Source organism: Pezoporus wallicus, unplaced genomic scaffold (genome assembly GCF_028554395.1).
Source record: "Pezoporus wallicus isolate ANWC-B61680 ecotype Strahan unplaced genomic scaffold, APGP_CSIRO_Pwel_v1 contig_8006, whole genome shotgun sequence".
NCBI lineage: Eukaryota > Metazoa > Chordata > Aves > Psittaciformes > Psittacidae > Pezoporus > Pezoporus wallicus.
The window spans coordinates 1-429,881 of record NW_026635487.1 but is presented as its reverse complement, the minus strand read 5'-3'; the positions used below and the strand labels follow the sequence as shown (position 1 = coordinate 429,881).

At 47.6% G+C, this 429,881-nt stretch overlaps 8 protein-coding genes across 24 annotated transcripts; 2 read left to right on the top strand and 6 right to left on the bottom strand.

Moving 5' to 3' along the window:
* Positions 1-1,319: 1,319 nt before the first annotated feature.
* Positions 1,320-282,159, bottom strand: CASZ1 (castor zinc finger 1). 10 transcript variants are annotated; one of them, XM_057431546.1, is made up of 23 exons: positions 281,876-282,159; positions 256,896-256,976; positions 163,739-163,882; positions 104,915-105,000; positions 66,896-67,055; positions 48,476-49,039; positions 40,604-41,444; positions 37,785-37,853; positions 32,773-32,863; positions 30,552-30,716; positions 27,816-27,988; positions 26,189-27,057; positions 24,160-24,301; positions 22,955-23,018; positions 20,215-20,375; positions 16,741-16,863; positions 15,537-15,872; positions 13,679-13,877; positions 13,002-13,173; positions 10,110-10,258; positions 8,665-8,899; positions 7,105-7,398; positions 1,320-3,772 (listed from the first exon to the last, which is right to left on the bottom strand). In XM_057431546.1, exons 5-23 carry the CDS (start codon positions 66,912-66,914, stop codon positions 2,517-2,519), a joined length of 5,922 nt encoding a protein of 1,973 aa, XP_057287529.1. In that variant the 5' UTR covers positions 66,915-67,055; positions 104,915-105,000; positions 163,739-163,882; positions 256,896-256,976; positions 281,876-282,159; the 3' UTR covers positions 1,320-2,516. The 10 variants fall into 10 exon arrangements, with proteins under 10 accessions (XP_057287529.1, XP_057287512.1, XP_057287519.1 ...); XM_057431529.1 differs by lacking the exons at positions 256,896-256,976; positions 281,876-282,159 and adding an exon at positions 198,480-198,661; XM_057431536.1 differs by lacking the exons at positions 256,896-256,976; positions 281,876-282,159 and adding an exon at positions 198,480-198,661 and having other exon boundaries at positions 104,941-105,000.
* Positions 282,160-295,718: 13,559 nt separating this feature from the next.
* Positions 295,719-301,117, top strand: TARDBP (TAR DNA binding protein). The gene is made up of 6 exons (XM_057431508.1): positions 295,719-295,970; positions 296,090-296,342; positions 296,805-296,968; positions 297,877-298,017; positions 298,653-298,823; positions 299,202-301,117. The coding sequence occupies exons 2-6, from the start codon at positions 296,105-296,107 to the stop codon at positions 299,727-299,729; spliced, it is 1,242 nt and encodes a 413-aa protein (XP_057287491.1). The 5' UTR covers positions 295,719-295,970; positions 296,090-296,104; the 3' UTR covers positions 299,730-301,117.
* Positions 301,118-303,127: 2,010 nt separating this feature from the next.
* On the bottom strand, positions 303,128-314,671 carry MASP2 (MBL associated serine protease 2). Of its 4 annotated transcripts, none has more exons than XR_008975151.1 (6): positions 314,578-314,671; positions 314,066-314,285; positions 312,888-313,065; positions 312,528-312,659; positions 304,691-304,866; positions 303,128-303,200 (listed from the first exon to the last, which is right to left on the bottom strand). XR_008975151.1 is itself a non-coding variant. In XM_057431490.1 (5 exons), the coding sequence occupies exons 1-5, from the start codon at positions 314,580-314,582 to the stop codon at positions 305,978-305,980; spliced, it is 576 nt and encodes a 191-aa protein (XP_057287473.1). In that variant the 5' UTR covers positions 314,583-314,671; the 3' UTR covers positions 305,235-305,977. The 4 variants fall into 4 exon arrangements, 2 of the variants coding, with proteins under 2 accessions (XP_057287473.1, XP_057287479.1); XR_008975155.1 differs by lacking the exon at positions 303,128-303,200 and adding an exon at positions 305,904-306,018 and having other exon boundaries at positions 304,729-304,866; XM_057431490.1 differs by lacking the exons at positions 303,128-303,200; positions 304,691-304,866 and adding an exon at positions 305,235-306,018.
* A 16,413-nt stretch (positions 314,672-331,084) lies between these two features.
* CORT (cortistatin) lies at positions 331,085-334,953 on the bottom strand. Its single transcript, XM_057431471.1, has 2 exons — positions 334,460-334,953; positions 331,085-331,429 (listed from the first exon to the last, which is right to left on the bottom strand). Exons 1-2 carry the CDS (start codon positions 334,559-334,561, stop codon positions 331,211-331,213), a joined length of 321 nt encoding a protein of 106 aa, XP_057287454.1. The 5' UTR covers positions 334,562-334,953; the 3' UTR covers positions 331,085-331,210.
* An 837-nt stretch (positions 334,954-335,790) lies between these two features.
* SRM (spermidine synthase) lies at positions 335,791-348,212 on the bottom strand. 2 transcript variants are annotated; one of them, XR_008975149.1, is made up of 9 exons: positions 347,952-348,212; positions 347,668-347,788; positions 347,267-347,359; positions 345,947-346,100; positions 345,045-345,128; positions 344,577-344,722; positions 343,547-343,669; positions 342,737-342,993; positions 335,791-335,938 (listed from the first exon to the last, which is right to left on the bottom strand). XR_008975149.1 is itself a non-coding variant. In XM_057431455.1 (8 exons), the coding sequence occupies exons 1-8, from the start codon at positions 348,125-348,127 to the stop codon at positions 342,976-342,978; spliced, it is 915 nt and encodes a 304-aa protein (XP_057287438.1). In that variant the 5' UTR covers positions 348,128-348,212; the 3' UTR covers positions 341,829-342,975. The 2 variants fall into 2 exon arrangements, 1 of the variants encoding a protein (XP_057287438.1); XM_057431455.1 differs by lacking the exon at positions 335,791-335,938 and having other exon boundaries at positions 341,829-342,993.
* A 2,261-nt stretch (positions 348,213-350,473) lies between these two features.
* EXOSC10 (exosome component 10) lies at positions 350,474-365,135 on the bottom strand. Its single transcript, XM_057431420.1, has 25 exons — positions 364,927-365,135; positions 364,084-364,220; positions 363,503-363,626; positions 362,832-362,936; positions 362,343-362,508; positions 361,492-361,603; positions 361,138-361,213; positions 360,898-361,008; positions 360,467-360,610; positions 359,952-360,142; positions 359,091-359,247; positions 358,283-358,431; positions 357,940-357,990; positions 357,190-357,301; positions 356,492-356,533; positions 355,891-355,969; positions 355,590-355,711; positions 355,189-355,281; positions 354,530-354,604; positions 353,997-354,084; positions 353,693-353,766; positions 352,979-353,153; positions 352,449-352,510; positions 351,205-351,278; positions 350,474-350,644 (listed from the first exon to the last, which is right to left on the bottom strand). Exons 1-25 carry the CDS (start codon positions 365,095-365,097, stop codon positions 350,614-350,616), a joined length of 2,721 nt encoding a protein of 906 aa, XP_057287403.1. The 5' UTR covers positions 365,098-365,135; the 3' UTR covers positions 350,474-350,613.
* A 674-nt stretch (positions 365,136-365,809) lies between these two features.
* On the bottom strand, positions 365,810-429,881 carry MTOR (mechanistic target of rapamycin kinase). 3 transcript variants are annotated; one of them, XM_057431388.1, is made up of 59 exons: positions 429,860-429,881; positions 428,533-428,696; positions 428,046-428,154; positions 426,537-426,769; positions 425,968-426,168; positions 425,077-425,211; positions 424,360-424,635; positions 423,926-424,034; positions 422,921-423,107; positions 422,596-422,724; positions 421,557-421,801; positions 421,173-421,388; positions 420,355-420,560; positions 419,713-419,835; positions 419,270-419,359; positions 419,080-419,172; positions 418,409-418,543; positions 417,950-418,079; positions 417,500-417,750; positions 416,596-416,637; positions 415,475-415,561; positions 414,754-414,921; positions 414,407-414,519; positions 413,857-414,019; positions 413,505-413,597; positions 412,660-412,806; positions 411,713-411,855; positions 411,323-411,485; positions 411,038-411,183; positions 395,474-395,549; positions 393,405-393,544; positions 390,948-391,048; positions 389,982-390,097; positions 388,571-388,648; positions 388,195-388,302; positions 385,999-386,124; positions 385,233-385,364; positions 381,603-381,718; positions 380,194-380,311; positions 379,232-379,438; positions 378,510-378,610; positions 378,156-378,252; positions 377,599-377,697; positions 377,158-377,280; positions 376,361-376,543; positions 375,569-375,703; positions 375,096-375,270; positions 374,742-374,877; positions 373,912-374,059; positions 372,909-373,031; positions 372,355-372,437; positions 370,822-370,894; positions 370,214-370,288; positions 369,575-369,710; positions 369,133-369,198; positions 368,357-368,437; positions 367,989-368,069; positions 367,289-367,394; positions 365,810-366,795 (listed from the first exon to the last, which is right to left on the bottom strand). In XM_057431388.1, exons 2-59 carry the CDS (start codon positions 428,650-428,652, stop codon positions 366,780-366,782), a joined length of 7,608 nt encoding a protein of 2,535 aa, XP_057287371.1. In that variant the 5' UTR covers positions 428,653-428,696; positions 429,860-429,881; the 3' UTR covers positions 365,810-366,779. The 3 variants fall into 3 exon arrangements, with proteins under 3 accessions (XP_057287371.1, XP_057287381.1, XP_057287388.1); XM_057431398.1 differs by having other exon boundaries at positions 367,989-368,066; XM_057431405.1 differs by lacking the exon at positions 416,596-416,637.
* ANGPTL7 (angiopoietin like 7) lies at positions 404,108-409,085 on the top strand. Of its 2 annotated transcripts, none has more exons than XM_057431442.1 (5): positions 404,108-404,486; positions 406,170-406,270; positions 406,599-406,793; positions 407,630-407,828; positions 408,787-409,085. In XM_057431442.1, the coding sequence occupies exons 1-5, from the start codon at positions 404,108-404,110 to the stop codon at positions 408,954-408,956; spliced, it is 1,044 nt and encodes a 347-aa protein (XP_057287425.1). In that variant the 3' UTR covers positions 408,957-409,085. The 2 variants fall into 2 exon arrangements, with proteins under 2 accessions (XP_057287425.1, XP_057287416.1); XM_057431433.1 differs by having other exon boundaries at positions 406,167-406,270.

Here is a 429,881-nt window from a genome sequence, read left to right as displayed (position 1 = left end):
AATAGTTCATTTGTTTCCATTGGTTTCATCTCTACAAAATTCAAGTTAGAAGTCGGAATCGTGCAGCTCCGCTCAGTGCTGGGAGGGTGAAGTCAGCCTCAACCCATAGCATTGAGGCCCCCCCTCCCCTGCCCCCCCCCAACAAACCCTACATCGAAGGGAAAAACAAAGGAAAAAAAAGTAAAAATTAAAAAAAGGAAAAAAAAAAGAGAAAAAATGAATTGCACACAATAAACCGTATCTAAGGGCTGGGCAGAGGGCAGGTGAGCCCCAGCCCCTGGCGTCGGTGGCTTCTCCTTTGTTCTATCTCTAGCAATAACCTTTACAGGAAAAATACTGTACAACTGCTGGTTTTTATCAGGTTTTTTGCCTTTTGCAACATTCTCTGCACATTCTGTCCCCACACTGACACAGCCGAGCTGCTGCCTTAGAGCCAGGCCTGAGCTGCACCACGTCCTTAGGGAAAGAATTAAAGGGAGGAAAAAACCCCAACCTAAACTTCTTGAGGCCTTTTTCTGTTCACGGGGGGAAACAGGATCCCTTGGAGCTGGGGGGGGCCTGCATGGTGTTAGAAAAGTAGGTATTTTATGTAAAAAAGGGACAAACTTCAGACACCAGGAACCTTCTGCTAGGCTGGAATACTTACAAACTGGCACTGAAATAACTAGCAGTTAATTCATACAGCTAGTCCTTCTGGAGCCCAGGTGGATGGAGACACAAGCCCTCTCTCAGACTCAAGTCAAACAGCTGCTGTCTCACCTGCCAGAGTCCAGGCAGCATCCTGTAGTGTGTGTTCCCAGCCTGGGCTGGGGAAAGAGAGCAGGGAAGAGCTCGTCACCAGGGGAAGCCCAAGCCGCTGGATGTGGCAGGTTTCAACACAGTACAGTTGCATTTGCTTATGCAGTGCCCAAGCTATTGGCCCTACTTGTCAGAATTTATCAGCATGGCACCAGAAATACTTTAACTCTTAGCTGGATTACACCTGCCCTCAGCTAGCCTCTCCCCCATCTTCAGTTCTCGGTGCTGCATGGGTTGCAACAGCCTCATGTTTTGTAGCTGCAAAAACCATGATGGGGCCAATAGCTATAGACCAGCAGTGTCCCTCCTCCCACCCAGTGCTGAGCAAAAGAGACACCCCCCCCCCACCACCAAGCCTGAGCAGGACATCCCACAGTGGGGTCCTGAATGTGTGCTGCCTTTGCCTCCCTCTTCAGCAGTGCCTTCACCCTCTCCCAGAGTCAGCAGAACATTGAGTCCATGCACACAGATGACAGGCTTGCCCATCCACGGTGAAAGGCTGGGGACGAGGGCTTGGGGACCAGGGACATACCTGCCACTGCACAACTGCCTGGTCAGACAGCAAGTACTTTTGAAGGCTGCTTTAACGGCTTAGGATGCTCTTCTGTGAGCACGGTGCTCCCTGTGCTGCACCGCGGGACAGTGTCAGCTCACAGCCTCCTGAGATGGGGATACTGAAGCACCACAAAAACGCCTCACCCTCAATAGAGAGGAAGCACCTGGGAGTTGGGATGAGATGGAACTGGATGGGAGATTAACCCCAGTCCTCCAGTGTGACAGACCCTTTAACTGCCTGCTGTGCTCTTCCCAAGTTACTTCAGCTAAATTCCCTACAGGCAGAACAGCAGGGATGAGGAGAGGTGTCCTACAGAGAAAGTAAGTGTAGACTGAGAAAAGTTTTACAATATAAATAGCATTCAAAATTATTATCATTAATAGTAAAAAGGATCTGGAAGAACAGAGGAGTGTCCCATTCCCACCCCTGCTCATTCATTAATGCGTCCTCATTTATGTGACAATAAATACCCACTCCCACCCTTGCTGCCTGATGCCATTCATTTAATGCTGGAGAAAGAAGGGGGGAGGGGTGGAGAGAGAGAGAGAGCAAACACCCCTCACCCCTCCTTCCCACCCGCAAAGCTGAGCTACTTGTCCTTGTGACACCAATTCCTTGCGTGTTATATATGTGTGTGTGTGTGTACATTATATAGAGAGACACACACACAAATATATAGTTCTAAAATTCATTACCTGTTGTTCCCACCCACCCCCCTCCAAGAAGTGGAGATTATTATTAATATCGTACAACTGAAAACATGGAAAAACAAAACCCGGAAAGAAACATGGGGGGATAGAGCCCCACCCATAACAAAGGGTCCCCAGATGGGCACAGGCCCCACGCACCATGCAGGGAGCAAGGAAAAGCAGCTGGTACCCTCAAGGTTCATGTCCATATAAAAGGGTGTTTCATGCTGCTTCCTGCCCCCATGTTCTGTGATTGCAGAATGAAGGGATGCAGCACCAGTCCTGCTGCCAACCTGTCTCTTACGGGGCCTGAGGAGGAGCGTGGGTTTCCTTCCTTCCTCTCTCTCTCGTGTGTGTGGCACGGAGTTTGTTTTCCACTTTCCATCCCAATCTTTGTTCTTGCCTCATAGGGGGTCCTCTTAGTAATTTTGTGTAAGAGCAAAACCAAACCACTGCTGCCGTTGTCTCTAAGATTAAGGAGAAGCTGCTGGAGCGACAGTAGAGGCTGGGGCAGCAGCTGGAGCTGGAGCTGGAGCAGGAGTTGGGGCTGGAGTAAGGGCTTGCTCGCCCTGTGGCATGGAAGCATCGCCCTGATCTGTGGAAGAAGCAGCCTCCTCTGGTTCTCCATCTTCTTTAGTGGCCAGGCCCTCAGGGTCAGGCAGCGATTCCTCAGAATCTGTGTTCAGGTCTTCCTCTTCATCATCCTCTTCATCATCATCATCGTCGTCCTCCTCTTCATCATCCTCCTCTTCTTCATTCATTTCTTCCTCATCATCCTCTTCATCCTCTTGGGAAGAGTCATCCTCGTCCTCCACATCACCGGAGCCAGATGCCACTGCCCCCCTCTCCTGAGGTGCAGTCCCGGCTCTGCTCGGTGATGGACCTTCAGTGACTTCTGACTGCTTCTTGCTGAGGTCCAGGGAATCATTGAGGCCCACACCAGCTGCGTTCTGCAGGAAGAAGAGGGAGCTGTTGTTGTCAGTGCTGAGGTTGAGGGAGCTGTCCAGGTTGATGGAAGAGTTCTGGATGTCATACTCAAGAGTGGAGTGGGCAAGGCCCTCGGGGCCAGGAGAGATGGCAGGAAGCTCCCCTCGCTCCTGCTTCTCATGTTTGCGCTTGTGCGAGTCCATCTGTGACATGCCCACCACCGTGTGTTTGCAGCCAGGGTAGGTGCAGTGGAAGTGGGAGCACTTGAGTTTGTACTTGCAGTCAGGCACCTCGCAGTCCACACTGGAGCTGAACTGGCAGAAGCCAGCAGCACTGATGACGTCCTGCTTGCCGTGGTGCTTACGGTGGGCTGTCACCTTAGTGCTGTCAGTGCAGCGGAAGCCACAGCGCAGACAGTGGAAGTGTGTGCTATTGCCAGAGAACTGACAGTCTGGGAAGTTGCAACTCAGTGAAGACTTGAAGCGTTTGAAATCATCCAATACCAGGTTGTCAACACGATCGTGATGCTGGGCGTGCTTGTACATGTGGGTACGGCCACAGAACTTGTAGCCACAATTCTCCCGCGTGCAGTGGTAGTGCGTAACCTTGAGAGAGAATTGGCAGCTGGAGTCCTTGCAGTCCTCGTAGAGGTCATAGCGCCGAAATCCCTCCAGCATCATCCCTTCGTCCAGCATCTTGCGGGAGGACGCAGTCTTGCGGCGCTTGCCAAACGGGGACATGTCCTCAATGATCCAGAAACGCTTTTTGGCCCCTGAGGCAGTTGGCATAGTGATGGTATTCCCTAGGGAGAAAAAGCAAAGAGTGGTGTCGCTGACAGCCAGGTCTCTCTTCATCTCCCAACCATCCTGTCAAGGTCTGTGTCTGCCAGGGCACAATGCTGCAACTGCTCCCACCCAGCGGCTCAGCCCTCAAAAGCTCTACGGAAGCCTGAACTGGGAATGTGGGCTGGCTGATGCCTGTTGGACATCGCTTCCTCTATTTCCAGCATATCCCACCTTGTCTCTAACTGGTGCTCTGGTATACCCAATATTGTGTAGATGCTGATGACTGCTTCTCTGTTTTGCTACTCTCTCAGTTTCTTCTGCTGCTTAGTTAATCTCTAGGCCTATTTTCCTAAAGTCAGACTTTAATACAGAGGAGCTGGCTTGTTCCAACCCAAGGCCTGAGGTGTGTTAACTGAAGTGGCAGAAGAGTTTAACATGCTAAAAACTGGTACGTGTATACTATCGCCTATCCAGGCTCTTGTAATACACTGCAATTGCCAAGGACAGGGAGGAAGTGAGGAAGGATCCCATGCGTGATTAAAACTGCAAGGGGGGGAATTTATAGAAATAGGATGGACTTTGGCCAGGAGACTGCAACATCCCTCACTGTAATGAGCCTACACATTACGATGAGTGCACTTAGAAAGACAGATGGACAGATGTTCAATGGGGCTAATTCTCATCATCACTAGCCAGTGGACTCTGAGAGAAAATACCAGTTCTGCAGCTTTCCCTTGGGTCTCAAAAATCACATGATGCCCCTAGTAAATAAAGAGCCCTCATCCATCTTCTACTTTCATTCACAGGGCCAGCATAACTGGCTAGTGCTCACGTCCCCTAGGATCAAGCTGACATCAAGGACTCGACCTCATTATATCTATTAACTTTTTTTTCTTCTCTGCTTGCTGTTTCCAGAATCAAACCACAATCTCCAGTATCAACATGCAGCACAGATGAGGTTGGAGGCAAGAATTTCTCACCAGGTGCAGAACTGTGAGTGTAATTGGAAATTATAGCTTGAAACTAAACCATACTTTTTTGTTGTTGTTGTTTTGCCTCTCCTCATGCTGAAACTGCCATCCTCTGAAAAAGAGGCATGATTTGTGACACACAGTGCCTGGGGCCTGAAAACCCAGAGCAGCTTGCATCCTTGTCTAGGCAGCTGAAGAAACACTCATCTCTTTGACTGTTGTAGAATTGTTTTCTTTTCTGGCTGATAAGCAGGTATTTAATGTGATGAATGCTATTTTTGCCATATCTGGCCCTTCCAAAGACAACCCTTCTAGAGAAAGGGAGGATATCATTGAAGGAAGCCTCCAGAAGTTAAACTGGGGCTGTACTGAAGGCAGAAGTCAATGAAATGGTAGCAGCAACCTAATCCCTTTGGTGGCCCTTGGCATGGCCGGGCTATACAGACTGCAGGATAAGCAAGGAACAAAAGACTTTTCCACACCCGTTCATTCCATGGCATTTCTGCTCTGGCTGCAAGTAAAGACACTAGCTTGGGGCATCCCTGGTGAGACCATCTTAGTGATACGTGGCTGGTGGAATCTGCATGTTAAGGCAAATTTAACCAGCTACCAGTGAAAGAATAACTTCCTGTCACTGTGGATTTTAAATTAGCAAGCTTTAGCTACAGAACCTGTGACCAATTAACTCTGCTCTCCCCAGAAACATCTGGTATTGTAAATCTAGTTCTGTGCTTCCAGAGCACCAGTGTAAGTGCATCCCTGCCTGGACAAACCACTGCTATCCAGATCAACCCCTTCTTTAAAATCGGTTACAGCCAAATCATCAAGTCTTTTATCCTTGGTATGAATGCTCCTCTTGTCTGGCTCCAGACAGCAATATGGGATAAGCCATTTTAGGGGAAAGACTGCCTGGGAAATAAGTGTAATTTAGATTTTACCTTTTCTAAGTTCAATGTGTCTGCCCAGCTTTTACATCAGTTCAAATAAATGGGCTTAAAACTTAGTGAGACCAATTCTATTTCCTCAGACAGGCAGTTTCAGCACAAGAGCATGGGAAAGAGCAGTGATAACCTCATACACCCTCCTGCTTTAGCCACCAGACAGTGTTCAGTCCCTAGCACCCAACTGAAGATTTACAAGCCTCAGCAACTGTAATCCCAAGCAATTCTCAATGGTAAGCGCATTCCATAAGCTGGTCTTTTCAACTACTCATAACACAAAGATCCACAAAACTATACAAAAGTAAAAAGAAACTTAAAAACGTATCATTAGAGGAAAGCAGAGCACAAGCCTAGAATGTTTCAGGTTCATGCAAATCCTTGAAGAAAAAAAATGAAGCAAAAATAGAGTTTCTTGTGAATTTTGTTCACTGGAACACCCTCCTCCGGACAGGGCAAAGGATCCTTCTGCCAAATCCATGAGTAAAATCCATGACCTTCAAAGCGGAGTTGGTCGTCCAGCCACACTCCCAACCGTTTACCTTGGATTTGCTCATTACTAAAACTGGCAGGAAGAATGACTGGGACATTTGTAGGCTGCCAGAATCCTCTTCAGTGTGAACTTTAAGCACAAATATGCCCTTAATTAACTAGAAAAGAGCTGAGAGTTGGGAAAAGAAGCCAAAACCGAGACACACCCTAAAAACCATTCCCAGCTGGAATGAGAATCCCCAGCCTGAGACATCTCTGATCTTAGTCACACATGGGAAACATGGCAGCTTAAAACTAAAAATCTCGATGGATTTTCTGCAGCTGTTAAGAGCAGATATAAATAACAGTGAGTGTGAGAAACAGCCTGAGCTGTCTGATGATGTCATCACAGTGACACTGTACTTACTCTGTTACTGGTGCTGGGGAGAGCAGCCCTGAATTTTATGGCTTCATGCAGGGATAGGAAGCAGTGAAGCTTAAAAGATCAATAAAAACAGGGGAACTGGGTACCTGCTATGCGCAGCAGACTATGGTAGTTATGGTGTTGGCTGGCCTGGAAGAGCTAAGCAAGAATCCCAAGTCCCATTAATGCTACATGAGAAAAACTTTCCTTTATGGCCACCCTGCTGTTACCAAGAGGCTGAAAGAGCATGTTAACTTTGCATTTTGTTAGATTTTTTCCCCTCATTTGGAACTGGTGGCAGTTTCTCTCAGGTGGATACCTGATGTGTCTCAGTGGTTTGCTGTGGTTTTTGTTATCCTTTGTAGCTGTGGCTGTTGTGTCAGCAGACAAAAGGAGAGGTGTGGAAGGGCCATGGATAAAGTTAATTAAGACACAGAGTGATGTATGGTTTTTTACTGACCCAAAGGTGCAGAGAAAACGTGGGCAGGGTGAGTGGGGAAGGAGATGGGCACAGGAGACCAAGAGAGAAAGCAAAGAAGTGTTACCTGCTGCATCCTGAACTAAGGGAACGTCACTTTTTACTGGAGTTGGAGTGGCAATGATGGGCGAAAACCCAGTGGTGCTGGCGGCAGGCATGACAATGCCTCTGCTGGATCCAAGAGTGGCACTGAGCAGAGAGTATGAGAGACAAGATGGAGAGAAGAGATAGGGGAGGGTGGGAAGGGGAGACCTAAGCAGGGCTTGTGAGAAAGATGGAGGCAGAGATGGTGGTTGAGGTTGTGGTGCAGTATGGGTACCATCATCGGCAGCAGCAGTAGCAGTAGAAGGAACCAGGCAGCCTGGAGAATGTGGAGAGAAAAAAAAGCAGAAAAAAAAGGAGAAAAAAACCCAAACCAAACCAATAAAAAATAAAACAAAAAAAAAAAAAACCAAAACAAGAAACAAAAGAACTGAAATGAGAACCCAAGAGCAGAAGCAATACGATGAAAATGGAAAATACATTCACAAATGTATGAAACAGAACTGTAACAGAGAAGAAACAGAAGGTGAGGAACTGACAGCATCAGGAAGAGGAGGGTTGTCTCTGCACAAGGTAGGGTGGCTTTAGTGGGTGGCATGGGGGAAGAAATTCCTTGTTCATGTACATAGTGCCAGCTCATACAACTAATAGCTGCAAGGCTGGTCTTACATTTGGGTGGGTGGTGTTGCTCCCTGGATAGCAGCTGGGGGCTGTGTCCCAGACAGTTACTGACAGAGTGCCAGGAACCAGTCCCACCAGGACTCAGGGGGAGCTTTAATGCCATGGGACAACCACTGTCATGACCCAGCAGGGTTCACAGACATGGTCAGGTATAGAATAACCTTTATCTAACTGGTATGGGAAAGAAAAGCAGGGAAATGTTACAAAACTAAAGCGAGCTCAGTGAGGCAGCCTATGTAGAATGTAACACTTAACCCTGGGAAGGGCAGCTAAGAGATCCCTGCATCACCACTAGGTAACAGAATTCATAAAAGCTATCTGACTGCTGAGAAGATAACCCCCTAACACAGGGCAGTGGGAGATGGCTACACATTATCCTAGCAAAAAGAGGGGATGATGGAGGTCTCTTCTGAGCAGCACTGCACAGAGTGGGAGCAGGGGAGCTCAGTGAGCTGCTTTTATGTGTTGCTTTCTGAAGATGTGGTAGCGTTTTTTCCCCTGTGTATACAGTATTTGCTATTGTACAGTCTTTCTGTACCTCAGTTGTATAGGAAAGTACCTGACTTCAGACGCTGCACAAGAACTACATAAAGATACCAGGGGAAATGCCAAGTACAGAAGAGGCCCAGAACTATTTTTCTTTCAAATCCTCTTATCCAAGACAGAGAATAAAAACCTCTCTTCAGGGGAGAAAAGATATGCTGTTAGTTCATGGATGTTTGAGGTGCTCATTTTGATGGATCTCGGAAATGGTGGAGGGAGCCAGGTTAGTATGAGGCACTACTGTGACGCTGGTACAGGTCATATTTTAAGATGCAATTGTTCTTTGGCCTCTTCCTGAGTGTATCTGCTGAGAGAGAGCAGGCAACTGAGGATCCGTTTCACCCCACCCCTTCTCTCTTACCTGCTGATGTACTTTCGTTGCCCACTGGAGTGCTGGAGCAGCTGCGGTCCATATTGGAAGATTCAGAGGAGATACCCCCAGGGCTGCAGCCAGTGTAATCCATGTACTCATCTGTTTCAGTGTCCATCATGCTTGGGGGTCCCTGAAAGGAAGCTGGGGTTCCTGATGAGGCTGGGCTGGGTGCCATGCTGCCAACCTGGGGGAGATTTTCATTTCTTGGAGTGTGGCCAATAACCTGCAGCAAGAACACAGGACGGGGACTTTCACACCAAAAGCAAGATGCCAAGACCAAAACCATCTGTCTGCACGTTTATTTCCCCCGTCACAGTTCAGGAGGGATAGCTGGAACACACTCGTGAGTGGAACCCATGGCACGGTGGCTGGGAGCGTGAGTCTGCCTTCCCTGGGAGCTCAGGCTTTGAGCTTGGCACATGGATCCTGGTATGTGAATTGTGATGTGCTCAGAGGCTGGGAGCGTTAATCTTGGCACCAGCATCCTGGTGTGTGGATTCCGATGTATTCAAAAACAGGAGGTGTTAATCTTGGCATTGCTACCTTACTGTGTAGGTCCTGCTGCATTCAGAGACTGGAAATACGACTGCGGACACGACTCTCCTAATGCCTGCATGCTGAGACACTGCAACAGGGGCACAGAGGCTGAAACCAGTGATGGAGGTGTGTGCTGTGGTCACGCGCAGCTGCTCTGGCCTGGCCTGACCTGGCCATCTCTGGTTACCTGGGAGGTAGCCAGCAGCACTGGATAGCCAAACTCACCACTAAGGTATGGGGAAAACTGGAGGTAGAACATTTGAATGCAGAAAGGCAGAGCAGTGATCTGATTAGCTTTGCCACGTGCTCTGATTTGTGCTTTCATCCCTGTTTTGTTTGCTGGACTGCTCTCAGTTATGTGTTAAGAGAAGATGCAACTGCATCGCTCTGCTACTTCCTGAGAGAGGACAAGGAGTGCCCTAAACTAACTCCAAATCAATAAGGGAAGAAAAATGTCAAGATTGGTATTCCTCCCATCCTAGGTGGAAGCAGCAAATAGTTCTTTATGTGCAACAGGAAATGTTTGCTTTAACCAGCATGTTCAATTCTTCCACATCCTAAGCACTTCATTTTAATAACCAATTGGTGTATATTGAGAGAGCAGGGAGGGAGGGCAAGTTGTAGTTTTAGTGTTCTCCATTTTTTATCTCCATAATTCACAAGGAAAAGCTGTTTACACTAAGTAATGCTTCGATGTCTATGCTTCCTCTTATTGTGCAGTCCAACCAGGTAAAGGTACCTTGGGTGAACTCACGTATCCCAGCTGCATCCCCCAATGCTATATTTATCTGCATTTGAGAGAGTCTGGGTACAAATGTCTAAGGCAGCTCTGGAGCAAGCAACCAAAGGGACCGATATTACATGCACATCTACAGCTTAAATAACTAGTGAGTCACCTGAGTAGGAACACGATCAAAGTTCTTCCCCAGCATCCTTCTCATGTGCTTTCTGGCGTGGGATGTCATTTGGTGCTTGAGCAGGAAGGAGAACTGGCAGCCCTCACGAATGCAGTGGAAGTGGCTGTTCACCTGGTTGTATTTGCAACCTACAAACACAAAACCATCATATGTAGCACATGGAAGGTATCAAGAAGGAAAGGGACTGTAGGGAAGATGATCTGGAAACGGGACAGGGCTGCTGCTACATGGGTTTCTAGTGGAAGACTACTAGTGGTCATGGGTTCTTCAGGAACAGTCTTGAATGAGACAAAACATGGTATTTTGATTGCTGAGCAACTGCAGAAGAGGATTACAGTGTACACAGGTTTAAGAAGTGAGACTGGTCCCACCCTTCTTCATTTTGTTGTAAAGAAAGGAACATTACTATTACATCCACTAGTGCCTAACACTCTCCAATCTTAGCTAGCACCTTTTCCTTTACAAAGAGAACAGAACCAAGACATTTAACTGTATTGTGGAGGTTACAATCAAAAATACATGCTCAGATTGGAAATGAGAAGTTCTTTTTCTCTTTTTCCTTCTAACTATGCTCTCAGTACAGCAGTCTCAACAGTGTTGGCTCTGGACACTATACCCTCTGGTCAGATAGAAACGAGCCAGGAAGTGTTTACTGCCACTCCAAATTTGTTGTGTAATAGGGGCAGCTACTCAGCAACAAGCAATTCCTATGGGTTCTGGCACCCAGTATGTGACACGTCTTGTGCCTTGTGGATCATGCCATGCATGCCAGGAGTTTGTGACAACCCTCAACAGCCACATTCTATAGCTGACAGATAATGGCTTCTTATAGTTAAAAACACAGCTCTACCAGGTTCTGTCTGTTCTCCATCATTCCTTGGCCATACCCTTACAGACCTGTACAGACCTACAGACAGGCTCAGTTTTACTCATGTAGCTACACCCATCCCCCTGTACTTACACATGTGGGTATTTTTCATTTATCTGTTTCTCCCTCCCCATCCATCCATGTGTGTCTGATACTTATACATGCACAAACACATGTATTAAAGAAAAATCTGTTGTATATGTTTGTTCTGAAACATTCACAGCCTTTAAAGCAAGCCAGTGCTTTCTGCACCTGATGTATATATATATATAGATATATAGATATACACACACATAAAAAGGCTAGAGATATACAGAGAAGCAGACATGCATTTACATGTTGATGCAGCCATCTAGACCTACACAAACACATCCAGCTACACCATTCCATCGTGCTGCCTGTATCTAAACAGGCAAAGGCTAAAACATATGCTGGCTAAACATGTTTATGGCATGGCAACCCAACCTATAGGCAGATGTCCACACTGCTGGATGCATGCACCCCATCGCTCCCCAAACTAAACACTGCTGACACAGGCAGAGCCAAGCAGCTCCTGGATCACCCAGCCCATGTTTAGTGTTTTAGGCACATGCCAAGTTTATGTTTGTTTAGGCACTGCACTCCCCCACAGCACCACCTCATTCGCCCTCCCCATCCCGTTGTGCTGTTCTCTGGGATAGAGAACAAACAGTGCTGGCGGGACTGAAACACTATCAGCAAAGGGCAGGTGAAGGCTCGCCTGTTGCCAGGGCACCCGTGTAGGCTGGGTGTCATGTATCATTGTCCTGCTTTGTCTAGCTCTTGCTATCACCTGAAACACCTAAAGTTGAGTAAATACCTGCAACTGCTGAATCTACTGACATGTGCAAATGAGACCTTGGTAAGTACTGGCCGCAGCATGTTGACACTCAGTACCCTGGTTACCACAAACAAGCTGCCATTTGGGTACAAATTCTTGATGAAAAGCAAGCTGAAAAGAAAAGTCTGGTTCTGGCTGTTTCCCTGCAGTGGGAGAGAACAGCACCCAGAAGTGTTATTCTGAACCTTGGTTTGTTGCAGCTTCAGTTCCAAGGGGCTGGGTCTGTGATACTGTTAAGCCGAAACACAAGTTGAAGGGTTAAGTGAATCATGACAGCTCAGGACAGAGCTCTGCAGGAGCTCTCTTTAGGGATTCCCCCCAGGTTCAGAGCCGTGGCTTCCAGCTCTAGCTACCTCCCTGGGAACGCATTCCACTTTCTGTTGTTGTGTTCGACCAGCTTTACACTAGAGGCACTTGGATTTAATAACTACTGCCCTGCTGCTAATAGTACTGGCAAGTGGGCAAGCCACAGTGTGAGGCTGTGCCACATCTCGGGTGTTTCCTTAGGCCGTGCTGTGGTGGGAGGTTGGCACAGAGATACAGCACTGCATTCCCTGCTGCTCACAACTGGCTGTAGAGAATGGCTTCAGAGGAGTAGTTTATGGAATGCTCTTCTTCATACCTCAATCTCTGGTTATTTGCCCTTTGTCTTTCAATGTCGTGCCCTGACTAATAAAAATAAAGTAAGCTTTCTTGATGCAGGAAGATGTTCACACAAGGCACTCATCAGAATAAGCATTTCCCTTATGCCTTTTATTACTGCTAAAAGCACTCTTAAACTCCACCCAACACAAGTATTAGGCCCAAAAGACTACAAAGTGAAAAAAAAAAATTCCCCAAACAAACAAAAAGGCCTTGACAATGACCTATAAAGCAAAAACTAAGGGGAAGCTGTATTTCCAGACAAATATATATATATATTCCTCTATATTATCATTTCTATGCATTTAACTGGGTCTATTTGGGAAAATATGCTTCAGCTCCTGCAGATCAGGAACTGCTGTTTCATTTGTTCTCTTGTTCAGCGCTTTAATGACCAAATACACCTTGAACATAACTTGCAGGCTCTAACTCGCAGTGTTCTTAGGCGGGACATGGGACAGCCCACACGAGGGAGATGATGGGGGAAGAGAAGACAACTCACCCAGTCTGCCACACTCCTCTCGCTTGGTAAAATACTTGAAGCCGTTGGCTGCCCTTCTCTCTGCCTTCTCATGTTTTTTCACATGCCAGGGCAGCTTGGTGGTGATGTTAGTCACGAAGTAGCAGCCAGGACGAAGACAGTGGTAATGCCCTCTCATCCTGAATTCACAGTGCTGGAGAGTAGCAGACAGGTCGTTTTAAGCACATCTAAACCAAATGCACTCCCATCTGCTGCTACTGATGCTGTCCCTCTGAGACATGAGAGAGCCCTGAACTCATACTCTAGATCACATCCATGTTATCTTCCACAAGCTGCAATACAGTCATGCTCCCTGTCATGTACTTTGTATTGCCACTGTGCTTTCTGCATTGCATTATTCTACATTGAGATACCCCAACCCTAACTTGTGGCTTTTCCCTGGTATAGATTTTTACTGTATTTCATTTTGTGTCTCAGAGCATTCTAGTTACCTTGTCCAGTTCACCCAAGCCAAGGAAACATCCAAACACCTGCAATTTGTTAGAAACCAAACATTTTGCTAGCCCCTTCCATGGTTCTGTAGTTAGACCAGGAATGAGACACTCGACCTCACTTCCTGTTGAGCAGTCTACTTGCTCTTTCTCATTCTTCTCCCACACATACTTCAGGGTGGAACATTGCTTTTGAACTGCTCTTACCTGGTTTGGACAGAGACACTGCAGTGAATAGTAAGCAAACTGGTCTCGCACATTCACCAGATTATTGTTGGGGTTGATGTGGTCCAGGCAGTGGGATTCTGCTTTGCCCGAGGTTTTGCACACGTACTTGCAGTTCCCAAAGAGACAGTGGAAGTGGAATTTGTTGGCGTACTTGCAGTCCGTTGCCAGGCAGGGATCACTGGAACACATCCAACACCCCATCATCACCCTCACTCATTTCACACATTGGTTTCTTTGCCAAAATTTAATTCAGGGGGAGCCCAGCTGAAGCCTCTGCTCCAAACATGGCCTACAGATTGCCCACAACCACCTTCCTCTTTCCTAAAACTGATGCTGGCAATGCCACTGCAATTCCACCAAGCCAGAGCACTCTCCTGATTAAGATTACTGAAATACAGCAGTGCATGGTGGGTGCTGTAGTCTCCGAGGGCCACACTTGCAATTTAAAGCTCTCAAGATCCACACAGATGCTGTTTCTCCCTTTCTGCTTACATTTGCCTCAGTGGATTCAGACAGTTTCTCTCATCTCAGTTTTGTCTAACTGAAATGAAACTCTGGGGCAAGCACACTGCAAGATGCCAGGGCTTCCCGTGAGTAGACACCATCAGCAGTGGCCTATTTAATTAGTTAAATGGTTTTGATACATTACTCTCCCCCCCCATTCCATGGATTTCTGGCTGCACAGAGGTCAGATCAGAGGTAGGTGAACATTGATCTCTTGGATCTCAAGCACTGTACCAAATGATACCTACTCAGTTATGTGAAACTGAATTAATACACTTCTTTGAAAGCAAATGACTGTCAATACATGACCCTGAGACTGAGACTCCAGCAGCCTGAATCATTAAACAGCAATGCCTAAGCTGAGCCTGGACTCCTGCATAAACCACAGAACTTCTGTACCTCTTTCTGTCTATGCAACAGAAATAACACCAACACTGTGAAACTTCTTTTATGTTTGAAAAGAAGTTCAGCAAGGTACATTTCCTCCTGCCAGACACCTCCCCTGTGAATTACTCTGTAAACCAACACTACAAAACCAGAGACACAGGATTTAAAGAGACTCATAACACTTGTACAGAAGTTCAGCCAGGACAGCAAAACTTGGAGAGATCTGAAATGAGGGAGAATTGCTCCCTATTCCCTGAGCTGCTGAGACACCCATTCCTGACAATCAGAGTCCAAGCACCTGAGCCCCCTCCACTTCCTGACCCCTGCATCTTCTTCACTGAAAAAAATGAATGAAGGTTAATTATACTGAGTTCCAGTTGGCGTTCCCAGAAGAGCTTACTGGGGACAAACCCAGGAGAAATGCAGCTACCTTCCCTTTCAGCTGTCTGCAAACATCTACTCTTAGTTAGTTCTGTGTACTTTGCTGGAGTAACACCTCACCTTTGCATAACTGAGCTCTCCACTGCCCACTGATTTTTTCTCAACTACAGAAACTCACAGTAAGTCCCTGCAGCAAAATCTGGCATTGGGCTACTCAGGTTTGTGGCCTTCAGTGTCAAAAGTACTGCAAAGACACCTGTATTTCTGTGCATGTCTTCTGAGGTATAAAAAAGGCTTCAGTGATATCTCAGCAAGTTTATTTCTCCTCTAAGCTCCCACCTAAAAGTACTCCCAGATATACTCACCAATCCTGCTTTTTCTCCTAGGAAAACTAAGGCACTTTCTAGACTTTGTACATGTAAATTTTCTGTGAGATAAAGCCAGGAAAGACAGAAGGTGTTTCAGTGGGTGAATACAGATGTAGCACTACAGCTTTGAGGAGTGGTACAGAGGGGACTGCAAGGCTGGAGAGGGCGTAAGGAGGAAAGCAGCATCTACAACTTACTTCTCCTGGAACTGGAGAAATCCGGGTTTGACCTGAGGCTTGGCGTTCTCCAGGGAAGTCGTTGCCAAGGGTGAAGTTGCCAGGTTAGGCACTGATGCTGGGATCTGAGGCATCTGGGGTATAGTTGAAGCCAGCTGCTTCCAAGCTAGCAGTGTGGGGGCAGAGGGCATGGTGGTTGGACTTGGAGTGGGCACATCGAGGGCTGGAGCGCTTGCCATAGTGACAGAAGTAGCAGATGGTGATGAAGGGGCCAGTGAAGGCTTATTCTCAGCAGTGGCTGAGAAGGGAGACTCGGAGTTACTTTTCACAGTTCCACCCTCAGTTCGGAAGTGAAAACTGCAAAAAGAGCAATGGAAATTTACAACAGGGAGAATTTCCAGGATCCCGCCCTTCCTTTGCTAGTCCCCTCACTGTAACAGTGGGAAGGTCTCTTAAATTCATTCTTCACTCAAGAGACATCTGGAGTTCTGAGCTTGCTATCCAGCCTCAGGAACACAGGCTGTATCCTCTAACCTACATGTCTGGCTACCAAACTCTGGGCTGGCTGCTGCTTTCCAAAACGATATGAGATGACGAAGGGTTTACAATACAAGAGCATGGCAAGGTGAGGAGGAGGGTGCTGTTGGGCTGGACAGGTTGACTGCTTCATTTCAAGATCCTTATCCACATGCTTTGAACTCTTAAAACCATACAAACTAAGGGCTAGGGAAAACTTGTTAGGAGAGATTTGTCATGACAAGACAATGAACAAATAAAACGCTTTCTACACTGCAGAGATGGGGAGGTGTCTACTCCACAAAAAGTCTATATCCAGTGACAATGACAGGGTTTACAGGCTCCTCCCCCTCCCATATATTTTTTTGGATGGTATATATGTGTGCTGTGAGAAATCTGGGTCTCCTTGAACACACGGTCTGTCAAGTAGGCTATGGAAGAACACAAATGTCCAATTCTCAGCCTTGCCAACACTTTTTCGCAAGTTGAACACATTTATTGTGAAACAAATTTAAAGAGAACACGGTGTTCTGCACAACTTTTAGCTGAGCACATTTACACAGGAAGCACATGGATGCCCAAACTGCTGCCCTTAGGACTGCCCGCATTCCTGCTCCTGAACAGAGGCGTTACTCAGGAAGGTCTCTCTTGTCCTGCAGTGTGTGTGATGTAGAGTTTTCCCAAGGTTTCCCAAGACTCTGCTACTTACTTGGCGTGCTTGATGGCTCCATCCAGGGTGCTGAAGAGGGCCCCACATTCCTCCACCACACAATGGAAGTGCACCTTATGGAGGAAGTCGCACTGTGCATCGCAGAAGTCCTTGGTACCAAACCTGCCCAAAGCAAACAAGCATCTTAGGGAAGAGCCCAACACAGAAGCCATGTTGGAACAGACATGTTCTGGTTTTCAGCTCTACTACCACTGTGTTTCTAATGCCACTGTTCCTGCTGCACAAACTGCTGGTGGTGTTGCTTGGTTAGTGCCTGTTACACAGATCTGAACATGAAGAACAAGCACCTAATTTCTCTCCAATTGGACTTGACCAAGAAACTCCCATTTTAGTGTGAGCAAAATACAGAACTATTCTGAAACAAAACCTGAAAACCATTAAGTTCTTGAGCATCCATATACAAAAGCCAAGGCTCTGAGAACGATCACAGGTTAGTAAAAGTAATCCAGGTAAAACAGGTCTTTGTTTTCTTTTCTTTCTCGATTTACTGGGACTAGCAAAAGGGAAGAAACAGGAGAGGTTCAAGGGAATCTAGATCCAGAACCCACCCACCCCCAACGTTGAAACAACAGGGTACTACATAGATGGGAGAGATGAAGTATCATCCATATAGCAATTCCAGCCTAGGATGCATAAATAGGGAAAGCACAATCCCTGAAGAACATAAGAAACATCCCTGCAAAGCAAACACGAGAGCAAAAGCCATCATCTAAGATACCCCTCTCATCATCATGCAGGAAATGGTCAAGAAGGCAAAACCAACTAAGCATGGTTTCACTGCTCATCCACTGCTGAGATGCTCTGGACTTAATAAGAGTAGCACAAATACACATGATTTCAGGAAACTCCAGAATCACAGGGAATCTAGGAATCAAGTAAAAAACACTGGCAGGAAGGATCTGAAACTTAACAGGGGAATCTTGCATAATTAAGATACAACAAACTACAATTGCTCTGATGAGCAGGAAAGCAAGACACAAACAGCAGCCTGTGTGGTCCCAGGAGGGGCCTCCTACCAGTTTGCGAGTAAAGGAAAAGGAGTAAAACCTCGAGCTGGAGAAGGAAGGTCAGCAGATATAGAATACATGCACTTAGTTAAGGCTTCCAGGGAGAAGATGAAGGAAAGTAAAGCTATGGCAAGAAATAAGAAACCAAGATACTGCAAGCTAAAGGGGTGCTTTTATCAGAGCCAAAAGATACTGCACTTAGTAGGAAGATCCAATGAAAATGGGAGGTCAAAAATGGCTGCTTTATGAAATTTGCTCTGGACAGGAAAACTAAAGACAAAACAGACAATTAGGGATAAAGCGAAGACCTTCCAGAAGAGCAGATAAAGGGACTGGTCAGAAAATACAAATATGCCCAAAGCAGCCAGTCTGGATGATGTATGCCCTGAAGTGCAATAGAATTAACTCCCCAACTGACTGCTTTTCTGTTTGCTGGTTTTTAAGCCATAGAGAAGAGGGAGGTATGGGAAACTGAAAACAAAAAAATAATAGAAAAATCTAGATACTGATTCTTTCAGGGGGAAAAAAGACAAGTGATCTTTGGCAATTATTGTACCTCTAGCCTTAACTTCTCCTTCCAGTAAAGTAATGGAACAAATATTAAGAGGGAGGAGAAAATCATTAAACATCTAGAGGATAAAGGAACCATGAGCAATAAACAGCATCAGGATTATAAAGAATAAATCTTGCCAGACAAATTTAATTGCTTTTTTTGATAGAATTACAAAATTAGTGGATGAAGGGATGCAATATATTTGGATTTTAGTAAAGCATTTTGATACAGTCTTGCATATGCTTAGAATTAATTCAAATTGGCCTGGATGTGAATGCTACCTCATGGATTGCAAACTGGCTGAAGGACCATAAACAAAGGCTAATGACAAACAGCACTGAGCTGGTAGGAGGTATCCTGCAAACACTGCACGGCTGACTTGGGTTAGGTCTGAGCTTATTTAACATCTTCATTAGTAATCTAGGAGAAGGAGTAAACAGTGTGTTAATGAAATTCACAGAAGATACTAAACTGGGAGGAGTTGGCAACACCAGTGCAAGAGGAGAAAAATAACACCAAGAGGCCTCGCAAGACAAGGGAGAAGGTTCAGAATACAAGAGTCCTGTTTAGAAGCACACAGCTAATACATCTGGGGGTGGGGGTGGTTTTATGCATGGGGGACTCAGGAGAGCATTAAAAGCAATCCTGTGTTACAGTGGTTGGTAAACATGATACATATACATTATGCAGTATAGATGCAAACCAGGTAGCACACTTGTGAGCTGCATATATGGGGGCAGAAAGCTTGTTAGGTCTGGTGTGGTGATGCAGGACTGGCAGCCTGGGTCTGCACCTGTTCAGGGCACAGCAAGAATACCAACAGCAATGACATGATCGGCAGGCTGAAGGGACTAATTTACAAAGTCAGATTAAAGGAAGTAAATAAGCTTGGGTAAATGGGATGCTAAAAGTCTGTGATTATCTGAAGGGGGTGAACCCCAGTTGCAGAGAGGAATTATTTGCTGTGGTTCAAGGGGATAGAACCAGGAGAACTGCAGCAAGATTACAAAAAGGGAAATTCAGGCAGCATTCCATGAAAAAAAGTCACGACAATGAGACTTACTGTGTGGTAGAATAACGCTCCCAGAGACAAGAAAATAGCCACGCTGCTTGGCATAATTACAACCAGGCTGGACAAAATGCAAATGGACTGCAGGGAAGGATCTCACACTGGCCAGGGGCAGAAGGACCAGAAAAGTTTCTAATCTTCTCCATTAAAGTCTGGGATTTACAAAGTGTCCACAGGCATTTGTAGGCAACAATCTGTGTCAGAGCACAAACCCGTATGTGTCTGCCTGGGTGTATCTGTGTATGCTCAAAGCATGTGTCTGTCTGGGCATGTATGTGCATGTGTCTTTGTGTGGGTGAGTTTTGTATCTGTTCCATTTTCCTTTCAAGCCTCCCTGTCTACAACATAACCAGGAGAAACCACCCCAGTTCCCATACTCTTTATACTCCTGATTGTGTTTCAGTGGCCTACTCCTGTGATCAGAAGAAATGCCACAGCAAGCATAAGGCTTCTGTGATCTGTGTGTAGTGACTCAACATGGTCCAACAGCTGCCGTGGGTCTCCTGAACTTGAAGGCTGGGGACACAAAGAGGAGCCCAAGAAGCAGCCTAGGCCAACAGTGAAGACCTGTGCTCATAGTTGGTTGTCAAGATCCTTTGTAAAATAACTCTATGTGTACAGGTTATTTCTGACAGGACATTAACACCTACTGCAGCTGGCCCAGACTGAGGACTGAATGGACTCCAGAAGGCGATAAGCATGTCACAGAATTAGGCCTTTAAATCCAAGAGAACTCTGCATTCAAGTGTAAACTAACGAGCCAGATGCTTTGCAAAGGAAGTTATTTTCCCTTTCCTCTATTCCCAGTTCCACGCTTTCCTTACCGGCGCAGGTACATCTTCCATGGCTCAGAGAGCTTCTCCTGGACAAGTGCCTTCACTGCCTTGCCCAAGTACTGTGTTGGCTCTCCAGCCCCAGCCTGGCTGCCATCTCCTTCTGTCTTAATGTTCAGCAGGTTGCCAAGGCTGGCACTGGTCTTGGACATCTGGAACAAGAAGACAGACACTGCATCAAGCCCAGCACGCAGCCGTGGACACTGCCACTCTGGATACCCCCAAGACTGTCCCATAGGAAGCTGTGTCTTCAAAGATTTAAGAGAAGACAAGAAGTCTGTGCAGACTGCCTCAACTGCATCAGCAAAACTTAGTAACACCTCACTCTTGCACATCCTCCACCCAACTATCATGAAGTACTCCAGTGCCCATCTAATATTCATGGCTCTTGTGTGAAGTTATGAAGCATCCTGTCTATTTTATACATGGGTAAACTGAGGTGAAGAGAGACATACCCTGTCTGAGTATGGAAGAGGTGTGCAGGCTTCAACATTAATAGCCCTGTAGAGCTCCTACAAAATGCTGGTCTCTTAGCACAGAGCTAGTGACGGAACTACTAAGCCCTTGTTTATTTAGTCAGCTTATCCCAGCCACAAGGATGTCTCCTTCTTTGAAGTGACTATCAGGTATGTTTGGGAGTGGGGGGGGAGAAATCTCATTCAACTGGGAAAAAATTCTGGCTCCACTTAAGTTCCTGGAAAATTCTTACTAACTTCAATGACAGAATTACTGCTCTTTGTTCTAATGGACATATCCTCCATAAAGCAGGACTCACAGCCTGCATTGTGTGAAAGGCTTCAAATAGGTTCTACACAGAGAAGGTTCTGAGGTCCAGGTGTATGATGTACAGGATAGAAAAAAGAAGTTATTCAAGCGTATTTAGAGAAAAACTTTCATTCTGAATAAACACACGATTTCCCAGACCCTTTCTTGCTTTGTTGTGCTCTCAGTTACCTCCAGGAACAACAGTGAATTTCACAGCATGAATAAAATGCAGGATGGGGCCCAACACTTGCATTATAAACTCCACCCACTTGAGGATCTCAAAGCCCTTTATAAATACCAGTTAATTAAGCCTGACAGCCCCCTAAATAAACAGCAATAGGCTATAGGAACCCTGGCTATTTGAGGCTCTCTTAATGCCCCCTGAAGGTAAAGCCCCTGCTGCTGTGTGGAAACTGCAGCTCTTTATGGCTGGAGTCAGAAATTCAGGTTGTCTGTTTCCATTGGAGCTCCTTGGGCATTCAGTTTCTGTAAAGGGCTTTTTTTCCTAGATGAATTGTGAAGGATTCCTCCACAAACAGAAACTGCGTGCAGCAAGAGGAACAAGCAAGTGTGATGTGTTCCTGAGCATGCTGAGCTTGATTCTGCAGTCCTTAGCGCTGGAATAGGCTCCTGGAATTAGTGGGCTCTATTCTTTGCTGGTTTATGTCATCGGTTAATCCCATTCCTCCTTTGAAAAAGGAACAAACCTGAAGGATTCTTGTTTTGTACCTGCGCTACACTTCTTTTGCACAACATAAAGAATCCTATGCAGGGCTGCACGCAAACGAACCCTTATTTCTAAGCATATACTTCAATCTCCTGTCCTCCTGGAGATTTTCAAGTGAAGTAGTTATTGAAAGAGAGCTTTCCCTGAGCTGGGGTCTTCAGAATGACTTGGGACCCCAGACAGCAAATTTACTAGCTAGATTTACTCACTAGAGGAGGAGCTGTGTATTTGGAATCGCTAAAGAGACAATGTGCAGGAATGGGTAAGAAATTAAGATTAAAAGGGAATATCAAAGCCCCAGTATAACAGAGCGCCCCACTGTAACAGAAAGCCAGTGGACGAGAACAGTGACATAAGGATAAATGCAGATATTAAACAACACAGAGAAAAAAGAGTGATCAAATAAGAGAGAAAGGAGGAAGAGACTACTAGGCAAAGTCACTCTGGCCTCTCTTGAGGGTTACATGGCCTTGATACATGTAATGCCCAGAGCCAAGGGGATGGCAATAGTTATGCCTGTAAAACCCATCACACAGTAGAATATTAAAGCATGGCTCAAAGGCTGCCCTCATCTCCACAGCAGTTGTATACAACAGCAAAATTAATCTTGGTACAGTAGAATTTATCATGTGAAAGGGAAATATATATTTGAGATGATGTACAATTCAAGGGAAAAGTAAGGAAAAAGAAACGGTGCATTATCTAAAATAAATATCCCAGAACATGGTGAAGGGGCTCTGTTGGACACCATTATTCACAACAGAGAGACAGGAATTGATGATTTTGGTTCAAAACTTCTGGTTTTTTTCTTCTTGTTCGCAAATGATTGTCCTCCCCCTCCCCCAATGAAAGAAAATGGTTTTAAGTAAATAAACCAAATGAGGGACTATAAAAAGAGAGAGAGAAGTTGCCAGGTTCTGGAAATAAAAATGGGGGGAAAAAATAATTAAAAAACTACTCTTTCAGATCCTCCTCTGTCTTGAAAGGATGAAGGGGAAAAAAAAGGTGTCAGAGGCTGCAATATATTTCTTCAGCCAGTTCATTAAATTAATTCGTAAGCAGTGGCTCTGAAATTATACCCGATGAAAAATGGTCTCAAAATTTAAATGGTACAAACTCATCTTATTAGAGGCAAAACATTAAAAAACAAACGCATCTCCCCCCCCCACCCTCCCCGCTATCGCAGCTTTAATTTCTCGTGGTGGGGGGAATGAAAGGCATTTGATGGATGGCTCTTACCTTATTCATAAGCGAGGATAAAAGAGATGAATTTGCCGAGACTGTGTGGCCATTTGATTCATTACTGGAACACACAAACCAACAGGGTTTAGTTAAGATGTGCACAGGGACTGTGAGCACTGAGATTAATCCTTCTCCCTTCAAGTTGCCTCACTCCTCACCTGCTACATCTGGAGGAAGAGAATGATGCCCACCCTCCCTTGGGCTGCCCCGACTCCTTTACTTGTGATAGCCAAGATGGAGAGAAAGAGAAGGTCCCAAGTCTGCAGAATTTAGTTCTTTCAGCTATTGAACAGGCCAGACTTCCTCCTCCAGTGTCCACACTTTCACCAGCTGACTCAGAACCCACCCCATGTTTTACTCTTTCATCCCACTGAACTTCCAAAAATAGGCCACTTGTCAGGGACACGAGCCCCCTTAGCAGCAGAAAAGGCAAGGCAACAATCCTTATGGCCACAGCTAAGCATGCTGAAAGACAACCCTGCCATACACCAGCAATACTTGTCATTTACTGCAAGTGCTGGGGTCCCAAATCAAGGCTTATTTAAATACAGTATGGAAAAGAATGTATACAAAGGTCAAAGTGGAGCAAGCTCACTTATCCCCAGTCTCAGTTCCTCTCCAGTTTTTCCACACAGGAGAGTCCCCAGATGCTCCTATTCTCAGCAGGGTTGCTGGGGACACACTCTGAGCTAGGTGCATTCACCTTCGTGCAAGCGCAAAGATTCATCAGCATAACTAGAGATGAGCACAGGCCAGACCCAGACCCAAGTCAGTGACACCCAGTAGTTTTGTGTGTCCAGTTTCTGTAGCAGGTGCCTCTCTTAGGCCTGAATCAAAGCTCCTGCTAGAAGTGTGCTGAAGTATGGCACTGGAGCAGCCTTTGATCAACTCCTGATGACAACAGCAGGAATACCTATGTGAAGGAAGCTTTGCCAGTGGCTCATTTTTCAGAGGGAAGTACAAGAGGTGAGGCTCTTGTCAAAAAGTCAGGAGGTGTTTGTGAGCCCCAAATGAGAGTCTGGAGAACATACACACTTGAGGGGAGGAAAGAGAACCTCCTTGGCCTCCAATCTGGGTGCATCCAATTCAGCACTGTGAAACTGCCTTTCATCAACCTTTTGCGTCCCCTCATATTACAGGTATGGAAACTTGTCAGAGCTTGATGCTGGAAAGCGCTAAGGATGCCTGCGCACAACCCTCACCCGTGATCCTTGACACTCAGGTCCAAACTGTGCTCCTGCAAAGACTCCTGACTAGTGGCAGATGATGATCCCATGGCCTCCACAGGTTCCTGCTTCACCTGAACTGGATTGAACCGTCCGGGAGCTGCTGGTTGTCCATTCCCTGCTCAAGAAAGACACCAAAATTAAATGCAAAAATTAAATGACAAAGGTAGGTCTAAAATGAGGTTACAACGGCAAATAAAGAAGCTAAATCACTAGCACCAGTGCATAAATGGGAAAAGCAAAGAAAAAGTCGGGGGGGGGGGGGGGGGGAGGGAAGTGGGGGGATTGCTGGTCAGCGTTTATTGCCAGGCTGACATGATGGGTTCTGACGTCCACTCCAGCGTGGAAATTCTTCAAGTGATAATTATTGCAAAATTATGTCAAAGTTGTCCAGGCTATGGGCCCTTTAAAGGAGAAGGGCGGAAGGAGCGTGGGGGAGACCTGATTCTCTGCACAAACTGTCATAACTAATTTGCGGGGCTGCCTCTTAAGCGTTTATTAAAGACTCTGTTAATGCTGAGGCAATGTGGCAGCTCTCGACTGCTACTCAAGCCCCCTTTCCCGTCCCCAATCCCAGCGTTGCCGTAGCGACAGCGGTGGCCACTGCGCCTGCCCAGCAGGAGCATCTGCCCGTCGGGGCTATCGGAGGTGACAGCCAAAGGGCCTGGCTCAAGCCACCGCCAGCACAGTGTCCTCACAACAAGGGGGGGAGTTCTTCTTTTTGGGGAGGAGGTTTAGTGCTGAGCCCATGGAAGAAGAATTCAAATTAAAGGAAGAGAAAGAAAGAGGAAAGGGGGGAGAACAAATTAAAGGGAAAAAAATTAGGAAGAACAGTGAAGAAAAAAGGAGGGAAAAAAAGTTGCTGACAGGAACATGTCTGCAGAGCTTTTTTCCACAATCCCCAAGTGACTAAAATATTAATTTCCCCTCCGGCAGTACAGCTGACGGCGAGCTGCTGCTCAGACAGCAAGTGGCATTTTATTAAAAAATAAAGGAAAATAGTTCCCTCAATGACCTTACTCTGCTTTAGGAAACCATTTTTCAAATAATAATTTTAAAAGTATGTAAAAGTTCCCCTCCCTCTTTTAATCAGATCACTTCATCCTACTCCCTCGTTTGCTCTCGGGTCGAAGGGGACGTTGTCAGCACTCACATCCCCGTGGGCCAGCAGGGAAGGAGGTTCTGGGGCAGCCCAATGGTGTAGGGTGCTGCCAGGGAGAGCCTCCCCTGCACTGCCCACCATGAGCTGTCCATGTTCAGCAGGAGATTGTGGAGGTACCCAGTTCTCTGAGGGAGCACCACATCCCTGCCAGTATGGCTGGCCACAGGCAAAGACCTGCCCCAGGTCCAGGTGGCAGCAGGAAGAGCTCTGGGTTGCCCCAGGGACTTCTCATTCCCATCTTTTATCCCTCTCACAGTGTCACTGCCTGTTGAGTTCAGGAGAAGCACAGCTTGCAAGAACTGAACAGGAGAGAGCTCCAGTTGGTGGAATGTACCAACACCATCTCCAAACCCAGAGCTGCAGCACAGAACCAAACCCCCAGGTCAGAAATTGGCAATGAGCTACAGGATCAACACCACTAGGCCCAGCTAAAACTCAACACCGTCTGCAGAAGAGGGCTGCAGGGTTTGGCCAAGCTTATTCTTAATTTCCATTTTTAATACGGTGCCTCTCTATTTTCAGCCTATAGCAAAGTAGGCAATACACATGGCAACACTCTTCAGATCTGGTAAGAACCTACTGTATTGTGGGCAAAGCTGCATTTCCTGCTTCTCTTCCAGCCATGTGGGTATAGCCAGATTCCACAGGAAACCATGCCAAAACTGCTCTCTTCAAGGCCTAACTGGACATGACCAAAATTTACTCTCACATTTATGTTCCTCCACTACCTCCTCTCCACCTCCTGTCCCCCAGACAACACAGTGGCTTCTCATTCACTCTTCTCCAAGTCATCAGGCATTGCTCTTTCTCCCATCACTAGCACAACTGATGAGCGTGACTCACCTGCTTCAAGTGCCACAGAGGGCTTGAGTGCAGCTGCTGCCAGCCTGGCCATCATAGGAGAGATTAATCCCTTGCTAGCAGAGATCCTTTCCATTATAGATGCTGCTGGAGCTGGAGAAGAAGTAGCTGCTGGCTCACCAGATCCTGATATGGCCTGGGATGAGGAATCTGTAGAAGCAGATGATGTTGGATTGGTGCCAGAAGAACCAGCAGCCATCAGATTAGCTGAGCTGGCAGGAAGTGGTGTAGAGACCCGACTGGGGATGATGGGGAAGAAGGATCCAGCTGTTCCAGGAAGTGCTGAGTTGGAGAGTGCCAGGGCCAAGGGTATATTGCTGGGAAGAGCCTGAGAGAGCAGGCCAGAGATCTTGGTGGCTGGTGTCATGCTGTTGGCAGACTTGCTGGCCTGTGAGGAAGCGAGCTCAGCAGCAGAGGAAGGTGCAGCTGGGACTATGAGAGAAACGGAAGACTGTTGACTGGTGGGGGAGGCACTCAGGCTGGAGTTCTTCGAGCTCATAGCGGAGAAGTCAATAAGGTCATCATTACTGGACTCCTCTTGCTCATTATCCTTGGACCCCAGGAGGGAGGCAGGCAGGCCCAGCACTCCCGAGCTCCGGATGTGCCGGCGCTCATGTTTGCGTTTATGGGAGGTCATCTGGCTGGTGGAGGTGAAGGTGAAGCCACAGCCTGCCCTTATGCAGTGGAAGTGGTTGGTGGCCTTGCTGTAGACACAGCCCTCATACTTGCATTCCTCGTATTTGTAGAACTTCTTGAAGCCATCCTTGGCATAGGCATCATCTTTGATGTGGTAGCTCTTGTGCTTCTCAATGTCACACTTGTTCTTGAAGGTGAATGTACACCCAGGTCGCCTGCAAGGGCATTGAGGAGGAGAGGATGGTTGGCTGTGTGGGCTAGGAGCACAATGCTAGGACCACAACTGCTGTCACCTGCCTCCCTCTGGGATAAGTACCAGGATCAGCATGGGATAATGGCCCTGACAGCAAAAGGGCTGAGGAGCATTACATGGTTTAACCTGTGACACCCAGGCAAGCAAGAATGCTGCCATGTGAGACCTGGGAAGCTTGCTCCACTCTGAGGAACACCCACAGTAACTGTGGGATGTAGGCGCCCACCACTAAAAGTTCCAACCAAAACAGCAGCTACAGGGGACTTAGGTACAAATTGTGCTTTCCCACTCTTCCTGTGAGGAATCAGTAGAAGAGCATTTGTGTACAGAAGGCAGTCTGGCCCTGAAAGGGATGAGCTGGCTGACTGTTGGCTGGAGAGAACACTAGCATGGATGTACCATTAGCAGTGTATTAACGGCCTACTTCAGTTGAACTCTGCAAAGCACTGTGACAGTTCCCAAATGATTCTGTGGTTTTCTAGTGGGTACCCTTTTCCTCAGATCACCTCAGATCACACTAGTGCCCTCGAAGTGCTCTGTGACAAGATCCTGGAAATCATATCTGCCCTGGAACATGAGTTCTCTCAAGAGCAGTGCTGAGAAGGTCACGGCAGGTAAAATCAAGTCCCTGTGTCTACTCCTGAATTTATGACCGGGCAGGAGGTGGCAAACAGACCACACAACTCTGAGGCAGGATTCCTGCCCTTCCTGCTGTCTCACCTGCAGTGAAAGTGAGTGGTTTTCTGCCCGTAGAACTGGCATTCCACAGTGCCACAGTCCTCCGTGGCACGGAACCGCTGGAACCCATCGTTGATGAGCTGTGTGTTCTTCTTGTGAAAGTTCTCATGGGTCATCACGTCTGAGGTGCTTGTGTAGACCTTGTTACAACCCACCTACCCCAGGCCAAAACAGGGAGTCATCAGCACAGCATTGTAATAGCCCATCATTATTACCAGCAATAATAAACACATGAGCACCACACATACTTTTAATAGTTCCATTTGTATGCTTGTCCTAGGAGTATTAAGTCATCTCTTTAATCCCCAATCTAAAGACTGGTAGTGCAGTTGTGAAATAAATAAATAAATAAAACAACTCTCTGGGCATGAAACGGTAAGAGAAAAAGAGGAAGATGCAAAGGGATAAAAGACCAGCTACAGACAATCAGGCCTGCTTAGGGAGGCAGTAAACAGGGTTCCTGCTCTTAAGGAGAAAGGAACACGGACATATGCCATTACTTTTTGTTATCATGGAGCAACATGGAATGAAATAGAGGAGATTCACCTATCTGGGGAATACAAAGTTGACTGGGAATGAGTTATTTATTTCTAGTCCTTCTGGGAGGTAAGGCAGGGCACTGCAACATGAGGCAAATCTTTCTGAGTTTGTCATATACGGGTTTCATTCTAGCCAAGCATAAACCCTCTGTTCAGCTGACCTTAGCAAACCAGAGCCTTTTCTCCCCCGTCACTGTTCAACAGTACCACTCCAATAATTTGAAACTCGTGCAGCAAGTGGGAATGGTGTGACAAGGAGGGAATGCTGAAAACCTGCCTTCCTCTGGGCAAAGCGGGCAACTTTGCCATATTGAGTAAAAACACCCTGGAATCTGAAAACGTCCTCAAGCCCTGCTGAGGGAGGATTTTTTTTCCCTCTTCTTCTCTAGCACAACGTGTGCCAATGCCTGCACCATCTCAGAAGTGAAGAGAACAAAAACAGCACCTCTTAGTTCAGCCCAGGTTGATTCAAACAGGCAATAACAAACCCCGTGACAAATACCCAGGAAAAGAAAAAAATAACAAGGATCTCCAGCTATTTCCAATATAAAAGAGCCTCTCTCTCTGCACTGACACCTTGAAAAAAGACAGACCCTGTATGGCATTAAAAAAAAGAATTAAACAAAAACCTCCTTAGGAATAATTTGCAATGCAGCTCTTGGTGCTAAAGCCTAAAAAAAATGTCAGCTCATATAAACAACTAACTGAATTTTATCCACACCAATTATGGACATAAAGAAAAAAAAAGAAGCCCATGAGATGGATGGCACAAATTCTGCCATTTAAGCAGTATTTTCTTTAATTGGGAGTTTATATTCAGACACCTTTCCTGTAAGACACTGCTTACATGGGCATTATTTTACAGGAAGGCAGTGGGCACAGGATGGAATTAGCCATATATAGTGGTGGAAATTAGGGTCTCGATTTGAACTCAGAGTGACTTAAACCTGTGAAACATTCCTTGTACTCTAAAAAATATAATTCAACAAATCCCATCCTGCTCAGTTGAAGGAACTAAACAATCAATAATATGGAAGCACAGCAGAAAATGTCCTCAAGAGAAAGGCACATGAAGTTCCCAATTTATCAAATGTTGTAAGCACATGCTTAAACCAACCCCTATTCAGGACAGTACTTGAGTGCATGCCTAACATTTAAGTATGTGCTTAAGCCCCATTGACTTCAGAAAGCTTACCTGACTTCAAGTTAAACATATGCTGAAGTCTATCCCAACAAACTATTTAAGCATGTGATTAAGGCCTTCTGACTTTAACTGGGGTCTTAAACTGTTGGGATAGGGTGGGAAGCAAGACCTGAGTTTTTCAGGACAGAAAAGCTTTCACCAAGGTTTGCCTGATTATTGTTTGTAACCACAGTACGTTCTCATGGCAGTTGTTTAGGCCCCAGTCCTAATGAAACAAGTACATATCAAACCACTAATGTGAAGAACAATCAGGAAAAGATCCAAACAATCTGGTGCGTCTGTGTCTAAAAACAGTTAAAGGCATCACAGTTACATTTATGCAGCAACTCCAGCTCTGCCGTTGAAGCCTGGCTGGCTCTTGAAACAACATCCCAGCCTACACCATAGACAAGTACCACTGAAGAAGGAGACGGAGAACCAGGGGTGTTAAGTCTAGATATGTGACATTAAAGTTTAATTACTTTAGAAATTGATTATGGAGGAATGTAACCCAGGGCAGACCCAGGGAATGTTAAAGGGCAGATGTGTCACAGAAAAGTCTGATTTCAAGGGAGTGACAGATCAGATTTCAGCAGTGTGCATTGCAGAGAGGTCCCTGAATCTCAGAGAACAGGATTTGTTTGAACTAGTGAAGTCCAAGACTGTGAGAAAACCTTGAGACCTGTTTTGCTTCACTGCGTGCACAAGGCTTCAAAAACAGAGCATGGTGCCTCCCTTCACCCTTCCCAAAGCTGGGCAGAGAAAGTGCAATGAGGATAGGGCACAGACTCTTCAAAGGGATGCCTGATTGAGAAGTGAACAAGAGAGGCTATGCATGCCACCCATCACCTCAGGACACCCTCTTGCTGTCTAGTATGAGGCATTGGGCTGCCAGAACTCAAGAATCCTTTCAGTCCACCCCAAAAAGGACACAGCTCAAACCATGGCTCTTCATTTGCCTCGTGTGCTACCATCTAGTCCCCACCCAGCAGTTACCTGCATGCAGTGGTAGTGTGTGCTTTTCCCATTCAGGTGGCAGCCATGATAGTACACGCTACAGTCATCCAAGGGGCTGAAGCGCATGAAGCCGTGCTGGAGGGAATTATCTCGTTTCTTGTGCATGTTGTAATGCCGAATCACATCCTGTTTACTAGTGAATCTCTGGAGAGATACAGAGACAGACAGTGAGGCACACGTGATGGCAGTGGGTGAGTAATCCTAGGGGCAGAGTGAGTTTTGTTGTTGTTGTTAATAAACTTAACGTATAAGGAGTTTAAAGCTCAGCAGTAATCACCCCAAGAGAGTCAGATTAAAGAGGAATTGTGTGTATGTATCTTCTTGGTAAAGTATATACATGTGAAAAGCTGTAAACATGACATTGGGGTGATGTCCTGAACATGCTCCCTGCAGCTTTAAGACTGCAATTCTTCTAACATAATTTTAGCTGCTACTATCTCAAGAACTGCTATAGTTAGAAAGCAAACCACTGAACTAAGCAGCCTACAGGAGAGTAATCCAAGCTTCCAAATCACTCACTGTAGTGGTTAGCAAGACACTGGCTGCCACATTCATGTCAGACTACAAACTGGGAAAACCACTCTGCTTCTTCTACAGTATCTTCCCACTCTGAGTCTCCTGCCTCCCCTACAAGGTAGGATGGCTTTATTAGGAACACAAGGACATAGAAGTTTCTTCCAGTCAAAGAAAAAGATGGCAGCAGAGATCAGAGTTAAATCCGTATGACCAGAATATCCTTTTCATTCTCTACCTGCTTGAAGTAATGAAGGGGCACCCCACTGCCAGAGCAGGCTAAGTGCCTTTAAAATGAAGCTTTTCATTTCTATTTCCCACAGACATCAATATTTAACAGTGAAGGTGGGAAAGTAAATCTGGTGTTTTTTTTTAAAGAAATCAATATCCATTTATTTTGAGGAGTAATTGAAAAGGCCTGTATTCTAATGTTTAACAACTTTTCTAGTCTCCCTCATAGGAAACAAATGATTATCACTTCTACTCTTTCCTCCTATAATATCAATCCTGATCAATCTTGTTGGTATTGGCACGGGAATATACGGATATAGATTTCACCAGGAATCCCTTGGAGGCTGGAGGTCTGATTTCCCAGGGCGTACATCCAGGATTGCTATTGCCAATCACCCTTAATTTGTGCCCACTTATTACAGAGCGTTACTTATTCTAAAATATATCTCAGCCATAAAATAATTTGCATTTTAAAAAGCAGCCTAAATCCTTATTCCCTGCGAGACCAGACAGCTCCTTTGCAAGCAGCTTCCAGACTCCTTAGGAAATAATCATGAGGCCAATCATAATAATAGGTTTTTCTGTCTTTCCATCCTTTGTGTTTCTTTCTGGTGCAGAGATATCCATCTCATGGTTGGGACAAACTCATCTCAATTACCAAATGCTGGGCTAGGAGGACCACTACATTCATCCCAGGGACAAACTTCTCCTTTAATCAATAGAAACCCACAGTCAAGCTCAGCAGATCCAGATCAACTTCCTATGCTGTGGTCAGACTCATTCCTTTGAGACCTAAAGGTCTCCTGGGATAGGGCTGAAGTTGTGTCTGATGCACAGCAGAGGCAAGCTCTGGGATTCCCACACAGACAGCCTTAGACACACACAGCCTGACCACAGAAATGGCAGTGTCAAACTCCCAGACCTGGGAAGAGGGTAAACAAACACAGCACGTGATGGGGCTGGCCTGATGTGGCTATGCTGGCAGTTCTCCCAGTCATTACAGCATCCACACACTCCTGCCCCCATTCTTTCCCCACAAATCCCAGGCTGCTGCTGGTCTTATTGGGTGTTTTGCTGCAGATACTGCTGCTACAATGGCACTCGGGCAGCAGGAGGGAAAGAGACAGACTTAACAGATCAGCATTCCCTAGTTTCAGGCACAATTTGTAACATAGCACAATTTCACCGATACAAATCTGGAGTAGTTCCCACTGATTTGAGCTGATCTATATTCTGCTCTTCTTTATAGTGGCTTGAGTTTGGTTAAATGGTGTTAGATTGGGTTAAATGGGAACAAATTAGGGTTCTAGTAAATTCAAAATATATCTTGCCCTTGAAAAGTGAAGAGGCACACGTGTGTATGGGGGAGAAAAGCACAGGAGGACACACATCTCCCCCAGGTTGCATCCTTTTACATTCAGGTAGCTGTGCTGATAACTTTTTACCATTCTTTTACCTGGTAGTTGCACTCAGGGTCAAGGCAGTGGTAATGTTCTCTATACTGGTATGCACAGTGTATGTGTCCGCAGTGCTGACTGCCAGAGAACCTGCAAACATGAGAGGAGGACAGAAGAAAAAAAGGGAAAGAGAATAAAACAGTGTCCTGAGAGTAGTGCATGCAAACAAGGTACAAATAAATTAAGTCCCATTCCTGATTTCATTCCACATGTTTACAGCATTAAACCCCATCTCCTTTATCCCCTCCAAGGAGATAGTAACCCTTCAGCCTTCCTCTTCTTAGCTGTCACTATTTAGAGGTGCATCTTGAACAGGATTATTCAGGTCTTGTACTTCCATAATCTGTCTTTCCCTTTTAAATTCATCTCCATTATCTAAGTTGCTTACCTGGAGCAGAGTAAAAAAGGAGGGTTCCTTGAACTCAGTATCATACAATTCTAAAATTCTCCTGTGTGAGTTTAGATGCCTCAGAAAAGCTCAGGCATTCAACTGTATGAGTTATGTCTCAAGATTATGTTTTCTTTTTCTAGTCACAGCATGGTGTCACACTTTAGAGGAAGATTGCAAACCAGTGGATTAGATTAAACCATGCAGATAGAAGATGATCATGGCAAGATTGCACAGGAACTTTCAACGAGATGGGCAGATCAATGGAAAGATAGGTGAGATGGATCAACAGGAGCAGAAGGAAGCATTACAGACAGAGCATCTCAGCCCTGTGAGTGCATCTTCTCCCATGCACAACAGCCCTGCTAATCTTTATTCTCCATGTGGATACAGAATTGCTCACAACAAAAATCAAGTGCAGTGCAAAAACTGGGCTTTTCAGTCTGCTCTTGAGTGCCATTAAAAGGAGGACACAAAAAGCCACAGCCAACAACATGTACCCAATCCATTTGTTCAGGTCACCACCAAGCATTCTACCCAGAAGATCTGGAACCTCCCAACACACAGGGTGGAAAAATCCCCAGAAAGGCAGAAATGCCATTTAATATCTACATACAGACAGCACATAGGATGTAGTGAGTGACAGACACACAAGTAACTGGCAAAAGGGGACGATCCAGTAACAGGCTAATCAGTGCACTGAACTCTGATGTATATTTGAGAGGACCCTGGAAAAACTGAAGAGCTTGAAAGGGAAAAAGCAGCGGAGAGAAGCAGACTCAGAGGGGAAACATTCAAAGATAAAGTACCATCTGCTCAAAGGTTCCTCAAAGGTTCCTCCCGTCACTTAGTGCTAAACACAGCAGGAGTGCGTATGATAAAGGGCATGGGAAAGAAACAAGGAAGGGCAACGGGTAAAAAGGAAAAAATGAGAGGAGTGAGCATGTCCTGGGGCCATCAAGGAATGGGGCAGGAGCAGGGAATATTGCGGATCATCATAAGGTGAGGTAACGCTAAGCTAGAGGACAGAGAAAGTCGGGATGGAAAGCAGGACTAAATAAAGTATTTCTGAAGCACAGTAAAGAAGAGGAGGTCAACTGTGGAGACAGCAGGGCCTCTAGGAGATGGAAAGGGGACTTAATTGACAGAAAAGATAGACATTGCTAAAAAATTAAATGACTTCTTTGCCTCAGCATTCACAAAGGGAGACAGGGACAGATGCCAGGAGCAGACATGCCTTTCCCTGGGGAAGGAGAAGAAATACTGCAGGAAATCAGGATCACGTCAGAACAGGTGATTGAGAAACTAGAACAAACCTCAGCAGCGGAGAAGAAACAAACCACAAGGCAAACAGCAAGGCTGGCTGCACAAACAAAGGTGTGGAGCAGAAAGCAGTGGAAGCGATTCCTGCTCAGTGCCTGGGCTGCTGTAAGGTTGGTACAGGACACAGGCAGCAGCCTTAGTCACTGTGCCATTAACCAGGTACATACAGCTCGGCAGCAGATTGAACCAGCTGGTCCTGCTGGTCCAGGGCTTTATGTCAGCAGCACCACCAGCAGCTTTAAAGGAAAGAAATTGCTCTGTCGAAAGCTTCCTCGCTATTCCAATGATGAGGGGGGGAAGAGAGAGCAAAGGGCTGTGAAGGCCTGGAGAACTGTGGAGCACGGGCCAGGCAGAAACAAGAGGAAGATAAACACCTTGCTGACATATAAACACCTTTGTAGCACAGCAGTCAAAATATCATTGAAAGTGAGGACACAACGTTACCAGAGATGCCAACTGCAGTGCAAGAAGGGCCAGCTAATGAAGAAATCCGACAGTATGGGATAAGTTACTTTAAGCATCCTAGCAGGAGTAACTCACAGGCACAGCTTTAAAAGCAAACAACTAAACAAGCACTCCAGCATTTCAAACTCTTACCCTCCCTTCCACGTGCCACAGAAAGGTGTGTGTGCTGTATACAGCGCAGGAAGGGAGAGGTAAGCGCACTACCAAACCATGTGCTTGGGGAAGAAGGGGAAGTGGCAAACACAGCACAAAGGGGATATTCTGCTCTTTCAGGCTGTGAGGTTAGGCTCCTAAAGGGTTATATTTATCCTGTGTTTCTTCTGACACTTGAAACAGTTCAAAGCTATTAATTTTTAAAGCACAGCATCTGTTTAGCTTTTTTCCTAACAGGAAAGCTTACACACCACACACTTACTTCCACGCATACACACGCACATTTACATGCACATACTCAAAGGTACATTAACACCCCTCTTCATTTACATCAATGTACCCACAATTTCCATGCACACTAACAGACACATACACCTGAAACAAGCTCACAGGCCATTTAATCACACTGTTATGCAAAACCAAACCCCTGAATTGTCCATACAGGCACATAAATTCATTTTCACCAGAACCACTCCCTCCCCCTTTCTTTAATCAATTCACTTCTATATATCTATTTATTTAATTGGGGGGGGGCAGAAAGAACTAGTCTTGATCTGGCAAGGGTGGATAAATAAATAACAATAAAAATAATAAATAAAGCAGTCAGCATGCTTCGAGTGTTTACAGACTCATTACCCTGTAACGATGATGTGAAAGAAGGAAGAAAAAAAAACCCCACCCCAATGACAAGGGGGGAGGAAAGCCACACAGAAATAAATATTTAAGCAAGTGCTGCCAGAAGCACCATCTGCTGAGGCACTAATAATAATAATAATAATAATAATAATAACTTTTTCTGTGGTCTCTTTTTTTTTTTTTAATTATAAATATACGGGGTGGGGGGGGGGGGGCAGGGAAACAACCCAACCCAAACTAGCTAAGTAAGAGGTTTTGTTTTGTTGTGTGAGAGAATGGATTATCCCTGGGCAGCTTTTGGCAGTGGCTTTGGCAAACTCATTAAGCTAATTATGCAGTACAGACACAGAGTGTCGTGTCTTTCTCCCCCCACCCCTTGATTTTAAAGCTTTAAACTGTTTTTAAAATGGTGTGTAAATTGAAGGGAAGTGGCTGTGCTGCCAACAGGCGGCTTGGGGAGCTTTTTAAGCAGGATGTGGTAGCCCTTAGCTATCTCACAAGCCTCCCTCAGTTACCTGCCTGACCCAGGGGAAGGGGCTTGCAACGTGCTGTGGAAAGTGGATGTGGGTGAAGTGTTTATGTAGGTCTCTGGCAAAGTTCAGTGGTAAATGTTCCATCCCTGGCAGCATTCAAGGTCAGGCTGGACAGAGCCTTGGGTGACATGGTCTAGGATGAGGCTCCCTGCCCAGGGCGGGTGGGGTTGGAACTAGATGATCTTAAGGTCCTTTCCAACCCTAATGATTCTATGATTCTGTGCTTGAGGGTGGAACCTGGGGACAGAAAGGGTGGCATCTCCTCTCTCACTGCAGTACCTCAGCAATTTCAGCAATAGTAGGGTGCTGCTCCTTCTGCCCTATGCAAAGACGGGCTTAAACTGTCCTCTGCTCTCCCAGGAGATTATCAGTTGCCAAATGCACTAGAGGCACTGCTGCTTGAGGAACCATGTGTGGTGGTGCAACTGTCCTCTCTTCCCATGTGGTCTTTTGTCCCCTCCTCCTACCTCAGGGATTTGGGCAAAAGGGAGGAAAGGAAATCACCTCTCATCCACTCTCCAGCTAGGGAGAGCACTGTTCCCACCCTGCCTATGTGCCAAGATCCTCCCTTGGACCTTCCTAGCTGCAGACTGCCTCCCACAGGCAGACTCTCCGGATCTGGCAAGGTGGGAAAGCACAGTACGTATTTCCCTCCCCTCTTGTTAGCAAGTGCCCACAGTGGGAACAAACCCTTTAATTTTATCTCTGGAGAGAAGTGCTTGCTTGCTTCCCTGACTGGCGTCTTTCTGTACATCAGGGGCTTCTACAGTAAGCTTTCTCACAATGCAGACAGAGGATTCAACAGGCCAGGGGCAAAGGCTGATAGACCCTTTACACCATGAGTACAGGAAGGTGTTATGCAATAATCTCCTCTGTCCCTTTGGCTCTCATGATGTTACTCACTCTGTCTCACCACAACAGCCCTGGGCTCCCTCTCAGCACTGCTCATTCCTGACCTAAGCCTGCCCACACCTGTGATAAGGTGTCCTAGTCTGCACCTTATTCAGTGAGGGTTTCTCATACAGATGAGCTGAAAAGTTTTCTAGGATAAACATCCCACACTCATGCTAAGACCCGCCCAACCCTGAGTTACTTGTGAATTCCTCCAGCCTAGACTCTCAAAGGCGAGATGTTCTTTGCTTGCCTCTTGCAGGCACCAGACATGGTAGGCGGAAAAAAGCTGGAGACAGCACAGCAATGGACAGAAAGAACAACAGTCAAGAGACAGTGCTCCCATTTAAATCCTGGGCTTCTGCAGTGAAACATTTTTCCACTATTTGTCACACGGTCTAACAGCTCTGGGGAGCTGAGCATGCTCTTGGCATGCTTGTACACCTCTCACAGCTACTGCTCTCCCAGGCAGGAGAACAGAGCAAGTACAGATGCCAGAGGGAAATGGAAGTGCCAACGACTGGTTTAAACACTTGATCCAGATGGACAAGACCTGATCTCTCCCACCACCATTCCACCCTCTTCCAGCCCTCTCCCCAAGAAAGTCAAGAGTTTTGCCTACCTGGCAATATACTTCTGGTAAATGTTTACATCTTCGCTGACAGCTGGTTTGTCAGTGGGCAATCCATTCCTAATGAGAAACACACAGGGCAGAGCTGGTTAGAAGGCAGGAACAGGGCACAGCCTAAGATCCTTGGTTCACTCACACACCACTGACACATCTGGAGAGACGGCCCAGGAAAGAGTACCCAGCAAAGCCATCCATACGTTTAACCTCCCTCTTCCTTGCCCTTCAAATCCTGCACCCTTTTCCTAGGGAACCATAGTCTACCTACCACCCCTCCTGCATATTCCCTCTTTGTGGACTCAATTCAGTTTGTTGGAGACACTGAGAAGGCCAACCACGAAAATCTGCTTCCACAGAAAAACCCTGAATACCTATAAAGAAACAAGTGATGGCTGCAGTAAAACAAACACCTCCTTAAAGCACCTTGCAACACTGCCCTTATTTGCATGGAAGGGCCACCAAGAAGAGTCTCTGTCTTTCAGCCATGCTGTGAGCTGCTGCACATTTCCTGTGGCCACCAGTCACCATGCGCTGCTACCTGGTACCAGCAAGCTGACTATAGCACACGAGATGGGGCTTTAACGACCTCTTTTTTCACAGATACCCCAACTCCAACAGATGGGCAGCAAAGGTATTTATGAAGAAAAATCCAACCCAACTGCACCCAACTGTCACATAAGCCTGGGGTTACTTAACACCATCAGGAAGAAGACAAAAATTACATCCTCAGTGAGTTCAGCAAGAGGAAAAAGAGATACAGGGCCAGACTCCAGCCTACCTAAGAGCCAGCGGCATACCAACACGATCCCAGGCAGACTCTATGTGTCCTTCCTTCTCAGTTTTGCCCACGCCCAACCTCCACTCCTACCCATGACAGCTCTGTAGCCTAGTTTAAACAAGGACACTTTCACGGAGAGTTCACCTGAAGTAGGTAGATTAGTTCCAGGAAGGTTAAGAGCATTAGATGTCAGAGAAATTAAACCCATGGCTAGGGCATACGTGCGTATGTGTGAGAGTAAGAGGTAATTCCTCCCAGGCTATTTGGTCCCAGTGGGGACTGCGAATAGAAAGCCAGGTCCCAAATACCACAGTTAACACTTCCTCCACCAGCACAACTAATGGGCTGCTTTCTTTTGTCATGAAAGCCTGTATCTAGTAAGCAGCCTGAAGGAGAATGGATCCCCTTCTGTATTCTTGTGTGTGATCAGAACACTGGGAACTGCCAGGTTGAAGGCCATGGTCACTTCCATTCCTGTTACAGCCCCATCACGATGCCCCAGTTGAGGAAGTCCTGTGGCTAGAGGAGGGACCACCATGGTGCTGCAAACCCACACCTGCAGGCAGCAGGACATGAGCAAGAGAAAGGAAACTGAGATCCCAGTGCAACACCAAAGCAGGCAAGAAGAGGCACACAACCACCCAAGCACAGTTCTAGGATGGCCACTGAATTGCAGGCAGCTGAGCATCCTGCACACTCTTCAGCCACAGAGCCCCTGTCCAAGTCACCCATCACAACAAGGCATTGTGCCTACACGAATATTTACAACACTTGTTTTTTAGTAACAGGAGTCTCTGCCTGCCATCTGGAGCACAGAGAGGGCTCATCCTGAGCAGGGGCCAGATGCAAATGTTAATAAACCTCTGCCCTTTCCAATACACCTTAACCATAGGGCTCTCAAATCTGTCTGCAGGCAGCTGGGAAATGACTGTTGCACATGGAAGACACGTATCATTAGCTCTGCCTTCCAGGTGGGGAAACACGGGCAATGGGGAAAGCAGACTTGCCTGAGATTGCAAAGAACATTCAAGTGAGGATACAGCCCAAGGTGCACATATTAAACATAAAACATCCTTCCTGATTACCAGAGCACAAAGTAGTAGGACGTGTGTAATAGCATTTGCCACAGAAGTGCAGGACAGAGGTCCTAGACTTAATATATATGTCCCCATGGGATTCACAGCTCACAACAGTCCCAGGCTCATAGCAAGAAACAAATAAATCCAAACCATGACAAGAAAGCAGAGAAGTCCCCCATTTCCTCTGTTTGCAGCTTCATGTGCATATGTAGCTTTTCTACAGCTACCACCTCTAGAAGTCACGTTACAATGTAATCCAATGTTTGGCAAGGCCTTGAGATACCTCCATTCAGACAATGGCATCACTGCAGATTGCCAGCAACATGTGTAGGAGGTTATTAGTGGTAATTGAGCTAATGAGTTTGCCCAGTCTGAGGGGTAATTGAATCACCTCTATTTGTGCAAGGAACAAGCAAATTGAGAAGACACAGGCCTGGCCCCACAGAAGTTGTATGTGCATAACTCCTATGAAAATTGATGGGAATTAGGCACCAAAATGTCTTCTGAGATCTGGGACAAACAAAAAGCCCCATCTTGCTAACAGTAAAGTCAGCAGAGTTTTGCCATTGAGTTAAATAGCTGCAAGAATAAGGTTTTAGTACAAACACAGCTGGATGCCTGGGGAACCCAAAGAAGCAGAAAGTAAAGTAGTTACAACTTTGACCTCAGAGTGCTGATAGCACCATGCTCCTTCACCTTTCATTTTAACATACAAACATAGAGCAGTAGGCTCTAGAGTCATGGCTGTGACTGCTGATGGCAGCCTATGTCCTTAGTGTCAATAAAATAGAGATATAAGGTGCAACAGAGGAGCAGACACTCCAACAGAGCAAAAAGAAACATCACACATACAATGCAGTATTTATCATCACAGGAACTGGAATTGCCCACTGATCCACACACAGACTTCAGGGACGATGCCCCACTAAGACAAAGAGAACTGGAAGGCCACTTACTTTACTGTAGAGACTGTTCCAGTTGTGATGGAGTCTGTCTTGGAGAAGGTTGACTTCAGGTACTCAGGAGTGTTGAATGACAATGAGACGGACTGCTCTGGTCCAGCCACAGGAGTGCTGCTGGGGGTACTGGCGAGGGGAGCAGGGGCCAGGCTGGGTGTTGGAGCTTTTACTGGAGTAAGCTTCTGAATGCTCCTCACATCATACTTGGAAGGCCGGCCTACCTTGCCTGTCTTGAAGGCAATGGCTCCTCCCATATCTGGGCTTCCTTCTCCAGGCTTGAAAAGGTGCAAGTACTTGACGTTTTCTAGGTCATACTTGGAGGCCTTCTTGTAAGTGTTGCCATTTTGTGGCCTGATGCTCTCACCTGTCTTCAGCTTCTGAATGAAGAAGTCATATTTGGAGGCCCGTGACATGAGGCCCTGCATCTGGGAACTGCTGGGAGAAGGCAGCGGCAGGATGGTGGCTTTGGTCTCCGTCAGCATGGAGGCATCTGCACCTGGCACCCGAATGGGCTGTGCCAGCACTGAGGAAGTTTCTTTGCCCAGCTTGGAGCCCAACTCCTCAGATTTGGTCAAGTGCATGGGCCAAGAGAGCTGCTCTCCAGCTTTCAGTTTGCGGATGTACTCCTCATACTTGGAGAAGCGGGCCCGTTTGCTCATGGCATCTTCACCAGGGAGAGAGGCAGCAATCGCAGGGGCCTCTGAGGTAGCAGCATTCAGCTTATCAAAGCTGATCTTGCGAGCCAGCTCATCCCGCATGTTCTGGTCATCATAGCCGAACATGCCTAGGAACTCATTCATGGTGGTGGCCGCATAATCTCGCAGCGATGAAGCTTCCCCTGCAGACAACCAAAGTGAGAGAGTCATACAAGGCGCTGATATTTCTTCTCCTCCCATGCTAGCGGCAGCAGCAGGGAGGGGGAGCAAGGGGAGAGGGGAACATGATCTACTGACGTTTGGCTCACTTGTTAGGTTTTACGACTCTTAAATTAATTTGTTTAAAAAAAAAAAAGTAATTAATACTGGGGTAAAATAAAAAGAGTTCATCAATGCCAGGAAAATCAATTTCCTAAATGTTCTAGCCGATGGCTTTTCAGTACATTAAACAAAGTTTCATAAATGTCTCTGCACTCTTGCCTTGGCCTAATATGAAGAAAAAGTAATTTTACTGGAAGTGAGACCAATGCCAATATGCCGAGGTTTGTACAATTCTGTCCTTGTGTGTGTTTGTATATGGAAGGAGGTGCACAGAAGATAGATGGCAGAACATGTGCATATGCAAGGGGAGGAGGGAGCAGAAACATGTAAGATATGCTATGTGTGCTGGTGAACAGCAGGGCTCAGAGCAGGCAGGACAGCACGGTGTGAGATGGCTAACGGAGACAGGAGAAGGGCAGAATGGAAAAGCGCAGAATAGAGAAGGAGAGCAGTAGAGATGGAGACTAAGGTGGGTAAAGAGCAGCAGAGGCTACATGCATGAGAAGCTTGGCAAGGAGTGGAGAAGAGAAGGCAAGACAGAGAGGACAGCTCCCCATTGCTGTTGAAGTCCTTCCCTTCCCTGACAATTTTGTAAGAGTTCTTCCTTCTCAATCCCAATGGCTGGAGAGCTACTGCTCTCCACATAAAAAGGGGACACAGTTCAGTGAAGGCTGTGGTAACCTACAGGCAGGTTCCCAAAGCAACCAGGAACAACTTCCAGTAAGGGGAAAGTCCACACAGGTGGAAAATAGGTATGGAACAGCCTTCTCTTCATCTGGATTTGGACTGAGGACAGAAAGAGATGTTTTCCTGATGTGAACTCCAGAAAGGGGGAGAAAGCCTGTTCTCTGGAGCCGAGGCTGGGAAGGGGCAGGAAGGGGTTAGTCTACCTAAACATGATCACGGAGGAATGAGCAAAAGCTGTCCTTCTTTGGGTTTCTCCCTCCCTTCCTCTCTTCCCTACTCCCTCAGGCAGTTTCACAGGCCACCAGGAGGGGAAGAACACACATCTGGAGGTCACCCAGTATCAGTGTAAAGGAGGAAATAAAGATTACCCTGAAGTGCCAGCTTGGACTCATTTAGGCTTCAGTCTGACATAGCGCTCCTCCTCCTCTCCCTCTCACTTTCTCCTGCAGCATAAAGATTTACTGTGTGCAGGAGTCCTTCAAACCTCCCTCGTCATCTTTTCCAATCACTCACTCTAGCTCTCATGGGCATGCACACCCCTTTACAGGGAGCCAACACAAGGAGATACACTAGCAGCAGAATGGAGGTCCTGGGTACTAAGTCCTGTTCAAACCAAACCAACACGGCCTTGATACATAGTGGAAAAGGAAGGTACCAAGGCATAGCTGCAGAATAGGTGAGCAGATCCAAAGCATAAAAATGGAGCCCTAGGATTTGGAGGATCTGACAGCCAATAATGCCATACACAGAGGCATGCACATACACGAGATCATTTCCATACACACAAGACCCAGTCAATGAGCAAAGTTCAGCTTTCACAACTCAGTTTTCACAGGACAATACAGAGGAAAAGACTGGCTGTAGTGGGCACTAAAATGGGCAAGACCATAAAGGTCATACTCCCATTTCATGCCTGGGAGAACTGTGTTTCGGTGGCAGAAGTGCTGCAGTATTAGTTCCTTATGTACATGGCAAGTTAGAAAGGCAATGCAAAGAATATGCCTGAAGCAGGACAAAGACACACTTGCTAAGTGATGGGACCTGGATGGGATTTTGGGATGCCTGACTTCAGAATAAACACCCTCCTAGTTGGAGAACGGGTGACAATGCCCCTACAGTGTCTGGCTCAGGTTGCAGCTTTCTGTAGCACAACCTCAAGGGTCACTATTAATCTTAAAGGATGTTAAATGCAGATTCATGCCCCACAGTGTCCAGTAACAAGACCTGCCAGAAGGAAAACACTACGAAAGGCTGTATTACTCCATCCTCAGAGGTAGGATCATTTCACCTGTGCTTCCCCACTTGACCCCCTCCTGTGGCCCTTCCAACCCCTTACCAAAGCCATCAACTTTATCTTTCACACAGACATATTAAATAATTTCATCTTGCTTTAAAGCAGTTCTCCTTTTACCTTTTTTTCCTCTCTTCTCTACCTCCATTTCAGTGTAACCCTATGGCCCAACAAAAGTGATTAAACCCATGAAATCCCTATTGGGTCTAACACTTCCTTGTTTTTGTTAAATCTGCTTTCCCTTGTTCTGCTTTTCCTTTCTTTCTGGACCTGTGAAACAATCCCCTAGCTTCCTTCACAATCTTCTGACTTCCAAGCACTGCACAAAAAAGCTCCAGCTGGCCTGTGCCAAACTGCAATGGCAGGAAAAACACCACAGAGAAGATCTGATAAGAAATTAAACTGTTAAGTGTGATTTTTACTAGCTTTAACAGCTGCCCTGAAACCCAGCCAGTGGGTACCTGCTTTGGTACCCATGCACCTTGACCTCAACTGGTACAAACAATTGAATGCAAAACCTAAGATTAAAGGAAAAGGGGGAGTGTTCAGACCTTTTTTTTGAGCTTTGCAAAGCCTGAGCTTGAGTTCAGGATTCATTATCCTGGATTTAATCCTCTCACCCCTGCCAAAACACCTTGCATTCTGCTTTTCCTTTGCACAAATTTGGCTGCAGGTGATCACAATACCCTTGCTGATCAACTGCTCCTCAGTCCTTCCTAATCCACATCTCAGACAGTTCCCACTACTCGCTACCAGCCCAGTGCACCTTCACTCATCTCAGCACAAGCCCACCAACATACCCGCTAAAGCCAAGACAACCTTCACTTATTTGCACCTAATCAGAAGCCTAGAGGCTCTTCTAGTGGAGGCACTTTAAGAGAGGGAGCTGTCTCGCCAGAGAGATGGCAGGAGACCCAGTCAACTCATTCTACATATACTTTTCAAACAACAGCAAAGGGGTAATGATTATTACCTAGTTGATAGAAAACCCTCCTCATATCCATGTGCAGACAGAAGTTAAGCAGGACATTGGCTGGGAAACAAATCCCAGTGAGAAGTGCAAAGCCACAGAGCCACAGGAAGCCTTGTCCCTGAGTTTTCTCTCCCCTCCCTGCACTGCATTTTTCTCTCCTTTTCTCTGTAATAAAAGGGCTCCCTCTCCCCTTGCCACTGCTCTCCATTTGTGGGCATTGCCCAAGAGCACAGATCTGTGTGTCTCAGAGCAGCTATCGTATCACAAAGGATCCGAAGCTAGCAAAAAAGGGGCTAAAAATAGCCTGCAGCAGCACACTATATATGGAAGGAAAAGCAAAACAGCCCAAATGGAGTGCAAGGTCTGGATACTGGGGGATGGGACATCCCAGCCAGAGCTCTGTCCTTTATTCTGCTTGGGAGGGAAAACACGTAGACTTGGGGACTATAGAAACTGCCAGTCATCATGCATGTTCTCCCAAGTGGAGTCTCCCCAGGAAATTATGAAGAAACCCCCACCTCATCAAAAACAGGGCCAATATTCCCTTTCTAAGACACTTAGCCAACAGGATAATAAAAGAAAGAAGCACTTTGACAGCTTGTACAGGGGAAAGCTTCTGGTGACTACTTTAGCCCACTATGTAACAGAGTAAAGAACACGGGACTGTATAGGAAAATCTCCCTGGGTATGTGTGTGTCAGTGAGCTTGTGGAAAGGGATCTCTGTCAGAGACTGTACTGGGAAACCTAAATGCTATATATAAATGTGTGTAGAGATGGGTCAGTCAGTGGGCAGGAGAGGGTGCGTGAATGAATGAAGAAACGTATCTGCATGTCCAGATCAGCTTCTGACAACCATCTGCTGACAGACAACAGCTTTGTGACTCCTGAACATGTTTCCTAGCTGTACTAGAGAGGGAGGCACATAAGGCAAGACTGAGCACCGACTCAGTCCCTTCTTTCCAGAGGGCTCAGAAAAAGCGACAGGGATGGACCTATATGCATGTCCTCCATCTTGTTTAAAAGCAAGAGGATTGAACAGCATAGACCAAGTCTCTGCAAACTCTTATCTCAGGCGCAACAAGCTTCACTGTCTCACCCTGACAAAGGTGGCAGGGGTTTGGCACTAGACTACAGGAGGACATGAACAGTAGCTGAAATCCCATAAAGCAGGCTGTGTGAGTACACACTGGGACTCCAGGAAGCAGGAACCCTTCAGCCCCATATAATCAGGATTACTTTCCCTACAGACCAAGAAAGCCAGTTAGATGTAGGAACTGGTTTCCTGTGTGGCTCTTTTCACCCAAGTTTCCAGCTGATGAAAGAAATATGGGCTCAATTTTAAGTGCTGCTGAGCACTGCCAGCTCTGTATCCTCTATCTCCTCAGAGGGAGCACAGGCATTCAGAACCCTCAAAACCACATTCCTGCACTGATTCCCCTGAAGCTGGATTGACCAGGAGGGAAGAGTTGTACTCCTCTCCTCTGATCTGACTGCCTCCTGCAACGCCCCAGTTCCCAGGAAAAAAAAACCTCCTTTTTGGTATAGGCAGTTCCAGCTCTCACTGGAATGAACTGGTCTGAGAGGACCCAGTGATGAACAGCTTAAAATCCATTTTCTGGAACACTGACAGGAAAAGACAGAAGAGGCAAAGAACTCTGTCCTTCCCAAAGCAAGGGATGTTTCAGTTTGTGCTTTCCAGGGAAATGTTGTGAACGACATTTACAACAGGGTTCTTGAAACAGACGCTCGAGACCTGGCAGCACGTCTGTTTGCAAGTCAAATCCCATGGGGCTGTATATGTAAACTGGACGCCACATGTGCTATTACCTGCCTTAAACATAAATGAGCCTGCAGCCCCCCATGAGCGCTTATACATTTTTGCATAATCCTTTGACAATACAGCCCCACAAAGACATTTTACCAAGAACCCCTACCCCAGTGCAAACCCTCAGTTCCTTTGATTTCCCCCAGTTTGGTAACATATTTTTTATATTTAAGTTTCCCTCCTTTTAGTTTTCGTAGCAAATAAAAGCTGTGAATGGGGTGGGGGGATTAAAACAAACTAAAAACAGAGTCCAGGCACAATCACCTTGTGTCTGGGAACGACAAGGGCTTTCCTATCAAAGGAAACTGAAGGTCACACTTTTCCTCATTGATCTTGCAATGTTTGTTAATTACTCTGTCACTGATGTGGCGAAGGATAATTAAACAGCTCTGTTTATATCTTATATGCATAATTATGTGCGCTGCCACTGAACTCGTGAAGACTAGAGAATGTGCCTCTCCAGAAGGGGAACGGACAGACGGAGATGAGCTTCGGCTGCATTATTAACAGGAGGAGGAAAACATGCGCGCACACAAAAGGGGGAAAGTTTGATGGATTCACAAAGTGCTGAGATCAGGGGAGGGGTGCATGCAGGTGGAGCAGATTAGGGGGAGATCTTTCTATTACACATTCAACCCAGCTGAGTGACAAATCGGGGAGGGAGCTGATCTGACTTAATGGAAAGAATTCAATTTACCCTAAGCCTTTACTGAGGCTTAGCTTACTCACACACACCCCAAAATCAATCTGGGGGGAACCCGGGTATCAGAAAGCATGAGTGGAATTCATCTGGGGCTTTTCCCAACATTTCTTGCTGAATTCAGTTTTTAAATCATAAAATGGTTTGGGTTGAAGGGACCTTAAAGCCCACCCAGCTCCAATCCCTGCCATGGGCAGGGACCCCTTCCACTAGAGCAGCTTGCTCCAAGCCCCTGTGTCCAACCTGGCCTTGAACACTGCCAGGGATGGGGCAGCCACAGCTTCTCTGGGCACCCTGTGCCAGAGCCTCAGCACCCTCACAGGGAATGAATCACAAAAATAAGGTAGAAGCTATCTGAAAATCAACTCACAGAGAGCCCATGGAGCACACCCTGCACCTGCACCAGGATGGCACCCCACACCGAAACAGGGGGGATGTAAAGGGCTGGACCCCATAGTTTCACCAGCTCCAGCCCGAGCTGCCTCAGGAAGGAGGCACCGCCATGGCGGGCAGCAGCCCCTCAGTGCGGGATGAGGGAACAGCCGGCAGCAAAAAGGGATCAGGTTTTGGGTTGTGTGCTGGACTGCTCTCTTACAGCTTCCTATTAACACCCAGAAGGGCTCTGGTAGGCAACCAGGATCGGTGCTGAAGGCAGGCAGTACCTGAGGGCAGCGAGCTCCGAGCTCCCTGACACCACAGCGCCCACAACCTGAGGGCAGCAGCAGGGGCTCAGCTGGGTCCCTACGGGACGTGCTGCTCCCCTGGCCATGGCATGGCATGGCATGGCACAGCTCAGCCTTCCCCCGCGGGTCGGGCCCGGTCTGATCTGATCCAATCCAATCCAATCCAATCCAATCCAGTCCAGTCCAACCCACTCCCACCCATTCCCCATGGAAAGCCGCCACTCACCGATCGCCTCCCGCCGCTCCTTCCAGAACCTTCGCCCCCCAGCACACACCCGCCTTCTCAGGTGCGGCCCCGCCCCGCGCCGCAGCGCCCCCTGTCGCTCAGAGCCCCCCGTCCCGGGCAGCACCACGAGGCCCCTGTTCCCCCCCCCGCCATGTGCAATGGACGACCAGGAAAGCAGCACGGTGCACAGCGATCTCCATCCAAATGGTGTGAAGGTGTCTGCAGGGGCTGATCTACCCTACCAAGGGATGTAGGACCACTTTTCCTTCTCCAGGGAATGAGTCACCCACCCTCACCCATGCCCCTCTTGGGAAGGGGAGGCTGGAGCAGAGGCAAACTCAGCATGGTCCCGAGAGCAGAATGCCAGGGCTCTGCCAGGGGATCGAGGCTTCACTCTCCTCCTTGGCTGCCCGATGCAGACAGCATCTACACGGACACAGCAATGACTTTGTCTGTCCCACAGATAACAACCCTGGAGCTGGAGGAGGAAGGGGCAGAGGACTCACCTGAGGCAGTTCCTCCCCCCAGCTTGGAGCCTGTCTCGCCACTGGAGGACCGGTAGGCATCGTCCTTCAAGGCTGGCCCATCTGAATCCCTGTCATCCAAGAAGTTGCCATCCTGCGAGCTCCTCAAAGCATCTGCCTCGTCCCCGTTATCTTCCTCGTCGCTGCAGCCCTTGGGCTGCACCATGTAAACCCCTTCGGGGGGCACCTCCGTGCTCTCCTTACATTCCTTGCCCTCCGCTCGCCCCAGCAAGGGCTCCTCGTTGTATTCCCCATTCACCCACTTCTCAATCACCTCCCTCCTTTTGTCCTCCTCGATCTTCTGCACGCGGCTGAGTCCATCTGAGAACTCCGACCCCAGTTCCTTGGTCCCAGGCTGAGGCAGGTCCTTGTTGCTGCTCTCCCGCTGCGGGCCCTTGTCTGCCCGTGCCTGTTCGGCTCCCCCGTGGTCGAAGACGACCTGGCGGCTCAGCTTGGCACAGATGGCATTTAGCTTCAGGCCGCCTTTGCGCTTGGCAGCCATTGTGGGTTTTCCTGAGGCTGCGTCAGTGCATATAGTTCTTTCAGCTGGAAAGAGAGAGGGGAAAGAAGCAGGGAAGGGCATTAGTGGGATCAGACAACTTGAACCCAAACAGCAAATGGCTGGTCCCAACCCAACAGGGCGTTAGGCATGGCCAGTGTCACCCTCTGAGAGGTGGCACTGCCCTCCGTTTCCTAAGATCTGAGTGGAAGCCCAGCCAGGAGAGCCCGGTGAGGGGCATGTTCTGAACCTTCTACTATTAAAGGATGCCTCAAGAAAGAGGCATGTATTTATGCTGGGACTGAACAGGGCGCAAAAGGCACCAAACATCTCAGGTAGGTGAACAAGGAAGGGACCAGCCTTTGCTCCTGGCTTAGGCAGGATATGAGCTCTGGTAAAAGCCTGGCTTGCTCTCCCTTCAGACTGCAGCACCACCTGCTTTCAGGTCCCCAGCTCCATCCCAGATGTGCTGGCTGCCAAAACCACACCAGCCACAACTGCACCCAACCACATGCAGCAGGGAAAACAGCTTCCCAAGCCTAAGCCAGGGATGGTGAGGAACTCCCTGAATGGAGTTTGCACATAATCTCAAAGAGAACCAGTATGCACCAGAAAGAACCAGTACCAAGGACATGAACCCCTCTAGGTCCATGCACTGGAGCACCAGACTGGTGTGCAGTGGTATGGAGAAAATCTGGTTGGTATGATTTGATCAGGCTCCTTTGCCTGCTCTCACACAGGAAATTCTGCTCTCACACTTCCCAGCACAATCAGCTAATTAGTGTGGGTTTGTTATTTTAATGTAGTTTATTCATATGTGACAGCTAGTAAAGGAGGGGTAAGAGAAAGTGGGGGAGAAAGGAAGAAGGTAAGGTCTTAACTTCAAGGTCACGCAGAATCTTGAACTAAATGGTTCCTATCAGAGTCACTTGCATAATTATTGTACCAACAATTAGCAAGATTCAGTTGCAAATAAAAGCAAAAACCTGATTCTAAAGCAGCTGCATTGTCTCATTCCCCTCTTTATTTATGACACTTCTGACAGGCACCCAGACTAAGAAGGGTTAAAGGTCCCAAGGCAAGAAACGTGCACACAGCTGGGCTCTTCCCCAGCACACAGTGTCGCTATGCTTGCCACTAACACTGCATTGGAGTTGCTGTTGGGACATTGCTGGAGGTCCCTCCAAAACCTGTTCTTGGACTCCTATGTCGTGCTGACAGAGCGGCCAGAGAGCAAACAGAAACCGTCTGCCGACCTTGAGAGGTGAGAACGGGTTCCTCCACTGCACAGGAGTCCCTCATGGCAGCTCAGCCTGCACCTCCCTGTCACCAGCACAGAGGTGCTGCTCCAGAGAAGAACAGAGAGATTAATCAGACCCCCTACAATGCATCCAGAAGCCATCATGACAGCCCCTAATCCCATAACATGACAGCCCAATACAAACAGAGTGAAACTTTAGACCTGCTGTCCAAGAGCCAGAGAGTGGCTGCTTAGCATAAACTCCTGACAGCTTCAGACACGCTTCCCTGTCAAGGTTTGCAAGAAAAATCCCCCCCCAACAAAGTTATCAGCCACACACACACAGAGAGGCAAAACAAACTCCCCTGCTTTCCAAATGCACCCCCCTACCCCCGGCACTAACACCTACGTGCAATCATGCTTTCACAAAGGGAAAGCACACTGTTGCCCCCAAACACATACCTCCCCACCTAGAGACTAGAGCTGTTCAAGAGCTGTGTGTATGTGCTGGCACGCTCCACAAGTGCAGTCAGACACGTATGGGTTAAAAAGTCCCATCTCCCCAAAAATACATTCCCGTACGTTTCCCCACGCATTCCCCTTTCACACATTCCCCCCGCACACGCACGCAGTCCTCACGCATACAGATGGGCACCGGCAGACGCCCATCAAGCTGCAAAAGTCTCTGTGTGCTGGCACCTTCCCTTCCCATCACATTCCCACTCTATTTAGGGCAGAAAGTGAAGGCCGATCCTATGTGCAACTGGTACCACAGAGGGAATCTCGGGAGGCTGCTGTGAGCTCCAGCTGGAGCCCAGCCAGGACACCTACAGCTCCCGCCTGTATGCTCGGGCGAAGGGCCAGCGGAGCCTCGGTGGCTGCGGGTGGGTAGGACGGTGCCTCCGCACGGTGCCCAGGGTGTGTGCCCATGGCTGGGGAATGGGGTCAGCACTGAACCGCTCTGAGCGCTGCCTGGTGATTCCCCGTTCCCACCATCCCCAGCCCTGCTGAACGGGTGAGCTCAGCACCGCTCGCAGCTGGAGATAACTGGGAGGCAGACACGCGGCAGCCCAAATCCCCACTGCGCTCCCCCTTTCTGCAGCGAGGGCAGGTCCCATTATTCTGGTCTGGAGGTGAGCAGCCAAGTGTGTGCACCAGCCGGCAAATGAATATATAAATATTTATTCAAAGGAAGAGAGGAACAGACGTTCCCGAGGCTGCACTTGCCGCGTACGCAGCAACTCCAGGGAGCCTGCAACTTGTCTTCCGTCCCTGTTCCTGCCTCCTGCCACCTCACACACCCTGGATTTGCTCCTCTGCCCCCCCAGCTTCTGTCCCCCCAGCTCCTGCCTTTCCCCTCTACATCTTTCCTGTCCCTTCTCCTGTGTTTGGGACTTTTTTTTGAGCACCGCAGTTCTGCCCTTTAACGCTTTGGGAATCTTTTCCTGAAGTTTAAGTTAAACGTGAAGCAAGTTCTGAAAACATACGTGTTCCCTGATCTACAAAACTAACCTCCCAGAGACCCTCCAGAGGTGGGATTTGCTCTGCAGCACCAGGGCTCTCTCGTATCTCCATCCCATCTATGCACGTGTGGCTGCGAGAAAGCAGAACTCCCAGCTTCTGCCAACCAACTCTCCACAGCCTGGGCACATCATTTTATCTTTCCATTGCCTTATTTCCTTGTCTATGGAATAGGAGGGACATTACTTATAACTACTTTTATCAACGTTTCTGTTTCCCTCCTTTAGCCTATCAGTTTCAAAAGCAGAAGGGAAAGAGATGCTTTCAAACGCTTTCACCTTACGAAGGGATGCTGAAGAGGGGACCAGAGCACCTGAGTTTGGTTCACTCGGGCAGAGGGAGAGGAACTGAGCTGCTCAGTGAAGGACCCCTGTATCTACCCCAGGTTGGGACTGCTGTACCCCCAAAGCCAGGCATAGGCTCCCTCCCCCCGGGCTGAGCTCCCCACCCCAAATCACCCTGCGTCTCCATTGCACTGTTTAAAGATTCCAGGCTAAGTAAACATCCCCCTTCATTTTCTTCGTCTAAATAGAAATGTTTTGATTTCGCATCAATCTGAGGAAGCCGTTCATAACCTGAGCCTGTCACACGGACTTTTCATCTCTGCCCAGGACAAACTCTCCCACATGCTCTATTTACACTGAGCGCTTCCTCTGAAAACAATGCCACCGGGAGTTTACTCCGTTCGCCCCCTCCCCACACCCTGTGAGGGGACACCGGCTCCCTCCGCTCCGCACCCAGCCCCATGGCATCTCGAGAGCAAACCTCCCTTTGAAGAACAGCTACAGCTTGTCATAACCAGGCCTGGCAAGGAGCAGGACAAAACCAACCTCACCATTTTGCTGCCTTGCCCCCCTTGAAGTGCTCACAAGCCCAGCTCTGCCCCAGTGCCCCTTTTTCCCCTGCACTCCATGTGCTGCAGTGCCCAGTGTGCAGTCCCAGGCTCTCTCCTTCCATGCAGTCCCTGAAGCAGCACCTCCTCTGCCATGAACTCCACAGTGGGGAGTTTCTAAGGTGGGCACGGCTTAGCTCTGCCTTCCCCCAAGGGAGAAGAGGGGCTGAGGGGGGACAGCATGTGTGGGAATGAAGGGCTTTGCAGCATGGACAGAAATAGGACACCCCGGGCAAGGGGCAAACGCTGCTGTGAAGACAAGGTCTGGCTTTGCAGGAAAAGGAAAAGAGAACCAAAGTCTGGCTTTGGCTTTGGGTCAGTGAAGAAACATAGCCTGGTAGAGGTGGGAAAGGGTCCTGGCTGTAAAAGAGGGGCATGTGGGAGCTGGATGAACCAGCCTGCATGGTGGAGGACAAGGGGTCCTGATTGTGTGCAGGAGCTCAGTGGTGTGGGAAGAGCTGGGGGTACAGGTGAGCCCCTGATGGATGGGGATGGGGTTGAGGAGGGGCAGAAGAGGAGGGGCAGAAGAGGAGGGAAAGGAGAAGAGGGGCAGGAGGGCCGGTGCTGCAGGGAGAGGGGTGCTGGCTGGGGAGGGCCAGCGTGCTGTCACTTCAGAGGGCTGGGTACGTCGAACAGATGGAGCTTTCATATTCCTATTGAAGAGTTTTAAGCCCAGCTGAGCAGCTCCGTTCAAGAGGGAGGTCCCAGTGCCAGCTTTCCAGGAGCTGCAAGCTCTCATTCGATTAATTATTAACAGTATTATTTGGGGCGGGGAGGGGGAGGAAGCAGGGCTGACATGCTGCACAGTCCTTTTCTTTTAACCACTCTGGTACAAGCTTGACTGGAGAGACTCCAGCCTGCCCGGGAGCCCTAAACAGGGAGGGCAGCACTGCTCGCTGGGTGAGGATGCTCCTAAAGCCTCTTTACACTTGAGCCAAAGGTTTGGAGCTTAGGACAGAGCCAAACCTTCACAGCAGAGGGCTGACGGGGCATTGGGCTTTCCCGGAGCAAGGCCCTGGTTGTGCCCAGCCACATGCCAGGAGGAGACAGGGAATGCAGCCAAACACTCAGCCCCTTCCAGAAAACATTTCCATTCCAGCACAAAGCCTTGTGCATTATCCCAGGCAGGGCCAGGGTAAAGGCAGCGGCAGCAAGAGCCCGGGTATGGCCCACAATGCGTGAGAGTGGATTTAGTGTGTATTTTCCCCTCTTCATTTTATCAATAAAACATTTTATTGCTTTTAGCCCAGGAAATGACCTTGGATTAGCGGATGCCGTCTCTTCTGGCTGACCTTGGGGAGTTCACAAAGGCTCTTTAACAGCCTCCTCTGCCCTGCAAGCATGGATCCCGCCTGCGCGCGTCTGCGTGAAGCCGGGGAAGCCCTCGGTGCGAGAGTCGGACCCGACAGGCTCCAGCTCAGCAACGGGCAAGGAGGAGAAGGAGAATCAAAGACGTGGGAGGAGAAATGAAGCGAGCAGCCAGGGTGTCCTTACACACTCCCTGCTTTCCCAAAGCCCTCAGGGATCTCCCCACACGCCCCATGCATAAACCGCGGGGGAAAAGCCGGGCACTCTGCTCTCGTGCTCATGTCAGTGCAGCCTGCCTGCATTCAACACTGCTTGACCTTCCCCTGCCTGCCACACTGACACCTCCAGCCACACAAGAGGCCGCCTTGCTCCCTATTTCCTGACCCAAAGGAGCAGAGACCAGAACCAGTTCCCTTCAGCCTGTGCTGCTTCCCTTTGCTCAGCCTTCCCAGCCGCAGAGTTAAGCTGTGATTTTCTGGTGACAGTGAGGGGCAGCGTACAGACCCTGGGCAGTGAATGACAGAAGATATCCTGAGAGGAGGGGAAGCACCGGGCTGCTGCTGGGGCTTCTCCAGTAGAAGAGCTCATGAGCACGGGGAGCCCCCCCTTCCCCTCAACAGAAAATAGCCACATCATCTCTGAATGGTGTGTATTTTCAGCACGGAAGTGTAATTACGGAAGGAGGGAAAGGGACAGGAGAAACCGAGAGGAATTTTCCTCCTCAAGGGAACAGAAACTACAAGCGAAGAGGGCTCTGAGCCAGAGTGAGGTCCCTGCACAGCGCGGGGCAGCGCCTGCCCGGGTGCTGCAGCAAACAGCCCATCCTTGCTGCCTGGCCTCGCTAACACAAGCCTCTCCCCGCATCCCCCTGCAGTGTCCCCTAGTACAGAGCACAGAGGGTCCCCATCCCCTCCTGCAGACACCCCCAGCATTTCTTGTGCCTCACGCAGAGGGAACCCCTCCTGGTGTCACGGCCAGAGTGGCTTTGCCCTCCCCAGAGCGTGCTCCCAGCCCCCAGGTGCCTGTTTCCTCCAGCCGTGTCCTCCTGAAGAGCGAGCCCTAAAGTGTTAACGGCGATTGGTGAAATGGCACAGCAGATTGCTACAATAAATAATTTACTGATATTTATAAATATTCAAATCAGCAGGCTTCAGAAATTGAAAGGGGGGGGCTGAGCTGACGGGGAGGAGGGGTGTTTAGGGAGGGGAGGGGGGGCTGACATTAATTCCCAGGCTCTCCAAATTCATTTGAGAACTGTTTCTCATTTCAAACAAATATTAAATCTTTTGGTGTCAAGCCTCCAAAATAAAATACCAAACAGAAAGTCACTGCCCTCCTGGTGGCTGACGCCTTGTCTGCTGTGACACCGGGTGCCTGTGGCCCTGTCCCCGCTGGGGGAACAACCACAGCCTGCACTGGCGAGGTGCTTGTGTGAGAGCAGAAGGTCAGCCAGCCATACCTGCAACACAGCCCGCTGCACCACCAACCACCATCCGAGACAGGAATTCCCGTTAACACCACCTAGAAGACCTTGCCTTCATCTTCCAGGGGATTCTCTAAATCCCATTAGGAAGAAAGGGCTGAACATCAGAGCAATGAAGGTGGAGCCAAAGCTCCTGATCCACCATGGGAACATGGCCTGGCAGTAAACATGAAGCAGAGGGTCAGGGCTCCTGACTTTCACTCTTGCTCTGGAAAGGAATTTGGTTTTAGAGACTGAAGCTGGAGGTTAAAAGCCAGGAGCGCTGGCTTCCAGCCTAGTTTCCAGTCGTGATGTAACCATCAGTCTCCCCAGGTTTCCATGCCTTAGTTTCCCTATGCAGAGGAGAAGGAATGAGGACGATTACCCACCCTGTGGGCTGGATGTTTACTTTGAGACCTCCATCAGCACTCTGTCACTGTGCTGCATTCTTACTGAGCCTTTTCCACCTCTGAGCATCCTACTGACCCCTCAGATGTCCAAGGGAGATGATCCTGTGTCCTCCCCTGGACCACCCCATTGGTAACGCCAAGCTCCAGCACGGGATGAATTTCCCTTAGATGAGTAATGGCTTTTCTAATGCACGGGCAGGCTGTCAGCTTCCCTACTCCCAGTGTTTTATGGGTTTAACTGAACGGCTCTGAACTCCCTAGTAAGAAATAAAGTTATCCCTCAGCGTCCCTTCTAAACATTTCACTCAGTGCAAACGGTGTTTAAGAAAAATGAGGACATATTTCTTCTTAAGGATGCAGTATCCCCCTTCAGAGGCCTAATTTATGCCATATATCACTGGCCAGGGAGAGGAAGGCAGCACAGACCTCACACTAGGAGTGAGCTGGCCCTAGCACAGCCCAGGCACAGCCTCTCCTGCTGCAATGGTGCAATGGGCTGCAACTCAAAGTCCTCCAGAGTCCGCAGAGTCCCCGCTGGAGAGCAGAGCCCGGCTGCAGGCAGCAGAGCAGGACGGACACCGGCACTGCGCCTCCTCCGCTGCCGCAGCGGCATCTCCTGCCTCAGACACCTCCCTCTGCACCACCCCAGCCTGCATGGCCCCCGTCCTGCTCACCCTGCCCCACGACAGCCTCCACGCTGCCTCCTCACCTGCCGCTGACCTGCTCTGCTGCCGCTCCACCAGCTCTTCACAGGCATTTGGCACAGCTGGTGGGGAAAGTGCTTCAACTGCGAGCAAGGACAGCACTAATCCTTCTTCACAGCTCTTTAGTAACGCACGTCTGAACCTTTTCCTGAGCAGATCGCAAAAATGATCCTAAATGTGCTTTGATCTTGTCCACCCCTCCTTACTCCGAGAGCCGCCAAGGCTCTGCTGCTCACCCCCAAGTGCCCAGACAAAGCTCCTTGCCTCTGCCCTTCCCTTGCCCTGCTCTCCGCTCACATACCCTGACCCTCCAAAGGACAAGAAATAAACCCCTCTTTCTGCATAGCAGTAAGACAGAGAACTTCCAGTATTAACATAAGGAGCAGAATGGAAAGAAGAGGGGAAAAAAGCAAGTAATGGGAGTCGGGAACTTTGGTTCTCCTCCCTGCTCTGCTCTGAACCCACTTCTTTTCTTTGGGCAAATATCCCCCAGGTTCCCATTTTGCCCTTAACCTGCTGGTTTAACCATCAGATGGTCAAAGGTTTCTCGCCTAGCTTAGCAGGCCCAGTATCTTGTTTGCAATTTTAAGTGCTACTGCAATTCAAGTCACAGCAGAGGAGAAGCAGTGATTCAGGACAGTTTGAAGCGCAAAAGCTCCTTGTGTCCCACTGCCAATTTTCTAGATCATCAGTCAATACAGGATAAGATGTTTCAATAGCTTCCTCCTCTTGGTCCCATGAAAACCTGCTCTCCGAGCTCCAGCCTAATGCACTGAGCAGGGTCTCACTGCTCCTTGGGAGCCTTCTGTTTTCAGTCTTTCCTTTCAGATAACATAAAGCCAAGAGGATTGGCTTCTCTGATCCAGTTTCTCCTCCTTGCCCTATTTATTTATTTATTATTAATTCTTTTAGTCCAGTTAAAAGGTTTACTATCCAGAGGAGCCTAAGTGGCCTCACTCAGCCTAAGTAACTCTATAAATCAAACAGAACTGCTAACATCTACATCACAATCCTGCCATCAATCTCCCCACAGGTTGTGAAGAAAACCAAGGGGAAAGACGCAAAAGGGATACTGAAGAGTAATAGCTCATCACCATCGGGTCCCTGCAGGCTGGCTGTGGCCCTTGGAAAACTCCCTATGAAGCCAGACATGTTGTCAGGGCAACTAAATGCAAACATAATGCCTAACTTCACCTCCTGTAGACAACATGCACGCTGCGGGTGCTGTGCCAGGGGTACAGGGTGGATACAGATAGAGAGAGGGAAGGGGTGGTGGAGAGCAACGAGGGCTGGGGAAGCCTCTGGAGCAGGTTCTGCCATGGGATCCAGCTCCCAAGGAATGAAGAGGAGGCCAAGACGTGAGCCTCTCTGAAATGCTGCACAAACCCCTCTGTAAATGCTGAAGGAGATAGGGCAGTGAAACATCAAAGTGGTAAAGAGAGAACCAGACTTAGCTGTAAGCACCGACTTTGGGGAATTAAAAGGGCCTGGGAGAGACAACGTGCTTCTAAAATGACGGTTTCAGAAGGGAATTGCTCAAAGTTTCATCAGTTCCTCTCGGTGACTATCTTTAATGAGAATCCAAACCCACCATGACCCAAGTCAGTAGGGAGGAGCTCCCTGGCTTCAGGCTGGGCTCAGAGTAATCCGTAATCAAGGGCAGGGGTTAAGTGAGCCACCTCCTAAACAAGGGTCCCTCCAAACCCTGGTTGTAGCTGGTAGGTGGTTTAAGAGCAATCTGCAATCCCTTTCAGCACTATTAAGCTCAGACCCAACAAAGAATGCAGACTCCTAATTAATTGCAGTGGGAAGTCAGGAGCTAAATGGGAGTTGGGAGCCTGAATGCTTGTTGCATCAGAAACACAGGGCCAGGAAAAGTTCATTATTGTGGTCTTTCAAGGTCCTGCAAAGTAAATCAGCGTGTTAGCCCCCATGAGGGAAATGAGACCTCAGCAAGAGCTGCATGACAGAGGGCAAACTCGAGCATCTTAGCCTTGCAGCTTGTTTTACATCCTCCCCACAGCCCTCAACCGTTGCCTGAGCTGTATGTGAGCAGGTAAAATGCTCTGGCTTTGGTATACAAAAGGGACACTCAGATTTCTTAGAGGTTTCTATAAACCCCAGGTGGGGCTGGGAGTCTTTCTGGAACCCAAAGAGCACCCATCACATGCAGCACTGGGAGTTCAGGGGCTCTTTAATCCCTGGAGATGCCTGGCACCTGCAAATACTGTGCAACACGGCTGGGAGGAACACTTGTCCACCCTGTTTGTGTGGAAAAGGCTCACAGGCTGGGAGAGGAAAGCTGAGCTCTGGTGTGAAAGCACTGGGACATCCCTGAGCTTGTCAACTCAGCAGTCCTGGCAGAGCTGCATGGGAGGGACACTCACCCCTGGCTTCCCAGTGCTCACACCACACCAGTTCTCTGTCCTGCCTTTTGCTGCTCTTTCTTCTGGTCATTAAGGCTCACGTTCTCACCTCTCCTGTCCTCCTGAGCCCATCCATGCGCTAGCACTATCACCAACGGTGAACACACACGTGTACAAATACGAGGCTGTGCAGGAGCACTACCACATGCAGAGGCATACATGACCCAGCACACACACACACACACACACACACACACACACACACAGCTGCATGTCTGTGCACATGCTCATGGAGCAGCCTGCACACAGAACACATGCTAATGCACGCGAACATCCATGTACCTGTGCCTGCACACGTATTACACCCGCACACATGGGTGCACAGTGGCTGCACCTCTCCAGAGGCACACACTCGCAGGCATTCAGCTCTGCTCAGCCCCAGATGCACCGAGCACCCACGGACACACAGCCCACATGCAGACACGCACAGGCAGAGCACCCTGGATGCACTCACACACTCACACAACACTCGCTTTCAGCTCAATTCCGCGTGCCAGGAGCTGTTTATTCTGCAGCTTGGAATGAGGAGACAGTGGGCTCCCAGCCGGACGCTGCAGCCAGGCTCGGCAGCAGGGACAGACACGCTCCCCATCCCATCACAGAGCCCCTCTTTACCCCCAGCCCAGCTGCACCTCACACCTTAAGGTAAAAAGAGCATCGGTGAGTGTCTCATTGGAGCTGGCGTCCCAGTGGAGTGTGTGTGCCGGGCAGGGGATCTCTCCCTCTCCCTCTCTCTTCCACTCGCATCTTTTCATGAACTCTATTTCTCTTTCCTTTCTGAAAACAACTGAGCTGTAAATACTGTTTAACCTTCTTCCCCCGTTCCCCCCTCCCCTCCGCACTATAAAAACACAAATATGCCATAACTCAGCTGGCTCAGCCGCCGCGCCTCCAACATGCCCTGCTCCAGGCCTCTCAGGAAGGTCATAACAAACGACTTTCCGATTCAGTGCTCCTGAAATAATTTTGTGTATTAAAACCTGAATCTGCACTTTCTGGACCGAAAGCCTCTCTTAATTATGGCAAGCGTCCTTGGGATGGACAGTGATCCTTCACCACGGCACCGCTAACCAACCGGAGAGGCTCCGGCTCCCCACCACCTCCTCCTCCTCCCGCTGCCCCCTCCCACCGCCACCCAGCCCACGGCCCCCCTTGCTCCCTCGCCCCCCCGCCTTCCCTTTGCCCAATCTGTTTTCAAAGTGTGTCTGTCCTTTATTAAATTGTTTTCTTTTCCACATTATCAGTTGCCATGGAGACCTCATCTCTCGGATTATTTGAATTTCATTATATCTATTGATTTGGGAGCATTTCATCTTTTTTATTGTTTTTCTGTCAATTTTCAAAACGAATAACCATCTAATTTGCGTCAGTGCTGATTATGTTTGTCCCTCAATAGAGGTCGGCAGCTGCGTCGGGGAAACAAATCAATGGGAAACCATCATAAACCTCCCCAGTACAATCTCCAGGATATGTGGGTGACATTCCACGCCTGCGAGAAACACTCATCATATCCAAACTTCTTTCTTTCTTTTTCTTTTTGCTTCTCCCCTCTCTTGTTTTTTGCTGTTATTCCCCCCTCGTAGCCGGCTCCGCTGGCCACTGGCGGCTCACAGTTAAAACCCTATTTATTTTACACACATCCATGGACAATTTTGGACACATTGCATTTTCAGACAGGGAGGGGACAAGGGTGAGAAGAGGGGGAAGAAAGAAGGGAGGAAAAGGATGAGGAGGGATAGGGAAAAAAAAAGAGGAAAAGTGGATCGGGGTTGCAAATTGCTTACTATTTTTTTTTTTTTAATAATTTATGCAATTTTAAGCATTTATGTATAAATTTTTTAATAAGCCACCCTGGAGCAAAATAGCCATTAACATCCCGACGTCCTTCTGTCCAATGGGCTCGTGTGCAGGATCAATTTCCGAGAGTACTTTCCCTTTTTTTTATGACATGATAAAATGCTTTTAAAGCAACTTCCACAAATATGGAAATTTTTTTCCCCTCCTCTTTTTTTTTCCCCTTTTTTTTTTTTTATAACAGCCTCCACTTATTCACCAGGGAGAGCAGGAGTGAGTGTGTGTGTGTGTGGTGTGTGTGTGTGTGTGTGTGCTGGGGAGGGCAGTTGGCAGAAGGATAGACCCAGCCCTAACTGGAACGGACCTGCCTGTCCTTCTAACAAGGGCATAAACTTTCATTAGCGATGCACACAGTCAAAGGCAATTTAGGGAAACGCGCTGTACAGAAAAGGAAAACCTCAGCGGTTTTTATCCAGTGGCTCCTTGGCTCCGTCCAGGGGGCTCTATCCTTGAGCTCAGCTTGTGCTCTCCAACCAAAGTGACCCCACCGGCCCCGGAGAGGGGCACAGAGGGGACAGGGAGATGCGGCTCTGGGGTTGGTGGTGCCCCGCAGCTGGTCTAGAGCAGCCAGTCAATATTCATGTCTCGCTGGAACCCACCTACAAGAGGCCCAGAGCTATCAGTTGCTCTGCCCACTGCAGAGCTTCGCCCCACCAACGGGCTGGTCCTCCCCAAGGTCTCTATTTTGGGTTTCTGCACACTGACAAGTAGCCTGCAGTGCCCGATGCCCCTTTGGGGCATTAGTTACAAGCTGGCTCTGCCCAGACCCGACAGATGTGTCGCTGCTGCTCCTGTTTCCACAGGGCATATAGACTGGTTATTTTTGCAGCTGGGACATGTTCAGCCTCACATAAGAACCTGGAAAATGCCATTCCTAAAGGGACTGGCCCCGTGAGCAGGCGCAGCTCTGTGGAGGAGTGACATGAGCACACACAGCTGGAACAGCCAATACAAGGGGCTTGGTGGGATCTGGAACCACAACCACACACTGGAAATGAAACAAAACTAGCAGTTCCCTTGGCCCTCTGTCTTTGGGGCTTATGCACCCTGAGCCAGATACACATTGTATGTGCCCAAGCGTGGGAAGTCCCTGTGCGTGTTCCTATGATTTGCTTCAACATGAAGCCCTGACGCTGGTTCTTCTACAAGAGCAGATTTCTTTACCTTTTTGTATGCCACACTTCCCGAGATAACACAGACCTGCGAATTTAATCCTACTGACAGCAGGCTCTCATGTTACTGGTACCTTACACAGACCCCAGCACGCTCCCAGCCTGCGCAGCCCTGGATGCAGGCTCACCCCATCCACAGCCTGCCCCGTGTGTGATGTCTGTGGGTATCTGAATGAAAGCAGAGGGGAAAATAATATATAGAAAATAAAGAACCAAAGGGCAAGCCAGTGCTCAGCTGGAAAAACACAAAGTGCCGAGAACAGCAAACCCAATCAATAACAATCACAACCCAGCAGCGGGCCAGGAAAGCGTGAACCGTTTTGGCCTGCTCCCTGCATGCTCCCCCACTGGGGAAACACAGTCCCTGGGGGTCCATGATTCCATCCCCTCCCACTCCACCCTGCGTTCGCCCTCATCAAAAAGCTTTATAGAATGCAAGTCCCCCAGGCTTGTTTTGGTCAGAAAATCAGCAGAGAGGAGAGAGGATCTCTGGATGGAGGATCAGGATTCCTGGGAGTGAGCTGGCACCCAAGCAAAGCTGTTGATGCTATGAAACACTGCTTCCAGCAAAAGCTCCTTACACCCCACATCCCTCCAACCACCCCTCCAAAGTTCTGTGCTGCCCAGGGGAGTGGCACTGCCTAGGACCAACGTGGGGAGAGGGAAACATGGAACGTGTCAGGGAAAAGCGGGGAGATCTCCCATCTCCCGGTCTAGCATCACTCCTCAGGATAGATTTTGGGGATTTCACTGTAGCAGCAGAGAGGTCAGCAGGAGTTGAAGGTTTTCAGATCGTATATATCACTCTATATGGTCTTGTCTATAGTGAGTGCTAAATATAACCGCACCAAACCTGGAGGTGACTTGAGTGCTGTGGTGCAGGGACATCCGCCACTGCACAGGCACCCTCCGCTACCTCAAAGCAATACAGATGTCAACAGCCACAACCCAAACTCAAGAATGCCTGTGAACCCTCCATTCTCCCAATGCTGAGAGTATGAGCCAGGTTCTCCCTCTTCCTTTCCCCCTCTCATAACCAGAATGGTTCCTCCTTTTGAGTGGTGACCAGTCAAAGTAAGGAAAGTTCTAGATTTAAGGTCCACTTGTCCATGGCATGTTGGACCCTCTTATCTATGGCACACCAGCATCTGCTTCAGCATAGCTACTTAACAACTTCAGCAGTGCAAGAAGCTCTGAATAGAAGGGGAAAGTCTCTTGTGTGGGTCAGAATAATTAGACTGAGCTCAAATTGGCTTTAGGCATCTGCTGCTGCCTCTGAGCAAAATCAAGCCATGTTGCTTCCATCAGCATCTCTCTGCTGTTAGCCTTACCCTGCAGAACAGAGGGGACCACATACTGCCTGGTGTAGGGCATCTCTGGGAACAAGACTTGCTCCAGCAGAAGCCATAAAGCCTCCTTATCCAGCTCTCATTAAAGCCAAGAGAAAAGAGGCCAGACAGAGAGATTGAGATGAGCCATTTCCCCAACAAACTTGCTTCCCTTTTTCATTCGCTCCGTTCTTTTTTTTTCCCCTTTAACTGTCATTAAAATAACAAGTTTCTGTTACAGTCTAAACATTCCCACATTGTATAAAGGGTTATGTTACACCAGAGTCACTGCCGGGCCCAGTGTTTGCACAGAAACCTCACTGCAGGTCCCCCCTCCTGACGAAGTGACTTATTAAAGTTTAAACAGTAATTAACAGAACAATAAAAATAAAGGGATGTTTGGGGAGTCGTAGTGCACACAGGGTTTTTGGCAGTGCCAGCACTTTTCAGTGCCCTGTGCTGGCAGAAAACACGCCTGCAAAACCAGTGGGAGAGATGGTGTGCTCAAAGGTATGATCCCAGCACCAGGGTGCAGAGAGCAGCAGGCAAGGGTGAGAGGGAAGGGGAGATGCTGACGGGGCACTTGGAACTGGTGCTCACCACCAGCCCTGCACCTGTGTCTGTGCCACACTGCACTGAGAGCCCTCCTGTTCTCTGATTGTCTGAGATGGACAAGCCCCCAGAATCTGAGTTTGGGGAATTGTGTCTCTGAAACCAGAGGTGGGATTTGGGGAAGTAGCTCCTTTACTTTATAGAGAGTGGCAGAGAGGAAACAGCAACCACAGAGCAAACCCCTGGGAAAACCCTGCAACAGGGAGAGCTTCTGCAAGAGCACCCAAGCGCAGCCCCCTTGCTTGAGAGTTTTAAAACCAGATAGGAGAAGACATCCCGTAGGGACTGATCCTGCCCTGGCCCTATGCTGATGTGGGGAGCTCTGAGTGCAGATCCAACAGGAATTCTGGAGTCATTGCCTCCTGAAACACAGTCAGAACCAGGCACCACACAACTAGAACCTATCTCGCTACGCAGGCCCACAACCTTGTCTCTGCCAATAGAGCAGAACTTCTCCAACCTATGTGAAATTGGTTGTTCAGGGCTTCCTTTACAGGAACATGACTGCTTTTCTTCTGTTCTGTTCCCATCCCAGTCACCTCCCTTGCCCAGGATGAGCTCTAGAGTATGTGGGTAGAGTTTAAGCTTAGGTTGTCAGCCCTCCCTGTTATCCAACATGCAGCAATGCAGAAAGATCTCATTTGAAGATATTTTTGGTGCCCATTGTAACTATTCTCAAATGTTTGCCTCAGTAGCTCACAGTGCTCGTTGGCTCTAGCCCTGATGTGTGACTCAGTACACACAGCATTGTGCAGTCCCATGTTTGCTAAATCTCTTCCAGTACAACTGCTCAGTTTGCAAATAAAAAGACAGCTCCGTACGGGTGCATCTCCTGTGCAGAGTGAACCTGGGGAGTGCTGCCTTGAGCCCTCTCCCATAAAGCTGTCCTTCAACTCTGGTGCTGGGACACCCAGGCTGCGGAGCTGCCCCACTGCTGCAAGGACACATGTGGAGCCCATCCAGCACCAGCTATTCCCAGCCTGCCCACAGCTTCCCTTCCCTCCCCTGCTGGGGTGCAGGAGGAGGAAAATCCTCCCAGATTCTGCTGCTGATGGAGCTTGCAGCAGCTGTATGAACAGCCACAGGAGATGCCCCCAGAAACCCCAGTATCCCACCAGTAGCAGTCACCCAAGTGCTTGCTCACACCTCCAGGAGGTGAACCTGCCAGCTCAGTCCTGCAAATGCATTCTGCAATGAAAACATACTCTAAATACCACAGGGCTGGCTTTGGAGCAGTCCATCAAGTGGATTCCTCCTCTTCAGTTCCCTCAGTAGTAAGGAGAACTCTGCCTTCTGCTTTCTCAATGGAGAACTAACGAGCTTGTTTCTGCAGCTGCTATATTGGCACTGCAGGGCAAAGACACATTTCAAGCTCCTCCAAGTCAACAAGTCTCATTCTTCTTCCAGCAGCTCAGTGGTATCCAGCTCAACATTATCACTTACTGACAAATACCCACCAACAGGAGAACAGACATGAATATTGAGAAGGGATCCTGATTACTCTGTTTCTCCTGCTCTCCCATCACAAACAACATTGAGCACCTGTCCAGGCACACTTGCTCACTCCGTAAGACATGGTTTAGTGGTGTGCTGGGTTAATGGCTGGACTTGATGATCTTAAAGATCTTTTTCAACCTAAACTATTCTAAGCAAAGTGAGCCTGCCCTGGCAGTGACAACCCTGCAAATGAGAGACAGAGCAGAGGGCTGGCATATAGGGTTCAGAATTAATGAAACCAAAACCTTTGCAACCTCAGTGATTTTACTGCATTCTGGTGCAAACTGATCAACTTGCATGGTGCCCCAGAGAGGATGTGAGATGGAAAGAAGGGAAGGGAGAGAGGCTGAGTGGGAGACATGCTGATGCCCATTCCCCTTAGAGCTGTGTTTTAACTGGGCCCCAGCAGCTCATCTGCAAGTGTGACACTTGCCTCTCCATGCCCCACTTGTTGACCTGTGCCCCATTCAGCACCCACTTCACTGCTCACAGTGTCTTCACAAAAGCCTGTCCTGAATCCTCATGAGGTCCCTGGGTCCCACTGCCAGGGATGTGAATGGGATGACAGATACATCACCAAACACAGCCTTGTTTGCCCAGCCACACTATGCCCTCATATCCCCAAACCTTCCACTGCCACATTTTGATTTCTCAGTGGCTTCTCTACCTCCTTGGGAAATGAAGGAAATGAACAGTAACTGGCTTGTACAGACTTGCCCTTGAGACAGTTTCTACAGAAGGCCCCTGAATCCATTGCAAGCCAGGCAGGGCAGCCTCTGCCTCCCTGATCAGCTGAGCCACTGGCTCTGGCTTTTCCTTCCCCTCATTGCCCCAAGGCAGCTGGATGCACAGGAACAGCATCCAGGAATCAGTGCTGGAGCAAGATGCTGTGTGAGAGCCAGCAGCTCTATGGCCTGAACTGCTCCCCAGGAAAGGTGTCCCTACCGTGCCTCCCTCCTGGAGATCTCTTTGCACATTCCCAAGGTTTCTTTGCACTGATGTGAGCTGAGCTGCCCATCTGCTTTCCAAAGGACTCTCCTGCCCCACAGACTGCCCCTCCAGCCCTGAGCACATGCAAGCAAAATCAATACATCAAATACACTCTCAGCCCAGTGCCACAGCTCTCCCCTTCCAGACCCACCCAGCTTGATCCCTCTCTAGCTGCTCTTATGCTCATGTCACTCTGCTAAGCTCAGAAGAATGATCTTCCCAGCTGACACCATGTCAGTGATGGCAGAACTGAGCTTATGCCTTTCCACTGCCACTCACATCAACCTGAGAGAAAGCCACACCACCCAGATCTGAACTCTTCATCCCATTCACCCAACTACAAGGATGTTTTCCAGCTCCTGGCTGTGCTGGAGTCAGGGTCTCTCGAGACTCATTTGAGTGGCAGTGCTTGAGAGGGAAAGTATGTTGAACAGGTACAAGTAGGTGCAAAGAGAACAAGAGAAGGTGCCCCCAGGTCAGCACTCACGTGCATTTTCCTCGGCCATGTCTGAGGAGCCTGGGAGTCAGCACAGAGCACAGCTTTGCATGGGGGTCTCAAATAGTTTCACAGTGCAGAAAGACTGTCCTGTGCACTTCCTTTTCCAACACGTCGTTCAGGAGGCCTCTACAGCAATGCCAGTAACTGCCTGTAGGGAATGTTACGTTAGAAAATTATCTAATGCACTCTTCATCATCTCATCTTGCAATCTACAGAAGCAACCATCACAGTACGACCCTTCTTCCAAACACCACTGACTTTATACACCGTGCTCAGTGGTAGCTTGGTCCACATCCCAGAATTCAGGCTCTCTTTTGGTTAACAGGCCATGAAATTATTTAGGCTATTCTTGATATTACATTCTGTTATATTTGTAATTAACACAGAAGGTCAGAAGTGCCACTACCTGCAATCCCCGTAGTTTGCTGAATACAGAGGAGACTGAGTGCTTCCAAGGGCTTGGTCCTCACCTAACTCTCCTGCTGGGGTTTATGGGAAGCCAACATTCAGAGCAGCCCTATCCCAAAAGGAAAGGGTTGGATATTGTCAGCGATTCTAATCTGCATGCATTTGGAATACAATCTGGGAACCAGCACTCCAGAATCGGGTCTTACCTCCTGTTTTTGGAAAGGACTTTTAAACAAAAGGGAAAACCCTGCCAGCACACTGAGCACTGGGTGCTATCTTCAATCAGGGAAGCCTAATTATACCCATTATCCTGATGAGGAAGCACTGGCACAAAGCTAGGCATTCGCATGGCTACAGATACAAAGCGAATCAGTGGCAAAGCGGGAATTAAACACAGGAATCATGGTGATGAGCTCATCACCCACTTCAGCATAGCCACATGCAGCTGGCCATGGACTAGACCATGTCCTACTGAAGTCCAGCAGCTTACAGAGCTGCTGAGGCGCCCTCCACACACCTCCATCACAGGGTGAAAGCTTCAGGCCAGTGCTGAGATGGCTGGGGGTGCTCTGGGACACGCAGAGGACGGGTCACACAAGCTGACCCATGAAGACTCAGCTCACAGTATTGGAGACAGACTGGCAGGGCTGCAGAAACCCAACAGCCAGGTCTGAGCCACCAAGGCACCCCACAGCCACACAGACTGTGGCAGGGATGAATCATCTGCTCCTCCTTCTGAAGCAGCTTCATCAACTTCCCTGGATGTGGATCCTCACAGCAAAGACCAGCCTGGTCTGTCTATGTATTAATGGTCTCCTAGCACCTAAAACCCACAGCTTTTCCTTGGCACCAGGGGCCAGCACTTGCCCTACACTCTCCCTGCCAGGTGCTGGGTGCTGGGTCTAAGAAAGGCTGCAGAATCCCTTGGGATTGAGAGTCATTACATAAACAATGCAATAGGATCACGGGCTGTAACTGTAAAAGCGCCTGAGGTCTTGGCACTGAAATCTGTCTCAGCAAAGGCCACTAAATGGAGACCCAAACAAAACAAACAAAAGCCCCAACTCTGTCAGCACCTAATGAACAATAATAAATAATAAATAATAACCCTATGAGCCAACATAGCAGGACAGATGGAGGCACCAGGCAGCTCTGAGGGAACGCTGACCCTACAGCAGTTGCCCTCCCTCCTTCCTCAGTCTCTTATCACACTGAGCTCAGGTCCACAGGTACCTGCAGGGTTAGGTCCAGAGGGGAAACCTGGGTCTCTGTCAGGCGTGTGCATCCCCCGGTAAGATGTATGCTAACATAATTCATATGCCCCTGGATCAGGACCTTCACCTGCTAAGGGAGCACATACATACACCAAGCCATGCCTAGCTCCTACTGCAGCATCTCTCTTCAAGTGCTAAAGGCAAAAAGCAGCAGATGGAGCTGAGCAAGGGAATCCAGGTAGGTGTGAGTCCAAAGCCTCTCCCCAGCATCATTATAGTCTTGACTCAAGTCCCCCACTTGTCCCATGCAAGCTGAACTCCCGGCAGGACATGGGAAGAGCTGCCTGGCAGGGACATGGGAAGAAACAAAGGGCCTAATTTAAGTATTTTTATAACTCAGTACTTGTGACAGTGGGTTTAGCAGTTGCCAGCCATCTGGAATAAAGAATTACAGCCACCTCCCCATAATCCTATATTGCCTAAACCCTAAAGCTGGTTATGGTGCAAGGATGAGGCAGCAGGTTGGGAGGAGGCAGTGATGGGAGCTGGGGGTGGAGAAAGGACCGCAGGAAAAATCCCAAACTTACTCCTTTTTCCCTGTGAGGCACTGGGTGGTCCCAGATGTGCCACAAGTATTTTTTGCTGGGAATCAAGAGACGACAGGATGAAGAGAGAGGGGGGAGAAAGGAGACAAGGAGTCCTCCATGACCACACAGTCGCATGCACCACACACACACGCACACAGAGGCTTACTGGTCCGCGCAGGGCTGTCAGGTAAATTAGATCTGAAAGCTGACAATTTCTGACCATATTTCCTTGATTATTTCAAACAAATGCACACCAGCCGCTGTAAGGAGATTAAAGTGACATAAACGTCCCGAGTGGGAGGAGGGAGGGCAGAGAATTCAGGTCACCCCCATCCGTCCCCCATTTGACAGCCGCTATATCGCTATCCAATCCAATAAAAAAATCCCCCCCTTTTGCTTTAATTAATTTTACAGCTAGCTTGCTTAATTACTTTCAATCAAAATCCTCCTGCCATCGCAAAATTAGAGATGGTTGAGCTCCATTAGCCTAAATTCTTCATTTCCATATAGAAAGAGGCTCCCTCGGCAAAGCCAACAGGGCTCCCTCCTATCCAAGCTGCCATCGGACAGATGCCTGTCCCTCTGTCTGTCTCCAGCTCCTTGGGAGAAGGGGGGGAGGAGAAGGATGCAGTCTTGTTCCCACCATCCCCTTTCATAAGGCAGCTCCTTGAGAGCCCTGGACCTGGGAGGCCTCTCTGCTCACAGCACACACCATGAGAGGTGAGGACAGCTTCCCACCATGCTGGAACCAGCATTTCCATGGCTGCCCAAGGAAGCTGGGACAGCACGCAGCTTCCTTCTGCTGGGATCCCTGCTGTGGCTGCCAGCACTGGGGATGGGATGTGGAAAGGACACATCTCCTGCTTGGGCTGGACCAAGCGCTGCCACTGTCATCGCACACATCCATGCAGGCATCGCTAAGTCGGAGCTGTTCTCTGCTGGACACATGGAAAGGGCATCGAAGGGACAGAGGGGCAGATCATTTTACATCTGCATGCTCTGGAGTTTGGTACCTTCCTTTGGGGCATCTGGCACCAGCCACTGTCAGAAACACAGCACCATGGACCATGGGGCTGTGACATTCCTGCAGCTCCTGTAGGCACCTTTAGCACCTCTCTCCTGTGAACACAAATCACAAACTGCCCCAATTTGGGCTGCTCTGAGAGCAGTCCCAACTGGCCTCACGTTCATGAAACCTCCTCAGAAGAGCAGGGAGTGGCAGCAATAAAGCCATACAGAGCTGGAAAGGAGACAAGAACTCCAAGCGGGTGGAGAGGACGGGTGCAGGAGGAAACCCTGGAAAGGAGCTGGGCACACTGGAACAGAGGAGCAGAAGCAGCTCCTCTCAAAGTACCATGGGAACTGGAGAGAATTACTCAGACTGCTCCAGTGGATCACACTGCACCATGTTCCCTCCTATTTCCCATAATTTCCTATGGTTTCATCTTTTCTCATCTCCCCACACTACCCTCAGAGCAACGGGATTCCATGTACACTCAGCACCCCATGTAGGTACTGAACCTGGAGCTGCAGGAAGGTCACAGGGGCACCCTGGTCTCTGCACCTTCCCGCTCTTCGGAAAGCTCCAGACGTGCTTATGATAAGCACAAGAAGCCCAAGCACCCCCCCGGTCTCCACGGAGGACAGGTCAAACCCTTGCTGCTTCAGAACAAAATGGAGACAAACACAGACCTATTTTGTTTATAAGCTTAAAACTGAATCCAATGGCGCATCTACCTGGGGATTTTAGATTAAATGGTTTAAGAAACTCAAATAGGCTTTTTAATCCGGTCAAATAAAAAGAGCCCCAAAGAAGCAAAGAATTCACCCTGCTGAGCCTCAACGCCTGTGAAGACAGCCAGGCAAGAACGGCTTCCTTACTCCCTGCAACTCCTCCCCACCCTGGCATGGGACATAATGTGTTTGCCAACATCTGGAAGCTCAGGAAACACCCTGCTCAGGGTGCAGGCTTCGCTTTCCCACGGACAACCCATCTCCATCCTGCTCTATAACAGTGTCTTCATCCTTTCTGTGTTCCCTTACAGTGTTCATCTGGGCCCTTCCCCCAGTACATGGCAGGCCATGAGCATGATGCCAGCCCTGGTTACATCACCAGCACCAGCCAAAAGCAATCCAAGAGAAGGCACCAAAACCCCTAATCCCGGTTCAACACACACATTTAGGGACTGTCTTCCATACACACTACATCTCTGCATGTTCCACAGAGATAGGTGAGAAGATGAGGGGCTGAGCAGACGTGGGCTCACAAGATGCAGACTGGGGACCAGCAGGGTCTGCCCAGGGAAGAGGGCAGCAGCAGGACAACCAGCCAAGGTCTGGTGGATGGAGACCAAGCCTGATGGACTCGGGGAGTTTGATGAGCTGAGCCCTGACAAGGAGCAGGAAGCAAAGGGGCTCTCTGCTCTGCTGCATGACCACTTCTCATAGAATCACAGACTGGTCTCGGTTGGAAAGGACCTTAAAACTCACCCAACTAGACACCTTCCGCCAGACCAGGTTGCTCCAAGCCCCATCCAACCTGGCCTTGAACACTTCTCCAGCACTTCCAGCCTTGCACCTTCTCCCAGTACCACATCTCACCAACTTTCCAACAGAAACTACCCTCCTCTCCCCCACGGCTGCTGTTCAGCTCCGGAAGCGCTCCGAACCAGCTTTCCCCTGCACATGCTCTGCAATAAAATTCCCGACTTGTGTCTCGCCTGCTCCAATGCTCAGAGCAGCTGGGACAATAGAACAGAGAGGCCCTAAATCCACCAGACTCACCCTAAATAGCAATGGCCCATAATTTCGCCTGACATTCAGGAGCTTGTTATTCTTTCCCCTCGTCGCCTGGCTGGAGCTGTTCAGACCCATCAGTGTTATTCTATGCATTAAACAGGAAAAAAAACAACTCAACAACAACCCAGAGAGTTTCCAAGCCTGCCCAGTGAGAACAGGAGAACAACCCTGGCTGTGCTGGTGGAGGGAGAACAGGAGGAACCAGTGCTTCAAACCCAGACCCTACATGGAGGGGAACACCAAGGAGTGGGTCCTGCTGAGAACCCCCATCAGAAACACACACTTGCCCTTTCCTCTGAGTCCATCCCTATCAAAGCAGCTCAATCTCTCCCACCTCTTCCTTCCAGCCTCCCATCTGGAGCCCGGGAATGCTGCATGCACACTCCTCCCCACCACCCCGCAGTGTGGGGAGCTTTAACCACAACAGTTTGGGGTTTGGGGTTTTGTTGTTTCTTTTCCAGGCTGGCTCCAGCTGATTAAGGACCTGCAACAGGATGTAGGGATTACAGCAAGCCCTGGCTTCGGATCAGCTGGGGCACAGAGCCAAACGAGAGAGCGAGGATTGCCCCCAGCCTGGCTGCCAAACCGGCACTCGTCCTGCTGGGAGGCTGGAGCCCTGCGCTGGAACAAGGCCCCTGCCCTCGCTGGCTCCGATGGGGAATGGCCTGAAGCCCACACTGACAAACGTGCCCACACAGAGGGCAGGGGTGTGAGGATGAGGGATCTGTGGCTTACAGGGCTTGCTGGAGAGAGGAAAATCCCTTATGGCCTTGCTCTTTGTGCCTTCACCCCCAGCTAAACAGAGGTCTGAAGGGACAGGCACATCCCCACCTCCTGTCTTGAGCATCCTGACTTGGAGATGCCCAATCCCTCTGCCAGGGTCGGCACCACGTGGAGCTTCTAGTGCATATCCTGGAATAATACACAGCAAACTATGTGCTGAGTTTTTAATCCAGGAAGAAGTGATCAGGGAAGGCAATAATCTCACTTGGCACACAGAGCACAGCAGGATCTTGCTTCTGGGGAGGCATCAAGAGCAGAATTAGCTTCAAGGAGACTCTGGAGCTTTTCTTTCCTTCTGCTAACACTGAACCCTGCCTGGACCAGCAGCAGCCCCCAGCATCTTTCTGAAGTGCCCGTCACTGCAATATCCAACTGCTTTGTCCCTTAGGGGACGTTCCCCCCACCGTGCTTGGATTTTCCAAGCCCCTCTTGGACAGAAGCAAGAGGGACAGAGGCAGGGAGAGCAGCCTCCTGCTCTGACCTGAAGCTGTGAGCCTCAAGTCCTGTTTTAATCAGGTCTGGCAGAGCTGCTGCCTCATTTCCCAACCTGCCACCTCAGAGGGATAATTTGCCAGCCCTTTCCCGGCGAGCTCTGTGGAAGCACTCTCCAGAGCCTGAGCACGCTTTCCCCTTCACGGCCAAATCCTGCAAGCTTCACTCTGGCATGTCTCCCTCTCCTAGTGACCCCCAGGCTCTGTCTGAGTAAAGGAAGTCATGAAGATGCCAGGATTTGGTCCTCTTTTCCAAGCGCTCCCTGGCAAGACCTGGCAGTAAGAGGGGGAAGCTGCTTGGAGCAGCAGGAGGGGGTGGAAATCTGTCTGGCAGCAGCAGCAGCAGCAGCGCAGAGACTCCTTAGTGCTGCCCACCAGACTCATCCTAGCAGAGAAACTCTGGAGTCAGCTCCTGCCGGCCCGGGGCTGTGGGGGGAAGGCAGGAGTTGATATTGCAGGCGGAGGCCACTGGGATACCATTGAAAGCTGCTAAATATGACCAGGTTAGCACTTTAGTCTTTAATGGCAGGTCACCATTAATAAACCCAGGGCCCCAGGGTGCAGTTCAGAGCTTCCTTACAACCCCCCCCTCCTCCCCGAAACACTCATTTCATTAACTTCACTGTGCGTGGTGCTCGCTCGGCACCTAGCAGAGGTTCGGTAGGCTGAAGGTTTGCAGGGGTTAAGGACATCTTACAGGAGCTAAGCATTCTCTCATGATGTGATGGAGCAGGGAAGCTGCCTGCATAACTCCCCACTGCCTCTCGTTCCCTGGTTCATAAAAGCCCACAGCTTTTGGACCGACACAGATGGGGCACCATGGAAAGCCTCCTGTGGGAAGCAGCACTGTCCTGGGTCCACGGCCAAGGGGCTAAGCACTGGCAAAGGACAGCCAAAAACATGGTTCCTAACCCCAACTCTGGCTCTGAATCCCAGTCTGGCCTTGAGGAAGTCACTTCCAGTCACCGTGCCTTGTCTTCCCCATCTGTGGAAGTATAGCAGCAGGGAGAAGGGCAGGGGGAAGTTACTTGGGATCCAGGCAGGGAAGAAGCCTTTGTTAAATAAAAAGACGGTGAACAATAAAGGCCAAATCCTGCTCTTGGGGATGCTGGAATGACCCACGGGATCGCCGCAGTGTACCAAAGGGTGAACTTGGCCATCGGTAACAGCAGAGAGGGGCTCATGGAGCGAGCATGGGGGAGGACACTCAGGCTGTGCAGTGCAGGACACGAAGGACAAAGTGAGAGGAAAAGACAGGGCTTTGCTCCACCTGCTTTCACTGTGATGCTGGCTGGTTCCTGGAGGGATGGTGGGAGGGGAGGAGGGACAAATGGATGTCCCAGCTGCCAAAAATCCCATAGCACGTCTCTATTGATCTGCCCTACTTGGCAACTGAAGCTGCAGCCACCGTCTGTGGTGCTTGATCAATAAGACCTGGGCGGGCAGGGAGGGAGAGGCACTTTTATGGGCAGGCGGGGTCTTGAGGGGAAGTGTTTTGATTTTCAGAGTGACTGCAGAGTCAAGGAAGAGCAAATCCTGGGACTGAAGCTGCGGTTTAGGTTGGACTCATTTCAAATACCTGCTGAGCCCTTTACACTGCGGCCCCAGTGACCTCCTGCACATGGGAGCTGCTCCAGCCTCTGTGCTCACTGCCCACCCATGAGAGCCTCTCGCCTGGCCTGGATGCTCCCAGTACAGATGTGGCCAGCACAGACTGTGTGTGCGTGGTAATCCTCCAGGAGCTCCCTATGGACCCTCCCCAGGGACCTGGCGAGAGGCAGAGACTCCCGCAGCTGGATGAGAAGGAATCCCAGTGCAGCTCAAAGAGCCTCTGGAGATACCTCAAGTCCCCAGGCAACGTTTCATGATGGCTTTCGCAATGTGACTGTCGCCGGGGCCAGCCAGATGGGGAGGGTTCAGACCCTGGCGCTGACAGCCAGGCTGATTCAGCAGAGCAGACAGGCTCTGACGGGCCAGCCCACACCACTGCATGCTGCTGGGTGGGAAGCATCACTCACTGCCCCTGGCCTCTCCATGGTTACACACAGTGAGCCAGGCAGGCCATGCACTGGGGAGGAGGTGACTGCCACCAAACCCTTGTGTGTTTCTGTGTCTGGAGACCACTTTCTTATGTTCAGATCGTGCAGCTGGGCCATTACTATGGAGCCTTGGAGATGAGGTGACTTGGTGATATGGAGGAGAGCTCTGTGTTTGAATGCTCTATGCTGTGTTTGAATGATCTGGTCACCCACCTTGCTAATTTGGTGCCCAAACCCCATCAGGAGAAGATACAAAGGGAAAGGAAAGTTCTTTTCTCATACAGAAGGCCAAGTAAGGTGGCACGAGTGCCCCGTCCCTAAAGCCAAGAGCCAGCAGCAGCCTGCTGGCTCCAATGAGAGCTGGCTGCAAGGGGGCCGGTGCACTGGTTGTCACCTCCAAATGCCCTTTGGATAGATATGGAGAGAGAGAGAGGGAATCTGCAGTTGTTCCAACGTTTCTCGCTCAGCAGAACAACTGTTGCAGTCCTTTTGGTACAAACCCAGCAACTGTTCCCAAAAGCACAGCCTCCTCAGCTCCTGGCCTTAAAAAAACCCCAACAGCCCATCTCCAAAACGCCGGCTTCTGAGTCAGGGCAAAAGTGTTATTAACAAAAACATCACTCAGGGGTGGGACACCTGCTCCCTGACAAGCAACTGGCCTGGCTGCCCATGGTTAGGGTATTACATCAGGCCCCAAAAAGAGAAAGGCAAGGGAGGGAGAAGGGGAGAGAGTGGAAAAGAACAGACAAGAGGGAGGATGACAGCAGAAGGGAGTAACAAAGACAAAGAAGAGCAAGAGAAGGAAAGCACAGAAAGAAAAGAGCAAGTGCGAGCGCATGTGAGAGACGGCGCAGGAGAGAGCGGGAGCGTGTGGGGGAGAGCAGGGAAGTGTGCTGGAAGTGGTGGTGTGTGTGCAATAAAGTGTGGGAGTGAGGATGTGTGAGAAAGACTGCGAGCGTGTGTGCATATGGCAGAGACCGGAGTTAAGAGGAGGAAGAGAAAAAGTAAAGGAAGGGGGGAATGACGCCACGAAACGCTTGGAAAAGTGTAACAAGAAAATAGGGAGGAAGAGAGGAACAAAAGGAAAAGTGAAGGCCATCACACAAATGGGTCTGGTAAAGCAAGGGAGCAAAGATAAGGGCAAGGAGGGAGGGATGGGAAGAGGAGGTGGGGGGCATTTGGGATGGTGCAGGGTGAGGGTCAGCAAGAGAGAGGAGAGGGAAAGGGAGAAAGAGCGGAGGAAAAAGGGAATAAAAGAAATAAACAGGGGGGAGGGAGGGAAAGATGTCTATTAAAAACCTCAGTGCATAACACAAAATGTCAGGGTTTATAGCTTCATTCTTGGCATTGCTGGTACTGAGAACCCCACACAGAAATGTCACTGCTTGTCATGTTTAATCACCTGCTATTTGTTAACACCTTCGCTGCGAGGAGCCTGCCCCTCACCCCTTGCAGGCTTTCCTTTTGGAGAATAAACTGGGAAAACATGTCTCTGCCTCCCTGTTCTCTCTGGACAGCTTCAGCTGAGCCCGGAACCAGGCAGGGCACTCCAGGACAGGCAGGAACATGGGACACAGCCCCTTGCTTTCCAGACGGGGCTTTCAGCACAGGGGCTGCAGAGCTCCCTAACCAAGCAGGATAGTGACAGGCACCATTGTCCATCGCTGGGGAGGCAGAGGATGTGCAGACATGGGAATGGGACAGAGGATGCTCCTGGGAGCGCGGGACAATGCGAGGAGCGGTGGGGAGCAGAGTCTGGGGGCTGAATTGCTTCAAGGCAGAGACAGGAGGCAGGAGGGAGAGGGGAAGGCTCAGCTCAGTGAACACACATGGGTGAACCAGGGTGCACGGGCAGGGAGGAGCAGGGCACCGGGCCCCTCCTCCTGCTGCTTTACCCCCCTCTGTGCTCCCGTCCCACTCATGTCCTGTGCCGAACACACAGAAATAAAACCCCTGAAATCCATGCAAGTCTGGAATTCTCCAATCTGTTTGCCTGAACAGCAACTGTCACATAAAAGCAAACATCCAAAGCTATTAAATGTACAGTTACAGTTCCTTGCCCTGGCATCTGCACTGGTGACTTTACTCTAGTTCCTCCCAAAGCCTTGGACGCATGGCTTGTATTTATGCCGGTTTTCCCCTGTGTCAGGCACTCGTGCCCCGCTGTCTGCACTTCCACCCAGCTGCATGCTGGCTGTCTGACATCACGCTGCACTGCTACAGGAATTATTTTGAGGTCATCTCCCAACAAGACTTCTCCCCACTATTTCACACACTCCAAGGGGAAAGAAATCAAACCCTGCTCTCCTTCGTACCGCAGGGCTCTCCCATGCGAGCCATGAAAACCTAATCCTGCAATGTCCAGGCTTACAGAAAGAACTCATCATCCCCCCCCCCCCCAAGGAAGGAAAATGTAAAGATGTGTATGCAAAGATCATTAGTGCAGCTCTTTTGCTTTAAGCAAAGAATGGCAATCACCTCTGTTTAAACACAAGTGAAGGCTCAGCACAGCCCTTGCCCCACACTCTGAAATGCTTCTGTCAGTGTGCAGCGGGTTTGAAGTGCTGATGCCAGTGAAGTCAGACTTCCCTGTTGGAAATGAAGAGAATCTGGGGAGCTGAAGCAATCACACGGCTGAAAGGGGATCCTAAATGCCTCTGACCCTTTTTCATGCATTCAAACAACAGAAAACCAGCAGAAGCCGTCGGCTGCCTGGTGACCAGCACAAAGGTTTCTGCTCCAGCAGATCTCCGGATGCCCAGATCCCTCCTGTGATTCATGGATGGGCAGCAGAGAGCTGATGGCTTCAGCTGCAGGACCAAGGGGCTTCCCGGTGCTGGTGTCATCACAACACTACGAACCCGCAAGAAGAACATCCCATACAGAAAAAAGCACAGACCTGCAGAAACTTGGTGCTCATCTCCCTCCAATCCCTGTAAAACCTTTTTAACATCCAGTCTAGATCACCCAGGACTAGCTGTGGGACCGAAGTAAAAACCTTCAAGCACAAACCAGCCAGTTTGGGAAACCCAAACTCTTGGACTTCACATCTTGGTCTCTGGTAGCAATGGCAGCATGATCCTACCCAAACTTCCCTGTGTGTTTCCCTCAGAACAGTGCCTTCGTGGTGTTTTCTGATCGAGATCCTTGCTAGTTTCCAAAAGCAAGTATCTACATCTCCATCTCACACACCAGAGAGACCCTGTGGGTGCTGGGGAAACCTGCACTGCTGCTCCTCACCACCCTTGCACTGAGCACAGCGGCTTTCACTCCATCCAGCTCCTCTCCCAGACACCCACATCCCCCCCCCAGACTCCACGGGTCAATCCAGGCCCTGTTTCCACACCAAAGAACAACCCGGCTGCAATGCAGCGACCGCTATCCCCTGTCAGGGGGTGCAGGCAGAGTCTCAGCCCTCTTGGGGAACAGTGGTTTCTGCCCCAAAGGACCAGCACGAGGTGCAGGAGCCACCCCAGGTCCTATTCTGGGAACGGGAACAGTACACAGAACTCTCCCTTGGGCCTTTCGCCAAGGACAGAATTCACCCTTCTGAACACAGGCCAGGATGATCTAAAGTGACTACTGACTTTTGTTGCCCAACTTGAGTCACCTTAAATGGGCCTATTTTTCCAAGTGTCACTGCTCAGCACAGCTGAGAATCAGGCCCCTGTGAGATGTCTAACCCTACACGTCCACGTTCTGTAACAAGAAAGACTATTCCTCTCCTGTGTGACTTCATCTAGCCTGGCTGGGCCTTTTATCTTTTCCTCCTCTCCCCTCCCTCCTCCTTGTTCTTTTCTTTTTCAGCTTTTTATGAATTTCTCTCAGCTTCCCTCCCTCTTCCCCCCCCCTCAAGGTCATGCGGCTCATTTCCACGTTGAACATTTACTCAGCAAGCCAGGTCCTTTCACAGATGCTCGCCACAAACAAGCTTTCTGATAGAGTCAGGAGGAGAGAAACTAGGAAGGCCAAAACAATGCCAGAAATACATAAAAAGAGCCCCAAAGTGGGGCTGTAACGGGGTAGAATATTGCACAGAGAAAGCTGCAGGTGGAACACTTTTGGATTTAGCTTACTCCATTGCCCTGATTAGTTTCTAGCTCTCTCTTCTTGTTTGTTCTTCTGAATATTGTTGTTCTGCTGGGAGGGCAATCTATATAAGGGAGACATTCAACCTTGTCTCTTCATCCACAGTGAAACTCATCCTCATTCAAAGCCCAGAACCCTTCCACCCCCTGGGCATCAGCTCCTTTACGACAGCGACCAGCAGCTCAAACCCACCTGGAGCAGAGGAGTTTTCATCTACGCACTTTGCTTGTTTTGCCTAAGCCCATTACTTATAAGCAGCTTGAATAAAGCATCAGGGTTTGTAGCTACCCTGGGTAATACACAGCGGGCCAGAGATCACCCGAAGGAGGTCAAACCCCTCTTCCCGTTCCCAGGAATGGATGGGGCCTTTTGTATCAGCATGGAGAGAGGCTGGAGTGGGTCCTGGAGAATCGTTTTCACCCTGAAGTACCAAGTCAGCTCCTCCCAGACCAGTCCTACAGACTGGCTGGAACAAAGAGCAGCCTCACCAGGTCTGTATTCTCCAGAGAGCTCTTCCTTCCTCACTGCTCAGAGGTGGCAATTTTGATAATCCTCCAACCCCAAAGAAACAGAATCTGGCCAATGCAGCGTGACTGAAAATCCAAACCTCAGGCTTGCCGGTGTCCAGAGATTCCTATTTCAATCTCCATTTGACTATCAGAGACAGCCACTGGTCCTCACATGAAAGACAGGTATTAAAAACATCAATTTGCTCCCTAACACCCCTTCATCTGAGATCCAGTGCCTCCATGGGCACTGGGAAATGAGAAGGAAAAGTAACTCTGCTGGCTTTTGTAGTCAGGTCATGGTTTTATGCCCAAGAGTAAACCCAGCCCGCAATTTCCCAAGGGAGACAGGCCACGAATTCCTTGCTGACAAAGTCAAGTTTGGGACAACAAGCATATAGTAACAAAGGGCTCTCACCTACCAAGCCCCCTGAGGAACACTGCCTGGAGGAAAGTGAGCTGCTCTGAAAGCACCCCCTTATTCTGTACACAGCAAGGCCCTTTGCCTGCTCCTCACTCCAGAGGAGTTCCTACCTTCGTTTTATGAGCTCTCAATGGAAGAATAGGAATCTGGGGATTCCTCCCAGCAGGAGAGGTAACTCCCAGCTGTGCTGCTCTCCACAGCATTCCCTGCATTTCTAGCTATGGACATAAGGATCATCCTCCTGGTTGAACAGCTCCCACCTCACAGTCGCCTGCTGGCAGCCCAGGGAGCACAGATCCAGCTATCCTGTTTCCATGGAGCCTGACCTTCTCCTGGAGGTTGCAGAAATACGCCCTTCCATAAACAGATACTCCACCTAGGAAAGCCTTAAACCACTGTCATGATGTTCCAGGTTTAGGTAGCTAGCCGTAAATACAGTCGTATTTGGAACAGTTAGTACTATAGGAGCTGCACTCTCTCAGAGTAGCAGTACCCAGATCAGAGCAATGCTTGGGTCCACCAGCATCACAGTAACGAAGCAGAAACCCCACAAGTTTTGCCAGAGACTTAAAATACAGTTGGAATAAAATACAGCTGCAAAAAACTACTCTGATTTCAAGTGCTTTTGGCTACTCTCAACTCTGCACTGACAGCACAGCAATGGGAAATGCACACTGGCAGCAGTGACCCTGTCCCAAGTGGCAGCACGCTCCAAGGGAGCAGGGTGGGATGCTGTGGGATGCTGTGTGGGCAGTGAGGCCCCTTCTAAGGTTGGGAATTGAACAGGGTGGTCCCACAGTGTGCTCAGGCTCCCTGGCAGGGCCCGTCTCATCTCAGTGAGTGCTGCTGCTCCCTCCCAGCGCGCACATGGCTTTAATGTTTTTATTACCTGTTTGACTCGCTGCCTTATTGCTTCTCCTCTTAATGGGGCTGTAACCGTGGAAACGAGGAATAAACGGCCACCAGAAAATGAGATGATTAAACAGGTCACCCTGGCAAAACAAACTCAGTGCTCACACAGCCCAGGCTGCGCATGCAGTGTGTGCCCGGGGAAACATGGGGCCGGGTGGGAGAGGGCTGGGACACGCGCCTGGAAGCAGGGCACCACCGAGAGATGCCTCCTTGGAGAAGAGCGGTGCCTGCCCCAGAGGGATGATGCTGTGTGCCTTCGGGACAGGCATGTGGAAAACAGCGAGGTTCGCTCAGGGAAGATGGAAGATAGCGAGGACAGGACACAGCCATGCAACTGGGGAAAAAATAGCAACTATGAGGATTATAAATAGGCTGGACTGAAAACACAAGTCTGAGACAAGTTGGTGTCCTCTGTTGTCCCCGTCTCTGGCATTGCCCACACGTGCCTCATGGCAGCTCCCAAGGGAATGCACAGACCCTTCTGCCTGTGCTCTCCAGGCCCATAGGGCAAAGCTCCACGGCCTTCCTCATCCTCACTAACGGGCTACCAGCAGGGCAGAGCCAGGACCACAGGCAACATGGGACATCATGGAGCACACCCCTGGCTTCCCGAGGTTCAGCAGAAGGGTGTCTGCAGCCGCTGCTCTCAAAGCTCCTTCTCCAAAGCCATGTAGCTGGGAGGAAAGAGACGGCAGGAAGGGGACCTGCCTGGCTCAGGGTCTCACCTCCAGCATAGATATATTCTAGCTTCTTTCTTGGGGTGCTGCAGGATGGCCCTCACCTCGCTGGGAAGAGCCAGACAAATTCCACCCCAGCCTCAGCAGTGAACTACAATCAGCCCTGACAGATCAGTTTGGAACGAGAGCTCAGCTCAGCCTCAGTGCACGCACGGCCTTCAGGGTATAACCAGAGCCCTGGGCTGGTGTCCAAGCCTGAGCCAGACACCTCATGATGAGGGGACGGGGTTGGTCCACACCAGCAAGACAAGGAGAAGGTGGGTGCCTGTGCATCTCCATCTGAACACAGGATCCCCCTTGCAGCCAAGCTGAGAGGTAATGAGCTTCACACCAAAATGCTGTTGAAAACAAAACTAAAACCTCCAAACAAGCACACCGCAATCAAATAAAACACAATCGCAAACCATCATTCAAAGTAGTGAGGATCCTGCCAGAATCACCATCCTGCCCCAACCTGTTCAAACCCAGACTCGCTGGGTGCTGGCAGCCTGGGAAGAGCAGACTCACTCCACCAAGAGCAACAAATTCAGAAGGAGGAATTGGAATGGCAAAGCTTGGCGAGGTGGAGATGAGAGACAACTGCTTGAAGCACGCAGGCGAGTGGTTGTGCTTGCTTTCAAAAGAACCAGCAGGTGGTTTATGAAAAGGGCCCTATTCTTTACCGTAATTTGAGCCATATTTCATTGTTTGATGGAAAAATCCTAATATTCATGACCTCCTTTAAGTGGAAGAAGTGCGTTCATCTGAATATCAGCCCACAGACAAATGGGAAAATGAAAAATAAAGAGAGCAAGATAATGGAAGGGAGGTGGAAAGGGGGGGAGGAAAGGAAAGGAAAACCGAGGCAGAATCAAAGGCAGAATGGGAAGTCCAGGAGAGTGACAAAGAATGGCGGGTCTGTGGGAATAAGGAAAGGAAGGAGGATATAAAGGAAAGCTATTTAGCAAGGAAAGTTAAATAGTGCAGCATAGAAAAAGGCTGAGAAAAGCAGGAGTGAATGACTGAAAACACAGCGAGAGCCAGCAAAGGAGCTTCCTCGCAAAGTTTCCAAGTGCATGGCTCTACTTTGCAAAACTGTGATTCTTGTCCTACCCAGCTTCTGTTACAAATACCCATATGCAATCAAGAGGAAAAATCAGACCCTCTCTCCCCAGCCTCTGTTCCCTCACCCTCTTCCAATGCGGTCCTCCTCTGCTAACATCTGCTGCCTGCCTTCGGGACATGCAGATGGTAATTACTTCAGCAGCAGCTTCCTCTCCTTCCCCTGTTTGCAGAGGGCCACTTGGAAGAGAGCTTCAAGCCATGGAAAGATACCACACACACACCTCCACACCACGTGGCTGGCCGGGAGAAGGGGATGTGGGAGCCAGGGCCGTGCCCAGGGAACTTGATAGCACAGGGGGTGGAAGGTGGGTGAAGAGATGAAGACATTTGTCTACAAAACACGGCAACAAAACAACCCCCTGGCCTGAAGAAGGGAGAAGTTGGCTTGACAAGTGGAACTGCTTGTGTTGCTCCAGATAGGGGAAGGGGTGCTGGAGGAGAGGGGTGCACAGGCAGAGAGGAGGAGGAGGAGCAGGAGGAGGAGGAGGGCTGCTCTGGGCAAGCCGGCTCGGGGAGTGGATTCATCCAGGCAAGGTGCTGGCAAACACCATGCGGAGAGGTGGAGCTGCTTTAATGAGAAGATGCTTCTATGACTCAGGCCTCAAAGGGATTGGGACTTTATTATTTTATTTTTCCATAATAAATTATGCCCTGGGATGCCAGGTCCCGCCGGGTTTTTCTGGAAATACCAGACAAAAGCTGGTGTTGCTACCTGGCTTTTGACAGTTTCCCATGTATGGAAGCTGAAAGTTCCTGCTTCTTCCTCCCAGCAACTCTCAGGAGAGGGGCTCACACCATGGTACCACTACACAAAGCACCCCTTGCCCAGGTCCTGGAGAACCCCTCTAGAGGGTCCACAGCATCCCACCCTGGACCTATGGGTGCTGCAGCTGGATATGGAGGGTGCCATGGGTCAGGAGCTCCCGGGAAGTGGGAGCTGGCTGGGCTCTCCCACACCCAGCTCCACACCCCGGCTGGAGGGAGGAGCGCTCCTGCCCGACCCCGCACCCATCATGGACAGCAGCCAGGCCTCATTCCCTTATCTCCATCACTGAAGCGCCCAGCCCTGGCTCTGGGCTGCACAGGGGAGTATGATTATGCCCACTTTATAGATTAGGAGTTATTCATCCCACACCAAATCCTCAGACTCTGCCACATCTCAAAGACCTGTTCTGGAGCCCTCTTTGTTAGATTTAGGCTGAACCTGGCCCTAGTTCAGCTCAGAAACTCATATTACAAAAATCCCCTATACAACTGCCTACCTGCCTGTGGACCAACCCTGCCACCCAGGCCATCATTCCTGGCAGGAGGAACAGCGGGGGACACACGGGGACACCTAACACAGGGGCATGGACCATACTGAACTTCTCTTGCTGCTAACAAAGATCCACTCATCACCACAATGACGCAAGCACGCAGAACCCGAGCGCAGGGGAAGGCGATGTCTTGAGAGAGCAGCTTGGAGAACACCAAGTTCAGGCCAACACCAACACAGGGCACGTGAGTGTCCGGGAGGTGGGCGACTGTCTGGGGCAGACGTGCACGTGCGGGACAGGGCGACGGGGACGTAGGTGTTGGGTGTGGGGAACACCTCCAGAAACGCTCCGCCGGAGCTCCGTGTTTTTACTGATTTCACAAGAGGCTCAGCTAAAATGTCACCTTCTCCAAAGGAAAACATGTGCACGAAGGTGAATCATCACTTCACACCCCAAAACCAGGAATGGGTGGCAAAATTCCCTAGTGAGGCACCCAAATCCTCAAGGGATTGCACTGAAGTGCACCCGGTGACTTGAGTCTTCCCATCCTTTTTTCCTTGTATCTCCTCCTCTCCACCCCTCGCTCGCTCTTGCCAACCTACTTGGGTTGTTCAGCTTTTATTCTGAGCATGAAACTGCCTTAGGACTGGAAGCTTTAAGCAGTCTCCCAGCCTCCAGAAATTTTCTGGTTGTGTTTCTCCATGGCAAAGCAAACAACTGCTTCGGTACCTGGCCACCACACCTAACTCCCGAACGCCATGAGAACTTGGAATTCTTTGGGAAACTTAAACAAGAACATATTTCACGTGAATGAAGTGCATGGTTTTGGTTTACTGTAACTGTTTGTTCTCAAAAAGGCTTGACAAACTGCTCTGTTTTCTGGAATCATCACATGAAGAAAGATGGGAGGTCTCCTGAGAATGGGGAGAAGAATGATGCCAGGTTAACACACTGGGAAGGGAAGGTAACAGCTGGACTCAGCCCCATGGATGGGCAACAAGGGGGTCCTCAGGCTGGGGGAGGGAAGAGCATCATCATCCCTCTCCAAAACACACTCTGCTCTGCAGACAAAGCCTGGGCCTATGTGGAATGAAGCCCAGCCCTGTACCCATGGTGAGTATTACTCTGTGTAACCAGCAATCTCCTGCCAGGGAGCAAAGCAAAAGCTGCCCAAAAAAGAGGGGGATGCCCCAGGGTACAGATCCCAGCGACCAGCCCTGCTCCATGTCCCATCTGTCAGCCCCAAGAGGGTCCCCATCCAGAGCAGCTCAGTGGAACCCCCTCAATAATCACTTGTGGCCAGAGCCTGGGCTTTGCCCACCCAGGTACTATTCTTTCCCCCTGCAATGTCCACCCTCCTGCAAGACCATCACGACTCCTCTGACAGCTCAGCACTGTGCACCCTCTACATCCTCAACCAGGCTGCAGACACCCAGCTGGTGCTCCAGCCTGTGCAATCACTGCTCAAGCAGGAATGGGGATAAGGAGCCAGCAAGTTTTCCTTTGCCAGTGGTGTCTGCCTCTGTCTTCCCTGCAAGCCCTGGGAGAGGAAACAGGGAGCAACAAGGTCCTGGTCCAAGGGGCTCTCAATCCTCAAAATGGATTTTACCTGTCTCTGAAAGCTGCCTCCATCTCTCACCCCCCATTGCTTTCTCCCTAGGGAAATCAGTCTAAAAGGGGCTAATGGAACAATGTCCCTCTCACTCCCCCCTCTCATTTTCTTTCCTTTTTTTTTTTTTTTATTAGCATTTGTGGAATTTATTCCCAAACTCTCCTAATCTTTCGTACACAACCATTTGATTTGCATAACCCAGCCCCCTCTCATAAAAACTGGCTGCTAGTTTAATTAAAAAATGTAAATTTGCTGTCATCTCGGGGCCTGGTGAATTAGGACGACATCGGCATTTTTTATTGCTGAAGACGTCCAAATTGATCCAGTCCGCGTTGAACCGGAGGGGAGGAGACAGGGCCGCGTGGGACTCTTGGCTGGAGGTTCTGCCCCTCCCCTGCTCCCAGCCAAGCCTCCTCTGCCCCCTCTTTGCTCTGCGAAGTGCAGCTGAGGACGTTGGTTCTCCCAAAGCCCAGCGTGGCCCCTGCGCTGTCAGCACTTGTGGGAGCTGAGCCCTGGGTGGCACCTGAGCTCTCCAAACCCTGGGAACGGCCGCATCCTTCCAAACCCTGCGAGGGAGGGAAGGAAGGAGCGCAGGTGGAGGTGGGAGATGCGGCACCGGCACTGCTTGTCTGCACCTCCCACAGCACTTTTCATTACTTTCCAGACACTTTCAACCAACTTTTCAGAGGGAAACCTAAATTGAAGGCTACACAGCAGCCTGGGGGGATGATCTGATGTCCAAGTGACCACAAAGGCTCTGGCTGTGAGGGCAGCCAAGAGCGCTGGCAGCTCTGGTGAGACATGGGACAGAGGAGGCTGTGGAGGAAAAGCCCGTATATAAATTCCAAGCTCAGACAGTCCTTTCCGATAGCAGCAAGGAGGACTCCAGGTGGAAGCATAAATAGTCCAGGAAAACAGAAAGAGAAACCGATGACACGGAAGCTACATATTAAATATTTGATCCCTTCCAGCTGAGGTATCTGTCCTAAACCAGCCTCTACTCCTCTCAGGCACTTGTGTTGCACAGTGGAAGGGTGCAGCACCTGCAGACCCCACTCTTCAGGAGCCAGACCGGGTTTAGAAAGAATAAGAGAAGATGTAGGCAGGGAAACAGAAGTTTCTTATCTCAGGAATCAGTTTTCTGGTCTTTCTTGTGAGTTATCTCTCTACAGTGCCAAAGCAGCAGAAACACTCCTACGGACTCCAACCAGCTTTGAAGCATGCTCTTCAAGCAGTATGTGGGCCCTGCTTAACACCATGATGAGAAGGTTAATCCCTGCCCTGGTAAAACCTTCTCCCAAGGAAGAGTCTTCACTACGTAGGTTTAAGCACTTGAATGCTTTCCACCCAACATATCTCATAGGACTGTTAGAAAGTGACCTGAACACCCAAATGAACCATCTATGAACCTTCTGCAGACCATGAGCTCAGCACAGGAACAGTACCAACACTGACTGAGCCAATGTCTCTCCAGAAAGCTGTACTGTCAGAAGAAAAGAGAGTTGGCACCAGCCCAGAGAAGGTGTTCCTATCCATGGGATGTTCCAAACAACAACAGTGATTTGACAAAACAGACACCAAATGACCCTATGAGTGGAAAACGAGGCGTTTCTCCACTCATTGACCATAGGTTTCTTGGTCCCCATTCCGAAAGCAGTTCCTGTAATCTCATACCAAGGATAATTAGGTTGGGGAACAGTTTCCCAAAGGAAGTGACAGGTGCCCAGTCACTCAAGATATTTACAACCAGACTTGCAGAGAGTCACATGCAGGGAACATCTTGCCACGATCCTGTGCAGATGGACTCAGTCCATGAATTCTTTCCAACCCTTTACCACTACAAACAGATTCTGGCCCTAGAAGGTCCACGCAAGGACTGACTGAGCTGAGAAAGCCCTCGGCAAGAGCAGCCTCAGACCCCACATACCAAGTCCCTCTGGGAAAGAAACCCCTCTGGAGCTGCTGGTGCCAGCTGGCAGCTCAGCAAGCAGCCCTCGGGCACTGCCTCCAGGGAGGCTCAGCCCGAGGGCCTGGAGAGGATTCAAGAGCCAGCGACTGAGGGAGATAAGCTGGCCCAAGGAGATAAGGGTTCGAGGTGGTGATTATGGGGCAGGTCTTTGCCTCCAGATCATGACAAGACGGGTTCACCCACACACAGACCGTAATGCTGACTTAAACAGATCTCCCAGATCCTCATTTCCATGGCTTACTGCGGCCCCAGGTTCCCATACAGGAGCACTGAAACATGCAGAAAGCCTGAGCACCCATGACACTTCCAAGAAGGAAGGGGAAGGTGCTGGTTTTGCAGGCCCTTTCCAAGGAGTGCGATGGGTGGGCAGGGCTCAGGCCAGCAGGGGCAGAGGCAGCTGCCTGCAAATCTCATCACTGCTGCTGGAGATGGAGATCGGGGGTAAATCACTGTTTATTACTCATTAAAGCATTTGCCCTCCTGCAGTTTCACCACATCCTTAACTCCTGGGCTGCCCACGCAGCCTCCCAGCTCCTTGATCCAGAAGGGAGGCAGCCACATGCCCATGGCTGGATCCCGAGAGCTGCTCAGTTCCTGGGATCAGTGATAGAAATAAATAAATAAAGGGAATAAACGGCAACAAAATGGTCCTCTCAATCACAGCATCAGAGTACATAGTTCAGGCCCAGTCAATCATCAACCAGTTTATTACCACCTTAGTCCTTATTAAAAACACCAACACACACACACACACACACACGTACACATTGGCTCCGGCAGTAATTAGCTGGACCATGGCAGCTCGCCAGCGCAGGCCTGTCGGGCCTATCACTGCCATTTAGGTTTTAAATGGGAGAGAATGGTTCACACCATTTTGGAGGAGCAGGTATGGTTGTATTAGCAGGTACAGGCCCAAAGTGGTGGGAAGGGTCCCAAAGAGTACGGGAACACAGCCCAAGGGATTCCAACCAAACTCCAAATTCACTCTGTCAAATGTAACCTGGCCAAGGGCTTGAAAACCCACCAGCACATCACACCCCAGCCCGATGGAGCCCTGTCCACCACCACCACCACCACCACACCCAGGTTAGCCCAACCCTTTCTCCCCATCCCGATACCCCAGCAAAACCCAGCGGATGCACCACAAAAAGCTACCACCTAACACACACCCAGCCCCAGAAGCGGGGCCTGTAATCTAAAACCAAAACATTGCCCCAGCCTGGCCGCCGTTCCTCCTCCCTGCGAGATGTGAAGGGGTGGGGGGAGCTCTCCTATACCTCACATGGAAGGACAAAAACAAACCCATCCCAGATATGCCCAGGTTGGAGCAAAAAAGCACACAATACTCATTAAATGTAATAAGCAGCCTCTTCATCTGACACTGCCTTGTCCCAAATAAATTAAATTCCTTTTCATTTAGACAGCGCAGGAACCTGACAAGCAACCTTTACCAGAGAGACGCCAGGGCTCGGAAGGGGATAGAAATGAAAGAGAAAACAACCCACACAACTCACAACAAATATAAACGCAGAATCATTTCAAAACCCTCATAAACTTCCCCTCCGCATCCTCTCCCGCCTCGCCCCGGCAGGACCCGGCGGAGCGGAGCCCCCGGCTCACCTCGGCTCCGCGGGGCCGGGGCCGCGGCAGCGGAGCGGAGGAAGCCAACTTCCGTCTAACAAGTGAAAGAAAAGCGAAAGAGGCTGCGGGCCCCGGCACCACCTGGGGCCGCCCCGCGCCCGGCCGGCCCCGGCCCCGCACCCGCCTCGGCGCCGGGAAAAGTTTCGGTGCGGCGGCTCCGGGCACCGGCTCCCGGTGAAGCTGCCCGCAGCGCCCGGCCCCGCGGCGGCGGCGGAGGGAACAGACGCGATGGGACGGGAGGCGCGGCGGGGCATGGAGCGCTCCGCTCCGCACCAGGGGCACCGGCACGGAGCGGGGGCTCCGGCGAGCGGAGGGGGTTGTGGGGCAGGAAAAGGACAATTGTGCTGTACTTACCATAGTCGGAGAGACGAAAGCCGAATTCACTTAAATAATCAACTTTCATAATACTTAATTAATACCTAATTGCAGCTGATTGCTCCCGAATAACAAGTTGTTTAAAGCACTGATGTCATTGCCGTGCCGGTCCTCCCCGAGTCACTTTGGCAGCGGGGCCGGGGGCGGGCGCCGGCCGCCGCGGGGGGCGGGCACTGGCGGCGGGACACGCCTCCAGCCGGGGCCGGGGCAGGTGCGGGGCCGGGGCCGGGGTCACCTGCGGCGGGCACGGCCCGGGCGGGGCGGAGATGGAACGCGGGGAAGCCCCGCACCGGGGCCGCGCAGCCCCGCTCCCATCGCCGCGCAACGGGCGGGCGCTGCGGGACACACGAGCCCCGGGAGCGAGCGGGGACGGAGCCAACGCGGGGGTGCGGGGGGGGGTCCGGTAGGACCCGCAGCCCTCGGGCTTAGACAGGGACCGTGCGGGCTGCCCCGGGCACAGCCGTCACACGATGGGATGCCCATCGCCGCTGGTGTCGGGGCGGCAGCGCTGGGGCCCGGCCCCGAGGTGGCCGGTGGGTGTCACAATGCCGGCGTTAGAGCATCTTGCCCAATGCCCCGCAGGAAGGCGGCCCACGGGAGGGGTGGTTTGGGTTTTGTTTTTTTTTTTTCTTTTGCAGCGAATTTCCTCATTTTTTGTTGCTTTATTTTTCTAAGTAGCAAAGAATGCGAGGGAGGTTCTAAGAGGCGTGTTGGGTAAACACAGATATAAGCCTCTTTCTTTAAAACAAACGAGCAGATTATTTACCTGATTAAATAGGTATTTTGAGCAGGTTGTAGGCTGTTTTTGTGAATACACCACGCTTGGCTCCGTGGATTTTGGCAGAGCCAGGGCTCCTCACTGGGGCTGGGGAACAGTCCATGAACTCACCAGCCCTTAAATCCTTTTTATAAGCAGAACTTAATGTGCTTTTCAAAGGAGGCCAGCATCATTACCCCACTACACGGATGGGGAAACTGAGGCAGTAGCGAGGGAAGTGACTCGCCAGAAGTGGCCGGACAGGTTAGTCACAGGGCTGGAAGGAGCCCAGGTCTGTTTGGCTCCACACACCAGGACACGCTGCACCCAGAGAGTGTCCTGAGCCCAGAGACCCCACACTGCAACTGCAACGCATCACCTCAGCAAGGTTGTAAACCCACAGAAGCAGCACACCAGGCCAGAGGGCAGGGAGAAGGGAGAGGAAAGGGGATCATTTGGGAAAACCATGAGTATTCTGGCCAAAATCTACACAGTCTGGTGACATGGAACCACATGGGGACCTCTGAGCCTGGAAGCAGGGTGGGGACAGCAGAGTCCCAGCCAAGTCATGCTCCCCAGCATGGAGCTCACCATCCCACCTGAGCACTCAGGCTTTAAGAGATGGACAAAATGTTATCAGCATCTCCCCCTGGTTTCTAACCATGCAGTGGCTCCCACCAGCACTATCACCCCATCCTGCCTGGCTGCGGTTTGTTCGGTGCCAGCACAGATGCCAGCCCAGGCAACATCACCCACAGTCCTCACCAGTGCCTGCACTGGTCCTTACACCCAAGTCAGGTTCTGCAGCACATGCCAGGTAATATCCCACCCTGGAAGCAGTGGGCAGCACCAGAAATGTTTGTGCTGGTTCGTCTCTGCCTTTGCAATAGCTCAGTTTGGACCCAACACTTCCTTCCAGGTGTGAGGTTGCTGACAGGTCCCACTAGTTCACCACATCTCACGTCACCCGGATTTCTCCTTTTTCACTTCTATGAACTTAGTATTTAAGCAGTGGGAGTTGTGCTCACTGTATTCCTGACTCCTTATGAGGAGCACACACACTGTAACATGGATGTGTCACTGCACATACACAGCCCCTCTAAACATACCTGTTCTTCTACATGCAGGGAGCTGAGCACGTTCACACATCACTATACAAATGCTCCCCACCCCTCCCATCCCAGCACGCACACGCAACATGCATATGCACCCCGGCAAAGAAAATGATACTGTGTGCTCGCTCGCATTCAAATCCACACATACCCATCCGCCATGACACACATGAACCCACACACACAACCCAAACACACCCGGAGGATCCCCTCCGCAGACTTCCCACTGTCCCTCCCACTCCTCCCTGCAGGAACGACTTGCCAAGGTGTTTTTTCAGGTGAAGCCCACGCCCTGCAGCTGACGCAAGGCCTGATTTCCTATCTCAGCCATCTCCAGTCACAGGATCGGGTTTTATTTCCCCATACTCCCTCCTTTGCCTCTTACCCAAGAAAAGTTTGTTCTTTCCTCTCTTGGAGGCTGTGGAGCTCGCTGCTCCTTTCGGATCCTTGTACCCACCGTTAGGGCAGCATCGCCCCTTCTTCCCCCATCCCTCCAGGGATCCTCTCTGAGGAAAAGCCGCTCTGACCAACCATACCACGGCATCAAGTGTCTCCTGCACCCCTGAGGCACACTGGAGGGCAAGTGGCACCCCTCACCCTGCTCCAAACATGTTATGTGCCATGGCAAGAGCCACCCCATCCTTTCCAACCACAGCTGCCCTTCTGTGGCAGGTGAAGAGATCCCTCCTTGTCCCTTCCCACCCTCCCAGGGGCATGAGGAGCTCTTGGTAATTAATGTTTGCCAGGTGCTCAGAGATCCTCAGATGAAAAGTGCAATGGGAGGGGGAAGGATGATTAATTTATTATTATTATTACAGTTTAATGCTTTCCCCGCAGACAGTGTGCCAGGGCTGAGCAGGGGGTGACTCATGCTGATATGTGGGACATCCCCTTTCTGTGTCTCTTCTACCTTTGTTTTTTAGGCTCAGCCCATGTTCTTGGCAGTTTCTCCCTCCTTCGCTGGAGCTGACCCCGGGGGCCTGGGGCCGTGCTCTGGATTCATGTGGGCTCCCAGATTGCTGGTTGGAGATCTGGCAGTGCCGTGCTCCTGCTCCCGCTCCTCCTCCTGCTCCCGCTCCCGCTCCTGCTCGGGGAGTCTATTAGGCAAATGCTCTTGCCCTATTTCTGTAATTTTGTTTGATTTCTGTTTCGTCAAGGGAGGCGCCCGCAGGCCTCGGGGCCTGGGCGGCAGGAGCAGACAATCCCTGCTTTCTTCCCCTTTCCTTCTCTTTCCCTCCTTCCTTCTCAGTTCAGTTTCAATCACATTATTGGCACATGGCACCCAGAAAGCGTTGCCAAAGCGCTGTGCCGAGGCTCCGTGTGCCGGGTGGGGCTCTGCCAGGATCACTTCTCCCATTTACTGCTCCTTGGCCTTACCCAAAGAGGTTGACACCAGCTCCCCACCATGTGGCTGCTGCTTTTCCAGGCACTGAGGTAGAAGCCAAACGCTGCTCATCTCTTGACCACTGCCCAAAGGGAATGACTGTACCAGGAGCGGGCCACACGCACTGACCGTACACTGCATGTCCTCGTGTTCCACAGGGGCCCAGAAGACTTAGGGGGAAGGAGTGGCAAGGGTTTGAATGCACTAACAATTAGTTACAATTTACTACAGCGATTAAAACTGCAGCCTGGGGATTTCAGGGCAAGGAGGCAAGGGCATCGTCCTGCCCAGGCACTGCATCCAAGTGGGAAGGTGCCTGGCACTGAAGAGCAGGAGCTTTGCTTGCAAAAGCACCAAGTGCCACCCTGAGCCAGCCCAGAGCTTCCCCACGGAGCCCCTGAGCCCCAGTTTGGCACACCAGGCACTGGGATGGCTTCTGGAGGCACCGGGAAACCACTGCCCAAAGGCAGGTCCCAGGCTGGGCAAGACCCATCCCTGAGAGCACAGGGCCAGCACAAAACAGAGGTGATTCTGTCTAGAGGAGCTGCAAGCCAGCTTGTGTTCCTGCACAGACACGCTTGGAAGCAAAGAAAACCTGAGCACATGCCATATGCACACACACACATGTTCATGTTCACACCTATGTGTACACACACGGGAGGTCCTGCGTGGGGCTGCTGCAGCACACTATAGGATGCTGCCTGGACTGGATTGTCACCAGAGACTGTCCTGCTCTGCACATATGTGGAAGGCCTGATGCTATGGAGATGGCAAGTGGTTCTGGGTAGAGAGGAGCTGCTACCCTACCTACTGCCCACGGTAATGACTTGCTCCCCCAGCAACCATGTCCTGAACTGGTCTGGGACACCAGCATATGGGGAAAGGCTTTGAACGTGCAGCCCAGCAAGCAGCAGACAGGGGATGAGCAGAGACAGGCTGGATTTTACAGGAATCTGAGGCTGTGGAGCAGGGATGGTCACCATAAATACACTCTGGATTTGACCTGGCTTGGGCAGGAGCAAGAGGCAGAAAGGAGGGAAGGCAGAGGGAGCCTGGCACATTATTGCTCTGCTCTACCTGCCCCATGACAGGCAGAGGCTGTGTTAGCCCTGCTTCCATGAGATGGGTACAGAGGGATGTTCGGGACTGTCCCTGATGGATCAGGCAGGATGGACACGCAGTCATGAGAAGTGACAGCAGGGAAGTGAGATGTCGGAGGAGGTAAGAAATGGGCAGCAAGAGCAGAGAGAGGAGACCCTGGACTGCATTTAGTGGGAACCGACTGTGCCCCCTCCTCAGGGATGTTACAGTAGAGCACTAGGAAGGGACAGCAAAGTGTCCCCTCCTGCCTGATGCAGAGGGACTAGTGCACGCAGAGAGCTGCCGATGATGCAGCACGCGCAGCACAGCATCGAGGCAGCGTGAGCACCGCCGGTGCTGACACAGGGATCTGTGAGCGCGCACGCAAGTGACACGGCCCGCACCGGCGGGGACACGTGTGTCCCTGCACGGGGGTACGTGTGCACCGGAGTGGCACACGGACACCACGGTGAAAAGGCAGCAAAGCTCCCAGAGGAAGGCCTGGCAGCGGGCCGGGGGGTGCGGGAGCAGCGGCGGGTGGTAAGTGTGAGGCAGACGCAGCGATTGCATTACTGCAGGAGCCCGGGCTGGCAGTGCCGAGCTCTCGTCCCTGTAATCCTGTTAGCCAGCAATCTCCATTCCGAAAGAGCTTCATTTCTTTGTGAATATTTGTAAACTAGATATCTAATGGAAAATTATAGGAAAATTATAGTGAAATTCATGACGAAGAAATCCGATTAGCCCTAATTCAATTATGCCATCTTAGCCCACACAGCACATTTCCCATTTTTTTCCCATAAATACCAATGCCAGGGGTCCGGGTAATCAAATAAAATTGAAAATCATCTTCCCATTAAATTCAATTAGCTGCAATTTCTAAAGCCTATCAGAGATTTTAATTACTAAATTATAAAATTCTCCAATGCTAAATTGAAACTAAAAAAATTGCACATCCTTGTATTTCAGAAGAAAAAAAACCTAGCAGAAACCTTGAAAAATACCCTTCTCCTCCCATCAGCGCCCATGTGAGCTTGCGTCTGGGCAGGCTTCACCAGAGAAGTGATTATGGAGGGACATGAACCAGGCCGAGGGAAGAAGGTGGCTACCTCTGAGGGAAAGAGCTCGGACACCAACTGAGATTAAAACCTAAAATCCAGCTTTAATTACAACTCACTTGGGTTGAAAGAGGAAAGGGGAGAGGCCAGCAATCTCAGCCGCATCTCTGCTCCCTTCTCCCACCCCAGCTCCTCAGCTCTAGCTGGTTCTCGCACCTCTGCGCTGCTCTGCCCGTGATCCAAGCCACCACCATGCTCCCACAGCCAGTGGAAGAGCCGAGACTCTCGAGGAGCTGAAACGAGTTCTGCCTGCAAATGGGCTCGGCGAGGCAGTCCCTCGAGTCTCCGTGTGCCAAACCCAGGGCAGGAGAGCTGGTGATGCCCAGAGGGAAGCAGGAGGGCAGATGCTAGCTTTGTGCTTCTGATAAAGCTTCTTGAATAATAGCCATGCAAGCCCGGTCCTGACACTGAATTAAGGGAAGCTGGAGCCCTCAGCAAACTGATTTAGCTTGAAGCACTACTTCAGCAAACATGTGGGATGTTCCAGAGGAGGGGGACGTAATCACCCTTCCCTGATAGCACAGGGAACTCTCCGAGTTCACAGAGGCACCAAGCAGGCAAGCCCATCCCTAAACTGCTCTTTATTCGACAACCAAACCAAGCAGGCAAATGGGGAGCCAACAAAGCCTGTGCCTACAGATGCTCTCTTCCAGCCCTGCTTCTCGGGGGACCAACATAGCACAGCAACGTGTCGAGGGGCAATTAACTGTGTGAACAAGCAGTGGGAGGAGAAGTGAGGCTCAGCTCTCTGGTTACAATACCTGACCCTCCACAGGGCAGCGAGTGAGGCTTTTCCGACACCACCTTTATGCCAGAGAGCACTTTTCCCTGGTACCCTGAAGGCTTTATTCATGCGCTAACGCAAACGGAGCCGGTTTCTAACCCATTTCAAGGCTCTAACTCCATGCTTGGGCTGCCCCCAACCAGGCCGATACTCGGTTTAATTTACTGGGCGCCCGAAAGTTGCCAGCAGGGAGTTGCCCGCAAACAGAACAACAACAAAAAAGTTAATGATCTGGGCTTTTTCTTTAATAAATAGGCAAACTGGCTGAGCCGGATTGTTGGCTGGGATTCGTCTCCCCTTTATCACCCTGGAGCTTCTGTGACACATTCTCCAAATCATCAGCATTTTGCAATTTGAGGTCGTTACCAAATACTCGTTTTTTGCCAAGGAAGGGAGAAAAATAAATTAATAATGCAGAAGCCCAAGCGGGGAGAGGCTGTGGATTGGATGGCGCTGCCACCTCTGCTGGGATTGCTCAGGCTCCTGGCAGCTGCCCAGCGCGCACCTCGGTCGCCGGCTCACCCTGGAATGTGGTGCTGGCACCCAAGTGCTGCTTGATTTTACTACGAATTAATCAAAGTCTCTTCTGCGAACGTCTAACGCTAAATCACCCCTGGCTGGGCTTCAAATGCAGTTCCCCTGTTCTGGGGATTCGGCGCAAGGAGATTACCAGCTCCAGGTGAAAAGCTGAAGGGGGTTTCCTCTCTGCACATCTCCTGGTACCCCAAGGCATCAGCCTCTCCCAGCTGGAAGGAGAATAGATTTCCTGCAACTCTTCTCCTGCTCACAGCAGGTAACCAAACAGACATTCAAGATATGCTGGCATAAATCTGTCTGTGCTGCCTGACTGGAGTGTACTTACACCAGAGAGCAATTTGACTTGACTGCGAGCCGATGCAGACAGAACAGGGCTGTATTTGTGGGGTGTGTGTGCCTGCACCCCTGTGTTTGTAAGGCTGTGGCTGCATCCACACAGATGAGGACATGCAGAGATGTGATTCTGTGCGGGCATGGCTATCTGCATGTCTGCACATGTATGTGCACAGCCACGTGGCACTGTGGGGACATGGGTCCATGGCCAGGGGTACAGACTTCCTCTTGCCAAGTCAGTGTGTGCATCCCTCATGTGTACCTGCAGCACAGAGCATCCTCTTCATTCCAGCCAGCCCGCAGGAGGTGGTGTTCTGTGGATGGCAACAGCATGTCTCTGCATCGCTCCAGACACGAAGCACTGCCCTGAGCCATCAGCGAGCTGAATTCCCCTCTCCACACTCTGCCTGTCTCAGAGCCCTCTCGTATTTTCAGTGCTCACTAGACCGTGAATTCACCTTCATACCAGTTACAGGGTTATTTAGCTTCTCCTGACGCCCATAACCACCAAACTTTCCCTGGCAGCTCAGCTTGCTCCCAGCAGACACACAGCACTCCTGTCCCACCTACCCACCGTGCCCCCTCCCACTGGGAGCACAGGGACAGATCCCCAGGCAGGACACAGTGCCCAGGGACACTGCTCACCCACCAGTGAGTCTCTTATCCTCACCCACATCTACGCTGTGAGAAAGAGCAACAGAGGAGAAGAGTTAAAATACGGATGGAGAGAGTGAAACAGAGGAAGGCAGAGAAGAGGAAAAGGGTGATTAAGCAAAACTGGTACAAACAGAGGAGGAAAATCACACAAGACAACAGGAACAGGAGCAGGGAGGGAGGCAGGAAGAGGGCAGGGACATACTGTGGGGTTTTGCCCCTGCATACCCCATAAAGAACATACTCCAGTATCTGACACTAACGTATTCTACAGCTGTCCCTGAAATCTTAGGGATCAACCAGACAGCCCCTGTGCAGCAGCTGGACCAGGTCTGGGACACTCTCAGGGACTGATGGGGATGATCTGCTTGGATGGGAAACACAGGGATCCTCACTGGGTGCTCAAAGGCTTTGGGAGTGCAGAAACCCCAAAGGAGAGGGTGGAACCTTCAAGCAGAGCCATGCGCAAGGCAGGTCAGCAGCCTGGCCCTCCCACTGATCCGGTGTCACGAGGAAACCCTCTGCTCTCCTGCACTGGCCCAGAGCCACCTCTGCCACTCACCCTCCCACTGGCTCTCAGCCACCTCTGCAGACCTGTAAGGCACCTTCCTGCCAGCCTTCCCCTCCACCGCCACAGCACCCCTCTCTTGGCATCACATCTTTGGCCCAAGGCCTTACTGCTCACCCCTGGCCACGTGGGCTTGCTCCTTGGTCTCCTGAGCTTTCCCGTTCTGACTGAACATCTCCCAGCTGAAGCGAGTGCTGCAGCGACATTTCACTCTGAAACAAGGCTGTGCTGACAGCGAGCCGTGTCCCCAGGAGCTCCTTCCTTCCTCGCCCCCCGGGTGTGCGTGGTCAGATGCAGCACAAGCCACTGCACAACTTGTGGTGCATCTTCCCATCCTCACTGCTTCCCTGGGTCTGACCCAAGCTGTGCCTGCAGGAATCCACCCTGCCCACTGTGGCTGTCCCCATCTCCTGTCCCCTTCAGCCCCTTGGAGCAACCTGGCTGCCCATCCCAGGGGACAAAATCCCCCATCATTTGGCTCAGGGATTTCATGTCTCCGCTGTAACAGAGTGCAAAGTGGACACTCTGTTATCTTACCCCAGCTGTGGTCCTGGGATAAAACTTGAATGCGACTCCTCCACTGAATGTGCAAAGATGCATCCCCCAAGCACAGGGTGTGCACAGGCACAGGTCTGCACACATTAAATGGAACAGCATGGACTTGGGAAGGGAGTTAGGGGGAACAGAGCTGCTCTTGCCCCTGAGGCAGTGTAGCTGTCCTTACCCAACACCAGACTGTGATACAGAAGGAGCGGCAAGAGCCCGAAGGGACAAGAACAGGAAGGACTGAAGCAGTATCTCTGGCACAAGCCCATCACAGCCACTTTCCCCTGTCCTCAACCCTCCCTGGGACAGTTCCTACTACGGAGTTCCTGCTGGATTCACACGGCCACCCTGCAAAGGCAGATGTGGGGAAACACAGCAGAGATCCCCCCCTTGCCTCACCTGCCCCGGAACCCCCCCCCCCACCCGCGGCCTCCTGCCTTCCCCATATCACCATTAAAACCCAGCTCTGTGCAAACAATAGATCAATGGAGCCCCCGCCTCTTCGGAAGGAAAACAAACACCCGGATCACCGCAAATTAGAGAATGTTTCGCTTCACTTCATCCAAACAGGCTGACAATTTTTTTGGGTTGTTGCCACGGTGACAGAATAACACAGCGTTCAGCCTGTTGCAGAACAATCAATTAAGTTAATGCCTCCGAGTGCCTGTTTACTCTTCCATTTAGGAGGTGCTGCTCTCATCACTCTCTTTCTCTCTTGCTTGTTTCCAATTGCTCATCCTTTGCTTCCTGCTCTTATTTCTCCTCTATTTAACTTAAAATAAAGCCCCTCCCTTCAACTACCTCCCGGCTTGTAAAGGAGTCACCCACTTTTCAGTATGATCACCTGGAAGAGTTTTTGCTTCTCTCCATCTCCCATCATTTCTCCTTCTAAAACAGCGAGAATGGGGATTTACCTTTACCTTTGACAATGCAGCTCGGTGTGCCCAGGAGCTTCCAAGGTTTCTAAACCTCAGCTCTAAACATCCCCAGGGCAGAGTGGGCCACCTTTGAGAGAGGCAGGAGTAACTGCTTTTAACAACATGATGTTACTCTTGAGCTGAAGACCTACAGAAACCCTTCTACTATTGCTATTTGTTACAGTGAGCCACAACTGTAAATGAAGACCCATCTTATGATGTTATAAAAGGACTTCACAAGGACCTAGGTCTCATCCAATGGTCCATGTTGAATGAAACTTCTAAATACATACTTAAAAGACTCTGGCTTAGCAAAACTCAACCTGGTGCTCAAAACATTTTGCTGATCTGAATCCCACATCAGGATACTTTAAAGTGGGGCCCATTGCCAGAAGATCATGGCAGATCCATCACTGCGGTCCTTTAAGGAATGCCAAAGCACCTCCGGGCTCTGGCCCTGGGCACCAGCAGGATGCCAGGCCTGTAATGGACCTGCATGCTCCTGCCACTGACTCTGTGGGTTTATTTCCTGCCCCACAGTCAGTGTGAGCAGTGGCACCTGGCTGTGTGGTTTCACTGCCTGTCTGCAGCCACTTTCCCTTCCTTGCCCAGAGAGCAGAGGTAACAGCCCTGGGTCTCCCCATGGCCCTCCTGCAGACTCCAGCATCTTATGGGGTGCTGAAATCACAGCTTTGCCTTCCTTGGAGGGAAATAAGGTACCAGGAATGAAAGGATTTAGCCAAGGCCAAGTTTGAGATATATATATATATATATACATATAATTCAGGGCTTCTTTCTCCTGATGTCTCTGAATCCTGGTGCTGTCCTCCTCATGAGCACAATATTCCTACGCTTTTATCTTTGAAACCCCAGGAAAAGTGTCCACCTCCCTCACATCCTCTTACACTGAAATTAAACGAAAAAGCAAAGGCAAGCCTGGTCTGAAAACATGTGGGTTCCGTGATACTGTCTTCTCATCCTGCCACTAGCAACAAGTGCATAAATGTAAAGTGTACGTTAATTTAGTATTGAGCAGCTGGAACAAAACTGTAGATAGAACAGGCAGGGAAGAGGGGGGCTCAGACACAAGGAGAAATCACAGGAATTGGGTCAAATACAACATCCCCCCCCCCCCCCCCCCCCAGCTTCCCAAGCTGGATCCCTCTCCCAAGCTAACAGTGGCACCTGCTCACTGGGTGACAGCCGTGCTTGGGCAGCCCCCACCAATGCTCCTGCTCCCCCTCCCCGAGAAGAAGTTGTCAGCAGAACCTGTTGGAGCAGGGGCTCGTTGACTGCTGCCTGTCCATTACAGCCCGGATTATAAGCATATTGCACAGTGCTCTCTGCACGGTGCTGGGGAAATCCAATACGCTGAAAGGTTAATGCAATCAATTAGGGTGACAAGGAAGTGGAGTAAAGCCTTCTGAGTAGATGAAAGGGAGAGAGAGATGGAGACAGAGGAAAGCAAAGAGAAGCGGGGGGGAAGGAGCAAAGAAAGATGAGTGGGAGGAGGAGGAAGATGGTATATGGAGCTTGTGCTGCAGACTGCAGGGCACTGGTGTGGCCAAGGGCACTGTTCTGCCCAGTATGGATGGGTGGTGGGATCCACAGGGCCATGGATCCAGGGGTCCCCAAGGCAGCAGGTGGAACAGGAGTTCTCCTTCTTGGCTTCTCCTGTCCTCTCCTGCAGAGTGCAGAGCCCTGCTCAACCCACAGCACCAGCCTGCTCCCCAGGACTGTTCACTGGCGGGACTGCCAGAACTCTCCTGTGCCCTGGCTGCCCGGCTTCCAGAAGGGATGGAAGCAACTGCCCGAGTTTATAGAGTTGCTGTGCAGTGGATATCAGCACACCATAGGAAAGCATAAGGGGAGGAGAAAGAGGGAACAGGAAGGGCAGAGAACCTTCTCTGGCTGTTCATACACTCCGTGCTAGGAGAAAGGCAAAGATGAAGATGTGGCTCTGTGTAAACCTCCCACTGCTCATCACCAGCCACTTGCCTAACCCTGTACCTTGGTGTCACAAGGAATTTTGGCCTGGCTGTGTGGGAACTCAGACCTGTCAGCATTAGAGCACCTTAACAGAGGAGAAACCTCTTCTCTCTTATTCTTCCCACCTCCTTCCACAGGGCTGTCCTGTGAGGCCAGAGGACAAATCCCTACCAAACCCCACCTGCAGCAGGTTCACCTCTGCCTGCAGAGACAGCTTGATGCAGTAACACTCAGCTGCCAGCCCAGCACAGAGATCCCAGTGTCCCAGTGTGCATCCTGCTGCTCCACCCTGCAGGGCACAGGCCTTCCCCAGAGGCATCCAGCCCAGGGGAGAGCTATTCCTTCCCCACGGCTCCCTGACCCCCAGCAGTGCAGTACTTCATTAACCTGTGCTGACAGGTCAGAGCCAGCACAGCCCCTTCCTACAGCTCCTGCTCATACTCAGCCCGGCCTAGGAGAACGTGACACCAGCTCATTAGGACAAATTATTACTCTATAACCCCTGCTGCAATGTCCCTTAATATGCCTATTTAGCAAGAGACAAGTCCTGGTGGGCTCCTCGGCATTAAAACAACCTCACAAATCACCAGAGGCACAAGCGCTGTGATCTCTGCTCCTGGGGGCTGAGGAGAGGGTGGCTGTGCCCCAGCTGGGTGCTGGAGGGGCACAGTCCTGTCCTGTTCTGCTCCAAAGGGGTTGCTGGAGGTGTTTTGTGGCTCAGTGTTACTGCAACACACCCAGGTTTCAGTACAATGTCATGTTCCCCAGCTAAGATCCACTGCAAATGTATTCTAGGATGCCCATTCAAACTGCTGGCTGCCTTCACTCTGTCTTACCTCTGCCTAACTCTGCCCTCCAGCACTACCATCAGTGTCATGTTCCATGTGAGGCTTGTAAGATTCCTGTTTCCCTGTGATGGATCTGAAGTCAGTGGCTGGCTTCACAGATTATCCACAACAGCAACCCTACTTACACGTTAACCAGCAAAGCCCGAGAGCAAGTTTGGAAGCTGAGGCTGTTGGCAGGCACCGGGTGCTGCCTCCCCATGTAAGGCTGTGTTACGTTTTGGGGAGTAAAGCCCACTGCACATGAAAGCAGTCAGCTTGCACCTTGCAGGGAGAACAGGACTGCAGGCTTCTGGGGCTAATCCAGAGATTACAGAACCTCTGCAGTTTGGGGCACAGTGAATGAGATATCACAGGGGAAGACAGAAACATGGGCAAATGTCAGAGGAAGGCTGCTACTGAACAGGAACAGGGAGCACGAGGAAACCAACCTTCAGCCTGACCTTTAGGAGAGGGTAAAGGGGGAAAGGAACAGTGATTTGTGTAACAGTGCCAAAGAGGGGAGAAAAGGGGCAGGAGAGAGTTAGGATGAAAAGTAACAGAAGAAAGAGAAGAAAGTGAGGAGTGAGTGATGCTGTGTCCAGAGGAGAGCACAACGCGAGCAAATGGATGGCGAAATGAGGGAGCTGAGAGAAAGAGGGAGGGAAAGGAGGAGAAAAGAGCAAGAATAGCCACGCAGCGAGGAGCACGCGGGCGAGGCAGAGCGCTGTAACCAGGGTTGTGAAGCATGAAAAGGGAAGAATCTGCCTGTTCCTTTCAGCGCTCGGAGCATGGCGCTCGGTGGTGACCTACACTGTGCCCGGCTGTGATCACGTTTTCAGGGCCACTGCCTGCCGATCCCAAACAATGATGGGGAGCCTTTGAAGTCACAGAAAGAAGCCGCAATGGGAACTGGGCACTTTCTCTCTCTTTTTTTTTTTTTTTTTTACCATTCTCTTTTTTTTTTTTTCCCCTCCCTATTTTTTTTCCAGGCCGGGGGAAGGAGGGAGGAAAAGGAAGGCCTGGAGTGGTGGGGGGAAGGTTGGAGGAGAGGTTGCAAAGACAAAACAGAGAGTTGCTCTCGGCGGGGTGCCCCGAAATGAGAGAGACAAAAAGAAAACAAACAGTTTATGAGTAGGGCACATGCTGCCTGTGTCTGCGTGCCCCGCGCTGCCGGCCCCCCATGCTCCCAGGGAGGCTTCTGTTCCCCAGCAATGATGGATGGACGCGCAGGGCCATTCAGGCCTGCCATGTTCAGCAGTGGTATTTACATAACACTGGCCTTCCACCGGTCACCTCTGACACTGGCTTGGGGCCCCCTCCCACCCCAGCCAGCCCGGGCCCCTCTGGTATCGCTTGGACTCAGCCCATGGGCTCCCCAGCGCTGGGGCTCGGGGTCCCAAGTGCTGCACAGATGCTCTGAGCGCTGACACAGAGCAGTGAGTGCTCCTGGCACCTCTGAGGCAATGCCCCACAGGGCAGAGGGCTCCTCAACCTCCTCTCTGCCATGACCACTCCTGCTCTGGCCTGCTTGCAGCCTTGCTTTGGTGCCAGGAGCAATGGGAGAGGCTGGACGTGGTGGTGCTGCAGAGGGTACAGCGTGGTACCCATGTGTTCCCAGTGTGCAGACACAGGAAAGAGTGGAGACTCTTTGGGTGACATACAAGGGAGGCCTGTGCTGCCTCTGCTAGAGACAAGGACAGCAGGAGCTGTCTTGGGTGGCAGGGTCTTCTCAGTGACCATCACCCGAGGTGGCATAGGGACTGTGCTACCCAGCACACGGAGACAATGCTTTTAAGAAAGGCAATCACCTTTCATTTCCCTGGGCTCTTGGACTCTTAACTCTTACCAGACAGGCACTAAGTGACTATCCAGCCCTAGGAGACTGCAAAGTTAGGTCAAGAGGGTTTAGGTAAAGGGAAAACCCGTAAAACGTAGGATTCTGCTGGAGACAGAGAGCTGCTTCCATCACACCAGCATGGTGCTGCAGTCTGAATAGATAAAAATGTGCCAGAGGAGGAGGAGAGCACACACATCACCATCTTAAATTATGTGAACTGAGCTCAGCAAAACTTCACAGTAGATGGAGACTGCATCCTATTCAGTGAAAGGAACTTATTCATCTCCCACCAGCCCACATGGACGAAGACAAAGCGGTACCCTCATCACCAAAGCACTTACACACTTATTTATCTGTAAAGATAGAAGCAGTAGAGAAGATACTACGGAAATCCCACAGAGACAAAACCAGGTGCCCAAACAACTGGTGTACAACGACAAAGACATGACTAGGACACACATAGGGCATGTCTGCATTAGACCTTCTTCCATTTTCACCTCCCTTTATGACTAACAATGGTCCAGTGCCAGAAGTTCCAGTGCAGACACAGCCACAATAAGCAAGCCATAAAGTGCGAGACACGCGGAGGAAAAGAGAACCCAGGAGGGCGTAGTGACATACCCATTGCAGTCTGAAGTCTCTCCTACCTTTCGGAGATTTCAAGGCCTGGTTTCTTGTCTCGTTTTTAGCTCTAAATTCACTTCATCCTGGGGAGGGAAGAGAAAGGACCCAGTTAATGCACAGGGCACATGGAACCAAGAGCCAAGGCGCAGACACTCACAAAAGCGAGGTGAGAACCAGCATGGGGCATTCAGACTTTGCACGGGAACAAAGTGCTTCCCTGCTCCTGGCTGCACCGTATGGTGCCATGCACGCCACAAGACACACAGCTCTCCTGCATCTCCCTAGGCATGAGCCTCCTAACAAGGCCTGGGAACATTCTAGCATGGAGTGAGCAGCTATTCCTGGCCTGAATCCTGCTTCCCAGGTATCCGCACCATACTTTGCCCACACATCCAAGGTGCCTTCTGCTCCATGCCAAATCTCTCCCTTTGCAACATTCCCAGGTCCATCTCTCCCTTTGCAACATTCCCAGTTCCTCTGCTGACCCCTCTTCCCCAGAGGTTCACCACTGTGCTAAGGCAGAGGCCTCCCTTGCACACCAACAGGGCACAAGATGACGGGGTGAAGGGCTGGCTCCCACTGAACCCCTTTATCCACTCATCTGTGCATCTTCCTTCCTGGAGAATGCAGAGAGTGAGGAGGAAAGAGAAAAGGGACAGGGGAAAACAAGTCACAGCAAAACACATGAAAAGTAAATTGAATTATTTAAAACCATATGTTCCAAAAATGTGACAGAGCACAAAAGCCGTGCCGTGAGATTTCTGCAGGGGGTTATCCTGCACCGACAGGGTGGGAGGGGAGCTCCACAGCCAGCCAGACAGGGACTTCCCTCTCCCAGGGCCGGGAGGTGGCAGGGAGCACACAGTGGCTTCATGCACAATGGCACGGGTGCTTGGCCCACTCCTGCAGCCTCTGTTTTGCAACCCTGCCAGAGCAGCCACTGCAACTGCCTGGGACGTGGCAGGGAAATGGAAACCAACCCGAGGCCACGCACAGGAGCCCCCTGTGCCATGCACCAGCCCTCAGCACAGCCGCCTCTGCCCTGCAGGGACCTGCTTCTGCCCCTTGGCGAGCAGAAGGGGCAGGGACTTGGCTCTGGGGCCCCGGTGCTGGGCGCGTGGGGCCGCCTCCTCCCATCACTCACACCGCCGCTGCCTGCACGCTGCGCCAGAGAGAGATGCCTGGCGCTGGCTGGGACCCAGAGCGGGAGGGAGCCGGTGAGATATCCCAGATGGATGAACGGACGCAGAGCGCAGGGAGCCCCTTGGGTGAGGAAGGTGCATAAGCAGCCGGGTCCTTCCTTCCCCACTCAAATCCTGGTGCTAAGGAGGTTGAGGGCACGGCTGGAGTAACAGCTCCCCCACTCGAGGTCCTTCTCCCACCCTGGCACCCTCTGTCCTTATGGCTCGCTCATCCCTCTCCCACCTTTTTCTTCCCTTTGTTCTCCCTTTCTTCCTTGCTCTTTCCATCTCTGTCTCTGCCATTGTGTCCTGCTCTTTTCTCCCTCCCGTTCTCTCCCCCTTTCCCAGCTCTCTGTTGTAAGTCTCTCCGTGTTCCCAGCTTCACTCCCTCTCCCTGTGCATGGTCAGTTCTTAGGTTTGAGTTTTTACTTGTTGTTCTGTTGTTTTTTTTTTCACTCCCCTTCTTTCGGCCGCAGCTTATCAATGATGCAAGAGGAATAACGCCAATTTACTTAGAATGTGTAATCCCCAAATCAGATTGGGGGATTGTATGAGGCAATATGACCTTGCATATGTCTCCATTAAAGCCAGCCAGGCCTCCTCTTGTATTCTGTGTTCCCAGTACATATTTAGACAGATAACGCTAATTGTACTTGACATGTCCTCTTAAAGATGGACTCTTCCCTCCCCCAGCTCTGCCTGCTTCCCTGCCTGACAATGCACCAGAGCAGAGCTCGCAGCGTGGCGCGGCATGGCATGGCACAGCATGGCATGGCACAGCACAGCGGGGTCTGGTGGCTGGCTAGGCATCCGGCACAGCCCACACACCCAGCTCCACTGTGTGAGCACCAGCCTGCGCCGCATCCTTCCCTGCGGGAAGCAGGCACAGCCAGCACGAACAGGGCAAGGAGCAGGGGGAACGCCGCTGGGACATGGTTAATCTGGGATTACACACTGCTCCTGTGGCAATCATGGATTGTCCAGAAAATGAGCAATGTGTTGCCAAATCTAAAGCTATGGGTGTCACCTCACCCTGCCCCCCTGCCCCTCGCCCTGCTTACCCCACTGCCGCCCTTGCTCCTCCTGCTCCTCCCCACCTCGTCCCTGCATCACTGCTCTCCTCCGTGGGGCTTCCCCTTTCACTTGCTCTGTGTCAAGAGACCAGGGCTGGCTCCTTCCAGAGCCAGAGGGAGATGAACCTTTTGGAGACAGACCTCAGCCTCAACACAATGCCCCTCACTGAAAAGTACAAAGCTCCAAAGCATTCAGATGAAGAGAGGAGATATGCTCAGCATGAGCATCTTCAAAGCCTCCCTCCTTTCCAAGGGTGGGCTTTCACCTCACACCTCTTGGGTCCCACATCTGGGCATGAAGCTCTTTGGATGTGGCTACCAGCCTGAGGATCCCAGCTCTGGCTTCTGGGGAGCACTGTGAAGAAATCACGGAATAGTTTGGGTTGGGAGAGACCTTTAAGGGTCATCCAGTCCAGCCCCCCATGGACATCTTCCACGAGATGAGGCTGCTCAGAGCCCCGTCCAACCTTGAACACTTCCAGGGATGGAGCATTTACCACCTCTCTGGGAAACCTGTGCCAACGCCTCACCACCTGCACTGTAAAAAATGTCTTCCTTCTATCTCACCTCTTTGAGTTTCAAACCATCACCCCTTGTCCTATCGCAACGGCCACTGCTAAAGAGTTTGCCCCCATCTTCCTTACAAGGCCCCTTTAGTCACAAAGGCTGCCTCTTCCCTGTGCCTGCTGTTCAGCCCTGCTCTAGAGCAGACAAGCAGGAGGCAGGAGGAGGAGGGAAGCTTATTCCATGGAAACCGATGGATCCAAACTCTTTGCCAAAGTGGACTCAGATTTCTTTTTTATTCCTTCCCCTTGACACAACATCCTAATTCGACTTTTTCAGTATCTTTCCTTCAACAACCTTTTTTCCTTCCTCCCCTTCCTACCCGGCAACTGCGCATTTATTAATTCATGAGGCACTAATTAGTTCTTTGTTTAATTTTGTGTTAAACAGACTGACCGGAATGATAACGACTTGCAGCGTTGCATTACGGTCCCCAACCGCCCCTGTTTTCTGACAACAAGGGAGCGCAGTGAGACTGGCGTGATGAACCCCAATTCCCACTCCAGTTGCACTTCATTAAGTCAAAATGTGACAAGAAGCTTAGAGAGCAACTTTCAGATCGGATCGCACATAACAATTGGGCAGGAAACTTTCCGAGGGGGAAGCGGGAGAGGCGCTGGCAGCGAAGGCTGGCACCGCACACAATTCCCGCTGTGCCTGCCTTAAAGGAGCCGGCTCGGGCTGCCGGCCGAGGCAGGATGAGGGCACGTGCTGGCAGCGAGGGGTGCCAGGGGAGGAAGAGGAGAGGAAGGGCTGCAAGCCAAGCCAAATGCATGGCAGGGCAAGAGGCACCACTGCCTTTCCACTCCCCTTGGTTTTATTTGCCATGGTGGGTTGTGTTGGCAGCATGTGGGATGTGCAGTTGAAGACCCCAATGGGATAATACCTCAGGGAGTCACTCCAGGAACTCCAAGGACATCTTTCAGCTCCATGCCTCAGTTTCCCTCCTGTAGCTCTATGGTGAACAAGCTGGTGACCCTCAGCTGCTATTCAACTGTAAGAACTACACAATCATAGAACAGTTTGGGTTGGAAGGGACCTTCGAAGGTCATCTAGTCCAACCCCCTGCAATGAACAAGGACATCTTCAACCAGATTATGCTGCCCAGAACCATATCCCCTGAACTGCAAAGGAGAAGTCAAATATTGGCCCCCACATCTCTAAAATGAGACGTGAAGGGTCAGCTTTGACACCAAGGAGAGGAATGGCTTCTCTCACAAGGAAGGAGCTGTGCCTTCCTTTAGCTTTGCACAGCACCTGAGGTTCCAGTGGCACTACCAATTTCTGAAACTGTCCCGATCATCAAGTACCAGCAATAAACTTTGTAAGGCACAAAGCAAGTGAGCTGAGCCCTACGGGTGGGAATAGAGCCACCACATCGCTGCCCACCCTCAAGCTCTCTCCTGAGGCTCCAAGTACCTCTCCCATAGGAGTTACTGCACAGGGTTTGGGCACATGGTCACTGGCACAAAAACATCTGAGCATGAGTTATTCCTCAGCACTGGCCAACATGGGACTGAAACAGATGACACAGCCCAGGCTGAGCTGGACCTGTCCCAGTCTTGTTGGCACATGAAGGTGCACAGCGTACGGCCAACTCCTTGAGCCCCTTCTGTCTCACTGAGTGCAGTGAAATGTGAACAGCCTACGAGAAAGGGAAAAGGGTCTTAAACCACCTCCTGAGAGGGGGGGTGGGTGTCAAAAGGAAAGGACGACTTCCCAAGAGCACAGAACATGGAAGTTCAAAATGCATCTTCTGCTATTGCATGGACATCAGCTGTGAGAATAAGGCAAGATCACATCAAAGTGAAATGAGCTGTGAGGTCTCAATGCCTGCCTAGCAGGTATTTTTCCACACTTCCCCCACATCCCTCTCCTTAGGAAAAGAAGACTCATCCCCAACCTTGCTCTGTAGAGGCCCAAAGCTCAACTAAGGCACAAAACACTGGCAAAACCACATGAAGGACTCTCTTGAGGGTCACATCAGGCCTGAGGAGTGACACTTTTGCTGTGTGGGTGTGCACTGCATGTCCTGAACAGGGACAGAGGAGTGAGCACTGCGACCAAAGCCTCTGAGCCTTGGGGCTGCTCCAAAGCATCAGTCCGTATGGACATTACCAGTGTTCTCACCTGGGTGAGCTCTAAATGTACGAGTCTTTGGGAATGGGGCCAGGCTGCAGCAAGGTATCACAGCACCATGTTTGCCAGTGCACTCACAGCTGAACACCACACGGATCTGCTGGCAGACGTCTTTGTGCTGGCTTCCATCTTTCGTGAGTCTGGAATGCAGCAGGGACCTCTGTGACTGACAAAAAGGCTGTTTCTCCATGACAGAAATCCCAGGAAGACACCAGATCTCTCTGATTTCAGTTCTACATGTGCTCTGGATCCCATAAAAAGGCATATGTAGATATTAACACTCAGCTGGAGGGTTGGACTGGTGTTCAAAAAGGGCAAAAGCACCCATTAACACTTAAAGCAAGGACAACTGAGAAGGCCCAAGATTGTTTGGGACAAGAAACACCACCTACTATCACCAGCCTGACAAATCTTCCTGGTTTTGCAGAAGGGCTGGAATATCCTGGCTGCTCTATAGATACAGTTGGGCCTTGTCATCTGCTGAGTAGATGTTTTAGAACAAAAGGCAGATACAAACCGCATCTCTTTGCTCTGTGAGCCCAACCTGGGCTCTGGACCCATGGACCCTGCCTGGGCACTGATGCCAACCAAGAGGAATGCAGCTCACCCCCTCTCTCAGGAGTGAAGGGATGGGGCAGTGGCACAGAAATGTCCCCAGACTGGCCCAAGCTTGTCCTGAGCAGGGGAAGAAGCTGGTGAGACAAGGAGAGGAACCAACACAACCAACAGGGCAGAGCGAGGGGCAGCTGAAGCACTTCCCAAGATTCCCAGGATAGAGTATACGTCACACCCAGCTACCACCTCCTGCTTGATCCCATGGGCAGAAGGAGAGGGAAGCTCCTGTTATCTCCTCTTTCCCCCTTTCTTGGCTGCCATTACATGGCAATACCAGTAGCACAATCAAACCAACCACATCCACTCACTGTCAGGGCTGCCAGGGCCCTCAGCAAAGTTTTGTGCTGAAAATGAGGGTAAGAAGCATCCCAAATAGGTCATGGTCTGCCCCTTCTTCCCAAAGAAACATGTTCAAATGTCCTAGACTCCATCCCCAATCCTCCTTAACCAGGAAAACTCTCCTGCCAGGATTACAGGCCCGCTGCCCCCCTCCTCTTCCCCTCCATCTGGCTGGGAGCAGCCTGGGACCGAGTGCTCTTCCCAGCCCTGGGAGAACCCTGCAGTTTCTCTCTCATAAAAAAGAAAAATGGGAGCTATAAAAAAGGCAAAGAAAAGAAAAGCAAAGCACAGGGAAATCAGTGCGAAGGAAGAAAAGAGCAAAGCCCCCCTTCCCTTCCCACCCCATCCCCATTACCTGCCTTTTAGCACTGGGTAGAGCTGCCTGCTTATTGCTCCTGAGGACTCCCCCTCAGCACAGCATTCCCCAGGGAAATCCTGCCCTGCCTCTCACCCTTTCCCCCTCTGCTCAAACCTGTTGAGCATAGCCCAGTCCAGCTCAATAAAGGTGATGCAGAAAGGAGGAGGAAAATCAGTGCTGGGCTGTAGAAAGGGGACAGGAGCCACCCTGAAGCTCAGTGCCCATCACAAACCTCTGGAGTGCCGGAGCCTGGCACAGGACAGAGGGATGGAAGACAGCAGCCCTGCAGATCCCAATCCACTGCTGGTCCAAGCTTCCCTGATGGCATCCAGGACCAGGAAAGGCCCCATACCTCACCTCACAGCAGAACCATGGCACTGCCCAGTGCAGCAGGAGAGGTGCCAATGGAGGATCCCAAGGAGTTCACCTCCCAGCCCAACATGTGTAAAGCACAGCAGTCCCCAAACTTGGCATTCAGCAGCCCTGGGCTGGCTCCTGCTAATTTGCTGTCAGGCTGCCTAAGCAAACCAATTAAAACTAATCATTAATTATAAAAAAGAGAGAGAGCAAAAGACCCTGCACAAATGGAGAACTGGAAAGGGCATGGGGAAAAGGAGGACAGGAGGGAGCAGAGCATAAGAAGAGAAAAAGAAGAAGAGAAAGAAGAAAAGGGCTTTAAACCCCCCAGCACGGAGCCTTGGACGAAGGTTGCAGAAGGGCAAGTGGTCTCCTAGGGCAGGGTGTGGAGAGGCAGAGGTGAGGGGAGCAGGAGGGACCTGAGGGGAAAGCGCCAGAGATGGCGAGGCACATGGAGAGACCACGTCCTGCTGTGGTAGGAGCCAGAACCATGGACATAGCCATGAGGCCAGCTCCATGCTCCCCTCGCCATCCAGGCTCTACCATAGCCAGAGGGACATGAGCTGCAGACCAGGCACTGCCGAGCTGCAGGGAGGAGGGCAGAGGAGGGTGCAGCGGGAGCAGAGCAAGCGCGGAGGATGCACACCAGGGATGCGCACCAGGATGCGCACCTCCACATCAGGGCTCCCAGCTCTCCGGGAGCAAGTGCCTTGGATGGGGATGAAAACCGGGGCATTTATGCAAAGCTCCTGATTATGCGGGGCCCGGCCCGGCCCGGCCCTGCCGCTCCCGCTGGCTCCCCACGAGCTCCCCACAGAACCCCGGCAGCTGCCAGCGCCTCCCGTTTTGTTCCCCAGCCCCACACGCACGCACACGCTTCCCAACGCCCCTTTTGAAGAGCCCCAGGCCCACGTCGGGGCTGGCGGATGGCGGAGAGGTGGGAGCAGTGCCATGGAAACGGGCCCTTTCCTCGGGAATCGCGCTGCTGCCCCCCCCCCCCTTTCCCTCCTCATCCCGGGTGCCCCTTTGAGGAGCTGTCAGGACCCTGAGTGAGTGTCACACGACCCAAGGACCAGGCGTGACCAAGCCTATTTTCTGCCTCAAATTTGATTGATTAAAAAACTTTTTAGGAAAACCATGTTAAAAGACAAAAAAAAAAAAAAAAAAAAAAAAAGGAAAAAGAAAAAGAAAAAAAAAAGGAAAAGAAAAAAAAAAGAAAGGAAAAAAAATTAAACAGAAAGGGACAAGGGGGTGGGGGGAAAGGGAAAAGCCTCTGTGCTGGGTTTCCCTGGCAATAGCACCAGGGGACAAGTGTCAGAGGCAGATAAACAGCATAACCAGGCCAAAAATAAAGGTCAAAGGAAGCATGAAACTTAACACAACAGTGATTAAGATAATGATGAAGCAGGGGACCCCAGAAAAAAAACTAAGTGTGACACACAGAAACTCACATAAATGCTCCAAGCGATGGCTCAAGAGAGCTGGTACATGGGAAGAGCTGATGGAGCCTGCAAGGCACTGGGGGTACCTGGACAAGAGTGGAAATGGAGGAGAAACAGAAGGGGAGGATTTGGGGAGAGGGGTTCTCATCAGGGTCTGTAGCAACAGGACAAGGGGTGATGGGTTTTAACTGAAACAGGGGAAGTTCAGGTTAGATCTATGGAAGCTCTTCCCTGTGAGGGTGCTGAGGCGCTGGCACAGGGTGCCCAGAGAAGCTGTGGCTGCTCCATCCCTGGCAGTGTTCAAGGCCAGGTTGGACACAGGGGCTTGGAGCAAGCTGCTCTAGTGGAAAGGGTCCCTGTCCATGGCAGGGGTTGGAGCTGGAGGAGCTTTAAGGTCCCTTCCAACCCAAACCAGTCTGGGATTCTGATTCCCCACAAGGCTGGTGGCTGGAGGTTGTGCCTGCCCAACACCAACAAGCCCCCAGGGCCAAGGGGGTCTGTCCTGCACCACAGAAGCTCCATCCCAGCCAAGCAGTGCTGGAATTTGCAACCAAATTCCTCAACAGAGTTTCCCTGATGCCTGGAGGAGATCCCGACGGGTGTACAACAGGGAGGCCCTGCGGACACCATGGAGCTGTGCTGCTTTATATTGGCTCGGGGTCTGGCTCTCTGCCTTTAAGCAACTGGTATAAAAAGCCTGGGAGATGCCAAGAGGGAAGGACGCTGGTCAGAGCTCCCTGCCCACCTCCTCCCCTTTGCCAAGGTTAATTCCTGCAGGGAAAAGCCCAGGAAGGCTGAAGGACTCAGAAAACAAGCCCAAGAATGTCATACCCTTTGGCATTTACCTGCATCTCCAAACCTCAGGGATGAGCTCACATTTTTGGAGCCCAGCTCATGACTTTCAGTTGCCCAGGACTGGCTGTTGCTATTGCCAAGAGGCAGCAAAGGAATGACAAATTGTTCACCAGCTTCTTCCTCTGCGAGTCCAGGACTTTAAAACTTGTGCAATGGAAAGCACACAAACACAAAAGGCTTTCCACCTTTCCATTGGGAATAACTTTAATCCCCTGGGAAGCATCCCTGCTCTGCCTTTCCTGGCTCAACAGAGTCCTGATGCAGAGTTGCCTTTATAGGGATCCCAGGGGGACAGGGCAGCCAGGCCTGGACTTCACTGTCCCTTGCACTGTGCCTCCAGTGCCTCCACCACCTCCCTCCTTTCCTTATGCTTGCTTCAGATGAACACTGCTCAGAAAAGGATTCTTCTTCCTGCCAAGTATCTTGGGGAAAGCAATGTTTTAGTTCAAAATGTTCTCCCATGCAGTGTTCAGCATGAGGAAGAGCAAAGAGACCTCACAAAAAGGGTTGCAGAAGTGGTCCATAGACTTTACACACAGCCACAGGCACACGCTCTGAAGTTCACTTTGTCAGGAAGCTGGTTTCCATCAAACATGCTTCAATGCAACATTTCAAGCATCATATTCATGTGTCTCCTCCCTCCCCCATCATTTATATTCATGGTCTTTTGTGAAGAATGATTCCATTAAACCACCCCTGTTCCTCGCTAGAAGAGACTCGGCAGTGAGAGGAACTCCCCACAACTCGAGCTGGACCAGGCAGGGCTTTGTGTTCATGTCCACCAAAGATGTGCAGGCCAGAGGGGCTGGGACACCACCACCCCACACCTCTGGAAGAACAGCACATCTGGAGCGTCAGCTCGAGACCCAGACCCACTGCTCTCATCCCCAACTTGTGATTTCATCAACATCAGACCGACATCCGATCCCCTAAAAAATGTCATTTGAAAAACGGGCTTTTTTGATCTCATTTTTCAGCCATTACAATGATTTGTTTCTCTCTTCTTCTCTCCTTGGTAATCAGAAGAGTGGGGAACGTGATTAAAACCTAAAAGAACCCAAACAAACAATGAAAGCTAAGATTCTCATTGGGTCTCCTGTGTCCAGAAACATGGATTTTAAGGGAAAACACCAAAAGGCCTTAGACACAGGGGCTGGAAATGTTCTGGTTTGGTTGATGCTGTTAGGAAACGCACAGGTCTAAGATAGGGAAGATACTTATGAACCTACTCTTAGGTTTTCTTGCTGTGATAGCCAAGATGTGCCCCCGCCTGGGGGCTAGTGCTCAGCCCTGGAATGGAATTAGCAAGCTGCTGCTGGGGCCACATGTGTGAAACGTGTCTTAAAGTTGCAATCCCCTCCATTTGACTTTTTGCAAGGAAAACCCACCCCATCTCTCCAAGCAGACAGTGGAACCATGAGGAGCTCTGCAGAGCTGTCAGATTGCTACTCAGCAATTAGAAGATCACTTCCATCAAAATCGTTTTTGCATTTTCCAATGAAAATGATGCTCTACATTTCTAAAAGCCTTGTGAGGAAAAATCAGTTCCACTCTCTAACACACTTCAACTGATTTCTCTTGTTCAGAATGAAAACCCACCGAAGTCTGGCAACAAAACAGCATGGAAAAAGGAGCGCGCCAGATAGGAAAAAGACATGGAGTAAAGCACGGATCCTCTGGCACATCTCCCCTCACCTCTCCTGCCAGCCTCAGCCCAGCAAAGGAGCAACTTCCTCTGGCTGATGCTCTGTGCTGGCAGCACCGTTTGGTCCCCAAAGCCGTGGGAAGCACCGGTTGGGATGGGCACATGCCACGGGCTTCCAGGCTACCAGGGAATGGCTGGGAGGGAACAGGCGCTGACACGTGTGTCCCTGTTGCAGCACCAAATGATGGCACACACCTCGCGAACGCGTGCGGAGCACACAAAACTCCCTCGCCATGGCCGAGGAACTGTCAGGAGAACACAAGCAAAAGCTGCTTCTTGACAGCGAGTCATTTATATTTTAGCTTCGTTCCATTATCCTAACGAATCCTTCATCAGCAGATGCAATATTAACAGCAGAAAATCAGCTCATTACATCCGGGGGGATTTCATCAAGTTGACAATCATATATGCAGCTACCCGAGCCTGGAGAGGACAGTGCTCTCGTTATTTAGTTATCTTGCATTCATCTTAGAGGCTTTTTCTTTCTTTCTTTTTGGGGTGGGGGTTGATGGTTAGGGGGGTGCTTCCCAAACAACTGCCAGACCCCAGGGCTTTTAGGATGCTGGTCCATAGAGGGATGCTCTCAGCTGGGAAATGCTCCAGCCCATCCACAGTAGGGGCAGCTGTAAAGGGAAAAAAACCCTTCACACATTCTGCAACCCCTGGAGCTCTGAAGGCATTTCTCAGTGGAGTTCAGGCTCCAGGAGGGGGTTTGCATCCCATACAGCTCCTGCCTTGTGTTCAGGAACCTCTGGAGTGGCTGTGCTGGTTCTCCTGCTCCAGGCAGGGCTCCCCACAGTGCTCTGAAGGGTCTCCCTCTGCAGAAGTCCTTATCCAACTGCAGTGTCCCAGAGGGCCTGGGATTTGAGGTGAACTTCCCAAGCAAGTAACAGGAAAGGCAGACCAGGTGGACTGAAGAGAAACAGAAGGGAGCAATGGTGAGAGTTAAAGGATGAATTCAGAAGATTACAGGGCTCTTTTCTCTCCTACCTTGTCTAGGGAGCATTAAACATTGCAGCTGAGGAAGCCAGAGCACACTGCCAGGACACCTTTAGATGATGCACCAGAACATGGCTGAAATCACCCGCAGCTCATCTTGTGCAACACCTAGGCGAAAACTTTGAGTCTTTGTTCTTCTTCCCACTGCATAGTCTTGCTTTAAAACTACAGGAATGGGCATGCACTTTTCAGGGTTATTTATATTTCTCACAGCCATTTCAGGGGTTGCAGGCTCAGAAGCCCTGCAGCAGAAGGGTTCCCTTTGCTACCCAAGGGTGCAGCCAGATGAGGGCTGACAGGAGCTCCGGGGCACTGCCCCACACACACCCCAAGCAACCCAAGGCATGCTCAGGGCTGCCAAAACACCAGCAACACTGCAAAGCACGTTCCTCAGTGCACAGCTTGGGTCTGGCTAATGCTGCCTGGAGAAGACCTCCCTGCTCTGCCTCCCCTACTAAGGGTCTTCCTCAACAACAGCAGCCAAAGAAGTCCTTGGCACCTCCACTCCCTGCAGCCTCAAGCCTCCTCACTGCCTACAAAGGAGCTTTTCTGCCCACCCTGAGACTCCCTGGAGGAAGACGGATCTCCTGCTGTGTTCCCACTCGCACATGGTGGGTACCTTTGCCACCACGTCAAGCACAGCCTGGTGATTTCAGCATGAGAGCAAGAATCTGCCTTCCAGGACTTCCCCTCCATCAGGGGATGAAGCTGGAGAGACCAGTCTGGAACTGGATATGGAACACTCATGGCAGATACCTGCTTCTGGACAGGCCTCTCTGCTGCTCAGCCTCAACCGCCCATCATAGCTGAAGGAAGAAGTTGAGCTCACATCTCCTCCAGCTCAGAGGGGGCTGGGATGGGCATTTTACATTTTCCCAGCAGGGCTGGATTTCTGCACAGCAAGGAATATGTTCCCGGGATGTCAACTCCAATCTCTGCTGCGCTCTGACAGATTTAAGCTCCAGTTTGTCCGACAACATCCCAAAGTGTAAGAAACTGGGGGCAGACTCTCTAATCAGGCTGTAGGACAAAGGCCCGGCCTGACCCTGTCACTTCCACTTACTCTTGCTGCCTGTCTCGCTCCCCCCTGCCCACGCTGGGCTGCCCTCCCTCCCCTAACACAGCTGGGCTAATCCTGCTCCTCCCGCGTCCAGCAAATCCTCCCCAGAGGAAACCAATCCTGGGAATTTTTATTAGATTATCAGCCTGCCAGCTCAGTGCTGGCTGGACTAATCCTAATCAGGACTGATTTCTATTAGCCACTTTCAGGGAGGAGCTACATGCTTGTCCCAGCACCCCAGGCCCACGCTGGGGGAGCCCGAGGCATCTTAGCCCTTTCTATTCACATTTTCCTTGTAGAAAGGAACAAATTCAGTCCAGGATCACCAGCTGCAGCACACGCAAAGGTTGTGTGTGGGCTGCGTGCACAGAGCACACAGGAAAACCGTCCCCATCTCATCACTGAGCTGCGAGAGAAGCCAAAGGGGTCCAGGTTCCACAGCCCCTCCGGCTCCGGCTCCCGGCTGGTGTGGCCAGCAAGGACCAGTTAGTGCCACATGGCAAGATGCTTTGTGGCAGGGGACATGAGCCTGCTGGGTAGCAGGCTGAGCTGATGGGCTCATTTCAGACAAGAGGACAAGCAGCCGCAGCTTGAGTGACCAGGATGGAGTTGGCGGTGCCGGCTGAGTCAGCGAGGTCTCCATGCCCCATTACCCATGCCCAAAGCAATCTACTCTCACTTCCCTCCCCACTTTATTAAAGCAAACTTCCAGGTATTTCTCTCCTAATCCCACCCCTGGCCCTGGAACTGACCTATCTGGAAATGTTTTGCTCCTGGACTGAGGCTGGTGAAATTTTTGCTGCCGACTTCACCAGACTGGAGTCAAGCCACAAGGGCAGCTTGAGCAGGCAGTTCACAAGGAGGGTGCTGAGGAGAGGGCTGTGCTGTGTCCCCTGCCCTGTCCTCTTGTCCCATCCACCCGCTCTGTGCTGAAAGCACAACTATTAACAGCAGCCCCCAGGGGACTCCAACGCACTTCAGATGCGATGCAGCCGCTGTGCTGCCGCAGAGCAATCACACCAGGAGCACTCAGAACAGCCTCTGTACCCAAAAATGACCTGGGATCTTTGAAACCTCCCAGAGAAGAGGGGTCATGTAACCTAATTGCTGTTAAGCCTCTTCTAAACTCACTCTCTCACATGCTCAATTACACCATCTTCACGCTGCCTTCCGAAGGAGGATGAATCACCTGTAGGGCTGAAGGCTGCATTTCCCAGGACCATGGCTCTCTCTCGGTGTCAAGTGAATAGGCCGCCCTCCCATACAGTAGCTACACTGACAGCAATGCACTAGACAGGACTTCAAGCAAGCCAAAAGATGCCCCAGGCTGAGACCAAGATTGTGGGTGCTTTCCATCCTTAGGAGAAGCTCCAAAATGAAAGCAGAGCCACAGCCCAGCCTAGAGTTCACTGCAGCCAGCTTTGCAGAGGAGAAGCACTAAGCCCCAACAAGGGAAACAGATCTAATGGAGCAGCTCCATGCTGCATCAAGTCAGGACCTTGTTCTGTGCTCAGGGACATTACTGTATGTATCATGAGTAACTGTCCAGAAAGTCAGGCTGCAACTTAGGGCAGCTCAAGTCCTCTTTCTCCTTCTCCGCCAGGCTCACAGCCCCAGTCTTACTCTGGTAGGTGGCAAGGTTTCCTAAGAGAGAGTTAACCAGATCCGGCTGGAATCAGAGGCTGCAGCAGGCTTCCTGATGTCAGGCAGAGAAATGGGGGACTTGGCCCAAACCCTCTAGAAACCACATCAAAAAGAGATGTGGGTGAGAGCCAAGAACAGATGATCCAACTGTGAAAGGGCTTTGTATGTGTATGTGTTTGTGTGTGTGCGTGCGTGCAAGCTGAGGAAAGGGGGAAATCAAAAGAAAGAGAGAAAGGAAAGAGGAGGAGCAAGAATGAACAGAAGGATGGAAAGAAAAGGTGTGGAGGCACGAGATCAGGAAGGGACCAGGGCTGTCACAGTGTGTGTGGCCTGCTTGCAGGCACGCGATCAACAACAAAACATGGTACCAATATATAATGGATGCCATGTGTTAATGATAAACATAGATCAGGAGGAATACTGGGCCTGCCTCCTGCTCCTCCTGCCTTGGATCTCAAAGCGCCACAGAAACATGGAGCCAGACATGATGCAGTAAGGGAGCATGACTCCTGTGACCTTGGTGGAGCTATGGCAATGTGCATCCTTTGTTAACACCTTGCACACTCCTTACAACTAGGTACTTCCTACAACTAGTTCTTACAACTACCTGAAAGCAGGATGGAGTGAAGAGGTCTCTTCTCCCAAGTAACAAGTGACAGGACAAGAGGAAACGGCCTCAAGCTGTGCCAAAGGAGGTTCAGACTGGATATTTGGAACAATTCCTTCCCCAAAGGGTGCTCAGGCATTGGAACAGGCTGCCCAGGGCAGCGCTGGAGGCACCGTCCCTGCAAGTGTTCACACACCATGTAGATGAGGCCCTTAATGATATGATTTAGCGGTGGCCTTGGCAGTGCTGAGGAATGGTTGGACTGGATGAGCTTAAAGGGCTTTTCCAACCCAGCTGATTCTAGGACTCTTGCCCTTCTGCAAACCTGGGCGCTGCTCTGCTCCTGTGCATGGAGCACTTCACAGGGGCAAGGAGAAGGCAGCAGGTTTTCATGGGGGAGCTGGTGTCAGGAGGCTGGGAGGCTTGATTCCCAGTTCTGCGATTTGACCACCAAGGCAAGGTTTAGTTAAAAGCAGAGCAGCATTACACAGCATAAGCATGATGGGGCCGCGCATCCAGCCTCCTCACTCAGCACCATTTTCCCTAAACCCATCAAGAGTGGACTGAAGGGAGGACTTCTCTGACTCGGTTTTGCTCTCAGTGCAGGGGATCCCCACAACAATCTAAATCAGAGCAGCACACTAGCACCTACCCAAGTCTGCTCCCCCTCTGAGGTATGCCCAAGGCATAGGAGTTAGCACTGGCAAGCATCCTCTCACAGCTCATGGGACACTGGGAGAACAGCAAGATCCAAGGATGGAAATGCCCCTTGGATGTCAACCTCTCCTCCTGCAGCTGGATTAGCATCCAGGCTGGGACACAGACTGGATGTGGGGGGTCATTCCAGTTGTGAGCTCCTTGCCAGTCCCACTGCAGAAGTCCCCTCCTCACTGTGCCTAATGACTCCACAAGACACTTCTCCTTCCCTACCTTGCTACTTGTGCCTCCCACTTGTACAATCTGAAAGGCAGACTCCAGATAAAGGAGATGGCAACCAAAGACCAGCCAAACCCAAACCTCTGGTTGAGACCCACAGCCTGAGGGATACAAAGAATTCTAAGACCTTTATATCTGAAGACATGTACCATATGCCAGATGTCATCCAAAAATGCTTGAGTACCACAGGCAGGAGTGAAAAGGATGATGAAACACGCAGCAAACTGGGGAAGATATGGGAGTATGTGAGAGATACAACTAGGTGAGCAGTGGGGACACCAAAAGATGAAAGGGGATAAACCCACGTTGCTTCTGTCCTTTAGAAGAGCTCTGGTCTGAGCAAGGACACCAATCCACACCTGGCCTCACCATCCAGAGTGCTGTAGTCGGGCAGCGAATGTGCCCTGCTCCACATCCCTGGAAGCTGGTCCATGCTCAAAAGCATCCAGGGAAAGTTGAAACTTTCCTTCCCCCAATGCCTTTTTTTTTTTTCCCTTTTTTTTTTTTTTCCCAATTTATCAGCAGATTGTGTGGAGCCGAGTGGCGCTCGCCTCACCCTGCTAAATAAAGCTTTGGTATTTCTGATAAAGCCATCAAATTCCTTATCACGCTGACACAAAGAGCATTTAAAGAGACACACACACTCTCCAGCACCCTCCACTTCCCAGTCCCAGGCGCCTCAGGGTAACCTTTTGGAGCTGAAATGAAAGGGGAGGGGGGGAGCAAGGGGACGTGGCTCTTTAGAGCCCACATTACAAGGGGATCCGGCCTCTTTAACCTTTAAAGAGGGAGGCTGGGTTCTGTCAGGCTGTCCTGAATACTGGGACAGATTCGATAGCTCTGTGTAAATAATGCAAGCCGAGATGTGGCATCAATAGAAATGCCCTGCAACAAGAAGAATATCGATAGCCGGAAAATCCTATGAGGAGGATGGCAAACCCAAGTGTCTGTAGGTGCTTTTAAACTAGGAGAAGGGGAGAAGAAGCAGAGGTCTTGGACTGTCGTGAAGACACAACTGGGGCTGCCACTGCCCCTCGGATGTGCTCTTCCTCACCCTGACAGGGCGGGAAGAGACCCAGCAGCCTCGACTTTGGCACTGCCTTTGCCCCCATCCCCGTGCAACGAGACCGCAGCCGCCGGGATCCCCAGCTTCCCTGCCCGCAAACACAGCCCGGAGACATTCCCTCTCCTCTCCGGCACAGCGCAGGCTGTTGTTTAACCTTCAAATTTATTATTTTTAATTATTTTGATTTATAAAAGCGTGCGGCAGTTAAAACCACATTAAATAAACTCAGCGTTACGGCGCTTTAACAAACACACATAACTTTGGACTTCTGAGGACTCCATAAAATAATCAGCCTTCCTGGAAGTCGCTCCTAGCCTGCCCCGGCGCGTTCCTGCCTGGCCGGGCTCCTCCACATCCATACGCGCTTCCCGCTGCTCCTGCACAGGCCAAACGGGATCCGCTGGCACGGCTCCACCACACACACAATCCCACCTCATGCCCAGTCTCCTCGCCCAGTCTTCCCCTTCCACAAAGGAGCAGCTCTGCTTTGGCTTTCTGCCCTTCTCCTAAAGGGTGTTTCAGTCTCCAACCTCCCCTTCCCTAAAGGTTTTTGATCCCATCCCACGTGCCACTGAGATTTCAACAGAAGAGTGCAAAATGTTCAGATTCCATAAAAATCAACCAGCACCAGGTCTCCACTGCCTCAACTAGGACTGGCACTCCGCTTCAAATCCAGTTTGGAACACTAGGACCTTTCCTTGCTAAGGAATCAAGCCTCACGAGATGAAGAAGAAGAAACAAAGGAAGAAAGGAAGAAGAAAAAGAATGAATAGGACAGTGAGGACACCTGTCCGGTAAACTCCACCTGGATCCCATTGGGAAAGGCTGTTTTAGGACCTAATCCACCTAAATGAGATCTCTGCTTCTGCTGCCTGTCACTAAACCACTGGAACCAGATGGGGGCTGAAGGTGTGGGTTCTGCCTCACAGCCCCTCTCCCCACCTGCAGACAAATCCCAGGGATGTGGAGAGCACACAGCATCCTTCTCCTTCCCATCCCTTGCTTCCAGGAGCAATAAAACATGCCGATGCTTTTCAATCCCCATCACCTTCTGTTTCTCAGCATGGCAGGGCCATCCCAAGGAACTCAATAGGTGGGCCTGAGACACACACAAAGTTGAGGGAAGAGATTGTCACACCCCTGCTTCATTGGCATCTGCAGCGAAACATCAGTGATTTACACAGGAAGTAGGTGAAGAGCAATTATAATTGATTTGGAATCATTTCCTGATGGTGTCTGGATGTGATTGATGGTGCCGGCCGACTGCTGAAGGACAGAATTTGTAGTTCCCGTCCACTGGGCTGAACACACCACAAACCACAGAACCCTCCTGTGCTAGAAACTCCTGCTCAGGAAGATGCAGCTCTGCCCAGACCAACTGGGCCCTCTGAGCTGAGCTCTCCCCTTCTCCCACATAACCCTTCCCTGAGCCGGCTGCCCCCATGCAAACCTCCCTGACCCTCCTGGTTTTCTTGGTTTGAAAGAAATAATCTGTCTGTGACAGTGCTGACGTGTCCTGGTGATAGGAATGGCTCGCTCAGAGGGAAGTCGCCCATCTCAAGTGTCAGGTAAGCTGTTAGGGACACAGGGACAGGTACCCAGCACGCTGAGCCCCTGCACGTGGCTGTGCCAGCAGCATCTGGAGGTCACCTGCCTGAATGCTGGCCAAGGGCTGATGCTCCTCTCCATCCTAACAGGGTAAGTCAGGACAGAGCTTAGGAGCTCTCTGTAGTTCCCTGGAGTAAACCAAGAGCGAGGACAGAGTCAGTCCATGCTGCACAACAGAACAAAGGGCAGCTCCAGATGAGGGCTGTCCTCTGCTGGAGCAAAGAGGGGGGACTGGGCTCTGCAGCTACCCAAGAGGTGCTGGCACCTTGACCAGCACAGAGGTTACCTCTGGCTATCTCAGCAGAGAGAAGGAAGGGCTGCAGATCAAGTGCATCTTCTATTGCCTATCTACAGAGCTGTAAGTTTCTACTGAGTCTTTTGGGGGTCTCTGCCTTTTGGTCATTCTTTGATGAATATAACATCTTGCAAGGTGCTCCCTTTCCTTTTGCTTGCCCAGGTTCTTTTTCCCTCTAGTAGAGGGCTCCCCAGGCCAAAGGAACCCAACAGCAGCACAGGCAGACTGGGCTGGTAGGAAAGGGGGAATGCAGATCGGATACAAAGTCCCTTGGTGGCCATGGTCTGATGCTGAACCTTTCCATACAGCACTATCTGCAGTTACCTGCCTCCCATGGGAATTGCAATGGAACGATTCCCGTGTGCAACGCGAGTGCTACCGCACATCCTACACTTTGCTGCTTTTCTCTAGAACCTAATACATATATAGTACTGCGACATTTCAGCTCTACAGCAACGCACGCCTAAGCTCATGCTATCTCACAGGAGACATTCCTGAATGCCTACCCCCTCCTCGTAAGGAACAAAACCCATACACAAAACCTTTTGTTTCAAAGTCACAACCAAGTATCCCAAATGCCCGCTTCGAGCAGGATTTGACGCTCAACCAGAAGCTCCATGAACCTCTCCAGGAAATTCCCCAGCAGACATGAAAGGCGTTTGGAGGCTGCAGTGATGGTAGAGATTTACAAATGGGGAGACTTAGTCACTGGAGATTAACATGATTGACTGAGATAGCACCATCCTTGGCAGAGCCGAGGAGGAGCTCGTTCCTGTACATCTCCTGCTCTAAACCACCAAATCATCCTGCCTTGAGCTGGAGCAATGAGAACAGCAGAGCTCTGCCACAGTCTGAGCTCAGGAAAAGAGTTTTTAGGCTGAAAAGTGTTGGGATTTTGTTGGTTGGGTTTTTTTTTTCCATTAAGTATTTACATTTGTACCGAGGACTTGCTGTGGGGAGATGGGAGGACGCTGTGCAGACCTCCTTGCTCACAGTTTGTGTTGCATTCCCTTGGGAAGGCTCCTGCGCGCACTGCAAGTGCTGGGAGCTGAGACGAGGGACCCAGACGTGCTAAATATAAAGGCTGCAGGACTGAAGAGGGTTTGTGGGTTGCTGTTCATGGGGAGGGTGGAGGTAAAGGAGGGGGCTGGGTCACACACTGCCTGCAGTCACAGTGGCCTGTCAATAAATTTTGCATTCACTTTACTTTCCGACAGGGATTCATTCCCTAATATGGGGCTGGCAGCTTTCTGGGTTATTTCGAGTGTGTGTGATAAAGTTCCCTGGATACTGATGGCTTCCTAGGATCAGGATTACTGAAAAAAGACCCAGCAACATGCCTCGATGTGTGGGGTGAAGAGAGGAACCAGGGCTAACTGCAGGCTTCCCTGTGAAACAAAGCTGTGCAGGGCTGTGAAACACAGCCCCTTCACCTAGAATGGAGCTGGGAGAGGAGCCTTTCTGCTGAACAGAGTGCCTTGAAGGGTCTATCATATGCCAAAGCCCTTCCTGCTGGGATTCCAAGCAGAGGGAAAGCAACCTTACACCCTCCTTTATGGCCATGCAACAGCTCTGACCCCTTGTGCACCAGGTGAATGCTGAGGCTGGGACAGCCCCTGGCCCGAGGGGGCTGGGGGCAGACAAAAGGAAATCAAGGCTGAGAGAGACGATTTCCTCTCTTGATGACTTGTTTAAGGTTAGATGGGTCATGGTAGAGCCAAGACAAGCAGCTGTGTCCCCAGAGCAGTGCTCACATGCTCTGGGTTGTACCATCTTCCCACCTCCTGGCAGTCAGTTCAGACACCCAGGGAGACCTGCTCCCTTGCGCTCTGATAAGGCACATTATCTCCCATCTATTCCCAGCCGATTTCCTTAAACCTACTCCAGCAGCCCCCACACTGCATTACTGGCTCTGGAGTACTTGTTTAACCAGAGCCTCTGCTTTGCCCTTACTCTCAGCTTCAAGACCCGAGTTGTGTCTGTTGCGTGTGGAAACTCCCTGGAGCAAATGAGGCCGCAGAGCCAGGCTGTCCCACAGTGAGCTCAGTGGGACTTCTGAACCAAATCCCCCATTTTCTAAAGCACAGGAATGGGAAATCCTCAAACTGACCCTAGCAGATGTCCTATGGGGTCCTTCTGATTTAGATTAGCTTTTAGAGGAAGAATCAAGCAAAGCATGCCATGGATGATGTGCCATGACTGCAAACGCATCTGGCTCTCACCACCTTCTCCCTGACCCAACCCCAGACAGCATTCCTATGGAGAGCAGAAAATCCAAGCAGGGTTAAAGCTGTGCCACCCAAGCCACTGCTCACAAGTGGCAGGGAGCCCTCCACAGGCTCCCCTCCAAGCATCGCTGGGGCCAGTGAGATGAGCTTGGAGAGGGTCTTGGCCCACATCACCAGAGCAATACACTCATGTGATGAAGACCTCCATGAGAGCAGGTCTTGCTCCTCAAATCACGTGTGGGGCAAGGGCAACCACCGAGGCCGTGGTGACTCAGAGGAAAACCCAGTCCTCAGACCATGTTTGCAACAGCTCTAAGTTAACACATTTTACCTGGAATCTGCACAGGGTGAGGAGCATGCTCACGGTCCCACACCACAGTGCATAACAAGCTGTAACTTGCTCATCTGCCATAACACAATCATTTACATTCATGCCAATATACCCTTGGATGCCATTGCAGCCTTAACCTCAGTGTCCTGGCCAAAATACACCTCAAGCCACTGCATGCTGCCCACAGAAATCCCCTGGTTTCAAAAGCAGAGGGTCAGGTTCCTCACATCCTGTGCTATTGCTGCTGCCAACATGAAGGGAAAACTTCCTGGAAGTCAGAAGTAAGGTGGAAATCCAGGAGGTGAAGTGTGAACCCTTCTATCTACCACATACACCAACACTGATGTGGACTGGGGGCACTGGGAAGGGCTTTTACCTGCCTCAACTCAAGCCTTTGGCTCCCTATACCAGTCACAGACCAGACAGATGCCTTACCCCTGGGTAGCTGGATGAAAAGCCACAACTCACATCTTCATCCCCACTTGCCTCACAGGCATTGCCATGGCCTGTCTGGAGAGAGAAGAACTGCCTCTAGAAGAGCAGGGAGAGCTGATGGAGACCCAGGTCACAGTTGTGCCAGCTGACAGGGAGCCAAGATCCATCCCCAGCCCTCTGGCACCTCACTCACCTGAGCTGGAGCCAAGGGGAACAGGACCTGACACCAGGATCTCCTTCCCTGGCCAAACTGCCCAAGCAGCCCCACTGCCTGAGTGGCCAGGGTGTTCCCCCGGGGCACACAGTGGTTCTCTGCTAGCTACTGCTTGCTTCAGGCACTGAGGGCACCCACAGCACATGGATGCTGCAGCCCTGCCATCCAACAGGTCTGACACTGGAAACGGAGCAGCCAACGGGATGTCATGAAAGACAGATGACAAAGAGAGCCCTGTGACAACCCAGCTCTGTGGCTTGGCAGAGTTGGCAGGCAAAGACGTTTTGGAAGCGCATTTGTGGCTACCCACCATCAGCATGGTCCTAAGAACAAAGCTATGCAGAGAATGATGCAGCGCTCTGCAAGCTCTGAGCCCCGACAGTTATTTATTTATATCATTGTTTTTCCTTTGGGCACCAGCTAGTTCTGGGCCACAAGGGGTTAAGCACAAAAGCTGCTTTCTCTGCCTTTGCTCTACCTCAATTTCCACTGCTCCCATCACCTTCCTCCCCCACCCCCTGATCTTATGAAAAAAACCCATCAAAATAACTATTTTATGTCTCCAAATATGCAGATCATTTTCTTTAATGAAAGATGCTTGACGTCTCCGATCCAATTAATATGCAAATGCAGGCGAGGATTTATTTGTGACATTCTGTCTGGGTGAGAGAAAACAAAAAAGGCCTGTTAACCAAAACACTAATTGCTGTGACTGATTGTCACATATCATCATTTTCATAGGATCTCCTCCATCCCTGGCTTGCAGGGAGCTGTGAACCAGGACTCGGAGACTAGCAGACACCAAGGAGAAACAGGGCAACCAGCTACCTGCCTGGCACGCTCGGATGAGCCGGGGCCTCCTTCCCGCTGTATGCCAAGCCCCTCCAGCTCGCATCCCTCCCCAGCCCAACCAGTACAGCCACTTGGAAGCAGCTTTTCATGACCCCTCTGTGCTTTCTGGGCAAGGTGTTCCATCATCCCCCACAAGCCTCAGGAGTTGCTAGTGTCAGCCTTATTCTCTTTGCACTATCACAAACTGCGTGCAGAAAGCATCACACTATCTTGCACCTCCAAGGAGAGGTGCTCACAGAAGTTGCACCTAACTGGGATCTCACCACCACTGCCCAGCTCAGCATTTCTGGATGACGTTCTCCACTCCAATAGCTCACCCTAATTCAGCAGTTCAACCAGGAAGTGGTTTTAGGCCAAAGACATTGAACCAAACGCCGTCAGACTGGGAAAGAGCACACCCCAACTTTCCCATGTGCCCTTAGATACTTAACTGGACAAATTACCCATCCCAGTCTCAGCCATACTCTGCACACATAGTATGCCATAGCAGGCACCATCTCCTTATCCACCAGAGAACATAAAGACAGCAAGAGGAAGAAGATGGGAAAGGGCACAGCAAGTCAGCAAGGTTATGTCTACACTGCAGTATTAACAGTTGGCTTGGGTACCACCAGCTTAGCAACCATGGCAGGTCTGTAAGAGCAGAGAAGCTGAATCCAGCCACAGGCAATCAGGCTGTACCAGATTCTGTTCTGCCCACACATGGCTACCTGGTTTAAAGCCATTGCTGAGCACACCCACATGAGCTGTGAGGCCTCGGGCTCGGTCACAGCCCTCAGGAGAGGAGGGAGGCCCCCAAGTTGGACCACTCACCCAACACTGCACAGGCTGAGCTTCCTCTGGAGACCAAGAGTGCACATTCCCCTCCTCTGCATCATTTGGTGAGCAGAAAACCCAAAGATTGCCATGCTTCAGAGTCCAAGGTCCATAAGGACAGCAGAGATGACATATCCCAAAGGCAGCAGGGTTTAAAAGCAGAGGTTCTCAGCTGCTGCATGTTTATCTTGATACTTGCCCTAGAAAATCAGCTGATGGAGAGCTGACTGCTCACACATGGATGATTCCTCCTCCCTTCCCCAGCTCCCTACCTGCTTTCAAAGCAGTTGAGAAGACACGAATTTGCAAAACTGCCCAGCACTAGGGTCAATTCTGCTGGCATTGAAGTGGCTAGTCAAACTTCTGGGACTTCAAGGAGATCAGGTTTAGGCAAACACAAAGCACATACAAATCCTACCATGAGTATTTTCCTGCCATTACCTCCCACGTAAGCAATTGCTGGAATTGCCACAGGGAGATTCTGTGATTATGTACAGAAAGGGCATCAATCAGGCCAAGTCTCTATTCAGCTGCCTCCCATCCATTGAAAGGAGTCTGGGAACGTTTGATCTAGAAGGTAGAGCGCAGGATGGAGAGGCGGGTGCTGCAGCACCACTCCCTGCTCTGCCAAAGGCTCCTGAACACCTGTAAATTATTCATTTACCTTTTCCTGTGACTTGATTTCCCTTTTGCTTGAAGAGGGTAATAATGCTCCTTCGCCTCACATAGAGCCTGAACTTCCGCTGATCTTCACAAGAGGATCAAGGGCATCAGATGTGAGCTAAATGGCATCATGAGTGCCAGGGTGTGTGCTCATTGTTCCACTATCCCACCTTCCACCACAGGATCCTTGAATCTTCTGCAAACCTCCATCAACTCAGCACATCATCCTCTACAAGGCAGTGGGTATCATCATCCTAAGCACTTGTGGGCAGGAGGTGGGAGGACACTGAAGGGGCTGGGGAGTAACAGAAGGACATCTCACAGCCCCATAGTGCACACTAACTGCTAACTCGGGGTCCACTGAGGGGAGATGTCCCTGCACCCCCTCCAAGCTCATAGCAAAAGAGAAACACAGATTCACACCACCACTCGCAGCTGAGTGAGCAGTGGGCTGAAGAAGTGTTTCATTTAACTTCCAGGGTCTTAGGACAGGTCTGCACCAAGAGAGACATCAAACTGCTGACACCACTAAAACTGAAGTTGAAATCTGGTCACCAGGAGTCCTGCCATCCACTTCAACAGAGATGTTCTTCATGTGGATGAGGCAGGCTGTCGCTTTAGCATGTTTTAGCTTATGAGTGTGAATCTGAGGTCTCTCTGGGGTTTAGCTTGACCAGCTAATACATATCAGAATTCATTTTACCTTTTCTACATGAGACTTTTCATCAGGGTTAGCAAACAACTGCTCTACACAAACCCTTCTCTTTCTTCCCTGCAAAGACCCAGGAGAGGAACTCTGCTGAGACCAGAAAAACAATTCCTGCTTTAAACCACGCATGCTTTCACATCTGGTTTAAAACCAACCCAGGCCAAAAGGGACTGCAAGTTACTTCTCTGGTGGCTGCCCAGTGGGCTGTATAAAATACAGGAGTCGTACTCTACATCTGTATCCGCATCTACCCCCTTAAACAGGTCAGAGCAGCTGCGGAAGGCGTGTGAAGTAATCTCAGAGAAAATACAAATCTGTGATGCTCCTGATAAAAACTTCCCAGCACAGGCAAGAATCCGAGATGGACAGAGCCAGGTATTCAGGCCTGAAGCAGGAAAATCTACAGATGTAGATGAAGCGTAACATGCTTGAAGACTTCCTGCACCTCCAGATTCCTTGCTGGAGCACAACTGGGGACATCGCCCTCAAAAGTGCTTGTATCCCTAAGTGTAATTCAATGACACATTTCCTGATAAAACCAACTTCCAGGGGATCTGGCTCCCAGACAGTCAAGGCAACAGAGTCAGCTCTGGGCTGAGCACCCTTGCAATGCAGGGACGCACAAAAACCAACTAGTCAGCACGCTCACCCTTTCAGCAGGTCTGGATTACTCCCAAATGGGATGTCTGCTGCACCCCGCCACCCAGCTCTGGGATAAGGCAGCACTAAACTGGAAGAGGAAAGGGCCCCTGAAGAGATGCCTGAGGGATTTGGTGGGCTGGGAACCCGGAAACCGTCTGGGATGTGGGTGGAGAGATCAGTTCGAAATAGCAGAGCTGTGACACACACACACACTTTCCATTCATCAAACTCCAGGGGCAGAAAAAAAGCTCTGATTTTCACTGCACACACGGGGCAACTGAGGCACTGAGCTCACCTGAGATCTTCTCTAGCAGCCACACAAGGCCCAGCCTCATAGTAGCCCAGTTTAACACCCATCACATCCATCCCCACAGCTCTCCTCCAAGCGTGTTATCTCAGTGACACAGGAGGGGAACTGAGGCACAAACGGGGTGATTCGCTTTAGATCAACACAAAGCTCGCACAGAAGAGAGCTGAGGCAAATCTCAGATCGCCTGAGCCCCAAGATAATGTCTTAACAGCCTCTGTTCATCAGAAAAGACTCCCAGTTCTGTGATTCAACTAAGTTCATTATCCCACCCCAAGAGTTCAAGGAAGATCCTAGTTCTGGGTTTTCTAAGCATTGCAGGGAATGATTAGACCAGTTTCAGACCAGTTCTGAAAGCTGCCGATGATCTGATCCTGCTATGGGCAGTGAATACACTCAGTACACTGATGAATGCTGGATAAACCCCGTGGGGATATCTCCAACCACAGACCTACAACATGGACAGTGTTCCTGTGGTCTTACTGCAGATTGAAGAAGGCGAAAGAGTTCATGGCAAGAGGAATATGCCTGAGAAGGACAGAGTCACACAAATACTCTTGGTCAGTAGATGTAGAAGAGCAACAGGAAAGCCTGTGACAACAGTTGTCCCCAAGTGCCCTGGTTTAGCTCCTTTGGGTGGACAGCCTCCCTTCTCATGGCATTTGAATGCCTTACAGCTTCAGCACACCCCATCTCACAAGGCACGAGACTCTTCCCAACACAGGGGGGGAAATGAGGCACAGTAAGACAAAATCATTGTCTCCAGAGCCTAGGAAGCATTGGTGCATTTGCCACTTGAGCTAATGGCAGACATGACCACAGACAGTGCAGAAACAGCCAGGCCCAGTGCTTCCCTCTCGTGCCACGGAGGCACAAGCTAAGGACCTCACTGACACCCCTCAACCAAACCCAGGAGGTCCCCAAATCCCTCCTGTGGAGCTCTCCTCACCCCAGCTACCAGCAGAGGTGGCAGGAAGGGCAGCATCATAGGAGGGGGCAAGAGACACACAGAGGCAGTGACATGGGAGAAGAGACAAGCAAGGGCTGGTAAACAACCCCCTCCCGTCCCCAATCCCAGCACTTTGAAGATCCGTGTGTTTTGAATTTAATTTTGATTTTCTCGACTTCAGCAGATTAAAGTTGAAATAACCTACAAATTACTTAATGTGTTGTAAATCTTCTGAAATTAAGGCCTAATGGGTAACACATGTCGGCAGGCAGGAGAAGCAGAGGGGAAGCAGGGTTTCTCACCAGCACCAGGAATGCTGTGGGGATGTGAGCCAGAGGAGAGGGGGCTGGGGCGGGGAATGTGGAGGCACAGACCTTCCCCACCAGCCTCCCGGAGCCCACCCTTGCCTTTGGGTTGAGTGAAGAAGCTGCCCCATGGCCATTGCCATCTCCTGGCAAAGGGGTTGCTGGCTCGAGAGGCCGTGCTGTGCTCTGAAGGAAGCGGGTGGCAGGATGGTGGTGGGCTTGCAAGGAGCCCAGATGCCAAAGAAAGTCCACTTTAAGACCTCATTTTCCACTTGCCCTGTCTGCTCAGTGTCCCCTTGGAGCCCTGTCCCCAAACAAGATGCCCCCAGTTTATGCCTGCAAGGACTTTGGAAACCTCCACCATATTCCATAGGGAAAACCCAGAACTGAGATCTTCCTTGTCATGGGGGGGGGGGGGGGGCGGGGGATGACTCTGAAGCCACAGAGCTCTCTGGATTCATAAGGGCCTGTCCTGATGGATATGCCCAGGATCCCTGCTTACCCTGTATGGTCACCTCCATGCACCTGTCTCCCTGGCCCCTGTGTCGGACACCCCGGCTCCTCTCCCACACAAGCTGCCAGCATTCCCACTGCTCCCGCCGGCATGGGCTCCCCCTCCCTCCCTCATCCCTCCCTCCCTCCTCTCCAGCAGATTTCTCTCAAGTGCGCTGCCATATGGTTCCAGTTAAGCCCCATATTTTTTCTTGTCGATTGAAAAGACACACTTTCCTCTGTGCCAGACAGTTTACAGATTGCTCCGTTGGCTCAATTTCTTATTGGATTTCTCAAAAAACCTGACATTTTAAATTAATTTACAGCCACAACAAAAAGAGTTCAGAATTTTAATGGTGTTGTAAGTAATTTTTAGGTAATCCGCTCCAGATTTTGATATTAACCTTTGAATCGGAGTTCAGGCAGCTACTATGTTACAGCACTTTAGCTGGCTGGGTGTCGGGGATGGGCGGGGGGGGATGATGGGGGTAATTCCCTGCATGGCAGCGCATGGGAACACACATGGCACTGCGCGCAGCCCTGGCATGTGGGCAGCAGCGTGTGTGTGCCGCTGACCTGCGAGCGCAGATGTGCGCAGGCATGTGCGCTCCGGGAACGCGTGCCGAGGGCGGCGAACGCGTGCGGGAGCCGCTGGAGGAGCGGGATGCGCAGGGGCTGGCCGGAGGCGCGCACCTCCGCGCCGGCACACGCGGGTGCGTGGGGAGGAAACCTGCGGCTGGGAGAGGGGAGAACAGAAGGGCTCCGTGTGAAGGCAACGGGAGCGGGGCTGGCACCTCGGCACCGGCACGAGCGGGAGGACTCCCCGTGCCCATGTGGGTGCGCGCAGGTCACGGAGCCACCTCATCATGGAATGGTTTGGGCTGGAAGGGACCTTAAAGCTCACTCGGTTCCAACCCCTGCCACGGGCAGGGACCCCTTCCACTAGAGCAGCTTGCTCCAAGCCCCTGTGTCCAACCTGGCCTTGAACACTGCCAGGGATGGGGCAGCCACAGCTCCTCTGGGAACCCTGTGCCAGCACCAGACAAGCAGCAAGGCCATGAGCCTGTGCTCAGTGCAGGAAGTGAGTGCTGCTCCCTCCTCCCCTTCCCAGTGTCAGCACCCATCAGGTGTTCACTCACTGCAGTCACTGTCAAAGTTTAAAGCCAAAGCCCAAAGGTGACGGGAGACTCTGCCGAGCACTGCAGGAAAGGATCAGCTGCCCTAGGAGCTGTGCATGGAAGAGTGAGTGAAGGAAAGCAACACACCTGGGATTAGAAACAACACAAGGAAAAAGCCACAGATACTGAAAATGCCCAGGGGACGGGAGAGGGAAGAAGAGAAAAAAGCCAAAGGAATGAGTGAAAGGACAACTAAGACGGAGAGGAATGAAAGAAGGAAATTAAGCGGCAAACAACAGAAGCAAAAGAAAGAAAAAGCAAATGAGGGAGCAAACGACTGAGAGAACAAATTGAGGAAGAAGGGAAGGAAATTAACAAATAATTAAGAACAAATGAATGAGAGAACTGAGACAGAGTGACGAAGATGCAAAGCAACAAAGTGAAGGAGTCAGCATCATTCCTCCCCTGGCCTGGCCAGCGGTTCCTGTGCATGCAATCCCAGTGCCAGCAAATGGGATTTGCAACACTGGGAGCCTGGCAGCAGCCCTGCCTTCCCGAGAGCCCTCTGCAGAGCACCACTTCAGCAGCATCCGGGGGACCCATGGGGCAACACACCCAGCACCTTCCCCTGAGGCCCTATGGAGCACGTCCATCCCTCTAACCACTGCAAAGGTGCCAGGTCAGCAAAACGCCTGGCACGACCCTGGCTTCCTGCCACAGCCCCTCACATCCCATTTCCCTTTCTCATTTGCCTGGAAATCCCTTTACAGCTGCACATGGGCAGCAAAGCTCCCATGCCACCCTGAGCTGCCTCACCACCGTGCAATTGCCAAACCAACCGAGACAAAAGGGGAAGGGGGGGTCCGGGCACAGAGCCGCAGCCCTCTCCTGCCTCTTCCTAAGCGCTGGCACAGAGCAGACGGTGGCTGGATGTGATGCCAACTTACTACAAGAGTGGATTTTTAACATTCCTCCCCTCCAGGAGTCAATCGAGGCAGCCAGGAAACCTCAAAGCACAGAGATGTGAAGACACCAATGGCAGCCCGAGGTCTGCTCTGTGTAGAACCCCTACCACAGGACAGCAGTGACAGCAAATGTCTTCTGCAGCACAGGCTATGGTAGATACCTGCCTAGTCCAGCCAAGGCCCAGCTATGGGCAAGTCACGTACCAGGCTGGTGTCTCACAAGACTCTGGAAGCGTTCAGGATGTACAGGAAAAGGCAACAAAGTCATAAAAGTGGAGTCATAAAAGCCCAGCAGCGCTGAGGAGCTCCAAGGAGCAGAGATGACAGGAAAGGACCTGATGGGTCCTGCAGACCCACCGAGGAGGAGGGGAAAGAGCAAGGGTGAGGGATGGGAGGAGGAGAGGAGACGCTGCCTTTGCTCCCAGTGGCAGCTGGACCCCACCATGGTGGAGGAGCCCATCCTGCTCCCTAACCTGGCCCTTGTCCCATGCCACAAAGGGGTGTTTCCTTGTTTGCTAAGCAGAGCTGTCCCTTCCTTCAGACAAGAACCAGTGGGATCCATGCACTCTCCTGCAGACCGAGGACCTCTCAGGAGCACCAAGTCGTTTCCTGGTCCTACATCCTTATATCCTACATCCTACACGCCGGTGGCCGATAGTGCTGATCAAACCTGGCACGGAGCCACACGCAAGGACAATGTGCCACGTTCTGATCCACCGGGCACAGCGCCATGGGCACAGGGACTCAGATGCCCCTCGGCACCGTGCCAGGCATGGGGGGGATTCAGATGCCCCTTTGGTGCTGTGCCAAACTGGGGGGTGGGGGGTGTGTTGGATGCCCCCTTTGGCACCATGCCATGTGCTGAGGGATTCTCCCTGTGGCTCCCTGCCAGGGGGAACGGGGACCCTGCAGCCAGGGTCCAAGCTTGGGGAAGTTCTGGGATCGAGGACTGGCCTTCTCCCATCCCGTGCCGGCTCTGCGCAGCGAAGGCGCCTGCATTTCCCTACGGGAGGAGATGAAGAGCACTGGAGCAGGCTGGGTGTGTGCGATGGGAACCCCGGGCGCTGCCTCCTCTGCCCTGCCACTCAGCGCACCCCCGGCAGCCCGCTGCCGGTGATTGACTGGGGAACGTTGCTATGACGACCCCGGCTTGAAAAAAACCCTCAGGAGTCGCCAACTATTTGTGTTGTTGTTTTACAACTGTGGCCAGTGTCACATGAGCGGGAGCCGGCTGGGGGCCTGCGGACACAAAAGCGAATGGCTTTTTAATGGAGTGTCCTGCCAGCGCTTGAAGACTCAATAAAGAGGGGCTGGCGAGACCCCTCGGTGCGGAAGGCCCCGCGCACGGGGCCAGGGCCCCTTTGTAGAGCCGCGGACGGGGTGGGAAAGTTTGGAGGAATCAGAAGTAAAAGCCTCCCCCCCACGGCTGCATCCCTGGGGAGGGGATGGATCCGTCCCCATTTCAATGGGGCACTTCCCTGCGTCTCGGTGCTGCTGAGTGGAGCTGGATGGCAGAGGCTGGGGAAGATGCAGGAGGGGACACAAAGGGTTTTCCCAAGAGCTGGGGCTCATTCCAAGCAGGAGGAGGACAGCTCAAAGAGCTGGAAGGGTGAAAATGGAGGAGGAGGAAGGGGAGATGCTCGCACCTCCCAGGAGCTGTCCCTGCTGACAGCCAGACCCTGACTGGGGCTGTGCTGACACCAGGGACAGAAGAGCACCCAAAGCAGAAGGTTTGAGCCTGGGGGCAGAGCCCCACGCAATGGGAAGAGCCCCAGGAGCAGTTCTGGGGTGCAGGCTGGCAGCATGAACAGCAGAAAGCAAAGAGCACTCTGGGGTGCAGAAACTCCTGAACTGAAAAGCAAGGGGAGAACAGGGGCCCAGGGATGTGTGTGGGGCTGGAAGAGCAGCCTCCCCAACCCCACACGATCCTCACTGACTTCTCCCACTCCAGGGCCTTTTCTTACAGAAGCTATAATTACATTACAGAGTTCCTGTGTAAGCAACTGAGCTTTATTAATTAATCCTGCTTGGTCTCACCCCAGTCAGGGCTTTGGCCTCGTGCAGAGATGTGGAATTTTCCAGGAAAACTTGAAAACCGTCATCAAGGAGCAGAAAACGTTTGCACTCAGCCTTTCAAGTGAAAGGTGCTGGGGCTCCTTCCTCTGGTTCAGCTGTCAGGTGGGGAGAGGCAGTGAACGCACAGCGCAGCTCCGGGATGTCCCTGACCGGAGCTGTCCGGAATCAGCATGGCATTTTCTCAGAGAAGCCCCTGAACATGGGAAATTTGGCTTGGGGATTCCTAACTGCAGACTTGGATATGGATAAAGAGAGGCTTAAACATACACACAGCTGTAAACTCCACCTGAGCTCTCAGTCAAGCTATTACAGTCCTGTATTCAACCCAAGGAGACAGCAGAAGAGAGGTGAGGGGTACCCCACTAGTGTTTGGATGGTCTAAAACAAGCTTATGCCTGAATGATACAGGAGAGACAATGAACAAGGCAGAAGTGATGCAGCTGATACTCAGCCCCTCTGAGCACATTTTGCTTAGGGATATGTGTTTGAATCCCAAACTGAGATGAAACCTGGAGAACTCCACGAATTATAAAATCTAAACTGTTAGCTAATGTCATGACACGTAGCAGGGAACTAATGCCCTCAGACTGACCCACCTTTCCCAACTTTATCAGGACATCACAGAGAAGAGTGGATGCAGCTTGTGCATCTCCCCTCGCTCCTTTCCCAGGCATCTGCACAGGGAGAAAGTAGCTGCCTGCCTGGAAGCTGCTCTTGGAGGACAGGCACAGGCACTCCTCACCCTCCTACAAGCTACAGCTGCAAAACAAGTGGCCAGAACCTTGTGAGAGGGATCACAGAGCAAAGTTTGGCTTCAAAAAGCAGTAGTAGTTTCTTCTGTGGTAGCCAGGCTGAATAAAAGGCTCATGTGATGAAAGTACTGTACTTCAGAGCTCAGGGCATCACAATCCTCTACACTGAGCACTCCCTGTGCACCGAAGATTGAGTACCTCAGCACTCTCTGCTCACTGAAGGGCTCTCAATACGCATGCAATCATGACTGCACCCTTGCAGGAACACACTCAGAGGTGCACACCTACACTTTTGCACACACAGCACTGTCAGCTGTGTGCACACGGGGGCTCTTTCCTACCCGCTCCTGACTCCCATCACTCCTGCTGATGAAACTCCACCACTTAAGAACCAGCAGCAAGACAGCAAAACACAAACAAACTCGCCTCAAAGGGAGACATCCCTCCTTAGCACACTCTACCCACCCACAGGGGCTGGGATCCTGAGCATGTCTAGCTCTGTCCTGGATTAATCTCTTGCCTTAAATTAGCTGAACTCACTCCATCCAGGAGCCACTGGCTTCTAGCTTCCATGCCGACATAGTAAAGGTGAGTCAGGGATCAACAGAATAAAGCAAAACAGAGAAAAAGGCACTAATTGGTGAGCACCTGCCTGCAAGGAATGGGAAAAACACCCCCCCTCTAAAAAAAAACCCTCTATGAAAACAAAATGCACCAACATCTTTTTATTTTGTTTTTTTTCGGTAATTATACTAAAGATGAAAAACTCATAATAAACATCTCCCAGTCCCCACCTGCTAACAGTAATTATAATAGACTCAACAATAAATGGTAAAGCAGAGCAGTGCTGCATCTCGGGAATTCTCTAGGGTATGTGGATTAGCTCGGAAAGCCTGAATGATTAAAATACACTAATTAAAATTTTGTGTTCCTTGGTAACTCGTCTGCCTGGGCCCCTGGTGTTGGCAAAATGGGAATTAACGTGACAAAAGCAACACAGAGGGTTTTTGTTTTAAATAAAGAAGGGGGGGAGATCTATATAAACAAGTTCTCTCTGCGCACACACACACACACACAAATTCAGAGGGACACAAACTCTTAGGGAAGAGCTGAGGCGCGGTGCTGGTGTCTAGGATGAAAGCAGCAGTGAAAGCTTTCCCTCCCTGCCTGCTTTCTCCCCAAACCATCCAGGAGGTAAAGCCTGGGAGAGAGGAAGGGAGAAGACAAGAGAGCGCTGGCTCAAGATGAACAGGGTCATGCGTGACCAGGAGCTGGGCTCTTTTAAAACAATTAGAGAAATAAACACAGCGAGAGGTGGGGAGGCTGGCGCAGGGAAACCCCGGCGCAGGACACTCTTCCGCTCCGTCTCCCTCACGCACATTCCTCCGTGGACTCGTCTGCCCCGCTCTTTACCAAAGAAAACAGGACTTTGGGATAACACACCAGAGCTTCTACCCCACTGCAGATACACAAAAGAAATTGAACACTTTTGGGTTGCCCTTAGCAACCTAATTGCATCAGTACATTGCACACAGGAGCCAAAGTAACTGAATTTTGATGAAAAGACGGCGGTAATTTACGGCATCACGAAATTAGTTGTCATAGCGACGGGTTAATTACATCTCAAATTAACAATGCAAGTGTGGTGAAATTAAATATAAATCATATTTTCTGCATAAATTATAGGGGTTGATTAGACCGGGGCTCGGGGAGAGGGAAAGGTTGAGCCGCCATGGGCCTACGCAGCTTTCTGAGCCGACGAGAGAGTCTCCTGGAAACACCGGGAAGAAGACGGAGTAGGGGGGGAATGAGAAAGTGTCAAAGAGAAAACGCTCTGCCTTGCTGCTCATCTTCTGGGGGACGGGGGGGTTCTGGGCCTCTTCCCTTGTCATCTGAACTCCCCCTGCGCTTCCCTTTGTGGCTTTTGGAGGAAGTGGGGAGCGGAGCCAGGCCCATGCGCTGCGAGGAGCTGCAGCTCTCAATCCCACCCCAGCACCGTGGCTCCAAACTGGGAAGCTCCCAGCACTTCCCTGCCCTCCTCATGGGATAAAACGAGGGGCCAGCTCACACCAGAACTGCTCGTGATGTTCCTTGTGCCCAGGAAAGTAGCCTGAAGGCCAGCCCAGCTCCCTTGGTGCAGGTCCCCATGTGCCATCTTACGCCTCTGGAGGCACACTGAGGCTGCCTGGGTTCTCAGACACCTCTAACCTCTGATTTCTTGCCTGGATCACAGCAACACCATGAACTGTGGTCTGCCAAACTGAGGAAGTCTATTCTTGGCAGTCTCTTGCTGGAGGAGTGGCACAGAGCCACCTGACAAGGGACAGGGAGAGGAAGGTGATCTGTAACAGGCTCTCACCCACAGTTTCTGTTCAAAGCACACCCGAAAAGCAGGTCAAACCAAGTGCTGAAATCAGAGGCTGAAGGGAGCAAGAGAAAGCATGTGACACTGCAATAACAGCAGGTTATCAGAGGCGTCAGTGCCCAGCTGCAGTTCAGACACCTCAAACAGCACCTTGCCACACACAGGCAGAGCAAAGCCCCTCTCATGCGCAGACACCAGCCCCATGCCCTGCCGGGGGGGGGGAGGAATCCAGCACAGGCAGCAGCTCTGCTTTGGGGTGATGGAATGGGCACGGGGAGACGTTGCAGCAAAACAGCTGCACCACCAAAGCTGTGTGGTTGCTCTATTAAACTCTTGGTGACCCTCGGCGAACGCAGAGCATTGCCACTCACAATGGGACACAGCTAACAGGGAACAACAACCACAGAGTGGCTAAAAATACCCAGCCCCTGCCTGTGCTGGGCAGCCCCTGGGAGCTGGGTGCTTGAGGAGCTCCGGCCACTCCTCCTGAGGCCCATCTCCTCTTGGCTTTCCAGGGGCTCACAAGAGGTGGTCCCAGCCTGAACCATTCCGTTTTCTGCGGGGATGCACAATGATTCTGCAGCCTGGCTGCCAACCAGCCCTGCCCCAAGCAGGGGATGATGCTGAAGAGCCAGGCACCACTCTCCTCTCAGGCCCTGGCTTCTGCTTCCAGGCTGGGTGAGGACAGGCACCACGCAGCTAGCACCTGCCAGGTGCACCAGGGAGGAGAGGGGATGTGGTAAGTGTCGACCCAGGAATGGGGGCACATACCTGTCAGGAAGGGACACACAGGAGCCAGACTCTTCAAGCAGAGTCCTCTGCTCCCTGCCTCTCTGAGCATAGTGAGGAAGACCTCAAGAGAAAGTCTGCAAAGGGCACAAATGGCATATCTGCAGCACAGGCAGACAAGGACTAAGGTGGGAAGGAGCTGCCCTCCCAGCATCATGGGCCAACAAAGACTCCCACAGTCCCCAGCCCAAAGGGAGATGCCCATGTTTAACTCCTCAGACATCTCCTATCCCTGAAGAAAAAGCACCCAGGAACCTTTCTCACTGTGCCACTCTTGCAGAACTCAGTGACAAACCCCCCAGAGGCTACTCCCAGCCCAAAACCCTACACTGCAGGTTTGTCTTCCCATCCTACTCCCACTAACCATGCCTGGAACAATCCCCCTGCAGCCACAACCAGAGGAGTGACTGGAGGCATAAGGCTCTTTGGGGACTTCCCTAAAACAACAGTTTCCTGCCACTTTAAAAATGGTTTTTACTTATCAAGTATCTGCCCAGACTCCTTTACCCTAACACAGGCTGTCCTGCTCTTGGTGAAACTCCGCTTTGTCACCTCCAGATGATGCCCTCTTGGCTACTAGCTACTCCCCTCTGCTCCATGCTGCCCTGTCTCTCGCTCACCAGCTCGCAGGCAGCACTCGGATGCATTACTGAGATCCTCACAAAACCCTGCCACATTTCACCTGAGCCTGGGCCGAGGAATTTCTCATGTGAGGGAATTTGGGGTTTGGCTATTTTTACATTTTAGAGGGGAAGGAGGGAGAACACATGAAAGAAAGGAAGGAAAAAGCCTAAAAGTAAAAAGCCCTCTGGTCCTGGCAGCCGGTGTGATCGATGGCGGTGGATTTGCATGTACATTTCATTAATTTTTCAGCATGCATTTTATTTATCTATGCGCCATACATCTGCTGAAGTTTATATACTTGATAATATATAAATATAGACACACAGCAATCAATACGACATCCGCTTCGCAGAAGCTTCCATTAGCCCCCCATCACACCCCCCCCCCTTCCCTTCCTCATTTCCACAACCTGCTGCCTGGGCACCTTGTGCTGTTCCATCGGTTTCCGATTTTCATTAGCGGTGGAGCACCGGCTCCCGCGTCCCCTCCCCGCACCCATTCACTCGGTGTGGGCCTGGGAACCGCACCGTGGCCAACGGGCGCCTGCCCCACTGTAGGAGCCTCGCCACTGCCCTCCCCTCTCCGTGTCAATGGGATTCCCGGGATGCTGGGGCTGCCTGGAATGAGCACAACCACCTCGGAGTGCTCTCAGCCATCCCCTTCCAAAGGCTGAGTGGGATTTTCCTTACCTAAGGGTCCTGAGGAATGGGGATGGGAGCAGTGGTGGGGACAGAGCGGAGCCCACCAGGGTCATGGACACTCTCACAATGCCTTCGCCTTCCCTTCCCCAAACACAACTAAGCCAAAGCCAAAGCTTGAGTATCAGCACTGGGCAACAGGATGGACCAAACACCTTCAGTCCTTTGGCTGTTCTCCTTCTTCACCCCAGTTTCACTCCATCATCCCACTCTTCCCTCTCTTGCACATGCTGTGTGTGGGTACAAGGGTGGGAGAAAGGGGGAGCATGCCTGGCAGTTCCTGCAGGCTCTTGCTATGGGGCAGAGCTCTGCCCCAGAGCCTCCCAGCCCAACACAGCGCCCTGGCACGCTTCTGCCCAGCAGAATTACCTCCTGTGACATGGCTGAGAATCTTATTAAGTGCGCTTTGTAGCCAGGATCAAACCACAGCTGCTAAGAACAGCTTGGGTCAGTGTAAACTGCAGCCTGAACTACCATTTTTATCTTAGGGGACTGTCTTCTCTCTGCTTTCATTTCTCCTCGATGCTTGGGAATTTGACTGGAGCATCCCATCTGTCCCCACTGTGCCTTTGTCTTGGGAAGAGCATCTCTGCACTCAATTTCTGACAGGTTACACACCTTAGGCACATCACATCCCACTGAATGTTTCTAGTCCCCCTTTCCATCCCAGATTTCAACTCTCTAGTAAGGAGTATTTCTCATTCTTGATGGATCTATCTTCACTACAGTCTTCAACTCAAATTAGTTGGTCCATCTATAGGGTAACTGAGATATCTGCAGCCAGAACAAACACTTGGGAACCACTCAAACTATTTTTTCTAACAGCCAGAGAGCACATCACGTAAGACAGTAACTGGAGTGTGGAAGTACGGAGTTGAACTGCACCTTGCATCACAGGGAAATACAACTGGGGATGTATTAAAAGAATAACTGTTCTATTATTATTACAGCAAACCAGTGCAAAGCCTGGGGAAAATCATAAATGCTTTCCTCTCCCCCCCCCCCCTCATTTTAGGATGGTTAAAGAGATCTTTTTGCAGGAGAGACTATATGGGAAGGTATGTGAGAGCAGAGCAAAGAATAAAGCCCAAGTGACACATTCCCAGGTCTGAATCACAAGTGCAGCCCTTCTGGCTGACTAAGGAGCCACACCACCTCTTTAAAAACCCACTGGGCCTATGTGGCCCAGCCCTGCACTCGCCATAATCCCCAACTGGGTGCTCTGCTCTCCTTAAACAGGATGAGACACCAGATGTGGAGATAACAGTGGGGGTTTGGCAACAGAGACCTGCAGCTCCTGAGCGCTAGCACTGACCTATTGCTGCTACCACGGGTCCTCCCCACAGCCTGTCCTTGGTGCTTGGAGCTGGCCACAGGAACCCAAACCTGAACTTGTCCACCACGAACCCATCACCTCTGTCCCCTCCAGCCTTCCTTCCCAGCCGCATCCTGCTCTGCACAGCAAACACCATTCAGCCAGTGGTCAAGTGGAGGTTTGCAAGGGAGGGAGAGACTGGGAACAAGTAAAAGGGTGCCTGTGCCTTTAAAAGAATTTTCATTTATAGGCTCTTCTCCTCTTCCACCATTTCAGTGATCTATATGCAAATATGCTAATGAATGCAAATTAAGACACCACTTTTAGTCCCAATTTAATAGAAAGCATTAAAATACCTTTTTTTTTTTTTCCCCAAAAAACTCCATATGCATGAAGGAAGGGCTTTTTTAAATTTATTTTATTTATTTTTTAATTTTTTTTTAACTTTTTGTTGAAGTCACATCCAGCAGCAAACCCACCAGCAAAGTGCTGGAGCCAAGGAGGGGAAGTCTGACTGACATTTCCAGGTGCCAATTACTAAGATCTTGTTCTTCTTCTGGGAGGCCTGTGAATTAATTCCTTCTATTTGTTAAAAGGAGCTATTCAAACTGATGGCACAGTCACCCTCTTCTCACTCTGAGTCTCCCCCACACCTCAAACTGCGTTAACCTGGTGTGGAATGAAGCCTGTCACATCCATAAAGAGCACAGAATCATAGAATCCCAGATTGGTTTGGGTTGGAAATTATCTTAAGTTCATCCAGTTCCAACCCCCTGCCAAGGGCAGGGGCACCTTCCCCTAGACCAGGTTGCTCCAAGCCCTGTCCAACCTGGCCTTGAACACTGCCAGGGATGGGGCATTCATATTGCTCTGGAGTTTTACTACATCTCCGCTCTCACTGCCCAGAGCTCACCTTTACAGCCACACAGTTCCTGCCTCTTGATAAAAAGCTGTTATCAGGGTTAGGTTACACTCACTTTTCTGAGGAAGAGATGTGGAAAAGCACCAGGAGGGACGCACACATCATCCCGACTCTCCAGGAGGGACACATCCTGACTGGGAGCTGCAATTAAACCTCGTAAATGGGGGGGGGGGACTGTAATGGTGCTAAACCCCAACACGATTACCATGGGATACCCAGGTCTCCATCCCTGGGAAGTCTCCAATCCCGACATCAGCCTTCCCTCTCTTCTCCAAATACTCTCAGCTTGGTTAAATGAACAAACCCCTCCACAACCCAACAGATGCATTGCTACATTATGTTAGTGATGCTGTGAAACTCTACGGGAAAATAAACTCTGACTCATCCTTCTGAAGATATCTTAAACACCAATCTTTGCGCTCAAGCAGAATCATGGCTTTTACCAAAACTTTTGAGATGAACAATCGAAATGAAGTTAATGGCCAAACTGCTCCCAAATCCAAAGGAATTCTCCAGGCAGAAAGAAACATCAGGTTTTTTTTTCCCTGTATTTCACATGGCTGGTTTCTAAATGAACAGTTTCTGCCCTTACCACCTTCTCACCTACAGTCACCATTCCGGTTTGGTTGAAAATCTACAGTTTAGATTCTGAGAAATCTAAACGGTTGCCTCCATTTAACCCAAAGCAACTCGAAACGTATTTATACACCTATTTTAATTGAGAAGCAGGAAATTGCTCCTCACCCAGCCGTACCTGCTGCACGGCCCCTTCCCTCCCCCAGCTCTGCACAACCAGTGCCACAAGGCCTGCTTGGAGAACAAAAGGAGCCAGGCTCCACTCTGCTGACTGAGTTTTAGCTGTGGTAATTTCACCTCCTCCACAAGGCAGTGGGCCAGCAGCAACACTGGAGTACATTGAGATCAAAGCCTTTCCCCCCAGGATAATGGTACTGTTACTCAGGGATGTACACGGCCTGGCCAAGGATGAGAACCTGTCCCCGCATGGAGCAGGCGTCTCTACCCTTCAGCTCCTCACTGAACTGCCCAGAGCACAGCGTTTTCAAGTGAAAACTGTGCTAACAGTGATCAATAGAGAGAACAAGCAACTGGCTGCATGACACAGTTCTTCCTGAATGAGAACAGGGAAAATCAACCCAGCTCCAGCTCTCGCTTGGCCAACCAGGCACCGCTCTGCTCGATGGTGACCCTGCAGCCAAAGAGCACTCACCATCCCCTTCTGCTGCTGTGCCAAGCAGGCAGCTCCCTGGCAGCACAAGTAAAGCTGATTTCTTTACCTCACCTGGGCAATGACCCAACCAGGGACCCATCGCCCCCAGGAGCTACAGCAAAGCAGAGGACCGTCTGCCTTGCCCAAGGCTGGATGCTGTGGCACCAGATGCTCCATGTGCCAGGGGTGCAGCCCATCAGAGCACCTCGAGGTCTCTGCCCACCTTGGGTGTTTGCTTGGGTGTCGTGGAGCCTCTGCAAGGGGCTCATTGATGGAGCCTCCACCCGGCCCATCAGATACACACCCTGCACAAAGGATGCTGCTGCTGTGTCCCAGGGACAGAAACTGATCTGTTTGCTTATAGTTTGCTGCGTGTTTCTCCTCTCCACAAAGCACGCTGTAAGTAACATGAAAGCACAAAGTGGATAAATAGGCTCCTCCGACATGATTGGGCACATCTCTGAATGTTTATGGCAGAGAACAGATATTTAGATATTTAAAGGGAATATGTTTTGTTGGTGCCAAACCCCAGGTTTTGCTGTCAGAAAAAACAAACACAAGCACCGAAACTTGTCTTCAAATGGAAATCTGCACAGAAGAGAGTGATTTCCCCATCAAACCAGTTTTATTAGATATAAATATCTCAGTATTTGTACCGAGTGCTGGGTTACCAAAGATTTTACATGCAACTTTTGTATCAAGTGTGGGAGTATTTATGTATCTACATATACATAAAAGAACCTGATTTGAATGCCATCTGAAGTATTTGTGCTTTTTCTCACTTTGCCTGCCTTTGTAAAATACATGTGAGTTTGTAACTGCACATTCATAAAAAACCCATTCCAAACACCCTCAATATTCACCAAACCCCATCCCTCCGAAGAGCAGCATTAATAGAATTAGTAAGCATCACAAACACTCCATACAAAACTCATGCCGAACACACAGAGTGTGTACCCTAAAACATACACAGAATCCTTCTGACTCAAACCCAAACTCCTCCACCGGCCTCACACAAGGAAAAACATACACACATCTCCATACAGACACCCTACATAGGCATATGCCCACACAACAAACACCAAGACAGAACAAAACCACATACAAACAGCTTGATAAACACACACATCTCACCCATACATACATTACCTACCCAAACCACAAAAAAGAGCCTAAATATAAACTCCTCCCCAACAATACACAAACATCCCCCCAAAACACACCACGCACACCCAGCGCCTGCCAAGTGGAATCACAAATACACACAGCAAATACCTCCTTCAAAACACACAACTCATCAGAGGCAGCCTAACTACAGAGAGAAGGAGCTTGCTGTGTGTATTTAGAGGTTCAACACCTTATGTCAGCTTTTCCTTTCTGAAGAGGGGGGGGAATGACAGACAGACGGACGGAGAGGGGAAGGAGAGCCTGGGCAGGAGGTGAGAGGGAGGAGGAAAATGGAAGTTGCCTTGTGGGGAAGAATATGGATCAGGCTGTCATCTGGAGACCCATCTTCATCCAGAATTAATGCACTAAAGTTCTTTGGGTTTACTCTAAATGGTTTTAAAGAGACAGTGAAAGCTGTGCTCTGGATGCTGGGTGCCCTGGCTGGCTCAGCCACTTGGAAACTGGGAAAGGCAGCAGGTCTGGCATTCATGGGCAAGGCAGGGAACCCCGGAGAAGTGGCACCAGGTCAGATGGAGAGGTGTGTTTTTAGACTGTCCTAAAAGGTTTAACCCATAAGCTCACCCCTAGAGCTCACCCTAGAGCAAGGCAAGCACAGCCTGACTTGGCTGTATTGGCTGTGGGAGAGGGATCAGCACTTGGATCCCTGCTCCAAGATCAGGCAGGACATCTCTGAGGCACAGGAGCAAGCAGGGAGAGAGGAAGATGCTGTGGGGAGAGCCAAACCTGTCATCACTTACAAGGGACACGTCCTGCAAGAGGCTGGCAGCACCATGGCATGAACACTGCGAGCCACTTGGGGAATGGCTCCTGGGGCCAGCTAAGCAGAAGCCCCACACGGACACTGGGAAGAGCCACCTTCCATCCAACCACACACTGTCCTCAGGACAAAACTCTGACCCCCCCGTACCTCCTCCCTCAGTGAATCAATACATCCTTACCTCGACTCCCATACCCCGGGGGGATGCTATGGTTGGGGCGGGGGAGGAAGAACTGAGAGCAAACAACAGCAACAGGAACAGAGTTGAGCCATTTCAATTATTCATATGCCAGATGGGTTCTTTTCCTGCCCTTTTTTTCTTCTGCTACAAAAATAAAGAAGGGGGGAGAGGAGAGCACTGACGTTTGGGGAGCAAAGGGAGGAAAACATATTTTCCCCAAAACAAAGTGCAGAAAAGAGAGGGGAAAGCCCCAGCATACCCATCTCTGTGTGAGGAGACCACAGGGAATGCGAGAGTTCCCACTCACCAAGGAACTCACAAATGACTGATCTTATTTTACACACACCGAGCAAAAGAGACAGGGAAAGTGCACCAAAAAAAGGAGAGAGGGAAAGGGAAAGAGGGATGGTGACAGAGAAAGGGACATGGAATGAAAGAGAAAGAGACAGCAGAGAGAGGGAGGGGGCAGGCAGAAGAGGGCTTTGACCTTCTGTGAAGGATATAAAAAATCCAGCAGCCTCAGGGGACACCCAACTATCTAGCATATTGCTGTTAAAATGTCTGCAAAATTTAATACACTTGGCATGCCATCTAATCAGTCCTTGGAAACCACGGGTTTTCTCCCTCCTGCACTCCAACTGCCGCAGACCTCCAGCGTTTGGGATAAAGTTGGGTACCTTCTACAGATGACAGCAAGTTTGGTGTATGCACACAGGGGAGGCTGGGGTTTCATTTGTGTTTCATTTGCCTTTTTTGGGGGGGAGCTGGGAAGCAAAGAGCTGTGGTTTTCCCTTTAGAAAAGCTGGTGAAGATCCCTGCATGCTGAAGACATCCAGGGTAAGAGTGCCCCATGCAGAGCGTGCGCTACATGATGGGTGGGCAGATGGACAGTGGATAGACAAGTAGAGAGGGAGATGGATGGATGAATGGATAGATGGGTGGATGGACATGTGGGTGGATGGGTGGATGGGTGGATGGATGGATGGATGGATGGATGGATGGATGGATGGATGGATGGATGGATGGACGGACAGGCAGATGGACGGGTGGATGGATGGATGGATGGGCAGGTGGTCAGATGGGTGGGTGGACAGGCAAATGGACAAATGGATGGATGGATGGACGGACATGTGGATGGACAGAAGGACAGGCTGATGGATGGACAGATGGATGGACAGATGGATGGATGGATGGACGGACGGACGGATGGATGGATGGATGGATGGATGGATGGATGGATGGATGGACGGATGGGAAGCACAGTGGTACTCACACCCACCACTCAGCGGTGCCAAGGGAGCACACGCGCGGCACCGGCACACCCTGTGTGTGAGTGCTCGGAGCTGCAGGTGCACTCCCTGCAAGCCAAAGCGCGCACACCCCACTGGCATGGGCACCCCACCACAGGCAACACAGCAGGGATGAGGGAAGGTGAAACCAGCCCCGGGACGGGGCGGCTCCTGGGTGCCCACGCTCCTCATTGAAAGGGACAGCTGCCTCCACCACCACACAGCAGCAAAGGAAACAGTGCTCGGGGAAAATAACAACAGAAAGCCCCAACCCCCAGAATAACAAAAGCATCCAACACTTGTTACCTTGTGCAAGTGCCTGGCGGGAGCCCAGCGGGGTGAAGGACTCTGAAACAGCTGAGTGGGAAAGGTTCACCCTTCCTCTCCATGGAGAAGGGGATGGAGGAGCCGGTGCGGAGTGATGTGTCAGGTGCTTTCAGCTGTGCCAAGACAGTCAGCAAAGAGCTGGAGATAGGATCAGGCCCTTCAGCTGGGTGTGGAGGTTTATGACCTTGGTCATCCAAAGAGGAGTCCCTGAGAGGTGAGGGCAAGCACCAGCTCTGAGGGCAGAACACAGGCTCTTGGCCAACAGGCATTGCTGGGCTGGCTGATTCAAGGATGTGGACACCTAACCCCCAGCCTGCGCAGCCTCGGCCCCATGGACCACGAGGGAAGACGGGAGCCCAGGGCTCTCCCAGTGCAAGGAAAGCAAGAGATGTGCTGAGGAAAGGGCTGGCAAGGAGGGAACTAAGCCCACAAACACCCTGAGACCCTGGAGGAGGACAGGCACAGCTGCTCACAGACAGGCTCGTCCTGCAGCTCAGGTTCTTCCCGGCCCGTTGGGACTATGGCATGGGAAAACCGCTGTGCGGGAAGCATCTGCAGCTTGGAATAAAGAGCTCCTGGCCCACTGAAGAGGGGGAAAAAGGGTCCTGCTTCCCTCTTTTCTCTGCAGAAGAAGGGGCTTGGTGAGAGGGAAGGTGGAGGAGAGAGCACAAAGGCTTTGGACAGCACTGAGAGGAATTATCAGCGGAGGAAGAGGAAAGAGCATGGATTCACAGGACTATGGAAGTTTAAGCCAAGCCATGGGCCCCAGATCCTTCCCAGCTCAATCAAAACTTTGTTCAGTAAAAAAGTTAATTGCTGAAGAACCAAATAGAAGAAACCCCACAGGCTGCAAACTGCTCAGAGCCTTTAATTAGCCCCAAAACCAAAGTGGTTACAGGAAAATGAGAGTGTAAGAGGGGATCCCGAGGGAGAACTTGTGCTACTCCCCCTTCTCTCCTTCATCACCCAACAGCCCAGGGTAGGGCCATGATAGCAGATTGGGGAAAAGCAGTTGGGGTTGGTTTCTTTTTACTGTCCAGAAGATGAGAGCTCCAGTGAGTGAAACTGGGATTTGAGTCAGGAACCCCAGGGGCTCCAGAGCTTTCCCTTCAACCCCCCACCAGATGCCTGCTGGAGACAGAGGGAATGCCTTCCCTGCTTGCACAGAGACAGCTGGCGCTCCAGCCCCTTTAGGGACAAGGGAAATAAATTCCCCCTAGTGCCTAACCCTCAAAAAGGAAAAGAAGTTGCTGGTTAGAAGCAGCTTGTTCTTTACTGCGCTGAAGGATCATCCAAATACACCCGTTCCTGCTAAATACCACCAACAAACACAGCGCTGCTCCTAATCCCCACACAGGCTGTCAAAGAGCACGTTCCTGAGCACCCAGTGACTTTCCAGCCATTTCTCCTCCTGCTTTAAGAAGAAAGCAAAGTGAAGATGAGAGAAGTGCTGGAGTGTTTTAGCTTTGCTGCTGCCCCCACGCACAGCTCACACCTTGCCCCTTAATTCCTGCCCAAGGCAACTGGACTGGGTTTGGAGTCTCACCCACACAATTCTCCTCACTCTCCCTTCTGCCAAGGGCTTAAAGTCTCTGGTGTGTATTGAGCAGAGAGCTGGAAGCATTCTGTTCTGTACAGACGATGCCAGACTCACCCCGGGTACATGGGAAAAAAGGAGAAGGATGGACAAGCTGGAAGCACAGAGCAAAAGCCAATGATGCTGGAGTATGTGACCATCCCTAGGAGCTGCTTATGGATCCTGCAGTCATCCAAGCTCCGCTCACCTTCCCAGAATCACGGTTTCATGTGTGAAAGCCAAAAAAAGACCCTCAAGAACACCCTAAATGAGAAAATAACACCTTTATGGAGGAAGCATCCAGCCCATCCCGATTTCCAGGCTGATTCCACCCTGCTCCAGCCTACCCCCTCCCCTGGGGCCTATCTAGCTGGGAAATCACAGACAATCAGGGAGGCTGTTCCAGCCAATTTCCTTCAGGGAACCTGCAACTTCCTCCTGGGACTGTCCTCCCACCGCGTTATTACTGCAGCAAGCGAGGGCCACAGGCCTGCCCACGACTGGCTCTACCTTCCCTCTTCTCTGCCGCAGCACTGAGGGTCACAAATCTGACACCCCAGCTCTGGACAAAGGCAGTGAAGCGGAGGAGGGCTTGAAGAATGAGGCTGGTAACGGTAGGAAATGTGGGTAAACACAGGCGTTATGCAGAGAGAGAAAGAGGGAGGTTCTCCAGGAGGCTGTAAATTCATATTTCTAATTACTTCCTCATGTTTTTCAGCACTCCTCAGTCAAGTTTGATTAAAATGCCTTCCAAGGGAAGACGCTCCATCGAGAGAGCTGCAGTGGAACAGGCAGGTCATGGAGTCTGTAAAACTGGTAGGGGTGGGTGCTAAGGGCGATAGTTTGGGATTTGGGTACGGATCAGCTCCCCTCCACCTGCACATCCCGTGGGAAGCCACCCTTTGGACACAGAATGCCAGGCCACCTCTAGCTGTTCTCATGCTGCCAGGGTATGAAACAGGGCACGGCTCACAGACATCCCTCATCCCTCATCCCTAGAGCTGATGCGAGACAGCTTCCACAATAATCTCCTTCTTCACTGGCAGACAGGGTCCTCCCAGGAGCACGTCAGAACTTCCTATGAACCATATGCCTCAGCAGATGGGGGAAGCTTCTGCTCCCTTCCACCTAAGAGTCTCTTACGCAGAGACTAGTCTTTACAGTGTAAAGCAGGACTCTAGACCTTGCCTCCTTGTTTGGTTATTCAAAGGAGAGAACACCTGAGAACTAGCAGGCAACAGTAGTTCATGTGTAACAGATTCCAGAAGTAGGGAAAGAAAGCACAGGAATAGAGAGGGACTAAGGGAGAAGGCCACTCCTATCACCTTCAGCCCTAAGAAGCCTTGGCACAGCCAATTCTCCTCCTGCCCCTGCTCTGCCAGGCTCCCGGGGAAGCCCCAGGGTGAGGACTGGGGATCAGAGAAGGTGCCCAGCACCAGGGGGGTTTGGTTTATCCTCGATGCTGTGGCAAGAGGGAGATGGAAAAGATGCTGCTGGATTTCAGCCTCTGAGTTCTCTGCATGGCTCTGGGGAAATCATGATTATCTTGATGCCTGGTTTGTCTCTCTTCTCTCCCCCTCCCCTCCCTGCTCTGAATATCTGAGTGTCTTAATGCTCATGTGAGTAAGGGACAGACCCTGCCACAGACAGCTGGGCCTGAAGCAGGCAGGTTCTGATGAGTTTCCTCTCTTACATGACTCTGCCAGGACACAAAATGTACAGTTCAGCTGAGCAGGAGACACGCAGTCCATGATACTGCCCACACTGGCATATAAACAAATGGTACAACACTCTTCTGGTTCAGCTTCTCTCCATCATGTGCAAGACACAGGTCCAGTTGGCTCTGCAGCCTTCTTGTTCCCCCTTCCCATCCAGTCTGTAACAGAAGGACCTAAGGACTAGGAGAGGAAGAGGCAGAAAGTTTCCAGCTGCATCTCAAATCCTAAATTCAGGACCACCACCGTGCTTCGGAACAGGAGGGTAGGAAATTATGCTTCATGGTGCACTGTTTACAAGGGAGACCTGACATTCAGACATGGTCAGGCTAGGGAAGAGGTCTTGCTCTTCATGTAAACCCTTGCATGATGCAAGCTGAAAGCTGAGCAAACCAATCCACAGCAGGGAGACTACACAGTCATTGTGTTAAACCTGCAATCACTGCAACCTAAGCCAGCAAGGTGCATGCAGCCAGAGCACTACACATGAGCGTGACCAACTGGAGAGCTGCCCAGCTTGGGGAGCTGCATGCAGAGCATGCCTATGCAGGCAGCAGGGACCAGGAGCATGCCCAGGACCTGCCACTGCTGCCTCTGGAGATAACAGACGTGGGGTGCTGGGTGCAGGCTGCAGTGCTGCTGACCAGACACTGGATGTGGAAGAGCAGGGGGATCCACACTGGAGTGGAGGAGTGTGTCTGGATGTAAAGGAGGCAGCAGCTTGTGCTGCATGGCCCAAATGTGACCAAGCAAGGCAAAGCCCTGCTTTCCTGCTTGGGGAAGTGCAGGAGCTGCATTTGGAGAGGGGAACCTCTCCTCTGAGAAACCCAGAGGTGGTTTACGGGGAGCCTCTGACTCCAAAGTCATCCAAGTTCTTGAGGTAATTAATTTACTGCTGAAAGAAGGAGCAGGAAGAACAATAAAAGGGCCTTTGTACTTGGGGTGGGGCAGGAGCATGGGAAGCCCTTTCAGAGAAGAAGGAGTTGGGGGCAAACAAAAACAAAACCCCAAAATAATCAATTGATTGACAAGCTTAGAGAAAAGGCATGTTTTTAACATTCTTAATCCCTAGAACAAACACACAGGGAGGAATGAGGACAGAGAACGTCCTCAGAGATCACTGCGAGAGAGCAGGCTTGGTGCAGGCAGGAGGCAATGTGCTGGTGGCTCTTTGGATGGTGCTGCCCAAGCCAGGGAGAGGTGTGCAGGGGAAACAGGGCAGAGGATGGTAAAATCAAAGGTAGACACTCACTTGCATCTTAAACCTCTCTGCTTTTCTGTGCTACTGCTGTTTCAACATAATCAATATTACACTAGAAACAGAACCAAATGTCTCCCACCCAGCAGTCGAAATACAGCGGCACTTGGAGTGACCGAAACCTTCTCCAACCCCAAGTCAGCTGCTCTATTAAGAACCAAACTGGATGACGCTGTCCCCCCATCCCATTCCCATCCTTCCCCAAAGCATCCTTTAAATCCCTCCGGCACAGCAGGCGTTAAAAGGCTGGTTTTAGTGGTAGAGACATGTTTAGGAAGGGATTGAATCTGCGCGTGGTGCAGCCGGTTCCCTGTTTATTAATAAGCTATTTATCATTGGTGTTGCTTTTAATACCATTTTGGCTTCATGTTGTTAATGAAATATAAATACCAGCACTAATGATGTTGGTCAGGAGGCAGCGTGGGCCACGGGCAGCTCTGCAGGAGGGAGGCCAAACCACGGCTGCGACGGCGCGACTGCCAGCCCAGCCTCCGGAACTGCTTTCCCACACACTGCCACAGCACTGCGTGAGCACAGCGGGGCGAGGAGGGGTGGGATGGGGTGGGATGGGATGGGATGGGATGGGATGCAATGGCACAGCACTGGCAGAAGGGCAGAGAGAGGTTTCCAGTGGCTCTAGACCACTCTGGCAGCCCAGACCCAAGCTAGAGCCCACCAAAGCTGCATGGAAAGGAAGGTGGCTCAGCATCACACTTCAGCTCCACCAAGGCACAGCACTGCTCCCTCCCAACTCCCTGCCTCCAGAGCTCACAAGAAGCTGTCCCAGCCCAACATGTCTCTCCTGGGGACCCTGCAAGCTGCAAGGTAGCTCTCTAGAGGGAATATGTAGAAGAAGTTGGATGAGTTTGGTTTGCTTAATGTAGTTGCCCCACTGGAAGAGTGATCTGCAGGCTCTGCACTCCAGGGCAGCTCTCACATGAGCCCAAGACCCCTTCAGCAAAGAGGCGTTCCCCAGCCACAGCCCCAGGTAGAGAAGGGACCACTTTGCCCCAGGCCTGCTGCAGGATAGGTGGGGATGGAGAGAAGAAAGGAATCTCCTGCCCTTATAGACAACAACATCAAGAGCTTGGCCTTTGGCAAGGGTTCAGAGGCTTGCTCTGGGTCGGCAGAGAGAGCTCACACAGGTCCCTCTCCATTAGCTTGTGTCTAGCACCGTCATGGGGCAGGGATTACAAATCTCCCTAAGAAGGCTTTTGGAAATCCCATCTTGCATTACTGTTTGCATTAGAGCAGCCCCTAGAGAGAGCTGAGGCCTGGGCATGCTCTCAGATAGAACCCTGGGCCAGGAGAGGTTTCAAGGCACCAGAAAGGACTCGTATGGAAAAGCAACAGGCAAAACAGCTTTGGGACTAGTCAGTGGAGGAGGAAGGGGAAAACCAATGCCCAAGGCCACTACCATACCCAGCAGGCACACAGCTCCCCAAATCAGAGGAGAACCTGAAATGGACCTTTACCACCAGGAAGCCCCAGACCTCTGCAAGCATCCACAACAAAACCAAACACTTGCCTCAGCAGCAAACTCCAAACCCCATCACTGCCTGAAGAGTCACTGAAGAGGCAAATCTGGACAAGAAAATGTATCACACTGTCCTCACACAGCTCTTCTAACAGTGATTTGCCTGGCTCCAAGTTGACCCACTCCACTAATCTCATTCAACAAGTAGGGAACCAAAGAGCTCCCCATAAAGCTGGAAGCCCAACTGGGAGCACTAAGTGCAAAGGATGACCATGCACCCCCTTACCCAGGCCAGGGGCACCACAGCCCCTGTCTTCTGTGACCAAGAGGTGGCTTTGTGCCCTCCTTCACGCTGCTGCCACAAAAGCCACCCCATCATCTGTTTGTGTGAAGATGCTTCTCCCTTTCCCTCCATGACCATCAACACCCTTTTTTCTCTTCCTCTCTACCAGCCAGCCAGTAGAGAGGAAGCTCCAACTGGGAGCTCTCCTGGTACCCCCTGCCACAAGGAACACCATCAATTTACACTGCTCCTTTAAGATGTTATCTTTTAATTTGGTGCTCCCCCTTTCCCCTCCTCAACTAACTGATTTATTAGTTTACATCTCATAAATTGTAACCCCTTACCTCCCCCTTCACCTTCTCAGATGCCATAAATCCCCTTCAGGCCCTCGACACCCTTCTGCATGTGGTGCAGCCCCCTGCCCCCCAAAGTCACCTCCGAGTCCCCCGGGAGCACGGGGCTCATTTGCTGGGGGTTTGGTCTGGCTCGTCTCAGCAGCTAATCCCTTGGGTGGCTCCTGTCAGATTATTAATTAGCTAAAGCGGATCGGCCCTGGAACAACATGCGGTTGGACTTCAGATAAAACAGGACGGCAAAGGCTTGGCATGGAGTTGTTTAAAGAGACATTGTCCTTTTTTCCTCTTGCCTTCTCCTGGGGTTGGGAGGAAGGAGAGGAGGAGGAGATGGGCTACTTCCACATCCTCGCATCCCTGGCGCCTTGCCATCCTGTGCTGCTCAGAGGGCAGCGAGCGCAGGCCTAGAGGTGCAGAGGACAGGAATGACTGGCATCATTCACACGCTCACACCTAAACTTCCCCAGATGTTGGAAAAGCTTTGGGAACCTGTTCAGAGGCTCTGGAGGGTCCCACCTCTTCTCTGCTGTCCCAGTTACAGAATCATCAAATAGTTAGGGCTGGAAAGGACCTTAAGATCCTTGGTTCCAACCCTTCACTGCTCCTTATGGAAAACTTGGTACTTACAACTACCCCAAGAAACGAGACAAAGGCTGTTCCAAGGCTCATCCCCACTAAAGAACAGGTATTTTAAACCAGGAGAAGCCATCCAGTTTGTGTGTGCAGGTTCTAAAGCTCCCTTCCTTACGCAGTGCAGCCTTTCAGGGCAGGATGAAGAACGTCATGGTCACATTACGCAGGAAAGCTGGGGAGCTGCTCACCTCCTCGCTCCCTTCCCACTTTGGATTGTTTTGACTCAAACCGATGAAGCTGAAATATCGAGTCACAGCGGCACTAAACTTCATTACAAGCTCTTAACACAGATTACTTAATAAAAACCAGGCTGCTTTAATTGCTTTTCCCCCATTAGCATTTCTGGAGGAGAAAACTCTGATTAATTTGAAGAGGCACATTTCCCCCCACCCCTTGTGCTGGCCTGTGCACCAGACCTCCTTCCCACACCAGGCTGGTCTGCAAGAGCATCCCAGAGAGCAAACAGAGCACCCAAATCCACAAGACTGAAAAACAAAGGGACTGAAGGCCTGCATGAACAGATGGGAGTAATGGAGTGAAGCAAACAAGGGAAAGAAAAATCTCTTATCCTTTCTGGCGAACCCATAAAAAGTGGCACAGGGGAATGAGCAAGTGGGTAGAAGAGAACAGGATACAGGGATGGTAGCTAATGTGGCAGGGTTCAAAGAGCAAGCCCAGAAGCTGCTAGCTGATTGATGTTGGTGGGGTCCTGGGAAGCACCTGAAATGGTCCCTGTTCCTTGTTCAGGTCCTGCTTGGATAGCCTGTTCCAGGGGTGGGTGGCTGCACTTTCCCCTTGCTGGTCAACCCCAGGTTAGGAGTGCTGGGAAGTTGGGGAGGAAGGAGGAGGAAGTAACCCTCATGGTCCAGCAGCTCCCTCTGGGTTGGGAAAGACAGGAATACAGCAGTCTCATGTGCAAAGGAAGGAACCTCTTGGGGGGAAAGCCAGAGCCCAACTATCCCAGGGAACAAGCAGGGCTGGCAGCAGCACTGGGTTCTGCTGCTACAGTCGAAGATGCCAAGAAGCTCTCCTCCCTCCATCCCCAGGACAGATCTCTACCTTTATCCCTCTATCAGGGATCAAGGATACCAGCTCCTCAAAGACAGGCTGTCAGAGAGCACAGACCCCTCTGCCCCATGTTGTATGTGAGCTGGGTAAAAGAAGCCTACTAAAACATTCCTGGCCTTCAGGGCAACTGCCTTCAGCTCCTGTTGTAACTAGCCCTGGTGAGGGAGGATGGCAACCAGGTCCCTGAGTAGGCTGTTCTCTAGGTCAGCACACTTCAGGGACATGATAATCAAGCAGGAATTGCTCCTATGTGCCAACTTCTGTCAACCTTGCAATGCTTTGTGTTTTTCTTAAAGCCTGAGATCTTGCAGGTTACATCAGAATTCTGTTTAGTACAACAACGTCTGTAGAGTGCTATCCCTCCCTCTGATCCCTCTGCTCTCCCACTCGCAGGGCACAGCAACCTGCAATGTGATATCTGTGCATCCTAAACACACAGAAACCTCGCTGTTATTAAGCCCTATAACTGGGGAGAGGAGGGGGGGGTAGCTTTTGACTTCTGAAAGGACAAGTCTGGCAATATTGTTTGCTCATTTTACTTTCAAATTCACCTTAGTTTCTCCCCTCCTCTTTTTCTCTTGTATGTTCCATTAATGTACAGCTAAGACAAACTCGGCAAGAATCACAAGAAAGACACTGGGACAGATCATAAACTGCCTTGGCAAAAGAAGAGGTTGAAACACAGCTCTGCTGCTTTACCTCAGCAGATGGCTTACCTGTGGCTCTTAATGGTTAATGTATAACTGCAGTAATAACACCACAGCAAAAAGCCCCAGCATTAATACATAATTTGTCAGAGGCAATATGCTAGAACAGGCCTTCCATATTCAGCTCAAGTAGTGAGATAAGCCTCACCTCCAGCACTGCCCCATGGGCTGAGCACCAGCTCTGGAATGAGCCCCAAGAGAAGCCATCAGAGAACAGACCACATTCACCTCCCACTATTTGCTCATTTCTCACATTTTTTGGGTTTATCAACAGATTTCTAAGAACTACATTTTGAACATGCATTTCCCTCGAACACTCGGGTGCATACTTCGCACTGATTGCTCCAAGTGCCTTCCAACCGGTTTTCCTTCAGGAACTCCGGCAGGTCAGCGCCAGGGGTGGCTCCCACTGGATAGCTGCCTTACGGACAGACAAACAGCCTCACACAGAGTCCCTACCAGAGCTGAACTGTTCCTACATGTGTAACTGGCAGAGCCCTATTAACCTGTTCCTTTAGCTACCTCCTTCATCAGGGTGCCATGGAATTCCTCCCGCATCCCAGCTGAGAGAACTGCTGCTGAATCTAGTAAGGCTAAGGAAGAAATACTGTCATCTGACTAAAGGAATCAGGAGATCTGGCTAAAGGAATCAGGAGATCTGGCTTCTCCTCCCAACTCTGCTTCTGAGTCATTATTAGCATAAAATCAGGTTTGTTACATCAGTGAGGCTTGAGTAAATAAACCACGACTCATCACCGTGTTTTATTTTGCAATACCTCAGTGGGCTCCCCTCTACAAATAAACACTCTTAATGCTCATTGCATTGCAGATGTATGGGGAAGGAGGGTGAGAAAAGACCCTAAATAGGCCTAAAAGCTTTATGGAGAGCAGTGAAATCACAGCTTTTTTGAGGATATTGACTTTCACAGGACAGGCGTTTAAAAGAAAGGCAGCCCTTACCTGGGGAGGCTAAGAGACAGGTAAGTCATGCCTGCAGGTCTGACAGAGCTGATGGGTAAGAGAGATTGGGAAACATCCCGCTCCTTTTCTGAGGAGCCAAGGCTGAAATCCTGACTCCACTGAGGTTTATGGCAAATCTCGTGCTTGCTGTACCAGTGCCAGGATTTAACGTCCATAAAGTTCAAGTGTGAAGACAGAGGCGTTAGGAAAGAGCTGGCCACCTTCATCTGCACGGCTCTAGGAGACTGAGAATACCATGAAGTCAGAAGAATGACTGAAGGTGGCAGGGAAAGCAAGGTCTAAACCCATAAAGGCCTGGTCCTGTCTCCTCCAGTACTGAACCTCCTTCTTCCATCTGAGTTACTGCGGCAGGCTGGTCTCCTGCGTGATGCTCACCCAGGCAACTCTCATCCCTCACTTAAGTACGGGGCTTCTTTAGGGCTAAAAGCTGCTGCACACATGCACACACATGAGCTCTGTGCTTGTACATCGCTGCCCCACAGGCTCTGCACTCAGACCCCCTTCACCACCTGGGAAGGATTCTGCTCAGCTGCTTCCTCACTGCTGGAAAACCTCTTCAGCTTTTCCACCTCAGCCAACTATTCCCCCTCATGTGGATGCTGCAGTGCAAAATCACTTGCTGGTGGGCACAGCCAGGCTTCCCAAAGGGCTTTGGGCTCTACTGTGCCTACCCTGAGCTTGAGACTAAATCATTCTGTGTCTCCCAAGTGTTTCCCCCTCAAACTCTACATCAGGCCCCTCCCCTGAACCTCTGAGCCTTTTCAACCTGCCTAGACCCCACTGCTGGACTTGGCCCTCTGTGAGAAGGCTGCATGAGCATGTGCCATTGGCCACATGAGCCAGAGGTGCTAAGGACCTTAGTGGATCAGGCTTCAGCCCCATTCCCAGGCCAGATATGGGAAGGACAGCTAGAAGGCCTGCCAAGCACATGATCGTCTTTCCCCTCCTTTGACTTCCCCCCATTCAGCTTTCCACAGCCGCCAACCAAACATCTGATCGAAGGCCCGGGGGAGGGAGTCAGAACTGTCCAGTCTGGTTATGAGTGAAGGTCATTGATCTAGTGCAGACCAGGGATGCGGAAAACAGGGGAGGGAGGAAAAACCCTCTGCGAGGGAGAAGAGAGGGAAGAGAGGGAGGGAGAGACAGCGCCAGGGAGCGCAGGGAAGGCAGCGGAAGTGGCTGGAACACAGTTTCACACTCCGAGACCCAAGGGCTGTTGTCAACCCATCCTTCATGCTCACATCTTGTCACACTAGAGGTCAGGTCTCCCAAGCGTTCCTGGAGAGCTGAGCTAGCCCATATGGCAGGCAATATGTTAACAATATGGATCAGCTGCTCGTCAGGGCCTGAGCAGATGGATGTGACAACCCTGCTCTTATCCCAGCCAGGCTTTTAACATCTTTCCCTCTCCTCAACTCAGCCCTACCGGAAGAGCTGCGCCCCACAACTGTTGCCTCCAGCCTAGGTGGACCGTGGGGCCACAGGTCAGAACAGGCAGCATGGAAATGCCTGCCTTGCTTTATCTGGGTACAAGCAGGCAGGGTAGAGCCCCATTCAGACCAGTGCAGGCAGGAACCGGGCCAAACTTTTATCCAGTGAGAGCAAGCTGTGAATGGAAAGCCCTTGCTATAATCCAGATACGTGCTATTAACTCCCAAGCAGGGTGATACAGTAGATACTGTATTCAGATATATGTATATGGCATGTTACCACCAGATGCCACACGTTACAGTCTAGACTGAGTTTTGTAACTGCCTGGGAAAATTTTCTCTCACAGAACAAGTAATACATAAATAGATGTATATTTTAATGGGCAAGTTAAACTCCTCCTGGCAAAGGCAGGCAAGCTGATTTCATACACAGGCGGGTAAATTTCCACAATGATTTTGCAAGGCTGTTTCATATTCCCCAGCTCAGGATCGGAGCCGTCAGGGCTGGCTGGGCTGGGCCAGCTGCAGCGCTGCACGAGGCAGGGTTCCCACCTCGCTCCCGTGCGGTGATCCCCAGGATCCCAGCACAAGTAGCACAGTGCATCCAAGTTAAGCCCTGACTTTAGGTTTACTTTTCAGATTGAAGCGAGGGGAAATGGTTTGTCAATTGAATCACAGACAGAGCAGGTATTTCTAATCATTTTCCCACATTTTTCCCCACAAAAAGGCTACCCTTCATCAACCGAACAAGAAAACTCCCTCCAACCTTTCTAGCTCTAGGACTAACCAGCCGGCTTGTGCTTATAAACAGAGTGCAAAAGCAATCACAGCCTAGGGATGGGCTCTGGAGAACGTGCAAACAGCCTCCGTAGCCCAAAGTCAATTGAGCTTGTTTTGAAAGTAGAAGCCATACACCTTGCTCCAGGGCTGAAGACTGGAACACAGGGATTTCTAGTCCAGAGCATGAGTGATCACAAAGCCACATGCCTGAGAGCTTAAATGCATCTCCTTCACTGAAGTGATGCTTGTACAACTAGGGGCACCTCAGAAAACAGCTGGAGTCAAAGGAAATACTTCCATTGTCTCTAATGAGCTTCTGCCCCTCAGAAAACAGCCCCCAAAGAACACCCAGCTTTGTACAGGCAATGCACCCAGCAGAAGGCGGCAAACATCAAGGATTACTGATCTGCAAGAACCTGGACCTTAAGGTTCATGTCAGCACTTAAGGAATTCCTGATACACCTGTCTCCTCCTCTTGCCTTCCTGCCTCAAAGGTCTTGCACATCCTAGGCCCATGCCAGATGGACATGAGGGCTTGCAACACCAGGAGCTACTGGAAAAGCTCCCTCTGATGGAAAAATGGACCCAGAACCTCTGCAGCAGCTTCCACAGCAGAGTTATTCTCCATGGATGTTGGGCTTCTCTGGAGAGGCACATAAGGATGTTTGGTGGAAAATTCACCTGCTGCAGTCAAACTTGAGAATCTGTATCTTATGTGACAAAACCTCAAGGCTCTTCATGTTCCACTACCCTATTCCCTTGGGCAGAGCTCTGATTTGGGAAGCTCTCTTGCCTCTGGGGGTCTGGGAAGACGTGTGCCGCTGTTCTAAAAGGGGACACGGGCACCAGAGCAGCTCACTCAGGGATAAAGGCCAGAATTCCCAACATTAACAGCTCAAAACCAAGCTTTCCAAATAAAGCATGCCAGACCCTGGAGGAGTTTCAGCACGAGGAAGGTGTGGGAAGGCACAGTTCACCCATATCCCATCCTGAAGCACACTGTATTTCCTGGCAGGTTTACTGAAAGCACTCAGGTCTGTAGGCTCCGAACACGTGGCAGGCACTAAGCTCTGCTGAGCCTTAGAGGATCACGGCTCCTGCTCTTTAAGGTAGAGCACTGAGAAAGAGTAAATTCCCCCCGTGCCACACAAAGCCAGAGATGAAGCCCCAAACCAACAACTCAGCCCTGTGACTTTTCTCCTCTTCCTTCTCACTAAGCCAATACAGTCCCTCCACCCCGATCCTTTCAGTTCAGGTCTCAGCTGTACCTGTGACTCACAACAGCACTCGAAACACTGCTTTGCCCAACTATCATCTGTGGCACAGCAGCAAAAGACAGAGGAACATGGTGATACACAATCCCCACAGGCACTTTGGGTTGCTCACCTTCATTCAGGCCTCACCATCACTCATTGGTGCCAACACAGTATGAAGAGACCCCTTGAGAAAACCTCTACCCCCTCAGGAGGAGACAGAACATCATACAAAGCCCAGCCACAGCAAGGATCCTCACCCCTTCTAAGTGCAGCAGTATGGCATTGCCACCAGGCACCTCTCATATCCCCAAACCATTGAGAATAAATACATTATCCCACTGGTGTTATCCTACAGTGGCTTTCTTCTACCCATGTTGTGCCCTACCTTTCTTTGTGGAGAAGCTGTGATGGGAGCCAAGCAGTGAAGAAAGTAAAATGGCTTTTAGAAACAGAGAGTCCCACCCTCTCACAACCTTTCTGACTTTCCCACCGTGACCACAGACATCCTCAAACTCCTCTTCTTTCGTGAAACAAGTCAATCAGAAACTGTCCCACACAATACTTACCCGGGGGACTCCCATGCAGCCAGTTCTGGCACACTACCTACCTAATTGCTAATACTGCACAGCAGCTCATTAGGAGAAGGCAGCTGAGAGAGGGAGCTGTTCAAACTGGTGCTTTGCTGTGTCAGCTGGGTGCCTGTGTCTGCAGAAATAGGCAGCGATGGCAGGGGTAAACCCAGTCCTACTTGTAAGCCAGCCCAAGACACACCAGCACCACCCAAACCAATGACTTTCAGCAGCTCTTCTAAACTTTATAGGCCAGAGATTTCCAAGGAGCTGGAATGGAGGCTCTGGAGAGCCAAAATCGCTCGCTCCAGTCCTACCTCAGAGCAGACAGTTTGATCACAGAACAAGTCAGTACCTTGCATTGAGAAGTCACCGGCTTCAAGGTCCATTCCAGTGTGCAAAGCCAGGAGAGAAGTCAGGCTCTTTGTTTTGCAGGTGGTCTCAGGTGAAGACAGTGTGAATTTGATGGCTTCCCTTCACTTGGTGAAGTCGCTTGGCCCTGAGGAGAGTTTCAAAAGGAAATGAATATTCCTTACTGAGCAGTCCAAGAGCTCAGGTGAATCATGAGCACAGGCAATGACGCCGACCTCAAATGCCACAGCCACCCACAGACCTCAGCCTTGGTCACACACAACAGTCCAGAGAGGCAAGGCACTGCACACCCCACCAGACACACTGCATCCCGGTCTCCTTCTCTGCCATGTGTGGTTCTAGCCACACAGAAGTCAAGGTACAAACACCCAGGTGATTATCCAGTGGGCCACACACTCCAACTTTCCCTAGGGAAAACTCCAGGTCAATCACCTGCAGGAGCAGCCTACAGTACTAAGCCACTTACTGCAAGGAGCTTCCCCCATCGCCAGCTGAGCAGTTCCACACACGTGAGATGATGGGGAAATGGTCCTCTTGTGTTGCCTTACAGAGCTCTAGAGCCAGCCCTGCGCACCCCCACATCAGATAGAATTCTTCAACCCCAAAGACATTACAGACACAAAGAAAGAATTATTTCCACTTCAGTGAGGCACACAGAAAGTAAGAGACTTGTCAGAGGTCACTTGGCAAAGCTGAAGCGGAGCTGGGAGCTAAAACCAAACCTCCCAAACTTCAGCCTGAGCTGGACAAGCCCCACTTCCCTTCCTGCGCTCCTTGGATGCACACTGCCACCTCTGCAACAGGTTTCACCCTTCTCCCCACTTTCCCGAGACTGTTAAAGACAATTCCCTTCCATTTCCTGCATGGGAGGAAATGGATAAATTCACAGATTAAAAGAACAAGAACTTTTTACCTTACTCACAACATTAAACCAAGTCCTTAGCTCCAACATTTGACAGAGGCTCAGGAGCTTCAGCCCCATCCCGAGGTGGGATTTGCAGTTTTGGTGGTGGTTTGTTCTTAATTCCCATCAGACAAAAATACAAGAAGCAAAACAAAAGAGGGTTGTTGAGATCAATTTGTGATAGGTGCCGGGCCAAAGAAAATGGAGCCAAAGGAGCCAGAACCCTGCAACCAGCAACCTTTGTGTCAATTTAAGCAAATATTGTGGCGTTTCCATGGCAATCCCTGTTTTGAATATCCACTACACTCACTTTTTAAAGGGCTTTTCCTGTTTGCGTTTCAACTTCAAAACCTGTAAATATTTTCAGCCTTAACACATCCCGACCTCCCCCAGCCTCCCAAATGAGATACTATCAAAGCTCTGCCGTGAAGCCTTCTCCCTGTGCTACCCCAAAGCTGTGAAAATTCACAGCACAAGCAGGTTACAACCCACCAAAGCCAGGGATAGCAGGAGCAGGGCTGGACCTTCGTCCCGCTCTCAGCCTCTCTGCAGCAGTGGCTACAGGAGCCTGCTCCTTACTTCTCCAGCACTGATGAGGGAAGCGAGCCCTTGTGAACACACAGCACTGACAGCTCAGTCCCAGCGGGTGCTTTGTGAGCCCCCCTCCATCCCCTCAGCTCAGGCCACCTCTGACCCACCGCACCAGCCAGGATCTCTGCTCAGAGCCTCCTCCTGTGACCTGCTCCTCTGCTCACCCAGCCCCAGCGCTGCCCCCATCCCTTCCCCTCTAACCTGAACTGAACTGCAGCTGTCAATCACCTTGATGTATGCTGTGCTGTGTCATGAGCAAGTGGGAGCAGAGAACAGTCAACTCTGTCCTCACGTGCAGCCTAGGCTAGGGTGTAAAGTCTCCAGGCTCCTCAGCAGGTACCTGCTGTACTGCCCTGTCCCTGCTCCTCCATCACAAAGCCCACGAGGAAAGTCCTGGTGCAAGGAGCCCTGCTCAGGTGCTGGGATCAGCTCTCAGATCCTGGTGTTAACCCTCACCCTGAAGCTGCCCCTGTATCTAATGCTGCTTTTCTGGGTGCATGGATGCGCATGAAAACACCTTCAGGGACATGTTGAGGACTTTCATCCCTAAGCCCCCAACTTCTAAAGCTTTGGCCTGTGGTGCCGGAGTGCAACCCCTGCCAGCAGCCACGGGAGTGCACTGGTTAATGCTGAGCTTCCTGGCTGCGATGGATTTGTGCCAGGCCTCAAATGTGAGCTTAGTGTAATTTTTGGGAAGTCAATTTCCTTTGTTGGGTTTTTTTTTTCCTTTTTGTTTAAGCTTTTTTTCCTCTTTTCGTTTTAAATGGAAAAAGTGGGAGCATTTGCATGAGCGTCAGGACAGGGCCATCCATCCATGGGCTGTAGGTTCCCAAGAGCATTTTAAAGGCACCGTGGTACGTGCACACAACCACCATGGAAACAAACACCAAGTGACTTCAAAAGCCGTTATGCCGAGTGCCCACAGAGGCAGCCGCAAGGAGAGGCCCTATCGCACCAACACCGTCACTCCTGGCTCCTGACCACCTCCTCCTGCCGTGCCGGCTGCTTCTGATACCACCAGCAGATGATGCACGATACCTGCTGTCCTGGCCCGCTTCCAGCTCAGGTAATTACATCCTACAGGAGTTTCAGCTGGATACTTTATCCCTTCTTCACTTCCGGCCCTGAGCTGTGGCACTGGGAGTTGCTGAAACCCTTGTCCACATCCACCCCGGATGTGAGTGCATCCCTGCAAGTCCCAAGAGCCTGGTGCTACAGCAAACAACCTCCTCTAGAAACACCATATGACATACCTTCTTACATACACCCCATAATACCCCCACCTAAGAATGAGCTGGGAAAACAAAATCAGCCTGCCACACCAGGAGCCAACAACCTCTGGAAGCATGTGCTTAATGCTGCCCAATGGAGCAGTCATGTGGGACACAGACACTCAACTTCCTTGAAGCAGAGATTCTCCTCCCATCATCTCAGAGGAATTAGAACCTGTGGTGGCAGTGGTGAAAGGCTAAAGCCACAGCCAAAGGCAGCACATGCCACAGGGGATACTGGTGGAGTTGAATGCGTGGGAAAAGATGGGACAGGAGAAGAGAACAAGCCTGGCAGGATTCAAACCAGGCCAAATCATAAGGTGAGGGTCCTCATGGTATCTCCAGACCCTCTCACCATGCTGCCACTATAGGAAATGCTCCCATGAAACCCTGCTAACATGCGTTTCAAAGTGCTGGCAAAGATCTGGATCCCTCATCCTGCCAGGGAAGCTGGGCTTTGGCATTTGCCATAGTCCCAAGAATTGAGATCCCTTCTGAGTTGGCCAAGATGTAAGGAAATGACCCACTCTCCACTCAGGACAGCTCAGGAGTCCCCATGCTTGTAAGCGGGCTCTATCAAATCTGTTTCATGCCCTTGTTGTCTTCTTTCAGAAGACTCTGGACCAGATCTATCAAATCTGTTTCATGCCCTTGTTGTCTTCTTTCAGAAGACTCTGGACCAGATCCTCACCTGGTGTAAAATCAGTGCAGTTTCGGTGGCTTCAGTGAAGTCATGCCAATTTAAACGAGTGGAGGATCCGGCCCTCCAAGTTACTGGAGTTGCCAGTTCTTCCTTTGGATAATCCCGAGGGTGATTTCACACAAGCAGCAGCACAGGCCCAGCCAGCCTGGCAGGATGAGCTGCGCTGTCTTACCCCCCACGAGGAGAGTCCCTGCTGTGGGACCCTGCTGCACCACTGCCAGGTGGATCATCACCTGCTGCTTCTATCCAGTTTCCTTCTCTCTGTTGTTTAACGAGAGATAGATACACCACAGAGTAAATTACTCCAGGCTTTGGATCCATGTTTTCCAATTGGTCTTAGCAGGGAGCGAGCACTCAGGCTCACTGTGTTTCCGGAAGGGTGCAGGCGGAGGGTCACTTGTCCACATCTCAACCCAACCAGGTTAGGTCTTCCCTTGCTACTGGGAGAACAGCATGTCTCTATGAACAAACAGATCTGATCTTCCCCTTCCTCCATTCCCACCAGCCTCTACTCCAAGGAAGGTAAAGAGCCCATCAACGCCTGGCACGGGAGCAGCCACAAGTCCCTTCCTTGTCCCCAGCTCCACTATCACTCTTCCAACCATTGGCACCACATCCCGGTGGGAGGGAAGCGGCAGCGCAGGCATGGAGAACGTGGCACAGCTTCAGCAGGCACCGGGTGTGCAAGAACCTCCTGTGCTCTGCCCTCACAAGTCCTTCGCTATCCCCCCAGAGCAATTTTCTAGGCAACAGCGCGGTTGCATTCCCTTCCCTATCTCCTAATAAATATCATGCTAAGCAAGATGAGTATCTTCTTCCCAGACCAAGCAGCATGACCCACTTTCTGAATCAGGGCAGATGCAATTGGGCCCTGGAGTCCTGGACCCCTCCCAAAGCAGAGAGATTTTGTAACAATTACAGCAAGAAGCAGAAGGAATAGAAAAGTAATAAGTGATCAAAGAGTGCAGTGGTGGAGCTGAAGCTGTGGGGTAATTACTACTCCTTGCCATCCTACGCTCTGGCATTTGCCTAGGACACTGAAGCAAGAGCCGCGCGCACGTTCACACAACATCTCCTCTCCACTGCCCTACATTCCTCAAAAGTAACAGGTCCAATTTCAGATCCTGGCTAATGGCTCCGAGGAGACCACTGCTGCCCCCCCTGCACTCCCACCTGCATTATTCCCCTTCTCCTTCCCTTTCCCCACAGCAGAGAACACAGGACGCCAGTTCCAGCAGTGCAAACCCCCCTTCCATCAGACATATGAACATCTACCCCTGCCCCAATGACAGCCTCAAGGCTTCTAACATGGCAGCAGTGTGTCCTGGCACCCCAGCAATGACGTCTGGCTCCAGTGCCAGCTTCCACTTGTCACTGAGCCCCACTTGTCCCCAGTCCCCTCCTGACACAGAGCCTCAAGACCTGCTGCTCACAGTGGGGAGGGTCAAGCTGTGGCCCTTTATAGGTGCAGTAAAACAAAAAGCCCCTGCAAAAGACTGGTGCTTTGGGCCTGGCTTGCCGGCCACACAGCAGAGGGAGGAGGTGTCTGGACCCTCATCCCAGCACTGTGACTCTCCGCTTGGAGATGCTCCATTTCCCCAAGGAACACCTCTGTGTTTTCCCACATGTAGCTGGGATCAGACTATGACCCAATGGGCACGGAAAACAATTAAGAGGAGATGGGGTGAGTGTCAGCAGTGCTTTCACTGCTTGAACCCACAAATAAAACTTCCCTCAGGACTGTGGCCAAAAAGCACATAGAAAACCCCGTACCATAGACAAAGTGCCACGATGAGCCAAAACTGGTGCCTGCACCGTGCTCTGGGCACACGGGCCCATGAGTGTCTGTGCCCAGTGGGTGCTGGAGCCCCACCAAAGGTCATTCTTTCCCTCCCCTGGACACAGCACGCTGCCTGGGAGCCTTAGAGCAGCTCCACGGGAGGCGAGCCCCCCGTGCCAGGGATGCGCAGACAGCAGGAGACAGCACTTGCCTCAGAGCAAGTCTGACAGACAAGGAGCGGAGCTGCCGTCGCTCATCCAGCTCGGGGCTGGCGCTGGCTTCCAGTCTCAAGACTTCACTGCCTGCCCACTGGAACAAACCACCACCAGAAACACGCACTAAGGGGTGCCCTGACCAGCACTGCCTGACACGGTGACATGAGGCAAAAGTCACTTGTAAAGGCTTTCCCCATCATTTTTTCTTCCTACTTAAATAAAAGGGTTATGAAATAGAGAAAGAAAGCCCTTTCACCCAAACTGCAGAGATAAAAAAAAAAAGGGGGGGGGGAATCTTCATCTTAATTCAAAATCCTATTTGATGTGTCGTGGCATGAAAATGTTTTTCGCTGCATTTTTTCAGTGTGATCTCATGCGCCCTGCGAACGGGGTACGCCCAAAACACCAGGTATTTTATGGGACACAAACAGAGCGCAAACATACACAAGTGAAAAAACAAAACAAAAACCTGGGATTGGTAAATATTTAAATGAATCAGAGCTGGCATCTGTGCAGCCTCCCCTCCCAGAGAGAGGGATGTTTGCAGCTTGGAAAGAAAGAAAAGTGAAGAACATGACCTTTTCCTTCATGTTTGTTCGCTCGCTGCAGTTTGGTGGGTTGGAACAGCGCAGGCACCTCCCAAAACCAAGTCCAGCAAGTGCAGCCCATGCTCGGGGGGCTTGGGGCCAGAGCTGGCCGAGGGAGTTGCTCCAACCTGTTTGCTGCCTCGCTCCATAATACGTGGGGGTTTTTGTTGTGTTTGGGTTTGACTTCTTCGGGGTTTTTTTTTTCTTCTCGGTTTAATTGTTGGAGGAGTTTATGAAGCTGTTTGCCAAAAAACAATGGGCTCCAGGGAGCCAGCTTACACAGAAAGGGTGTGCCGCTCGAGCCAGGCCGTGGAGCCATGGAAACCACCACCTTCTGCATTCGCCCAGGTGAAGGCAAAGCTTTGGGGATGGCTTGTGAAATCAGCACAGGTCTGCAAGGAAGTGCAACACGTACATGCGAGCGTGCAGCAAGCACTCAGAACGGTGGCCCCATGCGCCGGCACCTGAATCCCCCATAAACATGGGTGAACGCTCACACTGGGTCTACTTGGAAGGTTACACGAACACATCAGTGAATGTACGAGGTGTTTGCGCACCAGAGTGCTTCTCCGGGCTGGCACTGTGGGCAATGACAGCTCTGCCCCTGCAGCACAGGCACGCTGGCCAAACTCCCTGCTGAAGGGTTTCATGACAGAGAAATGGGGATCGGAGCACTGGTGCGAATAAAAAGCACCAGAAGGGGAGCTGGTGGTGGTGGGCAGGGGATTGGTGAGAGGAGAAGGGGCTGGTGTCTGCCCAGGTCAGTCTGCAGCAGCATCTGGATGGAGGCATTTGAGGGGGGCTGTTTGTCTTTCAAGCTGGCATGTGAAGGAGGGTGGCTGCGGACGGACCCTGCCTGCATTCTTCTCAATGTTAGCAAAGAAAACAGAGAATTCCTCAGAAGCACTGGCTGCCGGCCTGGCTGACACAAAACAACCCAGGAGCCAAGCGCAGACATGGGATTTTAAAGCCATCCAGCTCCCGTGTCTGCTTCAGGGCTCTCCTGCTACCACCGGGAAAGGGAAAAGTGCTGTGAACTGCGGCTCTTTGAAAGAGGCACCATCCATTATTCCCACTGCCAGCTGCTGAGCGTGTGCTGACGGCATTCCAGGTTACAGGATTTCACTCACCCCAGTGGAACAGAGAGAAGTGAGCAGAGGAAAAGCCTTACCAGGCCATCTCCTGCACATGAGCACAGAGCTGGCCTGAGCCAGCGAGAAGCCAGATCTCTCTTCCTCTGGTTTGAATTCACTCCACCACATTAACAGTGGGATGATTTGATCCTGGCACTTCTCTTACCTGCAGTCAAAGGTCCTTGACCACAAACCACATTGAGAACCAGCTCCTGCGTTCAATGAACCAGAGAGAGAGAACAGACCCCTCAATGCAGGCGAGATGAGGGCAGTGATGTTTCTCTTGGTGTGGGGAATGAGGAAACCTTTGAAAGCTCATTACTACTCCTATGATTCACTGTTGGTTTCTATGCATTACACCCAAATTTGTCTCCAAACACACTGACCTGGCCTTTTCCCATTCACAGCCCTGTTTACCCCTTTCATTGGAGCATCCCAAGGTAGGTGCCAGACAGTCAAGTACTGTTCAACTGCAAGGTCCCCAGGGCTACCACCCAGCCAAGGCAGAGCCACGTGGCATCGAGCAGGACGCAGTGACAGCACCCAGGTGCTCCATCCACCACCTCCATGTCTGGGTTGTCCCTAGAGATAGCCCACAGCCACTGCAGAGCCTGCTGCTCCCCAGGGGCAGCTGACAGGGACCAGGGGAGCTCCAAGGGGGACCACAGGAAAGGCCCACAGAGCAGGCAAGTGCCGGTAAGGCTTGGTGCGTCAGCCTTTCTGGCATCGACCTCCCAAACTCATTCAGATATTTCCCTTTTTTTTTTTTAATTTAATGTTCCCTATAATTCATCTGTCCCAAAAGATAATCAATAGAGGCCGTAATGAAAATTTGAGCCATATTTTATGATCCGTTGCAGGAGAAAGGGCCACATCAGCAGGACCAGCCTTGGCTTCCAGCATCATTCCTGTGTGCGCTCCCCTGCTCGCTGGCCAGACCTCCCCTCCCCACTTGCCCAATGCTGCTGACAGGGGCAGGTCCTCCAGGAGAAGCTCCCGCCCTTCCCTCCCTCCCTCTTCCAAGATAGCAGTTGGAGCTGCAGTTGAAGATGTACGTGTGGGGGAAAGGGGAGTTCCTTCAGAGTGCGAAGGGCCCTGACCCAGCAGCCCTGGGGAGCCTCCTGAGCATCCCTCAACTCCTCAGCTCTGAAACAGATCCTATGGCCCTCAACCAGGCCCTGGGGGGAATATGCTGATCGTGTTGCAGGATCTGAAGAGTTATTTCTGCCCTTCACAGTAATTCCCTAATCCTTGGCACTGCCTCTCTGTCAAGCTGGGCTTCACGTGCGTTTTCTCCCAGCCATCACCCAAGGGTGAGGGTGGTCATTTACAGGGAAAAAAGATGGGTTTCCTCCAGGAACTGCGTGAGTCTAGAGCCTGCCATGCTTCACTGCAGCCTTTAGGGCTCCTTCAATTGATGGCAAAGACCAAAGAGGTGCTTTTGGTCTCCCATGTTCATAAGCAGCAACACAGTCACATAGAAGGGATCACACTGGGCTCAGCACTCTCTATTTCCAAACACTAAACATCAGCAGCCACAGGAGCAAACTCCATTGCTTCACTCCAGCAAAACGCTTGTCTCCTCCCTCCTGTACACCAGGGACTGTAAGCTGGGTCTCAGTCCTACAAGTACATGTGAGCCTTTGAATGGTTTGAAAACAGGAATCTGGAACCCCAATTTTGTCCAGCACCACTGGAAAAAAATGGGAGGGGAAGTTCAAGGAGCCTAAAGCACATTCTCACTTCTAGCTTAAATATCTATGTCCAGTCACTAGGACTGAGCTCCTCCCTGTCCAGTCCAAGCTTCAGGCAATCCCACCTACCTCTCTATACTTTCAGGCACAACTACTCCCCAGCTCATCCATTTTATTACAGTATATATTAATATAGAAGATGTGCTGCCCTTACTTCCCCCAGTGGGCAGTGGCAAGGAGGAGCAAGCACATCTCAGTGCCAGCCTCCACATGCTGCTGGGTGGTTTTCATTCCACGTTATAAATCCCACAGCCCTTTCAAGCACCTTCATCTATCCTCCCAGCACACAGCCAGGGAGGTTTGCTCTCCCCACACATGCACATGGGCTGAAACGAAGGCAAAAGCCTCAGTCCTGTTCCCGGAACCCTTCTCCACCTCGGATTCCCAGCAGCGGGTCCTCTGTCCTCCCTCTAAAGGCTGGAGCATATTTCATTGCCTGAAGCTGCCGTGTCCGCAGGGAGCCGGAGGTAACAAAACCGTCTTTGATTTGGCCAAGGGAGGAATATCAGAAGTGAAAGGCCAGAGTGAGGAATTTATAACAGCAGCTAAGGCAGCAAAAATCCAAGCGCCTGACCAGAAGCTGCCCTCCTGTTCTGCACGTCATGAGATTCAGCCTCCCATGTGTCTTGGAGGGCCAGGATGCTGCAGAGAGCACAGCGGAAACAACCAGTTTTCTACACACAGGAGCGTGCTGACACCCTCCTGAGACCCCTCCTGCACAGCACTGAGCCCTGAGGCACAGCCTGGAAAGCAGAGAGGCCTATGCTCACCCAGAGGTGCAGGTGTGAGCTCATATTATCTCCCTGCTTGAGAGTGTTGCCTTTCCAAAACTGATGCAGCAGCACTGTGTGGGTATAGGGGTGATATTCTACCTCCCAAATAGAAAATGCTTTCTATCCTGGACTGGCAGCCTGAATCCTCATTGTCAGCAAGAGCAATAACCAATTATTTCTGCCTTTTCTTTCTCCTGGAAACTTAAAAATCAACCATCTTTGTTTAAAGAATGCAAGACCATATTCAAATTAACTGTTGCTTCCAACAGGTAAATAAGGTGACAATTTGCAAGATGTGTGAATCCAGAGGATGTGGGTGAGCAGCTTCATGCTTTAAACTTACACAAGTAAGGGGCCTGACATCCCAAGCAGAAGTGTTTCTGAAGCTCCGTGTCAGCCCCACATCCTCCCTTTTTAATCCAGCTGCCAATGAAGTGGGACTTGCACGGACACAGCCACCTGCCTATGAGAAGCTCAGGAGAAAGCAGGCAGGGTTGTTGCAGTCACTGCTAACTTGCCCCAGATTTGAACTGGTGACCCTCACTAATATCATCCAGTCCCCTGATATCCTCAGGGAACAATCAGCACGTTTTATTAACCCAGCCAATTTTAGAAGCGCACACGCAGTATTCTGGTTACTGGTTACAATTATCTATTACAGGTCCATTCCATACATATGCTTATGCCAAAGTGATGTGCAGTACTTTGAGGCTGTTACTCCACTGTCAGATCAACTGCATGAAGGGGTTGGAACTGGATGAGCTTTAACATCCCTTCCAACCCAAACCATTCCACGATTCTATGATCACGGCTGAATGAGCCACGGCTCTCTCAAAGCACACTGTATCTACAGACATCACTTGCAGCAGAAATATTGTAACCTAATAGAAAGCCTCCAAGATCCCCACCACCAAATCCATTTTTCCAAATGACATGTTTCCACCTATTGGTCCCTGGAGTGAATTAATTGCTTTTGCTAGTTTTAAAAGGCAGAGTTATTTCCCTGACAAAAATGAGCAAGCACATGGGAACGCGGAGACATCCTCGGATTCCTGACGTACAATCACCAAGTATGCAGATGTGTTTGCTGCCCAAACAGACTTCCACCTTTCCTGCATGACATGCCACGTGGGAATTCTTCACTTCCCAGTGAAGGTGGGAGAAAGAGGAGTTAAAGCAACCTGTCTAAACTCAAACAGCAATTTAGGCAAGAGCTGGAAGGTTTCTGTCTGTGCTCTAACCACTAGGTTATCCCCTTCTTTGCTGAATAAACTTGCCAGTCTAAGGGGAGACTTATTTCCACATGCAGCCTGGTGGTTTGGTTTGTGTTTTATTAAATTGGTGTGGGGCTTTCTTGGGTTTGGGCTTGGTTTTTGTTAAAGCTGACACCAGGGAAGCTGTTCAGCAGGGGATCACTCCAGGACCATGCTTTGGTTCCTATCTGGTCCAGAGAAAGACCCACTAAAGAGATGCCTAGCAAGAACAGAAACCTATTTCTGCACCCTGAAATAGCAAGAGAGTGTGAGCCTGCAGCCCTGCAAACACACAGCCACAGGTTCACATGTCCTGGGGACAAAACTGCCAGTCCTAGACCTGCCTGTGCTGGTGTATGGTGGGATACTCACAGTCCACAACAATTTACAGACAGTATAAATGTACAAATTATGTATAGAAACAAGGTCTGAAAAAATCCCAAATAAAACCAAAATCAGAGAGACAGACTTTTCAGGGATGGTAACTAGAGAAAAAAAAAGGTGTGTGTCTTTCCAGAAACCTGTACTTACCTGCAGCAGGACGCAACCCCACATCGTGGGTGCAGAAGCACATCCTGGGACATGCTCATCCCATAGTTCTTGTGAACGCCACTCCTCACTGTCGAGCAGAAACCCAATGGGAAGCAAGAAATCCCTACGGCATTCTAGGTAAAAGCAGTTCAGGCCCACCATTTCCTGGGAAAGTTTTAGGTTAGCCTCCCTTTCCCAACTCTGAGGCAATGGCCTTTTACTTTGATGAAGCTCAGTGCTCTTTCAAAGGAACCACAGCTGAAGGTGACCACTGCTCATTTTTTTATCATCATTTTATGAACATGTTAACCTTAATTCACAAATGCTCTACAGAGTGAATTTCCTCCCATTTCATTTTTCATACTTGATTAACAGTATTTCAGACATGGATTTCTTTTAATGTGTGTAAGAAGTTCCGTCATACAAACCTGTACAGGTTTAATGCAGTGATACCTCTCTGATTGATATGAATTCTGAAGAGATCTGTTACTAATTCATTTGAACTGAGCCAAAATAATAGTTTCCATGCAAGCTATCAGTGTAACTACCCCATCTCAAGTTAAACAGGTATAAATGTTTCATACATAAAGGGCTTTAGATTATAGAATACAAACACTACCATTTCCCTTTCTTCAGCACTTACACTCCAGATTTCCTTTGGGAATTGACGTGTTGCACAGTGGGAAAGAGTCCATCTTGTGTGTGGACCTGGAGGTCTCTTTGCTGTCATGTTTACAAGGCACGTGAAGTTTGGACAAGGTAATATGCACTTCCCCCCCCCCCCCCCCCCCCAGTTCATTGTTTAATGGATGTTTTCCCTCTTGTGATTTTTATTTAGAAAGATCCTCTTTTGTTTTCCAAAAGCTAGGCTTTATGGAGGAAACACGCTGACCTCAAACCATCATCTCCAAGCACAGGAAAGCTGCTTAAGACGTTACCCGTTTATTGCGCACACATACCTCTACCCGGAGATTCTTAATCTTCACCCACCCAAGATTAAGGCAACACAAATGATGAAATCGATACCAATACAGACAGCAACATCTATTGCAGTTTCAATGTTTCTGTTGTATTTTCCCCTGAACTATTAAAGTAGGATGATTTTAATGTGATTGTTGTTGTTTCTGCAATACAAATCTTCAGTCGTTTGATGCTGTAAGTACTTATGCAAATGCCTCTTTTCCTTACACAAACCTTTCCTTTGACACCTTATGTGAGTAAAGAAAATATTTGAGTGTTTGCAAGCTAAGGATCCATTTATATTTAAGGCTCCATTACTGATCAGGAGGCAAAGAGTGTCCTTAAGGTGGATATAAATTATAGTTACACTAATTTTAAGGCCCTTAGTCTCTGTCCTAGCGATGTAGCAGAAGAGCTTTCGAATAAAGGAGATTCTTCTCTCACAGCAGTTTCAGTTCTTTTCTTCCATTAATCAAAACCTACCCCATATATATATATGTTTTCTCTCTCTATGCATATCTGAATACCTCTTTGAGGTTTAAAACACTCCTGCACCTAAGATTCAAACACAACAAATAAAAACCTCCTTTTGCAAGCAACTACAGCAGGCGTTTCGAGAAGTTACATCACGTAACAAGTCATGCAATTAAACTTTAATGAAAAAATAAAAACACAAACACCAACCAGCCCCTAGTGCTTGCTTTGCCTCTCAACCAATCCATCATCAAAAAAAGCAGGACGTGAAAATGGAAGAAACCTCCGACTAAAGCTGTGCCATAAACAATTGTTTTCCTAATGAATTCCACCTCTTTACTCCACTGAATCAGCAGAGCCGGATGGAATTTCTCTCCTCTCTTCCTTCTCTCTGTATAAAAGGATGTACTGCTGATAAAACTAGTAACCCATGAAGATCACTTCCCCGAGGTGAGATGCCTCCTGCCAGCGTTTCTGCTCTCAAGGGGTTAGAGTCTAACACCTTCCTCCTCGTCCTCCTCCTCCTCCCTGAGATGCTGTGCCTTGCTCTCTGGTATTGTAATGTGAAAGGAATAGCAGAACGTGTTTTACAGCAACCAGAAACGCTCCTGCACGTGCATATTTCTCTTACTAAAAGCACAGTTCTTCCAAATTTCTAAGCACCTGCAGCTTTGGAAGGCTTCAGCTGCAGTTGTCTTCAACACCTCCCCAGAACGGGTGCCTGAACCTCCACGTTCTGCTCCTCTTTTTCAACCTCGCCCTCTGCTTCTATTTTTCCACACCTGCAAATGATATCCCTTGAAAAATCAAACCTTTTATTTCATGTCTGCTGAGATCATATCATCTGATGAAAGGTAACAGGGGTTTACACAAGGACAAGAGAACAGACAGGGCTTGTCATCTCCAAAATGCTATTAGGAAAGGCAAGAAGGAAGCAGAAGATGGGTCACAGCTGGACCATGAAAACCACTAAGACCAGGAGACACACACACACAGGAACACCTGAGCAGCTCCACGGCTCCAGTTCATTCAGAGCTGCACAAATAGGACTCAGCACAGTGAGGAGAAATTCAGGCTTGTACAAAGAAGACAACTCCAGCCTTCCTGTGCCTCTCATTCCTAAGGTTTGGGCTTTTGCATTTTCTGCAGTGTGTAACAAAACCAAATCTGAAACCAAGATCAATCGTAGAACCTTAGATGTAATTTATTTGTCACCGTTTATTTTTCCCACTGTAGCTCTTTTCGACAGTGACATAACCAGTTTGTTTAAGGCTTTTAGCCCCTAAACCATTCTATCTGCTCTCCACATAGTGCAGAGGGAGCCTGGAATGAATTTAAAATTGAAGTCAGTAAAATGCAACAGAAAAAGAATAAACTGGGAAAACGCCTTGGTCATGTTTTTGTCCTTAACATTTTTTTCCCTGTTTGTGGAACAGAAGTTCTGTCTCATCATGAACATTATTCTTTCCCCTAACTGCTACAAGGGATTTCAGTTTTTAACTAAGGCTGAGTTTCTTTAATGTATTAAAATGATTTTCAGTGAAACCTACACTTGGATGGCAGGGGGGTTGGAACTGGATGATCTTGAGGTCCTTTCCAACCCTAACTATTCTATGATGCTACGTCTTTTACAGTTCACTGTATTAGAGAATCAAATATTCTTGTCTTACAGACAGATGTTATCTTACATCTACAAAGCCCCTTTCCTCCCCAGCTGTTTCATGGTAAGGGGAGGTCTGTGCCATGGAAATGCAGTCAGGCACTGCTGAGCAGACAGGACAAAATACAGGGGCCTGTCCCATAGGAAAGAAGCATGAGTAACCCTGGATAGGCATTAGAATAAACCAGATTTACTCAAAAATGCAGATCTTTCCTGCTCAAATGTGTCCCAAGCTGCACAAAAACGACAGGGTAGCCCCAGGTTTTTAAGACAAATGAGGATGACAGCCCAAGTGAGAACCAAATGACAGTCCCCAAGGATGAGGAATCCCAGCCACATCTCTACACCATCCCTCAGCACACGACAATGCCAAGCACAAGGCTGAGCATGGCAAAATCATACAGATGCTGGCTTTTAAAATTGGTTTGATTCAGAGGCTGTAACCTGCCAAAGTCTCACACTGTATGGATTTGCCCTATCCAGAGCATGGGAAGGTTACTGCCCTTTTCCTGAGCTTCTTCCCAGGACATGCCTGAACCTCTTGCCTTCCTCACACCACTGAATGTATTGGGGGTTCTCTTCCGTGCACCAGATTGCCTCCTTCAGCTCTGAACAGGTAAAAAAGGAGCAACAAATTTGGTTAGAATGCAGCAGATTTCAGCAAAGCACCAAGCAGTACTCTTCTGAGGCTTAAATTAAGACCTAGCTCTAGCACGCCATCTCACCCAGAGAAGGAGAGATCCCATCAAACAGGAGCTGGGCTGGGCTATGAAATCTGGGATTAGACATCTGGAAAACCATCTGAGAAAGCAGGCTTGGGAAGGCAGTGGGGGATTGAATAGCTTATTATCCTCCCTGTCTGGTAAACACTTCCAGCCATCTCTGCGCACTCACTGCGCATCCTCCCCATCTCAGGTGTGCGACAGGCGTGTAGAGACACAACCTGCCAATGACAGGAAGGAAAGGAGACACAAGGAGGGACTGGGAGAGCAGGACAAACGGACTAAGGCAGGCAAAGGCCAAGGTGACAGGAACAGCAGTGCCAGGCAGCAGGGGCAGCAAACTGGCATCAATGAGTATCTCAGAGTGCTGCAGGAAGCCACGTTCCACCTGGAACCACACCTGGGAGCCCCAGACTCTGGGTGCACCAATGGGAAGGACAGCTAATAGCTGTACCAAGCAAAACGATCACTTTGAGAGGCCAAACACAGACACAGAACAGCTCTACTGACTCAAGAAGAGTCTGAAACACTAACCCAGCTCTCCAGGTTAGAAAGCATTTCCTTCTTGGAGTCTGGAGCTTTCCAGTTTCCTTGAGGATGAATGGTGATGAGTCCAAAACATCAGTCTGATAACGAAACAGAGAAAGAGAGAACGCTCGTGGGCCTGGGGGTTCCCACGACTGCCTTAGCTGAGCAGTTCTGCCTGCCTGGAGCCAGGAAGAGTTGCACAGGGAGATCAAACCTGCCCTGCAAAGTCCCAAATCCAAGTCATGCAAATTCCAGCCTTCCTCCAAGCACTGATACCAATGTGGGGACTCTGACTTCATCAGATGGATGAAGGAAATGGAAAAAGGAGGGGGGCCCTTACTGCCTACACATACATGCACACACCCCACCTCAGGCAATAGAGGGGGTGTGAATAATGGAGCAGGTTTGGCAGCCAACAGCATTCAGGGTCGAGTTAGTAATCCTCTTTTTCCATTTCCGTTTGCTATTTGATGTAATTATAGTTTTTGATTGAAATCCACCCGGAGTGTAACCCCTCTGCTTAATGCACTGCTTAAATCCTTGGGTACACAACCACGCTGCTCCCCAGACTCGCCTGGAATAGGAAACCACTTCAATGCCAAAAATAAGTCTTTGCTTTCTTTGGTAACGCCCTCAGTCTTGGCTCAGCCTCTGCTACACCCACCAAAGGAGAAGGGCAGGGAGTTTAGGAGGGCTGCTCAATGCCACCCATGGCCCAGTGGCTTTGTGCTTGAAGCTGAACCCGCAAAAGGGTTTAAAAACTTCTGAAGGCTTTCCTTAATGCCCAGCCACTAGGAGAGTGGTGAGAACACAGGACCTGGAGCCTGGCCTCCACTTTCCCGGTGCATCTGCTGCTATCCCAACCATAAATAGTAACAAGGCGAAGCTCCATCCTGCCTTCACGTGCAGTAAATGGTGGTTTCTGTCCTGAAAGGCCTCCCGAGGATAAAAGGAATAGATGATATTCATAATCCAAAGGAGAGCTGTGAGATCTACCTCTGTAGCATCAGATCACCAGAGCTGGTTCTTCCTCTCCTGCTCCCTCTGCACCACTTGGCCAAGAATGCAGGGCAACAGCTAGACCAGAAGGCCAGACACCAAACGAGTGCATGAGCAATTACGTCCCACAGAAGGAGCAGCACTGGGGCTGCAGCAACATCACTAATACCTGTGGACAGAAACTGCCCAGGAAAAAGCAGTGTCTCACATGCCCATTAGTCTGCTGGATATCAGAAGGAAAAGGATTCTCTGAGGACTTCACACGCAGATCAGTCACTGTATAAAAACCTGATGTGGGTTGGGGAGGTATGTAATACATAGACTTACTCCAGAGGAGCATCCTATGAGGCAGGTTGTTTCTTCAGATCATCTCAGGACAACAAGTGAAGGTACAATTTCCTTCAGGATTCAGGAAAAAAAGTTAATTCTCCTCTACAGGAGATACTCAGCATGGCTCCCTTCATGCCACTACTGCTGGAAGACGAAGGTATGTGCAAATTGAACATAGAATCATAGACTGGTTTGGGTTGGAAAGGACCTTAAGATCATCCAGTTCCAAACCTCTGCCACAAGCAGGGACACCTTCCACTAGAGAGATTGCTCAATGCCAGTCCAACCTGGCCTTGAACATGATTAGAGAATAGTAACTCAAAACCTTTCCCAGCAGGGAAATGGCACCTCTGGGATTTGGAAAAAGGGATGTTACAACTCCTGTTGCACACCTCCATTTGCACAAGGAGAATGAAGCCCTCAAAGTTTTCCTGTGAGATGTTCAGACCTGTTGCTGGAACTCAGGAAAGCCCAAGGAAGCTGCTAAGCTTTGGATGCTTCTACACCCTGAGACACCTGCCTCCAAGAGGCATGAGGCCAACTCAGCACAGGACCTTTGGAACCAAACACGGCTCTCTGGACCCGATTTCTTTACAGCATCATTTATTTCAAGGCCAAGCAGTGGCAAAACAGTGTGATGGGAACAGCACTGCTGTAAACAACTTTACAAAGGTGAAAGGGACCAGATAATCTGCCCATCCCTTTCCATTTCATGCCAAAGAGGAGCCCTGAGTGAAGCAGGAGGTCGCTGAACCAGCCTCTTGGGCTGGAGGCTCCTTTGCTGGCAGCAGCACCGTGACTCAGCGGTGAATCAGAGACAGGCCGTGTCTGGCTGCTGCATGGGCCGGGCTACGGCAGGGAGATGAAGACAGCAAAGCAAGAGAAAGAGGGAAGTACGGGGGGAAGTGGGGGTCTCCTGGGATGGAAAGCAAAACCTACCCAAGGCTTCCACACGTCTAGGAACTCCCTGTCATCGACAGCATCTGCTCATCAGCTCAGCCCAATCACTGGCACCTCCTTCCGCAGCAGGAGCAGCACAGCCAGCACAGGGCACGATGCCCCGTGCCCACTGGCACATCTCCTGCCTTGTTCTGCCCCTTCCTGAGGCTCACATCAGCAGAAACCTGCCTCACAAACAGCTCTCCCCACTCTGCTCCAGCCCTTCCTCTCAGTGGGCCCAGGCAGGCAGTTTTTTTCCTCTCTCCTCATCAGATATCTCTGTCTCTCTGAAATATTCAGATGATTTGGTTTTGTTCTCTTCTCCCCCACATCAAATCCTCCCCCTGCTTGTGGAAGCAGTGGATTTCACCCAGGCACAGGAGGCTAATTTACACCCTTCAGGGTTTAAAATAGCAGTGGCGTAAATGAAAAGTCCAATTTCTTCAAATTTGCATTGTAAAACCATCCTTCAACTTCCTTGAAATAAATTTTACTATTTTATTAGTGCAAACAAAATGGTAATAAAACACTAATACAGCGCCTTGTATCCAGGGGAAGAGCTAAAATTAACATAGACCGAGCAGTGTTTGCTATTACATTCAATTACCTTTTTACTTGAGATTTACATTCTCATCCCCTTAATCTCCATAGTGGTGGCTCTGAAATCGTTCCCCACAGTCATTCCTGCGTTGGGAATGGACGGCAGGAAAGCCGATCGCTCACCACCACTGCTCCTGCCGCCAGCACCCCGGTGCCAGCGCTTCCCAAGTGTCCCCCGAGCATCTCCGGAGCCTCAGCAGTGAGCACTCACTGTCCTCTGCTAGTCATGCCTTAATGTCTAAACTCCAGGCAAACACACCAGCAGCAAAAATGCAGCCCAGGTGCTATAGCTGCCTTCCCTCTGCCTCTGGAATCCGCTCCTTAATTCCCAGCTACAAGCCATGTCACAGGCAAGTTTTATTATCTCCATTGTACATGTACAAAAACTAAGGCAAAGACTGAGGACCAAAGTGGCTTTTGTACTGGAACTATTCCAGCTTTCACCTAGGACTCACTGAATTCAGCCTCTGCGCTGAAGTTATTTAACAGGGATTGTGTCCTGCAACCCAGGGATGCCAGACCCACAGGCTCAGGGAAAGAACAGCTCCAGCACTGTCTGATGGAACTCAAAGAGAACCTGCACTGAAAAGAAAGGATGCCAAGGACAGAAATCCCAGTAAACACAGTACAGGGAAGCCACTTTCTCAGTATCAGGGGCAAAGTTTTATCTGGCAGCATCTCTGGATGCTTTCTTCTAATACACAGTGATTCTGGCCATTCTCAGAACAGCCAGCCTTTGATAAGACACCACAGGAAAGTGCTGCGCTGGTCCAGCTCCACGCAGTGACTTTATTCTCTGCTCCTCTTTCTTCCCTTTCATGTACTGAACATTGGACACCTCCCCTCTCACGAGCCAAGTCAGAACATTTAACCTTCCTTCAGAGAGCACGGCCAGCACTTGCCTTACAGGTGATGCCCACAACTTTGTTCACTAATTTTCATACAACACTTTGTGATACCCAAATGAGATAACAGAAATTAATTAAGCAGTGTGTAATATCTTTCTAACCTGGCCAAGAAACGACTCAACAGCCTTTCATCCCAGCCTGCTCACTCCCCAGCTATTCCAGCATGACAGGACCACTACAACACTGAATTCAGGCAACAGCTAAGGAGAGCAGAGGGCACTTGGGGAAGGTACCAGCCAGCATCCTAGGGAAGAGCATCTCCTGAGAGAAACAGATCATTTGGGGGTCTCCCAGCCGATCCCAGCCATACTGAACATACAGCACATGCACCACATGCAGGTGCCTGACAGAGCCATCACTAACTTGTTTGGATGGGAAAACACATCTAACTGCTCTGACCAAGTTCCAGGCAGCCCAGGGGCACTGACCTTACCTAGAGGAAGCACCACGGAACTGTCTGTAACCACCCTGCTGAAACCCAACCCCACCAGAAGGCATTGTGTCCCGTGTAGCACGTATTCACTCTAACTCCTAGTGCCCCTTGGGCAGCTCTCCCGTAACTCCTAATTCTTCTACGGAAAGAAGAACGTTGCAGGTCGTTCAGCAAGAGATTTTGCACCAGTAAGAACCTGCTGGTCAGTGAGCAGACAGGGAGGTCTACGGGCTAGCACTTGCTGTTACACATCCCTGGGCTAGATCCCTGAGAACTGCCCTCAAGGTTCTCTTCTTTTTTTCATCAACAAACCCCTCTGGTTTCCACATTCTAATCCATGACTTGCACACCTACCCCCCCCCCCAGCCTGCTCCTCTGAATAGCATGGTCCATCATCCTTCCCCTCTAGCCATCCTGATCATCATGACCGGAGGAGAAAGATCATGCAAAGCATCAGTTTATAGGATAAATGATAAATACTCCCCATCCAAATAACAACTGTGTCCCTAGGAAACCTTCCATCTGTCCACCTTCTAGAAGGCAGCACACACAGGCCCTAATGCAAACAGAATTATCACAAGACACCTGAGCAAAACAAAAAAAGCCCAAACAATAAAGAGTAGGAAGAAGAAAGCTGCCCAGGAGCACAGCGCTGAGGTCGGTTTCAGCTGGTCTTCTGCCCCTTTTTGCTGTTCTCTTTCCCTTGCTCCCCTGAACAAAGGAAGTTTGTTGTCAGGCTCAAACATTTCCTGGGCCTTGTCCGAGTTCCACCTTGTTTTCTTTTTCTCCCCACCCTGTACAAATAAAGCAAAACCCAACTGGCACCACCTGTGATGAAAGGACAACTAAATGCACAATTTTTATCTTTTCTTTCTTTTCTCCCTCCTCCTTTTTCCCTTTTTCTTGGCCAGAAGTTTTGGGCAAAGGACAAAAGGTATTGTTGGGTAAGCATAATTCCAGTGGCTGAGTCACGCTAAGACACTAAAGGGCTGGCTGCTGCTGGGGTAGGGAAAGCCAAGCTGCTGCTTCGCTCAGTGCAATGTGAATGCCAGCAGCACCACTGCGAGCTCTGCCAGCCCCGAAGCACAAGGGGCAATACAGGATTCCCATCACAAGAGAAATAACATAAAACCCCCGTACAAAGATCTTCACCTAAGAAACCTCAGGAGGAAAGAATGTCACACAGGAGAGGCTGGATGAGCTCCTCCCTGGAACCCATAAGGTTGTAAAGGTCATAGTAAAGACAGTTACAATCCTTACTTATGATGAGGGAAGGCTAAGATGCCTCCTTTGGTTCTCCATCCAGGCTACCATTTTGATTTCATGACACAAGTCAAACACAAGAAGCAACCTCCTTCCCCCCAGCTGCAAGCCCTCTGGGAGCTCACATTGCCCTGAGCACCACCAAAGGGGCAGGGGGCTTCCAGGCTCTATGATGATGCAGATAATCACCAACCCACTTCTGGCTGCAAATTAAACGGTGCCCCAAGCGGGCACTTGCTCGGAGCACATTCAAAAGCACACTGCGGACCCTGCAACTCAACGGTACATTTGGGGGAGCTGGAACATTGGCTGCTTGTTTATTTTATGATGCACTTTGGTCTCTCTCAGTTGCACTGTTATCCTACACCTGCTCAGAACCCTTTCTCCAGGCTGATAACAGACAGAGCGCTGTGTGGAGCGGGCGCCTGGCCCGGCTCTTTTTGGTTTTACTGACACACGTGGATTTGGTTGCAGATTACCAATACTCAGTCAGGGAAAAGGTGGAAAATTTCCCTAAACAGGCGTAAACACATGAATGATGTGGAGCAAGGCCCTCAAATGGAGGTAAAGAGGACAAACGCCTTTGTTTATCAACCCTCCCTGGAGCAAATCCTGCTTTCCCAGTGGCACATCTCCTCCTGGAACCCACACTCACGCAGGGAGTTACACTGTTCCTAAGTTTCTTTAATGCAGACGTAGGCCTGGCCTCTTTCAACAGTTCTGGAATCTTTTCATGGCAGACCCCATGACACACGGAGGCGGCTGAGAACAAGGAATCATGCTTTTCCAGGAACGGGGAATCCAGATTTTCTGGTTTATAAATTTTCCCATCTGGATTTGTTTTGCTGCTCATAGGGTAGATCACCAGAGATAAGGAGAGAAAAGCACAGAAGTATCAGAGCAGTGGCAGCCCTGACGGGCTCAGATGAGTTTCTTGCATGTCACAATCTCCTGTTTGGGCAGAAATTTGAATGCCTTTTCCAGCAGCAACACAGATAAACTGGCATCTCCCAAGGGGCTGTTTCAGCTCTCCTGCTGCCTAAGGGTTCTGTGACGTAGGGACCGAGGAGCTTGGACATGCCCGCTCTCAAGACTGTCTCCATAAGGACATGGTAACTAGCCTGCCACTTGCATGGCAAAACTTAAGATCAGCTGAGCCTTCTTAGGGTGAAGCCCATTAGAAGAGCCTATAGACAAGCAGGTTATTACTTGAAAGAGCTGCAATGAAAGACTGTTGGGAAAATCCTGCACTAGCTCCCAAATGGCAGAGGAAGGAATGAGGAGGTTGTATCCATGGAACAGAATCAGTAGCCTCACCTCCTCCACAGCACAGGGCCTGTCAGAGCCTGTTCTCTGGGGAAGAATCCCCCGGGATCGCAGCTGGATGATCTCGGAACAGATCTCCCAAGTCCTACCAAGCTGTCCCCTTGTCCTCAGGTAAGACAGAACCTATCAGGGTCACTCTTCCCAACCCTGCAGCCTGCTCCCAAGGCTCTTCCGGTGCCACTGGCTGTCCATGTACAGAAAGGCACCTGCAGACTGGAGCAGAAATGAGCCTGGACCCTAGAGATTCTGGTAGGGAAGAGCAGCAGGAGTGAAACGAAGGGGCCAGGGGCTGCGACGCCGTGTTTGTCCTCCCCTGCCAGCCCTAAGCCAGGCTGCTGAATTTACACAGCAAGGACAGCTTGGTAAAGGCAGAGCGGCGGCTGTCAGCTGGGAGCCCCTGCACGCTAAGCTCCTGGTTAAATGTTTTCATCAAAACCAGAGCGAGAAAGTGCAGAGCAAACACCACCAATTAGAGGCTGGGATGAAGCGTTCCTGCCAGCAGATCTGGTGAGAGGGCCATGAGTCACCTTAACCCTTTGGGAGCCAGAGCCAGCACAACAGGAGGAAGATGGGAGAGGAAACCTCTCACAAGCTTTACATTTGCATCCACTCATTTCCATTTATCTGTAGGAAGCTGAATTCAGGAGTGAACACTTGCTGTGCTTGGAGCTGTATTATCCCCATAACCTCTGCCCTCACCATTCTCATACCTGGAGGAGACTGAACCAGGCAACCCATCCACCCCAGTGGAGATGGTCACTGGGAGCAGGAGCAGAGGCTGCAAGGTGCACAAGGAGGAGGTCTGGGCCTGGCTATCCCTCAAACCATCTTTACCTTCTAAGTCCATTCCAGCAAACAGAATATATCACATCAGTTTTGCTGAAGGCTGAGGTGCCAATGGTAGTAACATGGCAGTACTCCATGCCTCATTCAAAGACAAAAGGATGGGTCTCGGACAAAATGCTTCCCCATCAGAAACATGATAAAATGCAGCCAGCAACATGAGGAGAGCTGGAATCGGGATAAGGCAGGAATGCCTTTCTTCCCCTAGACTGCATCTTCCTAGATGCTGTTACTTGTCTAATTTCTGAACATGTAAGAGGTGATCAAGATTTAACTGCGTTCTTGGGTTGAATTCCTTCTCAGTGCCAGTAAAACGCTGCTGTCTGAGGCAGGACTTGGTGCAACAGCCGAAAGTTCAGCTTTCTAGGAGCATCAAACATTGCAACGTTGGAAGTGTTCAGAGTTCGGTCCCTTCTGCAGCAACAAACCCTCAAGTCAGAGCTGCACTTGTGCTCACCCTCACTCAAACACCCAGTGACTCCACCTCAGCCCAGCACTGAGCACACACCACTGGAAAGAGACCGTGCATGGACCAGGTCCTGCCCCCCTGCAACACGACCCCATGGAGGTGGCACTGCTGCAATAGGTGGCATTTTGGAAGGTTTCAATAATGGACAGTGTGGAGATCCAGAGGCATTCACCCACAGCAGGGAAGCTAAAAGCTGAGAAGGGATAAATGGTGTTACCACAGCAGCTTATACTGGGGAGAGCCCTTTCAATTTAGGACCCCAAAGGGCTGTGCGTGGTGCAGGCAGGCTCTGTCCCTCCACAGTTCCATGTGTCCAAAGCTGGGCCCCCCGAAGCTGTGAATTTCCAGCATACCACGACCACTGGAGCAGACGGCTCCAGATCCTGCTGAGCCAGCTTGTGGCTGTATTCAAAATTGAGCAAATTTACAGCTGTAAGCTGGGAGTTTATACAACCCCAGAACGTGTTAGGGATGGCTGACCAAGCCCGAACGATCGCTCCCCAGCCAACAGGAATCACTGGTTAGACCCTGAGCACATGGTAGATTTGAGTATTTTCTTTCCCTTTCTCTATCGCATTGGGGGGGGGGGGGGGGGGTAGAAAACATCTATTTTTGTTCCTTTCCGCACCAAAGACAAACTAAAATCAAATCTTAGGTTCAAGCCACCAAGCCCATCAGCTGGAGGCTGTAGCACACCCAGTGACCACCTCCTAGGACAAGGCTGCTGTATTTTTCTCTCTTGCAAGGTGAACAGCTCCACAGGGCTCGATGTATTACCACCAGATGTATTATCTACTCTCATTGCTGGCCCCTTTTGCATGGACACGTCCCTCTCTGTTTGCACCAGACCCCACAAACACTGCCCTGCTCCAGCCTGGGCTGCAAGAAAATGTGGTCCGAGCTAAGTTTAGCGCAGCAAATACACTGCCCTGCACAGACCTTCCTCCCATCTCCTTTGCAAGGATAAACAGCTGGAGCAGTATCAGACTGAAGTGATCTGAACCTGGATTCACAAACAGCAACACAAGGAGCCTGCCAAGTAACGGGCAGGCAGCAGGCAGCGAGTGGAAAGCAGGACTCCAGGAGCCCTCTGATGGGAACAAAATCAGCATCATTCACTGTGCCTGCAAGTGTGAAAGCTCCGCAGCCCGAGGAAAGCACAGGGCTGCACGTAACAGCCTCGACCTAAAATCCCCTGTTTTTATTACAGCATGGCCCCAGTTCTTCTCTGAAAGGCATTTTCAGCAGGAAACCCAAACAGGATTTAGCTGCAACAAGGCTGGAAGAAGGGCAAGGGGCCTCTCCTGGGACTTACTTTGCTGTGTGCCCACAGACAAGACAAGGACACCACACCAGCCTCAACGACACACACATTCGTGAGCATGAGGTGCTCAAGCATGATGAGAGGGAGGGAGACCTGCCTCGGTCATTACACAGTGCAGGCACTCCATTCCATGCCCTGGGAGGATGCAGTGTTTCTAGGACATTGCTAAGGAGCATTAACAGGTCTCCCCTTTCCCCTTCCACTCCATCCTGAATACATAACAGCCCAAAACACCACTACTTCACATGAGTGAAAGAGCCAGCTGAGGCTTTAGGGACTCAGGCACCATAAAACACTCTTTAGCATCCAGCCCCCATGTAAGAAAATGAAGTAAACTGGGACCCTTTGGTTGAAGTCTTGAAGAGGAGAGTGGAGAAGGGGAGATTTCCTCCCTTGCTGCTGGGTGAGCAGGGATCACACCGCCTGCTGCCGCTCCCACAGGTTAAAATACTTAAGTCCTCCAAGGTGCAGCTTAATTTTCTTTTTTAAAAGAGAAAAGTGTCAGTCTAATTAGATAAATCCTCCAAGCACGTGGCCCGGAGTTCGTCATGGAAATTAACCTCCTTGAAAGATCACAGTGACTGAAATAAGAAACTGTGTGTTTTGGCATAGTGCAGTGAAATGGGAGATGCAGGCTGCATTTCATACACCTTCCCTTTCATAAACCTGCCGCGTTTCATATCTGCCCTGCTGGCCCTTAGCTCGGCACCAAGACTTTATCTCCCAGTGCCTGTTTGCAAATCGCTGCCGAGAGGTTACAATAACCCCTGGGAGAGATTTTGCTGGCTCACCAGTGTGAAAGGACACCGCTCCCCTGGTATAAAGCTGGGCCAGCCTGAGGCACTGGGGAAGGGAGGGGCTGGTCCCCAGCAGCCCTACAGAGAGGATGTTCTGCAGACACAGCCACCATGGGAAGCAGCCAGGCTGGGAGCTGTTTGTCAGCCTCGGAGCTGTTTGCCAGCCTCATCATGCAACATGCAGACAAGTGGGATTGTGTGCAGCTCTCACTGCCATGGGCACGGGCTGAGCGGGGCAAAGGGACAGACCTCGAAGCCACAGGCTGTGATCGCATATCTCAGTTTGGACTGTGCCAGCTACGTTCAGGATTTGTTACTTAGGAGGCTCTACACAGCCACTACGGGAGTCACACTGCTTAGGAATAAAAAGCCCTGACCCCTTTGTGATTGAAAGCAGGAGCAAAACCAGGCAAGGAAATATCTGGCTTACAACCAAAAGTCAACTGCCATCCCTACCCTCGAGTCAATGTCAGGACCAGAACCAGATTATTCCATGCTTTCAGGAAACACTGGCCTGTCAACTTTTCTCCCAACCCACCGGGCACACTTGTGCCAGGGCCGCACTCGTGCCAGGGCCACACTCCCAACACTTGTTCCACACGCCTGCTGCAGGCCTCTCGAGTGACGTTACCTGCTGTGTTTCAGTATGTAACTGGAAGAAGACCCCTTCTGGGGTCTGGAATAGTCCTTCCCCATCAAAGGGATGCAAGGATTCTCTTTCCAAGCTTTCCAGTTCACGCTGTCCTTTCAAAGGCTGCTATCCAAAACTAAAACCCCCCGAAAAATCTGTAGAGTTCATCTTTCTCCTTTCTTCCAAAGCCTGGTACACGCGATGCTGTGCTCCCTCCCAGCACCTGGACCGGCCGTGCCACTGACTTCACATGCAGAAGGATCAGGCCCAGCCTCAGAGACCAACTCTGAAGTGACCTGTTGTATTGCCATTGGAATGACAAGCCCTATGGCTCACAATTTGGAAGCAACTTACTTTGCTTCAGAACAGCACTGCTAGTGGCAGAACAAATACAGGATACCTCCTAGAGAGAAAACTACCCCAAAATGCCATGGCAGGCAAGGAGCCAAAGGCCCCAAAGAACTGACAGCTCTGCAGACGTGGACCCCTCTCCTTCAGCACTTACTGCAGACAAGGCTCCACAGCTGGATGGCTCTGGAGCCTGCTTGGGAATACGGACTCTTGTACCTCCAGGTCCTGTTCTAGAGCAGCTCAATCACGCATGGAAGGTATTAGCTGACACCACACGGAGCGAGTACATCCCACGGTACAAGGGGCTGCTCCTCCTTGCTACAACTCCACAGCCACCTCAGAAACAAGATCCCAAGGCAAACGATGCACAAACCCTGCACTCCTGTTTGCTGCTGCTCCCTCAGCTCAGGGTTGAGACATGCTGGAAGGGCACTACCAGAGAAACCAGGATGAACTCAGCCCTCATCTAGTCTCTTAGTGGTTCTCTGCCAAGTACAGACAAGCCCCACAGTTCCATTACTAATAACTTAATACCTAATAATATTACCAATGTAACATTTAACCTTGAAGCCAAGCACCTGGACCAAGAAAAATCAGCAATTTAGCAAGATTTCCACCTCGCTGTGTTTGGCTTCTCCTGCCAACTGATCAAACCCCAGCATCCACAACTCCTTCCCACCTGCTCCGAGGTACCTGGAGTCATTTAAAAATAAAAGGTAAAGCTCCTACTTCAGCCAGAAGCAGACAGAGAGAGAACAGGGACTGCAGGAAGGAAAAAACCCTATTTAAGTGCTGTTCCAACCCCCTCTTTAGGCTTTGGATGAATTAGGCAAACTCCCAGTTAGAGCAGTCTCTTCTGCCTGCAACTGGACTTGAGATAAGAGGCGATAAAGAAGGGCCAGTGGGCATCACCGAAGGCTCAGCCCTTTCCATTACACACCAGCACACAGCCAGAAGGGCTCTGCCAACCCTGAAATGTTCGTTTCCAAAAGGAACACGCACACCCTTTAAAACGGGTATGGTGAAATCTGCCTGGAGAGGAAAGGACCCAGCAACGCAGGTAGGTTCCTGACTCCTTGTCATCAGAGCCAGCAGCCCTGCCCCTGAATTCACTTCACGGGTGTCCTCCTGCTTAGTGCTGCACAGGCTCAAATCCCCCAGCGCTGCTGCGAGCGCACTGCTGAGAGGTCGAGCGACATCAGAATCCACGACGGATTCAAAGACATCTCCATGTTTTGCTGTCAGCCTGAAGTTTGAATAAAGGAGCCCACCAGAAAGAGTGAATGAACGTCCCTGGCAGCTGCCTCGCAGAGCCGAGCCTGTGCTTTAAGCCACCTAGTGTCCGAGCCCGGGTGCATCCTGCCCTTCGAGGGAAGCCAGCTGCTTTAGGAAACCCAGGCAAAGCGCAGTTGTGACACCCACCGAGGCTGAAACGAGAGGAGCCAAGAACAGGGTGCACAGGATGAGAAGCAAGCAAGGGCCCACCCCGAGCTGGAGAAGCAGGCACTGAACTGGAGGCACAGCAAAGCACCCGGCCCAGCACCCACGGGGCACTGCGGGGCCCTCGAGCACAGGGTGAAAAAGGGAGGACAGCACGCTTGCTCCTTAAACCAGCATCCGGCAGAGAACATCACCATTAGAGGCCAACATTTCAGCTCTGAAATGGGGCTCGCCATGGCTGGGCTGCAAACTTGGAGACAACTTTCCTTGGCACAGGCCTGTGGAACAACACGGAAGCGCCCCAGAGCCACCGGCCCCACTAACCCACGTCTGCTCCCTGAGACATCACTTCCATGCACGGCTCCTCTCCTGCCCCGCAGCAGCCCCCTCCTCCTAGCTCTCTTTCTCTGTGTCCTCGAGACTCCTCTCACCTTGAGGAGTGTTAGGATTACCCAGCATTTACACTCAATGCTCCTCTTTATTCCTTAAGACTTATTAAGAATGATAATGAGCTCCAAAGCAGTGACACGTCTCTCTCTCCCCCTCTGTCGCGCTCTCTCTCTCTCTCTCTACGTGCCTTTTCCGTCAAAGGCACACAGGACAAATCCGACCAAAAAAAAACCCCTGACAATATGGATCAAGGACACACGAGGATTTAGATTCCACAAATCCTGCCTTTTTTTTGTTGTTTGTATCATTCCCACTCAAATTCCAAACCCCTTTTTCCTCTTCTTACTCATATTCCCCCCCTCTCCCTCTCTCTCTCTCTACCCCAACCCTCTCGGACTTTGAATGAGAAGGAAGCAGAAGAAGAGGAGAAGAAAGCTGCTTGCCTGGAAAACCTCGTTAATGTGGAGCTCTTAAACGCTTGATTAATTTTAGCTAAATTTACGATGTGCTCTCGCTTTGCTTTGAAGCTGCAGCCTTCGGTACCAAAAGCAAGTTAACTTTCAGATCCCTCTTGCCAGCCCCACTGCCCCCTAATCCTTGGATGCCCTGCTTGGGTACACACACACACATACAGGAGAGAAATACCGTAGCAGGGCATGGAAGCAGTCGCCGTGCCGGGTGTTCAAAGTGGTTCGATTCAAATGCCTTCAGCACAGCCTAATAATCACAACCTGCAAACTCCCAACTTCCAGCTATTTAACTTCCCAGAGAGATCAGAACACAAAATCACTGGTCAGTCCTTCCACAAGAACAGGAAACAGGGAAACATAAACCCCGATTCCAGGAGAAGTGGCTCCAAGTTGCATCTGCTCACACCACGGGAACGCCAGGCTCTCGGCTGCATTTGAAACGTCAGGTTCTCCCAAAGCCACCTTTAAACCAGCTCTACGCTTTGCCAGAGGGAAAAACTGAACCTAAGGAAACCTGATGGACAGATTGATACATACCCTGATCTATACTTCAATATTTCAGTCTTCTCCCCAGCTTCCTCCTACCCAGTATTTGCTTTTATTCTTTGTCTCCCTCTGCTAGGCTCTATTTTTCTGATACAGACATCAGGAGGTTAAGGGCTCAATTATCAAGTCTGTTGAATCCTCAGCTTCACGTTACTTAGGGGGTTCTCTGTTGCTCTTTGGAAACTACGCTGCAAAACCTCCTTCCCTCTCGGCTTTTCTTCCTCCTAACCTGCAATGTCTATTTCCAACACCCCCCCCCTGCATGTGTACCCACAAATGTATTTGGGATCAATGGAGAGAAACCATGAATTGGGTTGGGAGAGAGGAACGTTAATAAAAATAACCCTGAGTGAGCCTTAGCCAGAGCGAACCTGGAGCGTTCCCGATCTTGAAACCTAAAGTAACATCCACATGGAATTTACAAAATATGATTCGAGTGGTTCTAATTAGCCCCAGTCTGTGGAAAAATTGGAAGGAAGCGGCTCTTTGATTAATGTTACAAACCAGAAAGGAAACAGATTTTAGAAGTTAAAGTAGCAGCACTGTGGAATACAGAATCATTACCAGCATACATTTCTGATACCTGCTTCAATCAGATGGCTTGGGGTTTTGGTTTTAGGGGTTTCTTTTCCTTTTTACTTGAAAGGGGAAGAAAAAGGAAGACAGGATGCAAGTAAAAGCTTTTGTTTATGGAAGTGTGCGGCGCTTTTATCTCCTAAGGAATTTATATAGCTGGACTGTGTATAAATCCTTCTGAAAATGAAATTAGCAAAACCAAAACAGGGGTGAAGGTGCTGGGGGGGGAGAAAATCAACACCTCAGTAAATCATAGTGGATAACCAGCCCCTGGCTTGGACAGATAGCAAATTCAGCTTTAACAGAAAGAAACAGAGTTGGAAAGGGAAAGGACGAGGTTCATACCTGCAGCAAAGTCCTTGCAAAAATGGGGGGCTATTTTTAAGAAGCTTTGAAAGTTACTGTGCAAGTTTGCTTGGGCTTGAAAAGAAAAAGGAAATCAGGTTTTTTTTTTCCAGCCAGCTTGATTGTTTTGGGTGGAGCTCAAGCGTGTGTGTATATATGCTGTATATAAAAATGAATTACTAATTCTTTCCTGGAAACTGTTTGAATTGCAATCTGCAAGATACAAAAACACACCTTTATTTTAATACTGATTTTAATACAGATAGAAAGGGGGGGGGGGGGGAGATAGAGAGGGAAAAGCTTTTCCCCAGTACACAGCAAAACCCTTCAGCAAGAACAACACCAAGAGACCCCCGAGCCACTCGCACACACTTTGCCCAGCTGCACACACCAACTGAACTCCAGCTTGCAGGGGCTTTTCCCTGTACCAAGGCTTCGCTCTGAAACTGCCAGAATGACAATGTCATGTGTGGGGAAAGCTGACACTTGGCGCTTTTAAAAAGAAATGAAGAAAAAATAAGCTGTTGACTTCTTGGTTAAAGTATTTTCTTGTTCTAACTCATGTTCTTATGTCACTGGGCTAAAAAAAAAAAAAAAAGAAGAGGAGGGAGAGGGAGAGAGAGATATGACTTTCCTTGAATGATCTGTTTAACCTAAGCCAGAGGAAAAAAAAAGAAGTCATTAATTACTTATGTGAGCTATTGCTTCTGAAAGACAATAAACCTGCCTGGTCGCCATGGATATGACATATTTGCTCTGAAAACAACACAATAATTAGCAAAGGGGAAAGATACAAGGAGAATATGCAAACTCCTGAGTTTAAAGCCATAGTGTTTCCTTTTCACACACACCCCCCCCCTCCTCTTTTTACTTGTCACAGTCAATTCTGTTTGGCGTTTAGATCAAACAAATAAACTGAATATTTACCAAAAATTAAAAAATTTTAAATGTCTCATCTCGCTGTGAATTAAAAAAAAAAAAAAAAAGGTGAAAAATAAAGAAGAAAAATTAAACAAGGAAAAAAGATAAGTCCAGTATGGATAGATTATAACCACCAAGGTGTTCCCCATCTACGTGTAGGTGTATATATGGGCATCTATGTGAACTAGAAATATATTTACGCACACACCCCCCAACATATATGAGCTATAAGGGTTAGGTGCACTACATCCTATAGATATCCTTTTATTGTTAAGCTTAGTACAGCAGCACAGCAAGAGGAAAAACGTCTCTGTTTTAGGGGGTGGCAACATTTTGCAGGTACACTAAGAGAAAGTGCAAGAAGGGAGTTGAACCGTGTTCAACGCGCATCGTGCTGAGAGTATTTTCTTTGCAAACCCTTTAACTTCCCTCCAGAGGATGAGCAAAACCCCACCACTGGTGTGCCCCGAGAGCCAGCCTCCTGCCCACAGCAGCTGAGCAGGAGTTTGCCAGCTTGAAGCATAAACCCCCAATAACAATTCCTTCTCTCCCCTCAATGACTTGTTAGAAAGTGCTATTACGCTGAACCCCATGTAATCCTGCCATGGATAAGTTAAGGAATAATGAAAACCGAGTTGGATGCACGGAGACTTCTTTGAAATCATTTCTAAATGTTGCGGGGAAAATGTTTTTTAGACTGCTCTCTCATTAAGATGAGACAAAGACTATTAAAACCTTCTCTAATGCGGTGGCTTTCTGGATTCTGACCTTCCACATTTAGAAGCCAAGTAATAAAAACACCCTAACAAGCACTTTATCTTTAGAGATATTTGACTTTGAACTTATTTTAACATTAAAAAGAACTTGGGAGGTATAAAAATAACAATGGAGTTGCCACAAGTTTCTCTTGTTGTTGTTGTTGTTTTCATTGCTCAAAAAACAGAGAAAACCTTTAGTACAAAATAAGCAGATTAAGGAAACATCCCCCTAATTTAACTGCCTCTTTTTCTATTTTTTTTTTTTTTAACAATAGTTTTTAGCTGGACTCTTTGATCTTGAAAGGGTTCTGCTATCTTGTGTGATGAGGGGGGAAAAATGATCTGTTTTAAATGATGATGCAAAAAAAAAAGGATCAAAGCCCTGACTTTCTGTTAGCCATAATAAGCTCTGTCTTGCACAAAGCTTCAACTTCAGGCTTTAATATATAAAATATACAGAAGCCCAATAAAAGCACTGAAAAGGTACAAAGTCTGAAAACAAAAGGGGACGCTGCTCCTTTAAACGTTTTAGTGCATATGGAGTTTGATTTCTGAAAGAGATCAGTTTAACATCTCCATAGAAACCAGCAACAGATTATCATCAACAGAATAAATAACTAGTCTAATAAATTAAACAGGAGGCATAAGATCTGGAAACTTGATTACTGAAGTTCAACAATATTCCCCCATAAACTCTGCCAAAGCACCTTTAGGGCAGCGAACAAGGTGGCAGCGACACACAGATAAAGGGTTGGTGGGAAGCAGGCAGGACTTGTGGAAAGGAGAAGTCCAAAACCTCCGCAAGAAATTATTCCACGCTAAGAGTCAGCAAATCAATAGAGGAAATAAATCCATCAGTGAAGTTTGGGGAGGGACAGCTCCTCTTGCAGGGAGCCGCCGGAGCGGGCAGGAGGGGGCACGCACACCGTGGCCGTGCCGCTCCGGAAAAGTTTCCCCTTCGCAGCCCGAAGGGGCCGGAGCGTTCGGGCCGATCGCTCGAAGCCGCCGCGGTTCGGAGCCGCCTCCAGCCGCGACCCAAACCCCGCAAAGTTTGCCCGAGAAGTAGTCCGGCCCCGGGGCGAGCGGCAGCGCCGGCCCCAACGCCCGACCGAGCCTCTTGACAGCTCGCTCGCTGCCCCGGCCGAGCCCCCGGCAGCGCCCGCTTCTCCGGACCGGCGCTCGGGGTCCGGCCCGGGGCCGCTCCCCGCCTGCCCCCCCGCCGGCCCGGCTGTGAGTGACGGCTCGGACACCTGTTCCCCGTCCCCAGAGCCTCCAACGCGGGCAGCGGCTCCCCGGGGAGCCCCGGCCCGCACCCCCCGCCCGCCGCCGCCCCGGCCCCGGGCGGCCGCCCCCCGCCCGCCGCTGCCCCGCCGCGCACGGGGGGAAAGGGGGGAAAAAGGGGGCGAGAAGGGGAAGGAGGCGGAGGGGGGAAACTTCCTGGCTCCGGATGGCAAATCAGCTGCGCATTCTGCAAATGCCACCGGGTAAAAATAACCTGCTGCTTCGCCCGGGGGGCCGGGCACCGGCTGCCCCGAGCCGCGCTCCCAGCCGCCGCGGCCCCTGCCGCCCCGTCCCTGCCGGGGGGCTGCGGCCGTTCCGCTGCGGGCCAAGCGCTGCCGGCCCCGGCCCGGCCACTTCGCAGAAAGTTCTCCGTCCCGGCTCGCCCCGCCGGCACCCGGCCCTGCCCGCCAGGCGCTCCCGCCGCCGCTCGCCCAACTTTGCCGCCGTGTGTCCTCCCTCCCCTCCTCTCCCCTGCCCCGGTGCCTCCGCCCGGCCGCGCCGGGACCCCCGGGCAGTGCGGAGCGGCGGGGCTGCGGTTACCTGCGCCGGGCGCGGAGCGGGAACACGTGTTCCCCCGGCGCCTGCCGGGGCTCCTGCCAAAGTCCTGCAAATTGACGGGCACCTCCGCGGCCCCGACTCCACCGCCGAGCGCGCACGGCGCTGCCCCGCCGGCCCCCCGCCGCCGCCACCGCGGCACACACACCCCCCCCCCCCCCCGGGCCGCCGCCGCCGCCCGCCTCCCGCGGAGCCGGTCCGGGCGCCGCCGGCCCCCGCTTGCCGGCCGGCGCCCGCGGAGGCTGGGCGCTGCCCCCGGGAGCCGGGCGCGGAGCGCGGTGCCCACCTGCCGGGCAGCGCCGCCCGCCCGCGCAACGCCGCGGTCCCCGGTGCCACCGAGCCGGGGCTGCCGGTGCGGGGCCGTGGCCGGGCGGGAGCGGACGGGCTTACCTGCACTTGGGGCTGCTTTGGGTGACTTTCCAAGTCAAGGGAAATGTGTGTGTGTTTGGGATGCAGGCTGCAGCGCGCATGCGCCATCAAACTTGCCCTGATCCCGGATTTTTCCTCCTCGCGCTCCCCTTTGCTTTGATTATTGAATTTTCCTATTTCTAACAGGAGGGCGGGCCGCGCGCAAAACCCGGCCTGGAGCACGCCGCCGCCTGCCCCGGCCCGCCCGCGGAGGGGAAAGGGGGGAGCGGCGGGGAGGGAGCGGGCACGGAGCGGACTCGGTCTCCAGGCAGGCAGGGCAGGCAGGCAAGGGAGAGGCGACTGCAAAACCCGGACCGGATCGCCCTCCCCTGGCAAGGGGAAAAGGCGAGGAAGTGTCCCCATTTCCCAGCCCCAGCGGGCACTTTCCTACCTCCTGCCCTGTCCCTGCGCCAGGCGGTGCCTCTGCCCAGCGAGGCACTGGAAGTGTTATAAAATGCTCTATTTTGCAGGCCGGTGACCTCTGCTCACCTCAGCTCCCTGCCACCAAACTCAACGGGGATCACGAGTAACCAGGCTGCGAGTGTTTCTTTATTCTCCGGTCGGTTTCCTAGGCATAATTTTCAGTTGCTATTGTACAAACTTCTAAACTTCATTACTTTTACTTATGTTCTTAGTCTGGATTTCACTCCTGTTTAGAGCTAAGCACTGTCTCGCTGCATCTACAACTGCACTATTTCTCGGTTTGGCTGCCTGCAGTACTCGCTTTGCTGGTATTTATGCACGGCACTGACTTTTGCAGGTCTGGATCCTAGAGCAAATGTCAAGGAACAGACACACAAGCTACAGGCAGCCTCGTGGGCCAGGCTGGTTTGGAGGATGCCTTTGTAGGATCAGCGCTGAGGGTTGCCCTGAATTTCCATGCCCCTCTGCATGCACCTGAATTTCCAGCAGGCAGGCATCACTCTTCTATGTTAAGAAACTTTCCCCAGCTCTAGCTTTCATTGCTCAGCTTTCATCTTCCCGTGACAGTCAGTGTATGTTATAGGTACCTTTGTGCATCCTGGGGTGGTGGTTCACAAAACCACCCACAGAGACCCTTTCCCTCACCCCTTTCCCTGATCCTTGTGTAACTTAATCCTGTGGGACTGGGTGCAGGTGAACCCCTGCCTGCATCCCAGGGCTTGCAGGATTTGGGCCCTAGGCCTGAGCTCTGCAAACCTGTGAACTCCTGAATACCTTCAGTCGCTGGGAGCAGGAGCTCTGCGTCAGCACACCCACACAGAACTCCTTGCAGGAATGCCTCGCTCTTCCCTGCGCTTCCCTGTCCGTGTCTGTCTCCACCTGTTGCCTCTTGTCCGATGCTCACACCGTAAGGTCTTTGGGGCAGAAACTAGGGTTTTGCTCTGGATTTGTCAGTGCCTTGCACAATGGAGCCCTGCTTGGTGATCACAGCTCCTACGTGCTATTGCCACACACATAAATAATAACAATAATTAATAATAATAGACTAATTCCTCTGATTTCGATGTGACTACTCATGTGAGTAAAAGTGACTCACATACATGAGTGTTTGCAGGACCGCTGCCAGCTCTTGAGCTTTTATTGTGAGTCTTCCAATATTTGGTGTTCTCCTTTGATCCCCAGCTCCTGGAATGACATGTTTGGAGCACTTGTGTTTACACAAGGAAGCTTGGAAATGTGGCCTAGTGCTCCCCAAAGCCTCCCAAGCCAGAAGACAAAGAAGAAACTTCCAAAGAAATGGATTTTTAATCGCTTTGGAGAAAATCCTGCAATTTGGCAGCTTGGGGAAGGGGGGGAGCCTGACTCATGGATTTTGAACAGGCAAGTTTAGCAATGTACGTCTATTGAGTTAAATATTTAGGTCCCTGTAAAGACCAGGCTTTTCCTCACGAGGCTGAATTTACAGTGGAGAGATGTATTTCTTTGGAAATACTCTGAGTGTTTCAAGTGTCTGTATCTGTAGAATCTGGGCTTTTGTTTATTTGAATATTGCTTGGTATTTGTCATTCTCTAGTTATTTATTTTTACCTGCTCACAGCAAGAAAGCAGGAAAATGGGGGTGAAAATGGGATAATTAAAGTAAATAAGACTGTGTGAGACTGTTATAACAACTGTGGCAAGTATTTATAAATCGCTGAAAATAAAAAGACCAAACTTCTTGCATTTGTATGCTGGAGAGACTGTGCCAGGTTAAAGCCCATGTGTTTCCAAAAGTAAATGTCCCGACTTCTGGTACAAATGTATAAAAGAGCAGGTCCCAAGCTATGAATTCTTGCTTATGAGGCATCCCTGAAGAATGAAGGGTTGGGAGAATAGGGCCCTTTAATTAAATCTGCATCGTTACTTTTAATTGCATTTACTTCTTATTATTTTCTCTGGTTCACTTTTTTGCATTTCTCTCATCTGGGGTGCTGAACACAGACTCAATGGTCTTCCTTCTGCTTGGAAGTCGGCTCATTCCGAAGTGCTGTCAAGTTGCCCTAGTTAGGAGGAGAACTTGGGGACAGTCAAGTGGGTTTGAGGCCATGCTGTTCATCACCAAAGAGCTCTTGTGCCTGTGCTCCCCTGCATGTGGCATGAGGCTCAGACACCCTACAAACTGACAACAGCTTCAAGCCTCCTTCCAAACCACACCTTGCCCGAAAGCTCTCTGTGCCTGTGTTTTAGAGCTCCACTCTGCATGCTTAACGGGGTCTTTTGACTTCATAGTCCCTGCTTTCTGAAGAGCCTTTGTGCAAAGCCCCATTCATTCAGTGCACCTGAGGTTGGCCATAGGAGCTCCTAGTCCAGGCCCCAGAGCGCCTGGCTCCCCAGTCAGATAGAACATGAGGTAATGATACCTTACACAGCCCATTCCAGATAGAAAGAAAATAATTTAGCAAATTGCAAATGATGCATACTTAACTATTTATGCAGCATCTTCCTGTCATCAACCCAAAGCAATTTTACTTCCGTGTTGAACCGTGGATGAAAATGTTCTATAGATTTAACCATTGCAGGAGTTCCTTTTAAGTGGTGCAGTAATCTCTCTCCAGCTAATTTAGTGTTGTAATAAGGCACCACCCTCACAAGTCCTTTGTGTTCTTGTGTCAATACTGCCCCCAAACCATAAGTGCTGGCATCTGCATCTGTCATAAAAGTGGGTCTCAAGCACAGAAAGACTAAGAGAGGAGCAATATGGCCATTGGTCTCAAGAGCCTTTTTCTGGTTATACCCAGTTTCATTCAGGTTTCCTCTGAAATACAAGTTCCCTTCTCAACAAACCTATGGCATGTTTTAACACCACTGGAAAATCCAACAATAAACCTTCTCTAACAGAAGCTGAGATGTACCTGGGAGTGGGACACTTCAATACAGATCCAGTGTTCTTGCCACTGGGGGTTCCTTGCCCACTGCTCAGGATTTGACCTGAACCAGACCACGTCTCTCATTGGGATTAAAGACCTTTTAACCAAAGACCTGTAACCAAAATGTCTCTTGGGTTTGCTCCTTTTTATGTATACAACACAATAGTGGAAAAAAAATCCAAAAGGAGCCTTGGTATCACTGTCATTCCCTTTCCCCCTGTGGTTTTCTTTACCAGCATTTACTAAACCCAGCAAATACTAAAGACCTTACACAGATATGGTTCCCATCTTTGCTATTTCCTGCTTGCCTGAACATTTGACAAACAAACAGTCCAGTTGCACAAGACCATTGGCAGCTCAGATTCCACGTGCTCCTCCACCTCCAAACAGGTTTCATCTATTCCCAGTCTTTTTTCAGCCAGCATAGCATGGAGCTACACCATTAGCTGCTGCCCTTGGGAAGAGGACATCCTGCTCACTGCAGGCTTACTGCCCATAAGATATTGGTTGTATTAAGCTACATATTTCAAATAAATTTCCATGGACTGAAATTGCAGGACACCCTTCATGCTATTTATCACTCAGCAATTAGCAATAACAACCTCCAAACTCATTCTTAGGTCGTCCTCTATGTCTGCTGTCCACAACTCTTGGTTAAATCCACAATTTCCTCTCACTTTGTGAATGGTTCCCCATCTTGCCCAGGGTCCTCTTATTTCCACACTGCGGTGGTGTGGTTGCAGCCTGTGTAGGCACGCTGCCATTACCTATGGGGTGCAAGGACATGGAGATGTGTCTGTCACATCTCTTCTGAGCTCTGGGTAGTAGTGAGATATGAGCATGATGAGGTGGTACAAGCCACACAGAATACAAGTGAATACAATATTTAGACTGATGGCAGGACAGCTGCTGGTACAGCTATGCCTTTGCTGCGGACTAGACATGGATGTGCTTTATTGCCACTCAGCAGGTACCCCAGAGCACGCTCCATCTGGCTAAAGTGTGCAAGTGCAGCCTGAGAAAACATTATGTACCCTTAAAACCTTACTCACACAAGAAAAATTATGCTAAAATAACACAAGAAGGGCCTGGATTGAAATGAGGAAGCAGAGTAATACATGCTGAGGGCTCAGCCTCTGTCCTCAGCTCACCTTGCTGTGACTTGGCTACTGCTGGTTGTTGGAGGGGAAGATGAAGAACTGCAAAAGGGGTTCCCTGTTGCTTGGAGGCATGTGGCAATAGAGAATCAGGTCTAGATGTCCTGTTCCCAACCATCAGACCAGATGACACTCTTCACATAGGCCTACATGCCACATTCATTCCTCAAAGAGGCACTTAATCTCTGGTAAGTGAGTAGCAGGCTGAGGTCTAGGCTGACCAGTCTACCAAACTGGGCTGAAACAGTCAGCTATTCCACATGGACTACCTAGTGGCCATCAGGCATCACAAGGAACATTTTCCAAACCAAGCCCAGAGGAAGGTGCTATCCAGGACCTCTCATCCTCCTTCACAACTCACTGGAAGAATGAAGAAAGCACTCAGAGACGCACTAAGAAAAATCCTATGGATTTACTTAGTTTCGTAATGGAAAATACAAAGTAATTGCAGAGGAGGAGGAGGCATTTTTCCAGTTGCAGGTATAATATTATCTGCTTTCATTTTTTATCATAAGAGTGGCACAAGTAATCACAGAACATCATGTGGTCATTGTTTGTCAAGTGCCATTTTCTCACAGGCAACTCTTTCTTTGCCTGTGCACACTTGAGAAGAAGGAGGAGGTTGACTGGATCCCTGTTGTACCCCTGTTCAAGCATTGCCTCACACTGACAGCAGCGTGGCAAGACTGCTCTGTATTGAAAAGGATCAGGCCCTGTGTTTTGACACTTCAAACTTGTGTTTAGAAATATACATAATGAGTATCAGTGCGTAAGTGTACAATAAAAATACGAAACTGCATGGGGCAAATTATAGGTGTGCAGCCTGATACTTATTTTTGGCTGGTATAAATCATGGAACCATTATAGAATCAAAGAATCAAATCATGGTTTGGGTTGAAGGGACCTTAAAGCTCGTCCAGTTCCAACCCCCTGCAATGGGCAGGGACCCCTTCCACTAGAGCAGCTTGTTCCAAGCCCCTGTGTCCAACCTGGCCTTGAACACTGCCAGGGATGGAGCAGCCACAGCTTCTCTGGGCACCCTGTGCCAGCGCCTCAGCACCCTCACAGGGAAGAGCTTCTGCCTAATATCTAATGTAAAATAATATAAATGAGGATAGACAAGTATGTGCTCTGCTCACAGTCTGTCCTTATCTTTTTTTATCTGCCTTAAATCTGTATAAAGCTTCAAGCAAAAGACTTGGCATTTAGCAAGAACTATGTGGCATTTAACCCCAGTTTTGTCCCAGAGTTTCCCAGTGAGTTCACTATTCTTTGTGTCTAGGTACAATATCCGCTGCTTTGGGGCTTAGTCCTAAGAGAGGCTACAAAAGGCAGTGAATGAATGCAGAAGAAAACAAAAATAAATAAGCAGGAACAATAATAAACTTGGAATTCAGGTGTGAAGTTGTGAGTTTGTAATTGCCTGCCCCTGTTAGAAAATAATCAACTAAATAGCAATAAATAATAAAAATTTATATTAACAATTCATTTGTGCTGATACAGACCTCCAAGTTAGAGTTCATTATATTAATTTACTAATTAATTAAGCTCTACATCACCTGGCACCTACACAGGCTTTATTACACTTTACAGATGGAAAACTTAAGAGTCTTGCCTAGGGACACAGTGAATCAGTGGCAGAGCCGGACACAGAACTGGAATATCCTCCACAGCTCTAGGTCTGTTTACAGCTTAAAGCTGCCCTGATTTTCTGACTAATTTAGTTCAACAGATGCAATTCTCAGTGTGGAGACTCCAATTTGGGTGCAAGAGGGAGTTATTTTGTTTGAGCTTAAATCAGTTCTTAATTATATCAAGCTAGTTATATAAATGCAGTCTTAAAAATATCCTTGTAGGCATCTACATTTCGGGCCATTGACTTAAAAACACACCTTTAGTTTAAACGCTGCTATTTTCCAGATGGCTCCCAAGTCACAATAGTTCTTCAGGTCCCTCCCATCCTCATTTCACCAGTAAACTTCATCTACTATGCTGAGATGGGCAATTTTGAGCGTCTTTAACTAAACAGCCCAACCATTGGTGAGTGCCCTGATTTTGGTTAAAGACAGACATACTGCAATTCAGTTTGGTCTTTTAATAAATGGTTTAAACTTCTTCAAAGTCAGGCTTTGTAAGCAAGTTTTCAATTGCTTAAGGAGCTGCTCCTAAGCAGCTGAGCTGCTTGGGTTTAAGTGTGTAAAGCCGAGTTAACTCTGAGATGATAACCCTTCCACGCTCCATCTCTCAGGCACCACAGAGAGCTTTTATCAAGGCGCATTTATCTACGGACATTTTGAAGTTTGATCCCTTCCAATATGTGTTCCTGCCTGACACTTGCTCCCATTTGTCACCCCACACCCTTGTCCTGGGCAAGAGGAGCTCACTTCATTATCTCTGCCTCCATCAGTGTCTTTGTGGTCATACTGGCACTGGGGCACATGGACTCACTTGGCCCTCTATCTCCTGCACCATGTGCCAACCTGTTGTATGGCACTGGGGGCTCCATAGGCTGACCAGGGGAGATGGAGGCAAACCAAGGACTGCGCAAGGAATGCACAAGAACTGCACAGGATAATGGGAAACATTATTTATAGCCTGAATGCAGCAACCCTCCCCTTCCTCCCCCCTCGCCAACAGACAAAGCCATGTCCAGTAATGACAAAGTCATTACCTTTTTATTATTTTTCAATAGGGTTCAGATGGAGCATGGCTGTTCCTTACAGACTGTCCTGATGGCTCCAGGCTCCGGTGGCTCTGAGAACACTCAGCTGAACACAGCGAGTGGGTGTGGAGGCACCAGCCCTGCTTTAGGAAATTTGGGCCTTACCCTCCCAGCAGCCTGTTATCTCACTTATTAAGAGAGAATTATGTTTCCCTTCCTCCCAAGAGGCATTTGGGACTACAATAAAGGCCTTGTGAGAACTGCTGCAAGATCAAAGCAGGGATCCCATTGGAGAAGTTCAGCATAGTGCTGTTCCTGATAAGATAGGGGTTTGGGGCTCGTAATAGAAACTCTGGGCTTTACAATATTTCCTGCAGCACAAATGCTATCCTTGAAAAAAATGATTTTTTTCCATGTGGAAATCCTAAAATGAGGTGATGCTCCAATCCTGAAAAGGTTGAAATCCTTTTGCATTTGGTGGCTTTTCAATCTTTCCACCCCCATGTCCTATGTCCCATGAGAAGTCCTTATTCTGATTATGTCAGCACTGATCAGTCTCCAAAAAGCTTCTTCCCCCTTCACCTGCTGCCCCCCTGTAACTCAGATCCCTTTTTCTTGCATTCAGTGCCCTAGGTTTTGCCTTTGTCTTTGTCTCCTGCTTTTCACATGTCCTTCCCACACTTTGTATCTCCAACAAGACCCCAGTGTGCGGGTCTGATAACCCACGTAGCACCCCTGTCTCTGGGATTTATTTTGAGATGTGCTGCTTGTTTATTTATTTCCCTTTTAGCACACCCAGCAAGGCCTGTGTGGCAGGAGATGTGAAGGGAGGTGATTATGGGAGACTATTTCCCCTCGCCGCTCATTCATGACAAACAAAGAGCAATGATTGATGATTAAAAATGCATTCTCTGGGCTTGTTTTCTTTTGTTTTACCATTATGGAGATATTATAAATACTGAATACTAATCAATCCAGACCTGGCGGGACCCCATAGACCTTCTGCAATCCCAGGGCTTCGCTCTTCCTTACAACCTCTGCAGCTTTCCCTTCTCTCCTTTGTTTCTGAACTAGAGTCCTCCATCCGAGCCAAATAGCTTTGGATGAATTCACAGTGTCTTTTTGGACTGTCTGGGCTCTCACCTCTCCCAAATTGCCATCCATATGTAGGGACAGGCTGTTCAAGCCTCCTGGCATTCCCCTGCCCTTTTTTGCCCTACAGTGGGGTGAAAACAGAAATTCACTCCTCAGATCAAAAGAAAATTCCTCTTATTTAGGAAACCCAAAGTGCCATGAATTGGCTTTCAAAGTGGGTGCCTTGTGGAGAGAAGGGCTCAGGAAGGCTCCCAAACCCCCTCTCATTATTGCTGTATTCTATGATTCTGAGATTCTGTTTCTCCCTAGGCATTTCAGTGCAAAAGCCAGAGTGCCACATCTGATTCCGCAACATTACACAATGTCCAGATAAACAGCAAACTCGGTGGTGCTTGCATTCTTTTATCTTTATTCAGTCAAATTAACTGCTTTCTCTTTCTCTTCCCGCACCCCCGCCCTCGCCTCATTCTCCCTCACCCATGTAAAATAGGGACACATTGCGTTGGGCACTGCAAAAATTGGTCAGAATCATCTATCCGAACGGAATGAGAAGATTCCTCTTCACTTTGGGCTAAACTACTACTTTTCTCTTGCTGGGGAGACTTCTCTGCTCCCTGCTGGAGTCAACATTAAATCTCCCACACAGCCGAGCTCTGTGGTTGAGCATAGTTGGGTTGAGGCTGAGCTTTTGCAGCTGTCCCCCCGCCAAGGAGCAGACTGGGGTCCCTCTTCTGCTCTTTACTGCACAGGGGCAGGCCCGAGCACTGGCCAAGATCCCCTGAAGCCAGCAGAGAGTAACAGCAGCACAAGGGGGTGCCTGTGTAGCTCACATTACTGACAATAAACTGCAGTGGGCACTGACATGAGCTTTCCTTAATATGCTTAGAACCAGCTCTGGAATAGCTGAGCTCAGCTGGAGCGTATCAGGAAGGAGAAGGAAGAGAATCTGAGCTGGGCTAGCAAGAAATTTTAGTCTGAAGCATACGGCAAGGAACTGCAGCGTGTTCTTATCTTGAAGCCCGAGGATTTATTTAATGCACAGAATTCCCTGATCATCTTGATGTAGCATCTCTTAGGAGAATGGTGTTACTCTATCTAACCACCACTGCTGGAAGTTGACAATCTCTCCAGCATCTTAACTTGCTGAAGTAATTTTAAATATCTATCTGTGCTTATGAAGTATCAAGGGCCTGATCCCATTGAAGTCTAGGGAAGGAGTCTAATCAGCTTCAGGAGGCGTTTGGATCAAGCCCACAGATGTTCACTACTCCTTTTAAATGTTGTATCTCTGCATCACATCTTTGAATGCTCCTCTTCCCTAGCACACACAGGATCTTCTTCTCCTTTGAAATCATGAGATTTTATAATGAGACCAACATTTCTCTGTAACCTGTGCTCAAAAGTGGAAGCCACTGCTCCCAAGTAACCTGGGAGCCTAAAATGTGGATTCTTAGTCATACAGTTTATCCCTCTATGTCTCCAAATTTATCTCTTCTCCCCAGAGCAATGGAAACCAACTCACAGTGAAAAAGGCTTTATAGCAGTCAATGATAATAAATATACTTCGTATTTCTTAAGTGTGCAAGCAACCTTCAGTTGCAATGCAATTAGCACAAGTTCACCATCAAATTCTCTTCTGTAGACTCGTCTCACCAGATTTAGCACACAGATTGATTCAAGCCATTCTTTGGTGAGCCTCTGCAATGGAATTCTATCTTTACACAGTGGTCTGTTCAAAGGAAATCTTGTTAATGCTATATTTTCAAACATATACACTTTCACCCAAAGATCCTAACTCTGCTGGCAGTTTATTTCAATGATACCACTTAGCATAAGCTTGGCAGAGAGAGAACTGCATGTGTATGCATGTCTGTATGTATATGTATGCACATGTACTACACCCACACACACAAGTTACTAATCCATTGCCTGATGTATTTATGGCTATTTTGCTTATAAACCACTGCCCTCTAAGGAGCTCAGACCCTTCTTCTGCAACCATGGGAGAGACTTGCTTGCCTCAACAGTCAAAGTCTGCGACTCAGAAAGACTCAGTTTGTAACCTGGTTGAGAACAGTGACCCTGGTGCACACAAAGAATCAGGGTCAGTCCAGACCAGACCAGAACTGCCTTTTGGAAACGTCACCTTTAAGTTTTGCTTTCCTTCCTGCCTGGTTATTGCCCTACCCAACCCATTTCTCTGCAGTCACAGTGACCCCCAGAGGCCAGTCCCAAGGAACACGAAGAACCACCCCTTCCTCTGGTTTCAGGGATGGCCGCGCACTTCTCCAGAAGGTTCTTCTCATATTCTTACCTCTTACTAATACCATGTTTAGTTTTAAGAAGCATGGTAAAGCCAAAAAGCATCAGTCAGAAGCTACATTAGAGAATGAATCCAGAATGTTTTCGCTGCAAAAATGAACCTAGAACCTAGAAGTGAAGAGATGGGAAAGATGGCCAAATCCCACCTGGATTCATTGCTAAGACCAGGGCAGGACTGCTTTCTGCTACATGCTTCCCAGGCTAAAGAACAGAGGCTGGGGCAATTCTTGAGCCCATGATGTGACAGAGGTCAGCCAGAAAATCGCACTGGTTCTAGGAATATACGAATCAGATTACAAGGAATGACGACGCTGCGCAGTACAATGCTGGGTGAAGATACCCAAGCTACTGCTGAGTAAGTACAGCGAGCAGGGGAAAATTATACCAGACAGATCACTGTGCTAATAGAGCTGCACTCTTCTGATATCAAGCTAGCTCAGGTGTCTCTAAAAGGCACTGCACTGGGCAGGGCACATATACACTTTAATACTGCAACTGGTGCTTCTGCTTTTTCCTCACTGTACCTCAGCATCCTCCTCTGTAAAATGGGGGAAAGATCATGACCACATTGAAAAGGAGCTGTGAGACTTATTTGATGTTTTTAAAGAGCCCTGAAACCTCAGAGAAGGGCAATTTATTGTTCTTATTTTCCTGTGATCACACTATTCCCACAGGGATTGTTTATTTCTCAGCTCTGGGTTTCAATTTATTTATTTCTCATTGTGTTCTGGGTTTCCATACAGAGCAATTTCCACTAGCAAAGACTAAAGGGACCATTTTCCCTTTCCGGCTTCAACTTAACAAACGTACAGACTGATAAATCCTCTTGTGGAAATCCTACAGGGTGAAGCAGGCTACAGATCAAAGGGAAGGAACATTTGTCCTCTAGTAGGATACCAGCACCAGCAGAGCCTCCTCACCTTCAGAAAATGATCCTTCATAAGAGCTCTTGTCCTACCCTCCCACACTCAGTTCCCAGACCCAGACTTCTGACTTTGCCACGCATTTCTGCCACCCAGATCTGCCAGCCGAATCCGGTTCTATAGGCATTAACAGGTCCATTTCCTTGTGAAAGACACGTCTGCCACCAGGAAACAAGCTGGTACAGAGAACAGTCCTGGATCCCAGGCTCTCGTATTTGGAGCTACAGGTCATTGGTGAGCTCGGGTAGAAAACCCAAGTAGCTCTACATAACCAGTCCTAGCTCCCCCTGGGAATGCCATACTGGGAGCAGCCACCTCAGTGCTCTCAGTCTGAGGGTACTGGAATCTGTGCAGACTTCCCTGGGCTCTGCTTTGGTCTGGTTCCAGGCAGCTCTCCTTCCTGTTCCAACAGCAAGAACATGCTGTACCTGAGACACCTATGGAAATACAAAGGTCACTGCACTGCTGCATGTGTTTGCCAGAGCTGTTCGCAGGCAGAAGGGATGCTCAGAACACCCAGGGACCTGCTTTGGTGTGATCTCTGTGTCATACACTCAGTCCTGGGAGAAGGTGAAAGCAGAATCTTGGGTAACCCCAGCTCTGTCTTGCTCCTTCCATGTGCTGGAGCAGTTGTTATAAACACCTCACGAATGGTCTCAGGCCCAGTCCCAAAGTCCTTGCTCTAATTCATCAGGGAAGGTGCTCAAGTTGAATCTGTACAAAACTCCACCAAAGCAATCAGGATATAGTCCTTGGATGTAAAATGGCTGGGACACTTATACAGCCAAAGTCACACAGGATAGTTAAGGTGGGAAGCGTCTCATATCTTTATACTTCACTTGACTCTAATGCACATGGCAGCCACAGGCTATAAGAGTAGCTGAGCACTTGCTTAACCAGAACTACTGGAAAGGTCCCAAGTGGTATCAAAGTGTTTTGAGCAATGACTGAACCAGCTACTTTCAGGGATGTATCTCACTTTCCAAAGCCCTGGATCATGATTCACAAACACAGCTATTCCCTATGGTGGATTTAGGGGAAAACTATGAGGTTTGGGTTTGCTTACCTATATTCTGTTACTAGACTGTTTCCCTCTGGGACCCTTATGGAGTAATCTGAATTCCCACACTTGGATCATGCACTTGGAAAAATAGGTATTATAGTGATGGCATGAAGATTTGTAGGAAAAGTTTGGGAATCGCCTGTATGGTAAAGAAATGTACAAAGTATCTCAAATAGCTGAATTACTACAGCTTACTGTTCCCTTCTCCTCAGTACCTGACCATACTCCTGACCACTTGCAGTGGTAAAGTAGAATCTAGTTGTCTGAACCAACCTAAATGCCAGCAAGGCTCAACCAGACAAATTTGACTCTGGAACTGAGCTGATAGTTACTGTAGCAACTCCACTGGTAACCTATTAAGCAGAGGTTTGACTTCAATTGTACCCTAACACCAATAAATTTGGCTTGGTGCTATTGGAGACACAGTGCCTTTCCATGGACTGAATCAGTTTATCAGTTCAATGGCTTGCAATGATAAACTGGGTTTTATAATGCTGCATATCAAACTGTGCCAGCAGGCTTGCACCCCTTCATACAGCCAGGTTTTAAAATCCTCTCTTTAGCTGAAGAGCTCTAGATTTTAAACCTCAGCCTCCCTCAGACTGTGCTATGAATGTGCAAACCAGAACTGGGGTAACTTCCTGCAGGTCAGTGAGAATCTGGTGCAAATAAAGTAGCCTTTGCCTCTTGTTATTAAACTCTGTGGCAATCAGCAGTTAAGGAGAGCATCTCAGTCCTGACTGTGATTTCAGGGGCTCAGTGGGAACGATGACTGTAAATCCCTGTAGGCACTTTTAGAAACCCACCCCTATGAATGCAGCTAAAATGGAGAAAACAATTCAGGTGAAAAATTAAAAGGAAAACTCTGGAAAGCTCAGGTGAGACGCAGCCGCTAATCAGTCCAAAAGGGTGGGGAAGAAAATTTATTGCTATAAAGTGGACTTATGTTCCCTTACCTGTGAATGTTATCATCTTTGATAAGCCATATGCATGTATATTTTGTATTTCTATGTTAAAAAGCAAAGTACAACCTTATAATAAAAAGCAGTGACTGCGCGGGGCTGCCCGTGGAGGCAGGTGTGTGTGTGCGTGGCCATGAATCCCTCCTTCCCCCCTGCCCCAAAGCCTCCAGAGCCTGGTCACGAGCTGCACTTACGGTAAACATGGCCTTCTAAAGGCACCAAAAAAGTTCAGCACCCCTTGCAGGAAGGATCAGTTTACACCATCTAATTTTTCTGTCTGACTAAGACATTAAGTCAGATATCGTTTCCTGCTCACAGGCCGTTTATCCATTCAACCCAGCTTTCCCCCTGCCCTCTTCTGGATTACTTCTTGAACCTTCCTGCCCCTTCTCCGTTCCCTGTTTTTCCACTGTGCTCGTTATTCTTCCTACCAGCCGTTTCCCTGGAGCTTTTCCCAAGATGAAGCTGAACACCTCTATGGGTTATTTGCAATTCCCTCTGGCCCAAACCTGGAGACACCCATTCAGTTTATATTCCAGAAAACTGCTATCATAGCCACTGGCAACTCTGAGTTCCCAGCACATCTCTGGATGTGACCAGCAGAAAAAGCTCAGTTTTCCATCTGCAGGGAGGACAGTGAATCAGTGGCCAGACTCCAGAGATGGGGATCACTGTCACCCTGAATCTCCACTACAACAGCGAGCAATGGGAGTGTGCATGACTGTCCCTGGGCAAACAGTTTCCTGCTGCACTCCTGTGCTTACACAGCACAGAACAATTTCTGGGCATGGAATGGCTGTTGCTGCTACAACAACAAAGACACTCAGGATGAAGGGAAGGCAAAGAAGAATGGGCTCATTTTAGAAAGCAAAGGTTGCCACTATGGTGAGAGAACATTATCATCCAGTGCCTGCAGCACTGTGTGAGTCTTCTGGGAAGCAGGGAAGGAGGTTTGCTGTGCTGCTCTGGGAAGCAGGGAAAACTCTGCCCACACATCCCTACTGCCCACAGGGGGCAACAGCACCCGGAATATTTGAGGATGGGCAAAATTTCATCAACCCCAGCCCCCAACAAGGGGTGGCTCTGATCCAGGCACCTGTGCACTCACCCAGGCTGGATTTGGCTCATTCTCAGCTCGGGAGGCTTACTCCAGGAAATTGCCACTGATTTCAGCAGGATTGTACAGACTCCCTGCTCCAGACCTGAAGAGCTACAGTGGACCGTGGTGGGTGTCTGCTTCTCCCTCACTATGTCACGGGGCTTGAAGGAGAGGGTGTCCTATCAGCTCATGTGCTGTGAGTCTGCAGCCCCTTGGATGATCCTGCCTGGAATTTCACTAGTCCTAGTAAAGCTCCCTGCAGACAGAAAGGGGAAATAGCTCTGCGCTCTGTTCCCCTCCTGCACCCAAACATGGTATCTGCGTCCAGGGAACAATGACTTAAAAAGGACTTCAAAAACAGGCATTATTTGTCATCTGGAAGAGCTATAAAAAGAAACACTTCTCAAGTAGTGAGTGTGAATACCATTACTTTACAGATTCAAGGGAAAAAAAGCAGATAACCTTGGGGAGAGACCCGACCTTCAAACAGGTTCAAATAACTTTACCATGCTTTCCCTTCCTCTCTCCCACACAAGCACAAAATTACATACATGCACATGTTCCCACACGTAGATACTCCCACAGAAACACAAGTCTGTAGACATGCATATGCCCTCTCTCACACATACACACACAAAGCCTATGGCACATGTTCTCATGCACAGGCACTTGCCCACATTCACGTTGCCACACGTTTTCCTCCACATGCAATAGCACTCTCATGTGCACACGCACACACATAAAGCTTAATGGACAAATGCAGTATGGTAACTGCAGAAGAAAGATCAAGTTGGTGTGGGAATTTATTTTGGAAAGGAATTCCAGTGTTCATTCCATACCCAGAGCGTTTGGATCATCAGGATATAATCCTATGAATTTACATAGTTAAAAATCAGACTACCTAAAGAATAAAAGCCCTTAGTTTTGCAGTTTCCTGCCCCTTTAGATCCAGCCTCCTGGGCAGCCTGGATCAGCAACAGATCCTGATGGTACTTTCAGAGAGGTGCATAGTACATGCCTACCTGTGCAGAGATTCACACGCAGAGCACAACTCTGCAGGATGGAAAAGCTTTGCAATCACACCCCTGATCTGTCACCAGGGCAGATCTGGTGCCTGTTCTCCCATGTACTCCATGACTGCCCATCTTTATGCACTTTGCTTGTGCTGAGGGTACAGCACAACTAAAACCCTCCATCAGCTGTGCTGCCCATTGGGCTTGTGATCACATAAAGTACCAAAGTAACCAAGGAAGAGATTCAGAACAACTCAGTTAAGCTCTCAAAGCTGAAGACATGGCCACTATGTCCTCTTTTTGCCAAACACCCTTCTCGATGATTTTCAACACCATCTGGATATTCTGCTCAGGTGGGACCTGCTAGAGTCCTTGGCAATGCTAACCACAATGCTATCTGCTCCTCCACTTCGTCCTGTGTGAGTACCTCCAAGTTCAATGCACATACACAGTGGTCTTACTCTCTGGTTTATTTGGCACCTTGACTAGGGGGTGATTTCCACTTGAGGTGCTCGGTAGCTCTGAAGACCAGATCCTGCCAGCTTAGCTCACAGCACAAAGGGAGATGGTGGTAAGTTTCCTGCTCCAGCCTCCTGTCTCAAAGTAATGGTGCTGTGTCACACGGATGTGGTGTGTGCTTTGAAAATAAAATCTTATATAAAGCACAGTATTATTTCCCAGTATATGAACTGAGGAAAGGAATGTGGCAATGTTTTCCCTCAGATCCAGCAGTGGCACAGCAGGGTGAGGAACTCAGAAATCCTGTTTCCTAGATCCTGCTATAATTAGATAATATACAGTAATATACAGATAATATACAGTATCCCTCCTTGCTAGGGGAAGCAGTGATTTCATGCTTTCCATAGAGAGTGAATTTGGTGGAAGGCAGGGCTAGAGCCAGCTTTGCATTTCCTTCTCCTGCAGAACCAGGTATGCTGCTGCCTATCTCAGCTGCGACTCAGCTTCAGTTCAAAAGACTGGATAACACCCATCATGAACTTTTCCTTTCTTGTGGTTTAACTCTGATCTGCATCATCCTCTGGGAAAATGCAATGAAATCAATAGAATTACTCTATACCCATCGTCACGAGACCCAGCATTAGGTGCTTTGTGAATTTTGGTGGCATTTAGTGAAACTCTCATGGCAGCTAGTAAAAGGAGCCTCATTTGGGCACAAGAAATCTAGGAAAGCAGTTTAGTGTATGGCCACAGTTCTTGGAACTGCAACAAGGAGAAGTGTTGGGGTTGATATCCTACTAAGATCCTCTATCAGGTGGGAGTTAGGGAGTACTGTGCTGACTTACACCATTCTAAGTGTCTTCTCAAGGTTGGTCTGAAGACTGGTAAAAGGCACTTGGGAGTGTGAGAGCTATCTGGCTGCCTTTGATATTTGGAAATCGATATTTGGGAATGATACCATGGCCAAAGCTTCCTTCTCATGCCATTGCAGTGTCCATAGGGGACACACCAGCATTCCCCCATGGCTCCCTGCAAAAAGAAGGTTGCAAGGCAGAGAGAACACAGGGCAGGATGAGGTGCTCAACTGCTTGTTCCTGCTGCAAGAAGAGAAGAAAGGCCTCTGGGGGGTCAGACAGCAACTGCCAAACCCGGGATGAAAACCCACAGGGCAGTTCCAGGCGCTCACACACACCCCAAAACCTCAGCTGCTGGTTCCTGCAGCTGCTTCGGGATCTGAGGAGTCACGGGGGAAGAATCTGCTCCTGGAGCACTCGCAGCACAGGGCTGGGACAGCAGCCATGGGGTGACAGCCCTGAGGTGGTCCTGCTCTGTCACACAGGGCTCTGCACATCCCCGGGGGCTCTAAGGCCCAGGTTTAAGCTGTGGTGACAGTGCTCCAGCAGCAGGGCTCTTTCTGGCAGTCACCACACAGTGCTTTCTTCTGTTCACAACTGAAACCAGCCATCCAAACCCTGGGATAGACTGTCTCACTCCTGCTTTCTGTGGCAATGGTACCACTGTCCTGACAGAACAGACTTACTTGCTCTTCAGTGGGTTTGGCAAAGGGAGTGATCCTACTTTCTGAGGTTTTATTGCCCATGCAAGGGAGGCTGTTAGGAAAATCAGGGGGTTGGAAGGAAAAAGACAGACTGCAGGCCAGTGTATTGGTACTGAGCTCCTGCTGCTGGTCTAAAAGTTCTTATTGTACTGTAAACTTTAACCAGAGAGAACTGAGCTGCTGTGAAAATGACAAGCAATTTCAAGTGCCATGTGAAATACATCAATGAGATGAGCTGCCTGGACTCTGAGAAGCTCTGTGGGTCAGAAAGCAATGCCTGCCCACTGAAAACGTTCCTGCTGGCTCAGACATCAATAGAAATGTCTATTACTGACTTTGAGAGAGAGCAAGAACACTCCATGGTGTGGACGGCTGCTGGAAATACTTGTCTTGGTTAATTATTACAAAGGTGTTTTCAAGAGGTAAAACAATGGGAAGCTCTCTCTCAGTGGGTCTGGCTGACAGGCAGAGAGCCCCTTTTGGCTGGAGAGTCAGCTGGAAAGGCCCGTGCTCAGCCTCAGAGTATTTCCAGCTTTAGAACAGAAATGATGTTGAGACCTTCACAGTTTGCTCCAGAGGATGTGACAAAAGGTCTCCAGAAACCTTGTGAATGGGCAGTGGTGTCACCAAGCACTGCCTGCACTCTGCTGCCATCGTGGATGTGATAAAAATCCTGCAGTGGAATGGCACTGAAGCAGAAATGGAGAAAGAAAAAAAAAAAAAAAAAGAAACCTCCTCTAGTGCCTGACATTCTTTTTAGGATGCCAATAAAAGATAATGTTACCTGTAAAATGTGCAAGCTGCTGCTAGCACTGCGCCTCCCTCCTCCTGCGCCCTTCCTCTCCCTCTGTGCTACCCCTGCAGTGGACAGAAGCTCGCAAGAGTGCCAGGATGCCACAGACGGAGCCTCCAGACGAAACCAGCGTTAAAGGAAACAGGCAGTGAGAGAGGTGCTGAGAATCCACCAGCTTTGCTCCCTGCACCTTTTGGTGGTTCCAGGGAAGCTTTTGCACTCTCCAGATTGAGCTTTGGATCAAGCTTTATCTCAGTGGATTTTCTAACCTCCATGTCAAATATGGGGCAGGTATGGGAGAAGGAAACAGCGGAGTTGAGCAGATCCACTGTGTCAAATTCAGCTCTCAGAGAGCTCCTGTGGGTTGTGTGTGTCCCAGTGTGAGCTGTTTCAGCTGCCTCACACTCTTCCATAGCGAGAAGTTCAAGGACAAATGCTTTGATTTGGAAAAATCTTCCTGTTTGCCAGAGACACAAAACTATTGAGTGAGGTGCTCAGAAAGTTTGGCTGCACCTCTTTGAAGTTCAGTTTTCCTGTGCATTTGGGATGCTCCTGCTACTGGGATCTCTGTGTGTAATACAGATTAAAGATGACTTTGTGCTGATGCAGGGAATTTCATCTGAGGATCTCACAGCGCTTGCAAATTAATTAAACTCTCATGGCACCCTACTGCTCCTATCACCATCTTATTTAGATGGCAATGGAGGCACTGAGAAAGAGCTGCCTTATCCTGGACCACCCAGAAGGTCTGCAGGAAAGCTGGAAAAGCTCTGCAGGCCTGATGCTAAGTCCCTTCTTCCACTGACTCGACCAATTCCCTCCCTACCCATTATCACACAGGCGAAGGGATCTCTGTTGCAGCCTAACATAACATGAAACAGTTCAGCAGAGGAGATTTTTGTGGGAGGATACGGAATGGCTTTTGGGCACCAAAGTATAATTAAGAGGGGTCCAGGGGGGAAAAGCAGAGGTTTATTCCTTAGCCTGAACTGAATTGCACAGATAATGCCTACAAGACTTTTCTAACTGTGGCAGAGGACACCTTGGACTTGAGCTCTGCTGCTTTCATCTGCCTTGCAGCGCCTCCAGTGAACAGGATTTATCGGAGAGAGGCATTTTCCCTATGGGAAGCTGCTGTGGTGCCTTTAAGATTTGGAGTGATGCCCTCTGAAAGGGAAGCAAGAATATTTCAGAGGGACTCTATCCTTCAGGAAAAAAGCCCAAACTGTGTCTCTCCAAGATGGGGTCAACTCCTCAGCCCTTTATCTGGAAGCACTTACTACACAATTAATGGAAGGAACTCTCATCAAATGAGGGACAAATCATAAAATTAGGGAGATGGAAATTAGGCATGGACAAATGATCCAGGTGCAGGGGAGATTTATGGGGGAGGTTGTATTATAGCTAATGATTTCTGCTAATGATTCTCCAAAGTATAAAGTGGCAGAGAGCCCACTCTCAATGGGACGAGAGAAAATCCTGTGTGTAGAATGAAGGGCATTCCTCTTGGGAGAGAAGGCCGGACCCACAGCATGGCAGGAGCATCAGACCACTCTCTCCATCTCCTAACACAGAGATGCTGGATGTGGGACTTGCCAGAACAGTGAGGACCTCTCTGCTGTGATCAAAGTCACCCCAAAAGCAACACCTTTTCCTGTGCTTCTCCCTCAACAGCTTCCAAGAACATCCTATTCCAGCTCTCCACATGGCCTTCTTTCTCCCAACACAGCACTCAACCAGAGGGAGGTTCTGCTGTCATCACCATCAAACCTAGCTGGAATCTCACTGCTAAATATGTGGAGGGGGGATCTGGTCCTTCCCAGCTCTCTCCCTTGCAACCCTCCCCATCCCAGTCCCATAAACACTGGGGAACAAACCAAGGCGGGTCAAGCTAAGCTCTGGTGTTCACCAGAAGGGGTCTGCCTCAAGCACTAAGTCATTTCATTACCTCTTTCATTTTCTATTTGGGAATCTCCCCTACTGACAGTTATTTCACCTTCCCCCTGCACAGTAGCAGAGCTCCATCATAACCCTGACAGCCACTGCTTTGACTCTGGCAGAGATGAGGTGAGCTGCGTGCTCTTCACCAAGGCTTACAGCTGGCACAAGCGGGTCTTTGCTTCCCAGCATTACATCCCTCCTTACTGCCTTTCTCATCTGGAAGAGGCTGAACCTTAGCCTGCAGCAGCTACAAGCTTTCCACACAACCAGAGCTCCTTGTGGCATCCCTACCAGTGTGGGCTTGCCTAAAACAGCATTCCTCTGCTGCTCCTCGTACCAGGCCTTCACTGATGCCCTCTGCTATGTCAGCCTCTAACTCCTGGTTCTCTGGGTCTAGAAAGGTTGGGAACACCCTTTGCTATCATTCATGTTGAGTGGTGTATTCCCGAGAAATGAGGCTCTGGAAAGCTGGACTCTGTGCTTAGCTCTGCCCTTGGGCACATCCCAACTCTTAGTGCCTCTGTGAGAATATAATCATTGTGAAATGAAAGTAATGATCTTGACCTGCTTCACACAACACTTTGAGATCGAAGGATAACAACAACGAGGTGTTCTTACTAGCTAATCCATGTGGAGGGAGTTAGTGGTGATTTGTAACAGCCAGACTCTCCGCAAGCTGTTCAGCAACTCTTTTCAGCCCAAAAGGCAGCATTATTCCAAAACCTGAGAATGCTTTTCACAGGAAATGGAAATTGTAGGACCTGAGGTTTTGAAAGAAAACATAGGATGGGACAGGTGTAAGGGGGTTGTGGTTCCTTTCCTACTGTCAAGGAAAGGGGAAAAGAAAAGGACAACTAAAGCTCCCCTGGGGCCCCATCCTGCCAGCTCCAGTGAGCAGTAGTTCACGGCATTGCTTCACTGTTCTTGGAGTAATAAAAATTCCTAGTGAGTTTCTGTTGGAGCCCTGATCACAAATGGCACAGTGATGCACAGAGATATGGGTAGGATGGGGTGCCAAAACACTGCCAGCTGAATCTGCTGAGCTGGTGGGTTCATGCATTGTGGGTTGTGTTGTCCCCCTGCCCCCCGAAGGAACTGGATCTCTCTGCTACAGGGAGGAGATGAAAAAATGGGGGAACAGGGGGACAATATGGAGGAGAAAGGAAAAGATTTGAGAGTACGAAAGACAGAGGACATGGAGGTAATGGGAGTAGAGAGCTACAGTGAGCACTGCAGGAGGAAATTGCAATGGCTTAAATGAGTAGGTCAGTAACTATCTGAGTCATTGATGGATGTTAGCAACTGATATTGTGAAGTGATACATGTAGAAAAGACATAAAGGAGATACTCTAGGTCATAAGGCAGATAGCCTGTCCAGTCTCAATGAGTCCCTCCACTAGCACAGGAGATTCCTTGTCAAGGCTTGTTTCTGGCTGTGCCCTAAACTGGACCATATATAACAAGCAGGATCTCCTTCCCTCAGCACTGTCATTAACTGCAGCCAGGGTCCCAGTCTACTCCGTGATTTGGTACAGAGACTGCTTCAAAAGCCTTTTTGTACCCACAGCCTTTGAAGGAACAGTTTTTATAGAGACCAAAGAGAGCTTCAAGTTTTCCCTGCTCCTGCTGGGAAGAGTTTCGATTAACACTGACTGCAGTCATGAGCCATACACCTCAGAGAAGCGTCTCAAAGAGAGGAGGGGACAACAGGATTAAGGAACAAGGAGAGAAGGTGGTTAAAAATGAAGAATGTGGAAATGTTCCCTAGCATTATCTTTGTGCCTTGTTTCCTCTCTCCTGTGCATCTTTGCTGTTTCTTTAAGCCTGCTAGGATGAGGAATTTATCTGGGTTTGTTTCTTATAGAAGTATGGGGAAATTTTTAACAGAAATAGTATAGATATTCTTGTTTCCTGCCTCTTCTTTTTTCCTTTCTCCCTGTTAAGGCGGTGAGGTTGAGCAGTTTTGTAGCTGAGATGACATTCATCATATTCATGTTCCCAGGTCTGCCCTCACCCAACACAACACAACCCCACAACACGTGAATTTCTCTCTACCTGTTGCAGGGAAACAAACCTTCATGAGACCCCCACGTCACAGTTGTGATTATTGAAGATTCCACACTCATGGGCAGCAGCACAGAACAATTCAGATGGACAGACAGACAGGGAATGTTTTGTTCTTAAATAGAGAACCTAATGAACAGACAAAGATGTTGGAAACTTCTCTTGCTTTTTATCAGCCTGGCCTGGGTTGATTTTGTGCTCTGATTGAGTAGAATGAGCTGTACAATCTGACCAAGATTGACTTGACAGGGAAAAACGTTAGGGTGAAAAGAGTCACCTGAAATCTATACATGAAACCCTACAGCCTATGGCCATTCTCGCCAATTTTCTCTGTCTCAGAAAGAAAGGAAAACCAAAAAACCCCAACAAACCCTAAATTTCAGTCATTACTTGATTTTGCTTTAGAATGGAGGATGGACTACATACATACTTCCCTCCCAGGAGACTTCTCTGTCCATCCCTGTGATTATCATGCTGGAAAGGATCCCTTTAGGTCAAGCTTACAACCACCTTGATTTTCTTTCAGGGAAGAACAGTGTACACATTAGCCCACTCATTATGCATTTTTCCTGCTGCATCTCCATGTTTTATTCCCTCAAGGGTATTGCAAGTTTTGACCACAGGAACCTCTTCCTCCAGCCCTTACCCACACCATGAGACCCTCTGAAGTAAATAGCAGTGTAGCCTGAGCCTGTTGGATGCTGAGCCCTCCCAGCCATGGGTTACAGGACTATATATATTGTGCAATTTGTATGTCCATAGTGGTATTGATCACAGCATTTGTAATGTTTCTGCATAGACAAAGAGCAAACAGATGCTGTCAGTCAGAATAAAATTCATTTCAGATTACATGAACGAAGTAACTATAAGCACAATCTCCACAAGGCAGCTCTGTGTGCGAGCATGTATCTCTTTCTCCCTCTTTCCTCTGGCATGCTGCAATGAAATTAACACAAAATAGTCCTTAAGAGCTAACAAAGTGCAAATAATGCTTAGCTCTCATGCAATGCTTTTCATTTGCGAATCTCATGGCAAACTTCATTACCCAGATTGCAGAGGCAGGGCAGCAGGGGCATGAGGCACAAGGTGGAATGGCCGAGGCTGCAGGAGCAGCGAGGGGCAGAGCTGGAAGGAAACCCCCATGACCCTCCCCTTCCAGGTGAGTGCCAGCAGCCACACAGTGATGCACACAGCAGGCAGAGGAACCTGCAGGTACGACCTGCTGCTGGAACAGACGAAAGGCCCTTCTCTTTGCAGGCCCACTCTTTAACTTCTTTGTCCTCTTGTCAGATGTTATTCCTGAGCCCAGATGGACCTGATTATTGTGATTACTCACACATCACTGTAAGGTGAAATATACAGCTTCACCCCACTGACGAAGAAAAATAAATAGGCCTTTCTCCCCAGCACCCACACCCACTCCCACACTTCCCTCCGAACTTGAAATAAAAGCCCTGCAGAAAGATTCCCAATGGCTTTGTGAGGGAAGGGGGGATGGTGAGGATTGGTACAGTATATAACATCTCAGCTCTCCTGGATCAGTCACGCTTCCTAATTCAATAAGGTGAGAAGGAGCATAATTTGATCATATTTGTTTTGCATCACTGCAAAAACAGAAAATGAGGGGCTGCAGAGCCGCACCAATTTACTTCATCCGACCTTGATTAAAAGAAAATTAATTGCCGCATCTCTCAGGATATCTGATGCAGCAGCCAATGGCTCTCCAGAATGGCACAGAAAAAACAAGGGAAAGCAAGAAAAAAAAAAGAAGGAAAAAAAACCCAGGGAGCAAGGCACAGAGAATCTTTGCCCTTTCATCTCGTAGCACAACTGTCTTATTGGAAGCAGGCTGAGGGGAAACCAAGCACACAGGAAATCACAGACTAATTTGGGTTGGAAAGGACCTTAAGATCATCCAGTTGCAATCCCGTGCCATGGGCAGGGACACCTCCCACTAGACCAGGTCACCCAAGGCTCTGTCCAGCCTGGACTTGAACACTGCCAAGGATGGAGCATTTACCACTTCTCTGGGCGACCTCTACCAGTGCTTCATCATCCTCACAGTAAAAAACTTCCTCCTTATCTCCAACCTGAGTTTCCCCTGTTTCAGTTTAAACTCATCACCCCTTGTCCTATTGCTACAGTCCCTGATGAGGAGTCCCTCTTCAGCATCCTTGTAGCCCCCTTCAGGTATTGGAAGGCTGCTATGATGGGGAAGTCAACACAGGTTTGCAGCCTGGATTTCCCTTCTGTGTTTGCCACCCCATTCCCAGGTGCTGGGGATGGCCCCAGTCGCACAGGGTCTGACTTGTGAGGCTGCAGGAGCAAAGCTGGGAGGATCTCAAGGCAAGACTTGGCTGAGGGCAGCTGGTAATAGGACACAGAGGCTTTTCTTGCTGTACTTCCCCATTCACTCAGAGCCAGGGCTATGGTAGAAATTATTTATGGTAATGTCAATTAGGGCCATGATTTTTTAACTGTATTTCTACACTGTGAAAAGCTGTAGTGGAGCTGCAGCAATACAGGAACCAAAGTGCTTTTACCAAGATAGCTGATTTCCCTCAAGAAACTAATTTAAGCCATGCCAAGCCAACAAAAGCACTCTTTGGCTGATCCAGGCTCTGTCTCACTAGTAGGATGTACTGACAGCAATACCAGCCAACATGTTCTAGTGTCAATTAGGAAAGGCAGTAAGATGGTGTAATGAGTCTGTGGTAGTCTTAAAGAAAGGAAGGGGAATCCATTTCAAGTATTTTTCCAATACTCTTTTGAGGGGTATTCAGCAGGACCAGCTTTTGTCCAGTGAACTTTAGCCTTGGCTTTTCAAAGCTGAGGATGAAAACAGGCTCTCCCAGAGGGTGAATCAGAGGCTAGGCTGGCTTCTGCTCCCAGCTGCCAGCTGGGCAAGTGTGCCTTCCTTGTTTTGCACAGGGAACAGAGAGGTGAACCTCAATAGGCTGTAGAACAGCCTGGAAAGAGTACCCATAAAGAGGGAAGAACCTTTCCAAGATTCATTTGCACCATAAAGTCAGCGACTGCCTCCCCGAACAGCTCCTACAGCACTTAGACCTTAGAAAGTGAGGTACAAAGGGAAAAGTGTTCGAAACAACATACATATGTCTCTCTTGTTCGGCCCTTTGGCTTCACTGAACCACTATTTAGAGGAGAGGGGTTGGATGTTAGCTCCCATTAGCTGGCTATGCTCCATGTTGTCGGTGCTATTGTGTGCTATTTTGGGCAATTTCAGTAGAGGCCATTGAGTGAGGATTTCTCCTGACCTTGCTTTTACTGACTGCATGCAAAGGGATGAGCCTCAGCAGGTGGTGGCTGTCCCTGCCCTTGCCCATCCTGTCCATGCTATTGCCCAGGCTCCCCATTCTCCAGCTACCTGGAGGCCTCACCAGCCCTCAGCCATGGGAACCTGGGAAGTCTCTCCAGCACTAAGCTCTCTCTCAAAATTTCTGATGGGAAAAGCAGATGATGACTGTGGCTGATCCAGTGCAATTATCCGATCAGAAGCTGCTGCAATCCCACTCAAATCTGTATTAAAAATTCATTTCAAGTGTTCTGGGTTGTTTTTTTTTTTTCCCTTCCTTTAGCTGCAAGTGGAAGAATTTACCCAGCTGTTTTATTAGGAAATTAAAGGGCACATTTTTCTAAGCAATGCACTGGAATTTAGATGGACCATAACCATGACCAGTGTTAATGTGAGAAAGGATATATCTGTCCTCAACATCCGACTCTCCATCCCACTGCACACATTGCTGTATTACCTATAACCCAAGCAATGCTGAATCTCAGACCCTGACTATCATGGGAAGACAGGTTCAGAAGGGAGCTCCAGAGGTCACTCGGTCTGGCCACTTACTTCTATGCAGTAACTATAGGTACATCATTCTTGTTTGCCTATTCTTAACATCTCCCTCTGATGGGGATTGTACAACCTACCTTGACAATCTATTCCAATGTTTAACTGTCCTTATCGGCACAAAGTTTTTCCTAATGGCTAACCTAAATCTTTCCTGCCGCAATTTAAGGCCATTATTTCTTGCAATTTAATTCTCACTTCCTGGGCCTCATCCTTTACACAAGAACATTTCTGCAAAAGTCTCAAAGTTTTCATAGTTTAACATTTCCAAATTCCATCCTGATAAAGGTCAATCTATTGCACACAGAGACAGCAGAGATGTCCAGTCCCATCTTAGGCGAAAGGAAAACCAAACAGATCATTCCACAGACAGGAAACTTGTGCCACAGAAGAGTCCCATTTTAGAAACAAACTGGAATGGTTTAAATTTGTGTTGTTACAAATATATTAAAGGCAAGGTGTTTGTTCTTTCCGTGTTATCCCTACTGGAAAACTGTAGCTTACTGTACCGTGCAATCTGTTGTTCTGGAATGGGTGGTGAATGTGAAAAGGGAAAGAAAAAAGGCACAAGTATTTGCTAAAGAGTCCTGATGTAAACACACCCCACAGGCCTGCCCTGGGCCCTGAAATTAAAGGCAGGATCTCCACCAAGGTGTGATCCACGCACAAAGTAGTCACAGACTTTACCCAGATTCCCAGCTGCAGCATGGAATATGGCTCTTACTTAGGACAGATGGGTACAAAGAGCAGAAGTGACTTTCTCAGTACTCCACGGTGCAGAGGTAGAAACCTTTGATTTGTGCTGTTACAGACAATAGCAACCACACAGCCCAAAGCCAAGCCAAGGGGCTGTGTGATGCCCAGTTCCACACCAGCTCCCTAAGCAGCGCTATGCCAGTGAAAGCCCCAGTGCCCTTCCCAGTTGGAATCCTTCAGTCCCACTTATGTTTCCCAAATTGCAGGAAAATTTTATTTCACTTATGAAATGGTGAGAATCTGCTTGCTCAAATGAAGTGCTCCTTTGGGTGCTTTTTCTGGGCAGTGTTGTAGAGAAAAGAAGAGTTTTAAGCTCTGATTCTGCACAATTTGAGGTGGCCTTAACTGATCAACAATGCTGCAAATCCATCAAGTCATACTGAGGCCAAAAAGGTTCTCCTGAACCAGAACCTGAGCCTGTGGGTAAGGATGTGAAGAACTGGAGACCAACGGAGCAGTTTAGGGAAACAAACACACTTTATACATGAAATCAAATTAACACTCTTATGGTCACGCAGACAGTAGAGTCAACCAACCATGAGGGTTACAGTGGAATCAACTTAATTACTGCTTCTGGTTTTAACTGAGCAGAGCAGTCCAGCTCCTCCAGAAATACCCTGTAGACTCTAATGGAAATGGAGTTCCATGGAAATTTTCCTAAAGGCCTCTGGGGTCAAATAGAGAACGAGGGCCAATTCGGCTTTTGAGCCATTCTACAGCTTGCTATAGCAAAGACAGAAGTCTGTACTGAGTGGACAGTCCATCAGCAGAACACAGCCAGTGCACTAGGTGTGTGTAGATACACAGACAAAGTTTGCAAGCCAAGAGTTTGCAAGCTTCCATAGATCTCAACATGGAACTTGCACAGGACTCTGGCTCAGTGTGTGTAATATGCACAAACATTTCTGTAAAAATACTATGTGGTTTTGATCACAATTTGGGGATGTATATGAAACCCAAGTTTCCTTTAATAAAATCTCTGTGTAACTATAAATGAGCCTGTGTAAGCACGGTGGGAACAGGCTATATTTATCACGTTATTCTATGTGCAACATTTAAGCACACTATTCCAACTATTTGTGTGAGACATACCAGGTCTGAGTGTTTTATTCTGACTGTATGGGGCTCTGTATAGGAAAGACAACAAGTCTGCATGTGCATATATGTACTGAGCACATGGAGCAAGAATATTTACAGGCTCTCCTCTGTGTGTATGCATGAATGCACATATGTGCACATAAGCATAGTCTGCAGTGTATGAGATGCAGTGGGGGACCAAATATCATTGCAACCACATGTGCTCTTATACAGAACATGTGTCCCAGAGAAAATCCTCCTGATGTTCTTTTTCTACTCTCCAAGGTTAACTTAAATAAAACAAAGAAAGCAGTTTCCTGTCTCAATAATTCATGGCTTGCTTTAATAGCCCATTTTAAAAACATACATAATTTCCCCCAATTTTCTGATACACTAATTACCCAGCTCTAAAGCCAATGGTGTTCTGTATTTGACCTAAGTGATACATTATCTAGAAACCCCTTCTAACCCAGACACAGAACCATTTGCTTTCAGCATCCATCACTTCTGATTTCCTTAGTGTTTGTCACCATCTACCAGTTGAGCTTCCAGGTCCTGATCCTGCTTAGGCTGGAGTCAGCAGTGCAATTCCAGTGGGAGCAGGACTGGAGGAGCACCAAGCTTTCCCTTTCTTCAACTCTCTTTCTTTCTTTCTTTGCTGTCTAAAGTAGCTGGTAACAGCAATATATCACACTGATTCACTCAGGAGTCTCTCAAAGATCTCAAAGCACTCTGACAGAATACCCAGACAAGTATTTGCTAGCTCAGTAAATGTCAAATCACTTTCTAAAAGAAGTTTGTGTTACTAACCTCATTTTACAGATGACGAAAGTGAGGCAACTGGCACAAAACAACCTGACTTCTCCCAACAGGCCAGGAAGTCCTAAGCCCTCACCACGGCTCCACCAGCTTGGCCATGCTGCCTACCACTGCCCTTTGTGCCACGCAGCTGTCTCCGTGGTGGAGCACAACTGCTGCTGAGCAGCCCACTGAACAGCCAGGCCAGTGCAGCCTGGAATCGGGAATGAAGGAGCTAAAAGTGCACAGGGAAGCTGAAAGAAGCTGAATGCTCCCAAACTAAGACTATTATTATTGTGAAAAGTGCTACTAGAAGTTCTTTGTCAAACAGCAGAAAAGTCTTTGGGAGAGAAAATAACATCCCCTCAGCCATGATCCACATACCAACTGAATGAGCAGCACCGTTTCCATAGTTTACTGTGTGGTGTCTACAGGGGAGCTCTTGAAAATGCCCTCACTTGTGGGTGCAAAGTATCTGCAATTCTAGCCTTGTAAGAACAGAAGTTCTACAGGTTCTGGTTAGGGCCTTTGGACACTTCTTGTGCCAGAGCAAAGAGTGCAACAGAGACCATTAACACAGTAAATAAGGTGCATGTATGTGAGCAGGTAACATACTCACTTTGGTAACTACAGCAGGGGTACAGTACGGCTCTTTGCATTGCTACCTGATCTGGGAAGAGGCAGGGACTGAGCACAGCACATTCACCACGAGAAGGGAAAAACACTGTATTTGCTGGGCAGCTGGAGCCAATTGCTATTCTTGTACAGACTGGCCACAAGGAGGGGACACACCAGCCATGTCTGTCTTTCTTGCATTGCTGTAACTGGGTGTGTGGCTCTGGAGGAGGACTATGTGCTATAACTTCAGGGCACACATGTGCCTTCCATGTCCAATGGCTAAAACACACTGAGTGCAACGCAGTGTGAATCCACTACTTCCAAACCCCAATCTGTGTGCAACGTGGATTCAGCGAGTGTGTGGCAGTGTGGTAGGTGTGCCTGTGTGTGCATGAGTATTATATGTGCTTGTGAGTACAGTAGGTGTGGTGTATATGTACAGTACAGCATGTGTTTGGATTCTGGGAGTAGGGGATGTTTAGTAATTAAATCCCTTTTCATCCTTCTGCACCTGTCTCCTTCTGAAAACTGAGAGAACAGACGTCAACCGGGACAAGGGCTGGATTGAATACAGCCAATTCTGAAATATTTATTAGCTTGTGACACCACTCAATGGAGGAGCAGGAATGCTGCCTAATCCGCCCAGCAAGTGCTCGCTTGGTAGAGGGGCATTTCTCTACAGTGCCTCATTATATTTCAACTACTGGCTACTTTGTCAAAAATGGTATCATTTTAATTTGTGCCTATATTTATTTTCAAATGCTTTTGCTGGTAACCAGAGAGTTCAGAGCCCTGGGTTCTGAATCCAGGCTCACCCCCCGGATACTCACTGCTTTCTGGCCATTATTACAGAGCTGGGTTAGAACTTCTTCTGGTTTGTGGGTGTATTTTCTTCACGTTGCACATTCACAGCAGTGAGGAGCATGCAAAGTACACTGAACAGGGAAGAGACATCTTACATTACCCAGCTTTGCATTTATATACCTGTACATGTCTCCATTTGTAACACAATATGAAGGTCCCCACAGCATTACAGACATGGCGTGAACCCGGATGTGAGCAACCCCTCGGCTCTCACTAGTCCTTAGATTTCATACAAATGAAGTTCCCTGTGCTTTCTCCAGGCTCATGCAGGACACCGGGCAATGCCTTATGATACAGTAGTCAGCAAATCTGTCTGGATCAGTGACTATGAATTGAATTTAGCCTCAGGTATAACTGTGTAAGAGTTAAGTCATGACATGGGGACCCAGAGCGTAAGCTTCCTTTGGAGGTTCTTGCATTTGGACTGTGGTGTTGAGTCACCATCTGCGCTGGCAAAGGGATATGAGCTTTCAGTAGCTCCTCTGGAAAGGTTCCTCACCCATATGGGGCCATTGCTGGTGGAACCCTGACACGCTGTGGGCTGCTTGCAGGGCTGTGATGGACCTCCCTGTGCTCTGAGAACTTTATCGGCTTATTAAAGAGCATCTTAACCAGTGAGAGCTCTCCCACCAGGGCATGCATTATGTTTGAAACTGTGAACTTCCACAGGCTGAGTTTGTATATATCCATTTACCTCCTTCTACATGCACAGATAATGTTTAGCTATGCATTCCTGCATATAGATGTGTGTACATGTGTACAGGCAGGCATCCACCTCATAGCCATACCCCTGGATGCAAGCTTGACATTATCTTGGTTTGCTGTCAGTGGCCACACCCTCAGCCCTGAGAAATGATGGTGATTTTTGAAGGTGAAACTACACTGAGGGGTGACAACCAGGCTGATGGTGTCACAGGAAGGGGTCAGAGAGAGCCAAGATTGCACCTGGCTCCTACAGCAGCAAATAGAAACGTTAGTTTTCTTTAAATGGGAGCTTATATGACGGTTAGACACCTTCTCAAAGACACTAGCACTGATGAGAGCTTGCCCCTTCCTGTTAAAGGGCATCTCACCATAAGAGATAACCAGTCCAGAGGCTGACTTGAGCTGAAGGGAAAGACTGGACTTGGATTTCTAGTGGAGAGCAAAACGTGCCCACACCAAAAGCCTCTGTGCGCAGAGATTTCCTGGGAAGGAACTTTCTCTTCACCAAAGCAGATCCCCAGGGAGCTCAGAAGTCACCTTCTCTTTGGGATCTGTTGGGAGTTTGACAGTGCCAGCGAGATGCAGATGCTGTGAGTGATGGGGGTTAAAAAGTTTTCTTACCAGCACTGTGCAAAAAAAAAAGAACACTAAAAAAAAGGGCAAGACTGACAACAAATCCCACTGTGTGAGGCTTATTCTGGATGGTTTTGGCATGATGCATCGTTGCAACTGTTGTGTTTGAGCAGTAATTAGACGTGGCCCTGGGGGACTGCAAGTGCATTAGAAGGGACGAGGCTCACCATGAGCCAAATGGCTGCTCTTATTGTTCTCCGCAGGGTACTTAGGATGTTCTTAGAACCAAATCCTTCCATAATGCTGCAGAAAAGGGACTGCAGCAGGAGACCTGCAGCTCCACCACCACCAATTCCCTACATCTGATAAAACTCCCTCATTTTAGCTCTTGCACATGCTTCACTCACCCACTTCCCCGACCACATGGACAAGTGCAATTCCTCCTGGTGGAGCAGCCTGACGCTGTTTCTACCACAGTAATGTGCTCACACCTTTGCAAACTCTGGGCTATATATGTAATAAATAGTCTTTAAAGTAATTTTCAGTATCAAGAATGGACAGCATGAGACTTGAAAGCCAGAAGATGTGCTGTCCCATTGATTGTATCATTATCATTGCTCCACACCCACTAATAACTTTCAAACCCTTTTCCAACTGATCACATGGGTTCCTCACATCTGTTGGTCCTATTAAACCTCTTGGTTGTGGAATTACTATGTTTCATAGAATCACAGAAAGATTTGGTTTGGAAGGGACCTTAAAGCTCATCCAGTTCCAATCCCTGCCATGGGCAGGGACACCTCCCACTAGAGCAGGTTGCTCCAAGTCCTGTCCAGCCTGACCTTGAACATTGCCAGGGATGGGGCATTCACAACTTTCTTGGGTAATAGCTTTTCCTTTGTCATAGCCCTTCCTTTGCCCCACAGTATTCTATCACACAAGCTGCAGAACGCTGTAGGTCAGACTGATTGTACCAGGTATTCCCTGCCACACAAACTGCACAGATTCCTTTCACTGCACTGAGCATAGTGGTTCTTCCTGTCCCAGTTACTACAGTGGCTCCCTCAGCTCTAACAACTGTTTGGGTACTTTCCTGTCTCAATGGTGACAGCCAAACTCTTGCACAATGATACTGAGATCCAGTTATCTCTGATTAGATTGGAACCAAAGTGCCCCCTATGTACTGTTCCAATGACTTATTTTCACTGCCCAGCATACTGCTGTTTTACGTGACATAATAGCCTATACTATGAAGCCCACTTAAACACTTCAAGTCATTTGATTTCCTTTCAAACTTACACATGTAATAGACAAAACCACCCAGTTTCATAGAGACAGAAATACTATTTCCCACAGGTGAATTCCTCTCTTGACCCTATTTCACAACTTCTGCTCGGATTCCCTTGCAGCTAAATGGAGGCAACCTGCTAGTAGGGCCCTCTTACAAAGATGAAAGCCTCATCTTTGCCTCAATCTCAGCTTTTGAGGTGCTCACCCCCAAGAAGAAACAGTAAACTCAGATTTCATCTTCTCCTCTTCAAGACCCTGGTTTCCCTCCAATATTTTGAAGAAAGGCAAAAAGGAGGAGCAGGCATCGTTCATCATGCATGCAGTACATCAGAAATTAGGAGAACTGTCTCATTTCAAGCAAGTCCAGACACGTATGAGACTGTCCACCTTGCAGCTCACAACAGAACCTGTCCCTTCTCTGCTCAGTGTTGCCAACGTGCCACCAACACGCTGGCAGGAACCCCATGGAAAGCGAAGAGATTCTGGTTGTGCATCTTCTGCTCACGACAAAAGCCTCCCAGAAACCTCGCCTCTCAGCCAGGCAGACACAGCACTCAGAACCTACCAGAATCAATTCCAGGGTCAGTGCGTGGGACAGCCCAGGAATGCCATGCTGATGTAGGTCACGGTGACCACCATTCCCCTCTGTGTCTCTCACTCTTGCTTAAAGGGCCACCTAAAAGGAACAGAAGTCCCCAGACCATGGCCCCATGATTCCTTCTGGCAGATGGGCCAGGCCTTCTGGTGAGAGGATCATGGCCTATATACTACTTTCCAGAGTGCTTCCCCTTTAAGACAGGACTGTGCAGTCTTTATTTGCTTGTTGAAACTGTTCAGTTTTAGGACAGGGGGGGAGGTCACACCTGTTGTGGAACTTGATAGAAGGCTTATTTATAAACTTTCAGAGCTTGGGATTCTTGCAGAGCTGAATGCGCTGATGTCCGGAGGGGAAGGTCACCGAAATGCTTGTTTATAAAAGCAGCAGCAACTGGAAAAACCATAAAAGTCTGAAATGATGAAATTAACAAGCTATTTGATCAGGCACATGGGCTGTGTGCTCTGTGGTCAGCCAGAAAAACCTCGCACGTAAGAGCCTACCCTGCTGGCTGCTACCCCAAAATTCTCCTGCAGAGTGGCGAATGCATTGCACCCGAAGAGGGCAAAAAATAAGCAGCTGCTTAATATGGTCTACTTTTGGGTGGCTGGCTGGTCCAGGCTTAATTTGACCTTGCATGGAAAGGGGAAAGCCTACTCTGCACTTGGTATCACAGCTAATCCACTCTTTGGTTTCGCAACTTCAAAGAGCTACACCACTTGTGAGCATACAGAGTGTTCTTTTAGCAAGGACTCAGTCACCTCCCCCAGAAGTGGGCACTGTTGGGGTGGGGGTAGAGGTGGCACCTTCTGTCTTCAGAGACACTTCTGCATTTCTGTAAATACGTGCCCTGAAAGATGTGGGATTTCTGGATTGTTTGTTTGTTTGTGTTGCTGTTGGAAAAAAAAGCACTTATAATACTACAGTTTGGAGAGAAGGGGAAATAATAACCTTCCCCTGGGGTTTAGCTGGAGTTTCTCTTCTCATTTCACAGTAGCACAAACTCAAAAGAATTTCCTTTTCTCCTCTCTTCTTTCTCTTTTCTCTATCTGTCAGAATCTTGGGTTAAGGAAAGCTTCATTTTCACTTGGTGACTGATGGCTGAACAGGTGGCTTCTGAGTCTGCAAGTGTCAGATGAACAAGCAGTTTAGAAATGGACAATTTGCAGCTCACTTTCTCTTGCTGACGGCCCTTTTTCTGCTGACAGATTCTTGCCTCTACCAGCCAAATCATGCACACAGTATCTGCCCTCCACCCCTGGTAAAAAAAAACCTCAGAAGAGAGAAGATAGTCTCTTGGGAGCTCCTAGCCATAAAATGGAAAGAACTTCACAGTTGAAGGCATTCTTGCCAGCTCAGCCTACTTGGATATAATTTACACGAGGGGCAGGATTTTCTGCTTCATTTTCTTTCCTGGAAAGCTTGTTTGGTTTATGGGATTTTTCTGCAGGATTCTAGATAAAGTGGTGGGATGTCAGAACCAGCACCAGTGACCGTTTGCTGAACAGAAGGAGACTGTTCCAATACCAGAGCCACTGACTCCTCTCCACAGACCTTTCCCTTGGCCACAGCTGGTCAGGATCCTACCCAGAAACACTGCCAGCCAGGGGATTCTGGCAGGTGAATCCCTTCTCTCGTTAGCGATGAAGACTTGATGGTTACAACAAACAGGGTTGTATATAACTTTCTGTTGAGGCTCATATAGAATCACAGAATCCCAGACTGGTTTGGGTTGGAAGGGACCTTAAAGCTCATCCAGTTCCAACCCCTGCCACGGGCAGGGACACCTTCCACTAGAGCAGCTTGCTCCAAGCCCCTGTGTCCAACCTGGCCTTGAACACTGCCAGGGATGGGGCAGCCACAGCTTCTCTGGGCACCATGTGTCAGCACCTCAGCGTCTCATAGTAAAGAATTTCTTCCTCATGTCTAACCTAAATCACACTCCTTCAGTTTAAAATCACAGGCAATCCCTCCCCATCGCACTCCTAATCCCATACTGAGAGACCCAGTACCCAGACGTTACCCAGCAGAGCTCTCCCCACTGCTGCTGCCTGGCCTGGCCCAGAAGCATAGGGGAAGGACCCCTGAGTGCAAGGGAGAGCCCAGGACACATGGGCAGGACCCACACAGGTCTGTTAGAGCTGTCTGAGCTGACAAGAGATTCTCATGCTGTATCCATCCAGGATCATGGGGTCACCAAATGCTGTATTTCATTAATTAAAGCAGACACCAGAGTGACCTTTTTTGTAAACTGCACGGTTAAAGCACGGATTTACCTAAGGAAGCAGCCACCCTTCTGATGTTTGGCTATGGGCGAGTAACTTAAGCGCTGTTTTTTAAAGGATCTTAGAGGCTCTGGGTACCAATTTTTCAAGAGGATTTAGATGCCTTTGAAAGCTAAGTGCCCAGAGGGGTCTTAAAATTTTCAAGGCAGGCTACATTAAAATAATTTGGATTTATGTGCCTATCTTAAACAGTTTTGATAATCTACAAGGTGCCTATCTGAATCTTTAGATAAAGCGAGCACTTTGAAAATATGACACTTACGGACTTGAGGAATTGTGATCTGGAGAACACATCTCGCTGCCTTTCAGGGGCATTTAAACTCCTAAGCCTTTCTCAGAAATGAAACTTAGGATCCTAAGTCACTTAAGTGCTTAAAAAATGTTGCTCTGTGTGTGTAGGAGCTGGATGAGGACAGATGAGCAGGGAAGGATTAGATGCATGCATCTGTCTTTCCGTGTAGCTCTCATAACACTTGAGTGTCTCTGCATATGGATAAAGGTGGATTGATGAGTGCATGACCATATATGCATGATCATATAATATGGCCGATTGGATGGGACAGGGAGGAACAAAAATTGGGTGGAAATGACAGGTGATTACATGGATAAATAACATCATCTCGCTGAACATTTATTTAGTGCTTTTCATCCAAAGGTACCCTTAAGTGCTTTACAAACTGTTATGGATATAAGAATGACTCCACCAGCCACAGCAGCTCTTTAAGAGTACACAGCCAAATTATATGATCAAGTTATGACCAGAAATGAAGAGTATCAAGTCCCACTGAAATTACCTAGAATTTCTGGCCATCAGCCATTTAGGATTGAGTCAATACACCCAGGTTAGAGCTCCTACACACGGAGAAAGTGCTATGGGGATCTCACAGTGACAAACGGGAAGGACCTAGTTTTCAGCACCGTTCAGAAAGGAGCACTGCCAACAGCACATGAGCTGGGGAAACTGGTTCAGCATTCATTTTTGCCACCCACTCCATGGGTGGCAAAAGGGAAGATGGGGAGGGAGATGAATAAATGGTTACATGGTATTTTAATGGGGAACAAAGGTACAGGAGCTTGTTTGATATAAACCTTCATAAAGAGGAAAGGAGCAGAATGGCGAATGAATCACATCCAAGGGGGGAAGGGGTAGGTCAGACCTAAGAGGTTTTCAACACTGTCTGAAGCTCCAAGCCCACATTCTCACTGTGAGGGGATCCCATCTCTTCCTGCATTAGCTAACCTGGGCTGTCTTTCTCCAAGCAGCACATGCACTCTGAAGGCAAGTGGTGCCAGCTGCTCTCTTGCCAAACGGTGGAGTTAAAAGCTGTACAAAGTCATAGACAGTAAACAATGAAACAGAAACGACAACAGTTTCTCCTACAGCCTCCACCTCTGTGCCTCGCTGCTTCCCTCTTTCACACTCTTTCTCCTCCTCTATCTGCCAAAAGGATGAAAACATGATTGAATCCATACTCTGTGACACAGCCTGGGGAAAAGCAGCTGCCCGGTATATGTATTTATTTCAGTACAGTAGATGAATCAAGACTACTATTATAATACAACCTAAAAACTGCTAGGCACTGAACAAACAGGGAAAAATGTGTTCATCTTCTCTTCTACTCTCCCAGATCTATTTCTTACATTCACCGCATCAGAACAGCCAGTAAACTCTGACAAGTTTAATGCTAGTGGGGCAGTGTCAGGGAAGGATGTACCACTTTTGTATACCTAACGTATACAAAAGTCTTCTCCGACTGTGAGGAGGACTTCTGGAAATGCTGCCATTGCAATGTACAGTTTCCTCATCACCTTGAGAAGAAAGCGATCCACTGAACAGAGCATGCAAGGAGGAGCTCTGTCCTGCAGCCGTAATAAAGAATATCCTACTATCATGGTATGTGTGCTGCTTTTTTTGCTGTAGGGAGACCTGTCCTTGAGTAAGGGCCAGGCTGTACAGCTCACACCACTCTCCTTGACTTGGGGGCATTCAGGCAATGGATCATGAGTGACTTACAGAACCAGTCTCCAGTAACGCATGCTGCTCAGTACCAGATGAAATCCACTAAGTGTTCCCTTCCCTTTACCCCTTCTGCAGCAAATACAACTGCATCTCCCCTGCTCTGTCATTTCCAAGATCCTACCCCAGAGTTCTCCTCCCTGGCATGCTCTCCCCTCCCCAGTGCCAAGCACTGTCACAGCCTCCATGCCCTGCACAGCCTCCACCACTGGTGCCTTGCACAGCCACTCTCCCTGAGATTGCTGCCCACACCAAGATGCTGTTACAACCGGGTCTATATTTGGCAGTACTGCCTATATAGCTATGTCTAGTGCTGGGACTATGAATCTTCCCAGTATAACCGTACTGCCAGAGCCCAGGCACATAGGTGGTTATGCTGACAAAATAATACTCCTGGTGGTAGCGTTTATTTCCTTTGAGGAAGTGGTATAAGCTGCAATAGCTAATGTGTTCAGAGGGCAGGCAAGCGAGGTCAGAGCTGAGGGGTTCTCACAGCACAGCTATACACTGATAGATTCCAATCAGCACTTCCAATACACAAGTTTAGTTCAAAACCCATTTATATTTAGTACTGGTTTCACTGGGTCTCATAACTGGATCACACAAACACTGAATGACTAGTAGCCCATGCTAAGGTATATTTAAATCAGGAAAGGAGGATGATCTCATTTCTGAAGCAATGGCCTGTGAATCAGGAGATGCAGCTCCAATTCTGAGCTCTGCCAAGACTTTATGGCTAGCCTGGACAAGTCACTTCCTCAGGGCTTCACTGGTAAATGAGAGATACTCCTGCTTCCCTTCTCTGCTCCTCTAGCTGCAATGCAAGCTCTTTAGGACAAGGGCTGTTTCTAGCAATGCAATTATATGCTACAAAGCCTGGTGGGCCTCAGAGGTGGTTGAGGCTGTTATATTAAAATATGAATCTTAATTATAGCAGGGAAAATAAACAAAACAACAAAAATGAACTATGCTTACAGTTTTAGTGAGCGCTCAGGTTGCAGTTTTGGAAACCAAAAGAAAATTATTTTTTAAACTAAGACTTTTAACAATACTTGCTTGACTCAAAAAAGCTGTATTTGGGGGAAAATGGATTATAAATGTGTTCTGCACCATGAATTTTGCCCACTTACAAGTGCTCCATACTTTCTTGCATGTATTCGGTGACACTGAGACTACAAATCCATAGACTAAATGGAAACCAGGTACACTGGCTATCAACTGCCAGACTACACAAGCTACAGCCTTGGAAACAGCTAAGAAACATCTTTCACCTGCTCACCTATTTGAGCATTTACTGTCTGCGTGGACAATACCAAGGTTCTTTTACTGAAGTTCCTCAGGGTGCTGGTGAGCATCCTGTGGTGCTCAATGGAGTGCTTGTGCAATTGGGTTCTTGTCTACACAGTCACAGATGTTTCCCCCTGTCCCTGGGATGACTGCATAAAGAGGAGTGGGGCCTCCTGCTCTTTGAGTTTGCTTTCACTTCTCAGTAGATCCTTGCACTGGCCACAAATGGCACCATTGTGTTGGTGCAGGAGTGGTTCTGCTCTAGCCTGGGCTGTTGTGAGTAGACTTCCCTCTCTTTGTGAATAAACAGATCTCCCTGTGCCTTTGAATGCCCGTCAGTAAGTGAAATTGCTTTGCTGCTCTTAGGAGCATTCTCCCCTGAATTTTTAAACAACTGGGCTGACTTAGTGCAGGACTTCCACAACCGTGTTTTACTCATACCCAAGAATATTTCTTTCTCTATTATGCCACTAACTTTGTGTCACGCTTACCAAGAAGGAGGGAGGTCCACAATGCCTAATACAAGAAGTGTCTGCATTTGTGTATGTGTCAGGACATGTTTACCACTGTGTATCACTGTGTTTGTCAGCATATATCAGTATCTGCACCTGTTTAACTGTATTTGTGCTTGCTCCTTTTATTTGGCTTTGTATGAGAATCTGTGAACATACTCTTTTCTTTCTCACCACAGAAGTGTGCTTTTATTCCTGGGTAGGTGTGTGTAGATACATATATATAATATCAGTGTCCTTATATTTATTTTGCTCTTCTATGTTCCCTTGCACTTGTGCTGGAGTGTTCATGTAGGCATGTTTCAGTATAGTTGTGCATTGATATTTGTTTCGAGTCGTGTGTCTTTTCCCGTGTGTGTAATTCTCTGGCTCTGGCTCTGTGCTTCCCTGGATTTTCTTCCCGTTTCCCCTGCCTTTGCTGCATGCAGTTACCTGGGTTTGTGCATGTATGTATCTCCCTGGTTTTATTGTCTGAGGGTTGGGGTTTTTGATGGGGTGGGTGCTGGTGAAATTGTTTGTCATTTTGCTTTGTATTTATCTTTCAATGTTTTCCCCATGTTTGCATAAAGTGGATGCAGACTACAATTTGGTGATGAATTCTATGAATACTAATCTTAGGCTACCCTTGACCCTAAGGTCACCTAAAGATCAAAACCAAACCATTTAATATTTTCCTTTTGCAGATCAATAGGAGCATAAATTCACTCTCAATGACAACTATAATTTCAAACAGATCTATAGGAGGCATGCATTTCCAGGATGAGCCGCTCATGCGCCTGTTGGGGAGCACAAGAAAAAGAGTTTTCTCTGTTGTTGTGGGTTTGGGTTTTTTTTTTACCATTGAATCTCTTTTGCCTTCTTTTTTTTATTGCTCTGAAATGCTATTTTCAGCAGCTGCTGTCATATAAATATCTCTTGTTTTTCTTCTCCTCTTTCCCTCCTGGTGAAAAGGGCAGGGGACCTATTGAAAATTCTGCTTTATCTCTTTCAGGAGAGTTCAAGTGCGGGTCGAACAATCGATTCCTCCTCCTTTTCTTTTTTAAGTTTCCTGTCGTTCTTTTGGCCAGATCAGCACTGAAGGAAAATAGGAAGGGCAGGCTGGAGTATGTACATCTCCACAGCCAGAGACAGGCACAGAGAGCACGGCAGCATGTGTATGCGAGCATGTATAAAGCTGTTTATATACCTATGCACACACACAGACGTGCACACATGTACATACGTGTTTTTTACTGTGTCTCTCTCTATGACACAAAGATGTCCTGACAGTACAACTGTTTCAGAGACAGGGAAAAAAAGCTGGGAAGTGGGAAAAGTTTGGGAGCACTGTTCAGTTCTAAACCGGAATATTAACCCTTCCAAACATTTTCCTCTAGGAAATGCAAAAGCTTGAAGGAAATGCTGTAAGATCCCAGACAGTTCCTACAATTTTCCATGTGGGGGGAAAGGAGCAGTTATTCTGCAAGCAGCAAGGTTTCAATAAATAAATGCACTGATCAGCCACCAACCTTTAAAGCTGCATTTGGTGTAAAAAAGGCACTTTCCCAACATTTTCACCAAGCCAAAGGGGGGGGTGGGGTGGGGTGGGTGAAGAGAGAAATATAAAAAAGCAAAACAAATGACACCATTAATCTGCCTGGATTTTCCACCTCATAGAACAATCTGTTTAGGAATGACTGAAATAAAGTGGAATGTGGTTTCGATTCCCCCCCCCCCTCTACAATCTCTCTCTGCAAATTCCTTGTTTATGGAGAAACACTGAAAAGAGGAGTTAGTCCCAGCACCCCCTTAGCAAGAAAAGAAATAGAGAAACCTAAAAAGGCACCATAAGCAGAGGGGAAAGGAGGAGGGGGGTTTGCTTTGTGTAGGAAATAAAGACCGTAAAGTGAGGACTTTTATTGCTGGCAATCAGAGTATTGCTGCTGGCAGTGGCTAAAGGTGGAAAGCAAAGATGATTTAATTTATAGAAAGGACAAAGATGTCATGTAGCAGATTTAATCACTGAAAAGAAGGAAAAAAAAAAAGCCAGAAAAACCCAACCTAACGTCATCATTTACATTTTGGGATAATAAAGAAGAGTGAAAGAAGCTGAAAACCCCTGAATGAGTGAGGAAAAAAAATATATAAATGAAGGAAGATAAATAGATTTGCCTGTAAAACTAATAAATTTAAAAACAAAACCAGAAAGCAAAACACAGCCCCTTGAAAGTGCTGGTAAAATGGACCATCGATTTTGGAATTCATCTGCATTTTGTATTTTAATAATGCTTACTCTCTCTCTCTCCCTCTCTCTCTTTTGCAAAATATAAAAGCTGATCTGATAAATATTAATTTGAACCATCATAATGTATTTGAAAATTCCAGCTAAAATGTCACCACATGGAACATTAATGTAATATTTCAAGGCCCTGAGAGCAATACTCATATTGATTGCATTTATTTCACTCTAGGGAGGAGAAATAATTCTTCAATGTGGGACACATCTGGTAGCCAAAGATGCAAAAGGCTGAGGGTAGAAATGCAAAATTATATGGAAAAAAACCCATAACCTAACCCCCCAAAACAAAACAGAAGTGCAAGTGAAGCTGACAAATCCAACACATTCCAGCTCTGTTGCAGTTGCAGCAAGGATTTTCTGTTTGTTTCAGAATGCTTCTCTTGGAATTCTTAGGGGTATTTTTGGGAAAATAAAAAACTAAAAGAAAAAAAAATTCAGAAAGCAACAAGAATTCCCATCATGTTTTTTATGAATCTTTTGGCAGGAAAACCAACAGTATCATTGCAACTCTAAAGGAAGAATGCAATTGGATTGCTTATTGGAAACACAGAAGCCAGGCTGAGAAGACAGCACAGCACTTAATTGTGCAAAACTTTGACAGAGGTTCCCAAGAAAGATGCTCTTATCTGGGGAGCTTCCTCTGAGGTTGGGGTTTGAACTTTGTAATAGTGGTAACCCAAACGTGGCTGAGATCAGGGCTATTTTCCTGTGATGCTGCAGAAGGAGCACGGAGACGCTGCCTGTCTGGAGTCCCATAAAACAGATCTTTTCCTTGTCATTAAGAATATTGATGTTCATTAGGCCCGGGCGTCAATGAGTCTTTGTGCAAATGAAACGAAATCTGAGTCAAATTGTGACCCTGAATTCAACACATAACCACAGATTGGCTGCATCTGGGGGGGGGCTGGGGACGAGAGGTGCCCCCGGCACCCAAAATTCACCATCCCTACTCTAAGACAAAACAAATCTCTGCAAACACACTCAAAGAGTCAAAGGAAATGCAGCCCCACTCCTTCCCCCCCCCCCCTCACTCTTCATGTAACATGCTTATTGATAAAGATGGAACAGATCAGGGCTGCTTTAGCAGTCTGTCAAGACAGGATCTCCCCACTGAAGGTAAAGCTTGCTCTCTGCCCCATTCTTGGCAGGGCATTATCCCTTTTACAGGTAGCACTCTTCCCTTGCATTCTCCTGGTAGTTTTTTCCTCTCTCCACCGTGGGTTTGAGGTTGATGTTTCTGCTGTACAAACTCCAGGCTAATAAAGCAAGCTGGAGTCCCGTAATTCACGGCAAGGCGCTTTGACGGAGCACTTTTAGTGTTAACAGTGTGACGGGTGCTTTTCCGAGCTAATGTCTCACTGATATTAACGGCCATGCCCATAGAGCAAAATCTGCAATGTAAAAGCGAGTGGCTTGCTAAATATTTACAGGCTTGCACATCTCGCTGTCCCATTCATTTCCTTGACCTTTCATGAAGGGGGGATGGGGAAGGAGAAGGAGATGCCAGGGAATGGTCCCTTCTGAGGTACAAATGCGCTACGGCCAGATTGGCTCCCCATGCTCTGATAGCGAGACCTGGAGCTGAGGTCCCACTCCTTTCCCCCCAGCAGCTTATAAAATTAAGTCAGGAAAAGCCATGACAAGCAGTGGACAGGTTGGGCCCAAACTTTCTGAGCAGGGATGGAGGAATAGCTCCCGAAAAGAAAACAGCCCTGCTGCAAACTGTCTGTAGGCCACTGAGGCATTTCACTGCAGATCAGCACAGAGGCCAGTCAGATCCCCAAACCCAGTTGATTCCAGGCACAGCTGTTCCCGGGGGAAGGCAGCATTCCCGGGGAATTAAAGACAGGAACAAATCAAGGAGACTTTCTCAGTTCTACATCCAGCCCTGCCACTGACCTGCTGCAGGATCTTGGGCAAGCCTTTTCCCACCTCTGCACCTCAGCATTTAAAATAAATAAAGAAAGGGTGTAGCAAACCCTCCCACATGAAGACGGGAGAGGGCATTGTGAGGCTTGTTTAATGCTTAGAAAGCACTTTGAGATCTGCAGATAGAAAGCGTTACACGAGAGCCAAGTATTATAATTAAACTTTATATAACCGGGCTTTGCAGAAACCTCGGGGGCAGGCGCAGCCGCTCCGGTACCTGCAGCACCGGGGGCCGTGGCTGCGGCGGGAGGCGGCGTGCGCCGGGGGAGCCGGCAGCGGCGAAACCTCATGGCTCATGGCGCTGCTGCACCCTCTCCGAGCTCGCTTAAACCGCCACCGTTTGGGAGCTGCCAAAGCCTTGCGCTGGGTGCACCGGCGCTGCCCGGCAGCCTGCGGGCAGCCCGAGCCGAGCCGAGCCGAGCCGGCAGCTCCGGCGTGCCCCGGGCGCCCCCTGCTGCCCGCCAGCCGCGGGGTGCTGGCGGCAGAGCCCGGCGCTGCCGGGACGCGGAGCCTCGGGAGCACCCCGGGGCTGGCGGACACAGGGGGCTCTGCGGAGAGAGCAGGAGACAGCCAGGGCCGGGGTCGTGTGCGGACTGGGTTCGGGGCTGGCCCGGCCTTGCTTCCCCTCAGGGCTCCCTGGGAGCTCCCTCCTCGGTAGCACACCCTACGCTAAGCGGGAGATGGAAACCGGGCTGTTTTAAAAGAGCAGTTATTAAGAGATGATTTAATTAAGCCCACCAGCGTCCGAAGTCCTTGTATAGAGGAGAGAGATACTGCAAGATTTCAGTGGAGAGCACCTCAGCCTGGGAAAGTCAGCCCTCTACATGTACGTGAAAGGTACAATGGCCAAAACAGTTTAGTGCAGAATTTACCGATGCAGGTCACAAATGCACATAACACAGCTTTTTCTGCAGGTACACCTACAAGCCTAGGGACTCCCCAGTCACACCAGCCCCAGCTTTCCCTTTTCCTCAAAGATGCAGCGTCCCCAGACTTGACTTTTATTGCCAGATTCCCAGTTTGGATAGTGTCTGTAACAGGAGAAATTAATTCCCTGCTACTTTGCAAATCCCTATGTTCAGGGCAGGCAACTGCAGAGCTTCCTGCAGGCATAAAAAGACAGGAATTAACACTTTCCTGCTGTTCTCCATGTACCCCAATGCACTGCATAAGACTACTAGGAAATTACATAGGGACTGCACCCTTGGGAAGACAGAGGTTTTCAGCCCACTATGCCAACAGCCCCCAAAGCTGCATGGCAACAGCAGTGTAAGCACAGGGCTTTGGAGGGCTTTTGTGCAGGTAGCTACACCTCAAAGGACACTAAAAAAAGCTACACTCACAGGACAAACTCTGATGTGACCCTTTGAGCACTGTGGCCCCAAGAGTCATGCCCAGGGATGTGAGGATCGTTGCCCCAGTCCTTCTGGCGTTGCACAAAGAAGCACCCTCCTCACTGCCTTTCCTCTGCCTGCAATCTCCTCCCTTGTCATTTGCATGGGCGTCAGTTCCAAGGACTAGGGGCAGGACAGAGCTCCAGCTCATGAACGAGCCCAGACGCTCCTTCAGGCCTCCACTGGGTGTCTTTCACTAGAAGCAGGGGATTAAACAGAATAGTGATGGAAAGGTTATGATCTTAGTCTTTCACATGAGAGACCTTGGGTCTGGGTCACAGAGGAAGATGGCTTTGGAGTAGCCTATACTCTTCATAAAACCAGCACCCTGTGGCAACCTGAGCTAAAGAAAGAGCCAGGACAGGATGAGCAGGTCAGGAAGGAGATGCAGTGGCAGAGCAGCATGTCTGTGGGAGCTCAGATGCTACATCCCTGCTCTTGGGATGTGTCAGCCCCACAGAGAGGGTGATAAACAGCAATGCCTGGGGCAGCATGCAGGGCCTGGGATTTCTTTCTCAAGATTCTTTCCAGGCACAAAAATGGGCTCTGAACACAAAGATCCAATCCAAGTATTTCAAATTTGCTATTGAATTTTTGTAGTGCTTCGTAAGCCACAGATGAAAAAGAAGGAAAAAAGGCAAGACCAATCTCTGCAGATAGAGAACATCTTACAGACCTTGAGTCTCCATAGCTCAAGAGCCAAGGGCTATGAACCTGCAATCTACAAGTTAAAAATGGCCTACAGTAACAAAACCACCAGCTTTTCTGCAGCACCACCTTCCCCCTGTAGGCCATGCAGTTGGCCTTACAGACCCTTAGCACGGCACTCTTATGGTCCAAAGCCAAAGCCCTTGGAAGGCCCAGGAGGTGTCCGCCACCCAGGATGAGCCTGGAGGTGGTTCCCAGCAACTGCCTTCACTTGCTGGAGGCACAGCCCAGAGCTTGTGTGTGTGCACTCGCTGCCATCAAAGACAGCCCCACCTTGGGGCTAAGCTTCAGAATGCCTCATCGTGGCCCACATCTCCAGATTAATGACTGCCTACACCAGGACTTCTCTATCCCAAAATGATCCCAATGCGTATTTCACATCCACATGCTGCCGAGCTCCATTCCTGCCTACATCTATGAGCTCATGCCTTCCTCACCCATCTCTACTCCCTACACCCCACCCAAGCCAACTTTTCTCCTTTTTCTTCTTCTGCCACACCTACCATATACTTGTCTCTATACCAAGAGTGGCACTGCAAGCCAGAGTCCCCAATATCTCTGCCATTTCCCAATTGTTTCTCGAACTGCAGCTCTCCCAGGAGAACTGTGTACATGCCATCCCAGTAGAAAACTTTTCCACAGTTAGTGAAGATGTCAGCCATCAGGAGTGTAACACAAACCACACAGTGGGGATGAGCCATCCCTGGAGAAGGGAGAAGAGCAGCTGAGCCACTGTGGGATCAGGCAAGGTAGTCACATCTCTCTCTTTATCTACCTCTGTTCAATTTTAGGGAGAAACTGGTTGCATCCTGCCTGTCCTCTTTGTTGTCCTTCACACCAAGAAAAGTGCTTCCCCTTCTCCTGGAGCGAGAGCTTACACTGGGAGAGTTTTCCACACACTTTGCACTGAAGGGAGGAGTGACAGTGCAGGGTGATCTATGAACATCCCATGCGTGCTACTATCCCTAATATATAGAGGAGAGCACCATGACGGAGAGGTCTGCCCACTAAGAATTCAGGTCAGAGCTGAAAAGCACCCTGGGCTCCTAGGACAGGCTCATGGAACACCAGGCTGCCTGTTTTGAGTCCAGTACATATCCACAAGAGCTGAGCATGCAAAAAGCATTACTAAACAATCAACATTATGCCAGACAATTCATGTGTTTGCCTTCTCCTCCAGCATCACTGCCCTGCTCTGGGGTCCCTCTGAGGTGCTGAGACATCTTGGTGCACACAGAGAGGCCAGCAGGCTGTGGTGTCCCAGTGCTGCACTGCTGAGGCTGCAGCAGAGCAAGGCAGAGTGATGCATGGGGACAGTGCTCAGTACATTAATAAATAATCACCTCTCCCATGCTCTGCAGGAGAGCGTGACTTCACGGTGATGTGTGTGAATGTCACACAGAACCCAGGAGAGCTACTGCTTTGACTGCTAGCTTGGTTCCCCAGGGCCCTGCTTCTCCTTTGCTCTCCCTCCTGAGCCAGGCATCAAGGTAAGAGGCTGCACCAGTTGTTGCACACAGACACAGTAATACATCAGCTAAGATATCTCCATGCAGCTGATTCTCTGTCACCATACTGCAAAGGCTTTTTCACACATAACTACAGGTTCCAGAAAGCCACATTCTCCCCTTCCTGTCCCACATTCCACGACAGATGAAGTCACTCAAGTCACCTGGAACTGCAGGCTCCTGCTTGACTGGATCCCTGGAGTCCTGATGCCCCAGGCCCCCCTGCACTAATGCTGCAGCATAGGAAAGGGCTGTACCACCTTCTTCTGCATTCACTGCTGTGCTGAGTCCAGGAAAGCAAGGAGTTTTGTCCAGGACAAACAAGGCACAGAAATTTACAGCATATGCTGGAGTGAGTTGCAGACTGGTGGGTCAGTGAGTGGCAGAGAACTGGCCCCCACTTTGGATTCACCCCAGATTCAAAGCAGTGACAGATGCACATTAAGACTGGGACACCTAGCTGGGACTGACCCCTGTGAACCTCACAGCAATTTATCTCATGCCACGCCAGACCTTTGCTTAATGTGGTCATTCTTCTCAGCTGAGCCCCCACTGACATTTACTGTACTGCTTCTCTTGTGCCCTGAGACATCACCTCCTGGACCTGCTCTCTGTGCCACAGACTGAGGGTCCCTCTGAGGCAAAGCCCTCCAAATGCCCTGCAGAGACCAAGCTGGATATAGTCATAGCTCAGTGAGAGTCTGAGCTCCACGTTCAGCACAGGATCAGATCAGAAAATGCTCTAAGTCTCCTTTATCGCTTTCTATGGATCTGGCCAAACATTTCTAAGCATTTGCCCTGCACTGCCCTTTCTGTTACCTTACACGTGCAGGCACTGCTTCTCCTTCACTCCCCACCACTGACTCATTCAGCTTCTTGGCAGGAGAAAGGGGAAGGTGGGCAGAAAAGCTGTTCCTAATTTCTTGTGTAAATATTGTGGCAGGACAGGGAAAGGGCCAGTGTGTGAACAGCACTGCGAGACAGAAAAACTTTTGCCCCAGTTCACTATTGGCCCTCACCCACGCTTGAAGGGGTATTCAGGGAGTGAGATTTCCCCTGTATCCTCTATGGGCATCACATCCCTAGCTCACCTCATTTACTCAGCTAAAGCATGTTTTATTAATCTGGAGTCTCAACAAGGTTCTTTGCTTCTATTAATTTATTAATATTGCTAATTAAATATCATATTCGCAAATGTAAATTTCCTAATAGTGTCCCTTCCATTTTCAAATTTAAAAAAATAGAAAGAGCAGCAGCAGCTTCTGTTGTCAATTGAAAGCAATTCAGCTTCATCAGAGCACGGGGCTGGCTTCTATCTGCAATAGAGGGAGTGCTGCTGGTAGTTTGGGCAAATATCCACCTTCTATCACAAGTTTTAACAACTGGATTTCAGAGCAGGAAGAAAATGGGGTGCATGGAGTAAATGGAAGGGGGTGAGAGCAGGGGGGATGTAGAGAGTTTGGGGTACATGGGAATAGGTAGCAGGCAAATCCCTTAGGAACTGGCACAGCAAGAGTGACGAGGGCAGGGGGCACACACATAGCCAGGTCCCAGGGACAGCACTGGGTGTAAGGGGAGGATTAACTTCACAGGCAAGTCGGGGGGGGGGGGGGGGGGGTGTGTGTGTGTGGCTGGTGTGAGAAGGGTGGTGGAAGGAGATGGTCCCTCCAGAGGGTACGGGCCCCCCTGGAGAAACACAGTGGATGGGGAGATCCAGCGTCTGAACTGCAGTGTGCGTGTTCCCCATCTGACACTTTCACCCATGTATTTAGATACATATATTTGGGAAGATGTGATAATCTGAGGGTTGGGAGGACTGGGCTGGTGTTGCATTAAGGAAAGTTTTAAAAATACATTATATCATTTTTATTATTAATGGTAATGATAGGGGCCTGCTCATTATCTTGCCTTTTGTTCTGAGCGCTGTAATCTGAGGATGCTGTGGCAGTGGGAAAGGGATAATGCAGAGGTACTGCTTGATTTGGTTCTGGTTTAAAATTCCATCCTTCTTGATATTTATGATCAGAACCCAGAAAAATGACATTTTGTTGCCTTTTTCAAAGGGCTTATCGAAAGCAAAGAAACCTTTCTCTTACCTCCATTATGCAAAACAGACTTCAATAAAAAGAACTTTATACTCATTGTATGGATGGAGAAACAGAGGCACAGAAGGCAAAATACAAATCCTAAGATTACTGCTACGTATTTCTTCAGATCCCAGCCCTTTCCCTGGGTTGAATTCTAAATCATTTGCAGGAAGGCACGTACCAGGACATTATGAGAAATTTGGGTGCAGAACAGGGCCCCCCAGTGTTTTAGCTCTTGCTTTAAATGCTCGAGACTGACCTAGCCCAAACTATTAAGTATTTAGAGAGGTACACACCAAAACAAGGGAAAATACAGATCATTGTCTCCCAGCAGGTATTTTTTTCTTTACACAGGAAACAATTCCCAAATGAAATGCACAGATGGCTACAAGATCCATAAATGATGAATAGTACTGACCAGGGCCTTTCAAAATGAGATTTTATGGTGGCAAAGACACATCTACTCAGATTCCATCAGCCATGTACCTCCTGGGATAAGCAGGTCCATGTCCAAACACCTGTACTGAATCCCAGCTTTTCCTGATGTGTTCCATGTCCTTACACAGAGGCTGGTGAAGGATGAATGTCCTGCAGTTCAGTCAGAGGGGGCTGTTGTTTTAGGTACGTGTCAGGCAGAAAGGCACAATTATAGGGGCAGAGAAGGAGAAGGGCACAACAAAAACCCTTTTCAGTGTCCCACAGAGACAACAGGGAAAACCCTGGCTGAACTGGAAGGAACTGGTTCTTGTCACCTCACACACACTGGTCTCCAGCTGGTAATGATCTCTGTTGACATGAACATCATTTCCTCTGCGTCCTGGTGTGTGTAATTGAGTGGCTCTGTGATGGGGAGACAGCGCTGCCAGCTTCCCCGTCAGCACTTACTGACAGCATCAGCTCAGCTCAAGAAATGATGCCGAGGTATTGGCTTCTGATGCCATGTTATCTCCCCAGTTTGAGAAAGTAGAGAGCTCACCTCCCTGTGCAGATATAATAGGAGAGGACATCACCTTAATTCCACCTCCATTAGACCTCAGAGAGTCGACTGTGACCCCACTGACCTCATCAATATTCAAAAGCTTAACAAAAAAAGGCTATAACTAGGGAAGTCAGAAATAATGTAATGCAGTATTGATTATTTTATGGTACGATTAGGTGTAATTACATCTCTCAAATTTTATTTTAATGTTACCATCTACTACTTTTAGCCTTTTAAAATTATCCAAAACATCTCTGTTTAATGGAACGAACATGCCTTCAATTTAAATGTGAAACACTCTTTTTCTGCTAAAGTGTGACCTCAATATATTTGAAAACATAAATTACTGCTATGTATAAACCATAAAAAATGAATGATGAATTTAATTCTGGTGAAGCGTGAGGGACTGGGAATGCAATGGGGAAATACTGTTTATCCAGAGGAGAGGGGACAGCCCAGGTGGAGAGGAGGCGAGATATGACCTTCTCTAATGCTGAATGGGACATGACATGCGAAGGACTTGACTTTGGACATACAGACTAAGGGCAAAAATCATTTATTCCTTGAATCCAGTCCTCAGCTGGCCTCCTTTAGCATAGTTTCACTGCAATCAAAGGAGTGATACATATTTACACCAGCAGAGGTTTTTGTCCACTGTATTTGCTTGGCATTTGATTCCCTCCAGTTCTGCCAAGTGAGCAAAGATGGATGTTAACAGCCAGAGACCCATAGGGTAGCCTCTTAACTTTTCAATTCATCTTTCAGACCTCTTTGCACTGCCAGACTGGTGTAAAAAGACCTTTGCATAAACAAGAACAGGGCCCTAAGAACCCAACTGAACCCTCTCATCTCTCATTTGACAGTATCACCTCACCCATTATTAGAACTAATTACATTCATTACTGTGGATCTAGGCGCCGCAGTCCTGAACCAGGGCTCCATTACTGAAGAGATGAAGCAGCTGAGTGTCCCTACTCAACCTCTGCTGCAGAGCCTGCTCTAACAGATCAGTGTTTGGGTCTCTGGGTGCTATCACAAGGGGTATACTAATAAATAATGATAGCCCAGAACTGCTTCCTCAGTGACCACAAACAGGGATGATTTTTTCCTTCGGACCCCTGGTTTAAACATAAAATAAACCTGGACTTCACCAGTGCTATTGAGTCCACAGAGCAACTAGTATGCAAGAATAGGTTCAGACTTCATGTTCACAGTGTCCTCAACTTCCATCAACAAATATTTCCTTATTTTACCTCTAAATATGCAGGTAGGGAAGAAAGTATGCTCTCACCCATAAGTGTGTATCATAGTTCAAGTTTATGCTTGAGGAAAGGAGAAGCAGAGTGGCTCATAGGGTCACTGATAATGGTCTTAGAGCTCCTTTGGGCCAGCGTGAGTGACAGACTGTTAAATTAAAGTAATTTTCATATTAGTTCCTTCCCCACCTCCTGCCTCTCACCCACTGAAATCATTTAAGTCTAAGCTTTCTGTATCACTGGGGGGTATAAAGAAGGTGCGTAGGAGGAGAAATGAGAAAGACAGACAATTGAAACGTAACTGCTGGAGAATCTCAGCTTCTGTGCTAATGTATTCCATACACTATTTGCAAATGGAAAAGACTCTACACAATCAAGGTATCAAATACCTGGGGAGAGTTATCCTCTACTGTACCTCTCAGCTGTATGCTCTGAAGGAGACTGCACACAGTGCACTGCCCCTATCCCTGGCAGGACTGAAGACAGGGGTGGATGCAGTTAGCAAGCCATCCTGGCTGGGCATTCCCTGATCCCTGAGGTCAGTGACCAGGGGATCCACATTGCAACTGTACTCTTCAGTAGATCTTGCCTTCCAGGGCTAACTCAGAGTTCTATAAAACCATACACCACATCAGAATGAATTCCTTTGGAGGAAAATTAGAAAGGGAACAGGTCTTACTACAGGGTAAAATCCAGCTCTATTCTTTTAACCTGCAAAGATAACTTTAGGCAAAAGCCTGTAAACTACCTCAATTGTTAAGGAAATGTGGCAAACGAGAATTTATTCACCTGGAACAATATCATCTGGAGAAGCTCTGTATGGCTTGATGGTTTATTCAGTAAACTTCAGAGAAAGGCTTTAATAAGACCTCAAGTAAATTATCCATCTGTGTAAGCGCCTCGTATTCTGCTTTATCTTTCTTTGTGTTGCTAAAAAAGCACCAAACTAGTTCTAGGCTGAGGAGAGCACCAGATACGCTACAGCATCTTACATAGCAGCTCAGCAAGATCTTCTGTTTGGAAAGTGCTCATACACTGCTTTCCCCCAGCCCATACACTGTATTCGGAGCAGCAATTCCTCCACGCTGGAAGCACTGCCCTTCACAGACACTGTTACAGGAGAACTCATTCTGTAATGGAAATACTATCATTCCGCTTACCAATTTCCTCCACAAATCCTGACAAAGAATCAGAGAAAGAGCTACAATCCCCTCTGCAGACTTGGAAGTGCTTTTAAAAGAAAGATACCACTCCTGTTTATACAGCTATGCCTACAGAGTGGTGCCCCCATGCTTACAGAACGGCTTTAGCCCTTCTGGATGAGCAAAATGTGCCCATCACTTTGGCAGTCTAGAACATGCCCTGATCCATTTAGCCTATGCTATTGTACTTCACCTCAACAGACCAACTTCAGCAACTTGTACGAAACACTAAGTTCAGCCTCAGGAGCAGTACAACATTAGCTGAAATAGCAAAAACAAAAAAATCACTTGGAGGAAAAATCAGAGCAGCCTCAAGTCTTACGGCAGAAAGGTTACACCAGCAGAGATCCATCTGCTAGACTGCTCTGCAGGAGCTGCATTTTTGAACATTAAGCTAAACTGAAAGCCACAAACCCTTAGGTAAATTTATTAGGTGGGTTTTCCCTGGCACAGCTGGATCAGCTCCAGCCCAATCATGCAAGTTTACTGAGAAGACAAAAGTGTTAATTTTAATTATGTGAAGCAAAGGAACCATCTAGTCTGGCCAATTTCTGAATTTAGGCTTTTTGAAACTCACGTAACTCATTTTAGCACCAGTCCAAGCTGATAATACAATGGGCTGTGTAAAGTGGTAACTGCAGGATGGCTCCTGATAGTTTTTTAAGGCCGGTCTTTGTTGCAGAACTACTGATATGGACTTACCATGAAGGACCTGCCTGTTTAATCCACAACTTTTCAAACTACCTGCCAGCAGTTCAGTGAATTCAGCAGCCAAACATCCCAGGATGCTCATCAGCTGGACTTGCTGATTTGTTGCTATCCATTCTTTCAAGTGTTCCCTTATCTGCTTTACATCAACAGCTTGGGTGCCAAGATGCTCATTACTTCCTAATGGTCCATATTCCATTTCTATATTTTTCTTCTTAAAGACCAATTAAAAAAAAAGTTAAGTAGCTCAGCCATTTTAGCCTCACCATTGATTCCAGCTTGCTCCTAATTTATTAATGGGCTTACCTTCTCTCTCGTATTTCTTTCCCCCGATATACTTGGAAGAGCTCTCATTATTTATTGTGGCCCTTTGGGCCAACATTAACTCATTCTGTTTCCTACCTACCCTGAAAGCTGGAAAGGTTTCTCCATTTGCCTGCTGGCTTCTTCCCCATTGCTGGATGAGTTCAGCCATCTAAAGGTTTTCAAATGTGAAAACTGAGGAAGTTCTGTATCATTCCTATTCAAGTCACACCAACTCCAGCAAGCCTCTGAGATTAAAACCTGCATGTTGCAGTATCTCAAGAACACAGAAATGACACAGTATTTCAGGAGCAGAGCAGTTTAGCTAATCCAGATTCTGCTGCCATTACTTGAGAAACAAGTGCTTTGGAGAAAAGCCCAAGAAACCTGACAAAATTGGAATGAAAATAACTTCACTACAGAAAACTCCATCAGCTTCATCCAGAACAAAATACAGGGGTCCACCATTACAGGGTGCCTCGAGGGAGTCAGGCATGTAACTTCCCTGGTTTTGCTCTGTATGGGAGAATCCCAACCTGTAAGGACAGTTGCATTCGCTGCCAGGATGTAGTGGATTTTCTCTCTTTTCAAATGGGCACATTATTCACAAGACTAAAGCAGGGAAATCCACTCCTCCCTGGCCACAATCAAGTTTCACATCAATTAGGCAAATTGACATGAGGTTTAACATTTTCCCACTTATGTTTCCAGAAGTGCTCTGAAACCGCCTCAAATGGATATCCAAGCTAACCTTGCCCTGTAAAGCAACTTCAGGTAATGCTTTAGAAGGTAAAAGTGTTAACCAGAAAGGCAGAAGTATGATCAGTGGTAGATGAGCCAAACACAAAATGTTTGTAAGAATAAAAAGGGACATCTTCAAAAAAAAAAAAAACCATCACACAGGCACTGAACGAACTCACAAGTCAGCCATAAGGTGAGCCATTTACAAGCCTATTCTAGAGAAAAAATAATACTCCAAAGATTTCAGGTGCCTGTATTGTAGAGAAAATGGAAAAAGGATGCTTATGGAGGTGCAAATAAAAGGTATAGGTGTGCACAAGGGCCTGTTTGTACATCTGTGTGCAGCAGAATGTTTCTCCACTGGTGAATGTGTTTACACACACAGAGATCTTCTGCTTGCTCATTACTCCTCCTCCACCCCCTGGGTCTGCAGTAGTGACACAGAAAAGGCTCCCAAATACACATTGCCACTTCACCACAAGTCACTCTCGGCTATGCACAGACTCTGCTCTCATCGTGACTCAGATTTAGAGCAAGAAGACTAAAGAATAGTTCACAATTGTGCTTACTCCCAGTTTTATCTATCATTTTTCAAGTCTCGTCTGCAGAAGCAGGAGTGGAACCCAGTCAGCAGGAATGTTAATCCCAAGGGGACACCAATCCCTGGGGATAGCTAAAGCCCTGCTTTGTGTTTAAAGAACATGCAGTGACTGGTAAGGCAAATTGTGTGTCTGCATTTCCCATGAATATCCCTGACCATCTATTCCCAGCTCTCTTTTCTATTTAAAGTTGGCATGATGGATGCTCAGAGAGATCCTGGATGCTCATCCCTAACAGAGAGTACAAGTATCAATTCTCCTGAGATAATTCAATTTATCCATTATCATCATCCATAGCAGAGTAGCACCTAGATGCCGTATAACGCTGAATGGACACATACTAAGAGGTTGCTCCTATCCAGGAAAAAAAAAGTCTGAACAAACAAAAGGGAGGAAGGAAGGAATGAAAACCAAAGCACAGGGAGGGAAAGCTTCCCTCCCCTTGCCCAGTCACACCCAGCAAGTCAGTGGCAGAGCTACAAAGGCAGGATTCCTGATCCCCACTCCAAATCAACAAGTATAATGTGAACAGCTAAAGGCTTGAGTAGCAGTCTTTGGGTATGCACGCTCAAAACTTGTTACCAAAACAGGGCAGATCACCAGCTTCCCCTCCCTGATGCTTTTGTTCTTTATTGTATCAGCACTGGATGGCATAGAAGCTCCAAATATAGCAGCTCAAACCTCTTGCCTATTCCCTACTTGCCGGCAAAAAGCCTGTTTTGATATTTGCAGGAGTGAATTAATTTGGTATTCCCGATACCATCTCAGACACACCCCAATGACACTTACACCCACAGCCACAGAGGCTGATAACATCATCAGCTGACTTCTCAGCTCAGCAGCAGTCTTTTTTCCCCCGTTTCTAGGATTATGAAATACATATTTTGTGTGGCTGGCTAATGCCAAAGTTACAAAATCCATGTAATTAAGATTAATTTAAGAGCTGGATTGGATCGACATGTGGCATCCACCCAGTAATTAAAAGAAACACTTTGAATTTCAAGTGGCTGCCTTAATATTTCACCCTGTGCTGGCACCGTTCACCTCCATTGGCAAAGCAGGATGCCAGTGCCCAGGTGTGAGAGGCTGGGGGCCTTTGGGTAAGGAAGGCTGCTGCATCAGGAGTCAGATGCCCTCTTCTGGAAGGTGTGCACATACTATCCATACTGGACTACTCAATTCAGTGCTGGCATGAATAAATGTATGTATATCCCTGGCTAAATATGCACAAACATAAAATCTATGCACATATACACAGACTTACATACATATGACCCACACCTTTCCAATGTCAAACATGCTGTACATAGTTGGTTACCTGCAATGATGACATCTGACATATTCTATGAAAGTTTATGAGTTATTTCTGAAAGTCTGGGCTTTTGACTACACATACATATGTGCATCAGCTCTAGAGAAGGGTATGGATCATCCGTATGTGCTAGATTTTATGAGCCACGCACAGACAACACTGAGGTGGGTGTGTTCAAAGTTGTAAATAAAGTATTCCAACCCAGTGGAAAAAACAGTGACCAACCTTTTGTACAAGTTCATGTGGATGGCCTTGCATGTTCTCTGAGGGTCCTTCCTGCCCAGCTCATCTCTCCACAAAATCTGATCACTGTTATTAATTATTTGCACTGTTCTAGAACCTTAGGTCTTAATCAGTCTGACATTGCCTTTGTTGTATAAACAAGGAAGGGAATCTACTAACTGCCCTGAAGAGCTTACAGTCTATAGTAGTGTTTAAACCGCACTATATGCTGAAATGTAAAACTTCAGGTCCCAAGATTACCTTTCATTTGGAATGAGTCCATTTACCCTTTGGGAACAAAATGAAAAATAACACAAGATTTGGAATAACTTAGTTTTTCAATTTGCCTATGTTGATCACCTCATGCATACACGGGAATAGGAACAAAGATACATATATGCACCTTGGGACATACTGATGTGTATGCATATAAGCACATTAATTCAAAAAGGAAGTTAATTTTGATGAGATGATGTACATGCACATCAAGTGTGTCAAATGTACAAGAATGTGCGTACATACAAGGAGATTACACATATATGACCATATGAGCATGGCTATGAAGGTCCTTAAGCAAACTTGTCAGAGAGGACGCAGACTGTGTATAAACATCTGGAAAGATGCACAAGACCAAATGTTTTTTCACTTCAAAAAAGTTAAGAATCTTTTCCAAATCCAGATTTTCTCTTGGATTCTACAGCTGCTGAGTCTATTTGTTTTATGTATTTTTTATAATCTGAATTGCTCTCGTGCAAAGACATCATTTTAATGCATTTAGAACAAAACCTCTCCCTCTTCCGTTTATGACAGGGTCACATCTTTGGCGGAAAAAAGTCTACTCCCAGCACAGCACACTGCTCTCTTCAGCACCTCCTGTTGGGTGCAGTTAGACTGGTCTTTTCAAATACATCCCTCCCACCATTTAACCCGTGGCCTGTGGCTGAATCAGAGATCAATAAGTCCCTCATAACAGCTTCTGCTGGATGAGATGTAAACCAGCCCCTGTCTTTCTGCCTTATTCTCTCGGTATCATTCCATCAGCACTCAGTGCTGTCTGAGTACAAAGCTTTGATCAAACTAGTAGTTTCCCTTCCAGACATCATCATGATCCATATCCAACTATCCTTCAGCAGGGCAGGCTCCAACACCCCTTATTAGTGTATTTGCAGAATTGTAGCAAGTACAGGCTGGATGAGAACTTGTATATATTTAATATAATCTAAATAACTGAGCAAGTACTGGATTTAGTTTAGTTTACAGATTGGTTATTCCTAATTCTATTACACTTCCTTGTGTAATAGAATTAATGGTGTATTAATAGAAATGTATGCTACTATTTATAGTGTATTAATTACACTATTAATAGAAGTATAATAGAATACTACACTTCTATTACGCTCTCCTGACAGAGGTAATCCAGTCACATTTCTGACATTAAAGCAAGCCACAAATACAAGAATCAGATAGAAAGGCAAGTATAACCTTACCTGTCTGTGAAACACAGCCGTATCTGGAGTGCAGTACAGCAGATGTTCAACAGAGTATGGCACAACTGTGGTCCAGCATGCCTGCAATTTAAAGGAAGAATGTGGTTAACATGCTGTCCTGTACCAACTCTAAATCAGTTAGCAGGTTTAAATAAAAAGCAGCATATCTGTATTTTGGCAGCTTATGCATAAAAGCAGGGTAGGGGCAAAAGGACTTGTTTGAGGTTATCAGCAAGTGATCCAGCAGTAGTTAGAAGTAGAATGTAGAATTAAGGAGCAATGCAGCATTGTCTACTTTTCCAGCACCTCTGCTCAGTTATACTTAGAAGTACCATGAGATCTTTATCACCCAGAGATGACCATAAGGTCACCCAAATGAGCCTGCAGAAGCTGCTGTAACTAATAACCACCACAAGTTTCCATGGTGAGGATTAGAAGACAGCCACCTCTTCTGATAGTAGCAGATCTCCTCCCTTCCCATAGACAGGAAGCCTACCTGCACCTGAGGCCAAGGCCCTGCAGCAGGTTTGGAGGTGTCAGTGTACTCTACATGTGTTCTCATTCTTAGGGAAAATGTTCATGATTATTTCATTTTGTGGCAGTAATGGAAAATACATTTTAGTGCTTGTGTTCTGCATTTGCAATTCATGTTCCCATACATGATTACATTAAGTCTGTGTTCTGTCATTTTTGATGAATGTAGCTTGTTTTCTGTAAAAAACAGACTCTGGGATGGAAAGTGACAGAAGTGAAGCTGTAACAAAGGATGATCAATTTTTTATGGCCAGCACCAAATGCAGGGGAAGTCCCTGAATGTCTCTCTGAGGCTGGGGACCCTTCAGTCACCGGCTGAAGTATGACCCATTCCTGTCACCATACTGCTCCTGGCAGTCACAGGGCAACAGTGGCTAATACTGCTTTCTTCTTTTGCCAAAGTTGATAAACTAGCTTGTCATTAATAGGTCAGTGGCTGAGAGCAATTTGGCTTCTGCAAACAAACGTGCATAGGTAAAAAGCAAGCAGCACAGCAAGCAGCAGTGGGTTGCTTTGACTCACTTATTAGTACAGTAGCATCTATGATCCTCAGATACATTGTGCTGAATAACAGAGACCCTGGAGCAGGGACTGTCACTCCTGAAGTCAAAAAGCTAAGAAACAGAAGGAGGAGGAGGAAAAAAAAGGCATGAGGAACCAAAGTGATTTACTCAAAGATAACTCCTGGAGGCTCCATTGGAGATTATCAGATAGCTGCACTAAGGTGACAACCCAAAGGACTTACTCAACTTCCCAGTGATTTCAGATTGAAAAAACAGAGTCATGCAGGTCTGGCATTCTGCTGGAGGTTTCAGCTGCTCCTGTTCAGACTGAGGCCCTGAGTAAGAAAAATTAACCCCCTGTGTTTGTAGGGACAAAGGGTTCAGCTCCAAAACCTGGACTGTGTTGGCTTTGTTCAGATGCTCATGAGCCAAATCTCAATCTCTGAGACTCAACAGTAACAATATTGAAGTTGAGGAACTGACACTAGAGTTTTCCTGCTTCACACAAGCTGAGGATAAGGCCTCTTGACACACATAACTCGAGCAGATTCTGCTGTTCAGAATTCTTACTCAGGCTCCAGTGGAAGAAGTTGAGGGGCTGCTGGATCTGCTTCTACCCCCCCTCCCCCGGGACATGTGCTCACCATAAGCAGATGGTTTCAGAGATTAAGTTCTAAGGAGGCATTAGCAGGAATATCTGCACACAGCACCCGGCAGCTGCCTGTGCTCACACCTGTTCTGAGTTTCACAGCTTTCAAAGAATCAGTGTTCAAGGCTTTTTTGCCCTTTCCTTGTTTGGGAAATAGAAGCTTTCCGGGCAAATGCAGAGCTGGCTTCTATACACATGCAGGGGTTTCCTCCCCTTTGCAACCAGATTCCCTGGAGCTGCACCTTAGTCCAGATTTTTGGCTCTCATAGGCTCTGAAATAGAATCAAGCTATTTTCCTAATCCAGAAATCACAAAAACAAAGAAGGCTGCATCTTAAGTAGAAGTCAAAAGCCCTCAGTACACTCACAACTGTTCTTTACCTTTAAATACTAAAGAAAATTACTGGATCACAACTAGTAATTCTAGTGCAATCCTACTGACCCATCCACCACACTCACTGTGCTTCTTTGTCCATGTTTCTCCTGATCATCAAATTTAACTCCAACGGATCAACAAGGAAAGTGGCAGCAGGTAGCACCTGGGGGTTCTAACAGTGCTCTCAGTCTCCTGGGCTTGTGGTTAAAGAATCTAACGCCAGGTTATGCACTGCTGAGGATGGTGTCTTGTGACATACGATATCACTGAACGAAGCTGAAGGTGCTGAGCTTGGGTCACTTTTTACAGGTAGCTGGAAAGAGATCTTCCTTCATAAGAGGAATTCAGGCACAATGTAATCTGGCACCTGGAAATGCAGCCAGTTCATGTCAGCAACAACAAAACCATCAGCAAAGCAACCATGCCAGATCTGTGTCTCTGGTTTAGCCATACTGTCTAGTTGTTTGCCATCAAAATCAGGTATTTCACAGCCTACTAGAGGATCCAAGTTGCCACACAACAGACAGTAAAAGTTATGTACATACAATAATGACCATTTCATTCATTCATGTGTACTTGACTACGGGAAGCTAGGGGATGAATAGCCATTCTTGAGTATTCTTCATGTATAAATCGAATTCCTAGTGCACATAAGCACTTACGAATGCACCTAGTACTCCTCAGAGCTAGTGTTGATGTGCTTGGGTGCACGTGCTCACTACTATGTCAGTACACACAATCCTCCTCTGCACGTGCCATCTCCTGTTCTGGTAACCGAAGCAAGTCTGATAACATTCAAAAACCCAAACTGCAGATAGTGGCGAATCTCCATCACCATGTTTGGAATTAAAGATGTTTATCCAAGGTGATCCATAGCCCTTTTCTCAGGCCTAGTGTAATCCCCACCCTCTTCTATAGCAGACAGCAGGAATAGCCTTAGTCTTCACTCCCTCTCCTACCCACATGATCCAGTGAGATATGAACATGAAGGGGATGCTGCTGGTAGCCAAAAACATTCTAGGCAAAGGCACAAGGATCAAATAAGAAAAAAAAAGGGATAGAAGCAGTAAACAGAAATGAGAGAAAAAGAGACTGGGGCTAGTACAAGAAAGCAGAAAGCAAGCAAAAGGTCAGGGAGGAGGTGGAGAAATTTAGACTTCATAGAGCCAGAAAAAAGAAATGAATGTGGAGAGGACAAAGATGCCCCTCACTTGCCCATGGCATTGTGCCACTCACTATCCCCCTGGCCCAGGCACTCCTCACTGCTGTGCCAGCAGCGCTCATTGTTCATTAGCAACGTGCCATCTGCCTGCACCACGGCCAAGGCACCAACCTCGGCAGTCAGCAGGGATCTGCTGGTGGCACCTGTCGGGACACTCCTCGGATACCAGTGGCTTTGCACCGCACACACTTGTGCTCGACGCGCTCTGCCCCTCCGCACCCCCCGCAGGGGGCGCCACCTGCGGGCCGCGGGCGCCGCGCTCCGGCCCGCGGAGCCAAGGGAACAGCGGGGCACGGGTCCCGGGGTTAAACCCACCCGTCATCCGCTGCAGCGGGCCGGTGGTGCTGAAAACGGGCTGCCACCAAGCTGAGGTGCACATCCCCCAACACTGCCGGGACCCCAAACACTCGGACCCAGGGGCTTCCTAACACTTTCTATGCATCTGAAGAAGGAACCCACAGCAAAACTGGTGAAATGCATGGGATGAACTGCATTGGTCACTCACTCACTGCTCCCTTCACGAAAGGTTTTGTTTCTACTCTTTGACACTTTTCAGAAGCTCAGAAAGTTGTTTATAGAAAAAAAACAACCTCAGAACTCCAGAAGCACCCACATAATTACCACAAGAGTCTTCCTTTCCCAGAGAACTCTGCTATCCCTTCCTTCCCTCACTGTTAAACAGTACACAATATTTGGTATCAGGATTACAAATGTATTTTGAGACCAACACAAGGGAGCTCTAGAACCCTCAGAGGAGAGGTGAAAGTGGTTCCTCCCAGCAAGGGAAGGAATGCCTGTCTTCCCCTCCCAGAGAAATGAACGAACAGTCCCTCAAATCCCAATGGCCCAGCACACAGACAGGCTACATGGCATCTTGGTGAGACTTTTCTACTATTGATCACTTCTCTTTCATCCACTCACAGGGACTTTACAGCTTTGCTTGTGACCCTGAGGCAGCAGGAGCTGACGCTTTGCCAGATGAATGAGATAAAACCTAGTTCCAATGCAACACAGCAAACCTCTTTAGAAAACAGTTCTAATGAATTTAGATGAAATATAGAATATAAGCAAAACCCCAGTCAGATATCACGTGGCCTGAAGGAGCTCTGGATTAGGAATCGTAAAGGTTAGCGGTCCCAGCTCATCTCAGCAAACCTCTACCCACCCTCCACCATCAGGGTGCACACTACTCATCATGCCACGCTTCCATCCCTCTTGCCAATTGCAACTCCCAGCCCCGCGTGGCAGTTTATACGGTGTTGTGAGGCACTCTGGATGACACCGCCAGCGTCACCGAGTGACACAGCTACGTCCTCTCCATTAGACACCAGAGTGCCACTCCTCATCTATCGACCATTTCCTCCCATCTGACAGCAACACGTTCAACAGAAGTGGCGAGCCGCTGTCAGTACCAGCACCGTTACTACCGCACCAATGCCAGCAAGATCCACTAAGCTCAGAAGATGTTAGCGCCATTATTTTAGATTCTAATGCTAGATCCTTTTTATCTCCCTCTCCATCACAGCCTCTGAGGATGCTGGTGGGAGAGAGAAAATGGCCATATAGCTTGGGCAGAGGCTGTAGCATTAGAAACCTAAGAACCAGCTCCCAGCTCTGCCACTGGGGCTCTGCCATAACCATTTCACCCACCAGTGCCTCAGTTTCCCCATGTGTAAAATGAGGAGAATGATAATGACCTACCTCAGAGGGTGAGGTTTGCAGATGGGTTAGCGACCAGCACTACAGAAACACCCCCTACCAACAAACACCCCAGCCTGGCACTGGAGGAACCGAGGGCACCGCATCCTCCCCTCACTGATCCTGCTTAGGGAGAAAACTGCTTGGCAGAGCTCTCCTGCCTGCGACTGCGCACATGTCCAGCCAGCTCCATCCTCATCGAACCACCCTGCGTCTATTTGATAAAGACGAATATTGCTTTTTAAATAAATATAAAAACTCCGCTTCCTCCTTGGCGAGTTCATTTTGAGTCATTTTATCTCTTTCCTCCCCCTAGATTTTTCCCCAAATAATGTGATTAAGTGAGTCAGCGTTCTGCTTTCCCTGACAGCCTCTGGATTTAATTCAGTTTGAGGACTGTGACCTTTGACTCCTTTTTACTATACTAACCCAGCTAAGAGAACACTTAGTGATTTCTCCGCTTCCTACTGGGAGAGTATCTGGTGGGGGGCAAGGAGGGGGAGCAGAGGTGGAGGGGGGGAGGAAGAGAAACAAACTTTCACATAAAATTATGGTATATGGATAATTGAGAAGTTTAAAAACATGAATCTAATTGTGCTGTCCCTTGAGAAGCAGATATTGAGCCATCCTATAAAAGGCTTGGAGTATCCCAATGGTGATTTATTGCTAAATCCTAGTATTTTTCAATACATTATAGTTTTTAAATTGTGTTTAAATTGAGTGTAGAAGAGCAGAGGCCATTAGGAGATGCAGAAATGATGATTATATTTAAATATTCATGCACGCAGTACCTTATTATTGAATCTGAACACTAACAAAATCAATATTAAGTGCGGTTTGACATGAATTTATTTATGAATTTCGACTTTCTAAGTACTGTATTTTTTCACTCAAAAATTGTGAGTATAATGTAGTAATGATATCAAAACAGAGTGTCAGAGAGCATTAGCTGAGGAGGTTATAAACCTCCGTATTACAGGGCCCCATATCGCCCTCAAAAGTGCTTAGTGCACAAAACCAAAATGTTTTGGGTTGTTGGTTTTTTTGAAACACGTAAATACACACACACACACTCCCTCAGAAATAGGAAGGAAATTCTCTGTCGGAAATTGCACTGCAGTGGCTTTGATTGCTCTACCAGCCCCCTTCAGGGACCAAGCAAACTGGGATTTGAAGACCAACAAAGCTGAATGGAGTGCTCTGGGCATGCGGTTTGTGGGGGCACCTCAGTGCTCTGAGGGGAAGCTGGCAAAAAGAGAACAGGCCACAAGTGCAGGGTGTAGCCAGGGTCCCAGCCAGAAAGGAACCAAGAAGCCACAACTGCTGTCCTACTCAGCAGTGCTGGGTCAGTCACATTGGGACCCCAGAAGGCAACACCAGTCAGAAGCATTCTCATTGGAAGAGTCTGGTGCTAAGTTGCGCTCAGACTGGCTGGTAGGTCTGGTAGAAAAGGAAACCCCCAAAACGTAATGCAAAGGGAATGGGAACAGATTGGGGGTCTCTATTCACATGCTATGTGCAGTATGGCAGGTACCTCAAGCAGTTTTCACTCAAAATGGTGCAAAGATAGAGAAAGTGGTTAGAAACCCCCATGGCAGGGGGTTGGACTAGATGATCTTAAGGTCCTTTCCAACCCAAACCATTCTATGATTCTAAATCAGCCCCTTTGTCCCCTCAAGAAAATGCTTCCTTTATTTCGCATTCTTCCCCTTCAAGGTGTTAGTATCTCAAGCAGGACACTCAGTAATCACATTGGAACTTCCCCAGGAAAGAGAAAGACAGCTTTTGAAAGCTTGGCACTTAGTGCCACTCATTTACCCATGATCAGTTAATGGTAGAGCTGCAGCAATCCCCCTGCTTCGCTGATTCCTTGTCCTTTCAATTCAGCCATAGCTGCTCTGTTACCACTGACACCTGTGGAGACCTGGTAGGTTCTGGATGGAGCTATCACCCCCTCCTGCTTCAATGATCAGAGATTTCTGGTAATGGGGAGGGCAAGAGGAATAATTCAGAACAAAGCCTTGACATAAGGGGACACAGAGGAGGGGGTTGTGCAGATCTATCTACAGATAAGTGATGTATATTAAAAGCTACTGCCCTTCCTCCCCCACCAATTAATTTCAAATGTGAGAAGAGTTTTGAAGATTTATTTGCTATTGACAGGAATCTGGAAAGAGCCTTCCACAAGCTGTACTGTGCATCCTCCTTTGAGTCCAGCCTTGGTTCAAAATACTATGCAGCCCACAGGAGGAGACACTCACTCCACTTTCCTTCTTTAGCATAGATCACTCCTATCCTGGCATTGCTCCCAATGGAAAGGGCTACCCTTTCTGCTTGGGAGCCATATACCTACAAGAGTCAGTCCACTTAAGACAAACCAATTTTGGTAGCTTTCATTCAGTCCATCATCAGAAGCCCAGAAGGGGCAGCAATAGGTATCATGGCCAGCAGATTTCTCCTAGTCTTTGTTCTCTGTAGAGATGGAAACAGAAAGAAAACATAGTCTGATCAAAGAGAAGTATCATTCATTTTCATCTTTGATTTCACCATGAACAGGAACCAACACTTACTGAATCCAATGCAAAGTCATACTGCCTTCAGTGAAACCAAGAGGCCAGATATTCAAACGGTTGGTACCTAGGAGGGCTCAAGCATTTAATTCCAAGCAGACTGTTGAAGAGCATAGCCCAACATACTCATAGTTTCCTCAGGTCTCTAAAATACTAGGTGTTGGCAAGCAAGAGCCAAGGATGCCAAGCAAACTGTACAGGAATGGTGCTGCAGTCCTAAGGGAAATCTATTCTGCTAGGAAGTCTTCTTTCAGCAAGGCAAACAACATTCTGCGAAGTGCAAGCTGAAGACAATACATCCCTGGAAGTCCTTTTTGGATGCAGAATTTCTGCTAAGATTAATCTTTCCTTCCTCCTTACTCTCAGGCTTGCCTCTCTCTTCTCTGCTCATGCTAGCATTTCCCAGTACAGCCTGCCAGGCTCTTAATAGATTGGCAACGTTCTTCAGGGACTGGAACTGACACAGAAACACATCCCCTCTTCGAAGGGGTTTGATCACAGAGCACTGACATGATGGCAGATCACACTGTCTACACAAGAGGCCACACACAACAGGGCAAGCAGCAGCAAAAACATCACTCATTAAAATTAATTCCTTTCTCATTTTCATCTTAAAAGGGATGCTCAGATTTAGTGGTCTCAGCTGAGTCTCTGATGGAGAGAGGTCTGCATTAACAAAGCCCAGCATACCCAGTTTGACTAGGTTTATGCTCTGCAAAATGGATTTGGTGACTTTTCCAGGAGTCAGTGGAAGAGCCCAAGACTAGGGGACAGCATTGGAAAAGACTTTGTGGGTCATTCTGATGTCCCTATTATCACGTATACCCACAGCATATCATCTCTTTGTTAAACCCAAAGTGAAGGATTCCAGGGACCATGGAGCTGCGGGGAAAGCTTACCAACTGAAAGGTCTGAGACCTTTCATTTCTACAAGGAATCCAAACAGCAACAGCAGTTGTGTTACAGACACTGAAGCCTTGCTCAAAATCAGGGAATCACAGTACTGAAAACAGTAAAAATGTATGAGTAAGACCTCTCCCTTTCTATTGAGCTTGCAACCCTGCAGAACCAAGGGGTCCTACCAGAGAAAAGGGGAAAAAATGCATTTTGTAAGTGTAATGCACAGAATGGGATGTGCCCTAGATAAAGCTTGCAACAGAGTGTGGAATCAAGACTGGACAGCATGTGCACCAGCATACTGCCTTTACCACAAGGTCTTGGTTCTGACCTCAAAATACATCCTTGGTAAGAGATGCAGTATAAAGGGCACTCAGGAACATTAAGCAGCCAACCTCCCTCTAAGCTTTTGGTTTAAAATAGTTCTTAACCACACTATGGCTTCCATCAGTGCCACCTTCTGTGGTTAAGGACAGGACAGTTTAGATGCCTTGGGAGAGGACACTAAAGTGTCACCAGTCTGACCCAGGTCCAGCATTTCCACATTTCTCAGGAGATCTCTTTCCCAGAAATGCTGAACACCATCTTGGAAACCCTGCACACAAGAGATGTCTAATGCTGGCATTATTTCTAACACTAACAACTCGTTAAATTTTTCCACTCTGCATCTGTATCAATATTTTAACACAACTGTTACAAGGAAAATTGCTTTTTTTTGTGTGTCTGTATCTCTTCCCTCCCCTCCTCTCTCATTAAATCAGCATGACAGATTTTAGCCTATTCCATAACTAAGTGAATATCTCGGAAATTTAAAATCCCCAAAGTACAGCAACGGCTTCTGAAAGCTTTCCAGTGGTGCAGAGTATGAACAAACTCCATGGACCTAGATCATTCCCTCCCCTTATTGTACCTCTATGGAGGCTGCTGTGAAAGATTTAAAAAAACCAAAACATGGGATCTACCCAAATCTCGAGGGGAGATAAAGAACCCAATACACAACTTACACTGATGTTGATAATCCTATTGAGAAATTAGTCCTGTTGTGGTCATAGTGCTGAATCTCATGGTTTTAACACCACCACTGAGTTAGATCTCATAACTTACAGCTGGCTCAACTTCATTTAAGAGGCAACAGAAGGAGTGGGGCAAGAGGGGATCCATTACACTAAAATGGAAGTCAGACATTAGGATATAGATTGTACGATCTATAGATAGAAAAGGAGTAAAAAGGTCCCATCCAGATCAGTTCACAGTATGTGCAGACCAGCCACTTACTGGTATTTGGAGATAAGACTAAAATGCAATAATGAAAGATAATTACCTCAAAGATCAGCATAGACAAAATGGTCTGTAGAGGGGAAACAAGCAGAGTATTCTCAGAGACAAGGGGAGAAGAAAAAAAAAAAAGAATCACTGGGGAATGATAAGAGAACCCCAAGAAGAAATTGGGAGGTCTTCGACATGGAATATTCACCAGCATTTTTAAGGAGGGGCGGTGAAGAAAGTGCTATCACCAAGGAAAAAAAAAACAAACCCTCTTTTCCAGTAAATCGATGTATTTTGCTCTAATTTTATTAGGAATATAAAAGGAGCCTTTAGAAAAGTGCTTAGAGAGCAGAAAGAAAAAAAGAAGAGATAGGGAAGGCTAGCAGTGGAAACATTAGTCTGTCTGTATTAGGAATCCCATACTCACATTTTATTGTTACTGTCAGGATGCAAAAGGCAGCGCTTAAAACAAAATAATACATAATGTATTACAGGGGCATAAACATCAGCAGTCATTTTTATTTTAAAAAGAAAATGCAAAAAAAATGGAGATAGCTTGCAAGTGAGGGATCCAAGGCACAGCATTTATATCTGTGTCCACTGAGATAATCAAAAAGGTATTAGAGCAGCTGATGGAACAAGGTACCACAACGGACTCCTCAGCAGTTTACCACTGCTGTCATTACAAGGTGCCTGTGGAAGGCTGTTCAAAGAAATCACGGGGGTCAGTTTTTAGGCTGGGTGGGATTTTACTCCAGCTCTAAAGATGAGAGGGTATTTAGGGAAATGAACTCCATACTTTTGAATGACTAGTAAAGAAAATGGGTTTTGTACATTTGTGCATGTTTTAGAAGGAGTGAAAGGGTAGGGAGAGAAGATGCAGAAATAGGAGTCGCTTGTTTTCTAGCCAGCCCTTTTCAACCATTAGCTTCTGTTGTACTTGCCTTATCTATGCTGACTTCTGCTTTTTTAGAGGGAGCTTTCTTAGTTTCTGCCCAGCACACCTAAACCTCAGAGTCTAAATCCAGCACCTTTTGTCATTACCATAAGTAAATAAGCTTTATAGTAACTGCCTGGCACAGAAGCAAGCAATGCATGTGCCATGTCTTGTTTGATGGGTCTACTGGGGAAAACTAGGGGTTCTGTTGCAGCAAGGACCCTCTCTTCCATAGACTCCACTGGTCAAACACCTGAATACTGGGTAGTTGAATGAGTTGTACTGTTTCCTTCAGGTATCCGTCTCACAAGGCTTGTATCTTAGAGTCAACTTCCATCAGACTTTGGTCCTATATTTAATGGACTGCTTTCCTACCTCCTGTTAGCTACACTCTGTTGCTGCCTGGCTTATCCCCACAAAAACATGGGCAGGGCTCTGTCCTGCCACTGCCTGGTCTTCCGCACCCTGCAAACTGCACAGATGGCTCCACCTGCCTTCTTTAGCCTTCTGGTTCCAACATTATCCATTCACCAGGAAAAGAGGAATCCTTTTCTCTTAGGAAGTTTCCAGAGTTACACCTGCATCTGAGAGCAGCCACTGAAGTCAGGAATGCAAAGAAGACCATGTGAGTAACAGTGGAAAGTGCAGGTGAGATGCAATGAAGCAGCACTGCAAGGGGAAAGGGGGCATTTTATATACATAAAATATCCCCTTTAAATATTTCAGCTGATAGCTGGATCTAACACTCCCCAAAACAGCTGGATCCTCCTCTGTAAGAAACAAACAAAAGCCACCAAAAAAAACGCACAAAACAACTTTTCCTTCTCATTCCCTGTGGTTCTCTGAAGGCCTCAGGGGGTACTGGATCCCCTTGTTTCCCTATCTGGTTGTACTGCTTTTGTCACAACATATTCATGCTACCAAGGCACAGCCACAGTTTGCTGATGGGATGATGTCAAGAGGATGGTGCTGCTGGTGGCCTACATGGGTAGTCATCTGGAGGACAAGGAAAGAGGACAGGGGAGGCAGATTGGCCAGAGGGGTAGGAGGAGGTGGGTGAGAAAAGGGAGAGGCAGAAAATGTGTAAGAGACAAGAAAGTTCAGCAATGGCATAAGATTGGGTAAATTTGGAAGTAGAAATGCTATGAGCTGGCTTTTTAACTGCCTGTCACAGTAAACCACAATGTAGACATCTGCCAGACCTCATCTCATTTACTCTGCAAAAGTGAGTGGGGCAAATCATACCTACCACAGAGCAGAATCAGATCACTTCAAATGATCTGGAAGACACAGGTCAGGAGCTCGCTCCAGGAGCCAGAGACAACCAAAGTTTAGAAGTCCCTTATTGAGGTGATATGCAGAGATGGATGACTTAAGGAGTTCCACAGTTCTGGAGAATTTGCTCTTGAAAACTGGAGAAGAGTTAAGAGCTAAAGCCAAGTTTCATCCCCAGCTATGTTACTTGCTTCCCTTTTCAGCACCTGAGATCAGCTACAATGCTTCATGGCTTCACCAAAAGAATCAAAGATCTCTCTCTTACAATGAGGACTCTGGAGATCATCAGCAGTGTGTTTATCTTCGTATAAGCACAGGTATATGGAACTTGCTGATTTCAGGTAGTGTTTGAGCACACTAGTTCCTAAAATTAAAATAACTGCACACATGCTAGAATGCTCTGTTTGGAAGAGAACTGTGAGTGGTAAATCAGAGCAAAGATGGAACTAACCACTTGCTGGATGGAACTGCTTTATGAGAAGCTGCTTCAGGCCTTGAAGGGCACAGAGAGCTCTTCAGAGAGAAGCAAACTGAGCATGTGTTTGGACAGCCCTTGCTATCTCCTTCCTCTCAGTAAAAATCACACTGTTTAAAGAAAAACAGAAAAGGAAATCCCACAGAAGACATTCTGTACTGTACATGTTGTGAAAATCCTGCCCCCCGCCCAGGATAACCTTCCCCTCTCTCCTCTTGTGCCAGCTCGTCCCTGGGACATCTTTCCACTTCATAAATCTTTTCCTTGATTGAAAGACAGACCTGGGAAACAGCCCCTGGGGGAAGCAGTTCCTGAAAAGCCTGCATCCCAAGCTAGAGGCATCTTCCCATTGAGGTACAAAGCAAATAAAGGCCTCACACTCATTGCAACTGCACGAGAGTTCTTGGCACCATCTAGTGCCAAGAAAAGAGACTACGAAAATCATGCTGGAGAGGAGAGGTGCTTGGGGAAAGCTTGGACTGTATGCTTGGGTAGCAGTCGGCTCTGCTAGCACAAGGAGGCCAAACTGAACATTTGCCATCTCCACATGCTCCTTGTACAGTGGATTCTTCCTTGTAGCAACTAACCTAGAGGAGATGCTACATTATCAAAGGAAGGTATTATGGAATCTACCTGGAAGGCATTACCTGCTGCTCTTACTAGCAGCTTTTCTACTACGGGAGAGGCCATACATGCCAAAGGTGCATACCCTCCCTACTGCCCTGCACACAGCAACTGTATGGCCAGGGATGGCTTCCAGAGCACATGCCAAACTCTGCAACCCTCCAAGGAAACATGAAACCCTGAGCTGCAAATGAAGTTGCATTAAAGGAATATGGATGACAACAGAAAGTAATATCAAGGCCACAGACTGTATGAAAATGGGTCTGACAGAGGGTGTAACTATCACTTTATGAGCAAAGTAAAGGAAAGGCATTCATCAGGGTGCATTACTCATCCACTTCCCTCCTCTCCTGTGCAGCAAGAATAGTAAACAGTTGCCCAAGTTACACAAAACAATCAGCATTTAAAACAAAACAATACTTCTCGTTTTTCAAGTCTTCCTGGAGCCACCTCCCTTCCTGTCCAGGCACATCATCCTTCATCATTCCTAAACACAGCCAGGCACATGGAACTGCAATGACGCTGAGCCCTAGTACTGAACCTCCAAGCAAGTTCCCACCTGGAAAAGGCTTGCGAAGTTGACATACTGGGGCTTGTGTGCTTTGGAAGATTACAAGCATCACTCCTGCCTGCAGTCCTCGGAAAGCAAGTGAAGGAATCAATGAACTGTCCAGGAGTAATGTTCTCAAATCAACTCAGCTCTTCATCTTTCTAAGGGAAGCAAGCCAAGGACCATGCTGAAACCTTAACCACAGGGCCCAGCCACTCTGTGGACACGAAAGATGCCAGGGCAGTTTCCCAAAAAGCAGGTGTTAGCTTTGGCATCCTTGGCCAATATTTACATTCCTCCTTGCTCTTACAAAGCAGCCTTTCCATGCACTTAAGAGCCCAGATCCCCAAGGGAATGGAGGTGCCTAATTCCAACTTCACTGGGAATAAGATGTCTCTATCTCTGAACCTGGCCTACAGCGCTTCAGGGTGTGGGAGAGTTTAAAGCCCTTTGTACCCTGTCCTGAAATTCATGTTATTGTTCATTCCTTATGAAGCAGTCTTGAAAAGCTCCCAAGCCAAAACTTCCTGTTTGCACAACAGGGTAATGATTTACATTCACTTTGCAAGGGTGCAAATGATACCTTGTGGTGCAAGGAAGCAATGGGGACCCAGACCCTGTGACAGTTAAATGGGAAATCGCTGCCATGGTAATGGATCAGACAAGGTGGGTACAATCCTGTTCCCTGCAAAGCTCAACACTGGAAACATGCAGCACAGTGCAACACCATCCATTCTGCAGTCCTGTCTCCTTTAAAGACATGGACACATGCAGTTTTAAAGTGCTTTAAGCAGCTAATTAGGGTGTCTTCCCCTCCTTTATCCCACAAGATGATAATTGCATTATAAAAATGAATATGTAACTAAGCAGAAACCACAGGAATGGTGATGGCAGAAAAGGAGATGGAACCAGCAGCAGCCTCACTCCGCAGTCACAGGTGGAAGCCCTCACATTAGAGAGACTAGTGCTCCAGTGCGGTTTCTGTAGCTGTGGGGAGGAAAACCTCGAAAAAGCCCCACATCATTTAGAGTCACAAGAGTCAGCGAATGGTTTAGTGCTTAAACAATCGATGTCAGGAAGAGAGAAGATCCGTGAGAGCGTGTCCGCCTCTTGCTCTCCCTGCATACATCTCCCCAGAACGTCTACAGGCATCAGGGTAATTTAGAGAGGGGAAAAAAAGAGACAGACTTGGCTTGGCCTAACTGGGGCTATCACTGTAATTGTGGAAGGAAGTGAGAACATACCAGCAGGGCCCCAGGGAGTAAAGAGCAAAGTGAGGGGAACGGAGACTGTATTTGTGGGACCCTGTGAAGCTGAAGAAGTGCCAGAGAGCAGCACAGTGATGCCTGAGGGTGGAGCACAGCTGAGGCAGTTAGATCCTCCCGAAACAGCAAATAGCAAAGGATCCGAGTTTGGAGCACAGCTCCACAGCTAACACACCCTTAGGTTCCGCCAGTAGCTACCACTATGGATGACCAGGGAACCAAGCACATTCTCTATACATTTAAAAATCGAGGCATCACTGTAAACAGCTGCAGGGATGATAAATACCTTTATGCCTTCAGAGAGGAAAGGGGAACTCTTCCTACCGCCAGTTTGTCGCTGCCCCCTGCGGTGCACAGGCAGCCTCTGTTCTGCCAGTCCATTCTTCCCCATGCAGTGCATTATTATGAGCCCTCCAGCACACACAGCTAATTAGGGAAAATATCCTTTCTAGCAATTTAAATGATTTTGGCATTTTCAGGAGGGCACATGTAATATTCAAATTACTTCCACTCTGCAGTGCCTTGTCTTGCCTGGCTCATCTTCCCAGGTGAATTTGTAGTCTCTGAAATGCTCTAATTTCCCACACAAGCCATGTCAAATATAATTTTGGTGCAAAGTTGGTAATTATACGTAACATCAGTCTGATGTTAAAAACACTGAAAAATTTAGCAAGAAGAGACGAATGGAGAGACACAAGTCTGAGACCAGCGAAGGAAAAGCGTGCGGCCCCCTTAGTATTTGCGCTCGTTAATTAATAATAGCATGTTTTCAGGAACTGAAAGGATGTGTTTCCCGAACTGACTGGAATTCACTTATGTCCCAATTACATTGTCTCAGTGAAGAACTTCGGTCAGGTCTCACTGAAGAGCCACAGCTAAACCAAAAGCCAAATCCAGGCGCCCCACTGAAGTCCGTCACAGTTGCAAGGGCATGTAAAGGAGGAGAAATCTCCCCCTTGGGCTCAACCCCAAGGATCAGGTTGTCTCCTCCTCCACCACACTCTGCTGCAAACCCCTCATGGAAGCAGTCAAACAGATTTGCATCAGTGAGTCATCAAGGGTATGGATATGTATTAGAATAAGCGTAATCATAACTGCTGGCCCCAAAGTATTGGGCAAACATTTTAACAGACTTGTTCCTTGGCTCCAAAGAGAAGAATTAACACAAAGAGTGAATTATCTGACCCCATCATCAAGTCTTCCCCAAGGATTCCTGGTCTGCCTATTTCAAGGAGCATCCCAACTGAGCTTGGGTTTTGACACTATTAACACAGCAGAGTGGCTGCCTGTCAAAACCAGTTGAGAATCCCTGAGTTAACCCATTCCACTCTAAAATCCATGCCTGCAATAACTGCTGGGAACCACAGAGCCATTTGCTCTGAAACTGTTGCTCTTAGTAATCTATTTGTGATGTTAATACATTATGGTATCTCATCATTACTGTTTGAACAGCAGTTTCTGGCTCAGGTGAGAACTTGGACCACAGCTGGTAAAGAAGGTTTGCCTCATTTCGATCCCAAAGGCTCTATGCCAATAGTCAAGAACCACCACATAAGTAAATTCGGTAGACCCAAGCAAGGGTTTGAACCCAAAGGGTGAAATGAGAGCCACTGAATAAAAGCTGTTATTTCAGAGGAATGAGGGTTTTAAGAACAGATGAAGCTTAAAATAAACTTGAAACTCCTGGACATAGGCAAACCCTGCTTTTACCATATACTAGCCATGAGTGCTTGCATAGAGGGATCCAAGAGCTAGTCCTGAATTTCAGTTTTAGTGTTTAGCACGTCACACCCCTCTCTGTCTTCAGTCTCACATTAGAGAAGAGACCCCTTGTTTCACAGAATGAACACTCCCTGGCTTTGCAGCTCGTTCCATCTACTCCCTTAAAATCAGTTCCAACTTCTCATATTCTTTCACTCTCTTGAGTATGTGCTGCTCACTTAATAGGGGCTAGCTGTGCATAAAGGAAAATCCATCATGCTCAGAACACACAAGCCAGAGAAACCCAGAACTTTCACCACAGCTTCATGTGAAGGGATTAAAAAAAGATCTGTGCAGCTCCAAGGAACAGGGTAGGATCGCGGATCCAGAAAGCATGACCCACAGTTCTTTAAGGATACTGCATGTGGGTATCTGTTGTAGGAAGAGGGGAAAAGAAAGAAAGAAAGCGAAAAGTTGGAAGGGGTCTACAGAAGATTAAGGTATATATCCTCCTGAACAAATACACACTGATATTAACTAGCCAAGAATACGTTACTCCTTAGCTAAAGTGCCAACATTGCTATTGAAGTTTGCTGCATTTATAGATGTGACAGCAAAACAAGACCACACAGACTTTGAAGGGGAAGCTTTCCTTTTTCCCAGATTTGCCAGGATATCATCTCAAAGCTGTTAGACCCTATGCACTGACCCTTTACTAAGCATTCATATTTTGCTTTCTACTAAATGCATGGCTTACAATTGACAAAAAGAGGACTTGAATTTTCAATGAAAACTCACAGGAAGCATCTATCCAGCCTCTAAGAACAGCAGGAACCCACTACATGTATCTTGAGATAATTATTTCATAATCAACCAAGCCATTGCAACACAACACTAGACACAGTCTCTAATCCTTACCCACTGGCTGAACACATCAAGAAGATGCATTTATACACTAAGCAGATAATCATGCATGTAAATACAACTGATATGCAGGATACATTAAATTACTTGCCTGTTGTTGAAAATCTGGTCTTGGCCATTGGGATTCTTTTACAGGATTCCCATCTCACTGGCCACTAGCTCATTCTGCTCACAGACTTACTTGGAGTTACCACAGGCTACCTCAGATATGTGCACTGTCTACACCTTGCTGATACCAAGAATGCAGTTTGACTGAATATGTTGTGGCCATGACAATGTTCACACAGCTCATCAAATGCCTTCTAATGCCACCTCAATTTTGCCAAAACACTGCTTACAAGAGCACACAGTAAACTGCATCAATAGATTCATCAGAAATAACCTTTTTGCCCAAAATGGGTTTATTTTAGCTTAGATAACCAAATTGGCCTACTGAATAGTTCTGCAAATGCTCTGGGGGCACAGCGAAGAGGGTGAAATGGGGGCACGAAAAGGCAGTGCATACTTAAGCTTTCTTTACTGCTATGAAAGAGACAGAGAACTTTGGGAAAGCTGCTAGGAACATCCCAAAACCAGGCTGAGCATGAAGAGTCCTATTTAGGCATTGCCATGGTTCTTGTCCAAACAGGCACTTTAGACTTCTATGCCAATTCAGTAAGAAACCCATGCTTTAGCATGTGGACTTTTAATGTAACTGTGATGATGGACTGTAAATTCTTCACAGCAAGTCCATGACTTTACACTTTTGCACACTATCTATGGATAAACAATGGTGTGAGGTTGTGCTTTATGAAGCCCTAACAACTCTCAGATAAAAGCAGCTTTCTAAATGTAAGGAGCAGTTCTGCACAACTTTTTCTTCTCAGTCTGAAATGATAATGTGCAAGAAGCAGAAGAATAGGATGATACTTGACCTCCAATTTCCTGAGTGCTAACTAGCTTTCCTTGCCATTTTGAATCAGGTTTGCCTTTGTCTCCAGTGGAAGGCCCTGCAGGATGTGGTGAGGTAGCTGGACGAATAAATAGTTCCTTTACTGCCATGGCAATGGTGCAAACAGACCCGAGCACATGCCAAAGGAAGTTGTCATAAATTACAAGTTGGTCGATTCTGTTTAGTTTCCAAGCAAGAGTTATACACACTGGTTGAAAAGTGCCTCACTGAGGAGCCAATTTTCATTTTCTTCAGGAAAGCACAATGTTTTCTATCTCTTTAACGCACTGCTTTGCACATCATTTAGTCTTCTCTCAACTTCGGGCCCTGTTCCTCATCAGGCCTCCAAGACACTAATTTCAGAAATATCCCCTATTTCCAGAGCAGTTGGAGGCATTAGGAGCATAAAGGGTAAGACCACATCCCAGTGTTCAGACTTTTTTAAGCTGTATTTTCTGTGGCAAATAGGAATTTCTCTGACTTTTATGCCTATAAGCCCATTCCTTTGGGACTGAGACAACAAACTGGGGACTTTCTGCCCTTCACACTGAAGAATAAAACTTCTATGTTGAATACCATGCAGACATCACCAGCAGGAAAATGAAATCCAGCTTGTTCTCTGACAGCTATTTCGGTTTTGTGGGCTACGATCATTGAAGTGTCTGGGAAAGGAGGAGGAGGTTCTATTCTATCATTCAAGAAGCTTCACCCTCAGCCTGCTTTATAAGGTACCCACTTGGCAACTCTCCCACCCATGGCTCTGTTACCGCTTGGGGTGGCCAGCTAGCAAAACTCCACTGCAAACCTTGCTGAGTCCTGTCAACACTGCATCTCATCTGGGCTAATTTAAACCAGAAACTCACCCTTCATCCCCAGGAGGGGTCAGATATAGTTGTAAAGCACGCGAGTGCTGACAGGGTCTCTAGCAACATGTTCCTGTTGTATCATTAGGTCCATATTCACTGCACCTCAGACTCCTCCTGGATGATGCCTAGGTTCATTCTGATACCAGAGACATTCTGCAGGCAGCCACAGGCTTCTTTCCAGTTCAGCCAATTCCAGTCTGCCCAATTCCTCCCCCTAAACTTCATATTTACAGCCATGCTCAGAGCGCAAAACCTCTACCCAGTCAAAACTGTAAAGCCTTAGTCCTTCAGGTGCCTGATGTTTAGATGGCACAAAGCAAGAAAGGTTTTGGCTTCTTCCTGCTCTTACTGATAAGCCCTTCTTGACTTGCCAGACTGTGGGGCAGACAGGACAGATTTTTTTTTCATAGGCTAAGCAGAAACCTCCTGTCCCAAAGTCTACAATGGATTCTAGCAGACACCAACTAGGTGCCGGCTCACTAAAAACAGAACATGAGAAATGGCCTCATCCACAGAAATATTCATAATTAACAGATTAAAATCTGACAATATTTGCATACGGATAGGCAGTCCCTTCAAGAGCAACAGCCTATGCTGGTACTGGATCAAGAGAAGGTCCCCATACTTGGTGGCTCCTTGTGAAACACACTGACTTCCTGTAGGCTCTTCCTCACTCATGGTAATTCACCAGCTAACTGTTCCATGTAAGGCAGCAGCAGGGAAACAAAGAGCTGGAAAAGGGATTTTTGCCTTTTTGTTACAAATGTCCTGTGGCCTGGCACAAAATACAGGACACACTGATCACTGTCTTCAAGGGCTTGGAAAGAATTTAATGCTAACTGAAGTTAATTCTGGACTCCTTGTTTAGACAGAGAGAATGAAGGAAGAGACAGAGCGAGAGTGCCAGGGGAGAAACTGATTTCCCGTCATTTCATTTCATTATTACCAGAATCAAATAAGCGAAAAACTCACGCATCAGGCTTTTATAATCATGAGGTCTGAAAATGAATGAATACATTGGATTACTTTGTACTGACCTGACTTCAGAGCCTTTATGGTGACAGAATTGCAGACTTCTTTTGGAGATTGTTGATGTCAGAACTTGCCTTTGACTTATGCAAGCAAGAAAAAAAACTCACCTAACCATAAGATTCCACAGCTGGGTCTTTAAACAAAATGTCTACTCCGTTCAATTCTACTCTCATCACTGTCTCATGAGGTTTGAAAATGAGTTCCCATTAAGCAGGGGATCAGAATTAGACACAGGAGAGCTAAACTAAAATCTAGCCAGAGTGATGTTTTTGGTGTTGGTACTTAAAATAGACTTCACAGCATATGTCACCATAGCTCTGTGCTTTAATTTTCTTCTGTTAACTATCTAGACTCAAATTATTTTATGAAGTAGGCTGAATGGAAATAGAGGGTACCTTTGGTCACCCGTGATTGATCACAAGACAGGCTGTAGCCTACAGATATGGTTTACTCAAGCAGTATGGCTATGAAGGTCCCAGATCAAAGTCCTGCTGCTGAAGCAGGTGATGAGCCACCTAAAATTTGGGATACATTAATGGTTTTGACTATGTAGAATGGCCTTCTATATTTTTTACGCTGAAACCCAGCCAGCCTGTTACCAGCATGATACAATCCAGCAGCATCTAATCGGCTGCTGCCACCCTCTGCCTTCCCCCACCCTCAACACTGGCGGATATGTCAAAGCAAAAACATCTCTGCATTTCTGATCTCCCTGGGGTCACATCTGGTTTGAGTAAGGTTTCTCATTTGGTTCCAATCCACCGATTTCCTGCTACTGTCCATGAAAAAGAGAGTGCAACTCTGTGGCTTCCCCTGGGTGTAATGGTCTAATCTGTACCTTGTTGTGCACTGTAGAGGGGAGGGGGAACCACTGCTACTTGGGAGCAGATCCCTCTTCCCGTATGATTGCATCCTGTTCTTATGCAAAGCACCTTTATTCTTCCTCGCAGTGGCAGCCCCAGATGTCCTGGTGCCCTCCTTGTATCATCCATATTCCTCCGGCCTCCTAATTGAATCCTTCCCTGGCTGGAACAGGCTTTCTTCATTACAACGAGCTGGATCCAATTCTTCTCCTTCCCCTCTGTCTCCCAGCTTTTTCTTGTGAACACAGGGCAGCCCCAGCAGAGCTTCTGTGGGTGGATGACCGCACCAGTGAACTGTTCTTGCAGCTACTGTAATGTTCTCATGAGGTTAAAAGAGCAGGAAAGCCCTAGACAGGTACAAGGTGGTAAAGGCATCTGCTCTGCCAAGATTCTGGCAATATCAAGATTCAGTTTAGCTCCAAGAAATAACACCTAGCTCTTTTAATCTAGGGCTTTCAGAACTATTTATCTAAAACATCATGGGTTTACAGCTGGTGAAGTAGCCTAAAAGTTTTCACAAGAACAGTGACAGAGCCCAAGAGTTGAATGGTTCTTTTACATCCTCATCCCATAGAATGCCCTCAGTAGGAGGTCAGTATCTGTGAGCAATGTTTTGCTCATGCACTGAACAAGGCATAAAAGAGAATACATGATCTTTTTTCACTCACTCATCTGGTGAAACATCTGAGTATTGGGGAAAATTGTTCAGGCCCCTTAGTTTATTTATCCTCTTAGTCCAAGATGGATTACCTCATGTTGCACCACACAGCACACATACAAATATCCAAGGTTTCTATGAATGCTCTCATAGAACAGTTTGGGTTGGAAAGGACCTTAAGATCATTCAGTTCCAACCCCCCTGTCATGGGCAGGGACACCTCACACTAGACCATGTCACCCAAGGCTCTGTCCAACCTGGCCTTGAGCACTGCCAGGGGTGGAACATTTACCACTTCTTTTTCATTCTGGAAGCAGGAGCAACGTAGCAGTATTACCACACTTAAAATGATTTTGCCATAATTAAGTTGTGTTAGCCCAGGCAGAGCACCATACTCTGTGTTCTCACTTTAACTGGCTTGTTCGGAGCTAGTTAGATTCTTATTGCATGGACTGCACCAGGACATGCAGGAAGAGCCAAGCTTACATCAAGGCAAGTAAGCTCAGGTAAACTGAGGCACAAATACATTAGCTGTATTGACTTCAAGGCAAGTTCAAGAGCATTTGGAGAAGACCTAGCGCTGCAAATTTCCCAGTGCCGCGACTAATCCACACTTCTGCTGCATTTCACACATCTGGATTTCATCAGAGCCGGGGTATTATTTTTTTAAAAACAACAAGTCTTTGGAAAACAAGACCCCCCCAAACCCATCAGAACAAAACCTCCAATCTAGAAGGCTTTTCAGCATCTTAGGGAGTGAGAGATGCTATTATCATTGCTAGAAAGGCTCTAAAGGCAACAGCACAAGGAATGATCTGTAGGGCGCAAGTATGTTTGTTATGAAATAATTTGGATCCACAGAGGAATTCCATATGTGGCTTCCCCTCTGGTGAGTAGAGGTTCCCACCTTGGCAGTGATCCTGGAGTCCCATGCCTACAGGCTCAGCAGCATGGAAGGGGAGTGTGGACGCTGGAGGAGTAATGGGATCATCAGCCGCTGAGGCTGCTGCTTGGCACGCCAGCAATGTTTGTTTGCACCTCTTTGAAGATGAGAGATGAAAGTGGCGCCCACATGGGCTGCCTTTGATTAGCTTCTTATTTTTAACATTGCAGCTGCAATTATTTTCTTTTTCTTGAAGCATTTCTTCCCCAGCACCAGAAACTGAGGTTCCCTTCTCTAGGGAGGTTCAACTTCAAGGAAACATAACAAAGAGAAGTGTGAACGTAAAGGAGACTGGACAACTCGGGGCCAGTGGGGAATTATGTCATTTTATTTTTAATTTTACTTCCATTTTTTCCCCAATCCCCCATCCTCAGTGGGTCTCCAAAAGAAAATACTTGTTTACTTCTTTTTTAATAGGGAAAATAAATGAGTCCTGGGATTGTACAGAGCTGTCATGAAGAGGAAAATGTCTAATGGTTCAATTCCCAGCTCTGTCACTGAACCACTCTGGGACTTGGGGAGAAGTCAGTTCGCCCATCTGTAAAATGGGATTTATAATGCGTTGCTTCTCAGGGGGATTGAAGGAGTATGAGTAGCATTGATGGAATGCTCCGTGCACCTTGGATAGAAGGGGCAATAGCCCTGTGAAGTGCTGTCCTTAATAGATACTTAGAGGAGTTTCCTTCACTGTGGTACTTATCTGACCACAGCAGCCGAGTGCCTCATAGCTACTGATGGATTTTTTTTTCCTATTACCTCTTTGCATCATAGGCATGTTGCACAGGAAAGCAAGGCAAATGGCAAACTGAATGAAATGGACACAGTTACATAGAGAATATGTAGTAAAGTCAGGAGTAATCCTTTATTACCTAAATTTCTGCCACATCCATTAGTCTTTGCTCCTAGCCCTATGGAATTTGTGATCTGAAAGCATGAGGGAAAGCTACCTTCCCTTCTTCCTACACTGGTCAGTCACACTCTGGCCATCTTCCTGCTGCATAAGGAGCAAGTGGTCTGAAATGGGAGTCGATGTTTATTATGCAATAGGCTATTTACTATCATAACATTTGTGTTTCTTTCACTTGCTAAGAGTCATTTGGTGAGATGTTAATCCAGTTCTCCACAGTGAGTGTTCTGGCTTTCACAGGATGTCCAGAAAACATTTAGCCTGCTGTTCCTTCTTTTCAGGACAAAGGAAGTAGAAGAGCCACACATACAAGTGACACCAGCTCCAGTTTAACTTTGGTCAGAGGGCATTAGGAAACACTAGGCAGAACATGATAGCTGCAATGTCAACTAACAAGATGGAAAAAGTGGAGATAAGAACAATAGCCACAGATAAATAGCAGTCAGGTTCTCGATACTCACACACTTCAAAAGAGACACAACTACATGTTTGTTATCTACCAAGACATTTATCAGCCAAAGAGAAGTGGAGGCACATGGTCTAAGAAATTAAATGCAGCATGTGTACACAAATCCAACCAACTCTGAGAGCAAAACCCGTTTCCACCAAATCAAAAGTACCTGCTAAACCCTCTAACAAACACTTGAGCCACTTGGCACGGCCAGTCCAAAAAGCTTATACTAATCCAGTCAAAGCATGCAGTTTACCCAGATCTCTTTGTCTTTATGGCATTTCACCTGCTCCCAGGAAGAGGCAGCCACTTGTTCCAGCCCAGTGCACCATCCAGCTCACCCCAATGCCCAAGCACCATCCTGCTCAACCCAGCTCCTCAGGAAAGCATAAGCCAGTCTTATAGGCTCTTGTCAAGCATATTATAAAGAGATATACTGTACAGGATGGCTTATAATATACATTTACTTCAGATTCACTCAGAGAAACAACATACTCCAGCCCAACTCCATCCAGTCACACAGACTCCAGGACATTAAATTAACTCTCCGCCAAATTTACTGCAAGCCATCTGACCATACCATTTAGCCACAGTAAAGACAAAATCTATACGTAGCTACAGTAAGGAAAGCAGGCAACTCTGTTGAAAACCTATTTATATCACTCAAGGAGATCAATGGAGAGCCCAGGCCTGGAGGCCACTGACCTTGGATTGACACAAAACTTAAAGGGAAAAATTAATGGTGTCAACTCAAGAGACCACAGCTCTTATTTCAGAGGATTCTGCAGCCAGCCCTGTGGCTCACTGATCACAAAAAGGTGCTTAAGGAGGGATCCATTTTTAGGACACAGAGCAAATACTCACCCATTGCTGGTGCAGGAGCTGCTTCCCCAGACACCCCGATGGCTGCCAGCAGCACACAGCAGGTCCTTGGCAGCAGCTGAACCTCCCCAGGTCCATGCTAGACATCACCAGATGATGGAGGACACAAGCAGTGGGGCTTCTGGAAGAAGTTTCTCCTCAGGATGTCCCGAAATGAGGCTGTGCCCAGCCTTCCATGGGCTGTCTCCACAAGATCCTCCCTCAGGGGCTTTCTGCCCAAGGAAAGGTGAAGACAGCACGAGGGGGAGGCAGGACACTTGTCCAAGGAGTCTTCCAGCCGAGGGTTTCTCAGTTCTGCCTCAGCTCTTCCTCAGCTGCAGCAGCCCAGGGGAGCACCAACCCCTGAGGTGCCATGCAGGCCTCTGGCAGCCACAAAATGGCTGCCGGTGGGGGAGAGGCTGCCCCATCCCCGCCTTGCTGAGGTACCAGCGCTTCACCGTGGAGGTAACACGGCCAGCACCCGCTGCATGGACAACGAGGCAAGGCTTCCATGACAGAACACCAACGTTTGTGCTGTGCCACCAGCTCCTGCTGCTCCTCCGGCAAAAATGGGGGAAATGGCGGCTGCTCCAGCCCACCAACAGGCACCTCAGCCTCACAGAGGCCCTGAGGAGACACCAACCCACAGGACACAACACCGGCTGCTGAACAACCCCCCCCCCCATGGTGTAAACCCCAGCCATGCTGAGGTAAAACTGCCAGGAAAGGCTTTTGAAGGGGGAAGAAAAGCCCCCACCCTGCCCCAGCTGGTGCTGGTTTAGAGACATCATCTGAAATGGGATTTGCCTCACCTGGCATGGCTGTGAGGTAAGCCCTGGAGGAAAGGGACACGTTTATTAATGTATTTTGCTGTTTATTCTTCAATTAAAATGACAAAAAATTAAGTCCTGGAAAGAGCAGTTCCAGGCAGGGTGACGTTCAGTGGGTGTTACAGAGACAGGTTTTAGTGCTGGACATGGTGGGGTGCCTCTGCTGCCATTAACACCTCTCACTTAGAATCATTGAATCATTAGGGTTGGAAAGGACCTTAAGATCATCTAGTTCCAAACCTCCTGCCATGGGGGTTCATATTAATACAACCAGCTTTAGCCTAGACCTTATTTTTGGCTATACAGGGCTGTGCACACCAGGGCTGTGCTCTCTAATACAGCCATGCAGGCCCACTGGGATGCAAGTGACAGCAGCATGGCCATGCTCGGAGCTTTCATTTGCTATGAGGCTTTTCTTTTTCATTATTATTCTGATTTTCATCACCTTTTTTTTGCCCTGGGAGAGCCAGGAGACTGCTCCCCCAACCCGGGACCAGTAGCTCCCAGTCAATGTCCAACCCCAACGCGTGCAGCTCTTTCAGCGGAGCTGGCTGCCACATTGTGGCCCGCTCCCCCAAACGTCCCATCTGGCTGATGTAAAACACACATGTTTTGACTGAAGCTTTTTCTTTAAAATGCCAACATTAAAGGAAGGTTTGCTTTGTAAAACTGAAACTGTAAAACTCTTCTGAAACCCAATCTGGGGGATTAAAAGAACCACATGAAAAGGGATAAATATGACCTGGACATTTACTTCCTGTGCAGAAGTTCGCTCAACATGTGCCTCCCAGCCTGTCAGTGTGAAACAAGACCTTCTGCTTGGATCTGCAGAAGGGGAGGAAAAGAAAGGAGAAGAAAAGAGGAAGACAGGAAATTTTGTCAACTGACAACTCTTTTCTATCGCACGGCTCATGTCAGAGGCATTGGTTTCTTTACAGGGGCATCTCAGGCACTTTAAGATACAGAAAGTATCTTAACCAGAAACTTTACCAGTATCTTAAGAAACTTAACCAGTATCTGACCAGAAAGATACACAACTAGTAATAAGAAATTTAGCCTTAATAGGCAAGCTCTTCTTAATCATACTGCATGGTATAAAATTGGGCTTGATCCATCTTTAACTGGGAGTCAGTGGCAGAACTCCTTTGGATTTCAGTGGGAATAAGATCAGACCTAAAGATATGATGGACCGAGTCCAAGGATTCTCTGATGATGTGCAGAAGAAACACATGGATAGATAAACAGATCTTCAGTTAGTCAGAAAATGGCTCACTTTCAAACAAACTGATGCAAGATGTTTGCATCAGTATTGCCCATTTCAACTATTAAAGCTCATAGTTGGGTTCCGAAAAAAAACAACTTTACTTAAATATTATGAGACTTGAATGAAAAAAGTTACAGATTCTCTGTATTTGCTTCCTGAATGTTGAATCTTTAAGAAGATGGTGCATTTCTTCTGGTTTCCTTAACAAATAGTGAACTGCTGGAAGCTTGATCTTTTTTAACCGAAGCTGACGTTGTGATTTATTATAGTATGATTTCAGAAGATCAGACTTAGGGAAAAAAAAACCCAACACAGAAGAGCAGGCAATAGATTAAAGTCACAAGTGTTCTCAAAATAGCTTTGTGATCTAAGGTGCCAATATATGAACTGCAGAGGATAAAATGCAATATAATGTAAAATCTGGCATTGCCATTCTGTGCTGGGGAAAAAAAAAATCCCCAGTCAAATTCTTTAGAAGCCAGTTACTAATTTAGGATTATATTTTCCCTTTGCCCCCCCATGCTGTGAAATTACACTGATAGTGGCTTTAGTTGCCCAACAGTCATAATTTGGAGAAACACAACTGAAATACATAGGGAGCACAGACACACTTCCAACAGAAAACACTGGAACTCCACACCTGCGATGTTGTGGGGCACCTTCTTGCACCACTGGCTTGTAACTGCTGCAGTAGCTGACCCTGTGGGTGCACATGCAGGATGCAGCTTGAATCTGAGTTTGACATTCCCTGTAGCTTGGGGTGCTTGAATCAGGAGTTTGCTCGGTCCCACTATTGTTTGAGTGTTTTGGTGGTTTGGTTGGTTGTTATGTCTCGGTTGCAACTGGTATTCTTGGCTAACGCTCCCTGTCCCCTGTGTGAGATGCAGAAACCCAATAATCCCACACCATAGCACATCCCTTTCCAAATATCCTCTCATCTTAACTGGGTTTCATCTTTGAGATGGAAAGTTCATCTCTTCTGCTTGCAGCCTTGGTTGTCTAATTCCTACTGAAGCCTTTCAGAACCTCTGCTATTGCATAAAGCTGGTAAAAAAAAAAACAAACAAAAACCTTCTTCTGGCCAAATTTAAACAAACACTTTTATAGTTTCAAGTCAGAATCAAGCAAAAGAAAGGTGCATTTCAAAGTCATTGTTCAATGGAGAAAGAGCAGTTCCCAAGTTCTTCCCAAATCCAAAGTGGACAGTTCCTCAGTGATTTCCAAGCCGGAAAGAGGCCATTTTATGAGCCAGAAAGCATCCATTTTCTGCGTCAGTCCTGAGCCAGAGAGGGTAGTGTCTGAGTCAGTTCCAGGGGGGAAACGTCTGGCACTTCTCCAAGCTTGGGAGTGTTGCTATCACAGCAATTGTTTGGTGATGCCATCCCAATAAAGCTTCATTATGGCGTTCCTCTTTCCATAAACTTCAGTGCCCTCCAGTGTCCCCAGCAATCACTTATCTAATATTAGGATATTAAAAAATATGGAAAGATTTTAAAGAGACTTATTAAAATGCAATTAGCGGCGTGTACGACTTAAGCAGTGAGATTACTTAAAAAAACAAGTTGATTGTGTGGAATGCCACGCACCTTACCCAGATAATAAAGCTGTCAGTCAAGCCCAGCTTCAAATGAGGAAATTTTCATTCCTTTTTTACAGCCCCCTAAGTGAAGATTAAAACTGATTATTAACCTCGGTGTGTAGCAGCAGCCCCTAAGCCTGCAAGCTCGGAATGGAAGGTTTCATAACTGTTGGTAGCCTGGGCTTCATTCCCCATTTGGCCTGAGAGCTCTGTGCTTATTTAAAGGGACAGTGCTCAGCCTTTGAATCAAGATATCTGAAAAGTTATAGAAAGGGTCACAGAAAGGGGGAAAGCTCCAGATCTTGACATTGCAACTTGAGAGGCCTGTAATGACCCTGCCTCGATAGGACAGAGCGGCTCTGCCATCAATAAACTGCAGGTAAGGCTGCCCCCTCATGTCCAATCTGGGAATCTCAGCAAGTCCTTAAACTCCAGCACGTAACCTTCGTTTTGTCCAAGTGAAAACGTGTAGATTAAAGGAGTGTTTATATGGGAACACGTACCTTTGTCATACCCAGGCTGCTGAGCACAGATTCTCGGTGTATGCTATTATTCCCAGTTTCTGTTATGACTTCCCATGCTAAATGTAGAACCATGGCATTTACCTTGCTGCCTTTTCATTTATTGTTTGCCCTGCTGAGAGACAACCAAGTGTGACACTTCCTGCTATTTGATTTGCTGGCATTTTTATTTCATTTATAAAACGGATCTTTCCCTGAGAAATTAAGTCACATTTCCCTGACAGGTTACTGCTTTTGCAGCTCTTTACTCTGCTGTCAAAGTGGATTTATTGATGCTTCCTGGATTTCTCTCCTCAAGCTCGCAAACTGGAAATGATGAATTCTCTGGAAGGCAGCAAGCTAATTCTTGACTTGAATGCTTTATTTGGGGATAAATGCAATGATTCAAAGGGAGTTGCTTAAGAGGGGGTAGTCACTGATTCTGACTGCAAAGCTATTTTAGCATGTATTTAAGTATGTGCTTAATTTACATTTGCTGATCTCTTTGGGACCATGTGCAGGCCTGAAGGTATGTACTTGGGCACTTTAGCACACTGGTGCCAGGCTGCTCTGCAGGAATGAGAGTCCAGACACTATCTAAGCAGGGAGAATGTCACTGAGTTTTGAAGCATCGAGGATAGAAGTTATTTTACCAGCACATGCATCTCATGACTGTAGCTCCCTCTGGAATCTAGCTATGGCACCTGGACCTATTTAGGATTCGCATGGAAGCTATCCACACATTTTTTCAAAGTAAATAATCTGCCTGGCTTGGATGATGGGGGTTAGGAGGATGACAAATTGGGTTTACAAAATGTCAGCAAGTGCCATGCTTTAAGTCAGGAATGAGTCACAAACTGAAACAAGTTTAGTGACCAGGGTTCACCCTTGATCTGGAATTGGTATTTGTCTACATCACTGAATAACCACAAGTGATCCAGTATAATTTAGCATAACTGACAGTCCAGCGTCAGCAATATTATTGAGGTGGAGGAAGGGGAAAGATGTTGCTGCCTCTTTAGTCATGCCACAATTAATGAGAAGTGCTGAAGCAACAGAGGCCACAGAGGTGGCATTAGGTTCCCCAGGTCTCTGGGCTGAAAAGCAGCATCTCCAGCACACAGAATGTCTTGTGCTGCTCCTGAAGCTGGCAACGTGCCTCTCTTCTCTCCCAGACTGGAGAAGTGTTTTCCTGGCTCACCCTTTAAGCTGGTCTGGGTGGTGAATGCATGGAGTAGTTCAGTATGTTCATCAGGATGAACTGAGTATGTGGTATTTTAGGAGTGTGAAGGTTAGAAGGGAAAGACAGGCAGTATTGAGGTACACCAGTGAAGACATATGGAGACTCAGGGAGCTGTTCTTCAGCTTGATGGGTGGAATTGCATAGAATTGCACTTAAGAGTTCTGAAAGTAACTGTTGGCAGTAGAGTTCTTCGTTGGTTTTGCTCTGTTGTTTGGGGTATTTTTCCACAACCAACCATTCACTGCTAAGCAAAGTTTATGACTGGAAGCACACTGGCAATGACAAAGAGAATTAAGGAGATGTAATGGACACATAATCTTTGGGTTCATGAGACACAAAGTGTATGGTAATGCCAGCACAGTAAATAACTTAGTTATTAGCATACTCTAAAATTAGATTGAGCAGAAACAGCATTCACAGATACTGAAACAGCTCCTGGCAGAGGAGAGAGATTACTGAAAAGGTTTGAGTAAGTGCTGCGAATGGGTGATTGCCAGGCTGGAAAGCAAACTCCCAAAAGCATGAAGACTTTGTCCCAGAAGCTGCCTTGCATTCCGTGATTAGGATCAGCTTCAAGAAAAGCCTCACCATGGCTGCCGGCAGAGCCAGACATGAAAAGAACAAGCTCTACCTACTGCCAAATCTTCCAGCTGCAGCTTTGACAGCAGGAATTGCCCTGCAAGTCTGTGCTCCAGAAACTCCCAGCACAGTTTCCCAAATGGCAAAGCAGCAGGAAGTCTCTCATGCAGCAGTTCAAACGCATCAGCCTAACCAGCTGAAAAAAAAACCTTGCATTATTTGCAGCAGCCTATTGAGCAAGACAAGTTTTGATCCAAATAGCCTTGAACATGGAAGAGGAGGACAACCAGCCGACACAGAGGTTGCTTCTATGTTCTCCGCTCCTAAAAACAGACATGGAAAATCTGAAATATGAATCTGTATTTTTATTTATTGCTGGAAGAGGGGAGAGGGAAGAATATCTAAAGCACCCCCACACTAGAAAAGAGCAGTTCCCAAACCTGGGATCTTGCCACCCACTCTGAGCTTTCCCAACCCAAGCTGGGTGCTGCAGAATCCCTGTCCAGCTGCACCTCAGCAGTTCCCTCCAGGTGTCAGCCTTGCACTTCACATGAGATTCCCTTCCCTCAGCCACATCTGGAGTGAAGTGCTGTGGGTTCAGTGGAGAATCCTGACAAGATAACATCAGAGATCTTAAAATATTCAATGCATCCCCTAATTTCATTTCAGTATCATTATGGAATAGCACAGCACCACCAGCCCCCCCCCAGAACTGTAAGCCCGATGCCAGTGTGTAAGGGAGGGGATCTAAATGGGCTTTCTACAGCATCTGCCAAGAGAACTGTGAACATCTGCCAGCCCAGAAACAGTTCAGGAGCCAGGACTCTCACTTAAGTTTTCCTTTTTTAGGATGTAATTGACGTGACTGTCCTTTCCTTGGCCTTAATTCCTAACTGCTTCCCAAGATACTAAAAGCTTCTGCTCCCCTCTGCACTGGTGCACATAAATCAGAACTACACTGAGATTTTTTCTCAATTGGATCTCCACGTGGTAGAGCCACTGGAAGCCAGAATGAAGGCAAGTACATGCAGGCCCGGCACATCATCTGACCCTGCTCTGGTTTCAGCCTCAAGATTATTGGCAGTGCTATGGGAAAGACAACAAATAGCAATGGGCATTGTCAGGCACACCTGTAGCTATGGGATAGGACAGATAGCTTGGATGTCAGAAGCAGAATTCTCCTTAGGATGCTGCTGTAGTTTAGGATATTATCCAGAATTGCTACAGATCTGTAGGCAGGTCAAAGCTAAATGCAATGATGTGTGAAATCATGAAAACAGTGAAATCCTTTGACAACAGGAAGGGAGCTTTGTCAAGACTAAAGAGATACGTTTGAGATAAAGTTTGATATATTGTTTGAGATATGTGATGTGGATGGAGAAGTCTGCAAGAATGCACTGTTTGCTTCAGACTTAACTGTCTCAATGTCATGAGTAGAAATCAGAGCCTCAGCAGCCTGTGTGGAGATGACAAAACTGGGCTGACTTCAGGGTTTCATTCTTGTCCTGTAGGTCACCAAAGAGCTAATGGGCAGCAACAACTTTCAGTAACTACTGAGCTGGGAAGGCTTCAAATACAGGCTGTGGGTGGCTCAGAAGATCTATATGCCATTAATTGTCACAAGACAAGCAGCAAACATGATAATGGATGCAGTTTTCCACAAGGGCTTTCAAAAAGTCTGAGCGCTTCAGGATTTTAATAGCTGGTACGAGAGAGTCTCTCATACAAGGCCAATTCTGGGTGTCAGGGTTCACCAGTTTTCCACTATGGACTTTCAGAATGACCTTGGGGAACCTGCCTTACCCCAGTACCTCAGTTGTCCAAACGGTTGCCTACAACATTAACTGGCCACAGTTGGATTCATTGCATTATAAATGGAAGGGCACTAAAAAGACATGGAAGAACTCAGGAAGAGAAAGATAGACTTCTATCACCTCTGGCAGGTTCAACTGCACAAAAAGTCCATTTGGTCACATCTGGTTGATCAGTAGCTCTCACCACTCTCATCAAGAACCACTTGCAGTTCTACGAGCATTAGTTCTCCCCTTTCCTCTGCCGTCAACTATTCCTCATGTAAAGGTCTTGCTCTCCTTTCAAAATTACCTGTATTAAGGCAAATTATGTGTTCTCTCCCTTTCCTTGTTGAAAGTCATTTACATGAAGAATCACAGAACTGAGGTTATAGATACTGGGGGAGGGAATGCTGAAATATAGCTAAGGCTGGAGATTTGGGTGGGCCTGGATTTATGGTGGACAGGCAAAGAACAAAGGTCTGATGTCAGAGTAAATCATTTCTATTGCAAATGATTTAAAATAATGAAAACCCATATGCATTAAATTTTGCCCTGTACATCCATTTGACATATTTTAAGTAGACAAAAGATAGATTTTACATAAATCTTCAGTAAATGTACTTCGAAAAAATATCACCAGGCAGTAAAACCTAAACCACTTTAAAACCAGCCTTTGTTTTATACTTGAGCTCCCACTTCAGGGTGCAGGGTTTAAAACCAGCAAGAACTACCCCAGACTGCCCATTCCTTGAAAGAAAAGGACAAAGCAAAGAAGGAAAATGGGACAAAGCAGCTTTGAACAGATCCTGCCAACGTTGTCCTTCACCCTATGCCAGGTCTTAAAGCTGCTGCATCTTACCCAAGCTACCTGTGGCTTTGCCTTTGAAGAAGCCTATTTCCAGCCTCCTGTGTAAATAGTGGTGTTTGTGTTCAACAGTTGGGATCTGTCACACACCACACCTGCAACTGTACAGACTCAAAGATAGCTCTCTAGCACAGTTCCCAGTGTGGGGATTTTGTCCTTTGGTTTATGACCCTCTGTGCTGATGGGAGTTCTTGCTCTTCTATGCTGGGAGTCACTATATGATCTAGGGAGAAAAGCCTCTGAATCACAGTTCCAATATGCTGTAAGAGGCAACAAATTCCTTTGGAAGATGCCTGGCACATCTTCACCAGGAACTCAGCACTGGGAACTGACTAGATACCTCTGAGAATCCCAGGCACCAACTCTTCCCAGGCTCTGCTGTGGATGGTCCAGAAAGGCAAGGGAGGTGACTCTGGTTTGATGTGACTCTGCCAAACAAAACAGAATGAAGTGAATTTTGCATTCTCTGTGTACAAGATGCAAACATCTGACAGTTCCCACAGGTACCAATCAAACAAGAGGGTGGAGATGTCAGATAGGACCCACCGTTGTGCTTTGAACCCTGGTTCACAACTCAGAAGCCAAAGCCCCAGTTGCCAGCAGCAGCTATAGAGCTCAGAGGGGCCTTTTATCACCAGTGTGGGGGTTTCAATTACACTCAGTATGTCTCTCATGGTAAAACAAGTAGCACCACAGACTCTTTGCAGTGTGTCAGTTAAGGAAACATGGCCAAGGGTTCTGTTCAAACTGCTACTAGGGCTGAAAGGCCCCACACTGATGGGCATTGAGTCCTTCTGGGTTCTTGCAAGAGCCAAGCACGTAAAAAGTCTGACTTTGTGTGTGTGCTGAGATATTAAAGAGCACATCCCCCTTCCTGATCAAGTTTGGAAGTTATTAAGGACATGAACCAAAAGGAAGGTGGAAACTCTGCCCCTTTAAGAAATAGGACTAAACCATCTAAGGTGGATTAAAAATGAGGTATTTGAAATCATGGCTTTATAGGATCATGGGAAAATTGCCTGGAATATTTCAGGCACTATAATGAAGTCTTAGATGCTGTTTCAGTTAAGGGGATTAGCAGGAGTGTCACTGTGAGAACCGCGGACTAAGTGATCTTTCCAGGTACTTTACATGGGTGGAAGCTGCTTACTTGCTTTAAGGGAAGCTTTTCTCTAGCTGTTGTTTCTAGGCTGCTGGGCAGTAGTAAATGTTTATGTTGCTAACTCACTTGTGTATGGAAAGCTCTACCTGTAGTAGGTGTTTCCAGGGGAGGGAAGAAGTGTCTATTGCAAATGCCCTTGTGGCTGTGGTGAAAGCTCCTTCAAAGAATGGGGGAAAAGGGAGTATTGTGAAACACTACTTTTACTGTGTGAATGGCTTTTCAATTGGAGCCAGGAAGAAGAAGCCCCACTGATCTTGCTCCTTCAAGGGAACGCTGCCTCCTTCCCTATGATACGGTATCTGTTTAATTAGAGACTCACATGGCTTTGAATTACAAAGAGAAACAAATGAACTGAAAGGTGCCCTGCTCCTTCAGGCAACTGCGTTCAAGGGGGGCTTTATTTGGTCCATGTGATAAAGAAGATTGTGCTTGGGTATGAAAGAGTAATGCTGATGGAGAGGATGCAGACTACTCAAGGGTATAGTCCTAGGGATACAGTGATAATGTGCTGCTTTTCTGCCCTTGCTAAATGTACTTAGAATGAGAACCAACACAGGAATCTGATGTTTCTATATGCTCAGACTTCTGCAGAGAACACTTGTTTCATGTCCAGAGAGGAGAAACTGTGCTCATCCTCCTTACATGCAGAATGAAGCAGAAGCAGCTTGATGTCAGAAACAAAAAGACTTCCCTTTAGTAAGGGTGAGAGGTATTTATTAACTGTCTGCCAAATCAGGCCGATTTCTGGGGCTTCTCATACACTGACATGCCATCACTCATTAAATCCTGCTTTTTACTACTCTGTGATTAGATACAGGCCCAAGCACTCCATGTTTTTCAGGACCCACACTTGTGTGGTGGTTTTGTTATCATGAGGTTATATTTAGAGCCCCATTGATGTTGTTTTTCATCCCGAGTGCTGTTGGGAGAGTGAACAGCTGATCATTACACTGAGTTTCCTTGTACCCATGAGCACACTTAACCTAGAGCAGCAAACAGTTATTGTACTGCGTTTTGTTTTGTGCCTGTGGGCACACTTAAGTCAATATATGTGATGGCTAGTACCAGGATACTGCATTTGTCTACACCCATGGGCACCCCGAATTGCCAGTGTGAGGGAACTGGTGAATTAACTAGCTGTATGCACACTGGTGTAGTTACTTCAAGAGCAATGCCACTGTTAATTGCTTAACTTAAACCTAATCATAATGGTAAATAACAGAAGGAAAGTGCTGCAAGAATCCAGGTTCTTACAGAAAACGGACAGGAACATTTGTTTAATGCCAAGCCAAAACTGAGGACCAAGATTTTGGGGCAGAAATCTCTATTGTGTATAATTACCCTTCTCTCCCTGTTTTACAGGCAGCAAGCTGCATCAAGCTCATTGCTCTCTCTCTCTCTCCAAGCTTTTCCCTGCATGAAACCTAGCTCAGGGTTGCTGCTTACTCTGTTCATTAGTGAAATTACCAGCAGATGCTTTGTTAGATAGAGGTCACTCTGGCTGAATGCCACCACAACCTCTTCAAATAGTGTGATTGCTAAAGTATAGCTTAGACTCGGAACGGTGCAGGAGGTAATGTTGACACGCTGCAATTACTGCTCAGTCCTCCCAGCATGTTCAAACAACACTGCCTACCTCAGTGCTGACTTGGCAACCTCAGAACTGGATTTGGGATGTGGCTCGTGGATGGCTAGAAAATGGAGGAATTTCAGGAGGACGCCTACGTGGAGCATTAGCTTATCTCAAGAGCCTGTGTCTAGTCAGGTCTTCTCAGAACTCTGCTGAAGAATGGTAATTAAATGATAAGGCTGAGTCTAAAGTTACATGGGCACAGATGGGCTTGGTTTCAGCGGTGCTGGCAGCCAGTTCTTGCAACTGAAGAAACCTGAAGTGGGAGTCTTAAGTACTCAGCAGAAGACACTACTGCAAGGGGCTGGATTAGCCTTTTCCAGCAGTAGGGCTGCCTTCCCTTACTAGTAAGACTTACCTTTTTTTACCACTTTCTAGGACATTGGTGCAAGGAAGGCCAAGCACTGGGAAAATGACCCACGTGTGGACTGGATGAGCGTCACAAAGGATCAGATGAGGAGAAAGGAGAGAGAAGGTGGTAGAAGAATCACTGTCCTTATTACAGTGTAGTGCAGTGCGCTGGTTAAGTTAGGGCTGAGCTGGCTAGAGAATCTCTGCAGTGCACTCTCCTCTCTGCTGATGGCAGGCAGGACTTTACAGCTCTGCTGATGACAACCCTGCGTGGCTCCCTGCTCATATGCATCTTGTAATGAAAACCGATTGTGTTGCAGATGTCTCCGTTGTGACAATTGATGTGACTGTGACTGATGGACCAGATAAGCTTACTCGTGAAGGATCAGGCTAAAATAACTCAGAGATGTGGAATGGCAATTATCCAGCTACAAATGATTGATTAAAACCGTGCAACAGTTACTCATTTCTAGCTTTATGGTATTATCACTGCAAAGTAAAGAAAGCTGGAGTGGTTACCTAGCTGAAAGCAGATGATTAACGACATAAAAGGAACCAGAGCAGGTGGAAAATGCCATGTTTCTGCCACCACTGGTATTTTCCTCCTCTGTGTGGTTGAGCACAGATCCGTGCAAGCTGGGCACAGCAGCAGCCCCTCCTGTGCTGCACCTCAGGAAAGTGGATGAGGATGGGCTCTTCTGCAGAACATGAGTGTCCCTCAGCCATAATGGCTTTGGAGTTCAAAAGTCTCTAATACTGTATGAGACATAAGCATCAAGTCTTTCCTTAGTGAGGGGATATTGGGTCTAGAAAGGATTAAGCCATGTTATAGCAAACACTTGGTATTAAAGGGCAGGGCTAGCTTTAACTTCCAGCAAGCCTACAAAGTTGTCTCATAGCAGGGCAGTGAATGGAAGGACTCAACAGCCCTCAAACATCCGGGGGAATGAATGAATGAAGGTATCAGTTGAGTGAACCAGCTGTTGAGGAAGGGGGTAGTGTGTCAAGACTAGGACCCTAAATACGATACAGAGAGCTGAGCTGCCATGAGGCCGCCGGCGTCAGTCAGGCTGGTTAATCTAGCTCTTCCCAAGATCCCCAGGGAATGCCTGCAGGAGACCTGCAGACGGAGGCGTGTGGGATGAACCCTTCCTACCAGGCACACAAGGATTCAAGTCAAGTGGTGACGTGCCTCGGCTCGTTCATGCCTGTGGGCAAGAGGCTGGCACAGATAACCCTGAACGTGGGCACTTCCAGGCCGGCGCTCAGACACCGCCGCTGCCGTTACCTGCAGCCCTACCCTTACCTTGCTCCGGGAAGGCGCAAGAGGGACGCCCTCTGCCAAGGCAACTCCCCGCAGGTCCCCGTTACAGCGCGCCCTGGACGGGCCGGGGGCCGCCGGTACGGCCCCGGGCTCCCCCTGTGAGCTGAGCGACGGCCGCTACCGGGAACGCGGGTCCTTACAGCGCCCGCGGGCCCGGGCTCTGCCGTTCCCGCTGCCACTGACCGCGAGCAGCCTGCGGGGCGCTGCTGGGGGGGTCTTAACCCCCGCATCCCCATCCCCACGTTTGTGCCGGGAACCCCGCTCCGCTCGGCCCCACCGCAGCACCGGAGCCGCCGCTACCGCCCCTTCTCTTCCCGGCAGCCCCCGCGCAGGCGCGGGCAGGGCCGCACCATGAGTCCCACCGCTGGGGGGGAAGGCAGTGAGCGGTCCCTTCTCCAGCTGCCGCTCCCCCCGCCCCGGGGATACAGCCCGCGGCTCGGGCCGGCAGCGGCCGAGCTGTCTCCGGACCGGGGCCGGGTCCCGGTCCCGCGGCGCTCCCCGCGGCCGGGCGCGCTCCGCTGCAGCCCCTCCCCGCCACTCGCAGTGGTTCGCCCCGCGGCCCAGCCCGGCCTCTGAGGGGGGTGGCGGCGGCCATTTTGTGCGGCGGCAGCGGAGGGCAGCGGGTGGAGCGTGGCGGAGGTGGCGAGGGTCTGCCGGACACGCCGCTACCTTCCCTGGCCGGTGAGCGGGGCGCGGCGGGCGCGCCTGGGGCTCTCGGGCCGGGGCAGCGGCGGTGCTGGGTGCGGGCGGCCAGGCCGCTCCCGGCGGTCGCAGGCTTGGGCGGGCCCTGCCAGGCCGAGGGTCGCTGTTCTCCTCAGCCCGTCACCGGTCGCGGCCCCGCTGGGATGTTCCTCTGTGCCCCGCGGAGCTGTTGCTGTCGGTCCGTCCGCAGGCTCCGGGACCGGCCGGCGTGCTGGTCCGCGTGCGTGTCGGTCCGGCAGGGCCTGAGGCTGTAACGTCAACGAACAGCGCGTTTCGGTGCGCCCCGTCGTGTAATAAATACAGATCAGGCTGTGCCTTCAGGCTACAATGAAACCCCAGTGAAGGGGCACGGGGTGATCGCTTACGCCGCTTTTCCCCCCTCTCCTGTACTTCAGTAACGTCCAGCCACGATGTCGGAGTATATCCGGGTGACGGAGGACGAGAACGATGAGCCCATCGAGATCCCCTCGGAGGATGACGGCACCGTGCTGCTGTCCACAGTGACCGCCCAGTTCCCCGGGGCCTGCGGGCTGCGCTACAGGAACCCGGTGTCGCAGTGCATGAGGGGGGTCCGGCTGGTGGAGGGCATCCTGCACGCGCCCGAGGCCGGCTGGGGGAACCTGGTCTATGTTGTGAATTACCCCAAAGGTTTGTCCTGGTCCCTTCGGCCTTTTTGTGCTCTTTGAAAGCCCAGAGGCCCGTGTGAGTCGCTGCCAGCAGGACGGGCAGCGGGGTTGCTGCTGAGCGCGCTGGTTTAGGGAAGTTAGCCATTTTATTCATGTGTTTGTCTGGCAAAGGAGATTTGCCCCCACTGAGTTTTCAGTAAGAGTTTTAGGTCTCTCCCCATACAAGCACTTTAATGACAGCCTTGTGTTATCCTTGGGAGCTTCACAGCCTAATACAGACCTTCAGAGACTGTGGAGTGATAGGATCTCTGTGTACTTAGCAGATGATTCTCGAGCCGTGGTTTAGTTAGAGGTACGCTTTAAAATGCTCAGGAAAAGAGGCTGGCACGTGGCTTTCTAGTCTCTGATTTTATGCCGTGTGGTTGATAATCAGAAGCCGTTTCCGGAGCTGAGGGTGATGTCTGATGTACTTCTCTATGTTCAGATAATAAAAGAAAAATGGATGAAACAGATGCATCGTCAGCCGTGAAAGTGAAACGAGCGGTGCAGAAGACTTCGGATTTAATAGTCTTGGGGCTTCCCTGGAAAACCACTGAGCAAGACCTAAAGGAATATTTCAGTACATTTGGAGAAGTGCTGATGGTGCAGGTAATACCCCTTTGCAGCTCGCGTAAGGAGGGACGTTGGTAGAAATCACTCCTCTGACAAAGCCAGTAGAAAGAGACAGAGCCGTGTAAACTTGGAGAAGACCTGAAGCTGAGTGTCTCCCGAGGTTGCGTTTTGTTCCATGAGCTTTCCAGCTGCAGGCTTGTGTAGGTGCAGATGGCTGGGAATATTTGGGAGCGGTAATTGACACAGATCAGCTGAATGGGTACAGTGTTTGAAGAGCTTTTTAATGTATATTACTGTTACTAACTGTTGTAGCTGAATACGTGTGTGTTTATACATGTGTGTTTATGTGCGTGCTGAGGAATTGGAGTTGCTCTGATGGGAATGTTCACAAGCCTGATAAACTCTCACTTAACGTTATTAAATCCATTCAGTAACAGCACGCTTCATACCAGTGGTTCTCCTGGCTCGTCGCTGCCTGCCAGCCAGCTGTTAACCTGCAGCACACATGGCCCATGGCAGCTCTGTATGTGTGGTACCACAGGCCTGGTGCTGCCCAGGACCTTGACGGCCACAGCTGCTGAGGCTTGAGGGCTCTTTGACAGCAGGAGTTGGAAGACAAACCTGCGTGATGGAGTTCTCACCTACCTGATACACTTGCCTTGTTCTTTATCTCTCATTACTTGCACACTGTACCTGTAGTTGCCCACTACATGCATTTGCCCCTTTGGGGTTGCTCTGCTCATACAGCTGGTCTGGCTGTGCCATCACAAGAGTACAGATTACATCCATCCCATTTTCAGTTGTGCTTGGGCTCAAGGCAAGCTCATAACTAATTCCTAGGTGTCTCAGGCCCCTGCTTTGACTGTGTAACATTACAGTAACTTTTGTAAGAAAAGGTAGGCATATACAGTGAGAGCAACTAAAAGTCTGCCTTTTTCCCTTAGGTTAAGAAGGACATTAAAACTGGCCACTCTAAAGGGTTTGGGTTTGTTCGCTTCACGGATTATGAAACCCAGGTGAAAGTCATGTCTCAGCGGCACATGATAGACGGGAGATGGTGTGACTGTAAACTTCCCAATTCCAAGGTACCTTGGCTTTTATTGTTGGATGTATTTTCACCAGGCACTTGAAGGGCACTTCTCTGGCAGCTGTGCTGGGTGAGCAGGTGAACACATCAATGGACGTGGCTTTTCAGTCTGTGAATGGACCGGACAGTAGGGAGCAAGGAGGGGAAAATGGGGAGGGATGGAGGAGTAGGAAGTGAAAAGAGGTAGTAGTTAGGTGGGGGAATTGAGTACAGATGGAAATCTTGAAAATAATGTGGTTCAGTGTCCAGCAGTACCTGCTTAACATGTTGCTGCGTGAGTAAAGCAGATAGAATAACTAACCTAGGGAAGAGCAGAACAAGTCTCTGAATTCAGAACTGAACCTGAAGCTTCTGTTTATTTCCTGTGTGAATACATGCAGTTACTACCCAAAAAAGCATCCTTCTGCCAGTGGGCTCATCACTGTCCTGGTGGATTGCTCCCATCTTCGTTCTCTTGTCACTTTTCACTTGTGCCACGGTGCAGGTGTACTCTGAACAGAACTGTTTCTTCAGTCCCAGCCTTTCTTGATCTGCAGTCCTCAGAGCAGGCTAGATAAGGAGGGGCCTTCATCTGAGTGTCACTCCCTTCCCAAGGGCAGTTGTGATCTTTACCCCTTCTTCACTTCTCTCCAGCAAAGTCCTGACGAACCTTTGCGCAGCAGGAAAGTGTTTGTTGGGCGCTGCACTGAGGACATGACAGCAGATGAACTCCGCCAGTTCTTTGCCCAGTATGGAGAAGTGGTAGATGTCTTCATTCCTAAACCCTTCCGAGCTTTTGCTTTTGTTACATTTGCAGATGATCAGGTATGGCTTAAAATAGTTTAACTTCATAGATAGCCTACGTGTCAGTAGCTTGATAAAGAGTTAGTTCTGGAATTACACATGGAACGTTTACTTGTCCACTGTCCTGAGAATTCCAGTGGTATTAGCTCGGTTTGATTTATTGAATTGTCTGAGGTTACACTCTTCAGATGCTGTTGTACAGATGGGGTTTTATACTGCAAGTTAGCGTAGCAGTGAATGTGAAGATAAAGCGCTTCAAGCTGGATTAAGTATATGCATATGCTTCCTTTGCAGGTTAAAAACCTGCTCAGAGCATATGGGCTTTTTGTGTCTTGTACTACTGACATTTAAAAAAGACAAGTCTTAACATACATTTAATCAATCCCTTATTTCTTATAGGTTGCCCAATCTCTTTGTGGAGAGGACTTGATCATTAAAGGAATCAGCGTACATATATCCAATGCTGAACCTAAGCACAATAGCAATAGACAGTTAGAGAGAGGTGGAAGATTTGGTGGTAATCCGGGGGGCTTTGGGAATCAAGGGGGGTTTGGCAACAACAGAGGAGGTGGGGGAGGGCTGGGTAACAACCAGGGCAGTAACATGGGTGGGGGCATGAACTTTGGAGCCTTTAGCATCAACCCTGCCATGATGGCAGCAGCGCAGGCAGCCCTGCAGAGCAGCTGGGGCATGATGGGCATGCTGGCTAGTCAGCAGAACCAGTCAGGGCCCTCGGGGAACAACCAGCCTCAGGGCAACATGCAGCGGGAGCAGAACCAGGGCTTTAGTTCAGGAAACAACTCGTATGGGGGCTCCAACTCGGCAGCCATAGGTTGGGGGTCAGCCTCCAACACGGGCTCCAGCAGTGGGTTCAGCGGAGGCTTTGGTTCAACCATGGATTCCAAGTCGTCAGGCTGGGGGATGTAGATGCAGTGGGCTCTGAGACTGACTCTATGGTGGGAAATCAAATTTTTCTAACTCCTGGTAAGTATACTGTAAATTACCTATATACAGAGTTTTCCAGCTCCGGTTGCTCAGTGTGCAGGATATGCAGCAGTATTTTTGACATTTTTCTTTTTTAAAAAAAAAGAATTAAAGGAAAAAAAAAAAAAAAAAAGAAAGGTAAAAGGAATTTTATAAGTTTTGTTACCTATCTTGTTGGGATACTGAATGTTTGGAAGTGGACGGCTGTTTGCCCGCTAGGTGAACTAACACTACAACCGATAGGACAGGTTTCTCCTGTAATACTTTATTAGCCCTTGTTTCCTGGCTAGCTGAATTCTTTGCATGTCCAAAATGGAAACCATTGGTCAGAAACAGCATCCTCTCCCCCTCTTGTTTTTAATTTGATCCCACCATAAGACTCTCCAGGTGCCCCAGCTGGAGAACACAGTGTCGTTTTTGTGTTGTGTTTCTTTTTAACACTGTCTCCCCTCCATACTAAAGTACGATATGAAGGCTTCATTTAATCTCCGCAGTTCATCTCATTTCAAATGTGTATGGAAGAAGCACTTCATTGAAAGCAGTGCTGTAAATATTCTGCCTTAGGAATACTTCTGTCTACATGCTTTCTCATCCAAGAATACTTCATCACACCGCACATGCTGCGTCTTAGACGGTGGGTGTTCCATTTTTATCCGCTACTCTTTATTTCATGGAGTCGTATCAACGCTGTGAACGCAAGGCTGTGAGATGGAACCAGAAGGCTGTCTGAACTTTTGAAACCTTGTGTGGGATTGGTGATGGTGCCGAGGCATGAGAGGGCTGGTATGTGCGAGGTACAGGAGAGAGCGCATGCAGAGACCTGGTGGTGCATTGGGGGGTTTTATTTTCCTTGCGAGATGTCTCTCCATCCTGTGGCTTTGGTGAGAGAGTGTGCGGAGAGCAATGATAGCAAATAAAGTACGAGTGTTTCTTGCATTCAAAGGACATCCACATGTGGAAGACTCTTAAGTGGGTTCGATACCTAGTTAATCAACTAGTTGAATGTGTTCTGTGAAATGAATATCTGTATTTTTTTTCCCTTATGTCAACTGCTGTGAATGCTGTATGGTGTGTGGTTTTTTTTCTGTTAATGATCTGTAAGTGTGGTAACGTGACTTGAAGACGATGGGGTTTGTGCTGAGAACATTGAGCTTGTGGTGTGCTTTTGCAGTAGCTCTTGGAGCAGAGGTCACTGGTGTGCCTCTGCAGGGTGGTAGTCCCACTGTCTGTAAGATACCCATAAGAATGCCGTTTGCTGCAGTTTTGTGTTTGGATGCTTTTTATAAGATTTGTCACTGTAGGAAATTCTTAAATAAAACTGGTTTAAGTAATATGTGTCTTTGTTTTGCAGCCCTGAATGCAAAGAATTCATAGCAGTTAATTAATTTTACCCTTTTGCGATGAAGTGCTGTAAAGCTTTGGTGCAGTTATGCAGTTTGTTTCAGATAAGCATGCTCTAAAAGCTGCCAAGGCAAACGGAGCCACCGCTCATCACCTATCGGTACCCGACACCCACCTTTAATCCACTGCATTTTTGCACTGGTCAGTGATACCTATAGATCTAAAATCCAGTTCCCCCACGTTTGGGTGCCCGCACGTAGACTGGTAAGCAGTTCCCTCCACATTGCATCTGTACCAAGGGACGTTACTTGTTCTTTAGGAGTTGAGTTCCTCAGCAGCAGCGGGTTGGGGGAACAAACACTATGAAACTGTTTTTCTGGCCACAGCATCTCCTTGGGGGATGCACGTTTTTAACTGAACTTGTTCTCAGACCAGTTGTCTGCTCAGGGGTCCTGCAACACTTCCAGCCCAGAGGACAGCTGTAAATTCATCTCTAGTCAGGAAAGCCTTTTCAGCCAGAGAATGCGTTAGTAAATGTGCACAGACTTTTACAAAAGTCTTACTCTGAAAAACTAAGTTTATTGCAGGCATAGAAGCATCAAGAGGCAGCTTCTTAACAAAGAGGAGGATGTTTGAACAGTAACTGGTGGAAGATGATTTCCGCTGGCCCTAAGAGCTTTAGGAATTGTTTAATCTACTTGTGCTTGAAACCCCTGGGAGCTCAATCCATAGTGTTTATACATCAAACTACTATGCTGTAGCTGTAAATATTCTGAATATGGATATACACAGCTGTAAACTAGAACTTTTCAAGTTTACCTTCATTACTGCCTGTGAATGGAAGAACATCTAAATAGTGGACAACCTGCGCTAGTGGTAGTTTCCTACTTGCAGTACTGAACAATCAGCTTGGGTCTCTGTGGCCATCTCGGGGGTTAAAGAGGGGTTCTGAACACTCAGGCTGAAGAGTTAATCCCACACTTCTGTTGTTCAGATCCCACTGCAAAAAGTGTCTTAAGTTATTTTTTTCCTGCACCTAAGCCAGAATAATCTGCAAACTCTGTCCCATCTGTGAATTTTGCATTTTAGCACTTGCACTATTACCAGCTACTTCTGCTGAGTAACACTTAAAAATGGTATTCTTGGACCTCCAAAGCCTAAGTGTGACCCCCTGCAAGGAACCTCATGGTAAGTTGTAAGTAGCATGGCTTTCATTTTGTTTCCATTGTCCAGGGGTAGGTTTTGTCAGGCTGCTGGGCAGCACCGAGTAGTCTTTGGTGATAATTTTAGCATTCTTCACCCTCAGCCGAAATCCCTGACAATTTTGGAATCATTTTCAAGTTTTAGTCATGTTTGCTACTTGCTTTGCATCCGCTATAGTGTTTGTAAGTGAGTAAATAAACTGCTGTTGAAAATGTAACGAAGTGTTTGGAGTCTTGTTTGGTGTTTAAAGTTATTTCATCTTCAGCTATATTATTTTAGGAACTGAAATACTAGTGAAATGTGAGATGCAGGCAAGAGGAAGTTTATGCACATGGGAAGGGGATAGATGGCATAGTCACAACAGGGTTTCACAGCATTAGTTCTGAGAATGTGTTGCCAGTGAGCGTGTACACAGGAAACCAGCACATACACCGAATACAAGATCAGGTGTGCCAGTGCTCTCAGAGTACAGGAACTGTTTTTCTCCTGTGATGCTGCTGCTTTTGCTAGTTCCATAAAGCTGTTGAGGGATCAAACACTATTTCCAAGGACACCACTACACTTCCTCCTCTCTTTAAGATTTGTTAATAACCATCAGTGCTTTTAGAATGGCAGAAACTGCAACATCTGCCACCTAAAAAGCACTTAGACAAGAACTGGAATAGTCACAAAGCAAGAAGAAAATGTTTCTCATACCATAACTTGTATGTTTTCAATATAAATACTCACACCTATCATTTAAAATTCACAGATAGCACTGACTTACTGCTGCTTACTGTTGTTACTGCAACTTACTGTTGTCCCAGCAGGCTTCCTTTGACATTCTGTTACCGAAGACTTCACGACATTTTAATTCTCCATGAAGCACAACTAGGAACAAAAGATCAAATTAATTCCACATTAAATGGAATTAATTAACCACAGAAAATCACCATCAGTTACACATTGGTTTGCTCATTCATAAAGGGAAAACAAAAACTAGGGTTTTATTGACTTAAAACATCTTTAAATGCATTGCTGTGCTGCACTGCTTTCAGGATGGGAAAAGGTAAATCATTCCGATACCATCATCACATGGATCTGAATGTTGCTGGCTGAGAACACGAGGGACAGTGACCCTCTCCGGAACATGGAGGCTAAAGTTGCAGTTGTGGGCACCAGTTCTACCACTTACACCTGCCTTGTCACCAGCAAAGACAGCATCCAGTGCTGGTCAGTGTGTTCCAAGGACAGCAGGGAATACAGCCTTTCCATGTGCACCCAGCTTCCCTGCTGCTTGTGTTGGACACTAACCTTCACGTCAGTCCTCATGGGTTTATACATACCATAGAATCACAACCTGGTTTGGGTTGGAAGGGACCTTAAAGCTCCTCCAGCTCCAACCCCTGCCACAGGCAGGGACCCCTTCCACTAGAGCAGCTTGCTCCAAGCCCCTGTGTCCAACCTGCCCTTGAACACTGCCAGGGATGGGGCAGCCACAGCTTCTCTGGGCACCCTGTGCCAGCACCTCAGCACCCTCACAGGGAAGAGCTTCTGCCTAAGAGCTCATCTCAGTCTCCCCTCTGGCAGGTTAAAGCCATTCCCCTTGGCCTGTCCCTACATCCCTTGTCCCAAGCCCCTCTCCAGCTTTCCTGCAGCCCCTTCAGGCACTGGAGCTGCTCTCAGGTCTCCCCTTCAGGAGCCTTCTCTTCTCCAGGCTGCCCCAGCCCAGCTCTCTCAGCCTGGCTCCAGAGCAGAGCTGCTCCAGCCCCTGGAGCCTCCTCTGGACTTGCTCCAACAGCTCCAAGTCCCTCTTGTGTTGTTTCCCCAGAGCTGGGCACAGGGCAGCCGGGGGTGTGTGTGTGTGTCACAGTGAATGTGTGCAACTACCAAATCAGACTGGGTACAAAATAACCCCTGAGATAAGCCTGTGCCTTCTTAAAATACAGTCACCTAACTGTGATCCTCAAATTATGCCATAAGCATACATGGACTGGAATATCTTCCAAAACTGCCTGCTGGGAAGCAGGATATTGCTAAGAAATAAGCCTAAACTGCGGCATTCAGTCAGAGCGACCGAGTATTCCAGTTTTAACTTCCCCGGAGAGATGCAGTAACAAATGAAAGAACATTAAAATTTCTCACTACACTGATCCTGTGAAATCTTTTGTAAAATCATTCCTTTCTTCCGAGATAATTACAAGCAAATCTCTAAGCAGCAGTGCTCAAAGAGCATCAGTAGGGGCAGACACACACACGGGCACACACAGGAACGGGATTCTTCAAAGGAAGGATGACTCTGAGCAAATGCAGTGTTCTGAACACACCTCATAATTACAGTATGTGAACAACACAAACTGCTAATGAGAAAAGGTACCTACGTGGTTAATCCCTGAGGAATTCGGTTCCATGGGGCTGGCAGCTCCATGGGTCGCCTACTTCAAGCAGCACATATCCGATGCCACAGGAGAGAGCGGAGCTGTCACTCAGAAGGTACCGCACTGCACTGGTGCGGTGTGACCATGGGGTGGTGCTTCAGGACTGGGACACGGCAAACCTGCAAGGATCAGAAAACACTATTATTCCCCTTAGGAGCTAATATGTGCCTTACTGCTACAGGCTCCTGAGGGAGAACCCACCCTTTCCTTGTGCTTTCTCTACACCACCTCACTTGCATGGATACAGATCTACATTTACCGAGGGTGAAAGGAAGAACTGCCTGACTGGGATGCTCTTGCACTGAAGGCGAGCAGTGACCTGCATGGGGCCAGGCTCTCTCTCTGGTGCCACAACACATACCTTGTCACTCCCGACACACTGGGAAAACTGTTCCTTAAAGTAAAATCATATGTCTGCACCTGAGCTCAACTGCAGGGTCAGCTGGAATTCCCGATTCCCTTAAAACTTCCCTTCAGAAGTGAGCTACCCAGTAGCTACATTGTTTAACAGGAACAATCCTGAAAACAAAGCAGGAAACCACCTTTTCCAAGCACCACTATTTGGTGGCTATTCAGGCCTTTCCAGAATGAAGTTCTGGGAATAGTCTGGACTTCAGAACTAAGCATAGGTCTCCTTCCCACCTGTCGCCTGTACTTCAGTGTCCATCCAGCGTGTGCTCCTGAGATTACCAGTTAGAAAGGTCCTTGCACTGTTTAAAAGCCCAGGCAGGTTGTTAAGAGTTCCTCACTATGGTCACTCACAGCAGGGCTTTTCTCCAAGCATCCTAACTGCTTTGGAATTCCTGGGAAGCAGCCACTGGGTCCATGTTACAGACAAGGAAACTGAATGCAAAATGACTCCCCTGGCATCACTGATGGGCGCTACAGGCACAAGTTGTGATGAAATTATCAAGTCATCACACACCCATGTGTGCCTGGGTTTGGTTGTGGTGAATTTCCCAGAAGTGGAAAGTGTTGAAAGAAATGGAAAAAACCCAACAAAACTGAAGGGAGGAGGAGAAATAATGAATGAGGAGAAATAGAGGGAGATGAGGCTGTAAATTAACGTGGTGAAACCCAGGCTGAAGATGATGCAGTGAAAGAACTGGGCCTGTCTCACAGAAGCTGTGCTGCAATGCAATAAACCTCACCTTACCTTAAGGACATCACAGGAGCACAACACTCCTGGGTGTGCCTCCACATTAAAGGTCTCCATGAATCCCAGTGTGATCAGAAAGCCACCTTCCACCTGGACACTGTAGCTGCAGGAGCTGAGCAGGGATAATCTGTTGGATAGCTGGGGCTGGTGATTTTCCAATTCTTTCAGTAAAAACCTGACTCTGGCAGTGGGAATGGTGATCAGAACAATGAACTCAGCTCCACTGCGCTGAGTAAAGGTAGTGGGTCTTTTTCTACACTAGTCTACCCTTTCAAGAAGCTTTACAGAGCTATGTATCTACCTACCTATGGAATGAAGCTCCTCTCACACATTTCACCAGGGCACATTTGTTACTGTTGAGAAAACTGCCCTCTCTGTGTCTCCCTCTGTGGTGGTAGGAGCAGGGCAGCAGCGTTATCCAGCACTCCTGCCTCAGGAGTGGTGCAGAGGGCACTGGGGAGGCACCACTTAGCACAGCCCCAGGGCTGGAGGTCAGAAAGAAGCCCGATAGCTGGAAGCTCATCAGGAACACTCCGAGGTGTTCCATTTGCAGCCTGTCTGCTGTATCAGAGTGCAGAGTGGTGGGACAGCTATCAGCTCCTCAAGTCCAGGAGCCTCTGAATGCAGCTCTTTCTTTTTAATGCCTTTGTTGCCAGACATTTAGACTGCAATTGTATTTTCTGAGCAAAACCAGCTGTGCCTCTTGCCGACACAATTGGAGCCACAAATGCTCCCTGCTGAAGAGAAGCAAGAAGGAACAGCCACAAGTGCCCCGAGGATCTCTGCTTGTTGACAGCATCTGATCACTGTGAAGTGGTGCTTTGATCAGCTGGGAACAAAGGCTTTATGATGTGCTGCAAAAGCTGTAGGAGCAATCCTTTAACTGATGAGGAATGCTGCACTGGCTGATAACACCCTTGTAGTTTTGTACCTCTCTAACACTGAATTAATTGTAAGAGGGAAATTGTTTGACTTTGAATTGTAGCCTCAAACACACCATTACAAACAAAAATGCCATTATCCAGTCATTAATTATAGATTATCACCTAAACCAGACCATACTGTCTCAGGTTGCCATTTCAGTGGGAAGGGACCAAGCTGTGAATGTGACACTCACACTACTGTCCCTTAACTGACCATGGATTTCATTAGCCAAGACTTTTACTCCAGAGAATGAAACTTGCTTCTACCCTATACCTATGCAACAGCCCTGCTTCCTCCTACAGGAAGCATTTGGATACAAGCATGTACTTGGAAAGGAAAGCAGGATGGGGAGGAAGGGGTGAAAGGACAATCTTTGTGTTTCGGGTTTGCGTGGCTCTTAGCACAACACCAGTACCACAACACAACAGTGATGCTCTGTGAGACCAAAGGTTTCTTTTAGCACAGGCTGTAATTTCAGAGCAATCTTTCTGTCCATCTTCCCAGAAAGTTATGAGCAGCTGCTCTTACTGACACAAACCCACCCATCACCACAGTGACTGAGCACCTCCGTGTGTTCCACTCGGAATGCATTCTCTGAGGCTTTTACACACAGCTGACAAACACACAGGGTAAAAGTGTTACTAAAAACACCTAGAAATGCCTATGCTGTTAAAACCCAGCCTCTCCTCATTTTTAAACCCTGTTTGAAATGCGTCTCTTGGTCCAAAGAAGCTTGACTAATTCACCTGGAGCTTCTGGCTGCCTCTGACCAGCATCGCTCTGCACCAGCAGAAATCAGCTGAGCTACAATGGGAAGTAAATCTCCTTCCATGCCACACTTGTAGAGCATTATCAGCAAGTGGTTTCTTTCCATAACTGTTATTACCTCATTCTCCGCAGCTACATGCACGTTTCTGTAATTCCACTGATTGTGCCTCAAACTACAGCAGCATTTGATGGCTGTATTAAGAAGGAAGCATATTTTCCAGCACACTCTCCTGAGCTGCTGCAGGTGCTGATTTAATTCCTCCCAGTGACACAGACCTCACTGCCTCTCCCCAGGCTAAGGTCCCACTACAATGCTTCCGTCCATCCGCTAAGGAACACCCCAAACCCATAAAGACATGCAGCTTTAGCAGTGCCATGGAAGTGCAAACCAGCTCCCTCACTTAAAAGCTGAAATTTCCTCATGCTGCTAATATCTGTCCCAGCTCCACAGCCCCTACAGGAGCAGTCTGGAGGCAATTATAGGAAGAGATAGGAAAGCAACCGTGAAATCCTTGGGTGTGAAAAAAAGGCTCAGTGGGAAGCCTTACCCTAAGCATACAGCCCACGATATAATGAGTACTATCTTTACACCCCTAACTCCCTGCTGAAATCATTAGGAAGTCAGAATTTCACATCTTCTGCTAGTTCTGCATCAGAATCCTCTCCCACTACCCAACAAAACCATTTTTTCCTGGGCATGGGAGAGAAGGAACACTCAGAGAGGTTAAATGCTCTCTTACAAGAACCTCATAGTTAGAAGGCAGCGACACCTTGGCTTCTATTTACTCTGATGATATTTTTTCCTTAAAGTATGTCTAAAGGACTGGTTTTAGACTAAATCTCAGCATAAAAACATGTGAGAGAAACAGTGGAGAAAAGACCTCTGTGTGCTAACACACACATACATGCACACACACATATATATGCATGCAGAGACAGAAGAACACTGCACATAACCAGTTACTGTGGTTTCTGAAGGCTGTTTGCTTTCTGTAGTAACAAAAGGGCAAAGGGACACAAGATGAAATTAAAGGCTGAAACCCACAAATCGGATACAAAACCAGGATTAAGAAATAGCACGTAACTGATCTGTGCAATGTGCTATCACACAGAATTTAAGGCAAACTTTTATACCCTAGTGCCATAAATCCAGCTTAAGCTAAGCAGCACACAGACAGCAGAGTTGCTATTGCACAGGACTATGCTGCTGTGTGGCTATACTTTTAAAATCACTTACTGAACTGTATCATCCACTGAAGCATAAGATGCTGGCCAGCATCAAAGACAGGAGATCGGACTTGAGAGATCTTTAGCCCAGATCCATTCTAACAATGCACATTCCAGAACTGCACAGAGCTGGCATCCCCATAGGCTGCTATTCAAATACAAACAGTGCCCCATTACCACCCCCTCTCATTCAGAAAACTGCCCTTCACATTGTTTTGAAGGACTAAAGGAGACAGAGCCCAACAGTTCCTCATTACATGTTCATTCCTAATTTTGAGGTGAGATTTTCATAACGCAGTTTGAAAGATGTGAGTCATCCCCAATAAACTCTCCTGACTTGTGCTCACACGAGTAGCCAAAACTGACTGACCCGACAGAAGACACTCTGCTAGTCCCAGGGAATTTCCAGCATCAGGATGAAAAGCTTCGACTGGATCTTACTTTTCTCCCAATAACCTGGATGCAGCCACTGGGAGTCCCCTTTGTCAGGGCAGTATTTTTTCCTATACGCCTGCAAGTAAGAAAGTCATAAACCAGCCAGCACAAAAAGGATCAAATGGGGTTTTAACACCTGCCAGCAGAAACGCTGTCCCTTGACTGCTCAGTCCAAGCTTTAGAGCTGCCCAGAGAGTGCTCAGTTATGCTCAGGTCATATTTTCATTAAAATCTCAGTGAGCTGTTTGCCAGAGGCTTGAACTCTGAAAAATGACCCCCTCCAACCCCACAAGTCCATTGCCAGTGGCTCAGGTCTCCAGTGCAAGGTGGGTCATAAATTGTACCACCCAGCCATGACAAGATTTCAAGCTGCTTTGATCACAATTCACTGTGACCATGAAGAAGCTCCTGAACAAGATTAAAACCAGCACAAGTAAGCCCTGGTAACTGCCTACATGGCATGCTACCCCAGACCCGTTCTTTACAACCCTCACTAAGCACCTTCCCAGTAAGCCAAGGCAGCGATGTTACCTTTCATGCTGCTAATGTGTGTTCAAAGCAGGTATCAAGTGACTTGCTCAAGGTAAGTCTGCAGATGCAGTGACCTGCAACGTGTCAAGTGTTTCATCTAAAAGACTCCATCTCCATCCCCTTCCATGTTCCCCTGGAAAAGGGCTCCTACCATTTTTAGGACTAAAGAGGAGATGGGGTTGGAGAAACTGAGCCTCATAAATTCTCACTCAAAACAACACCTGCTAAACTGCAGAAGTGAGGAAATGCTGCTGGGCTGAGGCACCTTCATCCCTGAAGCTTTTTAAACGAATCACTGGTTTATCTTCAGCAGTTCACCTACAGTTGCTCAGCTCTGACTTGTTCACCTCTTGTTTCCTCCATGGAGCTGGGGAGCTTTAATCACTGACAGATACAGAGCACAGCATTACTCCAGCATGTTTAAGAAGATAGTCTCTGTCCAAAATGAGTACAGTCTAAAAGGACACCAAATGGGTATTAACGCGGTGCAGTGAGAGGCACTGTGAAGGACTGAGACATATAAATGCCACAAGCAAGTGTGCTGAAGAACATACCTTGTGTTGCACCTATTGTGTGGTGGGCGCTGCTGCCTTGAATGAAGGCAAGACACCTAAGCTCTGGTGACATTCATATTACTTTACCAAATGCCTGGAAGTCCAAGGCTTTGCCCACCAGAACACATTTCAGGTTCCCAATAGGAGATACAGCCAGAGTCATAATATTTGGATCAAAACAAACCTCAAATTCAAACCTCTCCAGAGAATGAATGGGCTCTGAATAGAAATACTTTCAATTTCCAAGTCTGGGCGCACACAACAGCAAATCTAAAAGGAACACGTGTGCAGTCCTGGTCTTGTTACAGTTTAAAAACTATGGAAGGTCAAGCAACAAGAGCTGGACAAGAAATCCAAGAGTTTTCAGGTAGCTGTGATGCTCCAGAGACTTTCACAATGGCTTCTCTCTTATCAGTTTCTACCTTATCTACCTTTGTTTTTTCCCTAGTGACACACGGGAAATGCAGGAAAATGAATGTCCCAGAGGCTGCCATCAGCTTTCAACAAGGAACAGCCTCTATTGTCTGCAGGAGGCAGGTCTGAAAGGCAAGGAACCAAGATATACAAGTCACCGAGCATGAGAAGCCTGCAGCCCTTGGGCAGACTGCAACAGGCAGGTCAGGAGGGAGGGTAAACCAGCTCTTCCCAGCACATCTGTCTCCATCTCTGCCTAAGCGAGGAGAAGCTTTAATTATCTCATGCTGGAAAATAAAGGAGAAAGAAAGAGCCTGTCAATATCAGCCTGCTCAGACAGGAGCCCAGCAATCAAAGGGGCAGCTTTTGCCCTCATGAAAGCGATCCACAGAGACCTTTGCTTTGCAGCCCAGCTCAGTGGCTTGTACCTAAAGACCTCTGCAACGCGAACAGGTTCTGACACATCAGCTGCCCCACAGTAATTCCCAGTGTGTACATCTCCACCCATCAGGATACTGCTGCTAAGCTCCCTCTCCTAGCGTGCAAGGATGGTGCCTAAGTGTGCACACATGAATGGGCAACACAAAGCTCCAGCCTGCTAGTTCATAGCTCTTCGTTTTGCACCTTCACATTAAGACCAGGCACATGCTTTACAGCGGAAGTAAATCCATACACTTCTGCTAAAAGCTACCATTTTAGGAAGGGGAGGTTGAATGAAATAGGTCTGTTCCAATACACTGGAGATATGAGGAGTTTGAATCTTGAATCAGACCCAGGCAACCGTGTCTGAAACAAGGGTGTAATAGTTGGGAAGGTAAATGCCCAGACAGCCTTAAGCACTGGAAATTAGATCTAATTCTGGATTTCAGCACTGGGGAGCTCAAAGAAAGTATCTTCCCATCTATGCCAATATTTAGTGACCAGTATGTGTGCTGGTTCTTTCCAGCCAGGATTCAGCTCAAGGTGGGCAAAGCCACACTCACAAAGGATGAATCTGACACCAGGTGTAGGCCTCATTTCACAGCAAAGTGAATGCTGAAGTGCTGATCACTGCATTGCTCCAGGCATCACTTCAGTGCCTGACCACACATGTGCTTTCCCTGCCTGTGGCCTGAGCAGCAGAGCCAGGCAGCAGTCAGCCAGGCAAACTGCACGCTGTGACCCTTCCGAACATGAGATCTGTGCCTGGCCTTGCCTCCCATTTACTGGGTGGATCACTGGTGTCAGTGATCTGTGGACTGTGCTGCTTCTTGGCCTGTGTCCTTCTAGGGACAATGAGCAAACTACTTCTCCATTAGACTTCACAACTTGATTGTTAGTTTTTCCAACACATCCACTAACCCAGGTCCAGAATACTCAGTATCTCAGTACTCAGGGAGCAAGATAGACTCAGTTTTGCAAAGCTGGCTGCACTGGCAGCCATAGAGACTGGAAGTGGTGGGAAGCGTAGGACAAGTTTCTTGCTTCTGCATTTAATCTGTCTAAAGCTGAACACAGGTGGATGCTGCCTATGAAGCAACCAAAACCAACTGCCAGGCAACACATTACTGCTGCCCCTAACAGCAGCAATTAGCTCACAGCCACTCTGCAAACCAGGGCCTCTGCTCACAGCCCTGACTAACCCCCTGCACCAGGTGCATATGGAATACCAAAACCAACAACAAAACCCCACAGCTTTCATCTCGATGCATCAGTGGGTCTGAGTCAGGACTGGATGTAAGTGGACGTTGTAGGTAGGGAAGCACCTCTTGATCTAGCAAGAGCTCACCTGTGCACGTCCTCTTGTTCTCATGCAGTGTGTAGCCAATCCGACAGCTGCAATAGTAGCCCCCCACGTAGTTGTGACAGTGATGACTGCAGAGGGGCTCACCATCAGACACTCTTTGGCACTCATCAATATCTAATGGGTGAAGCACAGAATTAGGCAAACAGCACCTTTCAACCACACTGTGTCTTGCTCTGAGCCACTGTTCTGTGAGGTTGGCTTGTTTGCCTTTGGTTGCTGGGCCCTTTTGCATCTGCTGCCTTGTCCCACCTCACACCAGCAGCCACATTCTGTGAGAGCCCAGGGAATCACTAACCCCACCATACCCATCTTTTGCACCTGCATTAGGGGCTTGTCTCTTACCTTCAGCAGCATAAAAGGCCTCAAAGCCTGTGAATGGTTTCTCATTGGAGTAATCAGACCGAAACACTACCATGAGGTTGTTGTCAATGGAGTTGTAGGTCTTGTTGCCCGGAGCCTCCTCAGTGTCTGTGCTATCCTTTCCACACAGTGTGGCCAAGGTCCTCCCACCAGAGCTCAGCTGCAAAATGGGTAGACAAATCTACCAGATGAGCACAGAGCTTTGCTCTTCCTAACTTGCTGCCATGGCTTGGAAAGCATGTGTTTAATGGTGTGAGGAAGGAGGCTTGGATGCTCTCTAAAGGTGCTTCTAGAAGTGGGTCCAGATCCAGGGACAGTTAAGAGAAGATTTCCCCCAGGATTTAAGCCCATAATTTTGTCTCCCTTTTCCCTTTCAGAGGCCCACATAAAGCTGTTCTGCAGCCTGGGCTATCAGTACCATGCTTTGTTTATAACCCTGGTGTTAATTTGGCACTCTGAGGGACAATCAGATCCTGGTTTTGCATACTCCTGTGCAACAGCTCCCTCTGCAACATGTTATCATGCCCATGCAAACACCAGAAGAAGGAGAGAGGTAGCATGGCCTTAAGTCAGCACCAGGGCTGCCTGGACTAGAGCACATGCCAGCATACGGAGTACAAATCTTTCAGGGACACCACTGATCACTCCACCACTTCCCAAAGGAAGTATCTTTGCTTCTTTTCCTGAGGTTGTTTCTCACATTAGCTAGCAAACACACCACAGCAAGTGTGGCAAGTGCGCGTTTAGACAAGCTGACAGTATCTTGTTTAGACTATCGCTTCCACTTTTACAGTCTCCCATTATCCTCTGTGTAAAGCACTACTTGTTAATTTAAAACACACACTGTAACTTCAGCAAAATGAAGCTCAAATGTTGTTTTGGGCAAGATTTCAAGTCTTTTGCTTCACGAGAGGAGAACATCAGAATTCTCTGAGCACAAACTACTCAAGTTTCAGACATTTCAACATGACAACCAGTTCTACTTCCTAGTCCCATGGGCCTCAATAAACACATCATTTATACATCAGCTGAGCCTAAACTTTACTAGCTGTCTAGAATCAAGAGCTTACATCAATTATGTTGGTCCTGCATGTGTCCCGAATCACATATACAGTTTTTAACAACTTAGCTGGCTACACACCACCCTGCCCTACGCATACCTTCACATAATCGTATTCACACAGGTAGGACAGCTCCAGGTTGAAATGGGTGAAGTAAACACGGACAGAATATCCCTTGGGAACAGTAATATTCCAGATTCTCTCCTTGTGATTTGGGTAGACATTTGGGAAGTTGGGGGATGTGATCCTCCCATACATCTTCTGCAGCACAACGCTGCTGCTTACTCCACTGTAAAGCACAGCTAGCAAGACAACCAACCTGTGTCAAAGGAACAGAGATGAATAGAGAAAGAGTGAGCATCAACTCACACCATACACCAAAAGCCACACATCCAAGCTGCCAGTCTCAGTACCAATCAGGTATCTTGGTGCTAACCAAAATCTTCATGTTCAACACCCTTCTCATTTAATAAGAGAAGAAATCAGGAGGTATCAGCGAAGTGATACTGTAGGAGCTGCTAAACAAGAGGGGAATCACACTCATGCCTTCCAAGGCCTGCACAAAGCCAAGTGGCCAGAGGAGCTGGGGAGGTCCCTGTGACTACACTCACCTCATTATGCTGCTCTCCTGCCTGAGCCTGCTCTGAGCCCCAGGGAAGGAATCTCTCCTGATGTATTTGCATTTGGGGGCGGATGTATTTATTGTGTGAGCTCTGCTGTGTTTGTCTGGAGGTTGAACTCTGATGTTTATCTCCCACCCCCTTCAGCCTGCTGAGTTCTGGGAACAGCAATCACTAAAAACCAGGCTTGTGCTCAGCACATGAGGCCTCAGTCAGTGACAGGGAGAGGCAGACAGAGATGGAGGGGATGGATTAGGAATGCTGCAGGCTCTTGGACGGAACCATAGTATGGAAGCTCTGAGGGAAGGCAGGGAGTGGGAGGAGGTACAGAGTGGCTCCAGTGTCTTCATGGGGGAGTGAGGAGAGCTGGGCAATGCTCTTTCCCTCTAACCAACTGATCTGCAATCACTGTTAATGCAAACAGTATGCTGCTGGAAGTAGTTTCTTCCCTTGTCAGAGCAGGAACGTGTTGCTAACAAAATAATGGTGCACATGACAGGATTTCAGAATAGGGAGAGTCTGCTCAGATGGGCCTGGGTAACGGGACACTCAGGTGACACAACACTACAGTGTACATGGGCACCAGTTTAAGAGATGCCAAAGTCTTCCCGTCCTCAGCTGCATATTTTAATCCAGTACAAACTTGGCCCTGCTCCATGCCTTGTTTATAGGCAGGGTTTGCTTTTTACCTCACCCATCCTGGAACACCACGAATCCCTATTACCGGGGATTCTCTTATGAAAAGGAAAAAAAAAGGAAAAATGAACTCTGATTTCTTTTAAACATTTGCAGATCCACACAGGGATTTCACACCACTACAAGACCCCAGGGAATTCAACCTGGAGAGCCAATGCTATAGGACATAAAGCTTTATTAATTCAACTCCTTGCAGATGGCTTCTTTCCAAGGCAGCATTTAGGTTTCCCACAAAAACCCTATTCCAGCACATATAGACATAATTCTAAACTTATTTATAGAGGGTGAAAAGACAGATACGTTAATGCCAACGCTAGGTCCCACCTATTCCCTGGGAAAAATGGACAGAGAGCAGGAAAACTGATTTGCAGCAGGGAACAGACGATTGAACTGGACAGGGACTGGCAGGAAATTTATACTGAGATACTCTGTAATTAAATGGACACCTTCTGATACTCAGGTTTGAACAGCCAAAAACCATTACCTCAGGCAATGAAGTTGGTGCTGGCAGGAAAGCAGGAGTTATTACATCAAGAAAACTAAAGCCAACAAACCATTTAGCAGACTGCAAACAGAAAACACTATTTAATAAAAGTGAAGGAGAAACTAGTAGCAGCAATAACTAACTGCATTGCAAGCATGGTTAACAGACAAGAACCCAGAGGGGACTTAGCTCTTCCCATGGCCCACTAGCTGCTAAAATGACCCTATCAACACGTGCAAGATGTGGACTTTACACTGGCTGGAAATAAGGGACGAAAAAGAATATTTTGCAAATAATCTGTGCCTAGCTGAGCTGGTGCCTGATTCCCACAGACATAAGCACTTCCAGAAGCATTCCACATGAGGCTTCCTGCTCTGCTCAGTAGCAGAGGCATGGAGAGTCAATTCTGCTCCTAGGGCTGAAAAGTTTCTCACAACCCCAGAATGTGATGAGGCCCCCGAGGCTGACAGTTGCTGCCCAGCACTGAAATAAGAAAGCTGGCTTAATAAATTGTAATCCTGAGAGGCTGAACGCTGGGTGCACACACTGGCATGGTCTGTGGACAGACCAGACTGCTCTGATTTTAGTACTCTGCACCTGATGTGAACAACACCAAAAACGTTGTCCCTGTTTCACTGCCCACAAACCTTCTGCCTCCAAAAGGCTCCTGGGCATCAGCTAGCCAGGTGCAGCAGTATCTTGAGCATACAGTGACAGCCAACCTCAGGCCCTACAGATGCTCCTCTTGCCCAGAATTTCCCTTTTGATCCACAGGACTAAGCCAGCCTGAAGGCTGAGTGGACTTCATCCATGTCACTGCAGTTTCCAGTGCTCTGTAACTTGTCGAGTTACTGATCTACTTTAGGAAGCTTGGGTGGCATCTGAAATGGCAGATGCCTCTTGAGAAGTCTGCCCTGCTGTCTTCTTCTCTGTCTGCTCCCATGCTTGAGGGCTGAGCTAGCACAAAGGCAAGCCATCATCTTCAAGAGAAACACCAACACGTGTGAAAGCCAAGGTTTAGAGAAAGGACTTCCCCTTGGGAAAAAAGAAAACATCAATGGAATGAAGGAATATGCAATGATGGAGAGATACTGGAGAGAACTCATACGAGCCCATACTCTCCCTCAGACCCCACACAGGCCCTCAAAACGTACTTTTACTACTCAACACTGATGTCTGTCAAGGAACCCTTTGAAATCCCTCCTGTGCAACAGCAAGTGCAGAGAGCTAAGCCAAGCTCAGCAAGAGCAGAGCTGTTCAGCCAACACGGAGCCCCTCAGGCTGGTACCACTGAGATCCAGAGACGTGATCTCCACTTTCCCTGCAAAACCAGCAGCAGGAACCAACTGACAAAATGAGAAGGCTAGAAACCAGCTGCGCAGTGAAAGCCTCCATGTGTGAGAACCAGGCTAAGTCCTGGGGCAGCTCTACAGCTCACGTTTCCCTCTGACCCCAAGTTTTGAAACTGCAAAAATGTTACCTGAGGTAAATGCTGCTAAAGCTCTGTTCCAACAGAAAGAGTTTCAGCTGTGACAAACTCTGAGATCCTGTAAAAACGAAGTCAAGACAGCCCCACATCCACTTCATCACAGAAGTCCCAGACAGCTCTATTCTCAAACGGACCATGCAAAACCACACACTGCCTCAGAAAATCACCTTGTGCCAGGGGAGAAAATCAGCTCTGGGCCTTTGAAAGGCAGCTCCTGCATTCTGACAGCAGTTCCATGAAAAGCACTGCAATGCTTTTCAATCAGGACCAGATGTCGCAGGTGTAATAAACAGGACAGCAAGCATCTGAACGTGCCTCCAGATCCAAAACACAGGTACGTTGCCAAAGCAAGAGGCTAGTTAATGAGTGGAGGAGAAGCACCTATAGGTCTTCCTGGCTTCAAGATGAGACAGTGCAGTCATGTAAGACAGCAGTGGCTAACCCTGCGTCACAAACCAGGAGAGCAAATAAGCGTTAATAGCTGCTTGCTGTGATCCCTGAAGACACTGCTCCCCACTGCCCCTTATTTCTCAAATGCCAGCTGCCTCTGTAGAGCCCTAAGAGATCGCTTGGATGCTTGCTGTTCCATGGCTAAATCCAATCCTCCTGCATTGAGGGGTTCAGAGGACTGGGGGGGGGGGGAGCGAATGCAGCAGAGGAAGACATTCTGTTTCCTCATTACAAATCAAACAGCATGACTGACATCGAAAGACAAGCACACAGACGGAGCAAGCAGAGCATGGAGTGGAGCAGGGAAGAGCTTGGCTGCTGTGAAACAGGGAAAAAATCATCTTGCCAGGGGGAAAATAGCAAGGAGAGAAAGCTCATGCAACGGGGCAAAATGCTTCCTTCAGTGAGGGCATGCTTTATTTCTTCCCATGCTGTCTACTGCTACTTCATTGTTTTATATTCCTCATATTGCTTTGCTCCTCTGGCATGAAGAGACCTCTCAAAAACAAAGTTAACCACCACCTGTTTGGGTCTGGTCTCAGGCTGGGAAACATGAACTCTCCAGGAGCACCACGAAGCTTAGAGTTCAAAGCATGTCTCTGAACACGTGTGCTTGTGCACATGTGTATGTTAGAAACCATGAACACACAGTCTGCACCCTATGTAAGAATACACACTCAAAATGCCGATGTTTAAGCTCCTGTATAACTTCTGTTCAACTACACAGCTGCAGAACCTAACAGCACACCATTTTCATGTATGCTAGCCCATTCCAACCACAGCATGGAGGTATACAGTATGTGTATGCACATGATGACACAAATTCCAGGACAAATCCCTGCACTGCACACACTCACCCCCTTGGGAATAGAATATGACAGCACCCAAGATGCTGGTCACATTACTCTGCTTTCTCCTGGAAAAAGCTCCCACTCTGCCATGGGAGGACAGCATAAGGATTGTGTAGGTCAGAGTCTCTTTCCCCTTTGCCTGTCTCCCCAGTGCCATTAGCCTGGCTCTGAAAAATGGAACTAGCTCACACAGCTACCGTCTCACTCCCACCCACATCCTTGGTAGCTGCAGCATGTCTGCTGGGCTGGCTCCAAGCCTGTGACTTCACTGGAGCAGCTGTTTGTGCTGGGAAGAGAATTTGGTTACAATTAAGATGCAGCTAGAGCCAAAGCTGTGAAGTACAGTGCTGTCTTCTCTCCAAGCAAAGATGCTACGCACGTTACAGGCACAGCCAACAGAGTTTCCTTGGGTAAGCCTGCCTCCAAACAGCTAAGAGGAACAAAGGGGGTGGGTGAGTAACACACGTCTAACATGTACCTCTTGTCCAACATGTTTCAAAGCAGGGAAGGCAGACTGGGGGTGACAACAGAGAAAAGCAAGAAAAATACAATAAACCTCTGTATTAGTGGACACAAAGAGCAACCAAGGACTGATCTTGTAACTCCCTATTGTGAATAGAGTGAAGCTGACCAAAGCCTCTCCTGAACACCACAGCCTCATCCAGCAAGCAGCTTGGCCCTGTGAAGTAATCATGAGACTTTTCAGCTCCCAGAACAGCACCCAGGAATGACAGATCACTTAGAGAGAGTAGTTTGGGGTTACACACCTGCCACAATGACTGGAAGGCCTGGAAAGTCACTTGCCAGCTTAGAGAAGGCTACTGGCATGTGCCATTCCCTCCATCGCAGTCTCCAATGACAGGTTCCACTTGAGCAGTAACCTCTCTCCAAAATCATTCTTTGCCAAGAGAGAACTGAAAAACAAACTGTCTCCTGCTAGTTTCCATATAGCCCTCCACTGTTACATCCTTCCTTACACAAAGCTTAAACCATCTCCTATCTGCAGACAGTGACCATCACTAAGTTTGGGATGAAGCCCTGTTTTGCAGAGAAGGGGAACCCAGACTTTTATCTTCCACACCAAAACCACATCAGACAAGTTGCTGTCAGGTGAGTGCACAAGGTCTGCCTTTGGAAGTCAGAGCTTGGCTGGTTCTCTCTGTTTCAATCTGCCTTCTTTCTTCCTTACTCTTTTATGACTGCTCTTCCTCTACATGCAGTCATTAACTCTGTGAAGAAGTGTATTCAACTCCCAAATGTATAACTTGCTGAGACTGGAGGAGACAGTAAATTCCTGAGCTTTTTCTCCCTCAGGAAGAGGGAGAAGCTGAGAAATATGCTGAAGAATAGGCTTCAACAGCATTAGGATTGGCAAATTCATTAAAGCCACTTGCAACAGGCTCTTTGTCTATATATACATCCAAATGCATTTTCTGTTCAACTCAAAACATTTTTCACCGTTTCTCTTTCTCTGCATTCTTCTCTAACAAAGAGGCTATTACCCCCACTAATCTTGACAAACAATAAAGCCAGCCCAAAGCACTCCAAAGCAAGAGCTACTGCTCAGGCTTTAAAGAGTTGGTATGATACACTGAAATGGACAAATCTTCCCTCTGGCTAAATCCCTCACTGAATATACACAACTTCATTCCTGCCTTGGAGAAAATAGATTGAAGGCCATGTCAGAGGCTACATTTGCATCAATCAGAACCATCTATTAAAATGCCCACAGCACTCCAGGAAATAAACCTACAAGCAACCAGCTGTGCTAACTAGTGGAAAAACGTGCCTTTCAAATCAATACCCCTTCAAAGAAGTCTGAGATCCTTGAGTATTCTCTCTTTAGAGACGAAACTAGGGATACCTTCTAGATACTAGGTACCTTCTAGACGCACTGCCTCTTACAAACGCTGGCCTTATCTATCTTATTTTTAAAGCAGGAATGTCAAGTGTGTTTCTGCCCAAAAGAACTGGAAGTGTTCAGCCCAAACAGCGTCTTTCAGTCTAGGTCTAAGCTCATTTTTGCCAGAATTCCACTCTGAAGCTCTTGTTTCTTGCCCTAGGCAAAACAAACAAGCAAACAAAACCCAAACAAGCTCATGAAAATGCAGGGCAAGAGTTTTGTGCTGCATAGGCATTGTACTCCTCAGCCTCTTTGCTTGTTTTTGCTACTCTCACAGAAATCTATACAAAGGAATAACCAGGAAAACATCCTTTGATCCTCTGTGCTTTTGTTTTGGGCGATATCAAACATTTGGATTTGAGGTGAGATTGCTGTCGTTTTATAGAGAACTTTAACTTTGTCTTTCAAATGAGTGGGACACTTACCTGGGCCTCCCTCTCCTCGCTTTTCATCACAGTGTGAAATCCACACACTGAAGTTTCTGTGGGAGTCATGACTAAATCCTGAACAATAGAGGGAATCTGCAAAAACAAAGTAACAGCTTTTAAACACGGTTTTCAACAAAACACAATTAAACAGAAGCATTACAAAGGAGCTCGTGCCAACACAGCACTTGGATGCTGTCTCAGAAATGCCTACATTTCAGAGCCTGGCTGTACAAACCCAAGTGCTCAGGTGTTAGTACTCAACTACTCCCTGGATTAAGAGGATACCTGACTGCTGAGCACAAATGACCACATATGTGACTTCTTCACAGCTGCAGGACACATTGCCATTTGGTTTTACCTTCTAACAGCAGGCCAGCCACTTGTTGAATTTCAAAGATGTATGGAGGAAAAGCCCCCTAGAAACTTGATGTAGCCTGGAAGCACTGTGCCTGCTGGCAAATGAAGGGAGGCTCTAGCCCTCTAATTTAAAATCAGGCACAGAGTCAATGAAATTGCTTCAGCCCTAATATCTGCCAGTGACTTTCAACCAAACAGTTGCAAGAGCTTACTTTGCTCCAGCAATGCACCAGAAAGGCAAGCAAGATAATTTGGCTATATGCAGAGGTAAGTTGGTACAAGGATACTGGACCTAAGCTGGATTCCAACCTGAATGCCAAGGCACTTCGCAGCACACAGGATCATAGAACAGTTTGGGTTGGAAAGGACCTTAAGATCATCCAGTTCCAACCCCCCGCCATGGGAAGGGACACTTCACACTAGACCATGTCACCCAAGGCGCTGTCCAACCTGGCCTTGAGCACTGCCAGGGATGGGGCATTTACCACTTCTTTGGGCAACCTGTAATGGTTTGAGCTAAGCTCTGAGCCTCCTTGGCTAACAATGAAAACTAAAAGAAGAAATTCTGTCAGGTCAAAAGGAAAGTATTTCAGGTACACCTCTGTGGGGCAGGCAAAAGGGAATCAGTCTTGCTAGAGCATGTGTTTATCTGAAGAGGCAAGAGAAACACAGAGCCACCAAGCAGCCAGCAAATTAAAAGCTTATTGCATGCAATTTAACTGTTTGGCTGGGATCCCCTGAGTCTGGGTAGGAAGAATCCCTGAGGAAAGGAAGATACTTGGTTTGATGCATGTTAGCAAAGAGGAAGCTGAGCCAGAGAGCTGGCATGGCTGGAAGAATTCTTCTTGCTGAAGTCAGATTACTCCAAGTTGTCTGTTAGCCTCTGCTTAGCAGCACTGTAATGACCCAAAATTGCAGCTGACAGATTGGTGCTGAGAGTTTGTCTCATTGAGGCTACCGCATGTGGATGGGCCATTATTCTTTCAATTTTGCTCTCTGATGCCTGTTAATATACATTAGGCTTTTCCATATGGTGCTTTTTATCCGGGTGTCCAGGGCAGCTGCCTGGGCCTCTGTCCACACCCACATGCTCAGGCCCTGCCTAATGAAAATAGATGATAGCCCCAGCTTAGTAATGGGACACAGATGGACCAAAATGGTTTTTTTGCTTTGAACCATATTTGCCTTTAAGAAAGTCTTCAAAGCCTGTTAGGTTTTTATTCCTGTATCACTGTAATATTCCCCCCAATACACTGCAGTCTTCAGACAGGTGAGGAGCTCAAAAGTTGAAAACTTCCAGTTTAACTGGATCTGGAAGTCTACAGACTGATATCCTATTCTAGTACTGCTATCTGCTGACGGTCTTGACAGTCACCTGCATGTTCTCGCATTTTCCTCCTCTCCTATGTCACCTTTTCTCCTCATACTGAAAGCCATTCAGCATGAGAAGCAGCATTTTGGGGGGCAGAGCTGTTAAAGACAGACCTGACAGGCTGTTGAATCAGCCCCAGTGAGGGACTGCACTGCCTCCTGCAATACAGGAAGTAATGATAAATTAAACAAGTGGTTTAGTATTAGGAAAGCCTGTAAGGCGCAGCAAAAAGAGCCTCCACAGCCCCACACTGAGGGGACTGTGCAATGGGCATGGCAATCAAGGGTGATTTCGCAGCAGGACTCCTCATTCTTCAAGTTATTCTTGTTAATAACATTTGTATTCCAAGAACAGGCACAAGCAGAGTGCAAATGCCAGAGAAGAGTCAAACACTTTCCCCCAATCTGTGGGAAAACAAAGCTCATCTTTTAGATGATACCAGTATAATATATCCACCAACAAACATAGAATCACAGAACAGTTAGGGTTGGAAAGGACCTTAAGTTCATCTAGTTCCATGCAGAGTAAAAAGGTATGCAGTAGGCAAACACCTACTGCAAGATGAGAGCCACCTGCATCTTGGGCCAAGTGTCCTATGCCATAAGCTGTCACTGCAAGTTCATAGCCCAGAAGTCCTTTGCAAAAGGCATTTCACACACCTCTTATGCTAACTTGCTTTTGGTGGTCAGCCTGGAGCATCTCACACTTAATTCCACACCGACTAGACAGGACTCACTTGCAGCCTCCACTGCCAGCAGTGATCTGGGAGCCACACAGAACAAACTGCCCTGGGCTGATTGCTTTGGTGACCCACTTGTTCTGCAGTGCACACCCTAGGAGACGGAGTTCCCTTGCATGTGTACTCTGCACTGGGAAGCTCCCACAGGCTCCTGAGGCTGCCTCCAACTTTCCAAAGTGCTCCTTATTATTTATGGTTTCTGTGCTTGTGCCAAGTCATTTCAAATAATTGGGAAATAATCCCCTTACTGCTTGGGCAGTGTCTGCCTGTGACATCTCATTTACCAGGCAGTCTGTCTTCCCAGAGAGGTGAAGCCTGGTTAAATGTTTCTGAGGGACAGGGCAAGGGTCTGTACGCGCACGTGTGAAAATGGGATGGGACTCAGGAAAAGAATTCTCCTTGAATCTCTCAGCTTTCATTACAATTCTTCTTTTAAGTGCCAGCTCTGATTTATGGCCTGCCATTCAGAGCTATGAAGGCCTGCAGACAGAGCTGACCAGCTGTCACAACAGGGCTCACAGGAACAGGAAACCTATTAACCTGTCTCTCTGCCTGCCTAGATCCTGCAATTGATACAGGAGCTGACAAAGATGGGCTGTCCTTGGTGCGTTATTGCCACCAAGAGCATTGCCTGGGGCTGTGACTGTTCAAAGACACCCAAAAGCACATGAAGATTCCCCAGGTGCAGCAATTTGGACATAACTGTATTTTGTGCCTCAAGTGAGACTTCCTGGATTGCTGCGCTCACCCTCCTGCCTGCTTCCTACATTGACTGGTACTTTGGTTCGTCTGTTAAATAGGAATGATTCTTGCTTGATGCACAAGAATGTTGGCAAAGGTGGATCATTTCTCAAAGACTCCTTCATGAAAACCACTAGTTAAATAAAAATGGAAGAATGGGCAAACACAGAGGTGCACAGCCTCTCCTTGCAGTGATAACACTCACTAATTTCATATTCTATACCAAGGCACAGTAACACAGTAAGAAGACTGACAAAATGCAAGCCTGCTTGTGACTACATGGTTAAAGGGAGGGAGGACAGTCCCTTACCTCACCCTACTGGGTTTATGTCCCCTCTCGCACAGCTTCTGACTCGCACATGGTTTAAACAGCTTTGCAACATGGAGACATTCTGGAAGGAAGCAAAAGGCCACCAGTGGCATTTCTTCTGTTATTCTGCTTCTTTCTAGCCCACTCTGTCCCATGGCATGACGAGCTGCCTTCCAGCACTGAACAAGGTTCAGCTCTCCCTTTCGGAAGAGCAATCATAAGGCACTTTCCAGCCCTCTGGCTCCCAGCAGTGGGTAAATTCATCAGTTCACAGATGAAGATGAGCATTGTTTGCAAGCCAATATTTTAGAGCACAAAGACTGCTGTTTGCTCCCCATGGTTCTGGGCTCCTAAAGTGTAAATCCGTGGCTTTTTAGGCAGCTGCAGCTCCCTGTGTGTACACCTGCACCTAAGCTTCTGGCACAGCACCTCTCACCATGGGACTGATTTACCTCTGACTAGCAAAGCAGCACAAGGCCAAGGACAGAGGCAGAGCTCGGAGTAAACCAGGCTTCTGTGGAGACATGTCCTAACCTCTGGGTTTCACTGTGAACAGGAGACTCCCTGCACTAAGCTTTGTCCCAGCTGGAAGAGTTAAAAGCTCTGTATACAATATTATCTCTTTTTCTATTAATGAAGCTGCTGCCTGTGCTGTGTTCACTAACTAATGGAGACCAACACAGCCAGTGCTATCTAGCAATCTCCTCTTCAAATACATGAATAAAGTCACAGTGAAATCAAACAGATTTGAAGACTTCCTTCTGTGCAAGTGATCTGTGTGTCTAAAATGATGGACATCATCTAAGCGATGAAAACTCTCCCGGGCAATTTCTGGAATGTACAATCCAGGAATGGGCAGCTTTCCTGGTCATAAATCCTTGGCTTCTTCCTCTGTCAAGAAGAGCATAAATACACCAGCCAAGCACATCCCTGTGAAACTGAAGACGTTTTTAACAGCAGACTTCTCTAACCAGCAAACAATCTTCCAATAGGAAGTAGGCCTGACCTCCAGCCAAACTCAACAAGGTCCCAGCTGTAAAGACTGCTTATAATGATTTTTTTTAACACTAAACATTAATTGGTTTAAAACAAGAGCTCTCCACGTCCCCAAGGTACTGCTAGGACTGAAATCCCTCATGCACAGCTGAATGCCCCGAGCCCAGGGAAACAGCATGCTCTCTCCTCTGGCACAGCTACTTATTCCCCTGTGTGCTGTGGTCCTGCTAGACAACAACCCCTCTCGAGCCCAGCCTACCACTTCAGACTAAGACAGTCTCTGGGGAGGAGGAAAACATGGATTTGAATTGTTCAGGTTTCTTTCACCTCCCAGATGTTTCTTCTGAGACCTTCTAGGAGCCCTATATAATTTTAACAAGCGAGAAGCAGACATGCTGGAAGGTTTGCGTTTAGATTCAAACAGCTCTCTCTAGAGTTCCTATCTTAATGGACTGAAAATGCTGGCTTTTTTTCATCTGGTACCTCCTTCCCAAGGCAGCAAAATGAGAGACAAATCTGAGAGCGAGAGCTCAGTCAGCTCCAAAGGCACTGGAGTAGGCAAAGAGAAACACACAGATCAGACATGCCTGTTACAAGAAGGCTCCCAGGCTCAGCAGAGGGAGTTATACTGATCTCCCTTTGCATGGGGTACAGCTGCTCCTCAGTAGCTTCTGGAGTCTCTGCTTGTATTCCCAGGTTCTGCACAGAGCTCATTCACCCAGCTGATGAACAGCAATGTGCTGCTCTCCCTCACCTCCTGTCTCACTTACATGGCACAGGTCCTTTGTCTCCTAAATATTTCCTGCTTTAAAGGCTCAGGGATTTTTATGAAATGAAAAGCAACTTGAACCACAACAGATATTCTGCAGTAGGGCTCGGTCAGAATCTTCATTTTGGAAGTTCCCCCTATGCTGAGAAGTCCCAGTTTGCTGTGTCTCTGATAACTGATTTTTACCTACCTACACTTCATCATCTGCTGCCTTAGCAGTAACTCCAACTGCAACTCCTTATGAATCTCTGAAGAAAAGCTGCATCTCATAAATCCGTGTTGGAACAGTAGAGAGCACCTTCTAACTTCCCATCTCAGCCATTTACAGCATAGACCTTCATACTACGGTCTCACCAAACCCCACAACACAGTAACACTGCCTGTCCTTCTGACCTGGTCTGCAAATCTTCAGTGCTCTGGAAACCCCTTCTTGCTGCCTGGCAGCCCCCTCTCAAAGCCCTGCAGGTCCTACCAGGGTTCAGCAAAGACAGAAAAAGCCCTCTGTGTAAGACATCCTCCCAATCCACCAAGACATTTGTATTCAGGATTTCCTATGTTGCACATGTCTTATATGAAGCTACCGCACGTTCTGAATGGTCAAGGTAACAGCTTCTTTCACTAAGCAGTCTTCATCCGCTATAAAATGCATTTACAGCCTGCTGGTTCTGAGGGTTCTGTGAATACTGGAGCTCAGAGAAGCAACTGAAGTTACATCTTCAAAGCCTACTTCGTAAGAGAGGCTTTAGGAGCTTAAGAGAACAAGGGCACATAAACTATTTACAGCAAATAACAGACAGAAGGTGAACAAATGCCTTATTTGACCTGTGTTATTCTTCCACTCAACAAAACCTATTGTGGCAGGAAAGACAGCAGAGCTACAGAGAGAGGTACACGTAGCAGCATGGCTAGAAGACACACAGGAATGTCTCTTGGATCAGGATCTCCCACCACCAAGCACAAAGCATAAGGCAAATCTGTGAGCCCATACTGCCAAGAAAGACAAATGAAAGCAGCACTTCAATTCATGGAATCACAGAATGGTTTGGGTTTGAAAGGAGCTGAAGATCATCCAGTTCCAATCCCCTGCCATGGGCAGGGACACCTCACCCTAGACCATGTCACCGAAGGCTCTGTCCAACCTGGCCTTGAACACTGCCTGTGTCACAGGGATGTTGTCAATTTTGTTGCTGTCTAAACCACGGACTTAGCAGATGAAGGTCATCAAAAACAAGCAGCCCTTCAGAACTCATTGTGAGAGCCACTGCATCGATCTATGACCAAGAGCAACAGCAGAATTCGCTTAACTCAGTGAAAATTGCCCTTTAGTGCAAACCCAGTTACTCCTTCCCCAGTTTGTACCTGACTGTTCATACCCCATCAACCTCAAAAAAGGCTCTTTTTAATTAAAGGAACTTACTACTTTTCAGACACATGCTCAGTGTTTCTGAGCAGAGCCAAATGCGGTAACAACGTAAGACAAAAGACACGCTGTGCAACCTTATGCTTCATTCTCCCTGCAACATAGATCTAACCTTACATTTCTGCAGCTGTAATCAACACTAAAGGAGCCTCACAGGTCACGCATTGCTTGAGAATGACAGAGGACCACCAGACTGGGCAATACTGTTGTGTTTCCACTACATTTAAATCCATTTGACAGCTACCTGCAGCCAGACAGTATCTTTGTGAAGTCCAGCCAGACTGCAACACTCTCCATTGTCTGAGGCTGAAAATGCACACAGAAGTATTGATTCCCTCCTAGCTTACCTGCCAGCACGTATTAAAACAAGATCTTCACTACTAAAAGCACGTACAAACAAGTCACCATGGAGGGTACTACACTGCGAACGAACACCTCTCTACCTCCTCTGTCCTATCTGTCCACATATACACATGCTTTGATCTCAGAGTAAACAGGGATTTATTCTGTTTTCATTGAAGAATCAGCTACCTTGGACTACTTCATGTTTATCATGGGATAGGATGTGCACACATGGAGTTACCCCTGGGTACTGCACACGCTGTAGCTTCACAGCTGAGCTTGTCCCCATGATAATTCCCTCCCTTGCCTGCAGCTTGATGCATAAGCTGCATAATAGATAAACACAGTGAACATCACTGGACTGTGCACTGAATTAGGTGAGGTCAGCACTGTGTGTGCAGCTGACTTTAAAAGTGCTCCTCCTGGCATCTTCTTTTACTTTTTAATGCATCTTTTTCACTTTTCCAAAAACCTGGAGACAGCTCATAGGTATTATCCACTTGTTCAACACAGTCACTCTGAGCTATGGCAAGATTTTAAAATGCATTGGCTATTGCATCTAAAGAAGAAGTACCATTCTTGCTTCCTTCCATTTGCCATATACCATTAGACAATTCTCATGTGAAAACGTAAATAGAAAATGCCCATATATAACATACTTGTAACCCTTCCTTTAGCCTCTCCCACTAACTCTGATTTATCATGTTACGCTCCCCAACATTAAACACCGTCATTAGGCAGGATCTGACAGCCCTTCAGCCTCAGCACATTGACTCAGTAAGGAAACTGCAAAATTAAATCCAGCTCAAACACTGATTTCAGCACTGATGAAAGAAGCTGCCTTGACTGTGTTGGCCCCTATCCACAGCACGTGCACTGGCGGTGCAGACTTCCGGCTTGGTGCTCAGCCAGTGTGCCTCAGCCTACATTAGCAGGAACCATCTGCAGGGATGAAAGGAGAGTTCCACTTCCAAATTTACAAGGAGAGAAGCTGCGCTACTCTCTGTTCCAGGAGCCACTTAATAACACAGCACAGAGAGTTTGCCGAACAGGAAACTCTCTGTTAGGGGCAATCCCTGTGTCCATGTGCTGTGGAGTTTCTCATTTTCACTACACACTGTCCTGAACATTATCATCACAGACAAGATTTAACGGTGGATAAGAAGGCAAGTCTTATGAGAACACTTCCAAAGTACCAGCATCTTGGTTGGTCTCATAGTGCTACACAGGTCTTACTAACAGTAATGGCTATTTTTAGCTCTTATATAGCACTTCTCATCCACATACCTTAAGAAAAATTACAAGAGACAAGAGCTATCACCCCCTTTGAGAGGCAGGGAAACTGAGGTATTGAAAGGGAGCTAATGATACAACGCAAATGCCAGGTCTCCTGCGCCCGAGCCGGGTGCTGCAGGCAGCGCAGTTGGAAAGCTCCATATCCCATTACCCATACATGAGTCGTTGAGCTCCCCCAGCAAGGATCTTATTTTTCATTATAGAGTGAAAAATAAAACAAGCCACAGGGCTCTAACTCCTCCTGCAAGCCAGAGACACGCAGCCGGAGATCTCGACGGCAAACGACACGGTGCAAATGGAGTCTGACACAGAGCAAAGCGGCAGCCGCAAGCCAGCCCGACTCGGTGCCAGAGCTGCTGCATCGCTCATTATTCCGGGAGAGCGGGGGAGGTGGAAGCATTGCTTCAACTGCAAGAAAACAGCCTGGCTGCTGATTAACCCAAAGGGCTGCTCTTGAGAGCAGCGACCTCATGGGCACCGTCCTCCAAACCCAAAAGGGAAAGGTTTAAAAGCAAGCCGTGATAAATAACTGCCAGCTACTTCTCACCAGTGGCCAGGCCCGCCTTGGAGACATGATGTTACACAGGTCTTACAAACAGTAATGCCTATTGTCAGCTCTTATACAGCACTTGTCACCCCCATACAGCTGAAATCTGCTATTTAGTGAGGGCATTCCTAGCAAGGTAGCTCCAACACTCACCTTGTTAATAGTAAGGATTAAAGCAAATAGAGCAACTGGATTTCATACCTTCTGCCAGCATGTGGGACCAAGGCCTCAGCAGTCTCCTTCAGTGCTGAACTCAGACACCTTTCATACCCCTACAGTACCCATCAGTTTTAAGGTTCAAAATACTCCTCAGCAAGTTGAAAGAAACCAACCACACCGCTCCAGACCCTACCTTTCTCCAGAGAGCAAATGGCACCCAAAAAGGTAAATAAATCGGGTGTTATGGCTTTGAGTTGGTTGGTGAGGTAAATAAATCAGGTGTTACGGCTTTGAGTTGGTTGGTGAGGTAAATAAATCAGGTGTTATGGCTTTGATTTCTTAAGCAGGAGAACAAAACACCAAGAAACCAGGAGAGAACCAGAGCAGTCAGAGCTTGGCAGCACAGCCAGTTCATTTCAACCCCTTTCAGATGCCAGGCTGGACGGGGCTTGGGCAACCTGGTCTGGTGGGAGGCATCCCTGCCCATGGCAGAGGGTTGGAACTGGATGATGTCGAGGTCCTTTCCAACCCAAACCAGTCTATATGTCTATAATTCTATGCATATGGAGCCCCCAAACACCTGGAACTGCTTGGGAGATACCTGCTGGCAACCAAAAGGCCAGGGTCAAGGCTCTGGGCACATCTTCCCTTCCCACATCCCCACACAATGCCCGTGGCCCCCCACCTGAGGAGCACCACTGGGTGCTTCACGCAGCCATCCCCAAGTCAAAGCCAGTGTGGAATGGAGCACCAGGGGATGCTTTCTCACATTCCCAAACCATCCTCTCCAAATGATAACATCCCACAGTACCCATGGGGGCTCGCACCCCTCAGGACACAACCCCTGCTTCCCAGCGCCTGCACCTCACCTTCCCACCCCATGGCAGGGATGCAAACACCCACCTGGCCCTTCACAGGTTGAGCTGCAGCACCTTTAATGACGGCTGTGCTCCTGCTCCCACCGAGGGGCTCCTGGTGGTGCAAGAGCCTCCATCCTCACCGCACACCCCTCACCACTATGAAGCCCCTCCAAAATGGCCGCCGCCCACCAGCGCCCCCCACAAGATGGCGCCCTCCACCATGGGCACCCACAAGATGGCCGCCACCTCCACCGGGTCCCAAGAGCCCCCCAGAGAGGCAGAGACGAGCCCCCAAGGCGCCATGCTTTATTCTGAGGGGTGAAGAAGAAAAGGAAAGGAGCCGGGGGGCCGGGACAGCCGAGGGGAGGGGAAGGTGTTGGCAGGAGGTGAGGCGGTGGGGCCGGGCTGGGGGGCACTAGCAGGAGGTGAAGGTTTTCCAGAAGAAGTTCTTGCAGGGAGCCTTGCGGTCCCTCGGTGATAGCTGCGCGAGGCGGCCCAGCACCGCCCGCTCCTCCTCCACCTTGCCCTCCTCCTCGTCCACGGCTGGGGAGGCCGCCTCGCGCCCCACGTCCACGCTGTCCAGCAGGCCCGCCAGCATCTTCAGGATGGCGTCTTTCCGCACTGTGCTCTGTTCCTGCAGGCAGAGGGCACGGAGAAGGGAGGGATGGATGGAGGCCCTGGCCCCCATAGCCATCAAGGATGGGGATGTAGCAGGGTGCACGCATCCACCATGGGGTCCCTTCTTGCTTCCCTGCTTCCTGCCCTTGGAGATAACGCTTCTCCCATCAGCAAAGCGGTGCTGGAGCTGAGGGATCGGCGGCTGCCGGGGTAAATCCTCCCCTCTCCCAGCTGGAAGGGGACAGGCACACGTGTGGGTTGTAACTGGAAAAGGGCTGCTACCAAATAGGCATGAATTGGCTGTAAAATCCCTTGCTGCCTGCACTAATTGGATCCCTACCTCCTCTCCTGGTAAAGCCATGCTCCCGCCACTGCTCCGACGGCTCAGCATCCTCTGGGGGATCATTGGGAAAGAGGCACCAAGTCCTCAGGAATATTAAGCGCAACCCCATGTAAAGTGCTGAGAATGACACGTAACAAAGGGGAAAAGGCTGGGTTGGTATAAATACCTTTAGTACTTAGAGCAAACTATTCCAGCAGCAGCTTGTGTTTCAAGACCAAGAGCCCATATTCCAATAGCCTGACCTTAGGGAAGGCAGGATGAAGTTCTGGGTTGCTGAGCTCCATCCCTTTGCCACAGCAGAATGGTTTGGGCTTGAGGGATTTCCGTCAGTAACAAGCTGTGAGTTATCTTGTTTCCCTTCACTTTACATCCATCAGACCTAAGGAACTGCTTCTTGCCTGAGCATCTCAGGTCTCTGAGACTCACTAGCAGAGACATGGTACTGGACAAGCGGAGATAGATGGTTTGATAGGAACAGATCCTGTTTCCCAATGTGTATGGGAATCTTGGAAGTGCATTTCCATGCCACTCCTCACAAATGCCATGTTTACTGCTGGGACAGCTGCGTTTATCCACTGACTCTCTTAAGGACCACTGTGGTGAGCGACTCAAAAGATGGACAGACCCAGACAGCAGCAATTACTGTATGCTCCGGGATGTTCATGGATCATTTCTAACCACTTTCTTAGCTCTAGTAACCAACCCTGCTTCCCCCCAAGAGAAACTGAGGCATAGAAAAATAACACGCTATGTTTGTGGCAGAAGAAAGAAGCCAGTTTATGCCTGTCCTGATTCCTACTCCTGTGCTGCAAGCACATAAAGGACTTGAGCCTTTAGGGGACGGACTGGGGAACCCAGCTAAAGATGCCTCTTGGGTCACGTTATCTTGTAAGCTTCCTTCCTAGCTGTGAGCCCTATGTCTTGAAATAACCTGCTGCAAGCCAGGCTCAGGGCTGAGGAAGGCAGAGAGCCTGCTCTTAGGGGGTATTCCTTAACGCATGATCGGCCGTGGCTGTTAGTGAAACCAGGCAGCTCTTCCTCTGCGGCAATCCATTCCTAACATCCCTGCTCTTCCTGAGCTGCAAGAGATCAGGGCTCTTTGGCAGCAGTTAGAGACCTTAGCACAGGTTACAGCACACCTTGGGGTAGCTGCTCGAGTCCCTGTACTACATCCAAGAGCGCATCTGAACGCACAGATCTTTGCTCCCCATTGCTATGCATTTTATGGTTGTTTATATGTAAAATCCAAATAGTTTTCATACTTAAACCATTTGTCTGAGTTACAGCAGTGGTGCCTGTGGGGACTGGTTCATTAGTATCTAACAGAATTAGTATTAGCAGAATGCTCTGAAGAGAATCATTATATCTATTATATCATTTTGTAAGCAACAGCGTGTAGAAGAGTCATTACACTTGAATTAATTCTTACCAAAGCCTTATTTACCCATTTATTCCCTACAATTTGGTTTTATTTTCCACAACACCTAGGATTTGTACAGAGAGTTTACTCTGTACGTACTGGATTTGTCATTGCAGGAATGCACAGCTGGAAGGTCACAGTTATCCCCAGAAGGGTTAACCCCAGCCAGCTGCAGCAGCCCTGATCTCTAGCACAACACTAGCCCTAGCACCTCGCACGCTGTACGCTTCTCTCTTGCAGCCAGTTTTGTTGTTAATGGGATGTAAGCCCACTCCTGAAGCAGTGAGACACTGATGGATGAGCTGCAGCCAACGCTGAGACAGAGAAAACAACGTGGATATGCACAAAGGAGAAATTACTGCCTTTGAAACCAATACTGGGATCCTTCACTTCCCTGGGTAGCTCCTTTGCAGGAATGAAGCAACAGCAGCCTTATGGATACAGCTCTGGACCGGACTGGCAGAGTGTGGGGTGACTGACGACAGCTCCGAGCAACAGCAGGGATGGCAAGGAACATGCAGGTGAGAAAACCGCGGGGCGAGGGCAAGCAGAAGGCAGCTTGTGATTGTTACACTCTTGCTTCCTACCCCTTCGGCCTCTTAGGGAAACAGTACAAACAAAGTTATTATAGTGCTATAGCCATGATAATATTAGGGTTTTGCCAGTTGGTAGGATAATTATATTGCTCTAATAAGTTCTGCCACTGCATCGAGCTGCGCTGGTTCAGAGTGTAATTATTCTAGCAGAACTATGTCAGTATAACTCCCCTTGTGAATACTACTCTGGAAAAAGCAATTTTATTCTGATATAATTACTTCATTTATTATTCCTCTGTTACTTTCCTGCTGAACCCATCTTTTAAACATTTGTCCTTCCCATGAGTCCTATTTAAAATATCATCTCCCTTGATCATTTTACCAATTACATATCTTTTCTCTCCCTCCCTAGCACCGTTTCATTTTCTCATGCTGTATTCTTTAAGCAATATTATTTTCTCCTTTTTTTCTCTGCTCTGTGCTTCTTGCCAGTTTTTTCTGAGCTCAGACTTCACTTTTGCATCTTTCTGTCATCTGCCCTGGTACCTTTCCTAAGTAAATCGGCTATTAAGTTGTATTAATAGGCAGTGCTTTGCAGTGCAGGAAGCTGTAGTGCCTTGGAATATAGAGGTGGAAGAGTTTGCATCAGGTGAAGCCTAATTGCCCTTATTACCCTTCCCCTGGCTCCAGCCTGCTCCTGCGTGCCCCCACCTCACCCAGCTCCTGCCCAGGGTGCATTATACTCACCCTGGTGCTCTGTATTGCGAGTCTCTCGTCTCCAGGCAGTGCCGTGGCTCTCACGCTCCACACCAGCAGCAGAACGGACACCAGGCTGGCCACCAGCTGCATGATGCACAGGCTGTGACTACTGTGCTGAATGAGGAAGACTGGGAGAGGGAGCTGTTCCTGGGCTCTCTTCTGCCTCAGACAATGGCTGCAGCCCCTTTTATAGCCCTCCCCCAGCCCAGTGGGTGACGCAAACAATTAAGTCTATATCAAAGGCAAATTAGACTTTGGAGAGGTTGTTAACACTTGGCTGCTTGAGTGGGATACTTCAGTGCCTCTGGGCTTTCCATGTGCCAGACCTGCAGAGGCTGAGGAAGCAAAGGACTGGGACTCTCCAGTAACATGCTGGTTCTCCACTCAGAGAAATTGTAGGCACTACCTGTGCCTCTCTTAGTTAAAACTGAGCTCTCTTTGGGAACAGAACGTTGGATAGAATAGGCCACCAGCTTGCACAAACCTCTAACACTTCTGACCACCAGTATTCAGATAACGGCTTGGACCCTGAGTTCCAGACTCCAGGGGATTTGGATGTGGATCTCTGCATCCATTGATGCATCTCATTGGGGAATGCCAATGTACTTGGCTTTCCTTGTACATGATCACAGGCTGCAGCTATGTAGTAACATAATCTGTCTTGCAAACCTACACAAGACTACCTGGAAGCCAGATGGAAGTTACTGGCTTTTGCTCCTAGTGCTGTTTCAATATGACTTGAACCTACCCTGGAAGTACAGATCAACATGGTGAACCCCGACTTGGAGAGGTTGGGCTTAAATGTATTAAAGGTAAAACAGGGAACTGAAAGACTGGTCAGAGCTGGAGCTGCTTTGCTCTGTGAGGCTTCAGAAGAAGGCTCAGGGTGTGCTGGTACTCACTGCAGGCTGCTTGGAGTAAGTTCCTGCCATTTCTGATCTCTGGTTTACAGTTGTTAAGGCTTCTCCTTTGCCCAAAAGGCCATCCTACCAGTGGGATTGGTCCGTAGGCCAGCAGAAGATGCTATTAAACACTTCTATCTGCTTTGCGTTGTCCCCATCACTTGGGGATGGCACCACTGCCTGTGAGATGCAGAGGCAGAGCTAGGATCCCATCTCACCACTGGCCCCTTCTCCAGAAGCACTGCCTCAGGGCAAGTCCTCTTCTGACCCTAACAACAAACAGCAGTTAAAAGGTGAATTGTGATCCTAATTTAGCACATGTAAAAACCCCACAGGGATGCAATTTGGCCAAAGGGATGCTGTGGCAGGACACAGAACAGAAGGCAGAAAAACCTGTTCCCCACTTCTACTGCTTACCAGCATTACAGCTCCTGGAAACAGCAGGATGAAGCTTTCCCTGCAAATAATGCAGCTCCTAATGCCAGTGAGACCACCCCGGATGCTCCTGAGGGAAAAGATGCCATCGCTTCCATGCACATTTGAAAAGAAACAGTGGATTCCCTCACTGAAAGATACAAAGAAGAAAACCTTTTCAGGGTCACACAGCCCTGTGGGGAAGGTGACAAGCTAGCCATTTCTGGAAACCAACCTTCCTCAAAATACTTTGTAACCTCCTTGTTTCTCACCCCCTTGTGAGAGCTGCCCTCCGCTTCCAGGTGAACCATGAGCTGTTTCCTTCCAATCTGATATCCGCAGCGGATCAGGATTGCTGTGCTAGCCCTTAGAATGGGTTCTGTCAAACACTTCCCAGCCAGCCTGGAGCTATGAGACAGAGCATGGTGGAGTCCCAGGCTCCAGCAAGCAGACAAACCATAGGCACTTGCCCAATGACCCACAGCCGATCTGCTCCAGGAGAGGTGCAAGTGGGAAGGTAGCAAATGGAGAAAGCACACTTGGTTGCTCAAGAGGAACACAGGGCAGGTACCTGTGAGTGTGAGATGTGCCTGGGCTGACAGGCAGGCAGGAGTCAACCCCATCCTGGTGGTGATGAGGCAGGACTAAACCTCGTGAGTCTACTAGCCCAAAAGCTAGACAGACAGCAACACCAGCAGCTCAGCCAGGTCTTCATGCTGGGGGCCATCTGCTCTAACCAAACTGCTTGTTCTAATAAACACGGGTTTGTTTGCAGCTCTGCCTTCTGAATGGGCTGTTTCCTACAACGCTTCATTGAGCGAATGGGGTCACAAGTATGACAGTGCTCTTCTACTAAAAAAAGGGATGATGTGCTGATCAGCTCCTGGGGAGACCCACAGGGATGTAAACAGTGACCAGGCTGCAGTGACTGACCTGGGATTAAAGGGCAGTAATAAAATCACTGTTACCTCTTCGGGGGGTTGGCTTTGGAGGGTTTCTGCTCAGATATGTCAGCACCAGACCTGTGGCCCTGCTGCTGAGCATAGCACCGCCAAAACCTGCACTTGTAGCCTGGGCAAGGCTGGGCGTCCCTTCCCAGCTGGGAGGGAGGGAGGGGAATAAGAACACATCAAAGCACTTACACTCCACTGCCCACCAAAGGACCAGATCTCTAAATCCAGTCAGGTTCCCTCCAGGCTCTGCTACAGCATCCTTCAATATTAGATGCCTCTCTTCCGCATTCCTTCATCTTCTCTTGTGCCCTTCCCTTCTTCACATTCCCTCTGCTACTTCCCCTGCATTAGTCTGTCCTCCTTAAGCTCTGCCCCTCCATCCTCTTTGCAGAGACCCTGCTGGTTCTGCTACCACCACTGCTGATCCTCTCCACCACAGGCTATAGCATCATCTCGTTCTCCAGAGGAAGTACAACAACTCTGCGGTGATAAAACTGCTCCTTTTAGTAATTGGAAAGAATTCAGCATCTAGCACCAGGATTGTTCTTCGTTCCTGCTGTTCCTTGCTCCCTGTTGCATTGGCTGACCTTTAAGAAGGGCCCCAATTATTGTTTTTGCCAACACTTAAACACTTATCACTCTGTACAGGAAAAGCTGAAGGTCTTCCTTGGAGGAATAAACATTTCTGACAATTCTTTCCTTGATTTCCTCTTACCACTTCATCTCCCTCTGTTTTCTGACTCACCCTTTAGAAGTCTCTCTCCTGTCTGGAGTTGTACATGGTCTGAGTGGGTTTCTACCACTTTTCAGTGAGGGCAGATCTATCCAAAATCAGCATGCCCATGACCATATCCATGGGAACCTGGTAAGGGTAGGGATGCTCCAGAAGAAAGTTCTGTGCACAGTAACTGGAAAAGGCCTGGCTATCCAAGGACTTTATCCCCCACTTAGTGTGGCTTCAGCAGAGGTACAGAGTGGGTTCAGAAATACAGCAGAATATGCTTCCACAATCACATAAAACAACCTCCATCTTTTCTATGAGTAAAGGTGCACAAGCATCATGCACTGGGAGAGGTTTTAATCTTTCAAGAAAGAGGTCCCTGACCATTCCTCAGTGCATCTGTACAGCAGCAAAGACTGCGATACAAAGGCTAAGGCTATGTCTGGCACCAAATGCCACATTAAGGAATGAGGTAACTTTTCAACTGCTTTCCTCTATGGCCTGGTTATTTGCTGTCTTTTGCCCATTTGTTGCCTGGTTTGGGTTCAGATCACCACGAAGCACGTAGCAGAATTCCATCAGGCTTATAGAACAAAGTCTGGTTCCCAAAGGTGAAACACTCAGCTGCAGCTGAAGGAAGGGTTCAAATGCTCCTACTTTCCTGTCACTGGAACCCTTTCTCTTTGCCCTCAAGAGTCCCTAGTTTCAAAGGCCAATGCAATAAATACAGCAATAGTCAGTTGTGAGCCTTCCTGGAAGGGGAAACCAATTTGTTCATGGGCTTGAAATCACAGCTCATTTGTGAGGCCAGCATTCCCTCGCACCGCGCTCCCCGGGGGCCTCCGAGGAGCATGCAGGTGGCTGCTCCAGCCACGGCTTCGCATCGGCTCTCATCTGACAGCCCCGAGGAAGAGGCAGCGTGAGCGTGGGATGATGCTCATCTCTGCTGAGAGCTGCAGAGCAGGTGTGGGGGGGGAGGAGGAGGGGAGTACCGCAGGGATGCTGCTGCCAGAGCACGCACGACTACGAGCCTGTTACAGCTCCCTGGGGACGTGGAGCTGGGGGGAGCTGTGCTGCCTTCTCTGCCTGTCGAGCCCAGGAGGATGAAGGGAGGGTGAGCGTAACGCTTCAGTGGTGTGCTCAAAACCTGCTGCCATTTCAGAATGCAAAGTTAAACATTTCAGTTATGCCACCAAAAGTCTCCTTCAAAAGCGACTACTTGCTATGAAACACCTCTACTTCAAAAATGCCTCTGTTTTCCATGGAAAACGTTACGCCTGGCTCCACGCAGGAGGCATTGCAGGCTGTAAAGCAGGATCAGGACACCTGGGGTTACTGCCTACTGGCATATGACCTGACCTGTTAAACCACACTCGTCCTGTTGGTGGTAAGATTGGCTGGACAAGACTTAGATAGAAAGGGTTCTTTACCATTTGGATTTCCTGAGGGATCGCATGCACACTGTGCCTTGAAATTCAGTCAGCAAGAGCTCCCCAGGGACGTTAAGATGTGGGACCGCTCAGCTGGGAGAGCTTTAAACAGGAATTCATGCGCTCCGGACAGCATGGGGTTCTGGTTACTCCTCATTACAGCTGAAGGGGGATGAAACACATGCAGGGTCACCACATACATCATCTTGCCCCTCACCGCAGCACACAGCATCAGCTTCCCCGGAGATGCCGGCCCCGCGCTGCTGCAGCAGCCGTTCAGTACCAAGGAGAGGGCAGCTCCCTCCTGCAGGGTCCTCAGCCCTCACCACGAGCACTGCAAACCCCACCAGCCACAGGCCTGCAGCTGGGATCCCAACATCTGTAACACCCCCCCCCTCCTTCAGCTGCTTCACACATCACTGTGCTGCGATTGAGATTCCCTCGCTCCAATTCCCCACCTTTTGGTATTTGGAAAGCACTTAACTCCATCCTATACATAGCCAAGAAAGAGCATCACCTAAACTTCTCAGTGCTTAACTTGTTGAGAAGATACTTAACCATTTCCTCTGATACTCCTGCCAGACCTGAGCTGCTGTTTCACACTTGTCCACACTTTTACCTCTTCTTCCCCCACCATTTCATCATAGGAACTTTTCTCTCCCTGAACCTGGTGCCACTTGTTACTAATTTTTTGGCTGTTTGCTTCCTGAGGCTGCTGTTCCCCTATGAAAGATGAATTGTCATTCTTATTTCAGCAGTCTCTTGCTCCAGCCAAGCTTCATCAATAATTCAACCAAGCCTCAATAACATTAGCTCTGGATGAATACGACACTCAGGCCAATTAACTGCCAGAAAGGGCTCGAGAGATACAGGCAAGAGATTTCTCTTCATTTTTTTAAGCTCCTTTCTGAACTTCTAAAAATTGAGTTAGTTCAATGAGCAAAGCCCAGAGCAGAGTCTGACAGAGCTCAAAAGGCGCCAAGAGGCTTAAGCAATAGATGTGCTAAAGCCCATCAGGCTCTGTTCCCTCGCTTGTCTCCACCTGCTCTGACTGGTATGACATTAAACGTTACTTGGGACACAGCCTATCCCTGCTCATATGCTCCTAGCTTAATAAGATGCTGGAACATGACTGCAGCATGTCTAGACAACAACATCACTGTGGATCTTTGCTTATGAACAGTGCTGCTTGACAAGCCTTGGGCAAAAGCCGGCTAAAACTCAAGGTCTTTTAGTGACCACCTGGAGACACCGCAGCGTTTGCTTTCGAATGTTCAGTGCTCAGGTCTACGTGAGGCCCCATTAGTTCTCTCCTGTTGGGCATCACCCGAATTGCCAGCCAGTCTCTTTTCAGTCCCCAGCATCCTTGGCCGCAGCATCCTGCACTGTAACAGCCTTGATGTATGTCTGTGGGAGGGATCATCAATCTGTGGACACAATTGCCTGACAGATGATTGACACACCAAAATCCATTCTAAACAGCACGTAGACCTTAAGTCACCCCTGTGCTGTGAGCTGCTCAGATGGAACTACCTGTAGATGGACAAACTCTTGCTCCCTCCTCCTGCTGCACTGTTACGAGTTCTTGATTCTGGCACTGATGTCTTTGAAAGTGCCTGTAAAGAACAGCAATTTGGAATAGCTTGGGAACTACACATAGGACCCTGTGGACAGAGGTTGTGTGACCTGGATGACAAACAGCCTTTCTTCCTGCTCTCATCACTGGCCATTGGCTGAACTTAGAAAGCTGGAGGCAGCTCAGTGAAAGAGGGAGTAATTAGCTGTGTGGAGATTAGTAACAGGTTTGAGGAAGCTCTTTCCCTCCTGGGCATTGCTGTACTCACCAAGAGTGGGTGGAAGGCTTGAACTTGTTACTAGTTGGCAGCTGCTCTAAGGCCTTCCTGGACTAACAGTCCTGGTCTTAATTCCCATTCCAGGAGAGAGAAAGTGCCAAAGGTAGTTTTCTATCAGGGATGAAGGGCTGAATGGGGTTCAGGTCCTCCAGCAATTTAAACAGGAGTGGCTAGAACCAGCCTCTGCTCTTTAAAAGAGCTGAGCAATGAAAATGCCTCAATAGCCCTAACTAATCAGTAGCTGTGGGAGAAAGGAGACAGGTACCCAGAGCATTGAGAGACAAAAGAGTAATCTAAACAAAAAGGAGACCCAGACTCAGCTCTACAGCTTACCAATACTCTGCAAATCCCTGTGACCACAAAGAAGCTGTACCAATGCCTGTACTAGAAGGGAGCATTGGAAAAGAAGTGTCAAATCTCCTCAGAAAGGGGAGAAAGCAGCAGGGTTGGTACTGGCACCACAAAACTCCCTTGCTGTAGGCACACAGTGGCTGCACCACGTGTGCTGTTTGCATGGCCACAGATATGGTAAAGCTCAACCCTAACCTCTGCAAAAGCCTGCTCCTTCTATAGCTTTCTCCTACCAAGGGAAAAAGCCTCTCCCAGAAGGAGCTTTTTTGTCTACTCCTGATGCCACCTAGCGACTGTCCCCGGCCTGTTCAGCTTAAGCTCACCTTGGAGCCACCACACTTTTGCAGAGGAAAGGATGATGCGGCTGAGTGGGGCCAGTGATAGCCAGGGATTATGTGATGCTATCAGGGAGATAGGCAGCTAGAAAAGGGCTCGGAAAGCTGTTATACCAGAGGCAGCATTCGGGCTGGTGAACAGCTTGGACAGAAGGTACTGACTTCTGCAGCACAGAGGATGACAGAAGCTGGAGCTATTATGCAGTCAGGTTACAATCTAAAACATGCAACAGGATCACTCTTCAGAGCTTAGTTTTGTTTGTAACTCGCCATCCCTAGAGCAAAGGAGAGAGCAAGTTAGAACAACTCCACAGCACCCCTGACAAGGACAACAGACTTTCAGGACCTCTAGTTCCACCCCACACTTCCCCAAAGAAGCACAGTGACCAACACTGATGTCACCTTAACCAGAGCCGAGTGTTTAATTGAGTGCAAGGGAGCGAGCACCGCAGTGGTTGTGCTGGGGAGATGCCCACTGCACAGCGGTGGTATGGAGCCTTATAAACAGAAGTAAAGAAGTGGAGGCAGATCCATCTCACGACAGAGTACAACGAAAAACAACTTGTGCATCTGGGGATTCTGGGGGCAGCATTAGAAATAATGAGGCCCCCTAAGGACTAGCAAATACCCAGGCTTGAGGCATCCCAGCATGACCGAGATGAGAGATTTGTCAGCACAACTGACTCCCCGGCATCAGTACTTAACAGCAGGCAATGGATCTAAGGTTTGGTTTTTATATAGATATATTTATATTTATATTTATATATATAAAGCGCCTATCACCATATTGATAAACATTCTTTGGAACCACTCGGAGGCAGAGGTAAGAACAGGAGTCAGCCTGCTCCTACCTCAGCAGTTCTGTTTCCAAAAAACAAGCCACAAGACTTTGCTGCCAGCCTGCCTGGCTGGTGTTTAATACTGCTACTCCATCAGGGTTGGAGGGAGACCTATTGTGAATGGCAACAGTTTGCACTGTGACTTCTCCAACTGTGCTGCAGAACAGTGCAGGTGTCGCAGAAGGGCAGTGGGACATGAAGGCTCAGACCCGTTACCAGTCAAAACGTCTCAGCAGCAGGGAGCTCCTATCAGGAGAGAGCAACAACTCTGGGCACAAAGCTCTCGCTCTCTGTGCTTAAGGCTGAGGCAGTGACCCTTCTGCACTCTTCCCAGGTTTCAGAAGATCACCAGACAGAAATAGGTGTCAGTTATAAATACATCATGTCAGTTGCAGGGGGTGGAGGTGGGATGGGGGCCACAGGGAGGGGAGAATTTAGAATGGAGAGAAAGGAAAAAGACATCTTACGTTTCCAGCACTGGAAAGAACAGTTTTGACCTCACGCATTAAGTCAGCGGACCTGTTCAATAGTCTTATCTGGCTTATGCACCATCATCTTTAACACATCATCAAAGGGAGTGTTGGCTGGCAAAGGGTTAAACAATCCCACACAGTGGAGAGCAAATCTGCAGTCTGCTGGGAAGGTCCCAACCACGTCACCGATGATCTCAGGGTCCAACTTGAAGGAAGGAAGCAGCTTCTCAGTCTCACACGTCACTCAGGGCCTGGAGACAGCCAAAGACAATAAAGCGTCAGGATGGACCCACTGCAGCTCTCCCGGTCCTTAACAGACACATGGCTCTGAAACACATTTGCCTTCATCCCTCTAAGGAGGCTTTTTTTCCTGGAACCTGCAGTTGCAAACCAGTTAGATGACGGAATGACTGTCCTGCAAGGCAGCAGGCTGAACTACACTACAGCATCCTTTCCCTACCCTCTGGTTTGTGCCAGAAACCACAACCACGTTTTATCTGCCTTTTGGAGCTTTCCAGTGGGAACCAGTAGTTCTGCAATTTACATTTGGTAGGTGAAGTAGGAGTGATCTGCCATCAAGGCATGGGACATGAACCCAAAGAACAGTTCCAAACTGAACTCCAGTCTTCCCACACTGACTCATACTCAGCTATGTCATACAAAATGCTAAATGCTGCCCTGCTCTGACTTGCCCACTGAAGCCTTTAGGGTTGCAGGAAGTCCTCAGTCCTGTGGGCTCCTAATCCTGCTGAGAGAAGTTGTACCTCATCCTTGAGGGAGGAACAGCAGCACAGCCTTGCTTACCTTCCGTGCAAACTCCGGCAGAATGAAAGCTGCCCGATGGATGTCAGAGTTGTAGTATTTCAGACTCCTCTCCTCTACTTGTTGCTGTGAGAGCTGCTGCACAGGCTCCCGGAAATTCGTGTTCTGCAGAAGAGAAGTCAGGCAGCTCTGGAGTGTTTGGGCAGCGAGCAAAAGGCTGTGTGACAGGCACTGGGTTCATGGCAGAGAACCAAGAGGATGTGCAGCAGAACAGATGACTTTCTCTTCTAGTATGAGGTCAAAGGTTCTGCACAGCTCCAGTCCCCAGGGCTGGGTTTACACTCTTGTACCCCTTGTGACTAGCCCTTATTCACAGATGTCAACACATGAGGTCAGACTGCATGGGCCAGATGAAGCTATCAGATTGTGCCTCAGCATCTAAGCAGCAAGGCTTTTGCTCTTCAGAGCAAACTCCATGTCTGTGTTAAGTCAGGCACAGTGCATGCTGCCAGCGCCCCTGATAAATCACACACACTGGTGTAGGGAGGCAGGAGCACTGCTCCTGTGACAGCTGCATTAGAGACTTGCTGTAATGCAGCAGACTAGGAAGAGAGCAGACCTCAGTGGTGTGACACGGAGGTACCACCCCACATCCTAACAACGACTCACTTGGATCTCTGCATGAGATTACTAGTTGCAAGCCAATCCTTATCAAGCAGGTGCTGCTTTGTAACAGCCAGCATCAATAAGCCATAACATTAACAGGCTCTGGAAACTGGCAATGGCTTCCTCCCTTCCAAGTTTGTTGTACTAGAGAGAAAATAATGTCCTTTTCTAAGGCAACCAGTTACAGTACTGGTAAGTACTGGTTAGTTCTGCGCTTCATTCAGCACTGAGCAAGCTGCATTGCTGCTCTGGGGCCCTGGGCTGGCAGAACCAGGACCCAGCATGACTCTAGAGGCCTCAGCTGGGAGAACTCAGAGCTGCAGCTCAAGCTCTGTAAGGCACAGCCTGAGGCAGGCTGTGTGCTTCCAGGGAGTGGAAAAGGGCACTTGAGGTGCCTGGAACTCACCGGGTTTTTGCTGCAGAGCATGAAGCCAATCTGCCCGCTGGGATACGTGGGGATGGTGCAATAGGCGTATTCCACCACAGGGAACAGAGACTTGCAGAACTGACGCATCTCCTTAATGAGATCCAGGTGCAGCCACTGGCACTCACCTACAGGGAGAAGGGAAGATGGGATGTGAGGTGAGAGCTGCCCCTCTTTTCTGCACAGGTCTGGGCCAGGTTAGCAGCGGTCCCAAGTCCAAACCTGCTCTACTGTGCACAGCTCATGTGGTTTCAAAGCAAGATAACACCCTTACACCAGACTTACTAAGTGCAGTCCAGCAGTTAATGAGCTGATGCATCCAGATCAAAACGCTCCTGTACCTGGGAGCTAAAATGGACCTCACTGCCTATGTAATGTCTCCCCAAGAAGAGTCCCCTTTGCATCTCTGTGCAATGATCTGGCATCAGCCTCTGCCAGAGACATCCTCACCTTGGCAGCAAAGAATCCCATCTTCTCGCAGGGCTGTCTTCATCAGCTGGTAGTAGGATTCTTTGAATAAGCTTTCTGCAGGACCTGGGAGACGAGTGAGTGAAGAGGTATGCTGAGAGAGACACTAACACAGTGGGCTCCTGAGAGTTTGCTCAGTGCCTACAGGGACTGCACTGGAAAAGGAGAATTTCAAATTGCTTTTCGGTGATCACAAGCATTGGAGATAATCTGGAAGCAAAGAGTTTTGCCCGGGTGAACCCCAGCCTGCACCTAGCATGGCAAATCCATCAGCATTTTAGCTTTGCTCAATAGCAAGCCCAGGACCTTTATCAAAGACAGTCTTAGCTCCTGCCTCTTGCTTCAGTGAGCTCTTTTTTAAACTGAGCTCCTGCTCCAAACTGCCTTTTAGAGACGCCTCTTCCTGTGTTGACTATAGCAACAGTAAAGGTGACTCAGGTGCTCATTGTCAGGCCCCTAAAATGAGGTGCTGTAACTACACTTGGTCCTTCTCTACCTTAGTTTCCCCCCTTCAGAAATACAGCAATCTCACTGCAGCCATCTTTAGGTTAGGTACAGACAGCAACAGCACACAAGCTACTGCTTCATTAGTGGGCACATGTGCAAAGCTGTCCCCCTCCATGAGACTCCTGGATTAACTCTTTGCCAGAAGCAATAGCTGCTGGAGTTAAATTTTGAGGAAAGAAATGGGACAGCCGGCTTGAAGCCTTGCTAATAGAGTTTTCTGGTCTTCACCCTTCCCTTTCTCTATCAAAAGAGCTGACCCAGTGAGAATCTTTTCACTCAAAAGGAGCCTGGGCAGGCTGGCATTGCTTCCAAGAGGTAGGTAGAGGAGAAAAGGAGGAGTGTGGAAAGCAGTGCCCTTTTATGGCCAGAATTCTTACCCATGGGGTCAGATGAGTCCGTGATAATCACATCAAAGGCTTCTTGATTTTGTTTCATGAACTCAAAACCGTCTCCCACGTGCAAGGTCAGCTTTGCGCTGGAATACCCCACTGCCATCCCTGGGAGGTACTTCTTGGATACCTGGATCACATCCTGGAATACAGAGAGCACAAGGGGGTCAGCAGAGGGTACAAGGAGCTACTTCTCAGGCTACTGTGCAGCTGCAGCTGCAAGAGGAGCACAATGAGTCATTTCCTTCTATGCCTTCAGCACAAACCTGACTCGCTAGCAAGATCCTCAAGAGCTGTCAGCATCTTCAGCCAACAAGCTGCGCTCAGCCCTTTCCTATGGCCTCAGGGTTCAGTGACACTGTTGGTCTGTCCTTGCCAAACTCAACAAGAAGAACTTGGAGCTTCAAAAGCTCCCCGAGGAACTGTGAGAATACGATTACAGATCTGACATTACAGCTCCTTTTCCCTGCAGACATCACTTGCAGAGGTGATCTCAGCTCAAGACTTTTCTTTTATTCTTCTTAAACCATTCCTGCAGGTTTCTAGACGCAAGGTGAGAGTTATCCCCACCTCTGCTCTACGGTCACTGCATCACCCCCTTCGTTCTAAAACTGTTAAGAGCCACTGCCAGAGGCCCAGCAATTGCACTGAACATGACCAGCTTCTCGCAGCTGGCAAAGACATAAAAATATGCTGGTGTCAGGCAGTGCTGGTTCAAACCCAGGCACATATGCCTATTAGCATGGCAGACAGAGTGCACAGTCTCATAGAGCAGCGCTTCCCATTCTTAATACAGCCCTGCTTTGAGGAAAGAGCAAAACTATCTTAGAAAGTAAAGCATCAAAACAAACTGACCTAGAGGGGATGAGTCCATGTATTACAGAAACCAATCCCCCCCACTTCTTTCCTGCTTTCAGTCACAGGAGACTGCTTAACAAAGCAACCATCCTCTTCTGGCAGGAGCAGTGCTCTGCTCTGCACTGGCAGAAAGGGAAAAGCAGCAGCTTCACAGAGCCAGACTTCTCCTTCCCCAGATCTCGTGCCTGGCCCACGCTGGCCTGGAAAGCCCTCGTGTGTCAAAGAAGTCCCATGAAAGAGGCAGCCAGCTGCCACGTAGATGATTCGTGAGGCAAAGAGGTGGCGCTGTCAGTGTCACGCCAGCATCGCAAGGCAGCAAACGCACGCTGCTGACAAGGGGCAGCAGGTGAAGCAGCAGCTCCGGGGATGCTGTGAAGCGGAGCTGCTTCCTGCTGGGCAGCCCACCCGTCCCAGCGAAGCCCCCGGGCACCTCCTCGCAGCCCAACGCACCTCATCGATCTCGCACTGCACCACGGACTCCACGGTCGGGTGTTTCACCACCTCTCGCAGCACTCCCCCGTCGCCGCCACCGATGATCAGCACCTGGGAGAGAAGAGGGCAGAGAACCGGCCATCAGCGGGATGAGCTCACGGGGGAACTTTCACAGCGTGGCCTAAAAAAGCACGGCCTAAACCCAGCAGCCCTGTGGGCTCGTCCCGCCCCGGCGCTCGGAGATGGATGTGCTGCGGGGCCCACGCGGGCTGCCTGCAGCGTGGGAGCGCCAGAAGCCACGGCCCCAGCCAGCCTCTGGCAGCGGCAACCCTGAAAGGGCCGGTCCGGAGGACGGGAGCCGCTGTGCGGGTCGGGCCCCGGCCGGGGAGAGCCCGCAGAGAGGGCCGGGGACGACTCACCTTGCGGGGGTCGGGGTGGCTGCAGAGGGGCAGGTTGGCGATCATTTCCTGGTAGGAGAACTCGTCCCGCTCCGTGCACTGGATCACCCCGTCCAGGACCAGGACGTTGCCGTAGGTGGTGCTGAGCAGAGCGGGGAAGCGGCGTTGGAGCCGGCCCGCGGGCCGCGCTCCCCCGCCCCCTCCCAACGCCGCCAAGGCCCCACCGCATGGCGCTGGGCGCCGCGCTCCCACCCGCTCCCCGCACACCACCGCCTGCCCGGGCCGCGCTCCCGGCCTCACCGCACCTGCGGAAGACGAGGATCTCCTGGTAGCGGGAGCGCTGGTGGTGCAGGAGCTCCTCCACCTGCAGCGACATGGCCTGCCCCGGCCACAGCCGGCACGTCTCACGGAACCAGCCCTCGCGGATCAGCGCCGCCGCTCCGAGCTCCGTCATCCCGCACCGCCCGCCGCGCTCCGTCATCCCCGCACCGGCCACCTGCGCCTCTCCGCCGCCACCCGCCTGACCCCGCCGGCGCGGGAGCCGAGCGCGGGGGCCCACGCGCCGCCCCGCCACGCCCCGCCCCGCAGCGCGCGCGCCGCCGCGCCACTATTGGCTCAAACCGGCGGTGACGCGCCGGCGCGCCCGGGGACACGTGGGGCGGCGCGTCCGGAACGGAGCCGCGTCCGGAACGGAGCCGCCTCCGCTCCGGCGGTGAAAGGGCGCGTCCGGTCCGGCCCGCCCTCACCCGCAACCGGTACCGGCACCTGGAGGCAGGGCCCGGGCGGGGGGAGGAGAAGGCGCTGCCCCACCGCGGGAACGCGAGTGACTCCCGTCAATAAAGAGTCCGCTTCGGCCGTTTCGAACGCCGATGTTGTACAAGCGGGCTCCTGCCCAGCGCTCGGAAGCGTTACAAAACGTGGTGCGTGCTGCAACGGGCAGGCTTTGGGGTGGTACACCGAGGTTACACCACGAGTGGTTCTTACCAGGTTATAGGAGGATTGCCCTCAGCTACTGCAGCGCAGTTCTAGGATGGGGGGCTTCTAACGCTACAACTTCATCACATTCATAGATGTAACCAGGTGAATAAAGCATGTGATTTGCTGGTCACCTCCATTAAAGGTGGCCATAAACCTGTGGCCCTAAACCACGTAAGAGAAACCAGCAGAAGACTACAATGAAGATCACCCTTGAAGTGTCCACCTTGCATGGAATTTTAAGTAGGACACTTAGAGAAACTACAGAATTTTTAATCTCTCCGCAGATAATGGGCCGATTTGGTAAGGCTTAAATTGTTCAAGTTACAGAGCTATGGTAAGTGCTAAAGCTGACGAGTACTGGCAGCCCCAGCAAACGCATTTACACACAATCGCTATTTAACTGCCTCTTTTCAAAACCATTCTCCAATACTCAGCCAGGCAAGCAGATTTTATGGGCAGAAAGAGACTCTATCATTACAGCATGGCTCAGTCGGCTCTGTTCACACTAAGATACCCTCCCCTGTTCCTTCTGCTCCCTGCTCCACAGACATATGGGAAAAGATTGAAAACAAACAAAATCCCAAACCTCCTCCCAGGCTTTGTTAAATAAAGCCCGCAGGTTAGGAACGGAGAAGGAAGATTTTATCTCTACCCAACAGTCAAGAGAAGTAAGTTCTATCATTGCCAAAACGGGAGTGTGAAACAGAAAATCCTTAGAAAAGGAAATCAGAGTAAAGGCAAAGCCTTTGGGAAAGGGAGCAAGGTCTGTTGGTCAGTGCCATGACCAGTAATCCCACGAGCAGAATCTGTCACTGATTTCATGTGGCTTCAAGCAAAGTCACATCAGCCCTTCCCTTCCACTCCCGCCTGTTAAACTGTAATGTTGCTTACCTCTTGCACAGCAGCACTACCAGCCTTCAGCTGTCAGCATTTACATTAAGCTCCGTCATCCATACATCCATCCCATTGTGGGCTGATACGCTTTCTACAAAGTCTTCAGGATAACTCACTGCAGGTATTTAAAACTTCGAAGTGTTAGCAGAATCACAGAATCAAGTAGGTTGGAAAAGCCCTTTAAGCTCATCCAGTCCAACCATTCCCCAGCACTGCCAAGGCCACCACTAACCCATGGCACTGAGGGCCTCATCTATATGTTTTCGAACACTTCCAGGGATGGTGATTCCACCACTGCCCTGAGCAGCCTGTTCCAGTGCCTGACCACCCTTTGGGGAAGGAACTGTTCCCAATATCCAGTATAGTACAGGTTGTGCTCAATTGCAGCAAGGAACCCCACTGGCTTTCCCCAAACCAATATTTCACTCTGTGTTTCTGCCTTCTACCTAACGCTATTGCTTTCACCCTGCAACTCACTGGTCTCTGATCCCTAACTCTTTATTTTTCTCCTTAAAATAAACCCTTTGCTTAAAATAAGACACAAACACTGCCAGGTAAACACACTCATGTTTCATATTACCTTGTCTTGTAAGAGGTGAGCTGGCAGTCCAATTTGTAAGCAAGGTCTAACATAAGACACTCTGGCCTCATTTCCTCCTCCAGGCTGGTGGAGTTCGAGTCATATCTACTGAATCTCTCTACTACTTTTGTGCTGGCTTTAGAGATGCCAAGAGGTTCCTCTCATACTCCACGGACATGCTGGGTTTAGATCTGAAGCAACTCCAAGAAGTGACAAGTTTAGCCAAACTGTATTTGACAACACAGGGTAAACTTTCAAAATTACAAACAAAGCAACACTGTGACTATAATTACACAAAACCCCACAGGAATACAATAAAAATTACATCAGTTAAGATGTTCCTCCTTCTTTTCTTTTTTTTTTGGGGGGGGGGGGGGGGGAGGAATGGGGATTTAATGGGTTTAAAACGTTTCTGTACAAAAACTGCACAATGACTGGTGTTTGTTTCTTGTGGTGACAACACTGGTGAATGTTGTTCTGTTCAGCAGCAACTCTCAGAGGTCCTGGATCAGGGACTATCTCTTCGGCCAGTGGTGTCTGGAACCCCTGCAAAAGACAATTGCAGAAAGACTTTTAACTCTTGCTCTAAATGCACTCAAGACTGAAAAGCTGTGACAGGCTACAATGATTCTATTGAAGGGGTCATGATGCAGGCACAACCTTTCTCCCTCCAATGCTGCTCTTCAATGACTAAAACGCAACGATCAAGCCTTGTAAGCTACACATTGAGTATCTATTCAGAACAAGAACGTTCCTATCTGGCAGTGCTGTTATTTATCTCCCTCCCTAGCTAGCCAGATGCTCTCCCCACCTTTACTTATATTTGTGGCCAAAGAAAGCAACTCCCACATCTATTAACACAAACTTTAACCTCAGCCTTTCAAACCTTCCACCCAGAGTTGTTGTTTGATTGCATTAATCCTGACAAAGCTATTTTTCCCCCATCTTCCCCCCCCCCAAACTGATGTCAAGCTGTGATGCAACCTCTTCCCATTAAACATAAGCTCCCACAGCAATAGAGCACAATATCTGCTTTGCCCATAGCTCCAGGGCACAGGCATGAAAACACTCCAGGACTGATGAGAGCAGAGCAGGCTGACACACACCTATCAGCTTTCCCAGCCAGGTAGGACATGCTTCGGTTTCCAGAATGTGGATGTTTGCTAGCTCCAGCAAATCTCTGCATAGAAAACAAACAGAAAACACCAGCACCACAGTGAGTTACCTGCCAAATACAGGACATTCCATGAGATTCATGTGCTGTCAGGTCCCTTCAAGTTCACACTGAGCTTTATGCTTTAGGACTTCTTTATATGTGCATGTACTAAAAGCATCTGAGCAAGTGCTGTTCTACTGGTCTAACTAACCTCGACATGCAAGGCACAACACCCCACCGATGACAAATCTTACCCACCTAGTCAGAAAGATCTGTACAGACTGCCCCAAATTCACCAGATGGTTGTTTTCCCCCCACCCCCAGAAACAAGTTTCAACTGACACAGCAAAGAGATTGCACAGGAAACTGTTTTTTACAGTATCAGGCATAAACTTGTTCAGCTTCTGAAATAGGATTTTTATTGAATATCTAAGATGCTCCCTGGTACTATTTGCCCTCCAGTTAAACACACAGGAAAGAGGCTGAAATGCATGAAAATGAGTGTCAGAACTTTAACACTTGGGCACCCAATGAGTTCAATGCACAAGCACCCTCTTACTTCACACCTGAGTGCCCAGTGATGTCAGGCCATGAGCACTACACAGAGTATATGTGGGGGGTTTTATGTAACCCAGGTCTGCAGGGGGGACCTGGGGTAGGGTGAGAGGGTAATGATACAAAAACTGCCCTGTGCTGATCACAAGTTTCCCTACCTGTGTGTTTGACTGGTCAGGTTTTCCTTCTTCTCTTCAATCTCTCAGTCTCAATTAGCAATAAATTAAGTAAAAATTCTCCGAGCTGAGACTGTTTTCCTAATGACAGTACCCGGTGGAGAACGTGGGCAAAACACAGAGCTGGCATGGCCTGGAATAACTGCACTGAGTTTTCTTGAGAGTGCCTTGAATGTGCTATTGGGAATTTGTGGTTCAAGTGTCACGCCTGTGATGTATGGAGGTGTAGGTGTGAATATATGAAGAGGTGGGAAACAAGTAGAGAGTCTGAGGGGTCCCAAGAAAGCTCTTCCTGGATGGAAAGAGGCTATAATAAAAAGTATGAGCCTCTGACTGGAAGTTGCACCTCAGTACTAAGTGCTGTTAGGGAACATCCTGCAGATCCAGGAAGTGATCTGCCTTCCCTAGCTGGGTACATGCTATCACCACCATTTCTGTTCCTTCTTTCATGACATGCCCCTACCTTGCCCACATAAGTTTGCTTGGCAGGATCAAATTGTGGCGACTGCTTCGACTTGCTGCTTCCTAAGGGAGAGAGGAGAGGAGCTGTCACTAAAGTGTTCCATAAAGAACAGCTCATTCCACAGTGTTCCTATAATGATAAGGAGGTTTCATTGCAGTTTCCCACACTCTAAAAGCCGGAACAGTCTCTCAGAGGCAGGAGATGCTTTTGCAAGGATACTTGTTACACAGGAGTCCCATCTTTGCATCCTAGTTCCTGAGGTCCAATTAAACAGAGAAAAGCAGCAAAATCTGACTCCATAATCCCCATGGCCAATGGTTTCAGGATTTTGTTTCCAAATTAGAAAAGCAGTGCTAAACTCTACATTCCTCAAGTTAATTTCTTTCAGTATTTCCCCACTGTAAGGTAGGTGCATTATGACAGCTTGTACTGCCTTGGCACCTACATCCACACACACAGAGCCTTCTCAGGGCTCAGCTGGCAACATTTCCCACAGCCTGCAGCACACTAGCAAGAGATCCAGATCTTACCCGCAAACACTTTGAAGTTGGACTTGCTGTAATCAAAGGGGGTAAACTGCTTGGGTGCTTCCAGCTCCTCTGGTTGCTGGGAGGCTTTTGGCCGTTTCCTCTCCTGTTTTGGCAACTCTGCTCCCGTTTCACCTGCAACTGTCTCTCTCTCCCTCTTCTTACTAGCTTGCTCCTCCTGTGAAAGCAACCCATGGAACAGAAAGAAGGACAAGTTTAGGAGAACAGAATGAGACATCTCTGTGTAGGCATGAGCACCAGCATGCAGATGAACTGTCCAACGGACCCAAGTCTCTGTGGTAATAATAGTGCAACTAGACAGCACTGTGTTCTTCCTTGGGCCTAAACTGCTTTGTTTTCTTTCCCCTCACAGCAGGGGCTTTTCAGGGGAAAAGCCAAGTTGTCATTTCACAGGATAGTGACAGGATGAAATCTGCTGTGGGCCCATAGGCAGATTTGGGGGAACTCAGGCAAGTGAGGAGCAGAGAGGTGCAGCAGTGGGAAACATCCCCTACAGAAGATATGGAAGGATGTGAAGATTTGCTCAGCACAGTTGCCAGGGGCCTGCTGCTACATACACGGCAGAACCACAGCAAGCCCACTATCAGAAGACTGCCATTCAGTATTTCAGAGTTTTTGGGCTCAGGGTTGCATTCTGAACTATGCAATAAAGGTCAAGAGGGGCAAAGGCTGGAAGCAGGGAATTCAATGACATACCATAGCTTGCTGACGAACAGACGTGATGGTTTCTGTTTCCTCTTTATATGCCTTCTGTGCCTGCTCACGAGCAGCTGTGGAAACAAACAAGCATTACTGTAAAAAGCAGGAGTAAGTTTGCTAGGAGCTTAGAAAAAGCAAACCAGCTTGTAGCAAATCTCAAACTAAACAGAGTACAATCTTTGTCAAATAATCTCATCCATCAGGCAACCCGTCATCTAAGGTTTTCCTGTCACTGGGAAACAACTGATGTGCTTTGGGAAAAGCACAGCCAACACACTGAGGAAGGGAAGAATGGCTGCACCTGACTGCTGGGCTGCCTTCTTCTTTGCTTCATCCTTGGACTCCTTCTGTACCCGTGACTGAGTCATCAGCTTCCACTGATTGCTGATCTGCAATGAAAAAACATTACCTGGGATCACTCTTGCTTGAAGTTCTATGGCAAAAGGGAGTTTATAAACTTGCTACCACATGCTGATCTTCATTAAGAGTATAAAAGATCAAATTGCACTGAAAAGAGATTAAGATGTGCTGCACCAGGTAAAGAAACCCATGTGCTTTAAAAGTTCTGAGCTACAAACATGCCATCTTCAGTAGTAGTTTGTAGCTTTGACAGACAGGGAATATACAGTGGGATGTCCCAAATCCCTGGTTCTTCAAAGGATACGAATGCTGCAGAAAAAATGAACTACAGATACAGAGACAACTCAAGTTTCTCAAATCTTCTGTGAAGAATTAAACGAGAAAAATCTCTACTGCTGAGGTTCCCAGAGGAAAATCATCTACTTATTTCATTCTTTTGTACTACTTGGCAGGAAATTTTAGCACAAGTCTTACTTCATAAATCTTTGATGACGGGTCAAACTTTGCAGACTGTGACACATGGGCATTATTCTCTTCTGGAGGTAGGAACTGTAGGGAGGGAAAACCATTTTGCTTTAAGCACATCACACGGCACTCAGCTCATCTCTTAAAATGCTACTTAAAATGATCCAAATCAGAAAGTTGCTATTTAAGAAGCACTGTACAGCTAGAACAGAATGTGGAAAAAGAAGGGTTAGCACAGCTACGGCCAAGAGAAACGTTCAAGTAAAAACAAACACAAAAACCCCAAACCCAAACCACACACCCAAAGGAGTTGTTTTGGTATTATTTCCTAGTCATTTGCTACTCCAAATCTGTAACAAAGTATTCTATTGTTCTGCTGATTCACTACAAGAGTAACACCAGCTCACTACCTCTAGCCAAAAAGGAGAGATCAAAATGGGATGCAAATTAAAAAACCCTCAAACTCGTTTAAAAAACCCCAGTGGAAGGCCTGTTTACTATGTAGAAAGACATATATCTAAGAGGCATTCCAGTGTGTTTTGAAAACAAGTCCACACATGTGAGCTTTGCAAGAAGGACAATCTCTCGATTCCAGCAAGAGCAGCAGCCGATGCTGTATCCAGCTCTTTCAGATACGCCTGGAACAAATAGGTGCTGGGAGCTTTTACCATTCTAAACGGGTTTTCAAAGGATTCCATTATACGCTGAGCTTTCTGCTGTGCAGTGGTTAAAGTCTTGTTTCCTTCATCTTTATCACATTCCTAAAAAAGAAAAGGGAAGAAATATTACTGTTTTGTTGGGTTTGCTACTGCTGATTCATGCATGGCATCTCTCCCTCTGTCTGAAGCTCCACTGATGGCAATGATCCTCCAAGACAGATGTAATTACCTTGCTGGCCTCCTAACCTAGTTGTCTTCATTATACCATATGCCTGACAGGAAGCCAATATCATTTCCGTGCGTGTCCCACCTTAGTATTTCTTGCCATGCTGTCTTTCACACAGTTTTATCAGATTATTAAGTATGTTTTCTACTACTTAAAACCTGACACTATCAAACATGTTGCTTACACTGAATATGCTGAGAGTGGCAGTAGCAAAAAGACATGTTGACTCTGGCTGAACACCCTCAAGATCTGTTGTGTTCTCGTCGTCTGAAAAGAGGCAACTACGTTCCAAAACTGGTGCAGGCTCTACATGAAAAGGAGACAATTTTTTTATTAGATACATTACACACACACACACATATATATTTTACTGCTCTTTTGTGTAATGGGATTTCACTGCAAGTTTCTTCAGGGCTGCTTATTTCCCCGTGCCAAAGCCACATTGTATCATTATGGGCACAGTTTTCAGGTTAAGTCCAAATTACCCAAGGTAGAGATGTTCCGAAGAGCATTCACAGGATTCCGGGACCTGTCATGTGGTCCAAAGAAGGGATTCTCTGGCTTCTGCAGATTCAAATCACAGACAGCATTAATACGTTACTCTATAAATCTGTGAATGTTTCCACATATTGCAGATACTTTAATGAAAATTCAACTAAAGGGGTGAAATTCAGAGACTGAATATTCTTAATATAGCTGAGCGCACTGCATCTGGCATCAAAATGCTATCTGTGCAAACACACAGAGAAATGCTTTACTTCACACACACAAGGACAGTAAATGAGTCACAGCCTTAGGAACCCATCTCTTCTTACAGATCAGTCAATATAGACTAACACACATGAAACTGTCCAGCAGCTGCAGTGTTTGCTGATGAAGCCTTAAGTGCTGCTGTTATGATGGTTTGTAAAATACCAATTTACAGCTAGTAATGTTATGGGCATAGCACAGAGAAGTAACAAGCTAAAGTGGAGAGACATGTAAAATGGATGAGAATAAACCACTTTCTAGAAGCTAGAATTCTGCTGCATTTGTCTGAGTTTAAGGCTTTAAGACATTAGGTAACAAATATTATGCAAACAGTACCTCAGGGACGGGTGGAGGTGCTCTCCTCTTGGTCACCTCCGACTAGAATGGGAAAGAAAGATAAAGACACTTAAATGCACCTGCCTTATTTCTTCTGGCCATCTTATCAGCACTTTCAACACATTCGTTACAAGCTAGCAGGTTAATAAAATGACGTTTTTAATTCTTCTCCTGTAGGGTTTGCACATGGATACATTTAAATGCCTCCCACAGAAAGGACAAATACATGCTCACAAATAGTTTTGCTCAACTGAAGGAGAAAGACTGTATTAATATCAACATGCTGATGCTGTATTTTAACTAATGAACCTCTCACACCTAGGAGTTTTGTTTTTGCTTCACCATAGCTATAAAAGATTTATGAATCCATTTACATGATCAACAAATTCCACAAGGTCCACTTCTTCCTCGCGCAGGCAAACATGATGTGCAGTATAACTGCACTGTGTCCAAGTAGTGTCTGTTCTTTCACTGCTCTAATTCTCCAGGAAACTATGCTCTGTGTAAGCCAGTAAACAACAAGTAGAGACAGGCAAAAAGTTGCAATATATCTTTCTGCTGTACTACAGAACACCATATTCACAGTGTTCAAAAAGCAAACTTCAGCATACATAGCATCACAGGTCACCATTTAGCTCCATTCCCTGGCTTAGGGAAGGCAAGAAATGAGTCTCTTGTGTGGTACAAGCTACTCCTACCTTGAGAAGAGGCATCTCCCGGGCCTGCTGAATGAGGAGATGCAATTCATTAATCTGCTGGCGAACTAGTGGTGGGACTGGATTACAGCAAGCAATGATGCCCTGGGGTTCTCTAAAGAGATGAGGAAAGTTCAGTGCGCTGTATTTATGGCCAATACATTAGGCATTTGTATTCAAAGGACATGCAACCAGATATAACCATGGTCCTGACTGGGACAGAGTAACACCAGTCAGATTAATCTGTCAGGGTTTATTCTCCATGATAAAAAAGATCTTTTGTTCCAGGTTTGCGATAAGGAGAAATCACCAATTCATGCATTTTTATTATTCACACGTATGGATGTTAGATGGTGAGTGGCAAATGTTTGAGGAAAATGTATAAATTGGGTGTTTTAAGGGGTCTGCCCCTTGCACTCCCCCCAATCCATTTAGGAACTGAGAAAGACCCAAACACATGTTACGGGGGAACTCTTCCTTCTCTTGCTCTGTAATACTGTAGGAACCTCAGAGGGAACATGTGACAAAGGAATGTGTTTTATTAGTGGAATAAAATCAAAAAGAGAGAGATGTATCCCAGAAGAAGCCTGTATTAAGAACTGCTATTTATTTCTCTCCCAAACTGAACAACTATAGAGAAAGCAGTATTGACAGCTGGAAGGAAGGGATCAACTGCAGAAGTAATCACACACCAGGAAAATGACTTGTTGGACATTAAAAATCAAATGAGACTCAAGGATGAACAGAACTTACTTGGGCAGCTCCTCTGCTATCTTCGATAGCATGTGATTAGGTAGCACGTATCTACAACACAAAGAGGCAGTGTGAATGGAACAGAAAGTTAAAAGCTCTTAAAAAATACCTTCAAAGTGCACAAGTCTGCCCCAATTGCAAGGTCTGAAAAGACGGAATCACTTAAACAGAAATTAACTGATCTAGATCCTGCTAACATAACAGGACTTGTGTGTAAAAAGCAGCCTGAGGTAGTACACCAATTTCTACAGGTAACAAAGTAGTTCCACCTTGGGTGCAGGAGGGGCACAATACAAGAAACTCACTAAAGTATTAAGCCAGCGACTAAGAAAAGCCTTCCTACCCCGTACTCTCATCCTCTTGACGTGCTGTCTTGTCTCTCCATGCAAACAGCAACCTAAATGCTGATAGCTGCTGTGTGTTGAGATGTTTTTTCTGCCTCCTGTAGAGCTCAAGGTAGGATTCATCTGTAAAGAGGGGCTTGATGTATTTCTGAACCGGAAAAAAAAAACAAAACGAAACACTCATGATCAGAATCAGATTTGTGCTTTCTAGTTTGCATTGCTTCACTGAGACAGATAGAATCTCATATGGACATATGGAGACTGAATCAACTCAGGTACAGTGTGTCTTGGACCTTTTGCCCTAAGCTTTGGTGGGAGCCTGTCCCTGAAAAACATACATCTCATCCATTTTTACAGGAAAACCAGCCTCACAAACTCCAGGAGCAACTTTAGATGTACAGTATCTTCAAGCTTTACTACAGTAGATGAGGCCTGCTTTCATAGATAGTATTTTCCACCGGCACAATGTAATTATTTCCTAGTGCAACTCCAGCTAGGCTTTGAACTTCTAGGAACATCCAGCAGAACTGGAAATGTAACATCTCTCTTGGAAAAGCACACCTGAAAGCATCAGGAGGCCAAGGAGAGCTAGCATTCAAAAACCAGCAAGAAGGCAGCTGAATCCAAGGATTTTAACTAGTGAAACAGGTGCACACAATGGAGTTAAGAGTTTATACAGCTGTTTTCAGACACACAAAGAGAAAAAAAAAAACCTATGTCTAGCAACAGATGTAGAACAGGCAAAGGACTTTCTGTCCTATTAAGCCCATACTCTGATCCAGGCAATTCAAGCAGGAGAAGCTTTACCTTCAGGCAGATGTCCTTGCTGCGTTGCCACACGATCTCCAGCTGAGTGGGTAGCTCGTTCCCTTTCTCCCACAGCGCCTCCCTCACTTTATCATAGATGTAGAGCAAGTAGTGAGTGTCATCACGGGCATACTGCAACATCTCTTCTGGCAGAGGGCTAGAAAAAGAGCCAAAATTACACTAATACATTGCCACCGCCCAACCAAGCCGTCACTTCCTCTTACTAAACATATCAGGGCAAACTGCACATAAAACACACCGAAAACTAATATGGAAATCCTTCTGTTTCCTTACTGAAGGATTTGTTGGGCAACAGCAGTAACAACCTGTGCACTTCCCAATCCAGATGGCGTCACAGGCCAGAGAGCAAGACTGTCATGCAGCTGAGATGGCAGAACTGCTTGCTATGGTATTTGTCTAACTCTTTCCCCTCTGCAGAGCCTACATAAAGCAGACCTGGGACCTCTGTGGTGTGCAGGGTCCATGTGTATAGCCAAGTTCATTGCTCCAACAGCATAATGTGAGGGTGACTTTACATTTTAGTGGGGGCTCTAGAAGAGCAAATACTGACTTTCTCTACAATGCTGCAGTGGTTAAGTGTTGTTCCTAAGAATCCAGGAGCTTTTGATAACTTAATCTTCCTTCATTTTCCCAAGAGAACTCATTTTGTAAAGAAACATGGGAAAATGTAACAGTCATAGAAGAACTTACAGCACAGCCAGCTAAATGCTGTGCTCGTTAATTTTGAGACCAACCTACAACTATGGGGCTTGCAACTAGAAACATGCTCCTGCTATAACAGTACAAAAAAGGATAAGTGCTACCTTGCAGCTCCAGCCCATTTAAGGGGTCAGTTTTTACCGTATCCTCCAGTCAGCCAGCTGGTACTGCTTGTCAGCATCTACATTGCAATACACCTTTAGCAAGTGGTCCAAAGAATTCTTGCCAAGATTGAGGAGCCGAGCAGCTTGGTGAGTATCAAACATGTTCACCAAGTACAGACCAAAGTCTTTTTGCAGCCATTCCACATCTGAATCAGCACCATGAAGGACCTTGAAAGGCAAACCAAATTGAGAATGATATGAAGAACATTTGTGCTCAGGGCTGGCTGCTGTGGTTTCATAGTGATGTGTCCAGGACCAGATTTCTTTTCCCTCTGTCCTTCACTGTTAAGTGTAAAACTGCTAAATTAGTGCAAGTAACTCCACACTTACATCACAGAAACAGGCACATAAACAAATAAAATGAAAGCAGAGCCAAGTGACCATGACAGAGCACAAAGTGTGCTTTTAACTATAGTACAACTTCAACTAAGGGAAAGAAAACCAAACAAAAAGAAGAATTCTGGTGGTAAATTGGTGAATTTGGCAGCTGACCTTCACAATGGCAGGGTCTGTAAAGGTCTCGTTGAGAATGTACATGTCGCTGCGCAATTCCAGTACGTCAATAATGAAGTCCTCTGTTCGGGTGGAAATCTGCATCAGACATGTCAGGCCCAGGAAGCTCCTGTAGGAATGGTGCTGAAAACATGGGAGAGAGATGTATGCTAAGACCAGTTACAGAAGTAATACCACCAAATTCAGTATGAAGTATGCAGCCAGTACAACCATTGGAAAACACATAATACTGACATGGTTTAATTCTACCTTATAGATAATATCTGACAGGTCATGAACTGTCTTTGATGTCAGGAAGTACAAAAAGCAGAAGAAAGAGAAGCCTACAAAACAGACCAGAAGAATATAATGGTCTCCTGGGTACTAACAGTACACATGTAACTTTTAAACAGAAAAGACAGTCTGATTACCTCCAAATCCAGGGCAAACTCTTTACAGTTCGTAAGCTTTTCATTCAGTTCTACCAGTTCATCCAGTGTGGTGATAAAATGACAGGGTGTTTCCTTGATGGGCCTGTACATCTGGCAGAGCAAATATTAGGCACAGTGTGTCCTCTGTCAATTCCACCCCTGACCCCCACCCTCAATTCTGTATTTCACTGAGTATGGTGACTACATCTGCTGTAAGCTTAAATTAACGTGGGTACCAACCTGGGGTTCTGGTTTCTGAAGAACTCCATCTGGTGGAGAAAACTGCTCCAGTTCATACTGGTAAGGGTGAGCAAACCTGTGGAAATTAGGAAAACAGACTAAATTTCAGTCATCTCAGAACACAGAGACTCTGAGAGCTATGGCAGTTTCCCTACAGAGCAGAAATTGTGTCTCTGATTAAGCACAGGTTTAAAGTAACTGCAGATGTCTAAAACAAATCACACCCAACATAGTGTGAGGACACAAAACACATGCAGAGCTGTCACACATGAAGAGCATTGGCACAATGGGACCATACAAATGCATGTTCACCAGTGGTACTCCAAGCACCTTGCTGTCAGTTTAATGTCTTACATGTCTTGCTCAGTTTGCTGGGTCCTCTGCTGGTGTATGAAGTCTGCCAAAGCAGGTGGCACATCCAAGTCCTCAGGGCGCTCCTTTCGTTCCCGTCCACTTTTTGTGAGGGCTGAACAACCAATATGGAACAACTGGACTGGATCCCACATATAACATGCTCCCAGCCTACTACTCTCTCCCCTCCACCCACCACAAGGTCCTATTAAAATCCTAAAGTATCAAAATTGTTAACAATTTAGACCTGCAGCTTTTGCTCTCAGTAAGATTTCTGTCTGCATCTCTAATGACAACTCAGTTACTAGGTTTTACCAGGCTGTTGTCAAGGAAGACACAAGGTGGTTCTGCTCAAGAGCTTAGAAGGAGATAGAAAAATCTTTCAGTCATTCCCAGTTTCTAAAACTACAACTGCATCAGTGCAGACAAAGGATGAATCACCAGCAGTAGAAGAACAATCGCTGGTAGCTTTGATAAAGCATTCAAACCAAAGGTAGGTCTAACCACAGATCTGGTGCTCCTAACTAATTAGGAATAAGTATCTGTTGAGCCAACTAGACTAATTAAGACCACTTCTAGTGCCTGAGTGACTCTCATCATGTACCAATGGTGGTAAAGAGAACTCACTATATCTGCTTGGAACAGATTATTTACTGTATACCAACAAGAAGATGCTGTATCCCAAGCTATCCTTACATTGTATGTATGTGAACAACAGTCACAGAGCTTACTACACCAAAATGGTCAGTATCTCCTCCTGTTACCTGTTGTCAATGCTTTCTCCTTTAGACTGTGAGGACCGATTTGTGTCAAATACTCTCAGTAAGTCACCCAACAAAAAATAACTCCCTTACCTTCAGGCAAAGGTTTCAAAGCGTTTGGCTTGACAAAAAGTTTAGGGACAAAAGGAGTGTTGGAATTGTCAATCTTTTCCCGAAATTTAAGCTGTGGTCGAGAGATATTCTTGGCATGAAGCAGTCGGAAAGTTTCAGTCTGATTTCTCTTGTGGGATTCTCCTGCCTGTTTAAGCGAAGGTAACCACAGGTAAAACTCACATGATTTAAGAGATATTCAGAGTTTCTTCTACTCAGCCTGACCCAATATTCAGAAGAATAAAGTTATATTCCAAACTCAAAACAGTCACCCAACTGAAATGGCAATTGAAAGCACACAGACTCCAGAATCAAGTTTGAATAAATAGGAAAAGCAAAAAAAGAGGGAGTTAGGATGTGTAAAAAACTGTGACAAAACATTTAACTCAATTCACTCAATTCAGAAACCAATAGTGCCAAGGCTGGCAAAAAAGCTATGGTAACACATGACATGGAATGCAGAGGCCTCACCTTGCGGTTCCAGCTGGAAACAATTGTCTGTGGGGGCTGCAACCCAGCAGGGAGAACTGGCTGCTGGTTTCTGTTCACTCCTGATGCTTCATCCAGTAAAATACTCTAAATTCCAGGAAAGCAAGGTGAAAAACAAACCCTGTTAAATTACCAAGCTCAGCCACTTCATCGAGACTGAATAAAGTCACACAGATAGGTATTTCCACAGCCATTTCCCCTGAATTCTGTGCAACATGAGACAGACAAATGTGGGATGAATACGTTGAACATCAGGGTTAGGAAAAATTTCCTCAGAGAAGCAGCAGTATGAATTTACAGACCTGTTCTCAGGTTGTGGGGCTTTATGCCAGACTGTATTAATTTCCTAACAAGTCACACAGAATCACAGACTCACAGAATCACTTAGGTTGAAAAAGACCTTTAAGATCACAGAGTCCAAACACTGACCTATTCTCAATGAAGCCTATTATTTTCTTCCTTTTGGGCCATAACCCATCTGCCTCAGCTGCTGTGACCACTGACCTAGCCCATGGATTAAAAAGAAACCCACCAGACTGAGGAAACACTAAATGTAACTACGAATGCACTACCACTGACATTCCTGCAAGGAACAAAGAACTTGTGGTAACTGAGCAGTTTGTAACAGCAACAAGCAGAAATAATTTGCTTACCACTCTTTCCAGAATGGCATCGTTGGCATCCACCAAAATGTCAAATTTATCTTCCAGGTCTGTCACTTTGCTGCGATCTTTCATGTGGCTCCTGCAGCCGTAGTACTGCATCACCCTCGTCATGCTTGCAAGAGAACAGCACAGCTATTAAAAGTCTGAAAGCAGGCATGGTGAACACTAAACCATCCAATTCCCTTCAACTTTGTAAATCTTCAAGATGTGAAAATAAACCAAATGTAGTACTTATAGATAACATTGCATGAGCAGTGAAGACACTCCTGTACAGCATTAAGTGTTAGAATTAATTTCTTAGGAACCATGTGACTTTTAAAACAGATAGCCCAATGTGTTTTATATCTGCCTCTGCTCCCTGCACAGCTCCTTATCAAAATCATTACAAAAGGCCCTCTTTAACCTTGTTTCTTAAACTTTCCAGTGCTAGAAAAGTAGCTAAAATCAGGTGTGTACAAGAAGCCATCCTACCATCTACAAGAAGTCTAGAGTCTCTAAAGAAGGGTGCTACCTTCTGTTTTGGATTGGAAGCTGTTAGCAACGGCCCAGAGACACAGAAGCATCCTTACCAGTCGAGGAGACGGTCGCTCTGCATTTCACAGTACGCCCGGAAGCCAGAGAAGCATCGGTAGAAGTCGTACTCATCGCCGGGCTGAGGAAGCCCGTTAGACGCCTTTGTTGACTCTACCATTGTGCCAAGAGCATACTGTGCAAGAACACCACGTTATTAGCATCTTTTAGGTACTTTGTTTTTCTGTTTACCCAGGAAACTATTTGGCAGACATATTTTGCCTAGCTTCTCTGAACTGCGCGGTTCTCCTATATAGTATCACAGGGCCTTTCAACGGGATTTTTACAGTAATTTAGTTCACATTGTCTATTTAGGGGCCTATAAAATGATGAAAATCCAATAACAAAACAAAACTCAGTCTAGAAAGCAGGGATGCAGAAAATTACTTTATTAACACAAAAAAAACCCCCACCAAACAACAAAACCAACACGCTTCCTGCTTGAGAACGGCCTGGCGCTCCCTCCCTTGGAAGCAGCAGCTCGCACAGGTTAAACACAAGGCAGCTGATGCTGAGATCTGTTATTCAAGGCCTTGGCCCAGGAACGGCCCTGACTCCTCTGCATCTCATGGAGGCAGCAAAAACCGACCCGGGGCGCTCACAAAGCCGGACCCAGCGCAAAAGGCCCGAGCTCGGGGCAGGAACAGCCCAAGGTACCTTAGGCTTGGGCCGCACCCGCCTTGCCCCGCATCTCCTCAGGGCTGCCATCTCGTCAAGCGGGGGCTCTACGGGCAGCCCCCTGAGGGGAGAACCACAGCTCCCGGCATGCCCCGGGCCACGCACGCCTCGCCGGCAGCGGTAGTGCACAGCACCCGCCCAGCTGCCTCCCCTGGGCCACGCACCTTAACGAAGGCTTCGGTGTTGCCGATATCAAACGGCACTGGCGCTGCTGGCTCCGGAGCGCTGCTCTTCTCCGTGGCCGCGGCCCGCTCCGACAGGCTGCTGCGCCCGTCCCACCACGACGGGCCCGCTTCCGCGTCGCTGCTGCAGCCCTCGCCGCTGGCCGCCGCCATGTTGCTCCCGCAGCCAAGCGACGCTCACGAGCTCTCGCGAGAAAGAGGACGCCGAGGGGCGGGGCCGGGAGCGGAAACGCAAGCCGGGGAGGTGGGGGTAAGGGGCGCCAGGGCTGCCCTCTGGCGCCCCCAGGCGGCGTAGAGGAATAGACCCCTGGGGGGGAAAAATGGGGGTCCCCCAGGGACACCCCTCAGGGCTTAACCAAAGGAGAGACCCCCGGCTCTGTTTCCCCACAGGGCAGTCCCCACAACAGCCACAATGTGCCTGGAAAGGGGCTGAGGACGTTACCACCTCCCCCTGTCCCATTCTTTGGGGTATAGCACCAGCACAAGTGGCTGGTGAAGCCCCAAGAACCCCAGCCAGGGCAGTGACACAGCCCACGCTATCCCTTGAGCTGCGGCTGTGACCCTGAGACCAAGAAGCTGATGTTCTTACCGGACAGATGACATCACATCTGCTGGAAACTAAAATGTAAGGGATCTATGGTCAAGTTTCTCTTACGCAAGCGACAGACATCATTCAGTCTTGGGAGTTTTGCTTCCAGCTGCTAGCAGAAGGGAAACATAGCCAATCACCTGAACTGATGCAGAAAAACACAAGTCATATCCATGGCAACAGGAAACCTTACAAAAAAAAAAATTGATCTTAGTCTGCTTCTCTGTCTCTTCCTAAAAAGTACTTGGGAATAAACAAGAACATGGTCAAAACATCTACATTTTGGTGTAATTTATTGGCACAAAAATATTCCAATACAACATGGCATCTAAACATGGCTACTCTGTTGTATTTTGTGCATTGTTTTTAATACATTTAATTCATAAATCATAACTCTATCCTCACCCTCATGTTTAATAAGCATTATTTTCTGTTTCAAGTTATGACCAGCTCTCCCCACACCCGCCTCCTATGGCAAGTACTGACTTTCCCTAGCTATTTCCCAGTACTGCTTTTTAACCCAGACACTGCGGGAAGCTCCCAAGTGGTATTTCATTTGCACCCTGCATCCATTTTGCCACGGATCAACCCGCAGAGGCACCTACCTCTGCTCCGCTCAAGGGCTTCAACTCCTGGATGTGCTCTGATACCCTGATCTAGTCTGTACCACGACTCCTGCCCTAGTGTCATGACTGGGTATACAGTTCCCAATCTGGGGGCAAGAACCGAGTTTGAAAGCAATGTAACAGGATGAAACAATGGTAAAACTCTGCTTTGCTTCTCTTTCCAGTTATCCAGCTCACCCCCAAACCTAAAGGAAGCCTCCTGCACAAGTGCATTGAGGTCACTGCAGCCACACCAACAGGACTGACCAGGGCAATAATTAATCTGCAAATGACTTCATTACATTGCAAAGTAAGTCAAAACCCGTATATAGTTATTTTCAATGGATCACCAGTTCCCCAAAGACCAAGTGGAACAATAGACATCTGTGTTACAATCAATCTTCGCTGTCCTGGAAACCCAAATCAAGTGTTGTGTTTCAGACAGCTTTGTGTTTTTCCAACAGCAGCTATAAATTGGCTTAAACCAACTTTTACTATACAATAACTCTTTTCATTTACATTTCAAAATATTTGACAAAGGCTGTATTTCAGTCCAATGTTCAGTTTGTGTTTGTAGAAGAGCAAATTCAGAGTGCAAAAGCCTCCAGAATAAAAGGCTGTGGACACTTTGGAATCTTCTGTTACCAGAAAGGACACCTAAAGAAAAGAAAGGTATTGTAGTAATACTGACTTGCATATAGTTTCACAAAGGCAACACTGAGAAGGACTGACATTCCAGACTAACCAGGCACCATTTCTGTTTAGGAAAGAAAAGCTGACAAGTGATCTCCATGCTTCTTTCCAGCTAACTAATGTTTAAAAATGCTATAAAGATCTATTTCCTTAAGCATAATCTAAAGTTAGCCAACTCTCAGAATGAGACCTTTACTTTAGAACATGTACTTCTGCACTGTACCTGAAGAGACCACCACATGCCTTATTTAAAACACTTAAAACGTTGAGGCTGATGGCAGTTTTAAATGTTCTAAAATCTCTGTCACTACTGATAACAACAACTTTCTTAGAGGATTGTCCATGGCATCACTCTCATGGGCTTGCAAAATTTACTAGAGCAGATGGCACATGGTAAGGCTCCTATGTATAACTAACTACACAAGTGACATTTTCCTTAGCTGAATGACAAACTCACCATCCAATGTAGCACTGGCACAGATTCTCATGGGACGTAGCTTGCTTAATGAGCAATTCTACTTGTGTGGGTACATCAAGAGTTTCATCGTGAGAGAAGTCTCGACCTTGGAAATTAAAGGACGGAAAAAAGCCATGAATGGAAGTCACAAACCCTGTAACATAACTCGCTTCCGTCTGGCAAGTTAAGGTCTGATAGGACTTTTAACTATCCTTCCTTTACAGTGTATTAAATGCTCTACGGCGTGCAGAGCCCAGAACTCTGTTTTCCCTATTATTATAGTTTCTTCCTTTTATCTTCTCCAAATAATGGACAAACCAAAAATAGATAACTTTCCAGTATCCAGGATTCTCATCCTAACCCGTTCAAGTACATTATTTGGCAGGTGGGGGTAGTTTCTTATAAACTTCAAGAGCATACCATTTCAAAATTAAATGCTGCAAACTATAAAGCCAGGACAGTAGAAATTCAACTTCCATTAACAGGCTAAGACATTCAAAATACGAAATCTGTACAGGCTCTTTTGTCTCTAATCCAGCAGCAGTACTTAGGTGTTAGACAAACCCAGGAAAATGGCCTCATCCACTTAATCAAAATATGCTAAATTGAAGGATTAACACAAAATACAAACGCTCAAAGTAGTGCTGATCCATCTCATCAGATTTTGTGTTTATTCTATATAAAGATAAAACATGCTCACCCGTGAGTTTATCTCGAACCCTGTTGATAATCTGAATTGCCTTCTTATTTAGAGCTTCTGGTTTCACTAGACCATCTCCTACTAAAAGACAGAAGTAGGAAAGGGAATTAGTACTTCATCCAAACAATAAAAGCATTTGCACTGCTGTCATATCTTCCCATCCCAATTACCACAAATACCGTTTTGAAAGCAAACAAACTCAGATATCAGTCCATTTTGACACTGAGAGCACAGATAATTACATTCCTAATTTATGCTGACAAGGCGTTGTATTTGTCCCATCTCATGTAATTGTACCTGGATCATGATGAAATTTTCTGGTCTAAGAACAATTTCTGCATCAGCATAGAAACACCAATCAAACTTACTGAAGGAATGGATGGATTCAGGCACTGTGGTCCCAGTTTTCTTATGGGCTGTCTCACCCAATTCCACACTGTCCAACATTTCTATTGAAAAAAACCATGAAAACATTGAAGCATAAATGGGAAGCTGAAAAGCAAATAAAAGAATGTTCTTCTGGAAACAGAAAACTTAATCAGCTAGTTTGAAAAGCATATTTGACTGTCATCAAGTGTACCACACATCCCCAGTGGAAGCATACCACAGGAACACACATTATGTTTCCCCTGCTAACATACTAAAATGCCTGATCCAATTTCTAGAAGCATTTTATATGAAAGTGTAATGAAACATACATTGAAATGACATACAATTAAGCTAAAATTACAATCAAATAAGTAAGTTTATTTGTAGAGCTCCTCATATGAACACTGTCCCTATCCTGCAGTCCAATAGCGAGCAACTGCTAAGACTCAACACAAAGCTCTGAACATTCAGTCAGATTACAAGATACTTGCCAGGTTTTCACACTAATATTTGGTAGCTGAGTAAATAACTAATCACATATCAATTACACCTTGGAGTACATCACTTCATATGTGCTCCAGAAGGGTGTTACTTTAACTGTAAAGCAGCAACTGCTTTTTGAGCCACAGTACTGAACTCACCACTTCCCACCCTACAGCTAACGACAGTAAACTGTTTGTCCACTTTTTGGGACTGAAAACATTTACCCAGTCTTGTGCACTGCTAAAGTAACCTGTTCCAAACATTCATGACACACACCATCTTTTCTACTCACCTACTGACTGACTGGCTGAGTAGGAATCTGTTCTTGTTCGGGAGCGCTTATTACCCTTTGTATTTGCTGCAAGAAAATGAAAAGTATGAACTAGAGTTTCAGTGTTTCATAGCAAATTTATCCACAAACAATACAGATTTGACTGCCTCTCTCCAGCTCCAGATTTTGTCACCTTGAAACAGCTTTCAATCTCCTCATCACTACCAACCCAAAAAATTTTGCTTGTAGGCTTAGTTCTGTTTCTGTGTTTAAGGTTTTAACCTCAGTGGTAATTTCACATTACAATCCTAAAACTGTGTGGTGCCTACAGAAATAGCACATGCAAACCAATCATTTCATCAGCTTGTCTTCAAACAGACACTGGATTTCAGGCTTCTGCATTTCTTGTTTGAAACCAGGCTGATTACTCTCTTGCTGTCACTGCTTTATCAGAATCACTTACTGTCCATCAGCCTCCAGTTCAATAACGGGTCATACACAAAGGCTTCAAGCACAGCCATGACACTGTCCTTATGTTCACGCAGGACTTCCATCACTGTGTGACAAGTGATCCTGTAATTGCCATCGAGGCCCGTCACCTTCAGAAGAGAAAGAAGTGAATCAACCATGCTGCTTCATTCACTGTGCAACTCTAACCCTTAAATTCAGGGAGCAGGAAGTGGCTTGTGCTTTGAACTGGAATTCACTGCACTCTGTTCATTAAGACAACAAGTTTATAATGCTCATTACAAACCAAGCAGTTCTCCCTAGCATTAACATAGTCTTTGTGAAGTACTATGTCATTGGCTTTGTCTGCTTGAGGCAAACAGCTATTGAAATGAAGAAACTAAGGAAGGCCTAAGAAATTGGAGGAATTTCAGGGTTTGTTTTTGCATCAATTAAAAAGTTGCTTTCCACTGTAATACGCTCTAAAGATCACAGGAGATAATATTTCAGCTGCCTTTTCTGTAAGTTAAAATAACACCTCTGGCTCCTAAAGAGTGGAGAGATTTTGCCACCACAGAAAATACAGGAAAAACTGAGAAATTGATGTCTTTTTCCCTAGGAACAATGCCCGTCATATTAAAGAGGGGATGCTTACCTCCATAGCATTTGTCAGCATCCTTGTTAACCTAAATGGAATCTTCTCAGGGAACTTTTCTCTTGTCATTGCAACCTAAACACATAATGATGGAGAATCAGTAAATTAACAGCTAGTTTATTATTTATGAAGCTAATAAGTATTGGGGGGGGGGGGGGGTGGGGGTGCTACAATCTCAAAGGTTGTACTGCAAATACAAAATGAAGCCCCAGCTTTATGTTCCTCAGTTCCCATAGATTTTGGGGACAAGTTCCCCTTAGTAACAGGGAAAACCCAAGTGTGTGCCCAGCTGCTAGTGTCCAGTAACACAGACTACCTGCAGCTTACATTGCTTCCAGAAATGTTATGGAAAAGTGGTGTTAGCACCTCTTTGCTTGTTCCAGTGGTCAGCTAATTCCCAAGACACGATGTGGGGATATTTCACAACACATGCCTCTCAGGTAAAGTGTCTATTATTTTCATCTTGCCTATAGGTAAATTGAAGCCCAGAAGAGAGCCAAAGAGATCATACTCCAAAGTCAGTTTATCCTGGCTGATAGATTCATTTCTGTTCCACCAGAAAATGTGAATCACTACAGAAACCTTAATGTCCAAATACAAAGATTTACCTCAAAACAGTCCCCGAAGTCGATATGCAGGATCTTCCCACTCAGTCTATCCAACATCAGATTGGAGGGGTGTCTTTGATGAAGGAGTAGGAGAGAAAACAGGTGACAGACTATTATAAAAACCCACAGTAAATCACAGCAGCTCCAGTCTGAAATGATATTTATCTTCATGAACAAGAACAGCCAGTGACAGCTTGCTTGGCTGAGATCTTCAATCTCAGGATGAACAGAATAGCTTCCTGACAGTGCATCTATCACATTATTTCTGTAATTACCTCTCAGGAGTTAGAGATCTTCTCACCTTGGAAGATAAACAACCTATTGGACCAGAAGCATCAGTTCATTTCCTGGATATGAACATTTATTTTTCAGTCAGGATACATTTTTCTACTTGTTTTGATGTTTTTTCATTTTCTCAGGATAGAAAAATATAATGGGTTATGCTACAGCTGAAGTAATGCAAATTGGATTACCACCAGGAGAGAAAAATCAATCCGGAACAGGAAAACCACAGTGCTGCTATTTGTGCTGACTTGTTTCATTTTTGTTTTAATTCAATTTTCAAAGTTTTATAATTTAATTATAAAGACCTTCAAGATCAGGAATAAAAGCTTTATGTTATGAAAACATTTGAGGATTTAGCTGCTTTTGCATTACAGACCTTAAACCTAAAACACTGTCTTCAAAAATATTTTGGAAGTGATGATGTCCCCTTTTGACAGTAAACCTTATACTAAATCAAAGATCCATTCATTTTACCTTGTTGATTATTATTTACCCAATCCATTTGGACTGTACATACTTCCCTCCACCACGTCTGCAGTGCAGCTCAGAAAAAGCACCATGTTAAGTAATAAACCAACATTAACTTTCATTTGTTTTAAGACCAGAGCAATCTTTAGTGAGTATTAGCGGGGACTTCATGTGTGCCTCTGACAACACACATAGCACTAAAGGCTCCTGCCTTACAGGATAAGAACCCGTGAGCAAAAAAGAATGCAAAATGAGTAGTGGTACTGAACCCACCTGGAGGGAGACTCAGAAGACCTATGCCACTAAATACTTTCTTTTTACTGCCTCAGGGAACAAAAAGTGATGCTTGGTCATGCTGTTTCTTTCCACCACAAGAAGCTAGGCCTGGCAAACACAATCACTATCTCATATGCATGAAGCTCACACAAGCACACAGACTGGTGGCAAAAGTTAACACTTCTGTTTTATAGAATGGATGGAGAAAGATTCCCCATTCTGTGAGTGAAAGGAAAGGGCCAAATTAGAACTTGTGGTCCTTGATGTAATCCTGTGTGTATTCCTCTCAAAATGGAAGAAACTCTTATTTGTACTCAGGATACATCTCCTGCCTGCAGTGCTGAAAATAATGGCAGCACAATTAGGCCCTGAAAGATGGTATCATTACAACACAGCAATAACCACAATGAAAGATGTTATCGTAAGAACAGATCTAAGGAATGAATTGATAGGCCTTCACAGTCTGTGCTTTCATTTAAAAGAAACCTTCAGAGCTTCACTCACCTGTCCCCAAGGCCCAGAATGTACCCAACCATTGACATCACAGCTAGTGAACGAGTGTAGTTTGTTCTTCTGTCAAACCACACCTGCAAGTGGAGATAAAACAGAAAACCCAGGCAAGCATGTCGCATGTTTCAGCTTGTATTTTGATTTCTACATTAACTACTTACCTTATGCACAAAGGGGAACCGTGATATGCTTAGATTCAACACACTCCATAAGCCTAAGGGGGTTTCAAAAATCCTCTGACCTTCAATTAGACGTTTAAGCCATTAAGAGAATATATTCTAAGGCTCCTGCTTTTCTCTCTCCATGCACAGCACGCGGAGCTTCAGCTTTCAGTCTTGTACTTAGAACTGCACTCTGGCAGAACCATTGTGCTCTGAGCCTTGTAAGAAGGCCCCTTGTGAAGGGATACACATTCGAAGATACATGTTCTGCAGTGATTCATCTGGAGTTTATGATGAATAAACACCACCTCTCACCCATTCTGCAGAGAAGGTAATCCCACATTATGCTGATTGCCAAACACAAGCCATTACATGTGCTGAACTCACCTCTGAGCTTGGACTTTTCAGCCACAGCAGTTTGGCAAGGTCATCACCAGCCGTGTTATTGACAGCATGTTCAAATACTTCTACTTTCTGCATCAGGGTCAGGTGGTCATAATCTGGAGCCATCTACAATTGAGAAGTGACAGTCGGCAACTTAAAAGCTCCACCTTCAGTAATCCCTGGCTGTACTATGAGAAACACAGTAATCACAAATCATTTCATATCAAGTTTATATTGAAGTTATTTGGAGACTGACCAGTATGTTCCCAAACACAGTGAGATCACAGAATCATAGAATGGTCTGGGTTGGAAAGGACCTTAAGATCATCCTGTTCCAACCCCACTGCCATGGGCAGGGATGCCTCACACTAGACCATGTCGCCGAAGGCTCTGTCCAACCTGGCCTTGAACACTGCCAGGGATGGAGCATTTATCACTTCTTTGGGCAACCTATGCCAGTGAAACGACCACCCAACAGTGAAGACTTAACTTTAAATTGGAAAATAAATGATTTAGCATCCACAAAGTCACCCACAGCCATATTTAATTGGCAAGATTTTTTCAAAACCCATAATCCAAATAAATTTTCTGGGTTGGCGCATGCTTTCCTGTTTGGCTGGCAATTCCAAATTTTCTAGTAATGTTCAGTGTCTCCAGTCTAATTTTGGCCCTGTTGCTTAGACACAATGTTTGTAAATGCCAGCAGCGTGGCATCTTGTATAAGGCACATTACAGTCCCACATAATTCCAAACACATTTTAGTCACCAGATGGTACCAACTTGAGGTCACTGCTAAAACAGGAAAGGAGAAACAAATAAAAACATGGCCAATTTTACCTCTTGGTAGCATTTTGTAACTCTTATTTGATATTTCTGCATTTATTGCAGGTACCAATAACAATCGGAGAGCAGGCAAAGGAAGAACAAGCTGAGCACCATTATTCTTCATTAAGACACTGGGGTCCTAAAAGAATGTACCAAGAACTCTGCCAGCTTTGGCCTTTACCCTCAGCATGATGCGATGTTCAATGTTGAGCAGGATCTTTTTCTTCTCTCTGTAGTCTCGTATGAGTGCGTGCAGTGTGTCACAGTGGGGGACCCAACCAATCAAGCCTGAATTTGTAGACAGTGGAATAACAGCATATCTCTGAATGCTACAGGAAAAAAAAGGGAGAATCAGAGATCAAATTGTTGTTTATTGTGAATTGTTACATTTCAAGATGCGTAAAACAACTGCTACTAAATCTGATTCTGATCTAAATTGTCTCTTCAGCAGTTGCTCTGCTTAGCTTCTCTTCAAACAGGCCTGAAACATCCACTTGGATAGACTGCTGCCAGACAGGCTGCAGACATTCTCAAAGCTTATGTGGTTTCCACCGAAAGACTGCTTTCAGAACGTACATGTTGTATCACCCACAGTGATCTACTATTTGCACATGACATTTGATATGTTCATGCTTGACAGAGACTGTACAGAACTGCAGTCAGGGACTGTTCACCAAGCTATTTGGTGACTATAATGGAAAACTCCTTGCCAGACTCCCCTGTTCTCAGGCTCCTAAGGCAGTGCTCACACTTCCTTGAAATAGAGGTTGCCTAAAAGACCGTAACTATTTACAGGCTGGGATCTCAATTTAATAAAACAAACAATCCTCTCAGAACACAATTCCTCCTATTCTGAATTCTAGGACTGTTTTGGTCTTTCTTTTTTAATTAACTTTGTTCCAAGATTTGCCATTTCCTCACAAGCCAACTGGTTGTGCCAAGGTCACTTGGACACTGCATCTACCTAGGGTGTCACTGTACACAAGCACACTGATTACCCATAGCACACACCTGAGGTTCTTACGAAGAGATGTGGGGTCATTTGCTAGCAGAGTGTTGACCAACCCAAAAAGCTGCATCACTCTTTCGTCTTGGCGAAGGTCTTCATGACCCTTCAGAAGGAAGACAAACTCATGCCCATTGCTTCCTGCAAAGGAGTTAATATACAAAAGTTCATTCTTGCTGAACAAACGGACAGGAGTAAATACGTGTGCACCCAAGAACTGGAAAACGTGGTAGTCAGACTGACCAGACCACTAAGAAATGTCTCATCTGAAAGGAAATGTAGAGGATGTTTTACCTGGTAAACATGAAGTTTGACTGTTTACATACTAAAAGAGCTAAGAGAAAACTGCTCTCTCTTACCCATTAATGTTAACTTCCTGGGCCGCTGCTTGGAGGTGATGACCTGCAGCGAGGGTGCAATGGACTGAATGCGTATGATGGGCTGGTTGGGATCGTACGTTCCTGGCACTGCCAGTTCCAGGTCCCGGCACATTAAGAGTTTTGGTGACACGTACTGTAGTTCCAAAGAAGTGAGCTACCGAAACCAGAAGAGATACAACCACAAGAATATCAGTTAAATCTCACTGATGAGATTCATTCTTCTCAATGAAGAGTTCATGTTGTTGAGGGACCTACAACAGCTCAGGCAACTGTCAGTACTTCAGATGCTTGCAGGAAGTGCTGCATAAGCAGCAAACTTGCAGCAAATCATATGGAGATATTTCCAGAATACTGAGTTTGAATGTTTTTAATAACCAAAAAACATGCATCAAGGACTGGTATTGACAACTTGCACTGTAAGGTCCACAACAGAACTGTACCTCTCCCCATACCTGTGGTAGCTGCTTTGAGATCCGCCGGAATACATGGTAATAGAGATCCCAAGCCTGAGTTAGGTCTTTGACATTTCCTGATTTCATGTACTTCCTGCACCACTCCTGAGCTTCCATTAGGTCTCTGCCATAGGCCTAGGGAGGAAGTGAAAACAACAGAGGAAAAACATTTCTACAGACTATAGTGGAACAGGGAGAGAGCTCTTAACTGACAAAGAGCATCACAGCCTATTTTCAAACTGCATTACAAATACTTGATCTCACATTTTTATAGCCTATCAGAACTAAAGATTCAGAAATTCCTGAATCCAAGACATTCACTGAGTTTATCAGACAACGTTGCTCACAAACAGCTTTCATGTAGGAGGCAACAGAAGAAATGGAATCACCCTTTAACAGTAGACTCATAAACTCAAATTAATCCCTTTTGCTAACTTGAGAGAGGTCATCTCTACTATCTGTGCTAGTGGTTGCTGAAGTAAAGCAGACTGGAGTTAAAAGAACTAATTGCAGAACAGCTGTCTGTTTTCTACACCCTATCAGACATCCAGCTGATATAAGACTCCAGGGCAATCTGTACTACTGTGGCCCCTGTAGCACTGTAGTCCCTCAAAGCGATACAGATCTGAAGACAAATGTCAGTAATGAAGTCTATATCTAATGTAATGAGTCCCAAGAGATTTACTCTTTGTGTTAAGATTGCAAAGGTCCTTTGTAAGGTATGGTAAGACACCTGGGACAGGCAGCTGTCCTGCCTAGTTTTGAGGGCATGCAGAAGGTAGTTGGTGATACCTGATTGAAGGATGTCTCTTTTAAAGTCTGAGGTCCACGCTCCATCATTGCATGAAGTGGTTCCAGCACCTCAAACATTCCCTTCACATTCCTTTCTCCAAAGTACAGACGAGATGCTTCTTCCAACCCTTCATGCCACATCTCATGCCAAAGGATGGCTACACGGATTAGCTCTTCACTCACCTGTTTTAGGACATGAAAAGCGATTCAATGCCTAAAGAAAAACACTATGACTCTATATAGACTTACAAACACAAAGCTACTTTCTTCTTATGATTGTTGCTGGCAGCTAGAGGGAGCCACAAGAACTCCTACAACGCTGTTACACTTGTTCTTCTGCAAGGAGCTGAAGAGGCTTTTCTCACCTTATTTAATGCCTTTGACATTTATTTGTCTCGTTTGACCTGAAAGTATTACTTTTCATGTATTCATCAAAAAATTCATAGCACATGAATTAAATTACTCTTTCCATGAATTAAATTACTCTTTCCATGCTATGCTCTGGGAGTTTTGTTTTCACTTTTCATTATCTCTTTATGGAACAATGATTCTTCATTTATTTCTCCTCGAAATTTATTCATAAGGAGACACAAGAACTCAGTGTTCGAACATTATGGTTCTTTTTAAAGCATTCTGTTCAAGTTGTACTAATACTGTAACTTCTACCAATTGCAAAACCACCCCAAATTAATTGCACTAGAACAAAATCAACAATGAATGAGTCATTTTGTGTTGTTATACCTGTGGAACACCCATTCCTGAAACACAATACACTTTATGGTACACTAAGCACTCACCATCATTGCCTGCTGCACCAGAGTGTTACTGTGCTCACACATGTTTTTCAAGATCTTATTTGCAGCGTTGTGGCGAGCAGTGGTTGTAGATTTAGAGGCCACAGTCAAAGGATAGATCAAAGCCTACAAGGGACATCAACCAATAATACTTTAGAACCATGCCAAAGAGCTACATGCATTGAAAGATTAGCAAAGTGTTAATAAATAACAGCTTTAAGGCTAGACAAGAGAAAGCAAGCTTGCTTCTGGAAAGAGGTGATAGGAATTTGCTATTAAAAGTCTTCCAATCTGAAAAGCTGACAAGACTTTAATTCACTGAGCAGCAGAATGACTTTGAGAGCCTGCATCACATTGGAAGATCAAAACGTGGTTTTAGCAGGTTTTGTTTAGCCTTAACTGGCTATCAGTCCTTGGAAATCCCTCCTCTAATGCAAAGCTTACCTGGGGATGGTACCGTCCAATGTCTGTGAGGAGCTGATGAATGAGACGTCCTACTAATGGTCGAGGGGTGTCAATTCTTGCAATGAGCTGAGGGATAACCTAGTAGTAAGGACAACTAAAATAAACACCCTTGTAATGTGTTTGGTTCACCATTTGTTCTGCCATCAGTTACAGACCTCACAGTCCCTGAAGCAGACACTCGTCTTTGAAATGGTCAGAGGATAAACACAAAGTTCCAGTGTCAGAAACACAGAACAGCTCAGTAAGATCACAAGTGTTCTGTGCAAAACTTACATGACCCTGTTACGGAAAGAGTTAAGATGTGTCTTGAAGTGTAATGCTCAGGGAAGAAATAAAGCCTTTTTTCATTTATTTACAAGAGCCATTCCATAAGGCAATAATCTGTTAAAGATGCTTGTTAGATCGGTTACAAATTATACTGCACACTGCTCTCACCTACAGAGGACTGTTTAGCAAGGCTTTATCATGGATATCATGCGACAAACCCCCAAGCTCCCTCAGAACTGAGATTCATCTTAGCCTGTTGTGTTCCTTACCTGCAGCCAAGTGTCTATTTGGATTGCCTTGACTCCTTCTACCAAAGCCTCATTCACATCAGGCCAATGGCCATAGTCAAACCACAGAGTAAGGACTCTGAAAAAGAGAAATACCTTAGTTAGGAATGAAGCAAGAAATCCCACTCCAGTCAAATACTTTTAGACCCATTTACAAGTGACACTTCTTCCCAGAACCTACTGATAGCAGTATAAAGGCCAACCCACCTAACAAATTAGCTTGGACTGAAGCATTCTCTTAGTTTAACCTAACACCAAGAAGCGGAACAGCATCTACCTGATGTTAAACCATGTGCCCTTATCAGGTGGATTTCATTTACTATGTGCTTTATGTACCTTAGAGTGTCTTGTAGATTGTTTCCTCGAGACAGAGATATGGAACGGAAGAAACCCTGGACAGCAGGGACTGTGTACATCAAGAGGGTCTTGGACAAATCCTTTTGGAATGAAAAATACTGCATTAGTTGTACATAAGCACATTGGTCCACACGAATCCTCAACATAGCAAGGGTAAAGAGGAAGAAACATGTGGACAAATAGGCCTAATACACAGTATAGTTGACTTCTGCTCATATTCTTCAAAGGAAATGTTGCTTCTGGAATTCTGGAAAGACTATACATAGGTCTTCCAGCCTGGAAAGGAACATACTGTGAAGTGATTTTATACTTCAGTCTGTTGGCAAAACTATGGACAGCAAAGCAGCCTAAAAGCTACAACCCTACTATAACTGGTAGGTAAAAGAGATTCCTCAGAGTCTTTCATGAAGTTCTTAAGCAGCAGAACCTGTTTATACACACACAGCATCACCTATAACAGCCATACATGCCTCTGCTTTAGTTCACAGTTAACTTATGATCATTTGTATTAGTTTAATCCTTTTAAACCCTTAAGACTGAGTTAACCTGAACCTCCTCACTTCTGCTGTAAATTATGAGTACACACACACAAAGACAGCTTCCACAAGCCAGGTAATGCATGGCAGCTTGTTCCCCATTGTAACATTTTACTTCTAAGCAGTAAATACCAATCTCTCAACATAAAGAGGAAAGAAGGGCACCTCAGTGACTTTTTTCTGCACTGGAGATGGGATGGGACTGTTCTCTGTGCTCTCGGCATCACTCTCACTATTGCTGCCCTCAGTGTTAGCACTGGTGATGCTGGCTCCACTAGCATGACGCAGCTTCTTCTTCTCATCTCTGGCCTGGTTTTGATGTTTGTAGTGAAGCACTGCTTCGAAGTTCATCACTGCCCAGGCATGCCAGGCCTGCCAACAAGAGAGAACAAAAGTCAGAAAGAAGATGAATCCTTTCTGCAACCTGTACTTTCTAATTATTAGAGATAATCATCTAACCTTTCTGAGTTCACAGACAACAGTAGTAAGTAATACCCTGCAGACAACCCAATGCTTTGCTTTCTCTAATTGCTTGTAGTTTTAACTGCCTTATTATCTTAAATAAGATCAGGTGAGCTGTTGGCCAGGAGCTCTGTAGCAAAAATTACATCACATGCCATTCACATACAGCTTAATTTTTCAAAGCTTAAAATAAAGATTAATATGTTAGGACTAGGGGAGGTGTAGTGGGAAGGAATGCAGGATATGGCTGCCCCAGAGAAGAGCTGGCACCAAATATTAATTGAAACTTCACAACCCTGAAATCAAAGGCTCTTTGGAGAGTTAGCAACAAGGCTACTTTCTAGTTCAAGTATACAGAGTGAGAATAAGTTCATTTTTTTCCATTTAGATTATCCTTTCTCCTTCACTGTTAATTGACAGGAGAGAGAGTCCCAAAAGCAAGAAAGGAAAATGAATTGTGGTCTAGTTCTACAAGCCAGATAAAATTCTAAACAGGAATCTCACTGTTGCCTTGGGCTGCTTTCTCTGTTGTTTTAATTGTACTCGCAGTAACAAGGCAGATAGCCACAGGAGATCTTCCTGTGAACACCTTCCTTTGCTGTAGTATGGGATGTGATCAAATTTACTCATCTCTGCAATGGTACTGGAGGCTTTTCCTTACTGACCTTGTACCAGTTGCGATCATGCTCTGTTGCAGCACTGTAGTATTGCAAGACTTTGGGGATGGTACTCTCATTGATGCCTTGCAGGTTCAGCTGCCACTCACCCAGCTTCAGGAAACACCTGGTTAAGCAAAGGGATTATTGACTCAGAACCTAGAATTGAAATGAAGCTTGCTGGATTAAGAGGCAAACTTCTTTATCTAAAGCCTGAAAGATATTTCAAGTGGTAAACCCACTCTCCTGCAGACTGGGAGCACATGTGTTAACATGAAAGGTTCAAAACACCTACATCTTACTTCTAAGTGTGGAACTAACCAGTAAGTGGTTTAATTTTCAGGGAGAAAGGGGTCAAACTTTCCTCCTCACATCAGTTATAAAATAAGAAGTAGCTAACAGGAGCATCAGAAGACTTCATTGCTATTGATAACATGCACACAGCATTTGTGCTGGCTAGCCATACTTATCACCATACAAAGTAGCCTTCTGGAGAGAACAGTGACAGACCAACAGTGGAAACACAGAGCGACTGCTCTTCCCCCAAGCCAGAACCCCATTAAGCCATCCCCTCCCAGAGAAAAGGGAAAACAACATATTTTTACTGCAGCAGGGTGGGGCTGTGAAGGTTTGTGCAAAGCTTAATACTTTGTTCCCTCAGCAGGCTTTAAATACCACAGTTACACAGCTGCCCTTTCTAGATTTTGAGTTTTCCAGAAAGCATTGTGCAACAAAAATAGTGTGTGCAGTTCATTACTCACATCTTCTGTGACGGTCACTCTGAAAAACTTAGATGACAGTGTTATCAAATTCCCATTCTCATAAAATCAAATTAAGTGCAGACCTCCTTTAAAAAAAGCCAACCTTCGGTTGCAAGCCCTGTGTAATTGCTTCTTTAAATTAGGAACAACGGATCTGGCACCTCCAGATGCATAGAGGAAATGGAGATTATAAAATGTGGTTTTAATGCAAAAATATTTTAAGAGACCATCACACGCTGGGCACCTCTTGCCCAAAGCACTGCTGTTTTATTAAGGGCACACGCTGCCAAGCACAGATGTGCCAAGCATGTGGGAAGTGTTTCTTTCCTACTGACTGGATGTCCTGAAAACCAAATAGCCATGCTGAGAGTTCTGCCTTCTGCCAGCGAGCCACAGTGCTGGAAAAATCCAACCAGCTGCCACAGACAAAGACAAGCTTGTTTACACTGATGTGTCACAATAACATTCACTGAAAATTATCTAATAGGTAAGAATGTTAATACCAAAGGGGTCTCTACCAGAGAAATGAGAAGCAATCCTTTTAATCAAAGCATGGGTCTCATCTAAACGTGCCATCTGCGTGGACCCTGCAATCTCATCAGGAAAGACATCAGCTTCACTAAACAGCTAAAGGGGATCCAAACACCAGATGCTGACCGTGCCATGAGCTTGTGGAGCTCCTGCTTGTGCTGCTGGTCCTCGGTTGCAATAGCGTGTTGCGCCTGCTGCTGCATTGTCTGCACGAAGTGCTGCATGTGCTGGAACGCATCAATCTGCAATGGGATGATGGTTGCAGTAAGGACCACAGGGGTTAAATACAACTTCACAGGACGGGAAAACAATGTGGAAATCAACTTTCACTGAAAGCAAAAACTACATTTTGTTTCCTTTCAAAGCTCTTTAGCCTTTTACATCCTTCTAAAACCAGTTTATACTCTATGTATGTAGCACCAAGTAAATGAAGAGGTGAGAGATTCTCGACATCTCAGAAATCTGGCCACTGAATTGCTACACTGAGGAACAAAGAACTGCTTCATTCCAATGCTAGGCTCACGTTCATGTCATACACTCAGTCAGAAGCAAACCCGACCATAAGATAAGCCACCATTGTGCTCTGATGTGCAAGAACTCAACTCTGGCAAAGTGACAATGTCACCTGTACAAGAAGCAGTAGAGAATGTCCTGTTACTGCTTATGCAGAGTGAGGTTCTAGTATGATATAGAGACATCCCATTTGCAATTGAGCAGGGACATTGAAAACAGTCCAGCAATTCCAACAATCAAGTTCACAGCTTACAACCTGTATCTGACCAGGTCACTATAATAACAGACAGGATCACAATCCAGAAAAGTCTCCCTATAACATGCTATGGCCTGAAACAGAATAAATGATTTGACAAGATAATGCCTAAAGGAAAAGTTGCAGCTTCCTGATCTTCCCTCCTAACCCCTCAGCTTTGGCGAGGCTTCCAGCACATACCATGGGATGTAAACTTTGAGTTGTTTCAATAAATTAAAGCCTTAAAAACTGTTTAAAAAATACAAATGTACCTTGCTCCTTTGCCGGCAGATTACATAAGGCAGTAGTGCTAAAGCAACTTGCACTACCAAATTTTGAGGGAATTCTCTTTTTGAAATTCCTTGGAAAGAATTATGGGGTAAGAAACTCCAAAATTAAACACTTAATGAAAATACAGTATGCATGCTTCAATGGAAACAATTAAAGCTCCTGCAATCTGCAAGATCATTTTAGTGTGAGGTGTCCTTGCCCATGGCAGGGGGGTTGGAACTGGATGATCTTAAGGTCCTTTCCAACCCTAACTATTCTATGATTTCAGGTCAGAAACTGTATAATATGCTTTCAAGCCTCAAATTTTACTTCTGTTCCATCTACAGGAATAAGCTACCTTAGAATGAGGTTAGAACCACCTGAGCTGAAATGCCTCATCTATCCTGGTCAAATGTCAGCCTGCACAAATCAATTGTCAGGAAAAGGGTAACGTATTAGCCCAGGGTGCAATAAAAGAAAGCAAAGTAAAGAAAGTATCACTCATTAACAGGGGCCATGCCATAGCCTGTAACCTAGATACTTGGTTAGAAGGGGGCAGGAGGGAAACAGCATTCTTAGAAATAATTATGCTGTTATTTCTTAAAAACAGACAAAAGGATACTGCCCCTCTCATATCTGCACACACCCAGCAATCCATTCTTTAGTTTCCATTAACACTCAAAACTGATCACCATAAACCAACAGGCAGAGCACTTAAGGCTGAGACAACAACTGAATTGCTAAGTCTGCACGCAGCCTTGTTCTGGTATATGTCTGCAGAATGCAGCTGCTGCCAAAGGTCCCTGTTAGAAGAAATGCAATAGGCTTTACTTATCCATCTTTTTATATGTGCAAGAAAAGATTCTTGTGCAGCTCTGCAAGTGCTATGAGGCTGGTTTCCATCTAGATGCCAGATCCAGCAGGAAGAAAACTGGCAAGTAAAGAAAAGGCTTTAGGTCAACCAACCTAACTTGAACTCCTCAGCTAGAGAATATGGTCATTTCCTACCATAGCAACCTACTTCAGCAGCTTATTACTTAGGATACCAAATCATGTGAACACACAGAGCTATATGAACTCTGGTCTACATTCCCCACTGGGTACAACTATGTATTATTTAGTTAATGACACTCACTCAACAAGGACATCAGGATACACCCAACCATATAATGCTCCTGGTACCAGAATTCTCTAAACACTTTCAAGTGTTTATACCAAACACTAAGAGTCACTCCATACTGCAGACTTTATTGTACCCTAATATAGCTTCTTCTGTCTCAGAGCAGCACCTTTAACCATGCATTTTAAGTATCTAATTTCCAAGTGCCTCAAAGGACTGAACCATTGACTCAGCCCTTCCTGCAGAAGAGCGCTCAGAGAAAGGGCTGAGCCTTGCATGCAGGTCTAGGATTAGTGCTAGCTTAGGTAAAGTATTCCTCCCTCAGCACTGTAAACACCACCCAGTTTTAATGTGTTAGAAAGAAAAAACCCCAAACCCTTAGACACACAGCTTACGTACTGTATTTAAATAGGAAATCATTCAATGAGCAAGAGGAGGCAATTCTAACCACATCTGTTCCTCCTTCCCACCTTTGCTGCTTTTCTGATCTTTTATTTTCTCCTGTCTTCATGGGCTCCTCATATTCTTGCATCAGTTTAGTTTAGATACATTCTCTTTTCCACCCCCTTTATCTTTATGCCTTCTTTCATTCTGCTTTCTACAACTGTATCAGTTTCCTGCATCTTGTCCATTTCTTTATCACAGGCTAAACACAAAGAAGTCCCCTTTCACTTGAAGACACAAGCAGAGAAGACCCATATGCTTCTTGGGTCATTTACTGAAGCAAGTGAGAGACCACTGCACGATTTTACAAAGCCAATAGAACAGGGCCTCAGCAGCAGCTCCTTCTGGTTTTTACATTCAAATGAGAATAGTTAGGTCATGCAATGTTCCCGTAGCAATGGCTCTGCTCCAGTGCTGGCAATCCCAAAGACAGGAAAAATAAAAAAGATGTGGCAGAATATGAGGATAAATGGAGGCTTTAATGTATATTAAAAAAAAATAGATACGTTATCCAGTCTGGAGCTTATTGGATTTGATTATGTAAATTCTCCCTGTGTTGCAATGTCAAAAACATTCACCCCAGGCTCTTTGGAGCCAAACTGCTCCCATGACAAAACCCTATGTACTTTTCAGCTGTCTTTCAGTTAGAAATTTTCAATAATGTCCTTAATAGAAGTCAGTTCTGCTCAGCAACTAAGTACAAACTGTTCAGGATGCTTGTCTGTAAGACTGGTAATAAAGACCCCCTCTTTCAACATGTAACCCTGCCCATAGGTACAGTGTGGAAACCTGGCAATCACAACAGTGGATGAAAAGTCAAGTACAAGCCCACACAGTAAAACCCTAGCGAGGACAGAAGAGCTACTACTATAGACCATTAATCTTGGCTGCATCCCTTGGGTACCTGATACTGGTTTAGTAAAAATAATCTTTCCATGTAGGAAATAAAATTAGGGCCAGGCCTTCCCTGTCACTACAGCGTTGTAAAGGAAGATTTCAAAAGCTTATCTTCTGAAGAACAATAAGGAAAGGGATTCATGATGCTTTTTTAGGTGAGCAAAAATAACACCTTCAGCCTTGACGTTGTTCAGGGGATTATGAAGAGCTCATGTGTGTGCCACAGCACAAAACTTGAGCAATGAAACATAAGGAGTATGATGATGCTCTTCAGTACCTTGCGGGCGCTCTTCCACATGTGCTTCATGTATGCGTAAGTCACTTGGGGATGAACCGTTGGCAGGGGGTGATCCAGCTGTCGAGATGGATCTACCCCCAAGAGCAGGACAAGTGTCTTATGGGCCAAAGCCTGGAGAAAGTTGCAAAGAGAAAAAGCAGATTAAAACAAGCTCACTCGTACCTCCATTTCATATTGATCACAGACCTACCTGCCACTAAAAATATACCTTCAACCCTCCAGATAAAACAAACAGCAGCTTTTTTACTGCTCCCTGGACTCATAGGAATATCACATAATAAACCATACGTCTTCACTGGGATCAGAGCATTAGATTCTCATTTCAGAAGCCAGTAGAGAGTGTGAAATCTCTGTTGCAAGTAGCTTTGGTAATAAATCTTGTGGTGAATGTTGAAATAGGATTTTAATGTTCAACGATAACAACATTGCTAAAGCACTCTGTCAAATCTACAATGTAGAGAGCACTATTACAACTACCAATGCTGTATGAGAACTTTCAGGTATAGCATCCAATAAAAATTGGGCTCCAAGGCTCCCAGGTCCCACAAAAACAACCTTGGCTACAAGGAGGAACTCTACACCGGTTACAGTTTTAGCTTTTAAGCAACTGACCAGCCTCTCCCTCAGAGGTGAGCCCATCCCATTTGGACAATTAAAGTGTTTGGAAATGCTCAAGGTTGAAGCAGCACAACAAAGCCAACTGTTTAAAAAGCTGCTCTAGAGGGTAGAGCCTGATCATGCTCACCAGTCTCCCACTCTTGCCACACAAGCTGGCATACTTGAGCCAAGTTCTCATGTCCTCATGGGGATTTACAACAAGGGATCGGACCATCAATATTCTTTGCCAGTCTTCCACAATTCGTTGGCAGCCCTGAGAGAAAAAAAGAAGAGAGAACCTGTTAGTGTTTCATTTCCAATCTACTCCACAGAGCCTTAATTCAGAATCCGAAGGGACTTTTCCAAGATGGGAGACTTTAGCACCCGCAATTCACAGCAGGCCAACATTACAAAGTAAGTGGCTATTTCTTTAACACTAATGTGTGGAGAAGGTTAAGTCCTTGACTCTTGTTCTCTATAGCCAGCTCAGTGTTTGAAGTCTAACAATATCCTCTAATGGAAAAAGGAGAAAAGCTTCTGAAGCAGAAATGCATCCAAAAATCAGAAAAGTTCTCTGTGCAATTCCAAAACAAGTAGAGAGTTTTATAACCTTTTTCAACCTAGTTTTAAAGCCTATTTTGGTTTAAACACTGACAAATCTCAAGATGGTACAAAACCAAACTGTTGCAAAGATATTTTTGTTATCACCCTTTTTCTTCTCCTTGCATGTGTTGCTCTTAGAGGCTGGCATGACTGAACTGCTAACTCTGCCAGAAACTGCAGTTCCAACTGCTATGCTGCTTGTGCAAGCACTGTCTGGTTCTCGCTGTCTGAAGGGAGAAGCACAACAACATTGTCAGAGCAGGATGAGTCTGTATTTCAGATGTCCAAGGATGCTGTAAGAGAAGTAGAACTGTGGAAGGGACAGTAACAACCAAATACATGATGCTTGCTGTAATGGCCAAGTGCTTCATGGTAACAGTGATGCTCTGAAGTTTGTATCAATCCAGAGACTACTAAGACTTAGCTTAGAGGTAAACAAAAGAATTTCCAATGGCATTAAGCACTTTGGCACCAAAACACCTATTTCTTTCCCTTTTCCCCCCATATTGAGGGCTGGGAAACTAGGCAACGCTTGTTCCTTAACACCCAGTTAAGCCTAGTCCAATAGGCATTTTAAGATTATTAAAAAGCAGCTATAAAATGTCCAAGAACTGTATGTACTGCTTTTAGGACTATAAACAGCTGTAGTCAGACATTACACTTCCTGTCACTCTCAATTTCAGGAATGGTCCCGAGCTTTTCCAGACAGGAATGCAGATGGGACACTAAAAGCTTTGTCACAGTTTCCCAAACAGCTACAAAATAGGCAGCAGTAACAGCCTTTCATAAGGAGGCAGATAAAGAAATCAAGAGTGAGGAACTCTGCTCAGGGAGGAACTCTTCCTCCAGGCAGCATACTGGAAGCTGGTGTAATGAAAGCATTTTGCCCTAATTATGCCTTTTTTCGTCCTCTCCTTGCCTTGCAGGAATCACCTCTTTAAACAGTATTCCTGTAGGAACAACTTCAGCTGATGATGTTCACTTTCACTGGAGGGATGCCTCCTGTAAGAAAATAGTCTCCAAACATTTGGCTGATTTAAATCTTCAGAGGTGCTTTGGATTTTTGCTGTTTACAGTAAGAAAGGTACAATCTTTTCTTTAAATACAGGAAAAAACAGCATTGCTACAGGTCTTTTAAGTGGACAAGGCTAATCACAGAATCAGTCTCACTCAGGTTGGAAAAGACCTTTAAGTTCACCAAGTCCAACCATAAACCTAACACTGCCAAGTCTACTGCTAAGTCAAGTCCCCGAGTGCCACCAGTCAATTGGAAATGTCCTTGTAAGAGAGTAAAACAAGAGGAACAGGGCAATCTTTTACAAACACAAATTCTCTGTCCAGTTTTCCAGCACTGTGAGAGAATGTGCTCCTTCAAATGCAGCCAGCCAGGTAAAAAGTTCAAACTAGCCTTATCCAAACCAGTATTGCCGGGTGGGATCCAACACTGAGATAAACAGCCTCGGAGCTGTTACTAGTGCCTCCATTCTGTACACATCTATTTCAAGGCTTAAATCACCTTACTAAATGTCACATCAGTAGACACCTCAGGAGCATTAACCAAAATCAAAAACCACCAGGACAAATGCAAAGGAGAAAGCACGTAGCCCTGTAAGCATATATGCTATTAGGAGAAAAAGAGAAACGGTAAGACTTGCTGAGCCATCATGCTGATTCGAAAGGAAGCCGTTCACATCAGCACAGCACATCAGCATCTCCATCCTTGATCTTTACATAGATGTACCTGCAGTCTTTCCCACCAGATCTGGCGGATGATCTCACGGCGCTCTGGTACAAGTTTATACTGGATAACCTCTTCCAGCTCTGACAGCATCTGGCAGGATACCATAGCCTGAAGGAAACAATCACATTCCATTCCAATCACTACAAAGCACATCTATAATTAAGGAACAGTATTTTGGCATCAAAATCTTAAGTACATATGCTGCCCAACAGGTAGAGAATCCCCTGCTATATACTGGTATTTAGACAATCATAGAATCACAGAGTGGTTTGGGTTGGAAAGGACCTTAAATACAAGCACTACTCAGAAGTTTTAGGCAACTTCTAAAAACAGTCTGAAGCAGCAATGAGGAGAATGAAGGCTGAGACACACTTACCCCATAGGCTCGACTGTAGCTCTCTCCTGCCATGGCAGTCAGCTCAGCGTCTAGCAGATCTCTGGCTTTGTCAATGCACTGAAATAGAACAACGTATTGGTGCAAATGCGGTATGTTTTATCTAGAGCCAACTGATGGAACTGCTATTCATCTGCTCCATCTCACGGCTTTGTTCCCATTCTTCAACAAGAACCATGGAAGGATGCTACCAATAGAAGGATTTGGCAGGAAAATAGGAGAAGTCAATGGGGTTTCATTAATTACCTGCACAGTTTGAAATTTGTACTAAGAAATACTAAACTGCAGTATTTCTAATCCTACTGCCATGTAGGGATCATCATTAGTAACATTTATAGAGGGAAAGAGAAGCTCACATTTTAGTGCAGGAGAGTCATTTACAAAAAAGCCTCAAGACACATCATTTGATAATACACAGGGATAGAAAATAGCTTTCTGTTTTATGTAACCCAACAGGTTTTCACGAATTTTACAGGACAGCAAATTCCATTCTCCCTCCTCCAAGATATGCTCTTCAAGCATGAAATAAACCCAGCTCTGGTTCCAGCCATTATATAATCTCTCACCTACAGTTTTTCCTGTTCAAAATGTTAAAGGTTAATCACAAACTCTACACCTCTGAATGCCTGGCTAATTTTACTGGGCACATCACCCAAAAATCCACATAATGGTTTTGACAGAGCAGATTGAATTGCTCCTTTATCTAAGCTGGCAAGCCAGCACATAACAATTCTGAGAAATGGTACTTGAGCTTCTTTGGAAAGTAAATAACACGCTCCACGTTTATAGAAGGGAAAAAGTCACTCTGCAAAACTCCTCTGTGAGAAACCATGCCAACATGGATGTGTTTAACAGATCATTCCTTACCTTGATTTCTCCTATCAATCTAGGATTTGTAATTGTTACCAGAAAAATAAAAGGAAAAATTCTGGTACATGATGGATACAAACAATTCACTGAAAAAGCTGCAACAGACAGAAGTGCACAGAACATCTATGAAGAATCTCATGTGTGTCTTAAGGCACAAATGCCTTTTACCAAGTTTTACCTCTGCTGAGATAACCCTTTCTCTAGAAAACAGACACAGAAGTGAAGAAGCCTGAGTGCAACATTCTTACGCTCTACAGCACTGAACCACTACTATCTGTACATATATTCAGTCCTGTGTTTACACATACATTCATGTGGTTTACATATATTCAGCGCTGTTTCAGTGCTGGAAATACAGCATAAGCTCAATCACTAACGTTTAATACATAATAGAATAGAAAGGTTTTGGGCAATTCATAGGTTATTTAAGACAGGCTGCTTAAAGCCATTGTCTTTCCATGCAGCAGTATAGCCTAGTACAACTTAGACTAGGTTTTGGGAAGCCAGCAAGGAAGACAATTACCTGCTGAGCCAGTGAGAAGAGGTCCTGATGAAGAGCCAATACAGCCCTGTAGAAAGCACCATCATGGGTGTCCCTTGGGATCATGCAGGTATATTCTTCCATGCTATCCCACTGACCTGCAGAGACAGATATCCTCAGTTATACAACAGCTTTCTCTGCAACAGGACTATGCTATAGTGTGGTTAGGTATCAGCAACTAGGCCTGAATGCTGTGTGGACTTCTACATATAAGTCAGGTCTCCAGAAGCTTGTCTTTGGCAGGGACAGTCTGTGTTATATACAGAAACTGTATATATACATACACATAAACTGTATCTATACACAGACAATGTTATGGACAAGCAAAACCACTGGCATTTTCTTTTAGGCAAATTGTTAACCTCATAGAAAAGGTTCTTGCACTCCTTGTAATGAAGAGGTTGAAATGGTGAAGTTTCCAGAACATTTGAGTGAATTAGTGTCCAGAAAGAAGAGATGACTTTTTTCTCAGCACAGACTGGCAGGCAGCAAGTGATTTAGAAGCTTCTCCAGTAAACTGCTGGCTATCAACATAACAGATAGTTGGACCATTTATAGATTTATTCCACTGAAGATTGTCTACTCAGCAGACACAACTTAGCAAAATGCCCAACAGCTTGTTCTAGTTTGTAAATAAGAGTCTGACACAAATCTGAGAAATTCTATTAATGTCATTCCACATCTGAGCGATGTTCAATGTAAGACTAAGTAAAAGGGACCAGTTAAGCAACTGATAATCTGCTCAGACTAGTAAGATGGTCTCTTTGTTACTTGAGACCATGCTGGGAGACCTTATGTAAATGTAGTGTTTAATGATGTTTCATTGCCCAACGTAAATAATTTTGCTCTTTGATTTTGCTGTTTCTTACATTTTGGAGTTCTGCAATTAAAACTATCTGTGCTCCCACACTGTGAGCTGTCATATCCCACCACAGAAGGATACATTACCTAGACCCCAGGCAGCAGCAGCAGCCATCCTAGCCATCTTGGCTTGAGTTTCATCATTGACCTGTGTCCACTTTTCACAGCACTGTTGGTGGAGCTGCCCCCTAAGAAGAATCCACAATTCTGGATCAGCAAAAAGCCTCTTCTAAGAGCTTCACCTTGTTAAACAACCGCTCTCCAGAGATAAGATAACCACCAGCCCCATCATTCCTTATAGAGTGGCGAACAAGATTCTTCTCCTTTGGCCATCTCAGACATGCTAGGCTGATGACAAAGATCCTATCATCAGAGAAGAATTTCAAGGCACGCTGTGCTTTGAACACAAAACGCCAGACAAAGGTTTGCATTTGTTCCTCAGCAGTTAGCAAAGACTACTTTACAAACTGAACTGTCAACGCCAATCTACAAATACACAAAACAACCCAAACCATTCCCAAGAAGAAACCAAACCACACCAAACGAGGAACACTTACAGTTTTCTTGCAAGTGTCAGTACCAGAAACATATGATGTGAATAGCGTGAATAGCTTGTGCATGGCTCCTGCTATCAATCACTTTGGATAAACACATCGTCAAGTTTGAAGACAGAGACTAGAGAATCAGTGCTGCTGTAACCTTGTAGGAAGGCTCATCACGGCAAGATCTCAGTGAGGAACTGAATCTTTCATTTCCAATGGAAAGGAAGCATCAGGATTTTCTATATTATTACTTTGAAATCAACTGGGAATGCTCCATTAATCAAACTAATTTCTGCGGGTGTTGCAGTTCCTGAATTTCTCAGGCTGGATACTCTGCAGCAGTGGAATAACTGCCAACTGTGTGGGAGGCCACCTTGCCATCTCCACTGTCGTCTTCTCCCCTCCCCAAAAGGAAGATGAGTTAGTCAAACAGAACCAATGGGTTGCCACAGGCAAGACAGTCATTCTGACAGATTAATGGCCCAGGAGGGAAAAAAAACCAAACCCCAAACCCACAAAAGAAATGAGAAAACAAGCCAAACCTAGCAACAGCAGTAAATCAGGACCTCATGGATGCTAATACAGTAGTACGGCTCTTGCAGATGTAACTGCATCAGGAGACAAATGGCTGGGAATATTTTGGCTGTCCTTCCAAAACATCACTGCACAGAATAGTGAAATAATGATGCTGCATAGTATCAGTTCTGGATTAACTGTCATACTCTGCAAGCAGACTCCAGCAGCACAAAGAGTTGAATTGAACACTATGGAAGAATACCAGTAGGCAAACCACAGTACCCTCAGCCTCAGGATGATGTCTCTACAGCCAGTTGCAAGGTAGCAGGCAGCACTTTGCAAAGGCACCTCTGAATTGTAGGACATTTGCAGTTCTTGCAAGAGCAAGTAGACAGTTCTTTCTGAGATTTGACTGCTCTTATCACTACAGATGCATGTTATCTAGCTCCAACAGAAGAAAAGCATCCTTTTGTAGTATATTTGTCACTGATATATGAAGAAGCAGGAGGTTCAGAGGACACTTTCCACAAATACATGTCCTGCAGGAGGGAGAAATTCCATAAATCCCTGGTGGGAACTGCCTATTCCTAGAAAAGAAGACTGAGTAAGAGTAAGAAAAGATGACTGTGCTCAGTAAGAGGATCTATTTTTCCTGCTGAAAAAGCTACACCCAATCTGCCTCACCCTCATCTAGAAACAAAAAAGGGTAGAAAACGCTGTCAGAATTTGGTTTCTCAAACAGCTCTGTTTCTCTAACAGTAAAATGACTTTAGTGGAGAGGAATCTCCTCACTGTGTGCCACCCCACGGGGTCACGTCAGGACCCATCAGGAGAGAGCTCGTGACATGAAAAGTTCAGTAGGAAGGCGGAACCTGGACCAAAACACATATGCCCCTGGGTAGAACTGCATGCTACAGTGCACAGGATGCCTTCTCCTATTATCTTCTTGGACTTGCACAGGGAGGAAAACAGTGAACTAGCAAGCACTAAGTCACTACCAGTTCACCCTCTCACAAATACTGACTCTAACCAGTTATATGTTGACAGCACACATTTAACATAGGGCTTGAAGTACCAAATGTCCACAAAGACAATGCTTAATGAATGCTAAAATAAAGTAATAAATGAACAACTCGGCCAGCTATAAAATGGGCAAAAGGGTTTTAAAGTGGGAGTAATTCATCTGGCATAATCTTACACTTACAGACAATTTCACTAACAGTTGTCAAAAGACCATGCATTCTGGATAGGCACAGGTCTGACCATAAATAAAGAAACCTCTCATGTTTTAATCAGAGTTTAAAAAAGAAGGGCCACAACAAGCTCCTTTATGATTGCTTTTGACAAATGCTGCCCAGTTAATTTTCCTGAGAGGTCTCCTCTATTTACAGTTTCTTTCTCTGTTACAAATGGGGCTGATCTGATCGTAAGACTGAAGATTATTTCAGAAAGACCTTAACTTATCAGATGGGCATTCCCCTCTTACCATTCACCAAGTGCTTCCAAGCAGCGCATCCGTCCTAGCATCAGCTCAGGATCATCTTTGTTTGTGTCCATCTTCTTGTCATAGGCCACCAGAGCATCTTCCCACTCATGAAGCTTTTCATACCAGGTAGCTTGAATTTCCTAAGGGGGGGGGGGGGGGAACCAAAAAACATTCCAAATAAATAGTGGAATTAATAGCGATGAGTCTATATTAACTACTGCAGCTTTCCCTGAAAAATTCTGTGTCTGTGGTTGTCACTTGAGCCTTGTTTTCATTCTAAATATCCTCATGGACTTCTGTGATGCAGAGAAAAGCCTTGAGCTAGAGCAAAACCAGGAATCCTGAGTATTTCTCAACCTCCAGAGAGATGAATTCAGGTTTACCAGAGGGATCAATCCAGCATCATCCCTTATTCAGTGCCAGTGAAATACTAGCTCAGTAGCTGGTGCTTTTCTTTTTGAAGGGGGAGAGTGAGTGGTATAGGAAAAAGAATAAATGTATAAAATATTCCACTTCCTGTTGTTGCACATGTTTGCATTTAAACAAGAACAACAGCCCTGTGTTCAGGAATGGGTTGGAAAACAAAGCACACTGTGCGTTTGGGTAGTGCTACAGAACTTAATACAACAGGTAGTATGACGCTGGGGTCTAATCACAGCCCTCACAAGGAAAGGCTGTGGTTTGTACCAAAGACTGTAAAAGAAAGCCAAGCAATGATCCTTATCAGCTGCACAAGCTTCTCTTCAGTTTTTGTTTCTAGATTGTTTCTAATTTTCAAGAAATAAAATGCCTTAATACGTTTTCCATATTTATCCCTGCCAATGTGTTTCTCTACTCAGTCCTTGGCTGCTCATGTCTTGACATATGCTGCAGAACAGATTCTTTCCCCAGCTCTGCAGGCTGGGTAAGTATAAACCATGCTCTGCATGCCAGGTCTTCCACTTAGGACATTTATATACCAGCCTTTATCTTCTCAGCTCACTCACAGTATATTAAGCAAGTTCCTGAAAGCAGAGCTCACAGCTCCTCTTAATTTCTTTTCACTGCCTGTTCTGGCAAACTCTGTGTTTTGAACGATGTTACTGCTAAAGAGTGAGGTCAGAATTAGGTAACAGAGAGCTTTGCTCAATCCACCCAAGGAATCACAAAGCTTCAAAGATGTTCTGAAGTCTGTATTTCTCCCAGAAAGGAATTCTTTTCCAGCCTAGGTCAAAACCACACTATAATGCTACACCAGAGGACTTCAACCATTTTGTGCTATGTGTTCCCACTTTCTAGTGGTTCCTAATGAAAGAGGCTGATTTACTGTGCTTGCAGGGCTGCTTTCCTTTTCCCAATCACCCTAAGGCTCTGCAAGAATTATCACTGCAACATCGCCTTTTTAACAAAGTAGACGTGGCAGGAGAGCACAGATGCTTTAGTCCCTGAACACAACTTAAATGCTTACAAAAAAGAAACAAGAAAGGGAAAAGGGTAAGTCGTGCAGAGAAGGGCCCAGAACACACACAGGATGGGGTGATTTTATTTCTCTGAACAGTCAAAGCTGTAAGGGACTGGGTAATGTGCTATTCTACATAATATCTGTGAACCCTCTGACAGGTTCACGTGCCTCCTGGATAAGAGGCCAGAGGCAAAACTTCCACTAAATCCTTACCTGGAATGTGTTGATGCAGTTTCTCAAAAGCCCTCAAGCATTTAACACTCAACAGGAACTTGCTCCTTCCCTTCCCAGCTACTTTTAAATAATACTTATTTTCTCAAGTTGCTAGCTGCCCACAGCTGCATTTAGTGTCAACAAGAGCTGCTAAATTCTCCTCTAAATCAGGTTATCGCAGCCTTCCCCAGCTATCTTACCCATATGCAGTGTTTGTTAAGTACACAGCATACACCTCCAGTGGCAGCAAGGCACCTTCAGTATGAAAGATGCACTATTATAAGCAGGGATGTGATGGATTGACAAAACCACACCACCACACACACACACACACACACACACACACACACACAAAACCCCCACCTACAAACCTCATGAAGGCATAAAACATGGAGAGTTATCCAGCAGGACTCACCAGCTCCCCAAAGTGCTTCATGGCATATTCCAGTACCCCAGCAGCTGCTTCTGGCTGTTGCAATTTATTGTTAATGCTGAAAAGACAGAAAGAAAGACCATTTCACACAGTTGGCAATTATTAGAGGTTGGTAGGAGCTTCTGCTTGATAATCCCAAACTCCATCATTTAGAAACACCAATGGAACACCCTTCTTTTTGTTTAAAACTTCCAAGTGAATGATATTTGCAAAACAATAGGTGCACCTATATTCTCTGCACATATTCTCAAGCTTGTTACACAAAACAGTGATTGCATAAGATTATCAATTCTAAACAGCAACATGCATAGGGGGAAGAGTTGCCAAGAGTTCGAAAGGCACAATTTCTCAAACTGCACTTACTAAGAACTCTACAGCACTGATTTTTCCCCTCCTTTCTCTTAAACTAACTCCTTTCAACATCAGAGTAGAGGTTTGTATGATCCAGAAAGCAACGTAAATCATTACAACAGTTGACAAATGTCACCAGGAACACACACAAAAAGTCTGCAACCCTACGTTCAGTTTCATATAGTGCCCCTGCACTGGGGCTAGCCAGTACTGGTGCTGCTCTTTTGCTGCCCTTTGCAAGGTGAATTTGTTGAAGTACAAGCAGACAGGCTACTCACAAACCTGGTTCTCCAGTTCAGCACCATGATACACAGCTATTCTCTTAAATCACTTCTATTTCACATTGGGTTTCTGATCTTCCTACCAGAAATGGCTCTGTCTGCACACAGGTGCTTGCTAAATCCCAATCTAATGAGGAAATTAACTTTTTATGAAGCGGCTGCTATTTTATAAAGCTTATTTACAGACACATTCTGTCTCATTGCTCACCTCTTTCCCCAGAGGTACTGGAGAACAAGAAGCACAAGTCATTGAAAGCCATGTCAATGGCACTGAGCATGCTACAACAGCCACCTACAGTCCAGTTTAATGCTAGTTAACATTTTGAGTGGAAACAGCATAACCTAAGAAACAAAACATGTCAACTGAAACCAACACAAAGAGACTTTCAAAGGCCTCTGAATATGCTCCTATAGATAGAGGCAGCTTTCAGAAATGCCTGTATCTATATGTCTAAATACCTTCTTGCCTGCTATCATCACAACAATAGCATATTCCCCCTCAACATGAGAGGCCTGTTGATCAGTGAGCCAAGGAAATCTATAGTAATAAAGAGGACTCTGAACAGACAAAACAGGGAAAGTTTTCAAATGAGTGCTATATCTCTTCTGTGTGGAGGTTTCCTTGCCTGACAACCAAGGAACCAAGCTCCTGGGCACACTCTGGGTATCTGGGAAGGTCAAGTAAAATGCTTTTGGGAACAGGACCTCAGAATGGTTGAGCTCAATCAGACTGAGTCAGGCTGTGAATGCACCACAGTCACAGTTCAAGACAGGCACCCAGAAATGGGAAGCACTTGAAATACAGCCATGCCTTTCTTTAGCGAGACAGGCAAAGAATGTACTACCTCCATGCTTCCCAAGGGAAAGCCAGGCAGCAGTGCCTCGTAAAAGTGATAAATGGCTGTCACATTTCATACCCTGATGATTTAAAGAGTCATTGGCAGACACATCATTTCCAGCATGTCAGACAGTTCATTACTACCAAGTTATCTTTCTCGTCAACACTTCCTGACAAAATTGGCCATTATCTTTTATTCTTCAGCAATTAGCGCTGCTCTTTTGCTGATGCTCCCTGCTGCACTCAATTACTCTTTTTTTGTTTCTTACTTTCTTGGCTGTCCAAAGTAGAATGAAATGTTTCAAATTCATCTACATTTAGATTTAACCAAAGGGAGGGAAAAGAAGGGAAGGGAAAGGAGAAAGACTTTGATTTAAAAGAACACACAACAGTAGATACAATACTAGGTTGCATTATTAATAATAAATTACTCTTTTAACAACACGTCTCGCCCACACAGTGAGTAAAGATAGGTAATTTTGTGGACTAGGAGAAGCCACTGACTGGGAAATCTCCTATCAGTTAGTTCACATTTTGATGCACCACATGAAAACACACACAAAATGGGGACATTGACTGCTTTAGCAGGAATGGACCTAACCAGACAAGCACAACTGCCAAGGAGAGTACAACAATCCCTCCAAAGCAAGACTCCCACATCAAAGTGGGTTTTATTAATCTGGCTGAACATTCACTGACTTACTTCTTCAGAATCATAAAACCTGGATAATCACAGCACCGTTTTGCTATTCAGTTTTACAGGCTATAAAGGAAACACAGTTGTGTGTGCATTAAGTTCTGATCTTGTGGGACCTCTGACTGCTTTTCCTAATCTGCTGGAGTCAGTGTGCTCCGATTATTGGGAGGATATTGACAACTCGGAAACCATCACTGCTACCACAGCTGACTGGAATGTGTTTCCAACAGACTCACAACTCTTGGCACACAAGTTCTCTGAGAGTGGGCTTGCAGATTGCACTGCTCTTGGAAAAGGGTTTCCACGTGGAGTCCTGTTGACAAATTCAGAATACATGTTTAGAAATCATGGAATTCTGTGCTTCCCTACCCTTTCACCTTCTCACCATTAAGGCATTGCCCCTCTCCCTGCAGATCTGACCAGGTCTGTGCTCAGCCAGAATCATCTTCAGTTTTGTAACACTGAAAGCTCCACAGAGCTGTTTTCTAGTTGTCATGCTGGAGACTGGACAGAATGAAACACAATACAGAGAAGCATCCCAGCCCATAGAGGAGTACCCGAAGGACTAATATTCCAGCCAGGCAGAGTTGCCAGGGGGGTTTAGGCAGTGCTGCTGCTGGCTATCAGGGCAGTTTACCGGATTAGAACCAGAGGGATAGCTTTCCCCCTCTACTTGGATAGAAGATAACTAGAAAATCTTTCTGAATTAAAGGCTGGGGTGAGAAAACATCTCTCAAGATAGAAACAACGCTGCTGGCTAACTCAGCAGACAGTAACTTAAGTCTCTGTTTGTCAGGAGATTTCCTTGCAGTCATTCCTAATTCAGGATAATATAAAGTTTAATGCTCCATCCCTGGCAGTGCTCAAGGCCAGGTTGGACAGAGTCTTTGGGTGACATGGTCTAGTGTGAGGTGTCCCTGCCCATGGCACTGGGGTTGGAACTGGATGATCTTAAGGTCCTTTCCAACCCTAACCATGCTATGATTAAGATGAAAATCAATTATTCTCCCTATCCACTGAGGGTAGAACATACTCCTTTGTTCATTTTTGTTTAGAAGATAGAAAGAAGCCACCACTACCACTTACTTCACTTGAAGGCTCAGCAGCAGGCCATAGAAGATGACTACTGTATCTCCTCTTTCTTGGATGTCTGTAGCTATAGGTTTGGCAGGTCATAGGTTACATATGTCATCTACCAGGAAAAGGCCAAAGTATCCTGCCATGCTGGTATGGACTGGCAGAGTCTTCCAGCATTAATGCTCAAGTGAAATATTTCAAAATCATTTTAAATGCCACATTCTAGGTACATACATAAACTCTCCTGAAACTATTTCAAGACAGAGCTGTCCTCATGCCAGCACCATTATAGATTATTAGAATGGGAGTCCATAGAAACAACAAGATAGCATACGTCCTTTCCAATCCTATTCTATGATTCTATATCAAAAAGATTTTTATATACTTTGAACTAATGCACTGATTTCACTCTTTAATACCCACCACTTGATTTCACATCTTAGGCAATAACCAAAGTGATTAGAAGATACAACAAAACAAGACCAGATCCTTACACTTCCCTTCAAAACCAGGATTAATCAGTTGCAAAACTGACTCCTATCTATCAAGTTTTGCAGGAGTTTGTCCCACCTGGACTCAATACATTATTGCATATCTGAGCACAGCAGAATTCAAACCGACATCAATCACAATAACAAAAGTATTACATCTTTCAACAGAGCATTTTCAGGAAGTTCCAAGCCTATCTGTGAGGGAACACACACATTTCCTATTGCCAGAAAGCATCCCAAAACATGGGAGAGAAACCCTTATATTGCAGTAAAGCAGCTTGTGTGCAAAGTCTAGAGAAGAAGCCAAACTCTTCTTTATGTTAGACTCCCCAAGTTTGTTCAATCAGCTCCTCCCTGTGACAGATTTTACCAACCTAAGCCAAGCTTGCTTTTCCTTCTGAAGCAGCACAGGGAGCTTGATTCCGGGATTAGAAGTGGATGCCCTGCTACTTTGTGGATACTCTGGGGAACAGATAATCCTCTGGCAAAAGGAACTGGCTTTGTTGGCCAGTTTCCCCAGCTCTACAGTTTGTGTTCAGGCATCCCCGAGTCCCTGATTAACAAACCTCAGGAAACAACCAAGTGCCCCCAAACAACTCTAAACCCCAATAAAATTCCATCACACCACTGAAAATTATTCCTATGCTGGGAACAAACATATTTGAGAAACCAATACCAGCAAAGAGATGTTTTCAATACAGCTGTGATGATGGATTGCTTTACAGGCCAGACCAGCAGCCCTTCATCTTTCAGCAAGGGTGCACTGCACTGCTCACAGGCATTAAAATTGGCCAAATTCCCAATCTCGATGGAAATGCTTGTAAACCAAATAAAACCATTGCTGAGCTTTGAAAGGAAAATAGGAGGATTTTATTACTGTCACAAGGAAACTCTCAGCCAGCCTTGCTGCTCAGCCTGCAAAGGGTGTTGTATCACCTAGTCTTTATTCACCAGATTCAGTGCAGGCAGAGAAGAAAAGCAACTGGCAAGGAAGATATTTAGCAGACAAAGGTGAAACACAAAGCCAAAGTCTTCACGTAGGGCTCGTGCAAGAAGAGATACATTAAATAAAGAAGATACCACAAACGACTGCAGGAAGTATCAGTGGTTTGCTTCTCATCAGGCCCTCTCACTTGCACCACCAGTTCCTATATAACTTCAGATTTACAGTAATTACTTGCAGTAGGCAACAACTGTATTTGACTGTACTAGGGTCTTAGTCATTACTGCAAAGCTATTGCAGAGTGAGTGTTAGCACATTCACAAGCAGCTCCAAAACCAGAGGTGAACAGTTTCCCACCTCCTGGGAGGGGAAAGCTGTGCTTCACAGAGCCTTGATACAGTGTGGACTCCGAGTGTTGATGAGAGCCTTTGCCACCTCAGCAAGCACCAGGAATGCCTCATTCGAAGTATTTGCCGGATGCATATTAAGGGGTTTGCAATGACTGGCTACCAAATAAATAGCCACAGGGCACTGAGCTCTTCTCTTCTTGTCTCAGCTTCACGTACACCTGCCAGAACAGCTTCCCAGAGAAAGCAGTTATTTAAACCCACCTGATTTAATCCAGCCCTCCAGGGATAAGAGATACCTGGTTCTAATCAAGTAATACTAATATACTTGCATTTGGTAACATCAACCAACATTATACGCATAGGGTACACACAAACTGCAACCATGTTTAGACTCTATTATCCCAGTCACATCAAACCTACACAGGTAACAAAGTCATAAAGGATCTGCCTCATGTTCTTGACTTTAGGATCTCATCTTTTAAGCTACCATGTAGCAGAATGTTTCTACATACAAAATATAACAGAGGAAAACTAGGACCATAGATTTCAGACTAAATGATACTGGATTTCTCTAAAAGTATTGGGGGAAAGGAGAAAGGACTAGGACCTACTCAGTAATGACAGAACTAGTTTATCCCTTTCTATGTCCAAAATGATGCCTCTTTCCAAAATGTAACAGGATCCTGAATTCAAGTTGTTAAGTACAGCAGTACATAACAGTGGGACAGTTTCCTATAGAATGTCAACTCCTACAGCTGATCTGATCTGGCAATGACTAGCATCAGCAGCTATTGCTGCCTAAGTGACTACATTCAGTTCTCCATGCAGCAGAGAAAGATTCATCTTTCAGATACTCATAAAGAAGTCAAATTCCATTAAGACGAAGGTCTCTGCCAAGAGAGATCTGTCTGCCCAAATCCCTCTTAATGCTTCCTCAAAAGTAATGACAGATGGGAAGACTTGTGCTCTTTTCCATTCCTGCACAGTATGCCTGTTTTCACCCCCTTACACAGAACAAGGAAGCATTATCTCTGTTCTAAACAGGTGAATCAAAATATGCAAGTCCCTGGCTGCCTCGTTTCCAATTAAATACTCCAGTTTAGATAGGGGATTTGGAGGCCTTTCTGCACTGTTTCCTAACATCTGTGTGCAAATTTGGCTAAATCTTGGATCCTTCCAAAACATGTACAAGGAATGAATGCATGGACCTACCAGTGGCTCCCCTCTTCCACATCTGCCCCTCATGATGTGTGAGTGAAATTCAGACTGCATTAAGAGTTATGGTGAATGAGAGCAGCAGAATAGATCTTGTTAACACGATGTGGGTGTTAGCAGGGTGGCTTTTTGGGGTGGAGAAGCCAGAGTCTGGCCTGCCCTATTCTTTGTTCCAACTTTGACAAAAAACATGTTTCTCATCACAGGAAGCCTGAGAAGAATTTGCCCCCGGGAATGACAGAAGCTTCAGCTGGAAGAGGGCTCAGACAGGATTAGAGGCAGAACAAAAAGGTCAGGCTTTCATCCGGGTGCAGTGGCACTTTCTGGTCTGAAGTATAAAAAGCAATTTTGCTGTGGAAGGTTTCTGGAATGTCCATGGCAAAAACACGACTGAAGCCTAAGTCTGCTGTGGAGGTATCCTCAGCACTTGAATCAAGTTGTACTTGCATACCTCAGGTCCAATACCACACCGTGCCTCACCAGTTGATATTACAGTGGTTTCTATCTGAAGTACAGCATGCAGACATTCAGCTGCAATGAAACTCAAGGCACTCATGCTGCCTGTTCAGAGATCTCTTATTCCGACCTCCTCCGAAAGATCCACTCTTCTTCCTCTACGAAAATGCAGGTTTATGAAACGTCTGTGTTCATATCCCACCCCGTAAGTGCTTTGGTGCTCTCATCCTCCTAAACCTCTGTACCCTGTGGGGTTTCTCATTACTATTCTGCAGCTGGAGTACAAATCAGAGGCAGAAACAAAGCATCTAGCAGTAAGTGTAGCAAAGCTAAGGAGGAAGAGAAATTGCACCAACAAGAAACTCTGCTTCCTACTTCTCCAGAATGCATGTCAGATCACCAGGCCTTTTCTAATCAAGCAGAAATCCTGCAACCACTTTGGATCAACAAGAGAAGTCTAGCTGGGATAGCACATCTCAGTTGGGTTTCTCCTCTTTTTCTTTGCAAAAAAAACAAAGAAAGGAGCTTTCTTTTGTTCTCTTAGACACCAAGAAGCTTTCATGGCATTTGTCCCAGGGGCAGATACATCAACCATTTACTCCTTCATTTTGCATCTTACCTCTGCCACTTGTCACAATCAAAGAGGAAGATGCAAGAACTCACACTTTGGCCAATGCCAGAGCAGCTGGCTTGTGGAGAAACAACTTATCCATAAGGATCTAGAGCGAAACCTGCACACCTTTTGCAAAAAGCTGCACCACTGCTGGAACAGCTCCACTCTGGGATCAGTTACAACCAACTTTGGAACTGCTGAAGGATGTAAAAGAGGAGACTGGAAGTTGCTATCTCAGCCAACTGATACTTGACCTATACTCTAGCTACTGCTGAACCCAGGACAGTGTCTAAAGATTTAAGCTTTACTCTTAAATCTACACTTTATATAACTGTGGACATTTTAATTACCCACAGATTTTCCCCTCTAAATCCTGTTAACAAACTGACCTCCCTAATACTGGAGTTCAATCAAATTGCCTGTGAAAAAAACCACCTCTTGTCAATTGGAAGTAGATTGTCTTTCAGCATTACTTAATGTCCTTTTGCTTGTCCACTGTGAGTAAACACAGGCATGGGTTTTGACTTAGATGTTTTGCAGACTTCTTTCCATCCCACCCTCGCATATCCCATCTCTAAGAATAGCAGCACTGAATGCTACAAAACAAACAGTGCAGAGACACCAGCGTCCAGAGGGAGGATTAGATGCTAAACAGATGAATTTGCCACAATATTATGTAAATTAAGAAGGACTGCAAGCATAGAGTTACCCCCTCAACTTCTGGTATTAGGAGGACTTGTTGCAGCTGGGGCTACCTGCTAGGGAGTTCACTCCCTGAACTTTCATAAACTCATGCTGCTGGGACAGACTTTTCACATTCTGGACCTCTAGCGCTCCTCTAATGTTACTGAAGTGCCAGAACAAGTCACCAAGAGGGCTTCAATCCAACATCGCTGGAAACTCTGCATTTCCTAGCCCTCCACCACACCCCTTCAACACAGAACCGAGTGAAGTCTCTCCTGCTCTCCCCAACCTTTTTTGGCTGAATGCTGTTCTAGTTTCACCCTGTAAACACCTGATAGGAACAGATGAACTGGGAGGGGCCAGAGAGCTCTTCATAGCTCCAGGGGGGTGGAGGTAAACACCAAATTGCATAAAAGATGCTTTGAGACAGACTTCCAAAGTGCATAGGCTCTGAAAGGACGGGTCTGAAAAAAGGCTGCTTCTTCAGGCTCCACCTTCAGAGACTCCCTTCATTGGAAGAAAGCTAGGTACTGTAGCACTTGCAACCAACTTCATACCTACCCCAGCTGCATTCAGACTACCCACAGCCAGCTGGAAGTTTTCTGTTGCTGTAAGCAAAAATGCCAGCAAGATCCAGTGCTCAGCTGGCCTGGCTCTGCATTGTCACTGTGTCTGTGGCGATCTACCCAGCGCTGCTGCAGAAGCCTCCTAAAAGGAGGACACTCAATGGGAATGCACAGTCCAAGTTGACAGGCTGCTGTGAAGAGATTAAAGAGCTCAAGCTGCAAGTAGCCAACCTGAGCAGAATGCTGCAGGAGCTGAGCAAGAAGCAGGAAGGCGACTGGGTGAACGTGGTCATGCAAGTGATGGAGCTGGAAGGGAGCACCAAGCAGATGGAGTCCCGCCTCATTGATGCGGAGAGCAAATACTCCGAAATGAACAACCAGATAGATATCATGCAGCTCCAGGCAGCTCAGACGGTCACGCAAACTTCAGCTGGTAAGGAGGGAGCCACCAAGCTCCCAGAGACACCTTTTGATGCTCAGAATGAACTTATGACTAGTCCTTAATGCTAGCATGTCCCACTAACGGGATTAGCAAGTGTGCATTCTGAATGCTTCTGCTTAAAGTACTTCTGTAGGCAGGTGATACTGAGAAAACCGTTTGGATTCATCTGTCAGAAGTGCAAAGATCCAGCTGTGTTTTAATATCTGTATGTTTGTTACTGAGGAATGGGAAAACTGAGCAGGGACTGTATCTGTACAGCGAGGAACTCAGTCTAACAGTTCATTTTCTAAGCACTACAGTACCAATCCAAAAAGGAAGGGAGCTGGCTCTGTCACAGAAGGGCTCTGGCAGCAATATCCTCTGCGTTCACAGTGCTGACAGGGGACTAGAAGTTGGTGAAACAACTAGAAATGCTGTCCAAGCCTTACTGAGGCTTGTAACTGTATCTTTATGACCATCTTGAAACCAGAGTAAAAGAGTTATCCGTTATTTGAATGATAAGTCTCAAACATTCAAGGCTGCAGATGATGCAAGATGCAAACTGTGATATAAGCCTAGCCAGAACACATAAATTGTTCCAAATCCTTTCTTCCCCGAGGGAAAATTTCACTGCACAGAGTGATTGCACAGGCCTGTCCCGAGCATGGAATGCAGGCGCATTTTGTAGGTCAGCTATCTGCAAAACCGCTTCTAGAAGAAAGCTAGAAGAAAGCGTCTTTTTAGATGACTTTTCTCCTAAAATTAAATCTGCTGCAATATATTTAAAGCTTCCTTTAAAATCCACTGCTGTTTTCTAGGAGAATTGGGTTTGCCAAAGGATTTCACTTAGATTTTTTTATTTCTTTTTTTTTTTAAATGCAAAGGAAAAACTTTTAAATCTATTTACTAAATTCCTCTTCCCTAAAGTTCCACTTGGCTAGTTTTGACACACCACTGTTTAGTGGAGGTCTTTACTATTATACCATAACAAGTCTCTTTGGGGCTGTGCAAAGGTATTGAAACCAGATGTGTCTCGTCTCACCTCACCAGGTAAGAGACACATAGTCTGTACTGAACTGAAAGCTGTCAGAATGGATAAAGCCTTGCTTCAGCTGGTTTATCTTCCTCAGAAGAATAGCTGTGCATCTCCCTATCATCAAGGCAGCTCCTGCAGAGGGAGGAAAGAAGGCTGGCAGAGACTGACACAGACTGCAGCTAAAAGCCACCAGCTCTGTCATAGGCTCTGGTGCAAAAAGTGCTGAGCAAATAGGCTTCATCCGCAAACCCGGCTAACCTGCTCAAGCATCAGGCTGAGCTTCATCAATCTGGCAGCAGGCCTTGCCATTCTATTAGATAACCCTTTATTGTTTGGGAGGGGGACAGCAAATAAATATCTTTATACCTTCCAGCAAGTGGTAGCAATGGGAAGAGAAACTGGAGATTGCTCTTTGGATAGGAGAGGCAAAAACCAAACCCAAAAACCCCATCAAAGTCCCAGTGCTACTATCTCTTTTTCCAATGTGTGTATTGATCAAAACTAAACCATTTCAGGAAAACATGAGATTTGTGGAAGTCTTCTTCACTTAGTTACTCCTTGTATTACAAATTAAGCTTCCAAGAAACCACCTTTGTGGTTTCCTATGGGAAGTTGTTCTTGCTGTTCACATTCTTACTTTCTGCTTCCTATTCAAGTAGATGCTGTCTATGACTGCTCTTCACTCTACCAGAGGAACTACAGGATCTCTGGGGTTTACAAGCTACCTCCTGATGAATTTTTGGGGAGTCCAGAGCTGGAGGTAAGGACGCCAAGTGCACAATGTATATTGCATGTCTTTTCACATATAATCAAGAAATACTTACCTACTGCAGAGACAAAAAGAGTACATACTGAGTTATGATACCCTACACTCTGACTCAGTATCTTTAGGCAAACTTAAAGGAAGTAAAGACTGTACATTTAAAAGGGAAAAGGGGTTCACTTAACATTTTTTTCCATGAATTAAAGAAAGAAAAGAGGAATTTCTTCAAGTTGTGAAATCTGGAACAATGTCTTGTCTTCTGTTAAGAGAACTGAACCTTCCTAAATCTACTGACAGGTAAACCCTGGATTTTTTCCTGCTGTAGGTGTTCTGCGACATGGAGACAGACGGAGGTGGCTGGACTATCATCCAGAGACGTAAAGTTGGTTTGACCTCTTTCAATAGGGACTGGAAACAGTACAAGGAAGGATTTGGCAATATTCGGGGAGATTTTTGGCTGGGAAATGAGAATATCTACAGACTTTCAAGGCGCCCCACTGTTCTGCGAGTAGAGCTGGAGGTAATCAATAAGCATTTAATTTCAGCAGAAAAAAAAGCTTTGAATACAAAGGGATTTCCCAGTAGCACATACCATCTCCTGTCTCTATAGGAGGCCCAAAGAATTTGCATGCTTTAACTGCAGGAGAAGGAAGCAGGATGGCCCTAATGATACGTTCAAGGACTAGACAGAATTACATTCTCTACCCCAAAGTCAGTAGAACAACCTTCTATCCGCATACAGATTGTGTCTTGGGGAACTTGTGGTGCTCTAGAGAACCCTGTGAAACCCACTGCAGAGATCAAACTGCTGATCGCCTCAGATGCAAAGATTCACAAAGATGCTCCATGAATCTTTTCCTTTTGCAGAACTTTCTTCCAGCCTGTATACAAGAGTTTGCACTGTATTACTCCAAAACAATGTCTACAGTCTATTAAAGGCTTGGGTTTGACTTAAACTAGGTTTACAGCTGGTACAATAGTTTTGAGGGATGGGATATGTATAATGGAAAAAGTGAGCCAAAGTCTATGTCTAAAAGTGAGTGTTTCAGAGAGGAAAACAAAGTTACTTGAGGCAGCACACTATGAGACGAGGACTTTGAATGCAAGAGTGGCACACCAGTTTCCATATATGTTGTTTAATACCAGTGTAGGCAAGACTTGGAAATATAATGCTTTGCTCTGGAAAGTTTCTTTGCCTTAAAAGGGAAGTTTCTGCAGCCTGAGACAGAAAAAGTACCCATGAAAAATCCAGGACTGAGAAAATATACGTAACATGCACTGCATGTAACAATAAAGAGTGGGGTTTTTCATAACTACTCTAATAGGACCTATTTCTTCTTCACTGTTCTGTGGCAGGACTGGGAAGGCAACATACGCTACGCACAATATAAGCAGTTCACCCTGAGCAATGAAATCAACAGCTATCGCCTTTTTGTGGGGAACTACACTGGCAACACAGGGCGGGATTCCCTCAGGTACCACAACAACACAGCCTTCAGCACGAAGGACAAGGACAACGACAAGTGCGTGGACGACTGCGCCCAGTTCCGTAAAGGTAAAACATGAACAAACACCTTCCTGTCCCAAGAGAGCTCCCGGGTAATTCACAGAGAGCCCAAGATTCCCTCATTGCAAGTAACTAGTAAGGAGCATCTGGATGGCAAATGAAGGGAGAGGTGATCAGCTCTGGAATACCCACTTGCCAGTTATGTGGGCAATGTGGCACTTAAAGCTGATTTACACAAAGCCAGACTGTATGTTATAGACATCAGTACTCTTCAAATGATTGAGTGCATGTTTTCACCTACACCTACTGTTATCCAGCCCGTTATGCCTCTATCGGATGTTGAGATGCAATTCAGCGACGCAGGAATTTATTCCTGTATAAGATCTTTTTGTTTTCTTCTGTAAGGTTTCAAGTTAGTATCAGGAACTTGTAATTACCCTCCTGTATTATTATCCTACTTGCACTTCAAGGTTTCACCTGCATTCCAATCTTTATTTCTACCTTAAAGAGCCTCTAATGAGGTTACTCTCTTTGTTCAATTTGTTATCTTTATAGGAGGTCTGTCACACAGATAATTGCCTTCACTGCATCTTGCCCTTTAATTTCCCCATTATGCCCACACATGACAGGCAAATAAAACTGTTGGTATCAGCCTCAATAAAATAGTGCAGCTTACTCGCAGTGTGCAGAGACCTCTTAAATGCTTTAAGATGCCCAAGCTAAGATCCCAAACTAATTTCCTACGCTAACTCTCACAGAGACAGAAACATGTCAAGGAAAAACCACTGGACTAATCTGACTATGCAACTGTAAAGCCTTTATGTATTTAGTATCCATGTTAAATTTTGAGTTTACCTGCAATCCCAGCTATAAAGGCTCCAGGGATTAAACGCTGCATTCTGGTCACTCTCCTCTGGAAGGAGCAGTAATTCTTATGATGAATACAAAACATACCTGTTTTAAGTAAATGACTCACCAGGAATCTATTCATTTGGGTTTTTAAAAGGTGGATATTGGTACAACTGCTGCACAGACTCCAATCTGAATGGGGTTTACTACCGGAAAGGAGAACACACCAAGAACATGGATGGGATCACCTGGTACGGATGGCATGGATCAACCTACTCCCTGAAGAGAGTTGAGATGAAGATCCGGCCAGAGGATTTCAAACCATAGAGAGAACCAGTATTTGTTTGTACAGTTTCCTTATGCTACTGCACAGAAGGTGGGCAATGAACTGCTCAAAATCAACCAAATAATGGTTCATTTCATCTAATATGTGCAACAGCTACATACTGGCTATGTGCACACACAAACACTGAGGCACATTAAGCACAAGTCACCGCCATTCATGTTACCAGGGCTCAGACTTATTTCCTCCTCTTCAGACTCTTTCCAAAGGGAAAAAAAATGTTGTGTTAGAATAGGTTATAACTGAATGCACTTCCAGCACCTTCAAAAAACCTACTGGTGTGTTTTCACTAGCACTGTGGCTAGTGGGTTGCCTTAGTGTTAACCAACCAGGCAGGGACTGAATAAAGAAAGCCTTCTTGTTGCCACTTCTTCAGTGTGTAGAGTAAGCATTCCTAACTCCCTCCAGAAGAGACTCAAATCACAACAACAACATATTCATTTCAAGGCAGATGCACCTTTCTAGAGTATAATATGTGGTTTACATTCCCACAGAGGAAATAATGAAGCTGGATTAGTTAGTATTGCCCAGGTTCTCTCCTTCAGTTTTACGGCCATCTCCTGCTGCTGCAACAAGTAAGTCCCCACAGAGGGCTGCACCCAGCAGATAGTAAATCTGGAGAAAGGATTTGCCTCATATGCTCTGTGATACTTACTCCTATTCACAGATGACCTAAAAGCTCATAAACTAGAAAGCAACTTTCAGGGCTGCCACCAAATTATGCTCAGGTTAGGGCATTAAGTGTGCTGTACGTCACTAAGACTAAGGGAGAACAATAGATTAGCAAAAGAAGTCCAGACCTGGCCATCCAGCCAAAAACCTCAACTCCAACACTTAAAACCACTGTATCCATAAGCAAAACACTAGCACACACCAGAGAATCCAGGAATGATGTTATGCAACACACACACAATGTTTCTCCTTTACATAACACAGTGTCAAAAATAACAGTTAAAAAAAAAAGAGACCACTCCTGTCACCATACTGTTATTTGAATATGTTGGAAAAGATAGTTAGCATTAATATATCTATTTTTATTCACCTTAAAGAGAGTTTCAATCTAATTTAAACTGTTCAGTGTTGTGTGAAATGGGAGTTACTGATGACTTGGGAATTGCCTTACATATGTTTGACTATTCATACTGGAAACCTCAACTGTGTTGAACTAGAATTGGAATTACTTTAACTGTGGTCTATAAAATGGATTTTGAAAGGTTTCAAAGCTTTCCCAATTCTAATAAATTGCCTTTCATTTTTAATTCTGTTTTACTTCGAGTCTGCTCCTTAACTTGTTTTTTGATACACACAGAAAGAGCTGCACCTGAGGCCAGGAAAGGGAATACAATTAATTCTATACTTATCCCAGGAAAAAAAAAAGGAGAGAGGACAAAGGATGAAAGAAAAAAAGAGGGGAAAACACCCCAGGAAAGCACAACTCCCAGGAAGCGGGAGGGCTGATAAACATCACAAACAAAGCTAAGTTTTTGCTCAACCAAAATCAATTTGGCCATCTCAAATGGTAGAGTTAAAATTCCTGTGAGATGAAACCAAGATTCATGTTTTAAACCATGTAGTCTAGTACCAAATCCTGTGCAGGTGTTTTAGGCTAACAGCTTTCTTATGGACAAAACTCAGGAAACAATACACTCTTCTTATAATACCTGCTACTTGATATACGGAGAGTGAGACCTATCTAAGCTGGATGAGCAGAACTTGATGAGAAGTTTTATTTAAGAACTTCAGCTTTTCTGGCTTATTTATACGTAGGTGTAGAAATCTGTCTCATTTAACTTACAGCCACCCCACGAGATCCTGTATTGAAGGGCAAAAAGTAGAAACTGGAAGACTCCACTTCTTGCACAACTTCCCACAGCTTCTATCATGATTTTAACCAAACAGAAGGGCAGAACTCAGAAGCTAGGAGTGTACATCTGCAAGCTAGTTAGTAAGCCTACAACATCTTGTGGCAGAGTGTGAAACCCTAAAAACTGTCTAGATTCATCCCAAAGGTATCCTAACTTGGGTACTGATGCAAGAGCAAAAGTCTCGTCAGTTGTGGTCCTACCTGATAAGAGATTCTAAGATGGCTGGGGTGGGACCCTTCTGAAATTCCAGCTCCTTGTAGTGAAGTGCCTTCGCATATGCTCGACATTTTGCAGCTCTTTCCCCCAGGAGGACAATGCCATTATCATCTCTCAGAGGCAGGGGACCCTGGGTAGAAGCACACACACCAAAAGCATGATGAGTATAAAAAAGCAGAAAGCATGCACGAACTCTTCACACCCTTTCCATAGCCTAGCCATTAGCCAGCTTGCCAGCATTCCAGAAGAGCTGCCAACAGCATCTCTACCTTGTCACTGTGTTCCATGAATTCTGCCAAATTCAGCAGTGTCTGAGTGACTTCTGCAATGTCCTGAGAAGTCAAGGCCAATTCAATGCTTCGGATCAGCTCATCCTGCTGGTCTTCGTTCAGTTCAGACCAGCATGAAACAAAAGCAGCATTGAAGAGATCTCTGAGGAGGAAAGCAAAAGAGTGAGACGTGAGCAGATCCTCAAAACTACTTCACACTCTGCTGTTTTTCCAGCTTCACTTGAATGTGCCTTATATTATTCCTAGACTAATATGCAGGAACTGTCTCTACTTATGGAACCCAAGAGCTTTTAACTTTCTTTTTCCTTACAACATCTGGCTTGCACTGCAATTTCAAGTGATCTGAAAACCAAAACAGAATTACTCTACCGAGCCATGGGGTTATACGCCTGAGCCAGCGCCCAGCATGAGCGCAAGGATGGTGAGGAGGAATCCTTCAGCAGCTCCAAACTCAGTCTTCTTAACCATTCCAACCAGTCATCTTTGGAAACCCTTCTTGCTGCTCCCCAGGCCTGCAGAACAAAGCAAGATGGTGCAATTACCAAATGAAGCACTATCCAAAAGCAGAAGAAATCCATCAGCAGGCAGCATGACTTCTTTACAGCTCCAAATCACATCGCTGAGATGCCCTTCTCAATGCCCTGAAATCCATTACCTTTGTCAGATAATTTGCAACACTTCAGTCTCGATTCTAAGAAATCTTTATTAAATGTATCCCTGTCATGACATGCCAAGTATTTAACATAATTCTTTTCCTACAAAAGTACACCAAGAGCTGAAGCCACTGTTGAAACATCAGCTTAAAAATACTTAATGCATTTAGCATTAAATTTTTAAATCCATCATTTTCAAACCAATCCATCCCACTGTTGAACCGAGTGCTATGTGCATTTACTGTTCCAACTAGCCAGTGCTTAGCTATTAAGTTCTATATTGGCTTCAAGAGAATATAGTACTAAGATATAAGTGGCTGATGAAAAAAGGCAGAAGCTCTGAAACAGATGCCTCTAGAAACTACAGATGATTCCTTGTGATCTAGGAAGTCTTGTTCATACTTAACATAACAAGGAAGTGTCAAGATTACTTCATGGCCATTAACAGTCTGATAATTCAGCTGCTCCTATCTTTCAAGTTGCTTAGCAGCTTCTTCTTTTAAAGAGTCTCAGACACCACTTTGAGCTCAGTTTTGTACAGAACTGGCAACAGAAAAGAGATGTAAATAAATGCAGTTTGGACGCACCAGACAAACTCCTTAGATATGACATGAGCTCCTCCCTTCAGTAGCAAACTCACACTGTGCAATTCTCTGGTCTTACCTTCTGCAGGTTGATGGTGCTAACATGCAATTTCTTCATGGGTCCTGTTTCCACAGGTCCACTAGCCAAAGTTTCTCCCTGGTTGCTTCTCAGCATTCGGTGTTGATAAATCAGGGGATCCTCTTCTTCATCAGCAAGAGTATAGCCCTACAATAAATAGCTTACAATGAAGATCACACCCACATACACAAAAGCAATTTCCTACAAGCCAAACGGATGACAAAGTCAGAGCACTACCCAACCTCACAGTGAAATTTGTGAGGCAACCAACTGTGTTTCATTACAATAATTACACCTTATAAACCAGAGAACTCTAATAATATTTCTTCTCTATTCAATTTAACTGTTAGGAAATCTTAGCTCCTAGTATTAAAACCCCGAATAACACACCTTAAAACAAGCACTCCTTCCTATTTGACTCACTAGGAAGTTGAGAACAGCAGTGTGCTGCTTGTTCTACCTTAATCAATTCTCAAACCAGTTACTGAGATTTTGAAATGTGGGACAGCCTATGGAAAATACTGAGATAATAAGGTCTGCTTAAGCCCTGAAACTGTGCAAAACCTCAAGTAAATCCATGTTTAAGAACTGAGAAAAAAGTAATAACAATGGCTACAATTTAAAGTTCTTACCTAGTACTTGCAGTGATTTTTGTATTAGAATTAATAGCAGTATCATTTTCCCAATGCAATCTGTCTCCTTTAAAAGCTGTACTTCAGACACAAATACAGCAACAACCATTCTTCATTTTCTAACTCAAAGTGAAGTTTCCAGCTACATATCTCTCATCACAAAAACAACCCCAAAGCACCCTTATGCAAACAACTACATACTTGTTAACTCACCTTTACAATTCTGCAGATAAGAACATCATAGCGCTGATGGTTAATTCTGTGTCGCACCAGAACTTTGTTCACCATCGGGATAAAAATCTGGTACTGTACAGGGGAATGCATCAAAAGCTAGTTACTCAGCGACACCAAGTGCAGTAATATCCCACCTTTGTTTCATTTCTCTTATTAAACAAACAATTCTGAAAGCTGGATTTCAGTAACTCTTGATTCCAGAAACAAAGGGAAGAAAAACCTGTTTTCTTTAAAATGCAGAAAGAGTGCACTACAAATATTCACCTTTAAAGCCTTAATGTTTGTGACAGTCCCTCCTCTTACAAGCTTTCAAGTCTGAGAAGAGTATTACCTTCTTTCCCAGCTGGAACACCAGAGAGGAAAGTGTGTCCATTGCAGTTGTTCGTAGCTCAGGGCTCTGATCTAGTGTTCGCACAATGGGATGAATAATCCGTGAGGCATAGTCAGTGAAATCCAGGGACTCTGTCAAGCGGTCCACTGTTTCTAGAGCAGCTCTGAAGTCGAAGCAAAAAGAAGAGAGGACTTACCTCTTGTGGCATAAAACAGGAGAAATAAGATGTAAAACACGTGATTTGTTCTCTGTCTTCCTAAGCATCAATAGTAATAGGAAAAACAGGCCACAGGAACTCTGATAATGCAGATAGTACTTGCAGAATAGCTTGCAAGTTGCAGTGACTAAACTACTGACAGGTAAGAACCAGAAATTATTAGTCTATACCCAAGAAAAGTTGCTAACAATGCTGTGACATTCAACCATAATCATTTAACACAGAGAAAACACAGGGAAGGAACTAAGCGGTATTTCATTCTACATGTGGCTAGAGCAGCCACTGGGGAACCACAAGGGAAAGAAAAGAGACTGCAAAGCAACCAACACTTACTTGCGAGCCACCACTGGAACATCTGGGGCATCAAATAGCTTTACAATAGGAGGTAGTAACAAATGAAGGTAGTCATCCAGGTTAGCTCCAAAGAGCTGGATCGCATTCAATAGCTGGAGGGAAAAATGATCCAATGTGACTTAAAGTCACGAAGAGATGCACCTTAAATAAGTCAGTATCCAGTGAAAAGTTGCTACAACCCTGCACTTGAAACAAGGTGCTGTCTGCATCATATCACACCAAGCCACTACTGAACTGCACCTCTCCCTTTGCTTGCAGCACACAAGCAAGAAGAAGCCCTGCTGGGGCATGGCACATTGGGCATGTTCTTGCAGACTGCCACTCACCTTGACAGAGACAATGCGACTCTGACTGTTGTCGTGCATGAAGACCCGTAACATGTGAGGAATGAGCTGAGGCAGATAAAGTTTGAATTCACCTCCTAGAGCCACCACGATCTGCTCAATGAGTAGGATAATTGTGCTCTGGATGGAATTGTTCATGACCCAGAAGTCCTGCAGAATCAAAAAATTAAACAGTTCTGCAACTGAGCTGTACCAATTACAAGAAAAGCAAACTGCAGGAGACAGTCTCTAGATGAATTCAAGGCTGCAGGCAAGGACTACACTGCTCTTATAGAGCAATGTAAATCGGTAGTTTTGGTCTGTTTTTAAAACACTTTCTGCCTTCAGCGTATTTATAGCTGTTAAAAACCCCTAGGCAACCAATATTTCCTAATCTTTCTGTTTGCAAACAGTAAGTGAAAACGAAGTGAAATGCCACCTATTTATGAACTCCGAACACGCCTTGCTAAAATTGTGTTTCTAAAAGAATTAAGTGCACAAAATCCAAGCACTCAAGAGAACTCGGACTAGCAGAACCTAGGAGCTGCTCTTACATGTAATGACGTGTAGTATTGTCACAAATACATCTTATTTCAAAAGGCAATTATTCCTTCAAGTACATGGAATTCTACACTTCTATGAGTTTATGAAGTGATTGATACATTTGATAACAGAAACACTATCCACCTTTTCTGGGAGTAACCGGCTTAAAGACTGTACTCACTCTCATCAGGGTGACAATTTCATCCATATAGGGGCGAATATGACTTCTCACAAAAGACACCAACATCCCTAGCTGCTGGAACAGGAACTGGAAGGAAGAAATGTGTAGTGATTAATGCAGCTTATTCAAATATCAAAGCAACTCTGGGTAAACAGCATTTCTCAGGCCAAGTGCAAGCTCATTTACCAAACAAATAGCATGCATAGCTCCTACATGCTCAAAATCTGGGGCTAAATTCTTGGCAGCTTCATCTCACTGGTTTGGGTTTTTGGGGTGAGCAGGGAGTGGTTTTGGGGTTTTTAGTTGGGCTCTCCACCCACCCCCTTGCAACAAAAATTCTGTGAGCTCAAAGCTTTAGACAGTCAAGCATATAAATAGGGGTTTATAATGTGTCAGCAAATTTACAGTGTCAGAACAGACTTGCAAGCACAAACCCCTCAGCTACAGAGCTTTGTAAATTAGATTTGAAGGATGCTTCCAAAAATTTAGCCCCTCATCTCTTCCCCCTGCCTGTAAAGCAAACTGACATACATTTTAAGATACTCTTCCTGTACTCTTTCCCATCCCCACCAAGATATACTGGTGAAAAGTTACTGGGGAAGAGAGTTTGGTCCTTGCCAGAAGTATCACACTTCTGAAAGATGGTTGACTGTACCATAGAAGGATTTTGACTAAGACAACTTTATTTGGATTTACTATCACAGTTTTGCAATTTCTTTTACCCCAATACAATCTTATGCACTCACTCAAGACAATGAATTTACTTTTGAGATCGTTTGAGGGTTAAATGACTCTGTCCACAAGATAAGTGTAAAGTCTTTTTTTCTCTAGGAAAACAGGAACATGTAAGTTATCATATATTAAATTTCAGTTCTTCATGCAGTATTTGAAGACTATAGTGACAAAATACAAAGCAGAGCTCAGAAAAAAGACATAACAAATTCCTGTGAAAACTAAGTAAAAAACAACATCAGCTTCTTTAGTGAGAGCAGCACACCTTCATTTACCAGAAATGAACCCTGAGCTCCTGTACTGCCCCTTTCGTTTTGGTGTAGTGAGAGGATGCTTACATATAGGACAAGGACCTGCCTCCTTTAGGCTTTAGTGTCACGTGTACCCACCTCTGCTCTTCTCCCCAGTACACTTTCACCATCTTCTTTTACCTGAAAATTTTTAAACAGAGTGTGCACAACTGCATAGCTTTCAAGCAAGTTAGATCAGTCAGGTCTAGGAGTTCGGCCAACCCAGGCGTGTGAGATGCTTTCCTTCCAATGTGAGTAGTAGTTCAGTCTGGGAGAAAACAGCGGTTCTATAGCAGGGTTGGGATTCTGCTAAGGGAGCACCCATCCCACCTATGAAACATAGTACCAATAACCAGTACAAACTGTCCTTCCCACCCGAGATTTCAGCTGCCTGAGGAAATCGTTTGGCAAACAGCAGCCATCTCTGGTCAGGCAAATCTTAAGCCCATTATTATCTTCACACAATTCTCATTTCCTTCTAAAACTGTAACTGAAGTGGGAAGGAAGAGAAAGCACTGCTGTGGCATCACCACCCACGCTGTTCTGAATGTTAGCAGACTGCAGCAAATTGAATTTTCCGGCTCACAGATGAGCCAAAGTACATGGCTGCATCAAAAATTTAAAGAATGTAACCCAATTATTTAAGAATACTGTTTGCAACAGTACGTTAATGCAGAGATCACTGAAAGCTCTGCAAGCTGCACAGGCTGTTTTCCTGAACAAAACCAGCTCGATAAAAAACCAAAGCAGAATCAAATATTGGCTTTCTTAGGATTATGCTCAGAAGCAGCTGTTGCAATAAGAAGCAAAAAAATATTTCCATTGAATATTCTACCAAATGCTCACAGGAGAGAAAAAGCAAAGCTGAACCTCACTTCTGCAGCATGCTTGGCAGCAACACATAGCACAGCAATGCCCAAAGCCAGTCGCATTCTCTTAAAACATGGATTCTTAATTTAGGGCAGTGGAACAGGAAGGAAGGAGTGGTCCCTAGTACACTCACCTCTCTGATGGCACCATCACAAACCCGTATTACGTTAAGGAACGTTGGCATGACCTGGGGCAGGAACTGCACACACTTCAGCCCAAGAGACTTGAAAATAAAGGTGATGGCCTGAACTACCATGGTGTGGTGCTGGGACAAGGATTGGTCTCGGAAAATTCTCATCAGTGCTACCATAGAGACAGCTGGATAGAATTCATCCAGAGGGAGGTTTCCCATGTTCACCAACATCTCACTGGTACTGTAGTCCGCTAGGAGAAAGAAGGGAGTGTCACAAACTGCATATTAAACGGCCTTGAGGACCACTTCAGTAGCATCTGAGTATTAGGTGAAAATATGTACTCTAATAATTTAAGAGGAGGAGACAAACTGGCAACAACAACCACAAAATAACCAAGATTTGTTTGTAGATCATCAAGCTATACACTTGAAAGGAATTCAGATGCTTACAAGAATCCTGGCTGGATTTGGACTCTGAGAGGCTGACAGCTGAAGCATCTCGTGACTGATCAATCATGCCAATGTTCACTTTGTGTTTGTAAGGGTCCAAAGCACCCAGCAATCCTAATACACGAATAGCCTGATAAGACAGAAACAAAAGGAAATCCATCACAATTTCATCACCAAAGCAAAAGTCAACACATGAACCCACATGTCTGGAAAGGTCCTGAGGATTGAAGAGAGAGGATCTGGAACTAAAGTGACTGCCTGGAAAAAACATCAATGCTCTCCATTCAGCTGCTGGAGGCCATTTCACTGACTCAACACTTTCACACTGTTAATTTTGCTTATTGTACATCAGCCACACTTATCTCCCCCCATCCAAATCCATGCAGATGCCCTTATTTGACAGCTCTTTCTCCACCAAAACCTTCTAGAAATGGTTGTGTGATAGCTTCATGTTCATACCTCTCGACGGGTGCCTTGGTTCTGCTCAGTCTTCAGGAAGTTCAGAAGCACCTCCAGCAATGTTGGGTACTTTCTGTATGGTTCCACCACATAGCCAGTGCTGGCCACAAGCTGTCCCAGTGTCCACAGAGCCACCTGGAAAGATCAAGCCCAGAGAAGACTAGTTTTGACCGGGGTATTTATTGTATCTCCCGAATTCATCAGTCATTTGACTGCCGTAGTTTCCTTGAGCGTTTTAGGATCTGCAAATGAGCATTTTAGGGCATTGCAAACCATAGTCCATGGTTTGAAACTGTCTATAAAGAGCATTTTTTAACAGGTAATAGTAAAGAAAGTGATAAACAATTTGTCTGACTGCCACAATTGCCCTCACTCAGAGATACGATTTGAGCAGGCATTCAACTCAGTGAGTCAGCCTTCCACTAAAACCTGATTCCTTTTTTATGTTTTTATTCTTCTTTTCCATATAACAAGTCTGTACGATGTCACAGTTGCAGTCCTGTGTGCCTGTGTAACCTGTGTGGCACGAGCATGACCATACACTCCACTAGAGACTGGAGTGATTTAAAGGTTCATTTTAGCAGCTACGCTGGGAGACATGGATATTCCATCACAGCTCTGGTCACAGCTTGCCACAGATGGCAAGTTCAGTGCAGCTGTCAAACACTCACTTGTCTTTTAGCCAGCAGGGAGGAATCCTGTAGCATGTCCATAATTATAATGAAGAGCTCATCCACCCACTTCCTCATCTCCAGCCCACTGACCTATTGAAAGGTAAAAAAAAATAATCAAAGTCCTCCTTCTAGCATTGCCAAAAGCTTAACAACAGACAAGCAGGGCAAAGACCTGCTGCATCCCTACCTGTGCAAGCTCCCCTATGGTCGCTAGGACGTTGTTAATCACTCCTGGATTTGGATCTGGATCAGGATCTTTCAGTTTCACAATCAGTGCCTGGTAGGTGGCAGGAAAAGAAGTTAGAATGTTTTTAGAAGACTTTTTGTTGTATATATAGTACTCAAAACTATCTTTCCTTTTGTTTATGCCTGCAACTGATTCCACAGGGGCTCAACTTGTACCATGGGGAGCATTTCAACAGTAAATGAAACTTTGTTTTCACAAACTTAGGCAAACCAGAATCAAGTTAGGCTACACTGTCACATAAATGCATTCCTGTGGTAACATCCACATCAATCCAATTTTTTCCTGCTATGATGAAGCAAAAGAACTCCATCTCCTCAGGGTGATGTGTCCGCTTGCTGTGTCATCTCACTCCAAAACCTCTAGGAAATGTACAGAGACTCTACCTTAAGGATAGGCTCCATATAGGGACGAATGAGGCGTGGAGCATTAGAAACCAGGTGACCCAACATCCTAGCACTTTGCTCTTTAATCCTGCCAACACCACTGTGTTCCAGCTCCGTCAGAATCTGCAGGAAAGACAATGGAAGCATGAAAACAGGGAAAATCAGAAGTAGGCAAAAATTCTTTGCATTTCCTCCTCTCCTGTCCAATAACAACATAAAGAAAAAAATCACCTTAACACTTGTAAAAGGGATTCTACATTTACATCCCATCCAGTCATTTACACCTAAATGAAGCTAAAATTAATTAGCATAAAGCTGAATAGATGGCTCCAAAACCATCTACGTTTATGAAGTGGTACCATCCATTCACCTAAAAGCAGCACAGAACGTCCTTCCTCAATACAGATAGAAAGCACTCCAGCATGATGAATGTGGGGTGGAGTAATGACTGCTTTTCTTTCCAGTACATCCTTAGAACTTCAGTCCAAACATCTACCACTAAAAAGACTTGCTGAAACCTACTGAGGAGATATTCCCCCACTCTCCCATGCATCCATTACAGTTAGACAGCCCAGTTCTTTAGCACCATCTTGGTGTCAATACTAACTACCCTATTTTCACTGCAGGCACCCCCTTCATTACCTGGATTAACATCTTGCGCAGGAAAGGCATGACAAAAGCAGGGTTCATGCTGCTCAGGCGACCCACAGTACAGATGGCCAGCTCTCGGATTTCAAACACTTGATCATTCAGGGCCACAAAAAGAGCTTGCAAGTTCTCTGCCTGGGCAAGGTGAGCATCAAAGCGCTCATCCAGAGAAGCCAACACACAGAAACGTATATCAGGGTCTGCAAGAACACATTTGTTTCTCTTTAAATGCAGGAAGCTCCTGTTCTTATTGTTCTTAATCACAGGCTGGCTGCAGAAATTCTTCACAACCTCAGGGAAATGCCGAGAGCTTCCCCAGCATGAGATACTACCCTCAGTGTTTCACACAGGAGAAACAAGGTAGGTCAGCCCAACAAACTCAGTTCTGCTCAGCACTGCCCCGATAATCAGATTAGTACAATGCCAACCTCTTCTACCCACAAGTGGTACATTTGGAGCAGCATGCAGAAAATGTCACAGGGCCCCACTTAGTTCAAAGGATTACCAAGGACACAGTAGGTGCATTTTGCCCTAATGTTTTATTAATACCTCTAAAATCAAGATCTGGGAAGATAAATTAGAATCATAGAATAGCTAGGGTTGGAAAGGACCTTAAGATCATCTATTTCCAATCCCTCTGCCACGGGCAGGGACACCTTCCAAAACTGGGAGAACTTTTTAATTTATGAAGAGAAACAGCTTAAGTTAGTGGCAAATATGTTCAAATTCAACCACAACCACAACTATCACCTGCTCACATGCTAAAACTAACATGTGGTAACAGAACCCTTTTCTCTGAACCCCATACTAACCTGGGTCAGTTATTCCAACCACAAGCAGTTTGCTGAGAACATCAGCCACAACCTGCACTGCTGTCTGGCTGACCACATGGGCATGACCACTGATCAAGTGGATGGAAGGTGTGAGCAAACGAGAGCAAGTGCGGGCTGCTTCCATCCGGATCTCCTTGTGTTCGCTGTTCAGAAAGTGGTCTGCACAGTGCCGGACAAACTGAGTCAGAGAGTGGCCTGGAAAGAAGATGGGGATTTTAACACAGGTTTATACCTCAATTACTGGTCTTACCAAGGGACAGATGTTTAAACAAAGTGCCCTGAGTCTTCCGGCTACTTGTATTCTGTTGCACTAGTGTTTATACCCCATACCCCTTTACATCCTGCTTCTTTATTTCATCTTACCTTCGAACTCAAAGCTACCCAGTGTACGAAGGGCAAGGGTGATGCTGCCCACATCACTGGCCTCTGGGATGTTGGTGAGGCTAGGGGAGGCAAGCTGGTGGGCCAAGCCCTTTGGCATGCCTGGATGTCGCAGAGGCTTGTGCATCAGAACAAGGGAGAGCATTTTCAGCAGCCCATCCTGGATATCCTTCTTTAGCTGAGGGATCTGACGGCTCAAGTCATACAGCACAGCTGTTAGAGCAGGGCTGAGGGTAAAAAGCAAGCAGATAGTTACTGGAACAGAAATCATGAGGTTCATGTTTCACCTTTTTGCCCATCAGAAGATGTCTGTGGGCATTCACAGATCACAGCAACACCTGCCAGCAGAGCACACAGGTCCTTGTGTGAACCTGGGCACACGAGATGACCTTGTATGAACTTTGTGAGCAAACTGCCAGTATTACAGCTACACTAGGCAACATTGCTAGAGTAATTACAAATCTAAGTGATTCCTTATACTTAGACGCAAAGACAATTAAACTCATTTCCAGATGGCAACATTAATCTAATCTAAAAAGCTCTGTGCTACCTGGATACGTCCTCCATGCCCTCACATACTAATAGCATCATGAGCTAGAAAATTTCCCTGGAGGAACTGTCAGTGCCAAGGATGAAAGAAGCTAGAAGCAAATATTCAGTGCTTCAATCCTCCTTCCCTGTCAACTGGATAGAGAAGAAATGTGCTGGCCTTTAGAAGCTTTCTAAATTTTTGCAGGCTGTTGCTAAATGTGTTTGTGTAGTGGAAAGCAGAGAAGATTGCTTTTGAATTCACTAGTTCTAGAAAAATATTTCTTTACATAGAGACCAATGCTCGTAAGTAACTCAACAGACACATGAACACTTAAAACATTATTCTTCTGAAAGTTACACTGACCTTCTGAAAGATCATTTAAAGCAATAATCTTCCTTCTCAATCTGAGGACTTGTAAGGTCTCATTCTGTATGTCCAACAATGCCATCCAGTGGCTAACAAAAATATGCTTCCCTGCCCTGTACTCACCTCAGGCCCACAGCCAGCATAGGCTCCAAAAGCTCTTTGATGTCCTGCTGGATACTGGGTCCCATGGCTCGTGCCAGCATACTAATGCAGGTGAAGACTGTGGCATCAACCTGTACAGACTTCTGCCTCCTGGAAAGGGACCACATATAATTTAATGAAGAGGAGCTCTTATTTTTCAAACATCTTTCCTCTCCCCACATCTGTGTTATCAGTCTTACAGAAACACCTTTGATTTTAATAGCATAATTTGATCCCACATCACAAAAATTATACGAAGAACAAGTGTTTCAGTTCTTTCCTCTAACATCCACTAACCCACACTTACTTGTGAGCAAAGTCCTTTGGTGGAAGAGCTGCTTTTATGATTTCAAGGACTTTTGGCAGGTAAGCTTGAAACTCAGACCTCACAGCCACAGAAAGCAAACCCAAGGCCTGGAAGGCTGCGGTTCGCTCCTTCTCCTTCTTCACACAGCTGAGAACATGATTCATGGTGTCTGGAAGATACTGATCAGCTGCCACAAGAGAGAACGATACAGATATTGCAACTCATACAGTTGCATCACATTTGCAACTAAACCTTTACAATTATCAAACTAGAAACAGACACAGCCATGTAAAATCTGCTGCCGCAAGCAGCTGCAAACACATGCCCCCATATAATAAAGTTTTCAAAGCCCAGAAGGTTTGAAAAAAGTAAATCACCAAAATAAAAGAGCTGTGAGGGGAAAAAACACCATTGCAACAGGTTTTACACACAAATAAGATTCAATCATCTTGTTTTCAGAGTGAGTGACTGGAAACTTGGAGTAACCCAAAGTATGTTCCAACCCACTTAGAGCAACTTGTTGAATTGCTTCTAACTCTGATACTCTCCTAAGCTTGCTTGAGAAATCAACTGAACTGGCAGGTATTTGTCATTTGTACTTGATATTTCCTGGCACATGCAATAGAGAAAAAGGAAGACAACTCTGCTGATAATATTTAGGATACACTGAAGTGGAAGCAAAAGAGCAGAGCTCAACCCTAAGCCTGACATACTGAGAAAACACAAACAGGAGGTTCTATCTCTCATGGTGTTTATCACAGAATTCAGACAATAGTTTTCAATTCCATTTTTTTTTCCATCAGAGCAACATTTTGGCATCATATATCCAGTCACACTTATTCAGAAAAAAAAGACTGTCCTCCCACAGAGGAATGTGCTCATCTTACAAGCACCACATTTGTACTGCTGCATTGCCTGCGCAAGCTCATCTGGACCAAAGAGAGCTGGATAACTTCCAGCCCAATTTCAGCAGCATTTCTTACATCCAACCATCTGTCTTGTCACCTGTGAATGCTGAAGGACGGAAAGCTGCCAACCGTGGTAGCAGATTGAGAACAGTCATCTGGATCAGGGAATTTTTGCTGGTTCTGCACTTGAGAACCCACTGGCATACCTGAAAGGAGATACATTTGGGCTTTGAAGGATGGCCATTGGCAACAGCTCACAATCATTTACTACCTGGGTGCTTTAAGGCATTCTAGTGACATTTGGCTTCAGAGTCCATCAGAAAGATGGATAATTAAGACAGCTTCCAAAAAAGTAAATCACTTGCTCCTGGAGAGACAGTGACAAAGCCAGGATACCCATAATTAATGTGTTTTCACACCTCAATTCAAGACTAGGCAGTATTGCCTGCTAAGTAAGGACATGGAGGACAATTGCTCTGCAATAACCAGTGTTGTGAATGTTGGTAGACAAGTTGAAGAATGAACACTTACTTGATCAAACTTCTCTTCCATTAGATCCCTGCAGCATCGACTTTCTACCAATGTAGACTTCGCTGGGACAGGTGAGGTTGCAAAACCCATGATTCCTTGGTGAGCACTGTACCCCAGAAGACCAGCCAAAGCATTTGATTGAGAGGGCTGAAGAGACTGGAAGCTAGTGAAGGGAGTGATGTGACGAGGTTTGGTACTGAAGCCCATCAGGTCTTTGCAGTACTTGTCATGCACAAGCTGCTGCTGAGTGATCTCTTCCATCTCCTCTCTAAGGCGCTGGATAAAGTAGAAAAACATGGTTTGCAATAAAAACCCCAAAACATAGCTGAATAAGAGATTCCAAACACAGTGCTACCCAAATCTTTTGAGCAGCATTCTGTATAATTGATATCCAAATGGCTGCACACCTCTAACTATGCAAAATCCAGCAAAAATATTTGGGTATCTAACACCTAAGAGTCCTCATTCCATATAAAATTCTTTTTCTTTGTAATTAATCCAGTTGATAGCACTCTCCATCAGTTTAATACCTACTCAGGCCAAACCACTCACTGCTATTTCTCTGACACACTTCAATTTGTAATGCTCCAACTCCTTGTTCAGATAACTTTTTAGCCCAACAACCCCATTTCAAACACAATGAAGTATTTCCACAGATTGCAGAATTGCTACACATTGTCAATCAAACCATAGTCCCCATCTTGTTCATTTGCTCACCTCTCCCTCCATACTGCTGATTCTCACTAGCTCATTGAGGATCAATAAGGCACCATGGATTCGGTCATCACGGTTCATTCCTTTCTCTTTGGCCAAAGTCTCATCAAAGCCCTTCTCAGCCTCTTCATATGTGTGCTGGGGGAAAGAAAAAATCTCAGTGATCATGCAGAAAACAAAGCCTGTGGAAACAAAGCAGTACTGCCAGTCAAGAGTTACTGAGGGCCTATAATTTTCCAAGAGTAGCCACAAGCCTCAACTGAGTAATAACAGAGTACAACACCATAAATTCAGATTCAGCCAGAAGCTGTGGACTCTCTGCAAAGCATTTTCAACAGCACTAATAAAAACAGCCAGTCAACCATGCTATGGTATAAACTTCATCAATATCTGCATCACATATTTGACTATGAGGAATGAATGAAGTTCACAACATTTTGACTGCACTGTGCAAACCTTATTTGATATTATGAAGTTTGAATTCATGTGACAATGGCAGCAAAGCTAAGCTTCAGGTAAAAGAATCCTTACTTTTCCCATTCATGTTTCAGCTACACTAATAAAACCATATGCTAGTAAGAGACGACAATAGATAGATGATTGCATGGCTGTAAAACTAGGTCAGGCCCAACAGCTGAAAATGAGTTGCAGATAGAGCAATGGATTCTTGATGGAGTCAAGTCTCTCGATTATTTTTACAGTGGGCTAAAGGAACTACTCATTTTGTAAGCCATTATAGTTTCAATCTTTTCAAGGGGAGACAGTTTTCTACTGACAGTCAGACCTACAGACAAAAGTGACACAGGTTCTTAGCTTAAACAGTTTTTCTAAGAACTCACTTAGTGAATGCACTGCATTATGAGGAGCTGCTTCAAAACAAAGTTATTTTCTTACTCTGTACCACTGGGGCTTCTGCATCTCTTTTGGCTCCCGTTGAGTGGTGAGGATAAGGCAGGCTCTTAAGGCAGAAACAGCTCCCTCTCGGATGGCCTGTTTGGGATCCCACACAGCCACAAATATATTGTCAAAGAATGGCTGCACTTGCTGGAAGAAGAAGGTAGGCACACTGATTGCCAGCTCACGCAGGACAAGAACCTGGAGGTGGGGAGAGAAACAGGAACAATCTGTGAGGATGAGCCCCTGTAAACAAACCTGGTAACTTCTAGAACGTAAAATCATTTATTTAAACTATCAGTGTCTGTGAGACTGAGGTGCTTCCAGCTCTGTACTTCAACAGTTCCTAGCACAGTAGTGTCTCAATCTTCTTTAATCACTGAGCTAACATAGAAGCAATGAAGCAAATGCTGTATCTGCCATGAGAGCATCAGAGGTTCTCAGACACAGACTGGCAGCCATTTAGATCCTGACGAGAGCTTTTCTTCAGCTTTCTGTGCACATCTCCTACTACTATTAACTAATCCTCCCCATTCCAAGACAGGTGAAGACAAAAAGAGATTACTCACAGCTGCATGTCTTCGACCTTCATTCCTGTCAGCTCCCAGCCATTCCAGAGCTCGTTTCACCTCAAACTCCACATACTCAGCTGTGAAGGTGTCGCCAGCCATTGCAAGCCGCCCAATGGCCTTGGAGGCCATCTCCATTACAACAGGGTCATTGGATGGCAAAAGGTTCCTCAGGTAGTTGGCAAACCTGCCGATACGGGTGGCATTACCTCCTTCAACACCAATAAGGCTTGCTGTAGGGAAAGGGAGCAATGCTGTAGGTTCTTCCTAAGAGTCAGTGAGGCAGACAGTAAGTAATCTCTGGAGGACAGTTAGTATTCCCTATTCATTCCTTAAAGATTCCCATTAACTCCTCCTAAACTGCAAATCCACAGGAAAAAAAAAAAAAAAATCAAATAATCAAGGAAAGGGCCACCGTTCTTGAGCCTAAACTTGTTAAGTGGGCAGGAATATGCATCCAGTAGCTTTTTAGTTTAAATGAGAAAAAAAAAATTAAGATTCATGGCATCACAGACCCATTCCCAACAGAAAGGCATCCATTCACACACAACGATTACAGCTGATCCACTGCAGGAGGGAAGTCAAAGGCTGAATGGACCAAGGAAACTTTTCTCCCCTCAGCCCTAAAGCTGGTCTCTCCTGGCCAGAGGAAGGCACACTGGCAGGTGCCAGTGCAGGCTGCAGCTTTCACTGCTGGTACCTGACTCGTACTTACTCTGTAGATAAACAGGCCATCAGTTTCCAGGGCTGGCACCTTTCAACAGCACTAAATTCACAGAAACAATTTTAAAGTGATACTGTCAGCTTAAAATCAGATGTTGCCAACAAAGACTTCTCTAGCTATGGGACTTTCATTGTCTTCAGACATGTTGGGACTGGATCATTATGTCTGTGAGCCTAAACCGTAAGCACCTCCTATTTAGTTATTAAAGTAATTGCTACAAAAGAGGCTACTCACTTGGAAGGCAAAGTATTTCTGCAGGCTGATTTCCCTAAGAGTCAAGATACAGGCAGCTAAACCATGTCACAGTAAAAGCACAACCAGAGCAGCTGATGAGAATCAAAGCAGAAGCTATGTGAGCCCCTCCCAGGATAGAAGCTGCTGTTACTGAGTCAGGTAAATTAAAATACCAGGAATCAATCTCCTCAGATGGAGGAGAGTTGAGAAAGTCAGCTCACCCTGATACATGTAGATGGACAGCACAAACTGTTCTCAGCTAAGCTCGAGAACAGAAATTTCACGTGCTCAGCACTCACATTTGATGCTCGACACCCAGAAGAGCTCAGGGCCCATTAAACACCAGGTTTTCAGCCACTCTCAGCGCTCAGCAGCTCCCATGCTGGTGCTCACAGATAGCTTTTCAGAGCCCAGCAACTAGTACACACCCAGCATATTGAGCAGTCAGATGTAACATCCCAATCATAAAAGCTCATTCCTTTTGAAACTCTGTTCCTAAGACAGACACATGAAGAGAAAACTCACCAGAGTCATTAAGCGCTTTCACTCACCTATAGCCAGAATGCCACCCTTCCTTTCATTTGCATCAGAGCTAGAGACCAGTTCAAATATATGATGGTTCAGCTGATCATAAAACCTGGTAGATTCTTCCTGACTCATCTGTAAAAGCAAAACGTTCAAATTGGCTTTTGGCATTCTTTCCCTCCTTCCTATCCCAAAACCTCCATAAAGACAATGCTTCTTAAGTCACTTCAAAAGCAATGAAAGCAACCATACACTGCAAACACAAAACATCATCTCTTTTTTGTGCCCTAGACGTGCCAAGTTATTTATTCTGGTGCTCAACCACCCATCTGTGTCACCAGCTCACTCACCTCTGCTACATGCTGAGGCAAAGGCAAGCTCCGTGCTATGCCCCACCTCCTCTTCCATATTCCAGCTTCCATATTCCAAAAATCTCCATCCCGAAAGTTCCCAGCCCACATCCCACACTCCCATGATAAAACAAGGATAAATTCTCTCATTTGCAGCACTCACTTCGCGGAGCTCCATGGTGACATAATGCTGCAAGTCCTTGGCAGCTTTCGCCCTCGTCTCTTCACTGCGACTCTTCAAGCCATTGGCAAATTGTTGGAGGATGGACACAGTGCCCGACATGATGGTGCTGGCTTGGGGCTCGGGGGCATCAAATCCTGTAAGTGCTTCAGAAAAACACTCCTTTCAGCTATTGAAGCATCTCAGCTTCTTTCTTAATGCTGCCTGTTTCCAAAACACGGGTCCTATTGCGTGCAAGGATGCTGTGCCACTAAAGCATAAAATTACAAGTAACAACTATATTCCTCAGGCCTTACAACGCTGTGGTAAAACAGAATACCTTGACCTCAAGCCTACTTGCTCCCTAGCTCCTCATATACCAAAATATGCTCCAGGTGCCCAAACTCATGGTGATCCAATTAGAAACAAGCTAAATAACAGCAGAACGAGAATAGGGTTTACACCTGCACTCTCATAAATAACACAATCGTTCCCATGATTATAGTTATTGTATCTGATTCCTCCTTGAAAACTTTCACCCAAGTTTCTCCACAGAAATTCCAGTGTTATGCCAGCACAGGGAAGACTCAGCACTTGGGGCCTGGCAAGTGTTACATTCTCAGTAGATATTTAGAGAGGGGAAGTCTACTTATAGCAACACTAATCATTGCAGCAGGATGTTTACTATAGCACCACGCAACCCAACTTTATCGTGAGCCTTTATGCGGAAAATATGCTGGAGGCCAGACTCCCCCCCCCCGATTTCCAGATTACATAAACCCAAACCCAGCACTTGACAGAAAGGGCCCACAGCGACACACGGCACCGAAACTTCAGCTCCTTCCCTCAATATCCCCACGCGGTGACACGGATCCCCCAGCATGAAAGCGTGAGGTGGCTCCAGGGCTGCCCCGCGGCTGGGAACCAGGAGGAGCTCTCCCAGGCTAACAGCGACCCGTGGCTGCGGCCCTACCGCCGCCGGCCGGGGTGTCCCTGCGCGGGGCTCCGTCACAGCCGCACTGGCGGAAGGACGCGACAGCCGGCGGGCGGGGGCCGGCAGGCCTGAGCCCGCGGGGGATCCCGCCATCGCCGCTCCACGGGCCGGGGCTGAGGGAAGAGTGAGGTGAGGGCGGGCGGGCGCGGGGCCTCAGGCAGGCGGCTCCGGGCGGGGATCGCGACACAGGGCCGAGCGCCTGCGGGAGCGCCGGTGCCGCTGACAGCGCGCAAGGCGGCAGCGCGGCTGGCACTGAGGCGGGAAGGCGCAGGGGAGAGGCTGTGACCGGAGGGAGGGGACGGCGCTGCCGCGGGGAGGCTCCGGAGCCGCACTCACCGCCTCAGCCCCGACCGCCGCC

Coding starts and splice junctions, on each gene's coding strand:
- MTOR (XM_057431388.1), bottom strand. CDS start 428,652: ATGTCGGGCACTGTGTCCATCCTCCAACAATTTGCCAATGGCTTGAAG. Junction 424,636..425,076: donor TCAGCAGTATGGAGGGAGAG/GTGAGCAAATGA, acceptor TACTTTATCCAG/CGCCTTAGAGAGGAGATGGA. Junction 419,360..419,712: donor ATATGGAGCCTATCCTTAAG/GTAGAGTCTCTG, acceptor GCCACCTACCAG/GCACTGATTGTGAAACTGAA.
- TARDBP (XM_057431508.1), top strand. CDS start 296,105: ATGTCGGAGTATATCCGGGTGACGGAGGACGAGAACGATGAGCCCATC. Junction 296,343..296,804: donor TGTTGTGAATTACCCCAAAG/GTTTGTCCTGGT, acceptor CTCTATGTTCAG/ATAATAAAAGAAAAATGGAT. Junction 296,969..297,876: donor GAGAAGTGCTGATGGTGCAG/GTAATACCCCTT, acceptor TTTTTCCCTTAG/GTTAAGAAGGACATTAAAAC.
- ANGPTL7 (XM_057431433.1), top strand. CDS start 404,108: ATGCCAGCAAGATCCAGTGCTCAGCTGGCCTGGCTCTGCATTGTCACT. Junction 404,487..406,166: donor GGTCACGCAAACTTCAGCTG/GTAAGGAGGGAG, acceptor TTCCTATTCAAG/TAGATGCTGTCTATGACTGC. Junction 407,829..408,786: donor CTGCGCCCAGTTCCGTAAAG/GTAAAACATGAA, acceptor GGTTTTTAAAAG/GTGGATATTGGTACAACTGC.
- EXOSC10 (XM_057431420.1), bottom strand. CDS start 365,097: ATGGCGGCGGCCAGCGGCGAGGGCTGCAGCAGCGACGCGGAAGCGGGC. Junction 358,432..359,090: donor GCAAGGACATCTGCCTGAAG/GTAAAGCTTCTC, acceptor TTTCCGGTTCAG/AAATACATCAAGCCCCTCTT. Junction 354,085..354,529: donor CGTCATCAAAGATTTATGAA/GTAAGACTTGTG, acceptor TTTTCATTGCAG/ATCAGCAATCAGTGGAAGCT.
- MASP2 (XM_057431490.1), bottom strand. Junction 313,066..314,065: donor GTGAATACGATTATGTGAAG/GTATGCGTAGGG, acceptor CCCATTTTGCAG/CTGAGCTCTGGTGGGAGGAC. Junction 306,019..312,527: donor GAACAAGAGGACGTGCACAG/GTGAGCTCTTGC, acceptor ATCCCTGCTCAG/CTCCTGCAGCTACAGTGTCC.
- CORT (XM_057431471.1), bottom strand. CDS start 334,561: ATGCAGCTGGTGGCCAGCCTGGTGTCCGTTCTGCTGCTGGTGTGGAGC. Junction 331,430..334,459: donor TCGCAATACAGAGCACCAGG/GTGAGTATAATG, acceptor CTCTGCCTGCAG/GAACAGAGCACAGTGCGGAA.
- CASZ1 (XM_057431519.1), bottom strand. CDS start 89,881: ATGAAAGTTGATTATTTAAGTGAATTCGGCTTTCGTCTCTCCGACTAT. Junction 37,854..40,603: donor GGAACAGTCTCTACAGTAAA/GTAAGTGGCCTT, acceptor GTTTCTCATTAG/GAATGGATTGCCCACTGACA. Junction 15,873..16,740: donor GGAGCCATCAAGCACGCCAA/GTAAGTAGCAGA, acceptor CTCTTTTTGCAG/TTTTCACTTCCGAACTGAGG.
- SRM (XM_057431455.1), bottom strand. CDS start 348,127: ATGACGGAGCGCGGCGGGCGGTGCGGGATGACGGAGCTCGGAGCGGCG. Junction 345,129..345,946: donor GGACTCATCTGACCCCATGG/GTAAGAATTCTG, acceptor CTCGTCTCCCAG/GTCCTGCAGAAAGCTTATTC. Junction 343,670..344,576: donor TGCTCTGCAGCAAAAACCCG/GTGAGTTCCAGG, acceptor TCTCTTCTGCAG/AACACGAATTTCCGGGAGCC.